The sequence below is a fragment of the Podarcis gaigeae genome, assembly GCF_964106915.1.
Source record: "Podarcis gaigeae genome assembly, chromosome: 14".
NCBI lineage: Eukaryota > Metazoa > Chordata > Lepidosauria > Squamata > Lacertidae > Podarcis > Podarcis gaigeae.
Window position 1 is genome coordinate 13,193,291 of NC_139690.1, and position 460,870 is coordinate 13,654,160.

The following is a 460,870-nucleotide window of genomic DNA, read 5'->3' on the forward strand; positions in this document are numbered from 1 at the left end:
ATCTGTGTCTTTGAAGGCTGCATTATATATCAAGAATATACACACACCTGGATAAAGACCTAAAATGTACCAAAATGTTCAGCTGGACACTCCAATGGTGGTTCTCAAGCTTTTTTCCCATTCGTGGACCATTGGAAAATTACAGGTGGTCCTAGTAGATTTTTCTGCCTGTTATAGCAATTGTAATGTGCTGTGCACTTGACGCTATATGGATTTTAATTGCGTTTTTATTGCTTCCCGCCCCGTTCTTATATATTGAATTTATTGTATTACAATTCCACAGAAATACTTAACAAATAAGATCAATGTCAATATTGAATGTGATGGATGTGCCATCTTAAACCACAACTCCACAGACATGCTGCAGACCAGCTGAATGATGCTTGTGGGCCGCTGGTGCTCTGGGGGACACAATTGGGAACTCCTATACTAGGGAGGGAGGGACGCAGGTGGCGCTGTGGGTAAAACCTCAGCGCCTAGGACTTGCCGATTGCATGGTCGGCGGTTCGAATCCCTGCGGCAGGGTGCACTCCCATTGCTCAGTCCCAGCGCCTGCCAACCTAGCAGTTCGAAAGCACCCCCGGGTGCAAGTAGATAAATAGGGACCGCTTACTAGCGGGAAGGTAAACGGCGTTTCCGTGTGCGGCTCTGGCTCGCCAGGGCAGCTTCGTCACGCTGGCCACGTGACCCGGAAGTGTCTGCAGACAGCACTGGCTCCCGGCCTCTAGAGTGAGATGAGCGCACAACCCTAGAGTCTGTCAAGACTGGCCCGTACGGGCAGGGGTACCTTTACCTTTTTATACTCGGGAGGAGGTAAATTCCTGCTGGTACAAGCCGTTCAACAGGGGAAATGCTTGCCTTGAAAGGTGGTAGACTCTATGTTGTTAAGAGATTTTTAAGTTGAGAATAGATGGTCACCTTTCAGGGATTCTGTAGCAGTGCTTTCCCCGAATCTGCAGGAGATTGGACTAATTCACCTTTGAGGTCCCTTCCATTAAAAATTTCAAAGGCAAACATGGTATGTGTGGAGGAAAACTGAAACATGAAGCAGAGTTCCCCAAAATAGACCAGAGGCAATTGTAACTCATCCAGCAGAGCTTTACTGTTACTGAAGGCATTATGGTTGCAAATCCAGTACATTCAGGATTGGCACTGTCCATCAGAAGTACAGTTGCAGCAGACTTAACTTAAACTAACTTATAATAAGACTAAACCTTAACAGTATAGCATATAGAACAGAACACCACACCAGAACAAAGAGATAGAAAGAGAAAGGTGAGAAACCCAGGCTCCTCCTGTCCTGACTATTATTGTTAGCGTGACCTTGACAGAAAGGAAGACAGAACCGGTTTAAACCAGCTGTACTCAGCTTCCCAGAAGGAATAACCCAAACATCAGAAACATTCTGCCTGTTTCTTTTACATAGAAAGAAACTGTGCTGGTCCCGGGGGGAAGGCTACCGTTGGCGTAGTCAAAGTCCAGTCCTGGGTCACTAGCCTGGAAACAGTCCACAAGGAGCGGGGCGAGGTCCGAAGCAGGAAGCCGGGCGGGGACAGGAACACTGGAGGGTCAGGTCTGGGTCCGGGCAGGAGCAGGTACTCAACAACGTTGCTCCCACAACCTGGGACCGGGCTGACTGGCCTTTATCTTCTCTGAGGCCAGGGGCGGTCCCGGCCCCCAGGAGACCCGCCGCTCTTGGCCTTAAGGCGAGCACTCCTCCTGGGAGAAACCAGTTCCCTCCGCCTCTCTGCCCTAAGCCTCTGCAGTTCAGGAGAGGCTGGGGAGTTACTGGACCCAGGGGGAGACTCTCCTTCCTCTGGCAGGGCCGGGAGAGGCGCACCTGTAGGCACTGTGTCCTTAATCACCTCTGGAGCTAGAGTGGAATCACCTGGTGCCTGTTCCTGAGGATCCGGCACAGGTGCAAGCTCTTCAGATCCAAGGCCCTGCCCCAGTTCAGCCGGCCCTGGAGGCGGGGACTCCTGTGCAGGCTGGGATTCCTCCGGTTCAGCCTCTGAATCGGGTTCCCAGGCCATCACAGAAACCTTCCAGAACCCTATTTAACTAAGTAGAAGATGAAAGATCTCTACACATCAGATCAATACTTTCTGCTACTAAGAAATGCAAACTGACAAAACAACCATGCCCTGCGGCCCATCAACCTTCTCTCGCTGCCCATGCAGACCAACAAATGTACAGAAAGAGAACCTACCCAAATGACGCTGACATAAAAACTTCACACATATACCAAGCTGGGGGAAATGGGAAAAAATACCCTCCCCCTACCCACCGGTTTAGAAGGGAGGGCGGAAATTCTAAAAGATGCAGGAGGAAATGATTAATAATAGGACCCATAAAGGGGAGGATGGAAGTCCGAGAGATTCCTTGGAATCTTGTTTTTATGATTTATGTTTGATATATCTCTTTAAAATTTAAATTTGAAAAACCAAATAAATAAATTTTCAACAACAACAAAATGACATGTGTCTTTGAACTCTAGAGCCATTATCAAATGGCTCTAGCTTGTCTGGATGGAGGATAAACAGGGGTGTGTGAGCTTGTGTAGAAACTTGCCTATTGCACAAAGGTAAAAATGACATTTGCTGCTCTCCCCCTCTTTCCCCTGGCCCCCACCTATGCATTCAGTGATGTGGAACCCCCTGAGACTAGACAGGCACCCTCCTTGCTGAAGTTGATGCACATGGCAAAGGCTTTTTTTTATTCCAGCAGGCATTTTAAGGTAGAGGTTGTTTTTACAGTAACCTGTTAATGCTTTATTCTCTATGTGTAGTGCTGGGCGATATCTGATTTTCAACATCACGATACATCACCAGCTAAACATCGCAATATATTGATATATCGCGATGTCTGAAATAAGGATGGAACTATGTAGAGGCCAACAGTAGGGCTGAGCGATATATCGTGTCCTCCCTAAAAGAGGGCACATGTTGCGGTGAGTCCTGGAGACTGATCCTCTGCATTGTGGGTGAGTAAGATTGGTCAGCCACAACACCCGATTGGTAGGTCCCTTGATATTGGGTTTAATCTGACCAATGGGGCGCAGTCCAAACGGATCGAGGGACCTATATATACCCATGCATGTGACCCAGAGCTTCCTCTTTTGGCGCATGCATTCGGAACACCTGCCCACCTCTCCCTACTTTTAGGGTTTGTGCACGTGACCTTGCTATGCTGTCGTGTGCCGTCTGTCGTTGGGACAGGGGCACAGCAGGAATTTCCCCCACTTGCTGATTGGCTGTTGCCATTTGGGTTTCACCTGCTGCGTAGCAAATTATCACAACTTGTAAGGTTGTGGATAGGCTCTGGTTCAGGTGATAGGGATGGGAGAACACTCTTGCCATTCTGTTAAAGGAATCCAGGGACTCAAATGTTTTGGTCAACCCTTGTGAGGGGGTTGTGCCCATGCCTGAGTCCAGGGGGACATCTGGGTGGCAGACATAGTCTGTTCCCGACTTTTCGCCTATCCAGGTGTTCACCCTTGGCTGACCTATGCTGGAACCCTTGGTCAGCACTACCTGCAAGTGTGCAAGGAGCTAGTCGAACCAGAGCCTATGCAACCACTCACTTTCTGTAATCAATAAAGTTGTGGCCTAAATTCTGCCAAAAACCAAACTAATATTTGAGTCAAGTGAGAATTTATTTAGGGGGGAAGTCTCTGGGTCTGAACACGCAACTGGTTTCCAACATTGTGATATATCACCAGGTAACATCACAACATGATGGGACGTGGGTGGTGCTGTGGTCTAAACCACTGAGCCTAGGGCTTGCCAATCAGAAGATCGGCAGTTCAAATCCCTGTGAGCTCCTGTTGCTCAGTCCCTGCTCCTGCCAACCTAGCAATTCAAAAGCACATCAAAGTGCAAGTAGATAAATAGGTACCACTCTGGCAGGAAGGTAAATGGTGTTTCCGTGCACTGCTCTGGTTCGCCAGAAGTGGCTTAGTCATGCTGGCCACATGACCCGGAAGCTCGGCCAGTAAAGAGAGATGAGCGCCGCAACCCCAGAGTCGTTCACAACTGGACTTGACGGTCAGGGGTCCCTTTACCTTTACCTTTACCTTTACCTTTACCTAAACATCACAACATGCTGATAAATCGCAATGTCTGGAATAAAAATGGAGCTATATAGAGGCATTGGCTGGCTTCACAATTTTTCCTGCATCATGATTTTTGCATAGTGCACATACATGCACACACATCATGATTTGCAATATATTGCCAGGTCAAAAATTATGAAACCGATATCACAATTAGAACTTCAAACCAGTTTTGGACAATATATCAATATATTGCCCAGCCCTATCTTTGTGTTTGATTTTTGTATACACCACTTAGAAATGCTTAAGATCAAATGGCATGTCAATACCTTTAACAATTAAACAAAATAATAATAATAAATACCTGGTTTGACCAGAGAGTATGCAGAACAGGGATGGAAATTTGCATGTAGCTGTACAGTGCCACATTAAATTCTCTGAAAAGTTGGTGTTTTTACTTACCTGTAAACTATGAAACAAGGGAATTGGAATGGGCTTGGCCTTCCAGCTGACACTGACGAATCACAAAAAGGTTATAATAGTTTGGTTATGAGATAGGACCAGGACAGAAAAATAGCCTGAACACCACAACAAATGGGCAGATGGAACGGAAAAGGCAACAGTGGAGGCCAAGAAGGAGATGGATTGATGTCGTAAAAAGGAATTGCGAAAAGAGAAGGATGAAACTCTGTGAGGCAGCAAAATTGGCTGAGGATATAAGAATCTGGGAAGCATTCATTTAGCAGAAGTGTCCCCAGTGGACAGATGGATGGCAAGGAGAAGAAAAACTACTTAAATGCCACATTTCTTGAAAAGCGATGCTTTCAAGGAAGAATTGCAAACTATTTGTGCAAGAAATGGACATTGCTTGGCAAAATTCCCTCCTACTCCTTGTCAGTATCAGATCTACCTTCTATTCAGCACAGGACCCCAAGGGAGAAGGGATGCTTCAGTGTGGCCATCAGATAATAACCTAACTGATAATCTATCTCAGTTCCTTGTGTCCCCAGTTTCAAATGCTGTTCTCCGCATTTTTGCAGCAATTTGCGAAATTGTTCTTACAAGATCCTCATAGAAAATGGCCAGCATTTTAATGCAATTTTCCCAATTAACACATTTTTGTATGGAGTTTTGTCTAATACCCCACATTTCCCGCAAATAATTTTAACCTAACATAATGCTTTTTTGTATGTAATTTTCATTAACATATGGGTTTTTTTAACGCACACTTCCCCCTGTTACGATTTTTGTGCACACTGGTTGGGTGAAGAGCTGCATCACAAAATTCAGAGGCGTGCAAATTGCGAAGGGGAAGCTAAGATTCAGTTTGTGCGTTGGTTTGAGAAGTGCCAGCTAAGTAGCTTCTCGTTAAAATGCAAATTAAATCAATTTTCCCCCTATCCCAACTGCTGAACGGAGAAGTCAAACATTCAACCATCATCTGAAACCAGCACACTCTGAACACCAGGAGAGAAAGAGGGGCAGGAAAGTAACCCCTAAATCACTTGTTCCCAGGTAGCGTTGCTTGATTCGATGGAGCAAGTGTGAAGAAAAGCGCTATTACTCTTGTATACTACTAGACATCTGTAGAAAATAAACTGCCGTTTATCATCATGTGCTTATGGTTTTGTATTTGTGTCTTCTACAGCTCCTGGGTCCCTTTACTCTATTCTATTGACCCCTGGAAGCCCCTGGATGTTTATTAAAATAATACGATTATAAATCTATCCGCAGGGTTTAAGGTGGAAATTGAAGCCTTGCAATAATTTGGCTAAAAGCTACTAGAGCATTCAGCCAGCTGTCAGGATTACAAGAGAAACCATATTAAACAAAAACAAGATTTCTAAATAGCGACAGCACCCGCTGCTTGGGTAGGTAGCAATTCGGCTGGCCTAATTTCTTGGCCCCAAGAATGAATTATGGGCAAGGTATAAATGGTGGCCAGCTGCCAGTCCTTGCAGTGCATCCTCTTCCTTTGTGGGTGGAGCTATTCTAAAGGGGAGGGGTCAACGTGGTATGAATGGTTCAGGAGTGGCTTTTTTCAAATAAGCAAGATTGCAAAAGGATATAATAGGGACATCCAAACAGCAAGGGGGTGAATTATGGAAAGGCAGAGAAACATGTGCTAAATGTTTAGTAGGGGAGATCATATATGGGGGGAATTAATGGGCAATTAATTACTATAATAATTATTATTTATTATTTATACCCCACCCATCTGGCTGGGTTTTCCCAGCCAATCTGGGCAGATCCCTGCTTCTGCTTCTGCTTCTTTTTTGCTTTTGCTTTTTTGAAATAATTTTTATTTTATTTTATAATCAAAAAGTTATCATAGTACCAGATATATGAACATATATTGTGTTTTCTCTGAATCTCCCAACTTCCCACCCTCCCCTCCGTGGGTCCAATTGTCAACATCTTCAACTACATATTGTTTTACAATCCATGTACAGTGGTACCTCAGGTTAAGAACTTACCGTATTTTTTGCTCTATAAGACTCACTTTTTCCCTCCTAAAAAGTAAGGGGAAATGTGTGTGCATCTTATGGAGCGAATGCAGGCTGTGCAGCTATCCCAGAAGCCAGAACAGCAAGAGGGATTGCTGCTTTCATTGTGCAGTGATCCCTCTTGCTGTTCTGGCTTCTGAGATTCAGAATATTTTTTTTCTTGTTTTCTTCTTCCAAAAACTAGGTGTGTCTTGTGGTCAGGTGCGTCTTATAGAGCGAAAAATACGGTAATTCGTTCCGGAGGTCCGTTCTTAACCTGAAACTGTTCTTAACCTGAAGCACCACTTTAGCTAATGGGGCCTCCCGCTGCTGCTGCGCTGCTGCTGCACGATTTCTGTTCTCATCCTGAAGCAAAGTTCTTAACCCGAGGTACTATTTCTGGGTTAGTGGAGTCTGTAACCTGAAGCGTCTGTAACCCGAGGTACTACTGTATTGGATCTCTCCATATTTGTCCGTAGTATTTGTTACATTACAGGTGTTGTTAAAATCCTGCTAATGTTTTTATCTGCTTACAGTGGTCTCCTAAATAAATTGTACATTTTCCCCATTCTTTCTTTAAGTTTTTGTCTTCTTGGTTCCTGAGCTTTCTGGTCAGTTTTGCCATTTCGGCATACACCAACAGTTTAATTTGCCTTTCCTCTCTGGTAGGGACTTTGTCTTCTTTCCATCTTTGGGTGAATAACACCCTTGCGGCTGTTATCACGTACATAAAAGATTCCCTGCTTCAAACCCTGAAAAGCAACTGTCAGTGATTGTAGGATGGACCAACCAGGATCACTGGTAGAGGAAGAGGGGTGCGGTTGGTGCGGTCTGCCCCGGGTGTCATCCCTGATGGGGGTGACATCACTGTGCCACCCCCCTTGGACACTCGCTGTGGGTGGCGCCCCCTGAACACTGACCCCGCCCCCATGGGAGGTTAGCCCCTCCCCCAGATGCACAGCATGTGCGCCATTCTGGGTGCCGGAGCAGCTAGCTCTGCCTCTGACTAGGATGACTTGTTATAAGTCAGGGCAGCTTCCTAAATTCCTAAAACCACAGCAGCTACTGTTCCCTGCCTCTAAATTTGCTGTCCCACATTTGTCAAACCCAGAGGCAAATGACTTAGCTGTCAACTTACAGATTTGAAAATAAGGGACCAGCAGTCTCGAAATAAGGGATCAGCAGCCAAAATAAAGGATTTTCCAGACACAGGAAGGTTCAGCTTCTGAGCCCCTCTGAGCCAAAGGCAGAAAGCCCAGCCAGAAAGCCCAGCCAAACGAAGCCTCAAGCGGTGGTTCCCACAGCGAGGCAACCCAGCAAAGGGGATGCAGCAAGGAAAACCACCATCATCTCTCCACAGGGAAGTGCTGAGCAAAGGCGAGTCCCCAGCAACGCGGTCGGGCACAAGGCATGCAAGCTCCACCCCCCAGCCGTTCTTAAACTCCTTATTGGGTGAGCAACGTAGCCAAGCAACACAGTTGGAGCCTCCCTCCTCCCTGGCCGGCAGGGAGGGAGGGAGAGGAGCTGCTTCCTTTGAAACCTGGGAAATTTAAGGGACATCATCAATAAGGGACAGCAGCGGGACGTAGCGCTGGGATAAGGGACTTTCCCGCCAAATAAGGGACGCTTGACAGCTATAAAATGAGGGGTGCAACTGAGCAGCATCCAAAGCAAAAAGGGTTTGGAATTAGGCCACTGTTTCAATGCCTTGGGACAACCCAAACTACAATCTTTTCCCACCTTCTGGGGAAAGCGACTGCTGAACAGTGATCTGGTGCATCTAAGTCCAGACACCCACATAACAAACGCTCTGTCTTTCTCTGTGCTATATAGAACGAGTTCGTAGTTTGAAAGATATGATATGATGAGCAGTAGTTGTGTAACTCAGTCTACGAACTTTGGGTAGGCTAGGCTATCTTAAAAAACACATAAACAAATAAAGAGACCCAGGGGAGTCATTCTGCATTTGCACATGGGCTTTCCTTATCTGAAGGCAGCACCTGGGGTAGATGAGACAAAGCGAGGAGAGGACAGAATGCAGAGAAACTGATTGGGGCTGTGCCGTACTTACACTTAAAATGTCAAATCACTACAGAAGTTTAAAATATAACCCAGGATCCGCCTACCTTTGAACAGCAGGACATGAGTCTTTCAAATCCTATTTGAAAGATAGTCACATCAAGAATTAACTGCTCAGCGCACACACGGAATATCATGCAAGGCTATAAACGAACAGACCAACTTTTTATAATAAAAATGACAGATTTCTGCGAGTAAGGTGTATTTTTTGAAACCGTTTCTTGCAGCTTAAAATGTCATAACAAGGGTAAAGCTAACAAGAGGGGAGAATATGTTCTCGCTTCAGTTCAGAAGTCTGCCAGCTTCCCACACCACTTTCCCTGCCCACTGCCCACTTAAAGGTTGTATTTTAGAACTGGCAGAAAAGGGATGTTTTTGACTGGGCAGTACTGATCCACAAGGCTAAGGAGTAAACCCTACACAAATCCAGAATGGAGTCCCTAAGATGGTTGGGTAGTGTCTTGTAACTTTAAGCAGTGCCTTCCAGCAACTCCTGCAGCCAAGATTTGCCAAACATATTCCTCTGCTTTCCTTTGGACCACATCAGCGAGGCTGAGAGGGGAGTCTTCCTGTTTAGGGAAGTTTTCTATGTCTAATATTTTATTGTATTTTTTATATTTTGTTGGAGGGATGCGGGTGGTGCTGTGGGTTAAACCACAGAGCCTAGGACTTGCCAATCAGAAGGTCGGCGGTTCAAATCCCCACAACAGGGTGAGTTCCCATTGCTCGGTCCCTGCTCCTGCCAACCTAGCAGTTCAAAAGCACATCAAAGTGGAAGTAGATAAATAGGTACCGCTCTGGCGGGAAGGTAAATGGCATTTCCGTGCGCTGCTCTGGTTCGCCAGAAGCGGCTTAGTCATGCTGGCCACATAACCTGGAAGCTGTACGCCGGCTCCCTCAACCAATAAAGCGAGATGAGCGCCGCAACCCCAGAGTCAGTCACAACTGGACCTAATGGTCAGGGGTCCCTTTACCTTTACCTATATTTTGTTGGAAGCTGCCCGGAGTGGTTGAGGAAACCCAGCCAGATGGGCGGGGTATAAATAATAACTAATAAATTATTATTTATTATTATCTGGGCAGCCCTGGACCGCCATACATACTGACCAGGCTTGCACCCCAGGGAGGTCACCTTGGGGTTGCTAATGCAGCAGTTTGATCTCACCCTCCAAAGGTGCACTCCATTGTCTCTCTGGACAGATGGATGGCAACAACTTATTGCATACTTTGGGTCCAGAGAAGACTTGTTAAAAGAATAACTGCCCTACCACCTCCTTTAAGGCAGCAGGAAACACCCCCTGATACAATTTCTGTCTTGAAACTACCTCCTGCCAGTTCATAGCTTTGCATAATATTAATCTGTTCAATAGCTCTTGCTCACCATTTTGTGACAATCTGCTTGGTCCTTATAAAAGTATTGCCCTGCCAAGGATTTTGAACCAACATAGCTATTTTGCTTGGGGGTTGGGTTCCTTTTTCATCAAACAGATTACTGATGAACAGCCTGTCCTAAATGACCAGGAGATATCTCTTTATGGGAGCTAATTCTAAGGAGATGGGGGTTTTTACTACCAAAAACATTCTTAAGCATTTGAAACTGCAAAGCATCAGAGCATTGGAATGCCGTTTGGAACAGACTAGTGATGCAGGAAAGAAACATAAAGGAAAAAGCTAAGAGTTGGATGACAACAGCCTTAGCTTCCTTTTCACGAGCATCTGAGCACATGTACAAGATAACCTGGGAACAACCCTAATAACAGCTCAACACCTGTATACACAGGTTCACAGACTCTGCACTTGTTGAATATTGCATGTGAATCACTATACGAGCGTACAGCTCAACTTTTTCTGTACCCCAGCTGCAAAGATTCTGCACTCATTGAATGTCTTCTTCTTCTTTGGCGATCAATCATAGCCTAGTAAGATTGTCTTCCATGAACATGGTTTTAAAAGTCAGTCCGTAAGTGACTGTGGAGGCCAATTCTGGACCCACACGTCCTTCCACAGTGGGGACATAGGTTTCCGGGCGGGAGTTAATCATGGTGAGGGTTTGCCAAGCATGCCCTTCTCTTAGCATGTTTCTTCCTTTCGTCCTGAGTTCAAGTGTCTCCAAAGCCCATGGCACCTTTGGTAAAGGCTGTTCTCCAATTGGAGCGCTTGCAGGCCAGTGTTTCCCAGTTGTCGGTGTTTGTACTACATTTTTAAAGATTTGCCTTGAGAGAGTCTTTGAACCTCTTTTGTTGACCACCAGTATTACGCTTTCCATTTTAAGTTCGGAATAGAGTAGTTGCTTTGGAAGACGATAATCAGGCATCTATACAACAGGACCATTGAATGTAACATGTGAACAACCCTCTGTTGCCTGGTCGTTCTTTCTCTTTTTTTTTTATAATAATTTTTTTATTATTTTTACAAAACAAAAAAAGAACAGGGAACAAGGGTATAGGAAAAACAAACAAATCACAAACAAATACATAAAACATGACTTCCCCATACCTCCCCTTCTCTGCATCATTATTTTATAATGTGTCAGCAACCCTTCAGTCAATTTCTCTATATATTCTCATTAAGTTTCCCCCTTTAATTTACGATTTACAGCTGTAGTTCTTTGTTTCTAGCCTCTCGACATCTTAACCGTCCAGTATTTTACAGTAGTTCTTAAGGTATACTTTAAATTTTCTCCAATCTTCCTCCACCGCCTCCTTCCTCTGGTCACGGATTCTGCCGGTCATCTCTGCCAGTCCCATATATTTGATCACCTTCGTCTGCCATTCCTCCAGAGTGGGTAGTTCTTGCATCTTCCAATACTTTGCTAAAAGAATTCTTGCTGCCGTGGTTGCATACATAAAGAAAGTCTTATCCTTCTTCGGTACCAATTGGCCCACCATGCCCAGAAGAAAAGCCTCTGGTTTCTTTGGAAACGTCCATTTAAGGACTTTCTTAATTTCATTATAGATCATTTCCCAGTAGGCCTTAATTTTTGGGCAGGTCCACCAAAGGTGATAGAAGGTTCCTTCAGCTTCCTTACATTTCCAACATTTGTTATTGGGCAAATGATAGATCTTAGCAAGCTTGACTGGAGTCATGTACCACCTATAAATCATTTTCATAATATTTTCTTTCAAAGCAGTACATGCCGTGAATTTCAAACCGGTGGTCCATAACTGTTCCCAGTCAGCAAACATAATGTCATGACCAACATCTTGTGCCCATTTAATCATAGCTGATTTTACCGTTTCATCCTGTACATTCCATTTCAGCAGCAGGTTATACATTCTAGATAAGTTTTTTGTATTGGGTTCTAACAGTTCCGTTTCTAACTTTGACTTTTCACTCTGGAATCCTACTTTCCTGTCCAGCTTAAACACTTCATTTATTTGGTGGTAATGTAGCCAATCTCTAACTCTATGTTTCAATTTTTCATAGCTCTTTAATTTAAACTTTTCTCCATCCTTTTCTAACATTTCATCATATTTTAACCAATTTGAGTCCATGTTAAGTTTTTTAACTGCTTTTGCTTCCATTGGTGATAACCATCTGGGGGTTTTATTTTCCATTAAATCTTTGTATCTGATCCAGACATTATACAATGCCTTCCGTACCATATGGTTTTTAAAACTCTTATGCATTTTCACCTTGTCATACCACAAATACGCATGCCAGCCGAGGTTATTATCATAACCTTCTAGATCTAAGATGTCTGTGTCCTCAAGAAGTAGCCATTGTTTTAACCAGCAGAAAGCTGCTGCCTCATAGTAGAGCCTCAAGTCCGGCAGGGCAAACCCCCCTCTATCTTTTGCGTCTGTTAAGATCTTAAACTTAATTCTGGGCTTTTTGCCCTGCCAGACAAATTTAGATATATCTTTTTGCCACCTCTTGAAACACTCCATCTTGTCCAGAATTTGTAAAGTCTAAAACAAGAATAACACTCTCGGCAATACATTCATTTTGATAACAGCTATACGGCCTAACAAGGAAAATTTCAGTCTAGACCATATATCTAGATCCCTTTTCACTTCTGTCCAACATTTCTCATAATTGTCCTTAAATAAATTAGCATTTTTTGATGTTAAGTTTACCCCCAGATATTTAACTTTTTTAACAATTTCCAAACCCGTTACATTTTGAAATCTATCTTTTTCTTCCGGTGTCAAATTTTTCCCCAACACTTTTGTTTTTTGTCTGTTCAATTTGAATCCTGCCACTTGACCAAATATCTCAATTAGGTCCAACACTCTTTTCGTACTCTCCTCTGGCTGTTGTAATGTTAGAACTAAATCGTCTGCAAATGCCCTTAATTTATAATGTTTCGCTCCGACCTGAATACCTTTAACCAGCGGGTCCATTCTAATCATGTTTAACAAAACCTCCAGGACAGATATAAACAGGAGGGGAGACATAGGGCATCCCTGTCGTGTACCCTTTTCTATTGGTATATCATCCATCACCATACCATTCACGATTAATTTTGCTTTTTGTTCTGCATATATCGCACCTATACCATTTTGAAATCTTTGGCCTACCCCCATCCCCTGGAGATTCTTCATCATAAAATTCCAACTAATATTGTCAAAGGCTTTCTCCGCATCCACAAAGATCAAAACTGCCTTTTTGTTAATGTCCGTTTCCAACAATTCCAAAATATCTAAAATATTTCTCACATTACTTGACATATATCTCCCTGGGAGAAAGCCTGTTTGGTCCTTATGAATCTCCCCTACTAGCACTCTTTTAAATCTTTTTGCCAGAATGTCTGCAAAAATTTTGTAATCCACATTCAACAGTGATATAGGCCTATAGTTTTTTACTTGGCTTTTGCCAGTCTCTGTCTTTGGTATAAGTGAGATGAATGCCTCTTTCCACGATTCGGGAGCCTTTTTCCCCTCCAAAATTTGATTGCAAACTTCTTTCAATGGTTGAGTCAACCATTCTTTTAACATTTTGTAATATCCTGCAGTTAAACCGTCCGGTCCTGGAGATTTCCCCAATTTCATATTCTGAATGGCACCCTCTATTTCTTGTTCTGTTATTCTCCCATTTAAGGTCATCTTATTCTGTTCTGAAATTTTTGAAAGTCCATATTTTCTGATGAATTCCTCTATTTCTTGCTCGTTTGTTGGGCCTTGCGCGTACAGTTTTTTGAAGAAGCTTTGAAAGCAATTGCTTATCTCATTTGGTCTAGTGATTATTCTTCCATCTTCTTCCAAAGATGTTACAGTATTCAGTTTTTGTCTTTTTTTCAATTGCCATGATAGCAGTTTTCCACATTTATCTGCCGATTCAAATGTCTTTTGTCTCATCTGCTTTATCTTCCATTCTATTTCTTGATTCATCAGTTCCATATATTGCATCTGATAGAATTTTATTTCTCTTAATATTTCTTGTGACTTTGGTTTAGATCTTAACTTCTTCTCTTCTTCCTTTATTTTTTCCAGGATTTTCTCTTCCCTCTCCTTTTGCTTTCTTCTCTTTAGGGAATTCTGCTGAATAAGAAAACCACGCATCACGGCTTTACTTGCATCCCAGATTGTTCTTTTCTCCACATTTGTTCTTAAATTTATCTCAAAGTATTCTCTTAAAGTTTTTTGGGCCTTCTTGTAAATTTCTTCATCTTTTAAGAGGGTGTCATTCATTCTCCATCGAAATGTTCCCGCCGTTGTTTGTTTCATTTCCATTTTTACAGCATTATGGTCGGAGCAGGTTTTTGGGCAGATTTCTATCTTCTTAACTTTTGATGCCAGATTGCTGGAGATCCAAATTTGGTCAATTCTAGTCCACGTCATCTTTGCTTCTTTGCAAAGAAGGCAAAGCTGGTCGTTCTTTCTCTCTCTCTCTCTCTCTCTCTCTCTCTCTCTCTCTCGGGAGTGATGTGCAGTAGTGGTTCTGCTACCTTCTGGAGTGCATTTTGTCTCTACTGATGCTCTCTATTCAGGGCTGGGGAACCTGTGGTCCTCCAGCTGTCAGTGCAATACAACTCTCACCATCCTTGACAATTGGCCATGCCAGCTTGGGCTCATGGGAGTTGGAGTCCGACAACGTTTGGAGGGCTAACAATCTATATGTTATTTCTGTAATAAGAGATAGTTTCTGTCTTTATTTAAAATATTTATAGACTGCTTTTAAAAAAAAAAACCTCTTAAGAAGTTTACATAACATAATGTACAAAAGGAAATACTACAAAAATGCCATAAGTCTCTCCCAAAAGAAACCAAAACCAGGATAGCTCTCCCCTCTAGACTGTAGCTCTGCATGCAGAAGATCCTGGATTCATTCCTCAGCATCTCCAGGGAGGACTGTGAATATTCCCTTTCTGTCAAACTCTGGAGATCCATTGCCAGTCAGGTTAGGCCATGGGTAGACAACCTAAGGCCCGGGGGCCGGATCTGGCCCAATTGCCTTCTAAATCCGGCCTGCAGACAGTCCAGGAATCAGCGTGTTTTTACATGAGTAGAATGTGTCCTTTTATTTAAAATGCATCTCTGGGTTATTTGTGGGGCATAGGAATTTGTTCATTTTTTTTTCCAAAATATAGTCCAGCCCCCCCACAAGGTCTGAGGCACAGTGGACCAGCCCCCTGCTGAAAAAGTTTCTTGACCCCTGGGTTAGGCAATTCTGAGCTAAATGGATCATTGGTTTGACTTGGTAAAAGGCAGCTTCCTATGTTGCACATTTAGTTTTACAATGTAGAATATTCATTTAAAGAACATTAAAATGTCAGTGACTTCCCCTCTTCTCTTTACATGGTTCATTTTGCATATCATAAATCCCTGCATGTTTTGCATAAACTAAATCATTCAGCATTCCATTATTACACCATCGAAACTTGTCGACACTGTTGAATTTATTTTAATGCTACCAACGTTTTCAAATGTACACAATTTCCCTCCATATACGTTTCCCAATCTCCTTTAAACGTATGTTCTTCTTGTTCTCTTATTCCATATGTTAGGTCCGCAAGTTGTGCATATTCCATCAGTTTAAGTTGCCATTCTCCTTTCGTTGGGACCTCGCTCGCTTCCCATGTTCCTAAATCAGGCCTGGCTCTACCATTAGGTAGAGAGCACGGCAGCCTCCCTGATACAAGTTGCCCATTTCAGCTGCCAAGCCACATGTCTCTTTTGCTACTATTTTTATCACAGAACTCATGATCTAAACACTCTGGATATGAAACCACCTGCATCAAAGAGACAGATTGACATCGAAAACCGGCCCTGTGTGTTTGAAGGCTGCTGGGAAAACCAGAGCACAAGCTTGAACCAAATCAAAGCGCAGCTGCTCTTTTTCTCTCTCTCCCCCCATTTAAAATCATTATATATTAGCAGCAGCAAATCTGGTTGTTGGCGAAAGCTCAAACAAATGGCACGTTGCCAGTAAAAAAAAACCACACACACACACACACACACACACACACACAGAAAGAAAGGGGAAAACAGGTTCGGTGGAGTCTTCCATCTGTCACTAAAATTAGCCATGGCTCCAGGTTTCTGCACCATCACGTTGGTGTCATAATTGCCTCAGATCACGGTATCAACGCCACTCGCCGTAACAGAATCACACAGCCGACGACGGCAAGCATGCAATCAAAGCAAATATATTACAGCTCTAATTCAGGAGGGGAGAGGGGGTTAACAAAGTGAGGAAACTGATCAGAGGTGGAACAAATGAACAGTGGATTGACTCCTGTCACGTTGCATTATGCAAACTGGGCCATTTGAACAGGGTTCTCTAGATTAGGAATGGCCGGATCCTGCATGTATTGAGAATATGGGAAGGGGGGGGTTACATTCTACAGAACAAACCACCTCCTCTGAGGTTAGGGACCTTTTCAGCCCCTTACAGCACATGTATTGTAAAACAGGGATTGCCAACCTTTTGTTTTTTGACCAGCGGGGGCATTTGAAATTTTGAGGAAGTCACAAAATGGGGCTGTGGCATACAAGTGTGGCCTGTGATTGCCTTGTAGACAACCTCTGTTTTGTCCTCCCTCTTTTGCATCTGGAGAGTGAATTCTGTGGGCAGGATATATATTAATCAGCTCTCCTTTGGCTCTTGGCACTGCCAGCCACCATATTTTAAACCCCCCGAATAGTGCTGTATCATCATGTTGCATTGTCCCAGGGGGCATTGGTGGGGAGGGGAGATGGTGGTTTTCAACTGCTATCACACACACACACACAACCCTAAATGATGGCACCTGGGGGGTTGTTAAAGATGGTGAATGGCGGAATAAACAGCTGAGAAAGCGCTGTTTAATTTCATGCCCACTCCCTCAAAATTCAGCCCATATACTGAACATTCCCCACATGCTTTTGCAGCTTCTGAAAGGAAAGAGGAAAGGAGCCTCACCTCTATTTATTTAATGCATTTATACCAGTGGCGTAGCAGAGGGGCAGGGGTCCCTAACCCTGGGAACAGGATTTTTAGGGGGAGTGAGCCAGGTGTCCCCATGCAGGGATCGCCGTCTCATCCTGCCTGCTGCCGGCCGTCTGTGGAGCCGGAAGCCATCCTGGCCCTACCACTGCAACCCCCTCACTGAATGACAGCCTGGCCAGTGTCGGGGGGGGCAGATTTGCCAGCCAAGGGTAGCGTTGGCCAGCCAGGCTCCTTCTTGCAGGGCTGAGCTGCTGTGAGGGCTCCATGAACCCTCCCTGCCCCCTGCATGCATGCCCAGCTGCATTGGCAGCAAGGGCTGACCTGGCGCGGTGGGTTCTGCTGACCTTCCGTGCTCCGCTCCCGCCGGACACCGTGCACAGAGGGTTCACGGAGCCTGTGCACCATCTCAGCCCTGGTCACTGGAGCCAAGAGCTGTGTCAGCTAGGCAGGCTCCTCCCTGCACAGGCAAGCAGGGGCGCAGTGCAGCCCTGCTTGGCTCTAGTGGCCAGGGCTGAGCTGGCACATGGGCTCAGTGAAAGGACACAATGCCCCTGATTTATATCCCACCTTTCTTCCAAGAATCTCAAGATGGCATGGACACTTCTCCACATTTTATCCTCAAGCATTTTATCCTGTGAGGCAGGTTAGGCTGAGAGAATCCAGGGGTCGGAAACCTTTGTGGCTGTGTGGGCCAACCCTGTTGGGCCGGAGCTTCTCCGAGATTTGGTGTTCAATATTAAGGACTATCCAAAAGACCGGCAGAGAGGAACTGAGAGAGAATTAAGAGCCTCGGACGTGAGATCTCCAGGCTGATAGTAGATCAAGACTGATGGACACTTGTTGGGGGCTGAAACCGGGAAAGGGTGGGTGGAGTTTGGGAATCCAAAGGGTTCATAATTACAATTTAATCTGTTTTTATTTTGTTTGTTATTAGTATGAAAATTGGGGAACTCGTGGAAGGGAATCTTGGTCGACCTTAGAAAAAATGTTTTAAGAATAAGAACTGATGGATAAGTATTGATGTTTAAGTTTGGATAAGGTAGAATTGGACTTTAAAATGAATTAAATTAAATGAAAATAAGGTTAGCAAAAATAAATTGAGGAAAGGGATGAAGGAGAAAAAGTAAAATAATAATATGTTAAGATAAATTATTAAGTTAAAGTTGAGAAATAAGTAATAAGGATTTGCTGAGCTAATAATTTGAATTGGAATACAAGAAGGGGAGGCGTGAGGAGGTCTGAGAAACAAGTCAAAAGAAATTAAGTAATTGAAATTTTATGTGTTTTTTAACTGTTTTTAAGTTTTGTATTTTTGTATGTTTGTTATTTTTTGTTTATTTTTATTTTGTTCTATTGTGGAAAAAGCTAATAAATATTCATTAAAAAAAAACTTTGGCCCTTGGGGACAGGTAAAGGTAAAGGTCAGGTAAAGGACCGCTGGATGGTTAGGTCCAGTCAAAGGCGACTATGGGGTGCAGCACTCATCTCATTTTTAGGCCGAGGGAGCCAGCGTTTCTCCACAGACAGCTTTCCGGGTAATGTGGCCAGCATGACTAAACTGCTTCTGGCACAATGGGACACCGTGACGGAAACCAGAGCGCACAGAAATGCTGTTTACTTTCCCACCACAGCAGTACCTAGCTATCTACTTGCACTGGTGAGCTTTCGAACTGCTAGGTTGGCAGGAGCTGGGACAGAGCAAAGGGAGCTCACCCCATCACTGCTATGGTTTAGACCACAGCACCAGCCGTACCCATATAGTGAAGCAGACAAGAAGGTACTTTAATAGCTGAGCAGAAGGTAGGCTTTGGTCAGACACAGTTTGTCACAGAGGGTCAAGGGAAGCTGTCCCTGTTGAAACTCCCTCTTCTATGCCTCTGTTTAAAAAAGTGCCGGTCTCATTGCTTTCCATGGCCTATGACGTTCTAACTGCTTCTTGTGACAACAAGGAACATTGAAGGTGAGGGGATCTACTGCCCTTCCGCTCCCCCTAGCGGCCGTGTCTTTGATCAACAACTTCTAATAAAAATGATCTAATCTTGTTAGTGCTGCTTCTCATGGGACGCCAGTGCACATAGTCAAGAACAAAATACAGCACATGCCTTGCTTTCGTTGCGAATGCTCTGTGATAGGAATTTTGAGGTCTTAGATATATGGTAATGTTCATAAGCGTACCAACCAAGCACGTACATAGATCAGCACAGGAAGGCCAACCTCGAACCATTTTGATTCCTAACTGAGCAAATGTTTTCTCTGCAAGGTCAAAGTGGGAAACCTCCCCATTGTCTCTTTCCTCACAATTCCTGTCTCAAGGGCACATTTAAGATATGAATAGGGTGTGAGCCTGTGACCTGGCCCAGGAACTAAGTATTTATCATTACAAAAGACTGGCCAGGCTCCCCAGGCAATCCAATCAAGTAACCTGCCAGACAGGAGATAAACAATGACAGGAGAAAAACTACATTCAAATTTCTGTTTTAGACTGCCTTTTCTGTGATGTAGGTATGATGTATCAAGGGGTGGTCTTAGGTTACTCCCCTTCTGTGATGTATGTATGATGTTTATGGGGATGGTCTTGATCTACAGAGTGGCAATTTCAAAAGTCTTTATAAGGCCTTGCACGCCATTGTTCTGGGTTCCTCCTCCTCTCCTGCGGGTGAGGGGAGCACCCTGTTGCAACAGATCAATAAAGATCAAGCTTACTAGCTGCTTTGCTTCTCAATATTCTCTGGTTGGCCTCTGTTATTTTCTCCTACCAATAGGGAACCTATGTAAGGACTTTATATGGGCTCTTGGATACCCCATAAAGGAAAAGGGCAATTTTTGTTTACAACAGCTCAATGCATGAAAATCTCTGAATTTGTCAGCATATAGAAGAGCACCCTGGATCATGCTAAATGGCCCATCTACACAAGTATATTATTCTCACAGTGATACCTCTGGGAAGCCAAGAAGCAAGACCTGAGCACAAGAGCTCTCTCCTTTCTGGTGGCTTCCAGCAACTGATACTCAGAACATTACTGCCTCCAACCATGGAGGCAGAGAGTAGCCATCATGACTAGTAGGCGGGACTTGACATCTTTCCGCAGGGCCTGCAAGACAGAGCTGTTCCGCCAGGCCTTTGGCCAAGGCACAGCCTGACTCCCTCCCTTGGCAATCTTCGCAGAGCTCTGGCCCAATGGTGGCCAGTGGCTTGAATTTAATTAATTTTATAATGAATGATTTTAGAGTGTTGCTTGTGCTGTACTTTTGTACTGCTTTATTGCTGTTAGCCGCCCTGAGCCCGGCTTCGGCTGGGGAGGGCGGGATATAAATAAAATTTATTATTATTATTATTATTATTATTATTATTATTATTAGGCCTTGGTCACCTGGTCCTCCATGGATTTGCTCAGTCCTCTTTTAAATCCATCCACGTCAGTGACCATCACTGACTCCTATGAGAGTAAGTTCCATACTTTAACTATGTACTGCATGAAGAAAGACTTTCTTTCACAACACTAACCGATGCAAGAACAATTATTGCCAGGATATGGAAATCATTATAGTTATTAACTATGGACCAGTGGTATGATGGAATTTGGCAAGCGGCGTTATTGGGAAAACTGACACACACAAAATAAAAGTACATACATGAGAATGTTTATGCAGTCTGGAGGGACTTTATTGGTTACGCAAATAATGAACCATATGGTAGAACCAGTGCTTTTTTTTTCTTTAAAAATGTTTAGGGGTACTCTCATTTTGACTCAAGAGAATCACCACTTTATAGTTCAAATTGGGAAAAATAAATCCAGTAAATGGACAAAAATATGAAGATTCACAAAATGTTTATGGGTATGCGTAACCCTGCATGCCCCAAGGAAAAAAGCACTGGGTAGAACAGTACCCATGGTTGACAGAACAGTCTGGCATGCACGAAGTAGATATTTTAATTTTTTTTTCTCCCCCTTCCTATAGATTCTAATAGTTATTGATACAAAATACCTTTTACTTAGTTCACCAGTCTAAGCAATGCACATCATTTCAATACATCACTTCAAATCTGCAATGACTGTAATAATTTTGGTATATACACTTTGACACAACTTTTGTTAATACGTTCAGAAACTAGGGCCCTGCGGGACTTGACATCTTTCCACAGGGCCTGCAAGACAGAGCTGTTCCACCAAGCCTTTGGCCAGGGCACAGCCTGAGTCCCTCCTTTGGCAATCTTCACAGAACTCTAGCCCAATGGTTGCCATCAATTTGATTTGAATTGATTTTATAATGAAATGATTTTAGAATGCTGAGCCCGGCTTCAGCTGGGGAGGGCGGGATATAAATAAATAAAAATTATTATTATTATTGTTGTTGTTGTTGTTGTTGTTGTTGTTATGTCATTGTTGCATGCCATGTGCTCTAATATTTACAAAGATATATCTCAATGCAACCATCTTTAAACAGCTTAGAGATGAAAATGAATAAAAACCTCATTGAGAGAGACAGACAGACAGAGAACAGGTATTCCATTGTTTTTAAAGTCCTGCTTTTTAAAAGAAAGGATAAAGATAAAGAAAATAGGGAAAGCATTCCTGTTTGATTTGAGTTGATGACAGTCTGATTCTTCTTTCCTCTCCGACTGCTTTGCACCTGTCAGAGGAATGTAGCCGGAGGAGAACGGTTGCTTAGCTCCATGACTGGTTCCTAACAGAGTTTGGCGAGGCCAGGATAGAAAGGAAAAAGTCAGCTTTTCCTCTGCCTCCTTCCCCCCCCCTCTTTTTTTTTAAGAAGTCCTTTGTGACTTGATAAGGAGCTGGCACAAACTGATAGCCGTGATCTCATTTGCATAGAAATGGGCTCACGACTCCAGCAGATGACAATAATTTCAGAGAACAGATTCCGGCAGAAATCAGAGTCCCCCTTTCCTCACCAGCAGAGAAGGAAATAAAAGCTGTTCCACCATTTTAAGACACATGCCAAAAAAGAAAAAAAAAGGCAGCTGTTAAATGAACCCGAGTTTCACATACTGAGATGCGTATTGTAAGGAGGAGGAGGTCTTATTTCACTTCTTGGCTGACCCTCGGTGAGACTCGTAAAATCATTTTGCAGAAAGAAAAAAGAGGATTTGCAAAGTCAGAGCCAGAGATCCTCAGCATTTTAGCTTCCAGAAATCTTATCACCGTGTATTTTGGAAAGGGACAGTCCCTTGGACACACTTTGCAATCGTTGTTAGTTCACAACCTCCCAAGTCATTATAGTGTAATCTCAGGGCTGTTATCCCATTGAATTCCAGGAAGTTGCAGACCATCAGTCTTATCTCACAACACTCAAAGGACCAAAAATGACTATTTAAAAGCAAGAGAGACCCAGGTGCTTTTGAACTACACCATTCATCAGCTCTAGCCAGCATGTCCAATGGTTAGAGATGATGGGAGCTATAGTCTTGCAACATTTGGAGGGCAACAGGTTCCCCCAAACCTGCTTTAATTTCATGGGCAGAAATTGCATGTCAAAAGTTTAATATCCAATTTGAGGGGGGGGGGGAGGCTTTCATGAGGACTGCCATGTACAAGGAGGGAAGTTTAACTCTTCCCTCCCCAGCAGCAATACAGAGGCAAATTGTTCCGAACACCACAATTAGCATTAGGAAATTAACACCACTGAGAGTCGTTTAGCTAATGCCAATTGATGCACAACAGCAATTTTCGTTGGGATTGTGGTTGGAGAGGGAAGTTTTAAACTTCCCATCCAAGGGGCTGCAGTCCCTATAAATGTTTGGGACCCACAGAGGACACATTTTTTTGGACACTTTAGGCTTGATGTACAGTGGAACCTTGGTTCTCAAACGTAATCCATTCCGGGAGTCCGTTCGACTCACGAAACTTTTCAAAAACCAAGGTGTGGCTTCCAATTGGCTGCAGGAGCTTCCTGAACTCAGTCGGAAGCTGCAGAAGCCATGTTGGATGTTCGGCTTCCGAAAAACATTCGCAAACCGGAACACTTACTTCCAGGTTTGGATGTTCAGAAACCAATTTGTTCGGGAGCCAAGCTGTTCAGGAACCAAAGCACTACTGTATTGGCAGGTGGCGTCCCTTGGAGCTGATAGGATGGAATGCAGGGAGGTCAACAGTAGGTGGAGCCAGAGTCAAGGGCAGGTGAAGCCAACTAATTTATAGCTCTATCCCAATCCTCACTGCTGAGTTCTTCAAGGACAACACTTGAGTCAATGGAGAAGGAAAGTGGCAGGCAGCTTCCCCTCTGCGGCAGGAGGAGGAGCCAGTCATTGAAGGCACGCCATAGTAGGCTCCACTTCGGCTCCATGCTTTGGGGGCATGGTGGAGCTTGGCCCCTACCCCAAAAATATAGGAGGGACAAAGGGGCTTAGCTCCTAGGAGCTGGCACCCATGGTCAGAAGCCCAGACAGCTAGAGGCTGGCCATGGACAGACTGGTGGAACAGTGCGACATTCACCCTAATGGGCCAGCCTCTACTTCTTCCCATCTTGCCAATCAGAATACAGTCGTATCTTGGATCCCAAATGCCCTGGAACTCAGACGTTTTGGCTTCTGAACGCCACAAACCCGGAAGTGATTGATCTGGTTTGTGAACATTCTTTTGGAACCCAAACATCCAATGGGTCTTCTGCTGCTTCCAATTGGCTGCAGGAGCTTCCTGCAGCCAATCAGAAGCTGCAATTTGGTTTTCAAACATTTGGGAAGTCGAACGGACTTCAGGAATGGATTCCGTTCAACTTCCAAGGCATGTCTGTACTATTTATTAATGTAAAAACGTTTTCTCTGCCCTTCTGGTGCTTACGTGGTCATAAAAGGGCTTAAAAAGGAGGCAGGGGGATGTGGGCTCCACGGTAGGCAAAGTCCTTCATTTTAACTGCAGGCTCTTTTAATCTCTCTCCAGTCTCATGTCGGCCTCTTGAACAGGGAAATAAATCAGAGAGATCATCATCCCAGAACCTGCCCAATAATGATGAGGAATGAGACCATTGTCTCAGGCAGTGGTCACAGGAGGCAGCAAATTTGTGACATCCCCAGGCCTACTGCTGATTTTATTATTAGCTGATTTTATTATTAGCATGTGGCTACCCACCAGTCACGCAGCGAGGCAAGGCACCCCTTCACCTCCTCCTCCCTGCCTCACTTCACTCAGAGGGTCCTTCATAGAATCGTAGAATTGGAAGGGACCCTGAGGATCATCTAGTCCAACCCCCTGCAGTGCAGGAATATACAGCTGTCCCATACAGGGATCGAACCTGCAACCTTGGCGTTACCAGCACCACGCTCTAATCAACTGAGCTATCCAGCTATTCAGAGTGAAGCCTTCAAACAAGGTGGTCAGGAGAGTGCTGTGGCTTGCCACCATAGGGAGAAAGGTTGTATTAAGTTGTGGGTTGACATAGCCGACGACACAGCGATTTATCCAAATAGCTCTTTATTTCGTAAGCTGGAATAGAACTGACTGCAAACAGCTCAGCCGGCCTGCTTTTATAGGCAGCCGGCTGTCAACATTGTAGCAACAACAGCCCAGAGTTTCCCGCCTAAAATAACTGACGCGGACCTGAGTGAAAACTATATACAGACCTGAGTGAAAACTATATACAGTATCCCCCTGCTGGCCCAGGGTGAAACTTCACTACATAACACCCCTCCCCACCGAGATAAGGCGTTAGTTACAATCGTAATGGTTTCCTTATATACAGCACTACGCGTAATGGTTCAATTAGGCACAAAAGCATATCGGTTACATTTCCCATACTTAGACCAACAGTGATACTTGTCCAACAACATAGTCCTTTAAATAAGTTGGGCGCTTGGAAACTCTGCCAGACCGCCGGGGACTGGTAGCCAAGTCCGGAGGGCCACCCAGTTCTTGCTGAGGCTGTGGTGCGACCCTAGGTGGCGTTGGAACCAACTCCCCTGGATCCGGAGCCTCCGCAAGTGGAGTGGTCTGAGTCTGTGGTAAGTCTGGCAGACCCTCTGAAGCGGCTTGGTTCGGCTCCACGCTGGCAGTTTGCGAGGGAGGTGTAGGTGGGGCCTCGCCATCTGTACGTGTCTCTTCTTGAGCCGCAAGCGCAGTTGGGGGCACCACGGTAGTGTCCAAGTTCCCAACCCTGTGCCTAAGCTGGTCTATGTGCCGTCGCCACAAGCGTCCATCTTCGAGTGCCACCTGGTATGAGCGAGGTCCAGTGACTCCCACTACTGTGGCTGGCACCCAAGGAATGTCCCCACATAGTTCCGGGCAAAGACCTGGTTTCCTGGGACAAATGACCGTGGCGTGTTGGCACAGCCTGGGGGTTCAGCCACGGCAAAGTCTGGGTGTAGCCGGTCGAGCAGTGACCTGAGGCGGCGGCCCATAAGCAGTTCAGCAGGACTCCGCCCTGTGGCTGCATGAGGGGTGATGTGTTGCACGAACAAGTATTCGGCGACCCGCTCATGCCAGTCTCCTCGGTCCAGGCGCGCCAGTGCCTCTTTTGCCGAGCGCACCATTCTTTCCGCTTGCCCGTTGCTGGATGGATGAAAGGGTGCCGTTAGGGCATGGCGGATGCCCAGTCCCAAAAGATACCGCTCAAACATGCCTGACGTGAACTGCGGTCCGTTGTCAGAGACAAGGACATCAGGACACCCATGCGTTGCAAACAGGCCTCGCAGCATCCGGATGACAGCTTCGGTAGTGGTGGAGGGCATCAGGGCGACCTCCAGCCATTTGGAATAGGCGTCCACCACTACCATAAAGGTCCGGCCGTGAAAGGGGCCAGCCAGATCGATGTGCACCCTCAACCAGGGTGTCTTTGGCGTCTCCCAGGTGTGTCCCTTAGCTGCCGGTGGTGCAGGCCTCGACTCTTGGCACGCTTGACAGGCGGACACCCAGGCAGTGATGGCATCGTCCATATTAGGCCACCAGACGTAACACCAAGCCAACGCCTTCATTTTGACAATTCCCGGGTGGCCAACGTGCAGAGCCTCCAGGACGCGCTGACGGAGTCCCTGGGGAATCACGACGCGGTCTCCCCACAGCAGACAGCAGCGATGAGCTGAGAGTTCATGTTGTCTGGTTGCGAAGGGCTGGAACTCCGATGCAAAAGGCCCTTGTGGCCACCCCCTCCACACCCAGTTGAGCACCCGGCTGATGGTGCGATCCTGGGCAGACGCGGAGGCCACAGTGGCAGCAGATACAGGCGCTGCCGGAAGATCCTCAATCAGAAGGAGCGATGAAGCTGGAGCTGGGTCTTCCACAAATGCTGGAAGAGGGCAACGGCTGAGGGCGTCGGCATGGCCCATCGATTTCCCCGGGCGATGGATGAGCCGGTAGTGGTAGGCAGCCAGGAAAACAGTCCATTGCAGCATGCGTGGCGAGAGGACCGGTGGAGTTGGACGATCACCGGCGAGGAGGCCCAGGAGTGGCTTGTGGTCAGTGATGAGGTCAAAAGTCCTGCCATAGAGGTATTCATGGAACCTCTTCACCCCAGCCACAAGTGCCAGTGCCTCCTTGTCGAGCTGGCTGTAATTCCGTTCCGTCGGAGATAGCGTCCTGGAAAAGTAGGTGAGCGGTGCTTCTCTTCCGTCTGGAAAATGGTGACTAAGGACAGCACCGATGCCAAAAGGTGAGGCATCGCAGGCAAGGACCAGCGGCCTGGATTCACTGTACTGTACCAGCACACTGTCTGATGAAAGGAGAGCCTTGACCGCGTTGAAGGCCGCCGTCTCCCGATGACCCCAGGCCCAAGGCGTCTTTGTGCTAAGGAGTCGGTGAAGAGGCTCAGCCACTGTGGCTTTGTGGGGCAGGAACATGTTATAAAAGTTCAGCAGCCCCAGGAACGCCTGCAACTCCGTCTTGTTCTTTGGGGTGGGGGCCTGCTGGATAGCGCGGATCTTGGATGTGGTCGGGTGAAGGCCGGAGGCATCGATAAGATAGCCCAGGAACTCTACCTGTGGAACGGCGATCTGGCACTTTTCCCTCTTTACCTTGAGCCCGGCCTCTTGGAACCTGGTCAGCACGGCACGGAGGCGCTCGAACAGCTGCTGGTGTGAGTCTGCAGACACCAAGACGTCATCAAAATATGGTACCACGCCCGGAAGCCCTTGCAGGAGACGCTCCATAAGGCTTTGGAAGATGCCAGGAGCCACACTCACCCTGAACTGCAACCGGCGGCAACGGAATGCCCCCCGGTGGGTGACGATCGTCTGGGCTTCAGCAGTGGCATCATCGACGGGCAGTTGTTGATAGGCTTGGGCAAGGTCCAGCTTAGCAAAGACCTTACCCTCACCCAGGGAATGCAGCAGGTGTTGGACAACAGGAACCAGATAAGCGTGCTGCTGAAGTGCCTTGTTGATCGTGCACTTGTAGTCAGCGCAGATTCTCACCGACCCATCTGGCTTGACAGGCGTGACGATGGGGGTTTCCCACTTGGCATGGTCAACCGGCTCCAAAACTCCTTGGGCGATCAGTTTGTCCAGTTGTTCATCCACCTTAGCCTTGAGAGCAAAGGGAACCCGGCGTGGCTTTAGCTTGATGGGGGCGACTTGTGGATCAAGGCTAAAGGAGATGGGCGTACCTGTATATTGCCCCAAGGTGCCGTCAAAAACCTCAGCAAAGTATTTGACCAGACCCTCAGTCTCTGCGTTAGAGATGCAGTTGATGCCGGTGACTTCCAGGCCGAGGGCATCAAACCAGTCTAGCCCGAGGACTTCCGGGTTGGCGCCATCGCCGAATGGCGGACTCCCTCCGAGCTGCGGAGGGAGCCTGCTCGGCAGCGGCTGGGTCCTACCGCGCCGGCGACGCGGGGACCCTCAAAAACCATGGGCGCTGAAACCCATGGACATGGTGACTCAGCTGGCACCTTTTGTGCTCCCCCCCGGCCCGCGAAGGAGCCTTTTTAAAGGCTACGGAACGGGTGACAGGGGGGGTGGTGCTTTGAGTCCTCCGCTTCCCCTGCCGAGCGAAGCCGCATGCCATTCGACGGAGAGCGCTGACTTCTTCTATTGAAAATCTGGACCTAAAAGAATAACCCGTGAGTAATTGGAACCTGGACTAAAAAGGGGGACAAATTTTTTAAAAAATTCGGAGCGAGCGGGGGAGGCGCAAAAAGGAAGTCAGCCCCCCCCCCCCTGTTGTAGAGGAGTTAAAGCAAAGGATTTGACATCTAAGATCGAGTGCAACCCTATTTTTACAAGGATATTAATTTCGCGACGGAAAACTATAAGACAGAGCTGGAGGAGAAAAGTGGAATTGATTTAAAAGTAACCCCCCCCCCCCCCGGAACCCTGGGAGCGTTTTGTGAGAGCGCCGGGAGAAGACAAAGAGAGGTTTTGACAGCTGTCAAAGAGCTGTCAAAGCAGAAGAACAAAATGAGAACTTTGTTACAAGGACTTTGCCGGTTACATTTGTTATAAACTGGATACAAATTGTTTAAAACAAGGAATAACAAGCTATTTGGACTGATTGGGGTGATCTGGAAGGGAACTGAGTTATTGCAACCCACCTAGAGGAGCCGAGGGATATTACAAGTTGTTGACATGGAATTTGAATAGAACTTTCTATCTCCTGGGAAACTGCAGAAATGGAACACTATTTTGACTACAGAGGCTGACATACTAAAGAAGACAACAGACTTATCTATTGAAAAATGGAAGGGACTTGGCATTATGTTTCGTTCCTGAATAACAGAGCCTCTGTAGCTGAATTTGAAGCTTTTGGAATTAGAACATTTGTGCAGGAAAACAGGAAGAAAAAAAAAAGAAAAGGAGAGAGATCAACAAGAACAACAAGAATAACAAGAATAACAAGAATTGGATAAAGTTGAAAGAGGGAACATTTGGAACATCCAGACCTGAAAGGTTTAAAGAAATAAAATTGGTGTTTTTACTCCTAATGTATAAAAATCTGGATGGAAAAAATGGGCCTTTTTGAGACAGACTCCTTCCAAGATTGGACATTCGAAATTAAAGATGACTGGTAAAGGACTATGGCTTAAATAAATTGTGGGAGCTCCAGGAAGACATCAGATGTTGATAAATTTTGGGAACGCAACCGGGAAAAGGGGGAGGGAAATTTGGAATCCAAAGGGTGTTAAACTACATTTTATTTCATTATATTTTAATCTGTAATGTATGCTAAAGGGGGGAACGCGTGGAAGGGAACAGGTCGATTTTAGGAGATGGGAAAATATTTTTAAATTGGGTCAATGACAATAAGTTCAAAATTTGGGATAAGAAATTGCTGAATTTATAAGTAAGAATTGGAATACAAGAGGGGGAGGGGAGGGGAAGTCCTGGAAAGATGTTATGGAAAACAAGATTTTAAATTTGGATGTTTTGTTTTTTATTTGGTTGTAATTGGAAACTTTTAATAAATATTATTTAAAAAAAAAAAACCAGTCTAGCCCTAGGAGGCTTGGCCGCTGACCTTCGACCACCACCAACCGGAGCAGGCCCGAAAAATCCTTGAAGGCGATCCGGAACCGGCCAACGCCTATCACGGGAATGTCGTTTCCCTGGTAGTCTCTCAGGTGTACGCGGTGAGAGTCGAGTTGCCTTTTGGACACTCTGGGTACTAGTCTTTTGATGGTGCTCCATGACATGATGGACAGGGCAGACCCGGTGTCGATCTCCATGTCACATGGAGCTCCTTCAATGAGCACCGTGACATTCAGCTTGTGTCGCGTAGGCGAGTCGGTTTGGCCAATCGTGGTTCCAGACGGGCAGCGGCAGTTGGTGAGAGCGAAACAACTTTCCTTGGCAGACTGGAGTGAAGACTTGGACATGCGAGTCGATGAAGGGGGGGTGTCAGACGGAGCCGATCGGCAGACCTTAGCGATGTGGCCCCTTCTGGAACACTTCCTACAGATGGCGTCTCTGAATCGACACTTGGCACGGGAATGGTTGCCTCCGCAGCCGGCACATTCCGGTTGGCCCTTGGACTTCTGTTGGAACTTCCTGCGCTCCCGCTTTGTCTGGTGCACGTCATCGTCTTCACTGGAGGATGCCTCATCACTGCTGGCCTCTTCATGATGCACCGGAACTGGCTCCCTAGCAAGACGCGGGCTGCTGGACTTGCGGATCTCCTGGGCGGAGCGTTCAGCAGCTTCTGAGGCCACAGCCTCCTCAATGGCTTTCTGTAGCGTGAGGTCTGGCTTGGCGAGGAGACGCCGTTGCAGATGGATGTCCCGGACCCCGCAGACGATTCGATCCATCAGGGCATCGTCTAAGTCTCGGAACTCACAGTGCATTGCAGCCTGTCGCAGGGCGGTGGTGTAGTTGTTGATTGACTCCCCCTCTGCCTGGTTCCGGTGGTAGAACGCATGGCGGGCAGCAATCTTGGACGGCTTTGGTGCGTAGTGGTTGCGGAGCTTCTCTTGGATCGTGTCCCATGGTGTTGCCTGGACTGCTTCAGGCGCAACCAATGCTCGGGCCGTCCCAAACACCTCAGGCCCACAGAGGCTGAGGAATAGGCCCCGCTTCCGATCCTTTGATACTGCTGTCAGCTCGTTGGCTTGGAGGTAGCAGTCGAACCGAGCGAGGTAGGAGTCCCATGATTCAGAGGCTGGTGCAAACGGTGGTAGAGGCACAAGTGAAGCCATGATTCCGATGCCGGCGTGAAGGGCGATGGATGGAACACAGTGCTCTTAGCCAGAACAGTCAGCTCTGAATTGGTTCTGTCCAGTGATTTCGCTCAGTGATTTCGCTCTGTGATTCAGCTCAGTGATTCAGCTCAGTTCAGAGGCTGGCCGCATCTGCTGTGCTCTGATGTCCATCGATCCCATCCTCGTCGCCAGTGTTAAGTTGTGGGTTGACATAGCCGACGACACAGTGATTTATCCAAATAGCTCTTTATTTCGTAAGCTGGAATAGAACTGACTGCAAACAGCTCAGCCGGCCTGCTTTTATAGGCAGCCGGCTGTCAACATTGTAGCAACAACAGCCCAGAGTTTCCCGCCTAAAATAACTGACGCGGACCTGAGTGAAAACTATATACAGACCTGAGTGAAAACTATATACAGTATCCCCCTGCTGGCCCAGGGTGAAACTTCACTACATAACAGGTTGCTGCAAATTTAAAGTTCATTTCAGTTTTTTAAAAGTGTAGGGTCGGGAAGAGGATTGGAAGTGGGGAGGAAAGAGGAGAATAGGGGTGGCAGCAAGTGGCAGAACCCCCCTGTACTGGAAGTGCCCGGGATAAGCCTAATTATATACAAGACCCAAAACACCTGCAAAATGACCACTAGAACAGTTGCTGAGACTCACCACTGAAACAGAGGGCACAATCCAACTGATTTCCATATATTATTGTCAGGGAACTGCCATCGGAGCCAGAGGCGGAGGCAAGGCTCCAGAGGGATGCCGGAGAGGGTCCCAGCAGGGAGAGAGGCAGCCCATCTGCTGGGGAAGGAAATCAGCGTAACACCGGTGGAGAAGAGGGGCAGATGGGGGAATCGGAGAGGAGGCTCCTGGACTCTTCGCCGGAGACCAGCGGGGAGAGCACGGGTCCTCCGCTGCCCACACTCTCCCTGCGCAGAAGACTTCCGCACAGGGAGAGTAGGAGGAGATTTGGCGTCAAAGAACTTCTTTGCTGGAAGAAGTTCAAGAAACGCCCACTGACGGATTCTGCCAGCGACTGAAACAGCCACAAAGTGAAGGGCTGTCCAGACAGAAAGGGTTCAACCAGGTAACCAAGCCAGGAGTGGCGGCAACTTACGCACGAGCAACCCCTAGAACCATTACAATTATGCAGCCTGAATTCATCACCAAGTATACTCTTCAGCAGGGAACTGCATCCAGTATCACTCATCTGAACATCTTGCATGATGGGAAAATGTGTGTATTTCAGTTTCTCTTGACTTCTCATTTGTTCCACTCTTAAGTCCAGTTCTCCCCATTTTCACATCAGTTTGAATTATTTCCCCCGGTCAGCGAATTCTCCCTAACACACACATTTTTTTGCAAACACCTTCCCTTAATTCTAGATTCAGGTAGGTAGCCATGTTCGCCTGTCGCAGTCGAAATAAATAAAAATTGTCCAGTAGCACCTTAGAGACCAACTAAGTTTGTTCTGGGTATAAGCTTTTGTGTGCATGCACACTGTGTATCTGAAGAAGTGTGCATGTGCACAAAAGCTTATACCCAGAACAAACTTAGTTGGTCTCTAAGGTGCTACTGGACAATTTTTTTAATTCGTTTTGACCTTCCCTTAATATTATGTAGTTGTGTATGATGTTTTCACTAAAATGTGCATTTTAATATAATTTTTTACTCTAGCATATGCACTTTTGCGCAGATCACTCGGCGAGAGAGCTGCATTGCAAAATTAGCGGATGCGTGAATTTTGAAGGGTGCTCCGTTTCAATTCATCTGATGTTTTGAGAAGCGTGAATTTGGTTTAAAGGCAAATCAGATTTCTCTCCCATGCAAGGGTGCATTGCTTATAGTCATCTTACAAAAGGCTGTCTACTTTTAGACTTCAATATGTAATGTGAAATGGTTCGAATCCAACTGTATACCTAGGCACAGCTTAAGCACACGAACATTGGCCAAATTTACATCTTAATTCCAGTCCATGTGCCCTCCTAATTGTCCATTAGTTCTCTGTTGCAGGAAAACACCATAGCAGTGACAGAGTGTTTACTTTCCACTTACAGGATCATTAGGCTGGTCTAGGTGTGCCAAATTCAGGTGGCTTAGGCAGGGTCAGGGGATATGCCCATAATTCTTCTCTCACACACACAAATGTTAATTCCACCTAAATGTGGTATGAAACTTTCTGCCACTTCTCAATTAGAGGCAGAGAGAGAGAGAGAGAGAGAGAGAGAGAGACTTTATTGAGCTAACTGCCCTTCCACATCTATAGGATAACCAGTGCTATTTTTCTAGGGGGGAAAGGTTCTGGAACTCACCATGAACATCTCCCTTGTTCTCTTATAAGGTAAAGGACCCCTGGACTGTTGAGTCCAGTCAAAGGCGACTATGGGGTTGGCACTCATCTCACTTTTCAGGCTGAGGGAGCCCACAGACAGCTTTCTGGGTCCTGCGGCCAGCATGACTAAACTGGTTCTGGAGCAACGAGACACCGTTTCGGAAACCACAGCGCATAGAAACACTGTTTACCTTTCCTCCACAGTGGTACCTATTTATCTACTTGCACTTTTTGGCGTGCTTTCGAACTGCTAGGTTGGCAGAATATGGGACAGAACTACGGGAGCTCACCCTGTCATGCGTATTCGAACTGCTGACCTTCCAATAGGGAAGCCCAAGAAGTTCCATGGTTTAGACCACATCGCCACCAACCTGAAAGGTGCCAGAACTGAGTTCATGCGAGTTCCAACCAAAAAAAGCCCTGAGGATGACATAAAGGTATGGAGGGAACTGGTCCCCATTGGAGTGTAAGGTAGGGAGTCCAGCAATAGGTGGAGTCAGAGTCAATGATAGGAGGAGCTGACTAATTGTAGCTTTATCCATCCTTCTCCTGCTGAATTGAGCTCACTATTGGTCTCATCTGCTCAATATGCCAGAGCCTATCTTCTCATGCAGAAGAAGTCCCTAACTGACTGAGGTTTTGAGACCAATCGGCTACCCTCACCTGGTTTAGCCACCCAGTCAAAGCCATTCCCAGGGTGTGTCCAGTGTCACATGCTGGCAGCTTCTAGGAGACACAGGTGAGGGCTGAGTGCAGGGTGGGGGCCAAAGGTGGAGTACAACATGTCCCCCACCAGAAGTACCCCTGCTCCCCTAAAGTATGGTTACTAGGCATCCCCGTTTCCTGGGGACAGTCCCCGGATTTACAAATCTGTCCCTGAACAAAATCCGTCCCCTTAATGTCCCTGGATTTCATTTAATGTCCCCGGATTTATATTTTAATTGTTGTAGATTTATTAGTAGGGAATGAGTGTTGCATGATTGGGTCAACGGCACAAGACGCATCATATGGGGACTTCCGGTGAGGCAAAATGGCGGGCGCCATGGCCGTGAGCAGCTCCTGAAGCCAGCCAGAGCCAACTGCGCTATCAGGCTGGCCCCAGGCTGCTGAGACTGCCGCTACTGCTGCCACAACTGCTGAGGTGGAACCAGGGATGCCCAGTGCATCAACTGGAAGAACCACTGAACCCTCCCCCCCCCCATGACCCAAATCGAGCTGGGAGCGAGAGCGCCCGGCCACCCGGCTGACTGCCCAGCAGTGCTCCAGGACCAGGAAAACCCCGGAGCCAACTCAGGGAGGAGAGGAGAAGGAGAAGGGAGAGAAAGAGGGAGGAGAAAAAAGAGGGGAGCCCCGAACGTGCCGCACTGCTGCCGCCGCTGAGGAAGAAAGGTAGGAGAGCACCGGGAAGGCAAAAACACATGGCCGAGCCCAGGCCCGACCCAAGCCTACTCCATGACAGCTAGCGTTCCAAGAGAGCAGGCCAGGGTCCAGAGGCAGGAGGACAGAAGGAGACCACAGAAGAGAAGATATTACTTCTTCTTCTTTTTTTTTCAAAGTTATAACAAAACATATTATCTAAAAACATATCCTTATTTCCCCTCCCCCATTTTTCCTCCCTCCCCCCCTCACCCCCAGAACCCACCCCACCCCCTGACTTCCCTCAGTTCCAGTCTTTGGTTTCTCTAATATTGCTATTTTCTGCATGTTACAAAGTTGTATAGATCCTCAAACTGTTTAGCTGATTATTATCAGTAAAAAAATTGTGAATGTTTATTCAAAACCTGCCAAGGAGTCCAGCTCGCTTTGTTGCGTCTTCAGATACTTTGTGAAAGGTTCCCATTCATCCTTAAAGTCACAGTTATCCTTGTCCCGTAGCTTATATGTCAGTTTTGCCAGTTCTGCATAGTCCATCAATTTTTCTTGCCATGATTCTTTAGTTGGGGTTTCTTCAGTCTTCCAGAGAAGATAATATTTCTTTAACTTTTTTTTTTTTTTAATTCTCTTTTCAAAAAAAATAAAAAGTGTCCCCGGATTCTTTGGAAAAAATATGGTAACCTAAAGACCCCATTCATCCTGGGCAGCCCAGGACCTCCATACACACTGCCCAGGTTTGTACTCCAAGCCAGTGCTGCTAATGCAGCAGTTTGACTTTGCCCCCAGAAGCACACTCCACTGCCTCTTGAGAGACAGACAGATGCCAACCACATCAGCAACCAGGGTTTTTTTCCAGCTGGAATATACCAGGAATCAGTTCTGGCACCTCTCAGGCATTCTAAGAGAATGAGGGAGGTGTTCATGGTGAGTTCTTGCACCTCTTTTCCTAGGAAAACACTAGCACTATGACCCTGCTGAGTTCTAGAAGCACACAACTGAGACTAAGGATGAGGAAGCTGATAGACAACCCTACTCTAGTTGTAGGGGAAAAGGCATGAGGACAGATTGAGTTTGGTGTGGTGGTGCCCCATTTGCCCTATCCACTATAAAGGTGTTCTGTTCAGGCAAAGGGCATTGTTTATTTATTGACACCCCTGAAGAGGAACTAGGGGTATATTTTTGCCTATCGTTCAAAGAAGCTCCTGGTAAAATCCATACAATGCCTTTCTTCGTTGGAAGTGTTTGCCCAGCTTCCAAATGCATCATTGATATGTTCCCTCAAGAGCCAGTGTGGTGTAGTGGTTAAGAGCGGTAGACTCGTAATCTGGTGAACCGGGTTCGCTTCCCCGCTCCTCCACATGCAGCTGCTGGGTGACCTTGGGCTAGTCACACTTCTCTGAAGTCTCTCGGCCTCACTCACCTCACAGAGTGTTTGTTATGGGGGAGGAAGGTAAAGGAGAATGTCAGCCGCTTTGAGACTCCTTCGGGTAGTGAAAAAGCAGAATGTCAAATCCAAACTCTTCTTCTTCTTCCCATCAGCTTCTTTAAAAAAAAATATTCATTTTTCATTTTCGTTCATTACATACATCTCAAATTCTTATCGTTTACTATATATTCCTCCCTCCCCTTCAAGACTTCCTCCAACTTGCATTTCTGGTTTGTTTCTATTTTCAACCGCTTTGCTATCTCTCAACAGAAAAAGTTATTAATAACATAACATCAAACCTTAAAAACATAAAAATAAAATTAAATACATCATCTTATTTCACTATCTTCCAAACATTTTCTGATGCTAATAATGTAGATGCTTATTTAAATCCTGCCATCAAGTCTATTGCCTTTCTTTGTTTCTGCAAATATAATATGAATGGTTCCCAATATTTTTCAAAGTCTCTGTTGTCTTTTTCTCTTAGCCTTTCTGTCATTTTTGCCAGTTCTGCATAGTTCATCAACTTCTCTTGCCATTGTTCTTTAGTTGGTATTTCTCCAGTCTTCCAATTTTGTGCAATCAACATTCTTGCTGCTGTAGTGGCATACATAAATAAAGCTCTCGTTCCTTTTGGTATGTCTCCCCGTCAGCTTCAGTCCTGGCCCTTGTCCCACCTGAGGGTCCTTTGGAGACAGCTGTGACATCGATCTCCTCATCAGAGGTCTTTCTCCAGGAACATCTGCCTAAAGAGGTGATATGGGTATTTAGTGAGATGACCTTCTTGGTGGTGGCACCCCAATTAGAAAAGGCCATCCCTGACAAGGCTCATCTTGCACCTACATTAATATCTTTTCAGTGTCCTGGGTCTTTTTTTGTGACTATACCTTTTGCCCTTGGAACAGATCATTCTGCTAGGTTAAAAATGTTTTAACATAATCTATGCCGCTGTGGTTATCTTCATGCGAGACACCGTATTGATTTTAATGTTTTATTTTTATCTTTGTTATGGTATCTTTCATTGATTGAACTCTGTGTGAACCACCCAAAGGACCTTGTTGACTGGCTGGTCGCCAAACGTCCTAGATAAATCAGACAAAACTCGCAAGCCACAGAGCAATCAGACTGTTTCTTGAGTGCTGGGCTCCCCGGGAACTGGCCAACTTTCAAGTATAACTAAACTGAACTAACATGTAATTGCCACTAGAAAGTAGCTAACCCGATAGTTTGAGCAGTGAACCAGAAGCAAAAATATTGCTGCCATCGGAGACTTTGGTGCTTTACAACACTCTTAAGGGCTGGAAAGGAAAAAATACCTTGTAATTCTTCTTTCATGTGTCATTCATTTTTCTTACAGTGGAAATGCTTTCAGCCTCTTGTTATCCCTCAATGCCCTCTAAAATCAAACAACCCCCCATCTTTTTCACTCTCCCAACTGGCAGAAATCTCTTTTTCATTGCTAGTGACTGAAACTTTTCCAGCTGCAAGCGTCCGAAACTTTTCCAGTTACACTTAGAATGCAATGAAGAAGAAATAGAGAGCGGCTGCATTCAGATGTTCCTCCTAAACCTCATATAGAGACTCAGGAAAGGATATGAGCAGCTCTGAGCTGTACATCAGGGATTGGCAGACTTCAGGCTTGGCTTGCTTTGTTTATTAATTTATTATTATTATTATTATTATTATTATTATTATTATTATTATTATTATTACAATGATAAAGGTAAAGGTGAAGGGACCCCTGACCATTAGGTCCAGTCATGACCGACTCTGGGGTTGCGGCACTCATCTCGCTTTATTGGCCGAGGGAGCCAGTGTACAGCTTCTGGGTCATGTGGTCAGCATGACTAAGGATGGCGAACCAGAGCAGCACACGGAAACGCCGTTTACCTTCCCGCCAGAGCGGTACCTATTTATCTACTTGCACTTTGACATGGTTTCGAACTGCTAGGTTGGCAGGAGCAGGGACTGAGCAACGGGAGCTCACCCCATTGCGGGGATTCGAACTGACGACCTTCTGATCAGCAAGTCCTAGGCTCTGTGGTTTAACCCACAGTGCCACCCGCGTCCCATTACAATGATAGGGAGGTGCAAAAAGAACACACAGGTCCCACCTGCAGTATACATTTAACACAGCGTCGTACCACTTCATTAGGAGACCCCTAGTCTCCTCACAGAGCTACAGTTCCCAAAGATCTCTGGGAAGAGGGATTGTCTGTTACACCACTCTGGGAACTGTAGCTCTGGGCCCCTTCCATGCCTGTAGGTTTGTACATGATTCTATGGGGCAGGGGTGGGCAACTTCCAGCTCACAGGCCAATCTTGGCTTCAGGCCCTTTTCCCCAAGCCAGACCCACATGCCCATCAGCTGATGTCACTCATGAAATCGTATGATGGGCAGAAGGGCAGGGTCAAATCTTGTGTTGGCTATGTATGCCTGTTCCCAGCAGGGAACAGAGATGCACAGCCAAAGCAGAAGGATGCTGATGAGCGGTGGGGTTAAATCCTGCTCAGTTTGGCAGTATTCCATGCAAACAAACCCCTTCCTTAATAAGCACACATCCATAGGTCTTCTCAGCAGAGATCTACGTTGCAAAATTCCGAGAAGCATGAAATCTGAAGGATAACTGTGCTCATTAGGTGTGATGTGCCTCTTTCATACCCGAACTCGCAAATAACAGGTTCCTCAAGCATCCCGACTGCTTAGTGAAACCAGAGTGGTACCTTCTGGCATAAAGCAGTCCTGGTATCATTAAGGATGTCACAGCATGCCTTGATGTAGTCCCAATACTTTTGGGACTACATTTCAGTTCCTTTAAAAAAAATAAAACACTCAGAAACTTTCAAATGGATATACTTTTTGCAAACACAACCCCTGAGCTACTCCCCATTTGGACCCTAAATCTACATTATGTTAACCATGATCCGAAAAATCCAGAGAATTTATTTTATAAACACACCAATAGCTGAACTACAATGAATTGAAGCAAAACAACTTCACCTCTCTTTTTCCCCCCTTCCTATTTAGTATGTGACTATAATATGCCCATATACCCTGGTATCTCGAGTTAAGAACTTAATTCGTTCTGGAGGTCCGTTCTTAACCTGAAACTGTTCTTAACCTGAGGTACCACTTTAGCTAATGGAGTCTCCCGCTGCCGCCGCACCGCCAGATCCCGATTTCTGTTCTCATCCTGAAGCAAAGTTCTTAACCCGAGGTACTATTTCTGGGTTAGCGGAGTCTGTAACCTGAAACATCTGTAACCTGAAGTGCCTGTAACCCAAGGTACCACTGTACTTCCAAGTGAGCAATGGGTCAATGCCTTATAAATCATTAGTACCTCAAAGGTCTCGGGTTTGGAACCCCCACAGAATTATTTTTTAAGAGTTCTTTTAGGTTTACCCAAAGACGTGCGATCTGCCATGGTCAGGTTGGAAACTCGCATGTTGAGCATAGAGAGCCAAATAGATAAAAGAATTCTCTGTTACTGGTTTAGAGTTCAACAGATGGACTACTAGAATACGCGGAGATGGACAGATTGACGGGGGAAATTAGATATTTAAAAGACCAAAGGTTCATTGAGGACTGGGGGAAATTTGTGGAATATCTGGAAAATATAAGTGAAGGTCAGATAACGCTAGTTGGGTTTTAAAAAGCTCTGTGAAAAGGTTGGAATATTGTCTAAAGAGAAAAAGAAGGAAAGAGAAAATAATGTCAATATAAGCTAGGATTTGTGTGAATTCGTTAAATTAGGGTATGGATGATTTCAGGGGAAGCTGAAGGAAGTCTTATAGAAAGAAATCTGCGATAACAAGGTGTAAACTGTTTTATTTTCTTGTTTGTTATGATTTAAAAAACAATAAAAATTATGCAGAAAAAAATAGAGTTCAACAGATGGACAACACTAGGCTACCAAAAAAATGCCTGATTGAGCTCTCAAATGGATTACCCCTTAAAAACTGGGTACATCATGCTGCCCAACTGATGGGCAAATATGACCTCTCAGTGACGGAGATTAAAGAACTCCCCTTATATTCCCAGAAAAATATTTTTAAACGAACCATAAGGGCAGTAGCAACTAAAAATGATCTAAACTCTATGTGCACATCTACATGCGCCCCATTGTATTTTAAACTTAGAGAGGCCAATGAACACATATCTTATTTTAATGAATTGACCTTTGCACAACTTCGAAAAGCTTTTACAGAGCTACGACTAAATACAATAAGCTATGCTTATAGAGATGGGAGACACAGAGGCATACCAAAAAACGAACGTGTTTATAAATCATTAGTTACAACACTAGCATAGGGTTGTGCATAATTGGCTTGCAAATATTTATGAAAACTACCACGATTACTGATTTAATGGAACAACAACTCTGCATTCCGCTGCCGCCGCCCCAGCATCAGATAGCCAGTCCTTTTTTTTCCATAGACAAATAAAGCTTGTGTTCTGAAACAGCCAAGAACATTAGCATTTAATTATCAATTACATGTGTACTTCTTCATTTAAAGCGAGTTGAGCTGAGCAAGCCACACAGAAAGTAGCCTGAGGCTTATGTTTAGTTCAATACTACTCCTGCCAAATCCTCGCCATCACCCCCAAGAACAGATTAAGAAGCCCCTCTGCCCAAAAAGCCAAAGTTAGCAAAAGCAGAACATCAGGTGGGAGCCCTGTCAGATCAATAAAACTAAGATCAGCTTCATGTTTCCAGATAAGCAAACCTATTACCATGTCGGGCGCAAGCTCTCTATGGTGGGGGTTTGCAAACTGTGGTCCGCGAGCTTCATTCAAGTGACCCACAGTGGGTCTGTGGGTTTTTGGTTTTAGATGGGAGGTGGCACAGCCATCACACTAAATCCCGATATTTAATTGGATTTCAATTGCTTCTTTTATTTCTTATATTGTATTTTATTGCATCATAATTTGAATTGTATGGAATATCTGAAAAAAGTGCCTCCAAGACCAGGCCCAAGATGCAGATCAGCGAAGGGAAACTTCCAGTGGTTTTGCAGCTCTCAAGGGATTCATAGGACAGAGGCTCACGACAGGGCCTTCTCCATTTTGGCCCCAAGTATGCGGAACTCCCTTCACACAGAGGTGAGCCTGACACTTCCACGGGTTGTGGAAAATGCACTTCTTGAACTCTAGCCTTTGAAAACTGAGTAACAGGCTTTGGTGTCCTTCCTGTAATATGCTATGCAAATAATTTATTTTGGGGTTGTGGGTGGGGTGGTTTTTACTGTACTGATTCTGGGTTTTTGTATACTGTAACCAGTCCTGTGACTTTCTGGCAAAGAGTGGGTAACAAACACAACCTTGCCAATGCCATAAAGCACCAGATCCACCTTTCTTGCTTCAGTCTTGCCTGTAGTTTGGTAGCCATCCCCCGAAGTGAATTCAAAGTGAAGTGAATTCAAGAGGATCCACATTTTATTTCCTTTTTGTTTTCTTCCATGTTAATGACTTTAGAATCTGGGCTGGAGTTCAATGCTAGTGACATTCAATATTTCCCCATCATTTCCCTTCTCCCCAAAAAGTACTGTGGGGGCGCGTGGGAGCCAGTTTGTTGCGCAAGATCTTTCTTCCCATCAACTTCTATTTACCCCACCCGGATATTCTAGCACGCGACCGAAGCCCTCCCGAAATCTCTCCCTCTGTTTCAATTCCACTACGAAATATGATGATCTGAATTTATTTATTTTTAGGTTTTTTTGTGCTGCTGCTGCAGCAGCTGCTGTTCTCCGCAGCTCCGTCTCGTGTCTGCCTCCCTCCCCGCCTGCCAGCCCCGGGGTCTGGGGAGGCCCTCCCGGTCGACTCACATGATCCCACTGGATCCCCTAATCCTGTCTCGCTCCGCGCCTAGTGCGCGACTCGGAGCAGGATGCACAGAGGCGGGAGCCGGCGGAGGAGGAGCCGAGGGATCCGCGTGGTGGCGGCGGCGCTTCTGCTGTTTTTCGCAACGGTGGTTCCTCTGGGAAAGCTACCTGTTGCGTCGGCTCAGGAGATCCCCGGGGATTCAGGTAAGGGATCAGGTGCTGATTGCAAAGCTGGCTGTTTTCTTGCCTCTCTTTTAAAGTCCCGATTTCCACGCACATTTTCCTAGAGGAACAGGTCTCCTCTAGAGCTCAGCTTGGGACTTTTAAAAAATGTTCTGAGCAAGCTGCGATCCTGCTGCTACCCCCAACACCTAGCGGAGGAAAGCCTTTGAAATTGGCAGAAAAGCAAAGGATCAGGGCGCTTTGGGACTGTAGGATTCAGCTGAGCTTGGAGTTGCGATTCAGGATTTTTGCATGCATCATGATCTATGCTATTATCGCAGCTAAGGGAAAGAAAGTGCATTGAGGCGATCTGCCAGGACTAACAGCGATTTGCAGGAAGTGGGGCGGCGTTCCTAGCTTGGAGGCTCCCAAACGAAATTGCTGGTGCAAAAGCGATGGGGTTTGGGAGGCTGAGCGGTTGCAAAAGGAAACTTTATCCGCGCTGTACTGGATGCAAAAAGCAGCCGAGAAACAGCAATAACATTTAAGACTTTTAAAGCGCATGGCTCTTCCTAAATAATTTTGGGACGTATAGTTTGCCCCTCACAAACAGCTACAATTCCCAGCACACTTTTAAAGAAACTAATTTCCATGATTTCGGGGGGGGGGTGTGAAGCAATGTGCTTTAATTTTTTGGTGAGCAGCGTCTCTTTCCAGCTGTACTGAATTCTTCAGCCTTCCGTTGTAAGCTTGACTCATCTTAAACGAGCACTTTTTAAAGAGCCCGTTTAAAAAGAGCCCGTTTCATCCTCACTGTTGATTCTGTCCATATTTAAAGCTGTTCAGTTCATCAAATATGAGGCCGGCTTGCTGCCAAATACAGACTTCTACGTATTACTGATTCTTCTGAAGAAGCTGTGTGCTGCACAGAGTAGATCCATTGGATCTACTCTGAAGTAAAAAAAAAAAAACAGCAGCCCAACAGCTGCCAGCCAGAGACAGTTGCAAAAAGACACACAGCCCAGCTGCAGTATCAGTTAAAGGAGCATTGTACAACTTAAATTAAGTTACAGCTTCACCACAAAGTCTCCTGAGAACTGTAGAGTTGTTAGGAAACCTGTATTGCCCACACTGAACTGCAATTCCCACTTCCCTGTGATTGTCAAACTACTCGTGTATAGATTTCGATTGGATATATAAATATAAATACATACAAAATGCAGTAAAAGTGATGTGACCAATTCAAATGCAGGCAGAAGTAGAAAAAATAAAATAAAACGCTGCCTTGTATTCTCAGTTGTTTCCAGGTTTTCCTCCCCATTGTATCTTCATCAAACATCTCCTGGGAATTTTAGCTCTGTGATGGGGAGGTAGGAGTCTTCTAACTCTCAGCACCCTTTAAGTACACTTCCTAGGATTCTTTGGGGAGGTAAGGGACCCCTGACCATTAGGTCCAGTCGTGGCCGACTCTGGGGTTGCGGAGCTCATCTTGCTTTATTGGCCAAGGGGGCCGGCGTACAGCTTCCAGGTCATGTGGCCAGCATGACTAAGCCACTTCTGGCGAACCAGAGCAGCACACGGAAACGCTGTTTACCTTCCCGCCGGAGCGGTACCTATTTATCTACTTGCACTTTGACGTGCTTTCAAACTGCTAGGTGGGCAGGAGCTGGGACCGAGCAACGGGAGCTCACCCCGTGGCAGGGATTCGAACCTCCGAGCAAGTCCTAGGCTCTGTGGTTTAACCCACAGTGCCACATGCCTATTTAAAGTGATACACCATGGCTCTAAAGGAATGGTGGAGATGAGGCCACAGTTAGAATTGTAGAAGAGTGTAACCTCTGAGCATGTTCTGAGCCTGAGGAACAGTTTTCTGTTCTGAGCTGAGTTCACTGTCCTTTCAGACCACACCTAGTTAGCTTTCTTCATTTCAGGCTGCTTTGGGTGGGAACAGCTATTTGGATTACTGAACGTGTGAAACGAGTCCTTTAAGGAAGGGGAAGTGAATATATGGTTGGTGCTGTGAGCTCTGCCATGGGCCATTCACCCATGCAAGTTATCATTTGAGGTTGCATTCATCAAATGATAGGCATTCGAGGTGAAACACTTGGGGAAAAACACAAGAGCAAGACTATGAGTGTGCGAGCAAAACCTCACAGTACGGAATCTGAGCAGGAGGGCCATCTCCAGAAGGCTACCTGTTGTTGTTGTTTAAAAAAAAACATTGGCTTATGTGTCTAAAACTAAATACCAGACTTGTACTATTTCTTGGTTTGTAGTAAGAAAGTGAAATGACTGCCTTCCTTTCTTAGCAGCTGGTTTTCAGCAGCAAGACAGCAAAAGTGTGCCGTGTGTCAAATTAAAACCACATAACCATTGTTTTCAGAAAATAAAACGCAGTGTATTGTCTCTCCGTCATCGGAATTCCCAGAAGGATTCTTTACGCAGCAGGAGCGAGAAGATGGAGGCATCATTATCTATTTCTTAATCATTCTTTATATGTTCCTGGCTGTGTCCATTGTGTGCGATTATTACTTCCTCCCTTCTCTAGAGATCATCAGCGACGGTAAGTTTTTCCCCTTTTCTTGTGGTGTTGTCATCTTAAAAAGGACATATATATTTTCTACAAAAATAAAAGGCACTAAATCAAACTGGAGGTTACCGTCTCTTTTGTAGGTAAGAAGTGAGCTGGAAAATTGCTAGGCTTTTCCCCCTACCATTTCATTTTTTTAAAGGAGTGGACAAAAGGCTTATGGAAAAAGAAAAGAGGCAGGGAAGGGTTCAGCACTCTATATCCTATTAGTATAGGAATTTAGGAATATAAAATGCTACTTAGCAAGTCAAGCTATTTGTCTGTCTAGTGCAATATTACCAGCTCTGACTGGCAGCACCTCTCTGGGTTCATAGGTGGAGATCCTTTGCAGTGGCTGATGTTTTTCATGCAGAAGGTCACAGGTTCAATCCCTGACATCTGCAGTGAAAAAGTGTGTGCTTTATCACTGAGCTAAGGTCCCTTCTCAACAGAATTTGAATTCCCCACCCCAGGTGGGAATCGAACCCAGATCACACACAGAAGGCGAGCTACCATTAAGAACATAGGAAAAGCCTGCTGGATCAGGCCAAAAGCAAATCTAGTCCAGCAGGTAGGGCCTTCTCGGTAGTGGCACCCGCCCTGTGGAACGCCCTCTCATCAGATGTCAAGGAAATAAACAACTGACTTTTAGAAGACATCTGAAGGCAGCCCTGTTTAGGGACGTTTTTAATGTTTGATGATTTATTCTGTTTTTAATCTGTTGGGAGCTGCCCAGAGTGGCTGGGGAAACCCAGCCAGATGGGTGGGGTTATTAGTATTAGGACTGCTACTACTGTGGCCAATCATTATACTAAGAGGCCTGTCTGCAATGCCTGTTCAAAATGCATTCCGCCTTCAATTATTTCAACATAGCCTATGTTCTGCAACATGAATCTGCTACTGTAATGTTCTGAATTATGCACAGCCCCCATTCATAGATATATTTCTTGTTTCTCTCCTCTGTCCCTTGTCTCTGTAGCCCTTGGTCTCTCTCAGGATGTTGCAGGAGCAACTTTCATGGCAGCGGGTAGCTCGGCACCTGAATTGGTCACAGCCTTTCTTGGTAAAGTGAAGCCAGCTTTAAACAGCACACAATTCCTTCCCTTGTGGAAGCAGAAATTAATTCTGTCAAAATGATGCTTTGCTTCTAGGGGTATTTGTCACAAAGGGGGACATTGGAGTCAGCACTATTCTTGGTTCTGCAATCTACAACCTCCTTGGTATCTGTGCAGCTTGCGGACTGTTATCTGGCATGGTATGTCCTAGCTTTTATGACACTCTGAAGCTGTTTCTCCATGGTCCAGTGCCAAAGCTGGCTTAATCTGAGGTTACTTAAACTTAACAGGCTTGCAAAGCAGCATGTAATCAATTGGAAGAGAGTAAAAACCTTTGATACGCAACCCCACTTACTATTCTTCAGCAACTTTCAGAATGCTGAAAGTTTAACGTATAGGTCCAAATGAGAAAGTTGTGCACTAAATAAGATGGAACAAATAAAGATGTTTGGGTCTCACTGATTTACTTATGGGGTACTGAATTTTTAGGGCATTTCCAGATGAGCTACAGCTTCCAAAACTGGTAGACATCTGAAAATGGTTAGGCGGTTCATCCAGGTCACTCAGAAACCTGAAACATGCAGTTTGCTGCACTCATTACTAGAATATTTCTGAATCTCATGCCCCACATTTTTCCTGCGATACTTAACTCATAATAGAGGCCAGCATTTTGAAGGCAAGCAGCATCGAGGGTGCCAATAAAATATTGGAGGGGGCATGTTAGCCCTGCCCTGCAAAATCGACCACAAGGTGTGGCACACAAACACATCATTTGAGTGGTATTGCCCGTCAACCAGCCAACTTGGGTGGGGTGGCAAAGGGATCTCGGCCTGTAGGAGTTGGCACCTATGTGTGGGATAGAACGTTAAAGCTGAGCCTTCAATTGCATCTTCATGCACTTGGGCTGAAACAGTTGCAACCAGGTACATCTTATGCTTGCAGAACACAAGCATCATAAAAGTATGTCTCAATTCTATCTACAGGTTTCAAGGCTGTCTTGTTGGCCCTTGTTCAGAGACTGTTTGGCCTATGCAGTTAGCGCAGCAGCAGTTCTTGCAATGATAATAGACAACAAAGTTTACTGGTAAGTGCCCACGAACGGGCAGTAATCAGCCACACAACCAGAGTTTCAGTTCTCTTTTTTTAGTGGATTCCCCGCATCAGCAGGAGGATGAGACATTTGAGTTCCCTTTGAAACATGTGATTCTCTGTTGCCTCAAAAAAATTGCATGTAGTTAGCCTGTGTGCAATTGTAGTTAGTTGGACAGCAGGCACAGGTGCCAATAATTGGCTATTAAATGCCTTGCAAGCCATTTAGACAGCATACTTTTGCTTCCGGAGGGTGTTAGCAACAGCGCCGCAATTTGGGGTTGATCTGTTGATCAACCAGTTGGAGCAAGAGTCAAGGATGCACCTTTTAGAGAGATGGCTCTGGTACGGTAATATTAAAATGTTTTATTAAGGTTTTTTTCTCGTAAGCCATGTGGGGTGGGCAGTCCTAGTTCACACACGGATATTTTATCTGTATGCACAAGGTTTGGGATTCCATTCTTGGCATGATAACCGTGTTTAATCAGTACCGCCTTTAGTTTAACAAGTACAAGAAATAACACTGTAAATGGCCTAAAGTACTTCAATTTTCCTACCAGCAGGAAATGATAAGAACCAGTGTTAAAGTATTGGTAGAAAGACAGGCCTCGTTCCATGAGATATGGGGACTTGTTCATGTGACAATGGTTGCATGCATCTCAAGCTGTAAGAGCTGGTTAATTCATGAAGCTTTAGGCTGCTTATTACAGTGACAATTTGAATAAGCCTCAGATGCACTATACAGAGGGATGCGGGTGGTGCTGTGGGTTAAACCACAGAGCCTAGGACTTGCCGATCAGAAGGTCGGTGGTTCGAATCCCCACAACGGGGTGAGCTCCCGTTGCTCAGTCCCTGCTCCTGCCAACCTAGCAGTTCAAAAGCACGTGAAAGTGCAAGTAGATAAATAGGTACCACTCCGGCGGGAAGGTAAATGGCGTTTCCGTGCACTGCTCTAGTTCGCCAGAAGCGGCTTACTCATGCTGGCCACATGACCCAGAAGCTGCACGCCGGCTCTCTCAGCCAATAAAGCGAGATGAGCACCGCAACCCCCGAGTCGGCAATGACTGGACCTAATGGTCAGGGGTCCCTTTACTTTTACTTTACACTATACAAAAACCCCATTATATTTCTCCTCTTAATGTGAAATCTAGCTAGTTTTTAGTTTCTGGTAAATTGACCCTTAAAGAGAAATAATAGTTCTGGGAAAATATTAGGGGCCCCTTGGAAGATATATAACGAAGCCACAGTTGAGTGGCACAACCATTTGAGTCACACATCCTTTTGCACAAAAATGGTTCTAGGTTTGACAACTGGCATCTACAGGAAAAGCTGAGGAAGTCCCCTTTCTGAAGTCCCTGGAGAGCTGCTGCCAGCCAAAGTAGACAATGCTGAACTAGATGGACCAACCACCTGACACATTAAAGAGCAGATTCTCTCTTGCTTTGCAAATCCAATCTTCCCCTCTTGGGGGAAAACACCACTGAAACTGTTAATTCATCACTTTGGAATAACCATGCATACTCAAACATGAATTATTTTTAATTAAGGTTGTTCTGTAACCAAACATGAAGCATATGAAATGCAAAAACACACTATGAAACTTGCAATTTTATTTATTTATTAATACTTACTTTGTTCTAGGTATGAATCTGCTTCTCTCCTCTTAATATACGGAGTTTACATTTTGGTGCTCTGCTTTGACATTAAAATCAATCAGTACATCATGAAGAAGTTTAGTCGTTGCTGTACCTGTGTCACAGGGACTGCAGAAGAGACTGAACAGCAACCACTGATGGGCTGGAAGGAAGAGTCAGGGCCTCTTCTTCGTCGGCAGTCAAGAGCAGACAGCGGAATTTTCCATGATGAGTCAGATTACGCTCAACTTTCATCAAGTTTACACGGGCCTGATACTATTTCTGAAGGTATTCCTGCAATCTTTGCCAACAGCTATTATAGAAAGGGCTGGCACTAGTGCAAATAGCTTCAGAAATTCTAGTGAGAAAATAAATCGTTAGCCGCTCTGGTCACTCTCAAGTTTTCCTGAAAATACCGAAAGTAAGGCTTTGCCATGTGAATGTAACTTACAAGTCTGGTGGCTGAAATGCTTTAAATTATATAATGGCTCAGGTGCTTAAACAAGACTATCTTGAACAGGGTCATATTCCTCTGGCAACACACGTACACAGCAATCAATGATCCTTGGTTGCCTGCTATCTAAATTTTGCTTCCTGTTATACTCAGTCTTGTTAGTTTTAATTAAACTTTAAGAGGCCTAAAACCTGTACAGTGGTACCTCTGGATGCGAACAGGATCCGTTCCGGAGCCCCGTTCGCATCCTGAAGCAAACGCAACCCGCGACTGCGTGTGCACAGGTCACGACTCGCAGTTTCCACGCATGCGTGTGACATCATTTTGAGCGCATGCGCAAGCAGCGAAACTCGGAAGTAACACGCTCAGTTACTTCCGGGTCGCCGCAGAGCACATTTAACCCGAGGTATGACTGTACAGCATAAACCTGCATTGCAGGGGTTGGACTAGATGACCCTTCCAACTCTACAATTTTGTGATTCTGTACATTGTCAGAAAATGACTGGGGATTTGTGTAGTTATTTGTGGCACTTTACCATGTAATGATTATGGAAGAAAGTTTTTTGGAGGACAGCGAGTAATATGTAATGTAGGTCTATCCAAATGGCTAAATAAGACAGAAGTTCATATCAGGAAAATTATGGAGCTCTCAAAAGCTTAAGTTTATAAAGACCAAGATCTCATTTCTTAAATGGTTTGCCACCCTGACAGATTCTCAAAGCGTGTTCACCATGCCTGAAGCAGATCTGAAAAGAGTTCTGTGGGTGCTGTCCCTTCCAGTTATTGCTCTGCTCTATTTGACGACACCTGACTGCAGAAGACAGTTTTGGAAGAACTGGTTCATGCTTACATTCTTCATGTCAGCAGTGTGGATTTCGGCATTTACATACGTTCTTGTATGGATGGTAACAATAGTGGGTATGTATTGAATCCAGCAGTACAAGCCCTCCCTTGCATAATAAGTCAATTTTGCAGCAGTGTCTTAAAACAAGGATCCCGATTTTGGTGGTGCTTAAGATAAAAGTTGCTATGCATAGGATTTCAGACTGCACCTCTTTAACAGTTAATGCCTACATTAGGTCGATGTACAAATATGAATTTACTAGCGTTAAACCACAGGCTTAGCCAGCTTGAATCAGCAGTGTTTTAGGAAGTAAAAGTTAAGCCTAGCATTCTTTTTATTATTAAAAACATAGATTATAAGTCCAACTACCTAAAAAAAATCAAGAGTGCACAGCCAACTAATGTAGCTAAGCTGCACAAAAAATGGAATATTTCTGGCAGTTAACCTTAGGACACTATTCATCCTTCTAGCCCAGTACTGTCTCCTCTGGCAGCAGCTCTTACAAGAGCTTCCACATCACCTGCTACCCAGTCCCTTAAACTGAAGATATGCCAGGGATTGAAACTGAGAACTGCTAGATGGAAAGCATCTGGGTCTTCCACTGAAACTATAGCCAGCTCCCCAGATGATCAGATTAACCTGCTTTAATATACCAAAATGGAGCCTTCCCAGGAATGAGCTAAAAAAAAACCACCAGCTGCATTATACTAAACATTTCCTATATTCTGTCTGCCACTGTTCCATTGATATAATGGGGGGGGGGGGGACACATGGGAGTCATGTGTTGGGCAGTACACCTAGATTCATGCTCTAACTGTGCAGCAAAATTACAAAGTTGTAATTTATTTTCAGGCACTGGCAATGACGTTAAACTAGAGCAAACAATAGCAGCTTAGAAATTTGGATTCCAAACTATTACAGTGCCCTTTCATCCATTTCAGGAACTAAAGGCTTGAAGTTACTTTCCCAGCTGAACTTTCCCAGCAATGCCATTTGGAAGTTTTTGAGTCAAGATTATCAGCAGACTTAATTTCCTCCCCCGCCCCCAGCCTGGAATTCATGTGTTTCTTTCAAGAGCAGATGATTAAGAAGGGTTAGTGGTTCATATGACTTCAAGAGCTCATGTGATAAAGATGCCAAAGGAAAAGAAGGGATTATACCAGTTGTAACAACTCCAAGAGACCTGCAATTAGAATAGTAAGCTGTTCCATATTTGAAGGGAAACTTGACGCAGGCATGTTGATTAGTAGCAATATTTTCAGAACTAGAAATCTCTTAATGGTGACTTTTAAATGACAGAATAGCATAGCTTCTTTCAGCGCATTCCACCAAACTGTAGTATGTTAAATCTGTTCATACTGATCTAGAAACGTGGTAGCCGAAACACTAGTAAGACCCCCACACACAATTCCATTCTTTGTCCATTAACAGAAAGCTAAAGTGTTCCTTCCTTTTGAATTTTGCTTGCTACAGGGGAAACTTTGCACATTCCAGATACTGTAATGGGTCTTACATTACTAGCAGCGGGAACAAGCATACCAGATACAGTTGCAAGTGTACTGGTGGCTAGGAAAGGTGAGTGGTTTTTCATACCCATAGCATTATGAAGCAATTTGAGGCAAGTCGAAAGGGGGGTGGGTTCCCTTTGTTTATAATATGCCGACAGAATGCACTAACGCTATACTGGCATGAAGAACTGGCAAACTTTTAGCACACAAAATGGGAATGAATTGTACCAGGGTGTCTAGGGTCAAAGGAGAACTATGGGGAGCTTGGATGGCTCCAGCAAAACAAATTCTTAGCAGCCAACCTAAAATAGTTCAGGCATATTAAAGCTAGCAATTTCTGCAATCATGGTACGGTATAAAATATGGTATAATGCAGCAAAGAGCTTCCTTAAGATTGATACACATAAATGTGTTTTATCTTGCAGGAAGAGGCGATATGGCGATGTCAAACATTGTAGGATCCAATGTATTTGATTTGTTGTGTTTGGGATTGCCGTGGTTTATAAGGACAGCCTTTGTAGACACATCAGCTCCTGCAGAAGTGAACAGCAGTGGTTTGACTTACACTGCCATTTCTCTTGTTTGTTCCATTGCTTTTATTTTTCTGGCTGTTCACTTGAATGGCTGGAAGCTAGACAAAAAATTGGGGGCAGTCTGTCTAGTGATGTACTTGGCATTTGTAATATTATCAATCCTGTATGAACTTGGAGCTATAGGAAACAATCCCATCAGTATCTGTGGAGACTAGTTTGGCTAGGGTTGGGGGGGTTTTTTACAATGTAATCGAGGATAAGAAATAAACATACATAAAATATTGAAAGCACTAGTTTCTTCATTTAGTCAAATAAAAAACTCCAGCATTCCCTTTGAGCTCTAAAACTTATTTACAGAAATTCCACATCATGACATAAGAACCACTTAAAAGCTCAAGGCTATCAAGAATTAATGAGAGCATGTCATTTTCAGAGAAAGGAGTAGCAGTGACTATAAATGCATGTAAAACAAACAGGGGGAAAAGGGAGTAAAAAAAGGGAAGACACATTCTTTACATTACAATTGTAACATAGGGAAATATGACACAAAACAAGTTCCACTATACAGTCTTTGTTAAACAGAGGAAATGGCTTGTTTTATTAAAAACAGTAGAACCATTCATTTAAACTGAATGACTAGAGACACTTAGCATGATTTTGGAGAGGTATTAAAACAGCCACAGCTCCCAGACTTCAAGAGAAGGTGTGGGTGTTCATACCACTGAACAAGTCAGGAAAGTTCTCTTTCAAAAACCAAAATGTAGTAAGAGTCAGTTAATGAACTCACAGTATATTAAACACTATACTGTTAAAGGCTGGTGGGTTTTAAAAGTTTTGTTTTTCCAACTTAAGTAAAGCATACAATGTTACTAAAAACGACTCACTAGGAGGAGACAAGGAGAGAAAAGCTAAACTGACAAAAAGGAATGTTCCCCAACATTTAATTATAAATTATGCAACGCGATCCAAACGTACGTCAATTTCTCTGCCACTGATTTTTATGCCGTTCATTATCCTACAAGCCTTTTCCGCCGATTCTGGTGAATCAAATCTGACAGTTCCACAGCCTTTTGATTTCCCATTCTCCATTTTTATTTCTGCAAACATTACATGACCTGGATAAACAAAGTTAAAAAGTTCAATTTAGTCTATGATGCACTGCTGGTGTTAGAAATCCGTCGCCACAGCCAACTTAAAAAATTCTGAATTGCAATGTAATAAAAGCCAGCTCATGTCACAGGTCTCCTATTGTAATGCTACCCATGCAAACAAGAGAAGCCATCTAGCAGCCTCCGTTTTGCCACACTGAGTTTATAAACTCGACACCCCCTCAAATGCCACTGCATTCCAATTATCTGCCAATCTATCCTTCCTCCTCTACATTAGTTATATTTTCTTCGCACAGGTTTGGCAACGTCAGCTCTCTTTCCAAATTTCCTGTATTCCATACTCCCCCACCCCATGAAAACTGAAATGGTAAAGAGGGGGCGCATTTTTAAGAACTTCATCAGTAAGGAAAGGTTGAGAGATTGTTGATTCTCAATATTTTAATATTTTAAACATCTAGATGAACCCAGGCAATTGGGGGCAAGAGACAGCTGATCTAAAACACTGGACAGGTTTTTAAATTGACCCTAAACTGTGCAATTCTACATTCAGATTCTGTTTATATAGTTTATAGTGGCTAAGGAAACCCAGATGGGTGGGGTATAAATAATAAAATTATTATTATTATTATTATGGTTGTTATGATGATGATGAATCCCTTAAATAAAATTTAGTAATTTCAACACTTCTTGCAGCATTTTCAGGTGGTCTAGCAGTCACTACTTGTTCTGGGACAGAACTGGTCTGTGGTTCCATTTTTTTAATTAAAAAAAGGTATAGAAAAGCCTCAATTTCTTAAGCCACAAATACAACAGATAGCAGAAGGAGGGAATCTTGCTTTTTGATGTTTTAAGGCATGGAAGGGAACACTCTGGCCCTCCAGATACTGAGGGGTTTCAGCTCTCATCAGCTCCAGCCACCATAAATGACCTAGATTGTTGACAGAGAACTTCATATCTACAGGTTCTCCACCCGTGTTTCAATAGGAGGACAAGAAAAATACTTATGCTCGTACATTAAGCTAACATGAAATGCTGAGAATAAGATTAAGTGCACATTTTAAAAACTATACATTTTTGAGAATTGAAAATTGTGGATTATGACAAATATGTAACATTGCAGAAGTGTGCAGTCAAAGAAGGTGATTATAGCTTGAGAGTTCTACCAGGAGCCACAAAAGCTCCTTTCTCTTTGTACAGGTTGTCAATTTCATGAGCAAAGCAAGGATGAGTTTTCACAGAAAGGTAATAAAGATGGAGATTACATTCCCTTCAGAATTCAATGAGACTTAGATGACTTGGACCTCAATTAAAAATCATTATTTGCTGCAAACACAAAAAAACCCAAATAAATAAATGAAAACAGCCTTACCACCCAGATATATATAGGAATGCCGAGAACTAACATTACTGCAACCTTCTTGCATCCTTAGTCTTAATATATTCCGGCAGTTTCAAACTAAGACAAATTAATATGTAAACCCAAACCATGGTTTGTTGTGATTTAAATAAAGGAACTAAACAAATTGTGAGTATCAACCAAGCAGGACCTGTTACTACAGCTTGAGGTTTGCGAACTACTTTAGGCAAACTGATTTCTCATCAGATCTGAACAAACCATGGTTTTGGGCATTTGAGACAACATCTAGGGATTCCCAGGAAGAGAGAAGAAATAAACCAATAATTGTTTGCCTCTGCACAGTGCTAGAAACTGAGATATGAAAGCTAGGAGCTAAATGGCACCTTAAATCTAGGTTATGGGTGTCGCAACGGAATGTCTAGGCACACTTCTTTATAACAATACAAGCTGAAAATGAACTGCAGCTAAAATCTTATGTTCATTTTTCCTCATCTGAATACTGCAAAGAACAAAGCCATACTTCCCCTGCCCGCCACCCCTAATATTCTTATGAGTGTCCCTTCTCCACTCCTCAGAGAGTGGCTCAATGTGGGGAGGCAGCAAAAGGTCCTCCTTTCGTTCCAACAGTGGCAATTTTAATCTGAAATCTTAGGCACAGTATTGCTCCCAGAGCTCAGAAACTGCTTGCATTAATGAAATTCCTTGTCGCAAAACATGCCTAGAACAATGGGAGTTTCGAACGCTGCCTCTGCATCTGAAACACAAGTCATGGCTTAAAAGTTTCAATTAGATGGCCCACAACAAGCTTTTGGAAATGCATGCAAGTTGCCACATTCTGGGGACCCCTGGGGTTCCTCAATGAAGGTTGGTAATGAAGCTCAAGCTTCCATGATGAGAGGGCTACTTTTTCCCTGAAACACACTGCTTTAGGGTACCCACTCCGTTCATGCTGAGCAGCAGGTGATATCCAACAACTTGTGGCACAGGTGGTAGCCTCGCCCTACCATCTTTGTTGTGGCTAATCATCTTTGCCTTAGAGGCAACAACATTTGTGCCTAATACTTACCACACTGGCTGAACTTTTCCTTAAGCTTCTGCCAGGTCAAGTCAAAAGGAAGCTGAAATGAAGATAAGCATATAGTAACGCAAGGAGAAAAAGCCAGAGAATAACGCTGCTAATTGGTTCAATTTATGTGCTTACATTTCTGACAAATATCTGGTTGCCCTTGGAGCCTACTCGGTCTCTCACACCACTGCCCATTGGGCCAGGCACAAATCCTCGATCCATATCGATATTTCTCTCCAGGCCAGTTCCCATGGTTGGCCCCATTCGATCAAAAGTGGAGTTCATCCGATCCATTCCCATGCCCATGCCCATTCCTCCGGTCATACTGTTCATACCACTTATTCCACTACCTGCAAACACACAGAGATTTAGGAATCCAATAGTAATGTTTATAGCACAATAGTAAACAAAAGCTTGATAACAGTTTCAAATTCATATATAAATAAGCTGGTTTGATGCAAGGGAAAATGCAGATGAGTTTCTATAAAGAAAGCCAACAAGGTTTCTGGTGCAACCACTATAGTTAACTTTGACATGCAATGGAATCCCATGAATATAGTCAGAGGAAATAGCACTTAAAGGGCTGAGGGATGTTTTAACCAAATTCATTTGATCTTCATCTGAGGAAGCAAATGGACAATGATTTATTATGCTGGTAATAGCCAGCCAACTATAAGTAGACCAAACATTTATTTTTGTTTTTGTGCCATTGACCTACATTTTCCTAACTGAATTTAATAATTGCAGATTTTAAATGGTGCATACAGTATTTGGGTTATGAAAGTAGATGCAATTCCTACTAATGTTTGTCTATATAAAGGAATGATGATGTGGCAGCTACATGTTTCAGTTAGCCATTACTGATTTATGGCAGTATCAGCCCATGGGCATTCACTGCAATGCGCTCTACGTGGAGCTACCTTTGAAGATGACCCAGAAACTATAATTAATCCAGAATGCAGCAGCTAGATTGGTGATTGGGAGTGGCCGTTGAGGCCATATAACACCGGTCCTGAAAGATCGACATTGGCTCCCAGTACATTTCCGAGCACAATTCAAAGTTTAAAGCCCTAAACGGCCTCGGCCCAGTATACCTGAAGGAGCGTCTCTACCCCCATCTTTCTGCCCAGACACTGAGGTCCAGCTCCGACGGCCTTCTGGCAGGGAACCAGGCAGAGGGCCTTCTCAGTAGTGGCACATGCCCTGTGAAACACCCTCCCATCAGATGTCAAGGAAATAAACTATCTGACTTTTAGAAGACATCTGAAGGCAGCCCTGTTTAGGGAAGTTTTTAATGTTTGATATTTTATCATAGATGCCACTGTCACAAAGTTGAATTCTACCCTTCCCAGCTTTTAGGATGCCACGGCTACCCTGAAGGGTGGTTTGCACTGATATGCCTAAAGTAGATCAGTGCATGCTAGTTTGCGAAAGTGACTGTGGGCTTATCAGGTCATGGCTGTCACTTATTGTTTAAACAGGCACTTTGCGATTACCAGTCCTGTTAGGATCAGATGCTTTTTACATAAGCAAGCAGGATCCAGGTGAATTTTAAAATGCCAAGTTTTGGAGAATATTAAAAATTATTGTGTGTGTAGACATTGACCACAGAGAAGGAACATAGCTCAATGGCAGCTTATGTATTTTCATGCAAAAAGTCCCAGGTTCAATCCCTAATATGTGACTTGGTTTAAGAGCAGTTTCCTATGCTCCTGTTACAGAAATTTATTAATCCAAAATGTGATTTTTCACAAAATAACCATAATGGCTCTCACAAGCATGGAATTGTCAGTGTATTATTCCCTTATTAAATGTGACCAGACAAGAGCTAGACTTATATTCCATCACATATACTGGATATACGTTCACACGTAGAATGCAGAGGTGTTAGTATTCTTAACATGCACCTTTCAGTTATTTTGTAGCCATGCATGACAACTCTATGAATCTCCCTTTTACAGACAGATGTTAAACCACCTTGTAAGTCAAAACAGCTATCTGAAATTCTGCAACTGGTAGCTGTTGCTACAGGTTTTACTTAATATCAGATTCCAATACTTGCTATTATCTGCTGTTTCTTTGGAAATTTGCTTGTTTGCTACGCATTTGGACACCTCTTAAGATGTCATAACCAAATTCTGCATGGTCCTGAGATCAAGGAGCAAGTTTTTGTCTGTGTTTGTATACAACTGGACACCATTTTGAATCAGAACAGAAGAATGAACATTTCAAAACTGCACTGATTTTTTGATTTCTTAGAATTCCTGGGCAACACTAGGTACAAGGTCGCTAGTGTTTATACAAATGGCCCACTCGAGAAACTCAATCTTAAGAAAACACTAGACATCTTAATGAACTTCAGTTATAACTGCAGTCACATAAAACTGGAAGTTTAAAATCAATGGAGCAATTTTCTTACTACCGACAATAAGATTCCTCTGGATCTATCTAGGCATAGCACTAACAAAAGACCCTTTCTATTATACGTTAGAATTTAGATTTGGTTGAAGCAGATCAACCTACTCATTCCAGATCCTACTGGGCCCATATTAGAGGCTCCCATTCCTCCTGCAAAACCACCAAGCATTGCACCACCTAAACAAGGACAGAAAAAAGTCACATTATACATCTCTGTTTTACTTAAAAGCTAGGGAATTCTACCAAATTACCGTTTCATAACAAAATAATTTATCATTCTACCAAACTACCTTTTCATGACAAAATAATTTATCATTCTACCAAACCACCTTTTCATAACAAAGTAATTTATTGATGGCAGTAATGCTCAGTGGACATACAAAAGCTGAACAAGGGTAGATACTAGACTATGAGAAAAATATATTCACTACAATGTTCTCACTGAATTTTTTCAGAGAATGTAAAATTGTAAGGCCAGTAGAGCTACAATGCAGCAAGAAGTCTACAAGTATCTCTTAAAATTGAATGGTTATTTGAGAACTAACAGCTGCAAGCTATTAATTTGGATTCCTGCTTTAAGCTACTTCTATTGAATCTCAAAAAGTAGTATGTGAAAAGCACTTCACCCTGCCAATCTCCAGAAAGAAGACAACAGTACCTTTCATTGGCCTCTATCTCAGGCAGAAGGGAAAAGGGAGATTATGAGTATGAAGCAACATAGTGTTCACTTGTGAAAATGATTTGCTTGCTACATGCTTGATACCCAATTCCATGAAAAATGCAAGTTTGCCAAGGGCCATACCCATCCTTCCAAACGAGTCTCCAAAGCCACGGTTCATTGCCATATCAGTTCGACCAAAGTCTCTATCAAGATTTCCTCCCATTCCTCCACGGAACATTTCTGCAGGAAACACAGTAGACAGTATTTTCTTTTAGATTCCAGATACCGCGTGTTTGCTTACAGAAAGACCTTTGGGTACAAAGGATTCGCTTTGAATGGTACCATAAATGGCTAAGTGGAAAGACGCTTATTCAAGATACTGATTTCAAACAAATTCTTTTAAAAATATAGGAATATGGGAAGCTGTGTTAGATGGACCATTGATCCATCTAATTTAGCATTGTCAACACTGAATGGAAGAGGTTCTCCATAGTTCAGGAAGTCTTTCCAAGTCAACATGCATTATAGCTTGACTGTACATGTTGGGTGTACAGTCGAAGCAAGACTCATTTCCATTCCCCTATTACTACAAATGTGAGATTCAGAATTCTAGAAGAGTTGCTATAATTTTTTTGTAGTAGATCCCTCTCACAGGATCAGTGGAGGATGCCAATATAATGCAGCCTCAAATGTTCTCCTCAAGGATCCCAGGAGCTGAGGTAGTTTTGGAGGCAGCAGCATGGCATCAAGCACTGTCAACAATGAGAGACTTCCCACCACCTCCAAATTTCAGCTTCAAAAGAGAGATCTTCCTCAATATCAAAGCTGTGGAAAAGCTAAATTACCCCTCCTTGCCTGCTTGAATCCCGTTAAGAAGCAGCCTCCTCCAATTTTAAAAAACTGCATGTGAAATGCAAAGTCCTGTTTTTAACATCACATCTGCTTTGATTGTCTCTGGGCACAGGAACACAAATGTAGCAGATAAGCCCTTCAGGGTTTTTTTTTAAAAAAATACAGTACTCAACAAAAACAAACAAATACAAAACAAAATAAATCTATTTGTACATGGTCACCAGGGTCCCTTATGGAAAAACTGGGGGTACTGGCGTAAAGCTACTAAGAGTAACAGAAAATAGAGAGAGAATATTTACATCAACATTATGAGAGATTATAAGTTCTTGTCAAATTCATTGTTTATTACTCATTATTCCAAATGTGTGTGCATAGTCTAATATGGGAGGGAGGACTCTTTTAATAGTCTTCATTTGTGTAAAAAAGCAAGTTACACAACACTGAGAAAAGTGAGTTTGATTTGATTGTCCCTTGGATAAATGAACTTTGTGGATTAAATTAAGTTTTTCACTATAAACCTTTATTTTTTAGGATGGAGTTTAGGTCAACTGTCTTCCACTGTTAAGAAATGGTCCTTTGGGCTGCTGCCAGCCAAAGTGTTACCAGTTCCTTAGGTTAATGTAAATACTTAATGTCGTCAAAAATAGGTGACAAAACTTTGGGGGTTGACAATATTGTGTCCACTAATTATGATCATTTTCTTAATAACTTTGTCCCAGAATGAGGATATCAAGGGGCATTACCACCATAAATACACCTGGGCTTGCACCACTCTCCAGCAATTAAAACCTTCAGCTTTTATGCAACAGTTAACTTGAGCTTTTGATAGAAGCTCTGGTCAAGAACATGAAATATGGTATTTTATCAAGTTAACACATTCTTAATTTTTGTTTAATTTGTATTACGCTCAGAGGATTTAAATCACCTTTTAGAAAGGTGGTATGCTGCAATCAAGCAAGCAAAATAAAGCCTTTGGTTAAACTCAACAATCAGGCATCCCTGCTGAAAGTTTGCTTGCCGGTTTGCTTGTCATACATTAACTCCAATGAAAATAAATTTGATAAACACATCCAGGAGAATATTCCCACACTCTAGTTTTCAAATGGGGGTGGGAAAGCACACTGTGCTTCCCAGCTGATACTTGAAGTTTATGTTTTACGGAAGCCTTTTTAAAACTAAATGTCCGTTTCCACATCATTGATCTTAAGCTCTTAAATCAAAGATTGTATCTTTAAAATAATTGGGCTACAACTGCAAACACAGAATAATTAAAAAAACTGATTAATTTACCTCCCATACCTGTTGCCATGCCCCCCATGCCTGTTCCTATGCCACCAGTCATTCCACTGCCAATATTTCCTCGGAAATCATCCACACTGCCCATTCCTAGAAATAGATTTTATTTTTTAGTTTTACAATACTTCTAGATACACTGGAACAGCTGTACATTTTACGAGCAAATAGTCACCTACCTCCCATTCGGTTGACTCCGCCAAATCCTCCCATGTTTGCCATCCCTTTCATGCCACCAAATCCGCCAACACCTGAACCGTAAGCAAAGAGCATTTTACTAAATTCATAAAATTTTTATAGGAACAAAGTAACTGGGGAACATGCCTACCTCCGCCCATTCTGTTCATTCCTCCAAAGCCTGGACCATCCACTCCCATTCCTTCAAATAAACAGATTTACAGGTGAGCTATTAAGTATATCTTTATGCCACTCTACCCTTCAGCTGAACAGCTCCCAGCGAGGTTCGCAATAAAACCAATGCAATATAGCAACAAAGTATATCATAACCTAGTGAGGAATCAAAGCAGCAGTTAAAAATAGGATAAGATGTAAGAACTTAAATTTTTTTTGGAAGAATCAAACGAGAAAAGCTTGGTGCTGAACAGGCACTTTTAAAGGTAAGGTAAAGGTAAAGGTACCCCTGCCCGTATGGGCCAGTCTTGACAGACTCTGGGGTTGTGCGCCCATCTCACTCAAGAGGCCAGGGGCCAGCGCTGTCCGGAGACACTTCCGGGTCACGTGGCCAGCGTGACAAAGCTGCATCTGGCGCGCCAGAGCCGCACACGGAAACGCCGTTTACCTTCCCGCTGGTAAGCGGTCCCTATTTATCTACTTGCACCCGGAGGTGCTTTCGAACTGCTAGGTTGGCAGGCGCTGGGACCGAGCAGCGGGAGCGCACCCCGCCGCAGGGATTCGAACCGCCGACCTTTCGATCTGCAAGTCCTCGGTGCTGAGGCTTTTAACCCACAGCGCCACCTGCGTCCCTCTTTTAAAGGTACATATAATGAAAAAACGATTAAAATTTAAGTATGAGTCACAATACATTTAAGGACTTCTATGGTACTCCAGGAAATGTATCCCTCACTCCAAGGCAAGAAAACACTGAGAAGAGGAAAGCATACTGACCTCCAGGAGCCACACTTCCCATTCCACCACCACCCATGCTCAGTTGGGTTGCACTTATGGGCTGCCCGCCAGGTCCAAGTCCCATTCCAATTCCTCCAAGACCACCTTTGAAAGCAAAGATCACTCCATAAGGTTCTCAGTATTTCTAAACAGTTGAAGGCAGGGGCAATTCAACTAGGCTTCAAAATGGTAGCTATGTCTATATTAACAGGCAGCATTAAAAAAGAGTGAATACTCACGAGGTAGCTGTGGTGTTTTGCTGTCTGCTACACGGAAATCATCGTGAGGAATTGATTTGTCATCCTAACAACAGACAAAGACTTTTAGAACATTGCAGTGGTTTGTCTCAGCTACCACGGGCAAAACAAATGAACAACTTACCATTTTTACATGCATGGGTCTATCAAACAGAAATTGTCCATTGAACATAGCTGAACATCAAGTCAAGGAACCTTATATCCGCCAATAATATGTTAAGCTGCACAGGTGATCTTACAAACACACTCGCACCCTAGACTGTCATCCAGTAGCTTCATCTTAGGGGTCTTGTCAATTAAATTTGCATTTATATGCATGCATGTAAAATAGTGGTCCGAATTCATTACAGCAAGCACCATTTTAGAAGAATTCTGATTTGGAATGCCTCCAAGATTATGACTGTGGCTTTGATAATTTCTTTAAAATCTGCTATATGAGTTAGACTGGACCACTTTTTAAATCTGTAAAATCAACTGAACATTACAATCCTACTATATACTATTCATGTACTTTTCTGAATAGCCTTTTTTTTTTTTACAAGTATCAGGTTTTTTTGGGGGTAGGGGAGATTATATAGCTAAAACCATAGAGAATCAAGAGGTGGGGGCACTTGTGAATTTCATTAATGGCCCTCCTATCTCTCCCCCAATAATACGAGCACTGTTGAACTCAAATTACAAACACTTACTAAAGAATTAGTTACCTAAAAGTAATGGCAAAATGGGAAAATATTATCCTTAAAGCACATCATTGCTTGTAAGTCACAATTAACAATGGTTTAAGTAGTTCTCTATTGCCAGACCAGTATTTTTCAATAAAACAACAAGTGTGAAATACCGTATTTTTCGCCCTATAGGACGCGCTTTTTCCCCTCCAAAAATGAAGGGGAAATGCGTGTGCGTCCTATGGGGCGAATGCAGGCTTTCGCTGAAGCCTGGAGAGCGAGAGGGGTCGGTGCGCACCGACCCCTCTCGCTCTCCAGGCTTCAGGAGAGCCGCAGCGCCAGTCCCACAAGGTCGAGGGACAGCAGGGAGGCGTAACGCCGCCATCCCACTGTCTCCCGATGTGGTTTGGAGGCTGACGTCGGGGAGACGCGTGCTTCTCCCGGCCGCCAGCCCCGCAAGCTCCGGGGAAAACGGGGAGGCGCAGCGCGTCTTCCCGCTGTCCCCGGACCTGGTCTGCAGGCGGGCGGCGGGGAGAAGAGCTCTTCTCCCCGCCGCCAGCCCCACAAGCTCCGGGGACAGCTGGGAGGCGCAGCGCGTCCTCCCGCTGTCCCCGGACCTGGACCTCCCCGCTGCCGGCCCCATAAGCGCCTGGGGGCAAAAAAAAATTTTTTCTTTATTTCCCCCCCCCAAAAAAAAAACTTGGTGCGTCCTATGGGGCGAAAAATACGGTAATTCTGCAAGTAAACAATGGTCTGAACAAGTCAGTCGCACTGATTTTCCATATAGTCTAACTGTGCTTGCCAAATTCTTCAGGTTTTCAGTTCTAGGTTGCATCAGCTGCCACCATAAAATAGGGTATATTTTGTATTTTACTGGTGATAAGCATCATTCTCAGAATCTCTAATGCCATGAGCCACTTTGTTCCAATAGAGGAAGATGACTTTGGGATTCAAGTTCTCCCCTTAACATTATCATTCCCCCCATTCTATGTTATCCCTACTCCAATGTAACTATGGTGTTATAGTCAATCTCCTGAATATACTAGCAGTAATACAGTTAGTATATCAAGGGAAAATGTACATGATCAAATATACTACAAACAGAAAAGTTATCAATTGCTTTGTTGAAGAACTCACCTATATTCACACAAACATACAAGTCAAATATAATGTAGACAGAAAATAATGCACTCCTATTTAACCCACACTTGACAACGTACTCCTTTAATCAGGCCCAGTCACTCCCCAACTCTTGTCAGGATACATATTGCCTGAACAGCTTCGATTGGCTGCTCAAAAGTCACTGTTCCCATTCCTCGACTCTTTCCATCTTTGTCTTCTTTAATATCTGCACGTTTTACAGTCCCAGCAATGCTGAACACTTCCTTTAATTTCTTCCAGCCAACTTTGAAGTCAAGCTTAAAAAGAAAGTTTCCATGAAACAAACCAAGACAATTTTGTCTTACAAAACAGGATTTTTGTTTTAGCGCAGGGGCAAACTCTACACATAGCTTAAGCATTGCAATATATATATATATATATATATATATATATATACACACACACACACACACACACACACACACACATTTTCTGTATTGTTGACAGATACATGGAAGATTTCCAAAACTGAAGTATTAGTTATCAGAGATGCAAATAAATCTTTGGTTACATCCATGTTCTTTCCTTTCATTTTTTCAACATGTTGAACAACTTAGTTCTGATGAAAAGTAACAACTCAGCTAAAAGCTATCAAAAGGAATGTAGTACATAATCCAACACTATCTAGTTGGGGAAGAGTAAACAAAAAACCATGTACTGATTTTAAAACTGGCTACTCTGAGAGAAAACTATTCATATGCATACTCAGCTCACAGAACAGGTTTATTAAAAAGGGTTTCAAGAATTGCAGAGCAGCATAAAAATTTAAGTTGGAGGTCCTAAAATAGCTTTCTCCAACCTGGTGGCCTCCAGATGTTTTGAATTACAACTTGATGAAGCTGATGCGAGCTGTAGTCCAAAATACCTGGAGGGCACCAAGTTGGGGAAAATATTTATATTGCAGTTTAGATACACAAAACCACCCTCAGATGAGATGCAACAGTGTTTAAAACCCTGTTAAAATGGGCATAATACTATCGGCTAAGAAAAATCACTTGTGCTGTGCTAAGTAAACTTGATGTTTTGCTGCAAAATGAAGCAATGCACAGCCAGTATGTATTTATACTTACATTGGCAACAAAAATAGTGGACCCAAGCCTGCCAGCCTGCAGATTGCTAATAATCTCGGGAGGAATGTTTGGATTATTAATAATAGAAGGTGGCAAATTCATCAAGCCAGGTGATATTTCTGGGCCATGTCCTCCCGTGTAGGGTCCACTCCCACGCTGCAACGCCCTGCGAGCATGCTCACCATCCGGATCCTACAACAAATTTAGTAATAGAATATACATCTGTTAATCCCAAATCACAGGTAACAGTACTTTCTTTCAGAAATTTCACAGTATCACAACAGAGCAGTTAGCATCCTTATCAGCGGCGGCAGAAGGAATAAGTACTTCATGTGCATGGAGACCTGGCTCCCTCACCTCTAGAGGTGGTCCTTTCAGATGAGGGTTGAGACAAGTGTGCACTGCCACTTCATATGCTGTTACCTAGCCTATGGACAAGTAGAAATCTGTCAGCCTAACATGTTCTTTCAAAAACCAAATTCAATTATCTTGGTGCTCTCTGTTAATATCAAACGTAGAAAGCATAACTCTCTGACATCATGGTTCAGACTGGAACACTCATACAGGCAAATGAAAATGCTGACACATTTTATTCCTCCCTTATCGCTCCCACAGCAAGGCAATCTGAACATGATACACATCAGAGCCACACAGCAAATTCCCCAGACTTAAAGGTGATTGTTCATCCAACTACAGATCTAATCTTGTAGGAGAAAAGGCATATTTTAAGACTCAAGAATATCAGTAGGATGTAGATCCCCAACCTAAGCAACTCATGTCAGTATAGCAGTCTTATCTGAAGTTTTAATTATACAAGTGCCTCAACAGTTCCCTAGACAAGCAGTCTGAGGCTGCAGCATATCTAATTCATTTAAAAGCTACAGGTAGTGGAAACAAGGAGTAGGAATTGAATGTATTTGTCATTCTGAGAGAAAATTGGTACTTTTGATATCATTGGTTGCTTGGAAATGAAGTATGATTGTTGTTATTATGTGGAAGTATCTGTGAGGGCATTTAATAGCTCTATACAGTTTGTTCTGCTATTTTAAAAGAATTCCAAAACTCTTTCAATACTCTGCATCAAAGCTGCAAAAACTACAAGCATACCTCTTTTATGTTCAATGGTCTTCCATTTAGGTCATATTTATTCATAGTTTCCAGTGCCTTCTTTACAAATTCTTCATCTTTGAATTCAACAACACTGGATGAAACAAAATAATGATGTTTTGGTTTGTGTGATTAACTTTAAAAATTGTTATTAAAATACATTTAAAAACTAAGGGAAAACAAAGGAAAAAACACAAAGGAACACTTACCCACAACCCTATAGCCATGTGAAGATTTGCCAACATGGAAGAAGGAAAAAATAAAGTTGATTTAGTAAATGCAGTTGCAATGAAGTATTTTAACATTTCAGACAAACTGAACAAAAATAGACACGCTGAATGAAGAATGTAGTTTTGGAGTGGGAAGAGCAACATTAAGCTAGTTATTTCTCCTACCACCTTGCATATACATTACAAAGTTTATTTATTTAACATTCATTATATAGACACAGATGGTCAGTTTTTTTAAACTCTGACTTTTTTTTTTAGCCAAACCAGAAATAGAATGTGAAAATGATATACAAATTCCCATGACCAACTAAAGGAAAAAACTGAGCAGGATAACCAAAAATGGATGATTATCTTAAAGTGCAATACTCAGGTTTTCCAGAAAAATGACTGCAATTACATTACTTAACAACTGCTGGTATCTTCTCCATATCTCAGTTTTAAGGAGAAGCAGTTTGGTTGCTTTTTTTTCAGCACTACTATTCAATAAAAATAAAGCAACCAGTTTAGGTCTATTTTTGTTTTATTCTTTGACACATTCCCACAGGCCGAACAAAAAAAGCATTTAAATAAAATTTTCAAAGGGAAAAAACCAGACACCCAACAGGTTTAATTGCTTACGTTCGAGTCAAACCTGCATTCTCTTGTTCACACAGCAGGCTCAGACTTACTATAGTTTGAACGTTTGACCTTTTTAAGAAGACAGACACAAAGCAGCTTTTAACATTCTTTGCACTGAACTGCCTCCCTCATTGCTGGCAATCCACTGCCTAACAACCAACTCCTTCCATTCCATTTTTAAAAAGACCTAGACAAGTTCAATAATCCAGAAGAAGTCCTGCAATCTTTTAGGCTCATCAAAACATATGTTTATACTCAAGCCTCAGATTAGAATGCTACACTTAAATTTATCATTTCAGTGATATTTTTTCCAATGCTCCACTTAAAACACATCTGAACACACCAGAAATCCTAACGAGAGCTGCTGTTTTAAATGAATTAGGTAAATGCCATTTATTTAGACACATATTAGAGAGCTTTCCCCTTGCATCCAACTACACCAGTTTATATGAAAGTTGACAAAGCTGTATCTGATACAGAAACCTCAGTCTGTAATAACATCAATGAAAAAAAATGAAACTTACTTTCCAATTACTGGTACAAGTATTAAACAAAAGTAAAACTGCTGAGGAACATTAAACCTCTAGCAGATGATTGCCCACGGCACTTACCCTTGATTTTCCTTCTGCATCCTTAAACAGCTCCACGTATGTAACCTCACCAACTACATAAGACATACAAAGGGAAAATACCAAGAGACAATGCATTTAAACACCAATGTCTTGCTTTGCTGTGTCCCTGTGCACAACTCTACGAAGAAGCACCTATTATTCACCAACAATCAAAACCAGACCAACATACCTCCTGTCAAGGTCTATATAATTTAGCTAATTTTCAGGAATATGCAACAGCCACATTCTCAAAAACTAAAGAAAAACAACTATATTTAACCTAATTCATACTACAGATCATATTTTGGCCAGTATGATATAGTTGGTGAACAAGTTCAGATATACAAATAGTCCCTTCACCTCTCAATTAAGGACATCAACAATAACACTTTCAGTGACATTTGTCATCCTGCTAACAACAGCTGTTTTAAGGTGACTTTCTACCTGAGTAGCTTCAAATAGTAAAGAGGTTGCCTTCAATAGAATAACCAATTTACAAAAGTCAAAAAATTTCACAGCAAGCCACACACTTTCTAAGGTTTCATTGCATAAACCAAATCATATAAGTCACGTCACCTTACAACAGATACACCTAGCACAGTTAAAGGTTTGTTTTATTTATTTATTTTTAAAGCCTAGAAACCAAATGTTCTTTGCATGATTTTGAAGCAATCATTTTTTCCAGTTAATTCAAAACCAACTTTTGACAGTTCATGGATTGGGATTTCTTCCACCCGACATGCCCATGGCAAGAAGTTTGGGGCATTCAAAAAACTACAACTGTAGTAACAAACGTGATGTAGAGCTCCAGACAGACAAGTCATGGCAGAAGTGACAATGCAGACAGAGAATTCTACAGCCAGATTCCACCAAGAAAAATACAGAAACATCTTTTGAAAGACATCTTTTCATTCATACTTTAAAAGCACACTAAATTTTGCTTATATTCAGAACTACACCTAGACATAACGCAGTCCCTTTGAAGGTTCATGAGGGCATGCATATTCTCTAGGCTACCTACTATCATACAAGAATGGAAGGAGACTGTGGGTACTTCATTTGTTTACTGATACTATCCTGCAATGCAAATGTCTCCAGTGAAAGAGAGGGGGAAAGTAGACATAACAAGCAGAAGTTGAAAAGGACAATCCAAAACTGTGTGTTTCACAGTATTCCAGATATCTGAGTTTGTCTCATTCCTGTGAGAAGCCGGCTGCAAGGAGCAAGTTACCTTTCTCTCTCATAAGATCTTTAATAGACTGCCATTTCATATCATATGGGATGTTGCTAATGAATACTCTGTTACGGTTAAGGGTCTTCTTTTCTCCAGTGCCTGCACCCTTCTCCTTTGTGTAAGGATGGAATCTATTCCTGTGTCCAAGAGATGGGATTGCCTTAGGCTTTGAAATATACTTTGATTTCACAGGTGGTCTCTCATCCTTTCCCGTTTCATCATTTTCCCTGCATGTGAGGAAGGAAAAAAATAAGAATATTAGTTTGCTTTTAAGTATATAATTCTATCAAGTCTTTAGGACAAAATGTAAAGCCCAAAGTAGCACCTATCACAGGGACAAATGACACACATTCAGGGTAATACCTTCACACCTGTGTGCATATGTTTTAAAACAGCAGGCATGGGAGTGGATCCAAAATTGGAACTGTAGTATGAGTGGGAAGGGGGAGGGACTAAGTCCCCCCATGAAAAAAGATTATATTTATGCCAAAAACAGCTTCCCAGGAATGATTTTGGCAAGACCCTGCACAGGAAAGAAAGGGTTAACTCCTCATCCAGCTGTGCTTTGGTCCCAATCTGGATTGGGGATCCCTGCGGCTGCTATTTAAAAACCAAATAAACCTGCATGTGCAAATGCAAAGATGCATGTAGCATCACATGAAGCCCATGATCCTCTCCTTTTTGGCTTGCATCTCTGTCCAGTTTCCATGACTAGAGAGACTGATTAAATGAAAGCAATAATTTTCATCTAGGTCCTAATGCATTCAGAGTGTTACACTTTTCCCTCACTAAGAGACAATGTTAGCAACTACACATAGGTCACTCAACCATCTTTTCTTTCATTTCCAGTAGGATTAAACCAGCAGTTCCTTCTACAAACTAGAATACACAACTGAGACAATATAAGACCATGACACTCAGTCAAAAGTTACTCAGGTTTCTTATGAAGGGAACTATTTCAGTTTTGCCACGCTTAAGAGGATCAGAATGCCTGAAGACAGCAACACTTCTTTACAAAGCAGGAACTTTCTTTAGCATACAATTCAGCAACAGAAATCTCTGCTGGTGTACAGGTTGTGGGTGCCCAAACTGACATGCATGAAGAACATATTTTTTACATTGCCCTGTCAACATATATGGTCTTCTATTAACATCAGTCAGCATCAACACTTATTTGCCAGTTTGATAATTCTCTGCTTAGGGACTACGCATGTGCCCAGGCAATGTAATGTAGACTTATGCTGGTCATGTTTCTGACCACTAAACTGGCTGCCATGGGTGGCAATGTATTTCATCTAGAAAAGTGAGCAGACTGCCAGAAGAGACAAAAACTTCAAGCTGCCTCCAGCAGCCCACTGCCCTTCTCCCCACCCACCACAGAAAGGAAGCAGGCTCCATGGAGAAAGATATCCGACCTTGGGCAGCTTCCTGTGTTTCCATGCTAGCTGTGGAGGAGGGCAAAAACCCTCATGTTGTCAAGTACAGAAACCAAAATAATACATTCATGTCTGATACATCATTAGACCAAAGGACCATTTAGTGTGGCATCCTGTTCATAGTCCACAAGCAGGACATGAGCATGGAGTGAAGGAATGCTCCTTCTTTCCATCACCATGCTGCTCAGTTTCCAAGCTAGGTGTACAGAATATGTACCTCCTGTGTGCCTAACAAAGAAACCAAGCAGCTTAGTGGTGAAGGCAGGGACTGCTCTATGCTGCCTGTGCCAACCCACCACATTTATATATAGCCTGCTTTTCAGTTGTAGAGGGGACTGGCAAAGGACAAACAGAATGCTCCATCTGCCAGTCCCTCTAAGGAGAAAAAACCAGGCTTGTGAAAATCTTTGTGGGCTTGTAACTTCTGGTGTTAATGTACAAGGCCGAATTGCACACACAGCCTGAGCAGTGTACAAAACATCTGGAAATCACTTTCTCCAACATCTTTTGAAAATGATCCATATTGACAGGGGGATCACATAGCCCCATATCCATGCTGTCAATTTGTACACTTTTTCCACCTGAATGTGCACAATCACAAGTCTGTACGCTCTAACCCACGCAAAGGCCAATGGCTCACAGGAGAATATTTCTAAATAACAACAAAGGATTGATAAGGGAACCACACAATTTGGACAGGTCTGTTCCTGACCAAGCTAGGAAAAATCCAGAGGAATTTAAGCACTAGGACTAAAAGAACTCCAATTGTTATTTAATGGTCAATTAGGACCAACTTTGAAAGTTCTTAGGTGATCCAACAAAGGTGAACTGTGGGATAGCTGAACACTAAACAAACACTAAACAAACAAACTTCCCTACCAAAATCAATTCCTAAGCAAAGTGCAATTGGAAAAGCTTCACAAATCAATCAATCACAAATCAATCAATTATCAAGAAAGGGACCAATTCACAGATTTCACAGGAAATTCAGAAGATTACATGTGATATTATTTGAATAACTGAATAAAACACAGGGGGTTCCCCACAGAAACTGGAGATATAGCCATTCCTCTAGATAGTCTTCTTTTCAATAAGAACTCCACTGCCATCATTGATAGATGAAAAAAGAATGGCACCGACCATCAAATTAATTGAGCCCAGGGCTTGTCATAAAAATTGTTTTTTAAAATAATTTCACATTATTGTTTAATGGAATAAAAATATTAACCTAAAAGGTCTCATTTTATTAAACTTCTGCAATGTTGACTAATGCTGAATATGATGGATTAAAAAACTGATCAGCTCAAACAATAAATATGAACTAGAAATAGAAAAAATATTTCACTGGGATCCCAATACTCATTACTTCCATAAAAACATCAATCAATTATAAAATTAACAAAGAATTGAGATAATGCAATGATACAAAAACATGCGTATCTTTCTTTTAAAAAGGCTTCCCCCAATATTGCCACTTTTAATGTTGTCAAACGCAAGTTCAGACAATAAGAAGATATACCATAGCTACTGAAAGGCTGGCCATAAAGTTCTATTCTAAACAGTTTTACTATTCACTTATGTGATCTTCAAATACTACACACCATACACTATAAATGAAAAAGACATACAAAACCCAATTTGATGAAAACCAAAAACATTTGACCTGAATGTTCCCTGCCTTGCAGTACCCTTTCTTGCCAGATTATATGACCAGATGAGCAGCTCTTTAAAAGCCTGGAAAGGTATACTGTATTCTGTGAAGCCATTATTCCAGGAGAAGTTAAAAGTGGAAAAAGTTTGCTGCTATTAAGAAAGCAAGTATGACACCTATAAACATTGAAGAAATAACTTAACTTGATTCATTTTTCAACAGAGAAACCAAACAGGTGACTTGACCGAAGTCCAAGCATTCCTTTACAGCAACCAGTTATAGACTGGCTAAGAAGAAATGTAGTAAGACCCCTGCTGCTTCTCACTAATGGTCCATCTGGTCTATAATTGTGTTTCCAAAGGTGACCTGCTATTTCTCCCCACCATCTAGTACAGGCATAGGCAAATTCGGCCCTCCTGATGTTTTGGGACTACAATTCCCATCATACCTGACCACTGGTCCTTTTAGCTAGGGGTGATGGGAGTTGTAGTCCCAAAAACATCAGGAGGGCCGAGTTTGCCTATGCCTGATCTAGTATTTCCCATACTGGGAAGTTCTATTCAGCTATCATGATCAACAGGTTTAAGTAGACCTGTCCTCAATGAATGCAGCTAGGGACCATCAATGCATCTTGTGGTGATGAATTCCATACAGTAATTATATATGTTGAAAGGCTCTTCTGTCTGTGTGGAATTTATTGCCTATCTATTACAATGAGCAACTACAGTGAGTGTGGGGCCACATTCTCCATGCTCTTCGTAATCACCAAAGGAAGAGAGTGGAAAGCTCACAAGTATGCACACAAAAACCACAAATTCTATTTATTTATAATAATCCAGCAAACTAGAGGTTTCTTAAATTAACCCTAGGGATATTAGGACCTTGGAAGAGAAGGGTTCCAAACTTTACAAGCTGGAAAATGTGAGATTAAAGTTTCTTTTAAAACAAAACTTCTCCTGCTTTGGAACAGACAGACCTAGCAGTTCTCAAGCAGGACCTTTAACACTCACCAACTAGTAACAAGAACACACACTGATAGACTGGTGTTATCACCAATTGCTCTTGTTGTGAATGGTTACTGTGCTTATCTTGTGCATACATGTTGTGGCTTTGCATAGTAATGTCACAGACTGTATCCTCTTGCATTTGGTGGACACTGGCCTTGTTTGTTGCGTATCTTGACAACCAGGAATAACAAACGTGGGTCCTAGTCCACAAAAGGCCTCTGCCACAAAACAAGCTGCCCATCTCAAAGGTGCAAAGGGACTCCTTGCTGTAAACCAACTGTGGGTGCAAAGGACACACTGTACCTGTTGACTCAGAACTAAGCCCTATGAAGCGAAAACAGGGTTTCGTCCAAGGTAAAGTATGTGCAGGGTTACACCCCATTCCCACACGGTTCTGCCCTTCATGAATCTTCTCGGTCCATTTCTTCATCTTTCATGAACCCGACTCGGACTTATTCTTTATCGCTACAATCGTGTTGTTTTTGTTTTCCTTTTATCGTCTTTCATCTGTGCAGCCGCCATCGCATCATGTGGCAGCTTATACCCTGAGCCAATCTAATAATAACTGCTCCATCATCATCATCCTCATCTCTGTTCCTGCTTAAGAAACACAACGACGGCCTACCGTGTGCCTCCCTTGCCTTTCTTCCATCCCAGAGTCGCAGGCAGCCCAGCCAGCCTCTGTCCCTCCCACTCACACACATAACACACCCATCAAGCGGCCCCTCTCCAAACAATGCCGGGTATGGTTACTAACGAGGGGAACCCGAAGCCTCAACCCCGCCATGGCGCAGGGACCACTCCCCCCCCCAAAAAAAACCAAAACCCTCCTGGCGCGAGGCCTGCGCGGCCCCCCGAATCCCCGCGCTCAGGTAACGGGTCCGGGCGGGCTGCCCACGCCCCCCTCCCGGCCTGGCCCGCCGCCCCGCCCCGTTTCTCCCTCACAAACACACACATTTTGACGCCATTGGCGCCGTCGCCGCTCTCCGGCCTGGCGGCTCCGCCCGCCTCTCCATCCTGCTGCCGCTCGTGGTCGTTGGCGGCCGCCTCGTCGGCTTCTCCCAACGGCGCCGACCCCTCGAACTTGTCGTTCTCCGCCATTTCCCCGCCGGGTTTGAAAAGGCCCTCCGCCTCCTCCTCCTCCTCGCGAGCGGGCGGGCGAGCGCGCGCCTCGGCCTCCACTTGCTAGATCCCGCTCTCTTTCTCTCTCTCTCCTCAGTCTCTGAACCGGCTTCCCCTAGGCTCTCGCGAGAACTCCGAGAGCGCGGCTGTGCCTTTCTGCCTGCCGACCGGCAACTTCCCGGTTGCCATAGCGACAGCGGCGGCGGCCTAGGCCTTTGCCGGCGGCCTGCATGCCTCCTTTTTTTTCCGGCTAAACCCCGATATTGGGAGGTGGGGGCGGGGTGGGCAGTGCCTTTTTTTTTTCTAAAAAAATGTTTAGGGGTACGCTCCTTTTCCTGCTCATATTGAAATACTGCCCCTCAATGAGGCCAAACTTATATGAGGCTGCATCCTAATGTTTTAATGTTGTATCTTAATCTTTTAAATTGTATTTTTTGTTTTTATTGTTGGTTGTTAGCTGCCCTGAGCCCGGTCTTGACTGAGGAGGGTGGGGTATAAATAATAAAAAAATATTATTATTATTAGTCACAAAATGTTTAGGGATATGCGTCCCCACCCCACAGAAAAAAGCACTGGACACCAGTAAAACTGGGTAAAATGTATAAAGTGTGTAATAAATGTTGGAAGTGTAAGGAGACAGAAGGAACATTTTACCATATGTGGTAGGAATGTAAGAAGGTAAAAAGCTTCTGGGAGATGATCTATAATGAGTTAAAGAAAATGTTGAAATATACTTTTGTTAAAAAACCAGAAGCTCTCTTGTTGGGAATACTGGATAATGAAATTAGTAAAAAAAGATGTGAAATTAGTTTTGTATGCAGTAACAGCAGCCAGAATTTTGCTGGCACAAAAATGGAAACAGGAAGAGATGCCCACGAAAGAAGAATGGAGGATGAAACTGATGGAATACGTAGAAATGGACAGATTGACGGGGAGAATTAGGAACCAACGTGACCAGAGATTCTCCGAGGACTGAAAGAAATTTACAGAGTATATCAAAAATTTCTGTGATGAGCAAATAACGTTCGTTGGCTTTCAAGAAGCTCTGTGAAATTACTGTTAGAAATATTGTTTAAAAAATATGATGTGATTATGAGTATTTGAGTGCAATATAATATTGGGAAATGTGAGACGAGGATAAAAAATAAACAGAAAATTATCAGACAAGCTGAGGGAAGTTCTGGAAAAAAAGGGGTTTAAGTTAAAAATGGATGTATAATTTTGTAAAAATGTTTTTTATGGAAAATCTAATAAAAATATTTATTAAAAAAAAGAAAAAAGCACTGGGGGTGGGAAGGACTGGCGAAGGCGACAGCTCCTTTTGTTAGCTGAATTAATGAAACAAAGTCGTAATATCATGAGCAGTGGTGAAGAAGCCCGAACTCTGTAAATGGTGAAGCTTTTTGGAAATACAGCGAAACAAAACCTCTTCGCCCTGGATTTTGACGCCTGAGATGTGTACTTTCAAGGCTCCCCTAATTTTTGTGGTTGTCTCCTGTTTAAAACCGTATTTCGCATTGTGTTTAAATTGTTGTAACCTGCCCTGGGGCGTTGGGGTGAAGGTTGCAATCCTCACGGCATGTAGTAATAATAAAAACAATAATAAATATTTGTAATAATAATAATAGCTGCTTACATAATACAGTTTGGCATGGGTGTAGCTCTTTTTATTTATGTTATATATACCTCATTTTTATTCTGCCCTCCAAATATCACAGGGGCGTATACATGATTTTGCTATCACAACAATGCAACAGGGTAGGAGAGGGCAACTGACACAAAATTACTCACTGATTTTCATGGCTGAGTTAAGCCCTTTATCTTCATTTTCCTCCTTTCTTTGGATCCAAACCACTTTCTTCTCCCAGAACCCATCTCACCTGCATGCTCCCTTACTCACTTATCGGGACCTAAACATCCCACCTTGGATATATTTTACTTATCTGCTCCTGGGACCCACAGTTTCCTCATCCTATGTTTCTTCTTTTTCTTTTCTTTTTTGGACATTAATAATAGAATTCTAGAGTTGGAAGTGATGCAGGAATATGCAGCGGTCCCATACGGGGATCAAACCTGCAACCTTGGCATTACCACCATGCTCTAACCAACTGAGCTATCCATATGTCTCAAACAGGCAGGGTTGCAGGTAAATACAGAGACCACCTCAACTAATAAAACAGCAAGGTGGTGGACCATAACAAAGGATTCCCACATGGTAGGGTTGATTTTTGTAATGCCACATTTGCAGACATCTTTGTAACACAGAATTGGTCTGCTAACAGGCCTAGGGCCTGAAGCCAGCTCCCTATAGAGCACATCCTTGGGGATCCTGCCATCTTTCATTCTGTACCTGACCAAGCTGGTGTGCAAGACTCAGGGGGGCTATGTTGGCAAAGTTCCAGGAGGACAGCAAAGTTCCAGCTTGCATATTAACCTAAAGCGGGGTTGAAGGTTCTTTATCAGCCTGAGGGCAACCTTCCAAGTGCCAAAAGCAAAAGGGGTCAGATGAATGAAACAAAATTTTATCTTCAGGTGGTAGGCTAGTTTCTACACACCATCGCACACCCCTCCCCATCCAGACAAGCAAGAGGCATGATGAGAGTTGGCACAGAGAGTGGGGTGAGGCCACTGCAGGATCCCTGCAGAAGCCGGCAACTGTGTGGGGATACCTGGTTGTGCCTTTTTGGAATTTTGCGCCACGGCCCCCCTGCCCCCCATGCTATGCCACTGCAGGCTGGAAAGGCAAAGGGAGAGATATGTTTTGTTTTCTGTTTGAATCCAAGGCTGTAGCTATGAAACAATACCCTTTTGGGATGTTAATGCTGTGAATCCCTCCATCGTAGGCCCAGGTTATATATGTGTAAATAAACCATATATCATAAAGACACCACAGTCTCTGCTGTGCCTCATTCCAAAGGAAACACAAACCCTGGGTGAGTGTCTGGAACCCCTGGAATCTTGCACCACACCAAGATTGGGGTGGCATGCTGAAGCACACTAGGACGTCACACTACTCAATGCTGCTCCCACTGCATAGCATTTTGCTAAATCTTGGTGAATATTTGTCAAGCAGAGAAGTTATTTGCTGCTCACAAACAATAAAGTGGTGCTTATGCCAACACAGAAAAGGTTGGTTGTAGGATGAATGCAAATGAAATGGGAACACTATTTGCCAAAGGGTTTTGCAAGCTGTGAAAAACGTCCCTTTCATTTCTGTGTGTGTGCAGGCACAAACTAGGACTCCAGGAGCAAAACGTCCACCTGTACAGTGTGAGGGTAAAGACTTGATCACATTCTGTTTCTGTGATGGTGTCATGTAGTGAAATCTGATTAGTTACATGGTTCCATCACAAAGACATTTAAAGCACCATAAATGCTGTTCTGATGTTTTAATCTCTGGTGTTTCATTTGTGGTTTACATTTTGCACATTGTCAGAGAACTGCCATCGGAGCCAGAGGCGGAGGGAAGGCTCCAGAGGGATGCCAGAGAGGGTCCCAGTAGGGAGAGAGGCAGCCCATCTGCTGGGGAAGGAAATCAGCGTAGCACCAGTGGAGAAGGGGGGCAGAAGGGGGAATCGACGAGGGGGCTCCAGGACTCCTCGCCGGAGACCAGCGGGGAGAGCACGGGTCCTCCGCTGCCCACACCCTCCCTGCGCAGAAGACTTCCACGCAGGGAGAGTAGGAGGAGACTTGGCGTCAAAGAACTTCTTTGCTGGAAGAAGTTCAAGAAACGCCCACTGACGGATTCTGCCAGCGATTGAGACAGCCACGGGTGAGTAGCTGTCCAGACAGAAAGGGTTCACCCAGGTAGCCCAGCCAGGTGTGGCGACGATTTACGCACGAGCAACCCCTAGAACCATTACACACATTGTATGTTTTAAGGGCAAAAAAAATTAATTAATTAATTCTATGAAGTAATTAGGAATCAAGCCCATCTCATATCCAAATCCCGCCCACGCCCCACCCCTATGGCTCCATTGGTGGCGCTGTGGTCTAAACCACTGAGCCTCTTGGGCTTGCTGATCAGAAGGTTGGTGGTTCAAATCCACACAACGGGGTGAGTTCCCATTACTCTGTCACAGCTCTTGCCAATGTAGCAGTTCGAAAGCACACCAGTGCAAGTAGATAAATAGGTACCGCAAGCGCCATAACTCTCCAGTGGTTTGACTTTACTCCTGAAGGCACATACTTCCATTGTCTCCCAAGACAGACGGATGCCAAGAACCTAAGGAATGCGTCCTGTTGTTATTACACACCAACAGCATCAGTGTGTGAAATGCACAGAAGCAGGACCAGCAGGATCTAGTTGACTTCCCAAGGTAAGCGTAAGGTTGTCAGGGGCAATTGTCTCTTTAATTTTGTGTTATACCACACTCCTTGTCACAGCCATTTTGTGTTAAGCTATGCCATTTGTGGTTGGCACACCCAACACACTCTCAACTTCTGAAATGTGCCCACTAGTTCAAAAAGGTTGACGACCCATTCCTTAGTGAAACAAACCCCTAGGAACCTCTTCCTCCTCATTCATTCATTTATTAACAAGATGTATATACCAATTACCGTATGTATGGAAGTGAGAGCTGGACCATAAAGAAGACTGATCGCCAAATAATTGATGCTTTTGAATGATGGTGCTGGAGGAGATTCTTGAGAGTCCCATGGACTGCAAGAAGATCAAACCTATCTATTCTGAAGGAAATCAGCCCTGAGTGCTCACTGGAAGGATAGATCCTGAAGCTCAGGCTCCAATACTTTGGCCACCTCATGAGAAGAGAAGACTCTCTGGAAAAGACCCTGATGTTGGGAAAGATGGAGGGCACAAGTAGAAGGGGTGAAACAGAGGACGAGATGGTTGGACAGTGTTCTCGAAGCTACCAACATGAGTTTGACCAAACTGTGGGAGGCAGTAGAAGACAGGAGTGCCTGGCGTGCTCTGGTCCATGGGGTCACAAAGAGTCGGACACGACTAAACGACTAAACAACAATATACCGTTTATTCATCAAAAAGCTCCATGTGGTGTCCATAAACAATATAAAATATTCACTGAAAATCCCAAAAACTGAAAACGAGTTAACCTAACATTTAGCAAAACGTAAACTCATCAATTTTCCCCCTTACTATACACACACAAATAAAACTTTGTGTTGAAATCAAATTCTTATTCTGATACTCTTCTTGGTTCTCATAATCATGGAGATAAGATTGGTATAAGCTGTTATCTGGAATTCCCACAAGAACTGGAGGTCTGTGTTTTCTCAGCCAATTCTTAGCAGCCATAGCAAATGACTTGACGCAGAATTAATAGCAGATAAATATGACGGATGGGTCTGTAATTTCATCCGGCACATTAGCAATGCCACACAATTCCAGCAAATGGTTCCCCAATGGGTGGTTGAGCTACGAGGATACTGTGGAGATTAAATTATCGTTTAAAATTGTGCCTGGTGTTTATTCATGTTAATATATAAATCAACTTTATGGAGTGTTTCCCTTGCTCCTTGCTTAGCTGCAAATAACGATGTGCCCCATAAGGTAAAATCAAATCAAATATTTGGGTGCTGGTGTTGTTTTTAACTATTCAAGTGAATGATTCTCTCATTTTGTTGCCAGCTGCATGTAAGTTTCAGGACAAAATCTGGAAACAACCTCCTGGCTCTCATAAATTCCTGGAAGGATTCCTTTTTTTCAGCAAGGGAAGCGCCAAAAGGGAAAATCCGCTTCCCACTGAAGTTAATAGGGAAAACAGCCTCTTATCTGACTTTTGTAGGTTGCATTTACAATAGATTCGAAATAACCGGGAAGGGGGAGGGACTTCACACGCCAATCCATCACCCCTTTCGTACAACGGGAAACATTTGGCACACGCCGAATTCCGTACAACATGGCTGTTCCCCACAACGGAGCAACCCAGGCGAAATGCGAAGTAAAAAATAAATAAATCCAATCCCACCTACCCATCCCACCACAGTAGATCGGCGGGCCATTGCTTGCTCGATCGATCGATCAATCGATCTGTCTGTCTGTCTGTCTGTCTATGCATTCAAGTCGGTTCTTGCGCAGCACACTCAAATCGACCCCCGGGAAGCTACTGCAGCTTGCTTTAAATAAAACAAAAAAGTTAAATAATTTGCACTTGATTACGAGGGGAGTGGGGGCGAGAGGAGAAAAAAACACATCCTTGGGAGGGGAGCGAGAGAGAGATCGGCATCCTCCAACTTTGCGCCTTGTCCATTTCAAACCCCCTCCCCAATATTTGTTGGCAGCCAGCATGGAAAGTGGGGAACTCCCACGCACCTCCCTCCCCTCCCCCAACTGGACGGCTTTCTCTCCCGGCCCATAAATAACAACCCCCGTCTCCGCCTGGTTTTCTCCCCAGGTGCCTAGAGGCTGCCGAGAAACCGCTTCCCCAGAGATGCACATTTCCGAACAACAAGCTTAAGGAGGATTGCAAGCAAATAGGACCCAGTCTTCCGCTGCAGCAGCTGGGAGAGCATAGCAGATTTGCTAATGCCTCGCACGTAGTGTTTTGCAGGAACTTCAGATCAATCTGGATGGTGGGGAAGAGAGGGGGAGCCTTGGCAGCATGATAATCCAGCTTTCATATTGCCCACCACCTCCCCTCACATTTCCACTCCACCCCACGCCCCTCACCATCAAATTAAAACCTCTTGAGCAACCCCAGGTACTTGCCAGCGGTGCGTGTGTGTGTGTGCTCGGGAAAGGACCCTTCCCCACCCCACCCAGAGGCATCTAACCCGGCTGAAGGAACGCCCATAGCCGAGTCCAGATTCTCGGATGCTAATGTGGTTAGATGTAGCCGGAGCCCTGGCGATGCTCACGTTGGGCGGGAGCCCCAGAAATCCTCGCAGGGATCCCTGACAGTTTGGGACCTGATCCTCTTTCTGAGACCTTGAAACTTCGGCAGGTCGTTAGCATGGGGACACAGGATAAGGAGGAAAAGGGTTTGTACTCTCAGGATGTCTGACTCGGACGGGGGTGAGTGGGCTGTTTTGTGCGGGGTGGGTGGCGGCGGAGGGGGGTGGGAGGCTGTGTGTTGCTTTGACATCTAGCTCGGGCGAGGATGGGTGAGGCATCCATCTGCCATGGCTCTCCGGCTGGACTTAATGCAACAGGATGGCATTGACCTTGGTTAGCTGGGCAGTGTCGATTTCCTGCCTGGCAACGACGCCCAAGACTCGGTTGCTGCTGCCTCTGCTTGCTACCTCTCTCTTGTTATGACCAGGTAATGTCGAGCAGCCGAAGGTGGGAGGGGGATTGCCGGAGATCTCATGTTGCTTTTGTGCATAGAGCACCTAAATCAAGGATGCTATTTGGAGAGGGGGTAGGAAAGCCTGCTAGAAGGATTTTTAGTGGGTGTTGAGCAACCCAGGTCTCTAACCATATTTACTCGACAAGAAGTCCTGCTGGTGGTTGCAGTGGGGTTCCCTTTCAAGTAGGATTGCAACTGGAGAGAGAGGGAGTCATAGCCCACGAAGCTTCAGATGCAACCAACAACTGGCTTGTTTTTAAATATGTACATGCTGCTGGGTTAACCTGTTCGGTATATGTATGCATACTGTACTAGCATGTTAACAAGCCAGTCTAGCCACACTGACGCTAGCAGGTTCCCCAGCGACACATAATCTCCTTCTGCTGCCCACAAAAGGCATGTATTATTAGGGCATAGACAGCGGTTGGTAAACGTACTAGACGAGATCTCTCATCAAGGAAGTATAGTTCATTAGTGTTATGTATTATGCCTTCCAAAAGGAAAGTGTTGCCTTCTCTGCAGGGTAAGATTTCGGTGGTTTGTGTTTGTTGGCTCAGAGGCAACCTGCTGTTGCTCCAAAGTGGCAAAGAATTTTTTTTGCAAAAGCCAGGCAATACCTTACAGGAGTACCATAAAGGCCAAATCTGCAAGATGGCTGTCCACACAAGGGATGAGGGGGGAATTTGATTCTGTTCACATTTAAAAGGGAATCTATCAAATTTCTACTTTCTGAAACAAGATGAGAACTGAAACACCACCATCCTTTGAAGTTTCCACATATCCAAATTTTGCAACGCGGTTCTCCAACCAACCAGGCTTTTCATTATTAAAAAATTGCATATTGTAGTGGAAATGTGCATAAGGAATAATATGTTGGTAAAAATGACATACAAAAATGTATTCTATTAGGAAAAATGCATGCAAAAATGTGTGTGTCAGTCAAAACTGTATACAAAAATGTGCATATTCGGAGAAATTTGCACTAAAATGCTGATAAATTTTTGTGAGGATTTAAAAAAAATTACAATTTGCTGCACAAATCTGGAGAAATGAATTTATGAGTGGAAAAATTAGAAACTGGGAGAACCAGAATTGACAGATTTTTTTCCACCCCCATTCCACACCCCAAACAGCGCAGTGGCAACACCCACATTCTAGCACCCTATTGATGTTGGATCTTAACTATTCTACATAGAAGATATGTGTCATCTTAGAGCCATTCCAAAATATGTGCAATTGCAATAAGTGCACAGTTGCCACTTATTTGCCGCTGGAGATCTAGGCATCTTTCCTTCAAGTAGTATTTGGGTTCCAAAGGTATTGCATTACCTCAGTACTGCTCAAGGCACAACTGACTGTCAATGGGAAAACACTCTTTTCCCCCCAGTGAGGGTATTGCCTGCAATTGATGATTGGCATAAGAAACAAAGCTGCGTCAGTGTCTTTAGGTGTGGCCATGCCATAACAACTTCGCAGTGGACTGCTGTGCATCTTTACTCAGAGGTAAATCTCACTGTGTCCAATAGGGCTTTCTCCCGGGAAAGGGTCCCTAAGATTGCAGACTTGTGCAAAGTTGTGCACTCCTTGGCTTCAGCACTGGTACACACTCCATTGAGACAGGCAACCCCACCCTGTTTGGTTATGTGAGAAAAGGCTATAGCACTATTGATGTTGGGATGGGGGCATTGCTATTTATAACAATGATAATGATCCACATGACATTTTCCTGTAAGCGTTTAATTCAAAGCACTTTGTACCCATTACCATAGAAATCCTTACGGCATCCCTAGCAGGCCTATATTTACAGATTGTATATATTATATATATATATACACAATATATATATATACAATATATATAATAATATATATATATATGCACAATATATATACTATATATACAATATAGCAGGCCTATATTTACAGATTGTAGAGCAGTGTGCTGATTCTGGGGGTGAGAAATAGTTGTTTGCCTATTCAGTCATCCTGACCATTCCTACTCAGAAGTCCCACTGAATCCAGTTGGACTTACTCCCAGGTAAGTGGGGTTAGGATTTCAGCCTGTTATTTCCAACTGAGGATCTCTCAGTTCATGCCGTTTACCATTGCACCCGCCCAGCCAAGGAGGGAGGTCTGCCTTTCCATTTTTATTCTCTGGAAAGGTCCATAAAGCGATCCTTTAAATAAAAATAAAAATAAATCAGGCTATCAGATAGCAATGAACCGGAACAAGGAGTACAGTGGCTGCGTTTGACCTTCACAGTCACGAATTCTCATTTCCAATCCAGTCTTTGAAACTAAAGTAGATGATGAAATATGATTATAGCTCTGATGAAATATTCCCATCCCTTTTTTCATCTCCTTTCTCGAAGCGATCTGGGTAAGTCTTTCAAGGATTGGTTTCTTCAGCTGTTGCTTTTAAAACCTTATTTTCTCCTGTGTTAACCTGCTCACTATATGTGTACAGCGATATATTAGCAAGCCTGTTCATGGCAACACATAGGAAGAGTCCTGCTGGATCAAGTCAGTGCGGGATCCTGTTCTCACAGTGGCCAACCAGATGCCTGTAGCAGGATCTGCAGGTTCCAGCAAGTGGTATTCAGAAGCATACTGTTTCAACAGTGAAGGTAGAATATAGCCATCAGGGTTAGTAGCCACTGATAACCTTTTCCTCCTGGAATTTGCCTAAACCTCTTTTAAAGCCATCCAAATTGGTGGCAATCAGTGCCTCCCATGGAAGGGAGTTCCATAGTTTAGCTATGTACCGCACAAAGAAGTCCTTTATTTAGCCTGTCCCGAATCTCCCAACATTCAGCTTTGTTGGCTATCCAATGACTAGAATCATAGAATCATAGAATCATAGAGTTGGAAGAGACCACAAGGGCCATCGAGTCCAACCCCCTGCCAAGCAGGAAACACCATCAGAGCACTCCTGACATATGGTTGTCAAGCCACTGCTTAAAGACCTCCAAAGAAGGAGACTCCACCACACTCCTTGGCAGCAAATTCCACTGTCGAACAGCTCTTACTGTCAGGAAGTTCTTCCTAATGTTTAGGTGGAATCTTCTTTCTTGTAGTTTGGATCCATTGCTCCGTGTCCGCTTCTCTGGAGCAGCAGAAAACAACCTTTCTCCCTCCTCTACCCAAAGGTGGATCTACACATAGGGGGAGGGACAGACGGATGCTATATATAAGTCAAAAATTAAATCGTTATAACAAAAGAAAAGGGGAAAAAACACTATGTAAAATCGCATAGAAAAGTTTTTTGCTCTACAGCGCCATCTGGTGTTGCTTGTTTATAACACATTCAAAACACATGTGTGTTTTTTTTACTAATGTAGCTAAGCCCCAGGTTAAGTTGGAAGAGCCGTTGTTGTTCATTTCATTTCTATATCGCTTTATATGTTGTTGAAAAATATCTCAAAGCACTTTACAACCTACAATAAAGCATCAAATAAAACAATCCAGAATAAAACATTACCGAAAAAAGTCAAGTATACATCCAAAGCAAGATAATTAACAGGAAACTAAAATACTGTCTTGAAGATTTCAAAACAAAACGTTACCAAAGGAAGTCAAATACAAAATGCACATTTGAAGCAGCATAATTAGCAGGAGAATAAAATATTATCATTGCTGCTGGTGTTGCTGCCAACCCTGACAATGGTGGTTTGTGGTGGCTGGCAACTATAGCATCAACTCAAGCTTGATGACCTGGGTCTGCACTAAGAGACAGCCAAGGTGATCTGTAAACTGTAGTTCAGTGACAGAACATCCACTTTGCATGCAAATCTGTCTTGCGCTAGCAGACAGGTGAGTTTTCAATTTGCACAACATAGGAATCCAGCGAAAGAATTGCTCTAGCAGAAACTCATTTCACAGCAGATATCTACTGTATATTGCAAATGAAGTTACCAGCAACGTGCTTGTGCAATTTCTTGTGCAGCCGCATTCTGCTGGTCCAAACATTTTGCCAGCGGTACAGGTATAACATTAAGTGACACTGGATACAATCCACAACAAACACACACACATGCATGTACTTTAGGTGGGCCCATAAAAGTCGAATAAAACATTCAGACATAAAACTGCATTTTCAATTGCAGTTTTGTCTCGTGTTTGCCTCTTTCCCCCCTTTTCCGTTTGCTACAGTATTATTGTGTGTTCTTGCTCTGATATAGAAAACATGCCAGCTAGTAGCTATCTCATTCCTTCTGAGAGAGACCTGAATTCAATTCAGCACTTGCCTGTTTGTACCACAACTAAAACAGCTCAATGATTTAACCTTTTTTTGATGTCTCTACAGCTGTTCAAACTTCAGGAAAGCCTGGAAGTGTGCCTTATATGAATGCATCAGGTACCATTTATCAGTTACAATACATAAACTTTTAACTTGCTTTGGTGATTTCACTATGTAACTAGTTCTTTCACTTAAAAACACACACACACACACACACACACACATATATATATATGAATAAATTGTTTTATGACCTGCACGCTGGCAAACATGGTAATAATAATAATAATAATAATAATAATAATAATGTTTTAACTTCCATACAGCTTTTTTGAATGTTCAAAGTACAAGGCATACGTTGTTGTTGGTTGGTTGGTTCGTTTGCTGAATTTATATACCATCCTATACCCGGGGGTCTTAGGGCAGTTCACAGAATAAAATCAAGATATAAAACCACAAAATACCTAATAAAAATAAAAACAACAACCCAATAGCCCAATAGAAGTTGTTGAGACAATTTCTGTGCAAGACAGACCATTGTCATCATCCTTGCATTGCAGATATTTGGGACTGTAAGCAGGCTAAGGATAAGAGGCTGGGACCTTAGCCCAGTGACACAGTACATGCAGAAGGTTGTCACAGCAATCCTTTGCGCCTCCAGTTAAAAGGATCAGATAGCAAATAACTGAGACCCTGTTGGACCCCTGGAGAACAGCTGCCAGTCAGAGCAAATAATATTGGGCTAGATGAACAAAATGTCTGACCTTGTGTAAGGATAGTGGAAAACTGGGATAGTAAAAATAAAAAAGGTAAAGGAGCTTTGGATGATTAAGTCCAGTGAAAGGCAACTATGGGGTTGCGGTGCTCATCTCGTTTTCAGGCCGAGGGAGCCAGTGTTTGTGCACAGACAGCTTTCCAGGTCATGTGGCCAGCATGCCTAGACTGCTTCTGGTGCAACTTGCATTGGTGTGTTTTCAAACTGCTAAGTTGGCAGGAGCTGGGACAGAGCAACGGGAGCTCACGCCATCGCACGGATTCGAACCGCTGACCTTCCGATTGACAAGCCCAAGAGCCTCAGTGGTTTAGACCACAGTGCCACCCGCTTCCCTTACAGCTTGCTTACAGCTGGTGTTATACTTAAACTAGGAACTTCCCAAATCACACTTTTAGCCATTAAACTAAAGCTGCTCACTCAGTATTATAGCAGACCTTCTCCAATTTTGCAGGGACAGTCTCGGATTTAGGCAGCAGCCTAATGCTATCTCTACAACCAAAACATGCCTCCTGTTTTTGTTCGCAGGCGAAGAAGTGAAAATCTCGAAAGCCCAGCAGGATGTGAAGCCCAGAGATGAGCAGTAACTACTGCAACAACGCGTCATTGAGCATGAGTGTCAACGAGGTGTCCACCTTTCCCCTCACTCTGGAACAAAAAACCGGCTTTGCCTTCGTGGGGATCCTGTGTGTCTTTTTGGGACTTCTGATTATCAGATGCTTCAAAATCTTATTAGACCCTTATAGCAGTATGCCATCCTCCACGTGGGAGGATGAGGTGGAAGGGCTGGATAAGGGGACGTTTGAATATGCGCTTGCATGAAATACTCCAAAAACAAATTACCCTGCCTTAATTCTTATGTGTGTTTTTTCATTTGGGGTGGGGGGGTGGGAAAGGGGCCCTGGAATTCCTTAGTAAGGACGCATTTGTAACAGACCCCTATGTTTTGAAGACATGGGGGTGGCATTTTTGCTTTGTTTTGTTAAATAAAGGCTTTGTTGCAGATTCATAATTATTTTCACGTGGTTCCTGCTTTGGCATTCTACTGTGCAGGCAGTTCATTTTTTCTGGGGGGGACGCAGGGCTACGCATACCCCTAAACATTTTGTGAATCTAAGTTTGGCCTCATTGAGGGGCAGCATTTCAATATGAGTAGGAAAATGAGAGTACCCCTAAACATTTTTTTTGGGGGGGGAAGCACTGTGTGCAGGTAAGAATGAAGTGTGCAAAGGTGTGCCAATAATTGTGCAAATGCGAAAGAAGTCGTGAGGGAGGAGGACATTTAAAGCATGGGTAGGCAAACTAAGGCCCGGGGGCCAGATGCGGCCCAATTGCCTTCTAAATCCGGCCCATGGACAGTCTGGGAATCAGCGTGTTTTTACATGAGTAGAATGGGTCCTTTTATTTAAAATGCATCTCTGGGTTATTTGTGGCCCGTCTGGTGTTTTTACATGAGGACAATATGTCCTTTTATTTAAAATGCATCTCTGGGTTATTTGTGGGGCATAGGAATTCGTTCATTATTTTTCCCCACCCAAAATATAGTCCGGCCCCCCACAAGGTCTGAGGGACAGTGGACGGGCCCCCTGCTGAAAAAGCTTGCTGACCCCTGATTTAAAGCATGGTCAAGATTTGCAAGTGCAACCTGAACAGAAAATTATAACGCCTTGATTTTAGCCTTGAAGACCAGACATTCCTAGGCCAGTCGCAGAGAGAGATGGAACTAATCAAGAGTTTGCTTTTATGGGGTGGGGAGAGAAGAGGATCAACACTCCGCCATCTTTATCTCTCTCCTTCAGGGCCCCCAGAAGTGTTGAGAGCCCTCCTTCTGACCCAGGAACACCTAGAAGGGGCTAGCTTGGAGCAGTCCTTACTTCTGCTTACTGTCTCACACAATGACTACGTGAAAAAGCTCAAAGAAGACACAAAGAAGAGGCAGTAAATAGTTGCGCCTCAAGGTCACCTCTTAGCTCATACAGCGAGAACGAGAGTGACAATATTTGACAGCTGTTCAATTCCATTTTTAAGAAATGCTGGAATCAAAATTTCATCTCAGCCTTGTCACTCTTGTTAAAGAGGTGCTCTGAGAGCCTGCTGAGATAAAGCCAATCGGCACAGACAGACCATTCATTCATCTCTATAATTTCATATTGTGCCATTTGCCTTATAATCTAGACAAATGACAACCAAGGGAATTGCGGGGTCTGTCGGCTAAACGAAAATGCCACTCAGACTGCGCTGGATCTTAAAGGGAAAGCTGGGAACGTGAAAGCCAGAGTCCAAAGAGAGGAGCGGGTTCAATTGCTGCAGGAAATAGGAATACAATGGAACGCTGCGGGGAGGTAACAGAGCAGCATGTGAGAATGATCTAGCAAGACTAGGGAACATTCCTTCCGGAGGCCTTCATGAGGCACAGTGTGACATTTAAGAGAGTCAGTTTGCCTGCAGACTGACAATATTTTTTGGAAGTATTCCAGTGAATACGGGAAATTCAGGGTCTCTTCCTTTTTTATTGTACATTCACGATCATTTGTTCTCACAATGGTATCAGGGCAGTTATATGGAATCCCACTTTTAATAATAATAATAATAATAATAATAATAATAAATTTTATTTATATCCCGCCCTCCCCAGCCGAAGCCGGGCTCAGGACGGCTAACAACAATAAAATAGTGCAACATTCTAAAAACATTTCATTATAAAAATTAACCATTAAGCTAAAATTCTGTGAAGATTGCCAAAGGAGGGAGTCAGGCTGCGCCCTGACCAAAGGCCTGGTGGAACAGCTCTGTTTGTGCCTGCAAGCCCGCTCACCCTTTCGCATGTGGCGACATTGCGGGACGGAGGAGGCTTCACTGGGGCCCCGATGGGGGAATTCAACCTGGCTGGACCCAGCTTTGGCAAATGGGGATGAAGGCTAGGGCTTGGGCTGTGCGGGGGGTGGAGCCAATGAAGCTGGGAGTAGGCTTCCCTTGGATCCGCCCCTCGCTCATTTAAGCAGCCAGCACCCTGGGCTCAGCCGGTTTCATTTTGGAGTGGACACACTGCTTCGTTTCCAATTAGTGCATGCCCCATAACTTCCTGAGTCTACAGCTCTTCATACCACAATTTTTCCTCAGTTGGTTTGTTTTTGTCCCACTTTTGTTGGGCTAAAGCTTGTAAACCTATAGTGAGCTATCAAATGCAGAAACTAAAAGAACGAACAGTTCAAGCACACAAGAACTATCTTGTTGTATCAGGCCAAAGGGCCACCTAACATTTGTTGCATTACTTAACTCAAAGATGGAAAAACTGTGGTTCTTCGGGAGTTGTTGGACTCCCAACTCCCACCAGTCCCATCAAGCATGACCAATGACCAATGGTCAGGGATTTTATTTGTTTGTTTATATTTCATGAAATTTATATACCACTTGATTGGGGGGGCGCTCAAAGTGGTTTATGAAAAAATGATAAAACAATAAAATTATCACAATAAAAGAGAATAAAACAAATCAAAACTCCTACAAATTTTATAAAGATTTGGGTAGCCTTATCTGCACAAGAATGTCTTTAGCAGGCGCTGAATGGAATTCAGCGAAGTATGATGGGAGTTGTAGTCCACTAAAATCTGGAAGGTCACAGTTTCCCCATCAGTGATTTGATCCTTTGTTAGGTACTTCTACATGGATGCTTTCTGCCTATTTTCCTTCTCATTACACTTTAATCAGAACCCAGGATAGCTATCTTTCACATATTCCCAAATTCCATTAAGTCTTGCTTGGAGTAGTAAAAGGTAAAGGGACCCCTGACCATTAGGTGTAGTCATGGCCGACTCTGGGGTTGTGGCGCTCATCTCGCTTTATTGGCCGAGAAAGCCGGCGTAGAGCTTCCGGGTCATGTGGCCAGCATGACTAAGCCGCTTCTGGAGAACCAGAGCAGCACATAGAGGCGTTGTTTACCTTCCCGCCAGAGCGGTACCTATTTATCTACTTGCACTTTGACATGCTTTCGAACTGCTAGGTTGGCAGGAGCAGGGACCGAGCAACGGGAGCTCTCCCCGGCGCGGGGTGAACCGCCGACCTTCTGATCAGCAAGTCCTAGGCTCTGTGGTTTTACCCACAGCGCCACCCGCGTCCCACTTGGAGTAGTAGACCCATACAAGACTAAGAAGCATTGATTTACTCTGAGTACAACTTAGTGGACTTACCACCCTCTGTATTTATATCCACTGTATCCCATCCACAGTGGGGGTGGGGGTGCGTGATTGACTGAGCCTTCTCTCCATGCTTCAGGGCAGACCCCCCCCCCCAAAGTACTTCTTCACACACCATATAAACTATGGAATTCATTCCCACAGTGGTGGTCACCAACTAGGATGGCTTTAAAAGAATCATTTTGCATTCTTATATAACCGCCCCAAATCAAATGAATGGCAGCACTCAGATGTTAAAGGATGGATAGTAAGTATCCCATGTTTTCGTCAGGATAAAGATAACGTAAGGTTTTGTTCTTTTGCTGTCACCCTTGAACAGTTCTTAACAGTTGTTAGATAGGATAATCTAGTGAGAGGCATCTTCAAATGTCCATTTTTTACCAAGAAACAGGTTGCCATACTCACAACTAATTTTTGCTGAATCACGCCCAGTGCCTAAAGTGAAAGAATGACCTTCGTAAGCTTCAAGGGTATAAAAAAAAAAAAATCCAACGTATTGGCATGAATATTTAATTACTTTTAAACATTGCTACATAGTCATTATTTCAGTAGCACATGACTGGCTGGGAATATGGTCCGAAACAGCCCTGTGCATATTTCTGTGAGTGCATTTACAACTGCAAACATAGTTTATGAACTCGAGAGAGCAGAGGTCAAGATCTTGAAGAGTACCTAAATCACCTTCACTGGGTCCACTGACATTCAGGGAGAGGTGAGTGCCAGATCTGACTCCTTCCGTCCAAGAATTAATGGGCTCATTACTAGCTAATATTTAAAAAGCTGAAATGTTCCTCTGGACACGCACCTTCTGTTTCAAATTCAGGGATTGGCTGGTACCCTCGGTGTTCTATATAGAAGAAAGAACCCGGCCACTGAAGTATTGTTCGTGGTGGGAAAGGACACCATTGGCAAGGTATATTAGAAAATAAGAAAATAACTGCTGGTTGGTTTAAAGAGAGGGCTTGCACAGTATAAACATTTGATATTTTGGAGATGCCTAAAGATAGACAGCTGAAGCAGACAGATTCCTGACAATACCAACATCCTCTCCAATATCATTTGTAAAAGGTAAGCTTTTAAAAATTATTATTTCATTCCCCACCAGGGTTACGACTCAGTCATAATTTGGATGAATTGTTCATGTTGTGAAATCTTTGTCCGCAACAAATAGAGAGAGAAAAACTACGGCCCAGATTTTCTCCTAAGAAAGTAAATCCCAAAAATGCAACAATAAATGCAACTTGAATGAATCAGAGATGATATATTCAGCATTTTGAGAGACGAATTGGATAAAACACTGTCTGTAGATATTGTGCGGTCAATATTGCCTTGGACTTTTCATCAGCTCAGTGCCAAGAAGGGAAACGTGAACAGAAATCGGTGCATAAAGAGAATCTGGAGGTGGGGAAAAGCTTTCTACTTTGATCTGTCCCCAGGAGCATGTGTGTGTTGTATTAGTTTAAAGGAAGGAAGGAAGGAAGGAAGGAAGGAAGGAAGGAAGGAAGGAGGTGCAAGATCCTTAATGTTCCTTTTTTCGCCCCACTGATTGACAAATGAAATTGCCAGGTTAAGTTGCAAATATTGTCTGTTTAAAAGATGGAAGCATGCAATATCACGCCATATCTTTATTTAATATGCATATACAGTACTTTCAATATTTTTTAAAAAATGTGTTTTGTTTGAACTTGTTTAATCTTTGCAAAGGCCTTTAACCGTAAGCAATAAAAGTTTTCATTGATAAGTCCTGCACACATCTAGCTGTCCAAGATAGTAGATGGGGAGGCAGATTTCCACCTACATTGCAAGACAGACAGGAAGATGCACCCACATCCGAGCTGAGCCTACCAGTTGGCATCACAACTGAACGCTTCATATCCAGATGTGCATGAATGTGTGTTTGACTTGCACATGTGAACAGTGGCAGCCAGTTCAGCGACAGAAACTGTGTATGGAAAGCCTGCCAGAATAGAGCTAATACTGGAATATAATCTCCAAAAATACATCCAGATTATATCAAATTGTTTGGAAGAGCACCAATATCTTTGGCTGTGGCACCCTGATTGATGTTTGCAAGCACACAGGCGTCCAAAATTTGCTGTGTTTGTAGTATTTGACCACAATCCAACACATAACTATGCATATTTGAGCCAATTAAATTCAATGAGCCTTAATGTGCTTAATTTTGGGTTGGATTGTGTCCGCTCGAGGCGAGCTTTGCATATCGCTGAAAAATAAACAAGTACCAAAATGTGTTTTCTGAAGTTAGAAGCTGGGCCCTTCCCAAAGTGGTAAGAATGGTTGGGTTTAAAGTAGATATGTAGCAGGCGGGTTGCAGGTGGGGAACTCTTCCCTGACTCCACATCTTCAACCCCCATTGCATAATTGTTTTCCTCTGAGTGAAGGGTTCAGCATTTTGGTCCTGCCTGCTACTTTTCTGGTTAAAATACTCATTTACCCTCCCTCTCACCCACCTCCTCTCAGTTTCCCCGCCCCTCCTGCTGCTTATCAAACTAGGGATAGAGAGAGAGTAAATTCAATTCACTTTGAACTTACCCAATTTTCTCCTTGCCTTGTGCCTTGGTCAGAGCCAGCTGGCAGAGCTTTGAATTATTATTATTTTAAAAAATTTTATCCCATATTTGCAGTTTTACTACGTTAACTATAAGCCTGTTTGAGTCTTATGTGAAAAGTGAGAAGTAAATATGTCATAGAATCATAGAATCATAGAGTTGGAAGAGACCACAAGGGCCATCGAGTCCAACCCCCCTGCCAAGCAGGAAACACCATCAGAGCACTCCTGACATATGGTTGTCAAGCCTCTGCTTAAAGACCTCCAAGGAAGGAGACTCCACCACACTCCTTGGCAGCAAATTCCACTGTCGAACAGCTCTTACTGTCAGGAAGTTCTTCCTAATGTTTAGGTGAAATCTTTTTTCTTGTAGTTTGGATCCATTGCTCTGTGTCCGCTTCTCTGGAGCAGCAGAAAACAACCTTTCTCCCTCCTCTATGTGACATCCTTTTATATATTTGAACATGGCTATCATATCACCCCTTAACCTCCTCTTCTCCAGGCTAAACATGCCCAGCTCCCTTAGCCGTTCCTCGTAAGGCATCGTTTCCAGGCCTTTGACCATTTTGGTTGCCCTCCTCTGGACACGTTCCAGTTTGTCAGTGTCCTTCTTGAACTGTGGTGCCCAGAACTGGACACAGTACTCCAGGTGAGGTCTGACCAGAGCAGAATACAGTGGCACTATTACTTCCCTTGATCTAGATGCTATACTCCTATTGATGCAGCCCAGAATTGCATTGGCTTTTTTAGCTGCCACGTCACACTGTTGGCTCATGTCAAGTTTGTGGTCAACCAAGACTCCTAGATCCTGCAAGCAGTCCCTGGGCACAACTCAAGACTCCTGCATCATCCTCCCATAGCTGTGATATCATTCTGAACCAGCTCTGAACAAACTGCTAGATGGTATCCATTTACTAAATGTATGCCATGCCTTTCCTCCTGTAGGAACCCAGGGTGGCAAATGCGAATGTGATAAAACAATAAAGACATCTTTAAAACATAAAAACCCCCAATTCCGAAACAGAAGCAGACTAGGAAAGTTGTCAACAGTGGTACAGTCATACCTCGGGTTGAAGTAGCCTCAGGATGAGTATTATTGAGTTGCGTTCCACGGCGACCCAGAAGTAACGAAGTGCGCTACTTCTGGGTTTCGCCACTCGAGCATGCGCAGTCAAAATGACATCACGTGCATGCGGGGACTCGGGTTGCATTCACTTCAGGATGTGAACGGGGCTCCAGAACAGATCCCGTTCGCATCCAGAGGTACCACTGTACCTCGGGTTACAGGCACTTCAGGTTACAGACTCTGCTAACCCAGAAATAGTACCTCGAGTTAAGAACTTTGCTTCAGGATAAGGACAGAAATTGTGCAGCGGCGCAGTGGCAGCGGGAGGCCCCATTAACTAAAGTGGTGCTTCAGGTTAAGAACAGTTTCAGGTTAAGAACGGACCTCCAGAATGAATTAAGTTCTTAACCCGAGGTACCACTGTACTTAAAAGGCTTGTTGGAAGAGAAAGGTTTTTGGTACGCACCAAAAACACAACAGAGGCAGCAACTGTCTGATTTTTAAGAGAAATAAATTGCAAAGGGAGTAGGTGCCAGTTCTTGTATCGTGCAGAATGGACTTTCTGATAAGATGCTATCTGCAGGGCACAGTTATCAACTGGATATATTAAGGGCAAAGTTGTTGAGCTTGCTTTGCAAAATCTAAAAATAAAAATAAAGAAGCCATTTTTAAGGAATTTCGGCAAAACCTACACTTCTGATATGGGCTGGGAGCTGGGGGCACTGTCATACAGTGGTTCCGCTCCTTCCTCCTGGGCCGTGTTCAGAAAGTGGTTGTGGGGGATGAGTGTTCAGACCCCTGAGCTCTCACTTGTGGGGTGCCTCAGGGTTCCGTCCTCTCCCCCATGCTTTTCAACATTTACATGCAGCCACTGGGAGAGATCATCAGGAGGTTTGGGCTGGGTGTTCATCAGTATGCGGATGATACCCAGCTCTACCTCTCTTTTAAATCAGAACCAGTGAAAGCGGTGAAGGTCCTGTGTGAGTGTCTGGAAGCGGTTGGAGGATGGATGGCGGATAACAGATTGAGGTTGAATCCTGACAAGACAGAAGTACTGTTTTTGGGGGACAGGAGGCGGGCAGGTGTGGAGGATTCCCTGGTCCTGAATGGGGTAACTATACCCCTGAAGGACCAGGTGCGCAGCCTGGGAGTCATTTTGGACTCACAGCTGTCCATGGAGGCACAGGTCAAATCTGTATCCAGGGCAGCTGTTTACCAGCTCCATCTGGTACGTAGGCTGAGACCCTATCTGCCTGCAGACTGTCTCGCCAGAGTGGTACATGCTCTGGTTATTTCCCGCTTGGACTACTGCAATGCGCTCTACGTGGGGCTACCTTTGAAGGTGACCCGGAAACTACAACTAATCCAGAATGCAGCAGCTAGACTGGTGACTGGGAGCGGCCGCCAAGACCATATAACACCGGTCTTGAAAGACCTACATTGGCTCCCAGTACGTTTCTGAGCACAATTCAAAGTGTTGGTGCTGACCTTTAAAGCCCTAAACGGCCTCGGTCCAGTATATCTGAAGGAGCGTCTCCTCCCCCATCGTTCTGCCCGGACACTGAGGTCCAGCTCCGAGGGCCTTCTGGCGGTTCCCTCACTGCGAGAGGCCAAGTTACAGGGAACCAGGCAGAGGGCCTTCTCGGTAGTGGCGCCCGCCCTGTGGAACGCCCTCCCATCAGATGTCAAAGCGATAAACATCTACCTGACATTCAGAAGACATCTGAAGGCAGCCCTGTTCAGGGAAGTTTTTAATATGTGATATTTTAGTGTATCTTTCATCTTTGTTGGAAGCCGCCCAGAGTGGCTGGGGAAACAAATAATAATAATAAATAATAATAATAATAATAATAATAATAATAATAATAATAATAATTGCCATACGTTCGGATTTCCCCTGACATTTCAGAGGTTTCCACCCGGATACTGTTTCCAACTGCCGAATACCGGCTATGTCCAGGAAATTCCAGACAAATGGCAGCCCTAAGAACTTAGCCCAGGAGCTAATTGGCAGCCAGTGCAATTATAGGTCTTGTGAGGACACAAGCTAAGCTTTGGGGTGGGACTTGCATTTAATGAGATGTGCTGACATGGTTCATTTCTGAGTATGTGTCAACATGCTGGTACTTAACTTCCCAAACCCTATGCACCTTTGGACTCTGGCACCTGATGGAAGGCCTGTTCCCAGTCTGACATCAACCTGCCCATGTGTTCCGATTGTCTTCAGAGGGCCTGCTGCCCAAAGTGAAATGGATGGCAGGTCATGGGAACCTAGGAAGCTGCCCTATACCAATAATAATAATAATAATAATAATAATAATAATAATAATAATAATTATTATTATTATTATTATTATTATTATTATTATTATTATTTATTTATACCCCGCCCATCTGGCTGAGTTTCCCCAGCCACTCTGGGCAGCTTTCAACAGAATATTAAAATACAATAACCCATTAAACATTAAAAGCTTCCCTAAACAGGGCTGCCTTCAAATGTCTTCTAAAAGTCTGGTAGTTGGTTTTCTCTTTGACATCTGGTGGGAGGGCGTTCCATAGGGTGAGTGCCACTACCAAGAAGGCCCTCTGCCTGGTTCCCTGTAACTCAAGAATTGAACGTAAGACCTTCTGCATGCAAGGCAATTGCTCTACCACCACTGAGCTACGCCTTTCCCCAAAGTCAGTAGAGGGTCTCCTCTTGTGGTGTCCCATTCCTCCCCAAGGGAAGATCAGCTTCCACTGAATTATTTTTATTTATTTTCTTAAAGCATTTATACCCCACCTTTACCCCAGTAAGCCGGCAATCGGGTGTCGGAAACGGTGTCCAAGTGAAAATCAGCAGTGTTGTTTTTGACGATTTCCCTTAAAAATAGCATATTCAGAATAGCATATTCTGAGCTGGCTCTGTGCAGTAGGACACCTCCACCAAAACCAATCCAATCTCTGCCAAGCTAAGTAGTTGGCTCCTTACCTCTCTCGCCCTGACCTAGCCACTGTGATCCACGCGACGGTCACCTCCAGACTGGATTATTGTAACTCGCTCTACGTGGGGCTGCCCTTAAGACTGACCCAGAAACTCCAGCGGGTGCAGAATGCTGCGGCAAAACTTCTTACGGGGTCCTCACCGCGGGTTCACATTCACCCAGTGCTATATCACTGGCTCCCGGTGGAGTACAGAATCAGGTTTAAGGTGCTGGTTTTAACCTTTAAAGCCCTATACGGCCTAGGACCCTCGTACCTACGGGACCGCCTCTCCTGGTATGCCCTGTGGAGAACCTTACGGTCTTCAAACAAAAACATCTTGGAGGTCCCAGGCCACAGGGAGGTTAGGCTGGCTTCAACCAGAGCCAAGGCTTTTTCGGCTGTGGCTCTGATCTGGTGGAACGCTCTGTCACAAGAGACTAGGGCCCTGCGGGACTTGACATCTTTCCAAGGGCCTGCAAGACAGAGCTGTTCCACCAGGCCTTTGGCCAAGGCACAGCCTGACCCCCTCCTTTGGTAATCCTCACAGAACTCTAGCCCTATGGTTGCCATTAATTTGATTTGAACTGATTTTATAATGAAACGATTTTAGAATGCTGTATTATTTTACTGTTGTTAGCCGCTCTGAGCTCGGCTTCGGCTGGGGAGGGTGGGATATAAATAAAATTATTATTATTATTATTATTATTATTATTATTATTATTATTATCCCTCCACACCAGCCCGGTGCAAAGCAGGTATGGATCGTGACCCACAACAGTAGCAAGAAATAGTTATTTGTCTACTACCCTGCTATAGAAACTCAAGGCTGTGTGTGCAAGGGTTTCAAGACAGTTTCCAATATCCAGGCACTGAAGAGAGCCTGAACTGCTTAGCTTTGGCAAAACAGCCATATCAAGTAATTGGGGTGGAATGAATTGCATTAGGGGAGGTCGCTTTGCAAAAATGTGTATTATGTTGCATACAAAAAATGTACGGTATATATTAGGAGAAATTTGCTCTGAAATGCCAATGAAATCTGAAGACTTTTAAAAAAACAAAAAACTGATGTAGACCTGTGGATAACTGAGTTTAAGATGAGAAAAATGAGGAACTGAGAGAAGCCATAATTGCGAGATTCACCCATCCCCACTGCTGGGTGAAGGCATCTTAGGAGACTTAGGACACTCTCTGTGACCACCAAAAACAACCCAAATGTGTGGCTGTGATCTGGGCTTGGCTGTGTAAGCCTAAACCCCGAAGGCTCCTTAAATGGGGGGAAATAGAGGACCTACCTCTGCTTACCTTCCTTAAAGAATTTTGCATCACAGTTCTCTGGTCAAGTAATAATGTTCCAGGCATTTACTCTCTGGAATCTTCAGCATGAATTTCCCTGTTGCTTTTAATCCTTTTTTTTAATATAATTTTTTTATTAGCTTTTTTTTAACATAGCATTTTCAACAGTAATTAAACATACTTTTACATCTTATTCAAATTTTTGACTTCCATCAATTCTGTCTGAAAATTTTCCAATCTAATCTCTCAGTATGCATTTCTTATCTTCCCTATTACATTTCAAACTCGTAACCAATATCTCTATCTTTTTCTACTTTGTAACACTTCGTATAGTTCTCCTTACAAAACTTCTTGCAGTCCTACTAGCGTAATTTGTTGATTACAGTTGCTCTTCAAATAATTCAGATACTTCTTCCAATCTTCTGTAAATCTCTGGTCCCGCAGGTTTCGAATCCTTCCTGTCATTTTGTCCAATTCTGCATAGTCCATTAATTTCGTCTGCCATTCTTCTTTCGTCGGAATTTCTGCTTGTTTCCATTTCTGAGCTAACAATACTCTTGCCGCAGTTGTTGCATATAAAAACAATTTAACATCTCACCTATTAATGTCCTGACCTATAATACCAAGTAAAAATGCTTCTGGTTTTTTTAAGAATGTATATTTCAACATCTTTTTCATCTCATTATATATCATTTCCCAGAAGTTCTTTACTTTTTTACATTCCCACCACGTATGATAAAATGTTCCTTCTTTTTCTTTACATTTCCAACATTTATTATTTGTCTTATACATTTTAGCTAATTTCACTGGCGTAATACACCATCTATACATCATTTTCATCATATTCTCTTTCAAAGCATTACAGGCTGTAAATTTTATCCTTTCCTTCCACAACCTTTCCCATTCTTCAAGCTGTATATTATATCCAAAGTCTTTTGCCCAGTGTATCATTACCGATATCACTTCCTCTTCTTTCAAATGCCATTCCAACAGTATTTTATACATTTTAGAAATTGTTTTACATTCATTGTTTAATATTTCTATTAATTTTGATTTTTTATCATCAAATCCTTTTCCCTTTAAATCCTCTAAAAGCAACCCTGTTGCTTTTAATCCTATTGGATCTTACGCTTTCCCTGATGTCTTATTCTGTCTTGCAAACCATTCTCACAGTTGTCTGTTGAAAGGTAGTGCATAAATTTGATATTTTAAAAATAAGAATAAAAATAAATGGTAAGATGCCTGGCTTGATGGCTGGAAAGAAATCAGCTAATTTAAAATATTGCTTGTTTTTTCTTTGTTGGGTGACAGAGTTGCACATCATTCCTTTAAGAGTAAGAGTGTTGGCGGAAGCAATTACTGAATGAGAGAGACCAAGATCATCTGCATACCACAGCAGTCTGGGAATCTGTCCACAAAGAAGCAGTAAGATCTGTGACTGAAATATCCGTTGCCCATAAATATGTCTATGAATAATTCTCAAAATGTATTTTTGGACCCAAGTCCAAACAGATTTCAGGTCAATGTCATTAATGAAAGCCATGACAATACAGTACAATCTCAAGGCGATCCCGACTCACAACGCTACGAAGAGACTTCTTTTGCAGACGATGTCAATAATAGACTCCGAGTCGGCTACAGGCCTGAAAACAGAGAATTATATGACAATTTCTTTCAAAACGGAGATGCTTCTAAAACAGATGGGAATTTTCACCCTTATGATACCCACAGCAACACGTATTACCTGAAGACATTTGGTCATAATACAATGGATGCCGTGCCTAAGATTGGTTACTACCGAAACACTGGCAGCGTCAGTGGGGTCAAAATTAACAGACCAAGTCTGATGGACATCCACGAACAGCTGGCAAAGGTATGTCAAAGAAAGAAAAGACTCTTTTGAAGGGTTATTGGTAACATAACCCACATTAGCCTCAAGTGAGAGGGCATTAAGAATGTCCATACTTGTAGCTCAGTCCAATTCATATTTACTCAGATGGAAGTCTATATTTAATGGCAGGGGTGGCGATCTTGATATTGTGGAATACAACTCCCATTATTCCTGACCATTGACCACCCTGGTTGGGACCGATGGGAGTTGTAGTCCACATCTGGATGGCACTATATTGGGGCCCACTGCCAGGTATGCATGCATAAAATTGAAATCTTGTATGCTTAGCTGTGAGCTGGGTTAATTAAACTCAGTGGGACCTAAATCCCCAACTTTCTTTCTATGTATGTAAATAAGCATCCATGATTTTATGTAATAAAGCAAGGCTTTAAAAAAAAAGAAGCAGCTTTCAATCAGCTTAACACAAAGATCTAGTTCTCAGTAATGTAGTAACTGTTCAGGTGGAGCTTCACATAATATACAGATGATAAGCATGTCAGGGGGAAAGCTGTAGAGCTCTGGATTTCAGGAACTGCTTCATGGATAATTCCATAGTGGGAAGGGTCCTAAGGTTAAAAAATATGAAGCCCACTGACATAAAACAATAGATCCTGTTTATCAGTTAGCAGAGGGTTGATCCAAAATTCATATATATATATATATATATATGCAGGTTTTGGTGTCCTCGGGTGTCTTCCCGTGTAAAAGTTGGGGTGTCTAGGCGACGTTTCGACGAGGTCTCACTCGTCATCTTCAGGCTGGTGCTTTCGGCTTCTTGTTACTGGAACAGAGCGGGATCTCAATGTTTGAGTTCCTATAAATACTGTAGAGGGGGTGTGGTGTCTAGCCTCCAATGTTCTGGGCAGAGAGGAAGTTCCCAGGCTAGTGTGCCTTTTCTTCTTTTGTTCCTTAATTACTTGAGAGATACCTTGAGTGATTTCTTGAGTGATATCCTGAGTACCACTTAGGTGGGTCATTAGGTGTGGATTAGTTGCTAAAGTCTTTGTGTCTTGACCTCTTGAACTTTGTGAAGAGTTTTCCTGAGAAGATGGCTGTATTGCACTTAGTTGTGCTTTGGCTTGGCTTCGTGTATAGGGGCGAGCTGTGGTTTTGTGGCTTGTGTCAGCCAGATCTGTGTAGGGATTGCAGGGGGGTGCAGCATCCGGAGGTGCCACCATGGATTGGCTACTGGATGGTGTCAGTAATTCATCTGTGGAGAGGGTCTGGGTTTGGGTCTGGTGTGGTTGATTGGTGTTGGCGTTCTGTGTGCCTCTGGATCTGGTGTCAGTTTTTGTGGGGAGGGCTAATTTCCAGATGTCTGGCAAGCGGGATGTGTCGTCACGCTTGTTCATGTTGTGAGGGTGTTTCTCTATCTCGATGGCTTCCATGATTATTCTCTTGTGGTGATGTTCCGTGTTAAAGAGCAATTTGGAATCTGCAAAATTAATTTCGTGTCCTGTTTCTTTCATGTGTTGGAAAAGAGAGGAAGTTTTTTCTTCTTTTTTGACGGCATTCTTGTGTTCTGCGATACGTGCATTTATTCGTCTGTTTGTTTGTCCAATGTACGTGGCTGGGCAGACTTTGCAGGGTATTTCATAGATCCCTTGGTTTTCCAACTGGATTTTATCCTTGGGGTTTCTGAGGATATTGGCTATTTTTTGGTTGGTGCAAAAGGCTGTTTTGATATTGTGTTTATGGAGGATTTTGCTAATTTTATCTGTAGTGCCCTTGATATAAGGAAGGAGGGCCATGCCATTGTTTTCTTCTGTGTCTTGGTTTTTGGGGGGTGTTTCCTTTTGGATTAGCTTCGTAATCCTGTTTTGCTGGTATCCATTGGCAATTAACACATTTGAGAGATTCTGTAACTCAGTTGTCAAGTGGTCTTTGTCAGCCAGGCGTTTGGTTCTGGAGATGAGAGTCTTGGCTACGGAGTTTATTTGTGCAGGGTGGTGGTGTGATTGTGCATGTAAGTAGCGGTTGGTGTGTGTTTTTTTCTGGTAGATAGTGTGTCCTAGGGAGCCATCAGGTTTTTTGTAGAAATAAACTCCTGCACAAATAAACTCCGTAGCCAAGACTCTCATCTCCAGAACCAAACGCCTGGCTGACAAAGACCACTTGACAACTGAGTTACAGAATCTCTCAAATGTGTTAATTGCCAATGGATACCAGCAAAACAGGATTACGAAGCTAATCCAAAAGGAAACACCCCCCAAAAACCAAGACACAGAAGAAAACAATGGCATGGCCCTCCTTCCTTATATCAAGGGCACTACAGATAAAATTAGCAAAATCCTCCATAAACACAATATCAAAACAGCCTTTTGCACCAACCAAAAAATAGCCAATATCCTCAGAAACCCCAAGGATAAAATCCAGTTGGAAAACCAAGGGATCTATGAAATACCCTGCAAAGTCTGCCCAGCCACGTACATTGGACAAACAAACAGACGAATAAATGCACGTATCGCAGAACACAAGAATGCCGTCAAAAAAGAAGAAAAAACTTCCTCTCTTTTCCAACACATGAAAGAAACAGGACACGAAATTAATTTTGCAGATTCCAAATTGCTCTTTAACACGGAACATCACCACAAGAGAATAATCATGGAAGCCATCGAGATAGAGAAACACCCTCACAACATGAACAAGCGTGACGACACATCCCGCTTGCCAGACATCTGGAAATTAGCCCTCCCCACAAAAACTGACACCAGATCCAGAGGCACACAGAACGCCAACACCAATCAACCACACCAGACCCAAACCCAGACCCTCTCCACAGATGAATTACTGACACCATCCAGTAGCCAATCCATGGTGGCACCTCCGGATGCTGCACCCCCCTGCAATCCCTACACAGATCTGGCTGACACAAGCCACAAAACCACAGCTCGCCCCTATACACGAAGCCAAGCCAAAGCACAACTAAGTGCAATACAGCCATCTTCTCAGGAAAACTCTTCACAAAGTTCAAGAGGTCAAGACACAAAGACTTTAGCAACTAATCCACACCTAATGACCCACCTAAGTGGTACTCAGGATATCACTCAAGAAATCACTCAAGGTATCTCTCAAGTAATTAAGGAACAAAAGAAGAAAAGGCACACTAGCCTGGGAACTTCCTCTCTGCCCAGAACATTGGAGGCTAGACACCACACCCCCTCTACAGTATTTATAGGAACTCAAACATTGAGATCCCGCTCTGTTCCAGTAACAAGAAGCCGAAAGCACCAGCCTGAAGATGACGAGTGAGACCTCGTCGAAACGTCGCCTAGACACCCCAACTTTTACACGGGAAGACACCCGAGGACACCAAAACCTGCATTCCTGTACCCGTGAAAATCTACGAAAGCATATATATATATATATATACACACACACACACACACACACACACACACACACACACACAGTTTCTTTAATGTAACGTATCCCATGCAGCAGGGACGCGGGTGGCGCTGTGGGTAAAACCTACCTAGGACTTGCTGATCATAAGGTCGGTGGTTCGAATCCCCGTGGCGGGGTGAGCTCCCGTCGTTTGGTCCCAGCTCCTGCCCACCTAGCAGTTCGAAAGCATCCTTAATTGCAAGTAGATAAATAGGTACTGCTTTATAGTGGGAAGGTAAACGGCGTTTCCGTGTGCAGTGCTGGTGCTAGCTCACCAGTGCAGCCTCATCACGCTGGCCACATGACCTGGAAGTGTCTTCGGGCGGCGCCGGCTCCCGGCCTCTTGAGTGAGATGAGCGCACAACCCTAGAGTCGGTCACGACTGGCCCGTATGGGCAGGGGTTTATCCCATGCAGCACTAAGTTAAAGTCACTTGGCCGTATTCTTATATCAGTAGCAAAATGCTTTGTGCCAATGAACACATAAGCAGGTTGTCGGTGACTTTGTTGTAAAATAAATAAAGCATTCTGATGCACAATGAGTTTCCATTGGCACAACTATTGCAGTGGATTCCTCTGTTGCACAACATTAAAATTCACCTGTCTGTTAGCACAAGAGCCCTTGGACTAGCAGACAAGAGAACACTGCATACAGCCCCATATGCTTTCAAGCTGTTCCGGAGCTGTTTGAGAATTCTCGTCCTCCTCTGTAGAAAATACCATGAAACACACACACACACACACACACACACACAAACACTCAAAATTTGCCACCCAAAATAGCATGGAGAATTTTTAGAGGCCATGGATATATGAATATATCTCTAGAAAATTCACACCATCCAAGATTCTGTCTCTTTCAAGTCCCTAATGAAATGAGAAAATGATATGTAGAGAAAAAAGTCTTGGCATGCCTTGGCAGAACGATGTTGTATTCCATGTGAGGGGGAAAGCTGGAGATTTGCTTGTTTTCTCCTGTTTTGCACGATTTGTTATAGTTTTGCTAATTACAGAAGGGAGCTATCCAGGTCCTGAAGCACAACCTCCAACCACTGAAAATCTCATTTGCTTTGGTGTCTTATTTGCAGCTGGCATTGCCCATATCTTCACAATCATAAATGCCAGAACCTTGCTTCCTTTTAAAAGGGGGAAAGCTGAGATTTCCAGATTGCTGTATCCCTGATCAGACATTCTGCATATTTCCTGTCTTCCTGTGGAACCACAGGCTAGACGCGATCCTGTTCCTTTCATCTGAAAGACAATACTAAATGCATTTTAAAATAATTTTTGTCGTTGTTTAGAACATTGCGGTGACTTCTGGTTCAGTTGACAAATTCGCCAAAGCAGATGACAATACAGAAGAAGCGGAATCCAACAAGGAAGAAGAAACCAAAGGAGGCTTTGTGAAATTTGGATGGGTGAAAGGGGTCCTGGTAAGCAAAATATATATCCTAGAAGAGACCCCTAGGGTCATCTAGTCTAGTGTTTCCTAACCTTGGGCCTCCAGTTGTTTTTGGACTACAATTCCCACCATCCCTTGCCACTGGTCTTGCTAGTCAGGGATGATGGGAGTTGTAGTTCAAAAACAGCTGGAGGCCCAAGGTTGGGAAACACTGATCTAGTCTAACCTCTAGTGACGAAGGAATCTCGACTAAAGCATCTATGACAGATGGCCATTCAACCTCTGCTTAAAAGCCTCCAAGGAAGGAGATGCCACCACCTTCTGAGGAAGTCCATTCCACTGTTGAACAGCCCTTGCTGTCAGAAAGTTCTTCCTGGTTTTTAGTCAGAATCTCCTTTCTGGTGGCGTGAAGTCACCAGAAGTCCTACCCTCTGGAGCAGGAGAAAACAAGCTTGATCCAGCTTCCACATCACAGCCCTTTAGAAATTTGAAGGAGGCTATCATAGCTCCCCTCAGTCTCCTCTTTTCCAGGCTAAACATATACAACTCCCTCAACTGTTCCATACAAGGCTTGGTTTCCAGACCCTTAATCATCTTGGTTGCCCTCCTCTGCACATGCAATTCCTTGTGCTGGAGTTTACTTGCTCTGGTTAGTATATCAGGGTTTGTGTTTTTTGCTTTGCATCTCCCCCTCCCTCTCTCTCTATGGGCAGCTTCAATTAGCATTCATATATGTCTCCTTTTTTTGGAAGGGATGCAGGTGGTGCTGTGGGTTAAACCACAGAGCCTAGGACTTGCTGATCAGAAGGTCGGGGGTTCAAATCCCTGCGACGGGGTGAGCTCCCGTTGCTTGGTCCCAGCTCCTGCCAACCTAGCAGTTTGAAAGCACGTCAAAGTGCAAGTAGATAAATAGGTACCGCTCCGGCGGGAAGGTAAACAGCATTTCTGTGTGCTGCTCTGGTTCGCCAGAAGCGGCTTAGTCATGCTGGCCACTTGACCCAGAAGCTGTATGCAGGCTCCCTCGGCCAATAAAGCGAGATGAGCATCGCAACCCCAGAGTCGGCCACAACTGGACCTAATGATCAGGGGTCCCTTTACCGTTAGGTCTTTTAAAAATTTCATTTAAAACACTGTTCTGACAGTTGTCTCCACATGTTCTATTATGAACAGTGTAACTGTTTGCACTGCCCCACTATCCAACCCACCCAGACTCTTTCCTCGAGTGGCAGGAAATCCATGAAGGATTCTCTGTGCGTCCAGTTAAATGTGGAAATATTTCCCCAGATCAAGATGTGAAGATCTCAGGCTACAGCTAGTAGGGTTGGGGGGAAATGAGGGTGGGCCTATCTTGCATGATACCGTTTGCGGCAAATGCCTTGACACAACATGAAGGGCCACTGGTCATTGCTGTTGTTTGTTTTACATTTGACTGTTTTGTCTCATAGCCTTGTTAAACATTTTCACTGAACTGATCATAGTCTTCAAAGCCATAGGTTATTTTTATACACGGAAAACTCTTGCATTCTGCAATTACATGGTGATGCAATTGTCTTTGTTTATAATTTAGGTGAGATGCATGCTGAATATCTGGGGGGTGATGCTCTTCATCCGACTCTCCTGGATTGTAGGTCAAGCTGGAATTGGTACGTATTTTTAAAAGTATATTTTTCCACTATATGAAGGAGAAACAGGAGAAATTTTCAACAAAGATGATTAGCATTTAAACTAAAGTGTGAATGGGTATAATGGTACACATTTGTTTAACATCTTTTTTATAATTATAAAAAAACTATTTTGTGTAAATTGCTATCTTTAAAAGGAACAGACATGTGAATACTTTCAAAATTATGCTTTGTCTCAAACTAAATCCTACTTTGACATTAATGTAGTTTGTCATGCCCATTAACTTTGATGGGCCTACTCTGAGAAAGGCTAGCATTGAATACAACTCTATTAAATCAATCAGGACTAATAACCTAATGTGCTAGCCATCAGATTATGGAGCAGGATTTACTTATCATACCTTCATCTAGCTTTTCAGACAAAAACCTTGTCTATTCCAAAAGCAGCTTCTTGTGTCAATCTAATATTCAGTACTGTGTTGATGGCAAGCACTGTATATAAATGAAAAGTACGTACCTTACAGTTTGGCACTGCATCTTTAAAGCCATACATTTTGAATTATTTGACTATTTTTAGGAGCTTTTTAAGAGTCTGGTTCTCACAAACAGCAAACGGAGGCCATCCACCCATTTCTGGACTGTACATGTCCCGTTCCAAATTGCAGGTGGGAAAATCACATGGCCGAATGCTTCGGCCTGAAAAGCAAATAAATCACAGTTTATAGAAAACTACCGCATCAGCGAGAGGGAAAGGCGAGAACCATTCTTCTTACATCCAGTTTTCCCTGTGTTGGATTGTTTCCTCACCTTTTGTGGGGCAGCAATCCATCATATACTGTAAAACCCACACCCTTTGAAGTCTGAAGCAGTGCAGTCTAGAGACAGGGTTACTCCTGTTGGTGGGAAAGGGGGCTCAGTACACCCTCTTCTTCTTTGGTGATCACTCGTAGCCAAGTAAGATCGTCTTCCATGAACATGGTTTTAACAGTGAGTCCATAAGTGGCTGTGGAGGACAATTCTGGATCCACACATCCTTCCACAGTGGGGACATTGGTTTCCGGGTGGAAGTTGATCACAGTGTGGATTTGCCAAGCATGCCTTCTTCTTAGCACATTTCTCCGTTGCATCCTGAGTTCGAGTGTCTTCAAAGCCCACGACACCTTTGGTAAAGGCTGTTCTCCAACTGGAGCGCTCACAGGCCAGTGTTTCCCAGTTGTCTGTGTTTATATGACATTTTTAAAGATTTGCCTTGAGAGAGTCTGTAAAGATCTTTTGTTGACTACCAGCATTGCGCTTTCCATTTTTAAGTTCGGAATACAGTGGACGCTTGGGTTGCGGATGTGATCCGTATGGGATGCACGTTCGCAACCCACAGCGGCACATCTGTGCACACACGGGTTGCAATTTGACGCTTCTGCGCATGTGCAAAGCATGATTTAGCGCTTCTGCACATGCGCAACCACCAAAACCCAGAAGTAACCAGTTCTGGTACTTCCAGGTTTCGGCGGTCCGTAACCCAAAAAAACACAACCTGAAGCGTCTGAAACCTGAGGTATGACTGTAAAGTAGTTGCTTTGGAAGACGATAATCAAAGCACAAATTTCCCCTCAAAGGTTTACCCCTTAAGGAGCTACAATGCCCATTACCTTTAACAAACTGCAGTGCTCAGTGTTCTTGGGGAAGGCAGTGTGATTTAAATGTGCTGTAAAAGTAGAAGATATATTCAGCCTGGGTCTATAGCAGTGAGGTTCCTAAGAGACTCCCCCAGAAGCCTAGTTGCTCCAGGCAGAGGTCAATATGGAAAGAGTAGCCCAATAACACAAAGTTTCAGATCCACTGGTCTACACTATCATTCCATATGTGTGCCCAAAGGAAAAACAACATATACAATTATAATGAAGAGCATGGAGTGTTTGGTACCCACCCTGTATTAACCAGGTAGGTGTATGAAACTAAGGCATCTGAAGGCAGCCCTGTTCAGGGAAGTTTACATGTTTGATTTATTTTCATATTGTGATTTAATTTGTTGGAAGTCGCCCAGAGTGGCTGGGGGAACCCAGTCTGATGGATAGCATATAAATAACACCACCACCACCAACAACAACAACAACAAACTGATCTGCTCTAAGCAGCTTAAACAAGTGTAACACATAGTTGACAATGTATGCATTCAATGTATGTTTTGATTTTCCTTTAATCGGGCAGAGGCCCTTTCATACATACATACGTACATACATATATAATTTTATTTCCACGCCACCTTTCCACAGTTCAAACTATGCTCAAGGTGGCTTACAACATAAAAAAATACATAACCACAACATAAACAATAAATAAAACATTAAAAATATGAAACCAAACTATTTCTTTATTATATTTATATTCTTCTCTTTTTCCTTTTTCTTTCTTGCTCTTTTTCTTCTCTCTTTTCCTTTTGATAAGATACTTAGATTACTGTTTTAGTTTAGAGGGGGAAAAGAGATTTGATAAAAAGCTCTGAATTCTTCTTTATATTTTAATAAAATTATTTTAAAAATACACAAGAAATCAAACATTAAAAAAAATGTAACCAAACTGAGCAATTTCCACATAAATCACAGCACAATCTATAAAATAAAGCTACAAAACCCAACTGCAATAGCAGCAGCAACACCCCCTCCAGCAGCAGCTCCCCCCCAAAAAAACCCCCAATGCTCCGGCGGTACATATATGGCTGTACATTATTACTGATGCAGGCCCTATAGCAGTGTTTTTCAACCACTGTTCCGCGGCACACTAGTGTGCCGCGAGATGTTGCCTGGTGTGCCGTGGGAAAAATTGAAAAATTCGAAAGATTTAAAAATAAAGTATTTTATAATTTTTCATATTTCTGTTTACTTACTATTTCATAATAAAGTAATTATAAAATACTTTCTTTGTGTATATTTGATTCCTATTCAAGAGAATTACTTTATATATAGTCAATATAGGCACAGAGTTAATTTTTTAACATTTTCTAATGGTGGTGTGCCTCATGATTTTTTTCATGAAACAAGTGTGAAAACAAGGTTGAAAAACACTGCCCTATAGGGAGGGGGCAGATCTCCTTTGGCCTGAGAGCTGCATTCACCCTTGGTCAGTCCTCTGGAGGCTGCATACTGGGAATGGGTGTGGCCAACTCAGACTTCACATATAGAGAAAGGCCCTTTACTAGGCCATTTAGACTCCCCTTTCGAAACACCAGGGTGGGGTGGGTTTAGAAGCTTACCTTCCCATTGCAAGGTGCTTCTGATGAATAGTAAAGGTAAAGGTAAAGGGACCCCTGACCATTACGTCTAGTCATGACCGACTCTGGGGTTGCGGTGCTCATTTCGCTTATATGAGGCAGCCAGCATACAGCTTCCGGGTCATGTGGCCAGCATGACTAAGCCGCTTCTGGCGAACCAGAGCAGCGCACGGAAACGCCGTTTACCTTCCCGCCGGAGCAGTACCTATTTATCTACTTGCACTTTGACGTGCTTTCGAACTGCTAGGTTGGCAGGAGCAGGGACCGAGCAACGGGAGTTCACCCCGTTGCGAGGATTCGAACTGCCGACCTTCTGATCGGCAAGTCCTAGGCTCTGTGGTTTAACCCACAGCACCACCCGCGTCCCTTCTGATGAATGAATGAATACCTTCTGATGAATACCAAGCTGCTATTTGCTCTAGGAGGCAAGCTGCCATTAGCATCAAATGCTCCGGTCAATCTCCCCCAGAAACCAAAGCACATTTTGCACTGCAGTTGTAAAAGGAATGTTGGGTCATTTTAGATGGAGCTCCAACAACAGCAGCGCTAACACAAGAATCAGGATACTATCGATTGAAAGAATGTCGTTTCTTTTTTTGCAGACGGTAGAAAAGGTAAATGCAATGTCTTTTTATATGGCCCATTTCTGCAAGAGAATTTGCAAAACATTGCTTTTAAAAGGCATATCACTAAAACACATGTTAACTAGACAGTGTGTTTTTAATGGACTGAACCGAAATCTGAGAATCACAATCAGTATGTATGATGTGTGTGAGACTATCTGCTCATTGTTGTGCAATCTATCGCAGAAAAAAAATTATGAGGAGCTGATGCAGGGTGTTTCCTGTCAACAACAGCTGCCTTCATGTTTAGTGGGGAAATAACATCACTGTTGGGGGAACAACACAGACTACAGACTTGCAAAATAACAGGAATAATCAGTGCTTTTTTCTAAAAAAATGTTTAGGGGTAATCTCATTTTGATTCAAGAAAATCACCATTATATAGTTCAAATTGGGGAAAATAAATACAGTAAATGGACAAAAGTACAAAGATTCACAAAATGTTTAGGCGTATGCATACCCCTGTGTCCCCCAGAAAAAAAGCACTGGGAATATTAAACCCAGCCACCTCAAAATCACTGAAAGTAAACTTCAAACAGTATCTAATTGACACACAAGCTTCCTGATAAAATGAAGATGATGTCAGATAGACTTTTGCAGCCTGAGTCTTGTTGATGATGTACACACTGTATTTTACTCCTAAGGGGCTGGAACCCCTACAGTGAAATCTGTTTTCTTTAGAAAACACGCAGTTCAGTTGCGCTCAGATGGCAAGTACTCCTGGTGAAAATGAACCATTTTTTTTCATTTTTTTAGTAAAAAAGGCAAAAGCTGTGTGGATGTGAACAAGCTAGTTGGAGCAACGACATTTATAAGTTGTCTACCTACAGGGAACAGAAAGTATACCTAAGTACAGTCGTGCCTTGGTTTTGAATGGAATCCATTCCGGAAGTCCATTCGACTTCTGAAAACGTTCGAAAACTAAGGCGCGGCTTCCGATTGGCTGCAGGAAGCTGTGGAAGCCTCATTGGACGATTGGGTTCCAAAAGAACATTCGCAAACCAGAACACTCAGTTCTGGGTTTGCGGCGTTCAGGAGCCAAAACATTTGAGTCGCAAGGCGTTCGCAAACCTAGGTACGACTGTACCAGAAGGGTTTGGATGAATGCTAGATTCTGAGATGATTGGGAGACAGCAGTGACGGGGAAGGCTTCTCCACACATAACTGAGTTGTTGTTGTTTCTGAACATGAACACCAGCTGCACAGGGATTATGGCTAAGGATTGTACCCAGTGGTGGCTGGTGGTGTTGGAACTAGTAGGGTGCAAGACAGGAGTACCAACGGTTGGTGGAGCAGAGCCACTGAAAGATGGAGCCAGAGCCAACAAATAATTTTGCCCCCATCCTCTCCACCCCACCCCCCATTGAGATCACTGAAGGCAATTCTAAGGAGGAAGAGTTCTCTGAATCATAGCTCTGTGAAGGGAACAGAGTTCTCCTAAGAACTCTCAGCACCCTTAACAAACTACAGTTCCCAGCATTCTTTGCAGGAAGCAATGACCATTTAAATGATATTGCTCTAGATGTATAGTGCAGATTGGACTTTCGCTCCAAAGGCATTTTGTTGGAATAAGGATTTCTGGATATGTATTTGAGCTATATGGGGGGGGGACCCTGCAATTAGGCTTAAGGTTTAATTCTGTGCATGCTTTGTTGTTGTTTAGTCGTGTCCGACTCTTTGTGACCCCATGGACCAGAGCACGCCAGGCACTCCTGTCTTCCACTGCCTCCCGCAGCTTGGTCAAACTCATGTTAGTAGCTTCAAGAATACTGTCCAACCATCTCGTCCTCTGCCGTCCCCTTCTCCTTGTGCCCTCCATCTTTCCCAATATCAGGGTCTTTTCCAGGGAGTCGTCGTCTCATGAGGTGGCCAAAGTATTGGAGCCTCCGCTTCCGGATCTGTCCTTCCAGTGAACACTCAGGGCTGATTTCCTTAAGAATGAATAGGTTTGATCTTCTTGCAGTCCATGGGACTCTCAAGAGTCTCCTCCAGCACCATAATTCAAAAGCATCAATTCTTCAGTGATCAATCTTCTTTATGGTCCAGCTCTTACTGCCATACATAATTGGTATATACATCTTGTTAATAAATAAATGAATGAATGAATGAGGAGGAAGAGGTTCCTAGGGGTTTGTCACCAACCTTTTTGAACTAGTGACCTCATTCTCCTTGTGCCCTCAATCTTCAGAGTCTTTTCCAGGGAGTCCTCTCTTCTCGTGAGGTGGCTAATGTATTGGAGCCTCAGATTCAGGATCTGTCCTTCCAGTGAGCACTCAGGGCTGATTTCATGCTTACCTGGGAGTAAGTCCCACTGAACTCAGTGGAACTTGTTTCTAAGCAGGCATGTACAGGATCACACAGCGAAAGAACTTTTGCTATTTAGAGGAGAATGGCTTGGCAGGAAACTTGCTGGAATAAATGAAGGGGAGACGGGAAGTTTTCTCCATCTCCACAGCATTACATGTTTGCACCTGGCACTGTGCCTGACAAAAGGGTGCTTGCCGGTTTTATGATGCATACCAAATGAGGCCTTGCAGCTGGAAGCACATATAAGTATATGCCTTGCCATGAAAACTCCACATCTTAACATTGCCAAGACTTTGCTCAGGGGTTTCATGCAAAATTAGTTCCTTTTTTAAGGGTAGTTTAGTAACTTATTGCCATTATCAAGAAGCATTACTTTGTTCCGAGGTATGAAAATAGCCACGGGCAAGAGCCATTCATTTTAATGTTATTTAATGCCCTTACAACTGGGGTTTTTAATCTAAACTTTAATCAGAGCTTGGCGTTACTTTGTAACAAGAGCTACCACAATGGCTCTGCTTCCGCCACCCCAAACTTAATTCCAAAAGTATAATTTGCTAGTATTCAGAATTTGGGTGATATGGTCCCCAATCTTGTCCATGTGCTTCATCATCACCAAATGTGGCTATCTTGCTGCAGATGTTCCCAGACACCTATGTGTGGTTATAGCATTTGAATATTTTGTACACATCTAAATCCACTGTGTACATAAGCCCAAATCATGTGGTCAGTTCCCAAATTGTGGGGTGGTTGTTGTTGATGTAATTTGGTTTTGCATGCATTGGATTGTGTGCGCCTCTTCAAACATAATGTCTAGGTATGGATGTCTAGGAATCATAGAATCATAGAATCATAGAGTTGGAAGAGACCACAAGGGCCATCGAGTCCAACCCCCCTGCCAAGCAGGAAACACCATCAGAGCACTCCTGACATATGGTTGTCAAGCCTCTGCTTAAAGACCTCCAAAGAAGGAGACTCCACCACACTCCTTGGCAGCAAATTCCACTGTCGAACAGCTCTTACTGTCAGGAAGTTCTTCCTAATGTTTAGGTGGAATCTTCTTTCTTGTAGTTTGGAGCCATTGCTCCGTGTCCGCTTCTCTGGAGCAGCAGAAAACAACCTTTCTCCCTCCTCTATGTGACATCCTTTTATATATTTGAACATGGCTATCATATCACCCCTTAACCTCCTCTTCTCCAGGCTAAACATGCCCAGCTCCCTTAGCCGTTCCTCATAAGGCATCGTTTCCAGGCCTTTGACCATTTTGGTTGCCCTCCTCTGGACACGTTCCAGTTTGTCAGTATCCTTCTTGAACTGTGGTGCCCAGAACTGGACACAGTACTCCAGGTGAGGTCTGACCAGAGCAGAATACAGTGGCACTATTACTTCCCTTGATCTAGATGCTATACTCCTATTGATGCAGCCCAGAATTGCATTGGCTTTTTTAGCTGCCCCATCACACTGTTGGCTCATGTCAAGTTTGTGGTCAACCAAGACTCCTAGATCCTTTTCACATGTACTGCTCTCAAGCCAGGTGTCACCCATCTTGTATTTGTGCCTCTCTCTTTTTTTTTTTTCTTTTTTTTTTGCCCAAGTGCAATACTTTACATTTCTCCCTGTTAAAATTCATCTTGTTTGTTTTGGCCCAGTTCTCTAATCTGTCAAGGTCGTTTTGAAGTGTGATCCTGTCCTCTGGGGTGTTAGCCACCCCTCCCAGTTTTGTGTCATCTGCAAATTTGATCAGGATGCCCTTGAGTCCATCATCCAAGTTGTTGATAAAGATGTTGAATAAGACCGGGCAGGTGGGGGCAGGTTCCTGGAGGGATGAGCTGGGTGGGAGAGACGCACAATCTTGCTCCCTCCTGCGCATAGGGAGATAACGAATAGTATGATCCAGATGTGGCTCATTTATTAACACTGCATTGCTTTGATTGGGGCGTTAAAATGGTTTGTCCCATTCTGAAGCAGGCTACTGTACTGTGGAGAAATTACTGCTACCAGCGCCACAAAATTACTGTATTTTTCCGTGTATAAAATGAGGTTTTTCACTTTAAAAAAATAGAAAAAAGGGGGTCGTCTTGTACACGGAACATGGGCATCTGGGGGGATTTTTTAAATATTTAAGCCATGGGTAGGCAAACTAAGGCCCGGGGCCGGATGCAGCCCAATCGCCTTCTGAATCCAGCACACGAACGGTCTGGGAATCAGCGTGTTTTTACATGAGTAGAATGTGTCCTTTTATTTAAAATGCATCTCTGGCTTATTTGTGGGACCTGCCTGGTTTTTTTACAGGAGTAGAATGTGTGCTTTTATTTAAAATGCATCTCTGGGTTATTTGTGGGGCATAGGAATTGGTTCATTCCCCCCCCCCCGCAAAATATAGTCCGGACCCCCACAAGGTCTGAGGAAGTGTGGACCAGCCCATGGCTGAAAAAGTTTGCTGATCCCTGAAACATAAGTCCAGGATTTTGGCTCGGGCAGGCTGAGGCGGTTCCTCCTGCTGCCTTCCCCCCCATAGCTGTCAACTTACAGATTTGAAAATAAGGGACCAGCAGCCTTGAAAATAAGGGACCAGCAGCCAAAATAAGGGACCTGCAGCCTCACCTGTTCCAGGCACTCCAGTCTTCCTGTCCTCCTGCAGTCTGGTCAAACTCATGCTGGGTAGCTTCGAGAACACTGTCCAACCAACTTTGTAACCAGAGGTTCAACTGAATAGAATCTGAATCACATGCACCACGAGGCCTATGCAGCCTCAACTTAAGATGGCTCCCCAGCCTGGCTTTGCACTGCAAAGTTTGCAGCAGCACGTGCAACAAAATGGCGTCCAGTGTTCAAAAACCTCCTCAGCTTGCATTAACTAGCCACACACAAGGCATGCAAGCTCCACTCCCCAGTCGTTCTTAGACTTCTTATTGGGTGAGCAACACAGCCAACTAACACAGTTGGAGCCTCCCTCCTCCCTGGCCGGCAGGGAGGGAGGGAGAGGAGCTGCTTCCTTTGAAATTTAAGGGACGTCATTTAAGGGACAGCCATAAATAAGGGACAGCAGCGGGACATGGCGCTGGAATAAGGGACTGTCCCTTCAAATAAGGGACACTTGACAGCTATGTTCCCCCCTTTCTCCTCCCCCTCCGGGCTGCATGTCGGCGACTGGCTTGCCTCCTGAAGCCTCCGCCGACTCAACCACAGGAGCTGCCTCAGCTACCTCTCCTTGGCCTTCTTTCCTTTTTTTCTTCTTCCCCTCTCAAACTCCCACCCTTCCCCAAGCCAGCTCACCCCCTTCCTCAGCTCAGTTTGCTCGATGGCATGGCCCAGAGCAAAATGGGCATTCCGTTCCCCTGGCGCTTCCTCAACATCCTCCCTGGGAGCCTCCTTCTCCGCCGCCACCGCCACAGCTGCCGCCGAGGGGGAGTGTGTGGTGTCCACTGCTTCTGCACTTTGCTTCTGCACCATGGTGCACTGCATGCTCCTCAGGCAACCGCTCCCCAAAAAGATAAACAACTTGCCGCCGCCGCCACCGCAGATCATCCAGCTTTTCACTTCTACTTTAGGGTTTTGTTTTCTTAATTTTGGGTTCAAAAAAAATAGGGGTCATCTTATACATGGGGGTGTCTTGCACATGGAAAAGTACAGTGGTACCTCGGGTTAAGAATTTAATTCGTTCCGGAGGTCCGTTCTTAACCTGAAACTGTTCTTAACCTGAAGCACCATTTTAGCTAATGGGATCTCCTGCTGCCGCCACGCCGCCGGAGCACGATTTCTGTTCTCATCCTGAAGCAAAGTTCTTAACCTGATGTACTATTTCTGGGTTAGCGGAGTCTGTAACCTGAAGCGTCTGTAACCCGAGGTACCACTTTACGGTATTAGTTATTAAAATATGATCAACAGATACCACATGTTGCTAAGTAACATGAAGGCAAGAGAAAAATCTGCAAGCAGCTTGCAATCAATATGTTGACAGAGGAGGAGACAACAGATGGAGCAGGCAGATAAGTGAAGCAAAGCTGTCGCTATAATGGAACTAGCCAGGTTTTTTGCCCCGGGCGTAGCCTCCAGAGTGGCGCCATTGAGGCTCCCTGCCTGCGTGTGTGTGTGTGTGTGTGTATGCAAATGCGAGTCGGGGGTTCCAAACTGGGTCTTTGACCCGGATGAAATAAAGCCTAGTTTTGCTAGCTGCAAGGGATGAATGTGAACAAACGCAGGTATTCAGGCTTGTAGCCAACTAAATCAAGGCACATAAATTCCTCTCCATCTTCTCCTCCAGTGCACCCCAAAGTTTGCTCTGGTGGTTTCTCCAACCCCCCAGAACAGAGCTGGGGGTAGTGTAGGGGGCACATGAGGGGAGAGAGAAGTTCCAATGCATTCATGTAGGTTTTTCCATGTGCCCAATTAGTTGGATACACAGATCCCATGCTTTGTCTCCTACTGCTGCTCCCGTTGATTACAATATGGTTATTTAACCAAAATTTGCCAAGTGCTATACAGAACATTGAGAGGATCTGATTCCTAAAATAACAACAACAACAACAATTTGTTTATACCCTGAGGACATTTAGGGGTTTAAAGGTTAGCATTAACACTTTGAATTGTGCTCGGAAACATACGGGGAGCCAATGAAGGTCAATAATAATAATATTAATAATAATAATTCATTTATACCAGCCACTCTGGGTTGCTTCCAACAGAATTTTAAAAACACAATAAAACATCAGGCATTAAATACTTCCCTTAACAGATCTGCCTTCAGATTTCTTCTAAAAGTCAGATAGTTGTTTATTTCCTTGATATCTGATGGGAGGGTGTTCCACAAGGTGGGCACCACCACCAAGAAGGCCCTCTGCCTGGTTCCCTGTAGCTTCACTTCTTGCAGTGAGGGAACCTCCAGAAGGCCCTCGGAGCTGGACCTCAGTCTGGGCAGAATGATGGGGGTGGAGATGCTCCTTCAGGTATACTGGGCTAAGGCAGTTTAGTGCTTTAAAGGTCAGCACCAACACTTTGAATTGTGCTCGGAAACATACTGGGAGCCAATGAAGGTCAATAATAATAATAATAATAATAATAATAATAATAATAATAATTTATACCAGCCACTCTGGGTGGCTTCCAACAGAATTTTAAAAACACAATAAAACATCAGGCATTAAAAACTTCCCTAAACAGATCTGCCTTCAGATGCCTTCTAAAAGTCAGATAGTTGTTTATTTCCTTGATATCTGATGGGAGGGGCGTTCCACAGGGTGGGCACCACCACCAAGAAGGCCCTCTGCCTGGTTCCCTGTAGCTTCACTTCTTGCAGTGAGGGAACCTCCAGAAGGCCCTCAGAGCTGGACCTCAGTGTCTGGGCAGAATGATGGGGGTGGAGATGCTCCTTCAGGTATACTGGGCTAAGGCAGTTTAGTGCTTTAAAGGTCAGCACCAACACTTTGAATTGTGCTCGGAAACATACTGGGAACCAATGTAGGTCATTCAAGACCGGTGTTATATGGTCTCCGCGGCCGCTCCCAGTCACCAGTCTAGCTGCCGCATTCTGGATTAGTTGTTGTTTCCGGATCACCTTCAAAGGTAGCCCCACATAGAGCACATTGCAGTAGTCCGAGTGGGAGATAACTAGAGCATGCACCATTCTGGCTTATATAGTGTTACGTGACATAGCTAAAATGAGGAAGAGAGAGGAAACAGGTGTTCATATAGCTGTAATGATGAAGCGGTTTTACCAGTGAAAGACAAAGTCTGATTTCTCTACTACTTTAAATAACAATTGTAGCGAGTTATGAGCCACAAGTTTCATTTTTCATCTTTTTGTTGCTGACAGGTCTTGGAGTTATCATTATCCTCCTTGCCACCATGGTCACCTCTATTACTGGCTTATCAACTTCTGCAATAGCAACTAATGGTTTTGTCCGTGGAGGTAAAAATAAAATATCTTTAGGATGTTTCTCCCCAGCCCTCTTACTCTTGGTGTTCAGAAATAGTTCCCCATGTATTGTCTTATTATTAGACAAGTCAAAGGGTTCCTCAACCTAAAAAAACAGCACAGTGGACAGTAGACTCAAAGGAATCAGAAGGTGAGTTGTATGATCAGCAGTATTGAGACGCTATAATTTACTGATTCTTAATCTTTTTCCTGAACCAAAAAGTTCAGTTCACAAAGGTCAGATGATCCCGTCCGAGACCGATGGAGAAACAGAATCATCTTCTTTTCCTGGAGATTCTTTCGTTCTTTTTCTCTTTAATTTTTTTTAAAAAATGTATTCAGAACATTGCAGGTTTTCTTCAGTGGACAGGGCAATCCAGATTGCTTAAAGATGGAAAGCTTCGTTGAGATCACTGGATTCATTAACTTGTTTCTTACTCCCTTAACTTACAAAGTCTCTTGAGAACATGGATTAGTTCTGGCACGCTCCACCAATGTCCAGGGTCTTACTCTTTATCTTGATGACATGAATTCCAGGTATTTAACAGAGCCAGTCAGACCTCTTCCCTCTCCATGAATGATGGTGGCTTCTTACTAGAAAACGGTGGTTTCTTTTATATATATATATATAAAATTAGCATGAATTATATGACCAAGGGTCAAACATCTTTTCTGGGATTTTTTCAGGTCTTGGAGTCGTAGTTATTTGCCTGAGTGTGGTAGTTACAACCTTAACAGGTATCTCCATGTCTGCCATATGTACAAATGGAGTGGTGAGAGGAGGTGAGTCAATTTTGTTTCAAATGAAGACTATAGGTATCTCTGGAGAAGTGATAACTGTGCTGGCCCATCTAAGTCAAATAAATTGGAGCAAAATGACTAAGTATCAAGGACTCAACTGAAGCATGGGAGACAGCTTGGATGACAAGAGGCAGGGTCATTAATTGATGTTAATTGGTTAGCCTAACCTAGAGAAAAAGACCAATATTTAGGATATTTAGGAGAGCCAAATTAGATGAGAGGGTAATTTCACCATATTTATTGAAACTAGCAGTCAAAATGTTTGCCTTATAGAAAGGCAGGTTGATATTAGGACAAGATTCCCAACTCTGTAGCTGTTCAGAAGCAGAGAAAGTTATTCGAAGGAGGTGCAGAACCACCTCATGTACTGAAAGTAGCTATTTATTCAGCAAGCACCTTTCCACAAAGTACCTGCTCATGAGGCGTCCTATGAATCGGACTGGCACTAGGAGATAATCCTGCTTTGCAAGCTGCAAACCAAGGGTTTATCTTATTGGGTCTCCTGACTCTTTCTGAATCCATTATTTGGTGATTCTACAAAGCAGATGCAGAAAATACCTATGAAGAATATTTACATATGAAAATCCCAGGTGTGCCATTGCAGATAAGATGAATGGGGATGTTATTCTCCACATTCCCCATGTTTCAGACCACATGTGATTATTCCTGAGGAGCAACCACATTTCTGGCCAAATCATTGGCTTTAATAATAGTAATCTGACAAGAGCTCTTCCCTAGAAGTTTCCTCACTGGTGAACACTATGAGTGACTGCAATAAAAAAATAGATAGGAACAGAAGAAGAGCCTGCTGTATCAGGCAAAAAACACATCTGGTCCAGCATGATGATCTCACAGTGGTCAACCCAATGCCTACGGGAAACTGGCAAGCATGACCTGGGTGCCAAAGCACCCTGACCACTTGTGATTCCCAGAAGCTGGTATCCCAGAAGCATGGCTGCCTCTGACAGTGGAGGTAGAACATAGCCATTGCAGCGAGTAGCTACTGATAGCCATTGATAACTTCAGGAATTTGTCTAATCTTCTTTTAAAGCTACCCAAGTTGGTGGCCATCACTGCCTCCGGTGGGAGCACATTCCAAATAGATTGATCTATGCACTAGGTAAGAGACGCGGGTGGTGCTGTGGGTTAAACCACAGAGCCTAGGACTTGCTGATCAGAAGGTCAGCGGTTCGAATCCCCGTGACGGGGTGAGCTCCCGTTGCTCGGTCCCTGCTCCTGCCAACCTAGCAGTTCGAAAGCACGTCAAAGTGCAAGTAGATAAATAGGTACTGCTCCAGGGGAAGGTAAACGGGGTTTCCGTACGCTGCTCTGGTTCGCCAGAAGTGGCTTAGTCTTGTTGGCCACATGACCCGGAAGCTGTACGCTGGCTCCCTCGGCCAATAAAGCGAGATGAGTGCTGCAACCCCAGAGTCGGTCATGACTGGACCTAATGGTCAGGGGTCCCTTTACCTTTACCTTTATGCACCAGGTATGCCTGCTAAAGGCCAAAATCCCTTTACCAAGTATGATTGCAATTACATAAAAACAGGGGAGTGTATAGCAGTGATCCTTGTAATATGCAGCCTCAAGTGGGACGCGGGTGGCTCTGTGGTCTAAACCACTGAGCCTCTTGGGCTTGCCGATCAGAAGGTTGGCAGTTCGAATCCCTGCAACGGGGTGAGCTCCTGTTGCTCTGTCCCAGCTCCTGCCAACCTAGCAGTTCAAAAGCACGCCAGGGCAAGTAGATAAAGAGGTACCATTGCGGAGGGAAGGTAAACGGCATATCTGTGCGCTCTGGCCTCCATATCACAGTGTCCTGTTGCACCAGAAGCAGTTTAGTCCTGCTGGCCACATGACCCATAAAGCTGTCAGTGGATAAACGCCAGCTACCTCGGCCTGAAAGCAAGATGAGCGCCACAACCCCTTAGTCGCCTTTGACTGGACTTAACCGTCCAGGGGTCCTTTACATTTTACCAATGCAGCCTCAGGACTGGCTAGGCTGGATGCAAATATTAGAAACCGGTTCTTGTACTATTGCCTAATCATCAGAGTAGTGCATGCAGCTTTTCAGGCTCCAGATCCATATTTCTCCACGTCTTCCGGTCTTGGATTTTGGTATGGCCACCCACAATTCCAGGTGAGAAGTTGTCTTAAGTTTTAGCATTTGTTTTTGCACATTTGCAAGAAGCTTGGTGGTTTAAATCTGTTGTCTGCAGAAAGTTAGTTCTCACGGGATATTTTGATTGGATTGCAATGTGGTTGGGGAATCCTTTGGGACAGTTCAGGCTTATTCACCATATTATTACACTTTTACCTGTCCAAGGAATTCCAGGGAGCAGACTCGTGATTAGCTGCGCAACACTTCACCCTCACAACAACACTGAGGGACAGGCTAGGTCAGGGGTAGCCAACATGGTGCCCTCCAGGTTTTCTTGACCACAACTTCCATCACGCTCAGCCAATATGATCAATGGTCAGAAGGATGGGAGTTGTAGTCCAAAATATCCAGAGGGCAAAATATCTTCCTAGGCTGGGCTATGAGATAGTAACTGTCCTACAGCCACTAAGTGAGCTTCATGGCTGAGTGAGGCTTTAGACTTTGATTTCTGCAGTCCTGGTCCCCCCAACTCAATCCTAAATACAGTGGTACCTCGGGTTAAGTACTTAATTCGTTCCGGAGGTCTGTTCTTAACCTGAAACTGTTCTTAACCTGAAGCACCACTTTAGCTAATGGGGCCTCCTGCTGCTGCCGCACCGCCGGAGCACGATTTCTGTTCTCATCCTGAAGCAAAGTTCTTAACCTGAAGCACTATTTCTGGGTTAGTGGAGTCTGTAACCTGAAGCGTATGTAACCCAAGGTACCACTGTACATTCATTTGGGGAAAAAACCTTAAGACTTCAAAGGCCCTGAACTAGGCAGAGGGCCTTCTCGGTAGTGGTGCCCGCCCTGTGGAACGCCCTCCCACCAGATGTCAAGGAAATAAACAACTATCTGACTTTTAGAAGACATCTGAAGGCAGCCCTGTTTAGGGAAGTTTTTAATGTCTGATGCTGTATTGCTTTATTATTATTATTATTATTATTATTATTACTATTACTATTACTATTACTATTATCATTAATTCTGTTGGGAGCCGCCCAGAGTGGCTGGGGAAACCCAGCCAGATGGGCGGGGTATAAATAATAAATTCTTATTCTTATTCTTATTATTACTTCAGGACTTTAGCTGTTGCCTAAATAGAAATATATATTGTTGTTTGGTTCTGTTTTTTAATAAGTTTTATTGGATTTTATATTTTAAAAAATCAATATTATTATCAAAGGTCTTTTTTGTCCAGACTAAAACACTAATCTATGTAAAATAAAAAAACATAGATCCAGAGGCAAAGGAAGAAAAAAGGTGAAAAGAGAGAGTGATAGAAGATGGATTAAAAGAGAGAGAAATAAAGTTAAGAAATATATAGTTCCTTAGTTTCAGAACTATATATTGTTTGTCAGACTGAGAAAGCAGCAAGTTTATATAACCCACAAGGTTACAATCTGGATAAATTGGTTTAGGGCAGGGGAATCAAGACCCTTCAGTTCCTGTCAGACTACCACTCCCATCATGCTTGACCACGGGATAGCTTGCTTGGGGCTGCTGGGAACTGAAGTTCAAAAACATCCGGAGTCCAAAAACAGCTTCCCCATCCCTGGATGTCACATGTAGAACTAGCCCAGCAGCTTGAGTTGCATTAGTATGGGGCAGCAATACTCTTAGGAAGAGGGCAAGAAAGCAGCTTGTAACCAGAGAGATACTCCCAGGATCCTTTGCAACATCATAGCTGATGATGCCCAAGGTTGAAATCTCCAATCGCATAGTGGAGAGTGTGCAATACAGGAGTTGTACCCTCTGCAACTGGACAGGAGATCCTTTGTATATGTGGCGCTAACTGGGGAGCCCCAAATAATAATAATAATAATAATAATAATAATAATAATAATAATAATAATAATACCCCGCCCATCTGGCTGAGTTTCCCCAGCCACTCTTGGTGGCTTCCAATCATGTGTTAAAAACAATACAATATTAAATATTTAAAACTCCCTAAACAGATGTCTTTTAAAAAGAAGATAGCTGCTTATTTCCTTCACATCTGAAGGGAGGGCATTCTACAGGGTTGGCGCCACTACCGAGAAGGCCCTCTGTCTGGTTCCCTGTAACCTTACTTCTCGCAATGAGGGAACCGCCAGAAGGCCCTCGTTGCTGGATCTCAGTGTCCGGGCTGAACGATGGGGGTGGAGACGCTCCTTCAGGTATACTGGACCGAGCCCGTTTAGGGCTTTAAAGGTCAGCACCAACACTTTGAATTGTGCTTGGAAATGTACTGAGAGCCAATGCAGATCTCTCAGGACTGGTGTTATGTGGTCCCGGCGGCCACTCCCAGTCACCAGTCTAGCTGCCACATTCTGGATTAATTGTAGTTTCTGGGTCACCTTCAAAGGTAGTCCCACATAGAGAGCATTGCAGTAGTCCAAGCGGGAGATAATCAGAGCATGCACCACTCTGGCAAGACCGTCCGCAGGCAGGTAGGGTCTCAGCCTGCGTAGCAGATGGAGCTGGTAGACAGCCGCCCTGGACACAGAATTAACCTGCGCCTCCATGGACAGCTGTGAGTCCAAAATGACTCCCAGGCTGTGCACCTGGTCCTTCAAGGGCACAGTTACCCCATTCAGGGCCAGGGAGTCTTCCATACGTTCCCGCTCCCTGTCCCCCCAAAACAGTACTTCTGTCTTGTCAGGATTCAACCTCAATCCGTTAGCCGCCATCCATCCTCCAACCGCCTCCAGGCACTCACACAGGACCTTCACCGCCTTCACTGGTTCTAATTTAAAAGAGAGGTAGATGTCTTGGGCAGCTCTGTTAATGTGCTCAAAGAAACTCTTTTCTGTGTTGACAGGTGGTGCTTACTACCTCATCTCCAGAAGTTTAGGACCTGAGTTTGGGGGCTCCATTGGTCTAATCTTTGCCTTTGCCAATGCCGTGGCAGTAGCCATGTACGTCGTTGGATTTGCAGAAACCGTCGTGGAGCTGCTCAAGGTACGTGCTCACAAGACTTTACATGCGGTTATGCAAGGGAACCTTGGCTAACAACTTTTTTTAAAAAAAAAATAACGATCATAGGTCTAATAAATGTGTTAAGCGGCAACCTTATTCATGAATTAGAACTCCCTAAATGTGTCATAAATTCTAATTTATAAGCTTTTCCTCCACTACTACCAGGTCAAAGAAATGGTTCTTACAGGGCTGTTAAGATTTCCGAAATTACTAAAGGGAATTAGGGTTCTAATTAGCAAGCCAATAACCTTGACGACAGAGGCTCAACCGTCATAAGAAATGTGAAACTCAGGGCTCATTACCCATGGAATGTACAGAATCCCTCTTTAGTCATTTCCTTCTGCTTTATGTTGCTGCCAGAAACTATCCTGCAGAAACTATATCCTTAATCATTTCTTTCTCACTCTTTCCTCCCCCCAGAACAGCAACGCAATCATGGTTGATGCAACCAACGACATCCGAATAATTGGTGCTATAACGGTAGTCATTCTTTTGGGCATTTCTGTGGCTGGTATGGAATGGGAAGCCAAGGTAAAACATTCTCAATATTAAAGCTGTTTAGAGAAGGCGAATGCTCAGATTTTATGGAAGCCAAGGTGGTTTTGCTGCAGAGTCTTGTGTCGACGGCCCATTTTTACTAAGGTATAGGTACAAAATGCACAATACCCCATCCAATATCAAAGATATGTGCACGCGCACACACACACATACATATGCGCACGCGCGCGCACACACACACACGAGTGGTACCTCGGTTCTTGAATGTAATCCGTTCTGGAAGACCATTTGACTTTTGAAACGTTCAGAAACCGAGGCGCAAAGGGCTCTCTGCAAATTCATTGAGAAAATTGAAAAACACGCTCAGTGGAAGATGTTTGACTTCCAAGGCTCACTCAAAAACAGAAACATTGACTTCTGGGTTTTCGGCATTCGGGTTCCGAAATGTTTGTCAACGGAGACGTTCAAGAACCGAAGTACCACTGTAGCGCATGCACACACGCGCACACACACAAACAAACCTCCACCCAATGAAAAGGAATGTGGTAGAAAAATGCACAAAGGGACAACAGGAAAGGTTGCAGCATTGGGACTTTTCAGTTTAGAGAAAAGGAGAGGAAGACGTAACATGATAAAATTTTATAGAGAAGGGGATAGGACAGGCATAGGCAAACTCCAGCCCTCCACATGTTTGGGACTACAACTCCCACCATCCCTGACCACTGGTCCTGTTAGCTAGGGATGATGGGAATTGTAGTCCCAAACACCTGGAGGGTTGGAGTTTGCCTATGCCTGGGATGTTTTCCTCCCTTTCTCATAATGCTAGAACTCCTGCCAATCCAATGAAGCCGAGCATCAAAAGATTCAGGATAGAGAAAAGAGAGCACTTCTCTGTCCAGTATGTAGTTAAACTGTGGAACTCGCTGCCACTGGAAGCAGTGATGGCAATCAACTTGAATGGCTTTAAAATTAGATTAGTGAAGGCTGTCAACAGCTATTTGCCGTGATGGCTATGTTCTAGATCCACTGCTTTGAATACCAGTTGCTATAAACAGCAATTTTAGTGCTGTTTGTTTTAATGCATTGAAACATCTAATTAGACTAGCTAGACCACATGGCAGGGATCTGTGGTTGGAGTTGTTTATTTGATTGGGATAAACTTAGGTGCTGTCCCTTTCCCATGATGGGGCAAGGAGTGGCTTTGAAGAGGGTGATTGGGGAAAGGCTCCAGGCTCCTCTCCCACACCACGGCCTCATTCCAGATCACAATCACACACCGCACAGCTGCCACTTGCTACAAGGAGTAGAGATGAGATATCAAATCCAGACCCTCCAATATTGTCAAGAATGTGGCCCCCCAGAGCACAGGGGGTGAGTTAGAGATGAACTAAGTGAACGAGGGACTGACTCTGCAGATGAGAACTGGCTGACAGAATCGAGAAAGGGCAGTTCGACCCCCCCTTTCCGGAGAAGGCTCTATTAGCTGTCAAGGAGAGGGAGAGTTAGAAGGCGGCCAGAGAGTTGCTAGGCAATCAGCAGATAAGCAGAGGTCTGAGTCTGTGTCAAGTGAAAGTGGGGAGGAAGGGGAGCCTTTCGGTCCCCATTCTAGGCATCTGGATAAAATCAGAAAGCAACTAAAGGGCAAGAAAGGAAAGGTGGGATGCTGGCATCCTTCCTTCTGTGGGAGGGGCGAAACTTCAGACTGACCAACAAATGTAAATGTGAACAGGCGAGAAGCCAGGCTCTGGATGTGTCTTTTTGTAAATAAACATACATAAAATTGCCAGAGCCATTACTTCTTATCAGGACTTGCTTTCCTGCCAGAGATCATTACACCTATTTTTCAGGGATGTCCCTCATTTAGAGAAGCCACCCTGGTTTCTGATTTGATCCCCAAATGTCCCACTTTTCCTTAGGATGTTCCTATTTTCACTGGAGAAATGTTGGAGGGTATGGAATTATTTGACTTCCAAGCCATCTGAGGGCAATCCTGTATAGGAAAGTTTTTTATAATGTTAAATTGTGTTTTTATATATGTTGGAAGCTGCCCAGAGTGACGGGGCAACCCAGCAAGATGTGTGGGGTATAAATAGTAAAATTATCATCATGGAATGGGACGTCCCTATTTTCATTGGAGAAATGTTGGAGGGTATGCAAATCACAGATTCCCACTTCCGATTACTTAGAGACTCTTTGTGCCACGCTGCTGAAAATATTCCTCATCCTTAGTACCTACTGAAATTAATGAGACTTTAAAAAATGTGACTAACTCTCTTTTTAGTGTTTCGGCTCCCAATTTTTTTAAGATGTACAAATATCATGCCACTTTGCAACTGAATCAAGTTCTGAAGTAGCTTATGAAAAGCAAATGTTGAAAGCAAGTCCTCTACCAAAAATAATCTCTTAACTTGGCTTTACAGGCCCAAGTTGTTCTTCTATTTATCCTTCTTGCTGCTATTGCAAATTTCTTCATTGGAACCGTCATTCCAAGCAACAATGAGAAGAAGGCTAGAGGTTTTTTCAATTATCAAGGCAAGTGTTTCTTTTTTTGCAGATAAGCAGAGCTCCTGTAGCAAACAGTACTGAGTACTAACATACAACTATGAGTGTCTATGTTAGCATCTTACATAAAGTAATTGATACCCAATTGAGTGAGGCGTATTCTGTATACTGGGTAAAGGTAAAGTCACCTTTGACTGGACTTAACCGTCCAGGGGGCTTTTACCTTTACCTATATACTGGGCATAAGCTTGCACCCAAGTAACTGACTTCAAAACCATAACCAGCTGTGCTTTTGCATCTTATTAACCTGTCTCTGTGTTCATCGATGACAACCTGGTGCCTACTGCATTGCATCTAGGCCTCTATATTGTTCAATGAACAAAGCCACCACCAGCGAATTTATCCATGTATTTTATTTCATAAAATATATACACCACTTGATTGTAAAAAAAATCTTCAGAGCAGTTTACAAAGAAAATAAAGCAATTACATTTTCCATGACAATAATAGCCTCGACGTAACACTTAGAAAAAGTCGTATTTTATAGATGCAGACTAAATGGGGGGTTTCTATTACATGATGACTGCACAGGAAGTTTTCAGACTCTTATCCAATCAGGAGGATCTATGTGACAGGCGGTCTTGGTCGTGTTCCTTGTGGACATATGCAGAATCATAGCTAGGTGACCTCCTAGCCATAGACAAATTAGATGCAGCTAGGCGATGCATAGGGACACAGGTGGTGCTGTGGGTTAAACCACAGAGCCTAGGACTTGCTGATCAGAAGGTCAGCGGTTCGAATCCCTGTGACGGGGTGAGCTCCCGTTGCTCGGTCCCTGCTCCTGCCCACCTAGCCGTTCGAAAGCACATCAAAGTGCAAGTAGATAAATAGGTACCGCTCCGGTGGGAAGGTAAACGGCGTTTCTGTGCGCTGCTCTGGTTCGCCAGAAGTGGCTTAGTCATGCTGGCCACATGACCCGGAAGCTGTACGCCGGCTCCCTCGGCCAATAAAGCAAGATGAGCGCTGCAACCCCAGAGTCGGTCATGACTGGACCTAATGGTCAGGGGTCTCTTTACCTAGGCGATGCATACCAAAACATGCTCAGCCACACAGAGTGAAGTCTGCTATTCCTCCCCCTATGCCACATACCACCACAATTCGTGGCTTCTCAATGAATCAGGGGAGCCTAGACTTCTTACACCACATGGGTGGGGAAACGTTGACCCCCCCCAAAATGTTACCAAACTACCATCAGCTCATTGTTTTAGTTCAGCAACATCTGAACTAAACATCTTAGGACCTGGCTTATATTTTAATTGCTATTTTGTTAATGCTTTTAATATTGTTTTATAGATTCTAAATGCTGCATCGATTTGTTAATCACATGACTTGCCATGATTGTGAGGTTTAGCTTATTTTTTAGTTGCTGTTTTGTTAAGTTTTTTTATAGATTGCAACTGTTTTATTGATAATTTGTTAATTATCAATTATGATGTATATGTATAATTTGTTAATTATCAATTATGATGTATATATAATTATGATGTATGCTGTATTTGCGATGTGCTATTATGTTTTATTATCTTATGGTTATTTATTGGTTGTAAGCCGCTTTGAGATTCATTTGAATGAAAAGCAGCATATAAATACAAGGAATAAATCAATCAGGAGGGCCAAAGGTCCCTCCTGCCCAATATACAAGATGGAGACCAAAAGGGGGTTCTGCAAGATAATATCAGTCAGTGACATGGCCTCAAAATTTCACAGTGATTTTTCTCTTTGCCTTTGCAGCCTCCATATTTGCAGAAAACTTCGGACCAGATTTCAGAGGCGATGAAGGGTTTTTCTCTGTGTTTGCCATTTTTTTCCCTGCAGCCACTGGAATTCTTGCTGGAGCCAATATCTCTGGAGACTTGGAGGTAGGCACAAGCCCATGTTCTGCAAGATGAGTTGCAACATCTAGAACGTCCAACATCTAGAACTTCTGCTTGCATGCTTCCTGGCAAAACGGGTACAACACCTTCAGAATTAGGGCTGTTTCCACACCACCGCTATTTTCAGGAGGGATACAATAATAATAACACTAATAATAATTTTATTATTTATACCCCGCCCATCTGGCTGGATTTCCCCAGCAGCTCTGGGTGGCTCCCAACAGAATATTAAAAATAAAATCAAACATTAAAAACTTCCCTAAACAGGGCTGTCTTCAGATGTCTTCTAAAAGTCAGATAGTTGTTTATTTCCTTGATATCTGATGGGAGGGTGTTCCACAGGGCAGGCGCCACTACTGAGAAAGGTCTCTGCCTGGTTCCTTGTAGCTTCACTTTTTGCAGTGAGGAAATCGCCAGAAGGCCCTTGGAGCTGAACCTCAGTGTCCGGGTAGAATGCTGGGGGGTGGAGATGTTCCTTCAGGTATACTGGGCCAAGGCCGTTTAGGGCTTTAAAGGTCAGCGCCAACACTTTGAATTGGAATCGGAAACATACTGGGAAGCAATGAACGTCTTTCAGGACCGGTGTTATATGGTCTCGGCAGCCACTCCCAGTCACCAGTCTAGCTGCCACATTCTGGATTAGTTGTAGTTTCCGGGTCACCTTCAAAGGTAACCCCACATAGAGCGCATTGCCATAACCCAAGCGGGAGATAACTAAAGCATGCAACACTCTGTTGAGACAGTCTGTGGGCAGGTTGGGTCTCAGCCTGTGTACCAGATGGAGCTGGTAGACAGCCGCCCTGGACACAGAATTGACCTGCGCCTCCATGGACAGCTGTGAGTCCAAAATGACTCCCAGGCTGTGCACCTGGTCCTTCAGGGGCACAGTTACCCCATTCAGGACCAGTGAGTCCCCCACACCTGCCCGCTCCCTGTCCCCCAAAACAGTACTTCTGTCTTGTCAGGATTCAACCTCAATCTGTTAGTCACCATCCATCCTCCAACTGCCTCCAGTCACACACTGGAAAATGCACAATTAGTGTTGATTTGGAGCTCATGTGCAACAAACCTGCTTCCCCCAATGACGAGACTTTTTGTGATAAGGAAAGTGATGGGGAAAAGCCACTGGGGAGTGTAGGATAACACTTCATTGACACAATGTCATCTGACCTCTCCACAAACAAACCAGAATGAACGTTCAATAAATAGCAAATGCTGTCTGGCTTTCCCACAAACAATTCAGGGCAGAGGTACAAAGCAGACAATTTCTGCACATATTTCTGGACCCTCTAAGCTAAGCACCCCACTTGTATTGTCTGAAGAAACAGCCAGCTACACAGATTTAACTACATTTGTCTTCCAGAAACGGACTATGAAATTTAAAAGGCCACTTCACTAACTCTAGAAGCAGAATATTAATGGACCCATTATCAGGGTACTGCACATCGAAATGAGCTATGTAATTCCTATTACCACAGCTTTGCTAATTCATAAAAACTCTACATGCGGCGGGCTTCAAATTTACAACTGGAGACCCTAGAGGGAAATGCAGTGTTCCTTTCTCCAGAGTGGCTTGGGTTAGGCTTAGCAAAAGGATCAGTCCTTTTATTTCAGGCTTGTCCATCACACAGCTATGTCTTACATTATTGCAAGGTGATTTGCACAAAGAGCTAACTTGCTAGCACTTGTCAAGTATCTTATACTGTGTAAGTTTTTTGGTGCAAGCACAGAAACATCTAAGATGCAAGCCATTTCGCCCCCCTTTTTTATTTTACTCCTATTTGATTATAAATACATTTTCCCACTCTTTGTGCTTCTGCGTTCTAAGCCTTTAGGGAATGGCATCTGGGCGCCTTTCTATTAAATGATGAAAGCGGTCGATTCTTACAGTCACATGTTGACTCCGGAAACTGCAGCCCACATTGACAAATACAGGACTTACAACCTTTCAAGTTAAGTCACGCGGGTAGCAACATGGGGAGCAAAAATGCGGGTGGAAATCTGAATGTCATTTCCGCACGTATCATTATGCCCTACCTTTTTTAGGCAGTGCCAGGTTTCCGTCAGTGTTTAGGTAATCTAAACATACAAAATATGTGGGCTTCCCTTTTTGACCTCCATTACCCCCAGCCCCAATTTCCATGAAATCCACTCAGTGCAGGGAACATAGGAAGAGCATAAGAAGTTGACTTTTTATGAGTCCATCTAGCTCAGTATTGTCTGCACTGACTGGCAGGCTTTCAGGTATGAAATTTCACTTGGGTTACCTAAAAAGGACTCCCAGTGTCATTGAGAGCCAGTGTGGTGTAGTGGTTAAGAGCGGTGGACTCGTAATCTGGTGAACTGGGTTCGCTTCCCCGCTCCTCCACATGCAGCTGCTGGGTGACCTTGGGCTAGTCACACTTCTCTGAAGTCTCTCAGCCCCACTCACCTCACAGAGTGTTTGTTGTGGGGGAGGAAGGGATAGGAGAATGTTAGCCACTTTGAGACTACTTTAGGTAGTGATACATCGGGATATCAAATCCAAACTCTTCTTCTTCTTCTTCTGGTTTGTAGTTTATACCAGAATCAAAAAGCTTGGAAGCTGAAACTGCCCAGTCCTAGTACCAGTGCTTTTTCCCTAGGGGTACACAGTGCTAGACATACCCCTAAACATTTTGTGAATCCTTGTACTTTTGTACATTTATTGCATTTATTTTCCCCAGTTTGAACTATAAAATGGTGATTTTCTTGAGTCAAAATGAGAGTACCCCTAAACATTTTTTTAGAAAAAAGCACTGCCTATTTATTACTTATTTATTTATTCAACTTATACACCACCCTATACCCGGTGGTCTCAGGGCAGTTCACAACAAGACCACAACATATAAAATCAAACCAAAGCAGAAACCCAGTAATGCCTAGTACCACCCAATCTGTCTCAATCGCACATCACTAGCATTGCTTAAAATTAGTAAAATAAAGCAGAGCATTGGGAAAGGGAGGAAAAGTTCTTTCCTTACAGCGTCTTCATATTTACGATGGCTTTGGAGTCTAAGCCTAGGTGATGGGGCTTCTTCTTGTTATTGTTGTTTGATTTTATATACCTCCCTATACCCAGGGGTCTCAGGGCAGTTCACAAAATAAAATCAAGATATAAAACCACAAAATACACAATAAAAATTAAAAAACACATTTTAAAAAGGCACGAGATGTAAATCGGATCAACCAAAGGCCTGGTTAAAAAGGAACATTTTTGCCTGGCACCAAAAGATGTATAATGAAGGCGCCAGGCAAACTTCCCTGGGGAGAGCATTTCACAGACTGGGAGCCACTGCAGAGAAGGCCCTGTTCTTGTGTTGCCACCTTCCAACCCTCTCGAGGAGGAGACACACGAAGAAATCTCTCAGAAGATGATCTCAGGGTCCTGGTAGGTTCATATGGAAAGAGGCAGTCCTTGAGGTATGGAGGTCCTGAGCCATTTCTCATGGCCCTCTCATGCAGGAGAGAGATAGATGATAGATAGATAGATGATAGATAGATAGATAGATGATAGATAGATAGATAGATAGATAGATAGATATAGATAGATGATAGATGATAGATAGATATAGATAGATGATGATAGATATAGATAGATAGATAGATAGATAGATAGATAGATAGATAGATAGATGGATGATAGGTAGAGAGAGAGAGAGAGAGAGAGAGAGAGAAGGGGGAAGCAGCAGAGCTACAGGGGTTTAGCAGCAAACCACAATGTATTTTCCCTTGGCAAGCTATTGGCCTCTACCCTGTCCTCTGCTGAATGGAGGTGTGCAATGTGTTTTATACCCAGCAGTCTCTACCAGCCCTATGTGGAGATGCCAGGGATCACACCTTTTCTTCCCCTGTCATAGAATCATAGAATTGTACGGCTGGAAAGGACCCTGAGGGTCATCTAGTCCAACCCCCTGCAATGCAGGAATTCTGCCCACAGCCGTCCCAGGGTAGGCTCGAACCACCAACCTTCTGGTTAACAGCCAGATGCACTGAACCATTACACCACTGGAAACCTGGGACCTTCTGCATGCAAAGCAGATGTTCTACAGCTGAGCTACTGCCCTTCCCCTAATTATGCCCAACTATGCCCATTAAACAGCACATTAACTATGTCCATATAAAACATCCCTGCACAAAATCTCCAAATTGCCTACACAATTTTAGACTTATTGTCACATTGTCCCAAGGACAAGTAACTATTTTTTTTAAAAAAAGTATTTAAATTCTGTAACAGAACTGTTTGTGAACGCAAACATGCAGAGGATATGCAACCGTGTGTGTGTGTGTGTGTGTGTGTGTGTGTGTGTGTGTGTGTCTTTAATGACTATTCATTGCAGTCTTTTTATTGTAATATTCTAGGATCCACAAGCTGCTATACCCAAAGGAACAATGCTGGCCATTCTGGTTACAACGATTGCTTATGTAGGTGTAGCAATCTGTGCAGGTAAATAAGAAGCATATGTTTGCATTCTAATCCAGAGTAATTAATATTCTTAGGTACGTTTAAAGTCTTGTGCTCAGATCATCACTTACCCTCATTAATTGTTTATCTTATGGATTTTCTATATAGTAAAACAGATGTCTATTAGTAAGTAAAAACACAAACTTGAAAACAACATTCTTCATTTCGCTGCATAGAATTGGATCAGCTGTGGATTGACAAATAGCTAAAGAGGCTACTTTTCTAGGAAAAGTTCAAGGAGTTGAACTATTCCACTGTGTTGAACTTGTGACTTATGGAGAGCTTCCAAAAGTGCTTGGCTTACGGAAAACTACAAGCGCCATCAGAACGAGTTAGGAAAAATACTGTCAAAGAACAGTTCTCCTTCATCTTGCCTCTTCCTGTTTGCATCACTGCCATTAGGGCAATCAGATGTGTTGATAAGACAAGAGAAACCGGTTCTGGTTTTCTCAAGGACTAGCTGATTGCCATCTTTGAAAGGAGGGAAGATAATTTTCCACAAGGCCGAATCAGCTGGCTACTTGCACGGCCAGGAGGAACTGAGAGCAGCTGTATTTGAATCCAGTCTTGGGATAAAAGTCTTCCAGCTTACAAGTCTTCGCTGTTAATGCTGGTGGTTTGAGCTGGAGCCTGTAGAGTAGCAAGCAGGAGTCCCTGCTCTGTTGACCAGATATAAGTAAGAAGAGCACCGCTGGATCTAATCCACTATCCTGTTCTCACAGTGTCCAGCCAGATGCCTGTGGGAAGCTCGCAAGCAGTTAACCTGAGTGCAATAGCGCTCTCCACCTTTCCCTGCAGTTTCCAGCAACTGGTATTCTGATGCAGACTGCCTCTGACAGTGGAACTTGAACATAGCAATCATGGTTAGCAGCCACTGATAGCCATCTCCTCCATGAATTTGCCTAATCCTCTTTTAAAGCCATCCAAGCAGGACATGAGCGGGACGTGGGTGGCGCGGTGGGTTAAACCACAGAGCCTAGGACTTGCTGATCAGAAGGTCGGCGGTTCGAATCCCCACGACAGGGTGAGCTCCCATTGCTCAGTCCCTGCTCCTGCCAACCTAGCAGTTCGAAAGCACTTCCAAGTGCAAGTAGATAAATAGGTACCACTCTGGCGGGAAGGTAAACAGTGTTTCTGTGCGCTGCTCTGGTTCGCCAAAAGCGGCTTAGTCATGCTGGCCACATGACCCAGAAGCTGTATTCTGGCTCCCTCGGGCAATAAAGCAAGATGAGCACCGCAACCCCAGAGTCGGTCACGACTGGACCTAATGGTTAGGGGTCCCTTTACCTCTACTAAGCAAGGTGTGAGGGTGACAGCCAAGGTCAGAAGGCCAGGCTCCTGGAATCTACCTGACCCAGCCAATCCAGAGTCTTTACCCTGCCTGCCAATTGGAAGGTGAGATGTTGTGCATTCCCATCTCCTTTCCATACCTGAAGAGGGCTCTGAGGACTGAGCTCACATTGGCTCCATGAGACATTCAGTGGCTGCTGACCACAATGACTATGCTCCACTGTTGGAGACAATCTTCTGAATACCAGTTGCTGGAAACCACAGGAGGGAAGAGTGCTCCTGCACCCAGATCCCACTTGCGGGCTTCCCATGGGCATTTCGTTGGCCACTGTGAGAACAGGATGCTGCCCTGGCCTGATCCAGCAGGGAACTTCTGATGCTGTTATGTTCTCATTAGATTGTGTCTCTGATACCTGAAGTCCATGATAGTTGCTTTGTGCGATTAGTGGCATGAGGGCAAGCTATCTGCACTATTTTTAAAATATAGCAGAACATGCTACATGATAGAACTTTCTATCATTCTCACAGTCTTCTGTTTCATAAGTTTACGATCCTCACTACCTTTCAGGTTCTGCAAATGCCACTTAAGGTTAAGCAAACCCGTGTGGGTCAGGCACTGGGCATTTCCAAATTTCAAACATGTCCTAGTTTGTTGAATGTACACTGGGCTTGAGCACAAAACGTAGAGCAGTAATAGCACCACTTTAATGAATAGTGGCATTATTCGCAGTGATCAGAAGGAAACAGCGCCCTACCGCCCCAAGGTGATAGAGGTGGAAAAGCATTAAGCAATTGAACATGTATGCGGCACGGTGAAAGTATTCTCCCCTGTCACAAGGAAGGGAAATAATAATATGCTGTTGTTTCCACAGCTGCTTGTGTCGTACGTGATGCTACGGGGAACGTCAATGATACAGTTGTATCCGGAATGAATTGCAATGAATCATCTGCTTGTGCCCTGGGCTATGATTTCTCCAGCTGTAAAACCCAGACATGTGATTATGGGCTGATGAATAATTTCCAGGTTCAAAAGAGCTCTAATTATGCAATTGGAATAATCATATGTGTGTTGTACAACCGAGAAAGCTGCATACTATATATATAATAACACAAATGAACACAAGCGTAACCACGCAGCAGAGTGTATTGTGTGGTTTTGCAATATCTCTGTTAACACCCCAGCTAAGATACATGACCTGAAATGGGAGCCAATCCATTCTGCTGTTGATGTGGCAATTAACATACCCAGACAGTGTTTTACATACCACCTTACCTAAAAGGTCAGGAAGCAGAACTGTAGCATATGAGAGCCAGGGTGGCAGAAATCCCCTCTTAGCCATGGAGCTCCCTGGGCCGCCTTGGGCCAGTCATTATCTCTTAGCGTAACCTACCTTGCAGGGTTGTTGGGAAAGTAAAATGGAGAGAGGACAGAACCACCTTGACCTCCTTGGAGCAAAGGTGGGATAGAAATGTACAGCTAGTAGTGGTATAAAATTATAAAGGTAAAGATAAAGGGACCCCTGACCATTTGGTCCAGTCGTGGCCGACTCAGGGGTTGCGGTGCTCATCTCACTTTATTGGCCGAGGGAGCCGGTGTACAGCTTCTGAGTCATGTCGCCAGCATGACTAAGCCTCTTCTGGCAAACCAGAGCAGCGCACGGAAACACCGTTTACCTTCCCACCAGAGTGGTACCTATTTATCTACTTGCACTTTGACGTGCTTTCGAACTGCTGGTTTGGCAGGAGCAGGGACCGAGCAATGGGAGCTCACCCCGTCGTGGGAATTCAAACCCCGACCTTCTGATTGTCAAGTCCTAGGCTCTATGGTTTAACCCACAGTGCCACCCACATCAGAATCATATAATTGCAGAGTTGATGATAACAGCAGAATAGATAATAAAAGCCTAGATTGACAGATAGTCTGACCTGGCCTAAGACAGCTGCCTAGATTCCTTAGCAACATTCAATATTGGATGGTTTGTAAAGGCTCTAATGATCATGGGCCAGGATGTTTCTAACTAGAACCAGAAAGGCTCGCCTTCTCTGAGGCCTGGATTATGCATGAACTAGCAGAATGTAGTGCAAAACCCAGACATGTGATTATGGGTTGATGAATAATTCCAAGGTTCAAAAGAGTTCCAATTAGGCACCACCTAGAAAGAGCTTCACAACACAGTATCATGCATCTGCACTAAGAAGTAAACCTCACTTTTTCCAAATGGGAATCAGTTGCTTATAAGTGTGTTCAGGATTGCAGACTTACTGCATGGCTTCAGAAGGTTGTTGTAACTATCAGTAGGAGATGGCAGGGTTGGCCAAAGGCACTTACCTGCCTTCCCAGCAGAGGAGTTACTATTCCTTGCTGGGAAGGGGAAGGGGAAGGGGAGGGTTGGGGAGGGGAGGGGAGGGCATTGTGGTGCAAATGCACAGGCAGAAGCACCAGATTGGCACCACTGGTGAGTTTGCACCACATCGTCCTCCTCGCTGCCTTGCCCCTCCAGGTAAGCAGCAGCAGCAAATCAGATGAGCACCTTTGAGAGCCAGTGTGGTGTAGTGGTTAAGAGCGGTAGTCTCGTAATCTGGGGAACCGGGTTCGCTTCCCCGCTCCTCCACATGCAGCTGCTGGGTGACCTTGGGCCAGTCACACTTATCTGAAGTCTCTCAGCCCCACTCACCCTACAGAGTGTTTGTTGTGGGGGAGGAAGGGAAAGGAGAATGTTAGCCGCTTTGAGACTCCTTAAAGGGAGTGAAAGGCGGGATATTAAATCCAAACTCTTCTTCTTCTCTTCTTTGTTCCACCACAGATTGTATTAGATATGCACCCAAAGGAGTTCCAATTTGCACACAGAATCTCACCACAGCTTCTCAACTCACTGCAATTGGGGGGGGGTGTAATTGTGCTTGTGTAATAGGATGCCTGGGTTGCCATACTTCAAAAAGTAACAGGACACCCCAAAGGTTGTTGAACTTTTTTTAGGAAGACCCCAAAATAGTTGCCATTTTTTTTTTTTGAAAATGCCATAAAAAGGCAATTTTTCAATTGACTTTCCTAAGACCCGCCACCTCACCTGAATTGAATGGGAAAAGGCAAGGCTCCTCACAAGTTCAGGTTCCGAATAGAAGCAAAGCAGAGCAATGGACCTACCTGTGTAAATTACATTCTAAATGATGCAGAACACAAAGACAAGCCACTCCATGAACAATGGTGTGAGCCTGGAAGCTCATTCTTTTAAACAATTTAAAATATATGTATTAGAAGCACACACGTAGTAATTCTTTACACCTCCATCAAATATTGGTCTAACCAAAGTTAAATTATCTATCTGCCATTTTGGTTCTCCAGTTAGTGGCAAAGACAACCTGAAGAGCTCTGCACCTTAAACAGGTACAAAGCTGCTTCTGAAAAGTTGCTGATAGAAACTGTCCATTAATCTATTGGCACATGCCATCTTTCAATATCTGAAGAATAAAGTCTGGGTTTGATATTACAGGAAGGCTTCTATCTAGAGGACATGGTGATCACTCACTCTTTAAAATGTAGCAGACTTGTTCCTTGGAACATCTCGTTCTTAATATGATGCTGTTTCTGAATGGCACCATTTGCAAAAGAGATAAAAATTCTGCCTTTGGCTTCAGTGAGAGCAGGGCAGGCCTGAATTACAGAACAGTCTTCTCCATTACCAGGAAAATGGTTTTCTTGACGACAACAGTTAGTTTGCTGTGCTGGGTACAGACTCATTGAGTTTTTAATGGGTGACTTAAAAGATAATAGAGAAGAGGTTGGAAATGGTAGTACTAACATATAGGGAGTGACGCAGGTGGCGCTGTGGGTTAAACCACAGAGCCTAGGACTTGCTGATCAGAAGGTCGGGGTTTGAATTCCCACGACGGGATGAGCTCCCGTTGCTCGGTCCCTGCTCCTGCCAACCTAGCAGTTCCAAAGCACGTCAAAGTGCAAGTAGATAAATAGGTACCACTCCAGCGGGAAGGTAAACGGCATTTCCGTGTGCTGCTCTGGTTCACCTGAAGCAGCTTAGTCATGCTGGCCACATGACCCGGAAGCTGTATGCCGGCTCCCTTGGCCAATAAAGCGAGATGAGTGCAGCAACCCCAGAGTCGGCCACGACTGGACCTAATGATCAGGGGTCCCTTTACCTTTTACCTTTAACATATATTACCATCAATGCGGCAACAGGAAACATTGAGATGTTGTGTTTGAACCCTTGCTTACATGAGCTTCACAGCTTTCATGTGTGTGTGTTTCCCCCCACAAAAAGGTCATGAGCATGGTTTCAGGTTTTGGTCCTTTAATCACTGCCGGAATATTTTCTGCAACCCTGTCATCAGCCCTCACTTCGCTTGTTAGTGCGCCCAAGGTTTTCCAGGTAAGGCCAAAAGCACAATCTCTCTTGTTCTTTGTTTTCGTGTAATCAGTTGGTCCACATGCATGAGAATGCCTTGCACAACTTTTTTTTTTTAAAGAAAAGCTTCCTCCCCATATCCTTGGCTGCCACAGCACTGAACCAGCTGGGTCTGATACACAGAGAGCAATGAATGGTTGCCACATGGCAGTTGTTGTGGGCTGAACAACTTGAACAGATGCTGTACCTATTCGATTGCCAGCCAAATCCAGGTTTACAATAAGGCACTCTTGGAAAAGATGTAGGCTTCCCAACCCACTGTGATGAAATTGAGGGCCAATTCTTACATTACCAGAACAGTATGCTTTTGCCATTTCTACATACCGTATTTTTCACTCCATAAGACGCACCTGACCATAAGGCATTTTTAGAGGAGGAAAACAAGAAAAAAATATTCTGAACGAAACAGTGGATGTATGATTTTTGTGGTTCGTACTGTGGCCACAGACATGATACGTGAGTTTGGGGATCAGCTGCTCAGCGGCTTTGTTTCAACACCCCCTTCCCTCTTGTTTGCCTTAGTGTCTTTTCCTTAGCTGGAGCAGTATTTTGCTCCTCCTCTTCTTCTAATTTCTCTCCTCATTGTTTAATGTTCCTGTCTCCTCTCCTTGCAAGTTCTCTGTCTTTACCTCCCCCCTCCCAGGCAGCCTCCTTTATCGCTAGAGACCCTTATCTCCCCTCCCGATCTCTTGCTGCTCAGCTGCTCAGCGGCTTTGTTTCAACACCCCCGCTTTCTAAAAAAAGAAAGAAAAAAGCACAATCTGCTTTTTGCCCCTGGGCAATTCGGCTCCAGGGACCACGCATTCGCTCCATAAGACGCACAGACATTTCCCCTTACTATTTAGGAGTAAAAAAGTGTGTCTTATGGAGCAAAAAATACTGTAGTTGCATCCCATACCATGGTAATTTCTGAAACCAATTATGCTGGCTCCCAGGAAAGGGCAGTGCTGGAGTTAATGTGTCATTTATCCCTTCAACCCATCCCTGTGTTTTACATTTCACATTTGAAGTAACTTTTCTGTTGCATTCAACACACCCACACACCCAACCCTACTTTTCTGAACTAAGTTCTCTTTTGACAGGCTCTCTGCAAGGATAACATCTACCGAGCACTCCATTTCTTTGCCAAAGGATATGGCAAAAACAACGAGCCAATTAGAGGATACGTTCTGACATTCATCATTGCCATGGCCTTTATTCTGATAGGTGCGTATATCACAAATAGCACTTTTTCACCAATAGCTCTCCCCCCCTTTTATCAACCCTAAACCTCCTTTGGAACCATTTCAGAAAATGTTATTTCATATATATTCTTTATTGAGTTTTACTTTAATTAATTGTACAGATATTCCATTCTTTCTTCGAGACAGATTAAATTACACACACAAATAACCAAAATAATTTGACATCTGATAATACTGTCACATTAATTCTTAAGTCTTAAAGTCTTAAATTCTTTGAATATGACTTCCCTCCACCTCATTGCAGCTCCTTACTTCTTCATTATCTTTATGACTATGTCCTTATTTTCCTTTAAATCACTTATCTTACATAGTATACATTATCTATCTGTGATCTTTACAGTGGTACCTCAGGTTACATACGCTTCAGGTTACATATGCTTTAGGTTACAGACTCTGCTAACCCAGAAATAGTACCTTGGGTTAAGTACTTTGCTTCAGGATGAGAACAGAAATCGTGCTCCGGCAGCACTGCAGCAGCAGGAGGCCCCATTAGCTAAAGTGGCGCTTCAGGTTAAGAACAGTTTCAGGTTAAGTACGGACCTCTGGAACGAATTAAGTACTTAACCTGAGGTATCACTTTATTTGCAAATTTTAATCGGAACACATTAAAGTTTTTGTTTAGGAACAATGTTTTTCCAAATACCTTCTGTAACAATCCCGCTCCTTTTAAAAAATTTTGTTTGATTGATTCCTGATTACCTCTGTCATTTTTGCTAGTTCCAAGTATTCGCTTAGTTTAATTTGCCATTCTTCCTTCGTATGGATTTTCTCCCCCTTCCAATTTTTAGCAATCAGCATTCTCGCTGCTGTTGCTGCATATGAGAAAACCCTCCTCTTATCATTTGGAATGTCAGTTGTCAAAATGCCTAGAAGAAAGGCTTCCATTCTTTTTCACAAATGTTGGTTTAAATATACCCCCCCCCCCAAAAAAAAAATAATTTGTTCACAACCCCACCACTAGAAAATGCTATTTCAACTGTTAGGCTAAACAAGCAAACAAACAGAATCACCACCTATTGCAAGGAAAGGTAAAGGTAAAGGGACCCCTGACCATTAGGTCCAGCCGTGGCCGACTGGGGTTGCAGCACTCATCTCACTTTATTGGCCGAGGGAGCCGGTGTACAGCTTCCGGGTCATGTGGCCAGCATGACTAAGCCGCTTCTGGCGAACCAGAGCAGCGCACAGAAACGCCATTTACCTTCCCACTGGAGCGGTACCTATTTATCTACTTGCACTTTGAGGCGCTTTCGAACTGCTAGGTTGGCAGGAGCAGGGGCCGAGCAACGGGAGCTCACCCCGTCACGGGGATTCGAACTGCCAACCTTCTGATCAGCAAGTCCTAGGCTCTGTGGTTTAATCCACAGCGCCACCCGCGTCCCTCCGTTGCAAGGAAAAGGCATATGTAAAAAAAAGGAAGGGCATACATTTTTCATTGACATTGATTGCTAGCGCATATTCTGCTCAGAGCTTTAATCAAAGTCAGGAGAGCTGCTAAAGTCCTCTCTTAAGCCACGTTCACAACATACATTTAATGCACGATACCACTTTGAACATCTTAACGCCACATGCGCCCACCTGACCACTTCAATCGGTGGAATTGTCGCTTCTACAGGTGCCACACCTGTTCCACACTTGTAAGAACTAGGTCATATCCTCCATCACCACTTTCTGACAAGCAACTCCAAGCGCATGTTCCACAGCTCTGTCCTTGGTTATCACCTACTGGTGATGTACCAGAGTTGCTTCAGACAGCACAAAATAATCTTCTGCTGGTTTGTGAGCAGATACATCCAGTGCTTTTTTTCTGGGGGACACACAAGGGGACGCATACCCCTAAACATTTTGTGAATCTTTGTACTTTTGTCCATTTACTGTATTTATTTTCCCCGATTTGAACTATAAAATGGTGATTTTCTTGAGACAAAATGAGAGTATCCCTAAACATTTTTTGAGGGGAAAAGCATTGGATATATCCTAATGTAAGGACCAGTAAACATAATTGGGTTAGGGAAATGAGGACACAAAGACTCCATTGGAAATATACTGAAAAGTCGCAGATCCATTTCATTTTAGATAAATATGGCTTGCATAATAGAGCTTTAAAGGCCTAGGGTGCCTAAGACAAGTAGGAATTCAGACAGCGGCAAAATCCCCATTATCCAACAGGAATAGCAGGCAGCTGAATAGAGTGAAACAAGTGAACCCAAGGAAGTTTTTTGTTCTCGTAAAGGTTTTGTTTGATGTCAAAGTCGCTCAGTATCTGCAGTTTCCTCAAGGAGCTCAATACCTTAAGAAATCAAGCGATTGCCCTTCAAGGCACTTTCCCCAATGTAGCATAAGTCTCGTTTTTGAAAAACCTGTCTACACAAATCAAAGGCCTACTGTTCCAAACCATTAGCACAGCAAATTCAACTTGCCTTCATATCAGGTTCACAGTACTGATTCCTGGGAGATTTCAGCTGCAATCCTTCTCATTTGATCATAACCGATCCCAGCTTGTAATGTTTCATTTTGTACCTGGCTTCCTATTTTGAATACATGACGCTTTGTCACTGCACAAAAGAGGCTTTTTGATCTAGGTGCACACCATGTCGACTCTCTTCTAAGGAGAATGCTAACAAAACAAAAAAAGGCCTTGACAATCCTTATGTATTTAAGAACGGCATTGTCATACCCTCCAACATTTCTCCGATGAAAATAGGGACGTCCCATTCCATAATAATGATTTTACTATTTATACCCCACACATCTTACTGGGTTATCCCCGCCACTCTGGGCAGCCTCCAACTTACATAAAAACGTAATAAAACATTAAACATTTTTTTAAAAAACTTCCCTATACAGTTGTACCTTGGTTCTTGAATGGAATCCATTCCAGAAATCCGTGCAACTTCCGAAAACGTTAAAAAACCAAGGCATGGCTTCTGATTGGCTGCAAGAGCTTCCTGCACTCAATCGGAAGCCGCAGTAGCTGCGTCGGACATTTGGCTTCCAGAAAATGTTCGCAAACTGGAACACTCACTTCCGGGTTTGCAGCGTTCGGGAGCCAAAACGTTAGACTCGTAAGGCGTTCGAGAACCAAGGTATGACTGTATAGGATTGCCTTCAGACGGCTCGGGAGTCATCTGACTCCATACCCTCCAACATTTATCCAATGAAAATAGGGACATCCTAAGGAAAAGTGGGACATTCAGGGATCAAATCACAAACCGGAATCAGGGACGTCCCTGGAAAATAGGGGCATTTGGAGGGACTGCATTGGATGTAAAACTAACTCTGGTACGAAATACTTCTGCCCCAGATTCAGAGTTTAATCATGATTTATTCATGTTCCACCTTTTTTAAAAAAATTCCCCGAAATAAAAATATATGTAAAATACACAATGTGTGTGTGTACACACACATATGTACACATTTACTGCTGTTAAATTTATTCATCAAATATTATTATACACACACATATGTATGCATTTACTGCTGTTAAATTTATTCATCAAATATTATTGCTGTTAAATTCATCAAATATTATAACAATACAGTAGTTTCTAAACTGGTATGTAGTTCTTTTGCGTGCTGCTGCGAAGCAACCCTCCTGAACATTTCTCAAGGGATATGCAGGAAAGTGTGTGTGTGTGTAAGACATTGAAGACACACCAGACATTACACTAATGCACTTTGTTTATTCAATTATGTAGACTTGCCCAACCAAATGTATTCCAAATATTATTGGGCTGCAGCTTCCACCATCCCTTACCATTGGCCATGCTGCCTGGGAGTCCAAAATGTCTGAAGGCCACCAGTTAGGGAAAGCTGCAATAATGCACACCTTAAGGGAGCAAATTCTCAGCAAACAACCATTCCCATAATGGTTTGGGTGAAGTCATGACAGTTAACATGGTCTAGGGTAGATACACCTTTAATATAAAAAAAGAAAGTAATTTCCACAGCCAAGATACCTAGTGTCCTGGAATTTTTCCGAAGACGAAAAAGCAGATAATGAATGGAATTTTCCATTCTTTACACACCTTATCCCAAGAACGGGAAAACTGTGGCCCTTGAGAATGGGAAAACTGGGCTGCAGCCCCAGTTAGCAGACTCCAGTATCTATTTTTTATATATATAATCTTTATATTTGATTTTCAAAAAGAAAGAAAGAAAAAAAGAGAAAATAAGAAAATGGACATACATAAAAAAGTACAAAATCCAAATATCGAGATTGCTCTTAATCTCCTGACTTCGCCCCATCCCATCCATGGGTCGTTTTGATTCTATTTTCTTTTCTTTTTTCTTTTTTTTAAAATAATTTTTATTAACAGGCCAATCACATCACATTATTCAAATCACATTGGTTCCGAATTATACAGCCAAATTTTAAATTTTTGAAGGTACCCATATATCAAGATCCGCACGAGTCCAAAATTCCGTTTTGATTCTATTTTCAACTGCATATCAATACCTCTCCAATTTTTCATCTTCCTAAGTTATCTATACGTTCTGTCACATTACAAGTGTATTTTAAATACTGCTAATGTTTTGACCTGCTTACAGTGATTTTGTATATACAGTGGTACATCAGGTTAAGTACTTAATTCGTTCCAGAGGTCTGTTCTTAACCTGAAACTGTTCTTAACCTGAAGCACCACTTTAGCTAATGGGGCCTCCTGCTGCTGCCACGCCACCGGAGCACAATTTCTGTTCTCATCCTGAAGCAAAGTTCTTAACCCGAGGTACTATTTCTGGGTTAGTGGAGTCTGTAACCTGAAGCGTATGTAACCCCAGGTACCACTGTACATTATAAACATTTCCCATTCTTTTTAAAATTTCTTGTCTTCTTGATTCCTGAACTTCCCAGCTAATTTTGCCATTTCGGCATAGTCCATCAACTTGATAGACCCCCAATATCTAAAACTGACTCTCTTCAGATACCTGCACAGCTAACATCTAGTTTTTTATTCTTTTTTCCCTACAGCTGAGCTGAACACCATTGCTCCCATCATCTCCAACTTCTTCCTGGCTTCGTATGCGCTTATCAATTTCTCTTGTTTCCATGCATCGTATGCAAAATCTCCAGGTTCATGTTTCATTTTCTATTTTCAGCTCTATCTATCATGTATGTCGTATTTCAAACCATTGTGCTGTTAGGAGAAAGTGGTGCTGACACTAACATTATGATGGCAACTTATTGCCTGTATTGCAGACTCTAGCCAATTTCCAAAATAGTGTATAGAAGTCCCCGGTGTAGGCAAGTAACTTGAGTTTGTGGGAAGACAGCCCAGAAATTCACTGTTGTGTTTTTTTATTATTATTATTTGTGTATAAATTGCAACAATCACTTTCCTTCTTAAAAAACCAGCTTTGCCCTACTTCTGGCAAATTTGTATTGCATTTGCTGAAGACAAAATATTCACTACTTTAGAAGAAAAACATTCCACTGTTTTATAGCCTAACCTGATATATTGTGAGATAAGCTTTAGTGGACATCTATTCAATTTATTTAGATTGATAGAAATGACTAAGAAGACAGAAAGGGAATACCGAGGTTGAACAACTTGTGGTCTACCAAGTGAAACAGAGCCACACCAGCCCAAATTCCCCTCAGTTTATTATTTAACCATGCTTCTTTGTCAAAGGTGCTAAACAAAATATCTTAAAAGAAAAGAAATTAAAGTTTTGCATTCAAGACGTTACCCCACCAAATCCAGTTGAACGCACTCAACATAATTAGTTTAATAAACACTGGGAAGATTATCCTACAAGTTGATGAACTGCATCAGATGGTAGGCAACAAGTTATATAAACTTTTCTCACATGGTTTTTGGTACATCTCTAGAGGCCTGGAAAAGGCCTGAGAGGGAAACGGAAAAATGGGGGGGGGGGCAGGTTTTTTCCATTTTTCCCGAAGCCTTTTTTCCCCCCTTGAAAAATGGGGGGGGGGGAGTGTGTGTGGAATATTCCAACTATATCAAACTGTTGTGGTTTTTTTTTCAATTTTTCTGGAAAAAAACAGCTTTGGGGGGAAACAGGGGGAAACCTGGGGGTTTTTCCCCAAATTTTCTGGTTTCTCTAATTATATCCACACATGCCAAAACAAAATGTCCTCTTAATTTTTGTGAACTGAGAGTTGAAAGCTGAAGAAAGAAAAAGGAAAAATGAGAGAAAAGGCTAGTGTTCTCTCCCTCCCTCCCCCCCCCCCTCTCTCTCTAGTTTAGAAGTCTAAATTCAAGTCTAGTAAAGATTGGAGGAGGTGTGGATTGTCACAGTCCACTGCAAATCAAAAAAAGGTGGAGTAAATTATCCAATCCGCAGGTGCAAGAAAAAGATTGAACTTTTAAGTTCAGTACAATTGTTTTAAGTTTAATACATTATTACTTTATTTATTGAGGGACGCAGGTGGCGCTGTGGGTTAAAGCCTCAGCGCCTAGGACTTGCCGATCGAAAGGTCGGCGGTTCGAATCCCTGCGGCGGGGTGCGCTCCCACTGCTCGGTCCCAGCGCCTGCCAACCTAGCAGTTTGAAAGCACCTCCGGGTGCAAGTAGATAAATAGGGACCGCTTACCAGCGGGAAGGTAAACGGCGTTTCCGTGTGCTGCGCTGGCTCGCCAGATGCAGCTTTGTCACGCTGGCCACGTGACCCGGAAGTGTCTCCGGACAGCGCTGGCCCCTGGCCTCTTGAGTGAGATGGGCGCACAACCCCAGAGTCTGTCAAGACTGGCCCGTACGGGCAGGGGTACCTTTACCTTTACCTTACTTTATTTATTTAGCAAGATTTAAATGCCACTTAATTGGAAAAAAAACACCAAGTGGTTTACCTAAAATGGTATAAAATAGTATAAAATGGTATAAAAATAGCAATAAAAGCAGACATTGAAAAGCAGTTGACATAAGAAAATTAACAAAATATGGCTGGAATCTATTTTGTTTGGCAAGACATACATACCGCTTAATAATAATTTTTAAAAACCTTTAACTTTATCTTCCATTACTGTAGTTGATTTTATCATTTTTTTTTTACTATTAAGTTTTTAGTTGAGAAATTATCCATTAAAAAAAAAAATCAGTTAAATGTATATGCTTTGCATATTGCCAAATCTCAATATTGGTGCTTTTTTGACATACCACAATGCTATTCCATAATACCAGTTTAATAAATGGCAGCTACATATCATTTTTAGAAGGAAAGGCCATCACTCCCATTTTCTTTTTCAGTGGCTGTTATAAGAGTTCTCCACCAACAAAGGAAATAAATAATTGTGCCCTTTACTTGCACCCTCTCCTTGCCAATTCAGCGAAAGCCAGAGCTTACAGATCTACTTCCCTTTTAGTCATAGACAAGCTGCAAATCGCTTGTTATACCACATGGAGACATTTATTTCAGCTGCAGAGAAACAAGCTCTCATCTTTCCAGCATGGGTGAAACCACAGTGGTGGCACAAATATATATCTTAACTCTGTTCCCATCAGTGCTCATGCTGTTGCCTGATCAGAGTGCAGGTTTTAAAAGACAGGCTTCCCCTAATTATCTGCAGAGCAAAACAATTGCAGATTAGGCCCAGCCCGGCAAGAACCCCAGGACCAATTACTGTATATCCTCCAAATGCTATTGGTACAGTGGTACCTTGGTACTCGAATGGCTTGGCTCCCGAACAAATAGGCTCCCGGATGCCGCAAACCCAGAAGTGAGTGTTCCGGTCTGCAAATGTTTTTCGGAAGCCGAACATCTGACACGGCTTCCAGTGGAGTGCAGGAAGCTTCTGCAGCCAATCAGAAGCTGCACCTTGGCTTTCAAATGGTTTCGGGAGTTGAATGGACTCCCAGAACAGATTAAGTACAGTGGTACCTCGGGTTAAGTACTTAATTTGTTCCAGAGGTCCGTTCTTAACCTGAAACTGTTCTTAACCTGAAGCCCCACTTTAGCTAATGGGGCCTCCTGCTGCTGCTGCGCCACTGGAGCACGATTTCTCTTCTCATCCTGAAGCAAAGTTCTTAACCTGAAGCAATATTTCTGGGTTAGCGGAGTCTGTAACCTGAAGCGTATGTAACCCGAGGTACCACTGTAATTACAACACCATGCAAATATAGTTTGACACCAATTGATTTTTATTTTTTATTTTTTAAGTATACAGTTGTACTTTGGTTCTTGAACGGCTTAGTTGTCAAACAAATTGGCTCCCGAATGCCGAAAACCCGGAAGTGAGTGTTCCGGTTTGTGAACGTTTTTCAGAAGCCAGACATCTGACGCGGCTTCTGCAGCTTCCGATTGAGTGCAGGAAGCTCCTGCAGCCAATCAGAAGCTGTGCCTTGGTTTTCGAACTGATTCAGGAGTTGAATGGACTCCCAGAATGGATTACGTTCAAGAACCAAGGTACCACTGTACTAGAGTGGATGACATCTCTAGGAACAACCTCAAAGTATATTTCCTCCTACAGCTGCACATGTGTTCTGCTAGCAGTCCTTTCCATTGGCAAGTACAACAAACAAGAATTGTGCTTTTGCTATTTCACACTCTGCGATAGCAACTTGGGGAGTTAGGGCATGTCTTCATGCAAACACAATACATAAATTTAATAAACAAATGAGACCATTAATCTCGTAGATACAGTTTCCATTTTCTTGGCCTTTCTTAATATTGACTTAGTCCATTTGTGATTTCTGCAGGTTGGAGACCTGCTTTCAAGTATTACAACATGTGGGTGTCCCTTTTCGGAGCAATTCTGTGTTGTGGAGTCATGTTCGTCATCAACTGGTGGGCAGCTGTCATCACGTACGCTGTCGAGCTCTTTCTTTATATTTACGTGACGTACAAGAAGCCAGGTAAGGCAGGGCGGAAAAATAAGAGAGATAATGCTTAAGAATGGAAGACGGGTGGATCTGGTGTGTAAAACTCAAGGATGATAAAGTCTCGTGTCAAAATGAGATCCCCATAAAGGGGGGAATCTTGTTTACTGTTGAAATGTTTCACGGCTGCTGTTTCTGCTGTAAAAAAATGTACTCTCTACTCCCTTCTTGAAATTGCCATAATTTCAAGATAATTATAAGCAGATATATAAAGGACTCCTGACCATTAGGTCCAGTCGTGACCAACTCTGGGGTTGCAGCGCTCATCTCACTTTATTGGCCGAGGGAGCCAGGGTACAGCTTCCGGGTCATGTGGCCAGCATGACTAAGCTGCTTCTGGTGAACCAGAGCAGCACACGGAAATGCTGTTTACCTTCCCGCCAGAGCAGTACCTATTTATCTACTTGCACTTTGAGGTTCTTTCGAACTGCTAGGTTGGCAGGAGCAGGGACCAAGCAACAGGAGCTCACCCCGTCACGGGGATTCAAACCGCCGACCTTCTGATCGGCAAGTCCTAGGCTCTGTGGTTTAACCCACAGCACCACCCGTGTCCCAAGCAGATATATACTTTAGATTATAAAAGGATGATACAGCTTTAAATTTTCCCCTAATCTGCCTCCATTCTCCTGCTCTTCCTTACGTCCGTTTAATCCAGCCCCAGTAGAAACACACGCACACAAACATATATTCCTAAAAATACTTGGTAATATTATTCAATCCTATTTCAGATTCCTAATCCTATCTGCCGGGTGGCTGCTGACACTTTTATCTGACACTTTCTGTCTCCTCAAGGAGACAGTTCATCAGCTTCTGAAAAACTGTGTCTTCAAACAAATGAGGCTTTTATGAACAGGACAGCCCAGCTCTTCCTTTGCAGAACAACACATCAGCTAAAACCACCTGTTCTCTTTGTGCTTTTAACCTAGAAGTCTTTGTGCTACATTTTCACAAAATGTACAGTACAAAAGCACTTATCCAAATGAACAAAGGGCAAAAAACCCCTTCTGTCTGAATAAGTATATATTTGCAAGATAAAAAAATAGATGATGGCGGTTGCTTCTAATACTTCTTTTTCAGACCTGCGATAATTTCCACGAGTCTCTGTTTTCCTGTAAAAACAACATATTTCTAGCTATCATGGAAATACTACTGTCATGGGTCAGGGTCACACGAAACACGAAAAGCAAATGGAAAGCCATCACTACACACACACACACAAACACATACATCCCCCCATTTCCTTTACAAGTGAAATTAGGTAGTTGAGTGCCTCACAGTCTGAAAGCAATATCAATCTGAGGCCACTCAAAAACAATATTTTTCTGCATACTTATGGGACTCTCCTAGGTATTCAGAATTTATCTATCTGTATCTGTATCTGTATTTAACCTGTATTTAACCTGTATAGCTATATCTATTACCTATGAGCTTCCAGGAGCTGCAGAATTTGGGGGGCAGTGATAAGAAAAGTCAGGACTAACATAGTTCATTGACTGAAGAACAAACTTCTGCGTTCAATGCTAAAGCTAAGAATTTCTGATTGTGCTTCTTCCTTTTGTTCACCTTAGGGAAACAGGAGACATTCTCCTCCCCAATCACAGCTCGACTAAAATCCTGAATTCCTTCATTGTTTTTTATTGATGGCTCTTATTTCTGCCTCAGGTGGTAGGAGGGTCTAAAGACTCTGAAAATCAGGCAGTGTCGTGGAAGTCTTGGAGGACAGACCCAGTTAGGAAGCTAAAGAAGAACTTTATTGTCCCTATTTTTCTAATAAGAACACAGCAGGAAGAAGAAACGCCCAACTCCACTAAGATGCAATTAATAACAGTGCCTCCTATTGACTAAATTATATAATGGCAGTATCAACGCAGGCAAACGACATGAATATAGCAATTAAATCTATGGATGAGGGTGGCTCTGCCATGCAATGTTTTTAAAAAAGGAACAGAAAATGCAGGATGAAAGAGTGAATTGGATTGCTTGAGTCTATAAGTTCTTCTGCTGGCAGGTGAAGACTTTCTTGTTCCAATAAGCTTTTGGGAACTGACTGCTTTTAATGAAAGGGCTGCTGCTGTGCTGTTTTTATTATAATTATGGGTATGGTTTTTATAAATTTTCTATATGCATGTTGTAAGCAGCCTTAAGTCCTGCCAGGGTATACATAACTATATTATAATAATACTGTTTATTATATCCTGGAGGTGAACATGCTGTGAAGCTTTTTTTTCCAGATAAATCACTCCTCATGCTATGCAACAGTAAGGTGCTTGGGTCTGGGACTGCCAGCCAACCCGTATCTTGAACCCACGGTACAGTAAAAGGTGGATATTCTGTTCTTTGCCTCTGGGAGTCAAGGGGCAAGGCGACAAGGCAAGTTGGTTGCTGTAGCACCATGGAGAGCTCCTAGTGAGCTACCTTGACTACTTTGGGCATAAGGGTAGGATATAAATTTAGTAAAGGACCTGTCCTAAGCTTTATACAGTACCTTTTGGAAAATTAAAGGTAAAGAGACCCGTGACTGTTAAGTCCAGTCACATACAACTCTGGGGTTCTGGCGCTCATCTCACTTTACTGGCCGAGGGAGCCGGTGTACAGCTTCCGGGTCATGTGAACCAGCATGACTAAGCCGCTTTCTGGCAAGCCAGAGCAGTGCATGGAAACGCCATTTACCTTCCCGCCGGAGTGGTACCTATTTACCTACTTGCACTTTGATGTGCTTCCGAACTGCTAGGTTGGCAGGAGCAGGGACCGAGCAACGGGAGTTCACCCCGCCACGGGGATTCGAACCACCGACCTTCTGATTGGCAAGTCCTAGGCTCTGTGGTTTAACCCACAGTGCTACCTGTGTCCCGGGTGAATTAGAGGCTCCTAAATGGCCAATCCTTCTCCTTCATTCAACGATTTCCTGCTTGGCACACTCCCTCTGCTCTTGGACTAGCAGGGTACTATGTGACACATTAGGTGCCTCAGATCCTGGCTCTGGTTCTGTGGGTGCAGGTGCTATGGTATCAGGCTCAGAACAAGAAAGCCAAGATGGCTTCTTAGCTAGTGACATGGTAGCCTCAGTGTTCTGGTCACTGCTATTCCAATTCACTCTCTCCCCCTGCGTTTTCCTTAAGTACTGCATGGTTTCCAACCTATTCACACTTACCTGTAAATGTCAGTGGGAGTTACTTCTGAGTAGTCAGGCGCAGGCTTGTTCTTTAAAACCATTACTTGAACCACAGTAAACCACACCAAGTAGAAAGATCCGCTAGAAAGCAAATATATTCTCTTTTTAAAAAGTGTTCTTCTATTAGAAGTTTCTTTAAAGTAAATGCACTGAATTTGTTCACCATCCTACATACAAAACTCAAGCTCTTCCCATGGTTGTCAAGAAAGGATGGCCGGAAAAAAATGATACAATATGAAATATTTTTTATCCACAACAGATGTAAATTGGGGTTCATCATCACAGGCAGTATACTATATTAATGCCATTGACTCTGCATTGGAATTAACTACGGTGGATGATCATGTGAAAAACTTCAGGTAAGGTCTCTGCTGGATGTGAGTGGATGCTGAGTGGATGTATGTATCACCAAATTTAATGTACGTTTTTCCACCTTCACAGGCCGCAGTGCATAGTATTAACTGGAGAACCCATGACGAGACCAGCTTTGTTAGACATTGCACATTCATTCACAAAGAACAATGGTCTCTGCATCTGTTGTGAAGTATACACGGTAAGCTCAACCAAGGCGTGCTAAGAAGAGCTTTACAGAAAATGGCTGCCCCCATGAAGTCAACTTGAAATGGCAGCTGCTCTGTGTGGAAATTTAGGTCTTAATCAGAGGCTTGGGGACAGCATCTGCTCTGCACACAGAAGGTCCTAGCATCTCCAGGTAGGGCTGGGGATATGCTGTATCAAACCCTGGAGTTGCTGCCATTCTCATAGACAGTACAGTGGTACCTCTAGTTACGAACTTAGGTCCATTCTTAACCTGAAACCATTCTTAACCTGAGGTACCACTTTAGCTAACGGGGCCTCCTGCTGCCGCCTTGCCACTACCACGCCATTTCTGTTCTCATCCTGAGGTAAAGTTCTCAACTCGAGGTAACTCTTCCAGGTTAGTGGAGTTTGTAACCTGAAGCATTTGTAACCTGAGGCATTTGTAACTCGAGGTACCACTGTACTGAGCTAGATGGACCAATCATCTGACTAGTATAAGGCAGCTTCCTATGTCCGTATGTTCGTGATGTGGGTTGCCCCCACACTGTCACAAAACATTACGTTGGTAGTTTGCAGAAGCACAGTCCCAGTCCAATTGCTGTGCATGAAGTGCTTGCTGCGTGGATAGTGTTGCCATATTTCAAAAATTGTTAAGTTTTTTGGGGGAGCAAACTTGCATTGTTGAGCTTTTGGGGAGCAACCTACCCCAAAAATAGTGATTTTAAGCTTTTTGAGCTGATTCCGCTGCTTTTTCCAATGCGTTGCCATACATTGCCATACATCCGGGTTTCCCCTGACATTTTGCCGGTTCGGCAAAATTCCCCCCTGACACCATTTTTACACCTGAATTTTCCTGACGTATGGCAAGCACCTGCCAACAAGGGTATGTCAAATAGCCTCCAGGTATATCTTTAATTTCCATTTCGTTTGTTGAAAATATTGCAATCTTACCTTCTTGACAAGGGCCTCACAAGGGAGCTTACATGACCAATGTCCGAGACAATATACAAAGCTAACAAACTATTTAACTAAATACAACCACGAACCACAAACAAAGCATATTTGAACGCTTCAGAAGAAGACCGCTCAACCCCAGAGAGCCCCAAACGGGATTAGTAAGTCAAGATGGGTTTTATATGATGCGCGCTTAAATGCTAAATTTTCCTAATTTTAGAATACACTCTGGAATAATGAAAAGGTCGATAGCCATCTGTTTTGAAGACTAGTGTGGTACATGTTGTTTTCAAAGATATTAGACTCAAGTTCAAATAGCAGGGCAGTATCAGCAGGCTTCATGAGATGCTCTTTTTCATGAGATTGTTCCTAAATAATTAAAACAGGGTAGGATTGTTGCACAGTCCAAAGCGGGAGCTAGATGCTCTTCCAGTGGGGACACATAATTAGGATCTATAAGAGTTTCAGATCAGCAAGCGGGTTTTTTTGGGGGTGTTGATATATTTTTATTTCTACCAACATTTAACATAAGCATGCTGTGCTAGTGTAAGCATTTTAGCTGGTTTCTTCCTTCTTGAGAGATTTAATGCAAGCTTAGTTTCGTTGGCTAAATAAAAAATGTGACACGATGAACTTCGGAGATGTGTAACTGGGAAAAGGAGAGAGAGATGAAACAGGGGTATTCTGCAAGCAGGACTCCCATCATGCCCAGAAAGACTGCACAATTACACTTACCGTATTTTTCGCTCTATAGGACGCACCGGACCATAGGAGGGGGAGAACAGGGAAAAAAATTCTCCCCCTCTCTGCGCAGCGCCCCTTCGGCGAAGCGGCAGGAGAAACGGAGCCCCTTCCATTTCTCCTCCCGCTTCGCTGAAGGGACGCTGCGCAGAGAGGGAAAACTGTGCAGCGCCTCTCCAGCGAAGCGAAGCCTGGAAAGCAAGAGGGATTGGTGTGCACCGACCCCTCTCGTTCTCCAGGCTTCAGGCAGCTATCCGCAAGCCTTTGGAGCGCAGCGGGAACTCCTGCTGCACTCTGAAGGCTTGCGGATAGCTGCCTGAAGCCTCTGGAGCACAGTGGGAGTTCCCACTGCACTCCAGGGGCTTCAGGCGGCTTCAGCGAAAGCAACGTGAAGCCTCCGGAGCGCCGGGGGAGCTCTCCCTCTGCGCTTCAGAAGCTTCGCGTTGCTATTGCTGAAGCCAAGGAGCCTGCATCCGCTCCATAAGACGCACACACATTTCCCCTTAATTTTTGAAGGGGGAAAAGTGCATCTTATAGAATGAAAAATACGGTACTTGGGTGTCTTTAAAAAAAACACCAGCCCAATTCCCATGTAAAGAATACTACTTACGCTGTACCTGATAAAAGAATTTATAGTCAAAATCTATGTTGCAAACCAGTTATTCCAATGGCAATTTATCCAATTTGCCTTATTCTGAGCCCAGAATTTAAGAATGGAACTAACAGTCAAGGAACCTGGCATGTATTTAAGGCCCATTTCAAAAAGGTCACAGAGCCCCAATGCAAAAAAAAGAGCAATGCAATATTCACCTGAAGCTTTTAGTCGTTAGCGGCAACTGGGCTTGATGAGCACATGTTTATCTTTTACAGAACAAGGCTGCTGGGAACTGACTTTGTTGTTGTTATTTATTTGATTTATATCCCATTTTTTCCTTGAAGGAGTTCAAGGTAGCATATATGCTTCTTCTCCTCCCCATGTTATCTCACAACAACCCTGTGAGGTAGGTCAGGCTAAGAGAAAGTGACTGGCCCAAGTTCACCCAAATTCATGGCTGAGAGGGGACTTGAACCCTGCTGTCCGAGTCTCTAGTCCAGCACTCGATGAATGGACATGTGAACTAGCTGTTGTGTTGACACTCAGCACTTGGCACTCACCATTCCTAAAACAGGCTGCCATACCCCCCCCCCCCAAATACCAACTTGTGAACTTTACTGCATAAACACTATGTAAAAAAAATAAAATGGTTTGCCAGTTGAAAACAATTATTTCCAGAATGTAGATCATTAGATTGTTAACGGTGTTAACCCCATGCTATTTCCTGCCCCTTGTCGAAGAGCTACGGGGCCCACTTCTCAAGTTATATTTTCATACTTGTTTCTGTCAGCTCTCACTATACCTAAGTGGTGTTAACAGGCTTACCCCCTCCTTGAAATAGAAAATGAGTGATGTTGGCAGCAGGTTTCATTTCAAAAGGTTGAATCTCTGCAGAACCTTTGTGGAAATGTGTGTGTGGTTTTTTTATCCCCTTCCTTGACATTATTTCCACCCTCCCCTCGTAGAGCAGATTCGGTTACTCCTTCAAAATCGCACTATTGTGTGATGCATAATACAAAGTCCTCTCCCTAATATATTATTGTGTCACGCAGGGCCCACGCAAGCTGTGCGTTACAGAGATGAACAGCGGCATGGCAACCAAGCAGGCCTGGCTGACAAAGAACAAAAGGAAAGCCTTTTATGCTGCAGTGGCAGCCGACAGCTTTAGAGATGGAGTCAAAAGTCTCCTCCAAGTAAGCTCTTTATTTGCACTGCACATGCAATGAGCATGACTTCAAAGCAGCCTCCGTTAGGTGAAGAATTTCTCTTTATTTGTGAAGAATGCTTGTGTAGATGTGGATAATGTCTTGTAAAGGCAGAGTAAATCCTGGAGGCACCCCCCTCCTTCTCTCTCTTTCTCTCTGTATTATGGCTTACTTCAGAAATAATTCTGGGTCCAGGCTATGCAGCTATGAAAGAAACTAATCAATGCCATATTAAATGGCCCTGTAGTAAATGGAGATGCCTTAAGGATGTCTCACAAACGCCTGAGACTACCCAAACAAGTTCTATTGCATTACATCTAATATTTTATGTGTTATAACATCATGCTGCAACTCATTTGTCATACAGCAACAGTTTCTTTATCTTATCCACATTGTGTGGCAGATGTTTATACCGAGAGAAAAAACAAGTGAGGCCTCAACATATATTGCAGTGGCTACAAACACAAACAAGACCTTAAAGTTTTATCTGGAATGTAAGATCTGTGATGGTATCCAAGTCATTAGTTGATGGTGCAGTCTTCAAAGGATAAACATGCACGTTGTGAACTAGACTTCAACATAATCCTACATCTCCAAACATATCAGCAGACTAAAGTTGTGAGAATGTTGTGGGTGACAGGAGAGGATATATTGATTAATATTATCCTTCCTAACTCGCAGTAGCAAGTTTCTTTATACAGCAGAGTGCATTTCCCCTTTAGAAGAAGAAGAAGAAGAGTTTGGATTTGATATCCCGCCTTTCACTCCCTTTAAGAAGTCTCAAAGCGGCTAACATTCTCCTTTCCCTTCCTCCCCCACAACAAACACTCTGTGAGGTGAGTGGGGCTGAGAGACTTCAGAGAAGCGTGACTGGCCCAAGGTCACCCAGCAGCTGCATGTGGAGGAGCGGAGACGTGAACCCAGTTCCCCAGATTACGAGACTACCGCTCTTAACCACTACACCACACTGGCTTTACACAGCAAGAAGCTGGTTGCAGACTCATGTGAGTCTCATAAGATAATAAGCAACTCAATCTGGCTTGCCCAGATTGAGATATGTTCTATTATTCCAGTTAAGACCCCTTTGATCCCTCCCTAAAAGAATAAAGACACAACAGTCTTGTTCATAAGTAACAAAAAGTAGTTTTAGTCATGATCAGGCAGAGCACAGCGTGATATCTGAAGGCAGGCTTTAGGCTTAAAGTTACAAATATGTACAAACAGGTTTACCCCACACGGGAGATAACCTAGGGACTTCTGGCTGACAGCCAGCCATGCAGTCCAAGTGAAGCAAGAAGCAGGCAGGACGAAAAAGAAGGGAGGTGGCTACATGTCTTGGCCTTTTGCCAGGTCTGGAAAGGACATGCCTACCTACTAGTCACATGCAAAAGGAAGGATGCTCCAGGCCAGGAGGAACAGGAAGTTTTGACTGGCTGGACCAAACATTCCCTTGCATGTCCACTCTAGCAAAACCAGGAATGTTGTATTTGACTGCTCCCAGTGGATTACATCCCACAAAAGTTAATAGCCTGTAATTTTGTTTAATTTTCCACTGGCTTGCTCCTCCACAGCCAGCACTGATATATTGTTTACTAGCCTCTTAACTACCTACCATCAAGTAGACTTGTGGAGGAGGGATGGAGTCATTTGTTCCCCCCACACTTTAAAAGATGACTTTAGAAGAATGTCATCTTCTCCTCCCCATTCCCTAGCTGCACTCCCATGCCAATTGTTAAGGAAGACCCTTTCCTTCCTCTGCAGCTCGTGCAGACTCAATGTTGACATCTGTCTGTCTTGAGAGACAATGGAAGAGTGTGCCATTGAGGATAAACTCTCCATTGGAGAGTCACAGCACCTGCTGTGGCTGTAGAGACCAATATGGGAAAGACATGTTTTATTGCAGATGGGGCAGATGATAGGGTTGCCATATCCCCCAAAGTGAAAATCCAATTCAGCAAAAAGATATATCCACGCAGACGCCATTTTTGCAGCCCAATTCACTGGAAAACCTGGACATATGGCAGCCCTAGCAGATGAAGGCATCTGGTTTCACTGTTACAGATGCACCATGGTAGTTTTTGACTCTGCACTCCCCCCCAGCAGTCATTCTCCTCTGGCTACTGCTGTGTATGCACAATCTGACTGTCTGTCTCCATGCACTGCAGACGTCTGCAAGGGACTCCCACATAGTAGGGTTAATGTTGCCAGCCTTCGTGCCATGTTTGCAGACATCTTTATAATGCAGATTTGGTCTGCCAGTGGGCCTGGTGCCTGAAGCCAGATCCCCATAAAGTACATCCTTGGAGATCATATCCCGTTCTGTGTACATTACCAAGCCACTGAAGTCATCACTGAGACAGAAATGAGAACATGCTGGGAATACTGGCTTGGAAGAGCACGTATTTGTTTCAGGGATGTAACGACCTATCCTTCCTCTGTGAGCCCTCTTACGTGCTTGCATGGAATTTCTGGCTACCTATAGCTACCAGGTGAGCTGTTAAATACACAGCAGCACCACAGGTGAAATCTAATAGATGAAAAGATAATAACACCCATCTTCTTTGTCTCTGTATGGAACTAAATGTTACATTCAAATCAAATACCTTTATTGGCCTCGCAATATAAAACGTTTCAAATCACTGGGATAATTAAAGGGACAAGGATGAAGCTGTCAAGGGTTAAAGAGTCACACTGTGGTCATGTGCACTTAGATATTCTGCTACGCTCAGTCTATTTCCTGAAGGGATGGTCCGTTGGGAACCCTTGGGTAAAACTGTGGCTAAAAAGGATGCTACCAGAGCTGTGGTATCTTTGTCCCGATCTGCCAGGAGAACCTCATTTAGCTTCTTCTCGGAGTTGTGGGCTGGAGATCCAACATTTTGCTCAGCATCAGATGGCCAGGTGTACAGTGTAGCAATCTAAGAGAATGTGGTCCATTGAATCTGATGCTTCTTGGTTGCAGGCAGGCAAACAGGCTTGATATAGAGTATGTGAGAATCTCCCTTTAGTCACTGCAGAAGGGAAAGTATTTAATCTTGCGAGCATAAAGGCTCTTCAGTGGGACAGGAGTAGTAAATTCTTTAGGTATTTGGCACAGGTTCCGTAGGATGTTGTGACACCTAAGGAGAACTCTGGAGAACAAGATCTCAGAGTATGAGGTAGCAAGCACTGTCATGGTCATAGAGCCACTGCTTGATTAATTGGAATATGTGACTTTTGTCACATGCTTCAAGGCTTTAGAGAGCAATGCCCAAACTATGGATTTTGTCATGAATTGCTCTATACCAGGGATGCCCATCTGGCCAATCGCGATCGACTGGTTGATCCCCCCAAAAAAGGTCAACAACTTTGACTTTCCTCCCTAAAAAAAGCTAAACAACTATGACCTGACGCCCCCCCAAAAAAGGAGTAGATCACTGCCAGTTTTTTATTCTGTGAGTAGATCCCAGTCTCTTGGGAGTTGGCTGTCCCTACTCTATACCATCTGGATGAGATGCGTTCTTCAAGCATAGAGGTTAAGAAGGAGTTAGATGTTGTTCTATAGTGGACTTTCAGCCAGACCTTGATTGTAGAGAGCCATGCTTTGGTTTCCATTAGCTGTTGGCCAGTTTCAGCACATAAGGTTAAATAACTTATGCATTTAGGGGCATCAAAGATCTGACATTCTCAGCTAGCCTTTTAAACATTCCCTGGAGCTCTCTGGCTTGCGCCTCCATTTAAATGGGTCCCAGCCACACCCGCCCCCCCCCCAGCCAGCGGATTGGCTGACTGGTTGCTGACATGGCCGGGATCCTCTGGGCAATGTGGGACTTTGTCCCCTGCCCCCAGAGGAGAGTGGGTAGCCACATGGTCCACCACAACTCCTCCCCACGGTGAAGTGGAGTGGACTTCCAGACAATAGCACACAAATCCTGGCCCCCTAAATGTGCTCAGCTAGGTGTGAATTATTTCCTAGGATGCTAGGAATCCTGCAGCCTGATTCAGCAAGTTCAAAGTAAGTCCTGCTGTGCTCAATAGGACTTACAAATAATTGTATTTAGGACTGCAGCAATAAATTAAATAAAAGGACCTGAATAAAAGGATCTAGTCTTAGATACTAGAACTCTTTACAGGAATCTCATGCCATGCTTTCATAATGGGTGCTGCTACAAACCTAGTGCTATCATGTTAAAAATGAGCACATGAACAGTAACATGAAAACTCTGTTGATCTTAAATTATTAAATCGTTTTAATGAGCAGGCATCAGAAAAAATGCAAATGTATGCTAATTTAGCAAAGCTACATTTCTGTCATCTAAAAACCATTTACAGCTGAGATGATTTAGAGCTAATCTTTATATGTGCTGCTTGGGTACAAGCATGAAGGACACTCACCAAATGTAATTTAATCTCAAATCCCTCCAGAACATTACTTCAGTTATCTTTTGCCATTATTTCTCATTTTGGATGAACCTTGCACATGCATCTTGTTAAACACTGCCTCTTAATATTACTAGGCCTCCGGCTTGGGCAGGATGAGACCAAATACTTTGGTGCTTGGATTTAAAAAGGACTGGAAAGAAGCCACTGCAGTAGAAGTTGAAAATTACATGGGTGTTGTACAGTAAGTTGAAGAATTTAGCATGCTGCTTTGGGGCACAACTGGAACTGTTTGCCATCTCTCAATAATAGTGCAGTGTCTCTCAGACATGGGTCTGCAGCTGTTGTGGGACTACAACTCCCATCATCCATAGCTTGCAGGACCAGTGGTCAGGGATGATGGGAGTTGTAGTCCCACAACAGCTAGAGACCCAAGTTTGATGGTGTCACAACAAATAAAGACACCATCAAACTTGAGGATTCCAGTTTCAAACAGTGGACCACACAGTAAGTAGGGAGTAATCAAAACCCCAGCTGGGGAGTAGGGCGACAACAGACCACCACTACATCTATAGTCCTTGTGCCTCATGCTGGCCAGGGCATAAGATGGTGGCAATGTTTTCAATTTTTGCTGCACCAGTTGGCATAGCTGAGGGACCTGAGAACCACCAGCCCTTGAGGGATCCATGAGGCTTTGGGTCTGCTAGATCTGGTACCCAACCTCCAAATGCCCCATTTTGGGGCTTCCTGTTACTACTGGTAACAGCTTTCCCACCTGATTGGTCAAAACTAGGCCCTCCAACATAGCAGAAAACCCCCTCCAATGTGAAGAAGAAGGAGAAGAAGAGTTTGGATTTGATATCCCGCTTTATCACTACCCGAAGGAGTCTCAAATCGGCTAACATTCTCCTTTCCCTTCCTCCCCCACAACAAACACTCTGTGAGGTGAGTGGGGCTGAGAGACTTCAAAGAAGTGTGACTAGCCCAAGGTCACCCAGCAGCTGCAGGTGGAGGAGCGGAGACGTGAACCAAGTTCCCCAGATTACAAGTCCACCGTTCTTAACCACTACACCACACTGGCAGAAAACACAGATTATAACATAATAATAATAATAATAATAATAATAATAATAATAATAATATATCTTTATTGTCATTATGCCCGCCCTCGGGGACAACGAAATTACGAAATAATGACTCCCCACCCCCAGCCATCAACATGAGATGTTTAGGACCACAACCCCAAACCAATTTCTCCTTCACATGCATATTGGTGTGCAGAGCGAGAGAGTCATCATGCTTGACATTAAAAGAATGTGTTTTGATGGCCACACTACAAATTTTAAGCCTGTTTCAAAACTGTTTAACTGTCATGGCTCCCAGTACAAGAATTCTATAGACTGCAATTTGACCAATTGCATAGGATGAGTTATTGGCTACTTCACAAAATTACAATTCCTGAAGTTCTTGGAATTAACCGTGACCATTAAGCTAGTTTCAAACTATTTTAAATTTGTCAACCTACACATGCCTTGAAATAGGAAGGTTTCTTTTATTCTGCCGTACATTCATTGCCTTCATTGGCTTAATTTGAAATGTAAAATTTGGAAATTTAATAAAGGTTATTTTTTTTAAAAAAAGGAAAAGAAATAGGGAGGTTTCTCTGTGAAAGAGCCATATGGCTGAGAGCAAAATAACTTGATTAGGCATTTATCTCAAGCAAAATCTACTTTGTGCTTCCCTCCATGGCTCAAACTACAGGTTGCAGGGACTGCCAATATTCTTTCATCTGCATTTCGCTTCATTTGTTTTTTAACCCCAAACAACCTGGGCATACAGAGCCCAAGCAGACAAGTGGCAGGAACAGATAAACTGCATAATTCCCCCCCCCTCCTGCTCTCCCCTTCCCAAAAAACCAACTCATGGAGCTTTTTCACTGACAGGAAAAAGCAGAGAAGATATTTCCACTCATGGATTAAAAAACATGGAAAACAGTGATTTTTAAGCAACATCTTCCTTCTGCATCTACTACAGTGGTACCTTGGTTCTCAAACTTAATCCGTTCCGGAAGTCCGTTCCAAAACCAAAGTGTTCCAAAACCAAGGCATGCTTTCCCATCGAAAGTAATGCAAAATGGATTAATCCGTTCCAGACTTTTAGAAGCAACCCCTAAAACAGAATTTAACATGAATTTTACTATTTAACGAGACTATTGATCCATAAAATGAAAGCAATAATCAATGTACTATACTATAAAATAAATAAGATAGTATTGTAGATGATAAAAGTTAAAATTAATATTTTTGTTACCTGCACTAATGATAGTCATTGTTTGGATGGGGGGCTTTTATCCATTTCCACAGTCACACAATCAATCAACCAGTAGCTGAACTGGGTTCCACACAGTCACAAAAACAAATTAAGCAAAAAGGCCTCAAAAACAAAAATGCAAAATAGCAAAAACAAAAGCATCAAAGTTAGCCCTTTCCAGAAGTCTGTTTGACTTCTGAAATGTTCAAAAACCAAACACAGCTTCTGATTGGTGCAGGCGCCCCGGAAACAATAGCCGACAACCGCATCAGATGTTCGGCTTCTGAAAAATGTTCAAAAACCGGAACACTTACTTCTGTGTTTTCGGGTTGGAGTTCCAAGGTGTTTGAGAACCAAGGTACTACTGTACTGTTATTTCTATTTCTTGCACACCTAGAAATATACTTTGCCACTTCTGTGCTCTATCCCCGATTTTTTTCCCTGGTGTTGTTACTGGAAACCAGCTCACACTCTTTGTGCTAACACACAGTCACAAAAGAACTGTGTAAGGTCTTGTAGAGGTTTAAACATAGTTCAGTTAAGGATAGAAGCAGGAATTCTATAGGTGACTATGCCAGTGATTTTGGGAGCTGGAACTGGTCAGAATCTTTTTTTATATATTTTATTTTAGAATTTTTTTAGCATACAATATTATTTGCATTAATCCATAATGAATTCAATATCTTTATAAGGGTTCTTCCAACCTATGGACTCCCCCCCCCCCACTCCTCTCCCTGGTTTCCAATAATTTTCTCTTCTCTTTTCTGCGACTAAATACTTTTATCCAATCTATTAAATCTCCTTTTTCAATACCCTTTATCAAATTATGTTACAAGTGCTAATCCAATGTTTGCAATGCTCCTTCATATATTCTATATATCAGAATCCAAAGAGCTGGGAAATCAAAGTACTGTTGATGGTTAAAGGAGAGAGTGGGGGGAGGATTCAAAATGGACTTTCTAACTTTAGAAATCCATTTGTTTCTCATGCTGCTTGTGAAAAATGTCCAAGTAAACTGTCACTATTCCAATGCTGTGTTAAAACAATTTATATGCATATATACATTTATATTTTGTTCCAGCGATGCATTTGACTTTGACTTTGGTGTGGTTGTTGCTCGAATAAGCCAAGGGTTTGACATATCGCAAGTCCTCCTGGTTCAAGGTATGTTTGGATTTGATATCCTGCCCTAAGGAGTCTCAAAGCGGCTAACATTCTCCTTTCCCTTCCTCCCCCACAACAAACACTCTGTGAGGTGAGTGAGGCTGAGAGACTTCAGAGAAGTGTGACTGGCCCAAGGTCACCCAGCAGCTGCATGTGGAGGAGCGGGGAATCGAACCCAGTTCACCAGATTACAAGTCCACCGCTCTAACCACTACACCACACTGGCTTAATGAACTGAACTTCACAAAATTTGTGCGCTAGAGGCATTATTCCTGTAAACAAGCACATTTCCTCAAAAATTCCACTAGTTTCCAAACGCACCAGCTCAATTACTTTTATGGCATGGCCATTGATTTGGTTAATTATCTTCTCTGGAGATTGAGAACTCTTAAGATATGTATAATTAGTGGGGGATTTTATGCCCATATTTGCAATAAAAGAAATCAAATTGAAATCTAGACATAAAAGTGGAGGGGAAGATAATCAATGGGCTAGAAAGCTGTGCTATCCCTGTAGTATTGTCAGAGAAAGGATTTCAGTAGATAACACTCAATCTGGGCTGGGGGGGGGGAATCTGGTCAGGATTCAGATCACCAGGTAATAATAGATGAATACTCCCCAAGTGCACAGCAATTTCCACTGTATGTTCAAAGCACTCCCCATTTAGAAAACAGAAGTTCTTGTGCTTGAGGAAATTCTCACATCAGAACTGGCAGGCTATCGTTCAGCCCCGACACTGAGGTCCAGCTCTGAGGGGCTTCTGGCGGTTCCCTCCCTGCAAGAAGTGAGGTTACAGGGAACCAGGCAGAGGGCCTTCTCGGTGGTGGCACCCGCCCTGTGGAATGCCCTCCCAGCAGACGTCAGGGAAATAAACAACTATCTGATTTTTAGAAGACATCTGAAGGCAGCCCTGTTTAGGGAAGTTTTTAATGTTTGATGTTTTATCGTGTTTTTAATATTCTGTTGGGAGCCGCTCAGAGTGGCTAGGGAAACCCAGCCAGATGGGCAGGGTAAAGGTAAAGGGACCCCGACCGTTAGGTCCAGTCATGGACAACTCTGGGGTTGCGGCGCTCATCTCGTTTTACTGGTCGAGGGAGCCGGCGTACAGCTTCCAGGTCATGTGGCCAGCATGACTAAGCCATTTCTGGTGAACTAGAGCAGTGCACGGAAATGCCGTTTACCTCCCTGCCGGAGCGGTACCTATTTATCTACTTGCACTTTGATGTGCTTTCGAACTGCTAGGTTGGCAGGAGCAGGGACTGAGCAACGGGAGCTCACCATGTCACAGGGATTCGAACCGCCAACCTTCTGATCGGCAAGCCCTAGGCTCTGTGGTTTAGACCACAGCACCCCCCCGTGCTGGTATTTACACCCGCAGGGTATAAATGAGATATTATATTATCATCATCATCACCACCACCACCCTGGGATAAGCCCACAGACAGCTGGGTACGATCCCAGAAGTGGCCAGGAACAGTTAGGAAAAAGAGGACACCAACATGCAATCCATGATCAAGACCCCTGGGATGAGAATGTTGGAAGGTGAAGGATAGAATGGCAGGTTGGCAGAGGAATATAATCTGAGATCCGGACCTGGTGAACAAGGACACAAGGCTTTCAGCACCATGGACAGGTCGCTAGAGCTACCTACCCTAGTCTACTGGAGTTCCAGCTCCAAGTTCCTACATCATTCTCAGCCCAGATTACTCCTCTCAAGCTGAACTCCTTGCACCTGCCCCATAGACAAGCAAAGTGCTTTAAAGAGACAGTCCTTCAGCACTCTGGTTTCACAGTGTTCCATTGTGCCAGAAGCATTTTAGTCCTGCTGGCCACATGACCCAGAAAGCTGTCTGTGAACAAACACCAGCTCCCTTAGCCTGAAAGCGAGATGAGTGCGCAACCCCATAGTCGCCTTTGACTGGACTTAACCACCCAGGGGTCCTTTACCTTTTTAAAAATCAGTTGGTCTTGCCTTTCATTTTAGAGAGTTTCCAGAAGGGAAAGATCCCCCCCAAAATATTAAGAGCAGGGCAGGGAAATATTAAGATGAGTAACCTGTGAAGCTCCAGGTGTGACTGGACTGCAACTTCAGCTATCCCTGACCAATGGCCATGCTGGCAAAGGCTGAAGATAGTTTCAATCTGCCATTATCTGGAGAGCAACGAGATTCCCATCACTAATCTCCAAGAATTATCTTGAAATCAATATTTGGTTGTAATCATAATGCAAAATTGCAACTCTCTGCTGCCACCTGCTGCCTTTCCTCATTTCTATCCACAGTTTCTATCCTCAAATTGCTCAGAATCCACCCACAAATATTAATGGTCTAAGTGAAGTATTTAAGGTGGGTCTTACTCTGTACACACACAAATCTCTCTCTTATCGAACTGGAACAGACGGACAAATACAGCTGATTTGTTTGCTGCGTTCTACTATATAGAAAAGCAAACTTTTCTTTCCAGCCAAATAATCCCGTGATCTGTGTGGCTAGAATTCAGGACAGAACAATGTTCTATTCATTGGCTTGTCTCCAGAAGAACTACCTGTTATAATCTCTTGCTTAAAAATAGTGAGGAAACTAGCTGATATGTTGTTTTTTTACTAATCTGAGATACATCCTAGAAGATTACAATGAAATAATAGCAGATATCAATTCTGTACCATTAGAGTAAAACACTCCAAATGCTAAGAAACTGAAATAGGAAAAAGAAGATAAGAGGAATAAATTACAAGAGAATCTTAAACAAAGAACTCCCAACATTCTGAACAGATCTAGAGTAAATTTATGTAGAAGACTGGAAATGGGTAAAAAAAAAAAAATGGTCTGTTCACATTCAACTACAACTTCTTTTTTTAAAAAGGACAGTCTTTACTTCACCTGTTTTAATCTTGATGAAATATGAAAGTGGTTATAATCATACGAAAACCATATATTTACATGGGAATGTAATTGAAAGAAAATTATATTTCTGCCACTGTCCTTTCTGTGGAACTAGGTATACTTTCTGTATCACCTTATTTACAGCATTACTTTGCAAACAGCTCATTCCTGTATCTGTTTGTTCAGAAGTGATTCCCATGGAGCTCAGTGGGGCTTGGTCCCAAATAAGGTGCTATAGGATTGTAGTCCAAATCTCTTTCCACAGTAGAGATGGGAAGGCCTGGAAAACAATTGGGGGGGACCCAGTTCCCCCCATTTCCCCCCAGAAAAATGGGGGGGTGGAATATTCAAACTATATCAAACAGGTTTTTTTAATTTTTCCAGAAAAAAACAATTTTTCCGGGTTTTTGCCAGGCCTTCCCATCTCTACACAGGAGTACTTGTCCAGAATGTAGTGAAACAAAACAGAGAAATTAAATATTTGTGCTGGACATTGACCATGCTTTCAGTTTAAGTTTGCATACATTAGCATTATTAGCATATTGAGCTTAGACGTCAACACAAGAAACTCTGAAGAACGTTTTTTTTTTTTGTTCCTGCGTAAGGATCTATTATGGGACAAGGGTGGTGCTGTGGTCTAAACCACAGAGCCTAGGGCTTGCCGATCAGAAGGTTGGCGGTTCGAATCCCCGCAACTGGGTGAGCTCCCGTTGTTCGGTCCCTGCTCCTGCCAACCTAGCAGCTTGAAAGCACGTCAAGTGCAAGTAGATAAATAGGTACCGCTCCAGCGGGAAGGTAAACGGCGTTCGCCAGAAGCGGCTTAGTCATGCTGGCCACATGACCCGAAAGCTGTACGCCGGCTCCCTCGGCCAGTAAAGCAAGATGAGCGCCACAACCCCAGAGTCGGCCATGACTGGACCTAACAGTCAAGGGTCCCTTTACCTTTAAGGATCTATTTAATGCAAGGCAATCGTGGCCAATGAAAAGCAATTTCATTCAGTGAGGTTCAAATGCCACAGACCTAACTGGATCTTATCTGTCTTTCTCAACTCACAAGCAATTATTATTGACAGTCTTGTATTCTTTTGACAGAGGAATTGAAGAAGCTGGAGCAGGAGAGGCAAGTTCTAGAGGCTACCATTAAGGACAGTGAATTTGAAGAAGGAAATGGTGGCATCCAGAGATACTTCAGAAGAGCCGCCAAGCTCAACATTACAAAGACTATACCCAAAAAAGGCAAGCCCTGAAGCTGAAAGATAAAATACATAATAGCTTATTGGTCACCAACTAGTTTTCCCGAAGAACCAATTTCAGAAGGGAACCCAAGGGTACCCATGTTAGCCTGTTGCAACAAAAACTGTCAAGTACCATACTTTTCTGTGTATAAGACACGTCAGAGAGGGAGCAGGGATCTCTTCACCTGACACGCATGACCTTTCCTGTTTTAATATCCTTCCGAACTTACGCTAGCAAGTTCTATAACTTAGCAGAGTTTTACATTCCCCTTTCAAACGCATAGTGGGTAGCTGGTTGCAGGCTTGTTTAAGCCTCTCACTATTAGCATCCTGGTAAGTTCCCTTATATCCCCCTTAAAAGAATAAACACACCACAATCTTGTGTAAAGTATATAACAGAAGTTTACTCACATTCAGTTCACAGTTGGATCCCTGAAGGCAGACTTAGTTAAAAAGTACCGTATTTTTCGCTCTATAAGATGCACTTTTCCCCTCCTGAAAAGTAAGACGAAATGTGTGTGTGTCTTATGGAGCGAATGCAGGCTGTGCAGCTATCCCAGAAGCCAGAACAGCAAGAGGGATTGCTGCGCAGCGATCTGGCGTTCTGGGATAGCCGTGCGAAGCCTCTTCAGGGCAGGGGGAGCGTTCCTCCTGCTGCCCTGAAGACGCTTTGCGTTGCTTTCGCTGAAGCTTTGCGCTTTGCGCTGCTTTCGCTGCTTTTTACTGTGCAGCAATCCCTCTTGCTGTTCTGGCTTCTGGGATTCAGAATATTTTTTTTCTTGTTTTCCTCCTCCAAAAACTAGGCGAGTCTTATGGTCTGGTGCGTCTTATAGAGTGAAAAATATGGTATATACATGTGGATCTACTCCATATGGGGGGTTAATCCCAGTGACTGCAGCATGACAGTCACTGCAGTTCACACACTGAAAGGAAGATGGAAAAGAGAGAGGAGGGCTGCGTGTCTTGTGGGTTTGTTACCTGCCCAGGTAAGGTCACACCCACCTCTAGTCACATACAAGAAGAGGTACAGTGGTGCCTCGCAAGACGAAATTAATTCGTTCCGCAAGTTTTTTCTTCTTGCGAGTTTTTCGTCTTGCAGAGCACGGTTTCCCATAGGAATGCATTGAAAATCAATCAATGCGTTCCTATGGAAACCGCCTTCAGACCAGGTCCGGGGACAGTCTGTCCCCTGACCTCTTCTGAAGGCTGGGGGGGGGGAACAAGGGCTTTTCTTCCCACCCCCAGCATTTTAAAAAACCCCAGGACAGCGGAGGACTACTCCGCTGTCCCGGGGCGATTTTAGAATGCTGGCGGGTGGCATCGAAGTGGGAAGAAAAGAGGTCCAGGACCTCTTCTGAAGGCTGGCGGGGGGCAAAAGTCTTTGCTTCCCTCCGCCTGCCTTCAAAAGCCATCCGGGACAGCGGAGAAACACGCTGCGTTTCTCCGTTCTCCCGTGAAGGCAGGCAGGGGGAGCAAAGACTTTTGCCCCCCGCCGGCCTTCAGAAGAGGTCTTGGACTTCTTCTGAAGGCCGGCGGGGGGGGGGCAAAAGTCTTTGCTCCCCCCGCCTGCCTTCAAAAGCCGTCCGGGATAGCAGGAAGCGCTTCCCTGCTATCCCGGACTGCTTTTAAAATGCTGGCGGTGGGGAGCAAAGCCTTTCGGCCCCCGCCGGCCTTCCTGGACCTCTTCTGAAGGCTGGAGGGGGGGAAAGGCTTTGCTCCCCACCGCCAGCATTTAAAAGAGGTCCCCGGAGATTTCCCTATGGGCTTTCTTCTTGCGAAGCAAGCCCATAGGGAAATTCGTCTTGCGAAGCAACTCGCAAACGGAAAACCCTTTCGTCTTGCGAGGCATTCGTCTTGCGGGGCACCACTGTATGTCCCTACCCAGGAGGAAACAGGAAGTTCCGACTGGCTGGACCAAACATCCCCTTGCATGTCCACTCTAGGAAAACAAGGAATGTTGTACTTGACTGCTATCTATGTATCACATCCCACACAAAGGCAGTTTGAAATGCAGTGTGGGTAATGAACAAACTCACTGCATTCCAAGCCACTAATCTCACAGCCTTTTGAACAACTGAATGACACTAACCAAACATAATTCAAAGTAGCGACAAGTTATTTAAAAACAAAAGAGGGTGGTTCTCACTCACTTCGCTCTAGTAAATCCATGCTCCGTCCCCTGGGTTATGAAACTTAAATGTATGATCCATGAAGTGCTCAAAGGCTAAAGAAGCATTTCTCATTGTACTTAACTGCCTTCCAAGTGCTAAGCTGGTGTGTTGTGGAGCACTTTCGGTGATTGTGCAGAAAGGCTCTGAGTATGTCCTCTCCTTTCAGAAAGCAGCATTAGCACAATCTCTTCTATGCATGTTGGGGAATTCAATCAGCGGTTGCTGGAAGCCAGCGCTCAGTTTAAAAAAAAGCAAGGGAAAGGTACCATTGACGTGTGGTGGCTGTTTGATGACGGAGGTAAGTCGCTGAAAGGAACATCACACAGTGATGGCGTGGGAGAGACTGAATAGTCAAGGTAGGGTTTGCAAAATAAAAATAAATAACCAATTATCTGAAAAATTTAAAAAATAGGGGAACACAATTTTAATAGCAATTAAAGTGGCTTTTTATTATTATGCGTTGCTCTAGTTTTGGTATATATTTAATTTAATAAAATCTGTCTACGCAGGGTTAATACTCCTAATTCCCTACATGCTCACCCTCCGCAAAAAATGGAAAGATTGTAAATTAAGGATTTTTACTGGTGGAAAAGTCACTCGCCTGGAAGAGGAAAAGCTAATGTATGTATAGCTTTAATGTTCTGCTTAAGGTTTCGTTGCTTATAAAGATTATTTGTGCATGAGGTGAGGGGAAAGAGAGAGGGGAAATTGCTGTTGATGACCTTGTATTATCAGTCCTAACTGCCTGTTACAGGGTCCTTTTAAGAATTACTGAGACAATATGTGGAGCTATCTGAAGTGCTATATAAATTCTACGTATTAGTAGTAGTCTCAAACCTGCATTATCCTCTTACATTGTTAGTTTGGAGATATTTTCAGTGTTACCAAACATGAAGAAGAGTGGTATCTGAAGAAGTGTGCATGCACATGAAAGCTTATACCCAGAACAAACTTAGTTGGTCTCTAAGGTGCTACTGAACAATTTTTTTATTTTTTTATTTATTTTGACAAAACATGCCCTCTGTCTGCTCTTTTTCAAGCTAAGCAGGGTCTGTTATGGTATCAGATTAGAAGAGGTCTGCATGTTGAAATTCCTGCATTGCAGGGGTTGGATTAGATGACCCTCAGAATACCTTCCAACTCTACTTTTCTGTGATTCTATGACTGTTACTTGGTCCAGAAAATAATGGAAGTGCTGCAGCCCATGTAAAGCCCACTGGTTTTACTTCCCACCGCTCTTGGTTTTCGGCTAAATCATCTAGCTTGCCCATGCCATGTTCACCACATTCTATAACTGAGAAGTACCAATTAATGCACCTTTACTATATTTTAACTCTTTAACTAGTTATTTATTTATCAGCATTCTGAATCACAATGCTAAAAATACACCTTTCCTTTTGTTTTCAGGATGGCTTCACTTTTAAGCAAGTTCAGAATAAAGTTTGCTGACATTCACATCATTGGTGATATCAATATGAAACCAAACAAAGAGAGGTAAGATCAGCTTTTAATAATAATGATGATGATGATGATGATGATGTGATCCTATAACACTTACCTGGGAGTAGGCTTCATTGAACTCAATGTGGATTAGTTCTGAGTAGGAATGTGGGTGGTGTTGTGGGTTAAACCACAGAGCTGATCAGAAGGTCGGCAGTTTGAATCCCCGCGACGGGGTGAGCTCCCGTTGCTCGGTCCCTGCTTCTGCCAACCTAGCAGTTCGAAAGCACGTCAAAGTGCAAGTAGATAAATAAGTACCACTCTGGTGGGAAGGTAAACGGCATTTCCGTGCGCTGCTCTGGTTTGCCAGAAGTGGCTTAGTCATGCTGGCCACATGACCCGGAAGCTGTACGCCAGCTCCCTCGGCCAGTAAAGCGTGATGAGCGCCGCAACTCCAGAGTCATCTGCGACTGGACCTAATGGTCAGGAGTTCCTTTACCTTTACCTTTAGGCATGTATAAGATGCTACTGTGACTCAGAAATTGAAATAAGTGAAAATATGATTTTAGTAAATTCAAAAGTACTTTTTGACCCAGCACTCCTAAGAGTAGAGTTGGAGAAGGCAGAGGGTCAGGCAGAGCAGAGTACTGGTGTTACACAAACGTTGTTCCAGCAGCTTTTTCCAACCTCCTCCACTGGGGGTTTGAGCTGGAGCTGCCTTAAATGCATCCCAATCTTAGTTGACTTCTATCAACTGCCTTCATCTGGAGGTCTCCTTGAGACGAAACCTTTATTCCCAAGCAGTACTTGCCTATAGGCTGGCACTTGTCCAGTTGGTCCAGGTTTCCATCTGGTAGTTTGTGACACAGCATCTCCCCTGAGTTTGGGGCCCATTCTGCCTTGATCTCAGAGGCCAAACTCATCCTGCATGTGGATGGCTCCACTTCAGCCTTATCACAGATTTCTGGCTCCTCGCTCCCAGATGGAGCCTGACTCGGGACTTGGTGCAAGGCTGGGGCCTCCTGGTCATCATCTGGCAAGGACTCCACCAGTCAAGACATGACGCTTGGTGCTGAAATAAGAAATAGGGCCTTCTGTCCTGTCACATGTATTGGACGTTACAGTAATAGCAATCTACACCCATGTTCTGCTGCACTGGTCAGGGGCAGAGGGCTTGTTTGGGCTCTTCCATGGTACAAATCTGAGTATAATGAAAATCTGACAAACTAATTTAACCAGAGACCATGGCAGGACACTCAGAATCAATACCTGTGGCATAATGACTTGTGACTTCACATGCCAGTTTCGTATCTCTGGAAAGCTATTATTGACAAACTATAGTCGCAATTCAAGACAGAATTAGGTGCACATTGAAGTGTAGCCCAAATGCTGGATTGTGGCCTCCCCCCTCCCCCCTTTTTGTTGTTGTTGTTGCTTCCTCCACAGTTTTAGCAGGCATAGGCAAACTCCGGCCCTCCAGATGTTTGGGACTACAATTCCCATCATCCCACCATCCTGTTAGCTAGGGATGTGGGAACTGTAGTCCCAAACATTTGGAGGGCCAGAGTTTGCCTATGCCTGGTTTTAGTAATACAGCCAAACAACAGGAGTCAAAACAAGGAAAAGAGAAAACTGTTGTTTTCTTCTTGTGTACACAGAAATGAATGTTTTATTTTACAGTTAATGTTTTATTTTACAGCTGCTATGTTTTATTTTACAGTTAAGATAGATAAAAAAAGCTTAGCAATGACAAATGCAGACCTGTCTAGACAAGGTGTTTCCACAATGAAGCTGCTCATATATACCGGAGCATAAAATCTGATGCATGAAGTCTAATTTTTTTTTATGAAATTCAGCCACAATTCCAAAGCCAACAGAGTCTATCCCATTCTAAGGTATATCTGTGAAATAATGAGTTAGAGTCCCGCTGTGATGCCTCCTTTATAATTTCTGTTCCAGCTGGAAATTCTTTGAAGAGATGATTGAACCATACCGCCTTCATGAAAGCTGCAAAGATTTAACAACTGCTGAGAAATTAAAGAGAGAGGCACCATGGAAAATCACTGATGCAGAGCTGGAAGCAGTCAAGGAAAAGGTAAAGAGCAATACCTGCCATTACTTTTGACATTGTGTGATGGCTAGTCAAAAAGGAAAATCGTGCACAAGCACTACCTGAGAACAATAAGGCAAATCTGGTAGGTCACAAAGGAAAAAGAAAACCTAGCTTCATTAGCAGTCAGGAAATTGGTGAGCATCTCTTCAAATGGTGAAGTTTGGCAGAAAACAGTATTTAATTTGAACCCCATGTATAGAATTAAGGCAGGTGCACTGCTACTACTCAAAATAGCTGCTGAATGATATTGTTTATTTATGGCATTAATCTGTCCAGAGGGGACTCAAGATGGCATGCAGGCTTTAAAGACACTGCTTCTAATGTTTTGGGATGGACTGGTTCCAATTGACAGTAATAAACCACTAGACTAAGGGCATATGCGCAATGAAATATTTACCAGTTTTTACACGGCCCTGTGGTCTAAACCACTGAGCCTCTTGGGCTTGCTGATCGGAAGGTCTGTGGTTCGAATCCCCGCAACAGGGTGAGCTCCTGTTGCTCGGTCCCTGCTCCTGCCAACCTAGCAGTTCAAAAGGATGGCAAAAGTGCAAGTAGATAAATAGGTACCACTGCAGCGGGAAGGTAAACGGCGTTTCCGTGCGCTCTGGTTTCCGTCATGGTGTCCTGTTGCACCAGAAGCGGTTTATTCCTGCTGGCCACATGACCTGGAAAGCTGTCTGTGGACAAACGCTGGCACCCTCGGCCTGAAAGCGTGATGAGTGCCGCAACCCCACAGTTACCTTTGACTGGACTTAACCATCCAGCGGTCCTTTACCTTTACCCAGCCTCTGCACTTGGCCTGTGGGACTCTCTGCAGGCCACCCACCTTTTCACAGGCCACACCTTCCTTGAGTGCTTCTGCTGGGCTGGAATGTGCCCATGATCTGTGATAACGCTTCTGGTTTTCCTGGAAGGAGGATGGAGAGATGGAGTGTGTGTGTGTGTGTGTGTGTGTGTGTGTGTGTGTGTGTGTAAACCTCTGCCTTTTCCATGGCTGGAATATTATCTACTAAACAATGACAAAGATATTGATTGCTCTGCTTGCTTTTAAACGTAGCCCCACCTGTCACTGCTTTAAGGGCCTGGGAGGTTGCCCATGCTGGAATGTGGGCTATTGGGCTAAGAAAGGTCCCCTGTGCTGAAGAATCCCGGGAACTGCAATTTGGGGAGGGGGCTATGGGTTGTCTACACCACATTTCAAGTCCCTAACAGAACAATCTTATTCCAAGGGTCCTTGGGAAGAGGGAGTGAGAATTCAGTTTAAGGACACCATCCTATCCACCCTTATGCTGGAAATAAATTCCATTTAATATAGTGGGGCTTGCTTCTGAATAAACATGCACGGAGCTGCTCTTTAAGTTGCTGATATAGATATGCCGCAGCTACTGAATGTAATAAAATGGGAAGCAGAAAAGTAAAATCACTTGAAATGTTGAAGCCATTGAATAAAATCGCTTTTGCAGCGGGGGGAGGTTGGTAAGAGGCAGAAATGTTTTTTTTATTGGGGGGGGGAGGATTAAAAATGCAAAAAAAAAAAAAAAAAGCAACATCATTGCCCAGGCAAACTTAGTTAGGAAATATGCTGTGTCATGTGGGTAGGGAGCATTCTATAGAGAAGGTAGATTATATTCTATATTCCCTCCAAATAAGTAAAGGATTCTCTGCAAAAGGTGCCTGTGGAAACTGGGAAATTATTGATCTTCAGTAGGATCATCAACACAAAAACATGCAACAAATGAGTTTTAAGAGATTAAAAAGTTAATCTCACTGGTTCATGTCTCTTAAGTGAAGTTATACTTTATATTATGCAGCAGACTAAAAATAATTTTTGGTGCATATTAATATGGCAATGACAACGGAATATGAAATGTTTCAGGGGGTTGTTTTTTTAGGTTTTCCTCAAGCAATAATAAACTTAATGCTTCCCAATTTGCAGTCCATATAATTTAGACCAAGTATGACTTACAGAAGTATGGCCTGTGTGAATTTTTTATGATCACTAAACTCCGCTTTAAGTCAAGACCCCCCGTTTTTTTATTGCAGTAAATTTTGTTTCTTTTTAAACAGAGCTACCGCCAGGTCCGTTTGAACGAACTCCTTCAGGAACATTCTAGGGCTGCTAATCTGATTGTTCTGTAAGTGACACAGATTTAATTTTGATTTGTTCAGAAAGCAAGCCAAACTTTGCCAGGAGATTTTTAAGCAAGAACTCAAGGACAAAGGACAGTGGTTCAGTGAGGTTCACTAGTATCTATAAGGCCCTGTATTTGAAGCTGTTAATGGGAATGAAAGTAATGTACTGTACAGGCTTTTGTTGACTTTTTAGCTAAGATTTTTGTGCTATTATTTGAGTGTTCTTTTTAAGTGTACTTTTTTTAATCTGAGCAAGGATTTGTAAAAAATGGCACCTCTTAAGTAATGACTGGTCATTTCAAATGACATTCAGGGATGGAAAAGGCTCAGATAGTGGCTGAAATGTTATTTGGAGGGGAATATTGTTGTATTACTGAAGAATATTACTAATACTTTCATCCTATTCCATTCAACAGGACTCTACCAGTAGCAAGAAAAGGAATTATATCCGATTACCTCTATATGGCTTGGTTAGAAATTCTCTCAAGGAACCTGCCTCCAGTTTTGCTCATCCGAGGCAACCACAAAAACGTGCTAACGTTTTACTCTTAGCAAGCAAAACCTGGAATCAAATATATGCATTTTGTACATATCAGTGACACAAACGTATTTTTACAAACGCTGAAGAGCAACAGGGTCCCAGGATCTGACACTTTACAATATACACTTCAACAACTGAAAACATCACTTTGATGCCACCATTTGACAGCAAAATCCAAATCATATATATAGTTATAGATATACACTAAAAACCAATTCGTGTCTTCCTATGCTCATGCTTACATAGCCAAAACTGCAATACCAATGCAGAAGAGGTCTCAGCAGACTTGCAGTAACCCCAAAGATGGTGGAATAACAACCAATTTGCAGGGAGAAAACTAAGGTGAAGAAAGAAACCCATAGAGCTTCTAACCTCACCTGTTTTCCATGTAGTTCAGTTGCCACACCACAACCAGGTACCTTCACTGTCATTTGTTTTCCATCAGTGATAGGGGATTTGGGTGTGGTCCTATTCCTTTCCAACCAATATAATAGGAACGTTAGAAGCTGTCTTATATTGAGTCAAATCATTGGTCCATCAAGCTTATTACTGTCTATACTGACACAGCAGCTCTCCTGGATTTCATAGAACGATAGAATTGTAGAGTTGAAAGGGACCCTGATAATCATCTAGTCCAGCCCTCTCCAATGCAGGAATATGCAGCTGTCCCATTCAGGGATTGAGCCTGCAGCCTTGGCATTATCAGCACCACGCTCTAATCCACAGATAGATGCTGTAATCAATTTCAGATAGTAGTCCCTCTCAGCCTTTCCTGGAGATCTAAGATGAGACCTTCTAGGTGCAAAGCAGATGCTATATCCAGCTACGCCTCCTCTCCAAATTATTTGGGGAAGAATTACATTAGATTAAAATGAATTTCAAGAGATGAAATGTCAATCATACTAAATCAACTCTGTAGGTTTCAAGTCAAATTTAATGAAATGCCAATCTAAAATTTTCTAAGATTTCATCTGAACAGCATCATTTATTATTCTAGATTTATAATTTCAAGGAATATAATGAAATGCATTTGTGATAAATTTCCACAGGGCCTTGAAATGAGTTTGATATTAAATATTTTAAATGTGTTCTAGTATGACCTGATTAGTAAAAAATATTTTTTTTCTTGGACTTGCAACAATATGTTGAATATTCCAACATGAAATCAACTAAAGTGAATTAAAATATGACTTCAATGATTTTATAATGCATGTTTTGATGTATTGTTTCTGTTTTACCATTAACATCAAACTCCGGGTGAGGGGTAGCCTGTTGCAGGCCTGTAGCATCTTAAAGACAAACAGTACAATCCTATGCATGTTTGCTGGGAAGTTGTTCCGTGTTCAATAGAGTTTACTCCTTTGTAGGTGTATTATGGATGATAGCTGGGTAAGTAATCTAAACCCTTAATCTGCCATCTTGGAGAGGGTTTGGATGGAGCAGACGTTTCTCTCCACCCAGCCTAGCCCAGCCCAGCCCAGCTGTGCCAGCAGAGAAGCTCCATCGGCAACAAGGGAGCTCCCCTGGCAAATGTACCCCAATGCACTTGGCCCCAATGGTAGCCTCCAATGGCATCTCTGCTTAGAGAGGCCAGCAGATTCACGCAACAGGCTAGATCCAGGCCAGTTCACTGTGCCAGCCTAGGAACATTTCTTGCTCCCGGACATCACTTTTTGCCCTGGTCAGCACAAGCACTGGAGGTCTGGCACTGCCTGTGCCATTCCATCAAGCCCCACCTCTGCCTGGCAGGAGTTAGGGTGGCACCATAAGAAAGCAAACTGAAAGCCACCATAAAGTTGACTGAGGGCTGTTAAGGAATATCCAAGAGGTACAAAGGTAGGGCAGTATTTAAGCTGCCTGAAATCTATCTACACACTGGTAGAAAGCTTCCTGCCAGTGAGAAAAAATTGTGGGTGGGTGGCAATAGATCTCATCTAAAGCCACCAGCCCAGCTGGTGCCAAGTGTATTGCTCTGCTTTCCCAGGGCTGGATTTAGGTTTGATGAGGTCCTAAGCTACTGAAGGTAATGGGGCCCTTTATATGTCCAGCTGTCCTTTGTCAGCAACAAATGGTCGCTGTTTTTTGTGTTGAATATATGCCATGCAACCAGTCCATGCAGCATGTAAAGGTAAAGGGACCCCTGTTGTGACCGACTCTGGCGCTCATCTCGCTTTATTGGCCGAGGGAGCCGGCGTACAGCTTCCGGGTCATGTGGCCAACATAACTAAGCCGCTTCTGGTGAACCAGAGCAACGCACGGAAACCCCATTTACCTTTCCACCAGAGCAGTACCTATTTATCTACTTGCACTTTGGCATGCTTTCGAACTGCTAGGTTGGCAGGAGCAGGGACCAAGCAACGGGAGCTCACCCCGCCGACCTTCTGATCAGCAAGTCCTAGGCTCTGTGGTTTAACCCACAGCACCACCCGCATCCCCCATGCAGCATGTAGGCACCCTATATACAGAAATGAGCAAACCAGTGATATTTTAGAGAGCAGGCTAGCAGGAGGGGCCCATCACTTACATCATAGGAGCCTACACAACACAAAACACTGTTGCTGTATGTAGGTTTTATTTTATTTGTTTTTTATCTTATATTTTGGAAATGTACATCCAGGTGTTTTTTCCTTTAAATTTTTTGGGGCCCCCAAAAGAGTGGAGCCCTAAGCTATAGTTTGTTTAGCTTATACGTAAATCCGGCACTGTGCTTTCCTTTGGACCACATCAGTGAGGCCGAGGGGGATGGTTTTGTCGTCTGGGCAGTACCTCCATATACACTGTCTAGGCTTGCACCTCAGAGAGGTCACTTTGGTGCTGCTATTGCAACAATAACAACACAGGAGGTAACAGTTACGAGTTGCCGGTCTCTGTAGCCACAGCAGGCGCTGTGATTCTCCAAAAGTTTGACTTTGCACCGGAGGCGCACTTCATTGTCTCTCGAGACAGACAGGTGCCAACAATACATACACCTGTGGGGGTTGAGGGGGAGAAATGCAAAACAGACTGTGACAGTTCAAATGAAGTTTAAAGGTGCAAGCAAGGTTCACAACAGTATTTGCTGATAATACAGTCATCTTAAATTGCTAATAATCTAAGATGGCTTACATGCTCTTCAAAGGCATATGGTAGCTTTTCTTAAGTGCTGACAATTAAAATAATTTTGCTATGTAACAGTTCTATTTACATTGCTCAGATATCACAATCATAAGAACACTTTCAAACAGGCCCCATTGAATACACTGGGGTTTGCTACCAAAAGAGGTCAGAGTACTTTTCCTGTTTTGAACTTTTGCACTTAGGGGGAAAAGGTAATTAAAAGACACTCATTTACACCTCCAACACCCACTGTCACTTTGTGCTCCCCTAGATAATTGCACCGCCATTAAGGGTGGCACCTACTTTGGGAACCACTGGGTTAGTAGCAGACTAGAACCTGGGAGACCAGGGTTCAAATCCCCACTCATCCATGAAGCTCACTGGGTGACTTTGGGCCAGTCACTGCCTCCCAGCCTAACCTACCTCACAGGGTTGTTGTGAGGAGGAAACAGGAAGGAAGGAAACTATGTATAGCTCCTTGGAAGAAAGGTGGGGTTGCAATGCAATCAATAAATGGTGACAGGTGACTAATAAATGTTGGATTACATAATGAAATTCCGTGATTTTGTTTTGTTGACATTTCTAAGAATTTGGGTTGGCAGGAGCGCAGAGTCCGATCACAATGTTAGAAGCTCATCATGCAGTCGAAACAGGTTTTTATTTTATTTTATTGTAATTGATTTATTGTATTTCTATGCCACTTTTCATTCAAATGAATCTCAAAGTGGCTTACAAGCAGTAAATAAAAATAGCACAATAAAACATAATAAAACATCACAAATACAGTATACATTATACAAAATAACAAATAACAGTGTTTTTTGTACAGTGGTATCTCGGGTTAAGTACTTAATTTATTCCAGAGGTCCGTTCTTAACCTGAAACTGTTCTTAACCTGAAGCATCACTTTAGCTAATGGGGCCTGCTGCCGCGCCGCCGGAGCACGATTTGTGTTCTCAACCCAAGGTACTATTTCTGGGTTAGCGGAGTCTGTAACCTGAAGCGTATGTAACCCGAGGTACCACTGTATTGTAATTTATTAACAAAACAGCAACTAAAAAAACAAGCTAATCACTATTTTTCTTTTCTTTTTGACAAAGTAATAATAATAAATAAAAATTTGCACCCCACCACCAAGACCATTCCACTGTTAACTATCCAACCTCCAAAATTTCAACACCTCTTTCGATGGTTTGACCCCTTTCCACTTCAACAGTGCAAATTCTACAAATACCTTCCGTATCTCCTCAAAATAATTTCTCCTGCATATCTAACCTTAATAGCACATGTTAATTTATCATTAACAGCTATGTCCCACACCTCTTCACACCGTTCTTCCATCACATTACAGCAAGTCATGATTAACAAATCCATACGGAATTTAAATATCTATAAAGCAGCATATGAACATTAACAAAACAGCAACTAAAAAACAACCTTAGCGCCTTCAAGTTCACACACGCACTCCAGGCTTCCTCAACCTTGGCCCTCCAGATATTTTTTGGCCTACAACTCCCATGATCCCTAGCTAGTAGGACCAGTGGTCAGAGATGATGGGAATTGTAGTCTCAAAGCATCTGGAGGGCCGAGGTTGAGGAAGCCTACTCTACATCATGACTCATAACCTTTGACTAAAAGAGCAAAATCAAGAGGTATGGGGCGGGGCAGAGCTCACAGCAAGGGCTGATGGGAAATGTAGTCCAAAGAACCCATAACCCTCTGGCGGGGGATTGAGGGGTTGCATGAATAAAGCAACGCTTCTTGCCGTGCTTGGCTGAGGCAGGTGACCCCACGGCTGGGTCAGCTGTGAAGCCCGAACGCGGGCCTGCAGGCGACGGCCATGGCCGGGCGCTTCCTCCGGCTGCTCTTCAGGAGCAAGTAAGGAGCGGGGCGGGAGAAGGGAAAGAGTCAAGAGCCAAAGCGATAGAAAAGGCGGCGCCGCCGCCATTATTCCCTCTCGGGAGGAAGGGGTCGACCAGCCGAACCTGCAGGGGCGAAACGCCCCTTTCCCCCTCTCCTTTTGGGGAAATTGGTTTCTCCCACCAAGGAGCACCCTCAGCCTTGGGGACCGTACTAACTAGGCATGGAAGGGGGGGGGAGAGAAGAGATAAGCCTGAGGAAAGTAGGGGGAAGTGTGCAAGGTGTACATTTCATTTCATTTCATTTCATTTCGACCCCTGTTCTCCACCCCCAAAAAACCCAAGTCATTGCTCCCTAAATAAACTCAGAAACGAGTTTGCGCTACTAATCTATTACTCTTGCTATATTTCTCCTGGTTGCAAAATTAGGAATGTAGGAAGAAAAAGCTCCCCGTTGCAAACAATGAGGGTTTGTGTGAGTTGTTTTTTTTTATAGCGTAGCTGTAATAACTGGGCAGCAGCATGTGACTCCATTTCATACTGCATTGCATTGCAATTTTGTTTCCCACTTTTTTCTCCAAATGAGCCCAAGGTGGCGTTAAATAGTTCTCTTCCCCCTTCCTCGTTGAACCCTCCACAACAACAACCCTGTGAGGCAGGCTAGGTTGAGAAGCGGCGGCTGGCCCAGCCAGAAAAGACTGCGCCTTGCAAGCAACGCATCTTTTACACAGAGAAGAGCCCTGCTGGATGAGGCCAAAGGCCAAAGTCCAGCATCCTGGGATCACAGCAGCCAATCAGATGGCAAGCCTGCAAGTGGGATGTGAGCGCAAATGGTATCTGATCCCTAGGGAGGGCATACTTTTTTTATTATTTAGTGCATTAATTCAGCTGCCGTGGGGATCCGGGGCACAGTCCTTCAATGGCTGCACTTGTTTCTCTCTGGTCAGGGACAGAGGGTGGTGCTTGGGGGGGAATTGTCATCGCACCACTCCTTGGTGTGTGGAGTGCCTCAGGGTATGATACTCTCCCCGATGCTTTTTAACATCTTTATGCACCCCCTCGCCCAGCTTGCCCGGAGTTTTGGGCTGGGCTGCCATCAGTATGCCGATGACACCCAACTCTATCTGTTGATAGATGGCCATCCTAACTCGGCCCCAGACACACTGATCAGATGTTTGGAAGCTGTGGCAGGATGGTTACGTGGGAGCCGGTTGAAGTTAAATCCTTCGAAGACAGAGGTCCTCTGGCTGGGACGGGACGATATGGGATTGAGGGGGCAACTCCCATCTCTTGCGGGGGTGCAATTAGTGCCAGCACCATCCGTTAAGAGTTTGGGTGTAATCTTTGATGCCTCCCTCTCCATGGAGGTGCAGATTACAGCTATAACAAAGGCGGCATTTTTTCATCTCCGCCAAGCTAAGCAGTTGGCTCCTTACCTCTCTCGCCCTGACCTAGCCACTGTGATCCACGGACGGTCACCTCCAGACTGGATTATTGTAACTCGCTCTATGTGGGGCTGCCCTTGAGACTAACCCAGAAACTCCAGCGGGTGCAGAATGCCTCTGCGAGACTCCTTACGGGGTCTTTGCTGCGAGATCACATTCACCCGGTGCTATACCAGCTGCACTGGCTCCCGGTGGAGTACAGGATCAGGTTTAAGGTGCTGGTTTTAACCTTTAAAGCCCTATACGGCTTAGGACCCTCGTACCTACGGGACCGCCTCTCCTGGTATGTCCCACAGAGGAACTTATGGTCTTCAAATAAAAACATCCTGAAGGTCCCAGGCCACAGAGAGGTTAGGCTGGCCTCAACTAGAGCCAGGGCTTTTTCAGCTGCAGCTCCAATCTGGTGGAACGCACTGTCACAAGAGACTAGGGACCTGCGGGATTTGACATCTTTCCACAGGGCCTGCAAGACAGAGCTGTTCCGCCAGGCCTTTGGTCAGGGTGCAGTCTGACTCCCTCCTTTGGCAATCTTTACAGAACTTAAGCTTGATGGTTGCCATCAATTGGATTTTAATTAATTTTTATAATGAAATGTTTTTAGAATGTTGCACTATTTTATTGTTGTTAGCTGCCCTGAGCCCAGCTTCGGCTGGGGAGGGCGGGATATAAATAATAATTATTATTATTATTATTATTATTATTATTATTATTATTATTTATATCCAAGCTTTGCTCCAAGTCATGCAAGGTGCTTCAGCTGCCTGCTCCCCATTTTATCCTCACAACAAGCCTGCGAGGTAGGTTAGGTCAGTGAGTGGCTGAATAGAGATTAAAAACCGCTGCCCCCATCTCCCTGGTCTTAATCCAGCACTCTAACCACTGCACCACACTGGCCAATGGATGAAGTAAGCACCATCGAGTTCAGTGGAGACTTCCTCCCATGTAAAATGTGCATAGGCTTACTAACTCGGGTCTTCTTTCCTATAGCGGTGGGCTTTTTTTAAAACAATAGTTTTAAACGAATATATTTATTTGACATGATTATAATAATCAAATCTCACCCCCTCCCCGATATGGAGCTGCTTTTTTGCGGAAGGGGGGAGATCACAGAACTGTAGAGTTGGAAGGGATTCCTAAGAGTCATCTAGTTGAACCCCTTTGCAATGCAGGAATCTCAACATGCTGCCATCCAATTCGAAACCATACCGGACTCTGCTTAGCTTTTACAAACGTGCTAGCAGTTGTTGTTTTTTTATTGCTGGTGGAGGGCAGACTGCTATCTCGCCACAATTCCGCTAGAACTGAGGGTTTCTCCATTTGCTTTGCTCATTTGGGCAGCTCCCGCTTTATCCAGTAGAAAAGGATGAATGGAAGTGGGTGGGTTCCAGTACGAACTCAGAAAGTCGTTATGCGAGGGTAGCTTGGGCTCCTCTACAACCCCCCCCCCCCCACGCCATATCTCTTGCCTCTAAAACAAGAGTGACTGACGGCACATCCTTTCCCCTCATTCGCCCCGCCCCCCTCGCGCGCCCATTGGTGCTGGGGTTGAAATTTTCGCGCGCGCGAGGGAGGCGGTTAGGCGGGGAGGAGAAAAGCGCGGGCTTTTCTTCTTTATTCTCCTCAGGATTAACCGCCTCTCCTTATCTCCGTTTCTCCCGCCTTTTTGTGTCTCTCTCTTTTTCGCGCGCCCAACATGCCTTGTTCTGAAGCGGACCTCGCCTCTTCCCCCAGCAAGAGGCCAAAGGTCTCCGGCTGCGAGGCGCCCGGCGAGAAACTCCGCTTCTCCAAGCTGTCGGAAAACGCGTCCGCTCCTTCCAAGGGCTCCTCCCGGGCTGCGGGCTATGACTTGTACAGGTGAGGGAGAGGGCTTTGGCCCACCGCCGCCGCTAAACAATGGGTATATATATATAGAGAGAGAGAGAGTTCGAATCCTGCTTTTTTCTCAGCGGTTTTAACAATATAAAAAATATATATAGTGCTCGAATCCTGCTTGCTTCCCAGGGGTTTAACAATATAAAGAAATGTATAGTGCTGGACTTCTGCTTGCTTCTCAGAGTCCTTTAACAATGTATAAATAGAGAGTTCGAATCCTGCTTGCTTCTCAGAATGGTTTAACAATATTTTTTAAAAATAGTGCTTTAATCCTGCTTGCTCCTCAGAGCGGTTCAGCAATATAAAATATATAGTGCTAGAACCCTGCCTGCTTCTCAGAGTGATTTAACAGTATTTTTTTTAAAAAAAAAATAGTGTTTGAATCTTGCTTGCTTCTCAGTGTTTTAACAATCCTGGAAAGAGCCCTTTTCACTTTGAAGATCAAGGTGGAGAGAGAGAGTTGCCACAACCCATTTATCAAGGCCAGGAGTCGGTGCATTCAGCCCCACACCTGCTATTTGTGTCTTTAAGAGGACTGGGTGAATTAGTGGTGGATGAGGCTAAGGCAGCCCTGTGTAGGGAAGCTTTTAAATGTTTGTTTTGGTATATGCTGGAAGCTGCCCAGAGTGGCTGGGTCAACATAGTCAGATGGGCAGCGTGGAAATAATAAAATTATTATTTTATTAAAAATTTATTTGGTTTTTCAAATTAAAATTTTACAAAGATATATCAGACATAAATCATAAAAACAAGATTCCAAGGAATCTCCTGGGCTTCCACCCTTCCCTTTGTGGGTCCTATTAATCATTTCCTCCTGCATTTTTAAGGTGATCCACATCTTTTACATCTCCATTGTGTCCAGAATTCACCCTTAAACTACAAGAGATATTCCAATCCCATGAACAATTTCACAAGTAGGGGTTTTCCAAATGAAACAATTCCTATCCCTGAATTCCTGGAATTTTGGCTAAGTTGCTTCTTTCTCCTGCAGTCATTAGCTATGGGTCTGTCACAAAAAGATACTTATTATTTAAATGTATTGTTTTGCATTTCCTCACAGTGGTGCTTAAGGTGGCTAATAGCTGGGGGGTCTCCGCACCCCACCACACCCCGTAATTCAAGCACTCCTCAAAACCTGCCTGAGAGACACATCACCTAATCTGAGATGGGGTGGTCATAGAGCGCAAAGTGACTTCATTTTCATGTGCCTGGAGGCAGGCTTTAGTGCAAAACAGTAGCGTTAAGCACCCCTTTAGATTGCTAACCTGGTGTTACTATCTTTATACTGCAATTATCTAGGACAATTTTAGTCTTCAATTTATTTTAATTTTTATTTGCACTCAGGACCTATCCTTATCTCCACCTTCCACCATGCAACCCAGTCGGAAATGTTTACAGCCTGTACAATTCCTTGTTTTTCAGAGCTAGAGTGACCAGATGGAAAATAGCTTGATGTATACAGTAAAAGGGAATTTTGACACATGTGATTCATCACATTCTGGGGCCAAATGGCAGAGGAAGGCCATTCCCTTCAGGCATTGTGAGCTCCCAGAACACCTGGCTGGTTATGCCTAGAAATTGAATGCTGGTCTGATGGTCATGCTTAACAAGGCAATTGGTATTTCTTCTGGTAATAACATAAATTTGCTTGCTTTTCTAGTGCATATGACATTGAAATCCCTGCTTCAGGGAAGGCTGTAGTGAAAACAGACATTCAGATTGCCCTTCCTTCTGGATGTTATGGTCGAGTAGGTAAGTTGCACAACAGAAAGCTTCTAATCTTGCAAATTGCTTCTTAAGACTATTCTCCTGAGAACTATGCAATAAGAATGTAAATTCTCTATAAGTATTTCCTGGAAATGATCTGCAAAACCTGCAGGAGTACATTAGTTCTATGGTCCCTTGTATTGAATAAGTACCATATTTTTCCATCTATAAGATGCCCCATGTATAAGACGCCCCGTATTTTGGGGGACTCAGTTTTAAGAAAATGGGGAAAGAGGTATGCATTTATAAGACGCCCCCTAATTTCTGACATTATTTTTTAGGAAAAAAACAGTCTTATACACGGAAAAATAAGGTACTTATGGGTTTGCAGCTTAAAGCTTTATTTAGCAGCCATATTAATACATTCATTTATGTAAAACTAAATTTGGAACACCTTAATTTTTATGTATCTGAAGCCTGGTTTTTTGTTGCTTTCCATTTGGAAATCTGAAATTATACAAATACCACCCATAAAGTCCAGTCCTAAAATTTGTTGGGTCTGCAAATACAATTTTCTCTTTTGAAATCAGTTAAAGACTCTTGTCCAGTTACATAAATGGTGAATTGTGATAGCACCATGTTATTTCTTGCTGGTCCAACAATGCTTACCTCTTGGTAGGGTCCAGACCTCTACTTAAGATTAAATCCAGGGTTGCCTCACTTATTGGTTCCATGTTATTAGCAGATCAGGGTTTTGGGATGTGATTCTGTAAAACATTTCATTGGGCATTTAGCTTCAATAAATGAAAGCAAACCTAGTGTGTGTTGCACACTACTACAACCTTTGTAGTTGTCCTGAGCTTAGTACCAGCACAGAAGTGAACTCATTTGAGTTGCAACTTGCTTCAACACATCATTTGTATTCCAGTCCTTCAAGAATTCTTGTATATGCTTAACGTCAAATCAAAATGCTTATGATTGCAGTACCTTTTTGCTTATATAAAATGAGTAACAAACCTACACTGATGGGCTAAAATGTTTTTTCCCCACCTTAACTGAAAAGAATTGCAACATACTGAAGAATGTACTGTAGCGGTTTTGTCAAGCAATGTAGGTTTCTACTGAAGTTGGGAATAACCACACCAGATACCATAACGCTGAACAAGAAGTGTGGATAGAGCGTTCCTTCTTAATCCTGGCTACCTTAACCAAGTTAGCCATGTCCATATGTGTCACTTAATAATGCTCACTAGTGTGAGTGCAGCCATGCAAACAATTATTCTAAATGCAAGACAGCTCTCTTATTAAAGCCATTTTAGTCTTTGTGTTTTATTTTATTGCTGAAAGAAACTATATAATGCCATTAATTGGAACATTTTAGAAATATTTGTGAAATGTGAAACTATTAGTATTGAACAACTTGCCATGGAGGTAAGGTAAAGGTAAAGGTAAAGGTACCCCTGCCCATACGGGCCAGTCTTGACAGACTCTGGGGTTGTGCGCCCATCTCACTCAAGAGGCCAGGGGCCAGCGCTGTCCGGAGACACTTCCGGGTCACGTGGCCAGCGTGACATCGCTGCTCTGGCGAGCCAGAGCCGCACACGGAAACGCCGTTTACCTTCCCGCTGGGAAGCGGTCCCTATTTATCTACTTGCACCCGGAGGTGCTTTCGAACTGCTAGGTTGGCAGGCGCTGGGACCGAGCAGCGGGAGCGCACCCCGCCGCAGGGATTCGAACCGCCGACCTTTCGATCGGCAAGTCCTAGGCGCTGAGGCTTTAACCCACAGCGCCACCTGCGTCCCATGCCATGGAGGTACATTTTACAAAAAATTAGTTTTGATTTTTTGTTTTTAAAAACTATTTTCCTTTCTTTTTGTTTAGCTCCTCGCTCTGGTTTAGCCGCAAACCACTTCATAGATGTTGGCGGTAAGTCACTTGTTTCTTACACTTTTTAACACTTGGTGGCTTTATCATATACCAGTATATGATAGTAGAAACATACATTGTTGAAATTGACAGCTGGGTTCACAAGCAGTTGAGACATCTGATATGGCTAACTTGTAGATGGAATAAATCAGATCTCTATCCTAGGTGTTTGCATCGTCAGTCAAATGAGGTTTAGCTTCATGCTACTTTGCAGGAATAGAAGTTAAAACCTTTAACTGGCTTGTTCTAATATTATTTCCACCGCTGCTGCAACTGCCACTCAACACAAGCCTTCAACAAACTACTTTAGCTGTTTCAGTAGAGCATGAAATTAACATGGGTTTGACATTTATGCTGCTATGTGTACCATAACCCTAGATTCATAGCTTTAGTTGCAAAATACTGCAAAATCTCATTACTGTGGTGATTTTTAGGTAGTCCCTGAAGCATATACTCTCATGAGGCTATGAGGTGCCCAAAGACCCTGAAGCATGTTTTACTTCATAACATTTTCAATTTAAAGGAAGCACATGTTATATGCAACATTAATGTCTTGGGTATAACGAAATGGAGAGAATTTAGTGCTGTATTACCAGGGGACCACGTGGAGTTGAGGTGGGAAACACACTTTATGCTACATACCCACATCTAACTTGGCCCCATTTTGACCATTCCATTTGCATATCTTTGTCATTGCAATAACTTCACTGGTGGGAGATCCTTCGAAATCCTGTTTTCCTCAGCAAAACTTTTAAAACTGACAGTAATAATATGCAAACTCTGATAAAGAGTTTGCTTAGGAAATAGAGTACCAGATGCTGTGTCTAGAGAGGAGAAATATAGATCTGGATAAGTAAAGGTGTTTATTTAAGACATCAATTTAGTTTCTGGAAAATATCCTACTTAGTACTTACTTGAATAGTTCATTAGTGTTACTTCAGCCACACATTGAATATTTGGAATAGCTGGTTCTTGTTATATGTAGTCTTTGCAGTTGAATAAATTAACATAATTCCAGAGAACTCTTCTAACTTATTTTAAATGCATACAAATTAAGAATAAATTTTGAATGCTAATTTCAACATTACAATTGAGTTTGGCTATCTCCTGCTTTTTGTTTTGCTCCTGTATTAAAAGCTTGGGAAATTCCTTATGCGTATGAATAGTTGAAGGTTATTGTAATTCTGAAAAAGCCATTATGGAAGTTTCCATAATCTGCATGTGTGTGCTTTTGGAATGAAGGATTTCAACAAAATGTATATTGTTAATCTGGCAGGGAGAGTACAGATTTTCATTTTATTGCTTAATATTCTTGACACCCACAATGAACTTATGTGGGTTGCACGTTTTCGGGTTACAGACTGCGCCGAACTTAGAAGTACCGGAACGGGTTACTTCCAGGTTTTGGCGCATGTGCAGAAGCGCCAAATCACGTCGTGTGCACAGACGGGGTGGGTTGTGAACGTGCCTCCTGCATGGATCACGTTCGCAACCCAAGGTTCCACTGTATCTGTATTCTGTTACATGGTTTTATTTGGTTTGCTGTTAAATTCCTTGAGCAGTCCAGTATTATCTACTTTAGCTGCTTTGACACAAGTAGAGGGAAATAGTAAAGAGTTGTCTACTTGTTCTGAACTTCCCTTGCTGTAGCTTTTGCTAATTTGTATTAATACAGTCGTACCTTCGTTAACGTAATCCTCTGGTTATGTAAACTTAGGGATGCATGCAAGGGAAACCCGCAAGTATTTTACTGGGTTTCGCTGCATGTGCATGTGTTGCGGAAACCTCAGGATCTGACCGGACCTTCAGAACGGATCCTGTCCGCAACTAGAGGTACCACTGTACAGTACTGAGAAGACAAGGCTGTTTATGTAAGAACTGCCAGCAGTGGCTCCCTTCACGCCCCTCTTTAAAGTAAAATTGTAATAATTCTACACTATAAATGGCCTTTATGACCATTTGAAACTAACTGCAAGCTTGAGACTGGAGTTTTGATATTGAACCAGTACTGTTGTATTAAACCTGGTTAAAGAAAGAATACTTTATTAAACTGGAAACAAGTTATCCGGCCTGAACTTTTCCCCTCACATTCTATTGTGGTTTGTAATTTGGCATTAAGCAATAATTGCCTGTAACATAAAACAGTGGTTTAAAGCAGGTGGGAAATCTGCACCCTCCAGATGTTGGAAGACTGCAACTCATGATCTTTGGTGGAAGTTGGAGTCCAGCAACATCTGGAGAGCCTGATTTAAAGAGACTAGGCCTTGAAGCATCAAAGCTAGTCAACAAGGATGAAGGTAAGCATGCAGACCCAGTGCCATTTCTTGTCTTGAGCCATAAATGTTACATCTGAACTAGCCCACTTCAGTGTGATACAGGTTGCATCCAAATCAGTTTCTTATTTCAATATTCAGGTGTTCCTAGCAGTCAAGTAAAAGGTGGAATTCCTTAATAAATGTATAATGAAAAACATCTACTTTCTTACATTACCTGATGTTATATATTACAGCCGGGGTTATTGATGAGGATTACAGAGGAAATGTTGGTGTTGTACTATTTAACTTTGGAAAGGAACCTTTTAAAGGTAAGAATTAAACTTTGAAGTGTAGATATCCACCTGAACTTTGTAGTTTTTTAAAAAAGCTTTCTCTTTTATTGTGTCCTTTTTAGAAACATGTAAACATTCCAGTCCTCAATATGAAAGATCTAATGTAGTTTAAAACTTCGAGCTGGTTGCGGCCTTATTTTAGCCTTGGTGATTCATTTACAAAAAGAGTTTCAATATGCTAGGGTTGTGTAGTTAGCCTGGTCTGTATTTTAGAGGATGACCATTCTTCCTGGAGTTTAAGAAGCCTCTCCAAGGGAAAGTAAATAGCAGAACTTCTCTACAGTATTGCTTTGTGTTTTCAGGTTCAATAGTCCTCTTGCTACAGCTAGTGATGTGAGGTGAGAATATCCTCTGCTAGAATATTCTAGAGAATATTTTCTGCTAGAAAATTCTCCAGAGAATATTCTCCACAAACTGTAAATTCTAATGTAAGAACCAGTTTTACAACCCACATTTAAAAGATATAGTAAATAATAAGTCAAGCTGTGATATTGCCAGTGTAAGTAATGAATAGTAATTTTTTTGATCCAGTTACATTACTGGGCATTGTGTCATTCACCATTGGAAGTTCTGAGATGTGAACTACAGAAAACATTTTTATTTTAGTTTTTAAAATGCTATTCATTTAATGTGATGAACAATTTAATTCGTATGTATTTCAAGTATATGTAATAGCCCTTTTTCTATTTTGGTGTGACCTTATTCTTAGCAATTCTGTACCCTTGGCCATACAGTGTTTTGTTTTGTTTTGTTTTGTTTTGTTTTTCCAGAAAGTAGCTTTAATGCTTTATACAGTACCTAGGCCTATACAATTATGCGTAACTGCATATGAGGTGGTCTTGATTTAAACAGTTGAGGTCTCTTTATTTTTCTTTTTGAAGAATGTGAATTCACTGTATTGCCCCATTGAATAAAAGTATACAGTGTTTTGACTAAACATGTATATTAACTAATGAAAATTCTCTAATATTCTCATTCATTGAGAATATTCTCCAAAAGATTATTCTCAAGAATTTAACATCACTAGCTACAGCAGCAAATGACTGCTCCAGATGTTATTAAAAATATTAGAGTTTGTGGTGAAACAAAACTCCAATGATACATCTAGTTAAATACTTAATCAGAATAATACATAGTGATGTATTAAATTGAAGTTGGATCGCCAAACTTTGAAGATGAATGAAGACTGTACTGAGGTACACGAGTGGTACCTTGGGTTAGATACTCTTCAGGTTACATACGCTTCAGGTTACAGACTCCGCTAACCCAGAAATAGTACCTCAGGTTAAGAACTTTGCTTCAGGATGAGAAAAGAAATCATGCTCCGACGGCAGCAGGAGGCCCATTAGCTAAAGTGGTGCTTCAGGTTAAGAACAGTTTCAGGTTAAGAATGGACCTCTGGAATGAATTAAGTACTTAACCCAAGGTACCACTGTAATGGATTCAAGACATAGTCTGATGGAACAGGATGCAGGCAGCATTGCTAAGCAAATTTAGGTCTAGTCAGTGATTGGGAGGACTGAATGAGGGTAGATTGGTTTTAAATCAGACTGATTTTAAATTACGTTTTCTTCTAAAATTAATAGTTGGTTCACGCAGACATGCTAACTGGCTGCATAGCTGTTAGAACATTGGTTTACAACAGTAGTGGCGGCTAATTCAAAACTTTTGATTACGTAGCTCACATGTACTGAGTTAATATATATGCTTAGTAAGGAGCCATAGAATTGCAGGATAATTTATACTGTAGTGTTCTTAAAGTGTTGATACTATGAATTCTTAAACCCTTTTTACTTTGGCTTTGAAGTTAAAAAGGGGGATAGGATTGCCCAGCTTATCTGTGAGCGCATCTACTATCCTGAGCTTGAAGAAGTCCAGGTAAGAAACTTCAAATACTTTGTATCCACAGCTGATTTATTCTTTTTAAAAGGAAGGAGAGGAATTAAACCCTGCTGAATTATACTTTAGCACAAGAGTTTGTCATTCACTATCCACTGCATTTTATTAATTAATATTGTATCTAAACATGAAATATATTGTGGTGGTCAAATGATTTCCAAAATTATAGAGACAATGGCTTTGAGAAATTAATCACATGCTTATCTTTTAGGTTTTGGATGAAACAGAACGTGGCTCAGGAGGTTTTGGATCAACTGGCCAGAAATAAGGATAGCTGTTACTTGTAGTAAATGATTTCATTTCCCTTGTTTTTGTATAGAGCATTTTTGTATAAATAAAACTTCTTTTGGTAGACTTGCTTTCTGTTCATAAAGAGTTGCTGAAGTTACAACCATTATTCAAGGAAAATAACTTGAATATGTGTTACAACATACTATTCTCTGCCTACTTATGTTCAGTAGCGGTCAGTATCATGCTAGTAGAGGGCAGAATAATTTTTCAAGTGAAAACTATTAAGAACTACAAAAGGCACTTGAAGCTCTTCACAGAATTACTTACAAAATATCAGTGAAGTCATAACAAAAAAAGTTTATAAAATCACACTTAAAATAAAGACTGAAACAAAAGCAGCAAGAAGCAAAGAAAAAAATAAAATGATCACCTAGCAAATGCCTAGAATATGAATAATCTAAAAGCCAACAGTGATGCCAGTACGTCTAGGGAGGCTATTATATAGTGGGACACCACAACATAAATAGTCCTATTCCTGGGTGCAACAGACGTGATCCGCATCTCTCAAACTAATATGCAAAACAGAAATTGCTCATCAGATTTTATGCTTCCTACCCAGTTCTTGACTCAGAATGAAATATTGAGGGGAAAATGTTTAGGAATGCATACTATTTATGTCTGGGTCCTTAACTGACCACCTGACTCGCTTTTTGAGAAATGACTATTAAGTGTTTATAATCTGCCTTCACCAATACTTTGTTAATGTTCATTTCTACTGAGATTGAATTAAGAAAAGAGGCAATATTCAACAATCACAGAATCCATAAAACAATTCCAACAAGCAGATTAACATCTTCATAATGAAATGAACAAAACAAACAGCAGTGAGGAGAACAATTAGAATTTCCAATTAAACCAAATGCCTGTTAAAGAAAACAGGATATCCAGATGACTTTAGCAACAGTTCCCAACCCCTATCTCCTGGGTATCCCATTCACGGCCCCTTTCTGTGCCAACAGACTTTACAACTGACATTTCCAATGAAAGAAAACTGCCATTCTCCTTATCAGTTGAAGGCCCAAATGCAGACAGTTCCAACAGAGAAAAGTGGGAGGCATCTAAGGGAACCAGTGTGGCTGCATAAGGAGTTTACAGATAAGCTGAGATGTAAGAAGGGCATGTACAAGAAATGGAAGAAAGGGGAAATCACAAAGGAGCAGTATATACAAGTAGCCAGCAGTTGCAGGGTGAAGGTCAGGCCGGCTAAAGCTCAGAATGAGTTCAGGCTTGCAAGAGAGGTTAAAAATAAAGGTTTCTTCAGAAGCAAAAGGAAGAACAAGCAAGTGTTAGGTCTTTGCATGGAGACGATGGAGAAATGCTATTGGGTGACAGAGGAAGTGGAACTACTCAGCACCTATTTTGCCTCTGTCATCACCCAAAAGGAAAGTGATGCCCAACCTGGTGATAACCAAAAAAATGAAGTAAGGCAGGAGCTGCAGCCCAAGACAGGAAAAGAGGTAGTAAGGGAACATCTAGTTTAAGTGAATTCAAATCTCCAGGACCTGTAAAGGAGCTTGTGAATGTAATCTCAGAGCCTTTTTCTATGATCTTTGAGAATTTTGGAGAACAGGTGAGGCCCCTGCAGACTGGAGGCAGGCAAATGCTGTACCCATCTTCAAAAAGGGGGGAAAAGGAGACCCCAGGTAACAACCGACTTGTGAGTTTGACATCAATACCAGGCAAGGTGCTAGAACAGATAATTAACCAGAAGAGGATGCTACGATCATGACCTAGTATGGGTTTCTAAAAGTCTTCAGGCAAATCTCATTCCTTTTTTTTATGGAGTTACAAGTTTAGTGGATCAGGGGAATGCTGTGGACACAGTATATCTTGATTTCAATAAGGCTTTTGACATAGTCCCCCATGATACTCTGGCAAGGAAGCTCGTAAAATGTGGGTTAAATGAGGTAATTTAGGTGGATTTGTAGTTTGTTAACTGACCAAACCCAAAGAGTACTCATTAATGGTTCCTCATCATCATGGGTAAAAGTGACTAATAGGATGCTAGGACTAATAGGGTTTTGTCCTGGGTCTGTTGTTCAACATTCATAAATGACTTGGATTAAGGAATTGAGGGGATGGTCATCAAATTTGCAGATTACGCTAAACTGGGAGGGGTAACTAATGCCACAGAAGACAGAATCGGAATTCAAAATAACTAACAGATTGGAGAACTGGCCCCAAGCTAACAAAATGTAATGTTCTGCACATAGGCAAGAAGAACCAGGTTGAAAACACTTGGCTTACTAACCGTGCATGTGAAAAAGATCTAGGGGGGGTCACATGTTGCAGCAGCAAAAAAAGCTAAGGTTATTTAGGCTGCATAAACTAGAAGTACAGTGTCCAGATCAAGGGAAGTAAAAGTACCACTCTGTTCTGCCTTGATCAGACCACACCTGGAATACTGTGTCCAGTTCTGGGCACCACAATTTAAGAAGGATGTTGACAAGCTGGAATGTGTGCAGAGGAGGGCAACCAAGATGATTAAGGGTCTGGAAACCAAGCCTTATGAAGAATGGTTTAAGGAGCTGGCTATGCTTAGCCTGGAAAAGAGAAGATATGATACCTATGGTAGGACTCAAACCCGTGACTTCAAGTTATGAGAAAGAAGATTCTGACTAAAACTCAGGAATAGCTTTCTGACAGAGCTGTTCAACAAGTCTCCCTCTGGAGGTTGTGGACTCTCCTTGGAGGTTTTTAAGCAGAGGTTGGATGGCCATCTGTCATGGATGATTTAGTTACAGTTCCTGCATTGCAGGGGGTTGGACTAGATGACTTGGGGTCCCTTCAAACCCTACAACTCTTATGATTCTATGAATTAAGACTAGCTGCTGAGCATCATGTACCTTTGTCCAGCTAATGCTAAAGGAAAGCATCTTAAATTATTCCTACCTGATAGACAAAACATTTTACTTTATGATTCATGTTTCAAAACCTATTTTAGAAAGTATTTTGCTGAAGAGAAACTGCAGAACCCATGCCAGGAAGGATCTGGGGAAAATCCATCTACTTCAATGGGAAAGTAATGCTTTCAAGTTCACCTCAAGCTGAACTTTTCCAATATAAACACTGAAGAATTATTAAGCTTTCTAACTGCTCTTGTTTCCCAGTGGCTTCCAAGTGCATCCTGCTGAACTAGCAGCCTACCAGCATTTTACTTATGTCAGCATTTAATTTTGTCATCCTGAGCCACCACAGTGTAAAGAGTTGAGAAAACAAATAACTTAAAACATGACTTAACTGTAAATATACAAAATATAAACCAACAGATAAAATTGCTTTTTAAACGGCATGGGCAGTCTAAGAATCAAGGGGGGGGGGAATTGTATATAGCTAGGTCTAATTTCCAATATTATTACCATCTACAGATCTTTAGCTCAAGCCAACATGCAAATGATTAACAATAGGGGGAGGGGTTACTGCAGAGGGACAGGTTTATGAACTAGCGTTTTTATTTTAATACATTTTTATCCTGCCTCTCCTCAAAAGAGTCCACAGTGACATACATGGTTCTCCCTTCCTATAATGTATCTAACACAACTTTTTATAGGGTAAGACAGTGAAGATTTGAACCTTGGCCTCCCCAGCCCTAGTTTAATACTGACTGCTACCCTTTGTCATAGCATGGCTTTTAAAAGACCTTGCAAGTTCTTCTTCAGTGCTGGTTTACAAAGCTGTCCCTTTGCACCTAAGCTTGATTATACTTGTATAGTTTTCAATACAATGATTGAAATAATTACAGTGGTGCCTCGCAAGACGAAATTAATCCGTTCCGCGATTCTCTTCGTCTAGCGGTTTTTTCGTCTTGCAAAGCAAGCCCATTGACGGATTAGCGCTATTAGCGGCTTTTAGCGGATCAGCTGATAAGCGGCTTAGCGGCTTAAAAAAGGGGGAGGAAAAAAAACCCGCAGGAACTCGCAAGACATTTTCATCTTGCGAAGCAAGCCCATAGGGAAATTCGTTTTGCGAAGCACCTCCAAAACGGAAAACCCTTTCGTCTAGCGGGTTTTCCGTCTTGCGAGGCGTTCGTCTTGCGGAGCACCACTGTATTGTGTTGTGCAAAATAGTTTTGTATTTTTTAAGCTTGATTGTAAGTGACCCAGAGGCTACCCTGAATCAGGCAATTAACAAATTATAATAAAACTAAAAATGTCCATGCTGATGATGTCCAAATGAATGATTGTGACCTTCCCAGCTGAATGTAGCCCTCTAGTCATGTATGGTGAGCTGCTAGTTGCTGGACATGCTGTTTTTGCATTCCTAAACAGGCAGCAAAAGCAGTAGCAGGCTGGTTTTCTCTTCTAGTATAGCAAATGAACCACTAGATGGCACTTTAAGCCTTTTCTTTTAACATTGCACACACTTCTGCAAAGGAATCCCCCGCCCCACCCCCGAAGATCTTTTTGTATGTAATTAATCATTGATAACTCCCAATGAGACTACACTGATGGAAAGCAACATGCAACAATAGTTGAGTGAAAGCTGGCAAAAGCATAATGTCAAGGAGGGGAACAATGCCCATAATTGAAATAAGATTTGGAAGGTTGAGCCTTTTGTACAATCACTTCTGGCATAGGAGAGAAGCCTGTGGGTTCTTTCCCCTGCTGGGTTTCAACACAAATGGAAAATTGCAATGAAGAGAAATGTTACCACCCCACCCCCAGCTTTCAACTTCTTTTCTCCTTTAACTTCTGTGTTGTCATGATATTGAATATGTTCAACCCCTGCACGTTAAACTAATCTACTTACAGAAACATGGCAGAGTTATGAGAATCCTTATGAATATTTCTCAATTTCTGTATTGGCTGGGACTCTTGTAACTACTCAGACAGGTACTTAGTGTCTGCTGTCATTGTGTTTTGGCTTCAGGACAGTTAAATGAGCTTCAGTATTAAGTAAACTTCTATGACCCTGCCAATTTCCTGCCCCGTCAAATATCTCCTCATAAGAATAACAGTGTCCTTTTCTTTGGTTCGAGTTCAGCGTGCTTTTTTTGGCAGGCCTGGCATTTTCAACTTGCATACATTTGTGACCTCAAGTGAAACTAAAGTGAATGCTTTGGTTCAGTGTTTCCCAGGTTTTGCTTATTTTTTTAAAAATGATTGTGGACCATTCAGGTATCTGAAGTAGCAGCACAACTATTTCCCATCATTACACTACTATACGCTGGTGGAAGTGGTAAGGAAAAGGGAACAGTTTGCTAAAGTCTTAAGTCATAGTAATAATGATAATAACGATCATATTATTATGGACACTGTTGATTAGAACAGGGTGTAAAATATTTCATAGCAGAAGTGTAGCTTTCACTCCCCCACCTGGGTATCTCCATTTCCTCAGAGACCCCTCCGTGCTTTAGCACACAGACCATTCAATAGGCTGCCCTTGCGCTGGTCCTCTCATGGCTAGGTTTTCACTTTCCTTGCAGAGATTGTGCACTTGGGGGCCTCAAGGTGCAAAGTCTATGTGGATGTCAGAATACAAGGCATAGAAAGGTCTCTAGATGAATGAGCCTTCTGGGATGCACCATATTTGGTCTTCCAACAAGCACTTAGTACAGTGGCTTGGTAGAAGACTGGTGGCTACACTTTATGAGAAGCCCCTCTACTGTATTTTGCGGCCCCTCTAGCACTAGGAAAATATAATGCAGTGCGTTTCGCAATCATTAAAGGGTTTACAAAAAATAATAAAGACCTGGATACCTGGATATTTTTATTTAGTCTAGCTGCCTTGTGAAGTGCCTGCTCTGGAATTTTCCCTTGATTCAGGCACATCTGCAGTGGGAAATGGAATTTTTTCAGTGGCCTTGTCCTTTCAGATGGTCATGCAAGACCCATCTGTTTAGAAAGGGGTTTAGTTGAGAATGTGTGCAGTTATCTGGCTACAGTTGACTATTGATGCTACTGTTGTTTGCATTTAAAATTTGTTGATTCATTAGTGTTTTTTTCCATTGCTTAATTAGAATTAAAAACAATATACATTAAACAGTTCAAGAATCCTGGAACAGCACGATAAAAATGTCAGCAACTAAATGATCCAGTTAACAACTGAAGCTGGCATGTTTTGAAGTGAAGCAAATGTGTCTCTTGATTGCTGTTGATTGTGGTGAAATTGGACAAAACAAAATATAATGAAAACTGAACAATCATAAAAATCACTTCAGTGGATTCTTCTAACATGAGTATTTTGTGGTTTACAGATTTGTAGCCAGAGTAAAGAAGAAAAAGGAAAGGCTGTCTCTAATTGTGCAAGACAAAATAACCATGTGTCTTAGATGGATGAAAAGCTCTTCATTTCCTTTTCAGCCAGACAGATTCAGCCAATGCACTTTAGACCCTACTGTGCCATCTGTGCTTGGACCATACCTCCACAAACCATTCTTGTGTCAGATTGTAGGGTAGTTTCTGATAATATAGGCATTTACTTCCAAGAAGAAAAAGAGACAGGCCATGGTATGGATCTCACATTTTATTCCTTCACCCCTAGACCATCTGCCAAATCCTCTGAATGGGAGGCAAGTTATTTATTGTCAAGCAAAAATCAAGATTGCCAACTAGCCGCAATTTCATCATCCTGACTAGATGCCAAGCAGAAGGCCATAAAGCCATGGTTCCCTTACTTTTCTGGGCTGCTTCCACCACCTTGGTTCCATAAACTCAACCCCAGTGCCCCCCACCCTACGAAAAGCGTTATTCAGAATAGCAGTTTGCATGACCCACTAAGAAAGATTAAACAATAAAATTCAAAACAGTAACAAGCAATTGAACATTTATTCAAAATCCAATTAAAGCTATTCAACAAAATTGATACACTTGATCCAGTGATACCAATTTCTCAAAGTCTAATAGTCGTTTACACCTCCAGCACCCCCTGTTACCCTTGCCTCTAAGTGCTCCACCCTGGTAATTCCACCAGCTCCCCATGGGGCAGTACTCCGTGTGTGTGTGTGTAAGTGTGTAAAAGAGAGTGTGTATGTGTGTTGGAGCAGAAGAGGATGTCTGGCATTTTATTTCATTTAAAATGTACCTTTCAGAGGAGCAATTTTACTCAGATGGTAAGGCTGTGGACATATGGAGGACAGAAGAAGGGAAGAATAAGGAATATAACTAATGGGTTGGGGATGAGTTGGGAAACAGCAGTTCAGCTATTTCTATAAAATTTGAGATACATATTATTAATTGCTTTTTACATTAGTGTCAAGATGATTTGCAAACATTTAATAAAAACCTAGTTTGACAATATGCCCTTAGAGTTGGCAGAACTACCGTAGTTCAGTCATCAATCTTCTGGAAGCCAAAACGACCACCTCACCCACATACTCCACTTCCTTTAACTCTGTAAAATGTATTTCTATCAGTCTGACAGATTTGGACATGCAATGTCTGACCATATTATTTCAAATTGCATTGCAACAATACCGATTTATTTGTACATCTGTCTAATGAAATCCAGGGTTGCTAGAACAGATTAAATATGTAGTATGGAATATATGTGATGGACTGGAATGCAGTTGTGTCAGAGCTGCACTGAGGGCTGTTCCTGGCAGAGCTAGGCATGTTTATTTTCCTTTAACCTCTTTTCTCCAACTTAATGACTGCTGCAAGAGGTCATTCTCATGCTTTGTTCAACACTGCTGCTAAGCAATGTCCCAGAGAGCATACAGGACAATGGTGCATCAGAGTTTGTTCTGTGTGTGCCAAATTCTTGACATATGGGACACACCCAAGCAGTTTGGGAATTCTTCCAGAAACCAGAGTTCCCACATAACTACATATTAGGCTGTGATCGGGTTTTGGGGTTAGCCACAATTCAATTAATATAATGTTCATAGATGTTAGTGGAGTTGAAAATGGAGTCTTAAATTTGCAAGAACTGGTGATTATCCTTCAGTGTTAATAATGCTTCAGCTAGCAACCATCTTTCTCCACACACTGAAAAAACGCTGTGGAATCCTCTGTGCAAAATAGCAAGAAAACCATATTTTTGATAATGTGGATGTAGCTGTTAGGGTCCGTGGTTTATACGGGATTGGCAGAACATTGAATTAGTGTTGGGGATGCCTTAATATTAGCCTAAATGGAACCTTCATGTTCAGAGGCAGGGCAAAGAATTGGGGAAGGCTGTAACCTATATCTTGCTTATGAGTTCCCCATATACATCTTACTAAGTACCAATGGAAACTACTGGATTGCATGGGCCTATGGCCTAATCCATGATGGTAGTGTTTGCATTACCAGGGCTAAGGAAGTAGCGATTCTCTGCTACAGACTCCCACCACTCCCACCTCCGTAGAAACAATAGTTTACTTAACAACAATTTTTAAATTCAATTGTTATTTGATAATATTTATATTTTCTATATCTCACCACACTTACAATTTTTCGGCAATTCTCAAAAAAGCCCTGTAGAGCAAGTCTTTACTAATATCCTTTTATTTTAGATGGGAATCTGAGAGAATAGTGGTTTGTCAAAAGACCAGATTCTAGTGAATTTGTAGCTGAAGGGCAATTTAAACCATCCTCTTCCCAGTTTACACTCATGGCCCGGATATTGCACCAACCCCCACAGTAGTTTTCTTACCTTCAACGAAGAATCTAAGGAAAGGAGACTGTATTTGACTGGCACATGAAATGTTTCTGCTCACAGCTGGTCACTTCTCTAGTAAGGACCTAAGCTACTTTTGCATGGGAACATCAGCACCAATGGACGGATCACTTGGGGGAATCTAGGGTCACAGTTATGGGACTTTTTAACCTTCAGTTGAAGACCATCATCCCTAAAAGCCCATGGGCAAGTCCTGAACTGCCTTGCAGTAAATTGAGAACAAACATTCCTCTTTAGTAGATAATTTTTCTGTCAGCATTCAAGTCCAGGGAGAATTATTTCAGAGTAAAAGCAACAGTTTTAGAAGCAGAGGGTTCAGGATCTCAGCCCTTTAAGCAACGTGCAGGAAAGTACTTTCTCCACTGGAATGTACTGTGCCAAAAGGACAGTGTATCTTTCAGGGGGATATCGCCTTTTTGGGTCCCCTCCCTCCCCACAATATGCAGCTCCTTGTTCTATGTTGCCACCTCTCAGCCACCCGCTCCAATTTTCTCTGTTACTATAGAAGCCAGTTGTTGATCCTGGATTCGTTCTCTGATTTTTATTCTCTCTCTGTCATCTTTCCCATGAACTAATAAGCCACAGTGGATTTGAAAGCATGAGCAAATGCGAATAATGCACCAAAAACTTTCATGTTCCATTGACATTTGCTTCCCACCCTAATAATTTAGAGTTGTTAACATACCAAAAAGAAAAGAAATTATTCTCCTTCCCATCACTTTCATTACAAAGTATGAACCAACAAGAACCATGAGTAATAGAGTTATTGTTTGCTGAATAACACATGGTCTCAATTATAGGGATAAGAAGCATATAAAGCAACGATGAGCTCGGGATGGGTTAGTTGTATGGGTTTTCCATTCAAAATGCACATTTTGCATTAGAATCATATATACATTCTGTACCGTGATTTATCATTTCATTGATGGGGTTCCTTACAATTCAGCATGAAGCCAGTCGGCATTCTTAGTGAGAGCTGAGTACATATTTTTGAAGGAAACATAGAAAACTGACAGCCCCATTTCCTATGGCTAATGGACACTTGAGTAAACTTTGTCCTATAATAGCAAAAAATGATTGTTAGTCTGATTCCCAGTTGTTTGGCAGCAGGGATTTCATGGGAATGGAGTCATCACCATGCCTGCTAGAACTGAAACATAATCAGACCTTTTAATGCATGTGTTCTTTAATCTGAAGCAAGCTGATTGAAGTAAAATATATCCTATTCACCCAGCCTACCCCCATAATGGTAACTGTACCAGCATAGCAGCATACATAAAGAGAGTAAAAAAACCAACCTTGGTTCTTAACAGAGATGTCTTTTCATTGTGTTCATAAGACACAATATCATATAGCCATCATCACTTCTAAAAATGACAGATAGCAAACTTTGTACTAAACTGACATACCCCCAATAATTTGCAGCCAGCTGGCTTTAATATCACAACCCCTGCCAGGAATGTGCCATTTTTTTAGTTATTTTCTTCGGCCTTTGTGACATTACATTTGACCTATATATTGAAATCAATGTCATTCTAGTGAGGAATCTGAGTGCATGAGATAGAGCCAGAAGATAAAGTTGCAGTGGTCATGGAACTGTCACTGAAAATGATCTCAGTGACAACTGATTTCTGTCCCATTTATATGGTATAGAGCAGGAGTTGCCAACCTGGTGCCATCCAAATGGCTTAGACTACAGCTCCAATCATCACTGATAATCGACAACACCAGGCATAGGCTAACTCGGCACTCCAGATGTTTTGGGACTGCAACTCCCATCATCCCTAGCTAACAGGACCAGTGGTCAGGGATGATGGGAATTGTAGTCTCAAAACATCTGAAGGGCCAAGTTAGCCTATGCCTGGACAACACACTGCTTGGGGATAATAGGAGTTGCAATTCAAACCATCTGAACACCACCAGGCTGGCTACCCCGGTGTAAAATCATCACAAAATTTTGCAGAGTGCTTCTGATCAGGGTGCCAGGCAGAATGCTCCATTCCAGACTTTCTTTAACAGACTCCCAGTGATCCATGGCGACTAAGGATGCACAGTTCTCATATGACAGTTTTTGTGGGATAACCAGCTTCATATAGCTAACATGATTAAGTTAATGAATACACTAAGGGGTTAATACCACTGAGTAAGCCTATCCTGCTAGGCTTAGCTATGTTGACTTCCCTTACCTTGGGAGGAAAGGAGTAATCAAGCCTATTGTTGCTTTAAATCTACCTGATGGAGCTCAGCTGTGTGAAGAGACTTCAGCTGCTTGCTCCAACTTAGCTGCATGGCTCTCACAAACCTTTCTGGTGCTCCTATACCAATAAATTAAGGAGCTTTTGCCACTTTGTAACTAAACCAAGTTTTACTGCCTGTGCAGCTTGTCTGACTGATGCATGAACCGGACATCTGAAAAGTTTGTAAGTAAACCAATTTTTATCTTACCAAATGTGGTCTTTTTCCATGCTAAGGGAAGTGGAAAACTTTGTAAGGAACTTGCAAGGCCTATTTTAAAGGCCTATTTTAAAAGCCTATATTTCCATGCTTTATTTTGTTGCGTATTTTGTGATTTTTAATCTCTGCTAGGGTTCTCTCACCAAAGAGTACTTGCCCCAAACTTGGGTCTTGGCAACCAGGAATTCCTTTTGCACCAACAGTTTTTGGGTGCACCCCATTTAGGATCCCTCCCTAAAGCTTGTTATATAGTTCAGCAAACATTAAGATTTCCCCAAACCTGCTGATAACTGTTTTGTGCAGGAATTGTGCATTTTGGCTACATAAGGATCAGCACTTGGAAAATGAGTTTCTCATTAGTATATATGATATAGCAGGAGTTGCTAACCCTCACCGTGGAACCCAATCTGGCTCCCTAAGCAATGTTTTTCCACTTCCCCAGAACCCCACAGGTTTTGGGAGTGGCAAAAAGAAATAAAAAATAGACACAGTACTGGGGTGCTCACTGCCTTAATGGAGGTTCAAACTGCCTGCTCCCCGGTCCTCAGATGAGCAGGGAGAGGACCACCTCAGCTGATCTGCATAGATCAGCCTCTCCATGTTTACCTCTGTTTGGGTGTCTGTAGGCACACCTGTCTTTGATCAGAATGTGAGGTGGCTACAGCTGGTGGGCTAGCCAAGGTGAATGCAGCTAAGCAACAGTTTATAGACTATGAAGCTTTTTATTCAAGCCCACGTGATTTCTGGCACGTCAAATTGTGATGGCAATTGGTTTGGACACTGGTGGGTCCACGCTTTCAGCTTTATATATGAAATGCAAGGCAGATGATGACAGCAGGTTGAAAGCTGCACAAGTCATCAGATAGATGTCTCACTCAGGGCCAATTCACAGAAGACAAAAATTTCCTGTAGACACGATTTCAGTTTAGGAAAGAATTCTGTGTGTAGTTGGCCACACGCAAGAGAATGCGCACAAGTCTTCCAAACATCTATCCAAACTGCATGCAGGATTCATGCAAATTATTGCATGGGAATAATTTGCTGTAGGGAATTAATTTCCCTCAGATTTCTGGCACCTGCTGTTGAGTTCACCAGGCCATTTTCCTTTCAGGTTTGAAACTCAAAAACCAAAGGGAAAACGCTGCCAACAACTCATTGGGTTCAGGCTGAAACTAAGCGAAGCCTCCAAGGCTTGTACTGTTTCTACCTCACAGCAAAAATATTTCCTGATTCACCTGAACTTTATTCAAAATTGACTCCAAGCTTGGCCCCATCTTTCCTGGATAACAGTCCAAGATTTATTGAAAATGAGCCCAGTTTCAAGAAGAGGTTCATGAACCTTGACAAACCTGGCTATTCTGGTGGATTTGAAATGAAATCCAAAACTTGTTTTTGCCTGTTTTAGGTTACTGCTTTAGGGTTTTATTATGATTGACACACTTCAGGTTAACATATCTTTTTTCATACACTATACTAATGCGAAGTCAGTTTCCTGCTAGGCAAAGCTTGGCTTGCTATTATGAAATTTCATAGTTGTCTTGTGCTCTAGCCTGATCCAGCGGTAGAGGGCTATGTAGTATGGTGCCAGATTTTAGTATTAATTTTCATCACTTACTTAACGGTATTTGATAGGATCTCTTGACAATTTAAGAAGTGCTTTTGTCATACTTTCACATTATTTGGCAGGTTCGATTTTTGTTATAGCTTCTTTTCCCCCTAAAACACACCCACATCCCATTGGCTGCGAATGATTGCCTTCCTTTTGAAAGTTACATGTGTTAAAAGTAAGATGGAGAGCCTCAAACTTACCATAGCAATATGTAGATTTCTAGGTAATATGGTGCCCTCAACAATCTCCTTACCTTTTTCCAACTTCTTTTCTCCATTTATTTCTCCTCTGTAAAATAAATTGGGTTTATGTTCCTGGATGCAACTTCTCAGTTCCTATATACCAGTGGTGGCGAACCTTGGCACTCCAGATGTTTTGGAACTACAACTCCTATTATCCCTGACCACTGGTCCTGTTAGCTAGGGATGATGGGAGTTGGAGTTCCAAAACATCTGGAGTGCCAAGGTTCGCCACCACTGCTATATACCCATCAGTCATCACATGTTTATGAGCTCAAAGCAGCCTTGGCAAAATAATCGGTGGAGGCTTTCCCTGGCCTGAGCTGGCTCCCTTCCAGAGTTTTGGAATAATTTGAGCCAATGGCTGCTGCTCTTCTAACTCTTAAGGGTTGTGTGTGTGTGTGTGTGTGTGTGTGTGTGTGTGTGTTGATGCGTGGACATGAGCCATAGGAATTACTTTCACTCTGGCTGATGTTTCAGCTGCAGCAGCATTGTTCTGTTTTCATATTTTAATAGCAAGTTTTCAAAAGAAAGAAAGGAAGAAAAGTGGCGAGTTTTAGAAAATTTGGAGGTTTTGTGTTTTACACAAGCACATGCATTGTATCTCCAGGGAGCAGATAGAAAGCTGTAGCTCCCACAGTGCTGTGTCCCATAGCGTGGTTGGTTTGTGAAGTTAATGGCAGACATAGCCAACTCCTAGGAACTGAGGTCCCATAAAATATTTGGTTTTTTTTATAAAAAAAAATAATGTTTATTACCTTTTCCAACAATTTAAACACTATAAAAAAGAAAAACAATACAATACAATACAAAAAGAAAAAAAGAAAAAAACGCTACATTACACTAATAAAACACTAACATTAAACTAACAAAACAAAACAAACACAATTTAAAACACATCAAATAATTTCAATATCTTGTCTTTCATTCACTTATTTCCGCGACCTCCTCGCACCTCCCTTTTTGTATTCCACTTCTATTAATTTTTCCAGCAATTCCTTTCCATCTTCCTCTATTTTTAATCCTATAATTATCTTAACAAATTCTAGCCTTATTTTCCCTTTAATACTCTATTAATTTGTTTATCCTTGATTCCTCATAACATTTCTACTAAAGCCATATAACTTCATTCCAACATTTTCCTAATATTCATTAATTTTACAGTATTTCCGTAAATAGTCTTAAAACTTTTTCCAGTCTTCTTCCACCGACTCTTTCCCTGGTCTCGGATTCTGCCAGTCATTTCCGCCAATTCCATGTAGTCCATCAACTTCATCTGCCATTCTTCCCGGGTGGGTAAATCTTGTGTCTTCCAATATTTTGCGATGAGTATTCTTGCTGCTGTTGTTGCATACATAAAAAATGTTCTATCCTTCTTTGGCACCAATTGGCCGACCATGCCCAGGAGAAAGGCCTCTGATTTCTTCAGGAAGGTATATTTGAATACCTTTTTCATTTCATTATAAATCATCTCCCAGAATGTCTTAATCCTTGGGCATGTCCACCAAAGGTGAAAGAATGTACCTTCAATCTCATTACATTTCCAACATTTATTATTGGGCAAATGGTAAATCTTTGCAAGCTTGACTGGTGCCATGTACCACCTGTAAATCATTTTCATTAAGTTTTCTCTTAGGGCATTATATGCCGTAAATTTCATACCAGTGGTCCATAACTGTTCCCAGTCAGCCATCATTATGTTATGTCCAACATCTTGTGTGCCCCCCCATAAAATATTTGAGGGCCTCCAAATTTATGGGCATTGCCATTCAAATGGTATGTGCATTGCGTCTTGTGGTTGATTATGCAAGGCAGGGTCCCCCCAATATTTTATGTAAGTTTGCACCCTTGATGGCAGATATAACACACAATGCTACCCCACATAAGTTACAACAGCAGATCAGGTTAATTATGTACTGGCACCTTGGGGCTTGGGTATTGCTGGGATGGGATGGGAGCTACAGAAAAAGTAGTATAAACCAGCCACTGTTTACGATTAGCCATGATCAGACAGATAAGTTCTGCCCCATCCCATGAGGAAGATGTTCCATAGGCTATTATAAGGATGCTTACACCTAGACCCACAGATACCTAGATCCACAGACTAATCAGTCAATGTGGGACTGAAGAAAGTATCACACTTTGACAACAATTTAACATAAAGCTATGTGCTCCTGCCAACCTAGCAGTTCAAAAGCCCGTCAAAGTGCAAGTAGATAAATAGGTTCCGCTCTGGCGGGAATGTAAATGGCATTTCTGTGAGCTGCTTTGGTTTCGCCAGAAGCAGCTTAGTCATGCTGGCCATATGACCCGGAAAAACTGTCTGCGGACAAATGCAGGCTCTATCAGCCAGTAAAGCGAGATGAGCGTCGCAACCCCAGAGTTGTTTTGTAGGGAATTTAGTTTATCTTTTAAAAGAGGTAATACTTTTATAGGGATACTGTCTCTTTCCACGTTTTCCAACTTCTTCTATTGCAGGCATAGGCAAACTCTGGCCCTCCAGATGTTTTTGAGACTACAACTCCCATCATCCCTGCCCACTGGTCCAGTTAGTTAGGGATGATGGGAGTTGTAGTCCCAAAACCTTTGGAGGGCCGGAGTTTGCCTATGCCTGTTCTATTGCATTCTTTCATTACCAGATATTAGGTGTATTGTATTGCTAAGCTGACACACATTGTAATAGCTGTTTATAATAATTATAATTATTATTATTTATTATTTATACCACACCGATCTGGGTGGGTTTCCCCAGCCACCCTAGGCTTCCAACAAAATATTAAAATACAATAGTCTGTTAAACATTAAAAATCTTCCCTAAACAGGGCTGCCTTCAGATGTCTTCTAAAAGTCTGGTAGTTGTTTTTCTCCTTGACATCTGGTGGAATGGTGTTCCACAGGGCGGGTGCCACTATCAAGAAGGCCCTCTGCCTGGTTCCCTGTAACTTGGCTTCTCATGGCAAGGGAACCACCAGAAGGCCCTTGGCACTGGACCTCAGTGTCCGGGCAGAACGATGGGGGTGGAGACGCTCCTTCAGGTATACTGGACTGAGGCCATTTAAGTTTGCAAGTCCCCATCCTCCAATAGTTGGGTGCTGATACAGCAGGGATTTTTTAATGAGGGTTCTATCTGATTGAAATGTGAATTTATTAATTTTTCTGCTAGGGTCTGGAATAAAAATAATACTTTGGAACAATCATCATTTTGGTTGTGGCAAGTCGGTGCAAGTTTCATTTCCTCCCAGCTCCTCATATCTGTGTTTATTGTTTTCCATAATTGGCCATAATTGGTCTGCTATAACTTATATAAATTATGAGTTATCAGAACACCTAGGTATCTGAAGAAATTTATTGGTTATTGGGATTTGTAACATTATAGAGAAGGATTTTTTGAAGCTGTGGGGGGTGGGTATGAAAGAACATTACTTCTGAAATTTTGAAAATTTACTCTGTCCAGAAATATTGGAGAAGTTCTCCAATTCCAGACTCAACAGTTTTCTGGTGTTGATTAGCTCTGATGTGCATAAAACAATATCATCTGCATACAGTCCCAGAATATATTCCTTTCCATTGATGATTACGCCCTTTCCTGCCAGAATTTGGTGCGGTCTAATTGCCAAGGGTTCCAAAACTATGTCAAATAATAAAGGCGACAGTAGGCATCCTTGCATTGCCCCACAGTCAATTTGACATTTTTGTGAGTATATATTATTTACCTTAATTGTGGCAAATGTGGTGCCATAAATGTTCTCTAATACTCCAATGAATTTTGGGCCAAATCCAAACTTTTTTTATCACTTCAATTAAATACCTGGGTTCTACACAATCAAATATATCCAATGACAAGCTAATGTTGAAGTTGCCTGCTTGCTGTGGTATATTAAGTTCAGTAATTTTCTAATTGGGTCTATAATTTTGTGTCCTGGAACAAACCCTGCTTGGTCCAGATGGATGTATTTCCCAATAAATGCTTTCATTCTATTAACCGTTATTGTTGTAAAGATTTTATAGTCAAGATTAAATAGAGAAACTGGGCGATAAGATTCCACCAGAGAATGATCTTTGTGTGGTTTAGGAAATTATATATTGGCCAAGCTACACTGTTATCAGCACCAGATATGCTTTCAAAACTCCAAGCACAAAATTCAATGCCCATTATATCCGTTATTGCCTTCCAGCAATTTCATTCCTTCCTCATAATCTCAGCCTTGTTTTCCAAACATTCCTCTCTAGATAGGTGCCCTCAAAATTTCTTTGAAATCTGTCTATGCCTGATCACATTTTTTTTTGTCACCTAAGGCACTCAGAAAATGAGAGAGAAGATAAAACTCTGAGCATCAGCAGAATGCCACTTCCTTTTAGTACCCCAATCACTTATGAAAATAAAATGACTTCTTAATCACAGAAGCATGGCCTGAGTGTTGCCTTCAACTGTCTGCAGGAGACCCCAGCCTTTTGGGGTCCGTGGGCACATTTGCAAATGGTAGAAACCATTACGTGCACATTGCAATCAAGCACAACCTATTCCATTGGCTACAACAGAATACTTTCAGAGTTAATTTCAACAGATGGAAGGACATGTGCTGTGTTGGCAACCCCTGCCACACAGGAAATTACACCCTGCCTTGCTCACCCCCTGCCTCCATTCTTTCCTCACTATGAAGTTTGGATTGTAAGCTCCTTGGTGCAGAGACTGATCATTCCAGCTTTCCAGGTCACAGTTTTGCACCAAAGCATGGTCTCCCAAAACAGGATGTCTCAGTTAAATCAGGACAGTTGAAGGGTATGATGCGTCAGTCGGCCAGTAGAGCATGAGAATTTTTATCTCAGAGTAATCGGTTCCAGCGGCAGGTTGAGCAAAAGATTTCAGCATTTCCAGGGGTTGGACTAGATGACCCTTACAGTTCCTTCTGATTATGACTCAATTTTCCACCTGGGGAGGGGAGGTTTTCTGGCATACATAAAAGGTTTGGGAAAGAGGCAGGGATTATTTTATTTGCACTGGGCTGGTCTAAACCACAGAGCCTAGGGCTTGCCGATCAAATCCCCACGACAGTTCAAATCCCCACGACAGGGTGAACTCCCGTTGCTCGGTCCCAGCTCCTGCCGACGTAGCAGTTCGAAAGCAAGTAGATAAATAGGTACCACTCCCGTGGGAAGGTAAACAGCGTTTCCATGCACTGCTCTGGTTTCTCCAGAAGCAGCTTAGTCATGCTGGCCACATGACCCGGAAAAACTGTCTGCAGACAAACGTCGGCTCCCTTGGCCAGTAAAGTGAGATGAACGCTGGAACCTCAGAGTTGTTCATGACTGGACTTAACTGTCAGGGGTCCTTTACCTTTACTTTTTAAGAAGAAAGTAAGCATCAGGAGTACAATTTCTCAACGTCAGCACAAGTGGGAGACATCCTTGCCTCTTCACCAAATCTGTCTGCCAGTGGGCTTGGGGAAAAGGTTGAGTTTTCTCTCACCCTGCAGAATATTAGTGTCAGAAACTCCCCCCCCATCCTAATCAATGATCCCCCCCCCCCATCCTAATCAAGCTGCAATGTGAGTCTTTCCTGCTACATCTGCCATTCACCAACTGCAGTGTAAATGTCTAGCTCTTCTGGAGATGGGAACTTTACACTGAGATTTGAATAGGAAAAGAAGCAGGGAATTTCTTATCTGAACCAGAGTTCAAGGGAAAGCTCATAGGAAGCTACTGGGCATACTTCTGGCAAAAGGCATTTGCCCATGGTGAGTTGACAAGTAGATTTGTGGATGCCTAATATCAGAACCTCTTAAAAATTGATCAGGAAAACAGAGACACTTCATAAATAATTAGGTTTGGTGGCAGCATCTAGCAATGCCCCTAAGCTTGTGCAAATTTACCGCACTCAGCAGCATGAAAGGCAAACAAAATTTATCCACAGACCCTTATACAGAGTGCATTTCCAAAGCACAGTCTTGTGAGACTGAGCTTCCTCAATGCCTTGGTGGCTTCTAGCGGATTAAAAGACAGAATAGAATTCATCATCATCATCTTTTAGTTATATCCCGCCTTCCCTGGTCAAAGTGGGGCTCAGGACGGCTAACATCAGATACAGTGGTGCCCCGCAAGACGAATGCCTCGCAAGACGAAAAACTCGCTAGACGAAAGAGTTTTCCGTTTTTGAGGTGCTTCGCAAGACGAATTTCCCTATGGGCTTGCTTCGCAAGATGAAAACGTCTTGCGAGTTTTTTCCCTCCCCCCCTTTTTCTAAGCCGCTAATAGCCGCTAATAGCGCTAAGCCGCTAACAGCCGTGCTTCGCAAGACGAAAAAAACCGCAAGACGAGACTCGTGGAACGAATTAATTTCGTCTTGCGAGGCACCACTGTATATAACATTAGTATAAAATCAAACAATTATTGTTGAATGGTCACTGTAAAATGTGAAGGTTCATTATTGTTTCACAAGTGGTGTATGTCTTTAAGTGCCAGGGCAAATAACGAGACCCAGTCTTGCAGCTGTGAAACATAGCAGGTGCTGTTAGGTTGTGTTAATTAAGCTGCGTCAGCATTTGGGCATAGTATATAAGGAGCAGCACCTAGGTCTCTCATCACCCTGGGGGATGGGTTGGTGGTTGGGTCATGTTTGTTGTTGTTATCTTTAGTGTAAAAGGAGTTTTTGTTTTGTTATTAAAACCTTGTTAAAGTTATTTTTGAGTTCCTTGTTATGCATGGTCTCCCCAGCAAGCTCTCTGCAGCGCTACTAAACTGCAAATAGCCAACACTAACATCAGATATATAACATTAGTATAAAATCAAACAATAATTAAATTACCTCCTAAAAACAGGTCAAATCAAAGTCTAATTAGATGGTTTTCCGCAGGGTTAGGGTTGGGAACTGTAAGTGTTCATCGGCCCAATTGTACTAGACAAATCTGTAGTGCTATTGGAATTGTAAAAAAAAAAAAAAAAAAAAAGACTCTGTTCAAAATAAATCAAGGAACAGCCATTAATTACAGAGGGAAGTTCTCTCCCCCCCCCCATACTGGAAGTATAACATATCAAAAATTCAGCACTATTGATAATTCCAACTGCTTGCACTGCTTCTCGAAACTGGTTCTGACAAAAGTATTTTATTATGACTTCAACTAAACCATTAAGTTGAAATGCCTTTGCCAAGCCATTTTCATATTGGTTTGAGCTTCAACTGCAAAACACTGGCTTTAAAAAAGTGTATTGAACCCTATACTTGGTGAGCAATTGTTAGATCTCATGAGACAGAATTTCATTTTACTTTGACAGTTAGCTATTTCATTGCTTTCTTAAACTTATATGATACATGTTAAGCTAACTTCTTTTGTTATAAACTAGCTTATGGGCCAGCAATAATATGCCGTTTGTGAGAAAATGATGTGTGTTCCTGTAAAGCCCACAGCAGGGATGCTGAATCTCAAATATTGTTTTCTAGCATTGTCATATTATACCCATTTACTTCATCTCATATAATTAAATGTAAATCATTGAGCGCTAAGCCAGTGTCACATGAGCCAGCTCTCTTGGTCATTCAGGCCTTAGTAACATTCAGATTAGCCTACTATAATGCATTTACATGGGGCTGTCTTTGGAAAGCATACAGGAACCTCAGCACAGAATGTCATGCCAGATTACTAATGGGCTCCTCTGATCAAGCAGATTACTTCCACATTATGTCAATTACACTGGTTGTCTGTTTATGCCTAAGTTCTAGTCAGAGTGTTCTACTTCCCACCAAAAAGCCAGGGTATCTTAAGCAGACTTTCTTCCCATAAGTGCCGCTGCATGCTTAGAGCAATATCAAAGGGACTGCTTTGCGTTCCAATTGTCTGAAGTACAGCAGGTGGTGGGTAAAGGTAAAGGGGCCCCTGACCATTAGGTCCAGTCGTGGTCGACTCTGGGGTTGTGGTGCTCATCTTGCTTTATTGGCCGAGGGAGCCTGCGTACAGCTTCCGGGTCATGTGGCCAGCATGATTAAGCCGCTTCTGGAGAACCAGAGCAGTGCACAGAAATGCCGTTTACCTTCCCGCTGGAGCAGCACCTATTTATCTACTTGCACTTTGACGTGCTTTCGAACTGCTAGGTTGGCAGGAGCAGGGACTGAGCAACGGGAGCTCACCCCGTTGTGGGGATTCGAACTGCCGATCTTCTGATCGGCAAGCCCTAGGCTCTGTGGTTTAACCCACAGCGCCGTGGGTAGGGAGAGGCAAAGCCTCTTCTGTCCCTAGAATCCACACACCCCTGGAGGCCTGCCTGGTCCCTTCATTGCTCTGCTTTTGCCAGCTGGTGGAAATGTATGGGACTTCAGAATGGATCTATAAGGCATCCACTTAGTTTTGCAGTCAGATTTGGCTTGGAAAGGGGGGGGGGGGCTTTTCTTCATGGCCTCTGTATAAACCCACATATACGTTCTGCACATGTGCAGAGCCCCATTCAGAAAACATCTGAAGCTAGGTTAGAGTTTTGGCACGTGTACTATCCTCCTTTAATGCACATACTTCAAAGGGGCGTGGTTCAGGAATTATTTGAGCTCTATAGTAGTAGCAGGGATGCGGGTGGCGCTGTGGTCTAAACCACAGAGCTTAGGACTTGCTGATCAGAAGGTCAGCGGTTCGAATCCCTGCGACGGAGTGAGCTCCCATTGTTCAGTCCCTGCTCCTGCCAACCTAGCAGTTCGAAAGCACGTCAGAGTATAAGTAGATAAATAGGTACTGCTCCAGCGGGAAGGTAAATGGCGTTTCCGTGCACTGCTCTGGTTCGCCAGAAGCGGCTTAGTCATGCTGGCCACATGACCCAGAAGCTGTACGCCGGCTCCCTCGGTCAGTAAAGCGAGATGAGCGCCACAACCCCAGTGTCGGCCACGACTGGACCTAACGGTCAGGGGTCCCTTTACCTTTTTATAGTAGTAGCAACTTTGGGATATTCACTGCATGTGATGAGGGGATGGGGCTTTTTATCTGTTTCCTTTACTGTATCTTTTGCATTGGGTTTTAAGTGGTTTTAATGATATTGGTAGTGTTCTTATGTGATTTTAGTGTTTTCTGCCTCTGATTTCCTTTTCATTAGAAAAGTGGGGTATACATATTCTAATAAGCATGTACATAAAACAGCTTTATTAACATGTCTCTACTATGGCTTTCCTTTCTTGACATACATTGGAGAGACAACTGAAATGCAAGCATAGCAAGTGGGGGTTTCATAGGTTACGCTACATTACACATGGAGCTGTCATTTAATAATCCAAATGTTTGAAACCTAAAATTCACACAGCCAAATGTCCACCACAGCATCCGACAATGAAAGCTAAGCTGGGAGGCAAGTTAAAACATTACAATGGCATGCTAAGAAGTGTGTATGCACATCAAAGCTTATACCCAGAACAAACTTAGTTGGTCTCTAAGGTGCTACTGGACAATTTTGTGTTTATTTCTACTGCGTCAGACCAACACGGCTACCTACCTGAATCTTAATAAAAACAATTACCTAGAAAAACATCATATCTGCCCTATTATGAATGTAAATTGAGGTCTTTGGAAATTAAATGAGAATGAAGACTCAAGGAAAATGGAGGCAGCAAATATATGCATCACCTGTAATATTTTCCCAGTACAAAATGCAAACAAGCAAAATATGTCCCTCAGTGTAGCTATCACACATATTGCACAGAGCTATGCATACTAAACTCCAGCTTCCTATCTTTATTTTGTTGAGAGTCTTTGGGATATCACTACCTGGAAATTGATTTAATTGGTTTTTGTCATTTGAGACAGTTGTTTCAAAACCTGATCTATGATAAAGCAGTTATTTGACATTCAGGGCAAGGTGTCTATAAGAAATCAAGACTAATGGTCAGAATGGAGGTGTTCCCCATTACCTACCCCTTCCATCCTGCCCAGCTATTCCTACCTAGTTAAGGTGAAAACAGGTGGATCTGACATACCTCTACTCGCCACCTGCAGCACCAACCCTACTGGGAGTATCTCATGCCCTGGGGCACAGGGAATGAGTAACTATGGTCTAGTTTTGTAGGAATACAAAGGTATGTTGCTGGGCCCAGCAGCACACCCTAAGTAGGAAGAGACAAGGATTACAATGCAGTCTGTGATTTGCCCCTTTATTTCTGCAGACAAGGCTGAGTCATTTAACAATTTGTACTAAAAGCAGTTGCAAACAAATTCAATAGCTTGATTGTACCTAGAGATCTACAGAGACCAGTTAGAGCAGACATATATATATTGGTTTTGTTGCTTCAGATAAACAGACTAACTTCAAAGAGAAAAGGAATTCATAATCTATGCTTCTATGGTCATGTCTGTAAGACCAGCTTTGTGCACTCTGTAAGAAAGAAATGGAGATGAATTCACATACGGATAACTTTCAGTGTTTAAAGTGAAACTACTGTGTAGAAACAGTAACAATCCATAGTAGCACATTTCAAGATCTACCTCACTAAAAAGAAATGATACATTTCCTTGCTACAAAGTATGGACAGAATTACAGACAGGAAACCTGCCTTACTGAGGCCTCGGCTACTGCATTTGGCAGGTATGGACTAAGCTGGTCTGTTTTGCCATCCTTTGCTTTTTGCTTCTAAATATAATAATAATTAATAATAATAATAATTAATAATAATAATAATAATAATAATAATAATAATAATAATATATTATTTATACCCCAACCATCTGGCTGTGTTTCCCCTGCCACTCTGGGCAGCTTCCAACCAAAGATTAAAAACACAATACAGCATCAAACATTAAAAACTTCCCTAAACAGATGTCTTTTAAAAGTAAGATAGTTTCTTATTGCCTTGACATCTGATGGGGGGCGTTCCACAGGGCAGGCGCCACTACCGAGAAGGCCCTCTGCCTGGTTCCCTGTAACCTCACTACTCGCAGGGAGGGAAGTGCCAGAAAACCCTTGGAGCTGGACCTCAGTGTCTGGGCTGAACAATGGGGGTGGAGACGCACCTTCAGGTATACTGGACCAAGGCCGTTTAGGGCTTTAAATGTCAGCACCAACACTTTTGAATTGTGCTCAGAAACGTACTGGGAGCCAATGTAGGTCTTTCAAGACCAGTGTTATGTGGTCCCGGCGGCCACTCCCAGTCGCCAGTCTAGCTGTCGCATTCTGGATTAATTGCAGTTTCTGAGTCACATTCAAAAGTAGCTCCATGTAGAGCGCATTGCAGTAGTCCATAACTAGAGCATGCACCACTCTGGCAAGACAGTCTGCGGGCAGGTAGGGTCTCAGCCTGCGTACTAGATGGAGCTGGTACTATTTTCTATTGGTAGAAAAGATGATACAGCTCTCCAAGTCAGCGTATTTTGTGCAGATATTGCAGAAGGATTTTTAGTAATGTGCTATCGTGCAAAAAAAAAAAGAAAGAGGTTGAAATAGTTTTCATGTTGATTCAGCATTCTTGTAATGTGTAATTCGGGATTCATCATAAAGGAGTTTCCTTTTATTGTTTTTAAGGACTATGTCTATAATTCCCACATGCATACTGGGGCAACACCTTTACCCGTAAATAACAGTGAGGCATCTTGGAAGAAGAAAATGCAAGTAGACAAGGACAAATAATCATGTGCAGAGTATGTGCTATACATTCAGTGTATATTTCAAAATTGTAAGTGGACAAAGTAGGTATTTTCTACGCCATCCATGTCAAATATTTAAAATTCAGGGGGCGTGGCTCAGGCTGGCTGGCCATACCTGTTTACTGACAATTTTCTTTGCCAGTAATAATAGACCAAAAGAAGCTGAAATTGCCAGTCATTGTCATTGTAAAATATAGAAGGTGCATGTGCTGCACAGGGAGGAATTCATAATACATTTTAGACTTCCTCGTGATGACTGAAGGGGTGCTGTGTTTCAAGAAAATGTTCATGCACAAAGGCTTGCTGCATTCTGCAAGCACAAAGCATTCCTACCATGGCAGAATGTGGCAGCCTTTGCACATGTAAAATTCCTTAGTCTTTAAACTGGATCCCTCCTCCTCACTTCCAGCTCTGGCTTCAGATAGTGGCAGCCTGATGCATCACAGGGGCTTCTGAGGGCTGGCTCTCACACACTCCTCACTTTATGAGAGCTACATCAAGTGATGACTTGCATTTGAAAATGGGCCCTGGCTGATATAAAGACTGCAAACAGAATTTACATCAACTCTTCAGCTCAAATGCCATGCTCTTCAATGGAGTTAGTTCCCACATCCATGAAATGTACAGTTAACAAGTACAGAGAAATCTGTATGCAGGTTTCATCATTTCAGAATCATTAGGCAAACATGCCCTTAGATAAACACAGTACAGTATAAGCAGTTAGAACCATATCAGAATATGGTGTGCATACCTGTGATTCAAACACGTGCTAAATGATGCTCAGTTATTTCTCACTACCTGCTACAATGATACAGGAAATTTTAATTTGTAAACATGGTATGGAAAATGTGTTTTTCACAGTTCTAGCATTATAACAAATACAAGCCACATATCTATATATGCCTCCTGTGTGTATATATATATTTATATACTATATATATCTCTCCCAGATATTACAGATCTCCTTCATACTATCATATTTGTTACATCAAACAACACATTAAATAATATATTATTCTTGGAAATTATATCCTGCAGGCTGAATTATTAGAGAATATCTCCACACCACAAATTGCTGTGGAATGGAATTAATACAACAACATTGCAATTTTATAGATTTGTTCTGATGTGGTTTGAGCAAAATATTTTCCCTTCTGCATATCTTTTTCTTTAAAGACATAAGTGCTTGCGCCATCACATTGCATAGTTCGCAGTAAGACAATGTTAGTTTGAAGTTGGTTTTAATATTAGATTATCCCTCTACAATCAGCCTCAGTGTATCAGGCAATAAATACTAGGCATAGATTGAACTGGAGCATCTTGAAAGCGGTTTTAATATGCAATTCATTTGAAATGAAATATGCATGCTTTTCAAAACATCTTCATCATGTATCTTATTCATCTGAATTGTTGTTTCTCAGAGTTAATCAGTTTAAATAACTGAAATACCTCTGAAATTACCTATTCATTTCATATTATTCCACATCACTAAATCAAGTGGTGCTGCCATGTCTCCCTGTAGTCAAAATGAGTAATGCATACATTACAGTACATTAAAGTCTGTCTACTGTCTGTTACGATGACTTTTGGAAACTTTAAAATGTTTGTTTACAGAGACAGTAAATGATTAAAGTGAGTGAATGGTTGATAGAACTGGAATTCCCAACATCAGTGAAAAGCCATCACCAAATTCTGAACACACACATTGTTAACTTCTGAAATCACTTCTCTGGAATCCATTGACATTATGATGCCCACAATTACATTCATCCTATGCTGTAGCACTCTCCCTTGGAAGGCTTGCTTGGTGCCAACCATGTCTCCATTTCAACTGGCAAAGACATTTTTGTTTTTTTGGACATTTGGGCAGTGCCAATGATATTATATTGTTAATTTTGTTTTATATACATTTCGGTAATTTTATTGTGTTTTTTACTTGTTTGTAAATCAATCTTTACTGGGAAGTGACATATTAACTTACTAAACCTCAAAATCAATGTAAATGTCACAGCTTGATTATAATTCTGTTTATGTGCTTTGCCAAATGCCAAAGTTAAGCTGTTTGGGTTTGTAAGACAATCTTGATTTTTCATTATTACAAATTATTCTTAAATGTTGATCTCATCTTTCAAAACTTAGGCATACCTATATTTCGCTTTATGATGTTAGCGTATTTATAGAAAACACAGAATCATCTACTGAGGGAGACGATGATAACTTGGTTCATTAAAATGCCATTTAAAAGATGTGTGTGATTGATGTGGGAGATCTTAAGATTTATAACTAGAGGAGATATGGATAGATATGTAGGTACTGCCAGTGTTTATATCGCAAGGCTAAATGTACACAGCGCGTTTGTACAAATCAAACCCCCCATTTAATTTCCAGCAATAGTTTTGAGGCAAAAAAAAGTCTTCATCCTGACTTGTCTTGCTGTCCCCTCCCATAGACCTAGCAGTTGTGAAGCATGATAAGAAGGAAGAGCAAGCCAAATGACTAACAGTTGACTATCATTATTTGCAGACACCCTTCGATCTTCCCCAGTTCACATGAGACACAAAGGTGTGTCCACTGGCAGAGGAAGAGGGGCGGGGGGGGTGGACCATCCTGGGACCCAACCTGGAGGGGGGTGACATTGCTGCGGGCGGCACCCCCTTGGGACACTCACAAGCGGCCACCCCATTGGGATGCTCGTGTGGGCAGGCCCCACCCCTGGTTGTGTCCCTGTTGGAGGGTAGGGAAACGAGCTTATGAAAGAAATTTTATTCGGCATTTAGGAAGAAAGGTTGCTCATAAATTCAAACCTTCCCATTTATAGTGGATCTCCTCATGCAGACAGATAGCTGTTGCAAGAACAGAATACCCCAAAGGGTGCTGTATGCCCAATTCCCATGTAAGCACCCAAATCCAGCCCCCAAAGCTGTAAGCCCAATTCCAGTCACTGGACTGCGACCATCCAGTCAGTTCCAACATATATTTAGTGTTGCCAATTTTGGCAGTATCAGTCACCAATTTGGAGTGGGTGGTGAGCAGAATGAAAAAAAGGCTCTCTTCTCCTTTCGGCCGATAGCTGGGTCTTGCAAACACTTTGCAAGATTTGATAAGCAGGTCTTGCAAAGCCCTTTGCACAGACCTTTGAAATCAGCTGAATGGCAGTGCCTGCAAACTCCATTTGGCTGAGGCAGGCCTTTAGCCCCACATCTGATATCACATATGTAGGAATGGCTTGACTGATATGACTTCATGGGCCAAATGGGGAGGGCCTGGTGGACCAAATTAGGCTTGCAGGCCAGATGTTCCCTACCACTGCAATGGGTGAATGTTTATCAGCGTTGATCATTCCAGAGCCATTGGTGCAAATCCTTGCATGCTGTTGTATTTGAAGATTTTTTAGTTCAGGGATGAAGGACAGGACAAACGCATGGGCCTCCCTCCCCTGTTATATGAGCTGGAAGTTGGAAACAAAACTGCAGGCTGCAAAGACAAGGAGAGAGCCATGTCTGATTTCTGCTGTGGGATTCCAAGGCTGTGGGCTATGGGAGAAGCAAGACTCTGTTGGGGTTCAGGTAGGTAGTCATGTTGGTCTGATGCAGTAGAAATATATGTAAAGAATAAAAAAATTCTCCAGTAGCACCTTAGAGACCAACTAAGTTTGTTATGAAAGCTCATACCAAGAACATTTTTTTTATTCTTTACATATATTTCTATTGGGGTGTTAATGTTGTGAATTGCTCCATCACAGGCTCAGGTTATATATATGTGTAAAAAAGCATACCATATATCATAGATACCAGAGGCTCTGGTGTACCTCATTCCAAAGCAAATATGAACCTGGCGTAAGAGCCTGGAAATTGGGGTAGCACGCAACAATACAATTAGCAGCACATTTTACAGTTGGAGAAGGTACATCAGTTGACTTTATACTCTTGTAGAAATAATAGAAATTATAATGTGATTGTCTCTTAACATAACTGTTTTCTGGAGAGGGAAAAACACTGGCATACACTTTGGAACAACAAGGCTACCCTTGAATTTGTCTAAATATTTTTGGGATTACAGTGGTGCCTCGCAAGACGAAATTAATTCGTTCCGCAAGTTTTTTCGTCTTGCGAGTTTTTCGTCTTGTGAAGCACGGTTTCCCATAGGAATGCACTGAAAATTAATCAATGCGTTCCTAAGGAAACCGCCTTCAGTCCAGGTCCGGGGACAGTCTGTCCCCCGACCTCTTCTGAAGGCTGGGGGGGGGGACAAGGGCTTTTCTTCCCACCCCCAGCATTTTAAAAAACCCCGGACAGCAGAGGACTTCTCCGCTGTCCTGGGGTTTTTTAAAATGCTGGCGGGCGGCAGCGCTGCCGCCCACCAGCATTTTAAGATCGCCCCGGACAGCGGACTTCTCCGCTGTCCGGGGCAATTTTAAAGCCCCCGGGAAGGCAGGCGGGGGGGGGAGCAAAGACTTTCGCCCCCCGCCAGCCTTCAGAAGAGGTCCTGGACCTCTTCTGAAGGCTGGTGGGGGGCAAAAGTCCTTGCTCCCCCCCCGCCGCCTGCCTTCAAAAGCCGTCCGGGATAGCGGGAAGCGCTTCCCTGCTATCCCGGACCGCTTTTAAAATGCTGGCGGTGGGGAGCAAAGCCTTTCGGTCCCCGCCGGCCTTCCTGGATCTCTTCTGAAGGCCGGAGGGGGGGGAAAGGCTTTGCTCCCCACCGCCAGCATTTAAAAGAGGTCCCCGGAGATTTCCCTATGGGCTTTCTTCTTGCGAAGCAAGCCCATAGGGAAATTCGTCTTGCGAAGCGCCTCAAAAAACGGAAAACCCTTTCGTCTAGCGGGTTTTTCGTCTTGCGAGGCATTCGTCTTGCGGGGCACCACTGTAATAGTTATATTTATTCCGAACTGCTAATGATTCAGTTCCAGAGATAAATGATTATTTTATACTTTTTAGAGAGATTATTGGTGTACAGGTTATTTTGGTAAATGCAGTATTCGCAGTACACTACTCTCCCCCACCAAACTGCAAACTGAATTGTCCATGTGGATTTTGTAGCTTTTATTAATAGTTGTCTTCAATTTAAACATAAAGATGAATATTAGGATGCACATGAATCTAGCTTTTCATATGGTTTTCTGTAACTTTAGCAAGAACATGAAGCCACAGAATGAACTAAAAAAAACTGTTTTATTGTGACATTTGACAATGAACCCTTGTTGATATGAATGATGGTAGGTACTCTTTGACATGTTACATTATGTCATGGTGTAACTATGGATGGCACTGTGTCATGTGACTTCTGAGAATGTTTAATGGTCCCCATTGACCCCAGTGCATTTTGATTGTCACAGAAATGTTATCACCAGATTTGTGTATACAGTTAAGTAGTTGATCTTATAAGCACCATTATAAACCCTCACATGAAGGGTGTTATTATTCTAGTTTACAAATGCTTCATGGATAAAAATAGCATGGTTACAGTATACACACACTTAATTTACATGTACTGTATTATAGGTATAACTGAGATAAACTACTGAGCTAAACTTTGGTTGATTGATGTATTTAGGTGGAATAATTGCAATTTCTTTGGCTTCTAAGTTGTGTATATATTACAGTGCATTTATAAAATCTAGGTTGGACATTTTCTAGCACCAATTTGATATCATAAACGGCTGACCTAGTAAGATGTAGCTGGAGAAGCGGATTTTAAGATTTTTTAAAAAACAGAAACAAAACATAAGAATCCATTGATTGAGCTTGTTTTCTTGCATCGCTGCTGACAGGATATTGCCTCGGCATCAGTGGCCAACTTCCAACAGCAGTCCCAGTATTCAAGATTCAGCATATCAAGGTAAGTATACTTACAAGAAGCCTGAGAAAGTGGTTGTTGTGAGCTGCAGTTTTCTTCCTGTACCTTGCTTACATCAAAATGGAATAGTGCTCACATGTTCAAATGTATTCATGAAGGATTGTACCTGTGATATGGAGAACCTTATTGGGAAATAAAACATTCAAGTCTCACCTAGCTATCTTTGGCTTTAATTATTTGGTCTCTCGTGAATTAATGAAGCAAAATTTCAATTTTCATTTTCAGGTTGTCTCCTAGCTCACCGCTGAGGTAGTCTTTGTCATGTTTATCTTCAAGCTGATTGAGTTCCTTCTTTTTGTAGAGCGGAATACTACTGATATATAATGAGTAGGTTCCAGGCACTGGCTTCTTCTTTGTTAAGTGGAGGAAGCTTACTCCTTCTTTCTGATTTATCCTAAAGAAACCACCTTCATTCCCATGGTCTATTAAATATCGGTTGTGATTTGTCAGTGTTGTGAGAGCAGGGATCAGTTTCAAGATGCGATCTTTGTTATTAAGATCAGAGATGTTGAAAGAAAGGGTGGCTGGCTTTTCAATATCCCAGCTGGCAAGGTTTACTGCTGTCTCCATCTCAGGCTGATCCTGTGAAAGAACAGAGTGCTTTAATATATTTCTTCTAGCTTTTCCATACATGCTATTCAGAGAGTATGTGAGATGCCTACAATATTTTGCTACTCAGAATATTTCCTAGGGTACCGAGTTGGGCTTTGGCTCCACCTGCCGGATACCAAACTGTTCAGGAAGTAGGCGGCTCCAGCCAGGCCTATGCAGAACTTGTCTGAGACTTTGGGCGGGAGTCTTTCTAGAATGAAGTTATAAACTGAAACATAAAATCAGGCTGTCCCTGATGGGGTCTCCTGGCCAGCTTGGTCCTCTGAGGTATGGAGCTACTCACCACACACATGGGCCTCGCTCGCAGGCAGTTTTTTGCTTCTTCCTGAGCAAAGCGGGCATGGTGCTCTTGCGAGTGCCTGCTTTCTTCTTCTACAGGCCATTATTTCCTTTTGTTTCAGCTTAATCGTCTCTATTGCCTTCTCCTTTGTTCCTGAAGCCCCTCTCCCCCAAAGCAATAGCTTCTTCCTCCTTCCTCCTATGTCTAAGTCTACTCCCACCAGAGTTGTTAATAACCTCTTGAACAATCCACAGCAAGATACTCCTTAAGCTGTCCAGATCAGCAGCCTTTGTTGCAGATGTTACCTTGCCCGCAACCCAGTTCACAGCACACACACCATGCCAGCAGAACGTTGCCTGCAGAATGTTATGGCTGAAACACTGGAAAGCGGACACAGCATCTAAAATCAACCAAACCACAGCAGGCTTCAGGGGACACCCTTAAGGATATCCTTGTTGAGTCAAAGCATAAATGGAAGGTCCTGGTCAAACAAGAAAAGGAGAAACACTGCTCAAGTTGCTACTCCCACTACCAATCCACCGTTTCTTTTGGAACTATAGCTCCAAAGACAGATAACGCGACTACTGACCAAAGTATTCCTGGAACAAACCTTCCCATGCCTCTAAGTCCTCGCAAGGTAATAATTTTGGATCCTCCACGCCACCCTGCCAGAACACCCATCAACAGAACCAATGACTACCTTGGCTACCACCAGGCAAGTGGGGAGGCAGATTAAAGAGACAATGACAGATTGCTGGACCCCAACACCACTTCTCAGGGATACTGGATAGAGTTCCTTGTCCTGCCACAATCCCACTTCGTTCCAGCACCAGCCCCCAGGGGCCAAACCAAGAACCAAATCATACTGCATACATACAGCATCTTCTTAACATGGCCATTGAACCAGTTCTTGACATCTACTGCATCTTTCATTGTGGTGCCAAAAAGGACTGCAAAGCTTGGCAGCGGTCCTGGACTTCAAATTCCCAAAGTGATGAGTGATTTACAAAAAAAAAATCAGGATCAATCAGGGAATCCACCATGACAACTTCCTCACATCAGTCAACCTCTGGGGTGCCTGTCTCCATGTTTTCACCCAGCCCGCCCACCATAAATACCTCAGCTTTCCAATAGGACCTCACCACTTTGAGTACAAGATTCTCCCGTTCCGCCTGGTCTCTTCTCACAGAGTATTCGCCAACATCATGCTTGCTCACCTCTGCCTCCAGGGTAACCATATTCACTTGTACCTTGATGAACCAACCGCATTTGGTCACCAAGCCTGGAAGAGGCACACCAGCACCTCTCCAACACTATGATGGCCCTAGAGACTAATGGCTTCATAATCCCAAGAGCCACCTTGTTCCAATGCCACAATTGATTTATCTTGGCACACTCATAGATACATATCAATGTCTGGCCTCTCTCTCACCCCAGATTGCATCATAAAGATAAAAGCAGCTGCCAAGCTACTAATGTCTTCTGAAAAGCAAGACATCAAACTGATGACATGAATACCAGGACTGTGCATGCCGACCTCCCCAATAACCACATGGTCCAAGCGTCACACCCAGTCATCACCACAGATGCAAGTCTGCGGGGCTCATGAGCAAGGGACATGTGACCCAGGCATAATGATCTTTAGCAAGAGCCCCAAAAGTATTAATTGGCTGGAAGTCCAGACAGCATGGGTGACCATTCAATATGTCACCATGCGCCTCCAGCTCACTCACATCCTTTTTGTGAACCGACAACACAAACATGAAGGCTTTAGATTTCCAGAACTGCCGGAGGAGCCCATAAGCAATTATTCTTTTAAGGTGCCATGGTATTCTGTAATGGTTGTTGGATTTGTCACCTTTCTGTACCAGTTAGCACTTTCTGCTTCTTTGATCCCTCTTCATCGGAACAAGGATGAGATAATTTAGATCAGAGCAAAAGATGAGTCCTAAAGTACATGCAGTATACAGTTCTTGAAATACAATTAAAGGAAATGCGAGCCTTTGGCTAATGGTTGTTAGAACAACTGGAGAATACACATCCTCCAACCAGCTGATTGCTATGCTTGGTTTTCAGAAGCTGTGATAAGGATCAGTTTGAGGCTCCTGTAAAGTTTGCATCTGATTATATTGTTTAAAGAACTGGAAAGTCAGAAGAGCTTCCGCAGTAAAATCTCCCCAAAATTGTTTTATTCTGCAAAACTGTCAAATGATTTTTATTACTCTCATTTGGCAAAATAAGATACCAGGGAGAAAAGGGAACTGTCTGAGTGCTGTAGCAGATTTTTCTCTACAGTATTTATTTTCTGATTCTAATTATTTGTCACCTAAACTCTGCTGCTCTTTCCAATTATCTCATGGTGAGTTCCTGCTGGTCTGAGCTTCCAGGCCACACTGAGCTGAATTTGGTACTTGGCTTCCAGACAAAATGCATCTTATTTGAGGAAGGAAATGCCTTTGGGGGACAGAAAAAGCACCCTCATCGCACATGCCCACGACAAAAACTATTTAACAGACCAAACAGGTTGCTTGAATGCATGAGCTACATGCTAGTATCTCATACAATGAAGCTTTCTTGCTCCAAAGCTGGGTGGCACTTTTAGTGCTGACACTGCACAGGAAATGAGCATGTAAGTGAAAGCCTACGAAAGTTGACCCCTCTCAAAACTGGCAACGACATCAAAAGACCCCCACTGATAGATGCAGCTGCCACAGCATCTGAGCTTCATTTTCACATAAACATACCCCTTCCAAGTGTTTGGAAGTCATATTGGCTTATGTGACATGAGCTTTTATAGACCACAGCAAAATCAGTGCATCTCAGGAACTAGGCTTCTGCTTATGAATGGTCACACAACAGCTAGCCAACTAGGCTGCATCTGTATAAACATGAATCTCAGGTTAGATGCACAACAACCTTGTGTTATCTACACTACATATCTAAGTGGTGAGATGGTCCAGTGGTATGACTCATATATGAGGCTCATGAATTATTTTGCACTAAGAAAGCACTGTTGCTAGCCAGTCTTAAACCATTGTTTGTTTGTTGTCAGCTTAGCAGTCATGGTGATCCAGGGAGGAAGGTATCATGCTAATGAACTATCTCCTTCATGGTTTGTTTACCTGCTCATCTAAAGGGAGGAATGAAGGTAGAGTGCTCAGCTTGTGAGCTCTAGCACGCATCCGTATGGCTTACTACGCCAAGCATTATGTGTGAATATGAGCATTGTGAAAGCAAATTCAAAACTTTAACCAGATGAACCTAAAGTGGTAAAGTCAACTCATGTGATACTGCTGAAATGTTAATGAAGGAACTGGGCTCAGAAAGACACTTCTGAAGTTACACAAACCCTACCCATCCCAGGAATGGTGAATGGTAAGTTACCTCTGCATCGAGTGCATCTGTTTCATTTGTGCTTCGTCGCTTCCTTCCCCTCTTAGGATAGCCATTGATCTTACAGTCATAGCATGCTTCTGGAGAAAGTGAATTGTCATCTACTTCGCTGCTGGCGGATAGATCCTGGCCGTGACCCTTACCTAGCCCCATTCCAGAAACACAGTGTCTAAGAAATGGAAAGGACGGAAAAACGTCAGCCACAACACTTTTAGTACAATCTGTAGCAAAACATTAGGAACAAAATCTACACACACACACTCATGGTTAGGGGAAGGGGATTTGTAAACAGTGAGGTCAGACAACAATGAAATGAAGAAAAGTGGGGGCAGCATGATGAACAGCAGCCAATGACAATGATGTATTGGACACTGACTCTATATTCTTCTTGCATCTCCTTTCCCTCTGGCCTCACTGTTTACAACCCACTCAAATCCAGACCATGTACGTGTATGTATGTATGGATGCATATGCATGCATTGTGTGTGTGTGTGTGTGTGTGTGTGTACACCTACATACACACAGAGAGAGACATGATACACATGCAGAATAACACTTCATGCATCGACAGAGGCAGCTCACACATTTACCTGCGAGTCATTAAATGCTGAGTTATCAATTGATGAAAGATCATGCATACATTTGTGAACCAACTCATATTATACAAATTCTTTTGTCTGCCTCATGACTGCGGATACAACTTTCAGAAAAGAATGGGAGCCTTGTAGCCTCCATATTCTCTCCTCGGCTCACTCGCCCGCAGCATCTGCTGGTCTACAACGAACTCAGATAAATGCTTATAGATCTTCTGCTACTGCATTTAGAACCTGTGCATTTCAAAGTAAGAATCCTCTTACCCTTGTCCTATTCGGAAATACCCAGGTGGGCATCCACAGACATAACCACCTTCTGTGTTTGAGCAACCATAGCTGCATGGGGCTTGTGAAGAGCCACACTCATTGACATCTTGGCAACCTCCACCGAACTGTTCAAACTGATATCCAGTAGGGCACATGCATTTATAGCTCCCCAGAGTGTTGTGACAAGATGCTCCACCGCAAATATGGGCACTGAGGCATTCGTTTTCATCTGCAACCGAAGCAAATTAGAGATTCAGATTTATATTACTGTGAAGCACATCTCTCTCACAAAGCAACTGTAGCCGATATAGAGTTTTCTGGTAAAGAAGGTGGAGCCAAAAATACTAGAAATCACAATGGTCTAGTTTGGGTGGAGCAGCTAAATCATTACAGTGAACTAACATGTACTGTAATCCAAGCCTGAATTAAGAGTTTGCTATTCTAATTATTTACAAATTAATCTTATGTGCCACCTGATTCCAGTGCATACAAATATAATCTCTACACAACCGAACATGTTTTTAAGTCTACTTTTCAAATAGCAGTTCATTAAAATTATTACTTATGAAAAGAAAAAAATAATCAACCAATTCACCAATTAATTATGGATGCAACCCAAAGACAGTTCAGCCATCATATCCAAAGCCCTGCTGAGCTTAAGCTGGCAAGGGTGGACATGTGGGCACAGTTTGTGGCAGAGGTATGATCTGAACCAGGAACTCTTCAGCCTAGACTCTAACCTACTACATCAGGCACAGGCAAACTTGGCCCTCCAGATGTTTGGGACTACAACTCCCATCATCCCTAGCTAACAGGACCAGTGGTCAGGGGTGATGTGAGTTGTAGTCCCAAAACATCTGGAGAGCCGAGTTTGCCTATGCCTGTACTACATTATACTAGGTCTAATTCTAGATTGGACATTCATGGGTAGCAAAAAGAGCACCAACAGCCACAGCAATCAGGGAAGCTATATTCATTTTAATTTCCCTTGATTTTTATGACTTAAGTACGGTATATGTATTTGAGAGTGAAGGCAAATGTGAGCAAGGCCAGAAAACTGGAAAAGATGATAGCAGTGAAGCTAACCATATAAGAAGGCACAGATACATACTTGTATCTGATTTTAAAACTGACAAAAGCATCACCAACTTTTTTTAGCTACATAAAGGGTCTAACAGTATCATTTTGGAAAACATCAGGTTCATTTGAAAGAACAGAAGAATTTTGAACTTTCCAAAATAACTTGAGACACTCACTATACCCGCTTGTATTTGGGGCTACCCCATTCCCAACAATATTAAAATCAGAAAAGCTTGAAAGAGCAAATTAAAATTTTAATTTAAATCATATGTCCCCTCCTAATCCAATCTTTCCAGAATGAAAGCAACTTTTGAGTAATTGTCAAATTCCCTTGTTGGAGCTGAAACATCTGCATTCCCAAATGGAAGATTGTGTAAAAATGTCAGCAAGTTTTCCTAAGCATAATTAAAACCAGAGACCTCCCTTAGAGCAGTGCAATGATAACAAGGAAAGGCATTTTTATATGCTTTTGAAAGCAAACAATGGCAGGCACATGGTTGATTCTCACAGTATGAGTCACCATACATATCTCCAGGAAAGAACTGCAACTCAGATGGACCAATTGAATTAGATACTAGAAATACCTCTAGATGGATTTCCTAATAAAAATTGGAATTGGGACATTCATGCTACACTGCAGTAATATAATGAAAATAAGAAAGTGGTTTCCCATGACTTTGAAAACACATAAGGACCCAACCCACCCACCCTACAATAGAAGTAATCAGTAACTTTCTCCATGAGCAATTTTACTGGCTGGGCTGCAGAGGCACAGATCACCACCAAAGGTTGCTTAAGGAACAAAAATGCCTCTGGTTTGAACAGATGAATTTGTTTGTTACCACAGTTTTTTTTAAAAAGCAAACCACACACACAACTCAAAGGGCATTTGGAAGCAGCAATGGATTGTTTGTGAAGTCCGTAGGAAGCTTTTCCTGACAGGTATGTATTAATGTGTCTGTTGATCACTGACAGATCTACTTGCATTTATGCATAGTTGTTAACGTCTCCCTTTTTTTAAGGGAAATTTCCTTATTCCGAATAGGATTCCTTGCAAGAAAAGGGAAAAGTTGACAGCTCTGCATTTATGTGATGTCAACATAAGATCCACAAAACTTAAGTTATCTTTTAAATGGGAGACCTAACTCATGGTAAGCAATCCATCTATTGCCTTGAAGTGGTGGATTAATCAAAGTTGTTATTCACAAGAACACCAAAGTAAAAAACATCAAGTCCTTAAAAATCATTTCATGATTGAATTCTGTCAAATAATTCTCCCTAGGGCTGAGTGGGGAAGGGCCAAATGTCGCTTAGTAGCAGAGCATCAGTTTTGCATGTAGAACGTCCCAGCTTCAATTATGGTATCCCCAGGCAGGGCTGGAAAGCACTCTGTCTGAAACACTGGAGAGCCACTCTGCCAGTCAGTGTAGACAATGTAGAGTTAGATGGACCAATGGTCTGATTCGGTATAAGGAACCTTCCTAAAGGTAAAGGTAAAGGTACCCCTGCCCGTACGGGCCAGTCTTGACAGACTCTGGGGTTGTGCGCCCATCTCACTTAAGAGGCCAGGGGCCAGCGCTGTCCGGAGACACTTCCGGGTCACGTGGCCAGCGTGACATCGCTGCTCTGGCAAGCCAGAGCCGCACACGGAAACGCTGTTTACCTTCCCGCTGGTAAGCGGGCCCTATTTATCTACTTGCACCCGGAGGTGCTTTCGAACTTCTAGGTTGGCAGGCGCTGGGACCGAGCAGCGGGAGCGCACCCCGCCGCAGGGATTCGAACCGCCGACCTTTCGATCGGCAAGTCCTAGGCACTGAGGCTTTAACCCACAGCGCCACCTGCGTCCCCTAAGGAACCTTCCTAGGTGTATCTATATTACATTGGATGAGCTTCACGGTGCCCATCGTCTGTATATTGGATGCACAAATACCCTATGCAATCTAATGCAGATGAGCACCATTCTGGGCTGAAATTATGGCGCTTCTGTATGCACTCTGTCCGAAGCATTTTGGGGTTAGCTCATTGACAAATGTATGTACTGTCACCAAAATAGTTCCTCTAATGGCATCAATGGCAAAGTTCACATAAATGGCTAAGGAGTGAGTGACAGATAACTAATGGTGCACTGGGCTTTTCAGGTGAGTAAAGGAACTTGTTCTGTAACATTCAACTACTCACAAGGACATGTAGACCCATTGTTGACTTTTATAGGACTGCACACAGCAAGGGTTGCCAACAGCACCCACAGATACACATGCACTAGCAGAGGCATTCCCTGACACCCACAGTGTCCCTCCCCAAAAATTATGCTTGAAAGAAGCATTCTGTTATAGGCAATAGAACAGGCTGCAGTGTGTGTGTGTGTGTGTGTGTGGTGCCTATGAGAGTTTCTTAATTTGCACCTGGGCTCCCCAAAATTGCTGACCCACAGTGTGCAGAAATTTCCTCTGAACCTACTAAATTAAGACACAATACTGCAATCTAACCCCATAACTATCTTGTCTCCTCTGACAATAAAAAAAGAGACTTGCCGACACACTGGTTCCACTGGTAATGCTGGAGATAGCCTTGTGGGCAACTGCACCTGTATCCTCCAATTATGTTCTGGCAACCATGTTGGCATCGATGATTCCCATCACACTCATCAACATCTATAAAATGAAAGTACATTTCTGAATTATTTCTCTAGTCACTAGGAAAACCTGTATCATAATCAACTCCACAAATATTTGCTTGTATCTGTGGGTATGCATTGTAGCGTAAGAGTTACAGCTTTCCCCGCATGCATTGATTTAACTCACAATGGGCAGTATCATCCTTTAAATGGAAAACAGCTGTCATTTAATGACAGGGTGTCATGCCTTTCCCAATAAAGGCAACTTAACCAATTTTCTACAAGGGAAGCCCCTGCCGTGATTTCAAAATATTTTGTGTAAGCCGAAGCGACTCCCAAGTTGCTCATGAGGATTACATCTACTGCCTATTTACATGGGATGCATTAATCACACAGTAACAGATAAAAGAATAGTAGACTACATGTGTCCAACATCTGTACCTTCACAGCTGGCTCCAGTCTGGTCCAGTGCAAAGCCACGCTGGCATTCACAACTAAAGCTTCCAGGTGTGTTTTGACAAACACCTTTAGACCCACAAAGATTGACATCCGTGGCACATTCATTGTTATCTAAAAGGAAAATAGGTGGAGAAGTCAGCTGGTTTGCTCAATTTTTGTTCATCTTGAAAATGACTACTAAACAACCTCTATTGTGAAAAGCTCTCATCGCAGAATTCAGACTCGTTATTCGTCTTTCATATTCAAACCATGGAAAACAAGGTAAGTGTACAAGATTTATAACAAGTATGATCTGAGAAGATATTTTCATTGGATCTTTACAATGACAGCAACACAGGCCAGATATATGTCCCATATTTGAAGCACATTCAATGCACGTTTAAAGCACATGGTTCCCCCAAAGAATGTTGAGAACTGCAATTTATTAAAGGTGATAGAAATTGTTCTGTGAAGGGGGGACAACTACAGTTCCCATAATTATTTTGGGGGAAGTCATGTGCTTTTAATGTGCATTGATTGTGTTTTAAATGCAATGGGGAAATGTATGGTTTGGATCTGGTGAGCATGAGGCTGGATTCAAGATCTATCTTAGAGTATTGTGTGAAATTCAGGGAGAAACCACAGCATCCTGTGACCAGTTGGGAGCCTGTTGTCAAATCTTCCCTGTGGACAACTGACAGTTGAATCATAGAATTGGCACGTCGGAAGGGGCATGGTGGGTCACTTAGTCCAAAACCCTGCAATGCAGGAATCTCAACCCAAGCATCCATGACAGGTGGCCATCCAAGGTCTGCTTAAAAACCTCCAAGGAAGGGGAGTCCACCATCTTCCAAAGGAGCCCGTTCTACTGTTGAACAGCTCTTACTGCCAGAAAGTTCTTCTTGATGTTTAGTCAGAATCTCCTTTCTTGTCCTACCCTCTGGAGCAGTAGAAAACAAGCTTGCTCCATCTTCCATGTGACAACCCCTTAGATATTTGAAGATGGCTATTATATCTCCTCTTGGTCTGCAATTCATCTATGACTAGGATTTCTCAAATCCACTTGACGTGCTGCCCGTGGCAACTAACCATATCCTGGATTAAGCTCCTCTCCCATCCTCTGGATACTCAACACACTGACAACAATTTGAGTTTTACAGAAGCTGGAGTGCATTGTTTCTGCCTCCCAATATAAAAGCAGATTATGCTTTCCATTTCGTACGTTCTCTGCAGTTCCCTGAGACTTTGTGGGGGAAGGTTTCCCCAAGTGCTCTGCATATGCCACAGGAATTGGAGGAGAGAAAGGGTTGGTGGTGACCACAAATAATGTCTGGCTACTTAGGCAAGCCCAAATTGTGGACTTCTGGCTATGACTTTGCCTATAAAAAGTATAAATCCTCAATAGCATCCATTCAAGTGGCTGTAGGAAGTGAAAACTGTCAGACGCATTTGAGTTGTATCATCACAAACACTTCTTTCTTCCTTGACAAGTCAAGTGATGGAGAAAGATCCAGACCAGTAATCAGTCATGAATATATGAATATAATAGAGGAAATATGTAATGGGGAAATGCAGAAAGGTCTTGGCCTTTCAACCATGTAGTCTGCTCTAGATTGGTGTTGTGGCCAATCTAGCTGTCAGCCATTGTCATATGTTATGATATTGTAGTGTGTGCAGCAGCAATGGCTGCAAGACAGGAAAAGACAAATAAATCTCAATCTTCTTTGTTACTCACCAATACATGCTGAATGATGTTGAGTAAATCCAGGGGGGCATTTACAAGTAAAGCCCCCGATGGTGTTGACACAAAGGAACTGGCAGTTGTGCTGCTTGGTTGCACACTCATCGAGATCTAAAAGGAAAACATACACTTTTCAATTTTTCTTCATAAAGGCAAAGGAGCAGAGTGAACCATAAGATGTAAATCCAGCCAAGCAGAAAGTATCAAGGAGCATTGCCCTTGTCACGTTTGATGGAACATTCTTTCTATTCTTCTGGACCTGGTAAAATTTATTTATATAACATTTTTGTGCCATTGTTCAACTCTAAAATAGAGCCCCCAGGGTGGTTTACAACAGTGAAGTATCAATACAATTGAAAAGAAAATTCAAAGCCAAAGCAATTCACTGCGACATTTATCCCAGGAGTGTGCATTTGATTAGTTGTGAGTGCATTCACATTCAATATTGCTTCATATTATCCTCTTAGAATGCACTCAACTATGAGCATGTTAGGGGGACAATCCTGTCTTTCACTAATGCAGAAAAGGTGTTTGTTTTCCATAACACAAATTCTGCATGTGCTTGGGTTGTTTCTTGTTTATGCTTAGGGTCTGCATCTGGGTAACCCAAGGTAAAATCAAGGCCAATGACAGGCTCTATCTGTTCCCTTACTTGCCAATTTAAGGGGGGGGGGGGAAGAGGCAATGAAGCTTGCAAGAGAACTTGCTGTCAGCTACTTTATCCCTTTATTCCTTCTCAAAATAGCCTTGCAAGTAAACTAGCTCTTTACCACACGTATAGATACACCTTTCAAACAATATCCATATATGAGCAACTTTTACCTTTGCAGCTTCTCCCATCCTCCTGCAAAATGTACCCTTTTGGACATGAGCACTGATAACTGCCCTCTGTATTTTTGCAGATAAAATTGCAAGGCTTTGGAGACAGGTTGCACTCATTCAGATCTAAAGTAAAACAAGACAAACACTTTTCATTTATACTAATAGCGTTGTGGTATTAATAATTACTGCTCCCCAAGTGACTGATTAAATTTATATACTGCACTTCAGTGTACTAGGAGCTCAATTTACAAAATATAAACAAGGATCATCAAAATACAGTAATAACTGCCAACATATGTCTGGATTTTTCTGGATGTTTTCCTGATTTCCGCCCAGACACTGCTGCCAACTGCAGTATTCCGGATACGTCCAGGAAAATGGGACGTATGGCAACCCTACTTCTACTAATTCTTCTAAGAAAAACATTTTTACATTTGCATTTTACTCCTCGGGAGCTGCATGACGAAGTGATGATTGGATTGCATGAAACATTCTTTTCATTACTTTTTCTTCCCTGCTTTGAGTTGTTGTAAATCCCTACCAGTTCAGCTGCTACTGGCTTCTTCTGGGCTTTTCTCTTTCTTTTTTCTTGACTACTTTATATCCTCCTGCTATGTCACCTAGGCAGGATGAAGCCTTCTAATTTGGAGTGGGAAGCTCCTGGTTCTCCAGATGTTGATGGACTATAATGCTCATCATCCATCAGTGGCAATGCTGCCTAGGACTGATAGCTACACCTGGAAGGAAAGTCTTCCCCACCCTAATCTAGACAATTCCTTCTACTCCATAAAACACTTCTTTTATAAGGCTTTTCTCAATCACCATTCTTGTGCATATTTTGAAAACTGCTATCAGCTCCTTTATCCTCATGATCCCCCATGTTGACTACACTACAGCTTTCTCGGGCCTTTAAGGCCATCACTTGAGAGCCACCTTAAAATTTAAGCATGCGTGAGGTTACCCACACAGATTTGAGCACGGCAAAAGTTGAGAGAACAGGTTTGTGGTGGCATGGTGAAAAGCACCTAAGCTACATGGCAAGGCCCTCAAAATTCATTTCCCAAAGAACCTGTGACCTCCCAAAGGAGGTTGAATTCCAGCTTCCATCAGTCCCAGCCAAAATGGCCAATGATCGGGGTGATGGAAGTCACCGTACAGCAACGTAGTTCCTCACCCATCTTTACCAGAAAGGAAAGATAAATAAAATGATTATGTCTGCATATATAATGAGAGAAACCTACCTATACAAAGTGTGCCTGTTATATCTGTAGTATAGCCCTCTTTGCAATTACAGCGGTATGATCCTCTCTCGTTGACACATTCTCCATTCCGGCAAACATCATGAATAACCTTGCACTCGTCAATATCTGAAATTCAATAAATAGGACTATAGAGAAGGCAAAATGAAAGGGGGAAAACGGCACACCTGGGTTCAGTGCTACTCTTGTGCTTTTGCAGGAGACAAAAGTAACTTATCGGTGAAGAGAAAAACATTGATCCTACAATTTAGGAGGATTGTATATAAAAAAAAGGAAAACTGGCGATTTCATGCAATTTCACAATGAAGGAAGAAACCTCAAAATGAGATGGAACTAATGGAGCAACAGCAGACCTAAGGTAAAGGTAAAGGTACCCCTGCCCGTACGGGCCAGTCTTGCCAGACTCTGGGGTTGTGCGCCCATCTCACTCAAGAGGCCAGGGGCCAGCGCTGTCCGGAGACACTTCCGGGTCACGTGGCCAGCGTGACATCGCTGCTCTGGCGAGCCAGAGCCGCACACGGAAACGCCGTTTACCTTCCCGCTAGTAAGCGGTCCCTATTTATCTACTTGCACCCGGAGGTGCTTTCGAACTGCTAGGTTGGCAGGCGCTGGGACCGAGCAGCGGGAGCGCACCCCGCCGCAGGGATTCGAACCGCCGACCTTTCGATCGGCAAGTCCTAGGCGCTGAGGCTTTAACCCACAGCGCCACCTGCGTCCCCTAACAGCAGACCTAGGAGTTGTCAATTAAAGTTTATCAAATGCTGACCTTTCCACTTGGCTCACAACCCAAGTAATGCATTGAGCCATAGTCATTACATTTCTTCTCCCAGCTAGATGTGGGAATCACATAGTGTGCTTTATGACCATGTTCTGACCCTTAGGCCATATTTTCACTTCCTCCTGCCAGTCTGAACAGCAGGAAGGCAGGGGAGGGGAAATGTGCAAATAACATTATTGTAAGGGACATTCCTGCATAGACACTGTTGGACATACCAGTGGATAAACAGTCGAAGCAATAGAAACAAGCTGAAAGACCAACACCTATGTGAGCTAGATACCCCCAACACAAACACATGCACTTACTTGCAATGGCCATTATCACCCAAAGTCTGCTACTCTATCTGGTTCACCCATACCCTCTTCTGCTACTCCTTCATGTTACATTGCCTATTGCTAGACTGTTTCTTTGTTTCTGCAGCACTGGATCTTCTATTTTTCCCTTGGCCTTTGCTGTTCCTGAACTACAACAGCATGTGGGAAGGGAAAGCTTTTTGTTGGCTGCTTTGGGTGGTACATAACAGGGAGGCTAGATCCTGAAAGAGAAATTGCCCTTTCCAAGGTTTGTTTGGTTTTGGGGTTTTCCCCTAAGAACAGCTCAGATTGCATGGAAGAAGCAGTCCTGCGTCTGCCCCAATCCTCATTCACTTGAGTCTCAAATACCAGGGCTCATCTCTCAATGGGCAGGCAATGCTTAACCCGAGAAATGATTTCATGGCTTGTGTTTCAGTACTTTAGTCAATGAAACCTGCTACAACTTGGGCCAAACTACTGTATTTTTCGCTGTATAAGACGTACTTCCCCCCTCCTAAAAAGTAAGGGGAAATGTGTGTGCGTCTTATGGAGCGAATGCAGGCTGCACGGCTATCCTGGAAGCCAGGAGAGCAAGCCTCTTCAGGGCAACGGGAGGAACGCTCCCCCTGCCCTGAAGAGGCTTGGCATGGCTATCCCAGAAGCCAGAACAGCAAGAGGGACTGCTGCTTTCACTGCGCAACGATCCTTCTTGCTCTTCTGACTTCGCTGGAGAGGCGCTGCGCAGCTTTCCCTCTCTGCACAGTTCCCCTTCAGCAAAGCGGCAGGAGAAACGGAGCCCCTTCCATTTCTCCTCCCACTTTGCTGAAGGGGCACTGCGCAGAGAGGGAGAGAATATTTTCCTTGTTCTCCTCCTCTAAAACTAGGTGTGTCTTATGGTCGGGTGCATCTTATAGAGCGAAAAATACAGTACATGTTACATACAAGTGTATGGTGACCTTTCAATTAAATAAAAATAAATGAAAAGCCACTTCAGGAGGCAATTTAAGGTGGCTAAACTGCTGCCATGGGAAGAGTTAAGTGCACCTTTGGCTTCATTGTTCTCAGCTAGACCTTCTCAAAACAGTTTTTGGATTTTTTTTAAAGGCTGATGTGCTACTGTCTCTCCCTATGAACTTCAGGCATGTGGCCCAGGCCACCTAGCTACAAATTAAATGTCTAGTTGAATCGATATTTTTGGTGCTTAAGTTTCTTAAACAGTCATACCGTCGCCACTGGTTGTAAATCCACGGCCAAGAGGACAAAGTTTTTTAAAAGCTACAGTGCCCTGGAAGGGGCAGATCTCACAGTTGGGTCCCCATCCACGCCCGCCATCACAGCAGCATTCAGATTTGGTCACGGGGTTCCTGTTGCTCGATCCAATCTGGCACATGCTCTGTAAGACTTCAGTGAAGCAGTAGCCTTCTCTCTTGTCTGCAAAGCAAATGAACGTCTTTTGCAAAACGCTGACAAAGAGACTCTGATTTTGGGGAGCAGGACAGAGGGAGACAGGGACTGAAAGCAGGAATATAAGAGAAAGAAGGGCATACTTAGCCATATTTAGCAACTGTAACAGGGAGAATGAAAACCAGGCAGCAATAAGAAAGAGGACATTAAGTCTGGAAGAAAGAAAGAAAAGTCATTGAGTGAAGAATCCAAAGAAGACACAAAGGAAGAAATAATCAGAGTTAGAATATTCCAAAGAATTGTTAGGTAACAACAGAACAATTCAGTGCTTGATAACATAAAGACAGAAGCAGATTAATAGCTAGATTCACACAATTCTGGCCCTCCTAAAGTTATGTAGATAAATATTTGCAGTAATGTACCCAGTAGTTCCCTATAATGACAGCTGAACAGCCAACACAGTAAATTTCAGCTGAATTGAACATGCTCAGTTAACAGATTTTGTGAAAGTAGGAGAGCTCACTAATAAGAGATAAAAAATATTTACTGCTCTGACCCATTCCACTGTACTTTTATCTGGCCCCACACCTACCTATGCATTCATTCTGAGCTTCGTTGACGGTGAAACCATCATGGCATTCACATTTGTAACTTCCTTGTGTGTTTACGCATCGTCCATGTTCACACAATCCAGGTTTGGTTTGACATTCATTCTCATCTGTATATTTTTAAGGATATGCCACAAAATTATCATCATTAGTATTTCCACATCTACCTGAAGATGCACATAACTGTTAACTTGATTCGAAAGCAATATATATTTATAGGAAGATTTTTAAAACGCAACAAAAATATCTGACTTCTCATTTAAACTAAACTCACCATGAGTGTTCAAAAATGGATCGAAATATACAATTACATTTGTTTCCTATGACTTTCCGCAGGACAATATGTATTGATGCTTTATTATCTTAGGGTCAAACCAGATGAATTATTGACAATCTGGGGTCAGACCTCTTGTCTCTTTTAATTTATTTTAAAAGCAGATGGGTGGAGGCTGAACTGGATCAATCCAGTTGCAGGCCCAGACGTCATGCTCCCCATTTCCCCAACCCTCTGAAAATTAAAAGACAACTGAGACTTGTTTGGATCGAAACAGGCCACAACCTTACTGAATACAGATGAAAGAGGTTTGGCTTGGGCATGGGGCAATCAAAATACTTCTGGTCCACCTCCCAGAAGTGACGCATAGGTCAATCTGAGCAGGGGTTCCCAAGGCTTACATCAAATAGGGTGACCCCCACAGGGACCACTGTCTAGGGGAGCATCATTGGCCATCGTCCCCAACTGGGTGTGGGGACATGGCAACTCCCCCCAGACCCCTTTAACAAGATACCCCCAGCATCTGGAGGCGCAGGCAGAGAGTACAACCTCCCCTCCATCCATGATAAGAATTGCCCCAATGCCCAACCCAGTTGTGACAATTCCCAGGAGGTAGTCAAAACCACCAAGCTGGAGCCAATTTGCCTGGTGGACAAATTCTTACCCGGCCCCAAAATATGGCAACCACCGTAGCCATAGCAACGTCATTGACCAGCAGCTTGAACCAAGGGAGGGTGGGGTGGGGAACCTGATGAGGGAAAACAGGTAAGGGCTCCAGGTGCGGGCCTGAAGGAGGGGGTCAGGGAGCGGACCTGAGGGAAGCCTTCCTGCTCTGTCAGCTCTGCCCCTTGATCCAGCCCGTATCCAAGCTTGCATACCCATTTGCCAATCCTGGCTAGGATCTGGCTCCTGACAGGTGGTGCAGGCTATGCCCACGCCTCCTATCCGGACAGGATGCTGATCCTGAGATCCCTCGCTAGGGCCTTAGAGGAGCCTTTGCCGCCCCGCAACGATGACGCACCAAGAGGGTGAGTAGACTTAACACACTACCATGTTATTCAAAGTAATATGAAGAGATATGGTAGATTCAGCTGCAGATTTCCAGCACTTAATCTAGTTTTGCCCTTGGATGGCTAAGGATCTTAACTTATTCTCTGGTGCTTTCATGGCACATTACAATACATATTTTCCCGTGGAAGTTCGGATCTTATGAGCTTTACTAGGCATTGCACTGTTGTGCTTTATATGCTTCTTTCCACACTGTAAGGACAATAAACTAAGATAAGGGCTTATCCTACCCCTCCACTTTCCTTACTGCTTCCTCCCCAAGGAAAATCCAATCTTTAGTGCTGAATCGGAACAAATGGCAATTGGGTTTTCCACAGACTACTGTTTGTTCTGATTTAGTGCTAAAGAGCAGATTTTTTCGAAGAAAGTGCAAATCCACTGGGACCTGTGCCTAGAAAGCACATCGCAAGCCAAAAACCACTCAGGCCTGTGCTTTTTGGCAGGAGACAAGCAGAAGTAAGGAAAAACCCTAAGGTTCATGCTAAATGCCAGATCACTCACATGAGAGAGGAAGTGTCACCCAAGCTCTGGGTACACTTTTCAATCGTGATTTCTTGAGCGGCCTGCTACCCAAGTATCAAAGGATGGTATAGCAAGGAACAAATCAGAAATATGAACCAAGCATACATAATATTTGCATTTATGAGGAATTATCCTCTGGAAATCATGTGCTGTATTCCAGATGAAGTTAGTTGCTCTTAGGTCCCACTGAAATCACTGGGATAGGTAGTCATAACTTAAGTCCCATTGATTTAATTAGTCTAACTATTTTAGCTTGGTTCTAATCCCTGTCTCTATATATCTAGACAGAAAAATATTTTCCGGAATCTATTATAGTTAAGTCATGTACATACATTAATCTGAAATCACCATCTGCCATTAGAATTTCTAGGAGATTCATCGTTACTTACCCATGCAACCTTCACCATCTGGTCTGCGCTGAAATCCTGGCCCACATATGCACATATATGTGCCTATCAGGTTTTTGCAGATCATTTGCTTTGAATCACAGTCATGAATTCCATTTTCGCATTCATTCTGATCTGAAAGACATATGCATCGTTGGCAGAAGGTTGGTGAAAGATCAAAATAGCTCATTCTTACTTTTCAAAAAGCAAAAGTGTAAAAACAACCAGTGACTCTGTCTCTGTAACCTTTTGGGAAGAAGTGTGTACATCAGAAAAAAGCAGATAATCTGTGTTCAAGCTCTGTTTTAACGTTTTTATGCCGCTGATTCTAAATAGAGGTAGTTACACTCCTCTGTTTAGATCAGATTTATTTGTGGGATGTGGCCATCTCAAAGACACTCTCATAATATTTGTTTATCAGTGGTACTAATGATCTAGGTTTTTTGAAAACAGGGAGGGGGAGAAATATGTACACCACACTGAGCTTCTTGGAGGAAGGCTAGGATATAAACTAAATGTATGTATGTATGGGGACGCGGGTGGCGCTGTGGGTAAAACCTCAGCGCCTAGGGCTTGCCGATCGCATGGTCGGCGGTTCGAATCCCCGCGGCGGGGTGAGCTCCTGTCTTTCAGTCCCAGCTCCTGCCCACCTAGCAGTTCAAAAGCACGCCAAAGTGCAAGTAGATAAATAGGTACTGCTCTGGCGGGAAGGTAAACGGCGTTTCTGTGTGCTGCGCTGGTGCTGGCTCGCCAGAGCAGCTTCGTCATGTTGTCACGTGACCCGGAAGTGTCTCTGGACAGCGCTGGCCCCCGGCCTCTTAAGTGAGATGGGCGAACAACCCTAGAGTCGGACACGACTGGCCCGTACGGGCAGGGGTACCTTTACCTTTACCTTTTATGTATTTATGTATTAGTGTTCTACTCTCCTTTTAAGAAGGAACTTTTTATGATTATGCCAAAACAGGAACAAGTGGTCTGGAAGGCAAAGGTAATTAATCTTCACACACACACACCAAGAGGAGACTTTGACTGACAGTATTGTATAATTAACAGAATTTCCAGGAATCCTACCTTTGCACATTCGCTTGTCTTCTCTGAGGACGTAGCCTGCAGGACATTTGCATTCATATGATCCAAACGTGTTCACACATCGGAAGGCACAAAGAAGAGGATTCTGGGCACATTCATTTACATCTGTATAAACAAACATAAAAACCAGATACAAAATAAACAATTATTTTTTTAAAAAAAAGCACCTAAAAATGGCTTTACTCCTTTATGCCTACTCTCCTGCAATTAAGAAACAAAACAGATTTTAATGTTTCTACCAAGGGACCTTAAGGGCTCCCCCTCTTCTTAATCCTTTTCAGAAAAGCATGGATTTGGCTTCATGCTGTGCCTTTCTCCTGGCACAATGTGCCCTTCAACCATCTAGGGCACCCAGTAAGTTTTCAAACTTGCAAGGTATTGATGCTACTCATTTTTATTTTTTCTGCATCTCTGCTTTCTTAAGATTGTCTTTGCCCAAACATTATATCTATCCTCACTCATCTCTCTCTCTCTCTCTCTCTCTCTCTCTCTCTCACACACACACACACACACACACATTCCTATGGTCATATCACAAGGCTCCTATTAAAGAACATGTAAAAACACATATTTTAAGTTGTGGGCAAACATATCAGATGACACAGCGATTCTTCCAAAGCAGCTCTTTATTTGTAAGCTGGAACAGAACTAACTGAGGAGCTCAGTCAGCCTGCTTATATAGAGCTCCAGAACAATGTAACTGTTGCCATTTTCTAAAACTATCCAATCACTGAACGTCACTTTCGATCCTTCATTTGCATACAAACTATCCAGTCACTGAACGTCACTTTCGATCCTTCATTTGCATAACTATCTACAGTATCCCCCTGCTGGCCCAGGGTGAGAACTTCAGTACATAACAACATCACAATTTGAAAAGTTATTGTCTAGCACCTTATTTTTCTAGAAAAAAGCACTGAATATTAGCATTTATAGTGGGATTGTCAGTTGGTGGAAAATTTTTGAGATTTAACTTTGACAGAATTGACAAATATGACTAAAGAAACTATTGCTTGTTGTCCAAAATTATTGCTACTGAATATTTTTGATGATACCAATGCAATTATATATTGTCAAAAGAATCGGTCCTATATATGATCTTGGTTCTACTCAGAGTAGGACAAGTGCTGGATACAACCTCAAGTCATTTGTTATTCTATGCCTCAGAAGATAAACCAAGATTTTGCATACTCATGGAAATCAGGTTCCTGGAAGTTTCATATCCAAACTGGGATACTGATGTAAGCATGCATATTACAGCATCCCAGATACAAGGAGCCTTGAGAGATGCCATTTCCAGGGTGAGTGATGTTCCTGAGTACTCATGAATGCTGCAAAGCTGTATGTCTCAGAGTCCCTGCACAAAGGCCCCAATTGCCACTGAAAAGTTTAGTTAGGGGTAAAAGGAAGAGACTGATGGGAGCTTGCGAGTGTGTTTGGGTGGTAACAGAGGGTGTTTGGGGCTCATTATGCTGAGATGTCATCAGAAAGGCAGTTGAGTTGCTGAATTTTGGAACTGGGCTCGGGGTGGGGGGAAGAAGTTATTAACTGAGTCCAAATCCCAATCAAGCTCCTCAGAGTATGCCTATTAGTACCATTAAGGACTAAAACACTTCTCAGCACTGGCTCTGGCCTGGTGGAATGCTCTGTCTCTTGAGACCAGGGCCCTGCGGGATCTGATCTCTTTCCGCAGGGCCTGTAAGACAGAGTTGTTCCACCTGGCCTTTGGCTTGGAGCCAATTTGATTCCCTCCCCCTCTTTCTTTTTCCTTTTTCCTTTCTCCTCCTGTGATGAGGCTGCATTTTAATATTTTAATGCTGTATTTCAATCTTGTTTTTAAGTTGTATTTATTCAACTTGTTTTTATTATTGTTTGTTAGCCATCCTGAGCCTGGTCTTGGCTGGGGAGGGCGGGGTATAAATAAAAAATAAAATAATAATAATAACAAAATAAAAAAATGAAGAAATCCTTTTCCTCTTTCCTCCTTTCAACTCATGAATCTGCTGTCTTTATTTCATTCTAAACTCTAGCAGCCATGGCTTTGCCCTATGCCTAGAACAAAATATTGGACTTACTCACTACTTGGTTATCTCACTCCTTCTCACTAATGAGAACAACAGCCTACTGAAAAGCATGGATGTCAGGACTGAGCATGCCTTCTGAAGAAGCCCACTCAGTCCTTTCTGGAAGGAGTCAGTGGCACTCACCTTCGCATGTCACCATCGGTCCTGGCTCAAACCCTTCCTCGCAAGAACATTCGAAACTTCCAATAATATTCGTACAAGTTCCGTTTCCACATGGGTTTCCTACAGAGCATTCATCAGCATCTGGAAACATGAAAAACAAATGCACAGTATGTCATAAAATAGTCTGAAGCCTGCAACTCCAGCAACCTGCCAGATTTTGAGACTCACAGAGGACAGGATTCAATTAAGTTATTATGCATGCAGAACTGGGTCTGTTGATGCTAGGAAACTTCTCTACTTCTCCTCCCCACTGTGTCCCCTAAATCTGCTCTGGAGGTTTAGGAGGAAACTCAGAAAATATTGAGGGGAGTTTGTGGGGACAAGAAGAGGGAAAAGTCCTGATGCACAAGTGGACCTCATTTCCCGCAAGCACACCCCTACCCAAATACTCATTTGAGAACAGCAAAAGGCATTTTACATTGGCTTAGGAATTCCAACAGCAGAATAAATACTTGTGCCATGACTTACCTATACATTCAGTTCCTTGAAGGTTGTAACCAAATGGGCACTCGCAGCGGTAGGAGCCATCTGTGTTGATACACTGCCCATTCTTACATCTATCTGGATCCTTACACTCATCCGCATCTTAGCCCCAAAATTAACCAAACAGAAAAGGGAAAGAAAAGTTTACTGATGAATCCTGTGTGGAATTGCATTCTATTGTTAATAAATGCAAGGCGAGGAGTGGTTGATTTATCGTCCATAAATACAAGATGAAAAGATAGGTGCTTCTGCACTGTACATAGTTCACAGTTATGGACAGAGTGGCAAGAACATTTGACTCTTAACGTATGTAAACAATTAAATGCAGGCAAACACATCACAAATTATTTAACAGTTTTTACTGTGAACAACCACCACCACCTTCTTGCACACAAATTAGCCAACTTCAAACCACCATTGGTTATGTGGCACAACATCAGTGAACATCAACTTCTATAATGCTTCTTTTATGCTGCAATCCCATGTACTCTTCCCTGGAAGTAAGTTACACTGAATGCAGTGGGGCTTACTCCAGAGTAAACAGGCACAGGACTACCACTTTTACAGTACTGTAAATTTATGTCCCTTTCCCTCCTTCTTTCAGGTATCTTGTCTATCCATTTTCTTCTCTTCTCCCTCCTCCTTCAGGTCTTCGTACAGTTCCTTCTCTTTTGTTCTCTTGCTCTCCGCCTCCAACTGTGCTCCCCTCCCCCAAGTTCCCTCAACTTTCTGTTCTCCCTGCTGTTGCCCATGAGTCATTGTCTAGGTTGTAACACCCCTGGGGCAGGGACCTGTTCTTTCATTCACTACAAAGTGCCAGGCATAGGAACAGAGCTATATAAATAGCGGGGTGCCATCCTATAACCAGTAGCAGTTGGTGGGGCAGCACAAGTGGTGTCTCAGTGCTTTATATGCCAAGGAGGCAATTTCCCCCCTGGCATTTGCTTGAAGTTCATTTCTCTCTTTTTTGAGGAGGGAATCTTTAGGGGTATCTTTTTAGAGCTGCTGTTGTCACAGAGAGGAGAAAAGAACCGAGCAGAGACTTGCTCACTCCATGCTCTCATGACATTGTGCAGAGTGTCAAACGTTTCCTCTGGCAGAGAAAGGCCAGGAAAACCAGCTCCAAAAAAGTTCACTGAGATTGCTTTGAGCTTTGCAGAAACTGCATCTTGACCCAGAAGGAAATACATTTTGAAAAATAAATAGAACTGCAAAGAGCAGAGATTTTATCTGACAAAAAGGGACATTCTCAAACAAGGCAGAGAGAAAACCTCTCAAATGCAATAATACTCCAAGCACTAATTACTTACCAATTGGTTCGCCAAGAGGGCCAACCAGCATGCCGGTTCCGAATGGGCAAATTTGACGATAAGCTTCTGTAAGTCAAATCAGAAGAACAAACCTGCTTAATGTGGCAACTTTTATTTGTCATCTGATACATTAAAATGTTCATAGCCTTGATGAAAATCTTCTAAAGCAGGGAATTGGGAAGGCTTCCCTCCCTGCCCCCCCCCCACCCCCTGCTGAGGGCTGAATTCCCTCAAGGGCAAATGTCCTACATCAAAGGTGGTAAAATTGATCTGGCCAGCATGGATCCTTCCCTGGGTCATATTTGACATCAGGTGACAGCTAGGAAGGAACACTGGCAGCATGCCTATCAATTAATTGGCACTAAGAGAACACTTTCCAAGGTTCTTCTGTAACTTCCAAACAGGTGACAACAGGTGCAGGGGAGGTGAGCAATAGTTTGGGGGAAGCAATTCCCAGAGAAGTGGTGCAGAGAGCAAGGCCAGACTCACATCGTGTGAAATTAATCAAGAGGCCCTATATAGCCCACAGGCCACAGGCTGCTCGCCATTGTTCAGAAGACCTGGATCCAAAAGATCCACAAATGTAAGAAAAACATTCTGTAGTACTATTCAGCAAATTGTCTACATAGCAGTTTATGCAGCGCTGTAACAGAATGGCTCTGTGACAGGTCTCATGCTTTCACTTGAGTGAGCAGACAACCACCTTTGACTTAACTTTTGTTTTTCTTACACAATGCTCTACTGTGAGGTATAAAACAGATTTCACTGAGTGAAAAGCGCCTACCACATATAGAAGGGCATGTCTGGATTTAACCCACTATGTGAGGAGGCCCTAACTGTGTCTTTCTACACATTCCAGAGGCACTGCCTATATCCAGATAGGAAAGTGAAAGCTGTTCTGCTATTAAATGAGCTGCAGATATGAATTCAATGTTATCTTGTACCTAAAGACGAGGTGACAACTTTACAAATGTCTCCTATCTCCATTGCTATTCCATGTTTCTATTGGAATCGTTCATTTCTAATTTCTCTTATGAGTAGGGATTGCAACAACCATTGAGAAATGTTTATATATACCTTCTCCATCACCTGGACACAGTTCACATGGGTCACCCCACCCTTCTCCGTTCATATTGCAGCAACACTCTTGCTTAGAATGGTTTCTGGATTTAGGAGCCGAACATTTCCCATCTTCAAATTTAGTAAAGCAGAAGCTTACTCTCAAATCTAAACAAATAAAAACATAGTATATATTAAGGTATTTAAAAAAACAACAATCCAGTTGAAGGTACTCAAAAAAGCCAGGCAAGTTGTTGATGAACACATAAAGTTTTGATCAATACATACGGTGGTGATCTTGGTACTATTGTTAACATACTATGTTTCTATGGTATTTATCTGACAGTCTTCTGTTCTCATGATACCATATAGGAAATATATGGTAACACTTTAATATAACTTAATTATCTATACTTACTGCTTGCAGTTACAGTACCTATAAATTAATGAAGTATATACCTCTGATTCCGTATTTGAGCAGAAAACAAGATGTGTGCAAGGCCTAAGGGCATCGACTGACTAAATATTATTTATTATTTATTAATTAGCATCTTTTCACTTGTACATAATTTATGATAAAATGGTATAAAAAGGCAAACAACAAATAGTGCTAAATCAATGAAAATAATTATCTGAAAAAGCATACTGTAAATATTAATTCCAAGATATGATGAAGGAACACCATTTAATTACATAATCAATCAACAAATCTTAGCCAGTATTTTCTGGTTCTCATTAAGCAAACGAGTTGTACTCTTTTTTTTCTTTTTTTGCAGCATTCCAGAATTTTAACAATCCATCTCCAACAGCTGGAACAGTATGAAGTTTCCAATTAAAAGCTGGTTCTAATTTTGCTGTAGTGACTGACATACCTGAAAGGTCCTTTCAATTGGAACATTCAACACACCAGACCAAACAGGAGAGAACTGCAGTATAAAATACTTTATATAAAGTAGAATCACAGTTTTACTTCTTGGGGCAGGCTATGTCCCTGGTTACCACGATGACTACAAATTTCCTCAAGGCAAACAAGGAGGGGAGTTGGAGTTTTTTAAATTGTAAGAGAAGTGTTTCTTCTTTTTCAGACTTTCAATGTACAGTCGTACTTTGGTTCTCAAATGGAATCCATTCCAGAAGTCCCTTCGACTTCCGAAAAAGTTCAAAAACCAAGGCACGGCTTCAGATTGGCTGCAGGAGCTTCCTGCAGCCAGTTGGAAGTCACAGAAGCCATGTCGGACATTCGGCTTCCCAAAAATGTTCACAAACCAGAACACTCACTTCTGGGTTTGCAGCGTTCAGGAGCCAAAACGGACGAGTACCAAGAACCAAGGTACGACTGTACTACTATGGAGGTTCAATGAGCATTCCCACTTTGCCAAAGTCCCAAAATATGGAAACAGGGTCCATAACAAGGGTGCTGGAACCAGACGGAAGGCTGAATAGGAAGAGGAGCCATTGGGAGACAACAGCCCTGGTGTGGAAGTGGCCAATTCCTTTAAGCCAGAAGAGAAGCCTCTTCATGAGCAACAGCCTGTCTGTGACTAAAGGATTATTCACTAGCATATCAAGAGAGGCAGAAAGAAGGTGTTATTGGATATAAATAACAGAGGATGGGAAATATATTCTGTAGCTCTCATTGGACAGGGAGAAGCAGCAGGGTCCAAGTAACTCCATTCCCCTTGACTAAGGCACAACAGACCATAGCCTCTATTATTATTATTATTATTATTATTATTATTATTATTATTTGGGTAGGACGTATTTGCAGAACTGACTTATGGAACACAAAAGGCAGGCACACGTAAGCATCCATCAATATCTCTTATTTAATTCCTTGCTATTTGTTTAATTTGTTCTCAGCCTATTTCCAGAACAATGGGTTTTTTTTAACCAAAGATCAGATCAAAGAAACCCAGAAAAAGAATATTGAAGTGGTCTGTCCCTTTCTCCTTTCAGATGTGTCTGGACAACTGCCTGGCGTTCAGAAAAAGCATTATTGGTTTTGTATCACCACACTGTGTTATTCCAGCCGAGTAATCTAAGCACTGGAGCAGAACGGAAACCGCAAGCATCTAACAGACAGACAGCTGGCAGCTTCTCTTGCTGGCAAAGGAACAGTCTGAGTATCAGCTGCAAAACCAGCTGCTCACCCAGTTTTGCTGGAGATTCACAGGAGCAACATCCCAGGATTTATAAAAAATATTTCAATAACGAAGAAAGAAAACCTCCATGACTATTTATCCTGAGACAATCAGCCACAATTATGTATTTAAAATCAACTAATGATTTTCTTGTTTAACAAAATAATTATCAGTACTGCAAAGTGGCTTTTTTCAAGATACTGAAGGAAGTGTAAGGTAATTTAAAATTTAATAAACAAAGACTACCACTCATTTTTTCTCCCTCTCCACACACCTTTAAATTGGGTGGGTATTGCTTTTGTTTGTTACTATGTTATGTATTTTTTGTGTTTTTATATTGTAAACTGCCCTGTGATTCTTGGATGAAGGGAGGTATAGAAATTTAATAAATAACAGAAATAAATTAATTAAAAGGCCATTCCATTTCCTAACCCAGGAACATACTACAGCCAAATATTTGCTAGCAATAATAAATCAATTAAAGGTAATTTGTACATCTATTGCAATCCCTTTGCTCTCTTAAGTTCAGAGGCAGAGACAATAACAATAACAAATTGGGGGCAGGGTGTCACTAGAACTTTAAAAAAAAATGCATGCAGCTAGTGTCAAAAACAGACCACAAAAGTTTTAAGAACTTTATAGACTGTGTAAAGAACTGGATATTGAGGCAGGGGGTGGAAGCAGGGGGTTTCAGATGGGCTGGCCACTTTTAAAAATGCTCTTTGAACAAAACGAAATTATCCATTTTAGAAGGCTCAAGGTAGAAAACTTTCCTCATCAACTTGGATTAAAATATATCCATACTTAGTTTAGAAAAGAATATGTCTCAAAGGGGCAAAATGGAAGAAATTGTCCCTGTAGCAGCGATGGGTCTTTGTGGTTATTTATTGTTATTTTTGACTACTACAGCTAATGAAGACTGGAACTACTACAGTGGTACCTCGGTTTACATACGCTTCAGGTTACAGACTCTGTTAACCCAGAAATAGTGCTTCAGGTTAAGAACTTTGCTTCAGGATGAGAACAGAAATCGTGCTCCGGCGGTGCGGCAGCAGCAGGAGGCCCCATTAGCTAAAATGGTGCTTCAGGTTAAGAACAGTTTCAAGTTAAGAACAGACCTCCGGAACGAATTAAGTACTTAACCCGAGGTACCACTGTACTTGGCATGACAGCACTCTCAAACACTATTGCATAGAAGAGACCAAATAACACATTCAAATACAAAGAAGAGAAGTTATGCAAGTTGTAGGCAGCTGGCTTTCAACAGAGCATGTGGGGAGGAACGTATTGATGTTAAGAGAAACTTTATGATGGAAACAATTACACAAAGGGGTGGAGTGCTCTTTTTTTTTGCTGGAGGTCTTCAAGCAGAGGTTGGGGATGCTAGCTGTGGCTTTCCTGCCCTGAGCAATGGAGTTGGGTCAGTTGGCCTACAAGGCCTCTCCCAACTCTATACTCCAGTTGGTTCACTTCTTGCACATCATTCTTCCCATACTTCCACGGAATAAAACAGCAAGTCATATCAAGGGCCTCTGAATAAAAGAGGAAATCGCAGATTCCTTGAGCAAAGTTCCCAAGAAGTTCTTTTTAACAGCTTTCTTTAGCGGAGTAGCAGTTTCAACAGGGCAAGGCTAAAGCCACAAGTATAAAAGATGTAAGACGTATCTAATTTATACAGCTACAAAAATTATACCACAAACACTCCTCCTCCTCCTCTCTCTTTTTCACCCAAGCAAAGGAGGCCAAACCACAGAGTGGTTTTGGAATTCTGATAAATGCTTGTTCTAGGCAGAATTAATCATACTCTCTGTGGGAAGAAGGAATCAAAAGCCGCTAGCCCCAAGCATGGCTGCACTACTGCCAGAATTTTGAGGTGGAGTCAACAGTCCTGAAGTTCCTGGAAAGAGTCATTGCTTTTCTTCTACTAGCTGCAAGTGCGAAAGGCAGAGGGAAGGTCCAGTTGCACACTTCTTCCACCAAAGAGTTGTGACTGAACTCCAGAGTTTACAGGCCGCGTCAGAAGTGCAGCATCCGTTCTAAACAAAATAATCACTAAAGATAAGAGAGAAGCTTACCTTGACATCTACGTCCTGTTGAGGACACTACAAACCCTTCAGGGCACTGGCAAGTGAAGCTTCCTGGAGTATTGTTGCAGGTGCCCAAGACACAGATCTCTGCCTCTTCTGTACACTCATCAATATCTGCAAGGGATTTATATTTTAGTGCTACAAAACTGAGCCATGAACAACAAAAGATATAATAAAGCCAGTGTCTTGCACTACACAGAAAACGCCACTGTGGTGCTTCAGGAAGTTGGTATAGGGGTCGGCAGTTGTTAGTATTTGTACTGGTACTGTATTTGTTAGAAAATGTATTTCACAAAGAATGAATTGTGCTGGGGAAAAGAAAACCTATGTAACGTAATGTAACAGCTGCAAAATCTTGTGACTCTGATTAAGGTCAGAGAAATACTGAATCATTGGCATGTCAATTTGTTAACTCCCTTTAACAGTGAGTGAGTATGTGTGTGTCTTAGGTAGTGACAGGAGGAGTGGGAGGTGGAGGTTGTTTTGCTGTGTGGAGACTTTGTGTCCAGAGGGGTTGGTGAGGACAGACAAGCTATAATTTATAGACTGTTTCAAAGGACTTTTAGAAGAAAGAAGACCCTCTCTTGGGCTCAAGAGAGTGAAACTCATTGCACTGGACTGTAGGCTTATAATAGTTGCAAGTAAAGAGTTCTCTTCAAAGTCTTGTGTGAGGAGTCTACTTCATCACTAGGGCTTCAAGGGTGAAACCGCTGTTTTGCTCTGCATGACTCAGAAAATAGCCAACAGCAATAAGCCCCATTCACACGCACCCATAGGGCATGGGAGTCACTTCTCTCCATGGTGCTATCTCATACTTCTGAGAAGCATGGGCATTTAGCATGTGGGCAGGACACACTGGGTCCATTCACCAACCAGCAGTGTGGTATCGCAACACGATGTAGCAGTTCCCATGGCACTGTGGGTGGCATGTGAAGGGTACCATAGTTTATATCCCCTGGACTAGGAACAGTGAAGTGCAAAACCCCCCGCCCACTGACATTTTTCTGCTTTCTTTGCAGGTGGAAGCGCAAAACTGATATAGGGAAAGAAGAAGGTGGCAAAACCCTCTGGAGGGATCCCTAATCAGCCACTATCCAAACAAGTTACCTGAATCTGTTCTCACTTGGGCAATTAATTAAAATAAGGTTACCAGATTTTTTTCAATGAATCCAGGGACACTTTTCATCTTCAATGCATTTTGTATGGGGACTGATTTGTAAATCCAGGGACTGTCCCCGGTAAACAGGGACGTCTGGTAACCTTAAATTAAAAGACACTAAGGAAAATGCCATGGCTTACCATAGAGCCCCAACTTATGGTATCATGTTTTGGTTCCCCTCTATTTCTGATTTTTTATTATTATGTGAGAAAATATACCGATCATTTGTGACTCTCTTTGCTCATGAACCCTCCAAAAAAGCTGCTGTAACTTTTTGCCCTACAAGGTATTTCACACTTGTCCTTTTTTTATCTAAAATTATATTGCGGTGAATGAATTATCTTCACATACCATTACAGTTGTCATCTTGTAGGATGTATCCAGGGGGGCAGATACATCTGTAAGAGCCATCCAGATTTTGACATGTACCAGGTGAACATTTGCCAGGATCCAATGCACACTCATTGATATCTGCAAGAAGATATAAACAAAGCAATCATTGGTTTTCATGTGACCTAATCCTGCTCGTTTTATTAAAAAGCTGACATTTCAAAATTAAAACAAGGGAGAAGACTCAGTTTCTTAAACAGTGCATGTACTAGGGCAAGGGCCTAATTACTGTCAGGAAAGATGAGGGATCATTTACTTCCATTAAGCAATTTGATCAAAGATGGTGATTGTGTCCTTTTTACCTCAACTTGATAAATGTCCTAAAGTGTTATGGTTAGAAAAGTTCTAGTTGCAAGATATTTGTAAAACTCAAAAAGAATTGATGATATTACAGTAGTACCTTGGTTCTCAAACGCCTTGGTACTCAAACAACTTGGAACCCAAACACTGCAAACCCAGAAGTAAGTGTTCCAGTTTGCAAACTTTTTTCGGAAGCCAAACATGCTCCGTTTTGAGTGCCACACTTCCATTTTGAGTGTTACGCCGAGGTCTGTCTGTTTTTGCTATTTATTTTGTGCTTTTGTTTTTGCAGCTCTTTTTTTGTGACTGTTTGGAACCCAGTTCAGCTACTGATTGACTGATAGATTGACTGAATGAATGTGTGACTACAGTACATTGTTTAATGTGTTCAGTTTATGAATCAATGGTCTCGTTAGATAGTAAAATTCATGTTAAATTGCTGCTTTAGGGGTTGTTTTTAAAAGTCTGGAACAGATTAATCCATTTTGCAGTGCTTTCTATAGAAAAGCGTGACTTGGTTTTGGAACGCTTTGGTTTTGGAACGGACTTCTGGAACAGATTCAGTTTGAGAACCAAGGTACTTTCGTTAGAACTTTCGTTATGACCGAATTCCCTAATGCCCTAGTGTGCAAGTTTAACAAATAATCTGAAGAAGTGTGCATGCACACGAAAGCTCATACCAATAACTAACTTAGCTGGTCTCTAAGGTGCTACTGGAATGATTTTTTTAAATTTTTTCATTTCATTTCATTTATTTTATTTTGTTTTGACTATGGCAGACCAACATGACTACCTACCTGTAAATAATACATATGTGCTTAATAATGTGAAGGGCACATTTCAGTAAGATAATCAACCGCATTCTACAGTGTACCGGTTTCTATAAAGATCTGTGATCTCAGCAGAAAATCCATTCTGTATGTCTTCCACACAGAGAAACATTGCCAGCTAACTCCTACCATACAGAACAAAACATGGCACTCAAATACTGCTGTTACGTTCATGACATACCAATACAGATCCTTCCTTCTCTTGGCATCTCATAACCTTCATTGCAGATACACTGGAAAGACCCCACATTGTTGACACATTTGCCATTTCTGCACAGATTTCCATTTCCAGTGGCACATTCATCAATATCTAAAAGGAGAAAAAGATAAGAAAGGCAAGAGTTAGGGGAGAGAAATAAAAAAGGGGGGGAGGGAACAGAACAGAATTTTCTACTACTTTATTGAATTGTATTATTGCTTTGATGAATCTGTTGTTGTTTGTTTTATATGCTATTCAGTTTGATTACAATGTTCAAGTTTTTTTTAAACTCTCAGTGATGCTTTCGTGAGCTGCTTTGAGCTCAATATTTGTTGCTGGAAAGGTAAAGGTAAAGGGACCCCTGACCATTAGGTCCAGTCGTGACCGACTCTGGGATTGCGGCGCTCATCTTGCTTTATTGGCTGAGGGAGCCGGCGTACAGCTTCCGGGTCATGTGGCCAGCATGACTAAGCGGCTTCTGACGAACCAGAGCAGCACACAAAAATGCCGTTTACCTTCCCGCTGGAGCGGTACCTATTTATCTACTTGCACTTTGACATGCTTTCAAACTGCTAGGTTGGCAGGAGCAGGGACCGAGCAATGGGAGCTCACCCCGTTCCGGGGATTCGAACCGCCAACCTTCTGATCCTAGGCTCTGTGATTTAACCCACAGCGCCACCCACGTCCCATCACGATATTTAGTAGTGCCCTATTTCATTATACATAATTACACACGCAGGTAATCCTATGCAGGAGCCCACACAGCTGGTGTAATAGTGTCTACGCAGATTAAGCCGCCCAACTCTAGCTCCTTTCTCACCCAGTTCTGTGCTAGGTAAGTGAGGGAGCATGTGATGGGGGTTATTTCCAGCTTAGAAGCTCCATCTCAGTCTTTTCTGCCTGCTCACAAGGCCAAAACAGCACCATAATATGACACCATCAATGTTGATTGCTGCCTTTCTCGCCCTTCTCAAGTGGCCTAGTGACTACTATGGTTGCAATGTGCAAAAACCCACAGAGACTCAGTCGGCTTCCTTACCTATGCAGTCATTATTGTGAGAAAGGATGAATCCTGTATGACAGCGGCAGTTGAAAGAACCAACTGTGTTCATACACGTGCCATTTCCACACGGGTCCCGTTCGCATTCGTTGATATCTGTGAAGAAAAATGAGAAAATCAGAAAGTGCAAGGCAATGCTGGTTTTGACCCTTAAAGCCCTTTGTGGCTTAGGGCCCTCGTATTTACGGGACCGCCTCTCCTGGTATGCCCCACAGAGAACCTTAAGGTTCATAAATAATCATAGTTTAGAGGTCCCGGGCCCTAAGGAAGTCAGATTATCCTCCACCAGGGCCAGGGCCTTCTCAGTGATGGCTCCGACCTGGTGGAATGCTCTGTCCCAGGAGACCAGGGCCCTGCAGGATTTAACTTCCTTCCGCAGGGCCTGGCTTTCAATTTGAACTTAGCCTGATCTTTTATTCTTCTTCCTTCCCCCCCCCCCTTTTTATGAAGATTACCCGCTCTGGGATCCCACAGCTAATTCTCCCCTGGTCTCCTCGCTGTCCCAAATAGGACTAATTTAGCCAGCTAGCCCTGGTGATCATCTAATGTTTATTGGTTGGATTTCCCCCCTAAATTGATTTTTGATTTCTGAATTTATTGTTATTCACATTTTATACTGTATTTTATGCTGTTTTTTGTTGCATCAATTAAGTGTTTTAAATTTGTTGTTAGCTGCCCTGAGCCTGGTTTTCTGAACCGGGAAGGGTGGGGTATAAATAAAAAATTATTATTATTATTATTATTCCATAACTCAAAAGAAACACAAAGCCACTAACACCCACTAGCCAAGTTAATACGAGGGGGTTGGGGAGCAGAGCTATTCAAGACCACAGGGTTCCCCCAAAAACAGACTTCCTATGCTAGCAGTCAACATACTATGCGGCCATCTCATAGCATCACAGAGTTGGAAGTTATCTAGTCGAGAGTTATCTAGTCCAACCCCTGCACTGCAGGAATGTAATGAACCGATATGGAGAAACTTGTTACCTTGATTAATTAGGGCCCAAAACAGAGCTTTCCTCTTACAACTCAGAAAGGAGAAAATGTAGTTTCATACGTACCCATACACATAGTTTGGTCTCCATTGGTTTTGAATCCAGTGTGGCAACGACAGATGTAACCTCCCTCTATGTCTTGACATTCTCCATGACTACAAATATTGGGTACCTCTAGACACTCATTGCGGTCTGAAAATAACAGAAGTTTCAAAAATTACTGCTTAGAAACCTTGTAACTATAGGAGGTTGCCCTAAACTAAACCTACCTATTCCTCTGTTTTGCTCAGTGTTTCCTACTCTGATGGACAAATATGGGTTTTATTCCAGTTCCCTCATCTGAGATACTTTAACTGGATACATAAAATAACTGAATGTGGAATCAAGACCCTCCTTCAAAGGAGAGAGATTTGGACTTGCTACTATGGGTGGCTGAATCTGTCAATTTTAGTTTCTCTTAGTTTCTTATTTTTCCAAACTTGTCAGTTGTCCATATTTCCACATCAGTTTGCAAATTATTATTATTTTAGTCATCATAAAAATTCATCAACATTTTAGTGTGAATTTCTGCTAATATATACATTTTATATGCAATATATACATTTTTTGCGAGCAACTTCCCCTAATAGAATGCTTTGTGTATATATTATTTTTATTAATATATGCACATTTTACCTAGCATGTGCAGTTTTGTACAAATTACTTGGTTGGAGAACAGGATTGCAGAATTCAGAGAAGTGTGAATTTGGAAGGTTAAGGATTTATGCAGCCACAAACAACGTATTATATCTTTTCCAGTGTGTGTTACTTAAAATGACTCTCTTATCAACTGGCAAACATTACATCTTATTTTCTCTTCCTATGAAAGCCAGAGCAAAATTCAGGGAAGTAATATTTGTGCCAACATACATTGGGGCATTGTTGCTCATATCAGCAGCTGCCCTGGATTTTCCTGTTTCTGTTTCTGTGAAGGCCTTTCAAGAACAATTATGTTAAGCACACTCTAAGTGACTGCATGTACCCAAGCAAAACAAGACATTTATTCTCAAAGTGAAATTTCACTTCTGTGTCTACACCCTTTCCCCACAAAGGCCTTATAAACAATGTAAACATGTACTTTAGGAAAAGGTGCTCTTCCGAAAACCCAACTATGTGGAACAAAAACAGGCCAGGAAAATACTGCTAAAGTCCTTTCTAATGGCGGTGTTATTCAGAAACGTACACCGATCTTTGTACTTGAAATAGATCCATTTAAATTGATAAACCTAAGCTGGTCATGGCCATTAATTTCAATGGTTCTCCTCTGGGTATGTTTAACATTCAATACAACTCATTTGGGGTTGGGAGGGGGCAGCACCAATGTCTCATATAATTGAAATTTCATTAATTCTACTTCGTGTTGCTGTTATCTGAGATAAAAAGAGGTTGACAGCAGCCTTGGAGATTACTGGTTGCCCTGAGAAAGAAATGGGGCAGAAGAATTAGAAGTGGCCAGTCTGTTGGACTCTGAGGTCCTTCTCTGTGTTTGGAGGGGTTAAACCGACCTTTTCTGTGGCATCCCTCTAATTATGGAATTCCCTTCACAAGAAAGCTTGCGTGGTGCCAACTCTGTCATATTTTCAGCACCAGGCAAAAATAGTTTTATTTTCCCAGGCTTTAAGCTGCTGTTTTTGGCATTCCTTCTTTTTTTGGATGGGGTGGATTATCCTTGTTTTTGGCGATTTTGGATGAACACTTCTAGCACATTTGTACAGCTCTTATTGATCATTTATTATGAAATTTTGTATTTTACTTTTCTTGTAAATTGCTCCGAGACGCCTTTCTGTTGTCTGAAGCCATAAATTTAATAAATTACACGAAGCCTTCAAATGTGCAGGATCAAAGCACTTGTACAAAAGTCCCTAAAACTGCTTGCACTAAAGAACGTGCTTGTAGTACACTTAGCAAAAGAAATAGCAACTGTGATGGCTAGGTGGTTCTTGAGGTTTCCAGAACAGGAAACACACGATTTTTAAAAAAAATTTCTCCGGCATCTTCATGAGAGAGAAAAAACTGCCCACTCGTGGTCAAAATAAATATAAGACGCTGCATTTAAATAAGATATTCTGGTACTCTTTGTTGTTGTTGTTTAGTCGTGTCCGACTCTTTGTGACCCCATGGACCAGAGCATGCCAGGCACTCCTGTCTTCCACTGCCTCCCACAGCTTGGTCAAACTCATGTTGGTATCTTCGAGGCCACTATCCAACCATCTCATCCTCTGTCGTCCCCTTCTCCTTGTGCCCTCAATCTTTCCCAACATCAGGGTCTTTTCCAGGGAGTCTTCTCTTCTCGTGAGGTGGCCAAAGTATTGGAGCCTCAGCTTCAGGATCTGTCCTTCCAGTGAGCACTCAGGGCTGATTTTCTTCAGAATGGATAGCTTTGATCTTCTTGCAGTCCATGGGACTCTCAAGAGTCTCCTCCATCACATGCTATTAGTACATGTATTTGCAAAAAGGCAACTTTCGTAAGTCCCTTTAAGTTGCCGTGGCAAAGAAAAAGTGACCAATGCATTTAATATTAACAATAAAAATAAATCAGTGTCGCCATGAATTTCGCTGTAAAGTACAGTCGCTGGAAGTACTTACCAACACACCGGCCGACTGGTGTGAACCGATAACCAGGTTTGCAATCACAGCGGTAGCTACCTGGTGTGTTGATGCAATCTGCATTTTGTTGACACACATGCCCATTTTGGCATTCATCAATATCTGTTGGAAAGAACAAACAAAATCTTAGGAAGTACAATAAGATAAGATAGTAGAAAATCTGTATTTGAGAGTACAGACTGGAAAAGACCCATGTTTTCTTGTTTATCTTGAAATAAAGATGGATCCTCAATAGTACCGTAGGGACCAAGAGAAGTACTGGAAATATTAGGACCTCAGAACCAAGTGGTACCATGATCCCTGCCTCATTAGGCATCTCTGGGAGTTTTCCTCTAGAAATGTGGACTAGGGAGGCCTAGCCTGAACCTCAGCTACCACATTCTGCCACTGACAAATCACCTAGTAGAAAGCTGCAATGCTGTTCAATGTCTTTAGGGACTCTCAGCCTTTGGTGGCTTCAGAGGTTAGGTCCTCCTATATCATCCAGGAAGCAACAACTGCAAGGCAGCACAGGTAAATGCTGTGCGGAAGATTGCTATCCGTGATGAAATGTGTGAGCACCACAAACATTTGACATTCACGCTTCTTAATATAAAAAGTAATAGGTGCTCAAGTCACCTAGGGTCAACTCCATCTCTTCCTCGACTGCCCTCTCTGTAAATCAGCTTCCCCATATCTGGTGTTCTTCAGATGATTTGGGCTACACCAACATCGGTCAGCATGGCCAATGAGGGATAACGGGAGTTGAAGTCCAAAGCGTTTAGGGAGTACCTTGTTGGAGAAGGCAGTTGTAAACCACTCGGCTTGGCCTGAAAACTAATGAGCTAAATACCACAAAACAACTTTGTCTGATTAAAGAATTTGCAAGTCTATTATGCAATTATTTAAAATGCACAAATCCTTTTTATCAAACTTATTATGTTACCTTCGCCTCAATTTTTTTAATTCAGAAGTGTAACTTTTTGGAATATATTTTCCTGATTTTAAAATTTTTAGTTCACAGCTCATTGTAAGTTCCTAATTAGCATTACTTTTATTTGACCTAGTTTTCTTTCCTGCTGACTGGAAGCATAGCATATGACTGAACAGTACTTTTCCATCCGAAAGACTAGCCCACAGTGATGCATTTTAGTAAAACTTCTCAGTTTATTACCACAGATGGAGGAGGCATGACCATTTAAAATAGTTGAACTCTCACACACTGAATTCCTACAAGCAAGCTTGAACTTGAAATCCGGTTTAGTCAATCACAAGGATGATAATAAAACAGTGGCTGCAAATCTGTAATAAGGTGACCAAATTAGAAGTTATTGGGCTTTGTTTTTAAATTTGGTACTGCCAACAAAGAATAATTATGGCAAGGGAGAAGAATTAGCACTCAGGTATAGACTGATGAAGAGAGTTAAGAAAAAGTACTGAAATGACTGTGGCCTTTGTCTGCAGTCTCTTGTTCCCACAGTGGTGTTCTCAAAATGTGTGTGGGGAAGAAGCACTGGACCTTTGTTCACTGTGGGATGTAAAACTGCAGTCAAGTACAACATTCCTACAGTGGACATGTTAGGGGATATTTTGTACCACTCAGGAGAAGACTTCCTCTTTCCTCCTGAGCTGGGACAGACTTCCACTACATGTGACTTGAAGAGGGTGTGGTCTGTTGTGCTAGCATGGAGGAGCACATGGCCTCCATGTTCTGATCAGTGTGTGTATTCTCCATTTTTGTATGTTGATATGTGTTTGGAGAAGTGACTCTTAGTCGCAGTCAATTGGGACTAACTTTTTTATGGAATAGTTCTAGTTCTTATGTAACCTAAGCCTGCATATGTCTGTGAACCTGAATGAATCTGTAATAAACTACTTTTATATTAACATTAATCAGCTTCTTGTGTTTATTCCTTTTAAGAGGGATTAGAAGGGATTTTACCAGGAAGGAATCTTTAATAGTAAGATTCAGATGAGTCAGCAACAAGCTGATCGCTGCGTAATTTAAAAGGGGGATGTTTGGAACTCTGCTAGAATATGGAACTTGCTAGCGCAAGTTAGGAAGGATATCATTAAATAATATATCCTCTCCTGCCTCCCTAATCACCCCCACATTAATACCTTACTGCCCTCTACTTTGTGGCTACAGCACATGGAACCAGTGGCGTAGCGTGGGGGGTGCAGGGGGGGCCGGCCGCACTGGCTGCAACATCTGGGGGTTAGGGTTAGGGGGCGCAAATCCACGGGTTAGGGGGCGCAAATCTACGGGTTAGGGGGTGCAAATTACTTGCCTTGCCCCGGGTGCTGACAACCCACGCTACGCCACTGCACGGAACTGCACATATCAGCACCATCAGGGATTATGACAAATGCAAAAGACCTCTTATCTGAACATTTAACATGTTTGCTGGCTGTCAGAATAATCCTGGGAAACACAAGAAGGCAGCAAGACCTGATGCAGCCTCGCTGTGCCTATGAGCCTATCCCCTTACATGTGCCAGCATGCATGTTCAGCACGCCACTCTACTACCATATCTACACCACTGTCATAAGCTTGAGAGGAAGCCCCTCACCTTCACAGATCAGTAACTTTTCATTGTAGAAGAAGCCCCCTGGGCATTCGCACCGGAAACTGCCGATCAGGTTTATGCAGACTCCATTTTCACACACACCAGGGATCTCGCGGCATTCATCAATATCTGTATTAACAAAGGAATAAAGATTGGGATGTTTGAAGCAGAAGTTGGCCCAATTAAGAAAAACAAAAAGACTTCCTCTTAACCTCTGTTCCTGGGGCATATTGTACAATCCTGCTTTTTGCACCAGTTTGCTCTTCATGCAAATGAAAACAAGAAAAGGAAGAAGGGAATTCCATCTAAGAATACTTGGCTCCTTCTCTATGAATTCCGTTTTTTCCCCCTTTGGGTTTGAGTTTTTTAAACCTTGGCTATGAAATACCTACAGGCTTATAGTGTGTGAAAAACATTCATATTGAATCCTTTCCCTGCTCTCTCGTAAAGTATACACAAACATAAAGGATCCCGCCCCCCAGCGCTTAAACTCAATACCCAGAGGAACTGATGTGAAAGGTCAGATAAAAATCTGCTTTAGCAAAAAGAAAAGACTCCCTTTCAAACCCATTGCTGATTGGCGCTCGTCCCAGAAGCTTTCCACCCTTCAGTACCTATGGTCTACAAACTAAGCCAAACTACAGTGTCCTCAAACTTTTATGTTACCTTCATCCCAAGTAGCGGTCACTACAGCTGCAGGCTAAGAGGACCCAGGAAGAAGGGTGCCATAGTCTGACAAACTAAGGCATGGAGGTTGAGTTCTACCACATTGTTTAGCCTTCACTATTTCCCAGGAAAAGGCAAATCATAAAAACAAACACCCCCTTTCCCCTAATACATACCATATGAAATGAAAAGTAAATCTCAATGGAATTTTAACTCACCAACTGGTAATCCTGTAAAAATGTCTATGACGAAACCGGGCCTTTGACTTCCACAGAGAGTTGCAAATTCATCTAAAAAATGAAATAAAAGTGTAGGGAAAGTCCCACTGAATAATTACATTTCCCTGAAGTCACAAAGTAAGACGATTGATTCAAACTTCAAGGAAATGGAGTCATTTTACTGTATTAATTATTGATGATGATGGTGTAACCTGCTCTGGGAACTATGTAAATACTGTAAAAAGATTCAGAACACACAAATAATCAAACAACCTACCCTCAATTTTTAATCTATGCCTTTTAAAGGCCAGGTTTTCTAAATCTTCATCCCAAACTCACCAAATCCTTATATGAAGTATACACTAACCTGGTTATGCACTCAACCAGTATCATATGTATACAAATCTGTGGATGTATATTTAAAATTAAACTAGATAGATCAATGTAAAAAACAAAGACATGACAAAATAAACCCTGGGCCAAATCGGAGATGTTAGGTTTGTTTAACATTTATGGTTATCACAACAGAAAACATGGTTATATGTGTGAATGCAGCTAGCAAATATTCTCCTAAATTAAGATAGCTAAATAAAATCCATGAGTGTTGTAATAACTGGGGGGGGGGGGTTGTAACTGTTTATTATTATTATTATTATTATTATTATTATTATTATTATTAGTACTACTACTACTACTTGTGGAACTGTAATAAAGTGGTATAAAAACTGTCAAAATAAATAATAAAATAATATCTACTTTGATACCATCTCCTTGATACTCTTGGAGGAAAGGGAGAATGAAGACAGAGCCCCAAAGACTACCTGAAGCTATATGGCAAGAGAAAGTGATGCTCTATGGAGGAAGTTTGGCCACAGGAGAGCCTACACACACCAGGTGGTTGAGAATTGGAATTTTTGATCAAATCGCAGCTTGGACAATCATCTACTAATCCTGTCTCTATACCCATGGGAGTTTCATCTACCTTGACTAGATAAGGAAAAGCAGGTTATGTTGCATACGAAACCCAACATTAGCACAGCATTGTTGACTTTCCCGCAACATTTGTGCATGTGCACATGTAGCAGCCGCAACACCTTCCAGGCACGATGTTGAGATTGTTGAGATGTATAAAAGATTCTGCTAACAGCTTTGATATTTCTCTCCAGCAGAGATACAAACCAGTGCTTGGGAGGGGGCATTGTTCACAAGGCCGGTTCCAGGCTCGTCCAATGTTGTAAGAACAGCAGCACATTTTTTTGGTCATGTTAAAGAGCAGCTCTCCATCACAGGTCTGGTTGTCAGCATAATAGTTCCTGTAGCACAGACTCCTCCTCATATCTGCAATGAAGAAAAATGAGTTAGGTTAGGCTGAGAGACAGTGACTGACCTAAGGTCACGCAGTGTAATGGTGGGGGGAATTAGCTGGGGGACCCCCAAGGGACAAAGGCTAAGAGCCCAGGGTTTGCTGATGGGATGACAATGGGCGGTCAGAGGGAGAATCCTGGAGGGAAGAGGTGTCAGAGGCTGAAGAGGCAACAGGGCTTAGTGAACAGAGAGAGTCTGTGGCAGAGAGGAGTCCAGAAGCAGAAGTGGTAGCAGGAGAGGAGGAAGGCCAAGAGGCAGAGATGAGTCAGGCTGGTGTCTCCCCCTCCTGCTGCGACAAGCTCCCCTCCCCTCTGGTCTCCCAGATACAGAAGAGATATGAAGAGAGGGGAGCAAAGACAGAGGAGTTGGAAGAGTCTCAGATTGCTTGGAAAGGACTCAGGGGAGGAGGAGACTTAGGCGGGGACCTTCTGTCTCCACAACTGCCTTATAGGGCCAAGATCTACAGAGTAGAGTTGCACATTAGGCCTGGCACTCCTGAGCAGACCTTGTTTGTTCTAATAAAGAATTCACATACTCTGTGTGATTTATTGGTGACCTGCTCCTGGCACCAAGTGGGGATGTCTCTCAGGTCCTGGTTTAACAACCATATGACACTAGCTTAGAAATTTGCACAGGACAACTTCCCAGTGGATTTTGAAGCATGTTAATTTGGGAGGAGGGGAACCGTTTGATTTCCCATTTTTCAGTTTTAAGGTACCAAAGCATATTTAGTTGCCCCTGCCTTAAAAGAGAAAATATACTACTCCCATGTTTTAGTAGTAAACTACTCGTGCCTTTTCATTCCGGAAGGGTTTGTTGAAATCCAGTGTTGTTATAATTACATAGCTGACAGCTAAAGTGAAATTGCATCATCATTTATGGATAAACATCTTTCAGTATTGTCCAAAATCCCACGAATGACGCTTGGTTTCATAACTATAAAACCCAGCACTCAACTCATCAAAAGCTTTGGCAGCAAAGCACATGCTAATCTCAGCTAGTCATGGGTTCTTGCTTAAAACCTTGCTAAATCAGTGATTTCATATCCTTCTGGTGGAATTCTGGAAGACAATACCCCATATGTCTTTGGCTTAGTTGTGCTTAAAGACATTTTGGGTTCATTTGAGTTTGGAACCTTAGCAACAATTCAGCTGAGGAACAGGATTGATCTGAGATGCGTTCAACTGAAGGTAAACCCTGAAATGATGCATCTACAAGGCAGCTGAGTTCAATGCGCTGCAGCCACTACAAAACTGTTCAAAATGCAGACTGCACAGCCTTTAATATATAGTTTATTAAAGCCATATACCAATAAAATTCGGGACAAAAATAAAACATACAACTCATTAAAAAAACAAACAAACAAGCATCTATTCATTTTTGTTTCCCAGGAAGCCAAAACAAAACTTGTCCTCATCTGGACTGAAGTCATTATTACCGTATTTTTCGTCCCATAGGATGCTCCGTCCCATAGGACGCACCTAGTTTTTTGGGGGGGAAATAAAGGGATTTTTTTTTCTCCCCCTCCAAAACCAGGTCGGGGAACAGCGGGATGGCGGCGCTGCGCCTCCCCGCTGTCCCCCGAGCTTGTGGGGCTGGCCGATGTCTGCCCGAAGTGCGGGGCGCTCTGCTTCAGCGCGCCTCGCGCTCCGTGCAGCAGGCTGCTATCCGCAGCCTAGGGAGCCCTACGGGAACTCCCACAGGGCTCCCCAGGCTGCGGATATTTGCCTGGCGCACGGAGCACTCTGCTTCAGGGTGCCCCACGTGTCGGGCGGCAGGCTGCTATCTGCAGCGTAGGGAGCCCTGTAGGAACTCCCGCAGGGCTCCCCACGCTGCGGATGTCTGCCCGGCGCGCGGGGCGCTCTGCTTCAGGGCGCCCCGCGCGCCTGACGGCAGACTGTTATCCACAGCGTGGGGAGCCCTGCGGGAACTCCGGCGGGCTCCCCAGGCTTGCTGATAGCTTCCTGAAGCCTGGAGAGCGAGAGGGGTCGGTGCACACTGACCCCTCTCGCTCTCCAAGCTTCAGCGAAAGCCTGTATTTGCCCCATAGGACACACACAGATTTTCCCTTCATTTTTGGAGGGGGAAAAGTGCATCCTATAGGGCGGAAAATACGGTAATCTGGCAACCCTCTCTGTAATACAGGAGGAAGCATCCCTTAAGCAGAGTACCAAATCTACAAAGCCTCTGGTGTTTTCTTTCGCCTTAGCTATGTACCAGTACTAAAGTTACAAAGCAAAAGGTGAATTGCCCTTTTTGGAAGTCTCAATCTTTGAAGTCTTCCCCCCTCCCCACTAGAGGCTGCTGCTTGGGTGCAGGAAACACATTCTGCATATGCTCAAGAGTTACTCTTTGCGATTATTGCTTCAAGCCAGGATTATAGCTTCTTGTTTCATGAGAAACTAGAAAGCAAGTTATTGGCTTCCAAACGAAGCAGAATATTAAGCCAAATTTAAACATCATCGTATTTTGGCTTGTTTGGAAGCCATTAACTACAGTTTCTGGGTAAGCGTGTAACAGGAAGCTATTATTAAGTGCAAGATCCTGGCTTGTTCAGCCACTCACACAAACGGTGGAGAAAAGCAGATTGCAGCTGCTGCGTGCTAGTGCCCACCACACATGCCTACGCTGGATTAAGACAGGCTTTTTGGTTTAGCATAGCATGCAATGCAGCCTACATTACTGAACCAGTTCCATGCCCTGAACTGCCACCATTTACTTAGTCACATCAGTCTCTATCACTACACATCAAATTTCCTGACATTGTTCCCACTCAACATAATGGGAAGTTTGCTGCTAACATTACCAGAGCACAATTCAGGATTTGATTTTGCCTTCCTTTGTTAAAAGCATTCTAGCCAGTCACAAACTTTTTCAGCAAGTAAGACTTTCCATTAATGACGGGAAGGAAACTCTTGCATGTAGCCATGATCTCTAATTAGATATGTTCAAAGTCTTATTGCAAATATAGTTATCAGTTTTGCTAATGATCATGAAGAAACAAGGATAGGCTTTTGTTTTGCATATGCCACCTTTGCTCAAGTTAAGTTCAGCCAGGCTGCCAGTTCAGAACTGATACAAGATGGACTCTAAACAATATATATTTTATTTTCTCCTGCAACCATATTTAGCTTATTATGTTGCTACGCTGCTGTTTTCCATTGTGCTTGAGTTGTCACTGTTGTGATTTTGTGTTTGGATGTATGCCACCCTGAGTGCTTCATTTCAGTGTGGAAAGGTGGATTAAAAAACGTTGAAATAAACGAACTCACCCATACAATTGTTTCCGCCATTTACTTGCAAGTAGTCAGGAGGACAAATGCAAGTGTAGTTTCCTACAGTGTTGTAGCAAGTTCCAGGTCCACAGATGCCTTCATTCTTACATTCATCAATATCTGCAAAATCAAATAGGGGAAGTTAATATCAACGAGAGAAAGTCTGCATAAAAAAAAAGGTTGCCTAATCCTAGATAGATATGGAATGAAAGTAGTTATTGAATGAAGATGAAAAGCTCAACAGATGCTTCCCCCCCCCCTTCATTATCGCACCTTTGGGCCGCACTTTGGTTAGCTCTGAATAAAAGAAGTACAGTAGGTATTTTTATATATTTGATTGATTGATTGATTGATTGATTGATTGGATTGATTAAAACAATGCATATATTGCTTAACTACAATATATATTGCCCAGGGCAACCCAAAGCAACTTATAACCAAATGGACAGACACCCCCCCACTCCCCCCTGCCCCCCCCACATAAGATACATTAAAACCAAGTGGAAAAGAGAAATACATTAAAAACATGCCACCCACTTCCAAAAGACCACAGATAGTTAAAGGCCAAAGGCCTGGTTATAAAGAAAAGTTTTTGGCTGGTGCCTAAAGACATACAGTACAATGATGGTGCTAGGCAAGCTTCCCAGGGGAGAGCATTCTGGAAGTGGGGAGCCACCGCAGAAAAGGCCCAATCTCATGTTGCCACCCTCTGGACTTCTCATGGAGGGGGGTCACAAAGAAGGGCCTCGTGATGATTGCAGGGTCCAGGTTGGTTCATACAGGGAGAGGCTCTCCTTGAGCTATTGCTGTCCTGAGGCTTTATAGTCAAAAGCAGCCCTTTGCGTTGGGCTCATAAACTAAATGGCAGGCAGTGAAGTTGGGCCAGGATTGATATTATATGCTTGAACCATCTTGACCTGGTGAGCAACCTGGTCACTGAATTCTGCAGCACATGAAGTTTCAGGACCATCTTCAGAGGCAGCCCCACGTATAACACATTGCAGTGACTCATAGTTAGCTTCCTCCTGCGTCGTCTTTGCAGAACTCATCATGGAAAAGAATGGGGAAAACACTAGAATTGACTCTGCCTGCCATTGGTTCTGGCTGTGCCTACCATTGGTTTCCATGCTTTCTACCCTACCTGTTCCAATGGGCTTGGTAAGCTAAGTACCATATTTTTCCACGTATAGGTAAAGGTAAAGGGACCCCTGACCATTAGGTCCAGTCATGGCCGACTCTGGGGTTGCGGAGCTCATCTCGCTTTACTGGCCGAGGAAGCCGGTGTACAGCTTCCAGGTCATGTGGCCAGCATGACTAAGTCACTTCTGGCGAACCAGAGCAGCGCACAGAAATGCCGTTTACCTTCCCACCGGAGTGGTACCTATTTATCTACTTGCACTTTGATGTGCTTTTGAACTGCTAGGTTGGCAGGAACAGGGGACGGGCAACGGCAGCTCACCCCGTCGCAGGGATTCAAACCACCGACCTTCTGATCGGCAAGTCCTAGGCTCTGTGGTTTAACCCACAGCGCCACCTGTGCCCCCTATTCCCCCCCCCCCGCATGTATACAACTAGGTTTCCCCCCTAATAAATAATGTCAAAAATGAGGGGGCGTCTTATACACAGATAGTGCCGAAGCCATTTTCTTAAATCTGAGTCCCCCAAATTAGGGGGCGTCTTATAATGGGGGAGTCTTATAAGAAAAATACGGCAATTATGCACATACCCTTCAGTTAATTGTAACTTTCTACACCTGTACCTCATTGTGGCGCTAATTTTTCTGGAAACAGACCATGTGGTTTGATGAACATTCTTTTTCCGCACAGAATTAAAAGCAATACTGAATAAACCTGAGGCTTACTTACCCTCACAGACTCGAGTGTCTTCATTCAAATAGTAGCCAGTTGGACACTGACACTGAAAGCTGCCAAATGAATTGATGCATTTTCCTCCTTGGCAAAGCCCAGGTAGTTCTTGACACTCATCAATATCTAAAATCAAATGAAAATGCCGACAGTATCTTGTTAAAAGAGGACTGCAAACAAACGAAGCTCATGAAATAATAATTCATTATGACATGGTGATTAGTAGAGAGCCACCACAAAATATGCATTACCCTCCAAAATGACTGTAATAGGATTTGGTCGGAATCCCTCTCCTCCAGGACACAGCAGCTTGTAGTCACCTGAAAAGGGAAATAAATTTCATGAGCCTGCAATAGTCAAAGCTCTGCTACAAAATTTATCACTCTAACTCTCCTTACATCAGGCTGCAAGGATGGGGTAGGTGTTTCTACATCAAGTTCTACCAGCAAAACTGGCCTCCCATTGGCTGCCAAACATGCAGGTAAGGTGGGCCGCTGCTCAAATCCCCACTGTTGAAGGACAGCTGGAGCCCCCAAATGCTGCCTCCTAAGCCCATCCTACTTCCATTGCATGCCGGCATCAACCCCAATTTGGAGCCAGCTGCCCCGCCCCCTCCTTTTTTCTGCCCAGTCGCCATGAGCAGAAGGCTATGGATACAGCAGTGGTCATTCAGCTCAGCAAAGCCCCACCAGCAGGAGTGAGGAGTCTGGTTTGCACCCTTATTTTTCTTCTGCAATCTTCTTCCAACCAGAGATCAAGTTGAAGGTTCCCAGGATGAACTTAACATTGCAATGAAGTGGTCTATACGTAACCTCTCTCCTGAAAAGTATACGCGGCTTCAGACTTCATTTACACCCAAAGCAAGTTGAGCTTTATTTTTTCGAAAACAAGATTTGAATTATTTAGCTCTAGGTGTGTGACACAAGTTCGAAGCCAGTGGCTTTCTACACTACAGCGCAATCTCCCGGCAATTTAGCACATGACTGTGCCCTGTAGGTGATCCTACATGGACTGAATTTTGCTCAAAGGGAGCAAAGGGAGCAAGACACAAATCAGTCACCATCTTGTACTGCTCTGCCTCACTTACTTGAGTTCACAGCTGGGCACTGCTCGCAGGGAATCCCCCAGGCTTTACCAAGGGAACAGCAGCAAGAGGCCTTGGAAACTCCAACACCGATTTCATTGCTGCAAGCTGTATCTCCATTATCTCCTCGAGGTTTAATTTCCAAGTAACAGAAGCCAGAGCGTGTATCTAGTGGGCAAAAGAAGATGTTTCAAGTACTGTAGTGCCTTTCCCCCAAATAAGCCAAGCTGCATTGTGTGCTCCTGGTTATCTTTCCTGATGTGTCAGATTTCCATATCTTTATTTTTTACCTCAATAGCCAATACGATTCAGTAGTTCTACCATCAACACCTCAAAAATATCCATCCCAGTTTACCATTCCATGCCTTGATTACAGTGGTTCCTCTGGATGCGAACGGGATCCATTCCGGAGCCCCGTTCACATCCAGAGCAGAATGCAACCCGCGTCTGTGGGTCATGATTTGCCGCTTCTGCGCATGTGCATGACGTCATTTTGAGCATCTGCGCATGCGTGAGCGGCAAAACCCGGAAGTAACACATTTCATTACTTCTGGGTTGCCGCAGAGCACAACCTGAAAACGCTCAACCTGAGGTGACTTTAACCTGAGGTATGACTGTATATTTAACGGTAGAGTTGTTTCACTTAAGCCTAAAGGTATAGGGACCCCTGACCATTAGGTCCAGTTGTTGCCGACTCTGGGGTTGCGGCGCTCATCTCGTTTTACTAGCCGAGGGAGCCGGCGTACAGCTTCCGGGTCATGTGGCCAGCATGACTAAGCTTCTAGCAAACCAGAGCAGCACACGGAAATGCCATTTACCTTCCCGCCAGAGTGGTACCTATTTATCTACTTGCATTTTGATGTGCTTTCAAACTGCTAGGTTGGCAGGAGCTGGGACCGAGCAATGGGAGCTCACCCCATCACGGGGATTCGAACCATGACCTTCTGATCGGTAAGTCCTAGGCTCTGCGGTTTAACCCACAGCACCACCCGCATCCCTCACTTAAGCCTAGTTTCACTTAATTTTCAAGAATGCAGAAAGCCTCAGGTTCAATCCCTGGCATCTCCAGGTAGGAAGGGAAAGTGTTTTTTTGTCCAAAACCTTGAAGAGCTGCTGCCCGTCAGTGTACACAACACTTAGCTTGATGAAACAATGGTCTGACTCAGCTTTCTATGCATCCTATGTGACCCAAACCATGAAGAAAACACTTCAGAAGAGCTACATATGTTGACTCAGGAAACCCAAAAAGAAATGATATTTACCAACACATCCAACACGAGTGGGGTTCAGTTCGAAATCTGGGGGGCACTCACAGGTATAACTGCCAGGCATATTGAGGCAAGTGCCGCTGATGCAAGTTGTGGGGTCTGCACACTCGTTGATATCTGGACAGGAAAAATCCAAGAAGAACCTAGGAGTGAGCAAACACCCAAAGACTCCAAGCAAATCATACAAACAGCAGCAAGAAAACCAGGTATGCCCATTTCCATGGTTTGTCGACTAAGCCTAAGAGAAAAATACAAGGCAATGCCCATTTACATAAGCCTCAATGGATTTCAGTGTTCTATTGAATGCACACATCCTATACCCATTCTGCGATCCAAACATCACTTTGAATTAATATCCTTGGTTCCCATCATCTACTGTTCCCTTCCTTGCCAGCCAATTTAGTAAGCATTTTTTGGGTGCAAATTAAATATTCTTCATATTTCCTATGCATATTGTGGGTTTTTTTTGTTTGTTTAAAGAACAATAAGAAAATGCAATTCTGCAAAATCAGGCACGATGGCCCCGATCCTGAAAGTTGTACATGGAATTTTGGTGCGACTGGAATCATGCTTGCTGAGTGCCCACTGTCGTTTGAGAGTAGAGACCTTGCAGATGTTGTTTGACTACATATCCAATCATCCCTGATCAATGGCCATGCTGGCTGTGATTGAGAGGAGCTGAAGTCCAAAGACACCTGCAAAGTCACAAGTTCCCCCATACCTGTTTTAGCAAGTAAATAAAAAATGCTTTGCATCTATCCACAACAACAACAACAACAACAACGAAAGGTGCCTGTCAGATTACCTTGATTTAAGACTGTAAGGCTGCATACATTTAAAGCACATTCACCCCCACCCCAAAGAATCTTGGGGACTGTAGGTTTTTTTAAAGCATGTTGGGAATTGTAGCTCTGTGAAGGACAAACTATAGCTCCCAGGATTATCGGGAGGCAAGTGCTTTAAAGGTATGGTGTGAACCCAGTCAAAGCATAACATGTGGAAATGCCTACCTCCAAACTTATTTCATTTCCCTAATCCAGCAGAAATGGTAATATATTTGGTGGGTGGTATGACTGAATGTGGCCATCCTTTGTAAGATCAAACTCATAGCACCAGGATGTCTTTGCCACTGAAGATTAGTTAATCTGGACCATAGCTGTCAACTTACAGATTTGAAAATAAGGGACCAGCAGCCTCAAAAATAAGGGATCAGCAGCCTCGCAAATAAGGGATCAGCAGCCAAAATAAGGGATTTTCCGGGCACAGGTATGTTCAACTTCTGAGCCCTTCCGAGCCAAAAGCAGAAAGCCCAGCCAGCAGCCAAACGAAGCCTCATCAATAAGGGACAGCAGCAGGACATGGCGCTGGGATAAGGGACTGTCCCACCAAATAAGGGACACTTCTCAGCTATGATCTGGACATATTTCTGAGAAAACCTGTTTACATGAGCAGTTAAGTAAAGAGGCCTAACCCATGACTATCTCTTCAATGAATCAGCCAAGTAATGCTAACAACTAGATTGGCCAAGTCATATACTTACCTGTGCAGTTCCCACCGCTTCGGTCCAATTCATATCCTGTCTCACAGTGGCACTGGAACAAGCCAGGCAGGTTTTGGCAAGTCCCAAAGACACATATGTTGGGAAGGGCACACTCATCGATATCTTGAAGGAAGAGGGAAAGAGGCAGGAGATGCCTTAATTATTTTGATATAAGCAAGAACGCAACTTTCAGCTTTAAGTAATGAACACAATTCAAAAAGCAAAATACAAAAGTGGGTGAGAAAAACACCTGCATGTTCTTTAAAAGTAAAAAAATAAAAGGCTCAAAGGGCATTCCCCATAAAAATGTCAGAAAGAGCAGGAATAAATACGGTAAATATTTAGCAGGCAGCTCCGCCTTACAAGGGACCTAGACAGTGGGGTGAGGCAGTTGGAAACATTTGTCCTCTGATAGTTCCAGTGTAGTCTCTCCCCTTATGGGATGAGTCTCAGAGACACTATGCTCACCAGCCATGAGATATCTCTTGGGGAGACAAGTCCATCAGTTTAGTTATAGAAAGGTAGACTAGGGACACCTAAGAATGTCCCTAAGTAAAGTATGTTCAGCTTTCTCCCTGAGAAATTCAGGAAGATTGTTCAGTAATCTGGGAGAGAGTAAAGATGTGTACTCAGAACTATGGTGGGAAGCTAACCCTGTTTCTTGACCCTGCTGATGCCAGTTTCTAGGGCGATAGCTGGGTTTGCACCCTGCATCAGTCTTGCTGATTACAACTTGTTCACTTTGTCTAATAGAACTTAGTGCCACTAAGAACTATGGATTGTTTATGTATAATTGTTTTTAATACTTGCAAACCACTTGCAAGGCTGTTTTGACATTAAGCAGTAAATAAATTAACAAATAATAATTACTACATCAATAATGAATCTAGCTCCTATATGTAAAACTTCATTTCATCATCTGCATAATCCCAACTAGGATTCACAATTGATTGCAATGCTTGTTTGTATAGGATACGATTCACAGAGGTTAACATTGCTATGTGTTGTTGATGCACTGTGATGGTGAGATCATCATTCATAACCAACTTACTCTTCTTACAATTTTATCTCAATATCTTTATAAACCATTTGATATTTCATAAATATATACTAAGATGAGACACATTCTACTGAAACTCCCAAGGGGGCACTTCTTTTTGATCTCAATGGCGATGTGCCTTTAAATTTCTTTCGAATTGAAAACTAAAAATTCAGGAGACCTGCGATGATTGCCTAATTACACTGGCTTGCCAAGTTCAGGTAAGTACTGTTTATATATGGCACTGAATCACCTGTGCAGGCTTTCCCATCTGGGGTAGGTAGAAACCCCATATCACATTCACAGCGATAACCTCCTGGAGCATTGAGGCACTGGCCGTTTTCACAGAGGTTCAAGTTTTCTGCGCATTCATCAATATCTGAAAAGAAAAAGAAGTCACAGCTGAGTGAACACTTTCTTTTATTTATGCCAAGCAGCAACTATTGCCCAAGGTCTGAAATTCTACAACAGAAACTAAAGTATGGACATAATGAGTGCTTGCCAAATGGAAAGGGAGAGAAGATTTTTTTCTGCTTTGGAAGACATGAAGGGGTGGAACCATAGCTCAGTAAAAGAGGGGGTGCCTGTGGGTGAGTGGGTGTGATATATATATATTTCTGCTAAGTTTGCAATAGAATTATTAGCTAAACTAAAAACCCCACAAAACATGAAAAATGCATAGTCTCGACTACTGTATTGCTATTTTGGGGGGAAAGGTATTGTTCTAGGTTTAAATACATACACTGAGATAAAATACGTATTTTGTGATAAAATATTGTTCAAGTACGTACTTAAATATGAATTCCCATCTGGACTTTAAAAAACACATGTGAGATTCACATGGGTCAAAAATAGACTGAATCATCCCTAATTTAAACAGCACTCTTTGCACTTTTTTTAAAAAAAATGTAGATTAATGTGGAGATGAAATGGAATAAAATTATGAATGAACCTGTGGAAACAACTGCAACAGAACAGAAATAGATCTGTCTGACCTGTTTACACAGGCCCCATTCAATTGTTTCTAACAACAGCCACATATTCATTCAAATGGGTAAGATGGCCAGGTACGTGTTCCTGAGGGACCATTTTATATTGTCAAACACTGGGCAGTGGAGGAAAGGGACTCGCTAAATGTCACTATCAGAGGTATGGGAGAGTCGTTCCCCCCCCTCGAGAAAGCTCACCTGTACATGTGAATCCATCTCCAGAGTACCCTTCTTTACACAGGCAACGGTACGACCCCATGGTATTTTTGCAATCCGCATGAGGGCTGCACATGTGTGTCCCATTTGAGCATTCATCTAGGTCTGAAGGGAACAAAAATGGCATTAATAAAAACATAAATATTTTTCATTGCAAGCTGAAAGGGAAAGTCTTGCAACAGCAGAAGGTCTATGAAAAAAAACAAATGGCACAACAATACGGGGGACAAAATTCCCAATTAATTTTTTTTTTAAAAAAAAATTAGATCTCCATATACTCTATCTGCAGATTGACATAACCTTCCCAGGTCTAAGTAAATTCAGATAAGTACTTAAGATGAAAACTACCAATTGCTATACCAGGCAATTCATCACCAAAACACGTCGCTGTGCCAAATGCAGATGCTAAAGATAGATAGATAGATAGATAGATAGATAGATAGATAGATAGATAAATTTATTGTCATTGTCCGTATATACACAGTATACACAACAACGAAAATCAAACACCCAAGACCGGATTCACATACACATTCGCACGTATCTCCAACACTCTCATCCTATTCAGACATAATCTATTAGAACATAACATAATCCAGAATATAACATAACCTATTAGAAGCATAGCATAACCTAAAACCTATCTCATTCCTTACTACTCACTGCTTGCTATTTCTTACAACTGGCCCTGAGATCATTACTTAGTGCAATCAGAGCTCTTGGATAGAAACTATTCAGAAGGCGTGTGGTTCGTGTTTTCATTGTCCTGTATCTTCTGCCCGAAGGCAACAGTTCAAAGAGGTTGTGAGCAGGATGGGTGGGATCTCTCAGGATATTGTGTGACTTCTTCAAGCTGCGAGACGTGAAGATCTCATCCAGGGTTGGTAGTTGGAGCCCAATAACATTCTGGGCAATTTTAATTATTCTCTGTAAAGCTTTTTTATCCATTTCAGAGCTGCTCCCATACCACGATAATATACTATAGGTTAAGACACTCTCAATGGTACTGTGATAATAGGACAGAAGTAGGTGCTGAGATAGATTCAATCCCCTGAGCATTCTCAGGAAATACAACCTCCCCTGCACCTTCCTCACAACCATATTAATATTTGCAGTCCATGAGAGGTCCTCAGAGATGTAAATGCCCAGGTATTTAAAACTACCAACCCTCTCCACCTCCTCGCCATTTATGTGCAATGGTAAAAATACACTTTTCTTTCTCCTAAAAACAATTATGAGTTCTTTGGTTTTTTTGGTGTTAAGCATAAGATTATTTTCTTTACACCATTGAATTAACCCCTGTACTTCTTTCCTATAAGCAGCCTCATCATTCTCACTAATGAGCCCCACCACTGTTGTATCATCCGCAAATTTGATGATTGTGTTGGACTTATACAGTGGGGTGCAATCAAATGTGTACAGGGAATAGAGAAAGGGGCTTAACACACACCCCTGAGGGGCTCCTGTGCTTAATACTAGAGTAGAAGAATAGTAAGGTCCCATTCTCACTGTCTGCGGCCTATCGGTCAGGAAATTCCTTACCCACAAACAGATCTTCTGATGTATACCCAAATTGGTCATTTTAAGGAATAACCTGTCTGGTAGAATTGTATTATTTGGCATACCAAGAATTTAAGTGCAACATACTTTAAAATAAGCCAAGTTTTGATAGGTGAAGAAATAGCTGCTGAGGTACACTGTATTACTTTGCAGATTGTTATAAAAATGCCAGAATAAAGACTGACAGCAATTGTTTATACTCCCGGGAAGAGAAACAAATGTAATTTTAAGCTGATTATTTAAAGCGGTGGAGAGGGAATGCTTATTTCAAAATCATCTGGGCAACAGTATAAGAGGCCTAAGGAAAGCGGCAAATTTTCCTTCTCTCCACGTTTTTAAGGAGCAGTTAGAAAAACATCTGCAAGGGGTTGATGAGATCTCTGCACTGGCACAGAGAGTTGGATTTGATAACTATAAAGTCACTTTCAGAGCAAATGAAGCCAAAGGATGCCCAAATGATTACTTTCAACACTGACATATAAATATTTCAAAGTTTAAAAACAACAGCACCTGACCAGAGTTCCTCTAACTCACCTTTACACTTGATACCATCACCAAGCCAACCTGGGCTGCAACTGCATTTGAAACTTCCAGCTGTGTTTGTACAGATAGCATTCCGGTCACAATTATGGGCTCCAATTTCACACTCGTTAATATCTGCAGGGGAAAACAATAAAATGTAAAGTAGGCAAATGTAAATCATTTTCTCGAATTTCTTCGGGCAAACACTTTCCCCCCCTTAACTGCTTTATTTTCTGATAAGCAGCTGGCAAATCTTTGAGTACACTATTCAAAAGGTAAAGGGAAAGGACCCCTGACAGTTAAGTCCAGTTGCAAACGACTCTGGCGTTGCGGTGCTCATCTCAGTTTACTGGCCAAGGGAGCCAACGTTTGTGCGCAGACAGTTTTTCCCGGTCATGCGGCCAGCATGACTAAGCCACTTCTGGCGAAACCGGAGCAGCGCACGGAAACGTTGTTTACCTCCCACCGGAGCAGTACCTATTTATCTACTTGCACTTTTTGGCGTGCTTCCGAACTGCTAGGTTGGCAGGAGCAACGTGAGCTCACCCCATTGTGGGGATTAGAACCGCCGACCTTGCAGTCGGCAAGCCCAAGAGGCTCACTGCTTTTAGAGCACAGCGCCACCATATTTCCAACAGGTGGAAAGATTCTGCAGAGAGCACCACCTTGGCATTACATTGTTTAATTATGCATAGGTGATTGAATCTGATTTTGATTGCTTACATGGCTTCTTTATAGCTTCATTTTAAAGCCAGCTTTGAGTTACGGTGCTGGAGGAGACTCTTGAGAGTCCCATGGACTGCAAGAAGAAGCTACAAACATGAGTTTGACCAAGCTGCGGGAGGCAGTGGAAGACAGGAGTGCCTGGTGTGCTCTGGTCTATGGGGTCACGAAGAGTCGTACACGACTAAACAACTAAACAACAACAACAAAAGTTTCAGTCAGAGGAAAGGAGGAGCCTTAACACAGTGGTTTTCAAACTGTGTTGGTTTGGTCCCCTGATTATGAAACCAAAATAAAATTATCTTCCAGCTTTCCAATAATACAAAGAGACCGGGCTCTGTTGCCCTATCAAGTCTCTTATGATTCCTGCAGGACCACTGTGAAGCAGGCTGCTACTCAGCATGACTAAAGATACCCAACACAGCCTCTAAAAACGAAGAGCAAAATATTCATTGACTTTACTAAAAGTAAGAACACAGTGTCAAGACTATATAAACATTTTCTCTATCTATCCCCCCCCTCCAGATCTTGTTTCCTTGCAAAGTTTCCCTTTGAGCGTAAAACTGTGGCAGGCCAATAAAAACAAACATTCCGGCCCAAGGATGACCCTACATCCTCAGCCCGCCCCACGGCTTCTTCCTACTAGAGCACAGGTCTTCTTATCTTTGTAAGGAACGTCGATTAACGTGATGTGAGGGCTCTGCTTTATTTTCCAGGCCAGTTTGCGTCACACACATAGGAAGCAAAGTTGCCTCAAATGATTTGTTGCTAGTGCAAAATACAGTCGATTTCCATCCAGGAAAGTCTGCTGCAGCCTGCACTGCTCTCAACGAACAGTTGAGCGTGGGACAAGCCAATGTTTTTTGAATATTGTATTCTATCCAAGTCTATACAAAGTAAAAGCAAAAACAAGGCTGTAATAAAGGGCCACAACACACCAAGAGGCCATGTGAACCGGTCCCAAGACTCCAGCGTTTGAGAGCAAGCACAGAAAAACAACCCCATCCCAGCTCTCACACTGAACTTATACTGTCCCACTGAACTAAAACAGAACATAAATTGCTCTGCCACCAGCCCAGCAGCAGCTATCAACTTGGCCTCTGTACAAGAGTCATATTGTTGTGAGCCACCCTGAGAATATTTGTGTTGAAGGAAGGCATGCAGATAAATAAAACGTACATAGTGGAAACAGTGGTGAATATGACATCAATTAAAGCAATGTACATCATGCAAACTAATGCATTGTTTAAAGTGAAAGGGACCTTAAAGATAAAGGTAAACGGACCCCTGACCATTAGGTCCAGTCGTGGCCAACTCTGGGGTTGCGGTGCTCATCTCGCTTTATTGGCCAAGGGAGCCGGCGTACAGCTTCCGGGTCATGTGGCCAGCATAACTAAGCCGCTTCTGGCGAACCAGAGCAGCGCATGGAAACACCGTTTACCTTCCCACTGGAGTGGTACCTATTTATCTACTTGCACTTTGACGTGCTTTCGAACTGCTAGGTGGGCAGGAGCAGGGACCGAGCAACAGGAGCTCACCCCATCGCGGGGATTTGTAACGCCGACCTTCTGATCGGCAAGCCCTAGGCTCTGTGGTTTAACCCACAGTGCCACCCACGTCCCAAAAGGGACCTTACACTGGCCCATATCCTAAGTCCTCACCCGCTCTGTGACTTCTAGGTCATATTCCTGCCACTATGTGGATGTGCTGAGAGCTGCTCCCAACCTTCTGCAGATGCAACAAGAGAGAAAGTGGTTAGCAACATTCCTCTCCATTTCTCCCCAGCCCTGGGTCTTGGGCAAAGTAGCGGCTGGTGGGGCTGTACAGGCAGAGTTGTTCATCTGGCTCCCAGTGCCATGTGTCACTGCTGAGGAGGGGCGAAGTAGCAAGGGCTTTAGTGCGAGCACAGTGGCAAGAGCAATGGACTGGCTCCACTGCTATGCCTACACCACGTCAAGCTCCACCACTGTGCCCCTCTCCATCATGCAGCAACATGCATCGTTGGGGAGCCAGGTAGGCAACATGGCTCCACCCACCACTACTGGGAAGATGCATCTTCGTAAGGTTGCGCATTTTGTCCCCACGTCAACTCTTGTTTCCCACTTGACCTAGGATGAAACGTCGCATGATGTGCAGTTTCTCTCTCTCTCCAAGTTAATTTTTTAAAATATGCACTTTAAAAACAAGCAAATGCATTTCTCAAGTGCTAGAGAGGTGACAGGGTGCAGGTATGGGCTTTTCTCCTGCTCACAGAAGCACGTGAGCAGCTTCAAACAGGGCTTTTGAGAAGCACTTCAAGGCAGCTTCAGTGGCCCCATTTCAGCTGAAACAGGATTGTAGGGGGCACATTAAAGTGCTTCTCAAAAGGGCTATTTGAAGCATCCACCCCTTCTTTAAATGACGGGGGAGGGGAATGCTTCAATAAATGTTTTAGAAGCACTTTAAGACAGCTCCTGCTCATCCTGTTTCAGCTGAAACAGGATCACAGGAACTGATATTAAACTGCCTCTGAAAAGTGCTGTTTGCCTTGTCAGTTTTGTCAGCTGATGGGCATGCTTGAAGGAAATGACCTCATGGGCCAAACTGGACCCCCCTGGTAGGCCAAGATTGGTCTGCAGGCCAAAGGTTCCACAGAGAGGAACATGCTAGCAATATATATTGCAAAGCTTCTAATGACTAATTAGGCTACATAAGTTATCGTCCATCCAAAAGCTACTATGATGGGAGGTATGCTTTAAACTAATATTGTTTCCTATGATTTCTTTTGCAGTGGCACTGCACTTATTGCCCAGAGAAAAGCTAAAAGAGATATGATAGTTCCAGGGCATGTGCAGAGTTTAGATGGACCAAGCTCTTGGTGACAGGCATTGCAAGGACTGTTTTGTCATTTGCTAGTGGAGGATTTGATAAATACATTGAGCGTCAGATGTACTGAATACAAGAAATGTGAAGCTTTGATGAAGTATAGGAAGTTGGAATTAGGGCTGGGTTTTATAAAGTAGTTTCTGACTCCCTGCTTCCAAACACTTTCTGTGCTGTATTTCTCATTCAAGCAAGATATAGCTGGATGTATATCAAGCAAGACATAGCTCTGCTGACTCAACTCACTTTCATTTTCTGATAATTAAAAATGATGGCATGAATCCCACCCAGATTTCTGTCACAGGTAATATATATCTTTGCATATAACCAAATATTTCTATGAACTCTGCCCACATTCTTACTAAGAACTGAAGTGAAAACAGATTAACATCTGTATAGAATGGGACTGCATGTCAGTGGGTGGATTGCAAACAAAGTTAAATGATTGGGGGTGAAGGGGGGAAAACATGTTTACTTGTTAAAATGGAAACAATCAGTCATGACTAAAGAGATGAAATATGTAGATGCAACTGTAATAGAACTCAGAGGACATTATGTGGCTGTTCTCATGAACAAAGAGACTACTCTTGAAAGTTGTATTCACATTTTTGCAATTCTCAAAAAAAAAAAAAATGTGTTGGTGTCTTTGGCATGTCAACAGAAAGAAGAGAATGCATCCTCCATCGTCAAGCTGTTCAGCCCAAATGCACACATTTTTAATGCTGTCACCAAATGCTGTGTCACTGGGGTGAGCGGGGGGAGGTCTCCTGTCTGGGAATAGGAAACAAAGCACTTGGCTCCAGGTCTGAGCAATAAAATAGGCCACAGACATTTTTAACAAAGGAATTTGGACAGTTGGGACAAAAGGAGGACCCCTGTTCATCTTCCAAGGGCAGCTGCAAATACTGTGTTCACATTCGAGGGAGCAGTAAAAGGAACACATACTTCACACTGGCTGGCAGAGTGCTAAACGTATGATAAACACAATACACATATGTTCGGGGGACACATCCTCACAACTGAGACCACCCCCTTCGTCCTACCCCTTTGAATCTCGTTACACTACTGCTGCAAGCTCCCCCTTGCATTGCAGCTGGCTACACATGCACTGTATTCATTGCTTTTTATTATTTATTTATTTATTTATACTTTTCAAGTTTATACATTTCACTATTTCCAAACTTGACTTCCATCCCCTTCTTTCTGCGGTTCCTTAAATTTTGTTTTTATTATCTTCTGCATATCCAAACTAACTGAATTTGTTCATTTATTCATCTTCAAATATACGTGTACCCTTATAAAACTGCAGGTTGTTACAATACTCCTGCCAATGTTTTTATATAATTTATCTGTAAATATTCAATAAACTGTTTGCATTCTTTTATTTTAAAAAAAGTTATCTTGATTTCTTATTCTTCCGGTAAGTTTCGCCCAGCACTGTATTCATTGCTGGTCCTTCCTTAGGTTCCTAGAATCTGCTGCCGTTTTTCTGAGCCCTCCTTGTATTAACAGACACTCTCTTCTTCCTGTATCTTGCTGCTCACAAGCAGCAGAAGCGAGTGCACCATGGCAGTAGGAGGAATGCAGAGAGGCAATGCCACCAGCATCTTCAGCTGAAGCAACCCAAGGTTGCAAGTTCCCATCCCGCGGAGGGAAATACTCTCCCAGTGGCGTAGCGTGGGGGGTGCAGGGGGGGCCGGCCGCACCGGGCGCAACATCTGGGGGTTAGGGTTAGGGGGCACAAATCCACGGGTTAGGGGGTGCAAATCCATGTGTTAGGGGGTGCAAATCCACGGGTTAGGGGGTGCAAATTACTTGCCTTGCCCCGAGTGCTGACAACCCATGCTACGCCACTGTACTCTCCCATGGCAAAACATTCCTACCCCTGGAAAGCTTACAGAAAGGCTCCTTGCATACTATTCTCCCCAACATGCTAATTTTTCTACGGCAGTGTTAACACATCACAGTAAACCATAGCTAAGATTTGTTCTTTGCTTAGCATGGTTTGTTCAGAGCAAAATGAACCACAATCCCTGGTTTGGACGCAACACTAAAGCCCCATCAGCACTTAAACATTTAGAGCACTATGACACCACTTTAAACAGTCATGGCTTCTATCAAAGAATTCTTGGAACTGCAATTTGTTACAGATGCTGAAAATTGTTTCTAATTGTTTGTGTCATTTTTGCAAGTTAATAAACTTTGTATTTTTTTGGTTTCTAATTTTTTGTCTCTGCATTCCTCCTACTGCCATGGTGCACTCGCTTCTGCTGCTTATGAGCAGCAAGATACAGGAAGAAGAGAGTGTCTGTTGATACAAGGAGGGCTCAGAAAAACGGCAGCAGATTCTAGGAACCTAAGGAAGGACCAGCAATGAATACAGTGCTGGGCGAAACTTACCGGAAGAATAAGAAATCAAGATAACTTTTTTTAAATAAAAGAATGCAAACAGTTTATTGAATATTTACAGATAAATTATATAAAAACATTGGCAGGAGTTTTATAAGAGTACACGCATATTTGAAGATGAATAAATGAACAAATTCAGTTAGTTTGGATATGCAGAAGATAATAAAAACAAAATTTAAGGAACCGCAGAAAGAAGGGGATGGAAGTCAAGTTAGGAGACCTACAATCCTCAGAGTGGGAACTGCAGCTCTGTGAAGGCACGATAGGGGTCTCCTGGTAATTCTCATGACTGTTTGAAGTGGGATGGTACTGCTTTCAATGCATGGTGCAGATGGCTCCTAAGCTGGAGTTCATCGCTTTTTGCTCCTGCTGGCGAGACTAGGAGCAAAGTGTGATCTCAGCGTTCACTGCAACCTATGCTTACCCATGGAGTGGGCTTTTGTGTACGAAGCTTTCTCTGGAGGGTGGGGTAAATTTGAATGTGGGATTCCCACATCTATACTAAGAAGTGGTACCAACCCCAAAGGACTTTTAAAAATCTGTATATCTATCTACAGCAGGCATCCCCAACCTTTGGCCCTCCAGATGTTTTGGACTACAATTCCCATCATCCCTGACCACTGGTCCTGTTAGCTAGGGATCATGGGAGTTGTAGGCCAAAACATCTGGAGGGCTGCAGATTGGGGATGCCTGATCTACAGAATGCTAGAAGGTTTGTCCAAGAGGGAAAAAGCAATTATTGCTTAGATCCACATCCATGTATGCATATTCATGGCAGAAGACAGCTGTTACTAATGAACAGGGATACATGATGTTCCCACACTGCTCTCACCTAGAATCATTTTCAAATATTTTTGATGTCTGTTTTACAACATTAATTTCAGTTTCCTAGCAGAAGTGACTTATTGGCTGATGTATTTGTCCCACTCTGAGACTGCAAGAGTAGTGTTTGTTCTAAACCTGCATTAAAAAAATTAAATTAACCATATGCTTGTGTTTATATTTTAGGCAACGGCTATGATTTGAAACCCCACTGCTCAAATACCAACATCCTGTGTTATTAATGCGACTGGCCTCTGAGCTTGTAAGTTTGAACTTCAATGCTTTTGGCTGGTGAACGAAATGAAAATCATGTATGTTTTGGTTTTGCTGACATATCTTGATATAATTCACTTAAAATCAAGAATCTGTACTGCTGTCACTTTGAAAGCACAAGGAGAGGGAAAGAAAGCTATTTAAACACATACTATTCGCCAAAACATTTGGAAAAGAGAGTCTGCTGTTTGCACACAAAGTGTAGACTTTCCAAATCCAATATGGTCTTGTTGACGTGGTCCTTGGTGGTCTTGTCACGATGCAGTGAATTACATGCTGTGTTAGTTGGTCCAGTCTTGCTCACAACATGGAACTTTGCCAATAACTTAGGTGGAATAAAACTTAGTATAAAAGATTTTGCTGGAGTAAAGGTCAGTTCTCATGTTACATCTTCCAGACACAGGAGACATTCCTAAATCTGTATGTATAGTGACCTAGTTAGGCAAAACACAGCCCTGACTCAATGGCCCACTTCACATGTAACATTAAATCCCAGTTAAAAAGTCAGGAGTATGGGAGAAGTGAAGCAGGGACTTTTGAGCAGCGTGCACTAACAGACTGCTTGTTCAAATATATGCATAGTTAAATTTTAACTACGGTTTAACGTTACATGAACAGCAGGCTAATATATGAAATCCAGGATTTCAAAATAGGCTCAGGGTTTTATGGATTTCTTATGGCGCTTAATCTATTCACTGCAAAATCACCCACTGGCTCCAAGCCAAAGGCACCCAGGAGTTCTGGTGTGAACATGGTGGTCCTGTTTATCTATGAACACCTTTAATCAACTACAGAGGAATTGAGTCGTACCTGTGTGCTACCCATTCACACAGGGCACGTGGACAGATACAGGAGTGTTTCCTGCTTTTATAGATCTGCAACTTGAGAGCTCACCCTCAAAACCCGCAATCCGAGATGCCATTGAGCACAGGCAAACCTCAACAATTTTGATAGGAATTAAATGTAACTGGATGAAGGATCATGGAAAACCCATACTTCCTTTGCTGGACCACAAGCGTTTTAAATCAGTAGCCTTTAGAACGAGGGCCTACTGCTATCCCCAACCTAGAATGTGGGTTTTAAAAAAATCATATAGGGCCATCCTTCTCCTTCCTTCAAAAATAATTAACCAGAAAAATAACAAAAAGAAAGTGTGCAGCCCACCCTAGAGCAAGCAATGATATACCAACTGAGCTTTTTAAATTTATTCTTAGCAATTATTTTGAAGATGAGAGAAGCAAAGCACTCTCCTTGTGCCAGATGGCAAAAACAACTGGCAACTTTCAAATCACTCCACGGCTATAAAATTAACCACGGATGTATTATGGAAGTGGCCAGTTTGTTGAGTAACTGACCAGCTAAGCGCATGCCAGCAAAGCCCAGAAGATTGCTCATTATTTCTCTCTCACGTCAACTAATCTTAAATTTGTGCCCCAGAAAGAGGAATGGCATTCTGCTTTACCAAACAAATGGGCAACTATTCTGTTGACAAATATTTGTATATAGTTGTAAATGGGGGAAAAACTATTTACATATAAGCATAAGACATACCTGTGCAACCTGTTGTTCCTTTCTTGCCAGAATAACCCATATCACAGTGACAGATAAAGGAGCCTCTTGTATTCTCACAGCTTCCGCTCAGACAGATGTTCGGGTTCAGCTCACATTCATTAACATCTGTAGGGGGGAAGGGGTTATAGTTGTAAAAATCTTAAGAAACTGCTACTCACATTTCACTCTAGATACAAGTATTGTTATAAACTATTACAAAAAGGGAGGAAGTAGCTATGACATTTTTGGCAGGGGAATGTTATGGTTTTGGAAACAGATCCATGCAGCGCTGTGAAAAGATTGGAGCCAAAGGATAGTATTCAAGTGACTTCCACACATCGCGGTGAGCCATTCAAATGAATGGCCATGACTGTTTAGGCCCATTAACGTCAATGGGTCTACCTTGAGTAAAAGTGAGTTGAAAACAACCCAAAGTCTTAAGCCATTTAGGAAGCTGAGGATAGTCTTGTTTCTAGCTTCTTGTAAAGGGTAAAGGGGACCCCTGACCATTAGGTCCAGTCGTGACCGACTCTGGGGTTGCGGCGCTCATCTCGCTTTATTGGCCGAGGGAGCCGGCGTACAGCTTCCGGGTCATGTGGCCAGCATGATTAAGCCGCTTCTGGTGAACCAGAGCAGCACACGGAAACGCCGTTTACCTTCCCGCCAGAGTGGTACCTATTTATCTACTTGCACTTTGACGTGCTTTTGAACTGCTAGGTGGGCAGGAGCAGGGACCGAGCAATGGGAGCTCACCCCGTCGTGGGGATTCGAACTGCCGACCTTCTGATCAGCAAGTTCTAGGCTCTGTGGTTTAACCCACAGTGTCACCCGCTTCTTGTAGGTAAACTCAAAATAAGTAACCTGAAGTTTTCCTCCTTAGAGTTGTAATGGGAACAGAAACAAGCCATGGAAACCTTCAGAGAGATTTATCTACCTCAACCCTCTGATGGCTGTTCCTATTCATTTGAATATGAGCATTCCCTTCTACTTCTCCCCCCCCCCCATTGGCTCCTAGTTTGTTATTTCCATTTTCATGAGCCCAGAATCTCTAAGAGTGAATATATCTGGCCTATGTTTTCTTATTATATTCTGAATGTTCCTCCACCACTGGTATTAAAAAGTGCAGTCACCTACCAAGGTCTTAATGTTCTCCACTATCTTCTTGTGTGGAACATTTCCCCCTCCTTAGGGTAAATTCAATCCTAAAAGGCCTGGAATCATTCCACTGGAATCCCAACCCTGTTTATAAAGGCTTCACTTCTGAAGATCTGCACTTCAACTGAGGCTTCCATGGCTGTTTTACATTAGACACTTTATCAAAATGCTCCAGAAGGTCACAGAAAGGATTTTCAATCTTGATAGGGATAACATGCATGAAACTTATAGCAAGTGTGCTAGCTCTGCCCCTCATCTTAGCCATCATCAGCTTCTGCCAGCTCCAAGACAACTGTGTACAGCAGGGCTGCCTCCTATACCCAGAGAAGCTCTCACACATTTTGGAACTCTGTAAAATCCACACAAATGGAAGAATCCACAAGGATAGGAGACTCTGTGAGGAGCTCGTCCTACACTCAAGTAGGACCCTGATAGAGACACATGCCCGACTGGCATGTTCCCTCCCTCCTGGTCGATCGTTCGGGAGCTTCAAAAGCTTTCTTCTGCCCGAATATCACAGCGACCAATGCCAATAGACATTGGCACACTTAGGGATCCACAGAGTCTTCGCAGCTTGCGTGATAGACCTCAGCAACTCAGCATTTTGGCTAATCTACTTTAGTTACATACAAACACACATGGAGCACTGCAACATGACTCCCTCTCTCTCTAGCATCAGACAGCAAAGAGAAAAAGAACAAAGGACAATAGTTCCATTTCACGGAAAACAGTAACACAAACATCCTGTCTCTGTCACTTCCCACTTTGTGGAGTCAAAATATACACCGTCATGTGATAGACAAAAATCCCATGACTGCAATCATGGAATAGGAATTCTAACAGACTCCCCTGCTGCAAACAGTCACCCTAGAAGATGCAGAGGGCCAAAGCAATGTAGATGTGCATGGGGGGAGAGGCAGCGCATTCACGAAATTACTCTTTGCTCCTCAAATGTTTAGTTAAGGCCTGCTCAGAATGTCAGAATGGGGTTTGTGTGCCCTATTCAGCAGATAATCTTAGAGAAAACAGAATACCATATTTTTCTGTTTATGAGACGCCCCCATGTATAAAATGACCCCCAATTTTAAACTTAAAAAAATTGGGGGATTTTTTTTGTTTTTGTTTTTGTTTTTTTAAAAAACCAAACAGAAACATTTCTGTGTTCACCATCTTTGAAAAACAGGAGTCTTTTGATGGCACTTTAATAAAGTTTCATCTGCAGCCAACATCTTCCAAATGTTGTGAAAATGGAACAAATGACATTAAGCGATCTTGACAAGTAGTGGCAAACAATTGCCATCTATCATCCACATTAGTAACAATGATGAAGAGTTACTGCTTCCTTGCAAATTTCAAACAAATCACCATCTCCTTTATTTTCATCACAGGCAGGTTACAAACAGGATTAGGGTAACATATTTTTTACTTGCCTAAACAAGACTTCATGTCATCGGATGTCATGAATCCATCATAGCAAAGACACCTGTATTCTCCAGGTATGTTAGTGCACTGGCCCCCATCACAGATGTTATGATTGTCTTCACACTCATCAATATCTGTAAGAAAAAGTGACAAATTCTTAAGCAGTTGACACCCAAATCTATCCTTTCTCTCTTAGTTAAGTGATACTTATTTCTAGAAGCGAAAGTACAGAAATGCCATATTACATCTATTAAAGCTAAGGAAGTCCACATATAGATTTCTTTTGCAGAATAATCTTTTATTATAGTATAATATTTTGCATCTGCTCTCTCTGCTGGAAAAAGCTTTGCAATATTTAGCATTTAAAATTTAACACTTATCCATACCCCTGTATACTATCAGGGGCCAGGAAACTGATCTAAGATGCTGGAAATTCCTCTTTTCTTGCAGCTACCAAGCTGTTTAAACTTATTGGGTGATATCCAATGTCAGCCATACTCAGAGTAGATCCACTAAAAATCAATTTGTGTGATTTTAATGGGTCTACTCTGAGTATAACTTATTCTTTTAGGGGGGAAACCCTCTGTGTTGTATAATTGCAAACTTTTATAAGTTCTCATGCTTTTTTTCCTTGACAATAGCGCCACATACTAGCTTAAGATCCAAAACTTTGCTTGGTTACTCAAAGGAAATGTTTGCAAAACAAAGAGCTGAGCTGAGAACCCCCTCTCTTCGGAGAGAAAGGGTGTAACTCACAAGGAGATGAGTCCATTGTGTATGTTAGGAATGATGCAGCTGCAGAAAACTTAACTCATTTTAACTACTGGGTCCAAGAGTTTTCGGACCATTATTCATTTTCTGCGCAGCCAACACAAAACAAACAGATACTGTTCTAACTGTTGTTTTTGTAAGGAGATGCAACCTGCAAGACATCTCTTGCTGGCTACTGCTTTTCTTATTAACCACATGACGCTATCACACTCATCAGCTGTTTGGAACTACATCCTTAGCTGAACTGGCATGAGAAAAAAACTTATTTGTAAGCCACATATAATTAATTTATTTCAAGCCTGTACATGGAAAATCTGCCCCACCTATTACTTCCCCTTTGCACTTCACGGCCTTCAGACACTGCTGACTGCTGGGGGGACACCCTTCATCTCTGTACTGATGTATACATAACTGTCAAACTAGGATAAAGGTAAAGGTAAAGGGACCCTTGACCATTAGGTCCAGTAATAGCCGACTCTGGAGTTGCGGCGCTCATCTCGCTTTATTGGCCGAGGGAGCCGGTGTACAGCTTCCGGGTCATATGGCCAGCATGACTAAGCCGCTTCTGGCAAACCAGAGCAGCGCATGGAAACGCCGTTTACCTTCCCACTGCAGCGGTACTTATTTATCTACTTGCACTTTGAGGCGCTTTCGAACTGCTAGGTTGGCAGAAGCAGGGACCGAGCAACGGGAGCTCACCCCATCGTGGGGATTCGAACCGGCGACCTTCTGATCGGCAAGTCCTAGGCTTTGTGGTTTAACCCACAGCGCCACCCGCGTCCCTGTGTCAAACTAGGATACCTCTGAGGAAATGGGATCTATTAAGCATCAATCAGTGGCTTTCTCAACAGGGGTACAAAGATTGTTGAAGCTTCCTCCCCGGATCAAAAAATAAATTAAAAGCTAGCTGTATTATAAATGCCATCATTTATTAGAGGCATTTATAATACAGCTAGCTTTCAATTAGAGGCATTTATAGTCCTTCAAGAGGTGTTGGGCACTGTGTATGGTCTTTCTCTTTTTCTTCTCATAGCTACTCAGTGAGGTATGCAAGGAAGCATATCAGGTTTTCTTGGTCTGCGTCTAGCCACTGTTCCAAAGACGGCATGTTCCCTTTTCTCCTTTTCCCTCTGCCTTGCCTCTACCATACTGCCTCTCTTTTATTAAGGGACAGAAACATAATGCACAGAGAACCATGACTCTTTGACAGCCAGAAACCCAATCTTCAATAAGTGCTTGTGCCAGATGAACTTGTGTTTAAACAAGCATTTCCCCACTGAAGGAAGCGGGCACCTTAAAATTAAAGCACTCTGGTAGAATATCTTTGTGCATCATGGTTTCCTGTTCCTAATACGTGGATGCTGTCACATCTGTGTAAAGAGGCCACTGCAAGAAGTTGGAAAATTGTACTTCAATACTGAATACAGATAACCTTTTAAAATAAGAAAGCTGTGTGTGCGGAGGATTATGGCCAACCCACATCCTTCCTGCAGAATCTTTGGCCTTCGAAGCAATACGCCTGTGCCCTTATTGCATAATTCCTGTGACTGTAATTTGTTTTAACTGTTTTAGTTCTGAATTTTAAAGTGTGGTAACCCACCCTGTGGCTAATACAACAACAACAAGAAGTTCCTTGCTGAAGCAAAAGGCAGAGTTATTTAATTTGAAATTGTTGTAAGGTTTTGCACTCCACTTCCCTAACCTCCAAAGTGGCCTGGTGCAGCAATTTATTTATTTTTCATTTGCTTATAAAATTATTTGTATGCCGCCTTTTTTGGGATATAACCCATCCATGGCATCCCACGGAATAACAAGAACACAAAATTAAGATCAGCAGAGGGTACACCTCCCTCAGTTGGTGGGAGTGGCCCAGGAAAGGGCACTCTCTGTGGCAGCCCCAGAGTTGTGGAATTCCCTTCCCACAGAGATGTGTCTGGCATATTCACTACAGTGGTGCCTCGCTAGACGAAATTAATCCGTTCCGCGATTCTCTTCGTCTAGCGGTTTTTTCGTCTTGCGAAGCAAGCCCATTGACAGCTTAGCGGATTAGCGCTACAGCTGTCAAGCGGCTTCCAGCGATCAGCTGTTAAGCGGCTTATCAGCGGAACAGCTGATAAGCGGCTTAGCAGCTTAGGAAAAGGGCAAAAAAAGCAAAAAAAAGCCGCCGGGGGACGCAAGATTTTTTCGTCTTGTGAAGCAACCCCATAGGGAAATTCGTTTTGCGAAGCGCCTCCAAAACGGAAAAACCCTTTCGTCTAGCGGGTTTTTCGTCTTGCGAGGCGTTCGTCTTGCGGGGCACCACTGTATATGGCTTTCAGCAAATGCTGAAGATGCACCTCTTTGCCCAGGCTTTGGACACCTGAGATGGGTGTTATCAGGACTCACCCTATTCTTGTGCATGTACTATGCTTTAACTGTTTTAAATTCTCAATTTTTAATTGTTGCAACATACCCCATGACTGCTGGTGAAGGGCAAGCGGTAATAATAAGAATAATGCAATGATCTGAAATAATCAGCATCTTAATAAAGTCTGCAGCATTAACAGTTATTTAAACATCCCATTAAAACAGTTACAGAGACGAATAAGGCTATTAATCCTGCTACATGTGGCTCCCAAATCTGATAGTTAGGGCAGCAATCCATTGCATAAATGTGTGGAAATACCACTGATCTCGATGGAACTTCTAAATAAACATGCAAAGGATTGGGTTGCAAAAATGGCAATGACGAATACATAAAGTGAGAATAAGGCAACAGAAACGGCCAAAGAACCAGAAGCAGCTTGGCAGTGGCTGTCAGAATAAATGTTCACAAATTGACTTTACCAGTGCAAGTTCTGTGGTCTGGCATTAGTGCATATCCTGGTCTGCAGCTACACTCATAGCTGCCTTCCGAATTTGTACAGAACGTGTCGCAGCCACCGTTCATAATGTCGCATTCGTTAATATCTAGAAAGAAAGAAATGACAATGTAAAGCACATTTTTATTCCTTTTTTAAAAAAATAAATAAATAATAATGCTGCCTGTGAAAGTTTGAAAGTTCTCAGTGTGCTTTTAAACTGACACTAAACTGATTAGTATTATCTTAGGACACTCCAAAGTTTTCATTCCAATATGTTGCGGGGGTGGGGGGGAATATGTTCAGACAGGAAAATCAAATAGTGGAATGTCCAACAGTCGGGCTTAAATTATAAAAGGGGGAAAACTGATTCCACACTTTGAATTGTATGTTGATGTAGGTTTCATCTCTGTTGATTTCCTGCCCCAAGGGGCTTACAACCTAGAAAAGGGGGGGGGGGTGGCGGTGTTGTGCAGCTCATTTTACATCTGAAGATATGATGGGCTAACTCACACGAATCTTGGGGTAGGGCAAGTTTTCTTTTTCAAGGAAGATTCAAAAAGACGATTGGTTGAAGTGGCCCACCCTCCAGTTCTATATACCTCCTTCTGAAGCTGCTCAGTTATATAGTTTCTGCACACGAAAGCTTATACAGTGGTGCCTCGCAAGACGAAATTAATTTGTTCCGCAAGTTTTTTTGTCTTGCGAGTTTTTCGTCTTGCGAAGCACGGTTTCCCACAGGAATGCATTGAAAATCAATTAATGCGTTCCTATGGAGACCGCTTGCCAGGCTGGCGGTGCGGAGAAGGGCTTTTCTCCCCACCGCAAGCCTTCAGGACAGGTACGGGAACAGAGGGGAAGGCGCGCAGCGCTTCTCTTCTGTTCCCGGGGCTTGCGGTGGGAGGAGGGTTTTTCCTCCCCACCGCCAACATTCAGAACAGCCTTCCGAATGTTGGCGGTGGGAAGGAAAACCCTCCTCCCACCGCAAGCCTTCAGGACAGCCTTCCGAAGGCTGGCGCAGGGAGAAGGTCTCTCCGCCCCACTGCCAGCCTTCGGAGCAGCCATCCCAAGGCTGGTGGCGGGAGGAGGTCTCTCCGCCCCACCGCCAGCCTTCGGAGCAGCCTTCCGAAGGCTGGCGGTGGGACGGAGAGACCTCCTCCCGCCGCCAGCCTTCGGAGCAGCCTTCCGAAGGCTGGCGGTGGGGCGGAGAGACTTCCTCCCGCCGCCAGCCTTCGGAGCAGCCTTCCGAAGGCTGGCGGCGGGAGGAGGTCTCTCCGCCCCACCCCCAGCCTTCGGAGGAGGTCCGAGGACAGTGGGGAAGACACGCTGCGCTTCCCCGCTGTCCCGGAGATTTCCCTATGGGTTTTCGTCTTGCGAAGGAAGCCCATAGGGAAATTCGTTTTGCGAAGCGCCTCGAAAAACGGAAAACCCTTTCGTCTAGTGGGTTTTTCGTCTTGCGAGGCGTTCGTCTTGCGGGGCAGCACTGTACCAAGAACAAACTTAGTTGGTCTCTAAGGTGCTACGGGACTATATATATATATATATATATATATATATATATATAATTATTCTTAACTCTATGTTTTGTTTGCTAGTGTTCACAAATTGATTCCTTCTTGTAAGTTATAGTGTGTGTGTGTGTGTGTGTGTGTGTGTGTGCGCGCGCTACCTACTACTGACCCATGAGGAAAACAAAGCTCTTACCAACACAGAACAATTTGTCAGGCGTGGACTGATACCCAGGGTTGCAGGCACACTGGTATTTTCCAATGAGGTTGACACAATGCCCATTTCTGCACAGATTTACACTCAGGTCGCATTCATTAATGTCTATTTGAAAAGGAAAAAAGAAAGGCAGACGTTTAAAGTTCCTATGAACGATCTTTGTCTTCTACCTGCCCCTCACCACCACCCCAGCTGAATAGTTCATATAATTTATTCCATTTGTATTCCACTTTCTTCTTCCAAGAAGCTCAAGGTGGCATATATGGTGTGCCCCCCCTCATTTAATCCCCAGAGCAGCCCTGTGATGTAGGCTGAGAGGCGGTGACTGGCCCAAGGTCACCCAGCAAGCGTCATGGACGAGTGTGGATTTGAACCCTGGTCTCCCAGGTTCTCATCCAACACTCAAAACCACTACACCACACTGGCTCTCTATGTTGACGGTAGCACTGAGGACAGATATGAAGACCTGGTAACAATAGTGAAAATATAAAGTTGAAGGAGAAAGGGCTGTGCACTGTGCCCTAGGTTATGAAATCTGCCCAAGCGCCAGCAGCTGAGTTTTGGCTGCACAAGGCTAGATTCCTGCCAAGAATAGAAGCTGCTGCCAGGGATTTTAAGCCAAACTCCAGCCTGAGATCTACTCTCAGAAAGGTGAAAAGGAAAGAAGAACAGAAGAACTGCATTTCACCTGAATTTCAGCTTAGTGCATTTCCGGTTAAGTGGAAGGATCCACCGCACATGGGCGGAAGTTAAACATGCACTATGGAAATTAATATAGATGAGTTTTAAACAACTCTGAAACTGGGGGAACCACAGAATCTGTAATCAAGTGGGGAGGGATCCTCTAGCTCAACTGAAACCAGGTTTTACTTCCTCATTAACTAGTTCCACTAGTGGTTAACATAAGCTTTGCCATCTGAAACATCACAACAAAACCTTAATTTTGTAACGGGGGCGGGGGAGAATCCAACTAAACTTTCATTTAGACAGGGGCTTAAAGCAAGAGATGAAAGATTTCAGTTTTAACAGCACTAAGCCCCAGAGTTGCGTGGGTGGGTTGCCCGAGTTTCTATGCTCAAAGAAAGCTAGTTTGTCAGGGAATGGGTTCGGACCCAGACTTTGCCCAAACACTTAGGATTCTTTAATATGAGAGCAGTGTTTTGTTTTGTTTTGTTTTGTTTTTTAAATAACAGGGGAAGGATTCAAACATACTGGAGCCTTATACCAAGTCAGAACTTTGGTCCATCTAGCTCAGAACTGTCTAAACTGACTGGCAGCAACTGTCCATGGTTTCAGGCAAGGGACATTCTCAACCTCACCTGGAGGTGATGGGCAGTGAACATTGAACCTTTGAGCAGTGGTCCCTTTTATTATTATTATTATTAGTAGTAGTAGTAGTAGTAGTAACAGTAGTATTTTGATCCTATATTTGCAGTCTGAGCTGCAAGAGGAAAAAGCTGCAGCACATTTAATTCTGCTGAGCGTGTAGTTTAGCTCTTCCCTGCAACAGGTTTCAGAAACAAAGCACCTATGGGCAAGGATCTTGCTCCCAATGAGATGATCATTCAAACCAGGAAAACATAACTAACAGATACAGGAGTGACTCTGGATCAGGGAACAGTCCACACAGCCCTAGGTCTTTGGGTCACTCATGGTGATGAGTTGTAATGCTCAAACTGTTCTGTAGATGGCTTGTGACAGAAAGTATTTGATTGATCTGCTAACTCTAGGGGTTGTAGGCAATGCTGACCCTACTAGACTCATTGGAATTAATGGGCATTACTAAGGTCCATTAATTTCAATGGGTCTGCTCTGAGAAGGACTAGCATTGGATACAACCCTAAGTCTGGCGTGTACCATGCTGAGCTTTAGAAAGAAGCAGACAGGCAAGCAGTTTCAGGCTGTAGTTTGTGTCACCCTTGCCAAGGCACTCTGACTACAATCCTGTTCCACCAGTAACGTAACTACAGTGAGATGGTAGGGATATCTGTCCTGGGCATACCCCCAAAAGAGGTGCAAAAATGGCTTTCGAAAGACAACTGTTACAATTATGTATTGTCATCTTATGCAGTAGGCCATGCCAAGCAGCACTGTATGTTTTCTCATTGGCCCTGAGTCTGCAGCCTAACACGGTAAATCATATTCAATCGATAAGAACTGGACACTGATGCTGAACTGCATCAGTATTTTGCACAGGAATTTCTGCCATATGGGGGATAATAAAACTGATTTACTTTACAATTGCTGAATGGATTACGATCAAGTAATACAAGCGGAAACATTTGAACACTTGAAACCACCATACAAATGTTAAATATTATTATTAATAACTACCACTACTACAAAAATAATATTTTAAATAAACACAAGTGGGCTGCTTGAACTTCAATGCCCATAGAGAATCTGTATCCCCCTTTTCTTAAATCTAGCCCCATTCTTAACTCATCCCTGTACCATTTCCAGGAATGGGATGGAGAAAGGGGCCTAAATTTGAGGAGCCTTTCCTCTGTTTGTGTAATAATGGGTCTGTTGAGAGGCACAATGATATCAGATCAGACACTGTGCAGATCTAATGCCAGCTGGATAATGCCACTCTCACAGAGCAGGAATAAAGGTGTGAAAATGTAAAAAAACAAAATCTGAGAACTGCAGTGAATTTTCCTACGTGCTATTCCTCCAACCTTACCTATGCAGGCAGAGATGTTCTGAGCCAACTGATGACCTGGAGGACAATCACATTTGAAGCTTCCTTCGGTGTTTATGCAAACACCGCCTCTGCACAACAGAGGATTCCTCTCACATTCGTCGATGTCTGAGAAAGCAGAACAAAAATGGGGGAAAGAATGCATGTTAGAGCCGAAAGTTTTCAGCATACCAGAGAGACTGAAGTAGTGGCGCTAAGCCAGGAGTTTGCTTGGCCTTTGGAACTCCTCCTGAAAACCCATGCATCACCTCCCCAAATGTCCCTTCCTCTTCTGCCAGTAACTGTTCTAACCATCTTCCAGCTGCTGTTTCCTTCTCTCTCCATGCCACATGAGACACTGTCTCTTCCCAAATACCTCAGCCCAACTCCCACAGAGATCACTCATGACTGGGATTCCTCCCCTGCCTAGTGGGTGGTTTCTTCATTTCCCTCTTGTCTGCTTCTCTGCTTTCTGCTGAACATTTCTCTCTTCGCTCAAAGGAGATGTCTTGCCCAGCCCAATCTGTTGACTTGGCCAACATGCTGCAGTCAGCTCTGATCTGAACCACAGCAGTAGAGAAAGACCAGATAGTTGAGTTTCTGGTAGGAATCTGGGCAAGTATCTAGGATTTTGAGTGTGTGAAAGGAATCTGAACAGAAATCTAATATATCTCCATCAATCTTGTCTATCTATATACAAAGGCAAGGAAAAGGGAAATGATCACACATTATACACCGTCTGTATAGAAAATATTTCTGTGTATAAAATCCACAATGAGCAGATGTCCCAACGGGTAGTGAAAACACACAAAAAGCCTGAGGAGTTGTGTGTCTGTGGGTGTGACAGAGTGGGATGATTCAAATTATTTTCAGAAATGTATGCACTTGTTTTAAGAGTAATAATCACAGCAGGACCTATCTTTCCTTTGACTTTGGCTGGCATTCTGGATGGCTTTTATGTGGGAGAGCCAGGTTAAATCTTCAACCGTGAGTCAGCCATTGGGTGACAACTCTCAGAGTAATCTACCTCCCAGGTTTTCCAAAAAAAATATGAATATGAAAATCAATGGATGTGCATGCTGTCACTCAGTGTAGGAAACACTTCAGAAATGTAAAGAGAGCAATATTATTTTGATGAGAGAGAACAAAGACATTGTGTCTTATTTAAAGCCTGGAGTGATAGTGAACTCTGTTGCCAGACATACATTTTACACCTATAATACCTTCAGAAACTATCATAGCTCAAGGTGATATTATGTAGTATTATAAAATCTGTTACTAATCAGAGCTAATCACAATGTGGGGGGAAGGGAGAGATAATGCTGAAATATTGAGGATGAGCTAAAAGAAACCCTAGACTTTGTGAGTTGGCATTATTAAAAGCCATCAGTTACATATTGGGAGTGAAACCAAAGCTCCCACTTATGGACCAGTCTTTGATCCAAGCAAAATAACAATGCTTGCTTTTCATTATTTTAAAATGAAAAGTCCCGAGCACAAAACCCTACGAATCCATATTGTGCTGGGATAACAATCTTTGGAGTGGATTCAGAATAAGAACTAGCGTCTTTTTAACCACACTCTATTCCCCAACCCAACTTTTGAACTTTGGTGGTTCAAGAAAAACTCCTAAGATCCAATTGAGCTGGCTATTTTGCAAATCCAAACCAGCCTGAATTCCCTCATTAAATTTAGGAAACAAAGACTTTGGATGCCTAAAGTGACACTTCTTCCCCACACCCTGCTTTTTCACAACTGTTCCAAAAAAAATGGAGTCCAGATGCAAACCAGCAGTTACTGGAACAACAATGACCTCATAAGGTTTGGTGAGCGCCCCAATGCAAATATGCCTTGAGTAACATACCCATGCAGTTTTTCATCATCATAAATCCACTTTCATAGCCTTCAAAGCATTCACAGTGGAAATCTCCAGGGGTGTTGACACAGAGTCCTTGGCCACACAGATCAGGGGAGATGCGGCATTCATCAATATCTGCCATTTAAAACAAAACCAAGTTATTTCAAAAGCAAACATACAGTGGTGCCCCGCAAGACGAATGCCTCGCTAAACGAAAAACCCGCAAGATGAAAGGGTTTTCCGATTTTTTAGCGGCTTCGCAAGACGAATTTCCCTATGGGCTTGCATCGCAAGACGAAAGCCCATAGGGAAATCTCCGGGGACAGTGGGGAAGCGCAGCACGCCTTCTCCTCTGTTCCCGGACCTGTCCTAAGGCTTGCGGTGGGAGGTCCCGGGGCTTGCGGTGGGAGGAGGGTTTTTCCTCCCCACCGCCAACATTCAGAACAGCATTCTGAATGTTGGCGGTGGGGAGGAAAGCCCTCCTCCCACCGCAAGCCTTCAGGACAGGTCCGGGAACAGAGGGGAAGGTGCGCAGCCTGCTGCCCCGCGCGAGGGGCGCTCTTAAGCAGAGAAGTCTCCGCTGTCCCGGGAAGGGGGGGGGGAAGCAAAGACTTTCGCCCCCCCCGTCGGCCTTCAGAAGAGGTCAGGGGACAGACTGTCCCCAAACCTGGTCTGAAGGCGGTTTCCATAGGAACGCATTGATTGATTTTCAATGCATTCCTATGGGAAACCGTGCTTCGCAAGACGAAAAACTCGCAAGATGAAAAGACTTGCGGAACGAATTAATTTCGTCTTGCGAGGCACCACTGTATGCTGTATTGCAGTTTTAGAAATGAATCTTAATGGTCAACAAATATTTTATTTTGATTGTATTTAACAAAATGTGCATATTGCTTGCTTGTAATAAAACCTCTAAAATGCACTGAAATCAATAAAACACATATTTTGGATGTGCACGTTGCAATATTACATTTACATTTTCAGCCACTACTGGACACAATGAAAGCTAAAGGATTTACCTGTACAGTTCCTCTCTTCAGAATCAAGTGCAAACCCACTGTCACATTTACAACGGAAACTGCCAATGGTGTTTCTGCATTTTCCATAGGTGCAAAGGCTTGGAATCATTTTGCATTCATTGATATCTAAGACAGAGACATAACCATTGTTAAAAGCAGTAGTTAAATCTAGTTAATTCTCATTTCATGAGAACCGCATCAGTGAAGCCCAGGTATAAATGACCAGTTCAAAGTCTTTTAACAGTTGCAGTTCACTGAATGCAACGCCCACATCTGAGTGTTCAAATTACAGCAGTAGTTCACACTCCTGTAACACTTCTGTGCATATGAAGCTGAACTCCCATTCATTTGATGCTACTCTTACAAAGCATATTACATTTTCTTTATTTCTTCCGTGTCTGTGGTAGAAATGGGTTTAATGCTCTGTACCTCTGATCACTAGCAGTGATGCCTGACTAGATTCTCAGCAATTAGCACACCTCTTACTGAGTTTTATTTTAATCTATGAACATGAGGGCAAGACTCATAGACTGCTACCCAAAACACAATTTACTAGGTAGCAGATCTCATTGAATACAATGGGATTTCTGACTAAACATTCACTGGATTGTACTAGCGGCGACCTTCCCCCCTCTTTTTGCCTCATGTCTAACATCCCTTCAGGTCATATCCACCACCTCTTCTAGGAATTCTTCTTGAATGATTTGCTAATTCAATTAATTCAGTGAGGAAAGTTAATATCCACGGTGGTCACAATTACTGGTTCTTTAAAGCATTTATTAGCAGCTAAAGAATTCTAATAACATTCCGTCTTTATAAAAGAGTGCATTAACACTCATTCCAAATCAACACTCCTCTTTCAGGCCACAGGGAAGCCATTATTCACAGACCCCTCATCCTTCACCCTGATTATTCCCAATTCTCTTCCAGCGCCCTGACATGTTGAGCTCTACAAATACAGGTCCAGGAGGACCACAAGCAAACCCACTGCAACAAGCAAGAATACACATGCTTCCCTTAAAGGTAAAGGGACCCCTGACCATTAGGTCCAGTCATGACCGACTCTGGGGTTGTGGTGCTCATCTCGCTTTATTGGCCGAGGGAGCCAGCGTACAGCTTCCGGGTCATGTGGTCAGCATGACTAAGCCGCTTCTGGCAAACCAGAGCAGGGCACGGAAACGCTATTTACCTTCCCGCCGGAGCGGTACCTATTTATCTACTTGCACTCTGACGTGCTTTCGAACTGCTAGGTTGGCAGGAGCAGGGACCGAGCAACGGGAGCTCACCCTGTCGCGGGGATTCGAACCGCCCACCTTCTGATCGGCAAGTCCTAGGCTCTGTGGTTTAACCCACAGTGCCACCCGCACCCTTTGTGCTTCCCTTACTTCTGTGTAAATTATGGGGTTGTAAAGGAAAGTCAGTATCTGTGCTTGGTGTTTCTTCCCATGCCCAGCTACTCTATACACTAGGAAGGAAGGCAGAAGCGGCAATACACAAAGGTACAAAAGCCACTGTGCCATGGTCATGTTGCTCAAGGAACACTACCCCCGGTAGTGTTACATCTGTGTTGCAACTCTCGGGCGATAAGCACGTGGTCTGGAACTTCACTAAACCCCGATTCCTGCCCATGTTGTGTGAGTTTACTCTGAGAAAGGAAAGGAGTAACTAAATAAATCAGTTCCTCGGAACATTTTCCAGTACCGTCAATGGCTTTGCATACCTTTGAAAAATGGCTTTCCGTTTATAATCTCTCCTCTGGTAGAAAACCCAGGTCCTCTTGGGCAAAGGGCTTCATATTCAGGCGTTCCCTTCTCAGGGCATTCATCACATTCGGGGCCCCAGGCTGCACCAACTGAACAGCAGCAGGCATCCTGACGATGCCGCCCTCCTATTGGTTTTGTGCAGTCTTCGTCATCGTGATCCAAGTAGCACGACTCCAAGCGGATATCTGTTGAGGGTGGTTTTTTAAAAAAGCCATCAATAGATGGAAAATAAGCAGTTGCAGCATCAGCGCAGCAGAGCCCAACCACTAAGGAAATGTTACAATATGGAAACCCAGTCTAATACTCTGTGTCATATGGAGAGAGAAACAGGGAGTCCATATAAGGCAGACTGCCCTGAAGGGATGTCTCCATTTTCCTTCCACCATGGGATCCCTCTTCATAGAGGCTGAACCACACAGTGATACAAGTATGTCACCCTTTCAGCATGACAGTCTTCCCTTTCTAGTATTTTCCTTTTCTCATGAGAGGAAATAGCTGCCATCAACCGTACTGAAAAAGCAAATGGGTGCACACAACAGCAGCCATGGCTGTACCCAGTGTTCTGTGTCTACAAGTGGTTGGGTTCCCGTGCAAGTGCAAGGGTGCGTATTAATGTTGCACAGCAGACGAATCCAATGCAAGAGTTGCCCCATTGTGCAATGGATTGTGTCATCTATTATACAACAGAGTAACCAGCAGAACAACTTCACCACTAAGTGACTTAAACACTGGCTACAACCCACAAAGCCTGCCTTCTACCCCAATGGAACCCAGTTTCCTAAGGCTGAGTGGGGTTTCCCTTTCATCTTTCCCTTCCGAAACCCTCGCCTGGTGGGCAATGGGACCCTGGGGAGGCAAGTATCACATTCCAAGAACTCTCAAGACGCGCTGCTAGGCGTGTTCAAAATGAAATGCACTCATCTTATGGCTTCATAGCACCCAGCAGTCAAGAGGTCCCCTAGAAGGCCAGCATGTCATTCAAGATCAGGGCCCTGCAGTATTTGACATCTTTCCGTAGGGCCTGCAAGACAGAGCTGTTCCGCCTGGCCTCTGGGCTGGACTCAGTCTAACCCCCCCCCCCCTCACTCACTCACTTACTTACTTACTTGTTTTTTTGTATAATAATAATAATAATAATAATAATAATAATAATAATAATAATAAATTTTATTTATATCCCACCCTCCCCAGCCGAAGCCGGGTTCAGGGCGGCTAACAACAATAAAACAGTACAACTGTACAACACAACACTCTAAAATCATTCATTATAAAATTAATTCAAATCAAACCAATGGCAACCATTGGGCTAGAGCTCCGCGAAGATTGCCAAAGGAGGGGGTCAGGCTGTGCCTTGGCCAAAGGCCTGGTGGAACAGCTCTGTCTTGCAGGCCCTGCGGAAAGATGTCAAGTCCCACAGGGCCCTAGTCTCTTGTGACAGAGTGTTCCACCAGATCGGAGTTTGTTTGTTTGTTTTTTGATGGAACCCCTTATATGGGATTTGTATATAAATTTTCCCTCGGCTCTTTTTGCTGACCCATGTAGGACCAGCATGGATAGTTGGCCCCGGTGAATATTTGACGTTTTCTCCCCTCATGGCTTTGATCTATAGGCTACTGCTAAAACGAGGCTGCATTTTAAGCTGCATTTTAAACTGTATTCTAACTCAGTGTTTCCCAACCTTGGGCCTCCAGCTGTTTTTGAACTACAATTCCCATCATCCCTGACCACTGGTCTTGCTAGCTAGGGATGATGGGAGTTGTAGTCCAAAAACAGCTGGAGGCCCAAGGTTGGGAAACACTGTTCTAACTTATATTTTAATCAACCGTTTTTGTTTTTAATGTTTTTACTGTATTTATATTCAGTGTTAGCCGCCCTGAGCCTGGTCTTGGCCGGGGATGGCGGGGTATAATAATAATAATAATAATAATAATAATAATAATAATAATAATAATAATAATAATTGAGGGTGCAAAGCAGGGCAGATAGGGGGGCTGGAGGGCCACATTTGGCCCCAAGTGTGAGGGTCCCCACCCATTGGTCTTTTCCTTATATCTGTGCATACAGATTATTTCCTTATGTCTGTGCATACAAAGTAATTGTCCCAGAGAAGTATTCTCTGGTTTACAGAAGAGAATGAATATGTCCCTGCCCAAGCTGAAATCCTGACTAAGCTTTGGAGCCCAGGGTTTTATTCACAGCCTACTAGATTGGAGCAAAAGTCCTCTCATGCTTACCAATACATCTCCGTCCAGTTGCATCCAGAGTCATACCACTGGGACACTGGCAGACAAAGGATCCCAAAGTATTTACACACTGTCCATTTGTGCACACTCCAAGGAACACTTCACACTCATTGATATCTATTGAAACAAAAAGCCAGAAACACATGCTTTAAAAATGTCTACAAGGCAGAGGAGTACAATACTTCCATCATACTAACAGTCTCTTCAAGCATGAGAATAACATATTAATTTTGGTTTCGAAGCAGTACATTTTGGTTAGAAGTGGCTTGATCCAGCTATATCCAAAGCCAAAGGGAAACCGCAAGCCTTACTCTATGGGCTGCACCGTCTCTAAGCAGACTGATTCACAGAGGCAGGAGGAGAATCAGAAAACTTGGGACAGCGGGCACCCCAAGAACCTATGGAATATTTGCATGTGGAAACGATTTGCCTTTCAAGAACTCTGAAATTAACCACGTTTTCCCATAGATAGAATTAACTTCATTTCCCTGCATCTAAGGGATTGCTTTGTCTTAAAAAACAAACGTCAACCACAGTAGTCAGAAGGTTGCGGGTGGCCACAGGAAGGATAACAATTAAAAAAGAAAAAAAATTAAGTAAGGAAGAGCTTCATTATTGGGCACAGTGACTCTGGAGGAAGAAAGCATAGGAAGTTGCCTTATACTGAGTCAGACCATTGGGTCCATCTTGCTCAACGTTTCCAGGGCTTCAGCCAGAAGACCCTTCTAGCCCTATCTGGCAGTATCAGAGATTGAAACTGGAACCTTTAGCATGCAAAGCAAATTGCCTACCACTGAACTATGGCCACTTTCCATTCCGTAGTCAAAGGTACCAAGGTTGATAGATAATGACATGGTCAGGTGCTGCGTAACCAAGCCATTGGGATGGTGGTGAAATAGTTTTGTTTTGTTTTTAATAAAAGCTTTGGTAATAGTAGAGTTGTTGACTTTTCAACCCACCACTATAATTTTAATGACAGCTTGATGTGCAGTTATTAGCAAGGGACAATACAAACAAGCAGGTTGAAAGCACTACCTGTTGCTCCAGGGCATCAAGCTGCTGTTAAAAGAACAACAGCAGGACAAGTCAAGTTTGGGTTTTTTGCACAGCCATAGGAACCGGCAGCCTCGAGGAAAGATCTTCTTGAATTGTCTCCTCTGAAAAAATGCTTAAACCGATTGAAATACTATGGGGTTCCATCCACATGTCAGAAAATAGTGGAAAGTGAATCAGATATATTTGGGTGCTGGAAAATATGCTGGATCGATCAATATGAAATTACTGCAAGTTATATGTGAGAAAATCCTGTGGCCACTATCTTGGAAAAATAACTTTCCATCTCTCAGCACTCAAACATGTTCTTGTGATTTGGAATAGGTGGGGCAACATCTCTCTTGAGATCATATAAGCTATGTACAGTGGATCTGTGGTAGAAATGTTTCCAAGATATTTGGTAATTATTTGGAGAGAGAGAGAAAGAGAGAAGGGACAAGTTTGAGGGAGGGAGATAAATTTGTTCCTCCTTGCTTTTCTTTTTTTAAAAAATAAAATAAAAGCTATTAGAAGACACATATGGGAATAATTTGTTTTTCAAATATTTCAGCTGCTCTGTCATGTCAGGTTGCACTAGTCACCATGACCCAATACAGTATGAAACCACTGGAACTTCGAAAAGAGGAATAATGGGCAAGATTCTTGCTGTCATTGAGATACCTTGTGCTCAACCAGTAGCTATGGGTACTCATCACCGTCTCCAACAGTGATGGTGCAAGTAAGGGAAAGGTGCCATAGGTCAGGACAAAGAGCTCCACCAAAGGGGAAGACATCATGGAGAAGACATGTATACAGCATCTCTTTAACTGCCTTAGACATCCACCTCTCATCACAGCTGATGGGAGGGGGTCTCAGCTGATGGGAGGGGGTCTGGGCTTAATCCTGCTGGGCACTGCTTTGAGGGACATGCTAGCAAAGCAGACTGCTACAAAGAGCAGTACTGAAGCCTCCACTCATCAGCTGGTGAGTGGAGAGTTCAATCCTGCGGGGAATGCGCTGGCAAAGCAGAGCCCTAGCCCTAGTCCACAGGGCAACCTTGACAGGTGGGTGGCCCACTTGACAGGTGTGTGGGATAACCCCCCTTTTCAGTCACCTGAGATGAGTGGTGCTACCCACCTGACAAATTCGCCCTGTGGGGTGCAGGGAATTAAAGTTCTGGCTTGCTGGACCATACAAGGTTCCCCACCAGTGCCTTCTTAGCCTTTCTCATGACTGCTTTCCATGCCTCTATCACACCGGTCTTTTTATCAGTTCACTTCTTCAGTGAGCATTTCCGCTTCATCTCCTATTCCTCAACCGCTGGTGTAACTGCCATGGGACCTTGTTCACCTTGATGGCTTCTCCTAGATCCCAGTGCATATCTGTTTTTCATAGATCTCAAGGGTTATTTGCCAGCTCTCCCCCACTTCTCCCTCCAACTCCCAGTGCAGTAATACTTTCATATCACATATGTTAGGCGAAGGGCAGTCTACAGCCTGATTCTATGGGTGCATGCAAACCATTGGTCACACAACACACCCTAGATATTTTTGCAGCCCTAGGTGTTACACCACAGCTTCTCACATCAAACCCTTCTCTGAAGCTATTTGAGAAATGGATGGTTGCTACTCTTGCAGGAAGAGAGGGGCATGGAGGTGTGCATGAACACATCTTTATGGAGATTGCATGGCCATCAGTTTCATTTCCATTTCCATGAATTAACTTGCTAGTATTCATTGATGTCAATGGGGTTTAAGCAGCCTTTGTAAACCTGAAAAATTTCTAAGTAGGGTTGTGTGTTGCAGGTCCTGCACCATGCATGCAAAAGAATATGAGGATCATGCACATGGACATATAAAAGTCCCAACAACCAGCTGATTGCTGGAGCTCCCATAGCTCCATGAGTGGCATTATGCCCAATGATCATCTGCATGGACAAAACCAGGTAATTGCAGTATTAGGCTGCCCACCTGTCAAATTTGGTTCACAGTAGAGCTGGACAAGATAAGGATCCTGCCTACCAGGCCAGATCTAATTCCTCATCCTAGCTAGGCACTGTGATCTTCCGTAGCAATGTGAGAAATGGCACTGAAATTTTTTGCTTCTCCACTAACATGTTTCCAGTTCCAGAGCAATAACACATACCTTCACACTGTGTTCCTCTTACCCTGGAGAATCCCCTCGGACAGTTTGGATCTATAAAAGAGAAGCAAAGAACATTGTAGTCCAAAGCTCAAATTTCTTTCACTGAATATGAAACTGCATCTGAAACACAGATCAGACCTTTTCTGCATGGAAACTTCCAAAATAACAACAATTAAATGAGCAATAACAGTTAAAGGAAGGGGCTGCAGCATGACTAAGGGACACAACAGTGATTCTTAGTGCAATATTAAGCATATATACTCATAAGTAAGTCTCGCTTTGTTCTCTTTTGACAATTAGTGCTCTAATAAAAAGTTAAGACTAAAATAAAAAGTTAAGACTAAAAGTTAAGACTTATTACACAGTATTTATGTGGTATGTTTGCTTAAGGCCCCTTTGTACATTACAAAATTATCATGTATGCAATGTACATGTTAGAGGTAATGTAAGTTGAGCAGGTAATGTGTATAACAACCTGTCACGGTACACATCCACCCATGGAAATCTGTGCATAAATATACATAATCTCCCACTAGTCTTTGGGAATGTGCAAGATCCTTCCAACTCTACAATCCTATGAATATTCTACATTCTGCAGCCATTCTGCATAATGTGCACCATTCACTCTTCCTGGAGAGATCATGTGCACATTTTCTGCAAGGCCTGTTGAATGTGCACAAGGGCTGGTTGTTAGGCACATTTAACCACTCGACTTACATTTCCCTTAACATATTGCTGTAAGTTTTGTTTGCCAGAGTTTGTGGGTGCAAGGTTACCCATAATTTCCAGTTTTAGTAACTGTTAGTATTTATTCTAGGTTTAGGGAGTTGAATTGCAAACACTGAACTCCCAGATCCAGTAGGGGTTCAAGCTGTAAATAACACAGGACAGCTTCCTTATGAGGTAATCTCCTGAAGATGGCCGAGTCATTAATCTAACAAAAAATGAGCCATCAAGACATTCAGTGCCAGACAGCAAGCAGGGAGGGGGGAGCCCTTTCTCCAGCTGTGTGTTAGTGGACAGAGACAAAAAAGGTTTAAAATTTCCGTTTGGATTATGTAGGCTAGAGAGGAATAGTTTCACTGGGCTAGTGGCAACAAGGAGGAAGAAGGAGAACAAAGAGCACCATGTAGGCTCAGGGGAACAGTTGGTAACAAAGAGACAGCGACCACGACTGGTTTCTCTGTTCTTAGACCCAAGTCTGCTGCACCTATGGGAGAAGCAAGTGAGCCTCTTGGAGTATAATGTGTTGAATTTCTCCATCTAGACTCAGGCTGTATATATGTGTAAATAAACCATGTATCATAAAGACACCACAGTCTCCACTTTGCCTCATCATCCAAAAGGAAACACAGGCCCTGGGTAAGGCATGCCTGCAACCTCTGGAATCTCACATCGTTTATGAAGATTGAGGTGGTCTGCAACAATATATACTAAATATTGCAGTGTGTTCTGTAAAGTGTGGCAGTAATGCACATCCCCTTTTAATCACAATTAATATAATCATGCTAGGAATTAATGTAGACCCTTAGAGAGATCTGTCTCAATCAAGATGCAGTTTAAGCAATTGAGTTGAGCCACTAAAATGGAAGAGGCAGAGCTGGAAGGTTCCAAGCTTCCTAGTACTTTCCTGCAAAGCAAACATTTGTAAAACGCTTTGAGGTGTTTTACAATCAAGCAGTGTATAAGTTTTATGAAACAAATAATGCATTTAGCATGCACTATATCAGGCCACGATCACAACAACCTCTGACCCAGACTCTTATGGAATCTTCCAGGGGGGATATTAAAGCACCCGGGGTTTCTTGGAAGATGATCAATAGCAGAAAACAAGCTTTCTTGAAAGACAGCCCAACATTAGCATACTTCTCCAGAAATGTGCAGCTGCAAGAGGGTGTGATTTAGGATGAACACTCAGTTCAAACAGATCAATAGTGCCCTGCATGAAGTATAGTACATGTACCCAAACTCCTCTGGAATGTACCTGGGTTCCATAATAAACAGACATTCCAGGGACTGAGGCAGATGAGCTGATCAGAAAAGGGTACTTCATCAGCAGAAAGTTTCAGGAAGACTCAGCATTTCTGATGAGGCATATGCTGGGGTTCTAGTCGCATACCCTCACCCAGCAATCCTTCCTCCTAAACCAAGATTTCTTGGGTGATTTTGCCAGAGTTCATAATCAAAGTGTTAAGAATACTAACTTGTGCAGTTCATAATGCTCAGGTACATCGCACTCACCCCCAAAAGACTTATCTGAAAATGCTTGTAAAAACTATTCTGAAACCAGCAGACAGGAGCAAAGCCATCATTAGATGCACTGCTGACTTTTAAGTGATGAGGGGAAGATAGTCAGTCTAAGCTCAAAGTCATTACTGCTATAATATTTTCTAGGGCTTTGTCATGTCATGAAAGTGAGGGCTCAGCTTGAACCCTACCTGGCAAATGATCATCCAACTGCCGCCCCCGCCCCCTTTAAAACACCCAGAGGTGATTTTGCCCTTTCTATTGGATGCTTTCTTCTAATGCTCCAAATAATAATTTGCCAAGGACACAGCAAAATGGCCTTACCTCGTTCACATGGAACACAGGGACTACCCCAAGCAGCACCCAGCGAGGAACAACACTGAGATTTCAGAGTGGCCCCGTTGATATTGATCTCACACCTGCCGTTCACTATGGTCTGCCAACACGTGCCTTTAACAGTCTCTGCAAAGGTAAATAAAAATAAAACAAGATGTTGCCATTTAGCAATGTATGCCTATTCAAATATCTTTACCCAGTGTGAGTGAATACTCGTGAAAACTAACTCAGTTATCCTCATAAAAACCAAACCCAGGAAGAAAGGTCGAGCTGGTGCCAAACATTTCCCTCTGCTTTCCTTTGGACCACATCAGCAAGACAGAGATAGGGGTCTTGTCCTCTGGGCAGCCCAGGACCTCCAAGCACACTGCCCAGGCTTGCACCCCGGGGAGTTCACTTCGGTACTGCTAACTCAGCAGTTTGATTTCACCCCTTGAGGCTCACTCCATTGACTCTGAAGACAGATGGGTGCCAACATTGTTGCCAACACCCTCCAGTCTTTTAGTCCGGAGCTTCCTTATTGCTTTTGAGAAGATAAAATTAACTCCTGTCTTCAGAGTCATCTTTCCCATAGGGCTTAGTGGTGCGTTGCACCAGGGTGCCGGTCGCTATGGCTGGCGGGTACGCAGCTTCCCTCCCAAGCCTATGCAGGGATTGCTCTCTCACAGTCGTATGGGGGAGAGTTGTGCCACCTCCATGGCTGGCAGTGCGCAACTTCACCCCTCCGTGGTAATTTGGGGGCACTGGGCGGATATTTGCACCCTGGCGCCACATCTGCTAAAGACGGCCCTGTCTGTCTTTTCCCATCTTCCTCCAGTACTACAGGCAGGAGGCCTCTGAATACCAGCTGCTGGGGATTATGAGCAAGGAGCCTGTTATTTCACTCAGGTCTGCCTGTGGGTTGCTAGAGTAGGGGAACCTTTGGCCTGATGCCACCACACCCAGCTACCTGCCATCTATTCCCAAACCACAGCAACTTTATAAAGTTGCCACCTCTTCTCCTTCCAGCTCAGAATGTCAGGTCAGTCTTTCATTATCTGCTGATTCACTACAATACCTCCTCTGCAATTTTTTAATGCATTGTGAAATGCATATTAATGCATATGCTCAAGTAAACAGTGAAGCAATGATTGAAATACTCTTAAATTTATTTCACTTCTATTTCATGGTTATTCTCAAAAGCTTCCTGAAAACTGAATAAGATATATGTATGTCAATTGTAAGAAAAATATTTTCTAGCCAATAAAGACAGCTCAGAAGAAGAAATTACCAATGCAGATGGTTTTCGTTTGATCCAAAGTACTTTCAGGGGAACATTCACAGGCAAAAGAGCCAGGAATATTTTTGCACACGCCATTAATACAGGGGCTGGATTCACACTCATCAATATCTAGAAGAGAAACAGTGAGAATTAGTGACCAGCAAAGCTTCAGATTGCTCCTTTCTGTCTGGTCATCTAGAAACAAAAGGATTCTCTTGCTGAATCAGAGATTTGTAGATTGCGGCTAGGAATCCACAATCCACCTGTGGCAAACCCACCATCTGTCATAGAATTTGTCTCCTGCACCCACAAGCCGCATTTATTTATTTCACAACATTTGATTCCAAGGAAACCTCTAGGTGGTTTATAAAAATATAAAAGCATTAAAATGATCAATAAAAGACAATTAAAAGCTGATACTCAAAAACATTCAAAAATGATCAAATGTAGCAAAAAGAAATCAAAACACATGCCAGCACTCTATGTGCATGTTTAGACTTGCCAACACAAAAAATGTTTTATGCAGGTGCCAAAAAGATTACATCAAAGGCTTCTGCCTGATGTCAATAGGAAGGGAGTTCCAAAGTGCAGTGCTGATATACCAAAATATTGATTTCTTACAAGTGCAGAACAAGTATTGTGCGGTTCCGGTAGGAGTTACAGTTCTGCAAATTGAAGAGGGTAAGGTAATCCTGCAAGTAGAATGGTCCCATTGCTCCAATTTACTGTATAGGTTTCAACTTGTACTTAGGGTAGCCTGAAAACACAGAAGCACCATGCATGTGCCAAGGTACACGTAGGACCAAGGCACCTGTGTACCATAAAAAAATAACCCTATAAATTCAAACTTTACTTTATGCATACAGTAAAAATGCAAATCTATGCACTCTTCACACACAGTCCACTGCCTACCCCAAAGTTTCAAGGGACCTTGCTTTAGTCGTTCCAGCAAGAATCCTACAAGGCTGGTCACAGCTGTTCTCATTTAAAACTGGGGAGCCAAGGCTGAAGGACAGCAATGTGCTCATTGGTGCCCACTGAGTCCAATAGTCCTCTGGGATATGAAACCAGATCTTCCCATTCCCCGGGATCACTGAACACCTAGCTGCAGCTAAATTCCCACCCGAAATATCCTTTGGGAATGCAGATTATATATCCCCACCCCCAAGTGTAATACACAAAGTCAAAAGTCTCCTGGCATACTTATAAAAATACAACAGTTCCAGTCTGCCTTAAATGGAATTCATCCCTAATGTTGGCAAATAAACCCACATTTTATTTGATCCAAATATAACTCCAGAGATAGGGTGATTAAAAATAATAATAATCCGATGCTCAGAATAGCTATAACATAAAGGGATGTTTTCAGTTACCTTCACATGTTTGTTGATCAGGCTTGTACACATATCCCTTAGGGCATGTGCAAGTGAAGCTTCCAGGGGTGTTTCTGCATTGCCCATTGTCACAAAGCAGCGGGTTCAAGGAGCACTCATCAATGTCTGCAAAAACAATTAAGAGTGTCATCAGAGAGACTAAATAAGATTTTGTTCTCATGGGAAGCTATAAAAGAAAACTTTTTTTTTTTACAAGCAGATATGTTTCACTGATGGGGATGTTTCCCTTTGTTCTGTAAGAGAAATGCTGAAATCACCGGAAAAGGAACAAGTATCAGGACTTTTAGTGGTTTACAGCACTAGTTCCCAAACTTCCCACCTCTGGCAGGAAAATTTATATTTCCCTGTAATGAAAAGCAGCGACAAGAAACTCTGTGCCATTCAAAAGGGAATTACATAATAAGTATATTTTTCTTTTCCAACGTCATCACACTTTCTAACACCATGTGGATGATATGCAATTATTGGGTCAGCTGAACATTGGAATATAGTCTTCCCAAGGCCAAATCAATCTCTGCCCCCTATCAAAGTAGGATGTTTATAGTTCCACCTGAAAAGGTGGGGGATGGCATTCTACTCCACTTCAGGCACCAAGTATAAATTAAATGGAACATATGGTTCTCTTCAGTCTACACCACCCTGTTTGTTGTTGGATTCCAAGTCCCATCAGACCCAGCCAGCACGCCCCACGGTCAAGGATGGCAGGAGTTGCAAGTCAAAAACATCTGGAGGGCCAAAGGTTCCCAAAACCTGCTCTAGATGTTTCTGACTACATCTCCCCTCATTCCTGACTTGGCCATGTGGGTTGGAGCTGATGGGACTTGGAATCTAAAACATCTGGAGGGCCCTAGGTTGGGTAACACTGAGCTACACTAACTTCTGTGTTGGAGCAAATACATCCATGTGGACAGACACTGAAAAACACACAGAGAAAGAAGCATCTAAAGGGGTACATACAGAATATTTAAGGCTGTGGTTCCCAATGTGGGGCATATGCCCCACAGGGGGGCAATTTAATTTTTAAGGGGGGCAATTTGAGAATGAGTTAGACCAAATTAATGACCTTTTAGGCTTCCTCCATGTGAATAGGAGTTCACTTTTTGAATAATAAGAATTACATGTCATGGAGAGGGCATCAGGATTTTAGAGAGGCCTAGGTGGGGCATGGGCAAAAAAGGTTGGGAACCACTGATCTGGAGAGAGACTGCATTCCTTTGTCTTTCACCGTGATGATTGAATAAACTAATTGGTAAGAACTCTTTCTTTAAATCTGCTTCATTGCTGCAGATTGTGAACCACTGATTTAAAGCATAAATGCTAGCTTGTAGGGTAGTCAGCAATCAGTTTGGGAAGAGTGTAGCCATAACATCACAGGTGCTGCAAAAAAAAGCATTAAACCAAAACAGAAGAAATGGAAAGGGGAACAAAAGGCTGACCAATCCAACACACTATCCAAGAACAGGACATGACAGCCTGCATCTCCTTTGCAAGTCAGTCCATGCAATTCACAGTGTGGCTTCAGGAAAAGAGCAGGTGCACCGCAGAAAAGGGCCTGCAAATGTAACAGCAACAGGAGGCTGAAGCAAGAGTCTAAACCAGGAACCCCCAAACTTGGCCCTCTGGATGTTTTGGGACAACAATTCCCATCATCCCTGACCACTGGTCCTGTTAGCTAGGGATCATGGGAGTTGTAGTCCCAAAAACATCTGGAGGGCTGAGTTTGGGGATGCCTGAGTCTAAACCATAGGGAACATGGGGATCTGCCTTATGCTCAATCAGACCCACCAGTTCATCTAGCTCTGTGCTGCTCACACGGACTGTCAGCAGCTCTGCAGGGTTTCTTTTTTTTAATTATTTTTTAAAAAATCTTTATTAAACATATTTCACAAAATTATACAACAATATACTATATTGCAATTTATATCCCATCCCATACAAACAAAAAATTTTAAAAAAAGAATACAAGAAATTTAAAAAGACCTAAAGTAGACTTCTGAATATTCTCAAAAAACCTGAATTACACTTGTTATATTTTACACATTATCATACTGTTATATTATTTTCATAAATCTTTTTGATAAAGAAATAAAAAAGAAAAACTGGCTCTCCAGGGTTTCACAAAGTGAATGTCTCACAGCCCTACCTGGAGATGGAAGGGGTTGACCCTGAGACTGTCTGCATGAAGCAAAGATGCTGTACCACTGAGCTATACCCTTCCCCACCATTCATAATCCCTCCAGCCTGTTTTACATGGGGGTGGGGGGAACCCTCCAAAATATGGCGATTGAATTAGTATCTGGCCGTCTGTTAACTAGGAAGACAGGATTACAAAGATGGAAAAGAAGCTAGCTAAAATACCAGGAAGAAACAAGATAGACAAATCAGAAACACTAGATGGAACTAAAGCAGAACAATGAGGCATCATACAGGAATGTGTTAGATAGTAAGATAGGAAACTTCATACCTAAGCAGTTTTTCCCGGATGAATCCACTTCGTACCCAAAATTACAAATGCATTTGTAGGTTCCGCGCAGATTTTCACATATTCCATTGGGGCAAATGTCAGGATCCAGTGCGCATTCATTGATATCTAGAAAACGGAAGGCGTCAAGATTATTATTTTTCACCCTGATGGGAGGATCATTTTCTTTAGTCCATATTTTTAAGCAAACTGGCCCTAATTTGTATTCCACTCTACTCCCACCCGGACCAACATATGGCTCAGAATTCACACTTCTCCAAATTGTGTGCTCCATTTCTTGGCTCAAAACAGATATCAAAGGTGGCATACATACTTCTCCCCCTTTCTTCTTTTAGCTTCACAACAACCCTGTGATGTAGGTAAGGATGAGAGACAGGCCCAAAGTCACCCACTGGACTTAGAGTGGGGATTTGAATCCTAGTCTACAGATCCTAGACTAGCACCCTAACCACTACTCAACACCAGCTCTCTTTTAAATAAATTTTAAATGGTATTTAAATATGAAGTTTCATGTGTTCTTTAATTCTTAAAAAACCACAGATTAATACTAAAAAGGCAAAGGACTTATGAATAAACCCATGTGAAATTGTGCACATACCCAGAAATAACAGATGAATCTGTCCATCCCTAATTTTTTATCCTTTCAGAACAGTAGGAATATAGGAAGCTCCCTTATACTGAGTCATCGAGTCCATTATTGTCTACACCAGGGTTTCCTAAACTTGAGTCTCTAGCTGTTTTTGAACTGCAATTCCCAGGATCCCTAGCTAGCAGGACCAATGGTCAGGGATGATGGGAATTGTAGTCCAAAACAACTGGAGACCCAAGTTTGGGAAACCCTGGTCTATGCTAACTGGTAGCAAAGATGTTTCCCAGCCCTACCTGGAGAGGATGAGGACTGAACCTGGGACCCTCTGCATGCAAAGCAGATTATCTACCACTGAGCTATGGTCCTTCCCTATTACAATTATTAGTAATCATGTTAGATTTTACAATCCTTTCCTCAAATAATGCCAATACCCACTGGTTTTGCACAACCATACCTGTTCCTGCTGCTGTAATGCCTGGGCCACTGCTACAAAGTGCACGGTACTCCTCTGGGGAGAAAAATAAATCAAATCAAACAACTTATTTTTAACACTTTAATACAGGCTTCCTCAAACTCGGCCCTCCAGATGTTTTGAGACTACAATTCCCATCATCCCTGATCACTGGCTAGGGATCATGGGAGTTGTAGGCCAAAAAAATATGGAGGGCTGAGTTTGAGGAAGCTTGCTTTAATAGATGCATTCAGCTCTTTCAAAACAACCATGTCAGAACAGAGCTTTTATAATACCAATAATCTCTGCTTGAAGTTGGAACTGGTGACCCGGTCTGAAGCTACATTGCTCCTCCCACCTAAATTGAAATCAATCTAGAACAGGTGTGGGAAACCTTTGGCCCGTGGGCCAAATTAGGCCATCTGGACCTCAGAGGTTGGCCTGCCAGCTGTTTTGGACAAAACCACGTCCTCATTTCCCATACTTCAATGTCTAGCCTGGACAGACCCACACTGTACATTCAAAGAACATGGCTCCCTGCCCTCCAAAGAATCCTGGGAACTGTAGTTTGTTAAGGGCACTGAAAACTGCAGCTCTGAGAGGGGAAATATAGTTCCCAGGATTCTTTGTAAGAATATTTATATATGCAATTGAAAATTTTGCAGTAGATTAAAGTAAATAGAAAAAGAAAACAGAGACTAGCAACAATAACGAAGTAACGTTAAAATGTAATTAGAGTTACAAAACTATATGTGAATAGATATCCCTCATGTACACATCAGTTCACGAGTCACTTTGGTTTCAGTAAATACTTTCCAAATATCATTAAATTATCTTCGCCTGAAAGTAATCTGTTCATAGGTTGCAAGAGCTGTCATGTCATGCACCTAGTTTCCAGGATTCATAGGGGAAGTCATGTGTTTTAAGTGCATGGCCCTATTCATTCAGAGCAGACAGATGAAGTCTTCCTTCCGAGAGCTGCAAGTTCACGACCACAATATGCATTTCCTGAAAAAAGCCACTCTTCCAACCCCCTGCCCCACACCCACAACCTGAAAATCAAAAGCTGAAAGCTGTCCTATATTTTACCCTCCATGAGCTGGCATCTTTAACAATAGGAGAGGTGCGCAGAACAGCCCAGAATAAATTGTTTCCACATGTGCAAATGTTCTGTTAAATTAATTCAAATACAAAACAGAAGTTAATGGCATTGGGCCATTTACATTTACAAAACGTTTCAGCTCTACTGTGTAAGTTACAAAGGGGGAGCCGATGGCAGCAGGCGGTGCCGTGAAGACCTTTTCCTGGTCTGATAACTTCCCAGCATTTTTGCTGGTATTTTAACTAATGTGGCCTAGAGTGAAACAGTGGACAACAATTCCTCCTTAAAGCTTGCACATCAGCTAAAGCCAGCTTAATTGGTTTCAAGTGATCTTTATTCTCTGTCTCTGTCTTAAAACTGCCAATTCAAATAAAGGTTAAAAATGCACAAGCTTCTCAAGGTACCTTTTCCTCAAAACCAGTGAGCCAATTTCAGTGCTAGACATTCCAGAATACTGTTTTTTCTGAGATATTTGGCCAAGAGGCTACAGTGGGGGGGGGGGTTTAATTTTTAAAAATGCATACAATCTGAACAGAGCTTCCCTTTTTTGTGTGAGAGAGATATCTATAGATGATAGATAGATAGATAGATAGATAGATAGATAGATAGATAGATAGATATAGATAGATGATAGAGATAGACAGACAGACAGACAGATAGATAGATAGATAGATAGATGATAGATAGATAGATAGATAGATAGATAGATAGATAGATAGATATAGATAGATGATATAATGCATCCATAACTTACAAGCATAAATATATGTAAATTATTTGGCTTGTTCCATGTTCTGAAAAGAAACTGCAATACCTTGCAATACATTTTTGTTTCTCCCCCTTCCTCTGTTCTCTGATGCATCTAATTTTAGACGGCAAAATCCCTGAGGCAGGGTACTGAGAAGCTTACAATATCTAATCCTTCATAAAGTGCCACACATATTTATGGATTATTATTATTATTATTATTATTATTATTATCATCATCATCATTATCTGCCATTGGAACAAGATTTGTTGGAAATCTTGCCTAGCACAATTTGTGGTAACAGAAAAGACTCTTGTCACACATCAGGTTGAGATTTCTCTTCAAACACAGTGAATGAGAAGGCCATAAGCTGGGGAGGTGCAAACATTTTATGCACCTTTAAATGAATGCCAAATTTTATGTCATGATGATACACAAATTTGAAAGTAAAGAAAAATATATATAAACCACAAAATATGTAGAAATGTACCAAAATAGAATCTGCAATTGACTTTCACTATAGGAATTCATACTATCAAATTCTAAGGAATATTCACTAGAAAAATTCATCGATCATGACCTATGCAGTTTCACAAGCAAACAGCTTTCCCCCTTAGCTGCTCAATACACTAAGTAGAGGTTTTTAAAAGTGCACAGCAGTGTATAAGTCATGTAAGATTTTTGAAAGGTACCTTCTATTAAGACATTATTAGAGTGTGGCCTGCTGTGGCAATTTTGAACACTTTTAAAATTATGACAGAAAGACGCAAATCTAAATCATGTTGTACCTGAACTTTGTGCGGGACAAGGCCGGCAAGGTTCTCCAAATGCATAATCAGTGTTGGCACAACAACATTCCGATTTAGTGACGGCTCCAGATAATGGTTTAACACATTGACCTCTCCTGTATTCACCATAGCATGTGCTTCGCATATGTGTATCTAAATGAGAGACAGAGAAATAGCCAATAAGATAACCAATTCAACAACAATAATGCCACAAAGTTGTAGAAAAACGCCACACCGCTAAGGCTAGGTTTCATATACTGTTCTACACCTCGCCCCCAGCTTCTCCTCTTCTGCACCCCCCTGTTCCTTTTATTGTCTAAATGCTGAGCTATGGAAAACATTCATTACTGCCAAGCAAATAGGGTTTTAAAAAATATATATTAAAAAATCCCCCACTGGTCTTAGTTATAATACATATGTTCTTGAAAAGTATTACTCCAAATGTAACAAGGCAAGTCTGACCAACTTTGGATAATCCCAGCTGCAGAACAAATGAAAAGGCTGTCAAGTAATTTAGCTTAACTTTAGATGCTTCAATCTCTTTGAGATACAACCTCCCTGAAGGCTTCACACTCTGCTTAATAAAACAATTCAGCTTCCTCTCTTTGCACTTTTTAGTCAAGGACTTAAAATGCAGAGGAAAGTCAGTTTTGCTTGGCTAGGGTGTGGTCTGAAGGAATATGAAGCCACAACCTTGCTGAAACAAAAAGGGCCTCAATGAGTTTCTGCTGGGGAACCACACAAATGCCTCCTCAGGTTCCACGATGAGCAAAAAGCAGGATATAACATGTCACAAATTATGTTGCATAGTACCTATCTTGTTCTGTATTTGTTAGGAAAGCAGGAGCACATGGTCTTGATAAGGCTTCCTCAACTTTGGCCCTCCAGATGTTTTGGTACTACAGTTCCCATCATCCCAGACCACTGGTCCTGCTAGCTAGGGATCATGGGAGTTGTAGGCCAAAAACATCTGGAGGGCCAAGGTTGAGGAAGCCTGGTCTTGATTGTAGAGACTCCCTTCTCACGGAGGCTTACCAAAGACATATCCTAGTGTAACACTTTTCTACCTGAGCTAGTTTACGAGTCACAGACAGATGGCATGTTCTACAACTATTTGTGGTTTTTAATCTAGAACTGAATTGTAGCTGCCGGCGTAACAAGCTTATCTTACCAACACATACACGCCCATCCAGCCCAACGGCAAGACCAGGGAGACATTCACATCGGAAGGAGCCTTCGGTATTCACACAGTGCCCATTCATGCATATTCCAGATGTCTCACACTCGTCAATGTCTGCCAAAGAACAGAATAGGTTACATAAGAAATTAAAAATTAAAGCAGTTTTCATTTACTTGATCTGATATGTGCATATTCCATTTTGCTTATTCATAGTGTATCCAGATAAAAGAGAAAAGGGAATTCATTCAATAACTTGTTACTTAGCAAAAGTAACTTAAAACAACATTAGCTCATCCCATGAAACAAAAGCATAATTGAGAGGAAGCTGTCCCATTCTCTGAGTGGGATAATTACAAAACCTCCGAATTGAATGTTCCTCCTTCACAAAGGATATATTTTCATACAATCCCAGGAGAACAATAATCCAAAAACGAATGATACATATGCAAGAAAACTATGGGAGGAATAAAAACCATTTGGATACTGTTTCACAAGAGGGCAAAAATTCTTAATTGCCAAATCTCTTTTCTATCAAGCTTAAATAGATGCTTGGTTCTCCCAGGACCTGGGAGTCACTTTGCAGAAATGCCTGGCAGACAACACAGGCAGGATCCAACAGGAAGAAGCCTAGGAAGGACATTTCTAAAACCCTTCTTCGAGGTTTTAGAAATAAGGTTGAAACCTGACAGGAGTTATGCTGAAGTAGGCCTATAATGTGAAGGAATAAAAGTGTACCCTGGCCAAAAAAAACTTTGGCCAATAAAACCCTCAACAACTATTGAAATATGGCAACCCTATATATACTCTATTGATCACTGTGCTCTACAGGAGATACCATCTTATCAGAAGGTCCATTTTGAATGCCAGAGGAATTGGGCCTTTAGTGTAGTGGATATACTTATCTCAGTCTGCATTGGAAGTATTTTTAAATGTTTGTATATACAGAATTGTTTTCCATTGTATATTTTATTGTTGTAAGCCACCCTGGGACCTTATAGTAAAAGTGAGGCAAGAAATGGAATGAATGGAATCAACAATCAGAAGCTGGGGAGAAGAGGGGTCAGGTGATGCCCAAAAGTATCTGAGTCAGTTTTATTCACTGATCTAAGCAACTACTGTGTGATTTCTCCTGCTGGATTTAAACGAATTCTATTACATTGTTTTACTCTGTATTGCTTTTAAAAGTGCTATTTGTGTTATACAGTCATACCTCGGCTCCCGAGCACCTTGGGAGTCAAACGTTCTGGTTCCTGAACGATCGAAAACCGGAAGTGAATGTTTCGGCTTTTGAACATTCTTTTGGAAGCCGGACGTCCAACGGGGCTTCCGGGGCTTCCGATTGGCTGCAGGAAGTTCCTGCAACCAATCTGAAGCCACGCTTTGGAAGTCAAATGTTTTGGAAGTCGAACAGATTTCCAGAACAGATTCTGTTCGACTTCCGATGTATGACTGTAATATTATTTTCACAAAGAACACTTTTTAGTGATCTAAGCTCGATGGTAAGTGCTCTATGAAGCTGTTCCTTCTGATGATTGTGGACCACCTCTGCCTTGCCCACAACTTGGGTGGCTGGGTCTAATTGTGTCTGTCATAGACAGCAAGCTGGTACAAGCTTTTTTGGTCCAGTGCCAAAGTTCAGAAATAGGAAGTTTCCTTGGAATGAGTGAGCCCTCTTGCCAGGTCTACTTGGGAGATGCTGAGGTTGAACCTGAGACTTTCTGCATGTAAAGTAGATGCTCTATGAATGAGCTATGGGTCCTTCCACCAAAGATCCTAAATTTAATCCCTGGCACTTCCAGGTAGGGCTGGGGTAGACTCCTGTCAGAAACCTTGGATAGCTGCTGCCAGTCAATATAGACAATACTAGCTAGAAGGACCAATAAATAGGCACTTTCCTCCTTTCCTATGGCAAATATGTGGGATATTCTGTTTGGGGCAGGTGGTTAGGCCAATCAACACTGTGCCTTTCAGGTGTTGTGGAATACAATTCCCATCAGCCTCAGCCAGCATGACCAACATCCATGGATGAATGGAATTGTAGCCTGAAACATCTGCAGGGCATAACATTGGCTGCTCCTGTGTTTGATGTCTTCCAACTTCACATAATTTTGCCTTTGTTCTGCAACACTGTACCGCACAGCATGTCCCCCAGCATTGACCAAATTGGAAAACGATTTGGTACCAATCACCCTTTGAGTTCGTATGCCAAATTACTCAAGCTTTTGTAAAAAAACAAAACAAAACCTCTGTCCCAGCAGGAAGCAAACAACATTTTCCCCCTGCTACGGTGATCATCTACTTTTCTAAAAAAAAACCTCTAAGGATTAAAGAAGGGGATATTTTTGAAATATTGTGTGGGAGGATGTGTAACATTTCACAATGTAATCACATCGTAACAGCTCGCTTTAATATACACAAAAATCGGCATGTGTGACATTTTCTTCTTTTCACCCCTCAACCTTAAAAGGGCAAGTACAGAGCAAAACACCTCTGTGTTTTACTTAGCTTGTGTTGTTTGGCACCAAGAATGGTGTTGCTGATCCAAGAGTTGGTGTTCTGATTGTATTTTAATATATGTATGCCTAAGACACATTAGCATCCAACCTCCCGCCTTGGGCCAGAAAGGTGAACAAATGAAGCCTTTCCGCAGTTTCCAAATTGGCCATTATCTTAACGTTTTATTTGCCTCTATTCAAACAAAATATGGATTTTAAAAGGTGAGCCCTAGGGCCACACTGCAAAGGCCTTTTTTATTTTATCAAGCTTTCAGCGTTGGTTAAATTTGTGTCCCTGTTTTTCACGCTGCGTTGTTTCATCCTACTCGTGGTTTTATTGTAGTAAAAGCATCCCCTGATTTGCGTGGGGGTTGTGTTCCTGGCCCCTGCACACGTCAGCAAAGCACGCATAAGCCCACCCTGCCCCATTCTGGGTCCAAAAGGACCCACGAGTCAGCAGTCATGCATCAATTGAACACACACAAAATGATCACTGCCTGTATATTGATTACCACTCTTGCACATATGGCTCTCAATTGTAAACTATATGCTAATCTCCGTCAGCAATTTCTAGATCAACTCTGTATCCCCAAATGGAAACCAGAGTCGGAGGTCATACATTTTCTATTACTGGGGAATGATCAGGAGCTCACCAAGTTAGTGGCTAAATATCTCTACTTTGTTTTTCATCGTTGAAATACACTGCAGACGTCTGATCTCCCTGGAGACCAAGAGATGTGATGATTGAGTACTCTGCCTCCTCCTTTCTTTTAGCAAATGTTTTGTGCCACTGGGGAAGTGGTAATTTTGTATTGATTTGTTTTGGATGTTTGTATGTGAAGCCAATAAAAGGTTTGATGATGATGTTGATTACAGCAATTTGAACTGTTTCTATTGTGTTTTCTTTGTTTTGTCAACTTTTTCTATATGCCACTTTGAGTTTATTTTATACAGAAAAAGTGGAATATAAATTCCTGTATTAAAAATGCATGGACAAAATGTGGTCCCAAGAAGGTAGAAACCTTAGCTGTTGCTTATCTTCAAGCATAGCAGAATCCCACTACTCACAAATCTGGGGACGGGGTTTTTCTTAAAAAAAAAAATGAGAAGGATAGTAGTATGAAGTGTCTCTCAAATCTTGGCTCTTCAAATCTCTGGAGACAGAATGGCCTAACTGATCCAGAAGTCTAGACTTGAACACATTTACGTGCTTAACACTTTGACTATAAAGCTTTGTACAAGCGTTGAAAGGTATAAGAAGGGGGAAGCACTATAAAACAGTTCCAGTTTTCAACAGAAATTATTAGCTGAACAGCTTGCCATTTTGGAAAAAAATCAAAATACTTCTCATTTGATGCACTGCTGCTAGGCACACCTTTTTGGAAGAATACTCTCTCCCATTTGGCTTTAACACACTGAACTGAACACGGGAGTTTCTTTCTATGAATGTGATGTCTCTTTATATTGAATGGTTTCAATGCTTTCACTTGTTTGCTTGTTTCAAATCCAAACAAATTCACTCATTGTTTAAGTCCCAAACTAAATGCTTATGAAACACATCCTCACTGGCATCATCTACTATTACCGGTGCCAGAAACAGGGTAAAGGTAAAGGTACCCCTGCCCATACGGGCCAGTCTTGACAGACTCTAGGGTTGTGCGCTCATCTCACTTAAGAGGTTGGGGGCCAGCGCTGTCCGAAGACACTTCCAGGTCACGTGGCCAGCGTGACGAAGCTGCTCTGGTGAGCCGGCACCAGCGCAGCACACGGAAACGCCGTTTACCTTCCCGCTATAAAGCGGTACCTATTTATCTACTTGCACTTAGGGGTGCTTTCAAACTGCTAGGTGGGCAGGAGCCGGGACTGAACGACGGGAGCTCACCCCGCCGCGGGGATTCAAACCGCCGACCATACGATCGGCAAGTCCTAGGCACTGAGGTTTTACCCACAGCACCACCCGCCACAGTGTAGTTTGTACTATATATTTACAAAGGTAAAAATACATGAACAACTTTCTGACCCAAAGGTTAACCCTTTTACCAATATACTAGCACTGCAGTATCAGCTCTGCAAATGCAGGGATAAAAATACTGCCCTACGTTACAGGCCCGCTGCACTGAAATCAAGTGCTTTCAATGTTTGAAGCATGCTGTTATTCGTAGTAGTCGTCTGTTTTATTATGTGCCAGACTTACGACAATATTAAAAATCAGAAAGTAACAGCAGACAAGAAGCAATGTTTTATTTGCTATTATTATTACCAAACTATTTTTAGACCATTATGTGAGGGACTAAAACTCACTGAGCTGGGGACTATTCACTAGTTGACCTGCTATGGCGCCATAGATTCCACAGCAGAGAGCTGGAACATCTGAGAGCTAGGGTGGGGGGGCTTGTAACATCTTTGCTCCAGCATCACTTCCTGCATCTGCCACCAGAGAAAGGGGTTCTGAGAGACAGCAGCAACAGCCAACCAGTGAGGAAGTCCTAGTTAGTGTGGGACTAACACCTAGCTGCTTCAACAGTCAGTTCTAGGCTCCAGAATAGCATCCGTTGGCACACTGGAGAACAGGGATGGTGGAGAGCAAAACCTTATATATACCTTTGCCCTGCTGTAGTGACTATTGCATCGTTGTCTGTTTTACTGTGTTTTAAATATATTGTAAGATGCCTTAAGAACTTTGTTTAGCGGGTGGGGTATAAAAACAGCTAAATAATTAAATTACTCATTCAAAAACATATCTCAGTGGTTATGATTTAAAACAATGATATGCACCATTCAAACATTCACTATAAATCTTTTAAGTATCAATATTAAGTCTATTTGCTGTCTGGATCCTAGACACAGATCCTCACTGCCTGATGCAATAGGCAATATGGTTTAAACTGAGTTAAGGTGCAATCCTATGCATGTTTATTCAGATCTTTCTCACTGTGTTCAATGAAATTTGCAAAGCATTTTTCCTTAGGAGTAGGTATCAATGGGATTTACTCCCGCAGAAGTGGGTATAAGAATTTAGCCACTCAGGCAAGGGTGCAGAAGACTTCAGAGGAGTAATGCAATTCCGTGCATGTTTACTCAGAAGCAAGTCCCACTGTTTTTAATGCTGTTCCCAGGTAGGTGTGCCAAATACTGCAACCTTAATAGTTCTTTTTCAAAGCAGGCTAACAAAGCCATTACATCCTGTGGGTTCTTTGCAACTCTTTGGGGAGTGAAGTGTCACGTGTGATACAGGCTAGCTTACCTGGGGGATTTCAAACCTCTCATATTGTCAACAAACCTTTCTGCTGATGCCTCAAATCCCTGAAGCTAAAACATTTGTATTTTATGAAAAGAAAAATCTGTTTTAAAATTGGCTCATTTTTTAATTTATTTTTTACTACTTGCTCCTGTTTCTGGTTAGTGCTTACAAATCTGCTGAAAATGGGACAAATTAGAATTATAAGCACTTGATTCCTTATGGCATAAGAATGTAAGTACAGTGGTGCCTCGCAAGATGAAAAGAATCCGCTCTGTGAGTCTCTTCGTCTAGCGGTTTTTTGTCTTGCGAAGCAAGCCCATTGACGGCTTAGCGGATTAGCGCTATTAGCGTCTTTTAGCGGCTTATCGGCTTAGCAGATAAGCGGATAAGCAGCTTAGCGGCTTAGAAAAGGGGGGGGAAGGAAAAAAACCCCGCAGGAACTCACAAGACATTTTCGTCTTGCAAAGCAAGCCCATAGGAAATTCGTTTTGCGAAGCACCTCCAAAACGGAAAACTCTTTTGTCTAGCGAGTTTTCCGTCTTGTGAGGCATTTGTCTTGCGAGGCACCACTGTACAGTGTAATGACATCATGTAGCGTTTATTTGCTGGTTCTTTAGTCCACTGTGGGGGAATACATAGCTGCTATAGCAAAATGAGAGCAAGCTATTGCGATGTGATCCCTTGCTCGGAGCTAGAAATGAGGCTCTTAAGCAAAGAAATATACCACTTGGAAAGTCATGGTTTACATCACAGGATCCTGGGAACTGGTGTTTGTTAAGGGTGCTGACAGTTGTTAGGAGACCCCGATCCTCCTTCACAGAGCTATAATTTCCATAGTGGTTTAACAGTCAAACTCTCTTCCTAGGGAAATTTGGGGGTCGTAGCTCTGAGAGAATTTTCAGCATTCATTACTACAACCTTATTTAGGCACATGAGATAAAGCAGGGGAAGCAGAAGAAGAAACAAGATTTTTATTTTTATTTTTTTCCCTTTTCTTTGTCAACTGCTAGACACTGTAATGCGCCATCAGGAACACAGGAAATGCCCTGGGAAAATAAGGGTCCTACTGGCCAGGCTATCCCTGTAATCAACATGGGAATCCATCTATGTGGACTAAATACCAGGCACTGGTCTGATGTCAAGTCATATGGATGGATAGAAACCAGCCTTGGCTAAAGTACCTTACTCAAGGGGACAGGTCAGGACACCAGAAATGCTCATGCTATAACCAACACCACCACATCATAGCATCATATGTCTTATCACAAATATATAGCACATGGTACCATTTGCAGTTGGGTTCTTACCTCTGCAGTAACGTCCATCTGAAGCTAGCTGAAAGCCAGGTTTGCAAATGCACTTGAAACTTCCATCTTCATTGATGCACATCCCATTAAGACACATATTCCGTATGCTACATTCATCCATATCTATAAAATCATGGAGAAAAGCAGACATTCATCATGTTGATTAGATATGCGTGAAAGTGTTAACCTGAGCCCTGAACTGAAGTTACCAGAGTGGGTGCAGTTGGGCAGGTCCACAGCATCCTCTCTATCTCTTTATGCAATGCTATAAGCCATGCAACATGGCTCCCCGCAAGTGAACATAATCTCTCTAAAATGATATTTTAAAGCCTGTATCTTTGCTAACCCAAAGATTGTACGGTCCTTTTTGCAAGGAAACCATGTTTCTTTTAAAGTCATTTGGAAACTTTTTTTCATCTTTGTTTAGCTGCCAGCAGATGGAGATTTGTTTGCTGTAACTTCTGGAAACTGTGATTAAAATATTATTTGCAAAGCCAAGTATCTGTGATTTATTCTAGCCTAAGTATTTTCATGGGGACCATTTGTTTAAAGGTGGATGGGGGCAGATGTAAATCTAAGCAAGTTTTTAATGTGTTTGCAGCAATCGCCATTGTCCTTAACTCTGCTACAGGAGGTTTTCCCAAACCTCTCTCTTCAACAGTCAGTGCCTGGATTTAACAAGTGATTCCATTCTTCTGGTAATTACATAGCAGGAAGGGGCTTAATGGGCATGATTTATATTACCACCCAACTTGCCAAACCTTGCCTTGTAAAGAGACGTTTATACACATAATATCCTGACATGGAATGTTGCATAGCACATTGGCTATCAAAGATGAGGTCAACCAGGAGTGCTATTGCACACACACACAAAAACAAGTTACAAGAATACAAGATATATGGCCTGATCTTCTACACACTTACTTAGAAGAAACTCACAATGTATTCAACATGCTTACTCAATGTAAATTTGCATAGGATTGTAGCCCCTGTTGACAGTATTTCCTATCTTTCTATTCGGTTCTTCATCTATTTAAACAAATAGATGAAATACAGAATCATGTTTGGCCAAAATAAATCCAAGTTCAGAGTGTAGATCAAATTCACAGCCAAAAAGACTTAACTCTTAATATCTTCATTTATGTACTGCGTGGCTTTAGACAGGTATATGATTGAATTTGGGCATGGAAACTGGGCCATTATAGTGTAACAGAGACAATTACTTCAGAAGCTGACGCAATTCAATATGCTCACAGACATTTTGGCAGCGTTCTTAGTGGAATGAAAAATGTTTTAGCAGATTGTTCTCTGCATTTCACTGGTTCTCATTACCGTTAACACATGGGATTTGGTGGGGTGGGGCAGATGTTAGACTGAAAGGCTATGATGGGTTTCCAGATATATATTTCAGTGATATGGATATGCAGATATGATACCCAAAAGCAGCCTGAACTTTTGATCATTCCCCCACAAAAGTAGGATGAAATACAGATTTCTAAAAGGTCTGTCTCTACCAAGGATTAACAAAAATTACTACTAGCAGTTACCTCTAGATCATAATGACATTAGAACTATATTTGAGACCAAGATACTTCTCTTAATACTGCAGCTGTCTTGCATTGAAATTACTCCTCTAGACATGGCATGTTTACTTTTCACTTACATTCTAAATCAGACAAAAATAATTTATGATTTTTTAAAATGTGTATCTATCCCAAGTAGGAATGTTGGCATTAAATCTTCAAGCTGAATCACTAAGATAATATTCTGCCAAAAATGTTTCTACAACCAGTGCCTGAAATTCTTTTTAATGTATGAACAGATCATTGGAAACTCTCCCAAGAACCTTGGGAAATATGATAAAAGAACATTCTCTTTTCTTCTTTTAAAGGTTAAGGGTCTAGGAGGTAAGAACACATCAAATTATGTTTACATTTCCTAAAAGAGAGGCAACTCTTTAAAGCTCAGGAAATGTTGCAATAAGATCCCATCAGGCATGTTAATTACTCAATATAGCTACAAGTTCATGATACAGCTAGTACAGACCTCTCAAGGGCAGACTGTCCACGACAGGCTAGAGCACAGTTTCAAACTTAGGTCTCCAGCTGTTGTTGGACTGCAGTTTCCATCATCCCTAGCTAGCAGGACCAGTGGTCAAGGGTGATGGGAATTGTAGTCTAAAAAAAACCATCTGGAGACCCAAGTTTGGGAAACACTGGGCTAGAGGGAAGTACTAATTGTCTTGCAGAAACCACGTCAGGCATTGCTAATGGGGCTCTATAACTGGGCATGCAAAGTTGTTCACAGGACGTTGTATCCAATGTTAGTTCTACTTGAAGTAATCCCACTAAACTTAATGGTTTACATACTTAGCTGTTTTCTTGGGCTTTCCAGGCACAGGCCTGTGCTTTAAAGCTCTGTGTCCAAGCACTAAGTATTTATTTATTTATTTAGCCAAAGACTATTCCCCACAAAAATCCGGCTCTTTTTGAAAGCTGAAGCACAACAAATGGCAATTTGGGTTTTCAGTGGGTTTGCTCTGATTCAGAGGTAAAGAGTGAGTTTTCATGGGGAAAGCTAAAGAGCAAACCAAAAAACCAGGAGAACCATTATGCCAACAAGGAAGTCCTCCGAGTCTTATAAAAGCTTATAGTTCCAGTGTGTTCCTTGGCCTGAGTCATGAGGAGACCACACTCATAGGAGCCTGGCCAGACAATGCTTTGCTGGCTATCCCTTTCTGAACTCTTCCTTAGCTGCTCACCTATGAAACAGTTGTGAAACTTCTGGAAAATATTGCTAGGAGTTGGAAAGAGGATATAGGGCCTCTATACAGGACTATGATTTCAAACACTATATAGTTTTTACTGATAAGCTGCCTACTTGCCCAGCGATAGGACAGCCTGTGTACACATTCACACAAAGGCAGTTATTACACGGATAAAAGGAAGAATACTCTTAAGAAATTAGATGACCCTAACCTTCACAGTTTCTCCCATCAGCCGACACATGAAAGCCAGCGTTGCAAACACAGTGGAAGCTGCCGTCTGTGTTTATGCACCGACCATTGTTACATATCCGGCCATTCTGCAAGCATTCATCAATATCTGGAACAGAAGAAAATGAAGATGTAAATCTAACAATGGTGCTTATTTGCATGTGTGTGTGTGTGTGTGTGTGTGTGTGTGTGTGGAGAGAGAGAGAGAGAGAGAGAGAGAGAGAGAGAGAGAGAGAGAGAGGTTTAATTGACTGAATTGCCTAGAAGCTACAAAAACAATCAAACCAAAGTCGAGCACATTTAAATTTTGCTGCCTTTTATGGGTGAGATTCGAACACATGCTTTGAATCTTTACCACTTGAATCAATGGGTTTTTTAAGTGTAACATGCACACTGTGATGGTGGAAATCAGGTCTGCCCATCCAGTTAAGGACAGTACACTTGTTCTGTTCTTGCTACATCTAAGGCGGCATGAAGTCAAAAGTTTCCCAAAAGTGACTCCCCCTGACTCCATTAAGAGACAGCATTCCAGGCCACCCCACCAGGCTATGGACAGGAAGCACTCTTTACTTGTGTTGCAATAATCTGCTTATCACGTTCGTACTGCACCCTTCCTCCAAGTTGTTTAGGGCAGCATTGACGGGACTATTCCCTATAATCGCAAAATGCAATCCCAGGGTCTATAATCACTAGCTCCAGATCACTGAACAGAAAGAACAGGATGAAACTGCCAAGTCCAGTTTTTATCCAGCAACACTCATATTGCTTGTGGTGGGAAAGTTTCATTAAATCATACGTTTAAAGTGAATAATGCCAGGTAGGTGGGAGGGGGACCCCACTATTTAATAGTTGGTGACAGATGTACCGAATTTTTCGTTCTATAAGATGCACTTTTCCCCTCCTAAAAAGTAAGGGGAAATGTGTGTGGGTCTTATGGAGCGAATGCAGGCTGCGCAGCTTTCGCTGGAGCCAGGAGAGCTTCAGCGAAATGGAGAGAAACTGAGCCCTTCCATTTCTCCTCCCGCTCTGCTGGAGAGGCGCTGAGCAGAGAGGGAGAGAATTTGTTTTTTCTTGTTCTCCTCCTCTAAAACTAGGTGCGTCTTATGGTCGGGTGCGTCTTATGGAGTGAAAAATACAGTAATATTTTTAAAGCAGTGGGGCATTCACTGACCCAGACATCTCTTGCATCTCCAGCGTCAAACTCTGAAACAAACAGTTTTGCATGTTTGTTGCATAAAACAGCTGTGGATGGCACTAGAGGAATGTATGGCTAAATTGATTGATATACACACAGTCCTTATATTTTTTAAGTCTGCTAAAGCATATGGGGCAGGGGGTAAGAAAGACATCTCCATGAATTTTCCTAATCCTCTTTTAAGACCCTCCAAGTTAGTGGCCATCACTGCCTCCTGCAGAAGTGAGTTCCATAGTTTATGCACTGTGTGAATAAGTACCTTCTTTTATCTGTCCTGAATCTTCCTACATTCATCTTCGTTAGATGGGCTCGAATTCAAGTGTTAGGAGAAAGGGAGAAAGACTTTTCTCTATCCATTTCCTCCATGCCATGCATAATTTTATAAACTTCTATCATGCCACCACTTGCTCGCCTTTTTGCTAAACTAAAAAGTGTGTGCTTTCCTCATAGGTGAGTTGCTTCATCCCCCTCGATCATTTTGGCTGCCCTTCTCTGAACCTTTTCCAACTGTACAATATCCTTTTTGAGCTGAGGTGACCAGAACCATACACGGTATTCCCAAAGCAGTCTCGCCATTGATTTGCATAACAGCATTATTATATTGGTAGTTTTATTTTCCTTTCCTAATAAACCTTAGCATGGAATCTTCCTTTTTCACGGCGGCCACACACTGAGTCGACTGCCGAGCGATGAGGATTGGAGGGACATACACAGGGACACAAGGCAAGCTGCAGCTGATATGACTGGGAGGAGGGAATTGCATAATTTTGCCCTTAAAGAAGCGTTTGGATTTGCTATCCCGCTGCATCACTACCCGAAGGAGTCTCAAAGCGGCTAGCATTCTCCTTTCCCTTCCTTCCCCACAACAAACACTCAATGAGGTAAGTGGGGCTGAGAGACTTCCAAGAAGTGTGACTGGCCCAAGGTCACCCAGCAGCTGCATGCGGAGGAGCGGGGAAGCGAACCCGGTTCCCCAGATTATGAGTCTATCGCTCTTAACCACTACACCACACTGGCTCTCTTAAACACAGAGAAAATAGATATGCATGGATGGAAACCATTGCCAGGTTTTGGGTCTTCTTCCTTTCTTTCCTCTTTTAGCCCTTACAATTAATCCAAAGTGGCCATTCGTATACTATTTTGCCTTTTCTTAATGTTCCACTGTACAACAATTTGCATGGCTGTTGTTCTTTTCATATAGCAAACAATTTGACTTCAGTGCTAGCAGTTTTCCTATCAGGCTTTTTGACAAAATGACATGTTGAGCCTCTCTCCTTCACTAGCAGCCAATAGTGCTTAGAGTTGTTTTCTCTAGGCTTCGTCTTTTAATTCTTTGTTTCTCTTTCATAACTCTTTAATCCCGCAGATATTTCTAGATCCGTGCTTTCCCTCTGCATGCCTGCAATATTGTTATTTTTCTAAGCCAATCGTACGGTTTCCCCTAATTACATCTCCAAGCTTCAAACATAAAGTCAACAGGAGATAGTTTCATTCTGACTTCGCTCATATTTTCACAGTATGGCCACCCCACTCTTTTGCCACATACATGGTATAAAATAAACTAGAACTTTCTCTCTCATGTATAGCAGCAGAGATTTGCGGCAAGGGCCGCCTCTCCCCATATGAATCACCTGGACCCCATACTCATCATGAGGCACTTCTTCGACTGCCTTCTCGAGAGGTCCAGAGGGTGACAACCAAAGAACAGGCCGTTTCTGCAGTGGCTCCGTGTTGTGGAATGCTCTCCGCAGGGAGGCTTGTCTGGCAACTTTGTTACATATCTTTAGGTGCTAGGCAAAAATGTTTCCTGACAACCAGGCATTTGGCTGATTAAACCATCTATGGCCTTTTGAATGTGTTTCTGGAAGGGTTGTTTTTTAAAAATGTATTTTGTGTTCTCATTTCGTATTTTGTGAACCGCCCTGTGGTCTTCAGATGAAGGGTGGTATACAAATTTAATAAAAAATAAAATAAAAAGGATAGCCAGCCCTTGTCTCCTTAAATGTCTCCAGGAAGCTGAAATGACCTAAGCACCACATATTGCTTATAGATGGATGCTCCAATCCCAAGGATAAAGCAACAAACTTTTTTATTCTGTGCTGAAGAAATCTGTCCTAAGGCATCCTTCTATGGCTCGTTTTGATCTCAACACTTAATCCCAAGAGTCTAACCTTCCTAGCCAAGAAAGCAAAGTTCTCAAGGATGGACTGGATTTTCCAGTTCCATTTCTGTTTGTATTTCAGCCAGATTTCAGGATTGACACTGCTTTGGTTACCCTGGTGAACAATCTCTGCTGGGAGACATACAAGGGAAGTGTAATCCCACTGATTCTCATGCTCTCAATGGTTCATACATTATTGATAATGAACTGGTGGCAGGAACAAGGACTGTTTTGTAGAAGTTCTGCTCCAGTTTTGCAGACAGATTCCAGAAAGGTTCTATCTCCCATGCTATTTAACAGTCAAAAGGGCAACCACACCGATCAAGGGGATGGAGCAACTCAACCCATAAGGAATGATTACTTGGGTTTGTCAGTTTACAGAAAAGGAGACTAAGATGAGACTTGATACAGCTGTATAAAATTATTAATGGTATGGAGAAGGTGGACAGAGAAAAGCTTGCCTTCCCCTCTCTCATAACACTAGAATATAGAAGCTGAATGTTGGAAGACGAAGGGCAGACAAAAATAAGTGCTTCTTCACACAGCACATAGTTAAACCACAGAATTCACTTCCACAAGAGTAAAAGAGCCTGCAAGATCAGGCAAATGGCCTATCTAGTCCAGCAGTTCTTATGCACTTGTGTAACATCTACATTAAACTGCAGAGAGGAGAAGTCCAGGGATTTGGGTTCAAGTGTCACCAGTATGCAAACTGATAATTCAGTTGACCCGGGGGTAGCAGTTAAGTCACTGAGTACCTGGCGTGGACTAGATGAGGATGAATAAACAAACTCAATAGAGAGATGGAGTTGATTATGGAGGATGAGGGACCCAACTAACTGTGCATCTATCCGACTTAAATGAAGTGCCCTCGATATAGAAGGTTTGCAGCTTGGAAGTGCTCCTGAATCTGGCCTTGCCTCCTAGATTCTGAGATGGCAGTCCTCTGTGGTTGATTATGTTGCTTTGGACATTGTATAGTTGAAAAGTAACATCTAAATGGAAATTTGGGGAAAGCAGCAAACGACTACAAAAGAATAGCGAACCATTTCCCGCCTTGATATGTCTATGGTATCTCTACCTCGGCATTCTGTCCTCATCAGGGTGCTTTGATATCCAGCACGGCACTGACATACGTAGGATCCTGGCGTATTTGAACAATCTCCACCAATACAAGGATTTCTCTCACACTCGTCAACATCTGAAAGATACAGAGAGTACGTTTAGTAAGCTTTCGTCAGGCAAGTATTCAGGCCTGGAATTTTCTTTCGAAAGTTTGTTTTACGTATGCTAAACAACGTTTTGGAAAATAAAATAATAAACTGTGCTATGCAATACTTGAACTTTAAGAACTCTTTTTTTCATCGGCAATATAATTCTATGTTATGCAGCATTCCCACTGGAAAATTCCATATACCACATTTGGAAAGTATACTAGTTTTTCCCTCTTAAGTGAATTAAGGTTTATCCAGATAAACTTTCAAAGCATGCCTCAAAGCACACTGTTTTCTTTTACACAACCTTCCCAGACCTATATCTAACCCCCACAGAAAAGGATATGGATTCACACATTTCTGAGCAGGCATTTTCCAGTTTCACTTCCTAGCTTCATATGTACTAAAAGAGATTGTAGAGGATTTTGTGCACTACTGCCTTTGAGAGGGTGAGCACACAACCTCCTAAAACTATTTAAATGAAATGGGGAAATATGGGCAAGTTTATGATATGGCATACAGAACTAGTCAATAATTTCTGTTTTTAAATATCAACGACCAACATTTTCCTGAATGCAAAGGGGAAAGGTATTTTAGCAAAATGCTATTTTTGACACATAGAAAGGACAAAAAAAAAAATCACATACCAATGCACTCTCCTCTAATGTCCAGTTCAAATCCTTTCTTACATTCACAGCGATAACTTCCTCCAGGAGTTGGGACACAGCGACCATTAAGGCAGAGATTTTGATATCTCTGGCATACATTAATACCAGTGACATTAAGTGATATAGTATCTAGAAAGTTAAAACAAAAACAAAAACTTAAAATCCTACACAATTTATGTGCCAAGTATCTTAATTTTAATTTAAATCTACATGCACCAGCAGTTACAATTTGTGTATATTTTTCACTAATGCAATGCATTGCCATTTACTAATGCAAGCACTCAACAGGATAACACCTCCTATTTAACTCCACCTATTTAAGCAACTGGCTCCGCCTCCCTGCAGTGCTGATTGGCTAACTGAGGTTTGGCAGGAACCTCCAATGACCTCCAATGACTAGCACAGGGAGGCAGGCCAGCCCAACCAGCTGGTGGGTCCCATATGGCCCAAGGTGCTGCGTGTGGGCCCACAAAGGAAGGTGTGAATGCTCATTAAAGAAAAACAGTTGCTTTTCCTTCGGCAAATGTATACAGCACCCTTTTCACCACAACTTGAACTCTCACTGTCATTCTCACAGTGAATGATTTATTTGCAACATGTTACATATAACTGCATTAGAGGATGGCAGGGTAAATTACATTTCTTCCAGATGAAACCCATTGAGCTGCATTGAATCCCATAAACACATGGCCTTTGAGCCACGGTCATTCCACCAAAGTTTTCTGCCTTAACCTCAGTCATCAAAGTCTCCTTGGTTTCTCAACAAACCCCAAAAGAGGCAGAGGAAGATTGTATGGAGGTGGGATATCTTAAAATATTTCAAATTCCTAAGCACAGTATCAGAGACTAGGTGAAAACATTAAAGTTCTAGGGACCAGCCCTGTGCAGGTACAAAGGGAAAGCAATTATTCAAAATCTTAGGTGCCACTATGGTTAACACCTTGGATAAGTAGGCACCTGGGACTTTTTCTGATGCAAAGGATAAGGAAATACCGTATTTTTCGCTCCATAAGACACACTTTTCTCCTCCTAAAAAGTAAGGGGAAATATGTGTGCATCTTATGGAGCGAATGGCGCTGCGCAGCTCTCCCTCTCTGCGCAGCTCTCCCTCTCCCCTTCAGCGAAGAGGCGCTGTGCAGAGAGGGCCACCTTAACCTCACTAGGTTGTTGTGAGGATGTTGGGTGATAGCCCTTGTTTAGCTGCCAGAGCAACTTGACAAACAGACAGGAGAACATTATTCTTGTTTTCCATCTTCAGTCAGTCTTGGATTCCATCACTGCCCAAACCATGTGCCTCTGTCTCTCCAAACGGCCAGATGATCCCATTGTTTTTTTTCTGGGGCTTTCTGTGAGAGAATGAAATCCAACCACTAATGCCTGTTAAAATGCTTCTCCTGTTCACTTGCAAAATCAAGCTTTTGAAAAGAGGCTCTACAAAATTAAAGATTCAGAATATTATTTTTCTTCTTGTTTTCCTCCTCTAAAAACTAGGTGCGTCTTATGGTTGGGTGCGTCTTATAGAGCAAAAAATATGGTACATCACTGCAGGCAGACAAATGCAAAAAAAGAAAAAGAAAATAAAGGTTTCTGTTTCAATTTACCTGGTCCTGGTCTACGAGATGGCACAACGGCATCTGGCGGTGGGTAAACTGGATGAGGAGGATACACAGGTGGATAGACAGGAGGAAAAGCAGGCCCACCAGGGACATCTGGTCTCCCAGGCAACAGGCTGGCATACACACATAACTTGCGGAACTCCTCTAAAAGAAAACACCGTGTTATCAAATGAAAAGTGACTTTACAGCCAGTTTGGGATTTACAATGGTGCTTATGAAATACAGTTGTCAAGCAGTCCTTAATGAATTAAGTAGGCTAAGTAAAACCATCTGTTAAGTTTGTGCAGGGCCCTGGGCATGAGTCATGTGTCTTTTCTTGCTAGAGGAGAATTTCACTCAACTGGCTGTCCAAAATGAACCAATGTAATTCATATTTCCAGGACTAATACACACAGTGGTGTGCAATTATCTTTCGGATTGTGCACCTCTGAATTTTGTGATGCGCTTTCAGTTCAAAAAATGCATTTTAAGAAGCGTCTTTCATGAGGGAAAGTGTACATATTGTGCATTCCGTTCAGGAGGCGTATACAAAAGCATACAAAATGCCCATCTTAGGTGAAAAAGCATACAAAAAGGTATGTTTTAGGGGAAATGTGAACAATTTATATACAATTTCTTTCAAAAAATTGCAGAAAACAGGTATGTCGATAAAGGGCCTGGAAACCAAGCCTTATGAGGAACAGGTGAGGGAGTTAGGTATGTTTAGCCTGGAAAAGAGGAGACTGCGGGGAGATATGATGGCCATCTTCACATATCTAAAGGACTGTCACATGGAAGGGAGAGAATGCTTGTTCTCTCTGGCTCCAGAAGGTAGGAACTGAAGCAATGGCTTCAAGTTACAAGGAAGGAGATTCCAGGTAAACCTGAGGAAGAACTTTCTGACAGTGGAATTGACTCCCTCTTTCACTTGAGGTTTTTAAGCAGAGGTTGAATGACAATCTTTCATAGATGATTTAGTTGAGAGTCCTGCATCACAGGAAGTTGAGCTAGATGACCCTCAAGGTCCCTTCCAACTATGATTCTGTGATCCTATGTCTGAACACAATTTTTTTTTTTAATTAAATTAAAAAAAACAAAAAACACAATGAATTTCAATAAAACCTTAATAACTCCATGACAGCAGGAGCTGTTCAAAAGTGAAACAGACTAGAAGGATTTTCAGGTTTTTAAACAGAAATAGGCTGGCCACCTATAAAAGATGCTATGGATTTCTTGCATTGACAGGGGGATGGACTGAATGATATTTTTTATTTTGTCCCTTCCAACTCTATGAATCTAACTGAGGAGCAGCCACTGAAAACACACCTTTGAATGCCCTTGTAGTCTTAGTGTGGCTTGCATTATGGTAAATTTATTGAGGTTTTGTATCATGAATTGCAGGCCACTTGAGAACATATTGGGATAGGAATATGATATATAAAAAAACCCAGTAAATAAATAAATGAAACAAAGAAAGGAACGTCTTTACTTCAAAACAACATGGTGAGGGGAGCAGGAATTCCATCAGGGCTTTTGCTTTTTTCACCCTTTCCCCCATGCTGTTTCCCCAATCAAAATCAGCTCACAAAGCTGCCATAGGTAGTATTTAATCCCCTCAAATTGTTTGGGGGTACTTCTTGAGCTCCTTAAATTCACTGATTTGCCATTCTCACTTAAATACTTCTCTGTCAGGCAGACCACTAGGATGGCTGAGTTTTGATTTCACGTAGCACTGCTACCAGTAACAATAACCAAGCTATATTGGCTACTTTGCAATTTAAAGTAGGCAACTCAACTATCCCAGAGAAAATTCATTCTCTCATGAGAGTTGGCAACCATAAAAAAGAGCTTCCCTCAAAATATTTCCTCAACCACTTGAGAAGGCCTGAGCAATCTTCAGTCATTAAAATGCCATTCATTCAAAGGTATAATTATTCCCATAAGATTTCCACAGAGTCTTCAGTGCAAAAATTCTGAAGAGCTACATGCTTGGCATATGATGGGTTCCATACCAGTTGCTCGAATGGGACACATTTCCGGGGCACTGGTTGCGCCAGGAGACCAGCATCGTCCAGTGTCACAACAGCACTGTGTTTTGGTCAACACCTGCTGGAGCTGGTTACCACAGCGGCCATTGATGAGAGAAGAAAAGCAGTATCCTGGACGTACATCTGTTATAGGGGAAGAAACGGGCACATCTTTCAGCTTTTTAGAACACTCCATCAGTTTATAAAGAATACATCTCTTTCGACACCAAATACAAGCAGATCTAGCTCTCCTAACACTTGCTGTATGAAAATTCACTTATCCAAACATGAGGAATTAGTGCCTAAACCTCACTATACACACCACAGAGTCAAATAACCATGCAGCTGGACCCGTGAGTAGTATTGTAAACAAATAAACAGCTTTAAACAATCATCAACAAACTCCCATCGTCCCTAACTAGCAAGACCAGTGGCAAGGGATGATGGGAATTGTAGTCCAAAAACAGATGGAGACCCAAGTTTGGGGAACCCTGCTTAAGAGTAAGGACCAGTAAATGAGCTGGCAACCCCCAGCAACAATAGAATAAGAAAGATATGAAAGTGAGAGGAGGATATGATTTTTAAAATATTGCAATGCAACCACCGCAGCCACCATAGAATGCTTAAAAGCTGCCCTTCTGTGAGATGCGAGATGCTATCTGTCTTGTAGGTTCTTAAGAACGTCACAAGAATACCAGTGAATGCCATTCAGTACTCTGGTTTTTATTTTATTTTTTAAGGTTGGAGGGAAGATGCTGGGGCTCAACAGCCATGAACGAGAATAGAACTAATGCCAGGAAGTCAGAGTGGTTCCTGGAAATGAAGCTAGACATTTTCTTTGCTTTTCTAGAAGGAAAATCCGTAGCTTGCTGTTATGGCTACCGGGTAGTTGCTCGAGAGCAATCAGGCAAGGTGCCTCACTGGTCTGTTCTAAAGCTTTATTATTGGTGCTAAAAAACCTTTACAATGCAGAGCGCCTCTATTCCACGTCTTGCTCATTCACTAGCAGAATCTGAGAGTGGGCGGTCCTTAAATCTTCCCCAGCAGATTAGTCTCTTGACCCCCAGCCTACGCCTCCCCTCTCTGCGCAAGAGCCTACTGCGCAAGGAAGGTGTGGGTAAAGGGGGACCTCCCTCCTCCCCGCTTTGCTCCGGCAAGGTGTCCTGGCATCACCTTGCAACCTCCGAGCCCTGCATCTCCTCCCGACTAGAGGCGTGGCTTCCTTCTTCCCCTGAGGAAGTGCTGCTTCCCACGATCTTTGGGGGCTTTCTGTAATCCATCCACCTTTCCCCCCCTCGCTCCTGAGTCAATGGCAGTTTCCTGACACTTATCATGCACATTGCTCTAAAGAAGCAGCACAACTATGCATGTCTTAGGCCAGGCCACCCTCCCTCTCACTAAACAGTGGCAGAGGCACCAGATGCAAGGGGATCACTCTTATCAAGTACAACAGGACAGCAGGGCCAGCTTTGCCATGCAGGAAAGTGAAGAAACTTCCTCAGGCGACAGCCTTCAGGTATTAGTAAGTTGATTGAACGTTACAGCAAAACTTTCAAAAATTTTGCCCTCGGAGATTGGGGAGAGGAAAGATGGCGGTATCCATCAGATTTTACACTTCTCCAAATAAGTATTAAGTGTACAGTGGTACCTCGTGTTATGTACCGTCCCCCTTACGAATGCTTCAGGTTATGAGCTCCACTAACCCGGAAGTAGACGCTTCCGGTTGCAACCTTTGCCCTGGGATGTGAGCAGAAGTACCATTAGTGTTATGAGCGGTTTCGGGTTACAAATGGACCTCTGGAACAGATTAAGTACATAACACGGGGAACCACTGTGCACTATAGGCATTTATGCCTCTATCACACCACCTCAATTTGGTCCAGGAAAGAGATTTTTCCAAGGTTCTTCAGGGAGAATGGCTTTCCCCTCTGCCCACCCCCGCCAAACAAAAAAACAAAACAAAAAAGGATGCTAGGAGGGCCATTTGGAAGGGACTTATCAGCTGAAAATCTTGCCAGTGTGGAACAGGAAAAGGAAGAGAGCCATTTTTAAATCTAACATGCATCTAAGCCAACATGAGCATTGCAGCTGAATTACAGGCACAGAAAGTGCAATAAATATATCAGTATTATCTTGTGAAAACTGCTGCTAGCATCATACTGAAACTAATTCCAGACTAGCTATTTCGCCCAGTTCCATGTGTTTTGGCTAGCATCATTTTTATATTGCAAATGTGCAGTTTACAAATCCAAACTATCTGTGGATAATTAATAGTGTTCTGCATGTAGCACGTTTTGTCTTGAAAATAATGTTGAAAGTTAATAATAGCTTAGGGCCTGGATTACCACTTTCACTCTGCTCCTTATCATCACTTAAAACACCCAATCATTAAATTAAAATACTTTCAATCTGGAGATGTAGATAGAAATGAAACCAAGTTTTAAATCTGTAAGAGTTCATATTGCAGGGGCCCAGTGAGTGCATTTAAAACATACTGATTTAATGTTAGCACTGAAGCTTGATCAATACATGTTGCTGCCCTAAACTGGTAAAGTATGCAGAGAATTGCATCTCAGAATCCTCTGCAATATCATAGACAATGCTGGGGGTGGGGGAACAATCTTCTTCATTTGTACATAGCCTTATATGATCTGAGAACAGTGTCCAGAATTATCAGCAACATTGCAAAGGATTCTGGGAGAACCTCTCAGCTCATGCACTTCTTCAATGGATGTTCTAAGTCAGGGGTCAGCAAACGAAGGCCCGTGGGCCGGATCCAGACCAATTGCCCTCTGGATCTGGCCCACAAACAGTTCTGCAATCGCCGCTTGGATCGGTGCAATCGCCTCCCCCCCCCCATTTTGGGGGGGCACCATTTTTTGCAATTTCCCCCCTTCCTCCCTCACCGCGGTGTCGGCATCTCCTCCCTCCCTCTTCCTAATTTCTCCCTGCCCTGCAGAGGAAGGGGGCTGGGCTTTGATAGGAAGCCTCGCCATCTGCCTGCCGGCCTCTCCCCATGGCCGCGCTGTGGGGTAGGTGCTGGCCTTGCGCCTGGCACCCGGGAAAGCTGGCCCGAAAAGGAGAGCTGCTACCGCCAGCTCCCAACTGCAAGCAGAGCGGTGGAGGAGATAGGCAGGGGGAGGGACTGGGGGACAGAGGGGGAGAGAGAGAAGTCCCCTTCACTGCGTGCTTTCCCTCCCGCTCATGCAGTCCAGCCCGGCACTAGGTCTGGGGGATGGTGAACTGGCCCTCTCCAAAAAAAGTTTGCCGACCTCTGTTCTAAGTAACTACTTGAGTTGTTCATGCAATTGCGCTGAATGTGGAAGGGAAAGAAAGGAACAGAGAGACAGACCAAATATGTCCAATGCTTCATTTAAAGAAGGGATGGGAAACCTGTGGCCCTCCAGATGTTGTTGGACACCAACTCTTTTCAGCACCAGCCAGCACAGCTAATGGTCAGGAATGATGTGCCCGGTCAAACAAAACTTCAAGGGCTACATTCCCCACTCTTGCTTTAAAGTAAGGGGCTTCGATGAATACTATAAAAAATAGTATTGCTGGTGTATAAAACATAGACTAGGAAGGAGTACACAGTCACCAAGGTATACCCAATAGGATTGGACTTTTGGGCAGGAAAGAGTTTGTATATCCCCATGAAACTGCTAGCCTGACCTTCAAGAATGGGGTAGAAATGCAATTCAGTTCACATTTAAAGGCCAACTTACCTAATTCACAATTTCTGAAACAATACAAGAACCAAAACACAGCCATCCTTTGAAATTAGCACTTCTCTGACTTTTGCAGTGAGCTCTCCAACAAAATAATGTTTATAAAAATGCATTATATTAGAAGAAAGTGAGCATAAAAATGGATGTATTAGTGAAGATAAGCAATTTTAAGAAGAAATTGCTTGCAAAAAGGTGTACTTTAGTCAAAAGCTGCATACAAAAATGTGCTTAAGCAGCAGAAATTCAAACTATACCTCTGATGAATTTTCATGAGGATTTCTTTATTACTGCTATTTATTGCAGAAATTTGGAAAGCTGAAATTAAGTTTGGAAAAATGAGAAACTGAGAGAACTGAAATGGACAGATCCATCCCTAATTACCTTACAGAAGGTTGTGCTACATTTTCAGAACTATGGATAAACAATAGTGCGATGTGGTTGAGCGGGACCTACAACAACAGAATTTTGACTATAGCAGTTCTATTTCTGTGGTCTAGAAATCCAAACATCAACAGCCTCCAATGTTAGTAACGGAAAAATGTGCATATTTTATATCATAGATTGAAGAGCAAATTTTCATGGTATAAAATATATTAAATTTTACATAGGGAAATCATCAAAGAAAATAAGTTATAACAGTCTCAGTGATGTCTAAACTACACCACTGAAAGCAGCCTTCGACGTATTTTTTTAAAAAAAACCCAAATGAATCACCTCCCAAATTAAATCCATTCCAGATTTCAAAGGGGAAAGTATGTTTTACAACATTGGTTCTAATTCCATGTCCGTTTTGCTCTGCCTTTTCCCCTCGAATGAACCCATTTCACATGGAGTGCTATGCAGAGTTTGCATTTGGGATTGTGTGCATATCGTATTTCAAACAGACACAGAGAGAGAGAGAGAGAGAGAAACTGTCCAGACTTAACAAAAAAAAGATGTTAAGTCACAAGAGAGGGATTGTTATAATCCCTTCTTTTTTTCTAAAGGGAGTGGTTATTACTTCCTGCCTTCTCCTCCCATGAATACTTCTCTTCTCTTCCTCCTCATATTATGTCTGTTAGTATACTCCAGTGTAAGACAGCCAAGACTAGTGCATGAGTATGCATCCTTATTCATACCGGCTGCTGAACTGTATGACTATGTGAACTTTTAAAAATGCATATGCTTTTGAATAGTATCAACATGCTTGTAAAACTCAAGGCTCTTTATTTCAGGAACAATTGGGTTGAACATAAGTAGCACTACAGTCATGGGAATCACATCCTCACTATCCTGTGCATAGACTGATTCTCTACCCTCCCTTGTCCTGCGTTGCATATGTAAGTAGCATTTTGCTGGGCGGCTCCCCCCACCCAGAAGCAATATTTATTGTGCTTTTTTTTGCTGTTCATCACTCTAACTTTTAGCTGTCTCCATTACACTTCCATTACTTAAGGAACAATCTTCAAGCAGTGCCTGTTTTAATAATTACTCCTTAAAAAGAGGAGGATGGGTTAAATCAGTTTCTTTTGTGAAGTAGACAGCCTGACACATTCCCATTCCTTGGGATAATGGACCTTTGCATAACTAGAGCTGGCCAAGAATAGGTGATTTGTTGCCATAATAGCTAATAGTCAGAGATGTCCTTTGGAAGCAGTAGCTTCAGCATAATGTACTCTACATTACTATGTTTTAAATAAAAAACAACTCTTTATGAAACCAGAAACACAGCCATTAATTTGCCACATAAACTAATGTAGTGGCTGTTAATTCCAGGGTGGACTTTTGAGGTACTGGGCCACCTCCAAATTAACACATAAATGTGAATTTGGAGAATTTTCCGGACATCCCTGGATGGCACTTCCATTACAGTAGTGAGGTTTCTACCTGTTGTAGGATGATAACTAAAATATATGAAGAATTTTTAAAAAATAAAAAATGGGTCACACTCTAAATATGTGAAAATTACAGTGGGAAGTCAGATGATAACATTCCAGGAAACACTTTAAATGATAGGGCAATATTCAACGAAATAATTTTGTGAGCACTAGGATCACTGCTACTACAGCAGGACTTCGCTCCCTCATGCACTCCCCACAACATCCCCAAGTCTACTCTGGAGCGTTGTGGAAAATCCTATAATATTTAGAGAAGAGTTTCCTAAACTTGGGTCTCCAGCTGTTTGGGGACATGATTTTTGGATTCAGAATTGAAGGTCAAAGGACATCACGTATTAAAAAAAGAAAAAAATCTGCCAATTCCTCTGTTCACTTCTATGTGCATTTAGAGGAGGGGGGGACTACAAGAAGGAAGCACGATAGCCGAAATCCTGGCCCAAATCTTGCAGCATGTAAAAACGGGGAGGGATACTAATAAATATGCACAGCCATTTTGTGAAGGCTCCCATTGGGTACCCCAATGGGGTTAGGCACACCAAAAAAAATTCAGTCTTCTAACCTTTCATTTAAAATAAAAATAAAGATCTTCTAGCCCATTAGATCTGTTCACAAAGCAGATCTTTGGAACCATTCAAATAAGTTTGGTTCCATGTAATTCTTTTCACAGATTTTTCCATTGCATTTCCATATCTACCATGTCTACATTTGCATTTTTATTTTTTGACTCACCTATACACCTGGAGCCATCTGGGGATGTATAATATCCAGAAGGGCATTTGCAAAAGTAACTGCTAACTGTGTTGGAACATTCTCCCCCATCACAGATTCCAGGAATGGTATTGCACTCATCGATATCTACAGGTTTTTAAAAAGAAAAAGAAGAAGAAGGTTCAAGCACGTTAGAACAATACCATCAAATAGCAACTTTATTGAGAATTGTACGGATGAGAATATTGATGACTCTTGATATTTATAGTCACATCAATTAAATCTATTGCAATGAAAACTACCGGTAGCTCCACATTTTGGGAAATAGATGCATCATGTGAGTAAAACATGTGGATCCTACAAAACCTCATGTCCCTTGACCATAATACCAGGCATAAAATAAAGAAATTCCAAATTCAACAATCTTTGCTTTCAATTCCTAATTTCTTAATGTATGTTGATAATACCAAAGTTGCAAGTTATTGCCAAGGTTGCTGAAACAGTCGGAAAGGAGATTAAGCATAGTTAACAAAAGAAGCTCAGTTTGCATTCCAAATGCCTGGGGTGAACAAAAAGGGTTTTAACCTTATGCCTAAATGAGACCAATTATGACAAGTGCTGATGGTGGGCTTGCCTCCAGAAGCAGGACACAACTGAATACCACTATTATTGACCTCATGCCCTTCTTAAAGGCTTCCTGAAAGCATATGACGGGCTATGGGAGGTCAGGGGTGGGGTGGAAATGGGACTCTAGGCTAGATGCAGGTTTTGGTCTGATCCAGAAGAGCTCTTATGTTCACATCACAGGCTCCACACTTTCTGAATACTTCACATATTCACAGCAGCAGTTGAACTAGGCTTAATTTGTACCAGGATTTAAGCCCAGAATAATAGTCAAACATGGGACTCAGCTACATTTGTAAAGATAAAGCACTTTACATGCATCATAACACTGTGACACCAGGTGGCGCTATGGAGTCCCATCTGTCACCAATGGGATTTCCCTGTATGACGTTTAGAATGTGTTTAACTTAATTGTTGTTGTTTTTTATGTGTGTAGATCCAGCCATGGTCTGAACAAATGCTAAGCATATTTTCTTCACCTGTGAGTAAAAAGAGAGACTCCAGAGATCATGAATTGAGGTGAGGGGGATTTACCAGATCAGAGGGTAGCATTTCCTAACAGTTGTCGATAAATCTAATAGTTTTCTTTTTCTAGGAATCAAGCCCTGAGCAAGAGAGTCGTCATGTCATGGGAGTAACCATAGTGCTGCAGACAATACACAAGATAGATTTCAGTCTCTTTTTAAAAAAGCACATAATGTTTTTAATGGGCTTACTTTTTGTCTCCTATTGCTAATGTCTGGAAAGTCATCAGCCATATTTGCCGTTACCTCAATGAAACCAAAGTGCTTAAACTGATGACAATGGTATTTATATTAATGTCAACAGCGCTATAAACAGTGAAAGGCTGTTTGGGTTAGGCTCAGCCTTAAAATAAAACCTGGAGATTTTGCTTTCAATAAGACCAGACCCTCTGTAAACAGAGGCAACACTAGCTTGAAGATAAACAGTAGGGAACTTGAGTCAGAAAATACTTGAATCTAATCCATTTGCAACTACCCCCCCCCATGCCTCAATGAATCAGGACTCAGTTCATACCAAAAAATTAAATTGCTGCACTGGATTCCTATTTTAGTTGCTGAGATTTTAGGAACACCTAGAGGGTTAGAATCTGTCTGAGGAGCCGAAATCCACTCAGGAAGAAAGCAGCAAGTGATTTTGCCTCCTTATGTGCACAGCCATTGGTGAACTAAGGTCAATTGTTTTATCCAAATCAGAGGCAAATAATAATAGTGTCAAGGTCAGCAGAGGTTACCCGTCAGGAATTCAATACCATAAGCTTCTGGTAAATACTACAAGTGAAGCAACACATTTGAAGAGTCAAAGGCAACAGGGAGAGCCAAGAAGCACCTCGTTCGAAATGGAACCAGCCTGTGTTTTGATTGCCCAATTCAAATTACAGGAAAGCTATTTCTCGTTCCTGGGGAGATGTCGTTGTGGGCTGAGAGCAAGCTCTCCCCAAGCGCACAGGGCGGGATAGCTCCTGCGCCACTAAATGGTCCTCAGCCATGTCACCCTTAGGCCATCCAATTCAGGTGGTCCGGGGGCATGGCGCGGGCTATTTAAACTGCCCATGGCCAAGGACTCGCCCCTGTTTTTCTCCCTGCTTGGCCAGTTCTCGGGTCCTCTCTCCCTTAGGTTAGACTCTTTTATTTCTTGACTTTGCTATAGACCTCGGTTGGTGTCACCTTGGTTGTCCAAGGGGCCTGGTAGGAATTTTTCCACTTGGCAAATTGGCACCGGCCATTTGGTTTTTTTCGCTTACCTCGTAGTACAGTGGTGCCCCGCAAGACGAATGCCTCGCTAAACGAAAAACCCGCAAGACGAAAGGGTTTTCCGATTTTTTAGCGGCTTCGCAAGACGAATTTCCCTATGGGCTTGCTTCGCAAGACGAAAGCCCATAGGGAAATCTCCGGGGACAGTGGGGAAGCGCAGCGCGCCTTCTCCTCTGTTCCCGGACCTGTCCTAAGGCTTGCGGTGGGAGGTCCGGGAACAGAGGGGAAGGTGCGAAGGGCTTCTCCTCTGTTCCCGGGGCTTGCGGTGGGAGGAGGGTTTTTCCTCCCCACCGCCAACATTCAGAACAGCATTCTGAATGTTGGCGGTGGGGAGGAAAGCCCTCCTCCCACTGCAAGCCTTCAGGACAGGTCCGGGAACAGAGGGGAAGGTGCGCAGCGCTTCTCCTCTGTTCCCGGGGCTTGCGGTGGGAGGAGGGTTTTTCCTCCCCACCGCCACATTCAGAACAGCATTCTGAATGTTGGCGGTGGGGTGGAAAGTCCTCCTCCCACCGCAAGCCTTCAGGACAGGTCCGGGAACAGAGGGGAAGGTGCGCAGCCTGCTGCCCCGCGCGAGGGGCGCTCTTAAGCAGAGCGCCCCTCGCGCCGGGCCGACATTCGCCGCTTGGAGAGCCCTGCGGGGAAGTCCTGCAGGGTTCCCCAAGCTGCGAATGTCTGCGCCGCGCGAGGGGCGCTCTGCTTAAGAGCGCCCCTCACGCGGGGCAGCAGGCTGCTATCCGCAGCTTGGAGAGCCCTGCGGGGAAGTCCTGCAGGGCTCCCCAAGCTGCGAATGTCTGCCCCTCGCGCGGGGCAGCAGGCTGCTATCCGCAGCTTGGAGAGCCCTCTGGACCTCTTCTGAAGGCGGGTGGGGGGCAAAAGTCTTTGTCCCCCCTGCCTGCCTTCCCGGGGGATTTTAAAATGCTGGCGGGCGGCAGCGCTGCCGCCCGCCAGCATTTTAAGATCGCCCCGGACAGCGGAGAAGTCTCCGCTGTCCCGGGAAGGGGGGGGGAAGCAAAGACTTTCGCCCCCCCACGTCGGCCTTCAGAAGAGGTCGGGGGACAGACTGTCCCCAAACCTGGTCTGAAGGCGGTTTCCATAGGAACGCATTGATTGATTTTCAATGCATTCCTATGGGAAACCGTGCTTCGCAAGACGAAAAACTCGCAAGACGAAAAGACTTGCGGAACGAATTAATTTCGTCTTGCGAGGCACCACTGTAAATTGTCACAACTTTGTAAGGTTTGGTGGTTAGGAATTGGAGTATTAGGTTGAAGGGATTGGGAGGTAGTAGCAATCATCTACCCCTCCTAATTCAAGGGTATTCCGTTAAAGGAATCCGGGGGCGTGGTCTCTATCCAAAGCCCCAGAAGGAGCGCTAGGGCCATGGCACGACCCCTAGCAGTGACCCTGGGGGAATCCCTAGTTGATGTGTTTCAGCAGGGCTCCCCCTACTGATGGTTAACCCTTCCAAGACTCCTGCAGACAGGCAGGAGTCAGATATAGTCGTGTGGTTTCCAATGCCTAAGCCAATACATCTCACATTCTGTAGCCAACAAAGTTGTGGCCTTTTTCGCCCATTAACCAAAAATACTGCTTCACGTGTCTTTATTCCACTTCCCGGGAGGGTCTGGGACCTTGCCATGCAAGAGCAGATGAGATCCAGGGCTTGTTCACATTTCAGTATTAGTTGATAATCCACTCCTCCCTCCCCCATTCAAATTAGACTGGAGTAGTCCAAAAACCTGCACATAATTGATTTAATATATGAGGAGCAACTTTGATTTTCCCCCATTCATACCAACAGGTGTTCCCTTTTGTGCTTGTCCCTATTTTCTAATTTGTTGATTCTATTGTGCCATGTAAGTAAAGACAGGGCATATGCGCAAATAGGTGCTGATGTGGCCTGCATTTTAAAAAAAAATTCCCCACCCAGGAAGTGCACAAAAGCACACAGTCAGTGAGTTATAAACTCTCAGCACACCGTTTTTTAATGTGGTTTGCTTGTGCAATTTTCTGGTTTTTCCAAATCTGTGGGATATATATATATATACGAAAGCAAATATATATATATATATATATATATATATATATATATATATATATTGCTAAATTACATTCAAGAGTGCACCATAAATAGTAATGAACACAGCCAAGAACAGAAATGAAAGTACTACTGAGAAAGTAGTGGCCATGAGAGTAGCAGAAAGTGACAACTGATCTAGCCACTGAACAAATAATCTGTTACCCTGAGTAGATCAGTTTCGAGCCTGATTCCCCCTAAATTATCAGATTATCCCCATATTGGTTTAACATGAAATTATAGAAGGAAACCCTCACAACTGGTGTTGCTTGAAAGTAACTGTATTCTTATTTAAGTTGCATAGTCCCCATGACAAAAAGCTGCAAACACATAGTAAAATCCCATGTGATCAAGTCCCCAGTCCCTTTAACTTTAGTGAGAGTCCTTAAGGTCCTGATTTTGGAAGGCTAGAGGAAAAGCATGATTTGGGTAAAACTGGAAGCAAGCATGGTGTGGCACTTACAGGCTTCATCACAGTTCCCTCTGTCTTCCCCCCTCTCCCCACAATTCAAGTATTGAGGATACAGCATCCATGTCTTGAATTGCACTTGCACTGACTTAACATTAGTCTTTATGCTCCTATAAGATCAACAAGCTTTTAAAGGGGTGCTAAAGAAAAGTTCAACATCTTTTCAAACTACACTTCTATCTGCTAAACTTATGAATGGAGTACTGACCAAGACAGCTATAAGGCGCCTTATTGAATGAATGACTCTTCATTGTTGTCCCAACATACCAACATCTTAATAAGGGTTTTCAAACAGAACATCCATTCATTCCAGCTGATGTTCTGCTACACCATGTACCTATCAAAAGTGGTGGGTTCTCCCTATATTATCCAGCCTATGAGACCTTAAATATAGCTGCAGCACTGTATACACACTTTGTGGCATGCAGGATTACAGTTTTGTAAGCTTGAATGTTTTAAGGAAGATCCAAGTTTAGCATCCCACTGAGGCTACATTCGTCACAATCATACGCTGTGTCTAGATCCACCCTTACTCTCCAAATCCTGACAGTCCTATCCACAACCCATTAAACAAGAGAATCTAGATTTAAAAAGATTTAAACCAATGGGACTAATTGCGGTATCTCAATTCCACATAATCCAGTTTAACTGGTTTTTGAATCAAGATGTCACTGATTTTAACTCTAGAAACACTACCAGTGATTCCTGTGTTTGAGAAGTTGCAACTTCTACCTTTGGCTGCCTTTTTGCCAACAGCACTGGCAGACAGAATGAAAACCGTATTTGTCTGGAGCAAATTCTTTGCAAATTGGTTTACATAAGATAAAATAAAAATGACAAAGGAGTTGTTCTATAAATATTATTATTATACCTAGATTTATATTTCCTCTGTTATATGGCACCCAATTTGCAGAGTCTTAAAGGGGTCTTACATTCAGGATGAGCTGTGTGATATTACAAGGGTTTATGCTTTACTTATGTATAGTTCCCATTGACCTTCATGAATAATTTACCAAAGGGAACACTTTCCTTCCTTCTTCTAAATAAATCCATTGAAACACATGTACACTGCTGAATGAGCTATGATGTTAAATAAGCTACGAAGCACAGCCCATGCGAAATGTTACTTTATTGGGATGGAGGAGTAAAGTAAGATCTGTGGGTTTTAGAGAGGAAAGAATGGGATTGATTGAAATAAGAGAGATACTGTCTGATAATATGCATGTGTATTTATGTGGACACGGGTGGCGCTGTGGTCTAAACCACTGAGCCTCTTGGGCCTGGCGATCAGAAGGTTGGCAATTCGAATTTGTGCAACGGGGTGAGCTCCCGTTGATCTGTCCCAGGTTCTGCCAAGCTAGCAGTTCAAAAGCAAGTAGATAAATAGGCACTGCTGTGCTGGGAAGGTAAATGAGATTTCTGTGCACTCTGGCACTTGTCACAGTGTTCCATTGCGCCAGAAGCAGTTTCGTCCTGCTGGCCACATGACCCAGAAAGCTGTCTGTGGACAAACACCGGCTCCCTCTGCCTGAAAGCGAGATGAGCACCGCAACCCCATTGTTGCCTTTGACTGGACTCAACTGTCCAGAGGTCCTTTACTTTTTTACCTAAATTTATGTGATTCGGAGTGGGCAAGAGAAGGCAGAGAAAGTATCATTTGCATGGCCCTTCCTTTATGTACAATAATGTCCAAGGATAAAGTACAATATGGGGAGAGCAATGGGGATATAAAAAGCTTCAACATAGCTTTCTCCTGTTCCAATCTTTCACATAGTTATAAATCAAAATATTGTCAAAATATGTTCCCCTTTCATTTAATTCTGACCTACTGCCACAGTTATACTAGTCTAGATGTTGTTGTGGTGGTGGTTGTATTTATACCCCACCCATTTGGCTCGGTTTCCCCAGCCACTCACATAAAAATACTGGTGGGAAAATGGAAGTGTCACGAAAGGCTAGAAATGAAACAGATTTTATGCACAGAGAGAGATAATACTGAAATGCCCTTTGTGTAATTTATATTTGCAAACCTCTGCGAAGAAATATTTGAAATACAGTTTGCTTCAAATTTCCCCTTATTTTCAAACAAAGGTTCTGAAAGGACTTACCATCACATTTCTGTGTCACTTCATTAAACTTGTGTCCAGCTGGGCACTTGCACTCAAAAGATCCAACAGTATTAATGCAATTTCCCCCTTGACAGATTCCAGGGATAGCTTGGCACTCATCCACATCTATCATGCAAAAGGGGTGGGGGAGAAAAACCACACACACACAAAAAGAACTGTTAACAATTTGACCACACAAAAATTAAAAACAAATTCACTGTTCCCACATCATCTTGTAAGATTTCTTGCCTGGAAGAAAGTCCAACTTATTTGGAAATTATTAAGGTGGGTTTTTTTAGATTAATTTAGTACAGTCTCCCTAAGTACTTTCTATTTTAAAAAGTAACACAAAGAAATTTCGGCCTTTGTTGTATTTAAGTTTATGCCATCAAACTACACGAGGTACAAAATATATGAGGCTAGGCCCCTTGCTTAGCATCCTAAGGTCAGTATTCCATCAAGCATGTAAAGAAAAGTAAAACCCAATGTCATCCTTAATTATAGAGCCAGTTCATACTTAACATTTTGTCCTCAGGTACAAAAAGTACCTGTATGGATAATGTCACCCAATTGTTAATGGTTTCTCCACAAAACCAGGGCACAAAACTCTACTCCTGATTGTCGCTTCCATGTTGACTATGCATACATAAATACAATGTGCTTATATAACTCCCAATTAAAATTGCTCTTTGTGCATATTCCATTTATTTTTTTTCACATGAAGATTGGCTCTGTAAGTAAAAGGCGTTGTTGGCTATTCCAGGACACGGCAATTAATGACTGGGCAATGTTCTCAATATGCTAGACTTTTGGCCCTATCTGCACTAAACATTTATAGCATTATCATGCCAATTTAAGCATACTCAGAATACTGTGTACTGTAGTTCATAAAGGATGCTGAGCTATGTTAGGGGAACCTATTCCCTTGAAAGAGTATCATACCACTTTAAACGGTCAAGACTTCCACCAAGAATCCTGAGGAGCTCCTCACAGGCCTACAATTCTTAGAGAGATTTAACAGTCAATCCTTTTTCCTGGGAACTCTGAATATTGTAGCTCTGTGATGGGATTCCCATGATTCTTTGTGGGAAGCAATGACTGTTTACTGCTATTAGACAGGGGCCATTAGACAGGAGAATATGCTAGTTTAGGACAATGAAAGGTTAGAACATAACCACACAAATTGTATGGAAGTTGTTTCTGTAGTTTATAGAGCAGCCCCAGCTGTTTAAAGATAAGAGAAAGGGCTTGGTTTTTTTGCTAAACCATATCCAAATTTTCTAAAACAATAGACTGCCTTCAGTTCATCATGGGAATCTTTAGATTATGAATCTGATACTACTTTGGTTAATCTTTATCTCTTCTAGACCCATTAGCTACTGTACCTCATTAGACAATATTTTAGAGAATGGTCTAAAACAAATCCTCCCAAAAATGCAGTCCTGGGAATATAAAATCCACACCAATTTAGTATATAGCAACTGTCCCTTTTAACTTTCTCCTGCTTCCTGCCAGACATTCAGACAATAAAAGCATTTATACAGCTGTATATGTATAACAATAAAAGCCAAAAGCAGTGTAAGGGCTTTTGTTTGTGAGGCATGCTAAAGAATAAAGAAATATCTTGATGGAGTGGTATTCAACTAAGCATTAATCAGAGTAGACCTGCTGAAGTTAATGTACATAACCAACTTAGGTTTATTGACTATATTACTTAAAATACACAGCAAGCTGTTATAAACAGTGCAACCTGAGAGCCGTCCCATATTAGAGGAATCTCTCTACAGGGAAATATCAACGAGTTCCGGTTGCAAAATGTTAAAATAAACAATTTTATTGTGGCTGTGCTATCGCCAAAATCTGTTCTATCGTCCTGTAGCATTGCAGAATGGAGCTACTTTCCTTATGAAAGAACCTTTTGGCACCAAAGAAATTCAGTAAGATCCCTGCCTCTCTCTCTTGCAAGTTTTACAAAAGCCATTGCAATTTACAAGAGCATCCAGCACTCCGTAGATGCTTTAACAAATAGATCTGACACTCCTTTCCACGGCTTTCTCTACAATTTCTGACAGCAGATGAAGCTCGGTTGCAATCATTCTGTTAATAAAAATTTCAGCAGCTCCTACTGTACCGTACCTTGGCAGGCTCCTGTCCGTATGTTTGGAATGAAGCCTCGGCGACAAGGATGAGGCTGAGCTGGACACATTTCACAGGGGTGGCCCCACGCTCTCCCGACAGTCGCACAGCAGAGGGTCTTTGTGCAGACTATCCCGCTGAGCTGCCCCTGGCACATCTGATTGGTTACCAAAGTGAAGCACGGGCCTGTCCTATAATCTGGATCAGAAGAAGGAAACATCATCAGTGTTAAATCAGGGGGCGAATTTCCTTGATGCGAACTCAAAGCAACAATGTAAGAACTGGGCAGATAACTCTGCACGCTCTCCTCATCCCCTCTGCCCCGGCACACAGAAACAGCCATCATTTCAACTCTGGACCTGCTAATTCTGTGTTTTTACCCTGTGAACCGCCTTGAGTCCTGCAGGTATGGGACGGTATACAAACAAATTTCCACACTGCAATACAGAAGCAAATGTATAGCAAAAATGAGAGAAAGGGAAGTCAATAAATTATGTCCCTAAAATTTAAAGAAGGGCACTTCCTGATAAATGGACTTCCAAGTCTCATTGCCTCTTATTCCCAAAAGGGGGGAACAGGCCTGAGACAGAGGCTCAAATGAGGATCCGAAGTCATATTTATCACAGCCCTGTGTACCTTCGCAGTCTCGTTCTGTGCTTTGTGTTGTATACATCCCCCAAACTGCGTATATGAGGACTCCTCACATTTCATACGATAAGGAAACAAACTCTTTCTGATCTGTAGGGAACTGTAAAGGATCCTGGCCCAACAGGGGAAAACAGTAGCACTCTCTTCTTAGCGGCAAGGTTGCCTAACCCTTCCCTGATTAATCTTGCCTAGAGCACAGTACTTTTATTAATTATTTTTCCTACCACGGAATTTAACAGATCCTAAAGGGCTGTAGCTTACAACCAAGTTAATTAGAGGCAACTTTCAGTGATATGCAGGCACAAAGCACACCCATTTAACTGTGGGCAACCTTTGTCTGCAGCTAAACGAGAGGGCATGTGGAACACATCTGATTTGGTTTGTTTATGGTACGACAAACTATTTATCCGAGAGACAAAATTAAACTAGGCCGTTAATAAAATATTCACTTGTATTTTGTTCCATTCTCCCACGGCAACAACAAAACAGTGGCATGGCGAGCTCCCCTGCACGCACATACACACACTCTCACACACAAGCTCTCTTTTTTCCTCAAAAGAACATTTGTCACCTTCTCTGCTTCTTTTCTGCGCCTTCCTTTATTCCAGGCTTCCTCAACCTCAGCCCTCCAGATGTTTTGAGACTACATTTCCCATAATCCCTGACCACTGGTCCTGCTAGCTAGGGATCATGGGAGTTGTAGGCCAAAAAAGTCTGGAGGGCTGAGGTTGAGGAAGCCTACTATATTCCTTTATTCATCGGCCTCACAAAGAACAGATATTTTCCCTTAAAATGTTTTTCACACGCTAGTAACACAGGGCAAACACAAGCACCCCCCTCCAAGCCCAAATCCTTCACAAGTGCACCTAGGTAGTTGCCAATATAACTCTTACATTCGCACTTTACATCAGGGGTTCCCAAACTTCTGAACCCACCGACCTCCAAATGAGCTTATAAAGTTGCTATAGACCCCAACCCAAATGACTGGGAATGTATATGAGATAAAGTAAAGAAGTGTCAATATGTAATTAAGATTTATTTATCATCAATCACCATTAATAAGAATAAAATAAATAAGGGAAACTGTTGTGTAAAATCAACTAATGAAATGCATTAGCAAGGAAGGTACTCTCTGTATATGCCTGCTCATATTTCCTAATTACTTTTGGGGGAGCATGGTACCTCATATTAGGTTTGCCATACATCCGGAAAATTCCGGACATGTACATTAATCAGATGCCTAAAATGATGCCCGGGTGGGGTGGTTGATTTTTAAGAGATTTCCATAATTTCCTGCACGTATGGCGGTGGGTGGGACATTTCACACACAGCCCCTTCGTCATATCAAACAGCCCCAAACTACTAGCACCTCTCTCTGTCTGTCTCCAGGGCTGCCCCGAAGGGCACCAATGGCAAAGGGGGGGCGGGCCCAGGAGGAGAGAGAGCGTGTTGCTGAGGGTGGGCGGCAGGTGGGACACGGGCCCCCCAGTCTGTCCATGCCCACACTTCCCCCTTCCTCAACTACCGTTTTCTGCTCGTGCCACCTTTGCCTTTCCCAAGTTGCCCACGTAGAGGCACGAGGGGCAGGGCAGGGAAAGGGAGCCCTGGCGCAGACACACACACACACACACACGGTTCTGCATGCAGGGCTCCCCAAGTAAATAAAAAAAGGAACAGGAGAAAGATAAGCTTTGTTCTCTCCTCTGGCCTCAGCCAACCTCAATAACCTATTTTCACGTCGATGCAAAATAAAAAAATTCCTTCCAGTAGCACCTTAGAGACCAACTAAGTTTGCTATTGGTATGAGCTTTTGTGTGCTTCAGATACACTGAAACAGAAGTCACCAGACCCTTATATATAGTGAGAGGGTGGGGAGGGGTATTACTCAGAAGGGTGGTGGGAATGGGTGATTGGCTGAAAGGTGTGGTAAACCTGTTGACGACTGTTAATGACCGCAATTGGTCTTACAGGAAAAAGTGAGGGGTGAGATGGCTAAAAATAGCTATATCATGTATAATGAGATAAGAATCCAATGTCTCTATTCAGACCAGGTATCTCCATGGTTTTAAGTTTGGTAATAAGTTGCAATTCACCAACTTCTCTTTCCAGTCTATTTCTGAAATTCTTTTGTAATAAGACAGCTGGTTTGAGATCTTGTATAGAATGTCCTGGGAGACTGAAGTGTTCTCCTACTGGTTTCTCTATCTTGTGATTCCTGATATCAGATTTGTGTCCATTTATCCTTTGGCATAGGATATTTTCACGTGGCTTCACTGCCTCCTCTTTCTTTAATTCAGCTTCCTCGCTCAACAATTTCAACACAAAGCTCAACAACTTTGGGGGCGGATGTGTGTGTGTGTCAGGAATTTTACTTCTTGAAATATGACAAGCCTACCTGTACAGTCCCATTGACTGACCTCAATATCAAACACTTTGAGAAACCATGCCACTTTAAAGTGTACAGTGAAGGAGGCCCTTAGCAGAGGCTCAGTTGGTCTCAATGAACTATACAGTAGGACTGCATATTGTGGGGGGGTTAGATTCCAGAGGCTGTGTGTAAAGCCACCCCCATGTGGGCAATATTACCTTCCAGAGATTGCACAAGATCTCGCAGGGCTTTCTGAGATCTCACTAATGCCTCCAGAACCTGTGCGAGAACTTCCCACAGCCCAATAAGCAAAGCAGAGAACTTAAAAGATAATAATGTGTCAAGTTTTCCCACCATGGAAAGAGCTTTGAAGCTCTCTGCCCTTCCTTACTCGGCTCTGGAGGCCTTTGAGAGACTTTTTTTGCCAATGGCTTTTTCCTGTTCTCCTGCCCCCTTTAAAAAAAAAAAATCAGGCAAGACATGTATGTGTGCTGTTTAATGTAAACTTCTTAATTTCATTATTAAGTGGCCTATAAATTTAGTTGCATAAAATAAATTTGGATCAACTGAATTGCCAGATGCAAGCTTTTGAGTGTCATAAATTTCAGTTAGTATTTGAGATTAGGTCACACAAAGTCTCTCTCTCCAGGAATTTAAGCACTAGTCGGTTCAAATAAAGGTTATGCTCTTACTTGATGTGTTTTCTCCCACCCTTTATCCAATCTTCAGTTTTCCTTAGACTTGTTTATAGTTACTTGCCCCCAGTGGCAAGTTAAAATTTCCTCCAAATGTGAAAGCACAAAATCTTTACAAAATTTGTCTCAGCCTCTCACCCTGTCACCTGTCAGGCCACACAGCAAAAATAAGTATGGACATATTGCCTAGTGGGGTTTTTTTGTTTTTGAAACAAACATTGTTTTTGCACATCCTTCCAACTGGTTCAAAAGAAAGGGGAATCACTATGCAAAATACTTTGCAGAATGCTAGATTGAACACTTTCATTGAGTTCAATTTTCAAACTATAAACACACCGAATCTTTGGTTGAGTTGTGATATATCAGTTTGCCTATGTACAGTGCTTTTTTTTTCTTAAAAAATGTTTAGGGGTACTCTCATTTTCCTACTCATATTGTCCTTCAATGAGGCCAAACGTAGGTTCACAAAATGTTTAGGGGTATGCATCCCCCCAGAAAAAAAACACTGCCTATGTATATTTTCTTTTACACTAGTCTCTACACCCCAATGCTTATGTACCTACCTATTAAAACTTTGAAACATCTCCCTTGTGATTATGATGTGCTATAGAGCAATACATTCCCATTTTACCACATTATTATGTATTTATTTATATCCCGCCTTTTTTCCTGAGGGGGACTTAAGGTGGCTTACAGATAAAAATAGGAACAGCTAAAAATATTTTTTTAGAAAAACAATCATTAAAAAACAATTAAACATTTACACAAAATAGATGTAGTTGAGACCCAAGCTCTCAGACACATTCCTCTGCTAGGTTACATTTGTGGAAAGGCTGACAGTACATATTAAGTAACAATAAACCTGTCACATCCACTTGATCAGGGTTTCATTTGTTCTTGAATATAAAAATCCCCCATGGTAACTAGAAATATCACACTGATCTCTTGTTTTCAGAGGGGAAGGGAGAACCTTGAGGCCAGTGGTTCCCAAGTGGTGGTTGTAGACCCCAGGGGGTCCGTGTCACATATCCATCAACTGCCAGGGAGATCGCGTTTTGAGGGACCATGCCCTCATGCTAGAACACAACATTAAAAAATGTGAGAGACTGCGTCTCGCACAAGATTGTGTCACCTAAAACCATGTGTTTGTGGGTGTTGCGTTCTCGGGCGGGTTATGCGACTCACACAGGAGTGAAGCCTAGAAGACCCGTGGCCCAGTTTTGTGATGGGACATGTTGGAGGCTATGGCGGCACTCTTCCATAACAAAAACTACTACAGAAATATCAACATTTACAAAAGTAGGGGGTCCATGGCTTGGCTTTTGAAAAAACAGGGGGTCTGCACTCTGCAGCACTTAGCTAATTGGAACCACTCCTCTAGGCCTCTCCATCTGGCTCCTAAGAATGTCCCCTAGACTGTAGCCCGCTCTCCACAGGCTACGCCACTCACCAGGCCCTGCTCCATGCCCTTGTTGAGCATTTTGCCTGCAATATGTTCCTTGAACTATAATAATGCTTCTCGCTTGTCTGTAGAGGGAATAGAGAAGAGAAGGTTGGTGGGTGTAGAAAACTGGCTTTTGCACAGCTGGAATGCAGCCTACTGTGAAAAGGTCATTCATTGCTCCACAATCTCTTGCATCTGTCCCCATCTACTTTTCTGCCCCTGGCTCCACCTACAATTGGCATGGGACCCTTTAAAGGTTACTCATGAAGGAATGTGGTCCCTGGGCTGAACAAATGTGCCGCCATCCCAGGATCAATCAATGCCTTCTAATACAGATGTGCCTTCATATTGCCTCTTTCCAGATCTATTTTCACCTGAACTAATTTTAGAGAATTGTTGCCCACAACTGCCTGAAACCAATACAAAAGCATGTGGCCTTATTTCCTTCTATAAATACTGAAACTGAGAAAAAATATATGTGTCTCTAAGTCTCAAGCTATTAAAGCCACAACTGAAACAAGTTCCTTTGACATTAACTACTGAGACTAGTGGAAAAGTGGAAGTAGCCTAAAACAACTGTAGAGATTGTTGAAGCTCAGACTATTGGCAGGTTTTTATCTAAACTAGGCACAGTGCTAATGAACAACAATTGCTCCAAAGTAATCTATGGAACAGATTGAGCTAGTGAAGCCATTCGCAGGAATCATGACCCTGGAAATATTAGATTCTGGCATTTGTGTGTTTATTTTTTCAGCCAACCTTTTCGGCAGCAAGGGCAGATTCTCCAACAGGCTGCAGAAGAGAGGAGAGAAGGGAAACAGCACTATTCCATTGCCTGTGCTAAGAGACCAGCTGCTTTTCAGACTCCCCAGCAGTCATGTGGCAACTGCCTTTCCACCAGGCGGCAGAGCAGAGGGAGAAGTGAGAAGCAGGGCTATTTGTTGGTCCTCCTTCACATGGCAGCAAACTACCAGAACTGCTCCCATTCGTTTTAAGACCTGTAATCTGAAGAACTGGTGGCTGAGCTTACTTTCCCCCTTTCTCCTTCCTTCCTTTTTCCTTGGGTATCCTGAGAGTAGGGACTGAGGTACTATTTATATTTGTAAGCTACATTGCCAGAACCATCCTCAACAGCAATATAACCAGGAGGGTCAAAAGGATCAGCTGATTTCTCCAAACAAACAATCCCAGGATTTGAGCATTTCATGAACCCCTTGGAATGTGATTTTCTTAGCTCCTATAGGAAACTCCCTCAGGAAGAGCAACAAACAGTCATCAATATTCTTGACTCTATGAGCCACATATTCAAAGGGGTCAAAGAATCGGAGGTAGAAACTGATAATAGATCCAATATCCGCAATCATTTGACATCTATAGAAGTTCCTCAGGGCCAAGCAAAATCAGTGGAGAAGAAAGGCAGGGATGTTTACCTTCCTGTGCTCCAAAAATGAACCTAGTGGATCTACCAATACAACCCCTACCCAAAGCTGCAGGAAACGGTTGTATTTGTGTAGAACAAAATTCTTCTCTGAATCTAATAATGGAACTTGATTGGATACAAGCATATGGTACTGATTTAGATAAGATACACTCAAGTTTCTTGAGTTGTATCCTGGGGCTCCCCAGTTCAATCAAGTATGAGACGATGTGTGCAGAACTAGGTACAGAACTAGGTGTACACACAAAGGAATATTGGGTGTGGGCTAGCACTATAAAACACTGGTTGAATTGCCATTTTCTTTGCCAACCTTCAAGTCTGATATCTGACTTACTTAAGGACTCTTATAAAACCAGATGGTTCCAATGCTTACATAGCAAAATCAGATCTATTTGTATTGACTTGGAACTCTTGCATAATTCAAGTGAGCAATATATTTATCATAATACTGTATTCAAATCAGATTAAGGGACATTTGAAAAGAAAATATCAAGTCAGCGGTAAATAAATTTTGCTCCCCCAGGTTTCATGGTTTAAATCCAACAGTTAACAGGGTCACTTATATTTCAAAATTATTAATTCCAGTCCAATGCAGGGCCTTTATGTTAGCCCGACTATTTTCCAGGGACAGTCCCAGAATTATGAAAACCACCCTGGCTTCTGATTTGATCCCAGAATGTCCCTATTTCCCCTGCCAGTGCCACCACCGAGCTCAAGGAGGAGGAGGAGCTGGCGCTTGTCCTGAGTGCTGGTGGCAGTGGCGCCTGCAAGGAGGCATCCCATTGCCTCTCCATAGCCACCGCTACTGGCCTCCTCCCTTGGGCAGTTCATAGGGGAGGCTGGAGAGCAGGTGAGAAGGAGGAAGAGAGGCTGCCGCCACTGAGACCCAGCCTTGCAAGATGCACTGGCTCTGAAGGGCAGGCAGACGGCAGGGCCACCCTGGGAGGGGAGAAGAAGAAGAGTTTGGATTTGATATCCCGCTTTATTACTACCTGAAGGAGTCTCAAAGTGGCTAACATTCTCCTTTCCCTTCCTCCCCCATAACAAACACTCTGTGAGGTGAGTGAGGCTGAGAGACTTCAGAGAAGTGTGACTGGCCCAAGGTCACCCAGCAGCTGCATGTGGAGGAGCAGGGAAGCGAACCCCGTTCACCAGATTACAAATCTACCGCTCTTAACCACTACACCACATTGGCTCTCTGGCACACTGGAAGAACAGCAGAGCGGGGTGGAGCAAAGGGAATCCTGGATTTATAAGTATGTTGCATTTTTTCATAGATGTTCAACATTCCTGAACTTCCAAATGACAGCTGAAACACCCACATAACAAAATACCATTTAACTATCCAAACTTCAAGCTTTCAGAATAGACTACTTCACTCCCCACCCCCAAAAAAGGCATTGGTGGAAAATAAAACTATTATGTCCAAATCATGTCAGATTTTTTTCTAAAATTGTTGAGAATGGTGGGTATTACAGCACTTAAAATCAGCCGCAAGTTTTAGGTGTAATATGTAAAAAATATAAAATGTACTTGATTTCATAAATTGCTTGGGAAAGACACAAGCTTCAAGTCAGGTTGCCAAAATCAATGAAAGCCCCAGACACATGATCTGGACTTGAAATTTTAAGTATTTGCCATTTCCAAAGACTAAAATACAACTCAGTTTTAACCCCCTCCCCCAGCAATAATCTCCTTTTTCTTAACTATGAATTTCCTAAAAGGTCTGACAATTGAAACTGGAATATATATGTGCCTACTTGAATCTGCCTTTATGAATGCTAAATGTTCATGGCAACATAAATCTAACCCCTGTGACCTTCCCAGCATCACATGCTTCCTACATGGAATTCATTATGTTCAGCAATGCAGCAGTCCACACAATTATTATTTTTTTTAATTAAATCAGGCACAGTAAAAAAAAAAAAGCTTGTTATTAAGAATATTTTTCAGTACATTAAACAGGCATACACATAAGCTCCTAATATCTAACTCTTCACCTAGGATCCTTGCAGTCCTCCAGGTCAGGAACATATTAATTTTATTTAATAGATAGGGAAACCTAGGCTGAAAGACAGCATCTTGCAAAATATTATTTTGAACTGTAGCTAGTTCCTTTTTGGACAGGATGAACTTCAACTACATCTAGTTCCTTTTAAAAGTTACTTTCCAAGCACTGCTGATAGCAGACTATTCTGGTCCAGGTATGCTTAAAAGTATGCTGTAGAAGCAACTAACTTCAGCGGCATCATGTCCAGTGTGAAATTAAATTAAATTAGCACCAAAATACAGAATCATGCACTTTTTAATAAAGCAAAAGACAGGCTCGGCATAATGCCAAATTGCGATTTGCTGCTTTGCTTATTTTAAAACCTTGCTCAGGAGATATACCTGTATCGTAGTTAAAATTATCTACAATTATCCTACACTAGTTGAAGTACAGGGGTTTTTTTTAATGAGACTCCTAAGCCAACTCCTAAATGTTTTGCCCAAGAGGATTAATCAACATAGCTGCCTTTCCACTGGACCACCTCCTAACCAGGGATTTCACTGGGCTTGCATTTCTTGGTGCATCACCATCTAATATCTGGAGCCTGGAAACTTATTCACAGGAGTCCAAATGCCTGACTCACCATTTGGAAATCATTCTCCTCATTCGGGCCTGTGCAACCTGTGACCCACTTAGCTGAACACAACCCAACAGGCAAGTTTAATGGCCTGCCAGGCCCTTATCTCTCCCCTTTCCCAGGTTTTGCAGTCCCCAGCAGACAGCAAAACAATAGGGGTTATTGAGAACCCGCTGAGCTGCCATACACAGCTTGTGGTCTGCATTTGAGCTGGCAAATCACATGTTGTATAGGCTTGTCCTAAGGGCTCTTCTTATCAGCCATATTGGGTTAAACCACAGAGTCTAGGGCTTCCCGATCAGAAGGTTTGGTGGTTCGAATCCCTGCAGTGGGGTGAGCTCCCATTGCTCCGTCCCTGCTCCTGCCAACCTAGCAATTCGAAAGCACGTCAAAGTGCAAGTAGATAAATAGGTACCACTCCGGCGGGAAGGTAAATGGCATTTCCGTGCACTGCTCTGGTTCGCCAGAAGCGGCTTAGTCATGCTGGCCACATGACCTGGAAGCTGTACGCCGGCTCCCTTGGCCAATAAAGCGCCGCAATCCCAGAGTCGGTCAAGACTGGACCTAATGGTCAGGGGTACCTTTACCTTTTATATGAAAATTGGCCAAGCCAAGGCCGCCAGTACCAGTAACCTAAACTTGATGGTCATTCCTTTTCCTTTAACACAGGTGAGATATGGCTCTTTTTCCCAGTTCAGCAAACAATCACAGAAGATGCTCCTTCTGAATCTCCTTCTGCCAAGCAACTTTGCGAGAAGCCAAGCAGCCCCTCTGAATTGGGCACTGATCTCCCTTATGCTTTTGAAAAGTATCTGAAAACCCACATTCGAGAACAAAAAACCTGAATCTTTTCAAAACCTATTTTGTTCTTGCAATTGACCCACTTTTCCTGTAGCTGGAAAGTAATCAAACAACAACAAAGTAATGTTCAAGAATTGTTTCTGGAGTAATTTATTATGCACACTCAAATCCAAAACACAAAACTAAGCCCATAACAAGGGGGTGGGGTGAGTATTTAGTTTTGTTGTTCGCAATTGCAATTAGCAGTCCAAAAATATACAGCATTTTTTTTTCCAGAATGAAGAAAAATAATAAAAAGGCAGCAAAATGAAGAAGTTTCCGTTGATGTAGCACTGCTTCCCAAACTGACACATTTCTGTACAGATTAGTGGCTTAAAACGTTGCAAGGTAATTTCTCCCTACTGTGTTTCAAGTTGCATTTGCTGTGCACACCAGAGATGGGGGCCAGGGATTTCTTCTCCCAATGCGCATTACCTGTCTACAACAAGCAGGCACCACAAATCCCATTAAGCAAGCTGTCATCTGGGCAAGCTCAATGGCTGACTCAAATATACGCAACTCAGCTGAACTGCAAAGTGAACGTGGCTTACGTTCTCAGATCAGATGAAAGCTGGTTTGAGGGAAAGCACATTGTATGCTGCAATATTTGTCATGAAGCTGCAGGACAGATGTGGATCGTGCCTAACGTCATCTGCACAGGCCCGTCAAACACCAGAAGTGGGGGCATGCTGCAGCCAAGTATATGGTAATAAGTACGCAAACTAAGACTTCTGCTAATGCAAGATTCACATGAAGTCATGGAACACAACACAATTGCTTTCTGCTTCTGTGAGTAGTTTTACAAAATAAAACGAGTATGACTAGGGAGTCTGATGATGGATTTGTTTGTTACACTTTCTAATCCAGAGAGCAAAGCTACCCTTCTTATATTCAGACAGAAGAGGATGTAACTGCTCAGAAATGAATGAATAAAATGTACTGTGCAGGCAGATGGAAGAAACCCCTGGAAGTCATAAACACACATTTGTCATTTGTTCTGCATATAAGATGCCCCTGAATAGAGGCCTTACGCCTACAATATCTCTCTGAAAGATGGATAGACTGACCCCATAAACCTCTGGCACCATCCAGTAAAAAACACTGAAAAACACATGAAACCTCTAGATTCATCTCACAATGAGTGCCACCTGTCAAGAAGGGCAGGTGGTCCTTTTACAAAACTGTTGAAGTTCCACATGGTTCCTCAGGTCTCATCTGAAATCATGGCTTCTCTCCCTATATTTCTATCTGAAGCTAACAATTAGTTTACTATTTGAGAGTAGTGTAGCATAGCGTTCTAAAGGCCAAACAAGATACAATAGGGCAGGGATGGGCAGCAATTCTGCACAGGCCAGGTCCTTATCAGGATCAACCTCATGAGCCAAATTTGACAAGCCCACCCACATATTAAATGCATGGCGTTGTAAGTCTCCCCTCCTTTCCCTTTCATTCCCAATCTCAGAAGTTTACAAGAGGAACACAATGAGATTCACAAAAGTTTTAGGACAACTCCCATGCTCCCATTTTAGCACTGGGGCCATCTTAAAGACTTTTGCAAAAGTGCTTTTGAAGCATACACACACAACCTCTCCTTTAAATGAAAGAGGGGTGTGGCTGCTTCAAACAGCACTTTTGAGAAGCATTTTAAGGCAGGCCCTGTGCTCCCATTTCAGCTGAAACAGGAGCATGGGGGCTACCTCACATCACTCATAGAAGCACATTTGCTGCTTCAAACACTGCTTTGGAGAAGCACTTTAATCCCTGTTCATCTGCTTTATATATTCTGTTGCCTTGGCTGCATGACCCTGTTCCCTGATGGGAAGACGGCACACAGCCAATGCAAAATTAAACCTCGTTCTCCCACCCATCAGCTGACATCACCAATGATGATGGACAGGTGGGCATGGGTTTGGGGAAAATGGCCTTGCAAGCCAAACTGGATACTTTGGCAGGCTAAGATTGCAGCGCAGGCCAGGGATTCCCCACCCTTGCAACAGGGCAACAGTACACACTTGTAAGAAGGTCTACTTTTGATATGAAAAGCAGTGTGCAGAGGAAGGAAGCCTTGCCTTGCTGAGCTCTGCTGCTTGAAGAGAAAAGCGAGGAACCTTTAGCCCTCCAGATATTGCTGAGTTATTGTTAAGTTGTGGGTGAACATATCAGACGACACAGCGATTCTCCAAACAGCTCTTGTTTATTCACCGGTCAGAACTGAACTGAAGGGTTCAGCCAGCCTGCTTTATAGAGCTCCAGTACAACGTAACTGTAACAACTTTCTGTAACTATCCAATCACTGAATGTCACTTTCGATCCCTTATTTGCATATGTGGACCTGAGTGAAAACTATCTACAGTATCCCCTTGCTGGGCCAGGGTGAGAACTTCAGTACATAACAGTTACAAGTGCCAACATCCCTAAGAAGCATGGGCAAGGACCATGGGATAATCAACAGTAGACAGGATGTAGGCAGAAAGAAGACTGTAAACAGATCACAAGAAGGGATGGCGGAGGACTTGGGTTTCATTTTCCTCCCCTGCATGTTGTTTTTCATATTAAAAAGGTAGAAACCCCACCCCCATGTTCTATGGAAACAGGGCAGACATGGGCATAATTTATAGATGTGGCTTCCCCACATGTCTAGGTTGGCTCTAAATGGCTAAACTGTGTTCAGTGCTCACCAGAAATAGATACTTCTGACACGCAGCTACTTCTCAGTCTTAGCCTACCTCACAGAATAGTTTTATTGAGACAATTTGAGGAAGGATCAAAAAAACCCAAATGAACACACAAACGCACAGTAAATTTGGCAAGATATTCAGGGGTATTGTCATTTTGGTGGGTTTTTTGTGGAGTGTGAAAGCTTGCAATCATTTTGGGGACCTTGCTGTCTGACTTGGGGGCAGGCATTTTTGTTATTTACTTGTTAAATGTAATTTCTTGTTAAATGTAGCTTCAGCCCCCCCCCTTTTCACCCCTTGATCTTCAAATTTTGAGCCCGAAGTTCACAAAGTCAAACTTTCCGCTCAGCCCTACTTTTAAAGACTGCAAAGTGTTAGTGCTAAGCAATATTATTGCTTTCAGTAATAGGCCATATACTTTTTCATGTTTAAGAGGCCATGTTGGCAAGGGTCTCATGTCCCTGTTGGTTTTTGCTCACCTTTTAAAAGCTATTCACAAAACATTAAAAATGTAAACACAGATTAAACCGTCAGTATCCGTCACATACACACTTATCCCAGAGCATATTGTGAAAGAGTAGCGCGTTCCAACACAGCCCATTCTACAGCCAGTTTTGCGCTGGAGCCAAAATCTGAAGTCAACTCAATTGGCAGAACCACTCACAGTATTTATCCCAGTGTCTATGAGATCAGAATGCAGCCTGCTATTGCTATACCCAGCCAAGGTTCCCAGGGGGCAAACAAACTCATCTATGAGAATCAGCTTTGCCCCATATGTCATGCTTGTGGGAAGAAGGCTAACAACTTTGCCAGAAATAGGAAGTTAAAGGACAAGAAAGTCAAGTAAGGGTGGACTTGAGAATCTCCTTGCTCCAAAATCCATACTCGAACAATATCTTCATTAGGCAAAACAAAATATCACAAATTAGGTATCACAAAAGTGATTTCTCCAAGCACCCTCCTTCTGGTCCAAAACAGCTATATTTACTTTTTGTGTCATTTCTCCAGCTTTCTCAACAAGATTTGTTATTTCACAATGTATCACACTCATGTTGTAAGGACAGACTGCATTCTTAGACTAGCCCTAGAATTTAAAAACCTTAAAAGGTGATAAAATTAGCAATGCATAGAGTGCTTACTGTGTCCTGGCTCTTACTTGCTGAAGAACAAAAACTCAAAAGAGGAGACTTTACAAAGGATTTGGTGTTTAGATTGCTGCGAATTATATATTGTCAGGACTGCCGCTAGGTCCCAGCTCACAGAGGACCAACGCCCAGTGGATATTATATACAAAAGTCTTTATTGAAGTTTAGTTTCCATTTCCAAGCTCTGGGCGCGCAGGCCCACGTCTTAATGCTAGACCGGCTAAGTCCCCTCTGACTCACTGCTCCACCCACACCAGTTTAAGATTCTAGCCCGGCTCCACCTCTTGCGCTGCTCTTTCCTGCGTTGGGTCCTTCTGCCCTCTGGGGTTCCCTCCTTCCTGGACTCCTCTGATGCGGAGCCTCCTGAGTCTTGCCCCTCCCTCCGGCGGGCTTTAGGACCTGGCTCCCTTCCCGGGCTCCCCGCTGTGCCGCGCTCCTGTACATTTGAACTTGGCGCGCGCGCCCAGCCGGTGACTTTCCTTCTGACCGTTTCCCCGCTTCCTGATGTGGGTGTTGCCAAACCTGACTCCTCTCCTCCCTCTGGTGGTGAGGACACTGGTCCCGACTCCTGGGACTCCCCCTCCCCACTGCGCTCTGGTGGAGACGCTGGCCCTGATCTCCAGCTGCTGTTCAGAGACTCCCCGCTGGCCCCTCCCTCTTGAGGTTTCTCCCTTGGAATCTCCCTTGCTCTGGCCACCGGCGCTCCCTTCTGTGAGTCCTCCGATTCGCTAGAGAGGCTTGTGGAATAACTCTGGCCACTGTCACTGCCTGCGCCCCCCTCGTACTCCTCCTCCTCACTCTCCATTTGCTCCCCCTCCTGTGTCTCTCCTTCTGAACCCCTGACATCCATCCCCCCCTCGAAGCCCCCCCTTCCCCCCTCCCCCTCTTCCGGTGCGGGTTCCGGGTGCTCCATTGTTGTAGGGGTGAGTCCAGGATACAGCTCGTCCCCTGAGGCTTGCAACCATCGAGATAAGTCCGGGAAGTCCCCCATGGGCTCGTCGACGACGACCTCCTCCGCTTCCATCTCCTGCGCGGTGTGCTCGAAATCTGCGCTCGACCCCAAATCACCCAAGAGCCCTCCTCCCCCTGTTGTTTGATGGGGGTCCACCTCCCAGGGCCCCTTCGGCATGTCTCTGCGCCAGCCCACCTCGGGTTGGTCCTCCCACCAATAAGATCCCCCCGTGCCAAAACCTGAAAGTGATCCCTCCGGAGAGCTGCCTCCCGGAGCCGAGTCCTCAGCTGACGAGAAACCCCGGAAAGTGCTGGCCGAGAGTGTGGGTGTGAACAAACAATCCTCGAAAAAGCCCGCCGGCATAGGCTTGTGCGGGAAAAGTGTGTGGAATTCTTCCTTGAGCAACTGCTCTTCCACTGCGTAATCCGGCACCCACCTGTTGGCGCTGGCCGGGGTGTCCTCCGTGGCGAGAAGATATTCAATCCCGTCCTCCCCCCACCTTGAGTCTAAAATCTCAGTGGCTTCATTAAGTGGCTCCCCTTTCGGCGACCCCCCTTTTTTGGGCGCTTCTCTGAGCGGGTCTGGCGCCTTCCCCGGTGCTTGAAACCTGTGGGGCTCTCTGTAGGGCGTGAGCACTGATCTATGAAAGACCGGGTGCATTCTGGAACCCTCCGGGAGTGTCAACCGGAAGGCCACTGGGTTGATCTGCGCCTCTACTTGGTAAGGCCCTAGCTGCTTGTGCCCTAGTTTCTTCTTGGCTAACGATCTGGCTGGAACTGCTTGTGCTGCCAACCAGACCCAGTCTCCCACCTGGATGTCCTCCCCAACCCTCCTGTGTCGATCTGCCTGCACTTTGTAAGCCTGTTTTGCCAACTCTAACTGCCTCCTGAGCTGCTCGTGGATCTCCTGCAACTCCGCTGCCACTTCCTCTGCTCCCTGTGGCTCCCCCTCCCGCACTGTGTCCAGACCCGGGAAGGTTCTGGGATGCCTCCCGTAGTTGGCAAAAAATGGGGTCACCCCCGTGGACCCGTGCTTCGTGTTGTTGTAGGCAAACTCGGCCAACGGTAGATAGTCCACCCAGGTCGATGGCTGCTGGTTCGCGTAGCATCTCAGGTACTGCTGCATGATGGCGTTGACCCTTTCCGCCTGCCCGTTAGTTTGCGGGTGTCTCGCCGACGCCAGGCTGACCTTGACGTTCAGGAATCCCATCAGCTTTTGCCAGAAGTTGGAGATGAACTGGCGCCCCCGGTCGGACAAAATAGACCGTGGTAGGCCGTGCACCTTGAACACGTGGTCTATGAACATCTTAGCGGTCTGCTCGGCCGTGGCCACCTTCGCGCACGGAATGAAGTGGGCCATCTTGGTGAACAGGTCCACTACCACGAGCACTGCCGTCTTGCCCCTTGAGCTGGGTAGATCTGTGACAAAGTCCAGGGCTACCCTCTCCCACGGTACGAACGGTGTCTGTAGCGGTTCCAACAGGCCCGCCGGCGGCTGGTGCACAGGCTTAGCCCTTTGGCAGGTGTCGCACCTATTGACATAGTCCGCGACATCCCCCCGCATCTTAGGCCACCAAAAGTCTCTGGCTACTAAGTCCACCGTCTTCTCCTTGCCGAAGTGCCCCGCGCTGGGCGCGTCGTGCAGCTGTTGCAGGACCTTCGCGCGGAGGCTGTCTCCTGGTACGTAGAGGACTCCCTTGCGTAGGAGCAGGCCGTCTCGCACTTGGAATTCGTCGCCCCTCGCCTTGCCACTGCACACCTCCTCCATCTTGGCTCGGGCGAACGAGTCCGTTTGCAGCGCGCGGCGCACCGCGTCCAGGTCCACCGTGGCTGACGCGCATGCCCACGCCTGTGGTGTGAAAATGTGCTTGGCCGCCGCCGGTGCCTCTGCCTCCAGATACTGCGGTTTTCTGGACAGCGCGTCCGCCAAGACGTTGCTGTTTCCTGGGATGTACTCAATTCTGAAGTCGAAATCTGCAAAGAACTCCGCCCAGCGGATGTGTCGCTGGTTCAGGAACCTCGCCGTGCGCCAGTACTCCAAGTTCTTATGGTCTGTGCGGACCTGCACCGTGTGCTTGGCTCCGACGAGGAAGTGCCGCCACGCCTTGAAGGCTGCATGTATGGCCAGCAACTCCCTGTCCCAAATGGTGTAGTTCTGCTCCGCTTTGCTGAGTTTTCTGGAGTAGAAAGCGCACGGCCTCCAGTCCCCCTGGTGGTCTTGCTGCAACAGAACGGCTCCCACGGCCCTGTCTGAGGCGTCCGTCTCCACTCTCATGGGCCTGCTGGGATTTACGTGCAGTAGGTTCTCTTCGGAAGCGAAGAGCTGCTTGAGCTTCTGAAAGGACTGCTCTGCCTGCTCCGTCCAGATGAACCTCTTCTTCTTGGAACTGAGGGTGTCGGTGATGGCCGCTGTCTGCATGGCGAAACCCTTGATGAACTTGCGATAAAAGTTGGCAAAACCGACAAACCTCTGTACTTCCTTCCTATTGCGTGGGCTCTTCCAATCCAGTACTGCACGTACCTTGGCACCGTCCATAGCCAGTCCCTTGTCGGACAGTTTGTAGCCCAAGAAATCCACCTCCGTCTTGTCGAACTGGCACTTCTCCAGCTTGGCGTACAGCCTGTGCTCCCGCAGCCTCTGCAGAACTTCCCTAACATCTCTCTCGTGAGCCTCCGGCGATTCCGAGAAGATTAGGATGTCATCCAGGAAGCAGACGCACTTCTTGTAGAGGAGACCCGCCAAGACATGATGCATGAAGGCTTGAAAGCAGTGGGAACCATTTTTTAATCCAAAAGGCATAACTCTGTATTCATAAGTGCCCAGCGGCGTAAACATGGTTGTTTTCCACTCGTCGCCTTCCCGTACGCGAATGAGATTGTACGCTCCGCGTAGATCCAACTTGGTAAAGATGCGACCCTTCCTCACCGTCGCCAGCAGGTCATCGATCTTGGGCATAGGGAATGCTGAGGGCTTGGTCTTGAGGTTCAAGAAGCGGAAATCAACGACCAGCCTCTTTTGGGGCGTGTCCCGCTTCTTTACAAAGAACACGGGACTGCCTCCTGCCGCCTTGGACTCCCGGATGAATCCCCGCTTCAGGTTGTGATCTATGAACTCCCTGAGCTCTTGCAATTCATCCTCAGACATGGAGTACAGTTTCCCCGTCGGGAGCGTCGCCCCGGGCAGGAGGTCGATCTTGCAGTCGTAGGGTCTGTGGGGTGGCAGCTTATCCGCCTCTTTCTCGCAGAAGACCTCCAAAAACTCCTTGTATTTGTTAGGCACCGCTTGCAACATGCCCAAGTTCAGCTGTGGTCCATCCTCGTGCCCCTCATCTTCCAAGTCCGCCAGGATGCAGTTTTCTGCGCAGTAAGAGGAGCCGAAGGTCAGTTGCCGCTGGTACCAAGCTAATGCCGGGCTGTGCCTATCCAGCCAACTCATTCCCAACACTATGGGCGTGTCTGACAGGCGGGTGACGTTGAAGCTGATGACCTCACGGTGGTTTCCAATGCGCATCACCATTGGCGGCGTCTGCTGTAGCACTTGCCCTCCCAGTAGCTCCCTGCCGTCCACTGTGACGACTTTCAGAGGTACCGCCGCTGGCAGAAGGGCTATGCCATGTTGCTGGAGGAACTGCATGTCTATAAAATCTGCATTGCTCCCCGAGTCTACGGTGATGGGAATTTCCACCAGTAGCCCATTGGGGAGCTGAAGGGATGCGGTGAGCTGCACTACTGGTTTGGGTGGGAGGGGGTCGGTGGGCTGTAAGATCCCTGGGGATTGCTTCACTGACTTGTCTGGCTGGTCCCCAGAGACGCCATCTCCAGCCAGACAGTGGAGTTTTCCTGCTGCGACTCCCTCTGCTGAATTGCGTCTGTTACTGTCGCTGCGGCTGCAGTATGCTTGTGAAACCGCTGGGGACACTCTTTTGCCATATGCTGAGCACTGTCGCAGATGTAGCACTTCCTGGTTCCTCTAGGAGGCTTCATCTTGACTGCTCCCGGAGTTAGGGCTCCGACTGTGGAGTGAGCCTTAGCACCACCTATCTCCATCGGCTCCTCTCCCCCTCCCAGCGGAGGCATGGATCGAGCGCGCGCCGCCTCCTTGGGGAAGGGAGGCAGTCCTTTCGCTGGCGTGCGTCCCAAATGCCCTTCCTCCCTGCCCCAAGGGCGTCCTTCCAACCGAACCCCAATGGAGAGTGCCCGTTCCACCACTTCCTTGGTGGTTTGGGGTCTTCCCCCCCTTGCGATCTCATCTTTCACAGCTCCGCTCAACCCCTCCCAGAACAGGTCTCTGACGGCAGGCGATTCTTTCTCCCAGGCTAGTACATTCACCAATCCGAAAAAACGTGCATGATATTGCCTCACAGTGGCTTTACCTTGTCTTAGTCCGTGAATCTCCCTCCTAGCGATATCCACATCAATCTCAGATAAAAAACACGCATCCATCACTTTAATGAAGGCAGCCGCATTTTGAAGGGCTGGATCCTTGTCTCTCCATAGATTGCGCAGCCACGATTTTGCCTCCCCCCGCAAATGCGAAATAATAAATCCCACTTTCTCTCCCTCATTTTTAAAGTCTTTGTCAAGCAGCTGCAATGTATAAATCACATCTGCTCTGAAGTTAGGATACTCCTGCAGGTCCCCATTGAAGTGAGATACCAGGCTCCCTCCTCTGTTTCCCAGCCCAATCCCTTCTGGTCTGGTGGCTGGTAGCCTCTGTGTACTTAGCACTTCTAACCTGGTTCGCAGATCCTGGCAGGCAGCAGCTGCTTCCTGTTCTTTCTTTCTGGAAGCCGCAATTTCTGCAGTCAACTGCGTCACTGCGTTTTGCAAACTCGCTATCCTCTCTTCGGTAGTCATTTCCCTGTTTTTCGTGAGCTCGCGAAGCACCAATCTTCACCCCTCGCTGCTTTCCCGCACTCCACGAGGTTGCAAAATTGGTGAAAATTGAGAGGGGACTTACTGTCAGGACTGCCGCTAGGTCCCAGCTCACAGAGGACCAACGCCCAGTGGATATTATATACAAAAGTCTTTATTGAAGTTTAGTTTCCATTTCCAAGCTCTGGGCGCGCAGGCCCACGTCTTAACGCTAGACCGGCTAAGTCCCCTCTGACTCACTGCTCCACCCACACCAGTTTAAGATTCTAGCCCGGCTCCACCTCTTGCGCTGCTCTTTCCTGCGTTGGGTCCTTCTGCCCTCTGGGGTTCCCTCCTTCCTGGACTCCTCTGACGCGGAGCCTCCTGAGTCTTGCCCCTCCCTCCGGCGGGCTTTAGGACCTGGCTCCCTTCCCGGGCTCCCCGCTGTGCCGCGCTCCTGTACATTTGAACTTGGCGCGCGCGCCCAGCCGGTGACTTTCCTTCTGACCGTTTCCCCGCTTCCTGATGTGGGTGTTGCCAAACCTGACTCCTCTCCTCCCTCTGGTGGTGAGGACACTGGTCCCGACTCCTGGGACTCCCCCTCCCCACTGCGCTCTGGTGGAGACGCTGGCCCTGATCTCCAGCTGCTGTTCAGAGACTCCCCGCTGGCCCCTCCCTCTTGAGGTTTCTCCCTTGGAATCTCCCTTGCTCTGGCCACCGGCGCTCCCTTCTGTGAGTCCTCCGATTCGCTAGAGAGGCTTGTGGAATAACTCTGGCCACTGTCACTGCCTGCACCCCCCTCGTACTCCTCCTCCTCACTCTCCATTTGCTCCCCCTCCTGTGTCTCTCCTTCTGAACCCCTGACATATATGTATATGCAAATTAATTGCTTAATGCACAACAGGCAATACACATAAGTAATCCTAGGTACAGCTACACAAAGGCAGGTGATATAGCTACCAAAACCTAGCCATTGATCGGACAATGACAAACACCCTTGGTATCCCATACAAAGGAACAGACAGCTTAGCTTAGTGCTAGTGTTTCTGCTCTCTAAGCAATCCACCCATCTCCCACAAAACCTAGTTGGCAACATCATCATCATTATTGGGTACCTCTTGGATTGAGGTGGTGTAGGAGGTTGTCTCCACCATCTGAGGAGTGGGCAGAGCCAGAGAAACATCCCCCTCTAGAGAGGCAGGGCTACTCCCAGTATCTGAGGTACACACCATGGAAGGGTCAGGGATAGGCTCTTACAGCAGTAGAGAGGGAACTGGGGCTTGTGGCTCTTAGCATGGTGACTGGTGAGGTGAGTGAGTTGGTTGAAGGAACACACACACACACACCAGCCTCGGGCTGTCCAACTCTGGTAGACACATCCCCATCGTGCTGCAACCCTCCTGGGGTCTTCGGCAAAGCGTTGTTGAATGGTTACTTTAAATGTAAAGGTTCATCATTGTTCCACCCAATGCGTATGTCTTTAAGGGGCCAGAGCAAGGGCCAGAGCAAGATAACAAGACCCAGCTTTACAGCTGTGAAACATAGCAGGTGCTGCTGAGTTGTATTGATTAAGGGGTGTCAGCATTTGGGTGTAGTATATAAGGAGCAGCACCTACCTCTCCCATTACCCTGGGAGATGGGTTGGTGGTTGGGTCATGTTTGTTTGTTGCTGTATTTAGTGTAAAAGGAGTTTTTGCTTTTGTTATTAAAACCTTGTTTAAGTTATTTTTGAGTCCCTTTTTAATGCATGGTCTCCCCAGCAAGCTCTCTGCAGTGCTACCATACTGCAAATAGCCAACAAGCGTCACCTCAGCATGCTCACTAGCCACAAAATGTTTGGAGTGGGAGATAGAAAAACAGCAGCAGATGGAATGGAGTATTCTGAAAGCATGCATGGAACCATGACAAATGCTCCCAAAACTGCACTCATTCTTTTGCAATTCAAAAGCTTGAATACATGCAAAAACAACCCTTTCAGTAACTGATTCCTCCCACCCTACTCCCAAGATCCAAAATGGCACCCATGGATAAAACTCCCAGTTTTAAATAAATATTTAAGCCTCCAGAGACTTGTTGGCCTTCTCAGCTACATGTGGACCAGAATGTCAGGAAATCATGAGGTCAGATATGTCAGTAAAGCCTCTTAGTCACACCCTGCCAAAATATCTAAGTTTGCCTAGTGGTGGAGCCAACTAGAGACAGTTCCATTGCATTGGGCTTCCAAATGACATTTTGGAGAATACATTGAAAAACAACAACACAGACCCCTTGCTCCTCTCAGAACTATGTATGTGTCATCCCATCAAAAGGTGAACGTTTTTCATCTGTTGCCATGACAATTATTTCAGTGTATCAGTACAAATACAGACAACATCTGGAACTAATGGGATAATGAAGCCACTCAAGAACAGCGTTCCACTCAGCATGAACATTAAGAGAAGCCATAAATGCAGCCATTCTGGCTGAAGAGCGATGGCAGTTTTGATGCATTTAAAAGCATTCACATATCTGTATATGTTCTGTTCTTCATGCGTTATTTGTTTTTAGAGAATCATGAAATGTTGTCTCTGTATTCTTATGGCATTGGTCATAACAGTAACGTAATTAGACACAATGGATATAAAAATGTCTAAATCTGTAGAGTCACGAGTGATTTAACCTGGTTCCTTCATGGGATATCTACCTTGAAAAATGTCTCTTATCAATAAGTATTTCATACCCCAGAGTTCTCTGGATGTTAGCATGCCTTCCTCTGAAATTTGTCTATTTTTCTGCTCGGGGTCATTCAGTTGGGGTGGGGTGGTTGATGTTCTGCCTATTCAAGTATGATGCCTAATGGCTGATGCACTGTGGTTTTTACCAAAAGCAAACATTTAAAAATTCAAAGCATGAAAACTACTGAAAATCTGTAAAGGAGAGAATCTAACTTTGTATCATCACAGTTCAAAGTAATATTTATCATCTGCCCCTAATATTTTTGCTGATTACCTTTAAGAAAGCATACATTTTTCTTTCCTGCCCAAGTCAAAGCCATTTTAATTTTGGGGTCAGGCCATTAAACCAGAACATACAGTGGTACCTCGGGTTACATACGCTTCAGGTTACAGACTCCGCTAACCCAGAAATAGTGCTTCAGGTTAAGAACTTTACTTCAGGATGAGAACAGAAATCATGGTGCGGCGGCAGCAGCAGGCCCCATTAGCTAAAGTGGTGCTTCAGGTTAAGAACAGTTTCAGGTTAAGTACGGACCTCCGGAACGAATTAAGTACTTAACCTGAGGTACCACTGTATTACATTGGTTTGTATCTCAGCCAGGTTTCTACAGTTAATATACATATGCTGTTTTCAAGCAAAGCACAGTACCAGGAAGATGAATTTCCTAGCATCTTGGAATCTTAAAAACCAAAACAGAAGGTATACCATATATGTAATTAGGCCAGGCTTCCTCAACCTGGTGCCCTCCAGTTGTTGTTGGACTTCCATCAGTCCCAACAGCATGGCCAATGGTCATTTATGATGGAGGGTGACAGGTTTTCCACCCCTGTAGTAAGGATTGCTAAATCAACATATATAAAATGCTTTGGGCATTCTAAGGTGCTATATAAAGGTGAGGTATCATTATTAAGTACTATGCTCAGTTAGATGCTCTGTCCCTAGCTAACTACCCCCCAGTACTACCACCAGAATAACAAAAAATTCTGAAGAACTAGAACAAGTAGGTAACATTGCTGGAGCTACAATTACCATTTGCCATATGATGTATGAAAGCATCCTCAGATAGGATAAGGCTATGCAGCCTGCAGTACCAGAGGCAGTATATCTCTGAATACTGGTTGCTAGAGATAATGAGTGGAAAGAGTGCTGTTCTGCTCATGCTGTGCTTGTGGGCTTCCCAGGAGTAAGGTCAACAACTTTTGTATCCTGATTTCCCCCCCTTTTCCCCTATGGACTTACCTTTTGCCCCACCATTTACAGGCATGGGGAGTGTCTGTTTTTGCCTCAGGGCTTTCCTCATGAAAACATGCTATTCAGTGCTCAATTGGAGCAAACATCAAATTGAGTTTTCCATGGATTGGTGTTTGCTCCGATTGAGCTTTAAAGAGTGGGTTTTCATGGGGAGAGCTCTGGAGCAAGAAAAGGGGGAGGGGTGCTTTAAAGTGTGCACCATGAAGAGAAAGAGAGGAGGAAAGGTAAGTTTGCATAAGCCCTTGGTTTAAATTTCATCTCTACTTGTTGAAGCATATGGTGAATAATGGCACAACCATTAAACCCTTTCTCCTGCTAATATCCCACCCACACCACTTCTCTCCCTATGTTTCAGTGCACTGTTTGGTTGTCAGTTTCTAGCCAAACCCCCTGAGAATTATTCTCTGGGATTTTGTATGTTGTGCAAGCCGTAGTGTCGGCGATGCAGCACATTCCCTGGAGGAGCTCATGCGAAATCAATTAGATAGCCTAATTAGTTTTCCAGCTCACTGCAATTTTGTCACATGGAGAGGTGTACCATATCTAGGTGTTTCATGCAAAGGAAACACAGAGACCAGGAACCATGCTTCTCTGTGGCAATCTGGGTTGGAGCTTTGCAATATACGTAGGGTTACCAGACGTCCCCATTTCCCGAGGACAGTCCCCAGATTTGCAAATAAGTCCCCGGACAAACTCCATCCCCAGAATGTCCCCAGATTTCATCTAATGTCCCCAGGAAACACAGCAGCGGCAGTCTCAGCAGCCCGGAGCAGTTGGCTCTGGCTGGCTTCAGGAGATGCTCAGAAGTCCCCATATGATGGTGGTGCAGGGGCTCTAAGATGCAGCTTCCGGGCTGCCTCCACCTTCCCTGACCCCAGCAACTAAGCTGTGAAGGGAGGCTTCATGCTGCCTATCAGAGCTTGCGTGCAAGCAGGAGGGGGCAGGGATCTCCCTGTTAGGCATTGGGAAGCCTCCCTTCCCAGCTGATGGATCCCCGTCCCCTCCTGCTTGCACGCAAGTACAAATGGGATTGGGGCTGCTCCGATGAGAAGGGAGGCATTGCGCAGTGTGAAGCTTCGCTTCCCAGCTGAGGGATCCCGTCCCCTCCTGCTTGCATGAAAGTAGGAATGGGATTGGAGCTGCTCCGATGGGAAGGGAGGCATTGTGCTTCCCCAGCCTTACCACCACCGCTGCCGCTCTCGGCCCTCCTTCTCCGCCTTCCATGCCTGACACACTGCGCACCGCTTCCCCACCACCACCACTACCAACAACTCAGGGGCTGCCCAGGCTCATGGAGAAAGGAGATAGAAGCCTCAGAGGAGATCAAGGCAGTGGCCACCCCTCTGCCACTGCCATTGCTGCAGCATCAACACCCTGAACGTGTGAGGTTGATGGACTGTCTGGAGTTGACAGAAGGGACACCAGAGGCCGAGACCAGAGGGAGAGGAGACGGTGGAAGAAGATTGGGAATTTAAAGTTTATATTTGGAAATTTTGTAAAAATTTAATGAGGGAGAGAAAAATCGTGAAATGAAAAATCGTGGAATGAAATTTTTACGACCCTAGTGGAAATGTTTTAAGAGATTAAGTTCAAATAGATATATTAGTTTTAATGAGAAATAAGATTTAAAAAAGTAAAAACGGATTGTTAATTGGTGAAAGAAGAGAATGTAAAATTACAGTACATTAAGATAGATTGTAAGGACAAAATAAAGAGGGAAAGGATTTGCTGAAATATCTAACTGAATTAGAATACAAAAAAGGGAGGTGGGAGGAGGTCAAGGAAACAAGCAAATGAAAGATAAAAAACAAACACCCCGAATGTGTGATATTTATTTATTTATTTATTTAGTTAGTTAGTTAGTTATTTAAAGTCTCCCCGGATTCATTGAAAAAAATCTGGTAACCTTACAATATAGGAACTGTAAAGGTACAAGGGACATGGGAGAATTAATTAGACCCAATTGGTACTAAGAACTCCATCAGCACTAACTGTTCTTCATTATGAGCTGTCGGCTTTATACCATTTCCATGAAAGGGGGAAAAAACTGAGCCCCTGCAAGTGTAATGTATTGATATTATTATACCCAATAAAAAGGGTCTCAGAAAAGTTCACTGTTGGGAATGCCATGCATGCAGGAAGTTATGTCATCGTCCTCAGCTTATTTCTTTGTAGCCAGCTACAGTAAATGCATACTCAAAAGTACAATACAATAAAAATATAAAACAACCACCACCCAGGAACACCATGAATCACACTTTATGCATTCATGAGTCGCATTTGTGCTCTCACAACAAACACAGCTGTCGAACCACAAACAACTGTTCACACAACAGGCTTTTCCCTGGAAACAGCTACAGCTGTGCCAGAGTTCTTACAATTGTTTTCCAGGGTGGGGCTCGTTGGCTCAGCCCTCTGGCTCCTCAATAGGCAGAAGTTCCCCAGGTGCAGGAGCAGTAAAACAGGGCTGGCGAGGCTCAAAGTGGTATTCAACTCCAAGCCAGCAATGTCCCTATCACTGCTGGGGCATTCCCAAAATGAGAGCAGCACTAGGTTTTGGAGCTCTCCAATCCTGCCCACATGTCCTCTTTCTCCCTACCAGTTGCAACCTACTTGGCCTCACAAGTTGTTATTCTGGGTACATCCTAATGCTTCTGCCACACTAGCTAACTAACCCAGAAGTTGCTAGCATGCCACTTCTGCATAGCCAAGAGGCGCAAGCTGGCATGAAACCTCTTTTCAGGGCTGAAAAACTGTTTTTGACCAACACTACACATTTCCTTGTCTCTCCATTTTGAGTAGTGCCCTCTCCTTTTTCTCCAGGCCCATTTTGCTTTTGAGTAGTAGCAGCAGTTGATATTTACAACCAGCTTTCTTGTAGTCAGTAATAAGACCAAAGGCCTGGACCACCCAGCTGCCAGCAGTGATCCTCCACTTCTCTCATGGCTAGGGCTACCATACGTCTGGATCTTCCCGGACACAACTGGGGTGCAGACAGCAGAATGGCATCCAGGTGAATTTTTACCAGACGTATAGCAATGGGGGTAATATTTTTTAAATCCATAAAAATTACCCAAAAAAATCTCCAAAACTTAATATTCCAGGGGAGATGTGTGTGTATCCCCCCCCCAACAACAAAAAACACTCAACAACTTTGTCTGGATTTTCACTTTTGGGAATATGGCAACTCTGGTCATGGCTGGGCGATGGCCAGTAGGTTGGAGGGACTACATGCTTGAGTTCCCCTTCCATGCCTTAAGAGCAAGAGATTATATAATCTTTCTTGTAATATTTCCCATGAGAAAGAGTTTCTCGGGTAGCGCTGTGGGTTAAACCACAGAGCCTAGGACTTGCCGATCAGAAGGTTGGTGGTTCGAATCCCCGCGACAGGGTGAGCTCCCGTTGCTTGGTCCCTGCTCCTGCCAACCTAGCAGTTCGAAAGCACATCAAAGTGCAAGTAGATAAATAGGTACTGCTCTGGCGGGAAGATAAACGGCGTTTCCGTGTGCTGCTCTGGTTTGCCAGAAGCGGCTTAGTCATCCTGGCCACATGACCCGGAAGCTGTACACCAGCTCCCTTGGCCAATAAAGCAAGATGGGCGCCGCAACCCCAGAGTCGGTCACGACTGGACCTAATGGTCAGGGGTCCGTTTACCTTATATTCACTGTTCTCCTCCTAAGTGTGGGAAAACTTTGCCCCCCGCAGATGTTGCTGAACTACAACTCGCATTGATGCTTGCAAGCATGGATGAAGCACAGCTGTACTTCCAAAACAACTGGCAGGCCAAAACTTCCCCACACCTACCTATACTATAAACTGAATAATTTTCCATTCTCCCGCAGGTACACACACACACACACACACACCGTCCATCTTTCTATTAGCGACAATTTTCAATCATTTATAGCAGGGCAAAAAGTGGGAATTCTACTTTAAAACACCAAGGCTAAATTCACACCATTCCTTTAAAGGTCTATGATACCACTTTAAGCAGTCATGGCTTCCTGCAAAGAATTATGGGATCTATAGTTTCCTATGGGTGCTGAGAGCCGTTGGGAGACCCCTACTTTCCTCCCAGTGCTACAATTCCCCAGGAGTTCCCTGTTAAGAAGGATTGTTAAACCATTCTGGGAATAGTCACTCCATGAGGGGACCAGGGGTTTCCTAGCAACTCTCAGCACCCTTAACAAACCACACTTCCCTTAATTCTTTGAGGGAAGCCATGACTGTTGGAGGTGGTGTCATAATGATTTGAATGTATGGTGTGAATGTGGCCTGTTGTGGAAGTACCTAAAAAGTCAAAACAGATGAAAAGGCCTTTATTTCGTCTTGTGGCAAAATCTGCAGGGGTGGGCAGTAGCAGACTGCCAAAATCATTGGAAGAAACAATCACCAGGTGTCAGCTGCAAGGCTACAAGTTTTTATCAGACCAATGATGAGACTAAAGTGGCAATTATCCTATACTTACTTACTTGGAAGCAAGTTCCTACTTCTGAGTAGGAATAAGCAAATTTCTTCATTTCTCATTTCTCCAGTCTTAAGCCCAGTTCTCCACACTTCCACATCAGTTTACAAAAATATATTATATATAGCAAAAGTTCTCATGAAAATTCATTAGCAAATCTCTCCTAAAATGTACATGTTTGTGTGCAATTCTGTGTGCAATCTTCCCATATATTTTAAAATGTAGTTTTCTCTAATGTATACATACATGAGCAACCTTCAGCAAAAAAGGGTTCCTCACTCCTGCAATAGCATTTATAAACAGGGTTGTGAGGGGAAGATATCACCCTCTGTATGTTGTTCGACTCTAAACTCACAACAGCCCCAGCCAGCATGGTCAATGGTTCCACTGGCTCCAACTGCACAGGGGCCCAGGCACCCACAATTTTTTTGCTGTGAGTGCCCAGCTTCTGCCCAACGCCACCGCATGCCACCGCCCACTGCCTTACCTCCGGTACTTTGGCACCACAGTAGCAACTAGGCCGCAGCCTGCATTTCTGCCGTGGAGCCTCTGTTGGGACCTACTGTGGCCGTGGGTGCAGTCACAGTGGGCCCCAACAGAGGCCCCACTGCGAAGTCTCAGGCTGCAGCCCAGTTGCCAACACTGCGCACCTGTGCCATCATGATGCACCTCGATGTCATGACGGCACAACACACACACACACTGGGCACCCACAGTCTGGGGCCCACGTTGGCACCACTGGTCAAGGATGAAGAAACTGTGGCCCAGCAACACATGGTTCTGCGCCAATGAGCACTGTAATGTAAACTATGTATTTAAAAAAAGAAAACAGTTTCTTCCAAAATGAACTATGCTAAATGGGATGGATAGTTTGTGTTTTATTAGATTATTCAGATTACACTAAATATTATTCTTATACATCTCTGGCCCAAAGGACAATTTAAATCACTGTGCCCATGTCCCTTTACGTCTTTAGAGTTAAAGAGAAGAAATTACAGAATTATACAACAAATTATATATATTGTCAAAAGTTTCCCTGCAGGAGTTCTGGCCTTGCAAGACTTAGTACTATCTTTGCCAATTTAAACGTTTGCTTAGGGGGAAATTGTTTTTTTTAAAAAAAAAAAACTTTATATAGAGAAAGGATATTTGGAGACCTAGAACAGCGATTCCCAAAGAGAGAGTCATGCCTCTGTGTTGATCACAGGCACTTGACACGATATGGAGAAAGTTTGATATGCTTATGTTCCATTTAAATAAATTTTAAAAATGTTATGATCCTAGGACATTACAGTAGTGTAATATAAACCTACGTATTTTAAATGGCATAACTGCAGAATGGAGACTTTAGCTTGGCGTGAGGACTTGGTTTCGATCAGATGGATGAAACAGGGACTGAAACTTGGGAAGAGATGTGGGTTTTCAAAGCAACAGAGAAAGTATGTGAATCTGGGTGGCTGGGTTGGTGTTTTCAAGCATATTCCATGGAGTGCTGAACTCAGGAAAGATTCATGGACAGCTTCTATAATTTTAGGGATAGGGTGGCATGAGGAACAATCAGGAACTCTCCTTCATGACAAAATCCTATTCCCATTCCACATAATTGGGCCCTGCGACACCTCTTCACTGCGTTGGCTACCTCTAGAAGGTCAGTGGTTCAAATCCCCGCGACGGGGTGAGCTCCCGTTGCTCAGTTCCTGCTCCTGCCAACCTAGCAGTTTGGAAGCACGAAATGCAAGTAGATAAATAGGTACCGCTCCAGTGGGAAGGTAAACAACGTTTCCATGCGCTGCCCTGGTTCACCAGAAGTGGCTTAGTCAGTTTGACCACATGACCCAGAAGCTGTACGCCGGCTCCCTCAGCCAACAAAGCGAGATGAGCACTGCGACCCCAGAGCCGCCTGCGACTGGACCTAATGGTCCCTTTAGCTTTATTTTATTGTATTCTAGTTGTTGACTGTTCTTCTCATTAAATTAGGAACACAGGAAGATGGCTTATACTGAGGTGGAATCCAGAAACATAAAAAATGATGTGAAAATGCTTTTTTAAAAAAAGTTTTGAAAAAGTATATTGAATTTGCCATAGCTCACCATCGCCATCTCATGTCACATTTGTATAATGCATTTTACAAAACACTTTAAATGTTTTATTTGCAACTGTATAGCTGAGTCCTGAGTCAGACCATTGGGTCCATTTAGCTCAGTAGTGTCTACATAGACTGGAAGCGGCTCCCCAGGATTACAGACAGGGATGTCTGCTTTACCTAGAGATGCCAGAGATTGAACCTGGAAACTTCTGCAAAGCATTGCTGAACCATAGCCCTTCCCCATTTGTGATGTTTCAATGCAGTTTTATCATTTTCTGTACCTTGCCCTGTGGATTATGTAATTGATGAATGATGGAATATAACTGCAAATAATTAAGAAATAAATAATAATGTTATATAATTTTAAGCACCTAAGAGAATGCTTGTGTGTGTGCTGTATATATATGGAACAGCAGCCCTGCCAGAAGGCTTACAATGTATGCAGTGCTTGTAGCAAATCATTTCATAGAATCATAGAGCTGGAGATTTCTGTTCCTTTTCAGCCTCTGGGCTGGGGCTTAAGCCACAAGTTTGCTTTTGAACGGTTCTGCTTTTCTTTCTTCATTTGATTACAGTAAGCTGTGTAATAGAGGGTGGAGGCCTTTGCTTGGTGTCCAAAGAAAGTGAGTAATAATTGACCTAATGTACAGAGCATATGAATAAACTATTCTTTTGGTTAAGAAATTTATGCTTTACAGGGTGTGCTGGAGTTCACATCCCTCTTCCACCCCCCTCCCCATCTTCCAAAATTGCTTAAAATGCTCAGCTGCTCTATTAAATTTCTAATTCAACAAAAGAGTCAAATGCAAAGAATGCATGAGATAAAAACAGTTTGATTTGAATCCAATCACTGGGGAAAGGAACTGGTCTGTCTTGAAACAGCTGTTTAGAAAATTTGATCGAAATAACTGTCTCCCCTCATGGTAGTTCATATCAGGCCCCAAATTACAGAACACTTTACTTGGCGGAACTGACAAGAAGACACTGCAGAGGTTCAGATTGTCCCCTAGATATACAAGGTGTTATGATTTGCTGTGAGGAGGGGAGATGGTTTTTGTCTCCTTCTCAGCTGACCTCCTGAGTAAATTCAGGACCTCTCTTCTACATAGTTATTAGAGCTGGCGTTGCTGCAGAACATTTTCTCTGCCTGAAATACTTTTTTAAAAAAAATAGCAAATCAGCTGTTCTCTAGGAATTCTAAGAAATGACAAGGTGCATTGTATCACACATCTGAAACAAAATTTAATGCTGCTTAAAATCCAATTGCTGCTGACCAGCAGCTCAGCTGAGGCCCGGCTGTTGCACCTGCTTTCTTCCTCTCTACCTTTACACGCACAAAAAAATACCTGCAGGGAATAATGAGCATACATTCAGGTAACAGAAAAGCCAGCTTTCATTGCCCAGAGGCTCGCCTGAAGGATAGCTGTTGTGCCTGGCCTCTTCCTCTCACCATTAGACCATAAAACACCTGCTGGCTGAAGTTGATAGAAGTTGAGACTCCAACAACATCTAAAGGGCCCTAGGCTCCCATCACTCATTATAAAAGCTGCTGTGCATCTCTACAAAGACCCCCAAATGCATTGATGCAGTTTTGTGTCCAGCTTACTGGGTTGGGGAATGCAAACAATAGTATCGAAGAGGGAATAAGAATATAGGCATGACTCTGTGCCCTAGTGAAGCACATGGGTATGCCACAAATGCACTCTTCCCGTTGCCTCTGACATCTGTGCAAGGGGTTGACCACCTTATATTTTAGCTGAGGGATCAAGAAGCTGTGGCTCTCCAGATGTTGGACTCCAAATCCCATCAGCCCCGACCAGCATGGTCAATGCTCAGGAATGATGAGAGTTGGAGTCTAACAGCATCTGGAGGGGTATAAGTTACTATACCTCATTTTAGTCTGGTATTTTTATCTTTCATTTCCCCCAGTGAGCTTAAAGAAGTACACATGGTTTGCTCTCCTCCAAATTAAAATTTGCAATGGCTCTGCAACTGAGAAAGAGTGACTGGCTGAAGGCCTCTCAGTGGGCTACATAGCTGAGCAGGTATGTGAACGTATGAGTTGGAATCTGCATTTTGCCCAGTAGAGATGGCATAAAGGTAAAGGGACCCCTGACCATTAGGTCCAGTCGTGGTCGACTCTGGGGTTGTGGCTCTCATCTCGCTTTATTGGCCGAGGGAGCCTGCGTACAGATTCCGGATCATGTGGCCAGCATGACTAAGCCGCTTCTGGTGAAGCAGAGCAGTGCACGGAAACGCTGTTTACCTTCCCGCCGGAGTGGTACCAATTTATCTACTTGCACTTGACGTGCTTTTGAACTGCTAGGTTGGCAGGAGCAGGGACCGAGCAACGGGAGCTCAACCCGTCACGGGGATTCGAACCACCGACCTTCTGATCGACGACTCCTAGGCTCTGTGGTTTAACCCACAGCGCCACTCATGTCCAGAGCTGGCATATATCCGGTTTAAAAGAAAAGCTTTAAAAATCAAAGAAAAGCCCCCAAACTTTTAGGAATGTGGTAACCCCAAGGTAGAGGCATATTTTAACTCAGTGACACGCTCTGGTTCTGTTGGGGTTTTTTGGGTGGGGATACAACTGACACTTTGTTTATATTTGCAGGTAACCTTCAGAAAGTCATTTGTTCTGTTGTGTTACTAAAGGTAGTCTTCCCTTCTAACATGACACTGTTTTTTCAGGAATGGGTTAACAACTTCTAAATGCATCACCACAAACAGTTACTTGGCTCATTTCTGATGAAGAACTAGATCAAGATACAACAGAACCCAACTTGGCTTAAAGTACGAACAAAGCATTTAAATAAATCAAAAGTAACCATAGACGTTAAAACAACATATACAAGATAATAGTGACATTAGATAAAACAAGTCTGTTTGCATCCCATGATTCTGCACAAAACTTAGGAAAAGCATGTAGTTTGGAAATGACTGAAGAATTCTGTTTTCTGAGAATTATTTGCTTTAGTTAAGACACACACAGAGTTCCCAGTTCTCTTGGCTATCGCTATAGGTTTCAAGGTGTGTGTGGGGGGGGAATGCTTTATGAATTTGGGGGAGAAGGAAGACTGAGCAGAATTTGCTGCAGTCATGGTTTCAAATGCCTTAAACAACTCATTGACTCTCCCATATTAGCAGAAATGAAACAAATTAGCAAGTCTCTGCTATCCAGTTTGCAGAATGGATACAGACTGCACAATTCAGCTTCCCTTGGCATAGACTGAGGTTAATGGCTGGGAAATTTGGGGAGTTACTTTTATCAGTGCAGATGCATATTGGCCAAGTGTGTAAACACACCTCTGGGATGCTCTTCCCAGATAATCTCAGGTACCATTTGACAAGGCGAGATATGTTCCTTTCATGCTGTAGCCATACTCCTGAGATAGCTCCCAAAAGGATGGTTTTAGTGCGCTGCACTGATGCTCACGGCTGTGCCTCAACACACGATGGCAGGAACTGCTGGCATGGGAGCGTGACACATGCAAAGGAGAAAATATGGCTGTGTGGAGACCAGGCAGCCTCACTCACTGTCGCAAATCAACACTGGCTCAAGATGAAATTACTAGCCTGCAGCATGAAATGGCAGGCTACCAGCTTCAGCGCAGGCAAAATACATCTGGGAAGCTGCAGAGTTGGGCATGCGGCTGGTAGCCTCTAGTCAGTATTCCTTATAAAGTGTGCCTCCTACTGACTCAGAAGGAGCAGCAATGGCATTAAGGACAATCTGGAGAACAGCAAGTTTGCTTATTTATTTCAAATTAAGATTTGAATAGGAGAAAAATGAAGACTGTATCTAGCTTGGAAACCATACAACGTAATCTCTGGTGGCAGGGCAAGCTTTTTGGATACTGTACACTGCTGTTGTCAAAAACAGATTGTTCAGTGACTATGTAAGAAGTGCAAGCCTGAGCAATATTTTGATGCCTGATATTACTTGCCATATCCTTTCTAGTAGCCCACTGATCTCTTCTTCAGCTCCCAATTGCTTTTTCTGCCTTTGAGTCCCAAAGCAAAATTGGCATGCAGCCTAATTCTACATGTTTACTCAGAAGGAAGTCCCATTCAGCTGACTGAAACTTACTCATTGATTGAGATTTACTCCCTGGTGTGTTTAGGTTTGCAACCATAAGGTGCAATTTTACACACACCTACTTAAAAGTAAATGCATTGAACTCAAATGCACTTAATTCCAAGTAAGGAATTTAATCTTTAGGGAGATACATACATTTTCACAGTGATTTTTTTTAAGGGTTTCTGAAGCAAAACACTTTACTGTCTGTAACTGCTGTCGTGCTGTAAAATATCATTCAGGCATTTTTATAAAACAAGAGGAAGGCCTTTTGCCTTGCATGAGATTGCTGAGGATGGAACTGACTGCAAGGTAAAAAGGCAAGATGAGGTCATTCTTGAAGTTGTAGCTTGGAGGGTTAGGGAGTTCCCCAAACCCAAGCCAGCAAAACACACAAGTATGTCCAGCCAATACAGTAAGAATCTTGGTGCAGGCTTTTGAGACACAAACAACAAATAGCTAGACAATATAAACATTTGGGAGGCTGTTCTTAGGGGGTGGGAGCTGATGTTCCCACCGAGCTGATGTTCCCACCCTTCTTAGCTGTTTTAATACCTTGGCACAAATATTTTTCTTCTTCCTTGCTTTACGCACACAGCTTTGCAATTTAGGCCAGCTAGGATCCAAAGTAATGCCCGTATGGAGGGAGGGGGATCAGAAAGGTGATTTAAAACCAAACCGTCTCTATCCCTAGAACTGTAGCTGAGTGTTAGTTCAGAACAAGAGAATGAAGCCCTCAAATTTAGGGTGTTTTGTGCCTGCACAGCAATTCAGGATTTTCCAGACTCCTGTAGTGCAGGTTCATCTCTCGCTCTCTCCTGGTGGAGAGAATAAAAAACTTTCCTCGTGTATAAGATGAATTCTGCAGAAGACGAAATAAATCTGCCTTACGTAGTAGATGTTGATGGTTAGGAGTTTACTCTCCAAGAACTCAGTAAAATTTGTTCCAGAAAACACTTTCGCCAAATGCCGTCCCAACATACACCCAAAATTTTAACCAATAGTTAAACACTCTGCCTGTAAGTGTTTAACTATTGGTTAAAATGTTTGGGCATGTTGTAGCATCATTTCCATAAACTTAGGAAAGGGGCTCCATTTCCAAATATAAGTACAGTGAAATGAAAAATTTAAGTGTCCCTAATAGAGTTCTTAAGGGACACGGGTGGTGCTGTGGATTAAACCACAGAGCCTAGGACTTGCCAATCAGAAGGTCAGTGGTTCGAATCCCCGCAACAGGGTGAGCTCCCGTTGCTCGGTCCCTGCTCTTGCCAACCTAGCAGTTCAAAAGCACATCAAAGTGCAAGTAGATAAATAGGTACCACTCCGGCGGGAAGGTAAACGGCGTTTTCGTGCGCTGCTCTGGTTCACCAGAAGCAGTTTAGTCATGCTGGCCACATGACCTGAAAGCTGTACGCCGGCTCCCTTGGCCAATAAAGCGAGATGAGCGCCGCAACCCCAGAGTCGGTGACGACTGGACCTAATGGTCAGGGATCTGGACAAAGCAATCCTAAACATGGATCCGTACTGCCAGGCAGGGGGTTAGGATGGAGCAAAGATTTTTCTTCACCCGCTCCACCAGCAGCAGAGGCTCTGCTCCACCCACTAGTGGCTGTTGTCCATGGGGATTGGTAGGGTAGAAGACTGGGAGGCCAACAGTAGGTGGAGTCAATGACAAGTGGCTTTGGAATGTGGCTCCACTGTTGTATTCAGTCTGACTGCTCTCTGGCCATAAGGTAAGTTTGCTCTCCAAATCAGGGATGAGGAACCTGTGAACCTCCAGATGACGCTGAACACAAACCCTGTCATTCCTGACCATTGTTCATGGTGGGTGAGGGGGCTGTGGGTTGTGAGTCCAAGAACATCTAGAAAGCCACAACTTCCTTATCCCTTCGTCTAAGTTCCCTAATGTTTGGATGCCCAAAGATCTGAGTCTTATGTTCCCTCCTCAACATTTCACCAGAAGTGTTCAATTGGGATTGTCTGTCTAACATATGCTTTTTCTTGGCAGCAGAACATGACTCATCGGCAGCATACAGACTCAACAGACGCCACATGCAGTAAAGAACGAACACAAAATATTCAGTATTGGGAGCACTTTGACAATCTAAGCATTAGATCATTTTCAGATGGCTGACGTTCTAGAAGTGACACGGTTTACTGATGTCACAAACCAACCTGTAAGTAACTGCAAGGGTGGCTGAGTTTTTATCAATAGCATCTCTTAAGAGTGGTGAATGGCACAATTTAGCAGGAAGAAACTCCAATGAAAATCCTCATTATTACATATCTCTACATGCCTGTTTATTTGTATATATTTTAAATTTTTATATACGGATGTTTTATGGTGGCCTATATTTGTAAAGCTTTGGCAAAGTAAGTAAAGAGCCAGTTTTTGAAAACTTGCTGCTTAGAATTAACCATCTTTTCTGACACGCTTTCTGGAAATGAATAAACATTATTCACATCTTTATGGTAAATATTTTGTCAACTGAGCTGATATTGACAGATTTCCACCACCTGCTTAAAAAAATAATCTATTTTTCCCCAATGTTTTCAAATGTAACACTAAGGTTTCTTGTTAGTTTACATCTCTTGGCTTGTCTAGAGAAGACAAACCATAGGCCCAGGTGGAGACAATACAGTATGTCAAATACATAATACAGTTTCATGGCTTCACCACACAACACATATTACTACTGGTTTCAACCACATACTTCTCCGTTCTCCTTCTGAGAAGCACAGCCCAGATCAGGAACGGGGGTGGGGGAAGAATCTACCATAATAAAATAAAATTGGAAGGTAATTCTATTAACCTATTTGATTTCTCCTGCACACACATCAAAGTAAGTAAGCGATCTAGGAGCCCACCACAATCGCCACAAAGTCCTCATTGTTTTTTTCTGCAAGTGAATTGATTTTTTGCTCTTATGAAAAATCCAATTTACCCCTCTGCAGTCACAAGAATTCGGTTTCCTCTCTGGCAAAACATTGCCTTGGTCAAACAGATGCTGAATTCTATACAAGACCCAACTCTTCTGCTCTTTAAACTGTGCATATTTATCTGCATTCATGAAGTCTGGGTGTCCCAAAAGGGAAGAAGCGTCAAGCGGGATGATGAAAACCTCTTAACCCAGCATTTCCAAATTCCAAGAGCAATCTGGAGGCCTGGATTCAAAGTTCCCTTCATAATTACACAAGAACTTGGCAGACTAGCATGGCTCATATCTCGGATATCTTGGGACAAATTCCATTGACACCCACATGATATCATGGTCATATTTGGCTATATGAATATGCGATGTCTTGAGTTAAAATGCCTCCCACTATAACGTTAAATGTGGCATGCCAAATCCTTCTTTTCTACCCTTTCTGGACAAAGTTGCACTATTTAAGCAATCTTGAACTCTAATATGACATAGTTCAATGTCAACCTAAGGTTTTGCAAGGACCCTGAAAAAAATGTTAGATTTGGGCTTTCTAGCAGCAAAGCTTCAAAACCCCAAGGATGCATATTGTTGCTTTTATAAAACGTTTAGAAATATAATGTAAATGAGTGTAGAAATCTGCATCGGGGTATTTGGACTGTACGCAACTACATCCTACTCAGAGAATACTTGCTAAAATTACTGGACCTAGTGTGTCTTATCCTGAATATGGCTAGCATTGGATACAACTCTTTGCAATGACAGAGGTTAGAGATTTGAAAACTGAAAGGAAAACCCCCACTGCCTAATTCTAAACCCATTTACTTATATGGAAGACCCAGTTAGATTAATTGATCTCCTTTCCAAGTAAAAGTGCTTGGGATCACAGGTCAACAGCAACTCTACTGAGAAATAAATGCCATAGAATTCAGTCAGAGATACTCCTAGCAGAGACAGGCCCTGGTAGGGAGTACAAAAATGTGTAATTTCTAATGTAGCTATTGCAGTAAAGGGATTTGGGGGGGATACAGCTCCTTGCCAAGGGTGCAAGGGATTCCCAGGCAACTGCATATAGAGCGACAGCCTAGATCTCCCTTTGAGATTTTTCAAAGAATCTTTTACCTTTTATTCAAACAAAAGATCCCAAAGCAGATCTTTGCCTCCATATAGCACATTCAATACAAATTCTGCATTCTCTGTTTAACAGTTTGCAATCAGATTGTTCTCTTATATCATCTACTTCATTCTGTATACCTTATTTAGGCCTCTTTCCCTACAGTCCTATTCCAGTGCCAAATAGAACAAGCAGACACAAAAGAAATACAGGAAAGCTACTTGTTTCTTACAAAGCTTCAAGAGATCAGCTGGAAGTGTGAACATATCTATTGCAAATGTTATTAATCATTGCTGAATAGTCATTTCCCCCCTTTCACACACACATACCCTGTCATTGCAACTGCAAATTCAAGTTTAACACAACATGAATTATATTTCCCATCAGAAAATCATAATCAAGCAGTATTTTCAAATTCAAGATCTGTTATTTCTGATACCCCAAAGAGAGATAAATTATGAAGTGGATGCCAAAACTCTCAAATTTGGGTTTCCTCATAGACAAATCAAATAGACAATTCAGAATTTAACCATGATTTTTTAAAAAAATAACCATGTCTACTTAAGATTAATGGGACGCGGGTGGCGCTGTGGTCTAAACCACAGAGCTTAGGGCTTGCCAATCAGAAGGTTGGTGATTCAAATCCCCGCGACAGAGTGAGCTCCCGTTGCTCAGTCCCTGCTCCTGCCAACCTAGCACTTTGAAAGCACTTCAAAGTGCAAGTAGATAAATAGGTACCGCTCCAGCGGGAAAGTAAATGGCATTTCCATGCGCTGCTCTGGTTTGCCAGAAATGGCTTAGTCATGCTGGCCACATGCCCTGGAAGCTGTACGACAGCTCCCTCGGCCAGTAAAGCGAGATGAGCGCCGCAATTCCAGAGTCGTTTGGGAGTGGACCAAACAGTCAGGGGTCCCTTTACTTAAGGTTACAGTCCTAGATACCCATAATGCACCAGGGGAAAAGAACATCTACGGGCAGAGATCTTTTGATCACCAGGCAGAACAAACAAACAGGTTTTAAACTGGGAACACTCTGACAGTTGAAATTAAAAATAAATAAATCATACCACCACTGGTTGTGTGTACACTTCTTCCCTGGGTTGTCTATGAATTATCTAGTATCTTAGTGGCTGTGTTCAGATGTCACAATTAACCATGGTTTATCATTACAGGAATGAGTCTAGGTAAGCTTTGGGCTCACAAACTCCTCCTACTTGCATGGAGGAGTTCAGATGTTTTCCGTTTTAAAATTAACCACAGCTTGTTGCATTGTCCAAAACCAAGAAACTGGAGTTAATCTTAACTATGGCTTGTTTGAAAGAAGCCAACTTTAAGCCATTGGTTATAAAGCGGGTTTATTTTGATAAGCCATGATTAACATTAACCGCAGTTTAGGTGGGCATAATGCTAAACTTTGGTTATGAAAGTTCCATTTGAATGAGCAGCAAAAGCTTTCTGTCTCCTCACAGTCACAGCAAGAAGGGAGGGAGGGGTTTGCCAAAGCTCATTCAAGTAATGGAAAACCATAGTTCATTATGACCCAAATGTAGTCAATGGCCTGATTTAGATTATCGTCCAAACAAAGCCATTCTCTGTTTTGAAGGTGAATGTTCTGCTAATGACTTAATTGAATTGATTTATTCAGAAATACTCTCAATTGATTTATCTAGAAATACACTATTTCTAAACAGAGAAAATAACTATCTGTGAAGTTAACCATCAGTGTGCATTAACTATCTGTGTAGTCATGAAATACTACTGTGAAAGCTTTATATTTTAGAACCTCTCTCACAAAAATATGAAGCCGCTTACACTATACTAGTGTGGCCCTATTGTTCAGGTATCTTAACAGCTATGCTAGATAAACGTTTATGTCACTTATTTATATTAAAGTCCAGGAAAGAAATGTAGTGTATGTCTTTGTCATCAAATGTACTGCTTAGAAGACAGTTCTAAAAAGGGTTTTCTTGAGGGAGGGGGGATACCAGTAATTATAGGTTATAATACTAGTTTAAATGCAACAAATGTTTTCGGGAAATGACTTGTACTTTTATCTACACTTTGAGGCTTGCTTTCCATACCACTCTCAGGGTGCATAGTCTTTTCTGCAAATTATGCCAGTTATGTAAGAACACAGTAGTAAAGTTGCATTGCTTCAATATTGCCCCATTTGCATTTTTGCCAAAGTTCTTTGGACGTTATTTTTTCTTAATGAGGGCTGCAGACTTTAGTAGATTTAACTGGTAGGATATGCAAATATATATTTAAATCAATAAAATAAAAGCAATGAGATATTCAGCTGAAATGGTTTGGCAGCCCTGATTTTTACCTTTTGCCTTTGCTAGACTCACAAGGTGATCAAAATTCTGAAATATATATCCTGCTGCAGAGAAAGAGAGCTGAACAGGACTGACGCTGTGAAGGAAAGCCAGACATTGTTTGCACATGCAGTACATACACGAGGGAGGTACATGCTACAATCTTAATATTTGAAGTGACTGGAGTCCAAGCCTGCTGTCGTCTGACTCAAAAGGAAACTCTGGGTGGGAGCATGATTCTGCCTGTACTTTCCACTGCATTTAGAAACAGAAATATAGGAATCACCAAAGGTCTGAACCTATGGAGAGCCGCTGGCACTCAGTGTAGATTATGCTAAGCTCAATAGACCAAAGCTCTGCCTTGGCAGAAATCCGCTTCCTATGTATGTACCTAGAAGAAGAAGAAGAGGAGGAGGAGGAGGAGGAGGAGGAGGAGGAGGAGGAGGAGGAGGAGTTTGGATTTGATATCCCGCCTTTCACGCCCTTTAAGGAGTCTCAAAGTGGCTAACGTTCTCCTTTCCCTTCCTCCCCCATAACAAACACTCTGTGAGGTGAGTGGGGCTGAGAGACTTCAGAGAAGTGTGACTGGCCCAAGGTCACCCAGCAGCTGCATGTGGAGGAGCAGGGAAGCGAACCTGGTTCCCCAGATTACGAGTCTACCGCTCTTAACCACTACACCACACTGGCTAACAACTCCCAAATGTTACTAGAAATGCCTTAATACTCTCTCATTTCAGTTTACATCCCTGTGTGGAGCTTCAGTTTGTAATGTAATTTCTTCTACAGTTTGATAGGACTAGATGTCCCTTGAAGTCTCTTCCATCCCTGCAGTTTTCAATGTATCAGCATTAAGTCAGCCTTGCAAACAACTTGGTTGGCACCTGAAGGCAACCAGCAATTCCATGCAGATGTGTGAATGGGCTGAGGCAGGAGCAACAAATCTCTCCTTTCCTCTGCCATCAGTGCACTTGATTTCCATGTTGGCTGAGGAGGAAGAGGTGGTGGCCGAGGACCATTGGGTATGCTAGGGCAGAGGGCAGGGAGACCAACCATAGGGAGAGCCAGAGGCAAGGACAGGCAGAGTCAACTAATTTTGTCTCCATCCTCTTCCCTGTTCAGGGCGCGACTGAGACTAAGGAGGAAGGTGGCTGGCAGTGCCACCCCCTGGACTGGATTTAAGAAAGCAGGCATGCAATTGGCTGGCTGAAGGCAGACTGCATTGGGTGGGATGGTACCCCATTTGCCCTAACAGAGAGGGCTCCACTAGGAGCCAAGATCCTCTTCTATCTGCCTGTTTGGTAGAAGGCTTTTTATTTTTATTATTATTTTTTATTGATTTTTTTAAAAAAAAGAAATTAAACAAAGAAAAACAAAGAACAATACATAAAACTGTAAACACGCTTATGCACATATTTTCCAAAATGAAAACTAATAAAAAGAAAAAGAAAGAAAATGAAAAATGAAAAATATAAAGACAAAAGAAAAGATACTTTTCATAACCTGGAATATTACCAAATTCTTGCTTCAAATACTGCAATATATAAATCTTAGTTAAAATATTATAAAAGACTTCCACCGTATCCACCACACTTCTCTTGGTGGAAGGCTTTTTAAATAGCCTGCTAACAGGCTTGAATCCTGCGTTTCCATGCTGACTCCCACTAACTTTTGTGCGCCTATTTACAAGGCTGTATGCAATAGGCTTGGAATTACTTCCATCCAGTAGCTGATGATGTGATACACAGATATACCCATAAGTTTTTGTAATAAAGCAGAAATGCTATTTGCCCAATTTTACTACATTAAGGACTTAATATCTAAAGGTGGGCTATAAGTATTGTAAACAAATAAAAACATGATGGAATAAAAAGACATTAAGTTTAACAACATGTTTGGAACACAGTTCATCTGAGAGCCATGAAGAGTGAATGAAATGTTTTTAATGAGTTGCAGAGGTAAAAGATTCCCATTTCAAAATAGCCCATTGGCTCAAATTGATGAGTACTTGTGACTAATGAGGGCATCTGTCAACAGGCTGGCTGCTCTGGAGCTATCAAAACTAAGGTTACCAGATTTTTTTCAATGAATCCGAGGACCCTTTTCAACTTCCTACTAAATAGATGGATTTTGTCAGGGGACTAATTTGTAAATCCAGGGACTGTCCCTGAGAAGCGGGGACGTCTAGTAACCTTAATCAAAACCTTTCAATCTTTCTAGTGTTTAGGTTGCCTACTCTATACTCACAAAAATCAGCTGCTGTGTCTTGAACAAACACTGATTTGTTACTCCCTGTTACACTGGTTGGCAAAATGAACCAGTTGGCTTTGCCACTGGTTGGCAGGGAAAAAAACTGTACACAATTCCAATCAAGGTATAAACACCACAAGTCAGATTCCTCCAGATCCTAGAAATCCCAAAGTGACAACCCCATGTGACCATGTGTATTTGGGATTTTTAGAAACGTATAAATAGAAAAGTGGTATGCATCCTTAAATCTGGCAGTTGTTGATTCAGATTTAATCCCAAAACTGTTTCTCTGTTGCATCTTCAGTACCACTATCACAAAGGGAAGGGCCACAGTTCAGTGGTAGAGTATCTGCTTTGCAATCCCTGGCATCATCCCATAGAGCTGAGAGGGGATGATGTCTGAAACCCTGGAGAGCTGCTGCCAGTCAGTGTAAACAATACTGAACTAGATGGACCAGTGGTCTGACTCAGCACAAGGCAGCTTCCATTGATTCCCATGAAGTCCCCCTTCCCCTTCACAGAGCTACAGTATGGGAGGGGGGATTAGCTGAATGCAAAAACTGACCTTAGCAGTCAAAATAAGTCAGCATGGGTGTGATCATGTCTCATTCAGCATTTTTTAAGCCTTGCTAATTTCTATGCAGCAACGTGGGTGGCGCTGTGGGTTAAACCACAGAGCCTAGGACTTGCCGATCAGAAGGTCGGCAGTTCGAATCCCCGTGGTGGGGTGAGCTCCCGTTGCTCGGTCCCTGCTCCTGCCAACCTAGCAGTTCGAAAGGATCTCAAAGTTCAAGTAAATAAATAGGTACCGCTCTAGCGGGAAGGTAAACGGCGTTTCCGTGCACTGCTCTGGTTCTCCAGAAGCGGCTTATTCATGCTGGCCACATGACCCGGAAGCTGTACACCGGCTCCCTTGGCCAATAAAGTGAGATGAGCAACCCCAGAGTTGGCCACGACTGGACCTAATGGTCAGGGGTACCTTTACCTTTTATATGAATTACTAATTTCTATGCAATAAGTTTAGCATGGGGTTAAGACTCGGACGTCTGGCTCAAGTGCACCCCATCATTTTAATGCTGGGTTTAAACAACAAACATGGGGTGCACGGATTTGTTCAAACTTTGTAAGTATATGGACAACTCTGCTCAGAGCCAAATGCATGAGACCTCTCTCTGCTGTTTTCCTCTCTGTGGCTGAACACAGTATAAACAGTCCTTCCACTGCTCCTAACATTTGGCTGCTCTCTGTAACCACCTATTTTTCCTGTGTGGAAGAGTTGCTGGATCCAATCCTACCCTGGCTTGTAACAGTTTGCATTCAAACTGCTCTCTGTAGCTACTGGAGTTTCTCCCAGGTTTAGGCTTGAACAGAGCCTACATACATATGAGAGAGAAAGGTGGACTTGGTGGACTGAGTATATAATAGTCTGCTTTATATGTAACCCATCGTATGAATTTTCCAGACACCAAGTTAGCCCATTTGTTCAAATTAAAACATACGTTATCTGCAAAAATACAAAAACAGCCAAACGATAACTACAGTTAAACAGCTATTGCTGTCATCTCTCTCCAGAATGCTCTTAAACTTGATTTAATTTCCTTGAACTACTTCGGGCACAGCAGATAAGTAGGGCTGTGTTCTCATCTGGAAACAGCTGTGTGTGTTGCTATGGCTACCCAAGCAAAAAAAAAGTTCACAAAACTGATAACAAACTCATACAAGTTTTACAGAAGAACTCTGCAAAGCTAGTCAAAACAAAGCACGAGACTTGAGGCGGGATATAGTATAACTCCAGTACTTAAGTGTAGCTCCAATTGCCAAAACATTGCCCAAGACATTCTGTGTATATTAAACAGCAAGCTAAAATGTACGTGATTGCATTCATTTTACTGGCCAGCTTTTACAGCTAAAAATGAAAAATGAAACAAAATGAACTCCCAAGTTTCCTTTGCCTTTCATCCTCATCCCCATCTTTAAATAAAAAGTATGCAGACCTCCAACACATCTAAATTCCAGCAGGGGTGGCCAAAATTCAGTCCTAAAAGTGCACGTATAGCACTGAATCTCTAAAGTCCTGCACCTCAAATTCTGTACAGGTTCAAAGTGAGTCATCCCTTCATCAACATCACAGTCGTAAATAAAACCTCACACACATACTGAACCATACGATACTGTGGAAACAAAGGCACAACCATTGCTGAGTCCCAAGTACACCAGTGCCTTGCTCCACGTAAGAGAAAGTGTTGCCATCTTCTTCCTGACAATAGGAAATGAAGCTGCTGAGAAGGAGCTATAATGATAGATAACAAATGCTGCACCTGTTGAATTTCTGCCTCTCGGGCAGCTGATTAAAAGCACAAAAGCTTCATCAGAGAGGGAAACGGCAGCCTGACTGTGAGGCGAAAGAGGGAAACTTGGTTGCTTAGCAATCATGGAACAGGCCTTTGCGCCAAGAAGCAATATAGAAGTAAGGATAACGTCCACACATTGCAAAAAACAACAACCTGGAGAATATACCAAAAGGATCTTATGGGAGTAAGGAACACAGACTGCACCTCTCCACTGGCCTCTTCTAAGATTTGAAATAATTGCTCTGTGTGGATTCACCAGAGGGTTATAGTGTCAGCGTAGGTAAGGACATGCTATCCTGGAACTGCAGTAAGAGGAAGTACAAATAACACAAATTTATTTCTTCCCCTGCTTTGTTTTAACATACAAAGCTGCCCTGAATCCTGTTGGTAATAAGGAGCTATTTCCTCACTCCATCACCTGCCACAGTTTCATTTGCCTTCTTTAATCAGATTTTCTAAAAAAATAAGTCTTCCAGAAACATATTGTTCCTTCATCTTAATTCATCACACTTGGCAAACAATAAAAAAAACCCCAGAAACTTAACTCATACTGACTCATTCAGAAGCTTAACTCATACACAACACATCAAAGTCTGGTCTTTTCTAATGGGGGGCGGGAATCCCACCTACCTCTTTCACACTGAGGTCCAGTAAAGCCATAAGTGCAGGCACATCTGTTTGGGGCGACACATCTCCCTCCATTAAGGCACCCACTTTCGCAGACAGCTGTAAGTGAAATGAGCAACAGTTATTTGGATGCTCCCATGTTTCCATGACGGGCAACCATTTGTGGCTTTACCCGGGCCTGTAGCTTGTCTCGCTCCAGACAAACCACACACTGTAACCAAGGTTTGGTCCTGGGTTTACAGCTCATGGCCTGTTTGGAGAAGACAAACTATGAGCCTGGGTTCAGGCAACAGCATAGCTTGGCTCAAAGTACCCTAGCAGCAGCAGACCTCACAGAGAAGTTCAGGGGCTGTGAATCTTCTCTCTGGAGGCCTTCACACCTTCACACTAGCCCATAGTTTGGTTTGGTGTTACGTGAAAACCAGCTCTGTGGTTTCAAGTGTGTTTTGATAATTGTTTGATCGTTGTATTGTATTTTGGCTATTTTGCTAACTATTCTCCTCCAGGAGGAAGCATAGTCTCAAAACTGCAAATAAAAAATAATAATAATGGAAATATTAAGGTTTAGTATAGAAGCACCCAACCAGCCGTGTAAGAAATTACTATTTGGGTCTTTGTCCTCAAGCAGTGCCTACAGCTGGGTCCAAGCAATGGTAGCTCTGTACCAGGGTGGAAGAGGTCACCTGTCTGAAAGAGTTATAAAAGGTAAAGGTAAAGGGAGCCCTGACCTTTAGGTCCAGTCGTGGCCGACTCTGGGGTTGTGGTGCTCATCTCGCTTTATTGGCTGAGGGAGCCGGCGTACAGCTTCCGGGTCATGTGGCCAGCATGACTAAGCCGCTTCTGGCGAACCAGAGCAGCGCACAGAAATGGCGTTTATCTTCCCTCCAGAGAGGTACCTATTTATCTACTTGCACTTTGACGTGCTTTCGAATTGCTAGGTTGGCAGGAGCAGGGACCGAGCAATGGACGCTCACCCCGTTGTGGGGATTCAAACCGCTGACCTTCTGATCAGCAAGTCCTGGGCTCTGTGGTTTAACCCACAGTGCCACCTGTGTCCCTTTATAAGGACATACCCTTACTTAAAAGACAAAAACTTTCTATTTCCCCCTTCTTTCTCTCTACAAAACCTCACTCACATCTGCCCAACTGAATTACAGGCCTCTTTCTAAGAACATGATTTGCAGTTAAACACATTTTTACAAATCCACATTGCTTGGCAAAACCACTTGTTGGAATATGGATGGCCTGGGACTCTCACAGTCTTACTCATTTTGACCAGCAAGCAAGCCTTTGTTGGTGAATGCCAAACTCTATGAACTACTTATCAAATGCAGTCATGCATTTCAAAACAGCCAAACATCAAGCTCAGCTATGACTTTATTTGAAAAGCCAAAGATTTAGCATACGTAATCCAATTCGCCAATATGTCACAATTTCAACAGAGCAAGATGTGGGCACAATCCAGCCATTTCTGCGCATGAAAAGGAGTTACTAATAACATGCATTGTAAGTCTATCCTTTCCATCCCTTTGACAGCCTTGCACCAGTGCACTACAGTTCACAATCTAGTAATTTCTGGTAAACCAAGGCTCTCCTAGACCTCACTTACCTGCCTCTAGTGCCTGTTACTCCCCAGGCAACACATATAACATTTGCTTCTGCTGTGAGCAGCATGGATGGATGTAAATGAGATGTGGGAAGACCTCATCTTACCTGGAAAGGCTGAGTGCATTTCAGTGTACCCAGTCATGCAGCAGTACAACCAGCATGGAAGCCAGCATGGCGTGGGGGTGAACATTAGAATACATTCTGATAGGAGCCACCTTTCAGTCTGCTCCACATTTGCAAAGGGGCCAGACAGCACCCACAGTTGAAGTTCTATCTAATCAGATCCTACATGCATAAAACCTTTCAAGTCTTTGATAATTCTAAGAACACAAGAACTGTTTTAAGCAACGCGGTTGATGTGCTGTGAGTTACGTTGTTTTAATTGTGATGTGGAAAATGGAAATTCATTTTTTTAAAAATTAATGCATAGAACTGCAACATCAGGCAATATCCAATTATTATGAATTTGTCTGATGCTTACTTTAATTGTTCTAGTCAGAAAGAATTCTCCTGGCATCTATTGCAAAGTCACGTGCTAGCTCGAAAAATTCCACAGCAGTTAACCAGCAGCCCAGAATTTGTTGATTACAATGGATTTGTTAGTCTTCTTGTGGCTGAGCTCTACATTTTAATTAACCAGTGCAGAGTCAAATGTCAGATGAGAATTTTTAGCTCAAAACTGGGCCACTTCTCTCAGCTTCATAACAGAAGTCTCAACCAAAAGACCACTTCCCAGTGACTGCCATTGTCACCCTTTCCCTAAAGAAACCTGGAAGCAACACTGTATGATGACATAGTGTCATTGCCCGATTACTTGGCAGCAGTGGCGTAGCGTGGGGGGTGCAGGGGGGCCAGCCGCACCGGGCGCAACATCAGGGGGTTAGGGTTAGGGGGCGCAAATCCACGGGTTAGGGGGCGCAAATCCACGGGCTAGGGGGCGCAAATTACTTGACTTGCCCTGGGTGCTGACAACCCACGCTACACCACTGCTTGGCAGCTTCCAGTTGGTGGCTTCCAGTAAGATCTCTTCCTGCAACCACTGGTGCTGGCAAAGCCCCCATTTCACCCACAATTTCTCCATTTCTCCTCTGCCTCCAAAAGTCACTAAAATGCACCCCGTATCACTTAGTACACATAGGACAGCACCCCTAGCTAAATGTTAGATTATGTTTACTTACGCTGCCCACAGTGTGTTCCTGTGTATCCTTTCTGACAGAGACAATGGTCATCACTGCATGTACCTCCATTCATACACCTGATGTTGCAATGTTGCACTGGAAAGAAAAGACAATTACTTAACTGTGTGGTCTAGAGAAGCTAAACAGCAGATGGCAACCATTTTAAATGTTTAATTCTATGAAGCGCTGGCCACAACCACCATCAAATAGAAATGCAGAATGCCTCATTGTATTTTGTGGCTTTTTGGTCGCCGTTAAGGGGCCTGGTAGGAATTTTTTCCACTTGGCAAATTGGCACCAGCCATTTGGTTTTTTCGCCTACCTTGTAGCAAATCGTCACAACTTCCTCGATTTGGCGGTTTGGAATTGATAGGGGTATTGTTATGTAGATGAACGGGGGGGGGGAGGAGCGCCATCACCACCCCCGGATAATGAAGGGTAGTCCGATAAAGGATTCCGGGGGGCGTGGCCACATCCGAAGCCTATGGAGGCCAGGGCCCAAGGCACGCCCCCAAGCGGTGACCCCTGGGGGAGTGCCTAGTTGATGTGCATCAGCAGGGCTCCCCCTGCTGGTGTTAACCCTTCACGGCCTTTCAGGCAGACGGACGGAAGCCGGATAGTCATTTAGGACCAATGCCTAAGTCAATACCGCTCATCACCTGTAACCAATGAAGTTGTGGCCAATTTTAGCCCATTAACCTTAATTATAGTGTCGTGTGTCTTTATTTCTGCTGCGGGGAGGCGGGAACTGGCCACGCAATGTGCAGCCAAGCTTTCTGAAATCAAAGGAGCACAGGAAGTATCAAGAAAGTCCTTGAATACAGTGCTCTTCTGCCTTGGGACCACACTTATTGTTGGGCTACAACTCTCTTCATCCCAAGCAGACCTGCTGCAAAAAGAGCTTTTAAGTTCCCTGCCTTGGAAGGAGGGCAAGGCCCTCTCAACACGCCGGTTTGGGGCTGCCTCTGTGAGACCCCATGGGGTTGTTCAAGTTCCCATAAGATCCTACAAAAGCATCCCTACTCGACTTCCAGAGCCAACACATCAAGAATGCCTTGCCCAGCAAACAAGGTAGAGAGCTTAAAAGTTTTTTTGCGATGATTTTTGGAAGGCTAAGGGTGCTCATGCAAGATCTCGTAGGAGCTCGGACAGACCTGCAAGACCTTGCGAGAGCACCCCAGGGCTCTTGACCTTACCTCCAAGCAAGATGCAGAACTTAAAAGCTTTCGTTCCACTTTGCTTGTATTTAACTTGCAAAATTTCAACCAGCTGATCTTCAGTTGTATGTGGTTGAAATCACACAAGTTAAATGTGCGTAAGATGTGATTGTTTGATACATTTTAAAACATTGTGGCAGCAACTTTATACTCTATGGAAAACTGTAGAAACAATTGGCTACTTTCAACTACTGTAAGTGATATTCAGAGTATACTTATTTAAATCAATGGACTTGATCAACTTAAATCCATTGATTTCAGTTGGGCTACTCTGAATGTGACACTAGGATACCATCCAATGCTATTATTTTCCAACCAAAGTGAAAGGGCACAATTTAGAGGAAAAAATGAGCAACTGTATTTGCTGACTTCCATAGAGGAATTGCCCAGCTCTCTACTACTGAAATCATTGAGGTTTGGAGCCAAACTATATAGGATGCTAAATGTGTCTTTGCATGTAAAGGTTTTTCTGAAATTGCTGTCAGTGGAGGGATTCTTCCCAACATAAATAGCAGCTTTGAAGGAGCATTTTTTGTTTGTCACAACTACAGCAAGTGAGGAAAGGGTTAAATTGCCTACCCACCTGTCTGCCTCAGTGGCAATAATTTGAGGCCCTCCCAGTGGCTGCTATTTAGGATTTAGGAAAACAAAACCTACATGCTAGATGCAAAGACTCATATAAGGTCACATCTAGTTCAAAAGCTAGATTCTGTGCAAGGCATCTGCAAATCGGCAGCCCACTATAATTGGTGGAGCCTTATTCACACCCTCCTAAGTAGGTCTGAAAAAGGTGGGCAGGGGTTTCAATATGTATGGTCGGACTTTGCTTTATAAAACCTTAGGAAAACAGAAGGGATTAGAAAACACATAGGAAATGATATCATCTGTCAGGCGGAGTAGGAACTCAAACCACAAACTGATTTCAATTAGAGTAAAGCAAGCCAAAAACTAACTTCCATTCCCACATTTATTACCAAAGGCATTAAAATGCTTTGAGATAATAAGTTTAACGGTAGCTTAAGTGCAGAGCTGTTGTTGTTTTACCTTACTTTTTTCCCCAAGCTACAGTCTGATAATATTTCTTCATCTTAGTCTTATACGCAACTCTGCAATGCGGGACTGCGGGTGAGAGGGTACCCTATTCTGCCTTAATTCATTTTCCAAAGGAAATTATTTCTCATGCAGTCTTAATTATCTGGCAGACTAGGAATGCAAATCATCATTTTTATTGGAATTGTTTTTAAGGCCTGAGTGGGGCTGCATGGACTCACCAGTGTTGAAGCTTTTTACAGCTTTCCTTTTTTTTTTAACATTGTGGCAGTGGGAGGGAACCTAGGGTTCAAGGGTGAAACGTCCCCCCCCCCTCGGGCCTCTTTATCAGGCCCCTGGGATTCTGCCCAGGCCACACAAACCTCCCTCAGCCATGTCCCCTTTCCCTAAGCAACACCCCACCCAGCTTTGTTTCAAAGTCTCCTTGAGTGGTTTTGCTTCCTTCATTGCATTTCCAGGCCAGCTGTGGAGGAAGAAGTTCCTCTTCCTCCCTGGCCAGCATGGAAACCAGGAAGTCTGGAAGAGGAGTGACGGCAACCCTTCCTCTGCCAGCCCATTCACTCACCCACATGGAATTCCCTGAACCCACCTTCCTGGAATTCATGCACCTTTGATGTTACATACAAGGCTGCATGAACAGATCTAAACTAGGTCCAACCATCATAGATGTATCCAACAATGGTATGGATGATGACTGTTTACATAACTAAAAGCAAAAGGGGGAAAAAAGAGTAGGTGCAATGGAATTGATGTGAGTATTCTGCATTCACCCATCTATACGGGAGTTTGGGCAATTCTTCAACAGCAATGCATTGTGTTTGCTGTCAAAACTGCTTGCAACCCAATCCAATGCACGGCTATTCAGAAGTAAGTCACATGTTTTCAACAAGGCATAAGTGTGTTTAGGACTGCGTCCTTAAATATCTAAAGGCAGCTGAGAGTACTCTATAGAATGGTACCTTGGTTCTAAAACGCCTTGGTACTAAAACGCCTTGGTTGGTTCCCAAACACCAAAAACCCAGAAGTAAATGTTCTGGTTTGCGAATGTTTTTTGGAAGCCAAACATCCGATGCAGCTGTTGCCTATTGTTTCCGGGGCGCCTGCACCAATCAGAAGCCATGTCTCGGTTTTCGAACATTTTGGAAGTCAAACAGACTTCTGGAATGGATTAGGTTTGGCGCTTTTGTTTTTGTTATTTATTTTGCATTTTTTGTGGCTTTTTCGGTTAATTTGTTTTGTGACTGTATGGAACCCAGTTCAGCTACTGATTGATTGATTGACTGTGTGAGTACTGTATCATCAGTACAGGTAAGAATTTCTTTTAATTTTTATCATCTACAATACTGTCTTCTTTATTTTATAGTACAGTACATTGTTTATTGCTTTCATTTTATGGATCAATGGTCTCATTAGATAGTAAAATTCATGTTAAATTGCTCTTTTAGGGGTTGTTTTTTAAAGTCTGGAATGGATTACTGCTAATCGTTTTGCATTACTTTCTATGGGAAAGAGCACCTTGGCTTTAGAATGCTTTGGTTTTGGAATGGACTTCCGGAACAGAGTAAGTTTGAGAACCAAGGTACCACTGTATTTGCAAATGAAAGCATTGATTGGTCAGAAAGAACATGAATGTTCAGGTGTGTTCTTCCAATAAGATGGCTTCAGAAGGCTTTAAATGGAAAGTGGCTAAATTCACTGAAGGAAGGTCTATAAATAGGTAACGGCAGCTGCTAAATGGATCACTGAGGGGCAGAGGCAGTATACCTCTGAATACGAGCTGTTGGGAGGAACTACAGAGGTGAGTAGGTAAAAAGGTAAAGAACCCCTGACGATTAAGTCCAGCCAAAGGTGACTATGGGGTAGGGGCACTCATCTCACTTTCAGGCCAAGGGAGCCAGCGTTTGTCCACGGACAGCTTTTCGGGTCATGTGGCCAGCAGGACTAAACCGCTTCTGGCACAACAGAACACCGCGACGGAAACCAGAGTGCACAGAAACTCTGTTTACCTTCCCGCCACAGCGGTACCTATTTATGTACTTGCACTGGCGCTTTCAAACTGCTAGGTTGGCGGGAGCAGGGACAGAGCAATGGGAGCTCACCCCATCGCAGGGATTCAAACCGCCAACCTATTGCCTTCATGTCCTGGTTGTGGTTTTCCTGGAAATGTTTAATTAGCCACTGCTGAAAACAGGATGCTAGAATAGATGGACCTTTGGCCTGATCTAGCAGGGTTCTTCTAACTTTCAAGGGAGGGTGCCTCCACAATCTCTTTGAAAAGCTTCAGGAAGAACCAAATTGCCAGAAAACATCTGTGAGGTCTAAGGATATGCAGAGGAGGGTCCGGAATGTTTTAAGGCATCCAAAGCTGTCTTCGCCAGCCATGTCTCAGTGTTGAGATTCAAGGAAAGAACAGATGTGAAGTTTTAAGCAGCTTGGGCTGTTGCTTAGTTTAAGGAGGGGTGGTGGTATTTCTACTACTTTTTATTTATCAATGAATCGCTGGAGAGGTCTGTGATTGAATAACAAAGTAGAAGAAATGCTTCATTCTGCCAGAAGCATTCATACATGGGGCCGTTCTGACAATAACAAGAATGGAGCAAATGAGATTTGAGAGGACTTGCACTTACAAGTTTCAGTCTAGTCCAGAGGTTCTCAACCTGTGTGTCCCCAGATGTTGTTGGACTACAACTCCATCATCCCTGAGCTCTGGCCTTGCTAGCTAGGGGTGATGAGAGTTGTAGTTTAACAACATCTGGGGACCCACAGGTTGAGAAAGGCTGGTCTAGTCACTCTTGAGAGGAAAGCGTTATCATGAACCCCCAAGGAGATGTCCTGGATAGGCTGGTCAGATCAAGAAGCTGAGTGGGAGGAGTTTGAGGGGCTGGAATCAGATGATCCCTAGGAAGGGCCTATTGGGCTGGGCCTCATCTGGTCTTCAGGAAGTTTCAGAGATGTCTGGGAAGGCAGGAGCCCAGGGGGCATGTCAGTCATTGGATCAATGTCTTAGTCATGCATAGCATCTGCTGTGCCTTCACCCAGGTGATATGCAATAACAATGTAAGGCAGTAACATTGGACGGCTGAGCTCAGTGCAGTGTGGGAATAAAGAAGGCTAGGCAGGAGAAAAGTATATGAACTCTCCTCTCCAAGAGCTCACACGTTTGCACAGTCCCAGCAAGCAACAGTTTGGCTTACAGCGTTGTGCAAACCATGCCAGTATTGCAGTTCATTACATCTTGAGAAATTTTTGGAATTGTGGTTTTATTCAAGCACACAGTGAGCTCTAATCTCAGCTTTTGTTGGAGAACTATCAAAACTGGTTGCCAGATTAAAAAAGAAAAGAAAATGCTCCTAGTACCCCAAAACAATTGAAGGGCTTTAAAGGGAACCTTGGTTTCCTGGTTTTCATTTTTGCCAGTGGTTGTCTTCAAAGGGTAGGAGCATTGCATAGGCCCATCTAATATGCCTTGCAAATGAATAAATGAAGAAAGAAAGGAGCCTACACAATGCTTGAAACAAAAGACACTGCCTTATAGTGAGTCAGATCATTGTTCCATCTTACTCAGGTTTTCCTTCACTGACTGGCAGTGGCTCTTTGGGATTTCAGGAAAATGGTATCTCCCAGCTCTACTTAGAGATCCCAGGGATTGAACTTGGAACATTCTGCATGCAAAGCAGGTTCTCTGCCACTGAGCTAAGGCCCTTCCCTTTCAAACTGTCGATCACTGTTAGTTTGAGGTCTGGTAATAGACACAACCCATGTTGCCTATAAATGGGGATGAGTTCTGTCCTGAATGATTCTGCTATTATTTTACTTGTTACAAATGTTGACCCTGATTTTTACTTCCTAATCTCATGCTATTTTATGAACCCACTAAAAATAATATAGGCCAGTTCCCAAAGAGTAATGCCACTGACAAGGAAGGAAGGAAGGAAGGAAGGAAGGAAGGAAGGAAGGAAGGAAGGGCAATTAATACCAAATATCTAAATGCCAGGTCATTTAATTCCCACAAAAAGCCATCCTTGTCTGCCTTTCCTGGTGGTTTCCCACAAGGGCATTCACACAAAAAGCAAGAAGGAAATATCTAGCATCTCTTGTTTGTCTCCAAAATTTAGACTTCTGTTGCAAGCAGGACCAATTTTTCAAAAAGCATATAGCATCTGGCGAGCCAAATGCAACTGCCAATACTTGTATAGTATTTGTTACTTTTTTTAAAATGGCCATAAGGAATGTCTGCAATAGCTAGAACCCAAGATTCCTTTAGTTGTGGTAAATGATTAATACTGAGTCAGTGTTTAGTTGTCTGAACTACCAAGTTACTTTCAAGTTAAAACACACCACACTGCCAATTCAAGAGCATAAGAATAATCTAGCCCTAGAAAACATACCTGACTTTGAGCCACAGGACGGGGCGATCTGGCCACTTGGACATGTGCACATGTTCGGTCTTGAGCAAAATCCATCTCCACAGGAATGTCTACAGATTGCTGTAAGGGAAGAGAGAAAAAACCCAAAAGAGGTATAAGCAGAAAAACAGATTTTAAGCAGGTTAGCATGCACTCTGATGGTTTTTAGGCACTAATGTTAAATGGTTTACAGCTACTTATCTGTCCTTGGGTGACTGAGGCTCCATACTACACCTTCAAAGTGCATACAAAGCAGAGATTCCCCTTAGAGAATTCTGGGCACTGTAGTTTTCTAAGTGTTGGTGGGAACTGTAACTTTGCTAGGAATAAACTACAGAACCCAGAATTCTATGGGAAGGGCAGAGAAATGTGCCTTAATGGCATAGTGTGTGTATGCAGCTTGACATTCAATGGCTCTTCATTGGTCAATCCCCACATTACATTTCACATATCTGCAGTTCTGTACACTTGAGTAAAAAGAAAGGAGTGTTGTGCAGTGTTGAAATGGTCATGGTGGGTTTGTTTTTGTTCTAGACCCGAAATGCTAAACTAACTCTTGCATCCATTTTGAAAAGTTTTGCCATTTCCCCTTACCCCCATGTTTACAAGTGTCATCATATACAAAAGCATGGTCTGAAAACTATAAGCAGGATAATTAAGCCCTAGGAAGTTTGTATAGCTGAAATATACTCGGAGTCGAGTGTGAATTTCATGCTCTTTATTCAGCTCATAGTAGCAATGAATGAAACTTTCCCCAAAATGTCTAGCTATATATACATTATTTACACAATGGCCCCCGCGTGATTGGTTAATTCCGGGCTGCTCCTGGAGCTGGATTGGGTGGCTCCTGTGGACCAATCAGGCTGCTGCATTCTGGATCCTATTGTTCTAGGATTCAGCTCAGTACATAACAATAGCGGAACTTCAACTGTGTTTTATAAGAATGCCCTATGGAACAGTTGAACATGCCTTTTGGCTGTGCAATGGACAACTATATACTGTCATGGTTACTGGCTGATCGCTCCTTTATTACATGGCTCAGCTAATTGGCTTTGACTGAGAAAAACATGGTCAGGTGTGCCCTTTTAATGAAATTCAAATACTCATCATTCCACTGAGGTGTTATTACAAGCCGGAAGATCTGTAGTATTAATGGTGAAGAAGGCACTTCTACAGAGATGCTTGCCAGAGGATCAATCAGGGGTGGGTGAACATGGCTAACCCCTTTGAGTGTTTGTGTTACCCTTTTCTGAACCTTTTCCATCTCCTCAACATCCTCCTTAAGGTGCCACACCCAAGGGCGACACTGATAAAGCTAAGTTGCACTTGCAGTGGATTACCAGAAGGGAGAAGGTAAGGGATAAATGCCAATGTTGGGAAAGGCTGTGTTATGTTTAACACTTTCAGTGTGAGAGCCCTTGCATGAAGGATGGAAGTGTCAGGAATGGTGTGCCATGTTTGCCCACTCTTGACCGACCCACCAGTGAGCACTTCCTTACCCAAGCTCCTATCTAACCATTAATGCAACAGATTGTGTGGGTTGCAATAACACAGCAGAAGTATAACGCCAAGAAACAACTCTGGGAAATGTTTCTTGTAAAGCAGGGCAAATGGCTGAGTGTTGCATGTTTTTGTTGGATGGCAAAGAGTTCTTCTTGGCCTCCTACTTACGCTCCTATGTGTGTAGCTGCAATTGCCATGCTGGGGCTGTTTGACGCACCTTCCATATGACAACCAGCAGGAAACAGACTAGACCACAGACCAGGGGTGGGGAGCCTAAGGCCTGAGGGCCAAATACAGCCTCTTCCAGGCCTATCTTACCCTCAGCACTCTCTCCAGACCTGCTTTCACATGGTTAGAATGTACCCTACTTTAGAAAGGTAGGAATCACATATAATTTGTTGTAACCCAACCTGGCACCTTAGGGTGGAGGGTAGGTGTTGTTTGATAACAATGGCCTGTTACCTCGCCAACTTTTGCCTCTGGCCTCACCCAACACTAGCATGTGGCCCCCTGAGGTTCCTCATAAGCGTATGTGGCCCTCGGGCTGAAAAAGGCTCCCCACCCCTGCCATAGAATGGAGAGGGGGGAAATGAAAGCATATGGGAATGGCACTGAAATGACAGGAGGGATTTAGCTATGCTTGGGGCAAAACAATAGCAAGCATTTTTTCTATTATGGACTCATTGTTAAAACCGTGTTTATGGAAGACAATCTTACTCGGCTATGAGTGATCGCCAAAGAAGAAGAAGAGTAGTTTGGATTTGATATCCCGCTTTATCACTACCTGAAGGAGTCTCAAAGTGGCTAACATTCTCCTTTCCCTTCCTCCCCCACAACAAACACTCTGTGAGGTGAGTGGGGCTGAGAGACTTCGAAGAAGTGTGACTGGCCCAAGGTCACCCAGCAGCTGCATGTGGAGGAGCGGATATGCGAACCTGGTTCCCCAGATTACGAGACTACAACTCTTAACCACTACACCACACTGGTATCTGAAATAAAGAGCAAGGAATGACTTACGGACTATGCACTGGTTTCCACCTGGTAATGTTTTCCATCCAGGACAACAGTAGGCATTGTAACGTGATCCACATACGTTGGGTCTACAAGATGGATACAAATGAGATTAGCTCTCTGTCATTGCTACGACAAGCATTAAGCATCCCTGCTAACAAATGGTAGGCTTAGAGGAAGGGCAAATGTGTTAGTAAGGCTACAGGTGCACCTCAAAAGCTGTCATATAATGTTCATGGTGATGTTTCACATGTTTTTACATCTGCCTGACAGCTTACCTTCCCTTCTCCTCCTGAATCACTTTGATGGAGGAGAGGCACCACTGAAGAGAGAAAAAACTTGAGAGGGAAGGGAAGCAGTTTTTCAATTGGGACAAAACTCTTCCTCCGCCTTCTCCTGTTGTTGTTACACATGCATCCACCTCCACAGAAGCCACAGAGGGAATATCAGCTGACCCAAAAAAAATTATATTAAATGTGCAGACCATTTTAATGGGTCCACCCACAGTCATTAGCTCAGACAGCTTTTTTTTAAGGACAAATTATCATTATTAATTTCATTTATGAATCGCTTCCTATGAAGCATTGCAAAGCAATTTCAGGGCACAATTAAAACATACATAAAAATTGCATACATGAAAACCATACAGATACAATGCAGACCTTGGCTGAGGTAAAAAAAAAATCTCCACTCAAAAGGCTTGTTGAAAGAAAAAAGGTCTTCAACAGGCATGGGAAGAAAATAGAGGTGGTGCCTGTCTCACAGGGAGCTCCCATGGGTAGGTGCCACGACACTAAAGGCCCTGTTCCTACATTGAGCAGAACGGACCTCCTGGTAAGATGATATTTTCAACATGCCCTCTCCTATGGAACACAGGGATCAGTTGGGTATTTTGTATGGGACTTTGAATACTAGTGCAGTCACCTTGAACTTAGTACAGTAGCTAATTGGCAGACAGTGCAATTATTTCAGAAATGGTGTAATATGACAGCAATATTCTGCCCCTAGGAGCAGCTGAACTGCCACTTTTTGCACCTGCTACGGTTTCTGCATCAGCCTGAAGAAAACTCCTACACAGAATGCAATCCAGTCTGAGAGCTGCCAGAACACAGATGATAGTGGTCAAACTATCCTGGTCCAGAAATTGCCATATTTGCTCCCAGTACTTTTCCAAGCACAATATTGGCTCCCAGTACTTTTCCAAGCACAAGTGTTGGTGCTGACCTTTAAAGCCCTAAATGGCCTCAGCTCTATATACCTGAAGGAGCATTTCCACCCCCGTTGTTCAGCCTGGACACTGAGGTCCCGCTCCAAGGGTTTTCTGGTGGTTCACTCACTGTGGGAAGTGAGGTTACAGTGAACCAGGCAAAGGGCCTTCTCGATAGTGGCACCCACCCAGTGGAACGCCCTCCCATCAGATGTCAAGGAACTATACAACCTTTAGAAGACATCTGAAGACAGCCCTGTATAGGGAAGTTTTTAATGTTTAATGTTATGTTATGTTTTTATATATGCTGGGTGGCTGGGGTACAAATATTATTATTATTTGGGCCTCTACCTTACAGAGACAGTTCCAAGAGCACCCCCACACTATGAATCTGTTCCTTTGGGGGGAGGATGATGCCATCCAAAGCAGGAAATCGACCAATGATCAGGATTTGGGGACTGCTCAACATCGTGCCAGAATTTGACCCTCACCCAGCCAACAGGCACCAGCTCAGGGCTTCCAAGGCCTCTCCCAATTCAGATGTTACTGATAAATTATGAAACTTCATCCCAAATCTCCTGCTCCCAAGGGCTTAATGTAGATGGTTAAACAGCACTGGGGCCAGGACAGTATTCTGCAACACCCCACACAGCACAACTTCCAGGAGGCCAAGAGATAAATACCCAAAGCTTGTCTCTGAAACCGACTCTGGAGATAGGACCAAAACCACTGTAAGACGCTGTCCCTGGACAATACAAAAAAACTCCATGGGATGGCTACTTGAACATTCAGTGGAGGTGGAGAAGTGGACCTTCTTTAAGGAGAACAATTTTATCAACAGATGTTAGCAACTACAACTGAATGGAACTTCCATGTGCAGAACTAGTATACCGCTGAATAAATCGTGGAAGCTAATGGGTCAGGCGGCTGGCTGCCTCCACCAGTCTCAGTTGGCAAGTTTACCAAAGTCACATGACTACCCAGTTTTGGAAACAGAGGGCTAACCTAGATGGATCTTTGTTCTGAACCAGCCTGTCAAGAGTGTGACAGCCAACATCCATAGCTCAGCTGTAGAACACCTCCCTTGCAAGCAGAAGGTCCAGTCCCCAATGGCATACCCAGTTAGGGTTAGGAGAGATTCCTGAATGAAATCCTGGAGAGCCAAGGCCATTCAGTGTAGATAATATTGAACTAGATTGACCAGACGGTCTGACTCAGTATAATGCAGCCTGAACCTAGCAAGAGCCACTCTTAGATTCTAGTGGCAACAGGTTGAATGAGTGAAGAGCATATTTCCATTCGGTCCATCTGTGCCCACCTTTCCTGCATCTACTGCATCCACCCTGACCACAGTTCAGAGGATCGGGGTGCTAGCCATAACATGGTCCATTGTGTTTCAGCCACTATCCCTCAGAGCTACAGAGCTTTCTAAAGTTACCCCTCTTATCAGCGCCAAACACTTGCCAATAAGGTAAAGCAAAGGTTTTGTTCCCTTGTTCCCTGAGGAAACAAGATTTTATAAATACAGATAACAGCATTGGATGCTGGCTGCCGTGGAAGGAATGCAATTTGCAATGAACATGTGGTGCTGGTTTTACATAGAGGGGACCCACTGAACTTAGTGGGCAAGACAGACTTGAGCCCATTAATTTTAATACGTTCAGAAGTTCTGTTGGTACAGAATGCTGCGTCGCTCTCACACCATCTCGTCCTGGATGCCAGTTTGTTTCCAGGAACTGTTTAAGGTGCTGCTTCTGAATTCAGTGCAAAACACCACCCGCCAAAGCCACAAGAAATGGTGGACTTGGGCTTCAGAATTTCAGTGGTGCCCTGTGCGATGCCAAAAATGGATGGCCTTCCATTGTTCGACATTGTTGTGGAGCCCTCTCAGCTCGGAATCCAGAGCAGGTGAACCAGTCAAGCTCCCCTAAACTATCATCTGCCTTAAGAACCAGTTCCCAGAATCCCGCCCATCCCTGGAATCATTTGGAGAAGCCATCTCTGTAGTAGCACTCAGACTGTGGAACTCCATGCCCCATGAGATTCATCCTGCCCGGTCTTTTTTGGCCTTTCACAGCCAAGTCAAGACAGTTTTTGTTTTATTAAGGCAAGCATTTGCCTTGCCTTCTCCTTGCCGGTTTCCCAGCTTATTGTTTTGTTCCGCTGTAGTTTACCTTCATGAATGTATTATTATGAAAGCTCTTTTAAAAAATTATTCTTTGATAAGTACTCTGTTAAAAGTGGAAAGGTGATAAATCACTGAGCTGTCTGGGCCTGTGATTAGGGCCAGTTCATCCCCCACTCAAAAGTTTTAGAGCAGTGTTTCCCAAACGTGGGTCTCCAGCTGTTTTCAGACTACAATTCCCATCACCCCTGACCACTGGTCTTGCTAGCTAGGGATGATGGGAGGTGTAGACCAAAAACAGCTGGAGACCCAAGTTTGGGAAACACTGGTTTCTAACAAATGGCCAACAGCTGCAGCAGCATTTTTTTCTCCATAAGGGAAGGGAAGGGAAGGGAAAGGTACTGGTCCAATGGCTTTAGCAAGCCTCATTTTCCCATGACTTGTGGTTGTTCTGCTCAGGAGGGGGGCAACTTCCCAGCAGCCTTTTACTCTGTGGCCAGTCCTAAAACTCTGTCCATTATCATAATAATTATAATATTTTCTTCTCTCTTCTAGAGGACTGCTCCCCCGTACTGCCATTCGCTGGACCACTTATATGGCAGCAATGCGCTGTTTAACCCTACAGAACCTCGCAGAGCTACAACGGTCCAAATTCTTTGTGATTTATGTGTTTTTGGCAGGGTGGGGAAGGATGACTAGGAAGCCCAAATGCCACTCTATGGTGCCAGCTAAAATGACATAAGGATAGCTCTGCTGGATCAGACCAAAGGCCCATCTAGTCGAGGATTCTGTTCTCACAGTAGCCAACCAGATGCTTATGAGAAGCCCAAAAGGACTACATGAGACTCAGCAACTGTTTACAGTATTGCCTTCTTTCTTTCTTTCTCTCTCTGTCTCTGAAGTGTTTGGGGTTACTCTCTCTGCCTTCTCCCTCCACTGTTAGCCAACGCTTCCAGTTCTTCTCTGCACAAATTCCATTCAGAAAAACCAGGGAGCTGCTGAGGGCACAACTGTTGCAGAATCCACAACAAGTGAGAACAATGCCCAGCTGTCAACTCAGATAAGCTTGCCCCTGAAAGGCGACGACAGGAAGGCCCTGCAAATGAACGCTGCCATGTCAAAACGCCACTGCCCCATCGTTAGGGTTTGATGATCACTACAACAGACTAGAGGGAAGAAAGGCCTCGTGGGCAAAGGCGCTGCTTGAAGACAACACGGAGCAGCCAAAGATCTCATTATCATTCTGTTTCATCAAGAGATAACAAGCCAGGAAAACGCATCCCTTGTTACTTTGCATCATCCTCTAGAAACCAGTCTGGTAGCAACTTCCACGCATCAAGTTGCCTGCCAGAAAATCCCTCGCCTCCCAGGGAGGGAACCCCTCTGGACTACAAAGGATTCTGGGACATGTTCTAGGACACAAACACTCACTCCGTCCATGTGGGACATTGTTGCGAGTCACCTCACATGTAGTGATAATGTGCAGAAAAACACACACAATACTCCCCAGTTTGTCTACTGTAGCAGGAAGGAACTGTGGTGGGCATGTTTATCTTGGAGTCCTCCAGAGGAGGAAAGCGATAAGCCTTAGGGAGGGCCCCAGGAGGATGAAAGAGGTAAAAAAAGGACCCCAATTAAGGGTCTGAGACTGGAGCAGGGGGTAGCAGTCTAGAGCATGGGTAGGCAAACTAAGGCCCGGGGGCTGGATCCAGCCCAACCACCTTCTAAATCCGGCCCATGGACAGTCCAGGAATCAGTGTGTTTTTACATGAGTAGAATGTGTCCTTTTATTTAAAATGCATCTCTGAGTTATTTGTGGAGCTGGTTTGGTGTTTTTACATGAGTAGAATGTGTGCTTTTATTTAAAATGCATCTCTGGGTTATTTGTGGGGGATAGGAATTCATTCATATTTTTTTTCAAAATATAGTCCGGCCCCACACAAGGTCTGAGGGACAGTGGACCGGCCCCCTGCTGAAAGCGTTTGCTGAACCCTGGTCTAGAGCAGTGTTTCCCAACCTTCAGTCTCCAGCTGTTTTCAGACTACAATTCCCATCATCCCTGACCACTGGTCTTGCTAGCGAGGGATGATGGGAGTTGTAGTCCAAAAACAGCTGGAGACCCAAGGTTGGGAAACATTGGTCTAGAGGATGGAGAGCTAACCAAGCAGGTTAGCGGAGGATTGTTCTACCCTTGTGATACAAGACACCTGTAGCCAGATGCCTCCTACTACAGAGTCACCTCAGGTGCCTCCTGTCACTGAGGAGCCTCTCCCTTCTGTACAGGCCACTAACAGTAAATTGGATGCTGAGCTGGCTCCAACACCACCTCTATCTCCAAGGACATGGAGGCACCAGGAATGGTGTGAAGAAACCTTGTAGGCCCAACTCATTCAAAGGAGTGCCTGTTTACTTGCCCAGTCCTATGGCCCTAGCCACTTGCTGAGCTAAGAGCTGTGCCCACCCTGGTCTTCAAAAGGAAAGTGCAAGGGACATATCACTTGTTGGATTAATGTCTTAGCTTACTCTTAGCCATGGTGAAATCTTGTAACCTGTGCCTTGCCTATGTAACTTAAAGTCTGTGCATTAAAGTCTTTAGCATAAATAAAGCTGGGAGTTACAAGTTCTTCGTCCAGCCATGGACACAAGGAAGCCAGTCTAGTATGAAAATGTATATTGTTACAAAAGACTAGGGATGGAAGGATCTGTCTACAGTGGTATCTCGAGTTACGAACTTAATTTGTTCCGGAGGTCCGTTCTTAAGGCGAAACCGTTCTTAACCTGAGGCGTGCTTTCGCTAATGGGGCCTCCCTCTGCCGCCGTGTCACCACTGGGCGATTTCCCTTCTCATCCTGGGGCAAAGTTCTTAACCTGAGGTACTACTTCCGGATTAGCAGAGTTTGCAACCCAAGGTACCACTGTACTGTGGTTCTCTCCCTTTTTCATTTTTCCAATCTCCACATTTCTGCAGAAATCTGATAATTGTTTTCCCCACCCCACACACAAAAATCCTCATGAACACTTATCAGCACTCTCCCCCCCCTTTAAAAACCATATTTGTGTAGTTTGGTATCAAGTTCACCTTTTTGCAAGCAATTTTCCCCAGTATAATGCATTTGGTGTGCTATATTCACCAATGTATTAATTTTTACACACACTTTCCCCCTAATATATGCATTTTTGTTAACACTGGTAGGTGAACTGCATTGCAAAATTTGGGTAAGTGCAAATTTCAAATGATGGCTGTGTCTTGGTTCCCACATTGTTATGGACAGCGCAAATTTGGTAAGATTCCCCTTTAATAAATGGGAACTGAATTGAATGTGTTTCCCTATCCCCAACAAAACACCCAGTGCTAGGATTTCAGGGAACCCCAGAACACAGTTCGAAAGCTACAGCCTGGTTCAGCCATGCTTATCTGCAATACACAAAAACAAAAGGCAGCCCAAGAGATTAGAATAGCCATAAAAAGCCTCCTTGCAGCACAGGAAGTGCTGAATTAGACTGTCCCACAACTGCCCCTGCAATGACCCTTTCCCAACCAAGCAGAAACCCAATTCTGGGCAAGAGACACTCTGCCCATCTATCAGCTCCCTAAGGAGCAACAACGCTGATCACCAGCAGGGCTACAAACACTGCCCGAGGCAAAAGCATTCCATCAGAAGTTCTGGCACTTGCTGGCTAAGGCTGGCAAAAGTGTGGGAGTTGAATAAATTAAGGCTGGGAGGCTAGACAGAGTGGGAAGTGCAAGTCTGAGAACTCAGCAGAGAGAGGAGTTAGCTGATAGATGCAGAAAGGATACAGTGAAAGTGGTTTGTCATAGAGTATGCAAGGAGGAGGTGGCTGTAGGGGGATCTAAAAGGGTATACAGACACAGACACACAAATGCGCATTTGGAATATTTAAGAGGAAATCGCTGCTAACTGGGAACTCTAAGATTACGAAACAACACATTCCCCCCTCCCCACTCTGCCAGCAACCCCTGGCCAGCTTCCACTCTTCAAATAATCACAATTTTGAAACAACTCAAACATCTAACTGGCTGTTAGTTGCAGCGACTCGGCTGCTTTCTTTAAACCAGGCAAATGGCCATGAATTTATTTCTAAGAACTAAAGAAAAAGGAAGAGCTCGCCCTTTGCCTGGAATCTGACTTGGAAGACCTCTCCAGTTACCTGCTTGATGCAGGCACACACAGGAGCATACAAACCACCTCATATTGAGTCAGACCACTGGTTCCATCTTGCTCTTAGGGTCATAGGTCTGAGTCCCACCTTGGGCAAAAGAGTTCAGCATTGCAGGGGGCTGGACTAGACCGCCCTCATGGTCCCTCCCAGCTTGATATGATACGATTTATTGTCATTGTCCCACACAGAACAACGAAATAGAAAAAATCTACACCAGGCATTCAAAAACCAACAAGCCTGCTATCCCAGCCTGGTTAACCCCCTAAAAACTCTGATACCCCATAATTAAATACAATATACTCCCACAGACTACCTTACACTGCATTTAAAACCAAAATCGTATTTGTATAGAAGCTGTTCTATGAAAACTCAAGGCTACAAAAGTCAAAATTCAAAAAATAGTGGGTCATACCACCTTTCCTGCCATGACACCCAGTCCAAAGTGGGTTTTGCAAGTTTAATGCATAGGGTTTCCATACTCATTCAAAGCTAGAGTTAAGGTGGATCAACAGAATGCAATAGCTTCAGACAGCAGATCCCAGAGGAGACAAATTCCCTGCTTCCATAGAATCTTTGTTTGCCTAGCACTGACTGGCAATGGTTCTCCACTGCTTCAGACGGGAGGTGCTTGGATTGAACCTGAGACTTTCATAGAATCATAGTGGGAAGGGGCTTCAAGGGTCATCTAGTCTAACCCCCTGCCATGCAGGAATCTCAGCTAAAGCATCCATGACATGGCAAAGCAGATGAATCAACACTGAGCTATAACCCTTACATCTCTGTGCCATTAAAGAGAGAGAGCAGGAACAGGTTTTAAAAGTGTCTGAGTACAGCACTGCATTCGTTGTATTATAGGAACATAGTAAGCTGCCTTATACTGGATCAGATCATAGGTCCATCTTGCTCTATATTGAATACTTGGACTGGCAGCAACTCTCCAGGGTTTCGGGCAGGAGGCTCTCCCAGCCCTACCTGGAGATAACAGGGACTGAACTCTTAGGACTTTCTGCATGCAAGGCAGATGTTCTACCACTGAGTAATGTCCCTTCCCATTATCACAGTCAGCACTGCAACAATATCCTTGTGGAATACAGAGCTCTGATGCAAACACAGGAGTTTCTGGTAAAGCACAATTTCCCCCACTCTCTGGAAAGTCAGGAAAAGTTCCATATGCACTTTTATTGCATTGGTGGTGTTGACCCCAAAACTATAGCAAACAGCAAAACCGTTTCAACACACACAAGTTATTCCAGGCCAAGATGTGAGAGTTGGCATGTACACAGTGATGAACTTTTCTTGCTTACATTTAAGTAAAAGCAAACTGTACATTTAATCAAAACAAATTGCCTCCTTTTAATCTTGTTTCTGCGAATTACAACTGTAAAACCAGCTTTTTTTATATAATTACGGTAATTGCACTTGATTATGGGATGAAATTTGGCTCTCACATCATTATGACATAGAGTAATGATATTCTGGAGGGTTTGAGAACCACTTTTTATAGACAACATTACATAAGATAAAAACAACTTATATGATTCTCTGGACAAGCAAACTAAACCAAGTGCCCACCCAGAGTTAAACAAATGTTTATCTTATAGAGGAGGTGGTGATTGCTCCTACGACTCTTAAACCTTGTCCTTTGAACACACACACACACACAACACCAAAGTGTATATTTCCCATGTGAAATTGTTTTTTTTCCCCCTATGGTTTATCACTTCCCTTTCTCTGTTACTCCTTTGCCTATGTAAATTTGGCTTGAAATATCTGTAACATGCTTCATTCCAACTTTTGTAATTTTATTGTGTTTGTTGTAATGTAGGAGAGGTGGAATAAACAGACTCCGATTAGTTAGTTAGTTAGTTAGTTAGTTAGTTAGTTAAACATTACAGAAAATTCATTTTAACATATTGGCCCAGTATACACTTAAGGCTTAACCACAGAATTAGGATTGGCAGTACAATGGTACCTCGGGTTAAGTACTTAATTCGTTCCGGAGGTCCGTACTTAACCTGAAACTGTTCTTAACCTGAAGCACCACTTTAGCTAATGGGGCCTCCTGCTGCCTCTGCGCCGCCGGAGCACAATTTCTGTTCTCATCCTGAAGCAAAGTTCTTAACCCGAGGTACTATTTCCGGATTAGTGGAGTCTGTAACCTGAAGCGTATGTAACCCGAGGTACCACTGTAACTGTAGTTTGTTGCCTTTATTCTGTTAAGATCGCAAACTTGCAATGAAAACCATAGTTTAGCATGTCAAGCAAAGGTTGTGCTCACAGAGGATGAATATAAGGAGGCCCAGAGAGAAGGTAGAGGGACAGGGAAATTGCCTTAGCCATGGTTTGCTTTGTTCAGACGTAACACTTAATGCAAACCATGATTTGCAAACCCATTTACATAAAGGGGAGGAATTTAGACAGGTACATTCTGTGCAAAACACCCAAGGTTCAATTCCTGCCAACTCCATTCTAAAGGTTGGGAAACTGGTGAGACACTGGAGAGCTGTTGCCTTAAGCGAGTGTGAGGAAAGCTTCCCATCCAAAGCAAAACATTAAGATACATCAGAGAATCCATAGTGAAGAGAGAGGCCATCAATATGCATTGGAATGTGAAGGGAAAGTCAGTCAGAAGTGAACCTCCATCAAACATTTAAAAAAACGCATGCTGGAAAGAAATTGCATGTGTTTATAGCCACTTCGGGAGAATTCTGTACACAAGAAGCTGGCGAAACGCAAGCTGATTTAAGCAGAGCCGGGTGTAAAGTTACACCAAATGCAAACCCTGTTCAGGAGCGAGGTTACTGCCAGCTGAGCTGCCCCAAATCTGTCAGAGAGGAAATAAGCCTTTGAAATAGTGCTTGACTTACCATACCCCTTTTTGCCAGGTCTCATGACTAAGCTGAACAGGGTTAGGATTCAGCTTAAGTTTCCCCTGCCTCCGCTACACCTCAGTTAGCATCAGCTGAGCCCTGGCTGAAGCAAGTTACACCAGATTATCTTCAGCTGAGCCAGGATCATCACCTCAACCCACCTGAGCTTGAAATGTCCCAACTCAGCTGAAGATCTACTACACGCTTTGGTTGCCATAACTGTCCGGAAATCGCTGCAACATCCGGGAAAATCTGGACGTATGGCAAACCCTTTGGCAGTGTTGTTTTTGACACCCCTACTGCACTCTAAATTGCTCATCCCTGTGAATCTTGCAATACGTTTAACCCCTCACCTCACTGTTATTTGTTGAATTTATTGTGATATTGTTGAGCTGAAATGGAACCATTAAACATGTCTGATTAGACATGTCGCTAGATTTTGGCGATTTTATGTATTTCAGCACCTGAAAGTATATAAGTAAATAAAATAATAGCAAGGTGTTATGTACTACATTACGTTATTTGAAACAGTGTTCCCTAATCTTACGCTTTTGTGCAAGAGGCCCAGGGGGAGGGCTTTTTTCCTGCTACGAAAGTGAGCCGGAAAACATTTCAGATAAAATAAATAAAATATAAAGTTCAAATCGTGGACACCCATCTGCCTGTAACAGGGCATTAATATTGTTCTACAAGTCATTAGCAAGATCACTTTTGGAACCCTTTGCCTAGTTTCCATGAGTTGTGTTCCGTACAGATTAATTCAAATAAGCAATGACACAAGAAAATGCAGAAAATACAAGCTGTTGAGAGAATTTCTAGCCTGTCCTATTGAAATACACACAGGTGTTGGGCAGGCCAGAACAACAGGATTCCAACAGCCTTGTTCATTTCAATGGATCTCAAAGTAGATTGTGTCTGTTAGCAGTGTTGATTCAGCTTTCTTCAGTTACACAGTGCAAGTGAATGGTGAGCCTGAGCCAATAATATAATGGTCCTTCTATTTGACAGTCAGAAGCAAATGGCCATCCCATAACCATTGCTGCCTTCCTTCTCCCTTGTCCTCACTCACCCCCTCTCTGTTCCTCCTGTGCCCTTAATCCCTCCTTATTTACCTTTTTGCTCCATTAATAACAAACAGGCCCAAGAAGTAACACTCAAGCCCTTGACTAAGAATATATTTATTTCAGCATCCTGCCTTAATTCAGCAGGAGGAGAGAGGGGGGGGGGAAATAAGAAGCAGAACAGCTTTGCAGATGGACTGGGGATTCTGCAGCTGTGAGGCCTGGATAAAAGTCAGGAATTCAAAATGACATGCAGCAACGCCAAACACTTTACTGACCTCAGTTTCGATCACACTGAGAATGGCCAAATACGGTAACTGATCTTACTCAACACAGGGGGACCTCTGCAAAATATTACAGAAGCTTCCCAACATTGCTGGAATGGGAAGATTTCGTACAATCTGACAGAGGGGTGCCATTCTCACTTTAAGTGGGAAACAAACAGCACAATTCCTAGGGGCGAGTTCCTTTGTTACTCCATGCGCCAATACAACAATCGGTTCCATGTTTGACACTATGCCACTGTGAGAAGGAAATGCTGGACTAGATGTGTCTTTCATCTGATCTGACAGGGCTTTTCTGAGCAGCTTTTGATGACTAAAACTTGGACCATCCTAGGCTTACCATGCCATCTTCTGATAAGTGAAGAATTTCCTCATCAAGAGATTAAATAGAAGGTACCTCATTTTCACAGACAAAGGCTGGATCTAGACACATCAAAAAAGCGCTTCCAGAAAACCTCATAAGAGGGAAATCACGTTGGCGAAAGGCAGGAATCCACAGCGCCATCTGGTGTCACACACATATAAAATGAATTTTCTTTACTAACGTAGCTGAATCCAGGGATCCTTATGATCTTTGCAGAACATATCCCTATATGAACCTTCCCCAGATGATAAGATCCTTAAGTGAGCACTTTCTCTTGGTTGCATCAACATCAGAAGCACAGTCGGTGGTGACACAAGGAAGAGCCTTTTTGGTGGCTGCTCCCATATTGTGGGATTCCCTCCCAAGAGAGGTTAGATCAGCTCCCTCTTTTCTACCCTTCTGCAGGCAAACTAAAACCATCCTGTTCAGACAGGCCTTTGGAAATCAAGGTGCATGCAATGCTGATCACTGACAACGCTACCAGGGCAAACTGTTTTAACCGGTGGTTCCAAATATGTTTTGATGTATTTTAACTATTGGTTTTAACTAGTTTATGTTTATTAGTTTGTATTTTGGAATTACGCTTTTAAACCATAAAACCCCAGCTTGGGAGAAAGGTGGGATACAAATAAATTAAATAAATAATAACAAAAACAATAAAGTGAGGGGTATAATCCTCTGCAGTGTTGGATGTCCATGTTGGATGCCTTATACCAGGAATCTTCCACAAGCAAAACATGTGTTCTACTGAACTATGCCCCTCCATGCTCATCTTCCAAATCAGTTTCTACAGATTAAATGCACAGAATTTTTAAGCGAGCACTTCACACTCACTAAGGTAAATTATATGCAGTTGAGACTTTCCTTGAAGATTGGGCCTCATTTATAGATCAGGTATGGTGAGGGGAGAGCCCTTGCCCCCCCCCCCTGAAGCTGTTAAAGTACGTCCTATGAGCCCCAAGAAGAATGGTCAGTAACCATGGATGGTGAGAGTTGTGGTTCAACAACATCTGGAGGGCCAAAGGTTACTCACATCCGTTACAGACGACTGGAAAGAAATAAGTGGATATATAGCGGCATGCATTAGCAGAATGGAACTTGTCTTTCCACTACAGCTCCCCACCCCTTCAAAATCAGATCCTGATGGTTGTGGAGACCGTTCAAAGATGATTTAGGGGGCCACAGGAGGAGGAGGAGAGGAAATGAAAGTGTCACTGTGCCAATGAACTCCACTGGTACTGCTTGGGTACAACCCATAGATTTATTTTTTATATATATATACACACACACACACAATATAAATGCAACTATTGACTATTATATAACCACCAGTTAGACAATATCTCTGACAAATTTGTGACAGTTGAAGGATGAAAATGCTTGTGTTTCTCTTCTATCTCTCCTTTCTGTTTTCATTTGTCATTTATGTCCATTAATAGTACCTGCTGACGCTGAGAATAGGTTTAGTAAGAGTAAGCCACACTCAGTGGGCTATATGTATTGGTAGACATAACATTCCCTCAAACACTTACAAGGAAGTAAGTCCCACTGAATGCAGTTGGATTACTTCCAAGTAAGCATGCATAGGATTGTGCCACTTTTTTATTTTAATGGGCTGTGTTCCAAGCTCCCGAAGGAATCACCTCTCCTACCACTTAGCTATATATGTGCGCTCTCGCTCTCTCTATATGTATTTCTAGTGAACCCAGATAGCTATAAAGCATAGAGCTTTTATTGGCTTTGATGTGGAAGCAGATGACCAAACTCTGTAGCTCCACTACACGAAATAGACATAATAGTGGCCAGATTTAGCTTGACAGAACACTGCTTCCTAGCTGCACCCACAAAGATGCTCAAGAGAGATGTATGCAACACAAACAAGCAGCAAGTCACAATTTGTACTAAGTGAAGACAAGGGTTAAAAGAAACATGTTGCTGAAGGGCCTGCTGCCAAGGACAGAACAAAAAGATCCTGATTCATAAATAGTGGTTTCGAATGTTGCTCAATGACAGCAATCATAAAATCGAGGCAGGCTAGAAAGGCGGTATTGCAAAAATCAAAACTGTATTGTATTGCTCTAAGCCTCACTGGAGAAAATAGGACATAGTCATCCTTCTTGGTCTGCTAGTGCAAGAGCCCTTGTGCTAAGGGATGTCAGAGTTTAAAGGCTGAACAACAAAGGAATCCAATGCCACCTGCACTAGCAGAAGCTTCTTGTCAAACATCTGTAAATGTACTTGTTTCCCCTTGTGCAACAACATTCTGTCAGCACAACAAGTGCTGACTTTACCTCAAGAGCATTGGATGAAGGTACGTTTTTGGTTGAAATTGCTTTTAGGTGTTTTTGATTTGTATGTTTGGCTCTGTTTTAGAATGTTTTTGCTTTGTTTTTGTTTTTAAATTGTAGACTGTTTGCCACCTGGGCTCCTTTGGGGAGGAAAGGCAGGATATACATACAATAAATAAATAAAATTTAACTTGGCACTACATGAGATGCAACCCAATGGTCCCAGGACATGGGCTTGAAGGAACATGATGCAATTACCCTGCAAAAGCTAAGTACCGGTATGTCTGGGTGTGGTCAGGACCGGAATGCGAGACGGTGTGGAACCTTGCCCCTGAAGTATCATGAGGATTTTATCTAAAACAAGGAAAGGAAGTTTGAGCCTCCAGAAATGGAACAATGGAGAGAGCCTTCTTGGTGGCTGCTCCCAGACTTTGGAACTCCCTTCCTGAAAAAGCTAGACTGGCTCACTCTTTCTTGTCCTTGCACTGGCCGCTGAAGACTGTTATATTTCGACAGGCATTTGGGTACTGGCTGTTTTTAAGTAGTGCTGTGCTGTTTTATCTTTATTTTAATAGATCTGTTTTTATATTGTTTTAATTATTGTTTATATCATTATAGTTAAATATAATTATATAGTTAAAAAGTAGTTAAACTATGACCTTTTATATGTTTTTAGCCTTCTGTATTTTACCTGTGTTGTTTTAATTTGTGTAAGCCACTTTAAGTCCCAATCTGGGGAAAAGGCACGATATAAATCAATATAATAAAAATAAATACTTGACCTTGACCCCAGGATCTCTGATCCTATATACAATTGCCTCAGTAAGACCCAGGACTGGCAAACAGCATACTACAAAATGCACATAATATAAAAACCCAGTTATCCAAACATTCTAGTTATCCAAACACAGTATGAACCCCTAGGAAATATGTGACTATTTGATTATCCATAAGGCAATTTCAAGGAGTCGACATTTATTTCTTTTTCTGCTAGATTTTTTGAGCTGATGTTCTCTTGAATTCTTGTTTTCCTTTTGCCTGCTGGAAGCACATGTCATAAAAGGCAGGCTACTTCCTGATAAGATGCCCACTGACAACACACAGGAGTCACTTTAGAAAGTGCACCTTTCTGGCATTCATCTGACTTCACATGTTGCTCCCAGTTTCAAAGGCATCTTGCCATCTAACTCTGCCTGGGTACATAGCATGGCACTGTCAGCAATGAAAACAGCCAGCCAGGTGTGCCAGCCAGAAGCTGAACGAAAGAGCATTTGAGGTTTTTCCCGCCTAAACCAATATTTACCAGTATGGTAAGTCTGATTTTCTCAAGCAGGCTTTTAGTGGTAAATATTGGTTGGAAACGAAAAAACCCATAAGCCCTAATTATAAACTGGGATATTAGAGTTACCACTGAGATATTTGAGAGACTAGCCCTTAACAAATCAAGTGGGATTTGAACCACAGAAGGGAGAGGAGCTTGCATTTCAAATTGCATTTCTGGAGAGAAAAGCGGGATAAGTATGAATTTTAGAAGCGTAATATGAATGCTATTTTCTTAATTTGCATTTTTGATTAACCTTAATTGCAAATCATAGGAAAGGTAAGAAGCTATGAAGGGAATTGAAGAACAGCCTGTCACCAGTGGATGAGACTCGCCTCTGACTTCAGAAATTTCACAACACACTCCAAGTCTTTTTGGCAGACATGGGGATAGTAAATTTGTGTAATTACTTACTCACTCACTCACTCACTCACACACACACACACACACACAATTCCTGAAATGCTGAATACGCCATCAAAATCCATGCTTTATCTAGAGTTGGAGGCAGTTGAGGAAGACTTCAAAGCTCCTTCCTCCACAACCAGACTGGAAAAGTTAACAGGCTAGCACAAGAGGGACAGGTTAGTCTGTTCCTCCTCCTCCAGTCTGCTGATAGAAGGCAATTCTTTTAGTCCAAATGAAATAACATGACCTACAAGATTTTTAGCAGGCTAGTAAGAAATCCTCAAAGCAAGTAACATCTGTGGGCTCATTCACAAGCCAGGATTAGAATGATGAACCTGAAAGATACACATTCTAGTTCACGCCATGAAGCACACTGGGTGATCCTCACAGGGTTGTTGTGAGGATAAAACGGAGGAGGGGAATGATGTACTTACTATGCCTTGAGCTCCATGGTGTAAAAATGGAATAGAAATAAAAACAAAGTCAGGAGTTCTCATTTTACTGCATCACATTTCATGATATTAGCCCACTTATTCCAAATACCCTGCAAGATAATTCAGTAGGCAACACATGGAAGGAAATATTAAATCAAAAAATAAATTTGGAATCTAGCCCATTTGCTGCAAGAATCTTCCTTATCTAACCATGACTATGCACATCAGTGATGAAGAACCTATGGCCCTTCAAATCTTGTTGGGACTACAGCTTCCATCAGCCCCTGCCAGCATGGCCAATAGTCATGGCAATGATTGGGAGATGTAGTCCAGCAACAACCTGCCTCACGTGGACAAGAGATTCAAACAACATCACCTCTACAGATTCTACAGTACACTTCTATGAAATACTGCAATCCAGTCAGCACTGCACATCATCAGGAAGCAACAAACCTGCTATTCTTGCCACAATTATATTAGGATAATCAATAATGAGAACAAGCTGAGATCTCCACAACGGTTCCAGGGTGATGTTGTTATACAGTGGTACCTTGGGTTACATACGCTTCAGGTTACAGACTCCACTAACCCAGAAATATTACCTCGGGTTAAGAACTTTGCTTCAGGATGAGAACAGAAATTGTGCAGTTGCGGCGCGGCGGCAGCAGGAGGCCCCATTAGCTAAAATGGTGCTTCAGGTTAAGAACAGTTTCAGGTTAAGAACGGACCTGTGGAATGAATTAAGTATGTAACCAGAGGTACCACTGTACTCACATATCTCCTCCCCATCTTCCTTTCACACATAGGTGCCAACCCCCTGGGGCCCTGGGCACCCACAGAATTCCCCATGAAGGGGCTGGGCGGGCACCCACAAATTTTGGTGCAAGGGCCATGCATCCTGACCCACGGCTGCAGGGCCAAGCTTGCACTCCTGCATACAAAGATAAACCCTGTATCAGGATGGTTTTTTAGCCCATTCCATCTAGAAGACCCTGCTTCAAAGCAGGGCTTTAAATGCTGGGTCATGAGATCTCAACATTCAAATGAACACCAGTTCAGTAATTCTGCACTACACATAGCAAGGTGGTTTAAAAAAACCTGACCAAATTTGACACAGTTTTTTTTAAAAACAGCACAAACAACAATTTTATTCTTCTGAAATGTTTCAAGAAGCTTTTTCTGTTCATATGCTTGAGAGTCAAGTCAGAAAACTTTCTAAAAACAGATGGAGTCTACTCTCCCCCTCCCCAATCCACCCGCTGCTCTTTCTATCCAAACTACAGTTACATGAAAACAAAAGTCTACCCGCATCTGCTAATGATTTATACTGTAATTCTTAGGTCTCGGAATATATTTGTACTTTGGAGAAGAATGGACTGGGCGGGGGGGGGGGGGAGTTGTATGCATTTTCTTGCAAAATCTGAGGAAAGTCAAAACATTTTTTAAAGACCCACTGATTTCAGTGGGGAGGGGGGATTAAGCGCACTCTCAAAACTGTCCTCCCCACCGCCCTTTGAAAAGTGTAGGGCCTTAGATATGATGGGTTTGGCCAAATTGTACCCTGTGCTTTCTGATCTTGTTTTAGCCTTGATTTATGCAACACATCCTCACTGTATCTGTAACTGCTAATATTGTTCATTCGTGATATTTCTCAATATTGGATTATGGCAACGAGCTCTATGTGAGATTTCCCTTGTCCATGGTCGAGAAAGTGGTGTTTGAGCAGAATTCAGCAGCAGGACAGTTATTGACAGGAGTCAGGCACACCAAATCCCTGTTTACACGGGGTGCCAATTTGTTAGGAGGTCAAATTCAAAGTGTTAGAATTAGTATATAAAGCCCTTAACAGCTTGGGACCAGTTTACCTAAAGGATCACCGTATCCCATATTTGACCACTCAACCATTTTGGTTGGCAGAACTGGCATTTCTAAAAGCACCACATAATGTTCTCTCTACACTCATAAGGACCCAATATTTAGTGTAGCCAGCTTCTGCATTCTGGGTCTCTCCACACACACACACGCCCAATGGTCAATAGGCAGGTGTATTCTCTGCATTCTTTCCAGCACCCAATAAAAACTTTTCCATTTGAGCAACCCTACTCAAGCCATAGGGATGCGGGTGATGCTGTGGTCTAAACCACAAAGCCTAGGGCTTGCTGATCAGAAGGTCGGCAGTTTGAATCCCCGTGACAGAGTGAGCTCCCTTTGCTCGGTCCCAGCTCCTGCCCACCTAGCAGTTCAAAAGCACGTCAAAGTGCAAGTAGATAAATAGGTACTGCTCCGGCGGGAACGTAAACGGCGCTTCCAGTCACTGCTCTGGTTAGCCTGAAGCGGCTTAGTCATGCTGGCCACATGACCCGGAAGCAGTGGCGTAGCGTGGGGGTGCAGGGGGGGCCGACCGCACCGGGTGCAACATCTGGGGGTTAGGGTTAGGGGGCGCAAATCCACAGGTTAGGGGGCGCGAATTACTTGCCTTGCCCCGGGTGCTGAGAACCCACGCTACGCCACTGCCTGGAAGCTGTCTGCAGACAAACACCGGCTCACTCGGCCTATAAAGTGAGATGAGCACCGCCACCCCAGAGTCGTCCGTAACTGGAGCTAATTGTCAGGGGTACCTTTACCTTTTACTCAAGACATACAAAGGTTGATGTGGATTTTAATCTGTAATTTTGCCTTACAATGTGTACCTTTACTGGTTGATTTTATTCGTTATGCTTTTCCATGAACTTTTTTTTTTTAACGTTGATTAAACAGTTGCTTCTACTTTAAAAGACAGCTGAAGTAGAATAAAGCAATCCCAAAATATTATTAAATATAACTGGGCAGTCAGTTTCAACTAAAATCATTACAAATTACCTCCAGCTTTGTTCAGTCAGATAAGATAATCTCCAGTAAGTATTTAGGGCTTCTGTTAAGATTGTGGAAATTTTAATGATATCATCTAATACTGTTAAGTAGCTCCCGCCAAGGAGGTTACTAAGTTGAAATGTATTTCAAAGTTAGTATTCCAAGCCCAGTTAAAAAGTAATAATGGCTATCTTAGCTTCATTAATTTAAACAGGTTTACTCAGAGTAGGATTATCACTGAATACAGCTCAATGTCTAATCCAGAAAACACAGTCAGTTAACAATGGCTACGTTCTGCCTCACTGTCAGAGACATTATGCCCCTGAATACCTGTTGCTATAAACTGCAGGTGGGCAGTTGTGCTAGGAGGCTTCCCACAGACAGGTATCTGGTCAGGCACTAAGAGAAGAGGACTAGCTGTGCCATTGGTTCATTTTATGTTCTCAATTCTAACCTGCCAATGAACATGCCCAAACACAGGCTCATCTTCTCTGGGAGGACTAACAACAGACTAGCCTTAAAAGGGGACAGGAGGTTACAATAGACCTGGGAGTCAAGCCTGTTGCTTGTCCTCAGCATTATCTCTAGTGTCCACCTAGACCATGAAATAAAGAGGCACAGAGTGCCTCCTGACACTGCTTCCATGAGGCCACTCAATCCCAGGATCTCCAGAGACAAGCAACCAGCAATGGCATGGCTTGGGTAGCTCAGCTGGCTAGAGCGTGGTGCTGATAACACCAAGGTTGCAGGTTCGATCCCCGTAAGAGACAGTTTCATATTCCTGCACTGCAGGGAGTAGGACTAGGGTCGCTTCCAACTCTATGGTCCTTTCTAAGGCAACTAGACCAAGGATATGGAATCTGCAACACTGCAGCCCACATCAGCCCTGGGTAGTCTGTCAAATGGTCAGGGATGAGGCGAGTTGTAGTCAGGCAACATCTGTTGGGCCACAGGGTTCAGCATCCCAATTGTGTGTGTGTGTGTGTGTGTGTGTAATTTTCTGTTTTACAATTTAGAACATTCATTAACCAACCTTAAAATATCAATGACTTCCCTTCTTCTCCTTCCATGGTTCCTTTTGCATAACAAAAATCCCTGCATATTTTATATAAACCAAGCCATTCAGTATTCCATTATTACATCCATCAAAACTTATTTACACTGCTGAATTTATCTTAATGCTGCCAACATTTTCAAGTGTACACTATTTCCCCCCCCCCCCATATATTCAATAAACATTTTCCAGTCTTCTTTAAACATATGTTCTTCTTGTTCTCTTATTCTGTATATTAGATCCACAAGCTGTGCATATTCCATCAGTTTAAGTTGCCATTCTTCTTTAGTTGGGACCTCGCTCATTTTTCATTTTGGGGCTAACAAAACACAGGCCGCAGTAATAGCATGCCATAAACAACCTTTTCTGCAACCTGGTAATTTGTCCCCAACGAAAAGGACTCTGGGTTTTTTGGGGGGTAAAGTGCTTTGCCATTCCTATGTTAAGCCTTCACCAGGACCATGTGCCAATAAGACTTGCTGCTGGAAGCCAAGAGAGCATCTCAGGCTAAGAAGATGTTGCTTCTTCAAGGAATGGAGTCAGAAAGAGATATGGCTGCCTCCCCTGTGCTGTTTTGTTACCTGCCCAGGTGAGGTCACACCCACCTCTGGTCACATGCAGAGGAAGTCTGTCCCAGCCCAGGAGGAAACAGGAAGTTCCGACTGGCTGGTCCAGACACCCCCTTTTTATGTCCACTCTAGGAATGTTGTATTTGACTGCTCTGTGTTCCACATCCGACAATATGGAGCCCAGCATCCTAGGTTCAACACTCCAACAACTACGTCATACTGATTCTATTTCCTTGCTTAATCAATGCAAGTATTCTTAAATTGATCTAAAAGAAACCCACAAAATAATACAGGACATACACAAAGGAACAGAAAAGGAGCAAAAAGAAGAGAGAGAGAAACCTAAAATTACGTTGTAATTGAACCTATTACCTATAATATTAAACCCATTACCTATAATCCTGTCAAGCTCCATTAAAATTAGTGTGTGAAAGGCAGATTTAAATTAATTCAAGCATCCCTGCAAAGCTTACTTCAACCAAGGACCATAGGATATTTAGCAATTGCCTCTTTGCAAAGTAAACAACTAAAGAATATAACCTTCCTGGCTTTGTTTCCTCTTGGTAATGCTTAAAGGAGGCTTAAACCATTTTTCACATTCACTTAAGGTGGCCTCCTCTTGCCAGAGTTTTGACAACTTCGGAGTCAAAAGGAATGGCACTGGGAAGGCAGCCCAGGGACTCATGTGAAACATCACATCATGGACATACCAAATATTAGCCTGTGCAGCCGTGTAACACTGCAAAACAGCTTGGTAAGGCAAAACCAAAAGATGAGCACAAAACACTGGAAGAATGCAATTCCTGCAGTCATCATTGGCTTATATACAGTGGACGCTTGGGTTGCGAATGAGATCCATGCGGGATGCACGTTCACAACCCGCAGTGGAGCGTCTGCACATGCGCGGGTTGCGATTCTGTGCTTCTGCACATGCGCAAAGCGTGATTTAGAGCTTCTGCACATGCGCGACTGCTGAAACCCGGAAGTAACCCATTCCGGTACTTCCGGGTTTCGGCGGGTCCGTAACCCAAAAAAACGCAACCTGAAGCGTCTGTAAGCCGAGGTATGACTACTATGAAAAGGAGTAAAATGAAGCAGGAGTGGGGGGACATGTGGCCCTTCAGATGCTGGACTTCCACCAGCTCTGCCCTTCACAGTCAATGCACAGGGATGATGAGAATTGCAATCCAGGGTCACAGGAGCCTGCATAACTCAGTTGGTTAGAGCATGATGCTGATAACGCCAAGGTTTGATCCCTCTATGGGACAGCTGCATATCCCTGCATTGCAGGGGGTTGGACTAGATCTGTGATGGGCAAACTTGGCCTCCAGCTGTTTTGGGACTACAATTCCCATCATCCCTGACCACTGGTCCTGTTAGCTAGGGATGATGGGAGTTGTAGTCCCAAAGCAGCTGGAGGGCCAAGTTTGGCCATCACTGGACTAGATGATCTGTGGGGTCCTTTGCAACTCTATAGTTCTATGATTTCTACAGTTCCCCAGTCCTGTGCTAAAATGATCCCTAAACCATTTTTATAGGAGATCAGCAAAGGTGTTATCCAGAAGATAGCAAGCAACATTCAGAAGGCAACACTAATTGATTTCCATGCACTCTAATTTGTATATGCATGCACCACATCACAGCCTCCCCAGAAACAGAAAAATCCAAAATTCACAATTCTGATCAAACTGGGAAGTCTTATGAGGTCACAAGGCTAGTCAAGACTGCATTCTTTAGAAATTTTACATGAAACACACATTGAACATTCTCTCTCTCTCTCTCTCAGACACACACACACACACAGACAGACAGACATTCCTCCCCTCTTCAAAAAGCCTTCTCTGCTTTGAGTTAGCTTGTCAAATTTGTAAAACAAACAAACAAACAATTAGCACCCACTGATGCTCTGCAAGATCATACTTCCCTGTTCTGGCATTGCAAATAAAGGAAGTCAACCCCTTCCTCTCTTGCCTCCAAACACAGAACAATGAGGATGCATCCACCAACTGCCACCAATCTAGATGTTCCACATGCAAGCCACTTACAGCATGTGTCCATTCATACACAAGTCACTCTGAGTTTAATGAGACCTTATCCCAGTCCCGGCGAGTTTGCATAGGATTGCAACTGTACAGTTTAAGCAAGATAAACAAGAGGGCAAATTAGCAGAATGAGATGTCAAAGCTGCTGGCAGAACAGTTAGCTGTAGCTGACTCTAGCAAGTGAGCCCAGGCACATTCTGAAGGAGAAAGAAGGGATAAAAGAACACCCACCATGGTGGGGCACTGACACTCACCTGACCTCTGCGTTGGTCGCATCACTACAGCTTACCAGGAGGTAGAGGGGGAAGGGAGAGAGTGAGGTTGGCAGGTGCAAAAATACTGTGGAGCCATTCCTGGCACTCTTGCCAGTAGGTTTCCACAGCACCGAACTGCCCACTCCCTTGACTACTACCACCCAGTATGCAGCAGGTCAGATGAGCAGCATCTGCTACTGACCACCCAACACCAGGATCAGTAGATACCCCAATTTGGAGGAAGATTAATTCCCAATGCAAGGGCACAATCCACCTGAAGGTTATTCTGCACTAGCTGTCAAGATATGGATGGAGGAAGGTTTGCACAAGACCACTCATATTCAGCTGAGGTGCACATTAAAATGACTGTGGAACTATAAGCTTAGAGCTACTCAAAGGATACAACGTATCCCACACAACCAATACATCTGCACTAAACATGCCCTGCTCCTGTCCCATCTAGAAGCAGCGTTCGCACATAATGCCAAGCTAAACCGTGGTTTAGAACGAAAGGATTGGTTTCCAGGGAGGCGACCACAGCCACTTTGCTCTTCTCTTAGCTCAGTGCAGTTTGGCAGCTAAGCCAAAGCTGTAGTCCTTGTAGTTCTTGGCTTGCGGTTTAGGAGAGAGATTAACCACGATTCCAGGTTGAGGCAACATGCAAAGCTAAACTTGGCTAAGGTGCCATGCTGTGCTGAGATAAAAGGGCCAGGGAGGAGCAAAGTGGCCATGAGCCAGTAGTTTGGTCACTGAGTGGCTTGTTGGTAGGTGTGGAGGGAGTTACTTAGGCAAAACCATCTATCTGAGCTATCATGTCCCCAATCAAGCCAACAGAGCAATTTATAATATCACTGCACCAGTGCATTAAGCATTCACACATACATACCCTGCTCCCCCCTCAAATATATTTGCTGGCAAAGTAGGTATATGAATTAGGCTGTGTATGTCTATAGGCAAGAGTGGGAAAATGAGTACATGCTTTAAACCAAGAGTTCTCTACGGATTTCAAAAGCAAGGGAAGGTAGCACGACTTAGCAACACACCAGGTGGGCCAGACACCAGTCAACCTCTCCCCACACTATCCACCCAAAAGGTACACCAGGATCTGTTTTCTCCAGCAATCCCCCAACCTTCACAGTCCTTGTGAATAAAGCCCATTCCCTAATCAACACAGGAAACTCCATTATACCAGGTCAGACTATGTAGCCCAATATTTTTTGGCAATGGTCATCTCTCATGTTGCTGGCTACCTGATCCTTCTGAACTGGACGTTCCAGGGGTTGAACTTGGTTCCTTTCTGCCTGTAAAACACATCCCTGAACTACAGTTCCTTAATTACCAGACTGTAGGGACAACTCTACAACTCAACTGTGGGACAGAGAAAGCAAAAACCTGTACCTACCCAGGGAACTTTAATCATTTCTTGCTAGGTTGTATTTCCAGGGTTCAGCTCAGGAAAACCAACAGAAACCTGTCACATCCAATGGGTTCATTCTAACAAGGAAGTCCAACTTCCACCAGTTCCAGTTTGCATGGCCAATGGTCAAGAATGATGGGATTTATAGTACAGCAGTCACCCCTGCTCTGGCCCATGTCAGCTCATGTCAGAAAAAAATAGAAGATGAAGAGGAGGAGTGCTGCCAAGCTCACTTTTGCATTGCATGGGAATCTGACCATCTAGCGCAGAAGAACTCTGCCAAAGGTCTTTCCCGCCATGGCTAACATCCTTTGTGGTAAAGCTGCCTGGAACCCGAACCCTTCTGGATGCAAAGCATGTGTTCTAATGCAAGGCAAGGAGTGAACCCGGAGCAGTCTTGGAACATCCTAGCAGAGGAGCCGCATGCAGAAGAAAGCCCCAGATTCAAACGCAGTTTTAAGAAGATCGGTGAGCTGATGGTGGGGAAAGACCTCTGGAGAGTAGCTGCCAGCCAGAGCTGACGGTACCGGGCTAGGTTGGCAAACAGTCTGACCTGGGTATCAGGCAACTTCTTCCCCCGTCCCCTTCCCCTCCCTCCCCGCGCACCGGCCGGGCACCCGTCCCGCGCGTCATTCCAGGCAATTACCCTTTGAGCGCATCGTGCCCCGCGGCGCCTCCCGCCTGCCCTCTCCTCTTGGACCGGCTGGCTCGGCTGCTGGTTTCCTTCGCGGCGGCGGCGGCGGCGACCACGTCCGTTTCCAAACTGCCTTCGGCAGCCCCTCCACCCGGAGGGGAAGAGCAGGCGACCAGCAGCACAATAAATCCCAGCGTGAACCTCAGCAGCAGCAGCCCGGCCGGCCGCATCTTGCCGGTGGTGGTGGTGGTGGCGACGACGCCGGCGGCTCCTCTCCTCGTCCTCCAAGCTTTCCACCCACCCTCCTTGCACTCGGATCGCGCCCGCGCCGCTGCAAGGGGGCTCGCCTGCCTGCCTGCCTCCTCCGCTCCCGGGGCAGCTGGGCTTCAGCAGAGACTCTCCACTGGCTAGCTTAGGAAAGAGGGAGGGAGAAAAAGGAACCGTTATTAGATGGGGGAAAGAGGCGACAGCATCGCCCCGGCGCCACCGGCAACAGGCTCGCTCCCACAACCGTCGCCTCCACCTTTCCTGGCTGCCCCTCTTTGGCCATGCATGCCGCCTCCCCGCTCCCCCGGGGAAGCGCCGAGCCGTGCGCCCTTCTCCTCAGTTGAGCTCGCCTCGCCGGAGCATCCGAGCAGCTGCCCTCGGAGCCTCCCCGCGCCAAAAGTTCTCCTCAGGCAGCCAGCGTCTTCCAGGAGGCGCCTGTCACTTGTGGGACACCTCTGAGGAAGCTTCAAAGCTCCCCGCTTCCCACCCCCGTTTTGTTTCGAAGGTTTGAAGGACCTGCGCCCACGGGAGAGTCTCCTGCTGAGGCTGCTGCTGCCGGCCGAGGTGGTGCGAGGAGGGCTGTTCTGCCAGCCGTGGCCGCTGCATCCAGCACTGCTTGTGCCGCCTGCCGTCTCCTTCTTCCTTCCTTGCTCTCCTCCGTCTGCCTTCTCCTCCTTCGCCTCCTTCTCCTCCTCCTCCTTTTCCCCTCCCCTCTTTTTTTTCTTCTCTATTCCCTTCTCTCCCCCCCCCCCACCCTCTTCAAGTATCGTCTGCGCGGCGTCTTTACAGCCCCCCTCCCTCTTTCCTTTCTCGCGAGAGGGAAGTGGGGGGAAATTTAGCCAAAACAAAACCCGGTTGGAAAAAACACCCAGGGAGAGAGAGAGAAAGAGACGCGAGTTCCCTCTTCGCGCGCACGGCGCGTCTCCTCGCGTTCCTCTCGCCTCACAACTTTTTTTTTGCTTCGGTTTCTTTTGCGCGCCTTTTAGCAGAACGCAGCGCAAACCAAAGCGGCGCGAGGGGAGAGAGAGAGAGAGAGAGAGAGAGAGAGAGAGAGAGAGGGGAGGATGCTGGCGCAAGCGCCGCTCTCCCCCCCCCCCCCGACCTCCGGCTTGGCACTGCCGCCTTGCGCTCCTTCAGGGCGGCGCGGGCAAGGACGGGCACCCAAGGGCTTGGCAAAGTCGTCTAGACGGCAGATTAACCTTTCCTGTGATCCCGAAAGGCTGACCCACGAAGCGAAGGACACCCTGGTGCCAAGAGCTTGTGCCCGCCTGACCGCAGGGAAGCCATGGCAGCAGGTTCTAACCCACACTCTTCACCTCCTCCACTGACGGGCTGAAGGAACCTGAAGGGTAGACAATTGGCGATTCCTGGCTTATATAACGCCTCATCTGCACTATACATTTAAAGCAGTATCATTATGCCACTTTAACACAGCCAAGGCTTCCCCCACAAAGAATGCTGGGAAGTGTAGTTCATTAGGCGTTAAAAAGGGAAAGGGACCCCTGACCATCGCTTTACTGGCAGAGGGCATAGCTGTCAACCTTCCCCTTTTTTGCAGGAAATTCCCTTATTCCAGCATCGTTTCCCGCTGCTATCCCAGATTGTTAGATATCCCGTGGACTGTCCCCGGGACAGGTAAGGCTGCTGATCCCTTATTTTCGAGGCTGCTGATCCCTTATTTTCAAATCTGAAAGTTGACAGCTAATGCAGAGAGAGCCAACGGTTGTGCACAGACAGTTTTTCTGGGTCATGTGGCCAGCATGACTAAGCCGCTTCTGGCAAACCAGAGCAGAGCACAGAAACACCGTTTACCTTTCCACCTGAGCGGTACCTATTTATCTACTTGACTTTGACATGCTTTGGAACTGCTGGGTTGGCAGAAGCTGGGACAGAGCAACTGGAGCTCACCCCGTCGTGGGGATTCGAACCGCCAACCTTCTTATCGGCAAGCCCTAGACTCTATGGTTTAGACCACAGCACCACCCATGCTGAGAGGCGTTAGGACACCCCATTCCCCAAATGACCCCTATTCCCCTATTGACCAAACTGCGGGAGGCAGTGGAAGACAGGAGTGCCTGGCGTGCTCTGGAGTATGGGGTCATGAAGAGTTGGACATGACTAAATGACTGAACAACATCATTCCCCCCCCCCACAGCTACCATTCTCAGACTAGTTTAGCAGTCCATCCCTCTTTCCCCAAGAACTCTGGGAATTGTAGCTCTGTAAGGGGGTCAAGGGTCTTCTCCTAACAGCTATCAGCGCCTTTATCAAACTACAGCTCCCAGAATTCTTTGAGGGGGAGAAGCTGTGACTGTACAGTGTGGCACTACACTGCTTCAAATGCAGTGTCAGGACAGAAAACACAAGAGTTCATGTCTAAAGTATCTTAACCTATGGTTAGCAGACGTCCCCTTTCCCGGGGACAGTCGCTGGATTTAGAAATCTGTCCCCGGAATGTCCCCGGATTTCATTTAATGTCCCCTGATTTATATTTTAAGTGTTGTAGATTTATTAGTAGGGAATGAATGTTGCATGATTGGTTCAACGGCACAAGACACATCATATGGGGACTTCTGGCGAGGCAAAATGGCGGGCGCCATGGCAGCGAGCAGCTCCAGAAACCAGCCAGAGCCAACTGTGCTACCAGGCTGGCTCCAGGCTGCTGAGACTGCCACTGCTGCTGCCACTGCTGAGGCGGAACCGGGGATGCCACTGACACACACACACCTGCGACCCAAATCGAGCTGGGTACAAGAGCGCCCGGCCACCCAACTGACTGCCCAGTGGCGCTCCGGGACCAAGAAAACCCTGGAGCCAACTCAGGGAGGAGAGGAGAAGGAGAAGGAAGAGAGAGAAAGAGGAAGGAGAAAAAAGAAGGGAGCTCCAACCTTGCCACACTGCTGCCACCGCTGAGGAAGAGAGGTAGGAGAGCACCGGGAGGGCAAGGACACGTGGCCGAGCCCAGGCCCAACCCGAGCCTACTCCACGGCAGCTAGCACTCCAAGAGAGCGGGCCAGGGTCCAGAGGCAGGAGGACAGAAGGAGACCGCAGAAGAGAAGATATTACTTCTTAATATTTATTTTTAAATAACTTTATAAAAAACTTTATTCTCTCTTTTCAAAAAAAAGAAGTCTCCGGATTCTTTGAAAAAAATCTGGTAACCTTAGTTTAACCCAAATGATTAAAAGTCCTCTGTCACTTCTTTGGCAGGCAAAGTGCGAAAAGGGTAGACTTTTCAAAGGCAGCCTCTTTTAAACCCTGGCAAGTGGTGGGCAGAAGAGTTGTTCACTACAACTATATTCTTTGTCTGTTTATTTACATCCCACTTTCCCTCCAAAAATGATATAGCAATATAGCAAACGAACAATAAGTATAGCAATTGGGGGAGAGGGGGGAATCAAGACAATTAGAAATAGTGATCTTGGTGTGTATCCAGTATTCTCTGTCTACCAGTATAAGGGCTGTTGTGCTAGCAGACTTGTGGATTTTAATGTTGCACAACAGAGCAATCCGATGCAACAATTGCACTAATGGAGACTCATAGTGCAACAGATTGCACACTCTACTGCACAACAGAGTTGCCAGCAAGCTGCTTTTACAGTGGTACCTTGGGTTAAATACTTAATTCGTTCCGGGGGTCCGTTCTTAACCTGAAACTATTCTTAACCTGAAGCACCACTTTAGCTAATGGGGCCTCCTGCTTCTGTCACGCCGCCGGAGCACAATTTCTGTTCTCATCCTGAAGCAAAGTTCTTCACCTGAGGTATTATTTCTGGGTTAGTGGAGACTGTAACCTGAAGCGTCTGTAACCTGAAGCGTATGTAACCCAAGGTACCACTGTACACAGTGTTCTGCCAGCGCAAAATATTTTGCCCACAAAACTAGAGAGTTGAGCTTACTGCTACATTGGATACAACACAATATCAACAGCGACCACTATATATATCAGTATATATCAACCCTATATATCAGTATGCTTGTGTGACATACATGGCTCCTTCTGTCCCCTCAACTGTATCTTTACAACAACCCTGTGAGGTAGGTTGGGCCAAGTCATGACCAGTGACTCCAAGTCACCAAGCGAGCTTTAGGCCTATGCCTTCATTCTTTAAGACACTGTGTTTGTTTATTTAAAAGGCATACACTGCTTGGCTGTAAAAACAAAAAAGTGGTTTCTAAGAAAATATAAAACAATAAAATTATCAATAAGAAAAAATTAACAATAATTTAAATCTTTCAGAAAGTTAAAAGAGGAATAGACTGAAAAGGAAATTAAAACTGGCACCAGCTTTCTAAGCACCTGTCTTGTCTAAATAAAAATATGCTGCAAATAGTACAGTGAAGGTGCGTGCCTGATTTCAATAGGCAGAGAGCTTCGAAGTGTTGGTGGTGCCACACTAATAGATCAAGTTCTTACAGTGCTAGTTCTGCTGAACGAAAAGGGGTGAGGCAATCTCATAGGTAAACTGGTCCCGAGTTGCTAATGGATTTACTGTATTTGGCCACCTCATGAGAAGAGAAGACTCCCTGGAAAAGACTCTGATGTTGGGAAAGATGGAGGGCACAAGGAGAAGGGGATGACAGAGGACGAGATGGTTGGACAGTGTTCTCAAAGCTACCAGCATGAGTTTGACCAAACTGCGGGAGGCAGTGGAAGACAGGAGTGCCTGGCGTACTCTGGTCCATGGGGTCACGAAGAGTCGGACACGACTAAACGACTAAACAACAACTAACAGCAACAACACCTTGAACCTGACGCAGTAGCAAATCGGAAGCCAGTACAGATCTCTCTGAGCACAGGGGTTACAGGGTGACAAAGCTTCACCCGTCAGTAATTGGTGCTGCAGCACTCTGCACTAACTGCAGCTTCCAGTTACTTAATGTTACTCAATGCGTCCCCCTGGAAAGACTGGAGGAAAGTGAAGGAGGGTCTCCAGGTCACCACCAGTGCCTTTCAAATGCTAGGCCAGGGGTCAGTAGTCAGCAAAATTTTTCAGCAAGGGACCGGTCCACTGTCCATCAGACCTTGTGGAGGGCCGGACTATTTTTTTGGGGGGGGGGGTGAACGAATTCCTATGCCCCACAAATAACCCAGAGATGCATTTTAAATAAAAGGACACATTTTACTCATGTAAAAATGCTCTGATTCTCGGACCGTCCGCAGACTGGATATAGAAGGCGATTGGGCTGGATCCAGCCCCCGGGCCTTAGTTTGCCTACCCATGCGCTAGGCAGTACTAGCCAATTTGACCTTTTAACATTGGGTGCCGCTTAAAATTATTTGTTAGCGCTGTCAATATAAAACCACCATGTTCACCTTTGCTTCTCTCTGCCACGCAAGGGTCCTGTGCATTTAGCCTAATGGTGGAGAAATTGCTGAGCGACTACTGGGCTTTATTTATTTCAATTTTTAAATTCCAAAATCAGTAAGTCAACAAATAGCTAAGCCAGGGGTGGGGAACCTCCAGACTGCAGGCCAAATGCAGTTTTCCAGGCCTCGTATCTAGCCCCTCAGGACTCTCTCATGCACGCTGCACAACCTCCCCACCCCTGTGGAATCCTTTTGCCTGGCTGGTATGTGTCCTTGGCTTACCAGTATGGAGAGAATCATAGAATGGAAGAGTTGGAAGGGAACACGAGGCTCCAACCCCCCTGCAATGCAGGAATCTTTTGCCCCTTATTGATGGCATCTACTGTATTTTTCGCTCTATAAGACGCACCAGACCACAAGACGCATCTAGTTTTTGGAGGAGGAAAACAAGAAAAAAAATATTCTGAATCTCAGAAGCCAGAACAGCAAGAGGAATCACTGCGCAGTGAAAGCAGCAATCCCTCTTGCTGCTCTGGCTTCTGGGATAGCTGCGCAGCCTGCATTCGCTCCATAAGACGCACAAACATTTCCCCATACTTTTTAGGAGGGGAAAAGTGAGTCTTATAGAGCAAAAAATACGGTATCTGCCTCCTGCTGCCCACATGATTCTTGACCAACAGTTATTATGAATGCAAGTAGTAAGAACATGCACCGCCATTTCTCAGGTGAAATTAACCATTTAACAGTTCTTCCGCATTTTGAATTTGTCCCTGTTCGCTCTTATGATGACATTGTCACTGCAGGAACAAGCCAAAGCTGAATTTGAAGCAGTTTGTGGTGAGGCCTGTTAGAGGGCAAAGCATGGGGATGCTTCAACTGCCCCCCCCCCAAAAAAAGAAAGAAGAGATGCAGTTGCATTAATGATAACCTCCACACGAACATGGGTTAAAACTAAAGCACTGGCAATGTGGTGGTTGTACATTAAACATGTATGAACATACTCTGAACTTCTTTGTAGAATGCGAATCCAGCCCAATGCAGCCACATTTAAGTCCCACTAATGCTGTGGGTTAAACCACAGAGCCTAGGGCTTGCCAATCAGAAGGTTGGTGGTTTGAATCCCCATGACGGCGTGAGCTCCCATTGTTCGGTCCCAGCTCCTGCCAACCTAGCAGTTCAAAAGCACGTCAAAGTGCAAGTAGATAAATAGGTACCGCTCTGGCGGGTAGGTAAACGGCGTTTCCGTGCGCTGCTCTGGTTCGCCAGAAGCGGCTTAGTCATGCTGGCCACATGACCCGGAAGCTGTCTGCAGAAAAACACCGGCTCCAACGGCCAATAAAGCGAGATGAGCGCTGCAACCCCAGAGTCGGTCACAACTGGACCTAATGGTCAGGGGTCCCTTTACCTTTTAATGTAGAGATTTAATATTTTAATCAGGTACATAATTAAGTCACCTAAAGCAGGTATCTTCAACCTTTGCAGATTCAGAACCCATGTATTTGGGGACCCATTTCTTAACCTTTTACCATATATTTGCATGGTGGTAGCACGTCTATTGTGACCCACCTTGGATCAGGCTGCAACTCACTAGTGGGTTGTCCACCCCACCAGCTGAAGACCAGTGACCTAAACAACTTCGACCCATAGTACCTTTTTAAAATAAATAAATAAATAAAACTTCTATACCACTTTCTATTTTTAATAAAAATCTCAAAGCAGTTTACAGCATAAACCTTAAGCGCTGCCTAATCCCTCATGTTCCACCTCGGTTGCTGAGGTCTTCTTGTGGGTCATTTTTAGTGGCCCCACATGACCCTGAAGTTCAGCTAGCCTTTTACCAGGGCCCGAGCTTTTACTGCCTTGTGACCCTGGCCCTATGGAACTCCTTGCCAATAGAAGTTCATCAGGAGTCATCCCAGCTCATTTTCGGGCATCTTGTAAAAACTCCTATTATTCAGGCAGAATTTTCAAACCAGAGTTGCTTCACCAACCAGCGTTTACTGATGTCTTACATTCTTAAAAAGTGTGGTTTATATATATTTATTTAAATAAATAGCTGTCCCATTTAAATCAACGGGAATTTAAAATGCCTTAACTTGGATCCTGCCCGTAGCACCATAATTGTACACTGCGCTTTACCTATTAACATAAGCGAAATTCAAGTCCCTGCCCCAGGGAGCTTACAAAGTACTGGTTTTATTCCATATGTATGTGAACAATGGGCCCCCATGGAGGTTTAACTTTTGGATATTTGAAACCCTTGGTCAGTCCCAATTATCTCACTTGCATAACAGACTTCAATTTTCCATGAATATTTACTGCACAACACAGTTCATGGGTTCCCACCCTGATTTGGGGGCCTAGGCATGTATTGAACTCAGTCCCATGAGATCAATCTTTCAACAGACTGCAATTAGCTCAGTCTTGTGAACAAGGCCACCTTCCCCATGGGACCAGGAGGCGCGCAAGAGATCAGAGCCAACAATTTCTTGGAAGCATGAGGGAAGATATTGTTACATTCTTCCATTATTTGAAATGGTATCATCTTGGCTTTTCAGCAAAGGGTGGTGAGTTTTGCATAAAATTGTCCTACAGTCAACCCCATAGATTATAAATTGGGGCAGGGAACCCTTTTTGCCTCAAGTATCATGTTCCATTCTGGGCAACCTTCTGGAGGTGCATGATTGTATTTACATACACATATAAGTAAGTAAGTAAATAAATAAATAAATAATATATTATTCATTCATACATACATACATACATACATACATACTTACATACATACCCTGCCCATGTGGCTGGGCTTCCCCAGCCACTCTGGGCAGCTTCCAACAGAATTTTAAAAACACGGTAAAACATCAAACGTTAAAAACTTCCCTAAACAGGGCAGCCTTCAGATGCCTTCTAAAAGTCAGGTAGTTGTTTACTTCCTTGACATCTGATGAGAGGGCGTTCCACAGGGCAGGCGCCACCACCAAGAAGGCCCTCTTCCTGGTTCCCTGTAACCTCACTTCTCGCAGTGAGGGAACCGCCAAAAGGCCGTCGGAGCTGGACCTCAGTGTCTGGGCTGAACAGCGGGAGTGGAGACGCTCCTTCAGGTATACTGGGCTGAGGCTGTTCTCTTAGGCTTGCCAGGAACAGATATTTCATCCATCAAATGGCTGGGTAAACAGGAATGTCTTAAAATTCCTCCTGGAACTTAACAAGGAAGGAGACAGGCACATCTCACTAGGAAGGGCATCCCACAATCAGAGAACTGCCACTGAAAAGGCCCTGACACAGGTCAATGCCAACCAGGCAGCTACTAGTGGAGCCACCACCAAAAAGACTTTCGGACACTCTTAGTGGAACTATGGAACTTCTCATAGTTGTGAAGGTAGTAAAAATGTGGCATGAGTGGAGAGTGAACTTGTAAAGAAGAATAAGTCGATAGGAGTAGGGATGATTTTTATTTCCCAATGTCACAGTCTGATCTAATGTGGGTCACAATGGTAGCACTACTGCAGGTAAGGTAGAAAAATTAAGAAAAAATCCCCCTGTGCTAAGTTTTACGTTGAGGTAGGTTCTGGGTCTGAAAAATCGGAAACTAGATGCTCTGGAAACAGAAGCATTAGGCAGAAACATCCTGTGATCTTTCCAATGGCCAGCAGTGTGATCATAAGCAAGTCCCTGCAATGTGAAGTTCCAACTTCTTTTTAAAAATCATGCTCTCCCATGATGGGACAGGCTTTTGAAAAAGTTTGTGTGCATGGGCTGAGTTTCTGTGCCTGTCTAGCAGTTATTATATCACTTGATTGTAGAAAACCTCAAAGTAATTGACAAAAAATTTTTAAAACAGAGGTACTTTTAAAATATTGGGGGTCAACATAGGGTTCTCAGCTGATGCATCATTTAGGGACAAAGGGACCCCTGACCATTAGGTCCAGTCATGGCCAATTTTTTTTCGGGTCATGTGGCCAGCAAACCAGAGCAGCACACGAAAATGCTGTTTACCTTCCCGCCGGAGTGGTACCTATTTATCTACTTGCACTTTGATGTGCTTTCGAACTGCTGGGTTGGCAGGAGCAGGGACCGAGCAACGGGAGATCACCCCGTCATGGGGATTCGAACCGCCGACCTTCTGATCGGCAAGTCCTAGGCTCTGTGGTTTAACGCACAGCACCACTCATAAGAAGTGCCTTATATTGAGTCAGTCCATTCATCTATCTCACTCAGTATGGTCTGCAATGACAGAAAGTGGCTTTCAATTGTTTCAGGCAGGGGACTCGACTGGAGATGGAGACACAACCTTTTGTATGTAACGCAGTTGTACTGCCCTATGGATCTACAGCCCTTTCCCCATAACCAAGAGCTGGTCTTGAGAGTGTTTCCTTCTGCTCCATGCTTTTTGGTGGAGAGCAAACCTAGAACACAGAATCCTGCCATGCGTTTAATAGCACCAGATGTGCACCTAATTTCTGTGCCACATCTTCACCAGCCCCAGAGCCAAACCTGAATCATAGCTAGAGTCTTTGTTCTGGGATTTGAGAGACTCTCACCATGCCCAAGGAAAGACTGCAAAACCTCACTTGCAGATGTAAGCCTTAATATTTGCTGTTCGGCTTGTGCGCAGTTCATTACATTTCAAAATACTGAAAACTCTCAAAAGGTCCTGTATTATAAATGTCTAGAGTCAGTTCAGGTTTTTTAAAAGTCCTTGTGTTGCAAAACTGACATTCCAAAGTTTGCTGCTCAATTTTATAGACAAGAAGCAACACTTCCCACACACTATCCGTTGCCAAGATGCCCTGCCCTAAGGAGGCGAAATATATACAGCAAAGGCCTACATGATTTGTGACCCACCAAGTTGAACACACAGCCCACCAGCCACGTCTGGCACTGAACCAGCGGGGCTTCCTAAACCTCATGTTCTGCTGTTGGTCTTCCTGCTTGGAGGGCAGTGCAAAAACAAGTGAGGTTGTCAAGCACCTGTTAGCATGCAAAGGACATTGTAGTGGACTATATTCAGATTAGCAAGTTGCACAAGCTTGATAGCGCATGGGGAGGGGCCAACACTTGGCATCCTTAGATAGATGGAAGGATCTTATGATACCTGAACCACAATTATGCCTATGTAAAATCAGCTAGGGGACGCGGGTGGCGCTGTGGGTAAAACCTCAGCGCCTAGGACTTGCTGATCGTATGGTCGGCGGTTCGAATCCCCGCGGCGGGGTGAGCTCCCGTCTTTCGGTCCCTGCTCCTGCCCACCTAGCAGTTCAAAAGCACACTTAAGTGCAAGTAGATAAATAGGTACCGCTTTATAGCGGGAAGGTAAACGGCGTTTCTATGTGCTGCGCTAGTGCTGGCTCGCCAGAGCAGCTTCATCAAGCTGGCCACGTGACCCGGAAGTGTCTCCGGACAGCGCTGGCCCCCAGCCTCTTAAGTGAGATAGGCGCACAACCCTAGAGTCGGACACGACTGGCCCGTACGGGCAGGGGTACCTTTACCTTTTACCTAAAATCAGCTACGAATATAATAACAAATATGAATATAATATATACAGTATTATTGTACAGTGTTCTGAAATGAATGAGTGAACAACTCCTGTCATCCCTGCCCATTGACCATGTTGGGAATTAGAACCCAGGAACACTTGCATGGGTCATAGGCTTTCCTATCCCCTAGATCAGGCATGGCCAAACTTGGCCTCCAGAGGTTTTGGGACTACAATTCCCATCATCCCTGACCACTGGCCCTGTTAGCTAGGGATGATGGGAGTTGTAGTCCCAAAACATCTGGAGGCCCAAGTTTGGCCGTACCTGCCCTAGATGGATGCTGACAGTGAAGAACAGGGGTGGGGAACCTTTGGACCACCAGATGTTGCTTAACTACAACTCCCATGAGCCCCAGCCAGCATGGCCAATGGCCAGGGATGGTGAGAGCTACCATTCAGCAACTTCTGGAAGACCAAATATTCCCCATGGATGGTTAAGAATATCACTTGAGTAGGAGGACACCAACAGCTAAGACTGAACAAAACTATGGGATGCATTCAATATTAGTTGTACCCAAAGTAGACCTGCTAAAGTTCATGAACATGACTAACTTAAGGCCCATTCATTTCGGTGGGTCAGCTTCAATTAATTTCAATTTGCACAGCTACTACTGGTGCTTATTTATTTAGTTGACCCTGGTGGCCAACATCCACTTTTTCTGTGAGATCAGTTTTAGGTTTCGTGTTTCATTAATAGCTTTACCCTTGGGAATCAAGAACTAGTCTTGCTATTTAATAAAACCTCTTTAGATTATATTATATATAAGTACCTGTCCCACAAGATCACTCCTTTGGTACTTACTTATATTTCTTTTGGCCAACTTTCTGTTCTAATCGGATTTAAAACTGTGTGAGACGTACAGTTGTAGCCAAAGTTAGGCCTACTCAGAATAGGCCCACTGAAATTAATGGAATTTAGGTATATTTGCTTCAACGGGTTTATGCTGAGTAATAATTAGCTGGATACAAGCCAAAATTTTGTGGCACCTTAAAAACCAGCACTTTCGTTATGGTAAGCTTTTGTGGACGGCATACCCTAAGTTGGCAATCATACATACAGTACATCTGGTTACTGGAGAGCAGAGAGGGAATGTAGTGAGTGCAGAGGGGAACACTTGAGGGAATGTTGGAAGAATCAAAACAGCAACTCCTTAATACATCTGTCGGAATGACAGAAAGCATTTGCATTGCGCAATCTAAGTTACCCGGTGGCCTCAAGAAGCAAGACATCTGGAAGAATGGTTTTTCTTGGGCAACTTGGATTCCTCCCTAATCCATTTAGAAAAGGCTGGGTAATAGTGGAAGTTGGCAGTTTAGGTCCGGGGGGGCATGCGCCACTAATTTAAGCCAGCCCCTACTTGCCTGCCTTCTTAGAAGGGAGCATGATAAGGGCAATGCTAGTATTAGATGCCTGCCATTAGCTCTGACTCCACTCTTGTCTGGTCTCACTTCCTTCCACCCTACCAAGCACCAATGGGCACCAGCCATCACTGGTGGGAAGGACTGGACAACTTTGAGAGCAACTCCTGCAGCCTGCCAACTGACAGAGCCTCTTCTCTCTTCTCCCTCAACTCCACATTTCAACTTATGAATAAATTACACATCCCGCAGAGCAGTCATGTAGATACAAGGAGAGTTTCTCCTTTGCACACACAGGAGGTTTTGCTTTTAACCCACAGAACAAATGCGATGCAGTACATTATGTTTACCCTTGCGGAGGCAGACATTCCATTCATGTTATTTTGATAAACAAGTTTGTCAAGGAGATGAATGGATTTTTATGTTTGTAGAAAACTCCTTTCAGCCCTTTGAGTCAAGCACGCATTACGAATTTCTGCAGGTTTCAGTAGAGGGAAAACATCCACTTACCGGACAAGTGTTCACTTATAACAAAAAAGCAAACAAACAAATAAAATACCTGTCAGTGGAAAAGGAACGGTTATGCATTAATAATATATCTTAAAACAAACACATTGCACACTACAAGATTCTTCCTGAAGCTGAGAGGAGATTGAAGGTGTACGATCAGCCCCTGATGACTGCACCATCGTGGCAGGCTGGATGCATGAATATGCCATATTCATACAGCAGACACAGGTGGCGCTGTGGTCTAAACCACAGAGCCTAGGCCTTGCCAATCAGAAGGTCAGTGGTTCAAATCCCCGTGACGGGGTGAGCTCCTGTTGCCCGGTCCCAGCTCTTGCCCACCTAGCAGTTTGAAAGCACATCAAGTGCAAGTAGATAAATAGGTACCACTCTGGTGGGAAGGTAAATGGTGTTTCCGTGTGCTGCTCTTGTTCACTAGAAGTGGCTTAGTCATGCTGGCCACATGACCCGGAAGCTGTCTGTGGACAAACGCCAGCACCCTCGGCCTATAGAGCAAGATGAGCGCACAAGCCCAGAGTCGTCCGTGACTGGACCTAATGGTCAGGGGTACCTTTACCTTTAAGATACAACTTGCATATCACCCATGTCAACTCAAACACAACGGGCTGTATCCAACATGCTCTGCCCACCAGGCACAAGGGTTCAGCAGTTACCAGAAACCTTGAGACTGGATTGTACTGGAATGTGCTCTAAGCGGAGTTGCCCTTGAGCCTGGCTCAGAAGCTCCAACTGGTGCAGAATGCTGCAGCCAGACAGTTGATGGGGGCACCTGACAACATGCGACTCCATTGTTAAAACATCTGCATTGGCTGCCCATCTACTATCAAGTCAGGTTCAAGGTCCTTGTATTAATTTACAAGGGTCCACGGTACCTTAGGGACCACCTGAACCCTTGTGTTCCCACTTGATGACTGAGATCATCTGCAGGAGAAGAAGAAGAGTTTGGATTTGATATCCCGCTTTATCACTACCCTGAGGAGTCTCAAAGCGGCTAACATTCTCCTTTCCCTTCCTCCTCCACAACAAGCACTCTGTGAGGTGAGTGGGGCTGAGAGACTTCAGAGAAGTGTGACTAGCCCAAGGTCACCCAGCAGCTGCATGCGGAGACGCAAACCCGGTTCACCAGATTACAAGACTACTGCTCTTAACTACTACACCACACTACACCATGCAGGAGGTCATTGGCCATTTGCTGAGTTGGCAAGGCTTATTTGGCAGCAACAAGGAACCACACCTTCAGTGTGGATCAGCCTACTTTTGTGGAATAGAGATTCAGCAGATGTCTTCTGTTTCAACTTCCCCTAATAGTCAGCTGATTTCAGACTTTTAAACTTTTTGTATGGTTTCATTGCCTTACGTATAACCACTGTAAATTGCTTTTATCGTGTTTTTTTATGAAGAGCGGTACATAAATATTTTTTATAAACAAATACATAAATCTACTTGTGCATTCCCTCGCACAACAACATTCTCCTGGCACAAACCATTTCGCCTGCGGAGCAAGCATACTGTTAAATGACTTTTAACTTAGCCCTATGTGGGATACAACACACTGCTTCTAAATTCGAGTCCATACATCCGGCTTTGAGTCAGCAAGGCTGGCTACAAAGTCCTGCCCTGAGCGTACCACTTGGTAAATTGCCGGGAAGTTGTCCAGTGGAAACCTTAATTAAGTGGATTGGAATTGCAGAAGAGCACTACATAGAAAAACATAGTGGAAACATTCAAATGGGCACAATGGAGAGTTTAAGTAGAATTGTTGGGAAATCTGCCTGGGGAAGGAAAGAGGGGGCAGGACACACGCTTGTGTTCAGTGAGACACACTCCCAAGTAAATGTGTACACCACTGTGCACTTAGGGTGTGTTTGTGTGGTGTACTTTAAAGGAGACTTCTATTAATTTAGGCTAACCCTTCTCAAATCTGTGCCAGAACCTTCCTTCAGCTGCTGAAGAGTTATCCAACCTTAATTAGAATCGCATGACTTTTTTTTTATGTCTAGTGGGACAATTGTGATTATGTATTTAGCTGGTTCCTTACCTCATTGCTGCAGCAATGTGGATTACAATATATGAGATAATGCGGCAGACGTGTAGACCGCCCATCAATTAATATGGTGAACTATGCAACACCTCATCAATTTCTTTTGTACATTTAAAAAATAACATAAAAAGAAGGGTCATCAGTTTATACGCTGAAAGGGAATATTAAACTTTCATTGTTTTAAGCTATTGTGCAGCCATTATTTAGTATCTACAGCACAAAGCTTTACTTGTCTGCTCAGAAGTAAGTCAGGGCTTATTCCTGGGTAAAGGATTGCAGCCTGAATTCTTTTCACCATTTAAAAAACCACCACCAGCCAAGATTATATCAAACAAAAAGACAAACTCAGAAAATCTGTAAAAGAGGATTTATGATTGCTGCAACAGCCATGGAATACAGGGTTGTTTTTGTTTTTGTGAGGTGATTTATTTTTAAAAAGCAGCTTCTCAAGGCGAGTCCTTATTTATATATAGTTATATTTATACATCCAGGGACACGGGTGGCACTGTGGGTTAAACCACAGAGCCTAGGACTTGCCGATCAGAAGGTCGGCGGTTCAAATCCCCCCAACGGGGTGAGCTCCCGTTGCTTGGTCCCTGCTCCTGCCAACCTAGCAGTTCAAAAGCACCTCAAAGTGCAAGTAGATAAATAGGTGCTGCTCCGGCGGGAAGGTAAACAGTGTTTCCGTGCGCTGCTCTGGTTCGCCAGAAGCGGCTTAGTCATGCTGGCCGCATGACCCAGAAGCTGTACGCCAGCTCCCTCGGCTAATAAAGTGAGATGAGCACCGCAACCCCAGAGTCGGTCACGACTGGACCTAATGGTCAGGGGTCCCTTTACCCTTTACCTTTATATTTATACATACAGTATATATTTTTTAAAACTCATTTAAATAGAGATAACAGGCTATCCAGCAACCAAGGTAACTAATCGAAAAGATGGAATTGGACTAAAAAGAAGGGCTAACAGTTTGGCTGGTTTATTCCTGTATCTGAGGATTTACATGGGCTGTAGCTCAGTGGCAGAACATCTGGTTTACCTGCAGAAAGTCACAGGTTCACTGCCCGGCCTCTCCAAGTAGGGCTGGGAAAGACTTGCATCAGTCTGTATATAGATATTACTGAGTTGGTATGGCTCAGCGTAAGGCAGTTTCTCATAATCAGATTTCACCTCTGTTCTCAAAGCAGAGAGCAATATTAAAGACAATATGCACATAACATTTGAGGAGGAAAGTGTAATAACAAGGTAGCAATGTCTCAACAGCAGGGAGAATGCAAGCCAAGCTTCGTTTCAGCCCAGCTATACTTTAAATCTGCTTTAGACCTGTCCCTCCTCCAGCTGGCAGTTCACCTCATTCTTTACCTGCTATGCAATGCAATGCACCTGAACTCTAGCTCATTACAGGGGTTAGCATGGGAGAAACTGTATTGACATTGTCTCTCTGTCCAAGATTTTAAAGGAAGAATTTCCACATTAGACCTTACCTGCCAGGTGGGCGGTCATCAGACACAGTAGGTCATGATGGCAATGCCTAAATAGGACGTGGTCTTCTATCAGGCCGGATCATCCATCCTCCCAGCACAGCACTCTCCTGTAATCTGGCAAGCAGTGGCTCTCCAGAATCTGTTAAATCTATTATCTTTCCAGCACCTGCTGAAGACCTTCCTCTCTCAACAAGCCTTCTAAGTGGAGACATTTATCACAGCTGGTAGCTGTACTGGATTTGAATTGATTTGCTGTGTGTGTTGTTACAATTTCAACTTGTGATATAAAATGATAACTTTATAATATGCAAATGTTTTTGCTCGTTTTTAAATACCGTATTTTCCGCTCTATAAGACGGACCAGACCACAAGACGCACCTAGTTTTTTGGAAGAGGAAAACAAGAAAAAAAATATTGTGAATCTCAGAAGCCAGAACAGCAAGAGGGATCGCTGCACAGCGAAAACAGCAATGCCTCTTGCTGTTCTGGCTTCTGGGATAGCTGCGCAGCCTGCATTCACTCCATAAGATGCACACACATTTCCCCTTACTTTTTAGAAGGGAAAAACTGAGTCTTACAGAGCAAAAAATATGGTATTTATTTAGAAAAAAAATGTAATACCACTATATCATAAAAAAACTTCAAGTAGTTTACAACATGTGTATTCAATAAAACCACTTAAAATTAAAATACGAAACCATAAGCTATTATGGAACTGCGTTTTCTTAACTGCCTAAGCTTGGTAGCATAGGAATGTTTTTGGCAAGCGTTTCAAGTTTAAAACAGAAGGCACCTGCTGCAGAAGGTAGATGAAAAGAGATGTGAACCTCAAGCTAGTACAGATATTTATTCCCTAATGCAGGCATGGCCAAACTTGGCCCTCCAGCTGTTTTGGGACTACAATTCCCATCATCCCTGACCACTGGTCCCATTACCTAGGGATGATGGGAGTTGTAGTCCCAAAACAGCCTTATGGCAGCATGTGGGGTGTCCGTGGGGGTGCATGTGTATGCATATCCCAACCATGTTTCAATAAAAGTCTAAAATGAAGTAAGTTCAAAGCTCAAGTCTACACTAATCTTAGCCACTGTTATGAGTTCATGACTAAGACAAGCTATTGTTATCTAATCCCTTTTGTGAAGGAAAAGGCTCCATCTGCACTACAGTATACACATAAAGCTGTATCATATCACTTTAAATCTCTGTGACTTCCCTCAAATAATCCAGGGAACTCTAGTATCTTAAGGGTGCTGGCAGTTGTTAGGAGACCCCCATTTCCCTCTCAGAGCGTTGGTTTCCAGAGTGGGTTATCAATCAACCCCTCTGCCCAGGGAACTCTGGAGCTTGTAACCAGTCAAATTCTGAGCCCTCTGCAGTGATTTTCAGAAGTTAAAACAAAAAGGCAGTAGAGCCAGACCTGGATCTTCTTCATCCTGTGTGGTACGGCCCTAAGCTTAATAAGATCAGGAATTTGAAGCTAGGTCACCCCACATTAAATCCAAAAATCTATCTGCTATCCCACAAAGCTAATCCCAATAAGCCCATTTATACTGGAGACGTCTAGGCAAGGAGCATGTACCTCTATTATGTAAAAGATTTTTAGTCTGCTTCCACTGCGTCTTTGCTGTTACTAATTTTCATAGAAGCAGTCATGTGGCAGCAAAAGTGAAAACTGAGGCAACTCAAAAAGACTAGCAATTTTTTTACGTTCCTTAAGACACTCATTGCTTTTGCTGTGAGTGACATTTTCCGGAAAGACAGGCAATTACCCCCACCAATTTTGATTTCTCTGAGTTCAAAATCTGATCATTTTGAATAATCTAGATAATTCAGATTTCCTTTCCTCAATTACCACTGCATGATCATACATAAAAGTAGTGTCTGTATTCCAAGTCAACCATTTAAAATTTGCACTGGCATACACAAATCACAGTGCCCATATCTTTCAGAGCAAGACAACTGTTAAGTTTGATAAATTGCTTGTTGCTGGGTTGGTGCACTGAGCAATCTGGAATTCTTCTCTCCCCCCCCCCCCAATGGATGTACAAATAAAATATGGGTCAGCCAAGTTGGAGCTATGAACTCGGGAGTTCCTTCGGTTTCATTCTTGCAAAACCCCTTGATGATTGGAGGAGCGGCAGCTGCAGAATCAAAGCTCGCATTCCTTAAAACATGTCAGTTGTGGGAATAGGCGTTGCTGTCTCTCTCCTCTGCCCCAATCAGTCCCCTGCTAATGAGATGTTTCAGTTTAAAGGGAGTGTCCCACTGATGCAGCTTAAGTAATATTCATGGTCTCGGAGGATAGGAATTACAATGGACCCACCTCGCTCTGGGAACAGCTCTTGTTCACGTCCACTCCATTCCATGAACGTGAACATTTTTTTGTGGGTTGTACTGCTCCAGTTCTATAGGTCATGTAATAGAGCTGAGGAACAATTTTTGTCAACACATATCGTTTCAAAACACGTTCCTGTGGAAGACCACTTCATAGGCTATAGACACCCCCCAAACTCCACATGTGTCCAAGGTGGCATTTTTTGCAGTGGCAATAGTTGATGTAAACCTTCACTTGCAACCCGGTGTGGACTGATCACATGGAGATTTTTTTTCATTCTAGTAGTTACAACACTAAAAAGCGGTTCTGGAGCAGAGACTCTCCATGGTGCACACCACTTTCAAATGTTATCACCTCCAATATGAAGGGTCACATTCCATTTTATGTGCCTTCCAAACCAATTCATAGCTTTGGATGTTGTGCTTCAGCTGCAAGAGCTTTGCCTATTAGACATCAATATATTATAATTTAAGGTCTATATAGTTAAAGCTATGGTTTTCCCAGTAGTGATGTATAGAAGTAAGAGCTGGACCATAAAGAAGGCTGATCGCAAAAGAATGGATGCTTTTGAATTATGGTGCTTGGAGGAGACTCTTGAGAGTCCCATGGACTGCAAAAAGATCAAACCTATCCATTCTTAAGGAGCCCTGAGTGCTCACTGGAAGGACAGATCATGAAGCTGAGGCTCCAAAATACTTTGGCCACCTCATGAGAAGAGAAGACTCCCTGGAAAAGACCCTGATGTTGGGAAAGATTGAGAGCACAAGGAGAAGGGGACGACAGAGGACAAAATGGTTGGACAGTGTTCTCGAAGCTATCAGTATGAGTTTGACCAAACTGCGGGAGGCAGTGGAAGACAGAAGTGCCTGGCGTGCTCTGGTCCATGAGGTCATGAAGAGTCGGACATGACTAAATGACTAAACAACATTATAATTTGGCATGGAAGAGGATTACAGCAACCAGCACTTGAAATATGCAATGGGAAACATACCCTGCCACAATATTGGTCCAAATGTACTCAGAGGTAAACCTAATCAGGTTCTGTACCCTACCACCTCCATGCTGGATTTTTATGTTAAAAGTATTCTGTGGGGGAAGGAAGAGAAAGGGCCTTGAATATGACCAATTAAGGCAGAGATGAGGAACCTGCAGCCCTCCAGATTCCTGGACTTCAACTTCCATGATTCTTGACTACTGGACTCTAATTCTCATCAGCCCTTACCAGTATGGTCAATGGTAAAAGATTCTGGGAGTTGGGAGTCCAAAAACATCTGGACGGCTACAGGTTACCCATCTCTGAATGTGGGGCTGAGAGAGGGCCCCTCTTACCCACTGAGACTTCCAATTACTGCTAAACGCTCTAAGACTGCAATCTTACACACACACACTTCTAAAGAAGTGTTAAGTCTTCTGTAGCTTAGACGAGCAGATTTACTTTGTGTTCCTCATGAGGCTGCAGCAAACCAGAGCACCTGCTCTACTCCCACTCAACCTCTATGTGGTTCATGAAAAGAACCATGCAATAACAGAAAAGGTGGCAAATGGCCAGCAGCTGCTTCTCAACATGGGAGAAAAACACTCAATCACAACCAGAATTAAAGCTAAGAAGAGAAGATCTAGCTAGAAGACAGCCACCTTAAAACTTTTATCAATTAACTAAGCATACATTTAATCTCCTTATTACATAACACATGAGGGACTAGAAACACATTTTATTTTTAAAACAAACAGAAGTTGAGGGAGGAACTGCAGCTGGTATTCAGCTAAGTTCTGGAGGAGCTCCTCTGAAAATAATGGACTAAACCTAAGTCATGCTCATTAGTTTCAACAAATCCACTCTGAGAAAAACTTTACCATCCTACATGTTCAACAGCGAAGAGTCAGGCAAAGTGGTGATGGAGAAAGGCACATTTGTGGGAGAAATGGATTATTGATTATTTAATTTCTATAGTGCTTAATATTAAAATAACTCTAAGCAGCGTACAAAAAAACTGAGCAACACACAACTTAAACAAAATACAGCGGTACCTCAGGTTACTTACGCTTCAGGGTACATACGCTTCAGGTTACAGACTCCGCTAACCCAGAAATAGTGCTTCAGGTTAAGAACTTTGCTTCAGGATGAGAACAGAAATCGTGCTGCCACATGTATAGCAGTTTTACGCGGTGATCTCTTTACACAAGGCTCTTTGCACCAATTCTTGATTCTCAAGAGTAAAGCTATGAAAAAGGAAACCTAAAATTGATAGATTTTAGACTCAACGAAGTAAACAAACAGCATTAGCAGTATTCGATTGTGCATATGTGTTGATATATGCTGGTTCTCATCTTAAGGCCCCTTTAAATGTACCCTCAACTCTAGTAGCTCCCACACTGCTCTAAATACATGCCAAGTAAGAATCAGAAACTGTAGGACCCAAAACCAAATCAGGCCCCTCTGATTTGGTTGCCAGCCCATAACAGGAGTGGCAGCATTGATGATGGCACTTGCTGGGAGGCCATCCATCTTCTCTAAATTACTAAAGTAGTTGCTGGGTGGGTTTTTAAAGGCTTCAGCCAACATCAATTCCTTGACAGTGTGCCTAGAGCATCATGCAAGAGAGAAACCATTGCCAGTGGAATCACATGACCCAGACTATTGTGGGAGCACCATATCAATTGGGCAAGGGCAACAGCTAAAAGGAAGGCCTTCTTGGCTATAAGGACAACAGTAAGGAAGGAGTTCAGTTGAAGACATCATCAGAAGGTTGTGGGTTACAGCAAAGTCCTTCCAACAGCATCCAATAATGGTGGCTTCCTCCACAGAAATGGAAGATGCAGTTAAAGGACAATACTTTTGCATAGGGAGCCACGGGGTATGGAAAGAAGCTTGAGGAAAGGCCATACAATTTACAGAAACACAAGTAGGAATGCACAAGGGTGAGATAGAGAGTGGCCACTTTCTGCTGGGAATCTTGCATGTTACAAACTTGATATCTTGCACCACATAAATGTATGTTCCCATGGTGGCTCTGGAATGCCAGTACCTTTCTGGGAGGGTTTCAAAGTGTTGTAATTACCTATAAAAGGCCTAAATGATATAAAGAACTACCTCCTCCCATACCATTTATGCCTTCTCCCTAACATCTGATGGCAAGGCCCTTCTCAGACTCAATAATGACTGTTCCAAAACTAGCTAAGATGCATGAGGACCTCCTCTGTGGTCACACCCTAGTTGCCGAACTCCCCTTTCTATTTTCTACTGTTAGGGCAAGCTTTATTGAGGTTAGCTCCTAACTGAAGATATAAGTTTGTGTGTCTGACTCTGTTGCATTTTTACGGTATTGTTCTATACTGAATTGTTTTTATTAATACAGGAAGCTGCATTGAGCACTGTTTATCATGGAAAGGCAGGATACAGATTTTTCTTTAAAAACAGATATAAAAAAGGAGTGGCAAATTGCTTGGAGGCATGCCATGTTCTGTAATGTACCTGATAGAAAGGGCATGGGGGGTTATTTTGTAGGCAAATGCTTCCTATATACAGAGTCCTTAAATACACACCTTTTCTCTCACAACAGCAAAGAGGCTGTGGAAAAGTCAGATGGAGTTGCAGACACATGTGATGGGATGGATGGTGCCCCAGATTATTTCCTTTTCCTGCAGCATTCAAATCTTGAAATTGGTTACGCGCCATCACTTACTTGTACTGTTCAAACGTTTTCAGGAATTATGTTTCAAAGAATACACACAAGAATCCACTAGGTGGGAGCAGAGTGCCATTAAACCATGAACATTTTTTAAAAACTTAACACATTTTAGTTCAACTGAACAAACTGTATTTACACCAGTTAGTGGCTTTACTAGCACCGAACGATTGAGGGTGAACTGCAGTTGGGGTTTTTTAATATAAAAAAGAAACACTGATTGAATAATGGCGGCATTGCTGTGAGCATCTTTCCTCTTACTGGAGAAATCAAACATATACCTGTAATAACCGGATGCGACTAATTTCTACAGGTACATCTGTACCATGGAACCTGGAAACTGGTTTAGATCTTTTT

General features: G+C 43.4%; 6 protein-coding genes and 1 long non-coding RNA gene across 14 annotated transcripts; 4 read left to right on the top strand and 3 right to left on the bottom strand.

Annotated features, from left to right (window-relative positions):
* Positions 1-41,524: 41,524 nt before the first annotated feature.
* On the top strand, positions 41,525-51,652 carry SLC24A5 (solute carrier family 24 member 5). Its single transcript, XM_083712744.1, has 9 exons — positions 41,525-41,721; positions 44,063-44,242; positions 45,228-45,311; positions 45,400-45,503; positions 46,287-46,387; positions 48,034-48,314; positions 49,192-49,398; positions 50,798-50,899; positions 51,258-51,652. Exons 1-9 carry the CDS (start codon positions 41,583-41,585, stop codon positions 51,578-51,580), a joined length of 1,521 nt encoding a protein of 506 aa, XP_083568870.1. The 5' UTR covers positions 41,525-41,582; the 3' UTR covers positions 51,581-51,652.
* On the bottom strand, positions 51,647-73,526 carry MYEF2 (myelin expression factor 2). The gene is made up of 17 exons (XM_083712985.1): positions 73,249-73,526; positions 68,197-68,426; positions 66,966-67,018; positions 65,716-65,723; positions 65,507-65,600; positions 64,400-64,591; positions 63,433-63,586; positions 61,628-61,677; positions 61,486-61,549; positions 61,247-61,351; positions 60,450-60,500; positions 60,301-60,372; positions 60,119-60,214; positions 58,118-58,216; positions 55,033-55,247; positions 54,898-54,949; positions 51,647-52,480 (listed from the first exon to the last, which is right to left on the bottom strand). Exons 1-17 carry the CDS (start codon positions 73,392-73,394, stop codon positions 52,317-52,319), a joined length of 1,845 nt encoding a protein of 614 aa, XP_083569111.1. The 5' UTR covers positions 73,395-73,526; the 3' UTR covers positions 51,647-52,316.
* A 6,289-nt stretch (positions 73,527-79,815) lies between these two features.
* CTXN2 (cortexin 2) lies at positions 79,816-86,709 on the top strand. Of its 4 annotated transcripts, none has more exons than XM_083712979.1 (3): positions 79,816-80,098; positions 84,992-85,042; positions 86,226-86,709. In XM_083712979.1, the coding sequence occupies exon 3, from the start codon at positions 86,274-86,276 to the stop codon at positions 86,517-86,519; it is 246 nt and encodes an 81-aa protein (XP_083569105.1). In that variant the 5' UTR covers positions 79,816-80,098; positions 84,992-85,042; positions 86,226-86,273; the 3' UTR covers positions 86,520-86,709. The 4 variants fall into 4 exon arrangements, with proteins under 4 accessions (XP_083569105.1, XP_083569104.1, XP_083569102.1 ...); XM_083712978.1 differs by lacking the exon at positions 79,816-80,098 and adding an exon at positions 80,130-80,412; XM_083712976.1 differs by lacking the exon at positions 79,816-80,098 and adding an exon at positions 80,131-80,378.
* A 12,389-nt stretch (positions 86,710-99,098) lies between these two features.
* Positions 99,099-178,056, top strand: SLC12A1 (solute carrier family 12 member 1). 2 transcript variants are annotated; one of them, XM_083712539.1, is made up of 27 exons: positions 99,099-99,655; positions 104,361-104,492; positions 106,029-106,104; positions 118,088-118,183; positions 118,877-118,972; positions 123,931-124,070; positions 124,509-124,619; positions 127,007-127,118; positions 128,880-129,007; positions 133,403-133,487; positions 135,668-135,819; positions 139,073-139,180; positions 140,299-140,422; positions 145,430-145,531; positions 149,115-149,270; positions 152,726-152,825; positions 152,908-153,019; positions 156,349-156,489; positions 160,998-161,104; positions 164,252-164,334; positions 168,308-168,451; positions 170,788-170,919; positions 171,131-171,242; positions 172,029-172,115; positions 174,021-174,156; positions 176,242-176,309; positions 176,724-178,056. In XM_083712539.1, the coding sequence occupies exons 1-27, from the start codon at positions 99,245-99,247 to the stop codon at positions 176,857-176,859; spliced, it is 3,387 nt and encodes a 1,128-aa protein (XP_083568665.1). In that variant the 5' UTR covers positions 99,099-99,244; the 3' UTR covers positions 176,860-178,056. The 2 variants fall into 2 exon arrangements, with proteins under 2 accessions (XP_083568665.1, XP_083568664.1); XM_083712538.1 differs by lacking the exon at positions 118,088-118,183.
* A 5,924-nt stretch (positions 178,057-183,980) lies between these two features.
* Positions 183,981-193,614, top strand: DUT (deoxyuridine triphosphatase). The gene is made up of 6 exons (XM_083712963.1): positions 183,981-185,102; positions 186,781-186,872; positions 188,709-188,753; positions 191,263-191,337; positions 193,169-193,239; positions 193,472-193,614. The coding sequence occupies exons 1-6, from the start codon at positions 184,942-184,944 to the stop codon at positions 193,526-193,528; spliced, it is 501 nt and encodes a 166-aa protein (XP_083569089.1). The 5' UTR covers positions 183,981-184,941; the 3' UTR covers positions 193,529-193,614.
* A 22,933-nt stretch (positions 193,615-216,547) lies between these two features.
* Positions 216,548-217,045, bottom strand: LOC310831854. Its single transcript, XR_014558028.1, has 2 exons — positions 216,830-217,045; positions 216,548-216,778 (listed from the first exon to the last, which is right to left on the bottom strand). It is a non-coding gene; the product is annotated as an uncharacterized lncRNA (long non-coding RNA).
* Positions 217,046-223,203: 6,158 nt separating this feature from the next.
* Positions 223,204-439,240, bottom strand: FBN1 (fibrillin 1). Of its 4 annotated transcripts, none has more exons than XM_083712342.1 (66): positions 438,753-439,240; positions 437,982-438,376; positions 412,612-412,694; positions 410,074-410,172; positions 403,419-403,514; positions 400,636-400,731; positions 354,764-354,961; positions 352,628-352,753; positions 345,596-345,721; positions 339,247-339,405; positions 337,241-337,399; positions 335,619-335,768; positions 334,839-334,958; positions 330,385-330,510; positions 327,407-327,529; positions 320,355-320,477; positions 319,184-319,336; positions 316,549-316,602; positions 315,488-315,613; positions 313,003-313,128; positions 311,639-311,758; positions 310,357-310,494; positions 307,786-307,836; positions 304,600-304,725; positions 302,323-302,550; positions 300,603-300,728; positions 299,590-299,718; positions 297,729-297,854; positions 295,022-295,147; positions 293,304-293,426; positions 289,715-289,840; positions 287,130-287,255; positions 278,502-278,624; positions 276,390-276,512; positions 275,456-275,581; positions 274,164-274,286; positions 272,618-272,740; positions 271,359-271,523; positions 270,523-270,591; positions 270,272-270,397; positions 268,404-268,526; positions 264,946-265,104; positions 263,767-263,838; positions 262,886-263,011; positions 260,313-260,435; positions 257,754-257,879; positions 256,672-256,788; positions 255,615-255,743; positions 254,265-254,384; positions 252,743-252,868; positions 248,545-248,694; positions 247,468-247,533; positions 246,143-246,259; positions 245,636-245,755; positions 243,411-243,533; positions 242,343-242,474; positions 240,074-240,199; positions 239,302-239,508; positions 236,989-237,114; positions 235,748-235,870; positions 234,920-235,036; positions 233,188-233,316; positions 232,664-232,783; positions 229,050-229,281; positions 228,184-228,361; positions 223,204-224,489 (listed from the first exon to the last, which is right to left on the bottom strand). In XM_083712342.1, the coding sequence occupies exons 2-66, from the start codon at positions 438,197-438,199 to the stop codon at positions 224,100-224,102; spliced, it is 8,661 nt and encodes a 2,886-aa protein (XP_083568468.1). In that variant the 5' UTR covers positions 438,200-438,376; positions 438,753-439,240; the 3' UTR covers positions 223,204-224,099. The 4 variants fall into 4 exon arrangements, with proteins under 4 accessions (XP_083568468.1, XP_083568469.1, XP_083568470.1 ...); XM_083712343.1 differs by having other exon boundaries at positions 437,982-438,380; positions 438,753-438,966; XM_083712345.1 differs by lacking the exons at positions 223,204-224,489; positions 228,184-228,361; positions 229,050-229,281; ... (4 more) ...; positions 236,989-237,114; positions 239,302-239,508 and adding an exon at positions 239,529-239,693 and having other exon boundaries at positions 438,753-439,186.
* Between the last annotated feature and the right edge of the window lie 21,630 nt (positions 439,241-460,870).

Excerpts from the sequence above, each read along its gene's own strand:
- SLC24A5 (XM_083712744.1), top strand. The coding sequence starts at position 41,583 with ATGCACAGAGGCGGGAGCCGGCGGAGGAGGAGCCGAGGGATCCGCGTG. Across the intron at positions 41,722-44,062 it reads GGAGATCCCCGGGGATTCAG|AAAATAAAACGCAGTGTATT; the intron begins GTAAGGGATCAG and ends CATTGTTTTCAG. Across the intron at positions 45,504-46,286 it reads GCGGACTGTTATCTGGCATG|GTTTCAAGGCTGTCTTGTTG; the intron begins GTATGTCCTAGC and ends TTCTATCTACAG.
- MYEF2 (XM_083712985.1), bottom strand. The coding sequence starts at position 73,394 with ATGGCGGAGAACGACAAGTTCGAGGGGTCGGCGCCGTTGGGAGAAGCC. Across the intron at positions 60,373-60,449 it reads AATGAACAGAATGGGCGGAG|GTGTTGGCGGATTTGGTGGC; the intron begins GTAGGCATGTTC and ends CTTACGGTTCAG. Across the intron at positions 58,217-60,118 it reads CATGGCAACAGGTATGGGAG|AAATGTTCCGTGGAGGAATG; the intron begins GTAAATTAATCA and ends TGTTTCCTGCAG.
- CTXN2 (XM_083712979.1), top strand. The coding sequence starts at position 86,274 with ATGAGCAGTAACTACTGCAACAACGCGTCATTGAGCATGAGTGTCAAC.
- SLC12A1 (XM_083712539.1), top strand. The coding sequence starts at position 99,245 with ATGTCTATGAATAATTCTCAAAATGTATTTTTGGACCCAAGTCCAAAC. Across the intron at positions 156,490-160,997 it reads GAGTCAAAAGTCTCCTCCAA|GCCTCCGGCTTGGGCAGGAT; the intron begins GTAAGCTCTTTA and ends TAATATTACTAG. Across the intron at positions 171,243-172,028 it reads CTGGAAGAGGAAAAGCTAAT|GATGGCTTCACTTTTAAGCA; the intron begins GTATGTATAGCT and ends TTTTGTTTTCAG.
- DUT (XM_083712963.1), top strand. The coding sequence starts at position 184,942 with ATGCCTTGTTCTGAAGCGGACCTCGCCTCTTCCCCCAGCAAGAGGCCA. Across the intron at positions 191,338-193,168 it reads TGGAAAGGAACCTTTTAAAG|TTAAAAAGGGGGATAGGATT; the intron begins GTAAGAATTAAA and ends TTGGCTTTGAAG. Across the intron at positions 193,240-193,471 it reads CTGAGCTTGAAGAAGTCCAG|GTTTTGGATGAAACAGAACG; the intron begins GTAAGAAACTTC and ends CTTATCTTTTAG.
- FBN1 (XM_083712342.1), bottom strand. The coding sequence starts at position 438,199 with ATGCGGCCGGCCGGGCTGCTGCTGCTGAGGTTCACGCTGGGATTTATT. Across the intron at positions 300,729-302,322 it reads CGGAAAGCCATTTTTCAAAG|ATATCAATGAATGCAAAATG; the intron begins GTATGCAAAGCC and ends TCTCTGTCTTAG. Across the intron at positions 276,513-278,501 it reads TGATGGTATCAAGTGTAAAG|ACCTAGATGAATGCTCAAAT; the intron begins GTGAGTTAGAGG and ends TGTTCCCTTCAG.